Genomic DNA, 576,716 nt, shown 5'->3' with positions numbered 1-576,716 from the left:
TAACAAATGTACCTCTCTAGTGGGTGATAGTGATAATAGGGAGGCTATGCAAATGTAGAGGCAGGAGGTATATAGGAAATCTTCCCATCCTCCTTTTAATTTTGCTGTGAACCTAAATATGCTCTAAAATTGTCTTTGAAGAAATACAAATATAAAAATTAAAAAATTCTTTGGTAAAAACGCAACCTCTAAATAGCTATTTCCCCCTAGGGGTTAATTATTAGAAGCCTAGAAATTGTCTTTTATGTCCATGGGTGTGAAATAATAAATATTCATTGAGCAATTGTGTTTTCCATTTGATTAACCCCCAAAACTGTAAACTTGAAATATTTTTATTTCATTATCCAAAGCAAGATATAATGGGGATGATCCTGATCTCTGGGAAAGGCCCCCCAACCCATTTTTCTCTATTGTCACTGGCTACACTCTACAGAATTTGCCATATGTGAATAGGGTGGCATGCTGTATAGACTCCATAAGAATGGAACAGATTTCTTAACCAGGTTACTCTTCATAAATTGCTGGGAATTCAGAGGTCCTTTTAAATCTTAACAATCACAGTGGCATGCTTTAATTAGCCAATAACTCTCTCAAAAACTTAATAGGCTTCTTATCTATTATAGTCAGTTTCACGTGCCAAAAACCTTAACAGTTTCGTTCAAGACATATTTTCTAGAAATATTTTATTTATTGGATTAAATGCTTCCATTTTTAATTTTTAAATTTAAATTCAAGTTGATTAACATATAACATATTATTAGTTTCAGAAGTAGAATTCGGTGATTCATCAGTTGCTTCTAACACCAAGTGTTCATGTCTTCAAGTGCCCTCCTTAATGTTCATCACCCAGATACCCCATCTCCCCACCCACCTCCCTTCTAGCAGCCCTCAGTTTATTTTCTAGAGCTAAGAGTCTCTTATGGTTTGTCTCTTTCTCTGTTTTCAACTTCTTTTATTTTTCCTTCCCTTAACCTATGTTCATCTGTTTTGCTTCTTAAATTCCACATATGAGTACAATCATATGATATTTATGTTCCTCTAACTTATTTTGCTTAGCATGTCAATACCCAAAAAACAACTACAAAAATCCAGTAAAGAAATATTTCCATTTCTATATCTCAAATTAATGGCCAGTTACTTAAGCCAAGGAGTTTCAGAATGAGAGCTACTCTCAGACGTTTTCCCCTGAGTCATTACTCCTAATGTAAAAGATTTATTGAACATAACAGTCTTAATTTGACCTTTGCTTTGAACTACCTTATCTATTTTTAAAGTTTAACAATAGGTGTGGAGACTTATTCTTAATTGGCTCTCTGCTTCAAGGATTAGTTTCACTTGAACTTGAGTCTTTCAAAGTCTCTCTTAATTTTATCCCTGTTGTTTATCTTCCAAGCAGTCACTTCTTCCAACATTGTAATGTCCCTGATCTCTCTCTTCTTTTTTCCTGAACTCATTTTCTTCTTGTCAAATGTTGCCCAAAGCAACTAACTCCAGCTAATAACATTCTTTCCAGTCTCTTCTAAAGCTGTAACTTCATTAGGTATATGAGTTGCATTCCAATATATAACAGAAGACCTATTTGGCAAATGTTTTGTCAATATATCCTCATCTTCCCAGCCTCAAATAGTAGTTTTATCTTCCAAACATTATTGAACTTCAAAACCAATGTTATTTACCATAGGGGATTTGTTGTTGTTGTTGTTGTTATGGTGCTCTACTCCTGGTACCAACATTTGTATCTTTTTATAAACAGCAAACAACCCCCAATTGTCAGTGGCTTAAATAGAACGAGGTGCATTTCTTTTCTCACTACTTACCTATTTTGTGTTCACAGGGTTCTCTGCTTCATGTCATTTCCACACAAGGATGCAGGGTAATGGAGATTCCACCATCATAAATGTTACTGGTAGCTGCAGCAGGAAAAAGCAAAACAGAGAACTGATCACAAACTCTTAAAGGCTTCCACACAGAAGTGACACATATCAATATCTTCATTTCATTGGTCAAAGCAAATGACTACCTTTAAGCAAATGACTAACTTTAAGGGCAAAAATAGACATAGAGTGAGCATCAATAGTATCTGCCAGAGAGGAAAGGTCTAGAGATCATCCGGTTGAATTTCATCACTTGAAACACCTGAGACCCATAAAAGAGGAATTACTTTTTCACATAGACAATATTGGCTTAAATCCTGGACTAGAAACAGTTCCTTGAATACTATTCCCATCTTTCTACTATGTGGTTTTACTTCAGCTGATTCTTACCAGTCTCCCATATGATACTATAACTTTTAGGCGCTTGATACCTCACTTTTCATGTGCAACTAACATATGGAAATGAGTTCAAACTAAGGTATGGCACACATAATTTATAAGTTTATACATCACTAACAAAAGTGAATTATGTGACTCTATATCAATAGCATTAAGTTAGAACCATGTAACATAATAGTGGTTGAAAGTTTACTTTTTATTCAATAGCTAATGATAAACCCCAAATAAAAAGTCTTTATAAGCAGAGGAACTACCTGGGTGGCTCAGTCAGTTAAGGGTCTGCCCTTTGCTCATGTCATAAACTGAGGGTCCTGGGATCAAGTCCCACATAGGGCTCTCTGCTTTGCATTTCCCTAATGATTAACGATGTTGACCAACTTTTATATTACTCTGTATATATAGGCTCTGGATAGCTTTAGAGAAAATTGTGCTCAGATTCCTTCCCATTTTTAAATTGGGCTAATTTTCTTTTAATTACTGAGTCCTGAGAGTTCTTTATATATTCTAGATGCAAGTCCTTATGAGATCTGTGATTTGCAAATATTCTTTCCCATTCTGGGGGTTGTCTTTTCACTTGTTTGATAGTATCCATTGAAGTACAAAAGATTTTAATTTTGATGAATACATTGCAAAATTTATTTCTTCTCTGGTTGCTATTTCTGCTTTTATTTTTATTTTTCATCCCAGTAAATTTAATATACATGGTTATATTAATTTCAGGTGTACAATATAGCAATTCAACAGTTCTATACATTACTCAGGGCTTCATCATGGTAAGTGTACTCTTAATCTCCTTACCTATTTAACCCATCTCCCCAACCACCTCACCTCTGGTAACCATCAGTTTGTTCTCTATATTTGAGTCTGGGTTTTTTGTTTGCTTCTCTGTCCCTTTGCATCTTTGTTCATTTGTTTTATTTCTTAAGTTATATTTATGAGTGTGGGGCTTTGGGTGGCTCAGTCAGTTAAGCATACAATTCTTGATTTTGGCTCAGGTTGTGATCTAGGTGTCATGTGATCAAGCCCCACATCAGGCTCTTTGCTCAGTTGGGAGTCTGCTTGAGAGTCGCTCGCTCCCTCTCCCTCTGCCGTCCCTGCCCCCTTAAGTAAATAAATCTTTTTTAAAAATTTCGCATATGACTGAAATCATAGAGAACTTGACTTCTCTGACTGACTTATTTCACTTTGTATTATACCCTCTAGAGCCATCCATGTTGTTGCAATGGCAAGATTTCATGACTGAGGAATACTTTCTCTTTCTCTCTCTTTCTCTCTCTCTCTCTATATATATTTATTTATATACACACACACACACACATATACACACACACACACATATACATACACATGCATACCATATCTTCTTTATGAATGTTTGGGGTCTTTCCATATTTTGGCTATTGTTGATAATGCTGCTATAAACATTGGGGTGCAGGTGCCACTATGAATCAGCATTTTTGTATCCTCTGGGTAAATACCTAGTAGTGCAATTGCTGGGTTGTAAGGTAGTTCAATTTTTAACTTTTTGAGGAACCTCCATACCATTTTCCACAGTGTCTGCACCAGTTTGCATTCCCATCAATAGTGCATGAGGGTTCCTTTTATTTTTTTCCACATCCTCTCCAATACTTGTTGTTTCTTGCATTGATTTTAGCCATTCTCACAGGTATGAGGTAGTATCTCATTGTAGTTTTGGTTTGCATTTCCCTGATGATGAGTGATGTTGAGCATCTTTTCATGTGTTTGTTGGCCTTCTGAATGTCTTCTTGGGAGAAATGTCTATTCATGTCCTCTGCCCATTTTAAATTGGATTATTTCTTTTTAGGATGCTGAGTTGTATAGATTCTTTATATGTTTTAGATACTAACCCTTTATTGCATATGCAATTTGCAAATATTTTCTCCCATTCTTTAGGGTGTCTTTTAGTTTTTTGTTTCCTTGGCTGTGAAGAAGACTTTTATTCTGATAGAATCCCCAGAGTTTATTATTGCTTTTGCTTCCTTTGCAAATATTTAGAAAAATATCACTGTGTCTGATGTCAGAGAAATTACTGCCTGTGCTCTCTTCTAGGATTTTTATTTCAAGTCTCACATTTAGGTCCTTAATCCATTTTGAGTTTATTTTTGGGTATGGTGTTAAGAAAGTGGTCTAGGGGTGCCTGTGTGACTCAGTGGCTTAAACCTCTGCCTTCTGCTCAGGTCATGATCTCAGGGTCCTGGGATGAGCCCTGCATGGGCTCTCTGCTCAGCAGGGAACCTGCTTTCCTCCCCCCATCTCTGCCTGCCTCTCTGCCTACTTGTGATCTCTGTCTGTCAAATAAATAAATAAAATCTTAAAAAAAAAAGAAAGAAAGTAGCCTAGTTTCATCCTTTTGCATGTTGCTGTACAGTTTCCCCAATGCCATTTGTAGAAAAGACTGTCTTCCCATTGCAAAGACTTTCTTTCTATTGCAAATTCTTTCCTCCTTTATTGAAGTTTGACCACGTAATTATGGGTTTATTTCTGGGTGTTCTATATTGTTCTCTTGTATCTCTGCTAGTATGGTATTGTTTTGATTACTACAACTTTGTAGTATATCTTGAAATCTGGGATTTTGATACTTCCAGTTTCATTCTTCTTTTTCAAGATTGCTTTGGTTATTAGGGTGTGGTTTCACACAAATTTTAGGACTATTTGTTCTAGTTCAGTGAAAAATGCTGTTGATATTTCTGCTGTCTTTTAGGAAAATGTCTGGTTAGTCTATACAGTGAAACCATTTTTCCACATAGCTATAGACACAACTTTAATATTTGTTTCTCTAATCCCTAAATAATGGAATCTATTCATTTATAGTTTCTCTCTTTTTGAAAACCAATTTTTTTAAACCTTAGAATAAAATTTCAAGTCACTGGTAAGTTTATTTTCTTATAGGGGTGAAAGGTTTAAGTGACATTCTTTTACTATATTGAAGTTTGCTTTATAATTATGTAAACCCAATATATATTTTAATTATCACAGCATTTAATAATTTAGGTCATTTTTGCAATCTATCGTTGTTGTTGTATTTGTCTATCTTTAATCTGTTTAATAAATCCTAATGCTAGGGGCGCCTGGGTGGCTCAGTGGGTTAAGCCTCTGCCTTCGGTCCAGGTCATGATCTCAAGGTCCTGGGATCGAGCCCCACATCGGGCTCTCTGCTCAGCAGGGAGCCTGCTTCCCCCTCTCTCTCTGCCTGCCTCTCTGCTTACTTGTGATCTCTTTCTCTGTGTCAAATAAATAAAATCTTAAAAAAAAAAATCCTAATGCTTTTTAGAAACAAATGACCATGTGAGATATAAATCTAAGTGTGCAAGATTGTGACAACCATGAATACACACCAGATAGATATTCTACTGTGGAGTAGAATAGCCCCAGCTGCTGTTTGTCTGTATTTAGCACCACCTTAGTGCCAAGATCACAGTTGCCCTGGACTGTTCATGGCCACTAACTGAACATGAAAATGATTCTATTTCAGGCTCATTCCTGTTGGTCATGGAATTCCACTAATGGACAGTTTGGTTTGCAGACTCCTCATAAACCTGGCTAAAACTATGTTATAACTCCACTGCTCTCTGACACTTTATCTACCAAACCCTACTTCATTCTACTCTTCTTCAATAAGTGTCATAGTCTGAAGCTTCTCTATGCATACCTGTTTCACAGTCTGTAATCTTGGTCTGCCTACTCCTGCTTCCTCCCTATTTATCCTTCATAGAATCTACTAATTTTATTTTACACTTAATTTCATCTGGGAGTGCTCCTCAGAGGATTTAAACTAACACAATAATGTTACATAGCTTCCTCCAAATCACAAAAATGAATATGAATCTTGACCATGACATAGATATCCTTTATGGAATGGAGGGTCAGAGTCATTGTTTGAACCACCAGTCAAGATTTACATAAAATTAGTCTCCAGCAGAGAGATCCTACGGAATGTTTTCACACATATCTACGGGGTCAAGGCCCTTAAGAGAAAGAGAATACACGAGGACAAAAATCAGTGAGTTTACAGGAAATAAAAATATGCTCCAAGATATAATAATGGAAAGTTGAAGCTATAACCATTAAGGAGAGGGCAGTTATGACTAGACACTTTGAATATAGGAAAGTGTAAGGGGCCTAATACTATGGCACTTGAGGGAAATTGAATGTCTTATTACTTTACAAAAATAATTTCCTACCCCTCAGGGATCCATACAAACAGTATTTAGATGGGAGGATTCTCACTGTGAGAAGGAGATTAAAATACTTCACCTGATCTCAAATGAAAGAAGGATTCTAATAGTTGATTTTCTATTTCAGAAAACATTAACACAGGATTCTGGTTAAGGGGACAAACTCTGAAGTCATATGTGAATTCAAGACATGGATCAGCCACTTGAAAGATGTAGCTGAGACCTAGCTTTATCATTATACACTGAGGGTAATACTGTCTACTTTATAAAGATATTGGAAGAATATAAGATCATACATGCAATGTGAAGGGTGCATGCCAAATCCTCAAACAATAATACATTTAAAAGAATGGAAAAAGCAACACCATTGACAAGTGGCTGTACAAAAGCAAGTAGTAAAGGATAAAGTAAACTAGTAAGATTATTAGCTTAGTTTCCAAGGCATGCCCCAACATGTACACAGAGCCCCTTAGAAAGGACTGAGAGGATTATTTGTTCCAGGCATGTAAGGAAATTTCTGCTGATCATTAGCTATTAAACTACCTGGAAAGGGATTTCAGAGTCCACACTTGAAAAAGATTCAGAATTTATAGACAGTGTAGAAAAGTCATCAGACAAATAGTAGCAACAATAAACCCTGGGAAGGAGGGATAATCTGATTTTCAGGGTTGTCACAGTATATAAAATATGTACTGTGTGTTTTATAAATGCATACACACAGTACATATACTATAAACACACAGTATACATAAAATTATAATTACATATACAATTATGTATAAAAGAATCACATAAGAAAATAGAAAACAAATAGCAAAACAGCAGACGTGAATATAACGTTATCAGTAAACATTAAATTTAAATGGAATAAGCTCCAATTAGAAGGAAGAGATGTTCAGATTGGATAAAAATAAACAATCTAACTATATGTGGTCTACAAATGACTCACTTTAGATTCAAACACATAAATAGGTTGAAAGTAAAGAAATGGCAACCGCTATGCCATGAAGCCATTAACCAATAGACTTTAAGACAATTGTTATTAGAGGGGGAAAAAAGCATATTTTGTAATGACAAAAAATGTCAAGTTTTTTTTTAGGCCATAAAACAAGTCTCAATATAATTAAGAGGACTAAAATCATGCAAAACTTGTTGCTTGACCAGTGGAATAAAGGTAGAAATTATTTCCAGAAGTAAATTTGAGAAATTCACAAATATGTGAAAATTAAAGCATAGTTAAATAAGCAATGAGTCAAAGAAGAAATAAAAAGGGAAATCAAAAACGTAACATGCTACAATTTATATGCAATTCAGTTAAAGTTATACTTGGAAATTTATATCTGTAAGTGCCTATATTAAATAAAATGGATCTCAAATCAATAACCTAAGCTCACATCTTACAAAACTAGAAAAAGAAATCAATATAAAGCAAGCAAAAAGTAGTAAAGAAGTTATTTTTGCATAAATAAATGAAATAGAGTATATTAAACAATGGAGGAAAATTAATAAAACTAAAGTTTGGCTTTTTGCAAAATAAACAAAGTAGACAACCCTCAGCTAGACCCACCAAGAAAAAATAAAGAAGACTCAAATTATTAAAATTGGGAATGAAGATGGCACAATATTATCAACCTTAAAAAACATAAATAGTATTATTAGAATAGTATGAATGCCTACATGTCAAAAAATTAGATAACCTAGATGAAATGGATATAGTCATAGAAGGATACAAACTTTTGAAGCTAACTTGGGAAGAAATAGAAAATCTGAATATACTTATAACAAGTAAAATGATTTAATTAGTAATTAAAAAAATTCTTACACAGAAAAGTTCAGGTATCTTCACTGGAGAATTTTACCCAAAGTCTAAAAAAGGGGGTGCTTGGGTTGCTCAGTTGTTAAACGTCTACCTTTGGCTCGGGTCTTGATCCCAGTGTCCCAGGATTGAGCCCAGGAAGGGGCTCTCTGCTCAGCAGGAAACTTGCTTCTCCCACTCACTATGCTTGTGTTTTCTCTCTCTCTGTCTCTCTCTCTATGTCAAATAAATAAGTAAAATCTTTTAAAAAGATAAAGTTTAAAAAAGAATTAGCATCAATCCATCTCAAACTCTTCCAAAGTATACAAGAAAAGAGAACACTTCCTATTTCATTCTGAGGTCAGTGTTACCTGATAACAAGACCCCAAAATACATCACATGAAAATAAAAGTATAGACCATTATAAATTTTGAATATAGGCAAAAAAACTCATAAAAATTCAACAAAACCCAACATTATATAAAAAAGCATTATACAAAATGATCAATAGGGAATTATCCTAGGAGTGCAAGATGATATCAATATGCAAAATTTAATCACTATATCACAATACATATGATATTTCAATAGACTCAGAAAAAAGCATTTGACAAAATCCATTTCTATGAAACAACAACAACACAAAGTAATAACCTTTACCTGCTAAAGGGCATCTATGAATAACACACATCATGCTTAATGGTGAAAGATAAAATACTTTCTCCCTAAGGTTTAGGAAGAAGATGAGGATGTTCATTCTCACATTCGCTATACATTGTTGAACTTGATGTTCAGGAAAAAGCAATTAGGCAAGAAAATGAAATAATAACATCTAGATTGGAAAGAAATAAATTTATGTTTGCAGATGACAATATCTAATGTGTAGAAAATTTCAAGAATCCACAAGAAAACAACTAGACCTAATAAAGAAGTTCACCAAGGTTGGACAATATATGATCAATATTCAAAATTTAATTGTATTTCCATATACCAGTAATGTACAATGCAAGAATAGAATTTAGAAAAATTACATTTACAATGGCATCAAAATAATAAAATCTAGTTGGAAATAAATTTAACAAAAAAAATGTAAGACTTGGGGCGCTTGGGTGGCTCAGTGGGTTAAAGCCTCTGCCTTCAGCTCAGGTCATGATCCCAGGCTCCTGGGATCAAGCCCCACAATCTAGCCCCGCATCAGGCTTTCTGCTCAGCAGCGAGCCTGCTTCCCTTCTTCTCTCTTTTCCTGCCTGTCAGCCTAGTTGTGATCTCTGTCTGTCAAATAAATAATAAATAAAATCTTTAAAAAAGAAAAAAGAGGGGCGCCTGGGTGGCTCAGGGGGTTAAGGCCTCTGCCTTCCGCCCGGGTCATGATCCCAGGACCCTGGGATCGAGCCCCGCATCGGGCTCTCTGCTCAGTGCAGAGCCTGCTTCTCTCTCTCTCTCTGCCTGCCTCTCTGCCTACTTGTGTTCTCTGTCAAATAAATAAATAAAATCTTTAAAAAAGAATAAAAGAAATGTAAGACTTAAATGCTGAAATTCATAATACATCCTTGAAAGAAATTTTTTTTAAGATTATATTTATTTATTTGACAGACAGAGATCACAAGGACGTAGAGAGAGAGAGAGGAAAGGAAGCAGGCTCCCTGCCAAGCAGAGAGCCTGATGTGGGGCTCGATCCCAGGACACTGGGATCAGGACCTGAGCCGACGGCAGAGGCTTTAACCCACTGAGCCACCCAGGCGCCCAGAAAGAAATTTTTAAAAACCTAAATAAATGGAAGGACATTTCACGTTCATGGGTTGGAAGACTTAATATTGTTAAGAACAAATTCCCTGCCCTGACCCAACACTGTCAAAGTGATTTACAGAATCAATGCAATCATCAAAATCCCAATAGCCTTTTAGGAGAAATTGATGAGATTCTTCTAAAATCTATGTGAAAATGTAAGAGGCTCCATACAGTCAAAACTATCTTAAACAAAAAATAACAAGGGGAGGACTCACAGTACTCAATGTTAAAACTTACCACAAAACTACACTAATTAAGACTATCTTGTGCTGGCATGAGAACAGACTCATTCAGTAGAATAGAATAAGAGTCCAGAAATAAACCCATGCATTTATGGCAATTGATTTTGACAAGGGTGCTAAGGCAACTCCATGGGAAAAATAATAGTTTTTTTCAACAAATATTGTTGAAAAAACAGGATATCCTCATGCAATCAAATAAAAGTGGACCTCTACCTCACGTGATATATAAAAATTAAATCAAAGACCTATGTGTAGGGAATCTAGGTGGCTCAGTCAGTTATGTATCTGCCTTTAGATCAGGTCATGGTCCCAGGGTCCTAAGATCAAGCCCCACATTGGGCTCCCAGCTCAGCAGGGAGCCTGGTTCTCTTTCTCCTTCTCCACCCTGCTTGTGCTCGTTCTCTCTCTCTCAAATAAATAAATAAAATCTTTTTTTAAAAAGACCTATGTATAAGAGCTAAAACTATAAAACTATTAGAAGGAATCATAGGGGTAAACCTTCATGGCTTGAATTTAGCTATGGTTTCCTAGGTAAGACACCAAAAGCACAAGTAACAAAACAGTTAAGCAAGACTTCATCAAAATAAGAAACCTATGCTTCAGAAGACACTATCAAGACAGCAAAAACAGAACACGCAGAAGGGGAGAAAATAGTTGCAAATCATGTACCAGATGAGGATTTAGTATCCAGAATACATAAAGAACTCTCACAGCTCAACAACAAAAAGTCAAAAACCCAATTTAAAAATAGGCAAATTGGGTTGCCTGGGTGGCTCAGTCAACTGAGTGGCTGCCTTCAGCTCAGGCCATGATCCTGGAACCCTGGGATCAGGCCCCGCAGTAGGGAGTCTGCTTCTCCCTCTCCTCCTCATTCTGCTTTCATCCTCTTTCTCTCACTCTTTCTCTTTCAGATAAAAAAAAAAAATCTTCTCAAAGAATTAAAAAATAAAAATAGACAAATAGCATGAATAGTTATTTCTCCAAAGAATATATATAAATAACTATCAAATAATATGAAAAGATGCTCAGTATTATGAGTCATGAACGAAATATAAAGCAAACCCACCTGAGACAACACTCCACATCCACCAGAATGGCTATAATGAAAAAATTGGATGATAACAACTGCTTTCAAGGATGTGGAAAAATTGGAGTCCTCATACATTGCTGGTAGGAATGTAAAATGTTGCACTTTGGAAAACAGTTTGCAGTTCTTCAGAAAGTTAGAGTTATCATATGACCTAGTAAGTTCAGTTTTTTATATATACCCATAAAATATGAAACATACACCCATGGAGCCCTTATATATGAATGGTTCATAGCACCATTATCTACAATATTCAAAAGATGGAAATAGCCCTCATGTCAATCAAATAATGAATGGATATACAGAATGTTGTATATCCACAAATGGATATTCAGCCACAAGAAGAAATGAAAGAATGATCCATCCTATGACATGGATGAGCCTTTAAAGTGTTATGCTAGGGGTGTCTGGGTGGTTCAGTCGGTTAAGCCTTAGGCTCAGGTCATGATCCCAGACATCGAGCCCCACAAAATTATATCCTATAGCAGTGGTTGGTAAACTGCTGTCCTCAGGTCAAATCTGTCCTAAGAGATAGGAAGAGCGTTTACATTTTAAATGCTTGTGAAAACAAATCAATGACAAAAAGAAGAATTACGTGACAGAGATCATATGTGGCCAGCAAAGCCTAAAATATTTATTACCTAGCCTTCACAGAAAATGTTTGCTGAGTCCTGCCCTAGTGTGATCTGTACACATGTATCCCAAGAGGTATGTATAAGAATATTCACAGTTGTATTGTTTATAAAAGCTTTGTCTGGGGCACCTGGGTGGCTCAATCAGTTAAGCATCTGACTTTGGCTCCAGTCATAATCCCTGGGTCCTGGGATGAGCCCTATATCAGACTCCTGGCTCTCTACCCCTCCCCCTGTTTGTGCACATTCTCTTTCTTGCTCTCTCTTTCTCCCTCAAATAAATAGATAAAATCTTTAAAAAAAAATACTTTGTTTTTTTTTTTTTAGTTGCCCTTAAAGCAGATTGTAAGAAAAGATTTGAATTCAGGTTGTTTATTTTGTAGGTGATCACCATAAATACAAATTGAAGAAGCAAGAAGGAGACACGGAAAAAGGGAAAACTAATAGTTTGCTTTACTAAACTGAGTAGTAGTCTTGGTGACAGAGCTCACTTGTATTATAAGGAAGTACATTCACTTCAAAGTTTTCCCTCCAAAAGACTGTGGTCCCTCATTGGTTGAACTGACCATGGGAAAATTAGCTCAAATGTTCTTGTGAGCTGTCCTGCTAGTAAGTAAAGCAGTCGACTGAGGCTTTGGGAAAAGACCCGGAGCAAAAGGAAAAAAAAAATGCCAAAATGGCTCTAGGCACTGATTCAGTAGGGTTGCTTCGGGTTCATCATGGAGTGGTACTGCTGACACAACTGCAACTGAAATCTGATGTTGGTGCAGGGCATAAACTAGAGAAGCCCAAATATCAATAGAGAATCAATATATAAATTATAGCATATCCATACAGCAGTAAAAATAAAGCAAGTACAACTAAAAACTGCAATATGAATTATCCAAAAACGGTGAAAAAAAGCAAGACACAAATATATACAGTGTGATTACAGTTATGTAAATGTCAAAATATGGCAAAACTAAACAGTTATTATTGTTTAAGGGTACATACTCATGTGACTTCTATGATGTAAAGATTACCTAGGAAGCAATTGAGAATGTCAAGATGGTGGTTGGCTCTAAGGGACAGGGAAAGGTTTTTGATTAGCGAGGTCTACATGGTATTTTCAGGGTGCTGTTTTGTTCTTTCTTGATTTACGTGGGTTACACAGCTGTTCCTGCTGTATTAATTATTAAACTACACATTTTCATACTTACCATTGACCTGAATGTACTGTTTTCTACATTCCCAGTATCTCTACATTGCTGAATCCAATTATCCCTGGATAACTATTAACTTATCTATACTCAACTACTGATACAATTGATCATTCCTTTCTTTTTTTGTAAAGATTTTATTTATTTATTTGAGAGAGAGAATGAGAGAGAGAGCGTGAGAGAGAGAGGTTGGTGGGAGAAGCAGACTCCCTGCTGAGCAGGGAGCCTGATGTGGGACTCGATCCCGGGATTCCAGGATCATGACCTGAGCCAAAGGCAGTTGCTTAACCAACTGAGCCACCCAGGCACCCCTGATCATTCCTTTCTTAAAACCATTACTTAACTTGACCTCCATAACTTCACACTTTCCTATGGTCTTGTCTCTCCTTCTGTTTCCTTGCTGTTCACATAGCAGTGTCCCAGGACTCAGTCCTTGCTTGAATTTTTTTTTATCTCCAGTTGCTCCCTTGGTGATCAGATTAGCCTAATGATTTTCATTGTTATTTATTTTCTGATGATTCTTAAGTTTTTATATTTATTCTTTTATTTTTAGTTTCATTCCAGTTAGTTAACATACAGTGTTATATTAGTTGCCAGTGTACAATAGAATGCGTCAACACTTCCATACAACATCGAGTGTTCATCATGATAAGTGCCCTTCTGAATCCCTATAACCTATTTCACTTATCCCCCAACCCACCTCCTGATGATTCTTAAATTGTTTCTCTAGTTCACTCATATGTCTCTCTTGAAATACAGACTTATGTGTCAAATTACCAACTTGACATCTTCACCGAGATGTCCAATAGGCATCTTGAGCCTAACATGTCCAAATTGAATCCTTGATCTCCCCATTGAGATGCCTTCTTCTCCTCCCATTGCCTTCCCAAAATCAGTAAATGACAGTACATACTTTTAGCTATCAGATCTGAAACCCTAAAGTCATCAATCCATTCTTCCTCTTCAGTTACATCCAAACCATAAGCAAATCTTGTGGTCATACTTCCAAATATACAGAAAATTTGATCACTCTGTTACTGTCTACTACTACTGCTCTGATCCAGTTACCACCAGTCTCTCATCTCAATCATAGCAATAGTTTTGTAACTGAAATTTGTACTTAAATCCTTTCCCTTTCAATCCATTCACAGCACAGCATCTATTGTAATCTTTTCAAAAATGTAATTGTAATCATATCACTCAACTGTTCAAAGTCCTCTGGTAGTTTCCATTCTCACTCAGAATAAAATCCAAAGCCCTTGTGGTGATTCACAAGGTCCCACAGAGCAGTCCTCTGTCTTAACTCTCTGGCATTTGTTACTTTTCCAACTAGTCACTCAGCTCCAGCCACACTGATTTCCTTGCTGTTACTAGAACATGTCAGCCATGCTTCTGGCTCAAGTCCGTTGTGTTAGATTGCCCTTCTCAGATAACCACATGATTCACTCCTTCATATTTTGGCTCAAATGTCACCTTTGCAGTGAGGCATTTCCAGGTCACTCTATTTAAAACTACAACTTCTTCTACACATGCACACACACACCCTATTCCCATTTCCTGCTTCACTTTTCTCTATAATACAACTATTTGATATATCTCAGACATTATTTTAATATTCACACTATATATCAGATATTTTCTACATATGAGATAATATATCAAATATTATATATCAGGTAATATATAATAGATAATACATATGTGTATCAGATATTATATGTGTATTATATATATTGTTTGATTCTACCGAAAAGAATGTAAACTCCATAATAGCGATGATTTTTGTCTAATTTTTCCCTGCCATCATTCCAGAGCTTAGAGATGTCTGCCATCTTGTAGTCTCTCAATAAGTATTTATCAAAATGAAGGAGGAAAGCAAGCCAGATAAAGCTTCTTGAATTTTCCAAGTCTCAACTGTCATTTTCTGAGATTTCCAGTTTTTTTAATCTTCCTAGTATTTGTTATTTTTAATCAACTTACACCCATTTCCATGTAGTGAAAACCAGTAAGGAGTTGATTTTTTTTAAGATTATTTATTTATTTATTTGACAGATAGAGACACAAGTAGACAGAGAGGCAGGCAGAGAGAAGGGGGGGGAAGCAGGCTCCCTGCTGAGCAGAGAGCCTGATGTGGGGCTCGATCCCAGGACCCTGGGATCATGACCTGAGCCGAAGGCAGAGGCTTTAACCCACTGAGCCACCCAGGCGCCCCAGGAGTTGATTTTTAAAAAGAGAAAAAAATGAGCAGCCTTTTTTCCTAAGATAAATCAGAAAGGGAAATTACCAGACAGCAACTGATTTTATTATAGAGGGGGTTAGAAGAGCCCAAGCAAGGAAAAGGAATGTTATTTTTTTTTTAAGATTTTATTTTTTTATTTGACAGAGATCACAAGTAGGCAGAGAGGCAGGCAGAGAGAGAGGAAGAGAAGCAGGCCTCCTGCTGAGCAGAGAGCCTGATGAGGGGCTTGATCCCAGGACCCTGGGATCATGACCTGAGCAGAAAGCAGAGGCTTTAAGCCACTGAGCCACCCAGGCGACCCAAAAGGAATGTTATTAAAATGTGGAGCAAGCCACTCTTCCTCTTTCTTTGAAGATAAATACATATGCACATGTATGTGAATAGATGGAGTTGTACAGGCACAGAAAATAAGTCCTGAGGAATTCATGTAGGTACATGAGAATATTGACATTGATAGGTTATAGAATTCACCCACAGTCACATAGTTGAATGTTAGAGCTGGGTAGGAGAAAATTCAAATCTCCCAATTATTATCCCAGTGTTCCTTCATCTTTACCCCACTACCAGTGTGAGGCAGACTTTCCATTTCCTTGGGTCAGTGATGGTAATTATCAGCAGTATTTGTGTGTGGGGAAGGGATACTTGCATAGGTGCCTAATATCATGAAGAGGAAGAAGAACCTTACTTTTATTCCTACCACAGTAGGTGGAAACACTTTGAATGTCAGCTCTCCAAGTCTACAAATGCATGGTTTAATCATTTCTCTCTCTCTTTCTCTTACACACACACACATACACATGCACACACACAAGTGAACATAGGTATGAACATATATTTTCACATAGGTACTGCTAGCCTATATGGGTTTCTGTGAACATTAGAAAAAACTACCCTCTATTAACGGTTAAATCAGAAAAGAGGTGGCCCCTTGGGCACATGGTTTGGTGATCAGATGTAACCTTTGGGCAAGAAAAAAGGCAACTTTTGCTCCTGGCATACCCATCACTGCACCAAGTCTATGTGGAACACAGGGTGGATTCCCTGCACATGCACAGGCACACACACAAGTACAATGAATGTACACGCATATATAAGCACATGTACATACAAACATACAAGCAGATGCTTTGGTTTAGCTAATTCAAATTCATATCATGTCAATGACTTGTCAAATATTAAAGTAAATGTTGGGTTATTCTTGTTTTCCTATTGGCAGAATTGCTGTTTCCATCAGTGAGTTTTCGCAATACACAGAGAGTGGGAAGCAGTTAAGTGATTTCATAGACGTTGACATTATTTTTCAAGGGAGCAAGGGGCAATAAGGCCTTAACAGACAGACAGGCAGACAAGAATAATGGGACCATTTGGTGTGAGTTAGGAACATTGGCATTCTTCTAGACTGAAGAGAGAGAAAGTAGTAGCTGGCTCTATATCTCTCATTTTGAATCTAAGATGGAATTGGGAATGTGGAGAAATAAAGGACTTTTTGAAACAGCAAAGACTCCGTATTTTAAACCTCAGAACTGTAATCATTAATGTGAAATGATGGAGGAGGTGACTGGATTATGATTTTTGCTCTGCCTTAGGGGTTGTTATTCTGGGCATGACGGATATTTCTGCCTTCTACCTCTCCACTCTACTGTGACCATTCTCTGAAGTTCAATGACTAAGTAAAACCTGAATGTCACCTTGATATTTCATTTTTCAGGCAGCAATACATTTGATGGGGAAGAAAGAAGAAGTAGCAGAGTAAGCAAAGGACATGAACAAATATCACTTCCCACAACACCTTGATGGCTACTTAGCTTAGTGGACTAGAACACTGAGACAGCAAGGTCAATTTATAAACGTACTTGATGCTCTGTGCAAAGCATTTACTAAAAGCTTTGGAAATTATAAAGATGATTCAAATATAGACCTATCAGAAGAAAAGGCTGGAAATGCCAGAACAGAGCAATGTGAAAGAAAGTTTTGAATGCAAAGCTGAAAAGACTGCCCTTGATTCTAATAGGCCAGTGCTTTTCAGCTTTGAATGAGCATCAAAATTCTTTAGGGAGCCTGGTAAATATACAATTATCTGTGGCCTTGGAAATTACATTTTTTTTCAAGTTTTCCAGGTTATTTTGATTTAAGCCAGATTTGAAAAACACTGTCACAGGCAGAGGGGAGCCATTGAATGTTTGAAACCAGGAGAATGGAATCATATTTGCTTAAGAGATTCCCCTCTGTCAAGTATGTGTATGTAAATGGAATAACATGTATGTGTAACATGAGAGGGACTAGAAGTAGGCCTAACCTCTTCTGTGTAACCTCTTTTTTGTTTTCTTCTAATCTCTGGTTGCAGAATGTCACCTTCCCCTCTGGAACTAACTTGAGAACTAGTGTTTTGATGGCCAGGGATATTGGATAAAAAGGTTATGACTTCTCGGCTCAAAGCCATTCTCATTCGTAGAAAACAATTTCAACATCAGTTTGGAAAAGTAAATTTAATACATAAGAAAAATCTCATGATACTTTTTCAAACTAATGTCCAATATTTCCTGCCATGAGGGGTTCAAAGAAGAAGAGAAAGGAAAGGGAGCTTAGTCAGACCTTTGATCTTGAAAAGCTTGCTAAATTGTAGTCTCCATGCATAAGGAGCTACCATTCTCTTAAAATTTATTTGCTAAACTCCCTCCATTTGTAGAATGCCATAATGAACCTTACTTATATAGAAGTACGGAAAGACTTGAGTTGCAGCCTGCTTATTAAGATTGAGACATGAAAAAAAGATTGACTAAAACATCAAACAATGTCTAATAGAAAGCAAAGTAAAATAATTCACAGGATGACTACAGGAACTGTAGTCACAGGGAGTGAGCTGTGAACTGGGTAGGAATAAAGATCCTCTGGAGCCAGATTGTCCACATTGATAATCTAGCTTTTCTATCTACTATTTCTTGACGACTGGACAATTAAGGTAAATTCTCTGTGCCTCAGTGTCCTCATCTATGAAATGGGAACTGCAATGGAATCTACCTCAAGAGGTTTCCATGAGCTCTCAGAGAATCAGTGCATGCATAGTGCTGAAAACATCACCCCTCACATAGTAGGTACTTTTAACAATCCTCAATAAATATAGTAATTTGTAATTATTTCTCTTCAATTATAGTTCATATATACCTCATTATCTGGTGTAAGGCAGACCTCTGTGAGTCTTGGCCCTACTTCTTACTATTGTGTGGCTTTGTTTTCATATTTGTAAAGTGGGGATAATAATACTACCTAGTTGATAGATTATAATAAAATAAAATAAGACCATCTGCTACATAATGGCTTGATAATATAAGCCTTCAAAAGTAGCATTTATTAAAATTTGATCATTATTAGTAATAACTAATGGTATAGAGACCTGAGATTTCTAATCAAAGTAGTCAGGAAATTATTATGATATAGGGCCATTTTCTCTTCTGTAATAATCCATAAGAAGTGAAAACTGTAAGTAATTGGATGCTTTCAGAAAAGTTTTCAACAAAAAAAAAAAAAGGAAGGTTTTCAAAATATTCATGGAGCACAGTAATTCTGTAGAGCAGTGATTCTCAAAGTGTGGCCCCTGGAACAACCATATCAACATCAACTGAGAACTTGATCAAAATGTAAATTTTAGGGCCTCATCCCAGACCTATTAAATCAGAAATTCCTAGGGTGGAACCCACCCATCTGTGTTGTAAGAAGGTCTTTAGGTATTCAATGTCTTCTTTATTTTCTTTTTTAGTTGAGAAATAATTGACATATAATATTATATTAATTTCAGATGTCTGACATAATATGTTATTTGTATATACGGCAAAATGATCACCACAATAAGTCTAGTTCATATGGATTACTACACATAAAGAAATTTTTTCTTATGATGAGGACTTTTAGGTTTTACTTTCTTAACAATTTTCAAATATACAAGTGTATTATTAACTGTAGTCACCATGCTATACATTACATCCTTGGGACTTATTTATTTTATATTTGTAAGTTTGTACCTTTTTTTTTAAAGATTTTATTTATTTATTGGACAGAGAGAAAGAGATTACAAGTAGGCAGAGAGGCAGGCAGAGGGAGAGGGGGAAGCAGGTTCCCCGCTGAGCAGGGAGCCCCAATGTGGGGCTCGATCCCAGGACCCTGGGATCATGACCTGGGCCGAAGGCAGCCGCTTAACCGACAGAGCCACCCAGGTGCCCTGTTTTGTTTTGTTTTTAGATTCCACCTATAAGTGAGATCTTATCTTATTTTTCTTTTTTATTTCTTTTTTTATTTCACTTGGCATAATGCCCATAACACCCATAACGCCTTTTATTTCACTTGGCATAATGCCATGTTGTCACAAATGGCAGAATTTCCTCATTTTTTATGACTGAATAACAAACATCCCATTGTATATGTATACACCACATTTTCTTTATCCATTCATCCACTGATGGCCACTTAGGTTACTTTTTGTCTTTGCTATTATAAATAATGCTGCAGTGAACATAGGGGTGCGGCTATCCTTTCAAGTTAGCATTTTGTTTCCTTCAGATATATACCCAGAAGTGGAAGTGCCAGATCATATGGTAGTTAGTAGCCTCTTAATAAATACCAGCTATTGTTACTGCATGCAACACAGAAGTACAGAAAATACAGGGAGAATACTCATGATTTGAGGTCAAGCTATATTACCAGGAAACTTTCTAGAAGAGTTAAGTTTTAAAATGGAACTTGAGGGAGGCTGTGGAAGAAAGAGCATCTTCCAAGGCCCACTGAAACATTGTAGTATATTGAAATTAGCATACTATATTGTGGTATTTTGAATGCACTGGAAGATATGAGTTCCAATGTCAGTATTGGCACTTATTAGTTGTATTAATTACATCATTTAAGTTTTATAAATTTCAGTTTCTTAACCTGTAAAATAGTGCAAAGAGGGTATTTCCTGCCTATACTGAATATAAATTAAAAAAAACAATATTTCTATGCCAATGGAGGTGATATATATGATAGTTTGAAAACTGTTAAGTGCTATACGAATTAAGTTTTCACCAAAAATGTTAAAAATATGATGTTCTAACACTCTGTAGTAGAATACAGTCCAATAAGGAGAGACAGTGTTATAGTAGAAAAATTGTGGGCTTTGAAGCAAAATACCTGGTCTTTTTTTTTTTTTTAAAGATTTTATTTATTTGACAGAGAGAGACAGCGAGAGAGGAAATACAAGCAGGGGGAGTGGGAGAGGGAGAAATGGGCTTCCTGCTGAGCAGGGAGCCCCGATGAGGGGCTGGATCCTAGGACCCAGGGATCATGACCTGAGCTGAAGGTAGACGCTTAAGGAATGAGCCACCCAGCTGCCCCAATACTTGGCTTTCAAATTCCAGCACTGCTAACTGGGTAAAACATGTCATCTACATCTATGGAATGGGACAATAAAATACACTTCCTAGTGCTACTATAAAGATTAAATGAGATAGTATATGCAAATGTAAGACAGACTTTAGCATTATTTGGCACATAGTTAGCACTTAAAATGCAAATATATTAAAATTAATAAGATAGTTAAATAAGCTATATACAACTGAAGAGTCTGAGACAGTAAGGGAAACGCAAATTATCAGAACTGGAAATGAATTTAGAGGTCATCTAGTTTATCCTCACGTATTGGTTCATTATAACATATATTGAACTCTCTTACTTTGTGTCAAACACTGTGGTCAGTACAACTTGCAGTCCCAGTGCTAGCAGCATTGACTGATAGTGGACTCAGTTTATAGTCTCTCTCTTTTTTTTAAGATTTTTATTTATTTAACTGACAGAGAGAGATCACAAGTAGGCAGAGAAGGGGGAGGAGGAAGCAGGCTCCCTGCCAAGCAGAGAGCCTGATGTGGGACTTGATCCCAGGACCCTGAGATCATAACCTGGGCGGAAGGCAGAGACTCCAACCCACTGAGCCACCCAGGCGCCCATATAGTCTCTCTCTTTATCTGTCCTGTTCACTGATACATCTCCAACACTAGAATAGTTTCTGGAACATAGTCCATATTCAATAAATATCTGTTCATTGAATGGAGAAGGAACTTGAAATGTAAATGAGCAGAATGGAATTTTTGTAAAGGTTAGCAATTCTTTTCAATATAACTGAAAACATATCACGTAAGTAGAGTTTTTCTGCTCATTCTCTATATCTAAAGACTACCCTTAGGGAAAGGCAGCCAGATTTCACTATAGTCCCTCTATCAGGCCGCAACTCCTTGTCTCAATTGGACTTTCAATTGCTTTGCCCCAGGAGTCACCAGGATCACCTCTAATTGCTTGCTTTCATGAGGAATCATGAGAACCACTGAGATCTTTACTTCCATGGTTCTAAAAGTGAAGGCAAACTGGAATGGAGATTCTTACTTACTATATTTTTCTGCTCCAGCTCATTACATTATGGTTGCCTCACACCCTGCTGGCGTGAGCTATTTTAGCAAGGTCCTTGTCTTAAGAAATCTCTAGATCAGAAATGGACACCATTTCTGTCTTCCTGTGGGCTTCCAAACTTCAAGAGCAATTTCAAGAAATCTGTCTCCTTGCATGTTTCTAATGAGAACAGCAGGCCCACCTGCTGTTCTCATCTCATCAGGCATCTAAGCCAAGGAACATGATGCTAGTGTTTCCTTTTTGAAAGGCATTTCCAGTCTTCAAATGTTCTCTTGGAATTTCCCCTTTACCTGGAATAGAAAGAGAAGACCAAGGAAGAGAAAAGAGTATTCTTTCTTTCATTTAATAAACACCCTACACAAGCTCTCACAAAAAAATTTTCCATATCCAATCCTCTCCTGTAGATTGAGAAAGAATAGAAATGGTTTCACAGCCTGTTCCCAAATTAGTGGCCAAAGATGGCATTTTCTTTAAACTATGAGGGTAGTTTGTAACTTTTGTTTTGGCTCAGTGATTTTTTAAAAAAGATTTTATTTATTCATTTGAGAGAGAGAGAAAGAGACAGCATGTATGTTCGCGCGCGCGCACACGAGTGGGGGGACGGGAGGGGCAAAGGGAGCTGCAGACTCCACACTGAGCATAGAGCCTGAGGCAGGACCCTATCATAAGACCCTGAGACCAAAGCCAGATGCTACAGGTAGATGCTTAACCCACTGAACCACCCAGATGCTCCAGCTCAGTGATTTTTATTACCAATTCTGTGGATACAGGAAAGATCAGACAATGGAACAAATACCAATCAACACCTTTGTGCAGGTTTACGTGTATCAAACTATCTATAGCTATATCTACATCTATATTTATCTACCTATCCATCTATGTATCTATGAATTGATTTATCTATCTGTGGTTCTGTGGGATTTAAAAAATCCGTAAATGTCATGAGGGGAAAAAATTGTGCTTGCTTTGTTTACTATTCTAACCCCAATATCTGGAATAATCCCTGGTACAAGACACTCAATAAATACTATTCAATATATCAAGAGATCAAAAAGGTAAAGGAATTATACAGATTCTTTGAACCTTTGAGTTTGCTGAATCATCAGACCTGTCAAAATATAGAGACATTGAAACTGTTGATGTCAGTATTGCAGTGGTGTTATCTAAGGCATCAGGGAAATATACCAAAAAGTGATGTGCTTGGGTCTGTGTGTGTGCACCCTGTTTTATTTTAATCTGTGTCCATGTATGTCTGCATTGGTATCTTAAATATTTCAAATCTATGGCAATTTTTAAATGCATTCTTGTTCAACTGGGACTTTAAAATACTGATTGAGAGAAAAAATGGTAAGAAGGGGTTTGGAATCAATCAGAATATAATTGCTAGCCTTTCCTTTGTATGCATTTGCTGATTTCAATATTGTTTGCTAAGATCTTTAAAGGTCAAATGAATCAGTGTATGAAAGGCATTTTAGTAATTAAAGGCTATAAGAAAAACATGAATGTAACATCTTTTATTCAGAATTGCATTATTCATTTATTCACCATCTTATGAAAAAGTAAAATGGCTAGACATCATCTAATAACTTTCTTTTCATTAGTAAACTCTATGTTGTTTATACTGTATTTCAAGGACTAAAGACAAAAATATTCAAATGATATACATTTAATAGAGTATACTATATGCATTCTATAAAGGTGCATATAAAATTTAATAGAGTTCTGGGGTGCCTGGGTGGTTCATTTGGTTAAGTATCTGCCTTTAGTGCAGGTCATGATCCCAGGATCCTGAAGTCAAGTCCCAGGTGGGGCTCCCAGCTCAGTGGGGAGCCTGCTTCTCCCTCTGCCTGCCATTCGCCATTCCCTCTGTTCTCTCTCTCTCTCTCTCTCTCTCTCTCTGTCTCTTTGGCAAGTAAATAAATAAAATCTTTTTAAAAATTAACAGAGTTCTAAGACTGCAGTGAAAATCTTCACCCTTATAATACTAAGTGATACAAAAAGGAAATTCAAGTCAGTTATTAAAAAATTAGATGAGTAAATCAATCAGTTCTCAGCATGATCAGAATTCACCCCACACAACCAGAAATTGCCTTTCAGATTATTTCCCAGTTGAAGTCTACTGATGTTTTCTACTGAAATGTACAAAACACTACAGTGAAAAAAAAATCATAAGAAATTAATTAAAAGCCTTAAACTCCATCCCCTGTGTTGTTGTTTTCCTCAGTGGCCATAGAAAAATGTTAGTGTGTCTTGAGTTGTCCATGGAGCAAGTTGATTTCCTCAAGGGAACGGAAGTAATGTATTGAGTTATTGACTCAGTGGAAGTGTCTTTAATTCCTGTGACATTTGATTTTTAACCTGCTTTATAGTTTCAGTCAGCCAAGCCATCCAATAGAACATAAAATTATTTTCCTTGTTATAAGCATTTCTGCTCTTTATCTTCATATTTAAAGTAAAAACATTAGAAGCAAAAGAAATTAACTGTGATGACTCAGTATCTGCAATTCTAATTCATAAGATAAATTATTTCTATTTCTTTCCATTAGCTTTTTCTAAATAATGTCGTTCTTTCTCCAGCTCCGTTAGGTGTAAATTTAGCTTATGCATTTAGGATGATATTTTAAAGGATCTCATAGCATTTTCTTTTATTTTTTATAGCAAATATCACACCATAGTTTCAGTGTTTCTTTGTTCAACACCTGCTTCCTTATTAGACTGTAAGAACTTAAATTATGCTTTGTTTTTATCACCCCAGGACCTAGCATTCATTTGAGTATATAGTTAAGTACTCAAAAAATGTTTAATAAAATGAATGATGTTACTGCCTTAAAATGTCTTAAGTATTATTTTTCTCCAGTTTTTTAAAAATATTTTATTTATATCTTTGACAGAAAGAATACAAGCAGGGGGAGCAGCAGAGGGAGAGGGAGAAGGACAAGCAGGCTTCCCACTGAGCAGGGAGCCCGATGGGTTGCGGGACTCTGTCCCAGGACCCTAGAATCATGACCTGTGCTGAAGGCAAATGCTTAACTACTGAGCCACCCAGCTTCCTCCTTTTTTCTCCCGTTTTATTGAGAAATAACTGACCTACAGCACTGTGTAAGCTTAACGTGTATAGCATAACAGTTCAATTTGCACATATTATAAAATGATTTCCATAGTAAGTTTATTTAATATCTTTCATGTCAAACAGATATTAAGTATTATTTTAAAGTACTTAAAAAAAAAGAAAAACATATATGAGAACCTGATAATAGTACTTGGACGGGAATGTGGTCTTATTATCTAGCGATAAAATGACACTCATCTTCTAGTTAGCGTTTTGGATTTTATATTACATACATTATGGCATGTAATATACAATTGTGCAAAACCTCTATTCTACATCTTAGGGGTATCCTAATTAGAGGTCCATATTTGAGACTTGATCACTTGATACTTAAAATATCATAAGTGAAATCTATAGGAAAGGATTTAATAATTAAGTGTAAAAGGGGCGCCTGGGTGGCTCAGTGGGTTAAGGCCTCCACCTTTGTCTCAGGTCATGATCCCAGGGTCCTGGGTTCGATCCCCACACCGGGCTCTCTGCTCAGTGGGGAGTCTGCTTCCTCCTCTCTCTGCGCCTCTGGGCTTACTTGTGACCTCTGTCTGTCAAATAAATAAAATCTTAAAAAAAATAATTAAGCGTAAAGATATAAATGCTCTTCAACTGGCGAAATACACAGTGTTCCAAATCAGTAGTTGATGTGGAGACCTCTACAAGTCCCATTGCCCTTGCAAGAACGACACACATGAATCTAACAAACAAGGCAGCATAAGGACATTTGTGTACCGCTTGAGGTCTGGAGTCCCATTATTCTTGCATCCTGTAGTCAGAAAATCATTGTGTCTGTCTGCAGGTGAATCTTTCACATACAGTAGCAGTTGGAAAGCCTAGAGCAGTGGTACATCCAGTAAATTTGCAGGGGAGGAGACACAAAGACCCAACCTATCTTTAAGTATAGGAAACTACCAATAGTTACAAAAAGAACTTGTCATATGCTGAATGCCAAAGTTGGCTTAGGTCAATATGCATCAACTCTTAAATCCCTGCTTATAAAAATTTTTCCATAGGAACCCACTTACAGTATTGGACACATGCCAACCCTATAATCTTTTAAAAAAGAGTAATAATGGCATGGTTTGAAATGATAATATAAATAATAGAAGTAATATTTCATAAACTATTTTTCACTATTTTTATACATCTGTCCTCTCACTTGAGAGTGCAATCCTGCAAGAAGAGTAAAAGCTTTTGTTATCCCCATTTTGTGGTGAAATTAAGTGACGTGACATTAATTTGGCAGGTGAAACTCAGACCTGCCTCCCAGCTCAGTGCAGTGATTTTTTGTTTTTATCTGCTAAAAAGTTTTGCATAGCTACTTTCAAGAGCAGCTTGGAATCCTAAGATAGTCTCAATAGTTCTTCAACTTTTCATTCTCCTAGAAGTCAGGAGAGTTGAGAAAGTTCAGAAACAGTATGCTCCTGAAAAAGCTTAAATGAGAACCATTAGCAACACTCAAAACTGCCGGGGTTTTGCTCTGAAACAAAACAATAGTTCTTCTCATTTTGTTAGTTTAAGTGCTTTATCAGATCTTCCAGGCGTCTCATCAAATAATCTTTTATAGTAAATGGAAATAATAAAATAAGTAAGTACTGAAGTAGAAAGTAAAAAAGCAAGAGTAATGTGCTAGATTTGGAGTTTGTGTATGATGTAGTTTAAAATGTTGCTGGGCTTCAACCTCTGCCGCAGCAACATCTTCCTAGGAACAACGCCAAAGGCAAGGGAAGCAAGGGCAAAAATGAACTATTGGGATTTCATCAAGATCAAAAGCTTTTGCACAGCAAAGGAAACAGTCAACAAAATCAAAAGACAACTGACAGAATGGGAGAAGATATTTGCAAATGACATATCAGATAAAGGACTAGTGTCCAGAATCTATGAAGAACTTAGCAAACTCAACACCCAAAGAACAAATAATCCAATCAAGAAATGGGCAGAGGACATGAACAGACATTTCTGCAAAGAAGACATCCAGATGGCCAACAGACACATGAAAAAGTGCTCCATATCACTCGGCATCAGGGAAATACAAATCAAAACCACAGTTGGATATCACCTCACACCAGTCAGAATGGCTAAAATAAACAAGTCAGGAAATGACAGATGCTGGCAAGGATGCGGAGAAAGGGCAACCCTCCTACACTGTTGGTGGGAATGCAAGCTGGTGCAGCCACTCTGGAAAACAGCATGGAGGTTCCTCAAAATGTTGAAAATAGAACTGCCCTATGACCCAGCAATTGCACTATTGGGTATTTACCCTAAAGATACAAACGTAGTGATCCAATGGGGCACGTGCACCCGAATGTTTATAGCAGCAATGTCCACAATAGCCAAACTATGGAAAGAACCTAGATGTCCATCAACAGATGAATGGATCAAGAAGATGTGGTATATATACACAATGGAATACTATGCAGCCATCAAAAGAAATGAAATCTTGCCATTTGCGACAACATGGATGGAACTAGAGCGTATCATGCTTAGCGAAATAAGTCAGGCGGAGAAAGACAACTATCATATGATCTCCCTGATATGAGGAAGTGGCGATGCAACATGGGGGCTTAAGTGGGTACGAGAAGAATAAATGAAACAAGATGGGATTGGGAGGGAGACAAACCATAAATGACTCTTAATCTCACAAAACAAACTGAAAGTTGCTGGGGGGAGGGGGTTTGGGAGAAGGGGGTGGGATTATGGACATTGGGGAGGGTATGTGCTTTGGTGAGTGCTGTGAAGTGTGTAAACCTGGTGATTCACAGACCTGTACCCCTGGGGATAAAAATATATGTTTATAAAAATTAAAAAATTAAAAAAATAAAATAAAATAAATAAAATGTTGCTGGGATCTTTTAATAAAGTGAACTCTTTGAATTACTGACCATTATAAAAGAAGATTCATTCTAAAGCATTCCCACAAGCTAAGCTAGTTTTATAACATTATAGTAACACACATTTCATTAAGTATTGACCAGGTCCATTCTCTGAATATTCCCCATGAATATTCCAGACATTCCCAGAAGAATTTTCCAGTGGCTTCACCCAAAGCTAGAATAATGTGTTCATTTTTCTAATGAATCAAGTAGTAATGTAGGTTATGAATCTATTTGTTTATATCACTTTAAAATAGCATTTAATTCAATACATCTTTTTATCTTAATTGTATTCTTGATACGTTTTTACTTTTTTTAAAAAAAATTCCTAGAGAACAGAATTTACTCAGCTGAAATGCACCAATAAGAGAATTTTTTAAAATGTCATTCCCTTGGGTTAAAAGCTACACAGCTTGATTCAAGTTAACTGAGGGGAAATCCAACAGAAAAGCTGTTTTGTTTGATCCAATTGTTTTCAAAATTGTAGCGAGGGAAAGAAAGAATGAAAGCATAGACCTTTAATCTTGGATCAATCGGGGCCAGAAGTCTGAAGCACTCTGTCAAAATTGCTTAGAAGACTGCTTCTCTAAGAACTCCTCCTATGCTAAAAAGTGATCAATAAGTTGGAATTGTAGGGAATGAGAAAATGAGACAACACAAGGACTGAAGAGAAGTAGGGAGCCAAAGAAACCTCCTTCTGAGCTATGTTGTGGACTGGAGATCATTCGCTGCATCTCGAGAGTAGAAAAGACAAAGCCTCTCTTTTTAGTTAGCCTCAAGGAAAAGAGAAAGCAAGAGAGCCTGGAGGCTGAGAGCTAGAATAAAGAGCCCCCTGAAAGCATGCTGTTTTATAGCCTAGATTGAAGATTTCTGTTAGTAAGGAACTTGCTGCCATCCCGTGCATTCTTCTTTATGGAGTACCCGCTAAATGGCAGGCATCATGCTTAGTACATAGGCTTTGGAGTTTAGGGTAGGGGCAGAATGAAATGGGAGTAAAGCGAAGTGAACAATAACATGACTGAAAGCCCCTGAGGATTAGAGAAGGTAGGCAGACTGGAAAAAGTTATAATAAAATGTGGAAAGCGTTTTAATTAAGGATGGTACAATATTAATCATAACTAACATTTATCAAGTACTAATGATCTTCGCATGCATTCGTAACTCATTTAATCCTACTAACAGCATTATGAAGCATTATGAAAGTGTTAATATTACACTCATTTTACAACTGAGGGACTTAGTCTGAGGTCTCATACAACTTGTAAGAGACAAAACCCAGAGTCATACCCACAAAATCTAGCTCCAAATCTCACTGGATTAATTTCTCCAAGGTCTTAATGTATAAAAACCATTTGCAGACACAGGAAAGACATCAAAAGTGAGGTGACATTTGATCACAGCAAGTAAAGAAAAAGTAGAGTACACTAGACAGAGAAAAGGAGGAAGGCAAGGACAAACTCAAAGAGTATACGGACAGGGTCCCCTGAGTGGAGCAATTGGATAAATATGGGACTCTTGGTTTCACTTCTGGTGATCTCAGGATTGTGGGAGGGATTGTGAGATCGAGCCCTGCACAGAGCTCAGGGTTCAGTGCTCAACAGTGCGGATGGGAGGGAAGTTCTCCTTAAGAATTCTTTTTCCCTCTCCCTCTGTCACTACACCCCATGCTCTCTCTTGCTCTCTCTCTCTCAAAAAAAAAAAAAATAAGTAAATCTTAAAAAAAAAAAAAAGGGGAAAGAATAGTACAGGCTGGTGTGAGGAGCCTGTTCTACACAGATTGCTCAAGGCAGATTGCAGGGGGAGGAAACTGGATTATCAAGAGACAGTGGGGACTGGCTGGAAGGAACCTTCCCCCAGAGCAGGCAGGATAAGCATCGGAGAGCTAGTAATCATAGTGTAAGTGGTAGAAAGTGGTTATTACCACAGCAGAAACAAAATTCAAGTGGTGGTCAAAAAGTAAAGACTTTAGTTTTACCTATGATTTCAGACTCTTTACAGTCAAACGTACTTTAAGTAGTATATATGTATTTAAGAATAAATTAAAATGTTAAGAAAAGGAAAGCCAGAATTTGGGGAAGCGGTGATGATAAATTGGCCTCACTGAAACTTATTTTACAATGAATATCACCTTTATGTAACGAGTTGCTAAATGATCTATACTGATTTTTTAAAAAATGAATATTTTAAAAGAAAAGTAAATCAAAGGTGACAAAATATGAACTACATTTCTAACTATTTTTTGGAATACATTTGAGCATAAGCAATCAAACACACAACCCCACCTTTTGCTGGAAAGTAGATATCCAACCTGGAGCAAAGTGCCTGAATGGAAGTAATAAGACACTAAAGCCTAACTGAAATGACATGGCATCAGAACCTTAGTTGTTTAAACCATTTAGCTAAAGATGGTTTCTGAAAAGCCGCACACCTTTTTTTTTTTTTAATTAACATATAATATATTATTTGCTTCAGGGTTACAGGTCTGTAATTCATCAGATTTACACAATTCACAGTGATCGCCATAGCACATTCCCTCCCCAATGCCCATTCCCCCACCACCTCATCCCTCCTACCACTCCACTCCAGCAACCCTCAGTTTGTTTCCTGAGACCGAGAGTCTCATGGTTTGTCTCCCACTCTGGTTTCATCTTGTTTCGCACCTTTTCAAACCACTTCTCTTCGTCTTACTCCCGAGATCAACCTTTGGCCAAATAATAAATAACCAAAATTGGTGTTTTCCCATCACTTCAAACCTCCCCCACCACTATCCTTCTTTTACTGGTTTCTTTCCCACCTTTTCACTGCATCCTCAGATCGCCTTCCAAGCTAATCAGGCTTTCAATTATTCATCCATTCAGCAAATGATTGCTATGATCCAGACAGTTAGATGCTGGCAAGAGACAAGTACATAACTTACGTTCTCTTCTGTCCTATAGTTGTAGACTGTTGGTGTTTATAGATGCAAAGGCAGATTATCTCATAAGAGAATTTTGTTAGAAATATAGATTTAGAAGCCACAGATACAGTAATGATGTGAAAGTATAAGAGTAGGTAAAATCAGAACCCATCTTAACCAAAACCATTCTTGATAACAGTATATAATTTAGATATTTGCTTGTCCCTTGTTTCCTATCCAAATTTTCTGGAGCTACGTTTTATTCTTAAGAGAACGCATTCTCCTGAAAGGCTATTTTGATAAGCAAATCAAATTCAGGATGATTTTATGTGGTGTGATCCTTCTTTAGTAGGCTATTCTAATAAGTGCAGATTCCCATTTTTCTCACCAGCTTCATTTGCTTTGCAAAAAGAAGCTGTTCTGACAACTGACACAGCTACAACAATTCAGTTTGTCTTTTGGTAACTCTTCCTCACCCGCAAGGGGTGGCCCCAGCAGGGAAAGATGTTTGGACAAGACCTGACATCTCAGCCAGGAGGAGTTATCCCAAGTCTTGCCTGGCCCAATTACATTCTCTGTTTTGGAATTTGCAGTGTGTAACTAAAGAGAATAGATCAGTAAGCATCAGGCATTGAGTTTGTAATGCTTGTAAACTGGGGACTAAAATGACAATGACAGTGTTTAACTAGAGCGGAGAAAGTGTAACTAGACCTAAGAGAGAGAGAGAAAGAGGCCAAGGGATCCTGTGATTTTAGCAAGTGAGGGAGTGAAAAAGAAACTGCCTTGTTTCTTGACTGTTTTGAAATTCCTAATGCTATTTCCCCATTAAGTGTAGTTGTTCTTGGTAGAGGAAGGTAGACTTGAATCTGCTTTCTGAGAAGCACTTCTTCTGTCTTTGGGTGGTAAAGCGGGAGAACTGGAGCACCAGAGAAAATAAATGATTTAAGTAAGCTGCAGTATTTTTAAGCATGAGCGCACATGCTTTTCCAAGCATCCACTTGCTGTCAGTATTCTATGACAGTGTCAAGACAAGAGAATGGGCTATGGGGAAAAGGATCAAGGAGTTGTTTTAGACCGCCTCTCATCTATGTCCTCAGCTAGAGGGCAAAAGGAACCTTTGAGCTTGCGTGCAGTCCAAGGCAGTTGATCAGGATTATACCAGATAGAACTCTGAAGACAAAGCCGTGGGTAGAGGTAAAGTATATTTGCCTGAATTATCCACACTGTGCTGCAGATGCTCCCAGAAAGATGTGGCGTGATGCTCTAGGAGCTACGAGATTTGAGATCCTAGCCCAATACCTTTCTCTGTAGACAGTCCTGTTTCATAACACCTTAATTAGATTACACATAGAGTATTGCACACTTAAACATAAACAATCTTGATTGTCCCAGAAAGAAGTAATGGGATTTTAAAGAAGATCGTCATCTTAACTGAGAGAAGAAGTAGGAAGGATGCAAAACCTACTATCTTCAAATGCATGGAATCACATGAAAACTACCAGTAGCAAATTGGACTATATATTTTTTTGTACTTATGTTTAGGGCAGAAAGAGCTTTCTTTCCAAAACATATGTAACAGAAGTTTTAAATTCATTACAACTGGACCGCCTTTGACAAGAGAAGTGGAGTTACCCCATGGGGTTAGGCCAGTCTCAGAAACTACATGTGTGTTAAACCATTAGGTATAGAAAATGAAAGCTACGAAGGCAACCACGTTATCCACTAAGAACTGTCTTCTTGTCTATCCAACATGAATACCTACACCCTTTTTATAAACTTAGCTTAAAATGTGCAGTAAGCGCACTCACAACCCCCATCCAAAGAAAATTGTGCAATATTTCATCCAGTTGTTAAAGCTAGACCCAGTCCAGTACCTCAGGGTTATATACTGTCCTTGCCATCAAGTCCAGAGAGAGCTACCTCATAGTGTGGTGACATATCCTAAAAATGATAATTTATCCATTCCCAATTCATGCAATATACAATGGTGGAAAAGATGGGGATAACTAATAAATATTCCCATTCAGAGAAAAGAATAAATAGTGTATATCATAGTGTATGTCTCAAGCCATTGGATAGAAATACTAAGAGCTCACTATCTTCACAAATTGAATTCATCAGACAATGTTACACTTGTAATTCAGAGGGACATTGTTCCTCATGCCCTCTTTCAAGTCTATAGGAGAATCTCCTTTGTCCATTGCCCTCCATAGGAACATCTACAATGGTCATTGAGAAGAATCCACATTTTGTGGGGACATGGGGGGTGGTCGTACAGTCTGTTGTTGCTTTATAGCCTGTGTTTGAGGAATGGGGGGCAATAGATTTCCCCAGGGGTTGATAGGTTTGCAATCAGAGTCTAAGATTATCTAGGGTTTCAAACGTGGGATTTATTTCTCTTACTTGGAAACAGAGCTTTGTGCTCTACTCACCACTTCCCACCTCTAGTCAACCTATAATTTTAGATTTAATAGACTTTGTTTCCATCTTAGCTTCTAACTTTCAAACATATTGGGATTCTTTGTTAGGAAAGCTCCTCTTAGACTGTTATGGAGTTTATATTATTATTTTTAAATTAGTATTAAGAAGTTATTATTTATTAATGATTTTATAGAATAGACAACTTAAGGGAAAAAACAGGAATTGAACATAAGGCACATAAAGGCATAAGTGTACATAGTGTGCTTGAGGGAACATGAGAAGACTAGTCTAACTGGATCTAAGGATGTATATTAGGGATATATAAAAGAGGAACTGATAAGAGCTCTTGAGTGCCTATTACATACCAGACAGGAACTCTGCACTTTTCAGGTAGAATCTCCAGAGCATATATAATCCATATGTAAGAATTATCAATTTTACCACAAAAATATAGAGAGAATCTGATTCCTTTCTCCAATTCCACCTAATTTTAGCCACTTTCAACAATCACCTAGATTTCTGCAATAACTACCTGATTGGTCTACTTGCTAACAATTTAACACAAAAGACAGAAAAGAAAAACAAAGGAAATGCAGAGATTGTCAGTAGGATTAAAGAATCCCAAGGTAATATTCTGTTCACAAGAGATGTACTTTCAGTACAATGTTACAGGTAGTTGAAAGTAAATAGATGGAAAAGCATATACCAAAACACATTAGTGTTGATGGAGGGTGAATTACCAAGGAAGTCTGATAGAATTATTCAGACTTTTTGGTTAATAGAATTATACAGACTTTTTCCCAGGCAACCTGCTTTGCTGAGTTTCCCGCCCAGTGCAGGACTGGCACTTACAGATTCAGTCTGCTTTTTCTCTTCCCTCTGTCCCACTCCTTCTTTCTCTCTCCCTTTCTTCCCTTCTCTTGTTTTCTGATTCTTCCTCTCCTTAATTAACCACAGAGTAGAATTGCTCACAGGGCTGAAAACTCAGCTGGGTAACAACCTATAGGCTATTAAGCAAACGCTTTCCAAAAAAACCCTAGTACCTCCTCAGGATATAGGCAACACCACTGAATCACTGACTTTTTGGCTCTCTTAATCTGCCAGAAGGGACCGTCATTTTATTTTGTAAAAACTTTATTGCATGGAAATTTTAAAACATATTCAATATAAACAGTAAGCATATGAAATCAGAAGAGACTACATTAAAATCAGATATAACAGATTTCAAGAAAAAAAGAGTATTGATAGGGGTAAAGGACAACTTTGGTCTTGATTTTACAAGCCCTGAAATCACGACCTGAGCGGAAACCAAGAGTCAGACTCTTAGCCAACTGAGCTACCCAGGCACTGCCATAAAGGACATTTTATAATCATAAAAAATCAATTCATTGAAAAGATCAATCATAAATATGTATATGCTAATAAAAAAATAAAATTATATTAAGCTACATTTGACAAAGTGATAAATAAGTATTATGAAATCATAGTTGGAGATGTTAGCATTCTTTCACAGCAATAGGTATAACAATCCGACAAAAACTCAGAAACAAGTAGATGATATGAATTATATCATAACCACCTTGACAAAATTGATATTTATAGATAACTGTGCCCAACAATTGCAGAATATACATTATTTTCAAGGGCAAGGGCTTATGTTACATTAAACAAAATAGAACGTATTCTGGGTCATAAAACAAGTTTTCAGAAGTTTAAAACGTTTGAAAGCACTTGCATTTGTTCTATGACCACAAAAGAATTATCTTAGACATCAATAACAATAGAATATCTGAGAAAACCTTGCACATTAGAAAATTAAATGATATACTTCTAAGTTATCTACAAATCAAAGAAGAAATCATAGGAGAAAATAGAACTAAAATAGTTTGTACTGAATAATTGTTGAAACATTAAATACTGAAGTTTGTGGGATATAACTAAAGAAGTGTTTATAAAGGAATATGTAGGTTTCAATACTTAACACTAGAAAAAAAAGAATGATTCTCAAAGCCATGACCTAAAGCAGGGGTCAGCAAATTATAACCTTCACGCCTTATCTGATTACCACCTATTTTTGTAAATAAACTTTTATTGGGACATAGTCATGTCCATACGCTGTCTATGGCTACTTTTGTGCTACAATGGCAGAGTTGAGTAGTTGTGATAGAGATCCCACTGCCTGAAAAGCCTAAAGTATTTTCTGTATCTCTTTACAAACAAGTTTGCTGATCCCTGATCTAACGTTCTACTTTAATTAACTAGATTTTTAAAAAGACCAAAATGAACCCAAAGTAAGTAGAAGGAAGCCAATAAAAACAAGAGTATATTACAACAAAAAAGAAATCAGAGAAACAAAAGAGAAAAATACCTAAGCAAGAGGGTAGTTTAATATCTGAGTAACCAAAACTGGAAGATTAATCTTGAGAAGGTACAGAGGACTGCCACCCAAGCAAAATTTCTGGGAAAAAGTTTTCAGCAAATTACCCTCATTTTGATAAAGAATATCTACAGAAAAACAAGTATCATACTCAATGGGATAATTGTGAGCATTTTCCTCTGAAGATTAGGAACAAGGCATTATCCTGGAGGTCCAGGCCATTATACTAAAGCAAAGCAAAACAAAACACACACACACACACACACACACACACAGAGAGAGAGAGAGAGAGAAGAAAGAAATTAAAAATCTCTAAAAAGGAAGAAACAAAATTGTCTCTATTGTCCTATAGATCATCTGTATCTACAGCCACAGTAAAAATTAACAGGTGAATTTAGCAAGGAAAAAGGATGCAGGTCAGTAAACAAATGTCAAATTAAGGGGCACCTGGGTGGTTTAAGTCGGTTAAGCATCTGCCTTCTGTTCTGGTCATGATCCCAGGGTTCTGGGATCGAGCCCCGAGCCCCGCATCACATCGGGCTCCCTGCTCAGCAGAAAACCTGCTTCTCCCTCTCCTACTCCCCCTGCTTGTGTTCTGTCTCTCACTGTGTGTCTCTCTCTCAAATAAAAAATAAAATCTAAAAAAAAAAAAAACCAAACAAACAACTCACAAATGTCAAATTAAGTGTGAAAGGTTAATGTTATTTAAAGTCACAAAAAAACAAAGTAATTAGGGATCAACTGAAACAATTATATATAAGCCCTCTATGCTGAAAATGACAAATTAATAACAACAGAAATTAGAGGAGTTGAATTAAATGCCTTGCTTATGAATCAAAAAGTCTCAATATTGGTAAGACAAAATATTTCCCATATTATCTATACATTCTGCACAATCCTAAATCCTAATTCTGGGAGAAATTTTTATAGAAATTGATAAACTAAATTCTGTACAGAAATTCAAAGAGCCAAGAACACCAAAATAAATTTGAAAAATAAAACACCAATTAAATTTGTAATAACCTAAGGTCCTAATTTATGCATAAGGGCATTTAATTATTTCTCTCCTTGATTTAGAGAGCACAAAAAACACTCCACCCACAGTATATGAAATTATCCCTTCAGTAATTATAACTTCTGAGTTATACTTACCCTTCTCCTCTGTACCCCTCTTTTATCCTAGAAAGCAAACTATACCAAATGCTCTGGCTATTTTCTTTTTTAAGATTTTATTTATTTATCTGAAAGTTCACCAAGTAGGCAGAGAGGCAGGCAGAGAGTGAGAGAGGAGGAAGCAGGCTCCCCGCTGAGCAGAGAGCCCGATGTAGGGTTCGATCCCAGGACCCTGGGATCATGACCTGAGCCGAAGGCAGAGGCTTTAACCCACTGAGCCACCCAGGTGCCCAGCTATTTTCTTTTTTTTTTTAAGAAAAATATTTCTTCTCTATGCAAAAGCTAGGAAAGAATGACAAGGCTGGACATTACAGCAGAGGAGGCAAGGCACTGAATGTGGGATGGGGATGGACAGAAATAGCAAAACACAACTGAGAACATAAAAGATAAATATCGTCTCTTCCAAAACTTTATTAGAATCGAATCCCTTGTATTGGGAAAGAGAAGAGGTTTTGACCCAAATGGTGAATCTTCTCAAAAAATCCTTTTTAGAGATCTCTCTCCCTAAAATCCCAGTCTTTAAGCAACTACTTAAAACGGAAGCACAGTTGGGCTAAAAGCTAGACTTAAAGTTTATTTTCCTCCATATCACCCAAAACGAAGTGAACTGGGAAAATATTAATGGGAAACCACATTGAAAGTTATCCTAGAATTCTTTTCTATTTAGAACTGTGGCCTTGAGAAACAATTAATTTTGTATGATCATATTTTTAGTTTTTGACATTTCCATAATGAATTGTAGGTCATTTTTTCAAGATCAGTATTGTGTTTCAGAAGACAAAACTAACCCTGTTACTCTACTACCCATATATGACAAAGATGAGCACATACTGTGAAGTAAAACACAAGGAACTAAATATTTAATTGTATTTCATTTGTGTTAACCTTTCCAGCTGTTTGATAAAGGATGAACTGAAATTCCAGTGTTCTAATGTGCCTAATGTAATCTTATTTCATTTAAATTTTGGCGATGATACCACTTGGTTTTAAATAAACAAAGCAGATTATAAAAGTAGAGCTGACCCATGAACAACACAAAGGTTAGTGGCATCAAGCCCCCACGCAGACAAAAACCCATATAACTTTGGACTCTCCCAGAACTTAACTACTAATAGCCTACTGTTGCCTGAAAGAATTAGTGATAACAGAAACAGCTCTTTAACACATATTTTGTATATTATATGTATCTTGTGTTACACTTTTGTAATAAAGTAAGCTACAGAAAAGAATATGTTATTTAGAAAATCTACAAGGAAAATACATTCACAACATTGTACTGTAAAAAATCCACATATAAGTGGACCCACACAGTTTAAACCCATGTTGTTCAAAGGTCAACTATATAAGCATTTTGCTGAATACGCCTCTAAATTTCAAAACTAGAGATGGTAATCTGATGGAATTACTTGATGCTTTTCTTCTAAGAGTACCAAAATAATGTTAACTAGCTTATCAGACTTTTTGAAATGCACTTTTTTTTTAAGATTTTATTTATTTATTTGACAGAGATCACAAATAGGCAGAGAGGCAGGCAGAGAGAGAGGAGGAAGCAGGCTCCCTGCTGAGCAGAAAGCCTGATGCGGGGCTCAGTCCCAGGACCCTGGGATCATGACCTGAGCCAAAGGCAGAGGCTTTAACCCACTGAGCCACCCAGGCGCCCCTGAAATGTACTTTAAAAAAAAAAAAGGCATTGGGGGGTGCCTGGGTGGCTCAGTGGGTTAAAGCCTCTGTCTTCAGCTCAGGTCATGATCCCAATGTCCTGGGATGGAGCCCCATATCAGCAGGGAGCCTGCTTTCCTCTCTCTCTGCCTGCCTCTCTGCCTGCTTGTGATCTCTGTCTGTCAAATAAATAAAATCTTTAAAAAAAAAAAAATTTTTTTTAAATAAAAAAGGCATTGGGTGCTACATTCTTTTACCATGTTAGAGGAAAATTAGAATATTAAGATCATATCAGAGTACTTTTTCACTAAATATAATGATTTTACTCACTATAAAAATATTTTCTTATGACTAATTCTAATTTCTTTATATTTTAATATCTTTGATATTTCTATAATAAATTATAGAAATATTTATATAATATAGAATCATTTCAGATTATACCTCTTAGAAGGCCAAAATGTATACTCCCAAAAGATAAGTTTAATATTTTTTAAATTAATAGAATAAATTAATGGAATATGATTTACCATATTCTTATTTTAATAGAATATGATTTATCATATTAATAGAATATGATAATAAATTAATAGAATATGATTTGGATTTATCCCTAGCTTTTATGTACCTTTTAAATTTATTTAACTAATCTTCTATTGCTAGATGTGTAGTTACTTTTAATGTTTGTTCTTGCAAACAGTTCTGCAGGAATACTCTTGCATAGATGTATGTCTGTGTATTACAAGTGTTTCTATAGAATGCATGTCTAAAAATGAATTTTCTGAGTCAAAGAGTGCAGGTATTTTACAATATGATGTGGCCAAAATGCCCTCCAAAGAAACTGGACCCATTTACATGTCTTCCAAAATAGATAGGTTGTATTTTTTCCTAGCATCTTTACCAACAATGAGTTTTATCCAACTTTGCCTATGCTATAGGCAAAGATGTAACTCTATAATATCTCATTGTTACTATAATTTATCTTTAATTTTTGGTTAGGTTGAGCAGTTTTTATATGATTTTTATCCCTAAATGGTTTTTCTTCTTTGAATTACTCATTCATTTCTATTTTTTCCTTGTGTGTTGTTTTCTTCTCATTGAATTTTAAGAGTTTATATATTTTAGTAAAGAAATTATTCTTCTTTGCCCTTTTTGATATGGACCATAATAACACTTACTTATATAAAATTTAAACAATAAAATAAAATAAAATTACTAGTAAATAGATAATACTGTTAACTTTTTTAAAACTTCGTTAAACAATTTACCAAGATGGTTGAATAAAATTTGTCTAGCCTAAAATTGTGGATAATTTTGTAAGAGAAAAGTAAACTTGACATTCATTGAATGTCTGCTTAGTGTTAGAAGGTCTGCTATGCATGGGCACATCCATTTTCTGTCTAAATCCTTTCAGAAACCTAGTGATGTGGTTATTTTTAATCTCTAGTTCTACGGATGAGGAAACAGAGTCAAATAATTTAAGCAAATTAGTCAAGGACTAGCAGCAAGTAAATAGGAGTAAGAATTTAACCTGGCTTTTTCTGATTATTACAATCTAGATGTGTAAAAATTTGGGCATGATTTAAACATCAAATACATCTTGCTCAGAGAAAGCAATCAATAACATTGTTTAAAAAGCTGAACGAATATTAGGAATATTGTCAAGTAGATCAGCTTGACTGAAAAGTTTCCAAATACTTGGCAATGAGTCTAGTGTCTGTTATATATATCTCTGAGAGAATATGGGCCCAGCCACTGCCAAGCATTACCTTTCATTCCAGTAAATACTATGAGAAGGGAGTCAAGAGAATTAACATATACAAGGGAAAATGTGTATCCCTGAAATTGTCATTTTAGAAGAACTATATCAAAATTTATGTGCAATACATCTGGGAACATCTAGCTATATTCCAATCCTAAAAAAAATGTTTATTTAGGTGTCTCACTACCCTCACCTCTGAGTAGTTAGTTAAGTGATAACATAGGTTATGTTGCATCATGCTGCTGACAACTCTTTTTATTTTGCCATATAGAAGCAGTCATGCTGTTTACACGGAAAAAGAGACTGTTTTTGTTCCAAATAATTTCCAGGACACAATTTCCCCCCTAGGGGGGAAAAAATCTTATGGAAAATGATAAATTTTTTTATTTTTTTTTATTTTTTTTTAAAGATTTTATTTATTCACCTGACAGAGAGAGATCACAAGCAGGCAGAGAGGCAGGCAGAGAGAGAGAGAAGGAAGCAGGCTCCCCGCTGAGCAGAGAGACCAATTCGGGGCTCAATCCCAGGACCCTGGGATCATCACCTGAGCCGAAGGCAGAGGCTTAACACACTGAGCCATCCAGGTGCCCCGAAAATGATAATTTTTTTAAAAGATTGTATTTAAACAAACTGAGGGTTGCTGGGGGGAGGGGGTTTGGGAGAAGGGGGTGGGATTATGGACATTGGGGAGGGTATGTGCTTTGGTGAGTGCTGTGAAGTGTGTAAACCTGGTGATTCACAGACCTGTACCCCTGGGGATAAAAATATATGTTTATAAAAAATAAAAATTAAAAAAAAAAAAGATTGTATTTATTTATCTGAGAGAGAAGGAGTGGTAGAGACAGCAGTGGAGGTCGAGGAGGTTGGGGGAGAGAAGAGGGAGAGGGAGAAGCAGGCTCCCTGCTGAGCTGGAAGCCCAGCACAGGGCTGGATCCCAGGACCCAAGGATGATGAGCTGAGCCAAAAGCAGAAACTTCACTGACTGAGCCACCCAGGCTTCCCCCAAATTATAAACTTTTGGATGCTATCAATGAGCTGAACAACATACACTAACACACAAGAGAAAACTTAAATTGCCTACTCAATTTCTACTTTTGTCTCTGAATATATAATTGAATTTTACTTTCATACAAATATAGGTCCGAAGCAGCTGTTATATTATATTATATTATATTATATTATATTATATTATATTATATAATTTATTTTAAATTAGAAAAATAAGAAACTGAAAATGATACCATTCTAAGAACACTACCAATTACTACCTTTGTCAGTTCAGCTAAGTGAATGATTTGGTCATATCTGAAGAACCTATTCTAATAAAAAAATCTATTCAATAAACAGCTTTTACTAATATTTAAAAAATTAATTTGACATAGCACAGAGTACTAGACCATTGAAAATAGAAGCACTCTAGGATCATCTAGACCAGCGTTTCTCAACTTGACTATGTGTTAGAATTTATTTGTTGATGTGGCCTCAGTACCTTAATTTTTGAAAAGCCCACCAGATTACTATTTTTTTAATGTGCAGCCATAGCTGAGAGTCACTAATCTTATGGGTTTTTTTTTTTTTTAAGATTTTATTTATTTGTCAGAGAGAGAGAGAGAGAGAGAGAGAGAGAGAATACATCAGCAGGGGGAGCAGCAGGCAGAGGGAGAAGCAGGCTCCCTACTGAGCAAGGAGCCTAATGCAGGACTCAATTCCAGAACCCTGGGATCATGACTTGAGCCGAAGGCAGATGTTTAACCGACTGAACCACCCAGGCATCCCTCTTTTTATGTTTGATTAGTTTGCAAACATTTTTGCCCTAGACACAATTTTACAGCAAAATTAAAAGGTTCAGAGATACTTGGCTATGACTCGGTTTTTTATCTTGTAGCAGCAATTAAGTTGTAGTCTTTTAAGTCACTGATTTTTTCTTTCTTTATTAATAGAAATTGTTTGACCATGTGTATTTTTTTTAAGATTTTATTTATTTATTTGACAGACAGAGACCACAAGTAGACAGAGAGAGAGAGAGAGAGAGAGGGAAGGAGACTCCCTGCTGAGCAGAGAGCCCGATGGGGGGGCTCGAGCCCAGGACCCTGAGATCATGACCTGAGCTGAAGGCAGAGACTTAACCCCCTGAGCCACCCAGGCACCCCTGATTTTTTTTCTTTTAAGTGACTTTTATGTAACTGACTTTTCTGGAATGCATGGGTGTTATACGCAATGAATCATGGAACACTACATCAAAAACTAATGATGGGGCATCTGGGTGGCTCAGTGGGTTATGCCTCTTCCTTTGGCTCAGGTCATGATCTCAGGGTCCTGGGATCGAGCCCCACATCAGGGTCTCTGCACAGCAGGGAGTCAGTTTCTCCCTCTCTCTCTGCCTGCCTCTCTGCCTACTTGTGATCTCTCTCTGTTACATGAAGAAAAAAAAAAAATCCATCAGAAAGGACAAATACCCAACTTCTGTAGCAACATGGATGGGACTGGAAGAGATTATGCTGAGTGAAATAAGTCAAGCAGAGAGAGTCCATTATCGTATGGTTTCACTTATTTGTGGAGAAAATAAATAGCATGGAGGACATGGGGAGATAGAGAGGAGAAGGGAGTTGGGGGAAATTGGAAGGAAAGGTGAACCATGAGACACTATGGACTCTGAAAAACAATCTGAGGGTTTTGAAGGGGCGGGGGGTGGGAGGTCGGGGTACCAGGTGGTAGGTATTATAGAGGGCACAGATTGCATTGGAGCACTGGGTGTGGTGCAAAAGTAATGAATACTGTTATGCTGAAAATAAAAAATAAATTTAAAAAAAAACTAATGATGTACTGTATGGTGACTAACATAACATAATATAAAAATTTTTTAAAAAATCATCATTTCAAGCAGTTTTATAATTTTTTAAAGGTTTTATTTATTTATTTGACACAGAGAGAGAGATCACAGGTAGGCAGAGAGGCAGGCAGAGAGAGAGGGGGAAGCAGGCTCCCCACTAAGCAGAGAGCCTGATGCGGGGCTCGATTTCAGGACCCTGAGATCATGACCTGAGCTGAAGGCAGAGGCTTAACCCACTGAGCCACGCAGGCGCCCCCAGTTTTATCATTTTAACTTTATTGTTCTCCCAGTTATTATCTGACGAACCAGTTCATGAAATGTATGTAATAAGTACACATATCAATTTAAAATAAACATCTTTTATAGTCAAGCCTCAAATTTAACCATTTTGTAGTTTCTTAAGACAAATATTTTGAGTAATCAAAATGACATTCTCTTTTTATACTTCATAAATCTCTACTTATTCTTTAAATTTCACTTTATGAAACCTTCCTCTACACTTCCACAGCAATTTTTTTTCTTGACTGTGTCAAATAAGTTATTAGCATAAATAATAATGTGAATATAAAATATTTAATACATATTATTTCATAATCACTGTATCATTAACTTGTTTCTTTGTCATAATAGTCCTTGGCACAGGAGAGTAAACATATAAATTATCTCATAAAAATTTTATTATAAGTGACAGCATACACACCATTATATCACTATATTTATATATTATATTATTCAATGAGGTAACAGTTTTTCTTTAGCATGGAGATGAGGAACCTCTTGAAGGTTTTTCAAAGAAACGAAAGGAACAGATTTCAAATTGGCTAAAATGGAGAATAGTGTTCAGATGTGAAAACTCTAAGATTTCTTTTTTTTTAATATTTTTTATTTTTTTAAATATACATATTTTTAAGATTTTATTTTTAGGTGATCTCTACACCTAATGTGGAACTTGAACTCAGAACCTCAAGGTCAAGAGTCACATGTTCTACTGACTGAGCCAGTCAGGCACCCCTAAGATTTTTCAATAAAGATTTTACAGTTATTGAGAAGTCATAGTGATTAAAAATATAAGCAGCTTATTTAATTCATACAAATATGTACACCGACATTTTGCTTCAAGAAGATAATCTTAGAAGGTATTAGACATGTAAGGGCTAATTTCATCATCTGCATTAAAAAGTTCATTTAGGATGGGTGTAGAAAGATCAAATAAGTCAATAAGCCAGTGTAAGACCAGTTACTAACCATTTGTTCTTCAGTAATGAGTAGCTTGACGAAAGTCTATTTTTATATTCAGCTTTAGGACTGATTTGGATATGCATAGTATTTGATGTGAAAAGCTCAAAACAATTTGATATATTTATTTACCAAAGTAGAGACTAACCAAACTAACTCCTTAGAAGATAAGAAATAAAGGCATTGGGGCCCCTGGGTGGCTCAGACACTGAGCCTGCCTTCACCTCAGGTCATGATCCCAGGGTCCTGGGATTGAGCCCCACACTGAGCTGCCTAGGGCTCCCTGATGAGCAGAAGGCCTGCTTCTCCCTCTTCCACTGCCCGTACTTGTGTTCCCTTTCACCCTGTCTCTCTCTCTCTCTGTCAAATAAATAAATACATTCATACATGCATACATATGTACATAAAATCTTTTTTAAAAAAAGAAAGAAAGGCATTTCTCTTTCCACATAATCACGAACTGCCATTCAATTTAGGAGAGATTGGAAAGCAAACCACCCAATACTTTTCAATGATTCGATACAGGGCCTGTGAGGAAGACATGGGATTCAATAGTAGTATTGCTTGCAAGTCAGTGGTGCCACTGTATTCCAGCTTCATAATGAAACAGAATTAACCTCACTTTCTGCTTCTGCTAATCTTTCAGACTCATATAAATTGTATAAACATAAAGTCCATCTGTAGTCATTCCTGTCTTGTTCCTCATCCAAATGAAAAGCCACTTAAGGATGCAATATCACTATGGTCACCGTGTGCTGCTATTGCTAGCATTCTACTTTTATTGTCTGATTTGTTGAAAATACGGTTTAAGCTTTCCCTCAAAGTCATAATGTTTTCTTACTATAAATTATTATGGCACAGTTTTGCCACACACTTTTTAGTATTCCAGGAAAAGGACTGTTGAAGATCTCATGAAGTGTGTTTCCCCCACCAGATTAAAAAAAGGTTATATATGTGATCATTGACACACCACAGCTCTAATTACAAAAACATTGGCTACCAATGTGAGTCTATCACAGAGAGGTGGCATTTTCCAAGGTGATAATACTCATGCCATTATCCAGGTAATCCATCTGGATCCATATTTTCTGAACAGTTAGTATTTCTGTAAACCTGGCATATTATAGGAGATAGCACAATGCCATACAAACATATGAACAAAAGTATACAGAAGTCAAAGATGCCTAAGAAGATTTTTAAAAGTCAGAATTTCCAGCCAGAATTTCCAGTGCAATTGCCTTCTACTAGTTTATGCTTTCAAATCAGGGGAATTAGTGCTGTATATCCTCAGAACTAAAATTTAAATTCAGAGGACACTAAAGTTAATGGAAGGGGTGTGGTGTGTGGGGGTGTGTGTGTGCGTACACGCTCATGCATGCATAGGAATATATAAAGCAATCAGATATATTTCTATGTAGGTAACAGTTTAAATCAGAGAAGCAAATGCTCTGGGGTCATAGAGAGGGAAGAAAGGTGTTTGCCATATATGGTGAACAATTATTTTTCTATTTTAGTCAATGACTTCTTTACTCCTATGCTTCTGTGAAACCCCAATTTAAGAAAACTGTTCAGCTTCAGAAATTATGAACAATAAAAATTTCATGGAAAGTCATACAGGTAAGCAACTGCAAAAATTAAAAACTTGTGATTATAGTTTTCTGTTTTCTCATCTTTTTTAAGCTTATACTCACAAACACATGCACAAATCAGTGAACAGTGTATACGAAACTCACCTTCTGAAGTTGTTAACTGATTATTTCCAACCCCTACTCAACCAAATATTTTGATTCATTTGGTACAGATGAGGATAATTATTATTTCAGAAAATTTTATTGTTCACACACTCAATTTATTCTAACACGTGCTGAAGAATATTGTCAAATAGGATTGAGGTCAAATACTTTATGAGAACAGTTTACTTAGGGTTTCTTGCTGACCCTTCACTAGAAAATCCACTGATAATATTTCACCTTCTAAAAGAGAGCATCTGATGGGTTTTTTTTTTTTTCATGGAATTGTCATAAGTGAGAGAGACTTAGAGTGGGAAAATAAATTTTATCTTTGTCTACACACAAACATACACACGGTTAATTAATTTCTTTTTTTAGAGAAGTTTCAATTTGTCTTTCTGGGTCTCTGTGACTTCAGATAAATGATTTATGCCAAACTATTAACTGTTAATTATTATTTTGTTAGGCTACAAATTAGGATTAATAGGGAAAAAGATCTGCAGATATAATTTGTATGGTTTAGGTAAAGAAACGAGGGCCAGAATCTAATCTTAGGCTTTCCAAAACAGTGAACGTAAAGGAATAGACTGTGAAATCCCAGCTGGATAGTCTATTTGCATACAACAGAAATACGGAGGAAATAAAATCTCCAAATGATTTAGGCACAGATTCAAAACATTTTAGACTATAAATTAAAAAAAATAATATGTTAAATTATATATGTGCGAGATCTATTATAGCTCTTTCCCATCATACTGAGAATCTGAATTCTGAAAATAAATTAACTCATCAATCACAATACAGCAAGAATACAATTGCCCTCAGTTTGGCTGAAAATTATGATTTAATCATAAATTTTGATTAATAGCTTTATATTTGTCTTCCTGACAAATCAACTCAGATATTTTGTTTTATTTATTTATTTCTATTAAGTTCAACATTTACCTTTTGGACTTCAAATTTTATCTGGGAGTTATGTTTGAAAAATCAAGCATTTGCCAAATTATTGTACTTCTGAAACAATAGGAATTACACATTTGGAAATAAGAGAACAAAAGAACAAATAGAGCACATACTCTATTCCAAAACTATGAGGGTAAGAAGCATTTTAAGGTCATTTGTTTACTTATTGCCCCTCTTCAGAGGCCTCACTTAACGTCATTCCCATCGGGTGCTGCAAGCTTACTTGGTGTCCAGCAAATTTCTTATTTGAGAACTCAACTGCGTTAATGATGCTGGGTCATACATTCCATCCAGTGGTTCTAGAAAATGATTAAGATCCAGAGATGGTGTTAGGGCCTTTAGGGGAATATCAGAATTGCCCTCTTTGGAGGTGTAAGACCTACCATAGTTATATTCATTACCCCATTCTTAGGTTTACAGGGTTAATTTAATTTAAATACTCAGTAATTTTAGCCCTTTACTTTCTCCTTCTTGCCGTTAATTCCTTCACTCCAGCTTAGTTTCCATGGTCTATCATTCTACATCTTTACAATATTATCAGCCCCCTTTCTTCGTTATCCTTTCACTGCATCCACCAAGCAAGAAGCCAGTCTTGCCAGGGCTACCATACTCACAGTTTGCTCACAGGCTGTGTGGTTTGGATTACAATGTGAATGTTTGTTTCTTTCTAGGGTAGTTCAATGCAACTCCTTCCTAATCATTTGCTGTCTCCAGACCTGGGTCTAACTTAAGATTCTCTGTACTATCTTTTGACTGCTGAACATGAGATAAAAATCACACTACCATACCAGCTGCTTCCCATGCAGATGTACAGTCTTCAACTTAACTGAGCCATCAATCTGACCAAACTCCCTCTTTCCTTTATCTGTTCCCTCTCCCATTCTCCACAGCAGTTACTCTTCATTCTCATAGAAATTCTGAGTTACCACCAATCGCCCTCCCTTTGATCAGATGAATACGAATTCTTCCTCACTGAGAAAATGTAAGAAAGATATTCCATCACCACATGTGCCCTCCTTAATACCCATCACCCTGGCACATTCGGTGATGGGCACGGGGAGTTACATTGTTGAACACTACATCAAAAACTAACAATGCTAATTGAACATAATTTTAAAAAGATTTTAAATTTAAAAATTTAAAAAATACTCCATTGAGGTATTACCATAAATTCTAGATTATTATTGAAAGGTCTCCCAATAATGGGTCCGTGATTAAAGGAGTGAGACTGATACAAAGTGAAGGTCAAGCAAAGCTTTATTTCGTGCCAAGCATTGAGAATCAAACCGACCATTCGGGGCCACCTCTTCCAGAGAGGGCGACCCCTCCCTGTCTTACAAACTAACTTTTATAGAGCAAAGGCCATGTGGTTGGGCCTGACCACACACAGGTGGCCAATGAGATTGTAACACACACAGAAAGCTGCACAGTCATGCTAGATCACACATGGGTGGCCAATTGAATTACAATTCACCCCATAGTAGCTATTTGAACTAGCCTATCACCTTGGTCAGAACTGGCACCCAAAAGGCGGCACCCACACTCCTTGGTAGCTAGGGAGACAGTATGTGTGCTTTACTGAGTGGATGTCTCCACCAGGCCGGACTCATCCCTGCATTCGGGCTCCATTACCTCCACCTGACCTGACCCGCCCTTGTATTTGGGCTCTGTTATCTGAGACTGGTTTCCCGGACTTGCTGTTAAGTAAGTTCCTCCGGGGCGGGGAGGTGGGGGGGCAAGGTCAGTTTAAGTTTTATTGCATAAACAACAAAATGGCTGTTCACCCGAGGTGGGGTCGCTCTGGCTAAATAGGCCCTTACATTATCAGTGTATTTTTCTACTCCCCACATTTCAGCATCAAAGTAGTAACCGCATCCTTGGCAATAATAATCTTTTCAACTATACTCCGCCACCTACTTACTACCTCATTCTTAGCAGCTTATCTTTATTTTTTATCCTCTCTCCTTGCTCTTTTACCTTGTCTATACTGGCTCCTTCCCACCATTTATATATTCTAAAGCCTCTTCGAGCAAGCAAGCAAGAGTGCAGGTACTGCACTCACTACATATGTCTCTAATTTTTACGATCAAACTTTATGAATGAGTTATCTATTCTTACTGTTTTAACCTCCACTAGCCCCTGTGGACTACTTCTGTGAAATTTCTTATGCAAATGATGTAGGTTTTTTTTTTATTATTATTATTGTTTTGGTGAGGTTGGTGGGGTCCAGAGTCCACCGCCAAGAAAAAATAGTGGAGACATCTTTGGTGCAAAATGGTGGTTTTATTAAAACATGGGGACAGGACCTGTGAACACAAAGAGCTGCTGCTGCCAGCTGTTTCCTGCTTCTGGGGGATTATGAGGAGCAACTGACTAAATGCATTGGGGTTGGGGAAGTAGCAAACAGGGAAGTTACAAAAGGATTTTCATATGCTAAAGAAGATGCACTGGATCCTGGAGGCCTTACCTATTGTTAAACTAAAGTTGTTTTTCCCTCTAGCAAGGTATTAACATTAAGACAGTTGGGAGCTTGCTGGAGGAACATTATACTCTGCCTGCCTCAGGACTTCGTCAATGAACTGCAGGTTATAGGGACATATAATTTTATCTACATTTTCTTCTGCCTTTGTTTCCCACATCACAAAGATCACTTAGAAATTCTTTGTTGTATACCTAATGGATATTTCTCTGTATTTACCTTATTAGACTGCTTTTGCATTTGTCAATGTTGATCATTCCCTCCTTACAATGTCTTCTTTAAACTCTATGGCATCACAGTTTTCAAGTTTTTTTCTCCTCTTACTTCTTAATCACTTGTCTTCAGGGGCTCCTTATTTCCTCCCCACACTTTAAATGTTATTGTTTTTAAAGTTTTATTCTAAGTCCTTTTTTATACTGTATACTCTCATTTCTGTACCTTCAATATGCTAATAATGCTCTAATCTTTCACTTTGGCCTGCATATCTCTCCTGTTATAGAGGCAAATACACGTCTCACAACTGGACATGTTCCCAAGAGTGCTCCAAAGATTTGTTAACACTTACAATGCCCCAAATTAAATTCCTTCCACTCTTACTTCCTATCTTGTTCCTCCTTCATTATAACACTCTGAATGGTGTTTTATTTGTTTATTTTAAAATGCTTTTTATTTAAATTCAATTCATTAACATATAATGTATTATTGGTTTCAGAGGTAGAGGTCAGTGATTCATCAGTCTGATATCATACCAAGTGTTCATTACATCACATGCCCTCCTGAATAACATTTTAATGCACCTGGTAACTGAAAGGTCCCCCAATAATGTGTCCATGATTAAAGGAGTGAGACTGATACAAAGCGAAGGTTAAACAAAGTTTTATTTCACACCAACCATCAAGAATCAAACCAACAGTCCGGGGCTGCACTTCCTACAGAGAGGGCAACCCCGCCCCCACCTAACTTTAAAGGGCAAGGGCCATGTGGTTGGGCCTGGCCACACACAGGTGGCCAATGAGATTGTAACACACAGAGAAAGCTGCACAGTCATGCTAGGTCACACATGGGTGGCCAATTGAATTACAATTTACCCTAGTAGATATTTGAACTAGCCTATCACCTTGGTCAGAATTGGTGCCCAAAAGACGGGGCCCATACTCCTTGGTAGCTAGGGAGACAGTATGTGCCCCCACTGATTTGATGTCTCCACCTGGCCTGACCCACCCTTGTATTTGGGCTTTGTTACCTGGGACGGGTTTCCCAGACTTGCTTTTAAGTAAGTCCCCTGGGCAGGGGTGGGGGGGTGGGGGGGTGGCAGGGCAGGGTCAGTTTAAGTTTGACTGCATAAACAACAAAATGACTGTTTAATCCAAGATGGAATCGCTCTGGCTAAATAGGCCCTTACAGTAACCCCAGTTAGAAACCTGGTTTCTTTGTCTTCTTCACCTTTCTCTACAATAATCCACCATGCAGTCACTCCTCCTGCTTAATATTTACATCATCAGTCCCTTTTTTTCTTACCCAACTGCTACTTCCTTTGTTCATCTCCTTTCAGCCATTATGACTCCAATAGTCTTTTCCCTGCATCCACAGTTATCCCAGGGATCCTCCCCCACTGCCAGCCAGAATCAGCATTCTAAATCTGCATTTAATAAGGCCACCCTCAGTTCCTTAGATGTACCTTAATATCTCTTATCTCCACACCTTTGTTGTTCCTCCTGCCCTGAACACTATTAACTACCCCCTCTACTTCCTAGTATTCTAGCTAATGTCTAGTCCTCCTTCATAGCTCGCATTTCTGGAAAGTCTTTCCTGAATCTCAAAACATGTTTTAGAGGTTTCCCTTGCATACTTCCATAACAGGCATATTTTCATAAATGTTGTTTATTTCTCCCAAGTTGTGTATGACTTTTGGTCTCTGTCTACCTGTAGTTAAAAAAATAATTCAATCAAGTAAATTTGAAGATCAAGTTGGCTTTATTAAATGATTCATGAATGGAGTAGCATCCCTTCTAGTAAGTAGAGGAGAGCTCCAAGAAGCTGGGCAAAAAAGTTTCTAATAGATGGTGGGCCTGGTTGGCTCAGTCGGTTAAGCAGCTGCCTTTGGCTCAGGTCATGATCCCAGGATCCTGGGATTGAGCCCCATGTCGAGTCCCATGTCCGGCTCCCTGCACAGTAGAGAGCCTGCTTCTTCCTTTCCCTCTGCCTGCCTTTCTGCCTACTTGTGCTATCTCTCTGTCAAATAAATAAATAAGATCTTAAAAAAAAAAAAAAGTTTTAATAGAAAGGAATGGAGGTGTGGGTGGAGCAGTTGAGTTTGTCTTCTTCTCAAGTCCTGGGATCCAACCCTGAGTCAGATTTCCTGCTCAGCTGTGAGTGGACTTTTCTCTCTCTCTCTCCCTCTGCTTGTTCTCTCTCTTAAATAAATAAACAAAATCTTTATAAAATAAAAAAAAAAGAAAGGTGAGTGGGACAATAAGTTATTAACAAAAGAAAAAGATGATTTCAGGTAAGGTCACTTTCCATTAAAAGGAAGGGGGAGCGAGGGGGGGTTTATTTTTTAGATGACTTCAACTTCCTTTGGGGCAAGGAGACAGATAGCCCATGTGACAGATATCCTCCTTGGTGCTAATCAGAAAATTCCTACTGCCCAGGTTAAGACTTGAGTTCTGGGAGAGGTTGAAACTGCAATTAGATTAAGTATTAAACCATGGTTTGGTGACTTGGCCTAAGTGACACCATTTTAAGTGTATGGTTTTCTTTTTGACACTCTCCAGTCTCTTCACTCACTGTTGGCAGTGTAATACAGTAATTCTAGCCACTCAGGCTTTCTTTCTTGGATCCCCAGGCTCCCAACCACACCTGAGCCTTTGCCCTAGCTGTTCTTGGGTAAGGGACAGGTGGGGCTAGACAGGGGGAGATAAGTTGGGCGCAGTGGGATGAGGCTCACAAAATTCAAAATGTGGGAGATGAAAGGATAGAGATATCCTCTATCCTCAGAGATATAGGAACAAACCAGAATATCCTGTCCTGGGTGTCAGAAGTGGTGTCTTGTTATAACAGCTACTTGTGACCAACCAATAATTACCAACCCTAAAAAGGAAGTAAGCCATTAAAGATGTTATCACTAGTCCTTACTCAATGGTGCTATCAATAGGGATGTTAAATAGTTTTAAGTTCCCTCCTTAGCTTTCTATAAAAGACCATTGCTAAAAGCCCTCAGTGGCAACTCCATTGGGACCCCTCTCACTCCTGAGAGCTTTATCTCTATCCTTGCTTAATAAACTTCTATGACTTTACTCACTCTCCTTTGTTCGTGAGATTCATTCTTTGACTCCATGAGACTAGAACCTCGCTCTCCTGCATCATTCTGATGAGCGGAATGTCCCCACCCTCAGTTTGCTTAATTAACTCCTATGTATCTTTCATACATTGAACTAAACCTTACTTCCTCAGGAAAGCTCTATCTAATCCACAAGATGGGCACTAATCACGTTGCTTTATTTTCATAACATTTATCATGGTTAAAGTTATATGCTTCTATGAATTATTTGATTAATATCCATATGGTCCACAAATCTGTAGGTCCAAGAGAACAGAGATCTCTAGTATCTGTAGTGTAAATTGGTCAAGTAATGAATAATTGAATATATGTTGTGTCTGCAAACCCTTCTGTTAAATAAGTAAATATTCTCAAAGAAGGGTGACATGTTAATCTCCAATCAAGCATAAAAACCTGATATAGGTTAATTCATCACCTTTGAAAAATGTACATGCTCCTGAAGGAATAATGCAGAGGACAGAAACATTTTAAAGGAAGGAAGAGACAAGTGAGTTCAGGTCATAGATGTGCTACTCAGAGAGGTCACCACTAGGTAGGGCATCAAGATGTGTTTTCTCATTTGTAAAGTGAGAAACCTACTAGTACTTATCTCATAGCAGAGCTGCAAAGACTGATGAGGACTTAGCATATTGTATGTAACTAAGTAAGCAATCAGTAAATGTTATGTACTCAATTTCCTTCAATGACTATTAATTGTACCCAGTATAAGCAACATAATGGAATCAGGTATTCAAGTGAGGAAGTTCAAAAATATGTAAAGGATTTTTGGCTACAAACTCGAGCCCCCGAATTAGGTTCTTATTTTAAGTGCTAAAAACAGATCTTGGAGTCCTAGGTCGTCTACCCAAAATGTTAGCATACTTCCAGACATCAATAACTTAAAATATGGTTCATTCTGAAAAAGTAAGGATAAATCTTGGTAGTTCTCTTCATTGCTCCATTTTCAGAAGTGTACAGATTGAGTAAACGCACACTATAGATCAGGCTTTGATAAACTGGGCTTGGATGGCCTTGAAGAATTTCATCATCTTAATAAAGCTCTGTTTTAGTTGTAATTGTACTTTTCACTAACATCCAACAGTGGAAAATTAGCACAGTGAAATGTCTGGTGTCATACGGTTATATATGTAGGGTTGTGTGTATGTGTATACCTATATATATTATACAATATATATTAATGTATATTATAATTTTTATATATACACAATATATATTATTATATTAATTGCCTTGCTTACACTTATTACAACTTGCAGAGTTTCATGTACTAACATATACAACTCTGCTTCATTCTTTTTATCAGATATATACTATTCCATTGTAGCGATTACATTTAGTTTGATTTATGTTTAATTAGTTTAACCTCACTACCACCAATGGATCATTTATAGTTCTTTGCTATTTCTAACAATGCTACAGTAAATAAACGGACAACCATATTTTGTCATACGTTTGTGAGTATAATCAAAGAGTAAATTTTAAATGATGAACTTGTTGACTCAAAGGTATATATTTTGTTTTTATTTTGAAGTGCACTTAGTAGTTGTTTGTCAAATGAATAGATGAGTGAAGGAATAATTCTGGAATACATAAAAGATTTTCAAGTGTGGATGTGAGGACTTCTGTATTTGCCACACTTCATGGTATGTGTGCGTGTGCTTTGTAAGTTTGTAAATTTGTGTAAATGGCATGTGTAACTGATTACCTAGAAATGATTCAAACTCAATATTGTTTGTTAAATCTGCTGTTATTGAAATATTTCACTACCTCTAACTCACCCACCTTTTAAAATTTTCTTTATCTTTCCTGTGTCCTCTATGTCTGAAGGCAAAGAAAATTCCTGAAAAATCTGAATATCAGCTCAGCTCTTAGGCTTTTTTGGAACTTATTTTTAAAAAATACGTCTCCATTCCATCCCTTTATTTACTTTATTTACCCCCTTACTTTTATTTACTGTATGTACTCCCTCCCCAAATCTGAGCATCTTCATTGTATATCTTAAGAAGAGCCTCTCATATAATTTGTGTGGCCCATGTTCTCAGAATTATATATCATTTGATCAGGTTGGGATAATTTGAAAAACTTAAAGAGTAGAAAGTTACCTGATACATCTAATTCTAAGGTACAGTAAATCTGGGAAAATTTGCTTTTTTAGCCACACATTCTATTTAATTAGAGATTGCCTCAGACTATAAAGAAGAGAAAGAACCACATTTTACAAGTTTGTAAGTAAATGATCTGGGCTCATCTTCAAACAATCATATAATAAACACTCAATATCCAAACCTAAGCAATGGAGGTACCTACCTTTCTTTCATATGTAGGATCATGGGGCCCTTAATGATTCATTTTACACTTGAAAGTTGCCTTTAATATCCCTTTGATTTCACTGAGAAGAGTGTGTGCTTGGGTATAAGGATAATGAGATAGCATTTGCTGGGGAATATCCATGTATGATTTCCTTTGAGGTTTACCTCCTTTAAAGGTAGGCTCTTCTAACTGAACATGTGTACACATTACTTCTATATAAAGCAATCCAATCCATCCCTAATGAATATCACCAACAGTCTGTGCTTTCCACCACTATAAATTCATTTTGAAAAAGAAGCTCTAAGTGTCTTATTCCCCCAACTAGAGAGGGTGTAAATCTGCCATTTCTCACTTAAACCACTAGATGGCAAATGTGCAACAATAAGTCAAATTGCGGCTGTGTTTTCAGAACCCCCAGGGGCAGTTCAAGTAGTTAGGGCACTAAGTCCATAAAACGTGAAATATAGTGTCTAAAAACATAATGCAATGACTGTATCCATGAAATAAGGAGTCAGTCAAATGCTACTAAATACAAACGTGATGGAGACCTCTTTGGCAATTTGTTAATACATTCTTAAAAACAAGCATTCTGAATGAACTCCTTCATTCCTTGACAAAAACTACCTTAATTTCAAAGTCAAAAAACATAATTAGCAGTTCAGGACAAAAGCCATATATTGCAGGTGGGTAACAGTTTTTGGATTTGTTTCCAGGTTCATGTTACCAGGTACTTGGGATTTAAAATGATTTCATAGGTCTAGGTAGCTATCAGGATTCCATAGTTTTATGGAAAGATTTTGTAAGAGTGTCTAACTGGCCTGTATATCTTCATTCCATGTGACCTAGTAACTTCACACCTGAAGATTATCTAAGCAAACAACACCAAATACAGGAAAAAAAATACTTACAATCTGTTCTCCAAAGCATAATATCTGAACATCAGAAACAACTGAAATATCTGATAATAGGGCAAAATTAAGAAATCGTTGGTGTTTCCATGTCATGGAATCTTATGTCTTTGTTTAAAATTATGTTCATTAAAATTTTGTAATGACCTAGAACCTATTTAAAGTGTAAAGGGTTAGAAAACAAGATTTTAAATCTCTATATGGTATATTTAAAAATATTGTGCTTAGATGAATGACTACAGGAAAATATACAAAATATTATGAGTTGTCCTTTTTTCATTGTCTTTGAGGAATGAACGCGTGGATTATTTTTCCTTCTTCCTATTTTTTGCCTATTTTCCAATGGTGTATAATTTTTCTGGATGGTCTGACATAAACATATGTTTATGCTTTATAATGTGAAAAATAAAGCAAATATTTAAAAAGAGAAAAAGTATTATTATACAAAGGCAGTTCAACAAATTGAGTAGAGAATGAAAATAGAGACAGGATTTGCATATTTTAATTTTTCTCTAATCTACTTTTGGGGTGATAATTGGGGGGAAGAAAGAGGACATAAGGTAATGACATCTGGAGATAACTAACTTCCACCTGTTCAAACAAAGCTAACTTTTTCCTCTTTGCAAAAGCAGTATTTTTTCTCTCTAGATATACATGGGTTTATTCTAGGAATTTGGATAGAATAAGAGGTAAATAGTATTATCCTTTGGATTATTGTTTGCAACTTGTATTTTTATTGCAGATGCGTAAAAAATTAAATTTGTTTCCTTTTTTATTTCTCCCTCCTAGTGACCTTCTTTCATTCAAGAATTTATTACAAAGTAATTATCAAGCACTTACAACCTGTCAGACATTGTGCTAGGTACTGGGGATATAGTAGTGAATAAAACAGACTTTAAGAAACAACAATAACACAAAAATAACCAAATAAATATATAATTTGGGAGAAAAGTTGTTTATGTATCTTTTCAAAAAACACACTAAATGTCTTCAAAATAAGATAAAAAATATTATGCAGAGTCCCATGCAACCCTTGAACCTAATTCCATATTCATATTGATTAGGTAGGGTTTATGAAGTATAAGGAAATTATTTGATATTTTCAGCTGAGTATAAACAATTGTCCTTTTTTTTAAAAAAACACATTTTTAAAGTTTTTATTTAAATTTCAGTTAGTTAACTTACAGTATTACATTAGTTTCGAGTGAACAATATAGTGATTCAATACTTCCATACAACACCCAGTGCTCATCACAACAAATGCACTCCTTAATCCCCTTCACATATTGAGTTTTTAATGATTTTCTTCAAGTTTTATTCAAGAAACAATAAACAAACAATACACAGTACACAAAAAATAATAAACAATTTTCTAACAAAGAATACACAAAAATGACTGGCTTAATGAGTCACTGGTCTAAAGTCTATTATCCACTATTCCAAAACCCAAAAATCTCTAGAAACTGAAAGTTTCATTTATAAAGCATTTTGTGGCTAAACCCGATATTGCTTAAACTAGTACTTGAGCTGATGTGAATCTATTTATGGTTTTATCACATCTAGTGTAAATATTTGTAAATTTTGTTTCAGAAATATTTTTGTATTTAATTACATGGTGTTGACCCTTATCCAATGGGTGATAAAAGATATTTAATATGTATTTCACAGTATATGCACTCATTGCTTTTCTCAAGTTCAAAAAATTCCAAGCTCTGAGAAATACCTGTCCCCAAGAGTTTCAGATAAGCAATTGAGGATAAATTCAGGTTATCATAATAAAACCACATGAACTATCCACCTCTTACTTGAGTAAGAATACTCAAATCACAGTGCACTAGAAGCACTAAATTAACTTACTGTATATCAGCCTAAGTAAATTAGGGAATTCATAATACTACTGGTATTTTATTGCATTAGAAAATAAAGAGAAAGTGCTATATCAGATAAAGGGCCAGTCTCACACCAAAAAATTGAGAATACCACCAGAAACTCAGGAGAAAAGAAGGATGGACAAAAGGCATGAACAAACAGTTGGTTAAAAAGATGTAGCAATTAACCCTAAACATACAAAAATTTGGTAAACTCCACTCATAATAAGAGAAATGTAAATCAAAGCTTTACTGAATACTCTTTCTCACTTACTAGTTTGGCAAAAATACAAAAGCTCAAGGGTAAGCTTGTTTACAAGGTTGTAGGAAATGTTCATTCTATTATATTGCCAATGGGAATGCAAATGGTACTAATCTTATAGTGGAGAATTCAACAATATCTAATAAAAGTAAATATGTATCTAGCTTTTGAATCAACAATCCCACTTCTTGACATTTCTCAACTTAATTTTGGGGAAAAGACATATGCAAAAATTTATTCATGGTGGCCTTATTTATAATCACATTTTGGAAGCAACTGAAAAGCCCACACTTGGGAAAGTACTTGAGTAAAATCTGGCACATCTAAGGTTGAAAAATAAAGGAAATTTCAATGAACTAATATTAAATAATTTCCAGAATATGTCATTAAGTGAAACAAAAACAATTTGCAAAGGACTATATTCTGAATATTTTGTCCTAAGAAAGAGGGGTGAGGGTGTGTGTGTGTGTGTGTGTGTGTGTTTATTTTTACAAAAAGAGACACAAGAAAAAGAAATCAGAAACTAAATTGGCATCTACAGAATGTGGGTGGCAATGGAGTAAAAGCAATAAAGAAGAGAATGAGACTTCTCCAAGTACTCTGTTGATTTTCAAACCATGTTAATATTTTACATGTAGAAAAATGGAAATTTAGGGGCGCCTGGGTGGCTCAGTGAGTTAAGCCGCTGCCTTCAGCTCAGGTCATGATCTCAGGGTCCTGGGATCGAGTCCCGCATCGGACTCTCTGCTCAGCAGGGAGCCTGCTTCCTCCTCTCTCTCTCTCTCTGCCTGCCTCTCTGCCTGCTTGTGGTCTCTCTCTGTCAAATAAATAAATAAAATCTTTAAAAAAAAAAGAAAAATGGTAATTTAATTAACAAGAGTATAGATGGATGTACTTATTAATCAGATTAACAAAACTACACATATAATTAAACCAAGTAACATTTGAATGTAGTACTCTAACTGTATATCCTCACTGGGATATATTCTATAGACATAAAAAAATGCAAAAAAATCAAGAAACTTTACTCATGTTTTTTATTAGTAGTGTTATATAGTAGTAATTATAAAAAATTATTTGTGCATACTATAAAATTGAGCAAATGAGTAAATATATTGATATTTAGGTTGGAAATGATTCTACAAGTAAGAAAAGGAAAATATAAATATGGACTAAGTAACAAAGAAAAAAATTCTATATATGGGACTGGAATTAGAGTTAATGAGTATGAGCTCATGAATCAAAAGCCTTGTTCAGTGAAAGGTCCTAAAAGCAATGATATTCCAGGAGCAATAAGAAAACCTACTGCCCATATCTTGGTTTTAAACATTATTATCCTCAAGAATCCAAAGAATCATGACTCCTTGCAGAAACAGCTGATTGCAAATATAAGAAGGAAACTATAAGATAAACCAGGAGTATCTTGTTGAGGTACAAAAGGAAAAATATCAAAAGGATATGAGGGAAAAAAAAAGATTAGCTTGAAGAGAAATCTACTAGATCAGTTTGGAAATAATCTGACCATTAAAAAAATAATAACAATTGATTGAAGCACACAGAATAAAAAATAATTCATTATTGCACAATGACATTAAAAAGGTAAAGTGGGGGGAACGTTCTTTTTGTAGTAAAGTCTATCTAATAAAAATTTTAAAAAGAATAATAGAGGGTGCCTGGGTGACTCAGTTGGTTAAGCGTCTGCCTTCAGCTCAGGTCATGATCCCAGGGTCCTGGGATCGAGCCCTGCATCAGGCTACTTGTTCAGCAAGGAGCCTGCTTCTCCCTCTCTCTCTCCCCTTATCCCCTGCTTATGCTCTCTCTCTCTCACTGTCAAATAAATAAAATCTTTGAAAAAAATAGAATTGGAAGACCAACATTGAATTGAATAATGGAATTGGAAGACCACTATAGTATTGCTTCAGTTAGGAGTATCAGGAGTTATTAAAGAGCAAAATCTTGAGGAATAAGACATTCATATCATCTAAATGAATTACCTGACAGATAACTTATTAATTACAAAGAAGAAAGTTACCTCTGTAAGAGAAAACTGTTAGATACCATGTTAACCAAGTGATCAGACTTGAAATTACCAATAATGAGACAAAATTACTTCCCCATGTGATGAAGTAAGGAGAATAGAAGAGCATCTATGTGGTCTTTTTCTGTCAAAAATTTTACACCTAAATCCAATCATGCAGAAATAATCAGACTAGTCCAAATTGATAGACATTGTGCAAAACAACTGTCCTGGGCCCCTCAAAAGTATCAGTTTTATTAAAAACAAAAAGAGAAAATGGCTAGGGAACAGTTCTAAATTAAAGAAACTAAAGAAGTATGACAAACACTTGCAATTCATTATCTTCAGATTCTGAATCAGAAAATAAAGATCTATAAAAGACAACTGAGGAAGCATAGATATGGATTGTATATTAGATAACAACATTATATAAATGTTGACTATCTTGAATGTAATCATTGCATTGTGGTTATGTATGCACTTTTTCTTAGAAGATACATGGTGAAGTATATAGGAGTGAATTGTCATGAAATATGAAACTCACTTTCAAAGTTAAGTACTGAATACCTATGGCAGGTGGAGAGACAAAACTCACTCTTGGTTAAGTAGTCACTACATATGAGGATGGGGAGACACACACACATAAAGACAGAGCATGCACAAATGTAAAATCACTTTATGTTAATAACTGGTAAATCTAAGTGAAGAGCATGTTCTCGCTCATTATATTATTCTTGCAACTTTTGTGCAGGTTCAAATTTTTTCAAAATAAAAAGTTATGGAGAAAATATAGGTAGGGGTTATAGATGTATTTTCTGATAGCCCCATCATTAATATAGGTGATATATTACAATAAAACAAGTCTCAGGCTGAATTTTGCCACACCTAAAAACATTAACAGGCAAAAAGAAAAAAAGACATGTAATCTATTTTCTATATTCCTTGAAGACCTCATCATGTCTTCTTGGAAACTTAGACAATACTTTGCATCAAAGTTTCACTTAGAAATGGGTGCACCAATGTTCTGATGGCAAGAGCAGCAAGGTTTTTAATTGCATCAGACAACAGATTCCTATATTAAGTATTGAGGCTAGAGGTAGAAAATTGGCATCAATCCAGCATCTTGAATCTAGAGAGTTTCTTTGAAGTTGTTAGTTGGATGAGACTGCAAGATCCTTGTACACAGAGTGGAAATTTCTTTTTTTAATTTAATTTTATTTATTTATTTGACAGAAATCACAAGTAGGCAGAGAGGCAGAGAGAGAGAGTGGGGGAAGCAGGCTCCCTGCTGAACTGAGAGCCCGATGTGGGGCTCTATCCCAGGACCCTGAGATCATGACCTGAGCCGAAGGCAGAGGCTCAACACTTTGAGCCACCCAGGCGCCCCAGGGTGGAAATTTCTGCACATCCTTCTAGACAACTATAAACTTGAAGTATTCTAATATTATGAAAACTCATGTCCTATGCTAATTTTAAAATCTAATGCTGTGCATTTAGATATAAATACTTGAAAAACTTTGAACATATCCTTTTGTAACTCTCTACCACAGAAATGTGAATCCCTGTGTGAGAATACTTCAGAGGTTAAATAACTGCATCTGGATTATACACTAATGTTGACCCACACCCACGTCTGCATCACATTATTTATATCATTTTGTAGTAAATTACTATCAAAATAATGTTATCCCAATGACTTCCTTTCAGTAAATAATTATATTCTTTTTAAAAAAATATATTTTCAAACCTTGGTTGTTCATTTATCCATGAATTTATTCATTAACTTATTAATGAATTCATGAATTAATCATTCAATATTTAACACATATTTATTGAGTGGTTACTATGTGCTGGATATTGTGTTATGGAAGACACAAGTAGAGATCAGATATAATACAAGCCATCAAGCTGATGATAGAAAGCTGAGATATATTGTATAATGTGCTCTGTTCTATAAAGAATAAGGGAATGTTCCACAGAAAAATTGACCTTTGCTCTGGTTCTTCAAAGATAGGTAGAAAAGCAACAGGTGGAAAAAGTTAAGAAAGGCATTCCAGGAAAAGAAGATTGGATGTGCAAAGGTATATTGACCAAAAACAGTGAGGCAAATTAAAAGAACAGGGAATAGTTTGATGTGCTTGAAACATATGCTGCGTGAAAGGAAGTAGGTCAGAAAAATAAACTGGGATCAAAGTGTGATGTCTTTTTTGTGTGTCATTTTAAAGCATTTATATTTGATGACTAAATCAACCAGTGTTTGTAGACTTGCCTGTTTATAAAAATCACCTGATACCTGTAAACAATACAGATTCTAATGCTCTGCCCATGGAGATTACGCCTGAATAAGTCTGGGGTTTTTGATAAGTGCTACTTGTTTTTGTTTTGTTTTGTTTTGTTTTGTTTTTTAAGATTTTACTCATTCATTTGAAAGAGAGACAGCAAGAGAGAGTGGGGTAAAGGTCAAAGGGAGAAGCAGACTCCCTACTGAGCAGGGAACTTGATGCAGGACTCAATCCCAGGACTCCAGGATCATGAGCTGAGCCTAAGGCAGACACCCAACTAACTGAGCCACCCAGTGCTCGACAAGTGCTACTTTAAACAAGCTCCCAACACATGCGGAGCTTCATAATATGGCAAGTTTGGGAAATAATATTTTGTACCAATTTTTTTTTGTTTGATATGTTAAGCTTCTATGAGATATTTTGCTTGAGAAACAAACAGGAGTCTTCTTTTTTTTAATTTTTAAATTTCTTTTTATAAACATATAATGTATTTTTATCCCCAGGGGTACAGGTCTGTGAATCACCAGGTTTACACACTTCACAGCACTCACCATAGTACATACCCTCCCCAATGTCCATAAAACAGGAGTCTTCTGATTTACATTTTATTTTATTTTATTTTTTGCAAATCACTACTTTAGACAGCAGAGAAGAAAGTGATATTCGAATTCATGTTTTAGAAATACAATTAGCAATGATATGAAGAATATAATAGATCAGGTGGAATGTAATGTGGGCTTCAGTTCAGGTTTTGGCATTGGGGATAAAGATGAGGAAATAGATTTAAGCTATATTCAGAAGGCAGAACACACAGGGCTAGTTTTGATTTTAAGTGAGTTGTGAGAGAGAAGGACATTCTGAGATGACTCCTGGGTTTTTAGTTTTGGTGACTACATAGATGGTGAATTCATTAACTGAGAAAAGAAAAACAAGATGAAGTGTCAAATTTGGTATGATAGTTTAATTTGAGGGGACTCCAGTACATATAGGTAGAGTTTTCCCATAGATAATTGAAAAAGAAAGTTTGGGATTCAAGAGAGAAGATTTGGAAAGTACAAATTTATTCATCATTCATATCTAGTCAAGGGTTCTTAATCCAGGCTTCAAGAGTATATGAAACCTCTTAATATTTATGCAAAAAATAGTGTGTGTGTGTGTGTGTGTGTGTGTGTGTGTGTATTTCCCTGGGGGTGGTGGTAGATGGACCTAGCTCTCATCTAGTTTTTAAAAAGGTCACTGACTTCCAAACAGATAAGAACTTTTCTAGGTAGTTGTTCAAGGTAAACTTGCATAAAGTCAGTGTCTTTGAGCATTGCTTGCATTTGGGTTATTTTGTCTTTAGGGGTATAAAAGCTCACTTAAATTTTCCTCAAAAATATAATGCCTATTTATAATATACAAATAAGAAATTTAGGTTTGGAATAATGATCTATTGTATAAAACTCAAATTATTAGTATTAGAGCTACCAGTAGAATTATACTGGGAATTTCTTCCTATGTGCCTTGAATGTCTGAGACTAATAGGGAGAATATTTAAGGATAAGCTTTATTTGACTGGTTCTTCAAATAATTGTTCTAACTTAATAATTACTCACTTCCCTAACTTAGCAATTACTCTGAATTTCAAAGAAGAGGTGTATTGTGGGTGGGCTTACTCATAACTTAGAAGATAGAGAACTTATTTTATTCCATGTTTTAACCTATGAATTAAAATATGTCTGACAATAAGTGTTTTCAATCCTCCTTTATTAAAGAGATTTTCTTTTTTGGAGTTTTTTGTTTTTTAATCTGGTCATTAGCAGAGAGCTGTTTGTACCTTCATTGTAAGTTCATTGCAAGTAATTTTTTTTCTCTAATGAGTCTGAATGAATTTAAAGCTATATGAATATATATGTATATTTAATAATAGAAAAAGGAATAAAATATGATTTCTAGTGTTTCAAAAACCAAAGGGAGTTCTAGTTCCTGTTAAGATGGAGTAAACGTACCAGCTTTCCCAGGAACTTGAATGTACTCAGGTTCCTGAACAGACTGAATGGAACAGCTAACTGAGGCATCTGAAAAGTAAATTGTAGCAAGAAGATTGGGGAAAGAAATGACAACTGGGCAAATGAACAATCTGGCACTGAGCTATCAATCCCCCCCTCACCCCACCCACACACACTTTTGTAGGTCGTCACTTGGACTCAAACATAGCCTGTTCCTCGAACTGCACCATGCATGGATAGAAGTTCAAGGGAAGTCCTCTTTTTTCTATTCTGAGTTAGGGGAAGTAGGATGCATAAGGGACATAACGAGTGGTAGATATCCCCTGTGTTTTCTACCTCTTGGCCTGGCCTGAAACACAAGCTCCAATCCTAGTGGTTAAATTTGTGATAGTGATGCAAGAGTACAAGCAGATATCTAAAGCTCTGAGGAAGGAAAATCTTTCTCTATTATTAGTAAAACTGTGGCCCAAAAACTGTGATGAGACAAACTGGTGCTTGCTCTCTCTCTCTCTCTCCCTCTCTCCTCCTGCCTCTTGGCCCCAAAGACAGACAGATATGGGAAGTTTGTGACCAAGCAGAAAGAAAAAACCCTATGGATTTCTTGTGAGATAACTGAAAAACAGGACTTATGAGATAGGAGGAGATCAGGGAGAAGAATGAACTTGAAAATGGGATTGCCATAAAGTTGCCAGTGAATTCTGGACTCATTTCCAAGGTGTGCATGCATCAAATATGATTCTATACAGCATGCCATATGTCTCAAACTGGCCCCTGGGAGGTGCACACAGTAGACAAATCCAAATAACTGCTAAAGCTTTGGAAACTGCTAAAGCTTTAAGAACTGTAGCCAAAGAAGGCAAGTTGAAACATGTGGCCTAAACCTACTTGGAACAACTGACAGTTTTAAAAATCTCAATAGGATTTTTTTTAAAGACCCAGAACTGTTTAATATTAAAAATGTTTAAGTGACAATTCAAAATTGTTTGGTGTACAAAGAACAGGATATTCTGGCAAATTCTCAAGAGAAAAAAAAACCAACAGACATTAACCCTGAGATGACCCAAATGTTGTAATTATCCCAAAAAAATACATTGCAGTAACTGTCATAACCATGTCTCGTGAAGTAAGTTGAATAGTCTTGAAAGAGATAGAGAGAAAAAATCTCAGATTATATTACAAAGCTGTAGTGATCAAAACAGTTTGTTACCGGCATAAAAAGAGATGCATAGATCAATGGAACAGAATAGAAATCCCAGAAATGAGCACACAAGTATATGGACAACTTATCTTCAACAGAGTAATAAAGAATATCCAAAGGGGGAAAAAAAAAACAGTTTCTTCAACAAACGGTGTTAGGAAAAGGGACAGCAACATGCAAAAGAATGAAACTAGAACACTTTCTTATACTGTACACAAAAATAAATTCAAATTAGATGAAAGACCTAAATGGGAGATGGGAAATCATCAAAATCTTAGAGAAGAACACAGGCGGTAATCTCTTTGACATTGGCCATAGCAAATTCTTACTAGATATGTTTTCTGAGGCAAGGGAAAGAAAAGCAAAAATAAACTACTGGGAGCTCAACAAAATGAAAAGCTTTTGCACAGTGAAGGAAACAATCAACAAAACTAAAAGGCGACCTTCAGAATGGGAGAAGACATTTGCAAATGACATACCCAATAAAGGGTTAGTATCCAAAATCTATAAAGAACTTATCAAACTCCATTCCCAAATAATCCAGTTAAAAAATGGACAGAAGACATGATAGACACTTTTCCAAGAGGACATACATATGGCCAGCAAACACATGAAAAGATGCTCAACATCACTCATCATCAGGGAAATACAAATCAAAACCCTGAAGAGATATGACCTCACACCCATCAAAATGGCTAAAATTAACAACACAGGAAGCAACTGATGTTGGTGAGGATGCAGAGAAAGGGGAACCCTCGTACACTGTTGGTGGAAATGCAAACTGGTACATCCACTCTGGAAAATAGCATGGAGGTTCCTCAAAAAGTTAAAAATACAACTACCCCACAACCCAGCAATTGCAGTACCGGTTATTTACCCAAATGACACAAAAATACTGATTCAAAGGGATACAGTCACCCTGATATTTATAACACCATTATCTACCATAGCCAAACTATGGAAAGAGCTCAAATACCCATTGACTGATGAATGGATAAAGACAGGGTGGTATATACATATAATGGAATAATGCTCAGCCATAAAAAGAATAAAATCTTGCCAATTGCAATGACGTGGATAGAGCTAGAGTATACCACATTAAGTGAAATACGTCAGAGAAAGACAGATCCCTTATGATTTCTCACATATGTGGAATTTAAGAAATGAAACAGATGAATGTAGGGGGAAAAAAGAGAGGCAAACCAGAAAACAGACTCTTCACAATAGAGAATGAACTGAGGGCTCCTAGAGGGAAGGTGGATGGAGGGATGGACTAAATGGGTGATGAGGATTAAGGAGCACACTTGTGATGACCACTGGGTGTTGTTTATAAGTGATGAGTCACTATATTGTACACCAGAAACTAATATTACACTGTATGCTAACTAACTGGAACTTAAACAGAAACTTGAAAAAAAAGATATAACATCTCAGAAGATAAATATAAGACAAATATTTTAAAAAATATGACTTTCAGAACCAAAAGTCCGAGAGAAATAAAAATTTCACCAAACAACACTCACCAAAAATCACCACCCATTGCTCCCCTGGAATGGGCAAATAAGGATTTCTCCTCCATTAAAAACAGTGTGGACACAGGCACATGCTCTGGTGTCAAGCTCACTGAACATGATCCTGGCTCCAACCCAGAAACAGCCTTAAGTCCTTGTGGAATCAGCTGAAGCCCTACTTAGCCATGGTCTTGCCATCAGCCCCATTTACCAAGGAACCTGGGAAGATACATGCTTTTCTCTTCCATCAGTAAAGGATCCCATGAAATTGGACCTGATCACGAACCCTAAAGTGAGTTTGTGACCCAGCTCCAGTACTGCTTAGCTATGGTACAGGGCAGTACTGCCTACCCATGGAGACACACCCATCCATGCCCATGTCCATGCACTTCCCCCGCTCCCCCGGGGCCATGCAAGGCTTCAACTTTGCTTCCAGCTGTGGACACTACCTGGCGCCATTGCTCAGCTACACCACGTTTGGTCATGGTCTAGGGCCCTTCCCACCTATCCAAAGACCTGCCCAGAGATCTGGAAAGAGGCCTTCCAGGAACACAGAGGAGCCACACCTCTTTGCACACCTGGTAGCCGGCCCCCTGTTTGTGAACCTAAATCAGACCTTTGTCCCAGTGCCAACCCTACTGACCAAGGTCCTGGACCAAACAGGATCCATGTCTGCCCAAGCCCCTAATCATAGACCTTTGACCTAAAATCTGACTTCAGACACTGAAATAGTAGCCCTGTGACCCAGCTCCAGCCTTGCTCAGTTGTGGTATCCTGTCTGCCAAGGGCCACAGAGAGAGGTATGCCCATTGGCACCTCTGGTTACATATACAGAATTGTCACTTTACTCAGCATTCCAGTTCTGGGTACATTCACAAGGTAAATGAAAATATGTCAATACAAAAACTTGTACATGAATGTTCATAACATCCCTATACATAATCAAAAAACTGGAATTCAGTTTAACAAGTAAATGGAATGGTGAAATAAATAATGATATGGCCATTGAAAGATTTTAAATATTGATCCATGAAATACATAGATGAATCTCAAAAACATTATGCTGAGTGAGAGACACCAGTTTTAAAGGGTTATATATTTTGTAAGAATCTATATGACATTTTGGAAAAGACAAATAATAGGGACAAAGAAGAGAACTGTGGTTTTCAGGAGTTAGGGGTGGGGGAAAGCTTTAATTGCAAATGGACAATGAAGTGAAATTTTGGGGGGTAAAGGAACTGTCTTGACGCTAAATATTGTGGTTGCAACAATATATTCAGGTTCATTTTGAAAACAAAGCAAATTTTAAATTATCTTTTTTAAGTTTAAATTTGAAATTTTCTAAAAAGAACAAGTAGGGAATTTTCTTGGATTCTAATTATGCCCTTAATAAACAGACTCAGCTCCATATCTCTCATTCTAAACAGTAAGAAAATAACAAAGGTTAGTCTGTAAAATCAAGAGTCCCATGAGCAATAATAAAGATGTAGTCTGCATTCCATTTTATAAGGTAGTGAAGAGTTTCTGAAAAATTTATTCACAAGGAACATGGAAAAAACAAGAATTTTCACTGATACATATTACACTAAACATTCAGTTAAATAGAAGTTAGCTCCTTCAACATTCTTAATGAAACCTTGCTCCATTTAAAAAAATTGAAATGTAATAGATGTAGAACATTATTTAATTTAAAAGTGTATAAGGTGTCGATTTGGTATTTGTATATTGCAAAATTACCACTGTAATATATGTTAAGACTATCATATCGCAATTATTTCTTTTCCATGGTGGAAACAATTAAGATCTAGTTTCCTAACAACCTTGAAGGTTATAATAGAATATATATGATTTTAATGATTCTATTTATTTATTTATTTGAGAGGGAGGGAGAGAGGGAGCATGAGCAGGGGGAGGGGCAGAGGGACAAGCACACTCCCTGCTGAGACTCAATTCCAGCACCCTGAGATCATGATCTGAGCAGAAGTCAAACACACACACACACACACACACACACACACACACAGGAATATTACTCAACCATCAGAAAGGATAAAAACTTACCATTTACATTAAGATAGATGAAACTGATGAAATTAGAGGGTATTATGTTGAGCCAAATAAGTCCATCAGAGAAAGCCAATTATCATATGGTTTCACTCATATGTGGAATATAAGAAACAGCACAGAGGATCATAGGGGAAGGGAGGAAAACTGAATTGGAAGTAATCAGAGAGGGAGAAGACAAACCATGAGAGACTCTTAACTCTAGGAAACAAAACTGAGGGTCGCTGGAGGGGAGGTTGGTGGGGGATGGGGTAACTGGGTGATGGGCATTAGGGACGGCATGTGATGTGATGAGCACTGGGTGTTATATGCAACTGATGAATTATTGAACTCTATATCTGAAACTAAAGATGTACTATATGTTGGCTAATTGAATTTAAATTAAAAAAAATGAAGTCGGGCCCTTAACCAACTGAGCCACCCAGGTGCCCTTATAATACATCATTGTTGTATAATACAACATTGTATAATACAACATTGTTGACTATAAGCACCATGCTGTCTGTGCATTAGCTCTCCAGGACTTATCTACTAGTTCCAAGTTTGTTCCTTTGAACAAAAATATTCCCAATTCCTTCACCCCACCCCATCCCACCCCAGCCCACTCCTACCCTCTGCTCACCAGCGTTGTACTGTTTTTATGACTTTGGCTTATTTAGATTCCACATACAAGTGAGATCATGCAGAATTAGACTTTCTTGGTCCGACTTGTATCTAACTTAGCACAATGCCCTCAAGATCTGTACATGTTGAAACAAATGGCAGGATTTCCTTTTCTCTTGTGGCTAATATTCCATTGTACAAGCATGTATCACTTCTCTATCCACTCATCCACTGGCAGACAGTTAGGCTATTTCCATATCTTGGCTATTGTGAATAATGCTACAATAAATGTGGTGATATATATATATATATATATATATATATATCTCGATAGATATAGATATCTATCTATATAGATATAGATAGATAGATACATATATATCGATATCTATGTCTATTGATAGATATATATCAATATATAGATATCAATATCTATATCAATATATAGGTATCTATCTATCTATATATATATATATATATATTTATTATTCTGTTTTCATTTCCTTTGGATATATACCAGAATGGAATTTCTTGATCATATGGTAGATCTGTTTTATTTTTTTTTAGAAACCTCCATACTGTTTTTCATAGCAGCTGAAACAATTTACATTCCCACCATCAGTGTACAGGGGTTCCCTTTTTCTGTGTCTTCCCCAGCACTTGCTACCTCTTGTCTTTTTCATAATTGCCATTCTAACAGGTGTGAGATGATATCACATTGAAGTTTGGGTTTGCATTTCTTGATAAGTAATGTTAAACACCCTTTGTGTATGAGTTGACCATTTTATTTATTTGTTTTCAAGTTGGCCATTGTAAGATCTTCTTTGGAAAAGTATCTATTCAGTACACTTAACCCATTTTTTTTTTAAGATTTTATTTATTTATTTGACAGACAGAGATTACAAGTAGACAGAGAAGCAGGCAGAAAGAGAGGAAGGGAAGCAGGCCCCCTGCTGAGCAGAGAGCCTGATGCGGGACTCGATCCCAGGACCCTGAGATCATGACCTGAGCTGAAGGCAGCGGCTAAACCCACTGAGCCACCCAGGCGCCCCACTTAACCCATTTTTTAATCAGATTGTTTTCTTTTTGTTATTGAAATATATGAGTTATTTATACATTGTGGATATTAACCCCTTATCTGACATACGTTTTGCAAATATTTTCTCATTCTGTAGGTTGCCTTTACATTTTATTGATTGTTCTTTTGCTGTGGATAAACATTTTATTAATTTTTGTATTAAGTTTTTAATCTAATTCCAGTGTAGTTACCATATAGTGTTATATTATTTTCAGGTGTAGAATATAGTTATTTAACAATTCTATATATTACTCTTTGCTCATAATGAATATGTGTACTTTTAATCCCCTTTACCTATTTCACCCATCCCCCTACTCACCTTCCCTCTGGTAACCATCAGTTCCTACACTATAGTTAAGAGTCTGTGTCTTTGTTTGCCTCTCTCTCTCTCTCTCTCTCTCGTTTCCCCTTTTTTCATTTTTTTTTCCTTAAATTCCATATATGAGTGAAATCATATGGTATTTGTTTTTCTTTTATTTTGCTTAGCACAATACTCTCTAGCTCCATCCATATTGTTGCAAATGGCAAGACTTCATTTTTATGGCTGAATAATATTCCAATTTATATATACCGTTATATTTATTCACACACACACACACACAATACCTCTTCATTCATTCATCTATTTATGGATATTTGGACTGCTTTAATAATTTGGTCATTGTAGATAACACTGCAAAAAGCATAAGGGTTATGTATCCCTTTGAATTAGTGTTTCTGCATTTTTTTAGTTAAATACCCAGTAGTACAATTACTAGATTATTAGATGGTTCTATATTTAACTTTTTGAGGAACCTCTATACAGTTTTCCAGAGTGACTACACCAGTTTGCACTCCTACTAACAGTGGACAGAAGTTCCATTTTCTCCACATCCTCTCCAACAGTGGTTGTTTCTTGCATTGTTGGTTTTAGCTATTCTGACAGGTGTGAGGTTATATTTTGTTGTAGTGTTGATTTGCATTTCCTTGTTGATGAGCGATGTTCAGCATCTTTTCACGTGTCTGGTGATCTGTATGTCTTCTTTGGAAAAATATTTTTTCATTCTTTCTACCCATTTTTAAATTGGATTATTTGTTTTTTGGGTGTTCAGTTATTTCACTTCTTTATATATTTTGGATACCAACTCTTTATCAGATATGTCATTTGAAAATATCTTTTCTCATTGAGTACATTGTCTATTCGTTTTGTTGATTGCTTCTTTCACTATGCAGAGGCTTTTTATTTTGATGCAGTCCCAATAGCTTACTTTTGCTTTTGTTTCCCTTGCCTTAGGAGACATAGCTAGAGAGATGTTGCTATTATCAATGTCAGAGAAATTACTGCCTGTGCTCTCCTCTAAGATTTTTATGGTTTCTGATCTCACATTTAGGTCCTTAATCCATATTGAGTTTATTTTTGTGTATGGTGTTAGGATGTGGTCCAGTTGTATTCTTTTGCATGATGCTGTCCAGTTTTCCCAACACCATTTGTTGAAGATACTTTGTTTCCCCATTGGATATTATTTCCTCCTTTAATTAATTGACCACGTAATTGTGGGTTTATTTCTGGGTTTTCTTTTCTTTATTTCCTTCCTTTCTTTCTTTCTTTCTTTCTTTCTTTCTTTCTTTCTTTCCTTTCTTTCTTTCTTTCTTTCTTTTTCCCCTGCTGATTCATGTGTCTCTTTTCGTGCCAGGACTATTTTGTACTATTTTGGCTACATGTGCATAAGCTTTTTAGTTTGATGTCCTGCTTGTTGATTTTTACTTTTGTGGCTTGTGCTTTTGGCTTCATATACAAAAAGACATTTTCCAGTCCTATGTTAAAGAGTTTATTCACTATATTTAGTTCTAGGAGTTTTATGGCATCAGATGCCATACATTTAAGTCTTTAATCCAGTTCAAGTTAATTTTGGGGAGTGTTGTAATTGAGGGTCTAATTTCGTTTTTCTGCATGTAGTTATCCAATTTTCCCAGCACCATTTGTCACAGAGACTACCTTTACCCCACTGACTGTTTTTGACTCCCTTGTCAAACACTAGTTGGTTAATATCTAGTCTGTACTCCATTCCATTGGTCTGAGTGTCTCTTTTTATGTTGGTATCACATAACTTTAATTACTGTAGTTTTGTAGTATAGTTTCAAATCAGGAAGTGTGATGACTCTGGCTTTGTTCTCTCTCATGATTCTTTCGCTATTTGAGGCCATATGTGGACATAAAAGTTTTAGAATTGTATTTTCTATTTCTCTGAAAAATGCCATTGGAATTTTGATGGGGATTATATCAAATTTATGATGACTTTGGGTAGTATGATCATTTTAACAATATTAACACTTTAAATTTGTGAACGTGGGATATCTTTCCATTTGTTTGTGTCTTCAGTTTATTTCAGTAAAGACTTGTACATTTTATTGTAGAGATCTTTCATTTCCTTGGTTAGATTTATTCCTCAATATTTTATTATTTCTGATGCTATTACTTATGGCATAGTTTTCTTTTTTTTTCAGATGTTTTGGCATTAGTGTATAGAAAAGCAACTGATTTCTGTATGTTGGTTTTATATCCTGCAACTTTACTGAATTTATTGATTAGTTCCAACTTTACTGCTTTATTGATTTATTGATTGAATTTATTGATAGTTTCCTGGTTAAGTCTTGAGGATTTTTCTATATAGAGAGGATCATGTCATCTGCACATGAAAATAATTTTACATCTTCCTTTCTGATTTGAATACTTTCAATTTCTTTGTCTTGCCTAATTGCTCTAGCTAGGATTTACAGTATGATGTTGAAGAGGAATGATGAGAATGGGTACCCTTGTCTTGTGCCTGATCTTAGAGGAAAAGTGTTCAAGTTTTCACCAGTGAGTATGATATTAGCCGTGGGCTTGTCATACATGACCTTTTTTATGTTGAGTTTTGCCCCTTCTATACCTAATTTGTTGATGATTTAAATCATAAAAAGATGTATTAAAAGATTTGTCTGCATCTATTGAGATAATCTTAGTGATTATTTCACATTTATTGATTTATGTATGTTGACCCATCCTAACGTCCCAGAGATACATCCCACCTGGGCATCCTTTCAAAGTATTATTGAATTTGGCTTGCTAGTATTTTTTTGAGAATTTTTTATGTCTATATTCATCAGGGATATTTGCCTGTAGTTTTCTGTTTTTGTGGTGCTTTTATCTGGCTTTGGTATCAGGGTAATGGGAACCTCATGAGTTTGGAAGTGCTCCCTCCTCTTCAATTTCTTAGAAGGATTTGAGAAGAATTGACATTAATTGTTGAAATATTTTGTAGAATTCACCTGTGAAACCATCTGGTGCTGGGCTTTTCTATATTGGTGAGTTTTTGATTGCTGGTTCCATTTTCTTATTCATTTTTGGTCTATTCAGATTTTCCATTTCTTCATGATTCAGTCTTGGTAGGTTATTATATGTTTCTAGAATTTATACATTTTTACTGGATTATCCAATTTTTGGCATATAATGTTTCAAGTAGTCTCTTATGATTCTATGCATTTCTGTAATATCAGGTTTTTAAAAAAATATTTTATTTATTTATTTGACAGAGAGATAGAGAACACAAGTAACCAGAGCAGCAGGCAGAGGAAGAGAGAGAAGCAGGCTCTCTGCTGAGCAGGGTGCCCAATGCAGGGCTCGATCCCAGGACCCTGGAATCATGACCTGAGCTGAAGGCAGCTGCTTAACCAACTGGGCCACCCACGTGCCCAATTTCAGTTTTAATGTCTCCTTTTTCATTTCTGATTTCTATTTGAGTCTTCCCTTTTTCTTAGTTTAGCTTAAGTTTTTCAATTCTGTTCATCTTTTCCAAAATTAGCTCTTAATTTTGCTGATTTGTTCTATTGTTTTTCTGGTCTCTGTTTTATTAATTTTCACTCTGAGCTGTGTAATTGCCTTCCTTTTTCTAAGCCTGGGCTTGAATTGCTCTGTTTTTCTCGGTCCTTGAGGTATAAAGTTTGGTTGTTTGAGATCTTTTTACTTTTATTTTCACTAAATATGTATTTATTTCTATAAACTTTCCTCTCAGAACTGCTTTTGCAGCATCCCATAGATTTTGGTACATCATGTCTTATTTCATTTGTTTTTAGCTATCTTTTGATTTTACTTTTGATTTCTTCTTTGCCCCATTGGTTGTTCAAGATTGTGTTCCTTAATTGCCACATATATGTAGATTTTCCGGCTTTTCTCTTGTGGATTTCTAGTTTCTTTCTGTTGTGGTCGAAAAAGGTACTTGGCATTATTTTAACCTTTTATATTTGCTAAGACTTGTTTTTTAACCTATCATATAGTCAATCTTAGAGAATGTTTGTGTGCACTGGGGAAGGACATGTTATCTGCTTCTGTTGGATGGATATTTGTAAATATCTGTTAGGTTCCTTTGGTATAACATATGATTCAAGTCCATTGGTTCCTTGTTGATTTTTGTCTGAGTTATCTATCCATTGCTGAAAGTAAGTTATTGAAGTCCTCTACTATTATTATATTGCAGTCTATTTCTCTCTTCAGATTTGTTACATTTTGCTTAACACATTTAAGTACTCCAATCTTGAGTCCCTATAGATTTATTATTATTGTATCTTCTTAATAAATCAACCACTTTATCATTACATGATGACCTTGTGTGTCTTTTGTTACCATTTTTGGCTTAAAATCTATTTTGTCTGATATAAGCATAGCTTTTTCCAATTTCTTTTGTCTTATACTTTCAATGAATATCTTTCCATCCCTTTATTTTTTGCCTGTGTGTGTCCTTAAAACTGATGTGACTCATTTAGTTAAGTCTTTTTTTTCCTTAGTTCATTCCGCCATTTTGTGCCTTTTGATTGGTGAATTCAATCTATTAACATTTAGAATTATTGTTGATTATTGAGGATTTACTAATATCATCTGATTGTTTTCTAGTAGTTTTGTGCATTCATTATTTCTCTTTTACACTCTGTTTCTGCCTCTCTTTGTAAATTGGTGATTTTCCATAGTGGTATGCTCTATTCTCTCTCCCTCTTTTTTCTTTTATTAATCTTCTGTGAATCTGCTCTTAATTTTTTACTTGTGGTTACCATGAGGTTTACATAAGACAGCTCATAGAACTATCCATCTTAAGCTGACAGTAATTAATCTTCAACCATCTACAAAACATCTTTTTATTCCCTCTTTTATAATTTTGATGTTATTTCCTTCTTTTTATGTTGTGTATTTGATAACACATTGTAATAACTATACTTATTTGCAAGACTCTTTTCTTTTGACCTTCATACTATAGTAAATGGTTAACACAACATCCTACTACAGATTTTAAGTTTTCGAAGTCTCACTGTATATTTACCTTAACCAGTGTGTTGTATATTTTTTGTATATTTCCATGTCACTGATTACCATTTTTTCTTTTTACCTTGAAGAACGTTGTTCAACATTTTTTTTACAAAGCATGTCTAGTGGTCATGAACTCCCTCAGCTTTTGTTGTCTAGGGAAGTCTTTATTGCTCCTCCATGAATAAAGGATAAGTTTGCTTGACAGAGTATACTTGGTTGACTTTTTTTTCTTTCAACACTTTTTCTTTCAACACATTCATTCCACTTTCTCCTAGCCTGCATGGTTTCTACTGAGAAAACCATAGCTTATTGGAGGTTTCTTTGCAGGTTTCAATCTTTTTTCCCATGGCTGCTTTCAGAATTATTTCTTTATCCCTGATTTCTGACAGTTTTATTATATTGTGTTTTGGAGAAGATATTTTTGCATATAGATCGTAGGATGATCTATTAACTTTATGAACTTGGCTATCCAATTCTCTCTCCAGATTTGAAAAATTGTCAGCTATTATTTATTTAAATTTTCTGCTCCATTCTTCATCTCTTCTTCAGGAATCCTGATTATTCTAATATTTGTTCTTTTGGTATATTCTCATAGATCATGTAGGCATTCTTTGCTCTTTTTCATTCATTTTTTTTCTCCTCTAACTGGTAGTTTTCAAAATTCTTATCCTCTAACTTACCTATCCTATCTTCCATTTGTTCTATTCTACTTCAGATATTCTCTGTTTAATTTTTATTTTATTTATTGAGTTCCTTACCTCCAAAATTTGTTTGGTTCTTTTTCATGATTTCTATCTCTTTGTCAAAATCTCATTTTGATCATTGTAATTTTTTTGAGATTTTATTGAATTGTCTTTTTAACTTTTCTCATACCTCAATGAACTTCTTCAAAACAGCTATTTTTAATTCTTTATCAAATAGATCACAAAGTTCCACACTTTTGAACTCGATTTTTGAAGAATAATTATTTCTTCTTGTGATGGTAGGTTTCCTTTATTTTTTTCATGCTCTTTGTAGATTTGTGTTGGTACTTTCACATCTGAAGTAGCAGACACCTCCTCAAATCTTTGCTAGCTGCCTTCATATGAAATATTCTCTTTGATGGTTTTTATTTTCTGGGGTTTTGTCCACCTTTGTATGGATGCACCTGCTCCACTTTTCTTGCTCCCTCTTGTGGCAGAATTATTAAGCTTTTCTGTCTTTTCTCCTTAATGTTACTAACCAGTTTGTCTACTGGAAACGCCTCTTTTGTTTTCCAGAAGGTGGCGCTACAAGTCAAGTTTGTGGTTTCCCCCTTTCTGGGCCTTTTTCTGGGCACGTTTCTTGTCTACTACAACTCTCTCATCATCACACACAGAAGCATGCACAAAGAGCCAGCCACAGAGTTGGAAGAGGTATGGGTTCAGCATTCATACTGTTGGGGTGCCCATGTAACCAGTAGGGAGATCACTGTTTGTGGTACTTCTAAAATCTCCTGCATAGACTTCATGCTGAATTCAATTCCTTTATTCCCTTTAAAATTCTTACCTATCTCTTATTCTCTTTAAAATTCTTACCTACCTGCCCAGTTTGGGGTCTCACCTCCGTGCTTTGGGTGCTATTGAAGAAAAATAGGTTTCTTCAGCTGACCTGCACAGCTGGTGTGGCCAGGCACTCATTGACTGCTGTCCTTTCCACCATGGTAGAGGACACCATCATTGGATAGATCAGCCTCATGAAGAATTTCCTTGGGAAAGGAGGCGCTGAGAAATTTTCTCTTATTGCTGTCTCCACTCCCACCAAACTCAATTTTTTTTCTCTATTCACATACTGGAATCTCTCCTCAAGAAGGTTAGACTTCTGCAAATTCTATCTCTTGCATGGGTATCTGCTCGATCAATACTCTGTAGACTTTTCCCCAGCCACAACATGAGGGGAGTGGGTAAGTTTGCTGGGGCTGCTGGTTCTGAAGATATACTGAGGTCTGTTTCCCTATTACCAGATGCACAGGTGGATAAGACTCCTTCAGAATTCCTTGGCCTGTGGTGCTAGATCCCATAATACCTGCAAAGGTGTTTTTGTTTGTAGATATTATCTTTTTTATTGTTAAAACAGAGAAATAAAAAGAGAAATGTCTTATGTCACCATAATGCTCACATCACCTCACTCTATTTTTAAAATATGAATGTTTGTAAATGTTTCTTAAACTAACTCATGACTTAAAATATTATACCATTAGAGAATCAAGGTGGTGGTGGTGGTTTTGTGTGTGAGGTGTGCATGTGGTGACCACAAAATGTAGTTCCAGGCTCTGTTCCTGTAAATTCAGATTGTGCAGTTCTGAGAGGGATCCAGAATGGGAATCTAGGAAACTGTTTAAAAAGAATCCTCTCTGATTCTAATACAGATGGTCAGCAAACCACACTTTGATAAATACACATTTGGGCTCTGGTTGCTCATTTTATAGGACAATTGTCACTATGGCATTTTAAATAAGATTTCTTTAAAGAACAAACCTACTTCTAAAGTTTCAAAATTAATTTTACTTATTGTCCCTACATATACGTGGTTGTCTTCTTCAATAAAAGATCTTTTTCAGTACAACTTTCAAGGTATACGAATATCGCTTTGTGTTCAACTACATTGCCTGTGACTTTGAAGCCCTTAACAAGGTATAAACCTCTCTACCTCATTATAACCCATTGATATAATTATCCACCTCTGCCATTTTAACTTGTGTTGTAGAATTCTTTCCTCCATTTCAATTCTGTCATTGTTTTCTCATTATATTTCCCCATTCTAATAAACTAATTTGATTATTATTTTTTAGTAAAAACAATAAATTGAGTCAGCACATATACATTCTATCTTGATATCTTGACACTTGTCCAGTTGTGTGACATCATCTTCGTTACATATATTTTCTGGTCCCCATTTTCCATTTATTTGTGAATTAGTATATATAACTTTTGTCATGTTTTTCATGTCTAAACTGCTGATTCTTTGATTTGAAAATATTAAACTGTTCCTAACAACTTTATTTGTAGTATTGCTGCAAAAGTTTTTAAAAAGTATAACATTTATTTAAGAAACTATTCTTTTGGAACTCTCCAAAATTATAATTTTCAGTCAAAAACAGCAAAAGAAAGATAAGAACTCAAATCTTATAAAATCTTATGAAATTTTATATATAAATTTATGTAAAATTTCCATTTCCCTCATCTTGTAAAACTTATTTCTTGGCCTTAACAAACCTTGTTAAAACCTGACCAAATTAAAAATAGTATATTGGTATAAGTCTGCCCCAAGGATGAATCATTTATTATTTTTCTTTAAAATGAATAACAAAAAAATCTTTCTGTTGCCAACAAAAATTTTGTTCAAGCACAAGGTTTTGAGATGTGGGTTTAGAGATATCAACTATGCCTCAAGGAAATTATTATGTTTGTGATATTCTCATATATTCATCCTAAAGATATTGTCTCAAAGTGTTAATGGGGTACTGAGGCAAAAAAAAAAAAATATTCCATGTTGTCAGGAAATTCTATAGAAACTAAAAATATTTTTCTTTTGAGTATGTTATCTTGTCATGAATAATGTTTAATATTTTGGTCATCACACCTAACAGTGTCAGAGCTAGGGAAGATCCAGAGAAAAGCCTCTAAAATGAAAGAGGGTGTGGAGAGGCATCCATTACATTTAGACCAAAAAATATGCGACTTTTCCAAGATGATTGCTGAGAGCAGACAAGAAAATTAAAATGAATAAAATGGTGAGATGTGTTAAAGGTGGGGAATAATTCTTGAATCATAAAAGAAATAAAAGTAGTAGCTAATGTTTCTTTCTTTTTTTTTAAGATTTTATTTATTTATTTGACAGAGAGAGAGATCACAAGTAGACAGAGAGGCAGGCAGAGAGAGAGAGAGGAGGAAGCAGGCTCTCTGCCTAGCAGAGAGCTGGGTGTGGGACTCAATCCCAGGACCCTGAGATCATGACCTGAGCCGAAGGCAGAAGCTTAACCCACTGAACCACCCAGGTGCCCCATTAGTAGCTAATGTTTCTTGAGTACCTGCTTTGTGCCTAACATTTTAACAACTGTATATGTATTTTCTCATTTAATCTTTCTGACAATCTTAAGGGAGAGATGTTATTATAAACATTTTAAAGATCAATGACCTAAAACATAGGGATATTTAAGTAAATCATTTGAGATCCCATAAGTAGCATAGCCAGAGTTTAACCCAGAGATTCCATTTCCAGAGCCTGTGTGTTTAAATGTTATTGTATATCACATACTATTAATAGATATAAATAAATGCTAGGTTACCCATTATTTATCTGTTCAATCCAGAAGAATTTTTGATCTTATACTAGGTACTAGAAATTGTGCTTTGACACTGGGGAGGTGAGAGGTGAGCAAACTAAGTATAGAGGAAGAGACACATTAATAAATTGAAATTTTAAAATAATGACTTGATACAAGCTGTGGAGGAAAGAGACTGTAACTTATTCCTAAAACTGTAGATTTTTAGTTCTATAAAATGGCAACAAAACGTGTCAGTGGGGAGAAGAAGGAGTTTATGGTAAGATAATTAGATACAGACTAATTATATCATGAAGAATATGATAAGTAGTTATGTGAATTCAATAAATGTAGACTTATCTTGACTCTGATGGAAACCAGTGAGGGGGGTTTTAAGGAGGCAAGCTACATAATCATATTTGTGTTTTAGAAAGATTACTATTGCTGTTGCTTAGAGAAAGTGTTGGTGAGGGACCAAGAAGTAGGGAAATGAATAAAGAAGATTTTGATGTTATCTACCAAGAGAGAAGTGGATGGATTGAAAATATATAAGAAGAATTGACAGGACTTGGTGATTAAGTGGTTGTGGTTGACATAATGCTGTGGTGATTGGTTGGCATTAGACTCCAAAAGTACAGGTCAAGGTGGAAGGAGAGCAAGTGAGTGTGTGTGTGTGTGTGTGTGTGTGTGTGTTGTGAAACAGGCAGAGTGATACAGAGATCACTTCATGACATGTCTCAGTTATAAGGGATAAGTAGTGATTTATGTATATATAGGTCTAGCTCTCAAGAGAGTTTTGCTGTAGATACAGCTTTGAAGCTATTAGCATATTAATGGCTGTGGTTGAGCTTCCTCAAAAAGAATGCATAGAAGATTTTTTCAAAACCTTACTCTTAAGGCGGTAGTTCACAAACTCCACTGAGTTTTAGAATCAACTTCAGAAATGGAAAATTCATATTCCCAGGACCACACTTAGAGATTCTAATTTGGTCCATCTGAGATAGAACCCAGGAGGCTTTATTTTCACTTAAATCTTAAAAGATTCTAATGCAAATGAATTACCGAGCACAGTTTGAGAAACACTATGTAAAAGGTTAAACATGTAAAAGAAATACAATGAATGAGAAGTATTTTGCTTTTTCATATTGCTCTATGTCCATTCCTTGGAAAAACAATGGTAATGCTATAATAAATGACTTACATTTAATACTCTAGCTAACCTTTAAAAAGAAAAAGTAATTGATATTGATGTTGCAGAATTAATTTCTATGGTCATTCTTTGATAGGAAGTAATTAAATTCAGAAGTAATCTCTATCAAGACCAATAAGCTGTAGAAGAGTCTGTTTGAATTTAAATGACTTTTCTTACATTGAAAATGTTAACAATAACAACAATCCTACTTTATTAACAAAGTGAACTGTGCTATAAGACGGTATCAAAAAATTAATAATGATTCAGTTTAGTCTAGTACCACTTGATAGTCTTGGAAAGCATAGGAAACAAGGAACACTAATTTCTGTCTACACAGTGACTTATTATTTCTGTTATCCTTGCAGTTCTAAATGCATAACATAGAAAAGTAACAAGAAGAAAAAAATCGGCCCAAAATGTATTTTCAGTATTGTATTACAGGTAGACTTAAAAACTCATGAATGGTATCTATGTACTACATTATTTTTTCTCTTTTTTTGACCTTCAGAAATAGTTTTCCTCTTCTGCTTTATGAACATGAAAATGATGTATATTAACATCTGTGTTTACCTCTAAAATATTTCATGACTAATAATTTGTAATTGAAGCTCTTAAAAAGAACTTAACAAAGAGCATTATTTGAATTAAGAAAGTACATAGATGATTACAGGTAACCACATTGAAACTTCCTCCTTTTTGGTTGATTTGCCACAGTAATAATACAACCATTTACTGTGTTAAGTAAAGCTCACATAGTATTATTAAAGTGGACATTTAGAAAAGAATCTAGGAAGAGAAAAAGCAACAAGGGTGTATTGCAGTACTATGCGACATGGCACAATGTTTACTTGTTTTCCTTATAAAATTAAACAATTTTTAAGCAAACTTTCTTAAAAGCACTTAAAAAATTTACCATTTAAACAAACTAAAAATGTGGATAGTCATGGTGCTTGAATAAGGTTTAGAAAGCTAACTGAATCATTTAATTATTTTATCTCAGTTAACTTATTACAAAAGAATAAATGAGCTAAGGGCTGAGTATCTGATTGACAGATCAGATTAGGACAGAGTTGAAAAGGAACTGTGTCAATGGTAAGGGACAGAGTCCTATGTTCCCACAGAAACCCTCATTGTATTTAATACAGTAGCTTCTACTGGTTTTTGGGTTCTCTTATTTTCCAAGACTAAGAAAAAGAAGTACAAACAGCCATTCAACAAGATAAATGGGACATGTAACCTAGGAAACCCTAAAATGATCCAGTAGGGCCTGGAATCAGTTGGACAGCAGCACTGATAGGCTGGAGGAAGAAAGAAAATTTATGTTTTAAGGGACAAAAACATTATATATAGTATGCACATAGATGGAAATAGATGTAAAAATATGCATACAAATCCCTAAGAACTTACAAAGAAGCATCTAAATGAGTGAAAATACTTAAACAAGTATTTCTTTAGAGATTAAAAAAAAATGAAGACTAGGAGTAAGAAGCGACAATATATTCCAGGTATTCTCTTGATTTTACAAATCAACCTCACTTAGCAAATATTCCAATTATGCATTTTGGTAAAATATAGTAGCAATTATATTAACATTTCTGCTGTTTCACAGTATGTTTTTAAGTTAAACCTTTCCATTTGGAGACCTTAAAATTTATAATTAATTTAAAAAAACTAGGAAAACTTCTTCAAGACTCCATAGGAAAAAATAGCGTAAAAGTAAAATATTGGGGAGACTGATTTAATATGATTAATTACATTAGCATATCACAGAAGAAAAAACACATGATCATATTGAAAGATACTAAAGACCTAGTTGATAAATTGTAAATCCATTCTTATTTTTTAAAAAATTCTCGACATGATAATATCTATTTGAAACATAAACAATAATTGTTTAAAAAGTACTGTGGTCAACATACAGTGTAATATTAGTTTCAGGTGTACAATATAGCGATTCAACACTTCCATACAACATCCTGTGTTCACCACAAGTGCCCTCTTTATTCCCCATCACCTATTTAACCCATCTCCCTACCCACCTCCCCTCTGGTAACCATCAGGTTGTTCTCTACAGTTAACTAACTGGAATTTAAATAAAAACTTAAAAAAAGAAAGATATAAGAGCTTTCCCACGGGTAGAAGCATATGGAACAATAAAGAGTATTTAGAGCCCCATTACAAAAAAGTACTGTGGTCACTCTCATTAAATCATGGCAAAAAAGGGGCGCCTGGGTGGCTCAGTGGGTTAAGCTGCTGCCTTCGGCTCAGGTCATGATCTCAGGGTCCTGGGATCAAGTCCCACATCGGACTCTCTGCTCAGAAGGGAGCCTGCTTCCCTTCCTCTCTCTCTGCCTGCCTCTCTGCCTACTTGTGATCTCTCTTGGTCAAATAAATAAAAACCTTTAAAATTAAAATCATGGCAAAAAAGATACTGGGATATAGTAGCACTTTGTTATTATATGAAAGTATATGCTTGAGATTCTTATCAAAGCAATAAGGTCAAGTAAACAAATAAACAAGAGGTATAATTATTAATCACCATTAGTTGCAGATACATGATATATATTATAATTATTAATTATTAATTATATACATGGTATATATATTATAATTATTAATCACCATTAGTTGCAGATACATACATGTATGAGAACCTTATACAAGGAAAACAAGAAAAAACAAAAGAGCTTTTAAATTAATATATTTAAGTAGTTTATGTAAATTATATACGAAAAATGCACTATCCTGTACATCTGGAAAAAACATTTATGAAAGAAAACAAAAGAAATCTTCATATTAAACATACATGCACAAAGGAAAGTACCTAGATATAAACCTAAATAGGTGATGTTGGAGGCTCATAATGAAGACCTAACAATTTTATTGAAAGACATTAAATATTTAAAATAATTAAGCATTTGAAATAAAAAATGACAAGAGTCAGGAAATACTTTTAAGAATGATAAAAATTAGTGACCAACTTTAAAAATATACTATAAAGTGGAGGGGAGGACTTAAAACAAAATCTTGTTGCAAGAACAAAATTTTGGTCAAGTAGGAATATAGCCAAGTACATGCAAAATTTTAGTATATGTTAAAGGTAGATTGAAATCAGTGGGGAAAGGATTGATTTTTTAGTAGATGATGCTGTTAGTTAATAATTTGACAAAAACGTAAATTCCTTCCTAATATAACATAGCCAAATAAATTTCAGATAGCATAAAGAGACAAAGATCTATGATTAAAAAATATAAAGAACCAGAAAATACTGATGACTATATATAAAGAGGAGGGCAATGGTCTTTCTAAGTATGGCATTAAAGGCAGAGACCATTAAGAAAAAGACTGATAGAGTACATTATATGAACATGTTAAGCAGCTATATGTTGTATGCCTCAAAATGAAAATAGGCAAGATTTAAATGCAAATGACTGAGATGTATTTGCATATGACAAACCTATTACATATTCTACATGGAAAAATTTACTATATTATTATAAATCCAAGATAGAAAAATACTCAACAGGAAAGTGTACAAATAGCATATACAGATAATTATAAAAATATAAGAAAAAGTGCAATTGACATAAAAGGTATAGCCTTGTTTGATTTCAGAATTAAATAAATATTAATTAAACCAGGTGAGTTATTATTGTTCACCCATATTAGTGAATATAAAAATTATATGAACTCATTGACTGGACAATTCTAGTTCTAGAAATTTACCATAAATTGGTAATTTCAATAAAAGAATAATTTTAAAACTGTGCAAAGATGCACATTTAAGAATATTCAAAAATACTGTTGTTTATAATAAAAATATGTAATCAATCTAAACATTCATCAATATAGTCCAGTTAAGCAAACATAACAATGAAGTCATGTCTCTAGTAGTATTATTTACACACACACACACACATACACACACACACACAAAATGTGTTTTTTAAACCTACTTTTTGGAAAAATAAATTAGGTAAAATAGAATTGACCCATCTTAAGTGAATGTTTAAATAATTTTTTTTTGTTTGGGTTTATTGATATATAATTGACACATAACAGGGTGTAAGTTTATTTGTATAGACTACAAAATGATTACCACAATAGGGTTAGTTAGCACCTTCATCACCTCACAAAGTTAAATTTTTTTTTTTAATATGTGCAGTGAGGACTTTTAAAATTTACTCTATAAATAATGCTTTAGTAGACATGGGGGGCAAATATCATTTTGATTGTTATTTTATTTCCTTTAGATGTCTACTTAGAATTAAAATTGCTGTATTTGGGCACCTGGGTGGCTCAGTGGGTTAGGCCTCTGCCTTTCGCTCAGGTCATGATCTCAGGGTCCTGGGATCAAGCCCCCATTGGGCTCTCTGCCTACTTGTGATCTCTGTCTGTCAAATAAATAAATAAAATCTTTTAAACATTAAAAAAAAAATAAAATTGGTGTATCATGTGATAGTGTTATTTTTAAGGAACATTCATACTGTTTTCCATGGTGGCTGTTTCAATTTACAGTCCCACCAAGAGTGCGCAAGTGTTCCCTTTTCTCCACATTTTCACCAACATTTATCATTTATATATATATAAATATAAATATAAATATATATATAAATATAAATAAATATATAAAAATTTATATAAATATAAATATATATAATATATAAATATATGATATTTATATAAATATATATTTATATATATAAATATATATATATTCATTCTAACAGGTGTGAGGTGATATTCCATAGTGACTTTGCAATTCCTTTATGATTTATGGTTAGTAATGTTGAACACCTTTTCATGCACCTGTTGGACTTTTGAATATCTTCTTTGTATTAATATCTACTCAGATCCTTTGTCCACCTTTTAGTTGGATTATTTATTTGTTGTTGTTGTTGTTGTCACTGTGTTATATTAGTTCCTTATATATTTTGGATATTAAGCCTTTAACAAATATGTGGTTTGTAAATATTGTATCTCATGCTGCAGACTGACTTTTCATTTTGTTGATCATTTCTTTCACTATGTGCATACTTGTTAGTTTAATGTAGCTCTAGTTGTTTAATTCTGTTTGTTGTTTGTGTTTTGGGTGCCATATCCATAAAATCGTTGCCAAGACCAATGTCAAAGAGGTTTTTCTCTGTTTTCTTTTAGGAGTTATATAGGTTCTGATCATAAATTAATTTCCTTGAGTGCTAAAAGCTAAGGGTTTAGTTTCATTCTTTTGCATATGAATATCTAGTCTTCTCAGCAGGATTTTTTTTTAATTTTGTTTATTCATTTTTTAAATTAATTTATTTTTTTCAGCATAACAGTATTCATTGTTTTTGCACCACACCCAGTGCTCCATGCAATACATGCCCTCTCTAATACCCACCACCTGGTTCCCCCAACCTCCCACCCCCCGCCCCTTCAAATCCCTCAGATTGTTTTTCAGAGTCCATAGTCTCTCATGGTTCACCTCCCCTTCCAATTTCCCTCAACTCCCTTCTCCTCTCCATCTCCCCTTGTCCTCCATGCTATTTGTTATGCTCCACAAATAAATGAAACCATATGATAATTGGCTCTCTCTCTGCTTGACTTATTTCATTCAGCATAATCTCTTCCAGTCCTGTCCATGTTGCTACAAAAGTTGGGTATTCATCCTTTCTGATGGTAATAAATCTCAGCCGGATTTATTAAAGATACTATCTTTTCTCCATCGAGTATGCTTGACTCCCCTGGCAAATATTAGTTGACCATATATGCATGGGTTTATTTCTAGGCTATCTATTTTGTCTTATTGCTCTATGTGTCTGTTCTTATGCCAGTACCATACTGGTTTGATTACTATAGCTTTGCAATATAGTTTGAAATCAGAAAGTTTGATGCCTCCAGCTTTGTTCCTTCCCAGTGTTGCTTTGGCTCTTTGGGGTCATTTGTCACTCCATATGGATCTTAGAGCCATTTTTTTCTATTACTGATAAAAATGTCATTGGAATCTTGATAGGAATAGCACTGAATCTATAGATACCTTTCAGTAATTTGGATATTTTGGCAATATTAATTCTTTTAATTCCATGAAATTCCATTAACATGGGACATTGTTCTATTTATTTGTGTTTTCTTCAATTTCTTCATCAATGTCTTATAGATTTAAGTGTACATATATTCACTTACTTGGTCAAATTTATCTCTAAAAGTATTTTATTCTTTTGATGTTTTTGTAAATGGAACTTTTAAAATTTTTCATATTATTCATTATTAACATATAGATATGTTGCTGCATTCTATATGTTGATTTTATAGTCTGCAACTTTACTGAATGCATTCATTAGTTTTAATAGGTTCTTAGTGGAGTTTTTAGGGTGTATATATATATATATATATATATATATATATATTCATGTGATCTGCAAACAAACACAATTTTACTCTTCCTATATGATTCAGGTGTCTTTTGTTTCCTGATTGTGTTAGCTAGGATTTCCAGTACTATTTTGAATAGGAGTGGTAAGAATGAGCACCATTGTCTTCTTCCTAATCTTAAAGGAAAGCTTTCAACCTTTCACGACTGAGTATGTTGTTAGATGTGCATTTATTTTATATAACCTTTATTATATTCAGGTATGTCCCTTCTATACCCAATACGTTGAGCTTTCCATCATGAAAGATGTCTTGTGAGATACCTTTCTGCATCTTTTGAGAAGATCATGGGATTTATATCTTTCATTCTTTTTTTTTTTAGGTTCTATTTATTTATTTGACAGAAAGAGATCACAAGTAGGCAGAGAGACAGGCAGAGAGAGAAAGAGGAGGAAGCAGGCTCCCTGCTGAGCAAAGAGCCCGATGCGGGACTTGATCCCGGGACCCCGAGATCATGACCTGAGCCGAAGGCAGCAGCTTAACCCACTGAGCCACCCAGGTGCCCCATATCTTTCATTCTATTAATATGTTGTATTCACATTTATTGGTTGGTGCATGTTGGATCATCCTTGCATCCCAGAGATGAATCTCACTTGATCATTGAGTATGATCCTTTTAGTGTGCTGTTGAATTTGTTTTGTACATATTTTGTTGAGAATTTTCGCATATATATTCATTAGGGATATGCTGGTTGGTAGTTTTCTTTTCTTATAGGCATAGTCGGTAGCCTTCTTTTCTTTTCTTTCTTTCCTTATTTATTTATTTATTTATTTATTTATTTTCAGCGTGACAGAATTCATTGTTTATGCACCCTACCCCCAGTGCTCCATGCAATACGTGCCCTCTATAATACCCACCACCTGGCTCCCCCAACTTCCCACTCCCCACCCCTTCAAAACCCTCAGGTTGTTTTTCAGAGTCCATAGTTTCTTATGGTTCACCTCCCTTCCAATTTCCCTCAACTCCCTTCTCCTCTCCATCTCCCCATGTCCTCCATGTTATTTGTTATGCTCCACAAATAAGTGAAATCATATGATAATTGACTCTCTGTGCTTGACTTATTTCACTCAGCATAATCTCTTCCAGTCCCATCCATGTTGTTACAAAAGTTGGGTATTCATCCTTTCTGATGGAGGCATAATACTCCATAGTGTATATGGACCACATCTTCCTTATCCATTCGTCCGTTGAAGGGCATCTTGGTTCTTTCCACAGTTTGGCGACTGTGGCTATTGCTGCTATAAACATTGGGGTACAGATGGCCCTTCTTTTCACAACATCTGTATCTTTGGGGTAAATGCCCAGTAGTGCAATTGCAGGGTCATAGGGAAGCTCTATTTTTAATTTATTGAGGAATCCCTACACTGTTCTCCGAGGTGGCTGCACCAACTTGCATTCTCACCAACAGTGGGTTCCCCTTTCTCCACATTTTCCCCAACACATGTTGTTTCCTGTCTTGCTAATTTTGGCCATTCTAACTGGTGTAAGATGGTATCTCAATGTGGTTTTAATTTAAATCTCCCTGATGGGTAGCCTTCTTTTCTTATAGAGTCCGTATCTGGCTTTGGTATCAAGATAATGCTGGCCTCTTAAAATGTGTTTGAGAGTGTTCTTTGTTCTTCAGTTTGTTGGAAGAGTTTGAGAAGGATTGACATTCATTTTTTTTTTCCTTTGGTAGAACCCACTAGTGAAAGTATTTGGTCCTGAAGTTTTATGCTTTGTGATTGGGAGGTTTTTATCACTGATTCAATATCCTTTCTCATTATTGATCTTCCAGATTTTTCTATATTTTTGTGTCTCAATCTTGGTAGGTTGCATGTTTCTAGGAATTTATCCATTTCTTCTAGGTTGTCCCAATTTGGTGTCATGTAGATCTCATGTAGAGATCACAGAGTAGGCAGAGAGGCAGGCAGAGAGAGAGGAAAGGAAGCAGGCTCCCTGCTGAGCAGAGAGCCCGATGTGGGGCTCAATCCCAGGACCTTGGGATTACGACCTGAGTGGAAGGCAGACACTTAACCGACTGAGCCACTCAGGCACCCCCTTGTCATGTAGTTTTTTTACAGTAGTATCATGATTCTTTGAATTTCCATGGTATCAGTTTTAATGTTTCTTCTTTCATAATTTTATTTTATTTATAATTTTATATATTTGTAGCTTATAATTTTATTTATTTGGATCTTCTCTCTTTTTTTCTTAGTCTAGATAAAGGTTTGTCAGTTTTATCTTTTCAAAGAACTAACTCTTGGTGTTGTTAATCTGCTCTATTATTTTCTTATTCTTTATTTCATTTATTTCTCCTCTAGTCTTAATTTCCTTTTTCTGATAACTTTGGGTTACTTTGTTCTTTTTCCTAGTTTTGTGAGGTATAAAATTATGTTGCTCATTTGATGTATTCATTTTTTTGTTCTGTTTATTGTTATTAATTCTTCCCTAAGAGAAGCTCTTGCTGCATCCCATAAGTTTTGGTTAATTTTCACTTGTGTCAAAGTTTTTAAAATTCTTTAAGAAATCTTTTGATTTCTTCTTTGATCCATTGGTTGTCCTGAAGTGTTTCATTTCCATGTATTTGTGAATATACCACCTAGCCTCCTTTTATTGATTTCTAGTTTTATTCCATTGTGATCAGAAAAGATACTTGATGTAATTTCTTTCCTCTTGAATTTGTTCAGACTTATTTTGCAGCCTAACATATATCTATCCTAGGAAGTGCTTGAGAAGAACATGTATTCTGCTGTCAGGTGGAATGTTCTTATATGTCTGTTAGGATCTTTTGGTCTATAATGTTGTTCAAATCTGCTGTTTCCTCACTGACTCTCTCTGGATGACCTATCTATTGTTGGTCAATATAATATATATATTATTATATATATATGGGATAAATTAATATATATTATATATATGTATATATGTATATATATGTATATATGTATATATATATATATATATATATGGGATATATTATAGTCCCCAACTATATTGCATAGCTGTTTATTACTCTTTTTAGTATTTGTTTTATATATTTAGGCCCTCCAATATTGGGTGCATAAATATTTAAAATTGTGATATCTTCTTGATTGATTGTCCATTTTGTCATTATCATGTCTAAGAATTATGCCCTAGCTATAGATCCTGAAGATTCTTAAAATAATTTTTTAAATTTTATTTATTTGACAGACAGAGATCACAAGTAGGCAGAGAAGCAGGCAGAGAGAGAGGGGGAAGCAGGCTCCCTGCTGAGCAGAGAGCCCGATGTGGGGCTGGTTCCCAGGACCCTGAGATCATGACCTGAGCTGAAGGTAGAGGCTTTAACCCACTGAGCCACCCAGGCACCCCTAAATGTTTTTTAAATAAATGTTTAATATATTTTTGTTGATTTTATATGTACAGTATGAGGTTTATGCTGAAGCTCTTTTTTTTTCTATAGATGTTCAATTGCTTCCACAACATTTATTGAAAAGGCTATTTGAACATCTTTGCCCATCTTTCATATTATCTTCATAGTGGTGGTTGTGAAATAGTATCTCATTATGATTTTGATTTATATTCCCATAATGTATACTAACATATAGCATCTTTTCAAATGTTTAATGGCCATTTATCTATTAACTAAATGTTCATTCAAATACTTTCCAAAAGTTTATTATTGATAAGACATTTTTATGTATTGTGTATATGAGACCTTTATCACATGTATGGTTAAAATTATTTTAAAAATAGATGTTCTATTTTTAAAACTTTTTTAAAAATTTGAGTTTAATTGACACACAATTTAGCACTTTCAGTACATTAAGTAAAATAAAATAATTTACTTGAGGGACTCAACTTCAGATTTGAGCTGGCAGAATAAATAAGCTATGAACTAGAAGATAAGTCCATAAACATTATCTAGCCCGAGGAACAGAAAGAAAAAATAATGTAGAAAATAAACAGAGTCCCCAAAATCTGTGGCAAACCAACAAGCATATAAACATACACATAATTAGATTCTCAGGAAAAATAAGAAAGAGGCAGAAAGACCACTTGAAGAATTAATGATTAAAAATATCCCAATTATAATTAATAATATTTATCTGTACATCCAGGAAGCTCAACAAACTCCAAGTAAGATAAACTCAAAGTGGCCCCCAAATAGAAACATTATAATTAAATTGTTGAAAGACAAAGAGAAAATCTTGAAAGCAGCAGGAACAAGGTGACTGTTCTCGTACAAGTCATCTTCAATAAAATTAACAACTAATTATTTATCTGAAATTTAAAACCCTTTCATGATTAAAAAACTATTCAGAAACTATGAATAGAACCTGATAAAGTATATCTACAGAAAATCTACAACTAGCATCATACTTAATTACAAAAGGCTGAAAACTTAACCACTAAAATCAGAAGCAAAACAGGGGTGCCTGTTCCCCAAAAAGTTGAAAATGGAGCTACCCTATGACCCAGCAATTGCACTACTGGGTATTTACCCTAAAGATACAAACATAGTGATCTGAAGGGACACGTGCACCCGAATGTTTATAGTAGCGATGTCTACAATAGCCAAACTATGGAAAGAACCTAGATGTCCATCAACAGAAGAGTGGATAAAGAAGATGTGGTATATATATACAATAGAATACTATGCAGCCATCAAAAGAAATGAAATCTTGCCATTTGCAACGATGTGGATGGAACTAGAGGGTATTATGCTTAGCGAAATAAGTCAATCGAAGAAAGACAACTATCATATGATCTGATATGAGGAAGTGGAGACACAACATGGGGGGTTTGGGGGGTAGGATAAGAATAAATGAAACGATGGGATCGGGAGGGAGACAAGCCATAAGTGACTCTTAATCTCACAAAACAGAGGATTGCTGGGGGAAGGGGGGTCAGGAGAGGGGGTGGGGTTATGGACATGGGGGAGGGTATGTGCTATGGTGAGTGCTGTGAAGTGCGTAAACCTGGCGATTCACAGACCTGTACCCCTGGGGATAAAAATACATTATATGTTTATTAAAAAAAAAAAAAGCAGTGGCGTCTGTTCTTGCTGCTTTTATTCAACATTGGATTGAAGTTTTAGCTAAAAACAATTTCAGTGAAGTTGAAGGAGGCATGACCAATGTACAAAAATTAATTGTATTTTCATACACTAAGCATGAAATAAATTTTAAAAAATAATTAAAATAGCATCAAAAAATAAAAATACATAGGAAGAAGTTTAACAAAAGAAGTAGACCACTTGTACACTGAAAACTATGAAACATTGTTGTAAGCAATTAAGGAAAATCTAAATAAGTGGGAAAGCATCCTGTATTTATGGATTATAAGATTTAATTTTGTTAAGATGGCAGAGTTCACTGGGTGTTATACACAACTGATATATCATTGAACACTACATCTGAAATTAATGATGTACTATATGTGGCTAATTGAAATTAAATTTAAGAAAAGATGGCAGTGCTCACTAAATTGATCTACAGATTCCATGAAGTGCCTATTAGTGAACCCACTGGCTACTTTGTAGAAATTGACAAGATGATTCTAAAATTGATATGAAAACTCAAAGGATACAGAACAGCTAAAACATTCTTCGAAAAGAGTATGGTTGGAATATTTACAATTTCTGATTTTAAAACTTCCTACAAAGCTACAGTAATCAAGACAGAGTAGCAGTGCCATAGAAACGAATGTATAGATGAAAGGAACATAACTGAGAGCCCAGAAGCAAACCCTTAAATTATGGTCAATGAATTTTTAACAAAAGTGCCAAAAAATTTAAAGATGACAGAATATATTTTAAAAAATGGTGCTGGGACAATGGGATATCCACATGCAAATGGATGAATTTGGATACCTACTTTATATCATATATAAATATTAACTCAGAATAAACCTAAATGTAAGAGATAAAAGTATACAACTCTTATGGAAAAAAAAAGCACAGGAAAACATCTTCATGACCTTGAATTAGAAAAAATTTCTCAGATCTTAGACATAAATTTTTATGTTCACACAAAGATCTGTGCATAAATGTTCATTGCAGCTTTATCTATAATAGCCAAAGACTGTAAACAGCCTGGATGTCTTTCAGTGGGAGAATGGATAAACTGAAGTTCATTTTGACTATGGAATACTACTCATAAATCAAAAGAATGAACTATTGATTTACACAATGACTGGAATTAACTTCACAGATATTGTCCTAGGTAAAAAAAAAAAAAGCCAATCTCAAAGGACTATATTCTATATGATTCTCCTTATATACTATTCTTGAAATATCAAAACTATAAAGATGGAGAACAGATTAGTGGTTGTCAGGGATTGGGGATGGGAGTCTCTAGGGAGGTGGTCATCATTATACAAGGGCAACACAAGGGGTCTTTGTGATGATAGCACTCTTCTGTACCCTGACTGTGGTGGTAGATACACAAACCTACACATGTGATAAGATTGTATAGAGCTAAATGCATATGTGCCTACGCACAGATGAGTACAAGTAAGGCAGAAGTCATCTGGATTAAAAAGTAACATCTATTTAACAGTTTTCACCATAGGAAAGGAAATGTTCTAGGGCTTCATTCTATTTATCTGAATGGAGAATTGAGCCTTTGACTTAAATAAATGCTTGTATATAGATGTATGACTTTTGACATCTAAAGGAAATCAAACATTACTATTGATTGATGTAAAAAGGGATGAGTTACCTAAAATAATATGTAATTGGATGATTCTAAACTTTGAGATTTTTATAACTTAATGTTATATACACTGCCATGTTGTGAAATTGATAAATCAGTTCAGTTAAATAAATTATCATAAGTTTTTAGTGAACAGAATATAAATCAGTAGGGTTTCAATATAATAGGAAATTTTACTTGTTATTACGTTTTTCAGAAGATTTTGAAAAATGATGCCCAGGTGACAGTTACATGCATAAGACCAGACATTTTGTATTTTAAAGTTTGTTTTATACCAATGTTCATTTTAGAAGTAATTGGATAAATTATGTTTGCTTTCATATTTTGAAAATTTGTGTACTAATAGTAATTAAAAGTCAAATTTTAAGGAGAAGAAAAAATGCAAGATGGATCATAGTTTCTCAAAACAGAATACAGAAAGATTTAAAATATTCCATAAGATCATGTCTAGGAAGCATAAAGAATTTCTACTAATCAGTAAGAAAAGGACAGACAATACTTATCAAAAAGAATATTCAGGGGCACCTGGGTAGCTCAGTCAGTTAAGTGTGCAACTCTTGATTTCAGCTAGGGTCACAGTGTCAGGTTTGTGAGATCAAGCCCCATGTGCAGCTCCCTGCTGGATGTGGGGGCCACTTGGTATCCTCTCTCTCCCTCTCCCTTTGCTTAACCCTCCCCCTGCACTCTCTCTCTAAAAAAGAGAGAGACAGAGAGAGAGTACTCAAATATCCAACAAATGTCTGTAAATATGCTTAATTTAATTAATTCTTAGGCAAATATAAACTAAAATCACAGTGAAGTAATAGTACACAGCACCCAGAATGACTGTAATTTTCAATACTGACATTATCAAGTGTTATAATATATGGACTGGTAAGAATCCTCTACATTGCTGGTGAGTGAGGAAATTGGTACTACTTTTAGCAATAAAGCTAAGTAAAGCTGAATACATACCTATGACTAGAAGTTTACTCTTAGGTACCTGCCCAACAGAAATACTTACATATGTCTACCAAAAGCAATAAATACTGATAGCCATATTCTTGGTAATAGAGTAAAACTTGAAATGAGTGTATCTCATCAATAGTAAAATACATAAGTCATAGATATTTACATAAGTGAATAATATATAGCAATGAAAAATAATAAGCAAGATGGATAAATCTCATAATCACTGTATGAATTAAGGAAGTAATACATGTGATAAATTTGTATGGAACTAAGCACACAAATATACACATAAATGTGTATAAGTAAAACTGGGAATGCTGAATAAGATAGGTGGATTATATCAATGTCAGTATCTTGGTTGTGGTATACTATAATTTTGCAAGATATTATGATCAGAGAAACTGAATAAATGTACATGGGATAACTCTTTTTTTTTTTTACAAATTCATATGACTCTTCAATAAACTCAAAATCAAAGGATTATTTTTTAAAACAGGCCATACTATACAAAGCTAATGCCTTTAAAGGTAGTTATAAGCCTGGAGAAAAATATTTTTAGTGAGATAAGTATTTTTAGCACATTTGGCTTCTTGTCCACAGTCAGTAGTGTCACTGATATAGCCCATATCTTTGCTAAGCACTACTCAGATACTTTAGAAATGAACAGGGTCTCTGAGAATTTCTATTCTAGACATAACTTGCAATCATTCTTTTGGATTGCATGAGAGTCTCAAAATGAATATCAGCTTGTGGTCATTTAAGTGGTTCCTAGTTTAGTCACTTCCTGATACATACTATCTACAATTTTGCCTCCCAAACAATTGCTATGCAAGCAAGTGCTCATATTGAGAGACCATATATTTTCAAAACTTTGTAAAATGTGTAATCATCAATAGTAAAAAAGATTAGGAAGGAGATATACAAGCTTAAAAATAGTAAAGATTTACCTTGCCCTGAAATATGTGCATTTCTTACTAAAAGACATAGTTTGAAATCATCTTAGCAAAAAAAAGAAAAAATAAACATGGTATTGAGTTGGGGTCCTTGAATCCTGTTTCAATGTCAGAAAGAAATAAACAGAATTATATTTTTAAAATATCTTAGGACTTATCTGGATATCTCATTCATAATCACATTCATAAGAGGTGGTTTTCAGTTATTGAATGAATTGGCTATATAAGACCATCCAGTATTATGAGCAAAAGGAAAATATTCTAGGCCTACAGTAAATGCTTCATATAGATACACATTTGGTTTCACGAATCAACAGAAGCCTGGTTTAATTGAAGAAAAGGTTCATGTACAAGGAAACAGAAGGTAAGGCTAGAGAAATAGTGGTCCTAGGTTGTGTACAGGCATTGAAAGTCATGTTATAAAGATTGGATATTATCTGATAGGTACTGGAGAGACCTAGTTAAGAAATAATTTCCTATTAGGTAAAATAAGTGATATATAGCATCAGATGTGAATGTAATAGGCAGATGGATGAACCAGTTAATTTTCACACATACTGCTTCTCCATTTGTACCATTAACTTTCAAAAACATTATACAAATATGGGACATATTCAGGGGGAATTTTGTTCCTGAAAATAGTGACAGTTTGGTAGAGAGGCTTCCATCTGTCTTATACTGTATATAGCTCAACCCCACCGAAAGCTAATTTATTGTAGTCATCATGGATCCTGATCTTTAGAAAAAGTTATACTCAAGTTCTAAAGCAATAGTGATTTTTCAAATGAACTAAGGCATTTGTCAGCATTCATACCCATTTATGCCCATAATACATATGTGTATATATGCTTTGCAAAATCAGGGAGCATAAAATGCCACATATTATAGGAACACATAATATTGAGAGCCAGATTTTTAATATGTAGAGGATCAAAGGAGAAACTAAAACAATCTCTGGTGCCGTAAGCAATACAAAAAATGCAGTTCTAGTATTGTTGCACATGATAACGTGTGATATCCTTTTATAAAAAGATGCTAAGAAACCAAGAGCTCTTATATATTAAGTAGTAATCACTGATACTATGTGATTTTATAAAGAGAAACCCAGGAGTGTAGAAAAAAAGTGACTTCTTCGCATACATACAGTAACTTTTTTTTTTTTTTTTAATTTTTTATTTTTTATAAACATATATTTTTATCCCCAGGGGTACAGGTCTGTGAATCACCAGAATCAAGTTGGAAATAATCATGTCTTAACTTATCCTACCCACTGATCACTGGTAACTTGGATCTGAAAATTACATGGTAAATGTGGTGACATTTTGTCACAAAATATAAAATCCTGTTTGACACTGGTAGTATCCGAAAGGACAGTTGATAGATAAACTCAAGATGTCTCATAATTACCAAAGATTCAATGTAAAACTCTTAAAGGTCTGGATGAGGCAATTGATGTTCTTCAACTGATGTCAGGCCTTATTATTTAAGATTATTGATAATATCGGGGCTAAGGAATTATACTTATTTTTTATATTTGATTTTCTTGATGAATTCCAATGAATTCATCAAAATTTGGAATTCATCAAAAATTCCAATGAATTAAATTAACTACATTTGGTTTTACACAGAAATTGGGGAAAACAAATTAGCAAAAGAGCCATTGTCAAAAACAGACACATACAAAGAACCAACTTCACAGTTACCACAGAAAGAATAGTTAGCTGAGTTCAATTATAACTTCAAGCAAACCAAGGATATTGTGATGATCTATCTGCAAAAGGAGCACCTACTAGATATGTCACTTTGGGCTCTTTCCTCCTTCCCCACATCCAATATATTAAGTCCCATCCATTTTATTTATATATTGAAAAAAAATTTTAAAAGATATATATTTTAAATATATAAATATATATATATCTTTAAGATTTTATTTATTTGACAGAGAGTGAGAGACAGAGGAAGCACAAGCAGGCAAAGCAGGAGGCAGAAGGAGAGGGAGAAACAGACTCCCCACTGAGTAGGGACCTGACCTGGGGCTCAGTCCCAGGATCCTGGGATCATGATCTGAGTCAAAGGCAGATGCCTAACTGACTGAGCCACCCAGGTGCCCCTAAAAGATATATTTTTAATCCATCCCCTTTTCTTATTTCACCAGGAACCAAGCCATTGTCTTTTATTCCTTGGACTACTGTAAAAACCTCCTAATATTTTCCCCATTTCTCAACTTTTGCTCACTTTGAAGCAGTCCTCCCAACCCCCACCCAATTCAATCAGAATTATTTTTAGAATTTGTAAATCTCAAGAGATATGCTTCCTGTTTAAAACCCGTCTAGTGCTTCCCTCCATGCTTACTGGGGGATCAAATTCTGGTTCTAGGACCAGAACACTTGAGTTTGAATCCCGTCTGTACTACATACTAATGACTATGGGCAAGTGTCTCAACCTCTGTGTTGCTCATTTATCTTTTTTTAAACATTTATTATTTTTATTAACCTACAATGTATCATTTGCCCCAGAGGTACAGGTCTGTGAATCATCAGTCTTACACATTTCACAGCACTCACCACAGCACATACCCTCCCCAGTGTCCATCACCCAACCACCTTGTCCCTACCCTCCCACCCCCAGCTACCCTCAGCTCATTTATCTTTGAAATGAGGATACTGGTAAGTACCTACCTCACAAGGTCTTCACGAGGATTCAATGTGATGATACAAGTTGAGCAGTTACAACAATTTCTGATATTTATGATCTTATTGCTCTAAATACTAAACACTTAGATAAGATCTTTTTTGACTTGACAGTTGTCTGTCTCTCAAACCTCATCTTGTGCCACTTTCCCCTTCAGTGTATTCCAGTCACACTGACCTTTTTGTTGTTTTCATCCAAATTCATGTAACACATTACCACTTCAGGAAGTCTGTACACACTCCTCCATCTGCTGATTCTTCTTTATATTCTCCTATTTCACTTGGTTGGTGCCTATTCATTTTTCTGGTTTCAACTTAAAACTTCCTTCTCACAAAGGAGCTTTTCTTAGCTATTTAACCTAAATTATCTCACACTATTGTTCTCTCCGATTGCACCTAATTTTATTTTCCTTCCTAGAACCTATTTACATTTTTATTCGCATGTTTGTTTCTGCTCACTGTCTGTCTCCCTCAGTAGACTGCAATCTTATTATGGTAGAAAACAGATGCTATCTTTTTTTTTTATGGTCTCTTAAAAATTACCTGATACAAAGTAGGTTCCCAATAAATGTTTGCTGATAAAGAGGGGCAAACCGGAAAACAGACTCTTAACTATGGAGAACAAACTGGGGGTTACTGGAGGAGAGGTGAGTGGGGGGATGGGTTAAATGGGTGATGGGGATTAAGAAGGGCACTTGTGATGAGCACTCGGTGTTGTGTATGAGTGATAAATCACTAAATTCTACACCTAAAACTAATATTACACTGTATGTTACCTAACTGGAATTTAAATAAAAACTAGAAAAAGAAAAAAAATATTTGTTGAAATGGAAAGAAATTCTTAAAATAAATGAATATCGCATCATTTATATGAACCAGCAGGAAATGAAACAGATTAAAATGGAAAGAGAAAACCTTAAAAGCAAAACATTTAATATTGAGAACAAAATGTGAACAAAAGCATACCTAGGAAGATAAGACATATTCTGAAATATATAGTAGCTCACCACTTTGGCTGTAACAGGACAAATAGTAAAAATAGGTATAATAATGTACAAGATTAGAGTCAACTTGAGGCCAGATCAAAGTTTTGTTCCTATAGTTCATATATATTTATATCATATGAAATAGATATAATCTCACATACACAATACTACATATTATACCACAACAGAATGTCTATTCTCCTTAAACAACAAATGTTGTCACAAATTTTTATGATCATTTTATCCAATGTTTATTCCACTTGCCCATTTATCTATTTAATTAAGCTTTTATTTATTTAAAATATCTATAATGAGTTACCCACTTTTGAAAATTTCACAGTATAATGTTTTTATTATCAAATTTATGTAAGAGAAAAAACATGACAATTTAGTGCTTTGCAAGTTCCTTGGCTATAAATGGACAATGAGTTTTCATAGCAGATTTTTTATGAAATGATTTTCTGGCTTCTGTTGATTTTCAGGGTTGGCTCTTGGAAGAACAGTGGGAATCTGAGTAACAATACTATAGGGATTTCTATTTTGGAGGCAAGCATGGGCAGTCTTAGCAGTTTTATAAGAAAGAATGCTATCTTTCAATTAAAATAATATAGAAAAGTATTCTAAGTGTTTTACCTTGATGTTTCCAGATGTATAATATTTATTTTTGTCTCCCAGGAGCAAAACATATTTGAGGGCTGCTGGAAGTGAATTGGAGAGTTCAAATAGTCCAGCCCCCTCCTCCCAGGTAAGACAGCACCAAACTAGAGTTATCTATTCTATTATAAAATACACGAGAATGAGATACTTGTAATATGCTTTATTTTGGGGTTCAAGAAATAATGATGCAGATTATTCTTAATGTTTCTGAGAAAGCAAAATATGGTTCTCTTTTTTGGTATTTGTTTTAAATTCTACTCAGCAATTTGGAAATCACATCTCTTTTCAGGATATTTCTTTATACCCTACTTAATTTTTCCTCTCTATATAACCAAGCCATTATGACAGTAAATTTTTTGCTCAATTTGATGTCTTATGCTCCCGAACTCTTTCTTTTTTAGTATTTTCCCGTCCAGCATGCCTTTCTTCTACAGATCTGTTGTCCAACAACATTTAGATGATAATGAGGTGACCAGAAAAATGAATCCTGGCTCATGTGATGGTTAGCTAACATATTGCCTTTAATGTTTCCATCCTTTTTTTTTTTTTTTTAAGATTTTGTTTATTTAATTGACAGAGAGAGAGAGAGAGACAACTAGAGAGGGAACACAAGCACAGGGAGTGGGAGAGGGAGAAGGAGAAGCAGGTTTTCTGCTGAGCAGGGAGCCCAAGGCAGGGGCTTGATCCCAGAATCCTGGGATCATGACCTGAGCTGAAGGCAAACGTCCAACGACTGAGCTACCCAGGTGCCCCTAATGTTTTCATCCTCTTATTGCACAATTGAAGTCCTTAGAGAGGGATGAATCCTGACAGTAATATAAAGAACTATGGTGTAAAACTTTGTATAATAAGACCTCAGGTTGTTTTTCAAATCATCACACTTTAAGTTGAAAAACTTCGAGATGATTCCATAAAGGGCATATTTTCATACTGAAGTGTATAATAGACATAAGACAGCACTGTTATGAGAGAAACTGCCCTTTTGAATATATTATGGAGGGCTTCTCTACAAATACCCAGTCAGTTGCATTGATTTAAAGAATGTTAAATTTTCCTTGGTTTGAAAGAATATAAAATCCATCCTTTCTAAAAAATTTATACTATCAAGATTTTAAAAAACTAATTATTGCCATGTCCCCATAATTTTGTTGGAATGATGGTACGAATTGTTATTCAATAATAATAGTACAGTATTATCTATGTTTCAGGTTTTATTGATTTTTTGGTAATTTTGTAATCATATTATTAAGTATGATTTTAAACAATTTTTTAAATGATGAAATATTTGGAAATACTTCTCTCTGCTGGTACCATCAGTACAATTTACCTGGGAAATATTTTATTATACCAAATATATGTTTGAAATACAACCTTAAATAATAATAGCTGAGGTATTATATATATCATGTATGTATGTGTGTGTGTATATATCATGTATAGACGTCTATACATGTATAGATATACATATATATCATGATATAGATATATACATGTATAGACACATATGTATATATGCATGTACACATACATAAATATGTATCTATACATGTATATATGTATATATCTATATCATGATACATAAATGTATATGTATACATGTATAGACATCTATACATGATATATATATACACACACATATATACATGATATATATAATACATCAGCTATTATTATTTAAGCTTGTATTTCAAACATATATTTGGTATAATAAAATATTTCCCGGGTAAATTGCACTGATGGTGCAATGTATACGTATGTATACGCATACAAACACTGATGTATACGTATACAAACATATACATATATATATCACGATATATATATGATATATATACATGTATACATATACACATATATCATGATATATATGATATATATACATATATATCATGTATATACCTATACATGATATATACATGATGTATATGTAGGTGATGTATATAGATATATACATGATATATATATATAATACATCACCTATATATATCTATCTATATGTATAGATATATACATGATATATATATATAATACATATATATATAATACATCACCTATTATTATTTAAGGTTGTATTTTAAACATATATATATATATACACATATCACATATATATGATGTATATAAGTAATAATAGCTGATGTACTGATTTAAAAAAAAATCCTGATACCATTGTTACCACTGGAAGACACTTCAAGTGTCATCTAGTTCAGATATGTTTACCTAAATTCATGATGAGTCCCAGTCATCACCCTTATTTATGGGCTCCAGGACAACCACCCCCAAAATTGCATTTTGTGTATGCATTTTTTCAAAGAAAGGAGCCATAGTTCTTCAAATGTCTAAATCTACAGATGTTAAAATTATTCTCTAATATTTTTTTTCCCAAGATCAGAGAGTTGCTGAAAGAGCCTCTACTAGAACCCAAGAAACCAGTCACTACAGTATTCTTTCATTAATACCCACTACATCTAATTCACAGTTTGTATTTTGTTGCTCGATTTATTTATTTATTTAAAGATTTTATTCATTTATCTGACAGAGTGCATGAGCACAAGCAGGAAGAAGTCAGAGGGAGAGGGAACACTGAACAAGGATCCCAATGAAGGACTCGATCCCAGGACCCTGGGATCATGACCTGAGCCGAAGGCCTCCACTTAACTGACTGAGTCACCCAGACACCCCTGTTACTCTTGTTTTACATCCATGGCTATAATTTAAACATTTTGGAAAGTATTAGAACTCTCATGTACTGCTGGTAGGAGTGCAAGTTGTTACAAACATTGGAAAGCTATCTGCTATTTACTAAAATTAAACATATACATTTCCTATGACCCAGAAATTCCATCTTAAGCATAATCCAATAGAAATACATATATATGTTCACCACAGGACATGTGCATTACTGTTCATTGCAGAACTCCTCATTATGCCTCCATACTGGAAGCTATCCACATGCCCATCAATAGTAGAGTAGACAAATAAACCATAGTATACTCATGTAACGTAATACTGTATAGCAATGACAAAGAATGCTCTCCACCTACAGACAAAAACATGATGTATCTCACATAGTGTTGAGGCAAAAAAAAAGTCAGATACACAAGGATTATGTACTGCATGATTTTATTTATATAAAATACCCCTTAAGGACTAGTGAATGGGAGGAGGCGTAGGGATGTCTTCTGTGATTCTGTTTATTAACCTAGGTAATTACTATCCAGGTTTGTTCAGCTTATTAAAACTCAGTAATCAGGAGGTGCCTGTGGTTTAGTTGGTTAAGTGTCTGACTCTTGATTTTGGCTCAGGTAATGATCTCAGTGTTGTGAGATCAAGCCCATGTGTGGCTCCATGCTAATCGTGGAGCCTACCTGATATTCTCTTTCTCCCTCTGTCCCTCCACCCTCAAAAAAACCTCAGGATTCTGTGTACTTATGATTTATGTTTCTTATGCTACTGTATAATTATAAAAATACAAAAAATATATTTAGTGCATAGGGTGATACTATCACGAACACAATCATTTTCATAAATACTACTATAAGGGAAATGAAGATAAAGTAACATTTACTGAATACTTAATGTGCAGTGTGTAGTAAGCATTTTGTCATGTGTGACATCTCAATTAATACTGATAAATAACCTTGTAAGAAAACTGTTTCCTGATTCTCAAAGAAAATACATGCCCAGGGCTATATAACTAATAACTCCCTTTATAAGAGACCCTATTGAGCTGATTACATCGTCCATAAGAGAAAATAAGGTAAGTCCTTCAAAAAGTTCAATGGATTAAGCCATATGAGCCTTGAGTTCTAACCCTAGCCTTATTGTTCATCTATGAATTTATTTAAATGACAATATATAAGTAGTCACTATGTGTCTATGTGCTGGGAAGATAAAAATTATCTCTCATGGGACTCAGTAAAATCCATGTGCTGGTCTAACTGATCTCAGAGATCTCTTTCAACTTCAACATCAAGTCTATTTCCTTCACTGCAGCATTTCCCAAACTGGCTTATGTAGGACTCTAGTTTATTGGCTGCCATTAGGACTTATAGAAAAATGTTATCATGATCAAATGAGCTTCGGAAACCTTTCTTTAATCAAGGTGGACCAGATGTCTTAACTGAGATACTTATAGATAGAAGCCTGTACCATGCTAATGTGCACTGAGTTACCAAGAGGGAGAATAGAGTATGCAACATCTCTCAAATTTATTTGATTACAAACCCTTGGCATTTCATGGAATACACTTCCCAAGGAAAAGTTCTTAGCAAAAAATAACTAAATACAAATTTGTGTCGGAGGAAACTTACCTGAAGTTGAGCTATTTCACATTAATTCTTTTTTTGTGAGGCAACCACAAATAAATAAGTTATTCTCTTTTATAGATCAGTTTAATTATAGCTTTCTACATATTCATAGCACTGAGATACAGATAGATATAGATGGCTATAGATCTGGATATATAAAATGTCACTACACTCTGTTCTTCTGACCACCCATGAAGTACTTTGAATTTTCCGTCTTCACTATTTCAAAAATTATAATTAGGACTATCACTCTATATAACCAATATAATATACCAATATAATATAAAAATACCAAAGTGAGGCAATTCCCTTAGTGTGTTTATCTAGAAGATATTTTTTTTAAGAGATGAAGGGGGAGGGCCAGAGAAGGATGGAGGGACAGAGGGAGAAGGAGAGAGAATTTTAAGCAGGCTCCACACCCACCATGGATCCTGATGTGGGGCTCAATCTCACAACACTGAGATCATGACCCAAGTCAAAATCAAGAGACAGACATTTAACTAATTGAGCCACCCAGGAACCCGTATCCAGAAGATATTATTAATAATTCTAATATATAACTTAATAATTTTACATTTTATGTCTTAGACAATTCATAATAATTTAAAATAAGTAAATTTTTTGGCTAATAGTTGAATGCATGAGGTGATATGTCAAGAAATTATGAGTAATAGGAAAAGTGTGATTTCAATTAATATATCATACATGTATGGCATATTTTAATTTTTGAATAAAATATTAAAATATACATTGAAGCTTGAAGTTTTTCATACTAAAAATAAGAATAATTGAATTACCCTTCATTTTTCTTTAAATAGTTCATATTCAGATAGATTATTAATAAAAATGAATTTCATATCAAGTAGTAGAAGAAAAAGTGGATACTGTTATAAACATAAAGCCAAATAAGAACTGCTTTCTGCTCTGGATCATCATGCAAATTCCCACGGTCAAGTTGGTCAGAAATAATTACAATGGACTTTGTGATTATAAAATTAAAGCCTAAAATGTGGATTTCAAGGGACTGAATATTTTGTTTCCCTCAAAATTCATACGTTGAAACCCTAATCTCAAAGTGATGGTATTTGGAGTTTAGGGGAGATAATTAACTCACGAAAGTAGAGACCTCATGAATAAAATACCAAAGAGCTATCCGCTCTCTTTCTCCAAAGTGAAGATACAAGTGAGCAGTCTACAACCTAGAAAAAGGTTCTCACCAGAACCCAACAATATTGGCACACTAATCTCAAATTTCCAGCCTCCAGAACTATAAGAAATAAAATTTTGTTGTGCGTAAGCCACCCAGTCTATGGTATTATATTATAGCAGCCTGAACTAAGACATATAGCGTGACTCACTATATTAGAAAGCCAAGGTGCACCGTCTTCAAATTGCTAAGTCACTTCTTCCTTTTCATTGGCTACTCCAAGGAAGAGTTTGCTCAGTTTGTCAACCTGATTTCGCACAGAGCTTTCCTTTACAATTATCTACCAATTCAGTGGTTCAGAGGTCAATATATTATAACAGAATTTTTTGTTGATTGTGAACTTTTCCTGACTTAATTTGGTATGACATCTTTTACAGAAATTTTATCATGTCATGATTACTATGTGAAGATTTAATTCAAATATTTCTGACTGGTAGAAGTTTTTATGAATCTTTAGGCAGATTTTTTCCCCTTTAACTTATCTTTTTATCTTTAAGGCTTTTGCACAGTTAGAAAAAAAAGCGTTCATAATCCTGCAGAATTATGTCCTAGGTTATGGTGTGGTACTTCCTAAATCTTGCTAGAAATTCTTTAAACTCATTTTATTCCTTAATGTCAATTTCATCACTAAGTTTACATTTAATTATCTCATCCAAATATTCCCTGGTTGAAACTACAGTTAAAATTTTCTTTTTGGTGAGGATAATAAGTGTTGCTTAGAAGCCTTGAAACTTCATCACCTATCTGATTAAAACATGGATAATGCTTTTATTTTTTATATGATCATAATGAAAACATTATGAAAATTGGAAAAGATATAATTAAAATTGATCACTTAAGATATAATTAGATTCAAGTAACACTAGGCAAGCCCAACTACTGTTAATATAATATGGTGAAATTCCCCTAACTGCTAAGGATACATTTTGTATCCTTGGAGCTAAAGTGATTTGCTGCAAAGTTGGAAAGCAGTATTTGGTTTTGCTTTTGCTTTGACCAAAGTTCTCTTATCCCAATCTGCATTCATACCATTAGATGAGTCATATAACAGTTTATTTATGTCAACCAGAAGAAGGGAGACAGAATTTACAACTATCTGAAGGCCACAAACTTAAAAGAATATACATTCTTTGTTTTTTGGGATCTGGAGTGATAATTTGAAAATTATTTGAAAATTTGATAACTTTATAAGAATGAAGAATTTTTAAAAGTCAAGAAAATGAGGAAATCTGCAATTACAATGAGTGTTTAAAAAATAAATTTTGATCAATTGCTTAGAAATGCTTTCAGGTTTATTCATTTTTTATCCTATGTCTAAGGTAGTTATGAGAAACTGCATTGTGACAAAATAAGTTGGGGATGGAAATAGTTGGAAATAACTTGAAAACTCTGGATGGCATTTAAATCAGGAGGTCCTAATGATCAGCGACTAAGGATTCTAAAAGCAATGGTGCATGTTATTGCAAAGTTCTTTGCTGCTATTTTGAGGAAGTTGTTCAGAGCAAAAGTGCCAGAAGTCTGAAATAGAGTTCAACGCCTAATTTTACTAAAAGGATGATCCTGGAAATTGTAGACCTGTTATCTTAACTTCAGTACCTGGGATGATAGTGGAAAAAGTCATTACACTATCAATTTGAAAATGCCTACAGGAGCACAAAATGCTGAATAATGAGCAACATGGCTTCACAAAGAACAAATAACATCAAACACATTTTGTTTCCCTCTCTACCAAATTGCTATCATTCGTAGAAAGGGAGGAAAGGATCATTATATGGCTGCAAACACTATTTTAATGTTTCCATATTACAGAATCAGTCTTTTCTATATTTTTTTCTAAGGCTGATCTTTGGGGTAGATAGTTAGTGGTGTTATTTCAGAGACTCTGGGAAGATTTTGTTGCCCTCCAAAGCAGGATATTAATACTGACTACTTTATTTCTTTTGGCTTAAGCCTCTGTGACACTACTAATAAGCTGTGTTACTTTGAGAAGATGAAGAAACTTCTCTGACTTTATTTCCATCAGTGAAAATTGAAGATCTCTCACAGCTCTCTTGATCTGCTATTGAAAATGAGTTACAAATTCAAGATAACACTTCAGACTGACTCATTAAATACAAGAAGCTTATCAAAAGGAAAGTATAAAGTTGTGCAAATATTGTGACATAAATAAATAAATAGAAGTAGAAATTACATTGGACAATGGCTTAAGAGGAAGACGATGATGAGATAAATAATGGGTAACATGATACAGTGTGCATCTCGAAATTTATCAGAATTTTTACAGATTAGCATTTAAAGAGTCAAAATTAAACAGAAAACTTAAGATTCTGGAAGGTACAACTTACAGAATTTAAGAATATGGTAATAGAACGTGATAAGAAACGTAATCAATGTGTAAAAACCAGCAAGTAATTGTCTGTACTTAGCATTGACTAAAACCTTACTATGGCACAGGGATCCATGTTTAGTTTAGGATTCTGTATTTAGAAAAGAATGTAGTTGTTTATAGTTGTTTTAAAAAGTGCAAATAAAAAAAGATAAAAGAAACCTGAGAGACTGGGAAGTTGTTTTTTTTTTTAATTTTTTATTAACATATAATGTATTATTAGCCCCAGAGGTACAGGTCTATGAATCACCAGGTTTACACACTTCACAGCACTCACCATAGCACATATCCTTCCCAATGTCCATAACCCCACCACCCCTCCCCCCAGCAACCCTCAGTTTGTTTTGTGAGATGAAGAGTCTCTTATGGTTTGTCTCTCTCCGATCCCATCTTGTTTCATTTATTCTTTTCCTGCCCCCCAAACCCCCCATGTTGTATCTCAACTTCCTCATATCAGGGAGATCATATGATACGTGAGACTGGGAAGCTTGAAGCACCTTTTTCTTTGGGCAGTGTGTATGCATGTGCACGTGTCCATGCACACACACACACACAACAGAGGGAGCAAGAGCGAGAGAGAGAGAAGTGTGTGCTTGCTTTAGAAAATAACCTAGGGGTGACTCAATAAGAGGGAGAATGTTGAGCAAATAATGCAGTAAATTAATGCAGTAAATATTTATTTCCTATCCAATGCTGCTTACTATTGCGTTAGAGGAAACCATGTGACATCATGTCTCATTACATTTTCACTAGGAAGACAAAATTAATGTAGTCATTCTAAACAAAATAAAGCTATAAAAGATGCATTATAATCTGACCCCAAATGAACAGCTCAGACAATAAATAACATCAATGTCTAGAAAAAAAGAGAGATAAAGATGGGCCATGCAACACATATTTTTCTTAGATCTTGGATTTCCCTTACTCTCCCTGTTCCTTGTACCTGGCTAATATCAGGTCTCTGCATTGTTAGAACCCTTAGAAGGCTGTTTCTGAACTATGATCTCTCTCATCTCTACAACAATGCACTTGTATGACTGGGTTACATATCCATTCTGGGTTCCTTAGCATAATGTGATTGCCTGTGGCTCAGTTCCTGCTCTGTTATAACTGCCTGTTTACTAGTCTGTGTGCCCCAATAAAATGTGAGATCCTTGAAAGCAAAGACCAAGGATTATTTATTACTCTATCTAGTATCTACTACATGGTTTAACATATACTAGGAAGTTAATAATATTTAAGGACAATGGGGAAGAGATGAATGCTGTTTATCAGTGCCAAGTGCATTTCTTCCATCATAACATTTTGATGACAGTAAATTGCCAACAGATTTCTTTCAAAATGCTCCAACTGAAAAGTAGGACTAATGGGTCAAACACACTGTCATGACAAGTTTATGAAATCATTCATGATCATTTATGTACATTCTCTTCAAGTTTACCTCTTATTTCTCTTCTCTTTCCACTATATTGCACAGTCATAAGGAACTACAGCTGACCCTTGAACAATGCAGGCTTGAACTGCACAGATCCACTTATACACAGATTTTTTTCAATAAATACAGTATAGTACTGTAAATATACTTTCTCTTCCTTATGATTTTCTTTTTTTTAAGATTTTATTTATTTATTTGACAGAGAGAAATCACAAGTAGATGGAGAGGCAGGCAGAGAGGAGGGGAAGCAGGCTCCCTGCTGAGCAGAGAGCCCGATGCGGGACTCGATCCCAGGACCCTGAGATCATGACCTGAGCCGAAGGCAGCGGCTTAACCCACTGAGCCACCCAGGCGCCCTCTTCCTTATCATTTTCTTAATAACATTTTCTTTTCTCTAGCTTTCTTTAAGAATATAGTATATAATACATATAACATACAAAATATGTGTTAATCAGCTGTTTCTGTTATTGGTAAGGTTTCCACTCAACAGTAGGCTATTAGTAGTTGAGTTTTTGGAGAGACAAAAGTTATATGTGGACTGCATGGAGGGCCAGTGTTCCTAACCCCCAACACTGTTCAAGCGTCAATTGTACTTCTAGTTATTTTCTTTTAACAATTCTTTAAAACAAGTCTTTTTTTTTTTTTTTTTTTTAACAATTCACTCTCCAACTCTTCTTCTAACTTGACTTTGGCACCCTTACTCTGTGTCCCAGAATATCCTGTACTGATCTTTTAAAGAATTCTTTTAGGAGTTCCTTGACATAAGAGACAATGTCTAAATTATTACTTTATAAACAGTTCTTAGTGAAGGGTTTGACACAAAAAGTTCACCACAAATATGGGGATAGTAAATAAATGAATGGATTTGTAAGATCTTATGGAATAGTTAAATATACTTAAAGAAAACTGATGCCTTACTACACACTAGGCCCCATTCTATGTACTTATATAGTAATTCATGAAGTCATCTCAATGACATAAGTTACAATTTTCCTCATTTTACAAATAAAGAAATTGAGGCACAGAAATCTAAGCAATTTTTTCAAGGTTATACACATCTGGTAAGTGTCAGAGAAAATATTATTAAGCATTATATCATATTGTCTCTGTACCTGGGATCTATGCTGTCCATGAAAGATACATAGGATTGAGAATGAAAGAAGGCAGAAAAACATCCTTACAGAATCTTTATCATGAGGCATGGTATGAGCTGAAGAATAGAACATGACATAGAAAAATTATTTTTGAAAAGACAATTAAGAGAATAATATAACTGATGTTGTTTTGAATGTTTATACTGAGAAGTAGTGGAAGGTGGGCTTGCATAGGTAAAGAGGAAGATTGTAGATGGTACTGAATACCAAAATGTGGAGTTTAGACTAAACAAGGAAGGGTAGGAATGCAGTAGGTTCTTGAGTAAGTGAGTGACATGATAACTTGGGAATCTTAAAATAAGGGGATCTGCAGTCAAGAATGAGGAGAACTGCCAGCCAGCTGGGATTTTTAGGCCAATATTATTGTGGTAATTTTACCAATGTCCAAGGTCCAGCTCTTATACCAAAAGGTTTAGAGAATCTTTGTGCCTCAAAGGTCATGATCTCAGGGTCCTGAGATCCAACCCTTCATTGGGCTCCACACTCAGTGGGGAGTCTGCTTGAGATTCTCTCTCTCCATCTGCCCTTCCCCCCACTTGCACACATGCACACACACACACACACACACACACACGCCCACACACTCTCTCTCTTTCTAAAATGAATAAAATATTAAAAAAAGAAAATATTTGTGTCCCAAAGTTTAAGATTCTTGTGTGACTTACTCAAACAAAATTATCAATTAGCAAATATTTTTAAGCACTTACTCGACATTAGGTATCGTATTGATTGAAGACATTGAAGAATGATGATAGAAGATGGATGAGATTCTTATTCTTATCTCCAAGGAGTACATTAAATATAATCTGAGAAAGATGATGGATATGTCTTTCAAAAGTGGAAGAAGTATTAGAAAAAAAAAGTGATGTTCCCTTACTAGTCTAAAAGGTCAAGAAAAAGTCTTGAAAGATATTACAAATAGGCAAAGAATTGAAGAATGATTAGAATGAAGGGTAGAAGAGAGAAGGACTCGAAGCAGAAAAAAATAACATGTAAAAAGGAGTTGAGGTGGGGGAGATCATTTCATGTTCAAAGAACTGAAAGATGTTCTCTATGACTGGATCAGAGAGGGAAATTTATTCAAGATGATAACAGGAAGACTAAAGCTAAATCAGACAAGATCTTCTAAAACATTAAAAATTATTTTTATCTGTAATTTTATCAGAAATTATAGGAGGGTTTTTTAGAATTCAGTGATCAGCTGATATGATTTGGCTTATTATTTAAAAAAAAAAAAACCCACTCAGGGACACCTGGGTGCTCATTCAGTTAAGCATCTGACTCTTGATTACAGCTCAGGTAATGAGATTGAGCCCTGCATGGAGCTCCACACTCAGCAGGGAGGCTACTTAAGATTCTTTCTCTTTCCCTCTCCTTCTCCCCCTTCCCCACTAAAATCAATCAATCAATCAATCAATCAGTCTTTAAAAATACCTACTCAGAATTCTTCCAATAGACTGGTTGACCAGATAAGCTGACTGGCTCTTATAATCATGCTAATTAAAAGTGCTGAATTTCTTTTTTTCTACATGCATTGGTGAAGAAGTAAGAAATACACAGTAAAGAAAATAAGTAAAAAAAATAAGGAAAGGAAGAAGTAAGAAATACACAGTAAAGAAAATAAGTAAAAAAAATAAGGAAAGGACATTGGGAAGGGTATGTGTTTTGGTGAGTGCTGTGAAGTGTGTAAACCTGGTGATTCACAGACCTGTACCCCTGGGGATAAAAATATATGTTTATAAAAAATAAAAAATAAATAATAAAAAAAAATAAGGAAAGGAAGAACCTGAAAAAGATGATCAAAATATACTGAAATAAACTTACACATAAAGGGGAATCCTCCAAATATGATGAACTTTAACTTTAGTTCTCATGGCCTCATGGAGTTTAAGAGACAAGTCATCAATCTTATGCTCCATTCAGGTTAGAGACTAATAGAAGAACCCCACATAAATCTTGAAACCCAAAGGAATAAAAAGTCATTTTATATGTTTATAAATAAACTGGCATATTAAAATGTAAGCTCTGGGTTTACCTCTGGGAATGGCTGATTTGAAGACATTAGACTAATCATCCTGAAAATAAAAATCTATAAACTCTGGAATATATACATTTTGGAAAACCAACTACTTGATGATATTGGCAAATGAACAAAGAATGAAGATAATAGAAGGAGTTGATAGCTGGGTGGAGGAGATAATAATGAGCGAGTTTCCCATTTTGTATGGCTCTTAGCCTGAAGATAAGTCCCAACTGTAGGACTGGGAGATGAAAATGCAGATGGAAACCTGACACTTTTACTGGTTTGTACAACCAGAAAACATAGTCTTGGTCGGTCACAGGAGCTGGAAAGTGGAGGAAGGATCATAAAGAATGAAGTCATAGATAGGGAGTTCCAATTATATACACAGGGCCACCCTAAATCTCTGGCTGACTTTTTTTTAAATAGCAATGGTTGCATAACTTGGCAAAATTATTAAAAGTTATTGAATTTTGAACATAAAACAATTAAATTTTATGGTAGGTATGCTTTACCACAATAAGGTTTTTGTTTTGTTTTTTTAAAGCCCTTCCAGAAACTTGTATTCTGGTCATGACAAGTTTTTTTTTGGAGGGGGGTGCTTTTTGTTTTTCAGTTTTCTCTGTTTTAATTATATTATATCAGTTATGGCAAAAGTTAATAGGAATACTCTGACTGACTTTGAATCATGCTTGCATAAGACTGAGTTCAAACAGCCAGGCTAAAGCTAGAAAAACTAAACTAGTATTTCTAAGTTTGGGGTTTGAATTTAGACAAATCAGCTATTTGCCTAAAACAATTTAATAAAGATATTTTCAAAAAATCAAGACTGAAAATACTTGCTACTGACTAAACTTAACTAAAAGGAATTCTGCAAAATATACTTAGGTATAAGGCAAAAGGATGACAGGTGAGAGAAGTAAAATTTTAGACTAACAGAGAAGTTATTAACTGAATAAATCTAAAAAGATGTTATGGTTTTCATTTATGCATAAAAATCCCCCCCAAGAACGGTGACAGAATGTGGTGACATTTGTCATGCTCGTGGATTCAGCAGGACAAGAATTTAAACAAGGTACTTTAGGGATAGCTTGTCTCTCTTCTAAGATAACTGGAGCTTCAACTTAAAAGACTTAATGGCTAGGGTAACATGAGTAATCGGGGACTGAAATCATCTGTAGTTACCTTCACTCACATGTCTGTTGCCAGAACTGTATGACTCAAAGGCCAGGCTCATCTGGAACTACCTTTCAAAGACAATGCCTGTAGCTTCTTCATGTGTCATAGACTTTTCACAGCATGACAGCTGGATTCTGAGAAGTGTCCCAAAAGGGAACAGCAGGAGAATGAATATGCCAAGAGGCCAAGGGAAATGCTAAAGACATTTAAAAGCTAAGTTGATGTCACAGAATGTTACTTTTACCACATATTGGTCAAGCAAGTTAGTAATGCTAGCCCATAATCAAAGGTCTGGTAAATAAAAACCACCTCTTGATGGGACAGCAGCAAAATTACAATATGCAGTGAACAATAAAAATGTGTTGAGAGGTTAAAGAACACGATAGAACTATAGTATAATATAACAAAAGCACATATGTTGGGTGAAACGTTGATTGGCAGCAAAATAGAAAATCCTTGTCAATTTAGAATAAGATAAAAATATCCTTAAACTTAGGGCACCTGGGTGGCTCAGTGGGTTAAGCCTCTGCCTTCAGCTCAGGTCATGATCTTAGGTCTGGGATCAATCCCCGCATGGTGGGGCGGGGCGGGGGCGGGGGTGGGGTGGGGAGCCCTCTCTGCTCAGCAGGGAGCCTGCTTCCCTCTCTCTCTCTCTTTCTCTCTGCCTGCCTCTCCGCCTACTGGTGATCTCTCTGTCAAATAAATAAATAAAATCTTAAAAAAATCCTTAAACTTAGAAAACGTAGAACCTGGTAAGTTATATATATTCATGTTAAAATTTGTAGTGTGACCACTAAAGGAAAGAAACAGAATGAATGTATCCCAAAGTATGACAGGAGAAATTTAAAAAATTGATAGAAAATAAGGCCACATAAGGAGAAAAGATACAGAAAGAGGATATAAATGGAAGCACAAATAAAGTGATAGGAACATTATATTAGTTAATAAGTTTTTTTTAAAAAGGACAAGATTTGAAAAGAGTATAATAAAAAAACCATTATGTTTTATCTACAAGATATGTATCAAAAACGTAAGGATACAAAAAATTTGAAAATAAAAGAATGAAAAGCCCAACCAAGCAAATAAAGAAGACTTGGGATGGCTATATCAACACCAGACAAAATAAATTTAAGTTTTAAGGGTTTTATTAGAATTAAAAAGATCATCACATAATGATAAAATATTCACTTAGAGACAAAATTATAATAATTCTAAACTTTTAAATTTTGTTCTTTGTAAAAAGGTGAATAAAATTGATAAATGTTTGATAAGACTGATACAGGAAAAAAGATACTAAGAAGTAATATTACAAAGAGGAGGATATAAGATGAGATATTGCCAGTATTGTAAGGATAACATAGAGCTATTTTAAACTTCATCCAAAGAAGTAAAAGCCTAGAGGAAATACAAACATTCCTGGAATATATAACTTACCAATGCTGACGGAAGAAGAAATAAAGAACTGAGTCTTATAAAACTTGAAAATACTGAACCAGTAGTTAAAAATATTCCTATAACATGTTTCCAATCCTAAAACTTTTGACTGCTAAGTTCTAATAAACATTTACAGAACATTTAATTGCAGTCTTATACCAAACTTTCCTAAATAACAGCCCACTTACTCACCAAAATCATTTTCTTTTCCTGAGCAGTCAGGAACTACATTTTCCCACCAGTTTGAGTCTGAGAGCCATGTCACGGAAGAAGGCTTAGTTTTAGAAGGGAGATTGTGTTAGACCCAAACAAAATGTTACCTGAAGAAGTCATAAACTTTTACTGTGGTAGTTCAATGAGTTTGACAAGCTAATTCTAAATATAAGTGGTTGAGCAAAGGGCCATAGAAATTATTGAACAATAGAATTTAGTGCTAAAAAATAAAATACTTAAAAAATCGGCAAATCTAGGTATCTATGAAAAAAAAAAGTTAATACACGAACACCAAGTTGGGTTTAACCTAGATATCTTTCAGTTACCTATTGCTGTGCGAAAAAATCTACTCCAAAACTTCGTGGCTTAACACAACAACATTTATTATTTTTGCATATGAGTACACAGGTCCACTAGATGGTTTTTCTGCTCTGAACCAAGTTTAGCTGATCTCACCTGAACTCCTTCACATATCTGTTTCTGGCACATCTATTGGAAGTTAGATGGCATAGGATGGTCTCAGCTGAAATTATTTGCCTCTGCTCCAGGAGTAATCTTTTTCTTCAGCAAACTGGCTTGGGCTTGCTTTCATGGTGGAGGCTGAGGTCCAAGAGTAAGAAAGTCCAGTAATGAAAAAGAGTGAGTGGAAACACACAAAACCTGTTGACTCTTGGGCTGAGAATTGATATACTCTAGATTCTGCTACATTTATTGAACAAAGTAAGAAACAAGGCCAGTTCAGAATCAGACTGGTTAGGGACAAGAAAAACAGAAGGCAAAGTATAGGGATACAGGGAAAGAATTAATTGGGGATATCAGTGCTACCAATCATTTAGTATGACTTTCTACCTTAACAGGTCAAATGAGAAAAATCATATGATCAGCTCAATAATGGGGAGAGGAAAATTTCATTAAAGTAAGTATCTATTTGTAAAAACAACAACTCTTTGGAAACTTATAATACATAGGAAATGTTTGTTTGATAAAGGATAGCTACAAAAACCTACAGCAAATATTGTATCTCATGGTTTGATACTAGAAAATTTCCCTCTGAGATCAGGAGATAGGAGTCTTCAATATTAGCACTTATTTAACATTGTGCAGGAGATCATAGTTAGTATAGAATAGAACCTCTTCCCAATAGAAGATGCAAGAATTTGAAAGGAAAAAATTAAATTGTCATTTTTCTCAGATGATATGATTATCCACTTTAAAAGCCAAAAAAATTCACTATAAGTTATTAAACAAAAGTTGAGCAAGTCTGCTAGATTTAAAATTTCAATATATAAAAAGTTGAATTTCTATACATTAGCAACAAACAGCATATATATGTTTAAATATTGTAAATAGCATAGAAATATAAATTTTCAAGGTATAAGTCATACGAAAGATGTGCAAAGTCTTATGGAGAAAATTATAAAGCTTTATTTAAAAATATTAATAAGGGACCAAAAAAGGGGGAGAAATCCTTTGTTCTTAGACTAGAAGACTTCATATATTAAAGGTGTCCATCATTTCTCCACAAATTGATTTATGGACTTAATATAATGACAGTATATGTCCCCAAAATGTTGTAGTTGTTATTGTTTGGGTGCTAAAACTGACAAGCTAATTCTAAATGTATGTGGAGAAGCAAAGGGCTAAGAATACTCAAGATATTGCTAAAGAGGAACAATATATCTATTATTGTCATAAAAAGCCATTAAGGATTTTTGGTCTTAATGCAGGAATGGGTAAGTTAACCAAAAGAGTAGTACTGAGATCCTTTCCAAAGAAGACACACAGATGACCAGCAGACATGAAAAGATGCTCAACATCACTAATCACCAGAGAAATGCAAATCAAGACCTTAATGAGATATCACCTTATAATTGTCAGAATGGCTAAAATAAAAAATACAAGAAACAACATGTGTTGGTGAGGATATGGAGAAAAAGGAAACCTTTTGCACTGTTGGGAAAGTAAACTAGTGAGCCACTGTGGTAAACAGTTTGGAAATTACTCAAAAAATTAAAAATAGAATTATCATGTGATCCAGTAATTCCACTAGTGATTATTTACCCGAAGAATATGAAAGCACTGGGGCGCCTGGGTAGCTCAGTGGGTTAAACCATCTGCCTTCAGCTCAGGTCATGATCCCAGAGTCCTGGGATCAAGCCCCGCATCCGGCTCTCTGCTCAGCAGGGAGCCTGCATCCCCCCTCTCTCTCTGTCTACTTGTGATCTCTGTCTGTCAAATAAATAAATAAAATCTTTTTAAAAATCTTTTTTAAAAAAGCACTAATTTGAAAAGATGTAGGCTCTCCTATGTTTATTGCAGCATTATTTACAATAGTCAAAATATGGAATATATTTATATATTCATATATATCATAATGTATGTATTCATATATATCTATATGAAATGGAATATTCCTCACCATGAAGAAGAATGAAGTCTTGCCATTTACAACTACATGGATGGAGCTAGAGGGTATAATGTTAAGTGAAATAATTCAATCAATGAAAGACAAATACCATATGATTTCACTCATATGTGGAATTTAAGAAAAAAAAGAGACAAAAAAAAACCAGACTCTTAAATATAGAGAACAATTTATTGGCTATCAGAGGGGAGGTGGGTGCAGGAATGGATGAAATAGGTAAAGACAATTAAAAAAAAAAAAGAACTGAGATCCTAGAAACAGACACACCCATTAATGGAATTTTTTAAAATCACAATCCAGTGAAAAAGAAAGTTAGATTTCACCAAAAGTAGTGGAACTACTGATTAAGTATTTAGAAAACATGAATTAGACCTCTACTTAGCATGATAGACCCAAATTAGTTCTGAAGTATAAAATATTCCTAATTCTAAACTACAAAACAGTTTAAAACAATACAGAAGATATCTTCATGACCATGTGGGAAATAAGTGCTTTTTGAACATGACACAAAGTTCGCAAATCAAGTTAAAAATTGATCAATTCAGCCACATTAAAATTACAGACATCTATACATTATAAAACAAAAAACAAAAAAACAAAACAAAACAAAAACCTGTACCCCTGGGGCTAATAATACATTATAAAAAAATTACAGAATCTGTTCACAATATAAAAAGAAAAAAGATAAGCCAGAGAATGGAGCAAGATATTTGCAACAATATAACTGACAACGGATTAATGTCCCATATTTGTATATAATACACATATAGTATATATGCTATATATATATAATGAAGAAATATATTTATATATTATATATAAAGATATGCTTTTAGACAAGAAAAAGAAAAAATATATAATATATAAATATATATTATATATAATATATGTAAATAAATGCTTTTAGTCAAGAAAAAAACAAATATTAATTTCCACAGTTTCTAAAGATTGCCAAATATAAGTATAATGAAGTAATATTTCATACTATCCATATTGGTGAAATTAAGAAACCTATTAATACCAAGGGCTGACAAAAAAAGTATGGATCAATGGGAACTAAAACACTGCTGGTAGGTGTATAAACTGGTACAACAACATGGGAAATCTATTTAAGATCCCCATACCCTGCAATAAAACAATTCCTGTTTTAAGAATATACCCTAGAATAGAGCTTTTCTTTGCTGAGATTCATGAATAGAATTTAAAGGTCATTTGAGTGTTACATCTGAGACTAATGATATACTGTATGTTGGCTAATTGAACTTAAATTAACAAAATAAAGGTCATGTGACTTTGAATGGAAAAAAATTATTATTTTTTTAAATTTTCAGCAGTGTCTAAATGAAATTTAACATGTCTTTTGTGGATGAATATTGACAACAGACCACAATATTATGAGCAGCAGCCGTGACTTTGTCACCAATGAAACAAAGGTATGCTCATATCACATTACAGTTATGGCAGATAACTGGGTATAAATATTCTTTACACTCATTGTTACTTCAAAATCAGACAGGCAATTAGACCTAGCCCTAGATCTTGTTATCTAATGCATTAGTAAATGTATTTAATACTATATAACAAATTCATTAACATTTTTATATCAATATCATATCAACATCATTGGTTTCTTTTGTAATTCTATATCATTGGTTTCAATATCATTGGTTTCAATATCATTGAATGACATTGAATCATTGGTTTCTTTTGTAATTCTATATCGTTCAATATCATTGGTTTCTTTTGTAATTCTATGATTTTACCTTGTACATTTAAAAACTTATTCTGAGAATTCCTGTAGGACTCACCAGACTTCAAAAAAGTTCCATGGTCCAGTTAAAAACTCTGCTCTATTTTCTATGACCCTGCAATTGCACTACTAAGTATTTGCCCCAAAGGTACAGATGTAGTGAAAAGAAGTGCCATCTGTACCCCAATGTTCATAGTAGCAATGACCACAATCGCCAAACTGTGGACAGAGCCAAGATGCCCTTCAACAGACGAATGGATAAAGAAGATGTGGTGCATATATACTATGGAGTATTATGCCTCCATCAGAAAGGATGAATACCCTAATTTTGTATCAACATGAAAGGGACTGGAGGAGTGAAATATGCGGAGTGAAGTAAGTCAAGCAGAGAGTGTCAATTATCATATGGTTTCACGTACTTGTGGAGCAAAAGGGATAACATGGAGGACATTAGGAGAAGGAAAGGAAAAGTGAATTGGGAGAAACTGGAGGGGGAGATGAACCATGAGAGACTGTGGACTCTGAGACACAAACTGACGGTTTTGGAAGGCAGGGGGGTAGGGGTATGGGAGAGCCTGCTGGTGAGTATTAAGAAGGGCACGTATTACATGGAGCACTGGGTGTGGTGCATAAACAATGAATCTTGGAACACTAAAAAAATTAAATTAAATTAAAACAAAAAAAACTGTTCTAAAAAACATTACACATACATGGAAGAGTGCATAAAGCAGGACTATTAAAAGAGAAAAAATGTATTGATAAACCATATATCTATCAACAGTAGAATGAATAAATGTATTGTGGTATGTGGTATGTCATATGTGGTATATGAACATATACCACCATATACATATATCCATATACATATATGGATATTTTGCTACAGGGAAAATGAATGATTTATGCATAAAAACAGGGATAAATCTCAGGTGAGTGAAAAATGAAAGTTGTAGAAGAATGCATACTGTGTGGTTCTATATATAGAAAGTAGAAAAACATGTAAAATATTGGTTAGAAATGCAAACATGTAATGAAGTTATAGATAAATGAGAGTAAAAGGTAAATACAAAACACAAGGTCATGAATTAACATCAGAGTTAGGAGGAAAAGGTATGGGATCAGGGAAGGAAATGCAGACACTATGTTTTTTCTTAACCTGGGTAGTAGGTATGTAAGTGATAATCATAGCATAATTCTTTGTAATTTACATATAGCTCTTATTCTTCTATCTGCTCAATATTTACTGCTGCATGTTTACTGAAAACAATTTTAAAATGTGTATTATGTAGCTTGAAGACTTGAAGTGAATTTTCTGGGTGTCTTATAAGCTATCTGTATGAGTACTAATGAATAGTGAATTCACACTGGAGAAATAAAGATGAAGAGTTTTGTTTCCGACCTTAAATTTTGAGCAGTCTATGAGACAATCCAGTAGAAATGTCACCGGGCAATTGTTATTTTCGTATCTGCTATAGAAACAGAAACAGGAACCATAACATCATCGAGCTGGTAAAGAATCATGGATCCATTTTCCACTTTATTTTTCTAAAAGATTGTATTTATTTGAGAGAGAGAGAGATCACGCACAAGCAGGGGGAGGGGCAGACAGAGTGGGGGAAGTGGACTCCCTACTGAGCAGGGAGCTCAATGCAGGATTGGATTCAGGAACCCAGGATCACGACCTGAGTCAAAGGCAGACTTAGCCACCCAGGTGTCTCATAAGATTTAGACATTTTGCGGGGCACCTGGGTGGCTCAGTGGGTTAAGCCTCTGCCTTCGGCTCAGGTCATGATCCCAGGGTCCTGGGATCGAGCCCCGCATCGGGCTTTCTGCTCAGCGGGAAGCCTGCTTCCTCCTCTCTCTCTCTGCCTGCCTCTCTGCCCACTGCCTACTTGTGATCTCTCTCTGTCAAATAAATAAATAAAATCTTTAAAAAAAAAAAAGATTTAGACATTTTGCTAAATTCTACTGTCATATATAGTTGAAATTTCTCTTAGCAAATCCACTATATTATCTTAAAACTTACAATACAACAAAAGTATATTTCAGGTGTTATATTATGCCCAATTTTAATGCTTAAAGAGAATGCTACAGTAAATAATTTCTAGCTGTTGATACATTTAGAACACAAGGAACATTGTCAAAGGCAGAAATTCCTCAAATAAGAAGATATATTTTAATGTACTAACTAAATAACAAATTTTGATTTTGATTTGCTCAAGAAACTTTTGTTTCCCCATGCTATCATTTAGTCTCACCAAGAAGGTTTTTTTTTTAATTTTCTTAAAGATTTCATTTATTTATTTGACACAGAGAGAGATCACAAGTAGGCAGAGAGGAAGGCAGAGAGAGAGGGGGAAGCAGGCTCCCTGCCAAGCAGAGAACCTGATACGGGGCTTAATCCCAGGACCCTGGGATCATGACCTGAGCGGAAGGCAGAGGCTTTAACCCACTGAGCCACCCAGGTGCCCCAAAAATGTTTTAATTTAAAAAAATTCCCTAAACTCTCTAATTATTTCTGTTGGTCAGAGTTTGAAATACTATCTTAAGTGGTTATTTGGGGTGGAAAATACAGATTATTTTCATTTTTTGTTTTGTATATTACTTTATTGTGTCAAGTTAAATTTTCATAGTCAATGTGTATCACTTTTTTTAAAGATTTTATTTTATTGTTTATTTGACAGAGAGAAATCACAAGTAGATGGAGAGGCAGGCAGAGAGAGAGAGGGAAGCAGGCTTCCTGCTGAGCAGAGAGCCCAATGCAGGCCTCGATCCCAGGACCCTGAGATCATGACCTGAGCTGAAGGCAGCGGCTTAACCCACTGAGCCACCCAGGCACCCTGTATCACTTTTGTAATCAGAAATAAGTAGACAAAAAAGATCATTTAAAATGTTTTAAACTGTGATGTCTTCTCTAGAATTGTTCAGAAAAGGTCATTTTATTTTGTCATAATAGCCAATGTAAGATAATGCACTAGAATTTACTAGATTTGAAGTAGCATAATTTCTACAACTATATGTGGATATTATGATTTATTGAATATGTGCTGTCTTTTTATGCTAATCTAACCAGATCACTTTAGAAAAAGTCAGGACCAGGAATCTTTAATGATGCACTTGAAACAAATATAGTCTTTGAAATATGCAAAAATAGATGTCATAAAGATTTTATGGGAAATATTTCTGCCAGCATTACCCTTAAATTTAATAATCATAAGGAGGATGCCCATGCTTAAAATATACCTGGACACATATATGCTAGAAAATGCAATTACACACATTCTTAGTTCTGCAGTGTTGAATCTGGACTTCAGCTCTAGAGCTCTGTTTTAACATCTTTACATTAAGCCCCTTGAATTTTTTTGATTCAGGTTATTTCAAATCCTATGGAAATGTGTAGTCTAAGGGCTAGTCTCCAAGGCCATTAGAGTGAAAAGTGATAGGAATCACTTCAGTGTGTGTAGAAAAGTCTGGAATAGAAAATGAACATTATTATAGAAGCAAAAAGCCTTAGAGAAGTAGTATTTTCTTTATTTGAAAAAAATGTTTTTAGATCCCTTGTTATATATGTGTTCTTTTATTTCTTCCTAACACTCACAAAATCTCATTGGTCTTCTGTTGTCCTTGGGTTAGACAAAATTATTTATGACACTTGTCAAAGACAGTTAAAGACTTTGTTCAAAGGAGGACTATCATGCAGGGTCCCTTGCAATGGGATCTTACAGTTGGGGAGAGAGTTGAGGCTCAGCTCCAAGTACAAAGAAAAGTGGGAATTTAATAGCCAAGGAGCAGTGTGTGGTCAGTGGGTGGATAAATTCTGAGAGGGAACATCATGGACAAGGGAAGGATTCTAACTAAACTGACCTAGCAGGATTCTTACTGAAGGCAGGCCTTCAGTAAGGATAAGGAACCCAATTAGATATCAAGAGTGATCAAATATAAAGAATGGAGAACTCCTGTTAAACTGATATAGCAAGATTCTTGCTAAATGGAACAATGCACAAACACAGAAGCCCAAAAGTTTGAAGTCTAATTGAAAAAGAGCTCAGGAGAGCCCGAGGATAGTTTGGTGGAGGAGAAAATCTTTGTCACTGAGCTCACTTTTAAATTTGTTTGGGAGCTATAGTACTGCTTTGGGGGAGGTAGGAAGGGAATTTTACATTTTATGGTTGATTAAAAAAAAATTGTGGCCGCTCTGTCTTAGATACTATTGGTAAGCAATTATGAAGCAAATAAAACCTTATAAGTTTTCCAAGCCCTAGGATATCTAAGTTTTCCAATCATACAATTGTTTGTAGCTCCTATCTTTTCACCACTGATAGTATTTGCTTCCCTTTTCCTAGAAAATTATGCCCCCATTGACCCTACCTATTGAGTAGTCAATCCCAAAGTTAAAAGGTAATTTTTGTACAGAGTGAAGTGCCATGGTTTGATATGTGGTAACAAATGTATAAATTGAACAGCAACACATAAGTAAAGCCTACACATGGGGTATTATTCTAGTTACCATCCATTGGTATGAAAAATGTAAGACGGAGATGAGCAGAAGAACACAAACAAGAAACTGTTATCAGACAAGTCTTCCATCCAACAAAGGAAGTCCAAATTTAGAGCAGTGGTCTATAAGAGATATATCATTGTCAAAAAAAAGTTAACTTTATCTCCATTTCCCCCACACTGCTCTTGGCAACCGTGATTTTATTCTCTGTTTCTATGAGTTTGCCCAGTTTTCCTGGATGATATGACACTGACATCAGCCAGAATTTCAATAGTAATAATGACACGAGGTGCCAGCAGAAGGTTCTCATAGGTTCTTTTCAGATTTAGGATGTAGATGCTATCAGTTTTCCTTCTGTGGATGTACTGTTCCATTTGAAGTCAAGGTTGATGCCACCCAAGTGGGTTCCTGCTGTTATAAGATGAATAAATTCTGAAGATGTAATGTATAATGTGGTGACTACGATTAATAATATTTTATTATATAATTGAAATTTGCGAAGAGTTTATATATTAAGTGTTCTCACACACAAAATTGTTAACTATGTGAGGTGATGGGTGTATTAATTAATTTGATTGGGGAAATCCTTTTACAGTGTATGCATATGTGAAACCATCACATTCTACACTTTAAATATATTATCATTTTATTTGTCAATTTTACCTCTATAAAACTGGAAAAAATGTTAAAAAAGTTAACTTAGAATCAAGAGAAGGCATTGACAACTCTTAGTTTTAAAAATCAAAGTTAGTAAATGAAAGCATCTAAAAGATGATAACTTAACCGTAATTGTTTAAGATCATTGTTAATTTGAATTTCTACCTGATAGAGGAAATTCATATATCAGGACCAACAAAATAGAGGCTGCTCCAGTGGCATGGCCCACATCACACACCTAAACCTAAATCAGACCAAATTTGTAGGAAAACCCATGTCAAGGAAACATAACATACACCAATCACAATCCTCCAACTCAGCTTTAGCTAATTCACCTGACCCTAGAAAACAGAACCTGCTAGCCTTACCAGGAAACCCCTGACCTCCTAGCCGATCACACCCTGTTTCCACCTTGCTGCTTTTAACACTCTATAAAATTCTCTCCTGCACAAAATTCTAGGAAGGGTGCTCCCTCACTGCTTGGGTGCTCCCTCACTGCATCCCCCTTCATCCATGGATTGTTTTCCCTAAACAAAGAATATCAAACTAATTACTAAATTGTTTTATTTTTGTCATTTCACATATTTTTTACACTTTCCCTCCTACTGGAATGGGTCCAGGTGGATCCAGTTAGGGAGAGGTAACACGTAAAGTGACACATTTAGTTCAATTTTAGCAGATTATGTTTGTGTGTTTGCCAATCATTCTGGTAAATGGTTAAATCATTGCTAGCTGCCTCAGTCTAGGAAGGCTTCCATGAATTCTCCTGTTCATCCTGCTATCTATCATGACATGAATGAAGGTGAGAAAAAGAGATTATTTCTCCCAACCAGAAATATACAGATAGTGGAGACACAACAGAAGATAGCATGCAGAAAATTCTTCCTTATAACTCATACAGGAAAGAAATTATATAGGCTTTCCAAATGTGGCAAGAGTAAAAATTTAATGTGAACTATTAAATAAAAACTTTTTTAAAAAGATTTTTTTTTATTTATTTGACAGAGATCACAAGTAGGCAGGGAGGCAGGCAGAGCAAGAGATGGAAACAGGTTCCCCGCTGAGCAGAGAGCCCAATGTGGGGTTCCATCCTAGGACCCTGAGATCATGACCTGAGCTGAAGGCAGAGGCTTAACTCACTGAGCCACCCAGGCACTCCTAAATAAAAACTTTGAAGCTTAAAATAAAGTTCTATCAGTAACAAAAGTAAATTTTGTACTACTCTAAGGGAAAGAAAAACCAGAAGGATAGAAGAGTAAACATATATAAATATATTAGACAATATTACAATAAATTTTTTCTTTATTTTATTTCTCAAATCATGTAAGACCATGAAAAGTGACACTTGTGATTATAGTATCTACAAAAAAATACATATTGTCTTAAATAATTCCCTTAGGGAGTTGAAATAGACACAAAATATTAACCATGAGTTTTTAAACACCTACCCACCCCAGTCAAAGCAAAAGCTAGTTCTTTAAAGTCTACAGTCACAGGTATCAGATTCTGCTGCATCCTAAAAATACTCTAACAAAAAAATTATCACTAAAGATAATTATCATTGTATCTTTTTTTACATCTAATGTGGGTTGTTTTTTGTTTTGTTTTGCTTTGTTTTGTTTTGTTTTAGTCAGGGGAAACAAAGAGCTGCAGATAGATTATTTGATATAAGGCTCTTGAATTCCAAGTAGAAGAAGCTATGTTGAGATTCAATGCATTTATGTATGGAGAAACATCAGCTGTACTCTGATGCTTTAAGATTACGTTAGAACAAATTTATTCTGAGTGGAAGATTCAAGAAAAAGGAATTCACTATGTATGTCTTGGAAATCTTTTAAAGTTTACTTTTAGAGAGTTAAAGTTTTATCATGAATGATATTTTTTTCCTAGGCCAGACCAGTTGTCTTTTCTTGTCATTTGTGACACTTGTATACCTTAGAACTAACTGGTATTTTTAATAATGGAACAGAAAATGATTTTTCTCAATGTAGTACTTTTTGTCGCTCTGCTTTTTTGATGGGATGTAAACTGCAAGCTATTTAACATACTCAAAGTGCTGCTAGAAAAAGCTGTCATTAGCATTTTGAATGTCTTTAAAAATCCTATCCAGTCTGACGGCATATGTACGGAATGATAATGAATAAAAGAAATGGTTTAAGGAATGAATAATGTTTTTCTATTCATAGGTATCATATCTACAGTGACAAATACAGCTGGGTAGATGGTCATGGAGTAGTATTATTCGGGCAGGCAGAAAATCTTGGTGTGGGGTTTGAGGAACAAATTATAACTTGAATTCCTCTGATGTTCTGCCAGTTATGAAAAGTGACACTTACAGGATAAGACAGCCTTGCTGGAAACTACAGTTTTTACTGGTGTGTGCAAAATGAATTTTTCCGTACTGTTTATAAAAAGAAATTTGAGACATCACACTGTTTAAAAATACAGAGGTGGGAAAGAGTGAAAAACCTCAACTTTAAAGGTAAATTCAAAGTGTCATACTCAAAATGTATAAATCTCAGTAGGAGGGTACAGAGTTCAATATTATCTTGCTACTGAATTCATGTGGGTTTCTCACCAGGTTAAAAAGCAAGTCAAAATTAAGTGGTAGAATTTAATCAATCAGGAATTACAGGACAATTCCCTTACTATGAGCATGGAGTATATGGCTACAAATGTACACTGTTGGCAAACTCTTAATGTTATGAATCAAGGAAATATTATCTAGGGGTACTTACATTCAGGAATAATTCAGTGCTGTCAATTTTTTTTTTTTTTTTTTTGCCAAGGCGTTATATACTAGGCAGTTTGAATTATTTATTTATTTTTATTTTTTAAAGATTTATTTATTTATTTGAGAGAGAAAACAGAGAGTGTGACCAAGAGGAAGGGCAGAGGGGGAGGGAGAGAGAATCCTAAGCAGACTGAACTGAGCATGGTGCTCTATTCCACAACTCTGTTAACATGACCCAAGCCGAAACCAGGAGTAGACACTCAACCGACTGAGCCACCCGGGCACCCCTGCATTGTTTTTAAATGAGAAAATGGAACAAAACAAATGATTTTAATCATTTCAGTTATATGAGGAATGCTGCTCTTTTCCTGTCTCCTGTCATTCTACTAGTTTCAGTTAAATGCTCCAATCTTAAAAAGCATATGATCAACAAATTCATTCTAATGACAGATGCTAAAGGCTGTGTAAGTGGATATCATGATCAGTTAGTCATAAGACTTCTTGTTTTAATGACATGCTTACTTCTGATTAAACAAATCGAAATGGCTATACTTTCACTTAATATAGTTGGAAAAGACAGGATGTTATATTTATTTATTGTGATACAATAGTTTTCCCTCAACTTCACAAATACTGAGTAAATGTCAGTGATTGTCCTCTTCAGTTTGGATTTCTTTCGTGTTTTATAAGTATAAATGTCTACCTTTCTTGCCAAATATGTAAAAATTTAGCAGTAAGAAGTTATTTGTATTAATGTCAGGCTTTTATCCCTCAGTCAGGCAGCTGACTTGTTTAAATTAGAGAAGTGGTTTTTAAGTTTTTTAAGTGGTTTATCTCAAAAAATAGAATAGCTCAAGGTAAATATTAAGAACCAACCTGCTAGCTTCTGGCATAACAGAGTTGAGAACAAAAATATAGCATTTATAACATTAGCTAGATAACTAGTGTTTTCCAAGACAAACTTATTGTATATATTTTTGGGGAATAGCATTTTCCTTTTCTTTCTTTCTTTCTTTCTTTCTTTCTTTCTTTTCTTTCTTTCTTTCTTTTTCTTCTTCTTCTTCTTCTTCTCCTTCTTCTTCTTCTTCTTCTTCTTCTTCTTCTTCTTCTTCTTCTTCTTCTTCTTCTTCTTCTTCTTCTTCTTCTCCTCCTCCTCCTCCTCCTCCTCCTCCTCCTTCTTCTTCTTCTTCTGTTTTGCTTTGCTTTTTCTATAATAGAAACAAAGTTGGTGCCCCACCTTGTTGCCATGAAGAAATTGAAGTTCATAAGGTATCAACATTCTAAAACATTTATGTTTTTCTTATCATTGTGAGTTTCATTTTCATCTTATGATAATGTAGAGCGTTTAACTTTGCATTTGATTGTTTGTGTTTTCATTAAAATTGAAGCACTCAATTCCTTTAAAGCTTTTTCATAATATTACTGGTTAGAACTTAGATTTGATTATGCCAGTGTCTCTAAGTATAACACCTATAAAATAGAGAAGTTTAGTATAATATTATTTACCTCTGAGAGAAATGTAATTCACTTTTTTTGACATCAGCATGGCAAGGAGGAATCATCTTCTTCTTCTTCTTTTTTTTTCTGTTGTGTTTCTGCATAGTACATCTGTTTACTTACAGCTCATCATGCAGGCCAGGAGACAAATTGTATTTCATTTTTTCTGTAGACATGAATATGCAGATATGACAGTGGCCACATTCTAGAACAAGTAAAGCTCTTTAACAAAATAATTTTACAGGACAGTTCTTTGTAACAATGTGGTTTTTTTTCTCCCTTCTTCCTCTGACAAAATAAAACTTCCAAAAAGTTAAAAACATAATTCATACCAATATAATTTCAATACATGTCAAATTATTTACTGTTGTGGGAACCGGTAAGATGGTGAACTAGTTCTAAGAAAATCTGGAGAGCTATTTATAAGCAAGTTGATAAAGTTCAGAACACACAACTCCCAAAATATGACAATTTGGTATATTGAATATTTTAATGGAGGAGTTGGAAAAAAACAGAAGCAGGAAGGTCATTCTGACCTCCCCACTTCCCAATCCCCCCACATCTGGCCTATCTCTGCAGAAACAGGTCCTAATATTATCACATGAGAGGTCTCTTCCTTCTACCTGGAGGAAAGGAACATCCTGGTCTTCAAAGACAAGAAGAATCTTAACAAGCAAGTCTTGCTCAATTTCCTCCAATTTAGTACACTTGCTTCATACTTCTTAACCTATCATATTCCTCCACAACTCCCTATTATCTATCAAGCTTAGAATTAAAATACTCAGGTCTGTTTTTTGGGGACATCAATCTCCCCAAGCCACATAAAACTTAAATTTTTTTTTTCTTGTTAATCTGTCTTTGTTAGCCAGAGACCCTAAGAGTGTTGAGGAAAAATTTTTCCTCCCCTGTAAAGTTAATAAAAGAAGGCTAGGATACAATTATTGGGTTAAAAACAAAATCAGTTTTTTAAAGTAGTTAATAAAAATAAGCTTTGGGTGTTTATTTTCTATTGAAGAGGAATTATATCTATCAGAAAAAATTTGCTTGTTATCATGTAACTTCACTAACTCCGGGAACTTGAACCAATAGTAAGTATTGAGTCAAAGTACATAACCTTAACTAATCCTTGGGTGAATCTGAAAAACATTGCTTCTATGTAGTTATTGAAAAGACAGTATGGAGCTTTCTCAAAAATTAAAGATAGAACTATATTATGATCTAGGAATCAAAGCACTGGGTATTTACCCCCAAAATACAAGAACACTAATTTGAAGGGATGTATGCACCCCTATGTTTATTGCAACATCGCTTACAATAGCCAAATTAGAGAAACAACCTAAATGTCCATCAATAGATAAATGGATAAGGAAGATGTGGCTTATCTCATGGAATATTATTCAGCCATAAAAAAGAATGAAATCTTATAATTTGCAGCAGTATGAAGGGATCTTGAGAGTATAATGCTGAAAAAATAAGCCAATGAAAGACAAATATGGTATGACTTCACCCATATGTGTAATTTAAGAAACAAAACAGATGAAAAAAGGAAAAAAGAAAGAAAATGAAACCAAAAAGGACTCTGAATTATAGAGAACAAACAGTGGTTACCAGAGGTGAAGCAGATGGCAGGAAATGGGTGATACAAGTGAAGGGGATTAAGGGTGCACTTATTTGGGGGCACCTGGGTGGCCCCATAGTTTAAGGGCCTGCCTTTAGCTCAGTTTATGTTCTCAGGGCCCTGGGATCAAGCCCCACATTGGGCTCCTTGCTCTGCTGGGAGTCTGTTTCTCTCTCCTTCAGCCCCTCCCCTTGCTCATGCTCTCTCTCTCTCTCTCAAATAAATAAATAAAACTGTTAAAAATACATTTAATTTTCTAAATGTTTCAAAGTCTGTCATTCTAACTATGGCATTTAAAAAACCCATTTCATTCAGTAAGTGAAATGGATACAGCCATTTTATTTTTTTTAAGATTTTATTTTTATTTTTTAATGAGCAATCTAAAACTCAGGGAGAGGAAGCATTCCTCTAGTTTTGCAGAGGACTGAACAGAAAATGCTGTTGGGGAGCTTTGATAATAAGCCACTTGTCCACAATTTGCCAAAGGTTGACTTTGTCTATATCAAGCTGATTTTACAAGGAAAACCATTTCAAGGTGTTATGGCTTGTGCATGGAATCCAGAATATTCCAGAATATGTAGCCACCAGTTTATTTGAGATACTTCAAGTTCACTGACTTTTTAATTCCTTCTTAATTATCTTAACATTTGGGACTGCAGATACAGAAAATAAAAGAACTAAAGAAAAAGGTTATTTTTAAAGTTTTTTATTTAAATTAACCTACAGTGTAATTAATATTAGTTTCAGGCACATAATACAGTGATTCAACACTTCATGCAACACCCTGTGGTCATCACAAGTACACTCCTTAATCCCCATAACTATTCCACCACCTCCCCAACCTCTGCTCTGGTAACCATCATTTTGTTCTCTATAGTATAGTTTCTTGGTTTGCCTCTCTCTTTTTTTCTCTTTGCTCATTTGTTTTGTTTCTTAAATTCCAATATGGGAGAAATCATATTGTATTTGTCTTTCTCTGACTTACTTATTTCACCTAGCATTATACTCTCCAGCTCCATCCATGTTGTTGCAAATGGTACGATTTCAGTCTTTTTATGACTGAGTAATATTCCATTTTATATATATATATATATATATATATAGAGAGAGAGAGAGAGAGAGCACGCATATTTTTATGCATTCATCAGGCAATGGACCTTTGGGTTTTTTCCATAATTTGGCTATTGCTGATAATGCTGCAATAAATATCAAGGTGCATGTATCCCTTTGAATTCGTATTTTTGTATTTGTTGGGTAAATACTTAATAGTGCAATTCCTGGATCATAAGGAAGTTCTATTTTTAACTTTTTGAGGAACCTCCCTACTGTTTTCCAGAGTGACTGCACTAGTTTGGAACCTACCAACAGTACAGAAGTGTTCCCCTTTCACATCTTCGCCAAAACCTGTTGTTAAAGAAAAAGATTCTTACCAGGTTTAGGCTTTCTGCTTGTTTTGGCTTTCATTTAGTTGCTATAGCACTATGACTGATTAGCAGAACTACTATAAAGTTAATTTAGTCAGTTTCTGATTATTTAGTGTTTTTGTGCTGAAGCAAGAGCCTAAAGCTTGCTGGTTTGCTATTCTATATCTTTGGGGTAAATACCCAGTAGTGCAATTGCTGGGTCACAGGGTAGCTCTATTTTTAATTTTTTGAGGAATCTCCACACTGTTTTCCAAAGTGGCTGTACCAGCTTGCGTTCCCACCAACAGTATAAGACGGTCCCCCTTTCTCCACATCTTCTCCAACATTTGTTGTTTTTTGCCTTGTCAATTTTTGTCATTCTAACTGGTGTAAGGCGGCATCTGAATGTAGTTTTGATTTGAATTTCCCTGATGGCTAATGATGTTGAACATTTTTTCATGTGTCTGTTCGCCATTCATATGTCTTCTTTGGAGAAGTGTCTCTTCATGTCTTCTGCCCATCTTTTGACTTGATTTTTTTTTTTTTTTTGATTATTTGCTTTTTGGCTGGTGAGTTTGAGAAATTCTTTATAGATCTTGGATATCAGCCCTTTATCTGTACTGTCAGTTGCAAGTATCTTCTCCCATTCTGTGGGTTGCCACTTTGTTTTGTTGACCGTTTCCTTTGTTATGCAGAAGCTTTTTGTCTTGAAAGAAGTTCTTGTGGCCAGTGTTGAAGAGGTTACTGCCTATGTTCTCCTCTAGGATTTTGATGGATTCCTGTCTCACACTGAGGTCTTTCATCCATTTAGAATTCATCTCTGTGTATGGTGTAAGAGAATGGTTGAGTTTATTTTCTTCTGTATATAGCTGTCCAATTTTCCCAGCACCATTGAAGAGACTGTCTTTTTTCCATTGGATATTTTTTCCTGCTTTGTTGAAGATCAGTTGACCACATTGTTGAGGGTCCATATCTGGCTTCTCTATTCTATTCCGTTGGCCTATGTGTCTGTTTTTGTACCGTACCATGCTGTCTTAGTGATCACAACTTTGTAGTATAACTTGAAGTCAGGCAACATGATGCCCCAGCTTTGTTTTTCTTTTTCAACATTTGCTTGGTGATTTAGGGTCTTTTCTGGTTCCATACAAATGTTAAGATTGTTTTTTTCCAGCTCCTTGAAAAATGCTGTTGGTATTTTGATCGGGATGGCATTGAAAGTATAGATTGCTCTGGACAGCATAGGTATTTTAACCAATGTTTATTCTTCCAATCCATGAGCATGGAATGTTTTTCCATCTTTTTGTGTCTTCTTCGATTTCTTTCATGAGTGTTCTGTAGTTCCTAGAGTGTAGATTTTATCTTTTTGGTTAGGTTTATTCCAAGGTATCTTATGGTTTTTGGTGCTATTATAAATAGAATCGATTCTCTAATTTCTCTTTCTTTAGTTACATTGCTAATGTATAAGAAAGCATCTGATTTCTGAGTACCTGGGTGGCTCAGATGGTTATGACTCTGCCTTTGACTCGGGTCATGATCTCAGGGTCCTGGGATCGAGTCCTGCATTACGCTCCCTGCTTGGCAGAGAGCCTGCTTCTCCCTCTGCCTCTGCTGCTCTCCTGACTTGTGCTCTCTCTCTCTCTCTGTCAAATAAATAAATGAAATCTTAAAAAAAAAAAAAAGAAAGAAAGAAAGCAATCGATTTCTGTGCATTGATTTTGTATCCTATCATATTACTGAATTGCTGTGTGAGTTCTAGTCATTTGGGGGTGGAATCTTTTGGGTTTTCTACATAAAGTATCATGTATCTGCGAAGAGAGAGTGTTTGACTTCTTCTTTGCCAATTTGAATACATTTTATTGCTTTTTTTTTTGTCTGATTGCTTTTGCTAGGACTTCTAGTACTATGTTGAACAATAGTGGCGAGAATGGGCATCCTTGTCCTGTTCCTGATCTTAAGGGAAAGACTCTCAGCTTTTCCCCATTGAGAATGATACTCACTGTGGGTTTTTCACAGATGGATTTTATGAAATTGAGGAATACTTCTATCCTTAAACTCGAACTTATACTCTGAAGAGTTTTAATCAGGAAAGGAGGCAGTATTTTGTCAAATGCTTTTTCTGCATCAATTGAGAGGACTGTGTGTTTCTTCTCTCTCCTCTTATTAACCTGTTTTATCACAGTGATTGATTTGTGAATGTTGAACCACCCTTGAATCTGAGGGATAAATCCCACCTGGTGGTGGTGGATAATCCTTTTAATGTACTGTTGGATCCTATTAACTAGGATCTTGTTGAGAATCTTGGCATATTCATCAGAGATATTGATCTGAAATTATCCTTTTTAATGGGATCTTTGTCTGCTTTTGGGGTCAAGGTAATGCTGACCTTAATAGAAAGAGTCTGGAAGTTTTCCTTCTGTTTTTTTTTTTTTTTTTTTTTTAAACAGCTTCAGGAGAATAGGTATTATTTCTTCTTTGAATGTTCAGTTGAATTCTCCAGGGAATCTGTCAGATCCTGGACTCTTTTTTTTGTGGGGGAGGGGGGGAGGTTTATGATCACTGCTTCAGTCTTCTTACTGGTTATTGGTCTATTCAGGTTGTCAATTTCTTCCTGTTTCACTCTTGTAAATTTATATGTTTCCAGGAATTCATCCATTTCTGCTAAGTTGCTTAGCTTATTGGCAGATAGCTGTTGATAATAATTTTTGATGATTGTTTCTATTTCCTTGGTGTTGGTCATGATCTCTCCCCTTTCATTAATAATTTTATTAATTTAGGTCCTTTCTCTTTTCTTTTGGGAAAGTCTGGCCAGGGGCTTATAAATCTTATTAATTCTTTCAAAGAACCAGCTTCTAGTTTCGTTGATGTGTTCTAATGGTTTTCTGGTTTCTAATTCATTGATCTCTGCTCTAATCTTAATTATTTCCTTCCTCATGGGTGGAGTAGGCTTAATTTGTTGTTGATTCTCCAGATTTTTAAGGTGTAGAGATAGTTTGTGTATTCAGGATTTTGCCATTTTTTTGAGAAAGGCTCAGATGGCTGGCTATGTATTTCCCCCATAGGACCACCTTTGGCGTATCCCAAAGATTTTTGACCTACATGTTTTCATTTTCATTTGTTTCAATGAATTTTTTAAAAATATTTCTTTAATTTCCTGGTTGACCCATTCATTCTTCAGTAGGATGCTCTTTAGTTTCCATGTAATTTGGGTTCTTTCTAACTTCTTCTTGTGGTTGAGTTCTAGTTTCAGAGCACTGTGGCCTGAGAATATGCAGGTAATAATCTCAGTCTTATGGTATCGGTTGAGCCCTGATTTGTGACCCAGTATGTGGTCTATTCGGGAGAAAGTTCCATGTGCACTTGAGAAGAATGAGTATTCTGCTGTTATAGGGTGGGATGTTCTGTATATATCTATAAAGTTCATCTGGTCCAGTTAATCATTCAAAGGTCTTGTTTCTTTTTTTTTAAGATTTTTTTTTATTTATTTATTTGATAGAGGGTGAGAGATCACAAGTAGGCAGAGAGGCAGGCAGAGAGGAGGGGAAGCAGGCTCCCTGCTGAGCAGAGAGCCCAATGTGGGGCTTGATCCCAGGACCCTGGGATCATGACCTGAGCCGAAGGCAGAGGCTTAACCTGCTGAGCCACCCAGGCACCCCAACAAAGCTCTTGTTTCTTTTTTGATTTTCTACTTAGATGATCTGTCTGTTGCTAAGAGTGGAGTGTTGAGGTCTCATACAACTAATTTATTATTTTGGTTAACAATTGGTTTATGTAGTTGGCTGCTTCCATGTTGGAGGCATAGATGTTTACAATTGTTAGATCTTCTTGGTGGATAGACTCTTTAAGAATGATGTAGTGTCCTTCAGCATCTCTAACTACAGTCTTTAGCTTAAAATCTAAGTTGTCTGATATAAGATTTTTACCCTAACTTTCCTTTGAGGTTTGTGGGCAGGAAAGATGGTTTTTCATCCCTTCACTTTCAGTCTGGATGTATCTTTAGGTTCAAAACAAGTTTCTTGTAGACATTATATGGATATCTTTTTATCTGATTTGCAACCCTGTGCCATTTTATGGGAGCATTTGGCCATTCATGTTGAGAGTGATTATTCAAAGATAGGATTTTATTGTCATCATGTTGCCTGTGAAGTCCTTGTTTCTGTAGATTGCCTCTGTAAATTTCTGTTCTGTATCACTCTTGGGTTTTTTTTTTTCTCCTTTTATAGAACCCCCCCACCACCACCACCTTAATATTTCTTCCCGGGCTGGCTAAGTGGTCACATATTCTTTCATTTTTTGCCAGTCTTGGAAAGGATCTCTCCATCTATTCTGAATGACATTCTTGCCCAATAAAGTATTCTTGGCTGCATGTTCTTCTCATTTAGTACCCTGAATATGTTTTGCCAGCCCTTTTTGGCATGCCAGGTCCCTGTGGACAATTCTGACATTATTCTGATGTTCTTTGCTCTGTACATAAGAAATCTCTTCCCCTTAACTGCCCTTAAGATGGTTTCCTTGGTTTTAAGATTTGCAAATTTCACTATTACATGCCTGGGTCTCGGACTGTTCTCCTTGATTTTGGGAGGGGTCCTCTCTGCATCTAGAACATGATTGCTTGTTACATTACCCAGATTAGGGAAATTATCAACTCTGGTTTGCTCAAATGTATCTTCTAGTCCTCTCTCGCTCTCCACCCTTTCAGGGATCCCAATAATTCTGACACTGGAACATTTCATGGCATCATTTATTTCTCTAATTCTGTTTTCATGGAGTCTAAGCTGTTTGTTCCAGGCTTCCTTCTATTCCTTCTTTTCTATCAGTTTGTCTTCTACATCACTAATTTGTTCTTCTGCCCTATTTACCCTAGCTGTTAGAGTATCTAGATTAGATTATATCTCATCGATAGCATTTTTAAGTTCTGCCAGATCAGCTCACTTCTGCCCTTAGAAATTCTATGTAGCCACTAATGGTTTTCTCCATCCTAGCTACTGCCTGCATAACTGTTACTGTGAAGTCTATTTCTGACATCTTGTTTATATCTGTATCCAATAGTTCTGTGGCAGATGTCATAGTCTCTGAATTTTTCCTGTGTTGGAGGTTCCTCCTTTTAGTCATTCTATTGAGGGGTGGTTGAGAGAATATTGTACAGAGTCCAGATTACCACTGAGTCAGACCACTACTGAAGCAAGATGCACTGGTCTTACAGACACCTTAGGATGGTCAGCCTCTTGTTCTTCCAGCCTTTGTTCTGGGGGCAGGGCTTGCCACACTGTTACTCAGGCAACCCTGTTTGGGCACAGTTGTCCTGTTCCTGGAGGAGGAGGAGTGGGCTCAGTGAAAACTGGTTTTGGGGGCTTTTGTTCTCTGGGGGCTTTCCCTGGTGACTTTCCATGTCTCTTCCAAGAGTCAAAGCAAAAGGGTTATCCAAACTTCTGTTTCAGAACAGATTGCTCACAGTTTGTTCTTCAGAGAGCCCTCAAGGCGACACGGACTCTGTTTTTGTCTGTGTTGTTAAAAGCCACAACGTCCTGGGTTGTGCATAGCAGCACTCCCAGCCCTTGTTTCCAGGTCCAGGCAAGTCTCTGCCTTTTGTGTTTCTAAAACCACCAGCTGCCCCCAGTTCACATGCACTCCCCTGCAACTCCAGGTGCAATCTGGGGGTCTGTCCTAAAGTCCATTCCCCACTGCTACTGGTCTTTGAGTCTGTGCCCAGTCCCCAGCGCTGGAGGCTTTTGTGCTCTGCCATGCAGGATCCTGGAGGTTCCCTCCCCCTTCCATTTATCTTCTGATATCTTCCTTCAGAATCACTGCTCCCTGCTTCAGACCTTGAAACCAACTTCTGGAGATATTCTGTTTGTAGAGATCCAGATATATCTTTTTACATCTCAGGCTGATTTCATGGGTGTTCAGGGTGTTCTGGTAAATATCCAGCTCAATTCAGGGAACCAGTTGAAATAGGGTCCCCTACTCCTCTGCCATCTCTGCCCCCTGTGTGAGTTATCTATCTTTGAATTTCTTTGCATTTATTCCACATGGAGCTCACTGAGCTCTTTGAATGTGTAAAGTTTTACTTTAAATTTGAAGAATTTTTATTTTTACTTTTAAAAATATTTCATTTATTTGACACAGAGAAAGAGTTCACAAGCAGGGAGAGCAACAGACAGAGGGAAATGGAGAAGCAGGCTCCTCAACAAGCAGGAAACCCAATGTGTGGCTCAATCCCAGGATCCTAGGATCATGATCAGAGTTGAAGGCAGCTGCTTGACCAACTGTGCCACCCAGATGTCCTAAATTTGGAAAATTTTTAGCCATTAATTTGTCAAACATTTTTCTTCTCTTTCTCCTATTCTTCTTTTCTTCCCCCTTAAAAAAAACAGATTGATTGGGGCACCTGGGTGGTTCAGTGGGTTAAAGCCTCTGCCTTCAGCTCAGGTCATGATCCCAGGGTCCGGGGATCAATGCTCTCTGCTCAGCAGCTCTCTCTCTGCCTGCCTCTCTGCCTACTTGTGATCTTTGTCTGTCAAATAAATAAATAAATAAATCTTAAAAAAAAAAAAAGATTGATTGATTTGAGAGGGAGAGAACATGTGCATGAGTGAGACAGGGGCAGAGGGATAGGGAGAGGGAATTCCTAGCAGACACCCCACTGAGTGTGGAGCCTGATGGGGGCCAGTCTCATGACCCCAAGATTATGACCTGAGCCAAAACCAATAGTCCAATGCCAAACAATTGAGCCACCCAGGTGCCCTTCCTCTTCTTCTGACATACCCATTACACAGATGTTGCTATACTTAATGGTACTCCACATTTCTCTAAACTTGGTGCATTTTCCTTTACTCTTTTTTCTGTTTCTCAGACTGATCATGAGTTAATCTATTCTCAAATTTCCTTTATTCAGATCCAATTCAAATCTACTGTTGAGCCCCTGAATGAATTTTTATTTCAGTTATTGTACTTTTGAGCTCCAGGATTTCCATTTGGTTCTTTTTCATAATTTCTATGTTATTATTGCTATTCTCTATTTGCTGAGAGTTTATCATAATGCATTTTTTAACTTTTAAGCATACTTCCATTTCATTCTTTGAATATTATTATACTGGCTAATTTAAGGTCTCTTTGTTGTTGTTGTTGTTATTAAATCTAAATCTGTTCAGTTTCACAGGCAGTTTCTCTTTTCTACTCCCCTGCCCCAGGTATAAGTCTAACTCTCCTGGGTTTTGTTGTTGCTATTGTTTCCATGTCTTGTGGTTTTTGTTGTTGTTGTTGGAAATTAGACACGTTAGAGAATAATATCATAGCAACTCTGAGTTCTGGTCTCCCCACTTCTGGGGCTTCTTGTTGTCATTTAATTATTTGTGTATTGACTGGCCAGATTATTTTAGTGAAGCCTATCTGCACCCTCTGCCCCCAGCATGGAGCCTTTGATTTTTGCTCATTGGAGGTGCAGTCTTGGGCATGGGTGCAGTCATTATGGAATAACAGAGTTTTCACTAGGCCTTTATTTACTATATTTTTCCCTTCCCACACTCAGTTATTAAGTTCCAATAATTAGTGGTTAATTGTTTTATTGTTTTTAACAATATTTAGGATGTAAATTGCCCCACGGAGTGACCCAGATAAATTCACCCCCTTTACAAGTGTAGTTTTTGAATTCAGTGTTCGTAATTTGTTCTGAACCTAGGAAGGCTCTTACCTCTGCCCTTCCTGGTTCTCTCTAGTAGACTTGCTGGCTTATGGTTGAGCCACCCAGGCACCCCAACTTCCATTGTTTTTGAGAGAACCCTTAGGCTAGACACCTTTGCTATGTGACAAATAAAATAAGTTTCTTTTGGGAAAGCTTCAGTCTGCCTAAATCCATAGGCAAAATCTTAGACACTTGGTCCTTGGAACAAAGGGTGCCAGCAGTGACAGACTCCTTTCTGAGTGTAACTTCTGCTTTAGTTGATGTGCACTCAGTTAGGGATGTAGGACAGCTGTGGTCTCTAGCATTTTGAGTTGGCCTCTCTCAGTGGGGAACTTTGCTTTATGAAGGAACTATGATGAGGGTGATCAATCAGGGCCCCAGTACTTGCATTGCACTGTACCTAAGGAGAGCCTATGCCTTCTGATTGGAGGTTAATAAAAAAAAAAAAAAAAAAAAAAAAAGGAACTCCTATCTCTTTCCAATAGTTAGACTCTGAAAATTGCAGCATGGGCAGGATGAAAAAGTCTGAAATCCTGTCACTCCTGGGAGATTTTATAGCTCTCAAACTTTAAGCTGTGGGAGTAAGAGTACCCTGTGTTTGGGGCTACAACCATTTGCCTGGCTACTATTTATCATTCTGAAGCCAGGTCTTATCCATCATGCTGAGCTGGGAGGGGAGAGAAAAGGAAGTAGATTTTCATTCATTTACCACACATTCTCACTATTCTTACTGAGTCTTAGCTCATTTCCTTCTTTAAAACAATTTGTTTTTATTGAGACTATAGTTGGCATAGAATAATGTGTAAGTTTAAGGTAAACAACATGTTAGCTTGATAAGTTATTATATTGCAATATGATTCCCAGCATAGCATTAGGCATCACCTTTATCATGTCCCATAATTACCATTTCTTCTTTGCGGTGAGAATTCTTAAGATCTAATCTACTGTCCTAGCAACTTTGAGGTTTTATTTAATACAGTATTGTTGACTATAATCACTCTGCTGTATCTTAGGTTTCCAGAAAGTTTATTTATTTATCTACTAGTTGTAAGCTTGTACCCTTAACAACACCACTTCAATTCCCCCTTCCCCTAGTCCCTGGTAGCCACCATCCCAATTTCTGTTTTCATAAGTTTGGTTCTTTTAGGGTACCTGGGTGGCTCAGTTGGTTAAGCAACTGCCTTTGGTTCAGGTCATGATCCTGGAGTCCTGGGATCTCAAGGAGTCTGATTCTCCCACTAACCCACTAACACTCCCTTTCATGCTCGCTCGCTCTCTCTCGCTCTCTCTCATTCTCTCTTTCTCAAGTGAATAAATAAAATAAAATAAATAAGTTTCATTCTTTTAGATTGTACATATAAGTGATATACAGTACCTGTATTTCTCTGTCTGACTTATCTCGGCATCATACCCTCAATGTCCATCATGTCACAAATGACAGAATTTCCTTCTTTCTCATGAGTGAATATCTCATGTGTGTTTGTGTGTGTGTGTGTGTGTGAGAGAGAGAGAGAGAGAGAAAGAGAGAGAGAGAGGTATCTTCTTTATCCATTCATCCATTGAGGGACACTTAACTTATTTTTATGTCTTGGCTATTGTTAATAATGCTGCAGTGATCAGCTATCTGTGGATAGTTCTTTGATATCCTGTTTTCACTTTCTTTAACTATATATAACCAGGAGTGAGATTGCTGGATCATATGATGGTCAAATTTTTCATTTTTGAGAATCTCCCACACTACTTTCTATACTGGCTGTACCCAAGTTTATTTTCCTGATAAATGTTTCTTCATTTGCTCTGTAACCCTAGTTCAGACCATTTCCGGAGACTTTAAGTTGCTATTTATAATTTTCACCAGTTTACCTGGGAAACAGGTTTGAGAAATTTCTCATGTTATAATGTCAAAAAAGTTTTTCCCATTGTTATATTGGATTAATTTGATTTTTATCAATGAGTTTTAAGGATATTTGAAAAATACATATATATTTATAAACACATATATCTATACGTGTCTATAAAATATATGTAACATTTATAAAATACTGCTCCATTGTCCAGTAATTGTTTTGCAAATATTTTTCTCCAACTTTGTGGCTCATTTTACTTTCTTTCTTTGATAGGGACTTTTGAAGAGCAAGAGATTTCAATTTTGTTGAAGTCCGATTTATCATTTCTTCTTAGTTTCTTGTTTGTTTCCTGTCAAGGGAAACTTAAATAACCAAACATCACAAAGATTTTATCGTCTGCTCCTCTAGGAATTTTTTATTTTTACTTTTTAGCTTTACATTAGGTTTATGACTCATTTAAGTAAAATTTTTTTTTTTAAGTGAAGGTTGTTTTTGATGCTGTTGTAAATGGTATGTTTTTTGTTTTCTAATTACCTATTGTTTATTTCTAACATATGGAAATAAAAGTATATTTTTGCTTATTTACCTTATATCCTACCACCTTGTTAAACATACTTATTAGTCCTAGTTATTGCGGCAGATTTTTTAGGGAATTTTCTACAAAGACAGTTGTTATCTGCAAATAAATATTTTTATTTCTTCCTTTATAATCTTTATGAATTTATTTTTACTGTGTCTTTGAACTGGCAAGGACCTCCGTTATGATGTTGAATAGGAATTGTGAAAGCAGATGTCCTTTTTATTATTTCTGACCTTAGGAAAAGACCCTCAGTCTTTTACTGCTAAGTATGATATCGACTGTAATAGATATCCTATGTCCAGATGAGGAAACTATCTTTTATTCTTTTTTTTAATATTTTATTTATTCATTTGACAAACAGAGATCACAAGTAGTCAGAGAGGCAGGCAGAGAGAGAGGAGGAAGCAGGCTCCCGGCTGAGCAGAGAGCCCGATGCAGGGCTCGATCCCAGGACCCTGAGATCATGACCCCAGCCAAAAGCAGAGGCTTTAACCCACCGAGCCACCCAGGTGTCCCTCTTTTCTTCTTTTTATCAGAGTTTTTATCATGAATGGATATTTAATTTTGTCAAGTACCTTTTGTTTTTTTTTAGATTTTTATTTATTATTTATTTGACAGGCAAAGATCACAAGTAGGCAGAGAGAGAGAGAGGTGGAAGCAGGTTCCCTGCTGAGCAGAGAGCCCGATGTGGGGCTCGATCCCAGGACGCTGGGATCATGACCTGAGCCGAAGGCAGAGACTTTAACCCACTGAGCACCCAGGAACCCCTGTCAAGTAGCTTTCTACCTCTGTTAAGATAATAATTGCATTTCATTTCTTTTTTTTTTTAAGATTTTATTTATTTATCCATCCAACAGACAGAGATCACGAGTAGGTGGAGCAGTCAGACAGAGGAGAGATCAGGCTCCCTGCTGAGCAGAAAGCCTAATGCCTGGCTTGATCCTAGAACCCTGGGATCATGACCTTGGCCAAAGGCAGAGGCTTTAATAGTGAACAGTGTATATACAATTTATTTTTTCATATTAAAACAATGTTTTGTTTCTGAGAAAAGCTATACTTGGTCATAATATAATATGTATTGTATAATGTATATAATATATAATGACCAAGTATAATATATATATTTCCTGAATCCAATCAGCTACTATTCTGTGAAGGAATTTTGAGTCTATGTTCCAGAGGAATATTTTTCCCCCAATGGTTTTGTCTGATTTTTGTTTCATTTTGGCTTCAATGGCCTTAAATAATGAGATTAAAAGTATTTGATGTTCTCATATTTTCTAGAAAGCTTTATATATACCTGACATTATTTACTTCATAAATATCAATATATTACCTGGAGTACCATTTTTGCTTGGAGTTTTTATTCTTGGAAAGTTTAAGATTAAAATTTCAATTTATTTAATATATTAGAATCTTATATATAGTTGCATTTTTTAGCAAGTTCTGGCAATTGGTATCTTCTAAGGAACTGATCCCTTTAAGTTGCCAAATTGTGCCAAATTTACTGACACAAAGTTTTTCATAATATCCCTGCATGATCCTTTAAACAACCAAGGGATCGACAGAGATATGCCTTTTTTCATTCCTGATATCTGTAATTTATATCTTTGTTGTTGTTGTTGTTGTGTTTTTGTTAGTCTACATCAAGATATATTGGATTTATTGACCTTTTCAAAGATTCAGACTTTAATTGATTTTATCTCTTGTTTCTGGTCTCAGTATAATTGATATCTGCTGCCATCCACATTATTCTTTTCTTTCTGCTTTATTTAGTTTATTTTTCTCTTTTCCTTTCTTAAGTTGCAATGTCAGAATGTTGATTTGAGGTACTTTTTCTTTTCCAATGTAAGTATTTAATGCTCTGAATTTCCCTTTAAGTGTTACTTTAGCTGCCTCCCATAAATTTTGATATGTTGCATTTTTATTTTTATTCAATTCAAAATATTTATCTAATTATTCTTGGGATACTCTATTTGATTCATAGGTTACTTAAAAGTGTATTGTTTACTTTGCAAATATTTCAGGATTTCTAAATAACTTTCTATTATTACTTTCTAGTTTATTTCTGTTTCAGTTTAGGAAAGCATTTTCATGGATGCTTAACTAACTGAGCCACCCAGGTGTCCCCATACATATTTTCTGACAAGATGTCTCCTATAATCTTTATTTTTTTTTAATTTATTTTTTCTTCTAACTGCTTTCAAGATTTTTCTTTTTATCTTCACTTTTTAATATTTGACCTAGAATTTGTTTAAATATGAGATTTTGTTTTTGTTGCTTATCTCACATGGGGTTTCCTGAGCTTTTAGGATCTGTGGTTTAATGTCATTTATTATTGGGGGCAGTTATTAATTACTGTGTCTTTACATATTTTTCTGCAATGTTCCTTCTCTCTTTTTTTTATGCTAAAACATTTGCTATTGTCCCATGGCTTGAATGTTTTTGTCTGTCATTAGTAGTAGTAGTAGTATTCCTTTTCTTCTTTGTGTTTTAGTTTGGATAATTTCCATTGAACTATCTTCAAGTACAAAAATTCTTTCCTTGGCTATGGTCAGCCCCGTGATGAGCCCATTGAAGACATCCTTTTATTCTGATATTGTCTTCTTTATGTCTAATATTTCCATTTGACATTTTTCTTAAAGTTTTGTCTCTCTGCTAAGATTTTGCATCTGTTGTTGAAATTGTTCACCTTTTCCACTAGATCCTTTAATATGTTATTTACAGATATTTTAATGTTCCAGCCTCCAAGCTTTGATATTTTTGTGTTCTGATTCTGTTGATTGATTTCTCTTATTAATATGATTTTTTCTTGTCTTTTTGCATGTTTTAATTTTCTTAAAATTTAATACCTGACATCGTGTACAGAACATTAGGGACTGAGATAAATGTTATTTTTGCCTGAAAATGGGCTTTTTTTTCTTTTTTCAGTCTGTTAAGTGTACAAGGTTGAAAGTATTCTAGGGTTGCCTGGGTTGCTCCATTGTTTAAGTGTCTGCCTTCAGCTTGAATCATGATCCTGGGATCCTGGGATCAAGCCCCACATGGGGTTCCCTGCTCAGTGGGGAGCCTACTTCTCCCTTTACTGCTCCTTCTGCTTGTGCCCATTCTCTCTCTCTCTCTTTCTCTATCTCTCTCTCTCTGTGCCAAGTGAATAAATAAAATCTTTTTTAAAAAAAGTATCCAATCAGGAATTTGTTTGTGTTTGCACAGTTATTGTTTTCTGCAATGTACACCGGCTACTATTAATTTATACTTAGGCTAGAGGGAGATTCAACAGTTCACATTTTTCTCTATTAGTTCTCAACCTATTTCAACTTTGTCTGCACACCCGGTGGAGAGTGGTCCACTCTTCTGATCTTTCCACTTCCTACCAACAGCCCACTGTATCTCATTATTAGGTGCTAGAGTCATGGTAGAAGCTAAGGGAAGAATGTCTGTTGTCCTGATCTAGCTTCATTTTTCACTAGATGTTGTATGCCTGGCCTCAAAGGTGGAGATTTCTGAGAACTCTTGCCTCTAGACTCAATGGCAAGAAGCCAATCTCTGCCTTTTATCTGAAGTGCGTTCTATGCAGGGGATAATCTCCTGCCCCTCACCCAGTTGTAGCTGGGACTTCATGGTACTGATACAGGATCCTGGGCCAAGAATCGCTTTATGCTCTAGGAAATGAGTTTTTCTTCTACACTTTTCCTAGCCACAGCAGAGAAGGTGTTCTGTCCCTAGCTTAAAGCTCTGTAATTTAAAAATATGTTAGGAGTAAGGTCAGTTAAAATGGCAGCATAAGGACCTCTGAAAATTCTTTTCTTCACAATCAAACAACGGTAAAAAAAAAATTTTAAGATTTTATTTATTTATTTGACAGAGAGAGATCACAAGTAGGCAGAGAGGCAGGCAGACAGAGAGGAGGAAGCAGGCTCCCTGCTGAGCAGAGAGCCCGATGCAGGGCTCGATCCCAGGACCCTGGGATCATGACCTGAGCTGAAGGCAGAGCTTTAACCCACAGAGCCACCCAGGCGCCCCAAACAATGGTAAAATTTAACTTTTTCAGAACTCCGGCAGTGAACCAAAGCCTTGTAGCAATCTAGGGAGCATTTACTTAAGAAAAATAGCCTGATCTCAGTAAGAGTGAAGTAAGCAATAAATATAATTTAAAAATTTTATTGAGGATACAAAATTCTCAATGCAAGTCCCCATTTTCCAACTCTAAAAAATATAGTGTTTGCACTAGACTGTAACACAAACATTTGGTAAGCAGTGATCCTAGTTTTAATAGGAGGAATTAGAGTCTTAATGGTCTTTCAGAAAGATAATTGGTATCTATATAGATACCAATTGTCACGATATATTGTCACGACAATTATCACTGTCATGATATAGGCAGTCACCTTGTCTATCAATTTTAAGCTAGTTGTCTAATTCACTAGCAAAAATATTCAAAGTTAAAATTATTGAATTCTTAAAATAGTTCCCATAAATTAAAATTTTAATTACTTAGTTGAATTTTCTATATACAATTTTATCTCAAGAGGAAGGAATTCAATCAAAACTTTGTAACATAGACTTATAGATATTTAATACTTATAGATATTTAATACTTTCTTCCTAAAACAATATTGAGACTTTTAGAAAAGCAGTATAGACAAAAATTTACAAATATACTAAAGTTCTGTGGTATAATATGTATACTTTTATTGTAGGAATAGGAAATCATTTAGACTATTTTGCCATTGCAAAACATAAGTACCACCAAACTGATCTTTCCTTACTGTTACCTCCACCCTTCCTCTCCTATCCTTCACTATTTCAATAAAGAATCCATGTCACAACTGAGAAGTCAAATGGAAAGTCAGAGGCTACTATTTATTCCTAAATATTTTAGCTGATTCATACTCATTTAAGAATCCACGTACAGGGGCCCCTGGGTGGCTCAGTGCGTTAAGCCTCTGCCTTCAGCTCAGGTCATGATCTCAGGGTCCTGGGATCGAGCCCCGCATTGGGCTCTCCGCTCAGCGGGGACCCTGCTTCCCTGTCTCTCTCTGTCTGCCTCTCTGCCTACTTGTGATCTCTGTCTGTCAAATAAATAAATAAAATCTTAAAAGAAAAAGAAGAATCCATGTACAAACTTACTTGGCATTTAAAACTATTTTAGCAGGTCATGTGGGTTGCTCAGTCAGTTGAGTGTCTGACTCATGGTTTTGGCTCAAGTCATGATCTCATGGATCATGGGATCAAGCTCCACATCAGGCTCCCTGCTCAGCACTCAGTCGGCTTGAAGTTTCTCTTCTGCTACCCCTCCCCCTATTCTCTCTAGCTCTCAAATAAATGAATATTTAAAAAATAATAATTTGAAATCTATTTAGCATGCCCTGTAAAATCAATATGAAAATTCAAAAGTTCACTGGACAATAATCACAAAGAAAAATAATCACAGAGGGGAAAAAAAGGATTATATTATATATATATTATATATATATATATATTATAAAGCCTATATATATAGGCTATATAATAAGTTGCGCGCACACACACACATACATATATAGAAAGTTGAATAGTTTGGGTCCAACTAAAAGTCATAAATATTTTAATTCTCTCCTGAATTACTAGATGCTTTTAAATCTACATATAGGAAAGGTAACCTCAAACCACGAATATTCTAGTAAGTCCCAATTTCTACCACTGGGCCCAGAGAACTCTTACTTCAGGAAAAGAAATTCAGAAAGAAGGGAATCACATGCTGAAGAATAAAAAGCAAAGAAACTCATAAATAAATCACCCAGGTTTATTTGAAAGAATGTACATGTAGGTAACAAATAATATTTTAGCCTTTGGAAGGACTTATGTAGGGTTCCAGACAAAATTTGGGCTCCCAGTATTTTGAATTTCAGATAAAAAAAGAATTTAATAAGTATAAGTGTATCCTATGCAATGTTTGGGATATAGACTGAAAATTTATTTGTTTATTCTGAAATTGAAATTTAACTAGTCCTCCTGTGTTTCTACTTGACAAATCCAACAAGCCTAAGCTACCCCGAATGTATAAATAGTTGAATCACTGTACTCTCATTTGTACTTACTAAAATACTTGCTTATAATAAAAAGTAGTACGGGGCACCTGGGTGTCTTAGTCAATTGAACATCTAACTCTTGGTTTCAGCTCAGGTCATGATCTCAGGGTTGTGAGATGGAGCTCCACAGCTCTGGGCTCAGTAAAGAGTCTGCTTGAGATTCTCTCCCCCTCTTTCTCCCTCCCACTCTGCTCCTCACCCTACTTCTGCATGTGCATGCATACTGGCTCTTGATCTAAAAAAATAAATAAGTAAAATCTTTTTAAAAAGTAGTGCATATCTTCCCAATTACAACACATTCTATCAATGAGACCATATTTATAAGAGAAGTATGGGTGAGCTTCAGCACCAGATTTTCCTAAAGCTTGCCATTCCTTACTTTTTTTTTTTTTCCATAAAATGGATCATCTATAGAGGAAAAAATTGGCCATATTGCCTTGTGGAAATCACGGTAAATTTAGTGGAAATATTCTAGTTTCTTAGAGAGCAGAGTAATTACACAAATGGTGTCCTTAGTTGACCACATGAATTAAATACTTTGATATACAAGTTATGTTTTTTTCTTACTTCTTTCCTATGGCAATTAAGCTGATTTGCAAAACAAAAAAAATCCTACTTAAAGAGTTTAATACAAGAATATTAGTCCCTACTAAGCTGTTTCAAATCCTGTCACATATTTCTATAGATCTACACTGTAGGAGACTTTTCTTAATAGTTGTTTAATAGTTGCTTTAAATAATGCCAAACTTTCTCAGTTTTAATTTTAAGATATTTGTTATTTCATTCTCTTTCAACATTAGCTCAGAAGCAGATCTTCTTTCATTTCTAAACACCTTCACATTAGTTTTATTTTTATTTCTCTGAAAATGTTGAAAGATTGGTGAAAGCATAAATAATGACCACCGAGATTTGAATTTGTATGTTGATCACCCTAAAAGGTGGTGAGCTCTTGTCAACTTTTTAAAGATCTCTGCTTCTTGGAAAACTAGAATGCTCATTTTTTCAAATAAAATACTAGGAATTTCAAAGTGGCAGGAATAGAGGAACTTATGGGTCCTGAAGGGCAGGTGCAAGGCTATGCATTCAGGTTACCATAACATAAGCATGGGAATTGGGACTAGCAGATATCTAGGAAGGTAAGCTTCAGGAAAATATCTAGAGGTGAAGAAGCTGTTTGGTCCATTAAGAGAAAGGCAGAGTCCCCCAGCATATTGAAGTCCTGGGAGATCTGCTTCAAGAAGACAGGGAATATCCTTTTTTTTTTTCTTTTTTTTCCTGTCTTTCCCTCTCATATTTTCATTCCACTCCTCTTTTTTTTTTTTTTTTTCTTGCTACCCTCATCTTGCTTTCTCTTTGATGCTCTCACTTACCTTTTCTACTACTTGGCCATAGCTTTAGGTTAAAATAACACCAGCAGCTCCCTGCAACAATTTTGTTTCATTCACCAAGGAACCTTTTGTTTCTATCAGCCCTTTTGGAGAAACAGAAGAGACAGAGCTAGATCACATTTGACATACATGCCTCACTGCATTTTGAAAAGAATCTTGTAAAAATGTACTTTCTTATTTCAGTCTTGATGTGTGTACAATGAAAGTTTGCTCAGTTATCCTGAAGTTCATTACCTGTTCACTAAAAATTTTTTTTTAAATGTAATATTGCACTCTTAATTTGATACTTAATTTGGGGGAAGAGTTACAAACAGGAATCCTTGAATGAATTCTTTTTACTCATTATCATATATTTTACCTAATATAACTTTTGAGTATAAAATACTAAGTCAAACTTTCAGACCATACTTCGAGAGCATTTTGATCTACCTTTTATTCAATTTTCTAGAGCTTTAGTACATTCACCAGATAGAATGAAATTAAAATCTGCATGAACTGTGTACACTTTAATTTTTAATTTTAATGTAAATATTAGGAAGATTGATGAAAATTGAAACATACACAGGAAAATTATTAATGTGGGGACTGAAAGAAATGATGATTAGCAGTTCACCAAAAAGAACTGATGATTTTTCACTGTAAACTTTAATGTTTTTTCTCTTGACCAAACACTAGAAAATAACTATGGCTATTTGCCTATGTCCTTGGTTACTAGCTACTCTTTTTTACTTCTTACCTATTCTGAAAACTTTTTTTTTTGCCTTAAAAATGATTTTTATCTTCACCATCTTGACTTATGTGACTTTTCCTTTTTTCCTATGAACAGAGTGCATACTTTCCAATCTTCTACTTGTGCATGCCACAACACATGCTAGAAACTGCAAGGCAACCGAAAGCCTGTTTTGACGCTAAAGGCGACTTCTCTACCTTTGTCACTAAGCCTAAATTTTCCCCCTAAGTTAATGCATTGAAGCAATTGCTTGAATTAGACATATTACCAGAGACAAAAAGAAACAGTTACACATCATCAGGCAGTACTACCTGCGTTCCAAAAGCATTTCAGCTCAGTAACCCAGTAAATATTTAAGAAGATAAGATAAAGGGAAGGAGAGGGAGTCTCACTGAGGGGAAATGTCCCAGAGGGTTATTCGAAAAAAAGGGATTTATGAAAATTCCTGATGCCATCAATCCCACCCTATTACTCCAGGATTGAGGTGGGTACTCTTTCTGCCATTACAACCATTAAAACATTGAATATGTTTGTGTCAATGGCAATCTCCTTCCCCTTGTGCATGAATTGATACCATCCTCTTCACTGTTTTTATCCCTCATCCTTCATTTACTCTAAGTTGACAAAACTATATAAAATAAACAAAATAATACCAAATTGAATTTGTACAAGTCTAAGGCATTTAAAGAAATGATCTTAAAAATGAAGACACCACTGATAAGAAAATCTTCTTAGGTAGAAAATATAGTAAGTGTCATACATTTATCTAGTCTCCCACTGACTCATCTTGAAGTTTCAGATGAAAATCTTTACCCTCAGCAAAGAACGAATAGAGATATTTGTGAGTTGATTTCTGCCATTGGTAGGGCTGAGGAGATGACTTTAGAGTGGTACGGAGGAAGAATGGAGCTTCATCAACATAGAGAGACTCGTGGGAAGCCAATGGTCACTGGGTCATCGACAAGAGCATGTGATCTTGTTTCAAGAGTATGTATGTATGCTCACTGTGTCAAGAAAGAACAAAAACTGAAAGAGAAAGATAAAGATAGTAATTACAGAAATCATAAAATTGTTGTTGTTATAGAGAATTACATAAAATAGCCACTGCAGTTTAAAAACCAGTAGATGAAAAGGAACTTGGCATCATTAAATTGTATAGGAAAATGTTCATTTCTTAATTCTCATGTAATTCTGCATGAGTGTGCTTTTCTTAAGCCTTTTGTACCTTGGATACATCCCTTAATGCCCTGGTACATGGTGTGAAAGGAATAAAAAGTTCAATCTATGTTTATAGCTAGGAAAAACAGTGTTTATCAGTAGCCATAGGATTTAATAATTACTGATGTTTATCAGAAGTAATTTATGTCTGGTAGGTTTCAGAACCAAGTGTACAGGGGAACACTAGAAGACAAAGGAGAAAAGGTCCATTTCGTGGTTGACAGTGAAACTGATAACAGCGAAAAAAATGGTTCAGCAAAAAAGGCTTAACACATTTAAAAGGAAAACTGTGTAGATAAGAAAAGATAGGACAGGACAGTTACATCATGTCATGCTTCTCCTAAAACTCTTCAGTGGCTCCCCACACAGGGCTATGCATGATTTGGCCTTAGCCTACCTCTCTAAATCTTCCTCCTCCACTCACCCTAGCCATGGTGAGCATCAATAGCTTTGCACATTTTGCTGTCTCTCTTTGTCTCTCCCTCCTCCAACTCAAAGATGATTTACATTTACCCTTCAGATCTCAATTAACCATAGGCTAAATTTTAGTTGCATTTTATTATATCCTCAGGATATACATAGATAGGTAGATGACAGATAGATAATAGATCAGGTAGATATAAATTATGTAGAATATGTATAGATATATTGATCAGATATAAATTGAATATATGCTATATATGCAGATATAAATTAAGTAAATATGCTATTTTATCAAATAGAGAACTTATTTTTGAAGAAAAACCTCTTTAATCTTACTATCTGATAGGGTGATGGAAGAAGATATACTTAAAAAAAAGTATCAGTCCATTCTTTTTTTTTTTTTTAAGATTTTGTTTATTTGACACAGAGAAAGAGAGATCACAAGTAGGCAGAGAGGCAGGCAGAGAGAGAGGCAGAAACAGGCTCCCCACTGAGCAGAGAGCTGGATGCAGCCTGATCCCAGGACCCTGAAATCAAGACCTGAGCCGAAGACAGAGTCTTAACCCACTGAGCCACCCAGGTGCCCCAGTATCAGTCCATTCTTATTGGAACTTGTCATCAGGTGTTCTTACTGTTCCATAAAAACAAATACTGCAGCAATTGAAAGGTTGTTGGTGGGGGGCAAGTATGGCCCCATATTGAAGCTCCCCTACAAAGTACATGGTAATGATGTGGCTGATTCAAATGCTTTGGGGGTTGTCATCTTTGAATAAGCAGCAAAAGAATATATGCAATACAATTTCTTTCTTGGGTGGACACTTTAAAAAAAAAGATTTTTTAAATGTATTTATTTTAAGGGGGGGAGGAACAGAGGGAGAGGGAGAAAGAAACTGAGCAACTCTGCACTGAGCATGGAACCTGACACGGAGCTCAATCTCACAACCCTGGGATCATCATTTGAGTCAAAATCAAGAGTCGTAAACTTAGCCAACTGAGCCACCCAGGTGCCCCGTGGATGAACACTTTTTTTTTTTTTAATTTTTTTATTTTTTATAAACATATATTTTTATCCCCAGGGGTACAGGTCTGTGAATCACCAGGTTTACACACTTCACAGCACTCACCAAATCACATACCCTCCCCAATGTCCACAATCCCACCCCCTTCTCCCAAACCCCCTCCCCCCCGGCAACCCTCAGTTTGTTTTGTGAGATTAAGAGTCACTTATGGTTTGTCTCCCTCCCAATCCCATCTTGTTTCATTTATTCTTCTTCTACCCACTTAAGCCTCCATGTTGCATCACCACTTCCTCATATCAGGGAGGTCATATGAACACTTTTATGTGCTTAAAATAAATGATTCAGACATCCCCACCACTAGTCAAGGAATACTTTATTATTACTAGTTAATGACAACAGACAATTTCAATCTCTTCACAAAAAACAAATCCTGAAGGTTTTGACAACTTTTAATAGCAGATAGTTTAACAAGAATAAAATTGTTTCTTGAACAAAATAAGTAGCAGACATAGTGCTAAAAGATTTTTGAGGATGGTATGAGATAGATGGGTAGATAGATATAGATAGATACCTATATATGCCTTGTCAATTTGGTTCACCTTTTCTTTGCAGTCCATATCTTAAAGTGGTGCTCAATTGATATTTGTTAAATAAATCAATAAAGAATGATTGATTGCCATTTTATAGAAGCCAGAAACCTGTGGATTTAAAAACCTGCCCAAGATCCTTTAGCTAGTAAGTGGTGGATTATAGTCACATCTAATGTTCAGAATGTTCCAGATTTCTTCCATAACACTTCACTATACACTGCTTCCTTATTATGTGGTCATTAGGTAACAAATAATAACAAACTGGTCTACTGTCTTAACTTTATAAAATCTCTCTCATTTATTTTGTGTATCTTAAAAGTAAAAGATGTTATGCATATTATTATTACTTTTCTATGATTACTTAGAAATTTTAATCAGCTACCATATACATAATTTACTGTTCAGGAGACAGGTCAAAGGAGTACCATTATAATCTTTCATTTGTCCCCCAAAATATATTTTACTGGCACCAAAATAAATCGATCTGTTTATGATTGGAGCCAATGCCCTCTGTAAATGGAAACATGGCTGCTTGACTTCTCATCTCCTTTCCACAAGGAAATATAGTCAAATGCACAATCAATCTCACATATAATTCATTACATCATATATTTAATTATTGTTTCACTTGAAGTACTTTTTAATAGTATGTAAATAAAGATTAAATAACTACCCTGACTACCATTGTTTTCAGCAATAGAATCAGATTCTATAAAGAATGAGCAATTTTTGTGTATGTGCCAGGCACTGACTCTAGTTAGCACTTTGCATCCCTCAGCATTTTAATTTTCATAACAATTCTACAGAAGTGGGTACTATTATTCTCTCTATTTTACAGAGTACGATGACTCCAGCTTGGAGAGGTCAAGTGATTTGTATGAGGTCAAACAACCCAATTGTAGAATCAAATTAGAATTTAGTGAAGTCCTTTGGACATGTGAAAACACGTATATATATATATATATTTTTTTTTTTAGAAATAGTCACCACTTGGGTGCTTAGGTTGCATGGCAGGTTGAGCGACAGACTCTTGGTTTCAGCTTGGGTCATGATCTCGGGGTCCTGGGATCAAGTACTGCATCTGGGTTCTGCACTCTACTTGTCCCTTTCCTTCCCACACCCCTCTGAACAGCACAGGAGCACTCTTTAAATAAAATAAAATAAATAAATAAATAAATAAATAAATAAATACTTTAAAAAAATAACCACTACTTACATCAAAACTGAGTTCAAGTTCAGAGACCAAATGAAGTAAAAAGTTATAAAACTGGCTTTGATACCTTAATACTATTGGCTGAATTTTTATACTCAGTTACTTTAATTAATTAAATTTTGCTCTCATCAAGGACTTAAGAGTTCATTACTCCTTGATTTATTTGTTCTCCTTGATAATTGCAGCAGTGTTTTATTTTGATTTATTTCCTAAGGCCAGGATAATCAGACTAACTGGGAGATAGCTGAAGGGTTTTTTACACTTAGCTGAAAGATAAAATATAAGTATACAGGAGTACCTGGGTGGTTCACTGGGTTAAAGCCTCTGCCTTCGGCTCAGGTCATGATCTCAGGGTCCTGGAATCAAGCCGTGCATCATCTCAAGGTCCTAGGATCAAATCCCGCATCGGGGCTCTCTGCTCAGCAGGGAGCCTGCTTCCTCCTCTCTCTGCCTGCCTCTCTGCCTACTTGTGATCTCTGTCAAGTAAATAAATAAAATCTTAAATATAAATCTATCTATCTATATATATATATAAGCATACAAATTCTACATATGCAAACAAAATCATTACCATACATTTAAAAAATAGAGAAAATGTACTGAACTACCACATACAAATTGAAGTTGACCTATCATTTTACAGTAGAAGACAAGATCAGATTTGGGCACAGATTGATCAGGTTTTTCTATAAATGACAGAATTCTGGACTCCTGGTGAAAATCTAGTCAGTTTTTACTTATGCCCAGGATTCATCCTGCAAAGTAGGAAATGTTTGAATTGGTGTGTTTTAATAGTATTTTTTCCATCAAGGTGTTTGAAAACACTTTGTTTACTTAAAATATACTTTAAAAAATTATACTGGAGGGGCACCTGGGTGGCTCAGTGGGTTAAAGTCTCTGCCTTCAGCTCAGGTCATCATCTCAGGGTCCTGGGATCAAGCCCCGCATTGGGCTCTCTGCTCCACAGGGAGCCTGCTTCCTCCTCTCTCTCTCTCTCTCTGCCTGCCTCTCTGTCTACTGGTGATCTCTGTCTGTCAAATAAATAAATAAAATCTTTAAAAAAAATTATACTGGAAAAAAATCGTGATTACATTGAATTGGGAAATGTTATTTGTATTTTCAGATATTGATAGTATGTCCAAATATTTGGATGTTAAGAAATCTGGAGATAGATTTTGTTCTGACACTTCATATAACTATAACCTTGGCCAAGTTCTACATAATAAGCTTATTTCCTCATCTAAAAAAATTATATAATTTTTAAAATCTATATTGCAGGGAAGTATCAAGGATTAGTGATTATGTATGGATTTTATCACATTCCTTCCCCCATAGCAGTAGGCAATCTGGAAATTGCTGCTACTCTTATTAAGGTAGACACAAGATATCTATAAATACTGTTTAGTTCGTGTGTGTGTGTATGTGTGTATGTGTGTGTGTCTGAGTTTTGTCAAACTTCTTACACAGGAATTTTAGAAGACTAATTACTCAATCAGTTAGTTTTTGCTGCGTAACAAGCAACCTCAAGATCCCAGTGGCAAATGACAATAAGGACTTAACTGTTTATGCACCTGAGATTGAACCAGGCAGTTCTGCCTGTGTTGTCTGGATTTGTTCAGATGTTTGTGGGTTAGCTGGCTGGTGAACTGTCTCAGCTGGGATGGATAGGGTGACTTAGTTCTGTTCCATGTGTCTCTTGTCCTCCAATAGAAGAATTAGTAGGCCAAATTCAGCCCACCACCATATTTGTAAGTGAAGTTTTATTGGAGCACAGAACTGCCCTTTGGTTCATATGCTATATATAGCTGCTTTTTTACTACAACAGCCATGTGATATAGTTGTAGCAGAACTATATGTCTTGCAAAATCTAAAATATTTATTTTCTGTACTTTTATAGAAAAAGTTTGCCTATCTCTGCTCTAAAATCCTAGTACCAGCATGCTCTCCTGGGGATGATAATGATAGGGAAAAGTAGGCATCAAGTCATGTGCCAATTTTGAGGCTTTGTGTCACATATGGTAATATCCAATAGGTCAAAGTAAGTCACATGCCTGGCCCAGAGTCATTACATTGTGAAAGGTGTGGACACAGGAAGGGTGAACTGACTGGGACCAGTAATGTAATCTACTACAATTATTTTCTTAATCTTTCTTTTTGAAAAGTGGTCACATGTGTGCACTTTTGGGGAACATAATACTTTCCCTCACTTTCAGCAACACTTTTAACACATAAAGAATGAAACATCTACCCATTGGTGTCAGTAAACATTTTCCATAAAAAGCTAGGTATCAAATATTTTAGACTTTGCCATATGATGTCCATCAAAACTACTCAAATCTGTTGCAGCATGGAAGAAGCATAGCTACAAATAAGCATAGCTACGTTCCAATAAAAATTTATTTACACAACAGGCAATTGTTTGTATGTCCCTAATATCCTATATATGTAAAATAAGAAAACTGGGACACAAAAAGTTGAGATGTCTTTCCAGGATCACAAAACTGATTGATGCTTAACAGGGATCAAGAGCTGTAGTGATATTGTGGCCAACCTAGAAGATGTGTTTTGTTTGGTTCCACGTGAAGTTATAAGATTTGAATTGGTTTTGATATATAAAAAATTCATCGACGTATCTGGATGTCCAGGTTTTCTTCAATATTGGAACAAAATGAAATTCTAGACTGAAATCACACGTTGCAACAATTCGTTGGAGCCAAGTAACTGCCATCCCATGAAATATACCGTCAGTTCCACCATTTATTGTGACCATGCATTTGGCTCAGCTCACTCATTTCACTGGCCTCTGTGGGCATATGAGTATACTACCATGGACTTAGAACCCAGTCGGCTTCTGATCTTTCAGTCTTGGGTCTTTTCAACTTGAGTACTTTATCTGGTCAAGTCACTCAGATATGGCAAGTTTGGTTTTAAACTTTAAGAACTGCCTTGTCTTTGAAGAAGTATTTCCCTCCTCTTTGGATCTGTGGAGATGATGAGACTTTCTGACTTAATTAGTTTAGAATCCATAAAAATGTGTTTCAGAGAAGTGATTTGTGACCAAATCTCTCCTTTATTACGGTTGAAAGTATAATTTGCAATATCTACTGAGGTGATTTTAAACTGTGGACTGTCTTTAATAAATATTTCTTAGCACCTGAGCTAGAAATATTGGAAAAGAAAGTGAACAAAAAAGAAAGTGATTTAAAGGAAACTGTTCCCTGCACACACTTCTGCACCTACCTTATTAAAAATTTATGGTCATTAAATGAATTTTAGGATTGAGAATTATTTGGCACCACAACAGTTGATAGATTCACATTCACAGACATTCTTTGTCTTCATGTGAAAATTGGTGAAAATAATGACATTCCTAGAAAATCCCACCTCATGCACTGAGGTTTGTATATGCCACATATCTTTCTGATGATTAGCTTCCTTTGCTCAAGGCTCCAAATCAACTACCTGATTATGATTAAAGATACTTCATCATACAAATTTGCATCATACAATAAATATCTCTAGCTAACTTCCCCCCTCCACAAAGACATTTAGCAAATCACAGACTGAAGGTGATGCCTGTGGAAAGAGAAAAAGAAAATGAGAGGAAAATCACATTAATTAGCTTCTGCTACAATACCAGTTAATGTGCAAGAGGCTTTATAGACAATTGTCCTCATTTAAGCCACAAAACAACCCAGTGGACTGTTTTTATTATTCTCTGAAGCTCAGAGTGCATAAGTAACCTACCCAAAGTCATCCAGCTAAGTGGCAAAAGCTGGATTTTTTATGCAGGTTTTCAGATTCCTGTGTAGTTAGCTTTTCTTTTGGCTAGCTAGCTCGACTAGCTTAGAGCAAGACCCAATCAAGGGCTAAACACAAGGATCAAAGATAAAATAAACAAAGCTACTATAAGGCTTCCAGATTATCAAAAGGCATCTCTTTGTGAGTCTAATGCTGTTGTGCTTACTCTGGCAATCAAATGAAAAATTCCTTCTTTGGAAGGTTTGCTCACAGAAGTGTTCCCCATTTGCAGAATTCTAATAAAAGGCTTTCAAACATTTCATCAATCCATTCTGAGCTATTGTGGCATTCTTGTTGTCAAGGATTTTGAGTGAGTTTATTTGCCTGTGATTATTAAGGCTCTTGTAGAGACATAAAAAGTAAGCTCTCTCAAAAAAGAATTTAACTCATTAAGTTCTGTTCTGCCTAGCCTGCACATTTGCATTGTTTGTTTCTCCTCTCAGAGAAAATTGATGCAGATTCCCCCTGTCCTGTAAAGCTGCTGCCAATTTTGCTGAGAGAAAATTTCTAAGAATGTATCTTGGCATGGGATAAGGTGAAATCTTACATGGAAATAAATTGAAATAGTTTTCGAAAGAGCTATTTAAGCAGTTGAGTGCAATTTGCAACAGAATTTTGTACACACTGTTGCATGCTTAATTGAGCATGAAGCTGCATGTGCAAAACATCAGATGTTCAAAAAAAGATTTTGTTCACAGACAGACATTCTGATTACTGTCCATTTCATCATTGACATAAATGACCCAAACAGTAGGCAAATAGCTTATATATGCCTCCTGTTGCAGAAAAGGTTTTTTGACACTTAAAAAGATTGATTTGTGAAAAAAGTGGAAGGCCACTTGACAGGCTAGCTATACTGAAATGATGATAATAATCAAATTCTTTCCTTTTGTCTTCCTATCTCCATCTCCATTGTTCACTGGTTGTATTTTTTTAGTACTTTTGTAGTGACTTACAATATTTTTCTGGTCCTCCCCAAGATGCTTTTATTTATTAACAGCGTTAAAGTAGTTAGGATTAAGCAAGGCAACAAAGCTTAAGTAAAATAGAGATTTACGTGTATAAATTCTCACACTACAGAGCTGAGGCGAACCTAGCTAAACAATACAATTGTTGTTGGAAAACTGGTCCATGGAACTTGAAATAGGAGGAAAACACAATTCTTAAGAATATACCAAAATTAGGATGCTTGGATTTTTTTTTACATATGTGAGATAATTAATTAGGTCGAACCTCAGAAATGGTTATGGGAAGGGACACCTGGGTGGCACCAGTGGTTAAGCATCCAACTCTTGGTTTCAGCTTAGGTCATGATCTCAGGGTCCTGAGGTTAAGCCCCACATCAGGCTCCACGCTGACCATGGAGTCTGTTTGAGCTTCTCTCTCTCTCTCTTCCTCTGCATTTATTGCTTGTGTTCTCTCTCTCTCTTAAACAAATAAATAAAATCTTAAGAAAAGAAATGGTTATGGGGAGTATCCATCTATAAGACAAATCACTCTGGTTATTTTGAACAGAAAGAGATTTTTAATACAGGAAATTTTGTGCTTACAAAATTGTTAGAGGGGCTGAGTGAACAAGATTTAGAATGGGGAAGAATAGCTCCCAGAACCATGCAGAATTGTCCCTCCATAGGAGCTATCCTCTATACCACAATCAGCAATTAAGAAATTAAGAAGCCATTATAAAAAGTGCTGCACAGAAGTGTCTATCACTGAGCTATGATTTGGAGATCAGAAAGCCACTGACAGAACTGGTAAATGCAGACCACATCATGCTTTCCAGATCCATACCATCAAAATAGATGTTTCTTCTCCCAGTGTCTGTCTTGACATTTAATGCAGTTATGAGTGTAAGTGTTGGGTAAATAATTCTGATTGGTGGAAACCTGAAAACTTAGCTATGAGGGGTTTTGGAAATGTAACTTTTAGGCTTCCAGTATCTGTGGTTCAAAGGATACAGTTGAAACAGATATTGAAAAAATTAGTGCACTGTATCTACCAAAGGACCTGAAGAAAACCTTATCACAAATACTAGTTTTTAAAAAGTAGAAAAATTGAGGGACGCCTGGGTGGCTCAGTTGGTTAAGCAGCTGCCTTCGGCTCAGGTCATGATCCCAGCGTCCTGGGATCGAGTCCCACATCGGGCTCCTTGCTCAGCAGGGAGCCTGCTTCTCCCTCTGCCTCTGCCTACCATTCTGTGTGCCTGTGCTCACTCTCTCCCCCTCTCTCTCTCTGATAAATAAATAAAATCTTAAAAAAAAAAACTAAAAAAAAAAGTAGAAAAATTGAGATTATTTTTTAACAAAGGAGTCAATATTTATAAATAATTTTAGTATAAAAATGACTTAATAAAAGTTCATTGTCAGCACATTTTATAACTACCCAAATTTGCTGTATTTAAGAACTCAATATTTCAAATAATATTGAGCACCTACAGTATTCGAGGAATTGTATGAGGAGAGTCAGACATGGTCCCTATCCTTCAAAAATCCACATTCTAACTGGGAATGTAAAAGCTGAAAACAATTAATGATACAAATTAATATGTGGTATTAGGGGCACCTGGGCAATACAGTTGGTTAAACATCTGACTTTCACTCAAGTCAGGATCTCAGGGTCCTGGGATCAAGCCCTGCCTTGGCCTCTCTGCTCAGCCGGAGGTCTGCTTCTCCCTCTGCCCCACTCTGCCCCCTCACCCACTCGCGAGCGCGCACATGCACACTCCCTTTCTCTTTCTCTCTCAAGTGAATAGATAAAATCTTAAAAAAAAAAAAAAGTAACACGTGGTAAGTACAGATAAAGTTCTGGCGGGACTAGAGAGGACTCCGAAGGTTTAAGGAAGGATGTAGCCTTTGAACTTAACCTCGAAGAATGAATAAAGGCAAGCAAAAACAAACTAATCCTTGTAATTCTACAGCAATTTTAAGTTTACAGACACACTTATTTGTTACCTCATTTCACTTTCCCAGCAATTCTTTCATAGAACTAGAGAAATATTTTCCTTATTCCACAAATAAGAAAATGATGGTTGAGACCACACACCTAGGAAGCTGCAGAGATGGAAAAATGAAATCCTGTATGTTTCACTCCAATCATACTGATCGACCACATCACACTGAAACTTCCAAAGGGATTTAGAAACACAGGAATTTCTATAGGAATATAGGAATGGGCATTTCAGGCAGAGAAAGCAGTATGCACACAATCACACTGGAATAAATGTTGTATACCTTAGAGAGTGCAAGCAATTTAGTCTGACTGGATTGCAAAGAATACAAAGGAAATAGAGAGACTGTGGACAAAGAGCAAAGGTGGGTTAGGACAAGATAGTAGATAATTTTGAATATCAGATTAAAGCATCTGTAAGCAATAGGCATCTAATTAAATTTTTAGAAAGATATGATTGCTGCAGTAGTGGGGTTTTTTTAAGATTTTATTTATTTATTTGACAAACAGAGATCACAAGTAGGCAGAGAGGCAGGCAGAGAGAGAGGGGGAAGCAGGCTCTCTGTTGAGCAGGACACTGAGATCATGACCTGAGCCGAAGGCAGAGCTTTAACCCACTGAGCCACCCAGGTGCCCCGCTGTAGTGGTTTTAATAAAGGATTTATTATAATCATGCATTGATTTGTAGGATTGAAATGTAATTTGAAAAGGACTGGGAACTGAAATAAGGAAAACAAGGGTCTCATAATTGTCTAGGTGAGAACAATGAGGGTATAAATTGGTGGAGTAGAAGTGTAAATTGTAAAGTGTAAATTGGTGAATTAGTAAATTTGTGTAAATTGGTGAAGTCTCAAGATTTCTCTCTCTAGCTATACAATTAACTAGATATTTTGACACAAAGTCCCAACGATCTAAAAAATGCAGGAGTGATGGATAAAATCTAATAAATATCCTTTCAAATCAATACATGACTGAGCTCATAAGAAAGGAAGGAAAATTCCCAGGGCTTAAAACTGAAGAGAGAGCTGGAAAAGCAAATGATACCCTGAAGATAAACCTACCAGAGCTCTGGAAGTGGTGGCTGGTCTCCTTAACTAAGAGGCTTCTATTGTAATAATCTATCACCTGGGCAGAGATGACATAACCTTGGGCGAATACAAGGTAGAGAATCACATTAGAACTTCCTCAGCCCAAAAGAACCTGAAACAGGTAAATACTCAGTGAATGGGTAGATTGAAGAAAAAAAAAAATCTACCCAAAAGTAAAGGAAAATAACAAGAAAAGCAGGCATGGATCTGAATAGATAAAAGCTTCCTAAGAGTAGTGTCTTATCGGCAGGCCTGACTATATATATCTCATCTTCTCATTTTAATTTATAATAGCTACATGACCCAAGTAAACATGAACTGAGAAATTAATTTAACCTAATCCTTGACTGTTAGTAAACTAAGGTGTGTTTCAGAATCTAGCACACATTTCTGAAGCTATAGACCCTAAAACCAGGCTTCCCAAGATTCACACAAAGTTACACTGATCATGAATTCACAATCCAAAATTATCATAATTTATATGACCAGGAAGGACATCTCAAAGGTAGTGGCAGTGGCGGAGGCAGTGGTGGTAGTATGACTTTTGCCCTGCCTAAATTTCCACAAACAGGTGTACACACACATGCATATATGCAGGTACACACACACATAGCTCAAATAAAAAACAAGAACCCATAGAGAACAAATCCAGGTTGTAAAGCTTTATATCAAACCCCAGAATATGATTGAGTGGGACCAAGTAAGTTAGCACAGAAAAAAACCCACAAAATAGCAGTTCTAAGGGAGCAAGAAATTGTGTGGGAAACAATACAGGGGATCTATGGCAATCGCCCCAAACTAGGAAACACATCAATCACCAAAACGCTCACTCTCAAAGGGAGCCTTTCCCATTCAGGGTGTAGCACTCTGAAAGTAGCGTTGAGAACAGTGGAAACTGGGAAGGGCACTTTAGGTTTCATCTTGCCAATGAATATAAGGAAACTGTGAAAGGTGCTAGGGTGTCCTGAATCCTCAGGGCTTGGAAATGCCGGAGAGAATAACATTTCCAGAAGATTATAACCCTGGACTGAAAAAGAAACTGCTGGAAGTAGAACACAAAAGTATTAGAGTCAGAACACTGGGAGTAAAGAAAAAGAAAATTCAAATAATAATGAGGGAAAGGATAAGAGATACAGACAGACAATATATAGTATTGGATGTGCATGCAGTGAGAGGGCATATTTTTATTACTTTACAATAAAATAGAAAGGAAGTCCCAGGGCAGTGAAGCTAGGAAAGCTATCGTGGCCCACCCCCAGCCTCCAAAGCTTAAAAGCACAGAAAACTCTATCTTGCTTCAGCATGACAAGAAAAAAGAGAAAAGGAGGATGGTTGAAAACTCATACAGAAAGTAAGAAAAAAAAGAAGATAATGATCCAAATCCAACTTCAGAAAATGACAGCACACCAGAAAAATATATATATACCCACAAAGCCAATGAAAATTCCAAGCTATTATTTCAAAGCAAGTTAAATACCATTATGGAATAATATTAATTATAGCAGAACTACCCAAATTAGAATGAGAAAATTTAGTAAATGGGAAAACTTAGCAACTGGTCTTAACAGCTCAGGTCTGAGTTGTGAGCAGGAAAAAGTTGTAAATTAAGAAAAGCCACAGGGAACACAAAGTGAATGGATGCATTTAAAATACAGTAAGGGTGAGGTGTGTAAACCTAACGATTCACAGACCTGTACCTCTGGGGATAAAAATATATTATGTTTATAAAAAAATATAAAATAAAATGCAGTAAGGAACTAGAGAATAGAAAGAAAAGCAAAGACAATTGAAAATATATTAAGATATTTTTTAAAAATTTGAATGGGAAGTGACAAATACTGAAAACAAAAAAAGAAAATACAATGTATACACAAGAAAGAGTGCTGGAAGAATAAAACGACAAAAGAACTCTTCAAATAATAAAAACCAAAATCAAGAATACTTTCCTAGAATTAAAGAGTATTTGAAGGTTCAAGGAATCTGAGAAAATCAACCCTGAATGATCAAATAAAGATATATTCAAGAAAAAATGTCATATACTAAAAAAATAAAACAACTCTTGGGAATACAGGTAAAAATACCAAGCAAAAGAGTTTTACAAATCAGATTAGCCTCAGGCTTGTTAACTGCAATGTCTTAAACCAGAAGTTCCTAAAATAATATAAGAAACTCAAAGAATACACGAAATGGAAAGACCACAAATAAATTGTTGTGAACATGCAAGAATTCGGGGTAATACTGTACATATATGCTCTTCCCAGATAATCTACTATAGGAATGATCTTCAGATTACCAAGAAAATATTCAATTGGTTGTAAGCATTAAATATATACATATATATGCATATATTTGTGTTTTTAAAATTTTATTTATTTGTTTGAGAGAAAGAAAGAGAGCAGGGAGGAGAGGAAAAGAGGGAGAGAAGCAGATTCCCTGCTCAGCGAGGAGCCCTATATAGGGATTGTTCTTGTGACCGAGATCATGAACTGAGCTGAAATCAAGTCGGCTGCTAATCTGACTGAGCCACCCGGCGCCCGGAATATTAAATATATTTAACTGTATCACTAAGTGTAAGTGATGGGAATAAGGATGAACGAAGAGGTGTATTCATATATATTGTGACTATCAAAAATGATAGGGAGAAGGAGAATCAGTGGTAAGTAAAATAAGCTGGCTGATTGCCTTATAGATATTTTATTGGGAACATAGGGATATAGTTTTAACTTACATGATTGTACTAAGGAAAGAAAAAAGAAGATGAGGTTTGTAGCTATTTAATAATGTTTATAGTAAGAAAGTATCTTAAAATAGAGATGAAGGCTATTAAAAGGATTAATACAATGGCAATTTTCAGAACAAAAAAAAAATAAAATCTTCCTAAATACCCACATTAATAAGAAAGAGAGAGAAGAAATCTCATAGGAAAAAACTTTGGATATGGATTTTGATAGAAAGGAGAACTAAGACTAAATATATCACACATATTAATATAGTCTTGACTCACAGATTAAAAGAAAAAATGTTTAGACTGAGAAAGCAGAATCCAAACTTTATGCAAATTTTATACTTGATACAAAGTCATATCTAACATAAAAACTTCAAAAGGTTAACAATAAAAGACAGCTAATTTTCATACCAAATCAGCAAATAAAAAGAGAGGATGAGTCAAAATCTTGATTTCTAACAAGGTAGAACTCAGACTAGCAGGCGTGAAAAGAAACACTTTATAATGCTTCATCTACAATTCACAATGATATGATCAATGTCGCATAGCTAAATATTTTTCCTGGTACCTTGGGTTATAAAGGAATATATTTTTTTTCCCCAAGTGCTTATCAAACATTTGTGAAAACTGACTGCATATTTGGTTGTGCAAAATCTCAATTCCAAAAAATGGAAATGTTAGAGACAGAATTTTCTGACTACAGTGTGATAAAACTAGAAATGAATAAAAAAATTTATAGATATCTTTCTACCTGGAAAATTGTTTAAAACCATGCTAGTGAACAACTTCTAGGCCAAAGTAGAAAGATAAAACAAAAATTGGAGAATTTCTTATAAGTAACAATAATGGAATAAGAATAATGGAAATGCAAAAACAGCAGTGGAAAATTTATGGAAGTAAATATCTACATCAACAAAAGTGAAAAATCAAAATAGATTAATTACTCAACTAAAGAAAAGCCCAAAAAAGAATTTAAAACACAAAGCAAAAGAAAAAATTAAAGTAATGATAAAATCAGATATTAATGAGTTAGAAAATAGAAAACTGTAGAAATCATACATAAACAAAAAAGCTGGTTCATTGTAAAATGTGTTTTTAAAATGATACATCATTAATTTAATGAAAAGGGGAAAGAGACTACAAATTCATATAATCAGAAATGACAAGTGGAAAGAAGCCATCAATTACACTATTCTAAATTAGACTATTTTGCACAAGTATACGCAATTCAATTTTCAAATCTAGAAAAATAATTTTTTAGGAAATATGGTTTACAAAATTCAATGGTGGTCAAAATAAAAACACTAAACAAAGTATTTCTCATAGAAAAAATAGAAACAATTATAAAGAATTCACGTGCAAGAAAGCACTAGATCTATGGAAACTACAAAACTTTTAAAGATGTATTAACCTCAGTGCTTCTAAAACAATTACAGAGCATATATAAAGGAAGAAAATTTCCAAATTATTTTTATATGGCAATTATAACATTGATAATCAAATGAAAACTACAGTCTAGTATGAGTTATAAATATTTAATGCAAAAACCTTACATAAAACATTAGCAAACAGAATCCAGCAGCATAATAAAAAATAACATATGATTTGGGATTACATAACTAATTGGGATTTATTTGAGAATGCAGTAGTGGCTCAACATAAAGAGCAAATGAACACAATTACCATATTAATAGAACTAAGAGGGGAAAAACACATTATCATCTTTATAAGATGCCTAAAAGGCATTCTGCTAAATTCAGCCACCATTCATTTTTTTCAAAAACATTAAATTAAATAGGAATCTATATATTTCCATACATAAAACCATCAGTGTCCAAACCAGCATATTTCTCAACTGGTGTCACAGACTTCCCCCACAACACTATGCTCACACTCTCCACTATTACTTATACTTTGTTAGATGTATTAGCCAGCTTAATTGGATAAGAGAAAGCAATTGAAAATATAAATCTAGAAGAGGTAAGACTATCTATTTGCAGATGATATGATTATGTAACTGAAAACCCAAAAGAATCAATGGAAAATATTATAAATATTTTAAAAATTAAGTAAAGTAAGAATCTATAAAATTAAGATACAGAACACAATAGGTCTTATATATAAAACCAAGTATGGGCAGGGGCGCCTGGGTGGCTCAGTGGGTTAAAGCCTCTGCCTTTGGCTCAGGTCATGATCCCAGGGTCCTGGGATCTAGCCCCACATGGGGTTCTCTGCTCAGCAGAGAACCTGCTTCCTCCTCTCTCTGCCTGCCTCTCTGCCTACTTGTGATCTCTGTTTGTCAAATAAATAAAATAAAATCTTAAAAAAAAAAAACCCAACAACAAGTATGGGAAAACAAAGTCTAAGACACTGATGAGAGAAAATAATGCAGATACAAATAAATGGAAAAATATTTTGTGTTCATGGATCAGAAGAGTTCATAGATAAAATGTCCATACTACCAAAGTCATCTATACAATCAATGCAATCCCTGGCAAAATTCCAACAACATTTTTCAGAGACAGAAAAAACTATCCTAATATTTGTATGGATGTACAGAAGACCGTGGATAACCAAAGCAATCTTGATAAAGATTAAAGCTGTAGGCATCATACTTCTTAATTTCAAACTATGTTACAAACTATAGTAATTAAACTAGTATGGTACTCACACAAAAATAGACACATGGGCTAATGGAACAGAATTCAGGACTGGGAAATAAACCCTCACATATATGGTCAACTAATATATGACAAGGGATCCATGATTATTCAGTGAGGAAAAGGTAGTCTCTTCAATAAATGGTGTTGAAAAAACTGGATATTTACATACAAAGGAATGAAATTGGATCCCTATCTTATACTCATCACAAAAATTAACTCAAAATGGATTAAGGATTTAAATGTAAGACTGGAAGAAAATAAGGGCAAGGCTCCTCGATTTCAGTCTTGGTAATAATTTTTTGGGGTGATATAACACAAAAAGCACAAGCAACAAAAGCAAAAATGAATGAAGGACTACATCAAACTAAAAAGCTAAGCTTCTGCACAGCAAATGATACAATCAACAAAATGAAAAGGCAATCTGTGTAATGGGGAAAATATCTGCAAACCATATATCTGATAAAGGACTAATATCCAAAATTTAGAAAGAACTCCTGTAACTCAATGCCAAAAAACAAAAGAATCCAATTTAAAAAATGGTCAGAGAATTTGAATAGAAATTTTTCCAAAGAAGACATACAGATGACCAACTAGTACACGAAAAGATGTTCATTATTAATCATCAGGGAAATGCAGATCAAAACCACAATGAGATATCACCTCATGCCTGTTAGAATGGCTATTATCAAAAACAAGAAATAAAAAAATGCTGGAGAGTATCTGGAGTAAAGAGAACCCTGGTGCACTGTTGGTGGGAATGTAAATTGGTATAGCCGCTATGGAAAACGGTATGGAGGCTCTTTAAAAAATTAAAAGGAGAACTACCATATGATTCAGCAATCCCACTTCTGGGTATATATCCAATGGAAAAGAAATCACTATGTCAAAGAGATACCAGCACCCCAGGTTCATAGTAGTATTATTTACAATAGCCAAGACATGAAAATAACCTAAGTGTCCATCAACAAACTAATGGATATAGAAATTGTGGGATTATATATACATCCATCCATCCATAATGTAATATAGTTATTATGTGGCATATATATATGAATATTATCCAGCCATAAAAAGAAGAAAATCCTGCAATTTGCAACAACATGGCTGGCCTTTGAAGGCATTATGCTAACTGGAGTAAGTCAAAGACAAATACTATATGATTTCACTTACATGTGGAATCTAAGAAACAAAATCTAAACTTGATTTTTAAAGAGATTTTTAAACTTGATTTTAAAAGAGATCACATTTGTGGTTACCAGAGGTGGGGGCTGGGAGGGAATTGAATGAAGGTCATCAAAAGGTACAACCTTTTAGTTACAAAAAAAAACAAGTACTGGGGATGTAATATACAACATGATGAATATAGTTAACACCACTGTATGATGTATTTGAAAGTTGCTAAAAGAGTGAAAATCCTAAAAGCCCTCATCACCTCTATGAGGTGATGTATGTTAACTAAATTTACCATGACAATAATTTTGCAACATATGTATGTTAAGTCATTATGCCATATACCTTAAACTTATATAGTGTTGTATGTCAATTATATCTCAATAAATAGGGGGAAAAAAACCTAAATAATCCTAAATGTCCTTCAAGAGCAGAAGAGATAAATTGTGGTTGCATTCATGCGATGGAATATTATGCACAGTATAAATGGATATTATACATCTATAGCCATCAATAAGATGAATATTAAAAATATAAAAAATTTTTAAAAATATAAAAAATATAATATATAAAAATATAAAAACTGCATAAAAATGTAAGCGTTATAATTCCATTTAAATAAAATTTTAAAACATTTGGGTCGGGATGCCTAGGTGGCTCAGTTGGTTAAGCAGCTGCCTTCGGCTCAGGTCATGATCCCAGGGTCCTGGGATCGAGTCCCACATCGGGCTCCTTGCTCGGCAGGGAGCCTGCTTCTCCCTCTGCCTGCCTCTTTGTCTGCCTGTGCTCGCTCTCTCTCCCTCTGTCTCTGGCAAATAAATAAATAAAGTCTTTTTAAAAAAATAAATAAAATTAAAAAAATAAAACATTTGGGTCGATATTATACTACTATTTGGGGATACATATATATGTGGTAAAAGTATAAAAATGAATATTGAACATAAATACAAAATTCAGGATAGTGGTTTCCTGGAAGAGGGAGGAACGATAAGGGAGAAAAGGGGAACGTGACCAGAAAAGAGACACGTACACCAGAGTTTGGTAATGTATTATGTATTGAACTACATTTACTTGAAACTCAGATGCTCATTACATTACTTTTTATATCTTTGTGTCTGTCTAAAATATTATATAATATACTGGCTTAATGAAGTATAAATTGTGAGATTCTGTTATAAAGCATAGGATTAAGGGTAGACTTGAATTTAGCCAGGTCATTGGTGATCTTTCAAAGAGACACTGGCACAGCTAGGGCCAGATGTTATATTGAGATGAGTGAAGGAAAGACTTCAAGGTAAGGAAGTACAGGTATTGAGTACATTTTAGTTTTCTAAAAGTGTGGTCTAAAAGAGTCTATATAGTTGAAGGGTAGCAAAGGCAAGGCAGCAATTTTTTAAAACAAGATCATAGGTCTAGGCTAAGGAAAAAAATGGTTTTGAAACCTATGCATACAAAAACATTCAAATCTTAACAGTGATATTTGGTGGGCCCAGATGGTGCATTAGTTCCATATGGAAACGGATTTGCCTTGGAAAGGAGTAGAGATTCTTCTCTGAAACTCTCCTAATAATAAATAAGAGAGGAAGGCAAGGATCCAGAGATTGTGCTTATCAAGAATTGTGTATAAAAAAATCCCTGGGGAACGAAGGGATCAATCTTTTGAGTAGTAAGTTAATAACATTGATCATACCATTGGAAATATGACTTGTAAAAATGCAAATATATACAAACATGCTATATCATGGGTCTACTTGTTTCTCCAAATGATAAGAACATTCATTTAACACAAACAACCTATAATGATGGTATAATATTTTTCCTCTAACACAGCATAAATATATTTTCTGTCAGATAATTAAATTGAAAAAGATATGTTAGTATTTAAGTAAATTGTGGTATTTGTATCACCATGGAACATGGTTGAATTAGCTGCCCACATTGTATAGGTCTAGAACCTCCAGAAGCCTCCATAGTCTTTTTGAGATTCTCACCCCTAGATGGTGATGCTGAGGAGCAAGGACTTCAGTAAGGTCTCTAACAGCAACCACTTGTCATCAATAGATTTTTTTCATTGTCGCGGCCTGTGCAACAAATCACCAGGAAACGTGAGGGTAAGAGGATGGTGAAAAGAAATTAGGAGACAAAGGGGGCAGGAGGGACACTGAGGATGATGTCCAACAGTGCCGATTTTATTCCACATTTTACAAGCATTTATAAGGCAGATCACAATAGGAGGAGTAATACATCAGTATCTAGTCAGATGACTGCAGGTTTCTATAACAAGTTTACATTAACTACAAGCAAATCTCGTGATGCCAGGTAGTCTCGGCTAATGCCATTAGCAAGACAATCAACCAGGGAGTGGGTTATGGGAAGTACAGAAACGACAAGAACCAACCAACTCATGATCCTGACCACATTGTTCCCTTCTGTAGGGAGAGGGTGTGGGAAGTCACGTAGGCAAGCGCACAAGACACATAGCACAGACCCTTTCTCAGTGTTACTCAACTTTCCTGTCCTTAACCTTGTCAAGGTGTCCAGACTTTGAAGGAGACACAAGACAGGGCCTGGTTTGATCCTCAACTCCAACCACGCCATAGCCTCCAACATTTCATCAGACCATAAATTGTTTATCTGTACTATAATAAATATCATTGTAACTTAAGCAACCAATTAGTAAGTACACAAGTCTAGGATAAGATTAAACATAAAAATAACAAAAGAAGCAAAGACTTAAAAACAAAAATGTGTTTAGTATCGATGAACTTTCTAACTCATGAAACATGCTTTCAGAATTACTGTTTCAGGGCGCCTGGGTGGCTCAGTTGGTTGAACGACTGCCTTCAGCTCAGGTCATGATCCTGGACTTCCAGGATGGAGTCCCACATCGGACTCCCAGCTCCCTGGGGAGTCAGCTTCTCCCTCTGACCTTCTTCTCTCTCATGCTCTCACTCACTCATTCTCTCTCATGCTCTCACTCACTCATTCTCTCTCATGCTCTCACTCACTCATTCTCTCTCAAATAAAGAAATAAAATCTTTTTTTAAAAAAAGAATTATTGTTTCAGAAAAAGCTAAATGTGTCTACTCAACATGATGACTCATTATGAAGTCACCTTGAAATTTTAATGGCTCCCAATTTGACCAAGTTCCTAACTAATGTAGACTGTACCTACTGGCTCCCATCCAATGATAAGCCATGCTAGATGGGTAGAAATACGAACCATATAAGCATGGATCTAAACATTCCTTTTCTGAAGTTGGCTTCCTTTTTGAAATGTTTGGTCTCATTTGGTAAATAGTTGAAACTCCACTTCTAAAATTAGCCTTACATTAACTGTTAGGAAAACATGGTTATATTCTGATTTTCTGCTTTCTGAGAAAAACTTAACTATGTTTATTTGGCTGCTAATGAATTGTTTTGACTTTTCTGGGTCTAGAGCAAGATTCTTTTGCCTTTTCTAGTTGCTTCCCTTCCTTACCAGAAAGGGCATCTCCAGACAATATTTGACTGAGGACACTATTCCCTCCTCTAATAAGTCACTGGTTGATGTGTACTCCTATGTGTCACTCACCTGCGGAATAATAGTCAACATGTTTTAAACAAATAGATACTAACAACCTTCCCTTCATCATGAAGGTGTTTCTCTCTTCCAAAAAGTAGAAAGTAGGAAATAATAACTGATTATGCAAATTTCCCCAAGCATAAGAGAAAATAGTTCTTTTGGCTTTCCCATTACCCCTTTATGATATGTTCTTTCTCTCTCAGATAAGGTTGGCAGCTAACAAGAGGGTGAAAAATAACTCAAATACCAAGCCTGGGTGACTGAAAAGATGGGACCAATTATCTAAAATAGTGAATCAGGGGCACCTGGGTGGCTCAGTGAGTTAAAGCCTCTGCCTTCGGCTCAGGTCATGATCCCAGTGTCCTGGGATCGAGCCCCGCATCGGGCTCTCTGCTCAGCGGGGAGCCTGCTTCCTCCTGTCTCTCTGCCTGCTTCTCTGCCTACTTGTGATCTCTGTCCGTCAAATAAATAAATAAAATCTTTTAAAAAGTAAATAAAATAAAATAGTGAATCAGGTTAAGGAGAGAATTTAACGTGAAATAGTGGCAGGTAGATCCTGGAAAAGACTGCTAAAGGAGAGCGTAAAGTTCTTCATATGAAAATATTATCTCATAGAACTAAATCTCGGATAAGATATTCAATGTTGACAGAATATTTAGACTATCCAATACTCATATGAATATTAAATATTGACAGAGAGAAGGTAAAAGTTAAATGACCTTTTGGTTATTTTTTCAGTACTACAAGTAATGCTTTTTATGGAGCTTTCCTCTCACAAAAGCCCCAATATAAAAGCACCACTTGAATGCTTTCAAAATTCCATAAGTTGTGGGGGGGCAGGGGTGGAAATGTTAAGATTTTGAAATATATCAAACTATAACTGCACATAGTTATTTTACTTTTTTTTAACTTGCCATTTACTTTCATCCTCCACAATAGCATAGTCCATAAGTTTCTATTTCTTAAGATAACTAGGAATGGCATTATCTTTTTTATAATTTCCATATACACTCAATGAGTGTTTTCCACCTAGTAAATGCAATGCATAGAATTTGGAATATTTATTAAAATAATGTCACAAAGTTCCAGACCACAGTTCCCCCAAAATAAAAGGCTTACCTCTATGAATTAAAATTTCTTTCTGTGTCATATTATTTCTCTTGAAGCTTTATCGGCAAACTGGCTTTCAGAAAGAAAGCTGCATTGATGTTGATTTCCATAATGAAGAATATAATTTGTCTTTTAAAAAGAATGTAAATTTTCTCAACCATGAGCAAGTAGAGTGAGATTTGCCCCAACTTAATTGGATTGAATTTTAAAGATAAGCCCAATAGTAATTACTAATTTTCCCAGAGTCACACTATCTGTAATTGTGGTAGCTGACAGCAGGTGATAAATGACACCCATGTTACGTTCACACTCAACTGAGCAGAATTTCCAGAAAAGAGAAAAGTTCTGTGTGTCCATATGGTTTCCAAAAGTTATAATAATGATGGCAGCAATGATAAGTATAATGACAATGATAAAAATAACTCATTCATTATGCACACTGTTAATGGACAGGCACTGTGCAAGGCACTTTACCTCTGCTATCTCATGCATTTGGGTGCTCTGTTCGACATCACAACAGAGCACCAGAATTCTGTCTGAATGTGTCAGAATTTTTGGTAAGAAACCCATAATGAATTTTAAATGTCCACATTATTGACTTCAGCTCTGTTGACATTAGGTGGGTCTCATATTCTATGTGAGTAGGTTATTTCATAAGAAGAATTAACCCCAAACTAGCCTTTTATCATAATACAGAATTTATCCCTTAAATTTTTTTCAACTTACACACTTTAAAATGTATCTATTTAAAGTATACAATTCTATGTATTTTAGTGTATTTGTTGAGCTGGACAACTATTACCACAATCTAATTTTAGAACATTTTCAACACCCCAAAATGAAACTCCATCTACACCAATTAACAATCAGTCCCATTCTCCCACAGGTGCTCAGGCCTAGGCAACCACCAATCTGTTTTCTCTGTATATGGATTTGCTTCTTATGGACAGTTAGATAAACTGAATCATATAGCATGGTGTCCTTGCAATTGACTTATCTCACTTTAACATGATGTTTTCAAGGTTCATCCAAGTTGGACCATGTATCAGTACTTCACTCTTTTTCATTGTCAAATAATATTCCATTGTATAGCTATATTGCATTTTTGTTTTATTTACGCCAATATTGGGGAAAGGGGTTTTGTGTGAGTTTGTTTTTCCAAATCAGTCAGTGTGACTTTCTGAACTTCAATTATGTGGGACTAAAAAATTAAAACTTTTGGGGCGCCTGGGTGGCTCAGTGGGTTAAAGCCTCTGCCTTCAGCTCAGGTCATGATCCCAGGGTCCTGGGATCGAGCCCCACATCGGGCTCTCTGCTCTGCAGGGAGCCTGCTTCCTCCTCTCTCTCTCTCTCTGCCTGCCTCTCTGCCTACTTGTGATCTCTGTCAAATAAATAAATAAAATCTTTTAAAAAAATTAAAACTTATAATTAACTTTTCTAATTTCTTTTTCTTTCTAGATGGCATATGATGTATATATATTTTATATATAAATTCTATAATATATACATAAGATATTTTATAATTTTATCTCTAATATGTGTATATATTGTACATATATTCATATATTACATATTTTATGTATTATATATTTCATACATAATATAAATATACATTTATATAAATACATTAAAGTGCAAATACATGAATCCATCAGAATACTTCACATGGACATGACTCTTATTTTGGTAATTGGAAATTAGGTTTTGATTTTCTAACTGCTATTAAACTTGGTCTTAAGGAAAGGTTTTCCTAGGTGATGATATCATATGAGACATCTTCTAATCTTTATTGAGTGAATAACATTTTAATTTCAAATGAAATTATATATAAATGATATAAATATATAACAGGTGCAAAACTTGAAGCATAAATTGAAACATAAGTGCTGTTATTTTCTGCTTAGACTGTAAGGTCCTAAAAAGAGATAATGAGAACATGCAGAGGTAAGTTAAAAAGAAAATAAATCTTATGGCTTTTTTTTAGTTGTTGTTGTCATCAACAGCCATGTTCTTTTTATACCAAACTCTAGGTCAGATTAGAAAATGACATAAAATAAACAAGAATTTTAAATAATAATGAGAAATGTCAAATAAAACTATTTGAGATTATGTAAATTCTAAACCAAGGGTTACACACAAAGAGATATATGGACAAGGTATTATCAAAAAATAAATGAATAAATTAAAACTAGTAAGTGCCTGGGGAAACATAACATATGAATAATCTGGTTTTATTATGTTTACTTTCTTTTTTTTGTGTGTTAAAAAAAGGCTTCTTACACTCAATTTAAGAACTTTTATTAGGTCTTTGGAAAACTTAGTCATCTTATGAAAGAGATTTATTTTCCTCATTTGTATTAAATGGCTTTTATCATTCATATCCTTTTTGGATACATTTTGTTATGATTAACAGTACTTAGAAAATAACATCGGATCTAAACCACATAAAAGGTTTGGTTTTTACCTTAACATTCCAATGTACCAACAAAGTATATGTCTCATACTTTTTGTTATTGTTCCAATCCCCCAAATTATGACCTATTTAATTCCAATATACTTTTTATATTTTTAAAACTCTTTGAAGTCCTTTATTTATGCAAGAATATAGTTTTAAGGTAAAGAGACAATGATCTAGGACAGTGTTTTGCCAACTTGGCTGCATGTTGTCAACATCTGGAAAGCTTTAAAAATTTAGAACTTCATTTACAGTCTCACAGAGTCTTATCACACTCTCAGAGAATTTTATATAATCCATGTGATGCATGGTTTTTGGCATCTGGATTTTTCATAGCACCCCAGGTGATTTTAACATACAACCAATGCTCAGAACCACTGTTCTAGGAGTTTACATTAAAAAGACAATTTACTGTAGCAACTTTCATGACTAACAAGATATGATATAACAATATTGTCCTACTAGCTCTTATATTCTGGGGACCCACCAGAACCAGGAATTGAATTTGAGAGGGTGAATTCTGCCTACATGGAAACTCATCGTTTTTCTAGAAGACCTAGAATTTCAATCAAATAACACTGAAGAGAAGCCTGGGCCTCTGTTGTTGTCACTGGTGCTGTTTAATTCACTAAAATTAAAATACTTCCTAAAAGACAAAATTCTACATAATCGTTCAGCAATGTGAAACTGTTTATAAGCACTTTCTTGGTTTGGATTTATAGGGCAAAATTCTAGAGGCTTATGACTTCCTATGTGCCATCTGGAGATGTGCCACCAGATGGCATGTGGGTGGCAATGATCATATGGCTGAAATAGAAAATTTCGAATAAATTTTAGGTAACTAAATCAAAGAGATTATATCATATTTCTTCAAAGACTCATGATTTTTCTATTGAACTAGAGCTACATCAAGACAAGTCTAAAAATAAATTCAACCCTGATGATTATACATTAGAGAGTAACACCTAGTTTTGATTAAGATTTAAGTTAGTTTGCTTATTTTTAAAATGTTTTCTCAAATATTTAATATATTAGCTCACATATAAAGGGCCAATAATAAGAAGCAATAGTTCCATACTCCCCAGAAGGAACCACTTTTTTTTTCTGTTGGTTACTTACATGTTTCTTAATTTGTCTACATGATAGATGAGGATGTACTGTTTTAAAAGAAAAACAAACATATATGTAGAAGTTAGTAATGTTAAGTAAAATTTTTAAAATTGGGGAAAAAATATCCAAGAAAAATCATCAAGTCAAATCAAGTTATCATCAGCCATTTCAACAACAGTACTAAATATCAAAAGAAAGAAAGGAGTAACATAGTTAAGATAATCAGGGGAAAAGGTAAAGTTAGGATTTTATATTTAATCAAACTGGTTTTTCAATTTATAAAACTACAAACTTATGCAAAGTATGTATGTAACTGTATGACTGGAAAGACATTCATATAAAGACTGTGGGTGAACTTTAAACTTACTTTGACCATTGAGCTAAGACTGAATAATATTGTACAAGAATAGGATATAGTATACAATGGCTATATGCTCAAACAACTTAGATATTATAAAACTATAAAAAAAGAGGAAGACAATAGATAGAGCCTATGAAAAAGAAATATAACCAACATCTTGATTCCCATAGAGTTGTGACCATGAATAAAATGATATAACTCTAAATTAAAATCTTGGGGCACCTGAGTGACTCAGTTGTTAAGCATCTCCCCATGGCTCAGGTCATGATCCCGGGTCCTGGGATCTAGTCCTGCATCAGTCTGCTTCTTCCTCTCCCACTCCCTGTGCTTGTGCTCCCTCTCTCACTGTCTCTCCCTCTGCCAATTAAATAAATAAATAAAACCTTTAAAAATAATCAATCAATTAATTAGTTAATTAGGGAACCAATATTCTATGAACCAAAATAATCAATTAATTAATTAGGGAAGCAATATTCTATGACCAAAAATAAGAGCAACCTAATAGTATTCTATAAAGACACTGATAAAAGATATTTATTAAAATCAAACATTCCTAAATACTCAAAATATAGCCTATTCTTATTAAAATAAACAAATAATGGGGTGCCTGCATGGCTCAGTCGGTTAGGTGTCCAAATCTTGATATCAGCTCAGGTCTTGATTTCAGGGTCATGAGCTCAAGCCCCATGTTGGGGTCCATGCTAGATGTGGAACCTACTTATAAATAAATAAATAAAAATAAACAAACAATGGAAGAATAAAACATAATCTATTAAATGGTTACACACAGTAAGTGGTAGAAAATAAGATAAAGGGAAAGAAAAAAAAGGGAAAGAAAACATCTCGTTTTCTGTATTTGATTTTAGAATCATGACTATTTCATATAGCTATAAACAAAAAATAATTTTTAAAACCCTAGAAATAATCTCCCTGATATGAGGAAGTGATGATGCAACATGGGGGCTTAAGTGGGTAGGAGAAGAATCAATGAAACAAGATGGGATTGGGAGGGAGACAAACCATAAGTGACTCTTAATCTCACAAAACAAACTGAGGGTTGCTGGGGGGAGGGGGTTTGGGAGAAGGGGGTGGGATTATGGACATTGGCGAGGGTATGTGCTTTGGTGAGTGCTGTGAAGTGTGTAAACCTGGCGATTCACAGACCTGTACCCCTGAGGATAAAAATATATGTTTATAAAAAATAAAAAATTATAAATGCAAAAAAAAAAAGAAACTATTTTTACTAAATTGGTGCCCTCACCACACAGTAATGCTCATTAAAAGATCAAACAAAGTGAGATTAAAACACAGTAATATGACTGACCATCCCTAGTGAGATATAACCTAAGTAAAAATATAACTGCAAGACAAATCTTAAATTCTATTCAGCAATCATACTGTGAGCAATAATGTTAGTATTGTTATTCTGAAACTGGTGTATGGATACTGTGGTAAAAACAAATGAGAGATAGGGGCGCCTGGGTGGCTCAGTGGGTTAAGGCCTCTGCCTTCAGCTCAGGTCATGATTCCAGGGTCCTGGGATTAAGCCCCACATCAGGCCCTCTAATCAGCAGGAGCCTGCTTCCACCTCTCTCTCTCTGCCTGCCTCTCTGTCTCCTTGTGATCTCTGTCTGGCAAATAAATAAATAAAATCTTTAAAAGAAAAAAAAGAGAGATATTTAATTCTGTCATCCTCTGTGTCTTTGAGAACTGAGATCACTGACATTGGAGAAATAAAGATATAAGATAACAAGATTAGATAAAAATTTTGTAGACCAGTTTGTCAATGGTAAAGGCCAAGAAACAGTGGGAAATGCAATAGCAGTGAACACCTTAAGTGGCCCAAACTTTGGTTTTGAAATACCTTTTCCCATTCAAAGGAACAAGGACCACGTGAAGAATATGTAATTCCGTATCAGAGACAAGAAGTGTACAAGATGACCCTGAAAAAACTTGTCCTGACAAATAGAACAAAAACAATCAGAGACAACTAGTGGTGTGGCAAAAAGAAAACAAAGACACCTATTGGTGTGTTAAAAAGTAGCATCACAATTCAAGAGTCAATTTAAAGAGTGTTCTACTGGCCAAAGATAGACAAAAAGAAATTGAACATCAATATGGATGGTAATTTCGATGGATTGAAACCTGAAATATTTTCAAACTCATCAGTTGATAATACAGGCATACCTCACTTTATTGTGCCTTGCTTTATTGCCCTCTACACATACTGCGTTTTGTTTTGTTTTTCACAAATTTAAGGTTTGTGACAATCCCGTTGAGCAAATTTATGGGTGCTATTTTTCCAAGAGCATTTGCTCACTTTATGTCTCTCTGTCACATTTCACTAATTCTCACAATATTTCAGACTTTTCCATTAGTGTTGTATTTGCTATGGTGATCTGTGATAAGTAATCTTTAATGTTACTATTGTAATTGTTTTGGGCACACCATGAACTACACTCATACAATGGTGAACTTAATTGGTTAATATGTGTATTCCAACTGTTCCACCAACCAGCCATCCTCCCCTCTCTCTTCCTGTACTTGGGCTTTCCTGTTCCCTGAGACACAACAATATCAAATTAAGCCAATTAATAACCCTACCGTGGCATCTAAGTATTCAAGTAAAAGGAAGAGTCACTTGTCTGTCATTTTAAATCAAAAGCTAGAAATCATTAAACTTAGCGAGAAAAGCATTTTTGAAATCTGAGATAAGCAAAAGCTAGGCCTCTTGCACCAGTTGGCCAAGTAGTGAATGCAAAGGAAATGTTCTTGAAAGAAATTAGAAGTACTACAGTGAACACACAAATGATAAGAAAGTGAAATAGCCTTTTCTTTTTTTTTTTGGAATAGCCTTATTGTTGACATGGAGAAAGATTTAGTAGTCTGGATAGAAGATCAAATGAGTGTCAGCATTCCCTTAAGCTAAAGCCTATTTCAGAGCAAGGCCTTACCTCTCTTTAATTCCATGAAGGCTGAGTGACATCAGGAAGCTGCAGAAGAAAAGTTTGAAACTAGCAGTGGTTGGCTCATGAGGTTTACAGGAAGAAGCCATCTCCATAATATAAAAGTGCAAGGGGAAGCAGCAAGTGCTGATGTAGAAACTACAGCAGGTTCTCCAGAAGATCTAGCTAATATCATTAATGAACATTGCTACACTAAACAACAGATTTTTAATCCAAGTGAAACAGCTTTATATTGGAAGAAGATGCCACCTAGGAATTTCATAGCTAAAGAGGAGTAATTAGTGCCTGAATCCAAAGCTTCAAAGGACAGGCTGACTCTCCTGTAGGGGCTAATGCAACCAGTGACTTTAAATTGAATCCAGTGCTCATTTCCATTTAAAAAAAAAAAAATTCTAGGCCCCTTAAGAATGATGCTAAATCTACTCTGCCTATATTCTATGAATGGAACAACAAAACTGAGATGACAGCACATCTGTTTATAACATGATTACAGAATATTTTAAGTCCACTATTGAGACCTACTGCTCAAAAAAATATTTCTTTTAAAATATTACTAAATTTTTTTTAGCAATAAACATTTTTTTAGACATGATGCTGTTGAACACTTACTTAATAGACTACAGTATAGTATAAATATAACTTTTATACATACTGGGAAATATTTTAAAAATCATTTGACTCACTTCCTTGTGATATTTGATTATTGCAGTAGTTGGAACCAACCTGCAATGTCTTTGAGGTATGCCTGTAGTAATAAAATACATCACCATCAGAGAAACAAATTATTTTGGAAATTAATGGGCAGATGGAAAAAAAGCAACAAATATATGTCCTATTTTTCTTGTATGAAATGAACTATTCAATAATAACCAGGTAGTAGATGAGGGGGAATTTCTGTTTATAAAAATTTGCCTGTTAATAATTGAATAAAGGATAGGATATAGCCAATTAAAACCACTTATGAATTGTTGGATCCAGACATTGGACATCAATGGAACCTGACATCACAAATCATAATAACAATAACAGCAACCTAAAATCCATTATGTGTTCCTTGGTGGAAGAATACACCATCATCTTTGAAGTGTTTGTGAAAAAAATGGAAACTTGATTAAGTTTTAAGCTTTCACCGCTAATTTATAGAAGGTAGAGAAAACAGAGGGACAAAGTAGCTAAAATTACAGAGAAGTAATCCAAAAATTGAAGACAAAAGAGAATCTTCAAAGTAACCATAGAAAAACAATACTTTAGTGAGAAAACATTAAAATATATTGACCTTTTCATTAAAAACCCATGGAGGCTACAAGAAAATGGTACCGCATTTTTCAAATGGTGGATGAAAACTATTAATCCAGAAGGCTATATCCGCAAAAATATCCTTCAGAAATGAATAGGAAATCAAGATAATCTCAAGTGGAAAAAAAAAAAGGAGAGAGAGAATTTGTCACCAGTAGATTTACTTTAAAAGAATAACTCTAAGGATGTCCTATTTGCAGAAAAGAAATGATAAAATAAGGAATTTTGAAATATCAGAAAAGAAGAAAGAATATGGTAAACAAAAATATCAGTAAATACATTTTCTTTCTTCTCTTATATGTTATATATTGTATTTCATGGATAGAAGAAAATATTGTAACACAATCTGATTGGCTCTAAATATACATAGAGGAAATATTGAAGACTATTTATTATGAACTAGAGAGAATAACAGGGTTTAAAAGGAGAAAAGATTTCTATACATCACTTGAACTGGTAGAATTATGACACTGTTACTCAGTGGTAAATTATGTTTGTGTAATGTGATTCTGAAAACAATAAATTAAAAAAATCTACACAAAGTGAAACACTCAAAAATATAAAAGGTAACCAAGAACAACACAGGAATGAGAAAACAGAAATGAAAACCTGAGAAAACAAACACAAAACAACAATAAAATTTAAATTCTAACACAACAGTAATTAAACTAAATGCAAATGGTCTAAATACACCAATTAAAAGACAAGGGTTGGCTCCCAACATTTCTCACTATTGTAATCTTACTTTTTTAAATTAACATAAAATTTATTTTCTATAAAGTTGAAAAAGATCTTCAACACTTATAGCAATATTGAAGTTCAGAAGTGGAAAAATGAAAGCTCTGTTCATGCATCCCATGGAACTATAATACATATTAATAGAACTCATGTTGATATGAATATTTAAGTTTACATTACATTTATTGACTAGCCTTTATGCTAATGTCATAGTGTTATCATTTTGAGTTGTAAATGTTTCAGAATTGGTTCAGGTCTGGAAATGATTGGAAGAAGATAATACTGAATGAAGGTAAAATTTATATTGCATTGTGAAATCTCAGCTATAATAAAACATTTGATCCATTCTTTAAGATAACTATATGAAAGAATGTGAAAAAGAACAACAACTTAATACATTTTTCATACATAGGGGATGTATAAATTAGAAAATACGTTATGAGGTTTAAAAAAAAGGTGATGAAAAAACAAAAATTTGTTCATGTGTAGACTTTGATATGCAGAGGTGTGTGTATGTGTGTGCATACATGTATGCACAAATGGGATCCTAATGTATACATGATCAGAACATATTTTATAACATCTTTCCTTTAATACATATTAGGACTCTTCTTTCAATAAAAATACTTTAACAAAATCATTTTAATGGTCAAATATCCTTCATTGTGTAATATACCCATCTTTCGGTAACCAGCCCCCTAATGTTGGTCATCTGGTTTATTTCCAGTCCTTTGCCACTACTAAAAACAAATAAAAAGTTTAAAAAAAATAAACAGGGGTTAGAAGAAGATATTTTTAAAATAACCTAACTATATACTGTCTCTAAGAAATAAACACCAATGTAATGATATAGGCAAGTTGAAAGTAAAGTGATGTAAAAATAGATATAAAGCAAACATTGATAAATATAGAGCAGGCATAGCTATATTAATATTGGATAAAGACTCCAGAATTACCAGAGACATAAAGAAACATTGTATAATGGCAAAAAGATCAATCTACTAAGAAGGTATAGCAAGACATCGTTTGTGTAAGCACAAGTGACAGCTACAAATATGTGAGACAAAATATGATGTAACTGAAAGGAGAAAAAAAGAAAACCCACAATTATAATTGGATTTCAACACCCCTCTCTTAACAATTAATAAAACGGCCCAAAAATATCAGTAAGGATATAAAAAAAAACAACTACACCAATAATCAACAATATGTAGTAGACAGTTATAAAACAATGGACCAAAGAATGTAGAACACATATTATTTTCAAGTCCCCAGAAAGCACATGCCAAGATAGAGTACATACTGGGCCATAAGACAAACTTCAACATATTTAAAAGAATTGAAATCATACAGAATATATACTCTAACCACAACGAAACCAAAGTAGATATTTAAAAAATACGAAGAAAATCCCCACACATTAGGAAACTAAACAACACACATATAAATAACATATGAATCAAAAAGAAAGTCTCAGGGAAATCAAACATATGATGGACTAAGTGAAAATGAAAAGAGAACATATCAATTCTATATCCATAGCCAAAACTATGAAGCTTTGAATGATATCAGCAAGAATGGCAGAGGATGAACCTCCAAAACTTGTCTCCTCATTGAAAGAAATGTAGACATTAGCAAAAGTTGTCAAAATCAACTTTTTCCAGAACTCTGAATATTAACCAAAGGCTTGCAATAATTAAGGGAGTGTTTATTAAAGAACAGAAAACTTTGTGGAACTTAATTTGTCCTAGTTTCATCCTCCTCTTCCAGGACCCTGGTAACCTTGAAAACAATCCCACCATCAGAGTAAAAAAATGGCAGCCTAATGGCTAGGTGTGTGGGAAATGGGAAGATACTGGTCAAAGGGAGCAAACTTCCTGTTTTAAAATGAATAAGTTCTAGAATCTAATGTATATCATAGAGATTATTGTTAACAATACTGTATTATATACTTAAAGTTGCTAAGAGACTAGCTTTTAAATCACATGCACAAAAAAAGAAATGGTAAGTATGTGGGGTGTTGAGGGTGTTAACTAACAATACTGTGGAAATCATCTCAAAATATTTGACTGCATCAAATCCACATGTTGTGCATCTTAAACTCACATGATATTGTATGTCAATTATATCTCAATGAAGTTGGAAAAAATAATTGTATATCTATACATTAGTAATGAACAATCTTAAAATGAAATTCAAAAAAAAATTATGAGAGCACTGAAAACAGTAAGTAGGAATAATTTTAGTGAGCTTGTACACTAAAAATTACAAAACATTATTGAAAGAAACTACAGATGTTATGAATAATTGGAAAGATATCCCATGTCTATGGCTTAGAAGATTTAATATTGATAGATAGCAAAACTATCCAAATTAAACTACAGATTCAATACAATCCTTATCAAAATTCTGGCTGCCCTATTTTCAGAAATTGATAAACTGATTATAAAAATTCATATGGAAATGCAAGTGACCCAAAATACCCAAAACAATATTGAAAGACAAGAACAATGTCAGAGGACTTACATATCCAGACTTCAGAACTTACTACAAACTTGTAGCAATCAAGACTCTATTGTACTGACATAAAGATAGGCATATATATAGGCATACACACACACACACACACATAAATGGAGTAGACTCAATATTCCAGCAGTAAAATATGACATTTACAGTCAATGGACTCTAGACCAGGGTGTCAAGGCTATTCAGTAGGAGGGAAAATGGTTCTTTCAACAAATGGTCCTGGAACAACTGCATATCAATATATAAATGAATTGGGTTTGTCCCCAACTTCACACCATGTACAAAAATTAATACAAAATTTTGACAGAAATGGAAAATATAACATCAAAGTCCTTAATGTAAGAAGTAAAAGTATATAACACTATTAAGAATATAGTCATAAATTTTGTAATCTCGAATTAGGTAAATATTTCTTAGAAATGACACAAAAATCATAAGCAGCAAAAGAAAAAACAGATGAATCAAATTTGATAAAATTAAAAGCTTCTGTGCTTCAAAGGACATTGTCAATAAGTGGAAAAGACAGACAACAAAATGGGAGAAAATACTGTCATATGATATATCTGATAAAAGATTTGTATCCAAAATACATAAATAGCTCTTACAATTCAAAAATAAAAACGAAATGATTTCAGTTTTAAAATGGACTAAGGATTTTAAAAGACAATTCTTCAAAGAAGATATACAAGTTGTTAGTAAGCATATGGAAAGATATACATTATTATTTATTAGGAAAATACAAATTAAAACCATAATGAGGTATCACTTCATGCACACTAGGATGACTAGAATAAAAAATAATGAAACAAGTGTTGCAGGAAGAAAATGAAATCATCTTACATTGGAAGTGAGAAGGCAGAATAGTATAGCTAATGTGGAAAACAGTTTGGCAGATTCGTAATAAGTTAAATATTGAGCTATCACTCCTTGACATATATACAAGAGAATTAAAAATATGTGTCTACACAAAAACTTGTACATAAGTGTTCATAGCAGCATTATTCATCATAGCCAAAAAATTAAAACCTAAATATCCATCAATGAATGAATGGATATACACATTTCACACAATGGAATATTATTCAGTCATAAAAAGGAATAGAATATACTTCTAATTTCTACAATATGGATGAATCTTGAAAACATGCTAAATTAAAGAAGCCAGACCCAAAAGGTCAAATTTGTATGAATCCTTAGGTAGGAAATTTCTAAAATAGGCAAATAAATGGAGATTTAAAGTAAATTAGTGTTTTCCAGAGGCTGGAAAGATGAGTAGGAAAGACCACTAGTAGAATACTAAAAATTTCTTAGAATTAAACATTGGTGATAGGTTGAGCAACTTTTTTTTTCAATATACTAAAAGGCACTATATTGTACATTTTGAACTTCATAATGTAATTTTTATTGTGTGATTTTTATAGGGTGAATTTTATAATGTGTGAATTATACCTCAATAAAAATGCTATGAAAGATTTTTTAACAAGGTGATCTTAGAAAATTAAAAGCTTAACAAAAATAAATAAATTGCTTTGGAATAAAATGATAAAGTCATAATAAATAAAACAAATAATATTAACAAGACCTACCACTCAAAGGCTATTAAAAAAATTAACTGAAAGTTAATCATGCACTTAAATGTAAAACAGAACTTATAAACATTTTAGGAAAAAAATGAAAGAAAATCTTTGAGATTGAGAACTGTGTATAAAGTTCTTAGACTTAATACCAAAATGTATGAAAAAAGGAAAATTTGACTAATTGTACCTCATAAAAATCTAGAACATTTTCCGTCAAAAAATGTGAAGAATAAAAAAGAAAAAAACACTACAGCTTGGAAGGAAATATTTACAATCCACATATTTAAAAAAAAAGAGTAGTACTTAGAATGTATGAAAATTCTAAAAAGTAATGTTTTTTAAAAAATCTAATCAAGAGATGCCTGCATTCCACTCCTCCAGTGGTGATTCCAGGATCCTGGGATAGAGCCCTGCCTGGGGCTGGCTCCCTGCTCAGCATGGAGTCTGAATCTTCCTCTCCCTTGGCCCTTCATCACTGCCGCTGGGCTCTCTCACTCTGCTCTCTTTTTCTTTCAAATAAATAAATTTTTTAAAAAAATCCAATCAGGTAAAGGAAAAAAAACAAAGAGACATTTAGCCAAATAATGATATACCAGTAGTATATAGACATATGAACATCACTAACCATTAGGAAAATGCACATCGAGACCATGTGAGATATCACTATACACCTGTAGCTAAATAAAAAATAAATGGCTAAAATAAAAATAGTGATAACACCAATGTTGCTGAGGATGTGAAGAAACTGGATTACTCTGAAGGTGGGACTGTAATATAATACAGCTTCTCTGGAAAATAGTTTGGTAGTTTCCTAAAAAACAAAACATGCAACTACCATATGACTCAGCAAATGCACTCCTGGGCATTTTTCCCAGAAAAAAATGAAAACTAATGTTCACACAAAAATCTGTACATGAATGTTAATAGTAGCTTTATTCACAATAGCCAAAATCTGGAAGTAACCCAGATGTCTTTCAATGGATAAATGAATAAACGACCCTTTTACATACAGTCCATTGAGTTCTACTCAGCAATAGAAAACAAATGAGCAAAGTATGGATATAATCAACATCTTGGATGAATATCCAATGAATTATATAGTGTGGACAAAAGCCAATCCTAAAAGCTTACTTCTTGTATGATTCCATTTTTATAACAGTGTTGAGATGACAAAAATATAGCTCCAGAACTTTTTAGTAGCTCCTGGTATTATTTTTCTACTCTCTTCATGAAAAAAAGTTATTTTATATTTTTTAAATTTTATTTATTTTTTAATTTTAATTCTTTTTATTAACATACAATTATTATTTGCTCCAGGGGTGTGAATCGCCAGGTTTACACACTTCACAGCACTCACCATAGCACATACCCTCCCCAATGTCCACAACATAACCACCCTCTCCATACCCCCCCTCAAATGTGTATTTTCTGTCAAAAAAAAAAAACAAAAACTATAGAAATGTAGAACAGATTAGTGGTTGTCAGAGTTAAGGGGGTGCTGGGGCAGGAAGGAAGTATGTGTAACTGTAAACATGCAAGAGGAGAGACTCCTATTGCAATGGAAACTTTCTGTATCTCAATTGTATTAAAGTCATTATTGTGGTTGTGAAATTGTCCTATAGCTTTGTAGGAGATTACTAATGAACCAAACAGGATCTCTCTGTATTATATCTTAAAACTGCATGTGAACCTACTATTAATTGAAAATAAAATACATAATTTTTAAAAAGGAGTCTAAAGATGTATTTTTCATTTGCATTATATGAGCCTAATTTAAATGTGTATTCAAACAAATACAAATTTATGTCATTAGTGACAATTTGGAAATTTGAACACTGACTGGGCATTTGATTATATTAAGGGATTATTGTTAAAAATGTTTAGCTGTGACAGTGTTCTTTTTATGTTTAGAAAGTGTTTTTCTTTTTTTCTTTAGAGATACATACTGAAATACTTATGGAAGTAAAGATAGAATGTCTGGATTTTGCTTCAAAATAATGTGATGGGAGGTAATGGATGGAACAAAATGCAAGGTTTACCTTGGGTTGATGATTGCTGAAGCAGTATGATGGGTATGTGGGGGTTAATATATTTTCTCTTAAAATATACCTTTGTAAAAAATATATATACTTTTGTGTGTGCTTAAATATGTCCATAATAAAGACATAAAATTTTAAAGAACCACAAGCAAAATCCCTATTGCTAAAATCAAGAGAGATTTTGAAAGTAATCTGTGATCAGGCTTTGCTTTACCTCCAATGAATCCTGTATTATGCAAAAGTAAGCAGTACTGGACAAAAAAATTAGAAGAATGTTGCTGATAAAGGATAGTCTCTTCCCTTTTTCTTATACATCTTGTAAATCTTGTATATATTCTTGTACCTCCTCCCTTTCTGTATGTATCGGTTTCAATGTTACATAACTTATTTTCCCCTTCTCTCATATCATCACACTTACCAAGTTTCCAGTTACCAAATTCTAGCCATATTTCTTCATTCATCATAATAATGGGTAAATGATAGGTCTATTGATAGTATTCATAAGCAGCTTAATATTAAATTAATAATAACAAAAATCCATATTGGAACTTTTTTACTACAGAACACTGCCACTTGAAAGCATGGGATCCATGTTGTTAGGGTTATGGAAAGGTCCTAGACCCAAGCCATTCTTAATCACCCAGATCGTTATTCTTTTCAGAGACTCGGGAAAACTATGCCAGTCTATCACACTGGGAGAGTTAACTAAGTTAACAGTTCTAAGGAGATAAATGTACTAACAATACAGGAGAAATAGGCAAGAAAATTTACTTGTGGTGGCATTTTCATTATAGAGCCAAATTCAACTGAATCATATTTCAAATCCTATGGTAGAGAAACACATAATTTTCTCATAATGAAGTTTACATATTTAGCTAAGAACGTTTATCAAGATGTGAAGCCTTTTTTATTGTTTTGCTTGAGACAGCAAGAATTCTAGTATGTATATTAAAGAATAAGACAATGTGATCTGTGCATGGGGTGAGTGATTCCTCCAGAATCGTTAAAGCTTTTGAAGATGTTTAGTCACTCTAGTCATATTTCCATAGAGAATTTAATTTCTAGCAATTCTCTGCATCATGCTACAGTGATGAATGAAATTTTCCAAAATTTTATGTTCTGAAGAACACCACTGTAGCCAGATTTAGGAATGGGATGCCAAGGGAAGTCACAATCTTGGAAACAGATTCTATGAAGTAAGAAAAGCCCAAAAAGGGTAAACAAAGAATATAAGGGGTAAAAGGACTCACTGTTTTCCCAAGTAAAGATGGACATAGCAATAGGTCATGTTAGTGACCTCTACTATGGTAAAGAAATCCATATTATTGATGAAACCTGAGAGAACTAGCTAAAGAACTACTGCCAGTTACACAAATGAGCTGATTCCTCATAGAAGAGACAAAAAAGAGGCAATGAATCTACGTAAAGGAATCCCAAAAGATCAGCAGAGGCTCTGAGGAGAAAAGTACACACATCTCTCTCTCCCGAAGGATTCAGGGCTTACACATGGGTTGCACATTGAAGACTCTCAAGAAGTCCATCTTGATAACTCAGTTAATTAACAATATCTCTATTCATATCCTTTCGATATAATTTACCATCTCTGGTTACTGCACTCCTACTATCCCCCAACTCTGTAACGGGGTGTAAAAGATTTATCACATTACAAATATAAAAGTTTGGGAAAAGATATTTAGCAACAATTGATATTGGTTCCAATCTGAATAGATACATATCTATTCTGAGCTGTTCTACAGTGAGTTCAAGTATCTCTGGGCCCTTGAACACCACGCCAATCAACTTCTTATAGGAATATTGCATACTAGGTTAAAATTCTTCCCCTACATAAGGCAACAAATGTGACATTCACTTCATCCCAAGCAACATTTTCAAAGCAGAAGAAAATGTTCCAATCAGTAGATGTTTATTGTACTTCAGATTCTTTGTCAGCCCACTTTGCCTCCAGTGTGAAATAGTTAAAAATAAAATAGATCTTGTAGCTTTTAGATTAGTTTCAAATCACCTACATTAATGTGACAAATGCTAATCCATGGATTAAAGTACAAATCTCTTTTCAGCACATGATTCATTCCCCTCGTTTTTAGTTTTGTGCTTTTTTGTAGTCATTCCCTTTTGATTAATTTCTCTGGTTACAGATATCTCAGTCTGCAGCTTTTAGTAACTGCGAATATCAATACTATAAATTTTCTACAAGGCTTTTTCTTGCATCAACTGTGACTTTGTCAAATAACTGAATACAAAGTAACAATACAAGCAAAACATGAATACCATTGGGCATGGTCCCATCTAGAAGAAAAGGAGGATCAAGTCCTGAAAGAGGAATTGCAGATCTGTGGTAAGAAACCAGTGTGCCGGTCAGCATCTCAGGATTCTATCTCTGGGTCTTTGTCAGCTAACTTTTTGACCCTAACCCAGAGACTTCTTTGAGGACCTGATTCTCTGCATTTGGAAAATAACAGAGCTGGGCCTCCAAAACTTTATAAGTTTGGGAATCTTTATATTTTGATAGTATCTGATCTGGTCATTCTAAGACAGAAAATATGCCATTTTTGTCATGCAGCACTGTCTGTCGTATTATCCATGTGCTTGAGATTTTCACCTGAACACACTAAAAATGAACTAAGGGTGCATGAGTGGCTCAGCTGGTTAAGTGTCTGGCTCTTAGTTTTGGCTCAGGTTATGATCTCAGGATCATGGGATCGAGTCCCCGTTGCGCTCTGTGTTCAGTGTGGAATCTGCTTGAGCTTCTCTCCCTCCATCTCCATCCACCTGCCCCAAATAAATAAATAAAATCTTTTTAAAAATTGACTATATGCTTGGCTATGTGATAGCCATCATAGGGAAAACAAAATATGCACGAGATGGATCCTCCCCTTGAGGAATATGATACATTTTTTAAAAATATATCTCTATTTAATTTTTTTTAAATTTATTTGACAGAGATCACAAGTAGGAAGAGAGGCAGGCGGAGAGAGAGGAAGGGAAGCAGGCTCCCTGATGAGCAGAGAGCCCGATGCGGGGCTCGATCCCAGGACCCTGAGATCATGACCTGAGCCGAAAGCAGAGGCTTTAACCCACTGAGCCACCCAGGTGCCCCTTAAATATATTTCTAATGAAAGACAGAAGAGGATAAGCCTCAGGAGACAAGTAGAAATAAGATGCTATGAAAGTAGATAAAAGGAAGAAGTTCGGTTCAGCTAATATGATGATTAAGAAAGTGATATTTGAGCTGGCTCTTGAAAGGTTTTATATATGGCAAAAATGGAGAAGAAAACAGAGGGAAACTGGTACAGAGGGGCAGGAAGCTGTGAGGACTTCCTGGGATGCCGTGAAGATTTTAGTGTGTTGAAGCTGTCATCAGACTGAGAAATTGAAGGCAGGGAGAGTACTTACGTTTTATTAGAAGCAGAAGTTTTTGCTTTGTGGAGTCTGTACTGGAGATTCCCTAGAAAGCATACTCCGGTTTTCTGGGCACGCCTATGTCAGTCTTTTCTTTATTTGTATATAATTCACTGTATTATTTAAAACCAACTCCACTCGACATTCAGACATTCGTTATTATAAAAATACATGCAAATTTTTGCATAGATAGCCAATTTTTTATTTAGTCCTTCAAAAACAAAGTGTGACGTTGATAAAATGAAATAAGCATGTGGAGGCAATTCAAATTCCAGAAACGTTATGTATAAACAAAGTGTGATATCTATTTTCCATGGCAAAAACTGTCTATGTTAAGTCACGTGAGATGTGTTTTAGTCAAGCGTATGGTTAAGAATATCATTTCCTGTCGTTGCTATTTTAAAATCTGTTAGCCCTCTTAGGTTAATTAATACTTAGTGGCAGATTGGGCGCCTGGGTGGCTCAGTGGGTTAAGCCGCTGCCTTCGGCTCAGGTCATGATCTCAGAGTCCTGGGATCGAGTCCCACATCGGGCTCTCTGCTCAGCAGGGTGCCTGCTTCCTCCTCTCTCTCTGCCTGCCTCTCTGCCTACTTGTGATCTCTCTCTGTCAAATAAATAAATAAAATCTTTAAAAAAAAATAAAAAAAAAAAAAAAAAAAAAAAAAATACTTAGTGGCAGATTTTCTGAAACAATTTGCAACTCGGGAGCCCTAGTCATTCTGTTCCCCCAGCACGCAGTAAAGTTTGCTTCACTGGAGTGAAGCAGGCCGCCCCAAAATTAGAGGAAAGCAATCATCTGACTGAAGTTTAATGATACCCTACACATGATTAATTGTGTTTTGTCTTGCATTCCATTGGGCTTAGAATTCAGGGAGATCTCATTTTCCACGTTCTTATTCTGCATCATCCGTTTGGAAAACTGTCATTCTGCAAATTTATTCAGTAAGCACGAGCCTATTCTAAGGCATATACACTATTGCCCCACTCTCTTTAAAGATGAATTACCATTGCTTCCTTTATTCTGGTCACGCGGTCTAAGAATTTTGTGGGAGAATACCTCAAATGCTACCTGCTTTTGCATGTCCTACAAACCACAGAGATGTGGAAAGCAGAGTCTTCCAGAAGAAGATAGGCCCATGCACATGTGTGTACAAGCATGTATGGAAGTGCGTGGGCCTATTTGATCATGTCCTTTCTTCCATTTAACTCTAGGCCCTTAAGTTAGGTTTTCAAACAGTACAACTCCAAACTTCTGAATAAGTTTATTTGGATAGAAGCGCAATACATTCAGCACAAAAGGGAAGAAAAGGGACCATGGGAGATAAACACAGAATGGATATTAGTCTTGTGGCCTAAACATAACCTCTAAGTCATCTGATGCTACAAACCACAGAGATGTAGAGCACAGAGTCTTCCAGAAGTAGCCACCTTCTAGGTGCTTTCGTTTTCAACTTGTGTGAAAACCCAGGCTTTCAAGAATGAATCTTCTAAACTTTAAATGCCTCCAAGCATCTGAGACCTCACAAGCTATAGCCAGAATTGTCTGAATTTAGGTCAGGGTCTCTCTTTGAGAGAGGATACATTTTTTTTTTTTTTTGGTCTCCTTTGTACTGTTTTGCCAAAACTTGAAACTGTTAAAATGCTTAGAATTTAAAATGACAGATGTTACAAGAAGGAGCTTCTGAGAAGCTCATGTATTGTCTTTAAAATCACTGTCCCTTTTAACTTAGATTGTTTCATTGTTATATTGAGACGAATGTTTACAGTTCTATGGATTTATTGGAAGAGGTCTAGAGTGCCACATCAGTGACAATTTAGGAATTATTGAATTTCAGTGCAGTATACTTCTCAGCCTCTGTGGCAGCTTTAAAAGGCCTTAGGCACAGAAAGGAGTAACTACTGAATGTCTGTTAAGTGGAAAACATTGATCTGAGCACTGAAGTCGAGTGGTACAGAATGAATTTAAGATGCAGTGTTCTCCAGGAACTTACATTCTGAGTGAGATCATGACACAAACATCTTTGAAGGGATATCTATAATTTTGGATAATTTATGTTAAGTACCTAGATGAGTAGTAACCATAAGTTCTATTGGAGATCAAAAGAAGCACAGATGATATTCATAAAGTTAAGAAGGTTAGCAGAGCATAGAGCAGAAATAAATCCCTTTGTCCCAAGGATTGCTGTAAGGAAAAGGATAGGATTTCAACTTCAAAAAGTTGAAATGCTTTATATTTAAAAGAAGTAGATTCTTTTGTGAACACCTAAATAAGTAATGGCATCAAGTTTCCAGACACTGGAGCCCAGAGTAAACAATGATTACAAGGCATAGAAAAGCTTTATTATCTTTAAGCAGCTTAGGTTATTTTTGTGTGTTAAGAAAAAAAAAAAGCAGATTATCTTCCATATCTGAAAAAAATTGGTAAAACACACTTGGTTCATATTGTTAATTATTTTTTGCTAGAACCCACAAATGGACAGGTATATGAAATACTTCACATTTTCTTTGATGCTGTCTCTTAAAAGGCTTAAACAACTAGGCTTAGGGCAAACATAAAATTTAATAGAAGGCTCCTTGTAATTCTAAATACTCTTTCCTTAAGTTTTTATTCCAAATTCTAGTCAGTTAACAAGAGTTTTTGGTGTATAACATAGTGATTCAACACTTCCATAGAGTACACAAGGGCCTTCCTTAATCCCCATCACCTATTTCCCCAACCCCTACCCACCTTCCCTCTGGTAACCATCAGGTTGTTCTCTATAGTTAAGAGTCACTTTCTTAGTTTGCCTCTTAATCTTTCTTTTCTTTCCGTTTGCTCATTTGTTTTGTTTCCTAAATTCCACATATGACTGAAATCATATGGTATTTGTATTTCTCTAACTTATTTCACTTAACCTAATATTCTCTAGCTCCATCCATATCATCAAAAATGGCAAGATTTCTTTCTTTTTTATGGGTGAGTACTATTCCATCGAACCTATATACCACATCTTCCTCATCCATTCATCAGTTGATGGACACTTGGGCTGTTTCCATAATTTGGCTATTGTTGATAATACATCCCTTCAGATCATTATTTTTGTATTCTTTGGGTCAATACCTAGTAGTGCAATTGCTGAATCATAGGATAGTTCCATTTTTATATTTTTGAGGAAACTCCATACTGTTTTCCAGAGTGGCTGCACCAGTTTGCATTCCCACCAACAGTGTAAGAGGTTTCCCCTTTCTCTGCATCCTCGCCAACATCTGTTGCTTCCTGTGTTGTTAATTTTAGCCATTCTTACTGGTGTGGGGTCATATCTCATTGTAATTTTGATTTGTATTTCCCTGATGGTCAGTGATGCTGGGCATCTTTTCATGTGTTTGCTGGCCATCTGGATGTCTTCTTTGGGAAAATGACTATTCATATCTCCTGCCCATTTTTAATTATTCATTTTTGGGGTACAGAGTTTTATAAGTTTAGAGCACCAAATCCCCTACTTTCTTCAGTTTGGTAGATGGCTGCCATGTCGATCCTACCTCAGCAGAGGTCTGGGGATTTATTCTCTGAAGAAGTCTCTGAACTGCTGGATACCAGACACATACCCTAGTACCAACCCTAGTCCTAACCTTAAAAATGAAATAAAATAATATAATAATATAACAAAACAAAATAAAAGCTAAGGTGTGTAAACTTTAAATGAAGTCTCTTAGGCAGTTGAGAATTCAATTCTCTTACCACTTTGAGATAATCCTCTAGTATAGGGTCAGCACCAGAGCCCAAGTACAGATTCTATCTGCTTGGCAAAATGTGGTTTCATCAAAGGTGATCCCACTAAAATTTCTGTTACATTTGGCAAAACTTAGTCCCATTTATTCTTGGGAGAAGTACAGGGGAGGCAGGTACTTAACCAAATATTCTTTTTGTGTGTTACTACCTTCTGATGGTGTCATGTTTTCCCAGCTTAAGTTATAGCATATTGATTTTTGTGTTGAACCATCTAATCTTCACAGACAAAACAGCACAAAAGAAATTAAATCACCTTTTAAAGTGATGATACACTTTTTGAAAAAGCTATGGAGACATACCTTATTTCCTCAGAAGCAGAACATTACTGATCATCTAGAAGTGTTAAGAAAGGGTCCTCTCTGTCAAAAGAATTTGTCTCACTCAGTTTAGAGATACATTGACTTATTTAAATTTCAGTCTTTTTAAAAAAATTTTTAATTTAAATTCAATTAATTAATTAGTTTCAGAGGTAGAGTTCGGTGATTCATCAGTTGTATATAACACCCAGTGCTCATTACATTATGTGCCCTCCTTAATGCCCATCACCCTGTTATCCCATTCCAATTTTCAGTCTTGAACAAAATTTTTTAAGTGCATCCAGTTCTGCAGTTTTAATTCTTAAAAAAAAAAAAAAGAAATGATTTATTATTTTAGAGAGATCCAGAGAGTATGGGGGAGGGATAAAGGGAGAGAGAGACTTAAATAGACTTCGCACTGAGTGTAGAGCCTGACACAGGGTTCAATATCAAGGGCAGCTTGATCTCAAAGCCCTGAGATCCCCACCTGAGCCAAAACCAAGAATTGGTCGCTTAACTGACTGCACCACCCAGACTCTCCATAATCCTTTTTTAAAAAGAAAAAGGTGGGACGCCTGGGTGGCTCAGTTGGTTAAGCAGCTGCCTTCGGCTCAGGTCATGATCCCAGCGTCCTGGGATTGAGTCCCACATCGGGCTCCTTGCTCAGCAGGGAGCCTGCTTCTCCCTCTGCCTCTGCCTGCCATTCTGTCTGCCTGTGCTCGCTCTCTCCCCCTCTCTCTCTCTGATAAATAAATAAAATCTTTAAAAAAATAATAATAATAAATAAAAAATAAATAAAAAGAAAAAGGTTAGCTCAGTTGTCTCCAACTACTGCTTCCCTAAAGGGCCAACTATTGCTAAAACTTAAAAACGAATAAAGCAGAAACATTAGCTCTTTTTAACAATCCCTAGATATAGCAAGAAGCCCAAAGGTAAAGCAAACATTGTTAAAATACAATGTTCCATTTTTGCTTCATTTTTTCCCTTAAAACTAATTTATAAATTCCTAACGGTGGGTACTTTATCTTTTCTGCAAGCTAGAACACACTACGGATATTAACAGTGATTACTGAATTAAAATTGCACATACACAATGTCAGTATCTGTATAAATAGATATGCATTAAATCACTACTCTTCTCATCCCGGAGAATGAGCAAGAAGAGAAATAAAGTCCCCATTGCTGTATTTGTATATCTGTTGTTACCATGGCAACTAAGCCATGGTAATTCTCTTCTTATGAATGTGATGAAACACATAATATCATAGAAAGTTAGGGTTTTGAGATCTTGCTATCCAACAACTTCCTTTAAAACAGGCCAGGTGAGGGTATTAAGGAAGGCACTTGTTATGACAGGCACTGGCTGTTTTATGTATGTGATGAATCACTAAACTCTACTCCTGAAGCTAATATTACACTATATGTTAACTAACAAGAATTTAAATAAAAACTTGAAACTATAAAAATATAAAAGAGAGCAAGTGATCTTCCTAAGGTTACAGAGAGAAAAACCAAGTTTTCTGGCCTCTAGTCTACAACTCATTTAATTACATTATTTTCCATTACAAAACATTTAGCAATTAACTAATTTAGAATTCATGAAATTTTCAGGAAACATATTATTCCATTAATAACTCTCAGTCTGACTCCCCTCAAGCTACCTATTAAATGGAAGCACTTGCCAATTTTCTCATTTATTCATGCATTCATGCCACAAATATTTATTTAACCACTATCTATGAGATAGATAACATTTTTGATACAGGAGTGAGCAAGGCATATTCCCCTGCCCTATGTATCTTTATTAGTAAATGAGATGGTTGCTTCACTCCATTTTTTTCCCACCAGCTTTTTAAGTGCATGGAAAAAAACTAATGTTCTGGGAGCTTCTGAAATTCCTAGTTGAAGTGTTTGACTTTTTCTTATATTAGAGGAACTTGTATCAAACTAACTTTCTTGCCACAAAACATAATGAGGATGGAACAGAAATATAAACAGCTTTTTGAAGGTTTCAGAAAAAGAATAAATAAAACTACTACTTGAGGAGTCACTTTCCAGAGAGCAGAAAAATACATTATGGTGATCCCTGAAATCTCAGTTTATTTTCCCCTTAAATTATTTTCCAATTAAATGTGTGGGATATAGAGGCTAAAGAAAAAACCCTACATTATGTGATATCTGAGATTATGTCATCGGTGTCATATAAGGATAAGGTAAAGGGTAGACTAAAAAAATGCCAGGAAATAATTTCTTAGACCTTCCCAAATTGAACAAAAGATGTAAACCTACATACAGATTCCAACAAGCTGAGTGAATTTCACACAGGAAAAATCCAAAGAAAGAAACATCAAGATACATCACAGTAAATTTAATAAAAACTAAGGACAAATAAAAGCTTTTTAAAAAGTAATGGGGGGGGCGCCTGGGTGGCTCAGTGGGTTAAAGCCTCTGCCTTTGGCTCAGGTCATGATCCCAGGGTCCTGGGATCGAGCCCCACATAGGGCTCTCTGCTCAGCAGGGAACCTGCTTCCTCCTCTCTGTCTGCCTCTCCGCCTACTTGTGATCTCTGTCTGTTAAATAAATAAAATCTTTAAAAAAATAAAAAATGTAATGGGAAAAAAACCCAACAGCTTAGGATGGGGATTGGGGGGAACACTTTGAAAGACAGGGGATTTCTCATTGGCACAACAGTTTTCAAATACTGAAAGAAAACTGTCACTCCAGCCTCCTACAGCAAGTAAAAATATCCTTCATGAATGATTGAAAATGAAGATATTTTCATATAAAGGAAAACTAAGAGAATTTGTTGCCAGTGGATCTATAATAAAGAATGTCTGAAGGAAATGCACTATGAAAAGAAACTACAAAGGAAAAAAACTTGGAATGTACAGGACAAAAAGAATACAGTATGCAAAAACATCGATTAAATACAATAGACTTTCCTTCTCCACTTGAGTTTTCTAAGATATATTTAAGGATCGAAGCAAAAATTGTAACACTATCTCAGTCATTCTAAATGTAAGTAGAGTAAATTTTTAAGACAAACATAAACAAAGAAGGGAAGGCGGATGTAAAGGGAAACCAAGTTTCTGTATTTCATTTGAATTTGTCAATGACACCAGTAGAATATGGTAGGTTATTATATGAAGTAAATACCTACAGCGACTACTAAAAGGTATATAAATATGCAAATTTAAAACAAGACAGATCAATCAAAATAACGTTCTAAAAATGCTTCAAGTACCAAAGGAAACAGGAAACAAGAAAAAGGAAAAAACAAATAATAAAATGGAAGTCTTAATCCTTTACATATCAACAAATGCATTAAAAGAAAATGGTCAAAATACACCAATAAAAAGGAATTAAAACATATGCTGTCTTCGTTACACTTCCTTTAGACCTAACCATAGAAAACAAATGAAAGTAGGTGGATTATAATCCACCATATATATATATATATATATATATATAGAGAGAGAGAGAGAGAGAGAAAGAGAGAGAGGTCTATGAATATATTAATCAAAAGAAAGCCAAAGGAAACGGTTTCCATAGTAGTGTCATAAAGACCATCACAGATATTCTTATCAGTGGAAAAAAACATAATTGATGAAAATTTTTAAGAAGCTCTGTAAATTATATCTCCACAGAAACATTAATTTTAACAGCCATTGTGGACAGGAATACCCCTGTGGGAACCCAAGAGTGCAGTGAGAAGATTCCAGCAGCCTGTTAGCGCAAAAATTCTGAGATTAGATGCAAGACTTCAAGCAACATGAAGAAAAGAACAGATTGACTTAACTAATGTCACCTTGCTCCCAAGGCAGCATAGCTCTGCACTACAGGGCTGCATCAGCCTCAGAACTTTGCCTGCGAAGCCACTTCTGGCTTGCCCATCCAGATCACTGACAGTATAGTGCAAGGCTGAAAATAGCCTGAGGGATTCTAGGAGCAGGGAAAAGGGACAGGGTCTCACAACCACAACATGGATCTGAAAATCCAACCACAACCCTACTAACTGGTTCACAGATTCTTCCAAGAGGCTCTGCCATGAACCCCATGGGACGCCTTATCTGCAGCCCCCCAATAAGGGGCTGACCAGTGCCCCCAGCACTCTGTGAATGCCCCTAAAACAGCCCATGTGAGCCTCCACATTCAGTGTCCACATGCTGCACAGATGGTGAGAGTGAGCTCCGCAGAGGGAGAGCACAAACTCCCAAAGAAAGCACATTGACATCAGCCATCCGTTACACTCTGCAGGATCAGGAGAAGGCACACACCTTAAACACTTCAGGGCACTACCTTGAGGAAAAAAAATAACAGGAAGATTCTTGACACCCAGACTGATTTTGTGGGATTGAGAGAAGGCACAAAATTCCAAGACTTCTCCCTACAAGAGAGAATAAGAACATTGGGACAAGCACATCCATAGAAAATGTGATCAAAAGTAATCACTTTCTTAAGCATAGAACATTTAAAAGTAATTCACCTGAGTCACTCTGAATTTGTGCCTTCAAGATTTTAGCAGATAATCTGCAAAAGCGTCTTATTATTGCAACGTGCAAAAGAGGATTATTATTTCCAAGAGATGCTTAAAATATTTTAGGCTCCACTAAGTGGAGTTTATATCTTGGAATCTCCATTGCTCTTAATTGAAAACTCTAGTTTATTAGAATGGTTTTAGTATGCTAAACCTCAAGCATGGTTAGTTCTGGTGAACTGATTTCCTGAGAATATAAGATGAAAGAATTTTCTCCCTCTTTTCCACTCAAATCTCAACTCATTTGATTTTGGTTGTAATAGTTTGAAATAATAGGTATTTCATTGACCTTATTGTTCATTTACTCCAATTCCTAAGATCCTGAACTCCTGACAATAAATCCCATTGTCCCACCCAGTAGGAAATGATCATTTGGAAAGGCTCTAAACAAGATGGGCCTGTATCAAAGTAGTAGATAAGAAACTGGAGTTGAATCTTGATCAGGTCCATTGGGAATAATTCACATTTGGATGATTCTCAGAGTTTTTGGATTGCATGCCTTATGCAGCTAATGAATTTCCTAGTTGGGAATGAATCATAATAGTAATTCATAGATATCTATTAAAACTTTATGCTCCATCCACTCGAGAATTATTCCGGTCAGGCTCCAATGAAGCAAGTTAAAATACAAGAAGAGATTAAGCCAAAGCAAGAGAGAACAAACCAAATCAGATCACGAGGCAGTTCCACACCCAACTGATGAATATGCTTAGCTTTCTTTATTTATATTTCTCTTTATAATACCATACAATGGTCCCCATACCAAAACCTGAAATCATAGTCTCCCAAATGGTAGTCTACGAAGTATCCTTTTGTCTCTCCATAGTGAAATGTTTAAAAAATTAACATAAAATTTGTCATTGATTACTCTCTAAGTTAGACAGTTGGGGAAACGGGAGCCCACTGACATCAATTAATGTGTCAAAATCATGTGGCTGATGAGTTAGACATTCTGATTCCAATTTCCTACTTTTTCTGTCATTCTATTTGCAAATATTTTATTCTTTTTTTTTTAAGATTTTATTTATTTATTTGACAGAGATCACAAGTAGGCAGAGAGGCAGGTAGAGAGAGAGGAAGGGAAGCAAGCCCCCCACTGAGCAGAGAGCCTGATGCGGGGCTTGATCCCAGGACCGCCATCATGACATGAGCCGAAGGCAGAAGCTTAACCCACTGAGCCACCCAGGCGCCCCTGCAAATATTTTATTCTTGTAATTCTGTAAAAGACTTGAATATAGCTCACTCAGTTGAGCAGATGTCATTAATGATAACTGTATATTGCCTGGCAATGGAAGAATAAAGAAAAACTATTTTCTACAGATATCACTATTTCTTTCAAGAAGTTGTATATATCATTCACTACAAAAATTCAGGGCATATTTATTGATAAGTTTATTGGATAAAGTTGAAATATGATTAATCAGAGAGCATTAAAAAAATCCATAGAAATTAGTGGTGGAGGGTTTGTGCAAATCTGTTGAACTCCATTTTGTCTCTGCTTTGAACATTTTGGGAAATTGAACTGTGAGTTTATGTTGACTCACAGGCAGAGCACAAATGCTTCCCAAGGAAAGCCTGTGTACCAGCCGTGCTGAGTTTTGAAATGTTGACAGGTCTGTCTTTCATTTCAATTTGAGTGCATAGAAAGCTAAGAAAGTCAATTAAAATTACCACTCACAGGAAATGCAAGCAGCAAGGTTGACTAGCTGTGAGAAAGCCAGAATTATTCAAATGGAATGTATTTAATAGGGTTGTTGGCTAAGGAAGAAAAAGGTAATGCCAATTTTAAAAAAATAATAATTATATGAATTGGCAGAGAGCACTACCATGTAGTGTTAAGCAAAAAAAAAAAAAAAAAAAAAAAAAGGCAGAGAGAATTCAACATTTCCATTGTGTTCTCAATTGCAGCCTTTCAAAATTGGGTATTATTTTGCTTGGACAGAATATCGCTGCCTATGACTAGTGGTTAACATTAAAATAGCTTTCTCCTGGACCTGCTTACTGGGGCATATGTCCTGATGATAATCACTAGAGTTGTGCAAGATGCTGATAGCAATCTCTAATAGAACGCTGTAATTGGACAAGGAGGAAAGTCAAACTGATGTGTACATGGAACTGCTATATGGACCAGTGGTTCTCAAAAGACTTGGTTCTCAGAAGACTCTATTCAGTGTCACTGAATAGATGATGCATCCTTACCATTGGGAATACCATTTGGAAAAAGAGGAAATGTTCATTCACTCCAAGTGTAGGGATGGAAGAATTTGTCCTCTAGCCTTCTAGGTTTTTGGTCTGGTCTTTTAATTAAATTGACATAAGACAAGTTAACGGGAGAAAAATAAGTTGAATTACATACACTCAGGACCTTCATAAAAATATGAAATCCAAAGACAGGCAATTGAGGTTTATATGGCATCCCAAGCTAGGGAGAAGATGGTAGGGGTCTGGACTTCAAAGGGAAGGAGGGTAATTCACAGGAGGATAAGAAGAGCAGATGTTTGGTAATTAGATGCTTGTCATGCCATGCAGAGACAATGGGACATAGAGAGGAATGTGAGCAGGTCCTGCTGAGTGTCCCACCAGCTTACCACACTGGCCAGTACACTTTTTAGTTACCTCTGGTGATAGTTTTCCTGGACCAGGCCGTCTCTCTAGATTATTTTAGGCTGTTAAGCAGGAGATAAAACTTCCTGAGTTTTTTGGGCCTTCACTGACTTCAGCTACATTTGAAAATCCTCAAAGTCATCTGTCCACCTGCCAATGTGGCACATTTTAGGGAGACTCATTCCAAACCCCTTTGGAAGCAAACCACAATTTCATATCAAAGAGAGCTATCCTGACTGTAACATTTGTAATTAAGAAAGGAAAATCAGATTCTTGATTTCAGGAACTTACTAGCAAAGCATTTATCTAATTCTTCTACTTAATAAGCTAAATAAAATAGCCATCAACATAGAGTGGGTCACATGCATAAACTGATTTTGACGATTGTGGCCAAGATTGTGTGGTGGAAGAGCAAATTTTGTCTCTTATTTATCCTTAGCCTGGCAAACAAAATGGAAATATATGCTACAAATGAAGTTAATTTGAAAGAGGAATTTTTTTGTGTGTATGCTGTGTGGTCTCAAGTACACTATGTAAAATATGAAATCTGAGTTACCCATTACCTCATTTTGGAACATACAACAGAAAACAGGTGCGGATACTCACCAAATCATCATTTTTTATGTTTAAACTGTTATTTACTTGCATTAATGGTATGCTCCCTTAAGATTTATTTTATTGTTTTATTTTCCTCAAGATTTTATTTATTTGAGAGAGAGACAGAGAGCATACAAGTGGGGGGAGGGGCAGAGGGAGAGGAAGAAGCAGACGCATGGGGCTCCATCCTAGGACCCTGAGATTGTGTCCTGACCTGAGCTGAAGGGAGACACTTAACTGACTAAGCCACCTATGTGTCCCCAGATTTTTTTTAATTGCAAGGCCTTACATCACATTGTTTTTTCCAGCTTATAGATAGTTAGCCACAGAACCAAAAGTCAGAAAGAGAAGTCAAGTCAAGGATCTGGTGAAAATTGGTCTCAAAACCTCAAAAGATTTCCTTTCGTATTTTTTCATATATGTGGAAAAGTTGTTTACATAAAATAGCCCTAGTTCACAAATGCATTGTTAAAGACAAGAAGAGCACCAACTTCCATGGCTCTTTTCTCTCTCTCACATCCTTCTCCCTGCACAAGCACACAAAACACACCCACACTCATCCCCAGGATCACATTGGTGAACCAATAATGTATCATGGATTTTTTAATTCTGATGTTTATGGGAGATTAATATATCCTTGCACTATGTTTTCTGGTCCTGGAAACTAAGCCAAAATTATTGTTTTTATAAAAATCAGTTTAGAAAATTAGATAGTTCTAATCTACATCTGCACATTGCTACAGAACATGTATCAATACACCAAAATAAAAAAATGAATTTTAATTTATTTTGATCATCAAGGTAATCATATTCTTCATTAATATTCCAGATGTAGGTAAATTTGATCCCATAGGACTCTGGCATCCTACATGTCACACTTTCAAAATATATTGTCTAAATATCTTGTGACGTCTATGGAATTGTTTACTAATGGGGGTTCACATGAATGGATGAATGAGTGAATGAATATTGATAGTAGATCAAGTTTCCCCTCTAATGAACAACAATAACCATCTGTTCCTAAATCATATTGCATAATGCCTTACTTTACCTGGGCGTAGTATATAATCTAAATTTACTCCAACTGCAAAGAAAATCTAAATTTTTTAATTTCCAAATTTTTCAGTGTGTCTTGGTTATTTTATAGGTGCCTGTTTATAATTTCAAAATCACTAGGACTATGCAATGGCAAAGAAATATTAGGAGAAGATATTAAAGTTTTTAAACAGATTTTGATCATCAAAATTCAATCTTGGAAATTGTTTCAAGACACTTATGCTACATTATAAAAGAAAAGTCTCAAAAATTCTACCTGGTATGTTTGTTAGTAGGCCAAGTCATGTTCATATTCTGAAGTACTTTCGTTTTGCTCCAGGTGAAGTAACAACAATGAGAGAGAAAACTAGATTAGCCAGATAAAACAATTTTTTCAGAATATGTTGACTTCATGTGGAAAAGCTAAATCATATAAATTCAGATACTGATACTTAATCTATAGATTAACTCTTGTTGCAAGTATTACCAATTGTATTGAGAAGATTTTGATTTTTTAAATCATATTTGGGATTATTACAATAATGGCTAACACAGGTAAATATCAGATATGTCTTGAGAGAAAATCAGCCAGGGTTTTGTCTCAGAACTTGTCATTAAATTTTTTAAACATTCAGCTTGGTTCATCCTTGGTTCCTGGTTATACCAGAAAAGGCCAAATGATCACCCCAAGATGTCACAGGGACTCAAGCCAGAGCTATAGGCAGGAGGGAGGAACGAAAACAGAAATCAACAGCAGGTTTTCCTGCTTATCTCTAGCTATCTTCTGAATAATTAATATAGACTGCCACAAAATCAATATGCACCTAGGAATTCCTGTTGTTCTCTTTAAAAATTAGCTAATGGAAGAACAAAAATTAATACATTAAAAAGAACTCTCTAGTTTTCTAAATAGAGATTCCATTTTCCCCAAGCATTCATTATTTCCATATGTTTAAAACAGCTTCTGGATTAGGATGATTAACATGGTTAATGCTGTTTCTAATGAGGTGTCTATGGTCTGTGTGTGTTTGTGTGGCGGTGGGGGGGTGTTTTGTTTTGCCTCCAGAATCACTCAGTGTGTGTTAACAGCCACAACACCAAATTACCTTTCAGTGAAATGCTGTCAACTAAATTTGTTTCTAGTCAGCCTTAACTTGTGTTCTAGCCTTAATTTATGTTACTAAAACTTTAAAACACTCACATAGTTCAGAATGATTGTTCTGCAATTACTTCATGCTATTCCTGAATATAAATGTTCGAAAGATGTTCAATCTTTTACGAAGTTAAAATTATCAGAATTTTCTTGTATGTGACAGCAATACTGGGTGTAACTCTCATCAGTGTTTCCTAATGTATGTGTAAAAGTTGATAGTGAGTGATGCAACATGGGGGCTTAAGTGGGTAGGAGAAGAATAAATGAAACAAGATGGGATTGGGAGGGAGACAAACCATAAGTGACTCTTAATCTCATAAAACAAACTGAGGGTTGCTGGGGTTGGGAGAAGGGGGGTGGGGTTATGGACATTGGGGAGGGTATGTGCTTTGGTGAGTGCTGTGAAGTGTGTAAACCTGGCGATTCACAGACCTGTACCCCTGGGGATAAAAATATATTATATGTTTATTAAAAATTAAAAATTAAAAATTAAAAATTAAAAAAAAAGTTGATAGTGAGGACATGCGACTCACAACAGAAAAGATGGCAAAAACTGGGCTGGGTGCCAGTTGTGGTATGTGTGTCAGGGGTGAGGTTAACATTTGGAAAGGAGTTTCGTTTGTATTTCTCAACAGTTTGTGAAGGAATAGACCTTAATGAAGTCTTTTAGCAAAACTGTATCTCCTGGTTTTTGAGTGATGGTTTGAACTGTGATGTTAAATAATGCCTTTAGGTCCTTGATCAGAAATCTCCCTCCAAAATTAAGTTGATATGACTGCATCTGTTGCTACAAATAAGAATTTTAATTTACTTTGTTAACATTTTGAATTTAGTAAATGAAGACAGGGAAAAAAAAATCTACGAATAATCAAGATGTATCAGGTGGCAAAGAACAAACTGAGAATTTGCATGTCTAAAATGATTTTTGGAATACTGATAGTGCATAAACTATCTTTTAGATAAAAAGATATTTATGGAAAGAATTTATTTTGCTAGGGAAAAGTGAAAATTGAAAATTTATTAGAAAATAATTTGAATTCTCTTTTCCCTTCAACTGTTAAGAATCAGGAGTTCTTAACTTGACATGACAGATTCCATTTTTCTCTGTATATCCCAAACTACATAAGTGAGTGAATTATGGCTGATTTACATATTTTGATCAAACAGTCACTGTTTGCTTAGAATAGTGCCTAAAATTGTACCATTAGTATCAGTCCTATATTGTGGAAATGTAGCTGGGCTTAAAAAGAATTGAATTTAAGTTCCTATTTACAACTTATGAATTACATGCAAGTTATTTAAGCTCCCTAAAGATGAAATTCCCTTATCTGCTTGAGACTCAAAGGAGGATATTATATGTAATGATTGTTTGCAAGTGTAAAATGTAACAAAAGCACAAGGCTATATTGTCAATTTTCTTCTCTATTAAGACATTTTAACTTCCAGAGTTTCACATCCTGGGAAAAGGGTGACATATTACATGTTATTAATAATTGCTACCATTATTAACTACTCACTTTCATACTAGACCCAAAACATACATGATTATTTTTAATTGACGTAATCCTCACCACAACGGCATGAGATTATACTGTTATTAGTGCCATTTAAACCTAAGGAAATTAAGGCTTTAAAACATCTGGTCAGATAGAGACCTGCATTTGGTGGATTTCAGCTTCATGATAGTTGCCTGATGCTAGCTTTTCTCAACGTTAAGGTAGATTTAGTAAGAGCAGCATCACAGGATTTTGGGAAAATCAGATATAAAGACATCTAGTAGTTTTTAAGAACTGTAGGACAACAATAGGAGTAGTCAATTGCATGAGGGTTAGCCCTACTAGCCCTACTAGTCTCTCCCTTCTTCCCTGAGAAAGGATCTAGAATCAGCTCTGTCCAATAGAATGTACTTTCATGATTAAAATGTCCCATGTCTGTGCAGTCCAATACAGTAACCACTAGACACATGTTGACTATCAAGCTCTTGAAGTGTAGCCAGTGCCACTCAGGAATTTACTAATTTTAGTTCATTTCAAATTTACTTTCAATAGCCACATATATCTAGTGAATACCATACTGGATAACAACAGCTCTGAAATATATGAGATTCATTATTTCAGAAACAAATGGATAAGGTAACTCTTGGTTTTCTAATGAAATATTTGAAAGAGTCTATATATACAGAAGACACAATAACCGATACATTTTTTTTCCTTTTATTTCATCCAGATAAATCAGGTACCATAATGTAATGAAAAGGGAAGTGGCCCAGAAGGAAAATACCTGGGTCCTCCTCCCAGATCTGGCACAAAGTAACTGTGTGACCGAGAGCAAGGGGCTTACTTACATTTCCAGTCTTTAGTTTTCCCTTTCCACTTTTCTAACTAAATGAAGATCCTTCTAAGACAAAATTTATAGGATTTGGGCAAATTACCTATGTATTGGTTTTCTTTTATCAAATACTAATACACATTTTTATCTCTCTTAAACAAGCCCCGCCCCCAAACTACTTAATACTTGAAAAATAAATTCCCAGGGGCGCCTGGGTGGCTTAGTGGTTAAAGCCTCTGCCTTCGGCTCAGGTCATGATCCCAGGGTCCTGGGATCGAGCCCCACGTCAGCTCTCTGCTCGGCAGGAAGCCTGCTTCCTCCTCTCTGTCTGCCTCTCTGCCTACCTGTGATCTTTCTCTCTGTCAAATAAATAAATAAAATCTTAAAAAAGAAAAAAAGAAAAAGAAATTCCCAGTTTTGTTGCTATTAACATCTGAACTACTAAGTTTAATATTCCAAGCTCCTAGTGGGCTTATCAAGCAGAGAGCCTTATCATTTCTACAGATATTAACTCGATTAATACATATATTTCTTAACTGGAGCTTATTCTGTTTTATCTCTACAGTTTCTTTCTAACACTTGTAAAATTGAAAGCAGTAAGTGTCTGTCATAGTCCTCTCTGGACATAACTTACATGATTATTTCAATGATATTAAAAAGTGGCCAAAGAATAAAGGTGAATTTCATATAAAACCCTTCCTGGCACCCACAGCTCAGGTAATAAGTAACTTGTGTCTTGTCAGCACATGACCTCAATTACACTATTTTACTTTATTTTACCTAATACACAATACTCTCTAGTTTTCATTTTCAGTGTGTCCTAGTCTAAATTGCAAACAAAGGACTTCGCCTCAGTATGTATTATCCTAGAATAGTTCACAAAGTGTTGCCTTATCATAATTTACTCATAGCTTTACAATAATTACACAAAATAACATTTTTATTATTAGCTGTAGCAAATCTTTTTTATTTTGTGTGTACATGTGCTACCAGAAATGAGAAATTAGCTCCTGGGAAATTAATATAACCTTTGACTAAATGTAGATTTTAAATATTAGGCCTCATATCCTGTGGCTAATCAGAAAACACAGAATCTCAAAGGAAGAAGTAGAAAATAAGACTGGTAGAAATAACATTTCTCTTTTCTTTAGAATTCATTTTTTAAAAAGAACAAAAGATAAAGAAAAAACTCTACCATGGACCAGACATATTAAATATTTTAATTTGCTTCTTTCTCTTGGGCCACCTGTAACTGGTATCTGCATTAATGAAAGAAACCTGCTCTTTGTTGTACCTTCAGGCTACTGACATTTAAGAAGTTTTTGTACGTTTTAAAAACTTCAAAATTAGAGTTCTGTTATAAGAGTTTATTATTTATTGAAATATAATATAATGTATTTTGTCCCATGTGTGTGTACACAATAAAGTACTTTTAAGTCTACATTCTGAGGCACTGGGATATTCCACACATAAATATCACAATGGTTTCTAACAACTGTCTCATTTTACAAGAGCTTTCATTTGCATTACCTCATCAATCCCTGTGGCAACATTATAAGGAAGGACAATTATTGTTTATTCTCATTAGCAGCTGAGAAAAGCATGGCTCAGAGAGGTTATGAAACTCAAGATTATTTGATAGGTAGAAGAGTTGGAATTTAATGAGCACTCCTTGGAAATGAGCCTGAGCCAGAAAAAGTTGGGATTACAGAAGATGTTTAAAGATAAAAAACAAACAAACATAAAACATTTTGTGGAAATGCCCTTAGCCCCGTTGCTGGATTACTAGTTCTTGCAGAAAAAGTGTAGGAATTTTTTCCCCTAGTTTTACTACCTATATAACGAATTCAACAAATTCAATCATATTAACAATATAAAATATTATATTTGCCTTGCCTTAGAACCATGCATATTATTTTAGCCTCTTCCATTGAGGTTACTGTTAAAATGAACTTTGACATATTATTGACTTCCCATGGTTCTGCATAAATTTCTACCTAGCTGCTTAAAGTGATCAGGAAATCAGAAGAAAGCACAACAGTATTCTTAAAGTTAAAAGACAAAGAATAATGCTAAATAGCATAAGTTCTGTGAAGAAAAAATATGGCCATATTACTAATATCAAATTTCAAAGATAAAATGCTTATTATATGAAATAAAACAGTTAGGGGCACCTGGGTGCCGCAGTTGGTTAGGTACCAGCCTTTGGCTCAGGTCATGATCCTGGCTTCTTGTGATTGAGCCCCATGTTGGGCTCCCTGCTCAACAGGGAGCCTGCCTCTCCCTCTCCCTCTGCCCCTTCTCCCTGCTCATGTTCTCTCTCTCTCTCTCTCAAATAAATAAAGTCTTTAAAAAAGACAGCAGTTATAATTGGCTGACTTTCTATCTCTACCAATCTTTTTCTAGTGATAAATATTAGATATATATGTGTGTTCAGTTTCAGATATTTGGCAACCAGATGATAAGATTCTTTAAGATAAGAGAAAACATAAAGAAGGAATAACGTTTCACTTCTGGAATGGCAGTATGAGAAGTCTACAGATTTGCTACCCAGTAAAAGAAGCATGATTGGTAAAAGCTATTTTTTTTTAAAGTCAGTTCTCTGGAAATTTTCATGAAGACCTACAGAAAATGATGGAACATTTATTCAGGAAAATCTACTAAAATTTAGTAATAATAGATAGCAAGAGTCTGTCACCCTTGAGCCATGATATGCTTCCTCCACCTGCCCCTACCTCAACTTAATAGAAAGTCAAATATGTAATTGTGTGACCAAGGGGATGAGTCTACCTTCTCTCTCAGCTGCCATTTAAGGGACAGGGGACCTCAAGAGGAACTGGATACCAACATTTTTTTATCTTATCCAGATTTAACTTGCAGAGACTAAATTCCTAGAGAGTGAAGCCAGGAGATCAGAGACTCCTTCCCTTCACCCAATCCCCAAGCACAGCAGGCCAAGAAATACTAGGGCATCAATTGTCATCATCACAGCTTGCTAGTAGGACAGAAGTTCCACATAGAATGAAGCAATTCAAGAAGATCAGAGACTATCACTTTTGGACAGGAACTGGATTAGTGGCTCAGAGATTTTGTGCAGGGAAAGAGGCAGTCCATAAGAAAAGAGGACTCCAAATCTCCCCCAAAGGAATTGACTTTATTCTAACAGAGTCTGAGGAAGTTCAGGCCTAAAGGCACTCTGAAAATCAATAGCTCTTCTTAGCTAAGAGCAACAAGCTAAACTACATGTCAGCTAGTTCACAGGAGAGAGCTATGGAAATAAAAATCTAAGAAGTGCCTTTCTTGCATTAGAAAAAAAAAAATTCAAACACTACCCCTGCACAAGTTTAAAAGGATCCAATTATAGAGCAATTTATGCCCCAAGACAATAGAGCAATCAGCTGGGAATTAGTGGAGCCTAACAACTGCATGGGATACTAAATATGACAGACATCTGAAAACACAGATCAGGAAAAGAGGACTAAAACCATTCCCGCATGCATGTTCACGGTTCTGCTCTCTGGGAAGTGACATCAAAGACTTCATAAGCAAAAGAAATAAACTTTGCTCAAATACTCTATCCAAATAAAACAAACAAATAAAACCAAACAACAACAAAAATATTGTGAGATATAACAGACAAATGCTTCAATGCACCCATTTTAAACACATGTTAAAAAGTAAAAACAAAACAAAACAAAAAACACTTCAGGAAGTAAAGGAAGCCAGTATGGCAATGTTTCCCCCGTTAGAGAAAATCAATGAAGAGAAATTATAAAAAGAATTTAAAAGAGTGAAGATAGCTTTAGGAACTTCTGGGACAACATCAAGTTGAATGACATTCACATTTTAGGGGTCCCAGAAGGAGACAAGAGATGGAAAGGGGCAGAAAATGTATTTGAAGAAGCAATGGTTGAAAATTTCCCTAACCTGGGGGAGAAAGAAAATTATATTAAAAAAAAAAAGATAGAAATTTGGGTGATTAACAATTTTGGTGAAATGAAACATTCACTACAAGGGCACAAGAGTGGATTTTTAACTGGCAGAAGAAAGAAGTAGCAAACTCAAAGGTAGATCAATAGAAATAATGCGGGGCACTTGGGTGGCTCAGTGGGTTAAGCCTCTGCCTTTGGCTCAGGTCATGTTCTCAGGGTCCTGGGATGGAGCCCGTGTGGGCTTTCTGTTCAGCAGGGAGTCTGCTTCCCCCCTCCCTTTCTCTGCCTGCCTCTCTACCTACTTGTGATCTCTGTATGTCAAAAAAATAAATAAAATCTTTAAAAAATAGAAATAATACAATTCAAAGAACAGAGGAAACCAGAATGAAAAAAAAAATGCCTACAGCCTCAAAATATGTGAATATCAGAAAGTGAGGAGAGAGTAGAAATATTCAAAGAATTAAAGGCAAAAACCTAAATTTGATATATAAAAAACATTTTTCTATACATTCATAAAACTCAAAAAACTTCAGGAGTGTAAATGAAAAGAGAGCCATACACAAGACACATCATAATGAAAATGCTGAATTCCCAGGCCTCCTGGATGGCTCATTTGGTTAACTGTCTGACTCTTGATTTCAATTCAGGTCATGATGTCGGGGTCATGAGATCGATGCCCATATTGGGCTCTGTGCTGTGTGTAGAGCCTGCTTGATATTCTCTCTCTCGCTCTTTCCTTCACACTCTATCATCTCTCCTTTTCTCTCTTTCTCCCTCTCCCTTTCTAAAATAAAAGATGAAACCCAGAAACAAAGAAAAAAAAACTTGAAATTGTCTCAGGAAAATGGCTTGTCATGTAAAAGAAACCCTAATATGACTAACATTCTGACTTCTCATCAGAATAAACTGAAGCAAGAAAACAGCAGTATAATATATTTAAAGTATTAAAGAAAAAAAACACCTGTCAACCAAATATATTGTATCCAATAAAAACTATTTTTCAAACACAAAGAAAAAATAAGATATCATCAAATAAGGAAAAGTAGAGAGAATTTTCTATCAGACCCATCTTATAAGAAATATTAAAAGAGTTATTTAGGCTGAAATCATGGGACTAGAGAGTAATCCGAATCCATAAAAGAAAGCAAAGAGTACTGGTTAAAGTAATCATGTAGGTAATTATAAAAGACATTTTTTTTTAAGTAGGGTCCATTGTGGGGCTTCAACTCATAACCCTGAGATTAAGACCTGAGCTGAGATCAAGAGTCACACTTGAAGAACTAAGCCACCCAGGTGCCCAGATAAAAGACATTCTAATTGCATATTCCTTGTTCTTTCTTCTCTAAACTGATATAAAAAAACAATTGTATTAAACCATATATATGTGTGTATTTTGGGCTCTAAGGCATCAAAACTAGAATATATTTACAATAAGTTTAATATAACAAACTATAAATATATAGTTTTTCTCCTTTCTTCTCTCAGTTTCTTTAAGAGATGTAAAATTGAATAAAGTAATAAAGAAAACAAGGTAATTGAGTTTGGAACATATGCAGATATATTACATAGAGCAATAATGATACAGAAAAAAGGAAGGAAGCTAGACAATAGTAAAATTTCTATATCTCACTGGAATTTAGTTAGTATAGATCTCAAGTAGACTCTTTTAAGTTAAGATGTATACTATGAGCACTAGATAAACCACTAGGAAATTCATTGAAAAATACAGTGAGACGGTCATTACAGGAATTGTAAATATTAGACTAGATAATATTAATGCAAATAAAGCAATAAAGGAAAAACAGAGAAAAAATGGACACAAAGAAAACAAAAGGTAAAATAGCAGACATAAATCCATCTGTATCATTAATAACAATAAATGTGAATATTTTAAACAATCAATCAAAAGACTAAGGTAGACCGGATTAAAAAGAGATACAACTATATCTTGTCTACAGAAGTTAAAAAGGAACATCTCATAATAATAAAAGCATGAATACAGTCAGAATATATAGCAGTCATAAACGTGTATGCATCTAAAAACAGAGCTTCAAAATAAATGCATGAAGCAAGCATTAACATACAACAAGGGAGAAATAGGAAATTCAGCAGTAACACTGGAGAACTCTTGATACCCCAGTCCCAATAATAGAACAAAGAGATCGACAAGGAAATAGAAGACTTTAAATAATGCTATCCACCAACTAGCTCTAACAGGAATCTATAGAACTCCACCCACCAACAATATAATATATATACTTTTTAAGCTCACATGGAACCTTCTCCAAGACTGACCATATGCCAGGCCAGAAGACAAACCTCAGTAAGTTTAAGAGAATTAAAATAATAAAATATCTCTGAACACGTTGGAATGAAACTAAAAATTAGTAACAGAAGGAGAACTGGAAATTGAGCTGCACACTTAAACATCCAAACTTTTTCTAAACTTTTGTGATAAGTGAAAATTGAAAAAAAACTGTAAGCCAAATGAAAACAAAAAACAAACCCTACCAAAGCATATGGAATCTGCTAAAGCAGCTCTTTAAAGACAGTTTATTGCTGTAGATGCTGACATTATTAAAAAAGAAGAAGAAGGAGGAGGAGTCAAGATGGCGGAGAAGTAGCAGGCTGAGACTACTTCAGCTAGCCGGAGATCAGCTAGATAGCTTATCTAAAGATCACAAACACCTGAAAATCCATCGGCAGATCGAAGAGAAGAAGAACAGCAATTCTGGAAACAGAAAAACAACCACTTTCTGAAAGGTAGGACCGGCGGAGAAGTGAATCCAAAGCGATGGGAAGATAGACCCCGGGGGGAGGGGCCGGCTCCATGCAAGCAGCGGAGCAACGGCGCACAAAATCAGGACTTTTAAAAGTCTGTTCCACTGAGGGACATCGCCCCAGAGGCTAAACCGGGGCGAAGCCCACGCAAGGTCAGCGTGGCCTCAGGTCCCGCAGGGTCACAGAAGGATGGGGCGTGTCTGAGTGTCGCAGAGCTTGTGGGTATTGGAATGGGAAAGCCTGCTACAGAGACAGAGCCAACAGTAAGCTCACAGCTCGGGGTTACCTTGAACCGGTCGCAGGCTCGGTGAGCTCGGATCGCGGCTGGAGGTGAGGCAGACGGGAGTACCTGGGCGCTGTTCTCTGAGGGCGCACTGAGGAGTGGGGCCCTGGGCTCTCGGCTCCTCCGGGCCGGAGACCAGGAGGCCGCCATTATGTATTCCCGTCCTCCGGAACTCTATGGAAAGCACTCAGGGAACAAAAGCTCCTGAAAGCAAACCCGAGCGGATTACTCACCCCGGCCCCTAGAAAGGGCAGTGCAATTCCGCCTGGGGCAAAGACACTTGAGAATCACTACAACAGGCCCCTCCCCCAGAAGATCAACAATAAATCCAGCCAAGACCAAGTTCACCTAAGAAGGAGTGAGGTTTCAATACCAAGGAGAACAGCAGAATTCCAGAGGAGGAGAAAGCAAAGCATGGAACTCATGGCTTTTTCCCTGTGATTTTTTTTAGTCTTGCAGTTAATTTAATTTTTTTCTTTTTCATTTTTTGTTTTTTTTTCTCGCCTTCTGGTAAATTTTTTTTAACTTTTACCTTTTTCTTTTTTAACGTTTTTTAACTAGTTTATCCAATATATATATTTTTTCTTTTTTATATTTTTCTTATTTTTTTCTTTTTTTAATTCTTTTTTTTTCTGTTTTCTTTTTTTTTTTTTTTCTTTCTTCCTTTTTGAACCTCTTTTTATCCCCTTTCTCTCCCCTCACGATTTGGGATCTCTTCTGTTTTGGTTAAAGCATATTTTCCTGGGGTTGTTGCCACCCTTTTAGTATTTTACTTGCTCCTTCATATACTCTTATCTGGACAAAATGACAAGACGGAAAAATTCAACACAAAAAAAAGAACAAGAGGCAGTACCGAAGGCTAGGGACCTAATCAATACAGACATTGGTAATATGTCAGATCTAGAGTTCAGAATGACAACTCTCAAGGTTCTAGCCGGGCTTGAAAAAGGCATGGAAGATATTAGAGAAACCCTCTCAAGAGATATAAAAGCCCTTTCTGGAGAAATAAAAGAACTAAAATCTAACCAAGTTGAAATCAAAAAAGCTATTAATGAGGTGCAATCAAAAATGGAGGCTCTCACTGCTAGGATAAATGAGGCAGAAGAAAGAATTAGTGATATAGAAGGCCAAATGACAGAGAATAAAGAAGCTGAGCAAAAGAGGGACAAACAGCTACTGGACCACGAGGGGAGAATTCAAGAGTTAAGTGACACCATAAGACGAAACAACATTAGAATAATTGGGATTCCAGAAGAAGAAGAAAGAGAGAGGGGAGCAGAAGGTATACTGGAGAGAATTATTGGGGAGAATTTCCCCAATATGGCAAAGGTAACGAGCATCAAAATTCAGGAGGTTCAGAGAACGCCCCTCAAAATCAATAAGAATAGGCCCACACCCCGTCACCTAATAGTAAAATTTACAAGTCTCAGTGACAAAGAGAAAATCCTGAAAGCAGCCCGGGAAAAGAAGTCTGTAACATACAATGGTAAAAATATTAGATTGGTAGCTGACTTATCCACAGAGACCTGGCAGGCCAGAAAGAGCTGGCATATTTTCAGAGCACTAAATGAGAAAAACATGCAGCCAAGAATACTATATCCAGCTAGGCTATCATTGAAAATAGAAGGAGAGATTAAAAGCTTCCAGGACAAACAAAAACTGAAAGAATTTGCAAACACCAAACCAGCTCTACAGGAAATATTGAAAGGGGTCCTCTAAGCAAAGAGAGAGCCTACAAGTGGTAGATCAGAAAGGAACAGAGACCATATACAGTAACAGTCACCTTACAGGCAATACAATGGCACTAAATTCATATCTCTCAATAGTTACCCTGAATGTGAATGGGCTAAATGCCCCTGTCAAAAGACACAGGGTATCAGAATGGATAAAAAAACAAAACCCATCTATATGTTGCCTCCAAGAAACTCATTTTAAGCCCGAAGACACCTCCAGATTTAAAGTGAGGGGGTGGAAAAGAATTGACCATGCTAATGGACATCAGAAGAAAGCAGGAGTGGCAATCCTTATATCAGATCAATTAGATTTTAAGCCAAAGACTATAATAAGAGATGAAGAAGGACACTATATCATACTCAAAGGGTCTGTCCAACAAGAAAATTTAACAATTTTAAATATCTATGCCCCCGACGTGGGAGCAGCCAACTATATAAACCAATTAATAACAAAATCAAAGAAACACATCAACAATAATACAATCATAGTAGGGGACTTTAACACTCCCCTCACTGAAATGGACAGATCATCCAAGCAAAAGATCAGCAAGGAAATAAAGGCCTTAAACGACACACTGGACCAGATGGACATCACAGATATATTCAGAACATTTAATCCCAAAGCAACAGAATACACATTCTTCTCTAGTGCACATGGAACATTCCCCAGAATAGATCACATCCTCGGTCCTAAATCAGGACTCAACCGGTATCAAAAGATTGGGATCATTCCCTGCATATTTTCAGACCACAATGCTCTAAAGCTAGAACTCAACCACAAAAGGAAGTTTGGAAAGAACCCAAACATGGAGACTAAACAGCATCCTTCTAAAGAATGAATGGGTCAACCGGGAAATTAAAGAAGAATTGAAAAAAATCATGGAAACAAATGATAATGAAAATACAACGGTTCAAAATCTGTGGGACACAACAAAGGCAGTCCTGAGAGGAAAATATATAGTGGTACAAGCCTTTCTCAAGAAACAAAAAAGGTCTCAGGTACACAACCTAACCCTACACCTAAAGGAGCTGGAGAAAGAACAAGAAAGAAACCCTAAGCCAAGCAGGAGAAGAGAAATCATAAAGATCAGAGCAGAAATCAATGAAATAGAAACCAAAAAGACAATAGAGCAAATCAACGAAACTAGGAGCTGGTTCTTTGAAAGAATTAATAAAGTTGATAAACCCCTGGCCAGACTTATCAAAAAGAAAAGAGAAAGGACCCAAATAAATAAAATCATGAATGAAAGAGGAGAGAACACAACTAACACCAAAGAAATACAAACTATTATAAGAACATACTATGAGCAACTCTACGCCAATAAATTTGACAATCTGGAAGAAATGGATGCATTCCTAGAAACATATAAACTACCACAACTGAACCAGGAAGAAGTAGAAAGCCTGAACAGACCCATAACCAGTAAGGAGATTGAAACAGTCATTAAAAATCTCCAAACAAACAAAAGCCCAGGGCCAGACGGCTTCCCGGGGGAATTCTACCAAACATTTAAAAAGAACTAATTCCTATTCTCCTGAAACTCTTCCAAAAAATAGAAATGGAAGGAAAACTTCCAAACTCATTTTATGAGGCCAGCATCACCTTGATCCCAAATCCAGACAAGGATCCCATCAAAAAAGAGAACTAAAGACCAATATCCTTGATGAACACAGATGCGAAAATACTCAACAAAATACTAGCCAATAGGATTCAACAGTACATTAAAAGGATTATTCACCACGACCAAGTGGGATTTATTCCAGGGCTGCAAGGTTGGTTCAACATCCGCAAATCAGTCAATGTGATACAACACATCAATAAAAGAAAGAACAAGAACCATATGATACTCTCAATAGATGCTGAAAAAGCATTTGACAAAGTACAGCATCCCTTCCTGATCAAAACTCTTCAAAGTGTAGGGATAGAGGGCACATACCTCAATATCATCAAAGCCATCTATGAAAAACCCACCGCAAATATCATTCTCAATGGAGAAAAACTGAAAACTTTTCCGCTAAGGTCAGGAACACGGCAGGGATGTCCATTATCACCACTGCTATTCAACATAGTACTAGAGGTCCTAGCCTCAGCAATCAGACAACAAAAGGAAATTAAAGGCATCCAAATCGGCAAAGAAGAAGTCAAATTATCACTCTTCGCAGATGATATGATACTATATGTGGAAAACCCAAAAGACTCCACTCCAAAACTGCTAGAACTTATACAGGAATTCAGTAAAGTGTCAGGATATAAAATCAATGCACAGAAATCAGTTGCATTTCTCTACACCAACAGCAAGACAGAAGAAAGAGAAATTAAGGAGTCAATCCCATTTACAATTGCACCCAAAACCATAAGATACCTAGGAATAAACCTAACCAAAGAGGCACAGAATCTATACTCAGAAAACTATAAAGTACTCATGAAATAAATTGAGGAAGACACAAAGAAATGGAAAAATGTTCCATGCTCCTGGATTGGAAGAATAAATCTTGTGAAAATGTCTATGCTACCTAAAGCAATCTACACATTTAATGCAATTCCTATCAAAGTACCATCCATCTTTTTCAAAGAAATGGAACAAATAATTCTAAAATTTATATGGAACCAGAAAAGACCTCGAATAGCCAAAGGGATATTGAAAAAGAAAGCCAACGTTGGGGGCATCACAATCCCGGACTTCAAGCTCTATTACAAAGCTGTCATCATCAAGACAGAATGGTACTGGCACAAAAACAGACACATAGATCAATGGAACAGAATAGAGAGCCCAGAAATAGACCCTCAACTCTACAGTCAACTAATCTTCGACAAAGCAGGAAAGAATGTCCAATGGAAAAAAGACAGCCTCTTCAATAAATGGTGCTGGGAAAATTGGACAGCCACATGCAGAAAAATGAAATTGGACCATTTCCTTACACCACACACAAAAATAGACTCAAAATGGATGAAGGACCTCAATGTGAGAAAGGAATCCATCAAAATCCTTGAGGAGAACACAGGCAGCAACCTCTTCGACCTCAGCCGCAGCAACATCTTCCTAGGAACAATGCCAAAGGCAAGGGAAGCAAGGGCAAAAATGAACTATTGGGATTTCATCAAGATCAAAAGCTTTTGCACAGCAAAGGAAACAGTTAACAAAATCAAAAGACAACTGACAGAATGGGAGAAGATATTTGCAAACAACATATCAGATAAAGGACTAGTGTCCAGAATCTATAAAGATCTTAGCAAACTCAACACCCAAAGAACAAATAATCCAATCAAGAAATGGGCAGAGGACATGAACAGACATTTCTGCAAAGAAGACATCCAGATGGCCAACAGACACATGAAAAAGTGCTCCATATCACTCGGCATCAGGGAAATACAAATCAAAACCACAATGAGATATCACCTCACACCAGTCAGAATGGCTAAAATCAACAAGTCAGGAAATGACAGATGCTGGCGAGGATGTGGAGAAAGGGGAACCCTCCTACACTGTTGGTGGGAATGCAAGCTGGTGCAGCCACTCTGGAAAACAGCATGGAGGTTCCTCAAAATGTTGAAAATAGAACTGCCTTATGACCCAGCAATTGCACTATTGGGTATTTACCCTAAAGATACAAACATAGTGATCCAAAGGGGCACGTGCACCCGAATGTTTATAGCAGCAATGTCCACAATAGCCAAACTATGGAAAGAACCTAGATGTCCATCAACAGATGAATGGATCAAGAAGATGTGGTATATGTTCACAATGGAATACTATGCAGTCATCAAAAGAAATGAAATCTTGCCATTTGTGACAACATGGATGAAACTAGAGCATATCATGCTTAGTGAAATAAGTCAAGCAGAGAAAGACAACTATCATATGATCTCCCTGATATGAGGAAGTGGTGATGCAACATGGGGGCTTAAGTGGGTAGGAGAAGAATAAATGAAACAAGATGGGATTGGGAGGGAGACAAACCATAAGTGACTCTTAATCTCACAAAACAAACTGAGGGTTGCTGGGGGGAGGGGGGTTGGGAGAAGGGGGTGGGATTATGGACATTGGGGAGGGTATGTGCTTTGGTGAGTGCTGTGAAGTGTGTAAACCTGGTGATTCACAGACCTGTAGCCCTGGGGATAAAAATATATGTTTATAAAAAATAAAAAATTTTAAAAAAAAGAAGAAGTTAAAAAATACTTAAAAAAATAGAAATTTAAAAAGAGATCACACACGAACAATGACTTATCAGTAACTGCAGAATTAAAACATTCCACCACTGTACATGGAACATTCTCCAGGAAAGATCATATGTTAGACCATAAAACCAGCCTCATTTAATTTTAAAACATTGAAATAATAAAAAAATATGTATTGCAATCATAATGAGGTGAAATTAGAAATCAATAACAAAGCAATCTGGAAATTAACAAATGTGTGTAAATTAAGGAACCCACTATTCAATAACCAATGCATCTGTGAAAAAAAATTGCAAGAGAAATTTAAAAATTCATTGAAAACGCATTGAAAGAAGAAATGCCAACAACAAGGAAGATGTGGTCCATATACACTATGGAGTATTATGCCTCCATCAGAAAGGATGAATACCCAACTTCTGTAGCAACATGGAGGGGACTGGAAGAGATTATGCTGAGTGAAATAAGTCAAGCAGAGAGAGTCAATTATCCTATGGTTTCACTTATTTGTGGAGCATAACAAATAGCATGGAGGACAAGGGGAGTTAGAGAGGAGAAGGGAGTTGAGGAAAATTGGAAGGGGAGGTGAACCATGAGAGACTATGGACTCTGAAAAACAATCTGAGGGTTTTGAAGGGGCGGGGGGATGGGAGGTTGGAGGAAAAAGGTGGTGGGTATTATGGAGGGCACGTATTGCATGGAGCACTGGGTGTGGTGCTTAAACAATGAATTCTGTTACACTGAAAATAAATTAAATTAAAAAAAAAAAGAAGAGGCCTTAAAATCACTCAGATCTCTATGGCTTACACACCACTGAAGAACTTAAATAGATTTACATGCCCTACAAATGTAGACATCATTTCCAAGGTATATGATCGATTATGCATTTCTTCTCCTATATCTATACAATTTATTGTTTATTTAACCACATTTTTGCTTCAATCTTTTCTTTTCCTCTCATCACTTCACCATGATTGTCTTTATACCATCATAGCTTGCACAGTTGATAAATAAATTATTTATCAACATAATTGATAAAAAAGCAGAGATAGTTAAAAGAATATTTAAGAATATTAAATTTAAGAATTATTTTTCATTTGTAACTTCAGACATGCTGAAGCTGTATTACTTTTTAAATAATCACATTGTCATTAGTGTTATCAAGGGCATTCTATGTCAAAACTGTAGCTACTGTTTTGAACAAGGGTCTCAGGACACAGTGTGTCAGGTCACAAAATATTTGCAGCTGTTTCTACTGCCAGCATTAAATCATTATTCACTAAGTTCTAATAAATTTTTTTATAAGCCACTCAACTCCTCACTCTACCTCAGACAATGATGGACCACTTCAAATATAGGTAAGTAGTTGGTAATTGTAAGTTTTAATTCTGAGTACCCAATAACCATATGCTACTTTTATTCCTTTTTCAACTTATTCCCAGACCAGCCTACTTTTCCATTCATGTATCCTGTTTTAATTTGGCTAAAAATTCATATTCTCATTCTATGCACTTAGGAAAGATAACAGGTGCACATTTTATAGGCACTTGTAAAAGTCATTTTAATTGGCTTTGTTTTTCTAGTGAGCTGACAGTGCATAGTTGGCTATTTTTGACACACACGCAAACATTTGTTGAACTATAACAACCCAAAATGCAAATCCATTCTCTTATTAGGAGTAAATATGCCATGTTTGGTGTCACACTAACAACTAATTTGGGAGGTGAAAAGTCATTTCAGAATCTTAACTTATTTTGATTTTACTACCATAACATTTTGTCTAAATTTGCTGTGTTCCAAAAGCATGTTTCTTTGTCAGAGACATCAAATCCTGAGGGAGAAATAATCTAGCAGTCAGTTAGGGCATGAAAAGTCATTAAATTCTCACAAAAGCAATCACCAAGGTGTCAGCAAAAATCAAGTATGTATCTGAGAATCTTTCATGAAGGAGACTGAAGGCAGTGACTGAGTTAAGTTGGGGATGTAGAAAAGAGAAGCCAATTTAAGTTGGCTTAAACTTAAGTTTTAAGTTTCAAGCTACAAAGTGGAGTACAACAGTTGGGAAGAATTGAATCAGCCTTCAAATAGGTAGTGATCTAGGTCCTATATGGAGGAAACTGTGACAAAGGGACTCCGATTCTGCTTCCCCTGACTGCCCCCAAGATGAGGTGTCTTGTCCTTCCCAGAGAATGTGGATTATAATTCTTAAAAGGTTTAGAAATTTTGAAGCATAAAATGACAACATGCATAATGAAGTAACCCAACAGCATTGTAAGTGTCCAACAATTGCAAGAAAATGAGGAAAATTAGTGAGAGCAAATCATGAAGCTTTGTGTCAAACTTATTAAAAGAAACTATTAAGAGTAGGAAGCATAAAAATTCATAAGGGAGAGAAAAAGATAGAAGGAAGTTAATATACATTGTTAAAGATCAGAATGAAGAAGAAATTGCAAAGTGCAGTTTAAAGTAGGAGAATGTGAGGGGTAACTGGGGGACTCAGTGGGCTAAGCCTCTGCCTTCCGCTCAGATCATGGTCTCAGGGTTCTGGGATTGAGCACCATATTGGGCTCTCTGCTTAGTGGGGAGCCTGCTTCCCTCTCTCTCTCTGCCTGCTGCTCTGCCTACTTGTGATCTCTCCCTCTGTCAAATAAATAAATAAATAAATAAATAAATAAATAATCTTTAAAAAAAAATAAAGTCAGAGAATGTGATAAACAGAAGTCATGCATTCTATGAGGTCACCTAATAAAATTTCTTTCTTCTACTAAGACAAAACACTAGTGACCCGTTTTGTGCGGGCATGCCCTTTAACTTATTTGTGAGGAGCCGTAAATTATTTATAGCTATCTTATTTATTTATTTATTTTTATTTTATTTATTTTTATTTTTTATTTTTTATAAACACATATTTTTATCCCCAGGGGTACAGGTCTGTGAATCGCCAGGTTTACACACTTCACAGCACTCACCAAAGCACATACCCTCCCCAATGTCCATAATCCCACCCCCTTCTCCCAACCCCCCTCCCCCCAGCAACCCTCAGTTTGTTTTGTGAGATTAAGAGTCACTTATGGTTTGTCTCCCTCCCAATTCCATCTTGTTTCATTGATTCTTCTTCTACCCACTTAAGCCCCCAACGTAGTGATCCAAAGAGGCATGTGCACCCGAATGTTTATAGCAGCAATGTCCACAATAGCCAAACTATGGAAAGAACCTAGATGTCCATCAACAGATGAATGGATCAAGAAGATGTGGTATATATACACAATGGAATACTATGCAGCCATCAAAAGAAATAAAATCTTGCCATTTGTGACAACATGGATGAGGAAGTGGTTATTTATAGCTATCTTATGAGAATCTTGTGCTCAGTTGTCCCTGCTATCTCCTTTCAAGGAAGCTGGCCAGAGTTTCAATTCAACCTGAACTCCAGTGCTCCTACAGTTCTTATGTTCACACCACTGGATTGGCAAGTTTTATATGGTCAATGACTGTTACATTTTTACAAGTACATCTTGTCTCCCTAACTATGCTGCTGAAGGACAGAGACCATGTATTTTTCTATTATCTCCAAGATCTGATTGTAAGGCCTTAATCAACACTTGATGATGATGAAGAGGGTTAATGAGAGAAACTGCATAGAGATTAAAACCATGGCGACATTTCATTAGTCTTATGATCTAAATAATGAATTGAACAGCAACAGATAAGATTATGATTGACCATATGAAAATCCAAGCCACCATCTCAGGAAATTTAGGTTGTCCAGACCAGCACTATGGTTAACACATCCTGCTTTTCTTTGAAGCACATTTTATGACACTGAATTATCCAAATAATTGTTTTAAATCTTTATTTCATTTCTTATTACACCATATACATAAGAAAAATCTGTTCTAAATGTGATATGATAGATACGATAACTATGATAAAGATGAAGCATTAGGGCCAAAAAGTAAGCCTCATTTAAAAAAAAAAAAAAACTAAGGGTAAATTCAAGATAAATTTTAGGGCAATAATTCGAACCTCAGCTTGCTCAACAGTATTTTTCAAATGAACATATGATTCAGAGCTACACTTTCTAATTTGATGGCAAATTAAAGAAAAATAAAATAAATAAAACAAAACAAAAGTAAACTGTCCCCAGAACATCTTTAGTTTAACCTATAAACAACAGAAAAAAAATTTTTACCTGCTAATTCAATAGATGTCAATGGGCAATCCCAGCTAATTAAGTGTGCATTTGTGCCACTCAACCTCTGAATAATAACAGGGCAAATCATCCATCAACCAGCCTGACTGAAAGGCCAACTAAATTGAATTCCTGTGTTGAAACTATGCATCTCCTTGTGGCTAAGTAGCAAATTTACATCATGTTATTACTTTTCTGCCCTTCTTCCTAAGTAAAACTCTTCATTTAGGAAAAAAATGCAAACCATAATTACAGTATGATTACCCTTAGGTCATGGTTTTCTCTTGTGTAATTCCCATAGAAAGTGGAGGTGATTTACTTAGTCTAATGCTTCACCAGTACCTTGAACTTCCCAATTTTATGCATATTCCTTCCATAAGCCATTAAGCTGAAATGCATCTATGATGTAGTTGAACACCATTCATCACATAATATCCAATATTCATGCTTATATTTTTATAAGGGATGTACCTTCGAAGCAGAAGCTGTATTACTTGGCCAGAGTTCATGTGACTGAATGCATTTGCTTTCAGATACTCAATAAATCAAAGAAAGTACCAAAAGTAAGTTTTGACATATTTAAAGAAAGCTGTAACAGTAATGTATACTACTTATAAACCTATGGCATATCTTATAGACAGCTTAAGTTGTTTTTATTTTTTATTAAGTTCTGATGATCAAAGCTTTCTTCTGTATACATGCATACAAGAACAAAAACTTTTGAAATTATATATATTCACAGAAACCCTGGTGGTTCACAAAAGTAAAAGTGATTAAGATATAGGAAATCAAGGGGAGCTGGGGGGATGGGCAACTGGGTGATGGGTATTAAGGAAAGCACGTGTTGTGGTAAGCATTGGGTGTTATATGCAGCTAATGAATCACTGAAAACTACATCAAAACCTAATGATGTACTATATGTTGGGTATCTGAACATAATAACAAAAAAGGTATAGGAAATCAAGGCCAAGACAGCAAGAGAGTCCATTTATTCCATATCACATACTCAATTTCCAACCTTAGATAAAAGAAACACAAACAAAAATCCTTTTTGTTCTAATCTTGATGGAATATAGACCCAGTGAGTATATTATCTATTCAACTACAATAACAAACCTTTCATATGACCAGGGGAATAGAAATATTTTTTCTGCATATCAAACATTAGATATTTTAATGCAAATTTTGGAATAAAATGTATCCTTTCAGCTCTACAGCATTTTTTGTAGTTTGGGAAAAAAATTGTTCCCGAGTGCCTTCTGTGCATATTTTCTCTTTCATGTAGAGAATCTTAGCCACTTTAATAAAGAAAGGTTTCTATTACCACATTTTCATGCCTCCCCCATAACTTTTGGTGGATGAAATCAAGAAACGGTGACTCTCTCTTTTCTGGGCTAATTTATATATATAGCCATATAATAAGCACTGGTTAAAACACATATTACACTAAGGTAATACTTGGCTGCCTTGTTTCTCTTCTTGCTCATCTCTGCATTCAATATTACAAAGCTTTTTGTTATTGATACAATTAGATTCGATAAATATTTATTGAGTACCCACTGGGCACAAGGATGTATAGCTGATATAAGGAAGGATAAGATCTAGTTTCTGCCCATGTGATATTTCCAATCCTGTAAAGTAATAAGATAAATATGCAAATGACTACAACACAATATTGATTAAAGTAAGTGTCAGTACAAAAGTATGGGCAAAATTCCAAAGGGAATCTAGGGAACATGTGCAATGCTTGGGGTGGGTCTCAAAAAATACAGAAATTTTGATAAGGAATAAAGACTGTGAAGGCAGATGAACTGCGTGAGCCAAAACATAAAGACAGGAAACTGAAAAGTGGGTGTGAAAAATAGAAGTGAAAACTATAGATAGAAATTTGGGAATAGTATTCTGAGTGATAAGATACAAGGAGGGAATCCTTGGAATGTCAGCCCATTGACACACACTCTCACCATAAATTCTGTATGGCAAATCATGATGGTAACTAGGGTGTGCACTAAGTTCACAGACAGTGATGCTGGCAGAAATATGGAAAACAAACAAACAAACAAACAAACAAAAGAAATATGGAAAACAAGGAAGGAAAATCCATGTCCAAGAAAAGTTTCTATTCCAGTGAAGACAATTCTGTCCACAACTCCTCACAACCATGATGGCAGGTAGCTGACATCTTCAAATAAAGGGGGAGGGGATCAAATTAATTAATTAATTAATAAAAATGGAGGGGATCAGGATTGGTCACTGCTATAGATTGACTGTGGACACAACAGTGATGATAGCCAGGAATGTCTTGGGGAGGGAAACTCTATATAATGGAGCACAGGCATAATTTCCATCCCTGCCACCAAGGCCATTTTTTCCTTCAGGAGTTATTTTAAATAACACAAATATCTACACATTTGAGACCACTCTAAGAGATCCATCCAAATTCCTCTTTCTCAAAATTCTTGTCATCAATCATTTAATCTTGTTCTTGTTAAGTTCCTAACCAGCTATCCATTCTAATAGCTACAGGCCATGAATTGGTGTAGATGCATTCCTTAGGCCATTTTGCCCTGAAGGCAAACTGGGCCTCCAGATAAACACTGGAGTTCAGAGCTCTGCTCACATGGAAGATTGTTCTTTCTTATTACCCATTAGGGAGACTTCCAAGTAAAGCTGTAATGTGACAGTAATCCACCTCTGCCTTGTGATAGCATCCTGTCTGATTGCAGAATCTTCTATAAACCAAACATGAGTGTTCTTCTAAGCCAAATGATCACAATGATCTCCTCATGGGGACATAGGAATAGACTGAGAGAGAAGTGGCAGCCAGGAAGATAAAGTGCTGCTGGAATGTAAGCACCCAGCTTAGACAAATTATTTATTGCTTTAGCACCAATTTGAGAGGGCCCTACAGACTCTTCATGGCTTGGTTGATCAATCATTATATTTTTTAATGATGGGAAGTTCCATATGCAAATAAATAAATAATAACTTAATTATGCTCCATAGCCAGGCATTCCTTCTCCACCAAAGCACGGATGTCATAATGGAAGTTCTGGAATTTCCTTAATAGAAGTTCCTTTTAAGTGATTTTAACAAACCAATAGTATATAATACAGCATTGCTAAAGCCCACCCATTATTTGAATGGCTTTTCCCTTAGAATTTTTATAAATTAAAATTGTGAATAGAACATTCCCTTATGGTGAATGCAAGCTCGTGCAACCACTCTGGAAAACAGCATGGAGGTCCCTCAAAAAGTTGAAAATAGAGCTACCTTACCAGCAATTGCACTACTGGGGATTTACCCTAAAGATACAAATGTAGTGATCCGAAGGGGCACATGCACCCAAATGTTTATAGCAGCAATGTCCACAATAGCCAAACTATGGAAAGAACCTAGATGTCCATCAACAGATGAATGGATAAAGAAGATGTGGTATATATATACAATGGAATACTATGCAGCCATCAAAAGAAATGAAATCTTGCCATTTGTGAAGATGAGGATGGAACTAGAGGGTATTATGCTGAGCAAAATAAGTCAATCAGAGAAAGACAACTATCATATGATCTCCCTGATATGAGGAATTTGAGAGGCAATGTGGGGAGTTTGGGGGGTAGGAAAGGAAAAAATGAAACAAGATGGGATTGGGAGGGATAAAAACCATAGGAGACTCTTAACCTCACAAAACAAACTGAGGGTTGCGGGGGGGGGGGGCGGGTAGGGGGATGGGGGGGTTATGGACATTGGGGAGGGTATGTGCTGTGGTGAGTGCTGTGAAGTGTGTAAACTTGGCCTGTACCTCTGAGGCTAATAATACATTATATGTTAATAAAAATAAAAAAGATTTTTTAAAAAAGAATATTCCCTTATGTTAGCAACAAAGAAATCCAATGTGAAATTCCTATATCGACAAGAACACTGTGGGTTTGACGTAATACACTAGGCTACAAAATTGTTTGCATAGATAAAGCAAAGATGTAGTCTGATGGTAACATCAACATTATCTCAGCGTCTCAGGGATAAGAACCCTATCCTGAGTCACGGTCTCATAGAATAAATTTAAGTCACTACAATGGTTGTCACTAATTAATACTCAAAACTTGATAAGTAGTATATATATGCATTTGGATGGACGTTAGTTTTCAAAGATATTTTAGACTAATATTTATCCATCATGAAATGCTGAGAAAGACTACTGGATGCAATAAGAAAGTAAGATGTATATAAGACAAAACATTACATGAAAACAGCTGGAGTCTTGTGGATTATGTAACTCAGAAAGTACAGTTGGTTTCTCTCATATAAAGTCTTTTTCATATTTTACATTCATATGTAGCTCTGTGGTTTTCTAAATGAAAGATTCAGGTTTTGAAAGCCAATCTCATTCCTAGTGTTTTCCCAGATCTTGCTTTAATGCATGGAAGCATAAGAGGAGTAAGCAAAAATTTAGAGTTGTAACATTTCTGTAAAAAAAAAAAAAAAATGGTCTCAACTCAAGGTTCTCAAAAAGATCTCCTATGAACATCTTGTGTTTATGTGTGAAATGAATTATTGATGTGGAAGGAGAAAAATATTCAGCAGCAGTCATTCTGGTATCCAGACTGGAAAACACGGCTATTTGGGTGGCCCCTAAAGTTTTCTAATTTATTCTGGCTTCCTTGCAAAGCATGCCACGTTGTGAAAACCTAGGGGGTATAAATCTGTTGCGAGAGCAGGAAAGCTCCCACTGATTGGGTGGATGTTTGCTTGCAGATAGAAAATTGATTGAGAAAAAATCTCCTTTACTGAGCGACTTTGCATCAAGGAGACTAGGTGATGCAGAACAACAACAAAAAAAATTTATATTCATTGGCTGTGTCAGTACAAATGAAAGTGTCAAACTTATCTTTTGGCAATGTAAATTGACTCTACAGGCAAATAAACTGCACTAATATCAACAGGCCTCACATAAAATGAGGAAAATTGCCTTCCCAGAGTCACATAAGCCAAGTCTGATTCAGAACATGGCATACTGCCTTGGGACTGTTTATGCCCAGGTGTCCTTCACTCATAAAGGTTAGCTACAGGTACACTTACAACTACTCATCAGTATGGTACAGAGAAATACAATGACGTAACAGGAAGCACGATTTATGAAGCAATTCAAATAACTTAATTTTAGTGGGAAGCTAAGAGAATAGGGTGCTCTGAATTAATTTCTGATTAAGAAACAATAGAAGAAAAGATGTTTTATGGAGGCCTTGTAGTTATAAAGCTTTCTGAGATATGTTAGTTCACATTCACACAGTGAAGGGTCTTGTAGAACTTTCTGATTTCTGTCAGCAAGTTAATAATTTTGCCAATCACCCTCTCTTCTGGGAACATAATACATATTGATTCATTTCAGACTTTATATAAGGTAGGCCTTCCAATAAACCACCTTTTACAGTTGAGGACATTCTTAGAACTAGGGTACTTTAAACATAGAGCCCACATTCTTAGCCACTTTGCCATGCTGCCCCAAAAGCACAGCATACAATCACTTAGATGCTGAATATTGCATGTCTTTGGTTATTTCTTCCTTGGTTTTCAGAACCAGTTCTCAAGTCATAATCAATCCCATACCATCCTTTAAATTGCCATTGCTTCTTAACAGCCAGTTCTTGGATATTTTCATATTTCCAGAAGAAATACAGAGTATTCTAATTGGCTGATCCATTTGTCTTCACTCTTCACCTGTGGTTCATTGTATACAATGTTACAACATTAATCTTTTGGAAGCACAACCTGATTGATGGCTGTATGCATCTGTACCTTGCTCTAATATAAGATTCCTTTGGTCTAGCATAGATCAATGGAACAGAATAGAGAGCCCAGATATGGACCCTCAACTCTATGATCAACTAATCTTCAACAAAGCAGGAAAAAATATCCAGTGGAAAAAAGATAGTCTCAGGCTCCTCGGTGGCTCATTCGTTAAGTGTCTGCCTTTGCCTCAGGTCATGATCCCAGGGTCCTGGGATCAAACCCCACATCAAGGTCCCTGCTCAGCAGGGAGCCTGCTTCTCCCTCTCCCACTCCCCCTGCTTGTGTTCCCTCTGTCATTGTTTCTTTCTCTATCAAATGAATATATGAAATCTTTAAAAGAAAAAAAGAAGAAAGAAGACAGTCTCTTCAATAAATGGTGCTGGGAAAATTGGACAGCCACATGCAGAAAAATGAAACTAGACCATTCTCTTACACCATACACAAAGATGAACTCTAAATGGATGAAAGACCTCAGTGTGAGACAGGAATCTACCAAAATCCTGAAGGATAACATAGATAGTAACCTCTTCGACATTGGCCACAGCAACTTCTTTCAAGACACATCTCCAAAGGCAAGGGAAACAAAAGCTAAAATGAACTTTTGGGACTTCATCAAGATAAAAAGCTTCTGCACAGCAAAAGAAAGAGTCAACAAAACAAAGAGGCAACCCACAGAATGGAAGGAGATATTTGCAAATGACTCTACAGTTAAAGGGCTAGTATCCAAGATGTATAAAGAATTTCTCAAACTTAACAACCAAAAAACAAATACTCAAGTCAAAAAATGGGCAGAAGACATGAATAGACACGTCTCCAAAGAAGACATACAAAAGGCTAACAGATACATGAAAAAATGTTCAACATCATTAACTATCAGGGAAATTCAAATCAAAACCACATTGAAATACCACCTTACACCAGTTAGAATGGCAAAAATTGACAAGGCAAGAAACAACGAATGTTGGAGAGGTTGTGGAGAAAGGGGAACCCTCTTACACTGTTGGTAGAAATGCAAATTGGTACAGTCACTTTGGAAAACAGTGTGAAGTTTCCTCAAAATTTAAAAATAGAGCTACCCTATGACCCTGCAATTGCACTACTGGGTATTTACCCCAAAGATACAGACATAGTGAAAAGAAGGGCCACATGCACCTCAGTGTTCATAGCAGCAACGTCCATGATAGCCAAACTGTGGAAGGAGCAAAAATGCCCTTCAGTAGATGAATGGATAAAGATGTAGTCCATATATACAATGGAATATCACTCAGCCATCAGAGAGGATGAATATCCAATATTTGCATCAATGTGGTGGAACTGGAGGAGATTATGCTAAGTGATATAAGTCAGAGAAAGACAATTATCATATGGTTTCACTTATATGTGGAACATAAGGAATAGCATGGAGGACATTAGGAGAAGGAAGGGAAAAATGAAGGGTTTGGGGGAATCAAAGGGGGAGATGAATCATGAGAGACTATGGACTCTGGAAAGCAAACTGAGGATTTTAGAGAGGAGGAGGGTTGGGGGGATGCGTATTAAGGAGGGCACAGATTGCATGGAGCATTGGGTGTTATATGCAAATGATGAATCTTGGAATACTACATCAAAAACTAATGATGTACTGTATGGTGACTAATACAACCTAATTTTTAAAAAATCCCTTGATCTTGCCAAACCTGTATCCTAATTCTATCCTTGCGTCTTGACCAGTCAGCCCATTTGTACCATTATACTCCATTGGAATACCTTCTTTTTCCCTACCTTCTAGAAACCAATACCCATATTTCAGGTCATATTTTCAAGTTTCCTCAATCTCCATAAATAATATCAGTCTGTAGTAACTATCACATTACCTACACCAACATTTGACAACCGTTCAACTTAAGATCTAGCTCTCTACTTTCACTTTATAGGTAAAAGCTCAATTTAGAATTGTTGGCAGAGTTCTATGCTTGTAGAAAGTTTAGATAATATTTAATTGAATATTAATTGACCCCAAAATATTCAGCAAAAATTTTCCTTTTACTTAAGTTCACTTTTCTGGAAGAGAACAGAAAATTCAGGCTACTCGATAATTAAGTTACTTTGAGTCTTGTTAAAAGAAGGATTACTGTTTTGTCAATCCAGAGCCCAATTCTCTACTGCATAAAAATTATTGAGTACTAGGAATTTGTTTTGTGTTTCACAGTATCCTGTGAAATTTAAAAATTTTAAATTACTAGCAGTAAATTCTTTATGTGCTATGAAAAATACCCATTACCTAAGAAGAGTAGAATCTGGAAGTCTGAACACTTTCAGATTTGAGAACAACCATAATCATGGATATTTCAAAGTGTGTGTTTTGGAGAAGGATGGGGAACTGAAAGATGAAAACTGGAGTCATTTAAAAAACGAAATATAATCAACATTTGTTTCCAACCTGTGCACACAAAAGGACTGTTTATGTGGCTTGCATATGTAGTCATAATTAATCAATCTTCATTTAATCATAAGCAAAGTATCCACAAATTTATAAGACTAGCTTGTAATCAACAATATAGAAATCAGGGTAGTATTTATGATCTTAAAAGAATTTACCAGAAAATGTTTTGATCCCGGGAATAAGTGAAGTAACCCTTACAAACATATGGGAGAAATATCAGTACAATGAAACCCCATTTCAATGAAAAGTTGGAATATAATTACAAAAGCTTTCTTTTAGGAGAAACATTAACTTACAGTAAACATATGCAGTTAATAAACTTGAATTTTATTATGTAAGAGGTTATCATGGAAACACTGACAGAATGAAATATCACAAAAAGAACTTCCATTATCTAATGGAGTCTTCATACTTGGTGACAAAAGAAATAATGATTAAAGTTATATTCTCAGAATCATCTGTCACTCCCACAGGTTAACAATTTTCCCATGTAGTAGAAAATGCTTGCAATAAACAGATTTGTCACATGTCAATTAGAGAAAAATAAAGATTAAAGTCCTCCAATTGTATGCTGGAGAAAAATTACATGTTTTGATATTTTAACATTACCAAAGTTCACATTTCATTTTAGAACTGCCAGGAAAATAATAAAAAGTGCTTTGTGAAAAATGGTCTTTAAATTCAATTTCCCACTGATGTGTTAATGAACTTGAAAAAATCAAATATGAAAAGTACAAGGCAAGTTACAAACAGAGCAAGACATTTTTAATAGCATACTTCAATAAAAGTAGACATTACTCTTAATATTTTCATTACTGAAGTTTTTACAAAGACATTTTCAATTAACAGAAAATCTGGTTTTTCTGTCCACTATATTCTTAGAACTTAGAAAAATTTACTCAGAGTTTAAATAGAGCTAACAGTAATTGGTAAGAACAGGCTTTTCCTTGATGAATACAAATCTCATGCAGGTATTCCTTCGTTTGTGCAGTAAATGTGCAACTAAAAGCAGAGAAATTTTTATTTTTATTATTTCTCACTTTAAAAAATCAAGGTGGGGGGAGCGCCTGGGTGGCTCAGTGGGTTAAGCCTCTGCCTTCGGCTCAGGTCATGATCTCAGGGTCCTGGGATCGAGCCCCACATCGGGCTCTCTGCTCAGCGGGGAGCCTGCTTAACTCCCCCCCCTCTCTGTCTGCCTCTACCTACTTGTGATCTGTGTGTGTGTGTGTGTGTGTGTGTGTGTATGAAATAAATAAATTAAATCTTTTTAAAAAATCAAGAGAGGGCTCCTGGCTGACTAGGTCAATAGAGCATGTGACTCCTGATCACAGAGTTGTGAGTTAAAGCCTCATGCTGGGTGGAGATATTACTTAAAAATCTTGAAAGAAGGAAAGAAGAAAGAAAAGAGAGAGAGAGAGAAAGGAAGGGGGGTGGGAGGGAAATGGAATTTAAATAAGAACTTGGAAGAACAAATAAATAAAATTTTAAAAACAACAGGAAGTATGTAAATTGTGAATTGTCTGAAAAGGCAAATAATCACATTGATATACTTTTTTACTTAGTCGTTCAGATTTTCATATAAAACCATATCTCTTAACAAATAAGAGGTGTTTTGGGAGGCTGGGTGGCTGAGTCAGCTAATTCGCTACCTTTGGCTCAGGGCATGATCCCAAAATCCTGGGATGGAGCCCTGTGTTGTGGGGCTCAATGCTCAGTGAGGAGTCTGCTTCTCCCTGACCCTATACCTCTGCCCCTCACCCTGCTCATGCTTTCTTCTCTGTCGAGTAAATAAATATTCAAAAAATAATAATAATAAGTGTCTCGTGGATATAAATTTGCCAGAAACTTTATCATCAAAATTGAAATAATATGGGAAGTACAGAGAGTCATAGAATATTTTCTGTGAAGGATACAAACACAGGCATTATACTTTTAAAATTAATTATTAAATCAGCAACACGTTTCTACTTAAAACTTCCTCAGCTGGTAGTTGCCAGAGGGAAGGAGGATGGAGGTTATGGGTGAGACAGGTGTGGGGAATCAAGAGGTACCAACTTGCAGTTATAAAATAAATAAGCCATGGGGATAAAAAGTATAACATAAAAGCTCTGCCACCACCATCTGCACAGTAACCACGCTGCCCTACTCCATCACCTGCTTCCCTGTTCTCAGCTATGTGTATGCTGCTGACTCACCAGAGCCAGAGCCTGAAGAAGGAGGTGGTGACCGTGGAGACAGGGCTGAAGGGCTCACTCAAGGCCCCTTGTCTCTATGGGCAACTTCCCAAGCTCCAGGATGGAGACCTTGTACCAGTCCAATGCCATCTTGTGATATCCAGGCTACTCCCTTAGGCTTTCTGGGAAGGACCAGTGGGAGGGGGTTCTGGTGCACATGGTGAAGGATGGCATGGAGAATATCCCCTGCAAATACCTCATCCTCATCTATACAAACTAGGAGTCAGACAAATAGGAGTAAGTGAAGGCACTACTGGGTACCTGAAGACCTTTGAGACCATACGGTCCCAGAACGAAGGGGATGAGGACTTCATCATGGGCAAAAGATTTCCTTTCCAGACTTCAACCTGCTGGACTCATTGCTGACTCACCAGGTCCTGACCGTCAGTTGCCTGGACTCATGCCCCGGATCTCAGCCTACCTGGGCGCCACAGCACCCAGCCCAAGCTCAAGGCCTTCCTGGCCTCCTCTAATCATGAGAACCTCCCTGTTAATGGCAACTGGAAATAGTGAGGGTTTGTGGCACCCTCAGCAGAAAGCAGGAGCTGCCTGCCTTCTTTTCCCCAGGACCAATCAAATTTCCAAGAGAGAATTAAATATATATATATATATATATATATATATATATATATATAGCACAGGAAATAGAGTCAATGATATTGTAATAATGTATTATTACAGATGGTAACTATACTTACGGTATTTTATAATGTATGTAATTCTCTAATCACTATGACTGTATACCTAAAACTACTATAATAGTGTATGTCAACTACATTTCAATTAAAAATGCATCTCCAAAACAAGAATTAAATGGCCTTATGACACTTTTTTTAAACCTAAGAAGCTACCTTCACTCTATTTTTAATTAGAAAGCAAAATTCTCTTCTCCTCATAATACTTCTTTATATGGCAGCTATTTGCTTACTGTTATTGGACATTTAAATTCCTTTTTGCTTAAGCTTCTTATTTACTCCTTTAGAGGTTGTTGATACCATAATGGGAAAGTTTTTACTAAGTGCTAACTCAGCAGGAATACTTCAGACTGTTCTAAAATGTCTTGAACACTGGTAAAGTGGGGAGAGAAGGTTTATCAAAAAAGGGTATGGGGGTGCCTGGTGGCTCAGTGGGTTAAGCCTCTGCCTTCTGCTCGGGTCATGATCTCAGGGTCCTGGGATCAAGTCCCGCATGGGGCTCTCTGCTCAGCAGGGAGCCTGCTTCCCCCTCTCTCTCTGCTTGCCTCTCTGCCTACTTGTGATCTCTGTCTGTCAAATAAATAAATAAAATCTTTTTTTAAAAAAGGGTATGGAGTTTTAAAGAGAGCTTATGAAGCAGATTAAAACAGTCAGAACTTGGAACAGTGGAAATTAATTAGTTTCAGATTTAAGGAAAAAAACTGTAAGAAAGTGTGAAAGTGCTTCAAATAACTGAGTAACAGTGACCTACATATCCATACATAAATCAAGTTGCATTCAGATATTTATTTTTAAATTCTCACGTTATCACCAACTATTAATCCAAAAGTATGCTCCAATTACATATATAGTGTATCCATATCATGAGTTGCAAAGTCCTACCATAAGATAGTCCAATCACATCTGCATTATCATATGCAACTCTTTGTGCCACATTTTAAAAACTATTTCCAGAAGCAGGCAACCAAGATTGTGAGTAAGCCTAAAATTCCACAATGTTTAGTGTGAGGAAAAGAAACTTAGGGGACACTTGATCCCTACCATATTAGAGAAGGAATATGTTTACTCTGTGGAGCTCCAGAGGGTAAATTTGAGCGAAATGATAACTCAGCGTGAGCAAACATCTTATGAAACTCAAAAGAAACGGACTCCTCCTGAGGTAGCCAGCAACTCAGCACTGACCATGATCTAGCAGAGACTAACACAATTCATCAGAGATGCTACACCACAGTGAGATTAATTACTTGGTTGTTGTTTTAAATAAGGAAAATTCATTAGACTATCTAGAGGATTGCTACAAAAAGGTGCAAATGACCTTTTGGGGTTTATTAACCTACCAAAATTTCAAAATCCCTTCCTATTATTAGAGGAACAAATGCATTTAATGAAAATAAGCATAAGTAGTTTGCAAAATAACTCCATGAATCGCTTTTTCCCCAATTTTATTATAATTTTTACTTTGGTAAAATCTGACTTTTTATAGATTAATTTTTTTTAGGCCATGGGCCACTGGTTCATAAATTAACTATATAGTTTAGTTATATCAGCTTCATGTTAAAAACTTATTTTTAAAAAGAAAGTTATAATGATTTAGATTATACAATGAGGAAAAGGACTGTGTCTTCAATAGTGTTGGGAAAACTGGACAGCCACAAGCAAAAGAATGAAACTGGACCCCTCTCTCATACCACTCACAAAAATCAAGTCAAAATGTATTAAAGATAAGCATGTAAGACCTAGAACCATGAAACTCCTAGACGAAAATATAGGGGTAAGCTCCTTCACACCAGTCTTGACAATGAGCTTTTGGATTTGAAACCAAAAGCGAAAGCCAACAAGTAGGAGTACAACATAAGCTTCCACATAGCAAAAGATACCATCAACAAAATGAAAAGATGACCTATGAAATGGGAGAAAATATTTGAAAACCACATATCCAATAAGGAGTTAATATTCAAAATATACAAGGAACTCACATAACTCAATGGCAAAAATAAAAATTAAAAAAATTAAGAAATGAACAAAGGACCTGAATCAACATTTTACCCAAGAAGATATACAAATAACCAACAGGTACATGAAAAGGTGTACAAAATCACTCATCAACAGGGAAATGCAGACCAAAACCACAATGGTATACCACCTTACACCTACTAGGGTGGCTAGTATCATCAAAAAAACAAAAGATACCAATTGCTGCCAAGGATGTGAAGAAAAGAGAATTTTTGTATACTATTGATGGAAATGTAAACTGGTACCACTATTATGGAAAACAGTATGAAGCTTCCTCAAACAGTTAAAAATAGAACCACCATGTGATACAGCAATCCCACTTTTGAGTATACACCCAAAGGAAACAAAACCACAATCTCAAAGAGGTATCTATATTCCATGTTTATTGCATCATTATTCACATTAGCCAAGGTATGGAAACAATCTAAGTGTGTCTGTCAGCACATGAATGGATCAAGAAAATGTGGGGTGTGTGTGTTTGTGTGTGTGTGTGTGTGTGTGCATGTATGTGTGTGTGTATGTGTGTGTGTGTGAGGGGGAGAGAGAGAGAGAGAGATGGAATATTATTTGACCTTAAAAAGGAGAAAATCCTTTCACTTGCAGCAACATGGATTAACCTCAAAAGTGTTACGCTAAATGAAATGTCAGACAGAGAAAAAAAATAACTTCATGGTATCACTTATACATGGGATCTTAGGGGGAGAAAAGGAAGGAGGGGAGGGAGGAAGGAAGGAAGAAAGGAAGGAAGATGGAAAGAATGAAGAGCGAGAAAGTCAAACTCATAGAAATAGATGCAGGGGTGGGTAAGGGAATAGGATAGGCCAGAAAAAGGCTACAAGCTTTCAGTTTTAAGATGAACAAGTCTGAGAATATAATGTATAAAATGGTTACTATAGTTGATAATATTGCATAATCAAAATTTGCTAAGAGAATAGAAATTAAATTTTTTCACCACACACACACACAAAAGGTCAATATGTGAGGTTATGGATGTGTTAAGTAACTCAATGGTGGGAAACTTTTTGCAAAGTAGGCATATCAAATCATCATGTTATGCCCTTTAAATGTATTATAATTTTATTTGTCAATCATATCTCAATAAAGCTGAAAAATACAATATAATTCAAAATTGAGATGTGTAGAGTAGTAAGAAACTTTAATTCTCTATTTGTCTTCATACATTCTAAAATGTTTTCTGTTAGAATTTTTGACAAGTTACTCCAGAAAAGTTCATTGCTTAGCTTGCTAGAGATAGACTAGTCTTTAGTGAGTCATGTCTAAAACCAGAGCCAAGCACTACCTGGAAGAAACTAGCTCAATTCATAGCTTTACCTGGAAAAGTTTTGCTACAATGGGGCCAATTTTTTCTTCAAGCTGACCATTTGCACAAGGGTAAATATTAACATACAACTTAGAGCTGTGCAACTAAATGAAACCAGAGTAAGTGTAATTTAGCTCCTTCCAACATCTGGACAAATTCTACTTGATGGATAACAATATTAATAAGCATTTTAAACTTCAGCTCTGTGCTAGATCTATCAAGGTGCTGGAGAAACAAATATGATGTATATATTAACTGTCTCTATGCCCCATGAAGTTCAGTCTAGTGAGAGGGACAGACAAGTGGTAATGGCAATATGATGTAGTATCACAGAGGCAGTTACCATGTAAGCATAAAACAGGAGCAAGGCAAGTGGGTTACCCTAGAGATTATATTTGAAAATGGTTAGTTGGGTAGGCAAATAAAAAGATCCAGACAGAAAGCATTGGCTAAAAAAAGCAGACCCCTTGAAAGAAAATTAGGTGTTCTTACTGGGTGAGTGAATTTTATATAGAGAAGAGTGGGAGATGGCACCAGATATTGTCAAGGACTAGACCAAGAAAGGAATTTTTGTAACTCATAATTGGGATTTTTAACTTTATCTTATACATCCATGTGGGAGCCACTACTACCAGGATTTAAGCAGCAAAGAGAAAAAGAAATTCATACATTGGAAAGGTCACTTTAGAAGAAATGTAGAGAACTACCTTGAAGAGGTAAGTGTGGAAGAGGGAAAATTCTCAGAAACTCGTGCAGTAATATTCTAGGTGAAATACACCATGCTAGAGGTGCCTGGGTGGCTCAGTCTGTTGAGTGTCTGCCTTTGGCTCAGGTCATGATCTCAGGGTCCTGGGATCAAGCCCCATGTCAGGGGGTCCCTGCTCAGCAGAGAGTCTACTACTCTCTCTCCTTCTCCCCCTCCCTCCCACTCATGAGTGCTAGTGCTCTCTCTCTCTAATAAATAAATGAAATCTAAAAAAAAAAAAAAAGAAAGAAAGAAAGAAACATACCATGTTACTAAAGGGAAGCAGTGGCACTGGGTATGAAAAGGAAGGGACTGACTTGATATATTTCTGGAAGTATATCAGAGTTAATGAAACGGGTGAAAATTTCGGATGAGGGAAATAATGATGGGACAACATCATGTATGGCTCACCTTTCTCTCTGAGGCTGTTGGTGGATAAAAAAACATCAACACAAGATGAACAATAGATTTAAGAATACTATAAATAATTTTAGTTTTGAAAAACCCTTTTGGGTTTTGAGGTGCCTATAAGACATGCATGTGTTTTGGTGAAAGTATCTAGTAAGCAATTGGGGTTAAGATCTGGAGTTGGACATTTCCTTCCTCAAAACGGCTTCTTAGTTACCCAGTGTTGGTGTATTCAAATAGCTGCATAGGTTAATGCATTTGCTGTCCTGAAATAGGTTTCCCACTTCTGATGATGACATGCTGCAGATAAGCAAGATATTTATTATAATAAAATGTACATAGAATTATAAGGCCAAAAAAAATTTAGAAATTATTACACTCTTCTTTTTGTTTTGGATTGAAAACCACACCAAATGCATTCCCATAAATACCATTGACTTCTTTAAAATCTCTGGCATGGATGACTAACAACTCCCTTGATAACATTGTCTAGCATCTCACCAAGCTGATAGGAGGATTTTGCTAATGCTCGTCTATATCCTTCATGCTGCAAGTGTTGTTCTTTCTGGTCTTATCCTTAGTGGAAATGGAGAACAGCTGTTTAATGCTAATGGAAAAATCAGCAAATTCAAAATTGTTGAATACACACTTTAGATTTTAACTGAATTATGAACTTGGCAATATTTATGAATTTAAAGCATGAAAATATAAACTAGATTCATCACGATATTTTTCCAACTGCATGGAAGTGTGATAAAACAGTGTTCAGAATTCTCAACATTCAAAACTCAAAGCACTGCCCTTGAAATGTTGTTCTGTGAATCTTAAAGTGATTAAATTTTTTTGGATATAGTATCTGGAAGTATTTTTAAGCCATACAGATTTCAAATGAAATGGGCAGTACTAAAAAATGAAATAAGTCACTATTTGTATTCCTCATTGAAATATCAGGCACCTGCAATCTTTAGAACCTTCAATATTGTACCCAACTGTAAAATTTATCAGTGGAGGTTTACCTGTGTTTTAAATGAAATATTAATAAACTCTAATCACGTTTATGTCATTCCAAAGGGTGAACATAATCATTTTTTGCAGTCCTAAAAGCCGGATTTATTTGCACTTGCTCATTCTCACATCCACTGATTTCAGGGATGGGTAATAAAAGGAAACTGAAATACAAGAGAAAAATGATTTTCTTGAATTAAATATAATTCATTCCCCATTTCTACCCCTGACTAACTGAGTCTCAGTAAAAATATTCCCCATCTCTTGAACCTATTTAGCCATGTTTATCCTATGAAAAAACAGCTGTTTGGTCATTGGAAGCTAAAATTGGACATTCCCAACTTCTTAACCTATTTAAACTCCAAAGGGGGAAATATACAGGGGAACATAAATCTTATGGGTGATCTATTGAAAAATGTAGTTTTGTTTACTCTTCAAATTTAAGTGACTACAGTGTTGTAAATAGGCTGAACTATAATGCAGATGGTGAATAAAGGAAAAATGTTTTTCTTGAAAATGCTCCATGAACCAAAAGGCCACATGGAAGTTAAACACATAACTCAACGAATATAAAAAACAAAATGTGTGGGATGGACTTATTTGATATATAAAATCATTTCCTAAATTTGTGGAGACAAGAGAGGAGTCATTAACAAAACCAGAAAAATTTATCAAAGAAACACATGACCATGGCATGAATACCTAAACCCTTACATGACTCCACGTTTCCAGGACTCACCAAATGACCTCTACCAAGTCCATTGCTTTAAAGGTGTCTTAAGAACCCCAATCCTGGAATAAAATAGACCTGAATTTATAATCCTGATTCTACAATCACTTCCTGGGTGACCTTAGTCAAGTCACAGGCTTTATTTTTTTTTTAAGATTTTTAAAATTTATTTTAGCAAGAAAGAGACAGAGATAGTAAGAAAGAGCACAGGCAGGGAGGAGAGGGGGAAAAAGGTTCCCCACTGAACAGGGAGCCTGACATAGGTCTCAATCCCAGGACCCTAGTAGATGCTTAACTGGCTGAGCCATGATGGAGCCCAAGTCACAAACTTTAATCTTTGGTTTTCTCATCACTAAAAGGAGAATACTAATGTTTACCTTGCAGGGCCATGTGCTGTCTAAATGTTACAATCATGCAAAAATGCCTAACGTGCAATGCTGAATTACTATAGTTATTGTTATGACTTCACTTATTTTATCAGTCACACCGATTAGTGTAGTATTGTTGCTTATTTAGTACATTTTCCACTGTTTCATTATGACTGCATTTTTCTTGACCACACTGGTCCCACATGTGAAATACTCTCACATTAAGCCATATATAAAAACCCATCTATTAATATGATGTCTTAGTAACACATCCATATGTATCTGCCAATATTCTTCTCTTTAGAGAATGTTTCTCAGTGTGAACTAAGAAAAAGACTTCTGAACTCTGTATTACATTTAGTAGTGACCGAACTACTACAGCTCACAGTGCCTACTATTATGAAAAGAATAATGGTTAACTGCATCTTTGAACCATTTTATCAACCACCCTACAAATCTGTGATACTTGTTAAAGATTGACAGCCTATGTCTACTGCTTCTATTCAGTCTATCAAGTTGTTATTGATGAAATTAGTTCAGTGTCATTCCAGAGGAAACAGAGATGACAAATCACAAGTGGGACTAGATGCAAATTATTAAACATGCTATATTTGATAAAGCATTAGGGCTATCAAGGGCTCCAAATTCGTATTCATCACCTGATATGCACTATATTCCTATGCACTAAAGGACAAGTCTTGCATGTATACATCTCTATGTGCATGTATGCATGGTTTATGAAATGGAATACTACTAAGCCATAAAAAAGAATGAAATCATGCCATTTGCAATAACATGAATGGAGCTAGAGAGTAGTATGCTAAGCAAAATAAATTAGTCAAAGAAAAATAGTATATGATTCCCCTCACATGTGGAATTTAAGAAACAAAACAAGCGAACATGAAGGGAAAAAAAGAAAGGCAAGCCAAGAAACAGACTTTTAACTATAGAAAACAAAATTATGGTTACTAGAGAGGAGGATGGATTAAATTGGTGGTGGGGATTAAGGAGTGCCCTTGTTGTGTTGAGCACTGATTAGGTGATGAATCACTGAATTCTATACATGAAACTAATATTGTGATGTACAGTAACTCAGAGGAATTTAAGTAAAAACTTAATCAGATATCTTAAAAAAAGACAACTCCTGCAATACCGAATATTCTTAAAAATTGTACTATCCTAGAAGTCTAACAGTATCTCTCCAGATTTAATAGACTATTCTATAATTTAGGCAATATAATGTTGCCAATTATAGCTCAATGTTCTAAGGTGTTATTCTATTTTCTGTATAACAAAGAAGAAATGATTACTAAAATAAAATACTATCTTTATGAAAGCTTCTAAAATTCATGTCACTTGTAAATAACATTTTGAAATTCAAAAACAAAAATTAGATAGTGGTGATGGTTTCAAAAGTGAATATGTTTTTTAAAAACCACTGGATCATATACTTTAAAGGGAGTGAATTTTATTATTTGTGAATTGTATCTCAATAAAGCTGTAAATAAAAATTTTAGAAACCATATTTGTAATAGAAAAAAAATCCCATTTGAATATTCCCCAAGGGAAAAATAATGGAGCACTGGTTTCAAAGGAAATTAAAATTGTCAGCTATGTTGTATGAATTCAAGATAAGGATGATTTCAACAAACTTTTCAAGCCCATTAAAGACATTTTACATGTAGGCATTATTCCTAAGTAAAATCTTGATTAATTACAAATGAGTTAGGCCTAATTGTTAGTACCTTCAAAATTACATAAAATAGAAAGGCCAGCTTCTTCAGTTTCCTTCCCTGTCATCGTTTGGAGGGCAAGAAGAGTGCAAAGGAGAGGAGAAATAGGAGAAAAGAATGAGTCAAACTTTTATTAACTAAGAACAAATTAACATTGCCCCAGGTAGTCTCCAGAGTTCTTATTACTTACCTTCTTCTTACTAAGTTTAAATCTGGAGCTAGGGGATAAAAAGACAGAAAATGCATAAATCATCCTCAAAGGACAATATAGAAAAAAAGAGGCCATGAAGTTTAAGAAAGGGAGCAGTGAATGGAATGATAAGTGGAAGACCACATCAATAAATTTCAAACTTCAAATTCAAACTGGAATTTCCACTTCTTGAAATCAATCTCAAATTAAGACTATGTGAATAGTCACCCATTTTCAAACTTGAAAATATAGCAAAGATATTTGAGTTTTGCCACCCTTCTTTAGAGGTGTTTAAATGTGATTGGAACAACCTATATGGTCATACAAATGTACCCTTACATTCCCTTAGATTACCAGACTGATACCTTGGAAGTATCTTATGTTTAACATCCAACTGATTCCCCATCAAATGTGGTCAGCTTTGACTTCTGCCCTGGTTATTGGATGGAAAGTTTATCTTGGGTTATCAGCATTATCAAGTTTTTAGAGCTCTTAGTTGGGAAAACTGCCAAATGTTTTTTTGTTTGTTTGCTTGTTTTCTGTAATTATTTTCTGGTGAATAGTGTATAGCTGAGAATTTTTAATAAATCTTACAGGTCTTGTTTATGTTAAAGCTAAAAACTCCCCCACAAACCTTAACAAATGTCTGATTTTTCTGAGGAAGGCCTTGCAGAAGCACAAAATTTTCACTGTACCAGACTTTATTAGCCTCTTTGGATGGAAATATAATGTTAATGTAGGGTTAGGTTTTCATCTGGGTTGATTGCAATGTCCTAAAAATACTTTTTTTTTCAATGATTTCCAATGTTAAATTTGCAAAATTAATTGTACTTTTCATGCATTAATGAATAGAGCACAAATGAAACATCACTGCTGTTTTTTGTGAAGTGTTGACTTAAAGAGACAAAGGGACATGTAACTGTATAATTAGCTATAAATGAGGAGCAAACAAATCACTTATATCAGTTAATAGATTTTGTTCCGAGGGATGCTGTCAAGTCTAACAGCCTGCTTTGAAGATTATCTTCAAAAACAAACAAAAAAAATCACAAAACTTTCAAATGATAAGACTCCAACAAGGTCTTCTATTACTAAGAATTATTGCATTCATGAAATATTTCACAACCCAATTCCCAATGTAGTAGGAAACATTATGAAGCCAGTAAAGCCAAGGTCTACACGAACAGTCATTAATACAACTGTCAGGAAAAAAGGGGAAGTTTTTCAATAATTTAGAATTTTTCACTCTAACAACTTCTGAAGTTCATGAGTCTTTAAAAAAAAAAGTAAGAGATTGCATTTCATCTATAATAAGGCTAGGTCTACTTTGATTTGCATTTTAATCTGGTAACTGATCAAACTGTCTCTGTGTAATAGTGTTTTGTACCACATGGTATATAGTTTAGCTTCCTTAGATAAGCAGTCAGAACTCACACTTTGCAACAAAGTAAGAAGTCAAGCTCTTAAAATTTAAGAGCAGAGAAGATTGAATTGTGGCACACTATCTGCAATAACACAGAGGTGGCTTTCTCAGAGAAAATGCCTCTTTAATAAATCCAATATTGTACTTTAAACCTCTTTACCATTCTAAACACAACCAGTAGACAACCAGAATCGTGAAGATTAAAATTGTAGGTCAGTTTGTGTATTAATTTTGGATTTGTTCATTAAGTCACCTTGTGCTCATTTTTTCCTGAATTAAAGCTTTCTTAATTAACTTTATAAATTAGCTTTGTGAGAGATTATATACATATTACTGGTTCTTCCACACATTTGCAAACCATATGCAACAACATAATTTTTTAAACCCTCAAATTTAAAGGATTTCTAGCCATGGTTACACTGTGAAGTTATAAATATTTCAGATTACACAGCATGTGAGTGAATGCTGAGTAGAGCTCAGCAGTTCTAATTTATATTATTAATCCATCTATTCATCCATCTGGAAGGGGGGGGGGAGGAGATATACTTGTCCCAGTTTTATTATACTAATACCATTAATAGCCAGATTAGTGATATGTGTTTCTGTGAGAATATTATCTTCAATTTTTGAAATATTGCCCTAAATGTCCTCTTTGTTGACTGACTGTAAGCTTCCAGGAAAACTTACATCTTTCAGTTTCTACTGGAGCAGACATATGGAAGGTAGAACAAATAGAAAAAACTTTTGCCTACTCTGAGATAAACAGTCACTCAATAAATTACATAAATAAGGCACTTTTTAAAAAATTCTACCAGTGTGTTTGTGCTTTCCCTTGATTTGACAAAATATAGGATGATAAAACATTAATCACCAGATATAGCTGTGAAGGACTTTGTGATATTTCCCTAAATTAAAAAAAATTGCATAGATTCTTAAGACAATATCAAAAGAGGTGTTAATAACTATTTTGATGAATTATAATATCATTGAAATAGCCGTCTAGTGTTTGAAATCACCTTTTTAGTTGTATATGTTCTATTGAGATTGCTTTTCTTCTCTGAAGGATGGAATTGCAAATGACTCTGTTGGGATTTTTTAAATGCCATATTACTTGATCACAAACTTTTAAAAAAAGCAACTCTTAACAAGCCGGAACTACTGATAGAATCTAGCTAGAATACCTTGCAATCAAACCAGACAATAGAGATGCTCCTTCCCACTGTGTCACTTGACTTGAAATAATATGATGATCAGTTCTTCTCTATATCTTTAACTTTTTTTCCTTGTATCTTTTAAACTCAGCCAAGTTAAAAAAAGAAGTCATCGTGAAGTCAGTAATGCACAGACAAATTTAACAATGATAGATTAAACCATCTAGTTCTTAATTTAGCAGCTATTCTTGGTTATTGTGTATACTGCTTTAAAAGATAAAGGTTTATTTTTGTATCATAACTTAATAGATGAAAATTACTGGCCAAACGGAAAGCTAACAAAGTTGAATTCTCTAGCCAATCCTGCCCGTCGCTTTCTATTAGCAGTGTAAGCATTCATTACTCCCCAATGAAAGATCACCTAGGAAAGAATTTTTACTATCAGTGTTCTACTAATGACCAGAAGGCACACAAAGAGTACAATGATAGCACTTCAAAAATCAAAAGGCCAGAAAATAAATTTTGACTTCGGCAGTTCTACTCTAAGATTCTCATTACATGACAACAAGCATCAATTCATTGCTGTCTAGGCTTTTGCTTCAAGGTAAACTCCACTTGGAGAGAATAGAGGATTTCCATAGTTGTCCATAAATAAAAAAGTATATAAAATTTTTTGGTGATAAGAAAATATTTAGGGTTTTTTCTTTAGTCTTGAAAGACAACATTTGTTGTTACTTGCTTTCAATGTGTCATCTTGAGTGAAATTGTGTGGTTCTAGACTTTGAAATGGTGGAGACTTACTCTTTCAAGCTTGTTGTTAAGAAGTAAGGAAAATCTTCATTTATTTGGCATAATGTTACAATCTGTGGCAGAGAGTTCTTTATATTTACCAACGCAGCCTGGTTGAGATATTTTATTAAATGAGCATGGTTAACCAGTTAGTCATAGTAGAATAGGTAGGGAAATATCCTTCAGTCTGTTCTATTTCACAAAGCTACCAGAAGTTGATACACTGACAGAAGATATTGTGAAAGAAGGAGATGTCACTTGGATAAGGGAATGTTGCAGGTCTTAATCCTATGTAAATGTGTCATGATGAGAAGAGAGAGAAGCAAAGTCTGATAAAGAGAAGAAAGTAACCATTAACAAAGCAAATGATTGGTGCTTATTAATCAATTAAGTAGTGCTGTTGGCCAGCTTGCCAATGATGTTGATAGAGAAGATGGTGAGATTGGTAGTGGTGGCAGTACTGGTGGCAGAGATAGTGTGGTTTTGATATCTGGTTTGGTTCTGCTACACTAAATCTTGTGGCTTCCAATATCCATTATTTTTAGGAGATGGCAGGTGTTAAGGGTTTGCAAAAACCTCTATGACATATTTAATACCACAGATGAATTAGAACAGGGCTATGGAGCTTAAAAGCCATGTTATCCAAGTGAATTAATTAAACTTAGTTGATTTTGTTGTTCACTGGGGAGGGTATGGATATCAAGCTAAGAAAATAATATAGCTGTATGAGTTCTGTAGTGAAACTGATTATTGTTTAAAATTTCATGTACAAGATTTTTTCTCTTAGGTAGGTAGCATCCTACAGTGAAGTATAGACCATCATTCATATTCTTGTTTAATGAGTATACCCAGGAGAAGTTTATGTTTTTCAAAAATACTGAACATTTTCAATAGATCTTTGGGGAAGAAAAAGTGCCATATTTTGAACATTACTGATAAACGAATTCCTTTTTATCTTTGTTATCCCTTCTGTAAAACAAATAGCTGATAACATTCAAAGGGGATTATAAACTCAAGCAATTTTTCCCCTTTTGAATTACAAATTCTAGTTTAAAGAGCTCTTTCTCACCTGTTAGACTGTGTGTTTGGCTCATACGTATATTGGAGTTATGGTATAGGTTTATTTAGTGTGCTGTGTGTTGCGTTCATTGCAACCTTAGAGAAACCAAGAAACAACAGCTCTCTGAACTAAGCTTAATTTTACATCGTACTGAACAAATAGTCTCACTTGTAACACAGCTTGATGTAATGATATTATTTATTGAGGTCCAGAAAATATTTTTGAATGTTAATTTAAATTCAAACTTTAAAATATTTGGCAGCTCTTAGCTAATAATGCATAATAACTCTTGGGACAAAAATGAAGGAATAGAATCAAATAAACAAAAACAGGTCACAGTTAGACAAAGACTGCGTGGGAAAGTACGTATTTTTTAAATTCCTTAACTCTAGAGTCTAAGCTTGATCTGTGCATGTTCTAAAACTTATCCTTCACTCCAATTTATCATATCTTGATGAAATATATCACTTCTGACATAAACTGTATAATCACGATTTACCTCAAAGTCTTCTTTGGTATACTTGTTAGCTCCAAATTCTTGTACTGTCACATGAAATGGTTAGTAGGGAAACAAATCAACAAAAAAAGCAGCTCAAAACATTATTTCTAGTTGTGCTTCAATTTGTTCTCTATGCCAGTTCTTAGTAAAAATTTTCTTTCTGCAAATCTCAAGAGTCTCAGGCAAAGATGTTACTGAAGAATATTGAAGTCCGTGCACACATATTATGCTGGTTAATAAAAAACAAATTCTCCTCTTGTTAAAGCTAACATTCAATTTGTGTTTGCAAAATTCTCATAGTAACCTTCAATTTAATCTACATCCTTTCATCATATCCTGATATTTTTAATTTGATCATTTCCACAGTCTTCTAAAATTATAAAGTATGCTGGTATCTCCAACATAATACTGCTGTTTTCATGAAAATAAGATTCCTGATGCTTATTTTCCACGGTAGTCGGTAGCTAGCAAGTGCACCAGGATCAACAAAACTGTCTTCTGGTCTGGGAGAGAAGCTGCTTCTTTCTTGCAGTAAAGCTCAGTCTATGGCAAGTCTGCAGTAACCTCCTCCGTCTATTTTTCAAAAACTTCAATATCCTTTGTATCCTCTAAAACTAGATTGAGACCACATTTATGGACTCTGCAGGATTTAGAATTGGAAAGAGCCTGAAATATCATTCATTAGCTGCCTGTTTCCCCCACCCTTTTCTCACACAGGACTCTCCTTTGTAAGATCCTCACTAAGTGATTTACCTCTACAGATAGAGTTGAACATCCCAATGTTAAGGAGCTCACTACCTTCAAAAACAGTTCCTTCCACCCTTGGCCAGTTCTGAATGTTGTAAAGTTCTGCTTTAGAGCCAGAATCGTTAGGGTCTTCCACTAATTCTCAGGTGTATTCTCTTGTGTCATAGTTCCCTTGTTTGCAAATATCCATAGAATGCCCAGTTTGTGTCAGACATTGTGCCAGGCACCAAAAGAACAAGCACAAAGAAGATATGAATGCTAACCTTGGGAAACAAAGGAAATCCCCTTTCCATAAGAAAATCGCTCAAATATTTGAAGTCAGCTAGCAAGTATCCCGAGTCTTGTCTTCCGAAGGATACAAACCCAAAATTTGTCACATAACATGATTCAAGCCCCCTCCTAACACAAGCATTCTTGTGGAGGAACTCCAATCTACTGATTTCATTCTTTAAATACTGTGCCTGGAAGTACCAAATAGGTCCTGTTCTTGTCCTCTTTCAATGAAAGTTGCAAAAGCCCGAGATAAAATTAGGTTTTTCTGGCAATCATATCACAGTGAGAACTTGTTGAGCCAGATGCCAACTAAAATCCACCATGACCAAAATTTGTGCACAGAAATTTGGTATCCCCAATTCAGCATCTTACATTTTTTTCTTATTAAGTTGTATCCTGGTCCATTCAAATTGTCATGATCTCTTTGCATGAAGGGCCAATTTAGTAAACACTTCTATATTTATATTCAGGTCCTTGAAAAATTCAGGATTTACCAGCCCTGTGCTTCTTGACTTTTCATCCTAACCCTTTTTGTGTCAACGGTTAATAGTTATTATTATTTATATTATTTTTGCCCAGTAGTAGGATAAACAGGAACAAAGTAGAGGATGAAAAGAATATGAGTAAACCCTTTCCCCTGAGATACTTCTAATTTGGTTGAGGAGATGGTTCTTACAAAAAGAAAAGAAGAAATCAGCTAGCAAAGCACAATGGCATACTTCATTTGAAATAGCACAATAATATTGATTTACAGACCAGGAAAGCCACACGCATGAACTTCGGAGACAAATCTCAAACAAGCAAATATTGTCATGCATAACAGAAGTCCTAATTACTGTAGGAATGCACAGTAGAGATCAGAGTGGTCTGAAAGAATCCGAATAAGATGTAGAGGCAGCAAACTGATGATAGTTCAGGGCTAGGAATGAAAGAAAAACCACAGTTGCCTTTCAATCTCTGTTTAATTTAAACAAAAGGCCCTAATTGCCATCCTTCTCATTCTGTGTTGGAAGAATGAAATGCATGTCCATAATATAAAATGCGTCCATCATAGCATAAATGTGCTACATGAAAACCCATGTTTCTCTGAAGAACTGACATCTAAGTAGCTTGTTGCTCTTCCTCTTCCTTGGTGAGGCTACTAGAAGCCATACCTCTCCCTATTCAAACTGACATGTGTATATTGTAGGTTTTTAAAAAATATATACTTGAACGCTAGAAGTCACAACTACAAAGATGTCAGATACAATTACGTTAATTCAGTAACATCTGTTTAAAAATAATAATAAGCACATATTCTCATTCTTGATCTACCTTTTAATTCTGAGAAGTGACAAAAATATGTAGACGGGAACTTCCAAATCTTCCCGAGATTTTCAGTTTTTTCTCCAACCAGGGATGAGAGTATCACAGAACCAGAGTTGCTTGTTGTTTTTCGCTAAAACAGGGATCTTTCCAAAAACAAGCTGCACTCAGAGAAAGACTGGCGTGATCAGAGACTGCCCCCTGCCTTCCTACACAGCACATAGAGTTCAACTGCATTGGTTTTCATTAAAAATAATCCTAAAAACTTTGAAAAGATTTCCTGTATAATGAGCCATCTGTATCTAAGATTTTTTTTCATATTCAATGACCCCACTTAAGTAACTGTAAAGGAGAAATTTACTATGTAAAATAATATGAAAGTTTATCTCTTTGTTTATCATGCCTCAATGATGGACATTATGGATATGATCCTGGTTTTTTCCAGTTAAGCAAAAATATGAAATGCTGAAAATATTACCTGATACAATTGTAAAATCACCAAAAAGAACCCTCTATCAGAATTTCCTTTAGACCTACATATATGGAAGGAATATCAAAATGTCTTGCACTTACGTCCTGTAGTAAAAATCTCCAGGTAGAATTTTTTGTGTAGTTTCTTTTGCTCTGCAAAAATATCTGCCTTGGAATATTTTTCAAGAACCAGGACGCTTATCAATAAATCAAGGATAGTCTAGAAACCTATAATCCTTTACGTTTGTTATAATAAGGTTCTCTGGTCAAGAGGAGGAATAGTAATAAATAAAGAAGTAGGTTTTTCCAGTGGGCTACCATTATTCATAAGAACGTTCCCAAAGTCTTAAAAACACGGGGAACTTTTATCTACTTGGTAACAATCTTCTTTAAATCCTTCCTGAATTTTAAACCTGGAGTTTTGGAAAGGTACATATTTGAGAAGAGGGGAATCCCCCTGGTGTGAGTTGCAAAAGCGTGTCTATATCCTTAGAAAACTGGCACGTTTTGGAGAACTATTCCTGAGACCGCTGGGGATTTGCGTCAAAGCCGAGGATTTCACAATAAATGGCTCCTCTTTCCAGGGAAAACTTCCATACACCTAAGGAAGAGAAGGGAAAGCCGGGAAAACCCTCAGCTGATTCCCCGGGACAGTTCAGGCAGGAGTTCGAGAAAACCTCTCTGGCGACCGCAGAGCGCGCCGGCATGTGCTTGTTTTGAGTTTGCTTTCCCGATCTTAAAGTGCGCCCTAAATTACTCCTTGCACTATACTCTCCCGGTTAGTGTTGCCAAAACCACCAAACCCCATCGAATCCGCTAGCGCTGGGCCAGGCCGCCACCTACAGAACCCAAAGTGTGGTATGCACCGCCTGTGCCCTGAAAGTGGAGCTGGCGCTCCTGGCTGAACCCCGCGCCCAGAGCCGGACTGCGTCCCCGGCTCTGGCTCAGGATTACCGGCTCCTGACCACTTGGCGAGCGCCGCTCAAAGGCAAATTTGCTTGCCCGTGTGTACTCGCATTCGGAAGCCCAGGCGCGCTTCAGCCCGCCGCCGGGTTAGCTAACTCCGTGATGCACCGGGAACCTTACCCATCCCGGAGTGGGCTTCACCCCGGGTCCTTCTCAGTACTTTTGCCTTTCTCGAGGAGCAAGAGATAACAGCCTAAACAGCGAGATACGTAGTAGTAATAATAATAGTATTAGTAGTAGCAGTAGTAGTAGTAATCGTAATAATTATTATGATTATGATTATCACACTCATCCTCATCATTGTTATTGCGATCAGCGGCTCTAAGCCAGCTCTCTAGGGAGCCGGTGAGGTCCCGGGCTTCGGTAGATGCTATCTCAGGCTCTGGGCTCAGCAGAGTCCATATTGCCTGGAGAATGTATCAGAGAGATTGATATTTACATACTTAAAAGTAAAACTAATGTCTCAGCTTCCAACAAAATAAATAAGTCCCTCCGCAAAAGCCAGAACGAAGCAACGTGTGCTCACGGGGATAGAGAAAAAGGATTCTTGGGGAATTTTAAAAGATGAGTGCTTAATTATTTAAAAAGGAGACATACATTTTTCTCTTCAATATTTATAAATTACTGTTCGCTAACATAGCATTTCTAAAGATGTGAACGTTGTGCAGTCCGTGGACTTGGCAGCGCTGTCGCCGCCACCGGTGCGGCATCATACAGTAGCATTCAACAGATGCTACTGTTTAATGAAGAAAACTGCGATGGGTTTTTCCTTTGCGAAACAGAACTTGGGTGCGGACAGTATGTTCACTGCCAAATTAAAATCAGAACGCTGCAAAAGTGTCTGAATTCAGTGGGGATGGAGGGAATCCTAGGATTCCCAAAAGCCCTATTGAAATAAACCAATACGTTCCTTTTCCAAATTGGGAAACCAAGGCACAGAAAGAAGTGACTGGGAATAAGGATAGGACCCAACTCCTAGCATTGCTCCCACCTCCTTCCCCAACCCTAACTTTTGGGGCTAATGAGGTGAAAGGTCCCCAGAGCAGCCAGATGCTTCCTTCCCTCTGCACTCCCTGGAGTTCGATCCTCTTAGCTGCTGTAAGGCTTCCCCTGTCGCCTGTTCCACATAATCGGCGCTCTGCGATCTGGTCTTAAGTAGCCAAACCGGGGTCTCGATCTCTTTCTTAGGTGCAGCTACCAGGGACCGGCAGGGATCCAGTCCCCACTTCTCCCGCGGCCCTCGGTATATCGCCACGGAGCCTCAGCCAAGACCGGAGACAACCCCCCTTTCCCATTTCTTCTTAGAAGGAATCTCCTTTGCCCCCCTCTCAGTGGGATCTTCTCCATCTCTAAGTTTGGTCTTGGTACCTCCTAGGTGTCGTGGTCAAGGTGGCTCCGACCACCCCCCTTCTCCCGGGGCAGCCCGGACACCGCAGGCACCTGCCAGGTGGCTCCTGGGAGCCAGTAGAGAAGAGCTCTGCTTGCGGGACTGCAGCTAGGCATCCCGTTAGGTGCCAAAACGGAGCTTTTGCTGTTCCCTCCTTACCCTGCTGTCTTGACCATGCCAAGGCAGCCCTCCCAGCGGCTGGACAACCAACTGGCTGTGGGCCTCAGGCTCTGGACCGGAGAAATAGGTGCAGCCCCACTTCAGAAACCCAAAGGAGCTGCCCTCCTTTAGGCAATGTCTTTCTAAGTGTGTTTCTTGGGGGTGTCTTTCTAAGCACCTAGCGAGGGCTGTGGGGTCAAGAAGGAGACTAAGCTGTGCCCTCTTGGGGCATGAGGCCAAGCGTCTTCCTTTCTCCCTTCACTGCATTTGAGGTTAGGGACAAAGGGGAAAGAGGGACCGAGAACCTCGGCCTTTGCTCACTAAATGTGCTTGACCTTGTGAATGCCTCAGTTGTTCCAGTTGGGGAAAGGGGTTAGGAGTTGGAGCCCGGAACCTCCCAAGGAGTTTCAAAGCTTGGTAGAACTTCTGAGACTTAGAAAATGTTAAGGGTGTGTGTGTGTGTGTGTGTGTGTAGAGTGTTTTTTTCAATTTTTAAGGGTGCATTCTTGAGAAAGACGCCCCCATGACCCCGGTACCCCCACCAGTCTCCAGGTCTCATAAATCAAGTTAATCACCACCGCCACCACCACCACCATGGGGTCTCGCGCCCCCTGCCAGCAGGTTCCAGATGCACTAAGAGACGGCCCAAACAGGCCGGGGGCAGTGTAACGTTGAGCGCTGATTGGTCGCTCTTGGCTCCACCCCTCCTCCAGTTTTGGCCCAAGAGAGCGGTGCAGCATCGCCAGCGCGGGGTAGGCGCTCTGGTGCTCGCCGAGGAAGCTCACAGCCTACGGCGCACCGATCATTCTGATCCTGCCTTTGGAGCAGCTAGATTGCCAACCTTGGCTGCTCCATCGGCCTGCCGCCCCTTACCTGCGATTGCATATGAACTTTTCTTCCTTCTTGCACACCGTTGTCGTCGGAGTCGTCGAGATCGTCGTGGCGCTCGCGTGATGGCCTTCGTCCGTTTAGAGTAGTGTAGTTAGTTAGGGGCCATCGAAGAAGAAAGAAGACGCGAATAGTGCAGAGATGCTGGAGGTGGTCAGTTACTAAGCTAGAGTAAGATAGTGGAGCAAAACCAGCCAAACCTGTCCGGGGGTGCACGGTCGCCCAGGAGGTCGACTCGCCGGTGCTCACTATCGCGCCGAGCTCCCTCCGTTCCTCCCTCCGCCGAGGCGCGAGATTGCGGCGCGCAGCGCAGCGCAGCGCAGCGCAGCGCAGCGCACTGACTGCCGAGGGCTCCGCTGGGCGATTGCAGCCGGGTCCGTTTGTCGTCTAGCTGCCGCCGCGGCGACCGTTGCCTTGTCTTCCTCCCGGACGCTTGTGGTAAGTTGGAGCCCCGGGCGGCATCGATAGCCGAGACCCTAACGGTTTAGGCGGGGGATGGGGTGGGGAGCGGGGACAGGTCCCGGATGGTTGCAGCTTGCAGAACTGCGCTGGTCCGAGCGGGAGGTGGGGAGCGGGGGGTAGGGAAAGACTCTGAACGCGCAGCTCATGGACAGACTGGGGTCTCTGGGAGGAGAGAGGTTATTAGTTCCACGGGAGGGGCACTGAAACCTCAAAGGAGGTTGGGAAGCGGGGACTGGAGATGAAGGTGCTGGGCGGATGGCGAGGGGCGGGGGTGGTGGTCTCGAGAATTCAGCGCCGGGATTGCTGAGAGAGAAACAGGAGGCGGGCATGGGGTCTCAAGAAATGAAGGGCGGGGGGGGGGAGAGTGAACGCGGGTGTCTCTGGGCAGAGGTTCTGGCTGCGGAAGGTGCAACTGAATTGGGGATACGGGCTACGTTTTTAAGAAATCCAATTTCAGGAAGGTGGGAGGGGGGCACAAGGCTTGGGATCGTGGGAGCAAAATGGGGCGAGGGATCTTCTATGATGTTCTCATTAAAAACCGACCCCAGTTTTCGGAGGGTCTGAGTGAACACGGGTAACTCTGGGGAGATGAACACTGCGGATCTGTGTCTGGGTCTAACAGCTGTGGGCTGAATTTGAACAGCGCTGCTGATGGTCACGTAAGTTTAAGAGGAGAGTATAAGGGCATTCAGCGAGCCTTTTATGAATTAGTTTACCTAAGTCACTATATTTTGAAAAGGATTGCGGAAGTCTCCAGTGCTGCCTCTTATTCCGGTTCATTAACTCAGTTTAACCTGACCGGCAGTCTTACAGTGTACCTCGGAATTGCTAAGTGTGAGAACAGGTTGCTGTTCCTGAAGCCACATAAAGTTCGTCATTGCAAAACGTGTCCCTGTGTCTGTTTCTTTCTTTCTTTCTTTCTTTTTTTTTTTTTTTTTTTTGCGCCGTGCCCTTTGCCTTTTGCTTCCGGTTGGGTAGTATGCGACCTGAGGTGATCAAGTATTGTGTTCAAGACCCCTTTATTTTAAGCAACAGCATTCCTCCACTCAGATTCAGCGGGCAACATTGGCACTTAGAGAATATCTAATTTGGTCGAGAATCATTGCCAGTACCGCTCAGCTTCTTCATTAATATTTACCATCACAAGTCCCAACCAAGGAAACCTCTGGTTGCTGAGCCACTAAGTGCATATGCCCCTCACCACATACCTTTTAGGCAGGCTAGCGGAGGGAACCTTGCTCTAGGGGGAATAGCACTTAGCTAAAATGATTGGGGTTGGGGAAGACGCTGCGCAGTGAGTAACCACTGAGCTCCCCAGTTTGCAGACATTCGTGACCTCACACGCAGTGGTGCAAAAGGACATCTGGGTTCTAGAGTTTAAATGTTAAGGAAGTTTATCCACAGATCAGCCATTCTGACAGTCAAAACATGAACACGGTAGAAACAAGGTGTTACTGTAGTTGACCACGGATGTGTAGACACAATGAAAAGGACCAACTGACATGCCCCACAGGGAGGAAAAAGAAGATATCTACCATAATCATTGTGGGTTGGTGCTTTGTTTTTTTTTTTTTTTTTTTTTTGGCAGTATTTAAGTCACCTTGAACATCATCCTTTAGGAAGAGTATAATTTTTTTGCACCCTGATACCTTGATCTTTGAGAGGTATTTCCACCCTTCCCCCACACACCTCACCCCTGCCACGGGTGGGGGTAATTAAATAATTTTTTCTGTATTTTGGGAAAATATATAATTAATTTTTTTATTCCTTAAATATGTTCTAATCCTCTGGGGGAGGAAGTAAAATATTTATTTATTTCATCCATGCAATTTCTTTCCTAATAGCTATTATCATCTACAGCAACAAGCCCAAGGTAAGTCCTGAAATTCCCGAAGTTGGATAAGGCTTGTGATTGCAATTTAAAGGTAGGATCTGGGGTGCTTAAGTCAACAATGGCAGTGTTTTTCTATCTGCATAATCTATAGAAGGTTATTAACCCTTCCTATGCTTTCCTGAGGGATCTATATCTAGAGCTGTCATGGATGAGGATGATGATATTTTCAGATAATAACATGACAGGCTTTGGTGCAGTATGAATTCATGGGAAGAGGTGAGAGCTGACATTTTTGTTAACCTGCTGGACGCCAGGCATGGAGCCAGAAGCATTACATATATTACATTTCACATGGTTTTCATAACAAGACCTATGATGAGTTAGATATTCTCCTTTTATTGGTAACATTGGATTTTTTTCCTTCCATCTCTCAAGGTATTCTTATAGATTAACTTACGGCAATGGAATAAAAAAATATTTTCTTTGTGCTATCAAGGCTACCTGGGGAAAAGATGTTTATTTCTTTAACAATACAGGTAAAATCTTAAAAACCTAGCATCTCTGATACAGTGTTGGACTGATCCACCAAAGGTTTAAGCAAACATGGGCATCTCACCCCCCAGCAATTTACAGGCCGTGGATTTTTCGTCTGAAAAATAAATTCTAAAATCCTGAGAGATGTGCAGGATTACCACTACCATTTGTAATTTAATTATTTAGGAACATTTCTGCATTTAGCTGGTGAATACCTACATCTGAATAACAATCTGAAGCCAGCAAGAATTCTATTATTTTACTATCCCAATTATTTCCTTCAAGTCAAAGTTATTTCTCTCTACTCAAGGGAAACACAAAAATTAAAACAAAATTTGAGAGAGAGATTGTCCAAAACCAACATCAAGTATCTTCAGCTACTCTTAATCAATTGCTTAAGTTCTGAGATGGAAGAAGGTGGTCGCTTTCTGAGCCTCCAGGCAGATAAGTCCCAGGTTAACGCGTCTCCAGAAGCTTCCGGCTATTCGGCATTATCATCAAAGAACCTGTTACCACCCAATTCTTATAGCAATGAAATATCTCACAAAATAAGAATCTATAGTGCTTGTATTGAGATTATTTTAGTAGCGCATCTGGTAAAGATTAGCATTGTCTAGTGGAAGAAATAGTAAATTAGTATCACTAACAGCCTGGATAGCCATGAGCAAACCAGGAAAGCCTGACCGTAAGTTGGAGTTAATAACATATATTATTGTAATATAAAAACATATGATAGTATGTTATACATTAATGTAATAATATATTAATCCTATATGCTTATTGTGAAGAACACAGATATTAAGCATTTAAAATTTTTAAGTTATTACACAAAGCTGTATTTGTTTATTATTATCATTTATTTGTCACTGCTCCAGTGTATCTATATTATTTTATCTACAACTTGTGTACTCTCGAGTCTCAGAAACCTCCAATCACCAGCTCAATGAGTGTTCCATCAATTGAGCCATCCATCAGGGACTTTCTTCAAAACATACTGACAACGTGGCAGCAAGACAGCCTCGTGATCTCCATTTTATTTTTTTTATTATTTTTAAAGATTTTATTTATTTATTTGACAGAGAGAGATCACAAGTAGACAGAGAGGCAGGCGGGGGGGGGGGGGGAAGCAGGCTCCCTGCGGAGCAGAGAGCCCAATGTGGCACTCCATCCCAGGACCCTGAGATCATGACCCTAGCGGAAGGCAGCGGCTTAACCCACTGAGCCACCCATATGCTCGTGATCTCCATTTTAAATGAGGAACATTGAAACCCACCAAGAGGTTAAGCTGCACTATTATTTAGCCAGTCACTAGCAGATTGAATCTAATAGTCACACACAACAACTCTTTGGCAGTCATTTCTGACATTTTATACACAAATGATGTAGTAAAAGCAGGAGCTCAAATAAGATGCACACGAGCAGGAATCTTAATTATGTTTTTTTTTTCCCTCCCTGTACCCAGCATCTCAACTTCATCCCGTCTAATCCTTCCTCGTTTCAGCTGTGTTTAAGACTGTGCCATCTGCAGTTTACTAAGATACTTGTTTATTACAATGTTGTATATATAGTTGGCATTTGGTAAAGTCAATTTTCTTCATTAGCGTTAACTTTGTTCACAGAGGAACTGTTACCTGATTGAATTTGAGAAGCACTACAAAGGGCTTCTGGCCCCCAAATTAGTAGCCTTCATGGTTTGCAGCAGCACTTGAAACTCTATGCTGAGTAGTTTCCAGTTTCAGTCACTGTCTCCTTTAAATACAAACATTCACTTAGAGGGGTAACTTACTTTTGTCATTACCTATTAATAACTAAGCATAAATCAACTGACAGCTGTCGAACAGTCTTTAGAACCACATACTACATACTTACATACACATAATGGCTATTGAAATTTAAAATTAATTGAAATGAAGTAAAATTATAAATTCAATCCCTCAGTCTCACAGACCACATTTTAGCTACTCAGCAACCACAAGTGGCTAGTGACTACCTATTGGACGGTGCAGATACAGACTATCTCCATCATTGCAGAAAGTTCTTTTGGACAGCAATGTACCGGAAAGGAAGGATCCTAGGCTTTTTCACTGAACACTTCCTCCACCTCCTTGCTATAACCAAAATCTGGAATTATCCTGCTTGGATTACTCCTATAGAAGCTTGCCTGCTTCCTAACAGATCCCTCAAGTGGAGATGCATTAATTCTTTTTTTTTTTAAATTTATTTTTTATTTATTTTCGGCATAACAGTATTCATTATTTTTGCACCACACCCAGTGCTCCATGCAATCCGTACCCTCTATAATACCCACCACCTGGTACCCCGACCTCCCACCCCCCGCCCCTTCAAACCCCTCAGATTGTTTTTCAGAGTCCATAGTCTCTCATGGTTCACCTTTCCTTCCAATTTCCCCCAACTCCCTTCTCCTCTTTAACACCCCTTGTCCTCCATGCTATTTGTTATGCTCCACAAATAAGTGAAACCATATGATAATTGACTCTCTCTGCTTGACTTATTTCACTCAGTATAATCTCTTCCAGTCCCGTCCATGTTGCTACAAAAGTTGGGTATTCATCCTTTCTGATGGAGACATAATACTCCATAGTGTATATGGACCACATCTTCCTTATCCATTCGTCCGTTGAAGGGCATCTTGGTTCTTTCAACAGTTTGGCGACCGTGGCCATTGCTGCTATAAACATTGGGGTACAGATGGCCTTTCTTTTCACTACATCTGTGAGATGGATTAATTCTTATCCTCTGCTTCTCCCTACTTCATGAGTCTTATTACTCTTCCAAATGGAAGGACTTAACTCTATGGGTGAATCTCTCCCAGTTCTTTTTTTTAACTTCCAGCATACTAGAACCAGTCTCTTCTACTTTTATTTAAGTGATGTTTTATTGATGCTTACAGCATTTCAGCATTTCTTTCTAGTCTTTGCTGTCTACAGCCTCACTGAAATTTTTGGCACCTGGTTCTTCTTATTGTCCATTTTTAATCTTGCCATTTTCTAGAGACTTCACTATTTATGATGATTGCCAAATAATAGTCAAGCATCATAATTCCTTGACCTCTTTTTTCCCATGTCCTCAGCCCCGTGGACACCCCTGAAATACATCACTTTCTAAACTTTTAAGTTCAGAAATACTACGCTCAGATTATGACTTTCAGTATCCACTCACGCCACACCAAGCTTTTTTTGTATCTGCTTTTCAACCTCATAAGATGTCCCAGGCACCCTCTTGGTTTCACTTCATTTCCTTCCTAGTCTGACCCTTAGGCCAATCACGATGTTTCTCCACACTCCACTCCTCGTTGCCCTTTCCCGGGCCCCACCTTTTACCTCCACTCTTTTGGGCTAATCTGCCCTATTTTCAACTCTGATCTCTGAGCATTACTGGAGAAAGCTAACAAAACTACACATTTATAGTCTCCAACCCCAGCTGGGCCCTCAAAACCACTCAGCAATCCTTTTATATGCCCAGTCTACGTGTTGACTCCCTTTCCTATACTCCTAGACAGGCTCCACGCTTCTGTAACTCTTGCCAACTTTGGTATTTCCTCCCATATCCCCTAATTTCAGCAATTTTACTTTTCATGCTGCACAGAGAAAACAGAAGCAAAGGAGATGGATAAGGAAGATGTCATCTTTAGTAGCTTCTCTCTCCTCTGCCTCTAGACATTTATCACTTCTGTGCTTACTTCTCTTGCTTTACCTTCGAAAAATAAGAACCCCTGTTCTCCAAAGTTAACTTCTCCCTCTATATACTGGATCCTGTTTTCTTCTATATCCTAAAGATTTCATCCATGATATCGTCTTCCCAATCTTTTTAAAGATTTTATTTATTTATTTATTTATTTATTTATTTATTTATTTGAGTTAGAGAGAGAGAGAGAGAGAGAGAGCACAAGCAGGGGGAGCAGCAGAGGGAGAGGGAGAAGCAGGCTCTCTACTGAGCAGGGAGCCCAACTCAGGACTCCATCCCAGGAACCAGAGGATCCTGACCTGAGCTGAAGGCAGATGCTTAACTGACTGAGTCGCCCAGGCGCCCGATATGGTCTTCTCTTTTTTGCATTATCTTACATAGTTCTTTTTGTCTCCTTGCCTTCCACATACCAGCTTCTTTAACCTTCTTTATATAAAAATGGATCCTTTGTAACAGGCTACTATTATTAATACATTTCAAGTTAGTTATTAAAATAACCACACTTGCCTTCTGTCCCATTTTCCATTAAGTAGTCTCATGAGCCTATTACTCCCCATTCCATCCCGAATGATACTCCTCTATCAGAGTTTCTTTTGGCACATGGACCAATGTTGAGAGTATATAGGTGGTCAGCAAAGACCACTTCACCTGCCCCACATTCTTAAACATGTTTTCTCATTTTTCAGTGCAGGACTTTAAAAACAAAGTATCCTCTGGTGGACACTAAAGGGAGTAGATTTCCGATAAAAAGGAGTGAGCTATAGAGGAATCAGGGAATGGAGAGTTAGTTCAAGACACCTTGGTGCAGCATGAACTACTGTACAAAGCGGCTAGCTGAGCCTGGAAAGAATAAAAGTGAGTAGTGAATGTAGCCTTCCAAAGAAAATGAAGCAGTTTGATTGGGAGTAAGGATGGGAGGGTGAGCATTCAGAGTTGAATCAACTTTATAATGCAGGATGTGGGAGAGTAGGTTCAATATAAAAGTTTTTAAAATAAAAATTAAACACTACCCAAACCAAAGGTGACGTCAACTAATATCTAGAGAAGAATAGGAATGGCCACTCTGACTAGGGTTCTCTTTATCTTTCCAGTTTTCTAAAAAATGACTGTTAAAGTCTTTAAAGTCATTAGTGAATGCCTATGAATAAATGTCACAGTGTTCAAAATTTTTATAAGTGTATTTTAAACTCAAGTATCTCTCATTTTATCTAACTAATCAAAGTCGTAATACTTTCAGGTACAGCTTTCTATAATCGAGGTAGGAAGACTTGCCCAAGTTAGCATGTAATTATTCTTCACAAAAGAGTTATAAAAGATGACAGGAATAGCGGTTGTTTATTGCAAATTACTATGTACTACAGATTTATAAGAGATTTTCATGTTTTCACATGTATAAGCATCACAGTTACCCTAGGAGAAAGTACAACTAATATCCTCAATTTGCAGATGGGGAAACTAACGCACCACAAAGAGGTTAAATAGTCCACTTTAACCAACTAGCCAAAACAGAGCTTGAGATGTGGCAGTTTTAATTCTAGAGATGATGCTGTTAAGCAGTAAATCTACTGTCTCTGCTTAGGAATTGGCTAATGTATCTTTCATACTGTAGCCACTAGTCTTTGGATAGAACAGATTTGCCTGTTAAAATGAGGATATTATTACTGACAGTGTCCATTAATCATTAATATGCTGTTTGGCAAAGTAATAAGATAGGCATGTGACATTTCAGCTGTAGATTCAGTTATCAAGAAAAAAGTAAAGCAAATGAGTAACTCCATTTAATGCTGAGGGACTGAGGGACAGGGGACTTACAGAAACCATTTAAAGATTGAAATAAAATCAGGGAAATAATGCTGGTATGTACAGAGAGTGACTGGAAAAAGGTGTCATGACATTAAGTTGGACACAAAAGTGTGTGTGGTTTGTCCTATGTGACACCACAACAAAGGCCACTCAAATTTAGTCCTTTATATACAGTTGCCTACATAGAAATTGACCAGAAAAATTGAAATCCTAGAGTTCTGAGACTGGAAGGAGCAGAAGGGTCATTAAGAATTATTTCTCGGGGCACCTGGGTGCCTCAGTGGGTTAAGCCTCTGTCTTCAGCTCAGGTCATGATCCCAGGGTCCTGGGCTCTCTGCTCAGCGGGGAACCTGCCTCCCCCTCTCTCTCTGCCTACCTCTCTGACTACTTGTGATCTCTGTCAAATAAATAAATAAAATCTTTTAAAAAATTATTTCTCATGTATCAGAGAGGATTGAAGTATTGTCTGATCCCATTTGCGCTGTAGTACCTTTACACACTGGCATCAGAAGAAAGAATTTGATAATCATGGCTTGGAAAATAGGTTCTGCAGCAAGTAATTGTCAATTTTTAGTTTACTGGTCTGAACTCGGGTAGGAAGACTGTATCCGAGTACAGTACTTAAAGTTAGTGAAGAGTTTAGAAAAACATACTGACAAAAAAGTCTGTATGCGTAAAGGCTTTGGGTTTTTTTTTTTTTTAATTGGTTGAAAAAAAAAACTATTTCCATTTACTACTTCCATTTTAATGACACAAAAACTATGACTTGCAATTCAACAATAATTTATTGCTAGAAAACCTGGAGTGAAATGGGGAAGTTCAGTTCTGTGGTTGGTGCTCCCCCTCCCAAACCTATCTAAATTCTGCCTGGTCTTCAAGGTCTGGTTTAAGGCCTACCTCTTGCATAAAGCTTTTGCTGAGCAGCCCACATATACAGCAAACTCCTTGCCCAATTAACATATCTTGATTAATTGTATTGCCATATATATATATATATATGATCAATCTAAATCTATATTTATATCTATATCTATATATCCATCCATCCATCCTCCTAGGAATGTATGTTCCAGTAGTTAAAGGTGAAAGAAGATGAAGGAAGTAATAGAGAAGAATTTCTAGCACATCTGGCCAATAAAACTTAAGAACTCAAAGCATCTAACAGAATAACGGATTTCTCTAAAATGATGTCATGTCATCTCTCTCAACACATTTTAGAACAATTAAGAAATTATAAATATTCTTAACCTAGTTTACAACTAAAGCTTAGCCCTATCTTATGCAGTTTTAATTTTTCAGTTCATTTACAGTGAAATACATAACTATAAATATATAGAAATATTTTATAAAATAGATGATAGATAGATATAAAGGAGAGAAAGAGAGACCTTATTCTTTTGGCCACATACATATCTGGTAAAGGTAATGATCAATGATTAGGATCAATTCCATATTCTGGCTGTAACATTCCCTTATTTTTTAGTTTTTAATTAGTAACCTCAAAGGTCTACACTCATTTTGTGGTATGAGTTGACGGTTCAGAGTGGAGCAGAACTTTTTTTCTTTTTAAAATAACAATTCCCAGGGCACCTGGGTGGCTCAGTGGGTTAAGCTTCTGCCTTCAGCTCAGGCCATGGTCTCAGGGTCCTGGGATGGAGCCCCACATTGGGCTTTCTGCTCAGCAGGTAGCCTGCTTCCCCCTCTCCCTCAGCCTGCTTCTCTGCGTACTTGTGATCTCTTTCTCTGTCAAATAAATAAGTAAAATCTTTAAAAACAATAACAATTCCCAAATGCCTTTGCAACAAATAAATTTGTAAATAAGAGCTTTATTACCTCGTTTTTATAATAGGAAATCAGAGGTTACTATTAATGAATTGCTATGAGTGGTAAAATCAGGACTCTGTTAGGTTTTTTAAAATCTTAGATTAGAAAAACATTAAAAAATATTTTAATGTTTAGTGGCTTGTGGTTAGATTGTTCTCGATTCTTTTTTTTTGTTTCGTTAGTCACTGATTCCCAAGAGGCTAATATTCCCATATCTCACATTATTAAATGTAATGTCAGTCGAAAATAGATACAGAGAGAATTTGGTGATTTTATTCTTGGTGGAAGTAAAACAAGAAGGATCTGGTATCTCTCCAACAAAATTTTTTTAAACCAAGTTTTAAGAAAGCATAAATGAGCTGGTTTCTCCATAGACTTATTTCTCTTGTCTTCTCTTCGTGTTTCTATTCCTACTTAGAAAATCAGTATAAACAAATGAATAGAATTGATGAAGATGGTAGAACTGTAAGCCCAAAAACTTCTTGTAGATATAATGACTCTTTTTTCCCTTTGTAAGATATCTTCTATTGGGATGGTTACTTCTTTTTTCTTTACATGATTTTTATTGTCATAAAATGCACATAAAAGTCAACTTCTTTTATTTTGTTTTGTTTTTAAGATTTTATTTATTTGACAGAGATCACAAATAGGCAGAGAGAGAGGAGGAAGCAGGCTCCCCAGACGTGGGGGACCATCCCAGGACCCAAGATCATGATCTGAGCCAAAGGCAGAGGTTTAACCCCCTGAGCTACCCAGGCACCCCAAAAGTCAACTTCTTTTAACCATTCTGCTGCTGTGCAACCATCACCTCCAACCATTTTTGTTATTCTTTGCATCTTATAAAACTGAAGCTTCTATACCCTCCAAACAATTTCCCCTCCAGCCCAAACCCCAGGCAACCACTGTTATACTTTCTGTCTGATACAATGATTCTTCCTTTCCAAAATCTTAAGTTAACACGTGCTGATTCTTTAGTTTGACTGTTCATTATCTTCCTCTCATTGGATAATGGTCTACCTCAACCTTTGCTGCTTCTACTACCAAACTTCAGCCCATTATCTAAATGTTTTGTAAGTCAATTGACAAAACTCATGATCGGCGTTTATCTGTCAAATTAGCCAACTACATAATGAAGGTGAATAAAAAGCTTGTAACAATTACGGAATTTCAGCAAGTATCTATTGAGGGTCTACTGTATACTTCACGTTTCATTGGACATTAGAGATTCTCTCTCTCCCTCTCCCTCTTCCCCTTCCTACCTGCTCGTGTTCTTTCTCTCTCTCTCAAAAAAAAAAAAAAAATAATAATAATAATAATAATACAGTTCTGTAATTTATGGTATAGACAACATCAAATGTGTTCATATCTATAATTGATATTCTGAGTCTATTGATTTAGATGAAGCAACAAGATCAAATAAAAGTACATTTCTTTCTTTTTTAAAAGTATTTTTATTCATTTATTTTTGTGAGAGAGAAAGAGAGAGAGCACAGGCAAGGGGAGGGACAGAAAGAGAAGCAGGGTCTCGCTGAGGAGGGAGCCCAATGCAGGAGTCTATCCCAGGACCCTGGGATCATGACCTAAATGGCAGGCAGATGCTTAACCTACTGAGCCACCCAGTACATTTATTTCTGTAGCACAACACACTTACATTGTTAGAAGTTTAAAAAGTACTCTATCCCTCCACCCACATTACTTTTTCATGAAATTTGAAATAATGCTTGTTCTTTCTGTCTTGGAGTCATTGTTGGATCACCTTTCTCCATGTATTCTCAGTGAAATCCATCAATATAGCTTCTAAATTATTTTTACCAAATACTACTCAAAAATTTCACCCTTTTCATTCCCATGATGATTATAGAATCTCTGGGTTAGTGCCTTGCACATGTTTGAACCTTGCACATCGCCCATGCACAGCACAGTGCCACAAAATCATGCTGCCCAACTTCTGGGCGAAGCATATATATGGTTAATAGCAACCAGATGCCAAATGTCAAGGTGAAATAAAAAGACCGCATGGTGGGTCATGAGGTAATGAACTCCAGGTAATGGGCCACATTAGGAAATAATTGTAAACAGTCACATTCTTAATTCAGAGAAAGATGTACTATTTAATTAAGGTGGGGTTATGGAAGGAACTAAGGTCATTATGCAGATTATAAAGCCAAGATGGAATATGTAAAACTAAATGTGTTATGATTTTGTATAAAGGGACTACTGGTCATAAAACAACTTTTCTCTAGGCACCCAAGTGCCTCAGTCAGGTAAGTGAATGACATGATTGTGGCTCAGGTCATGATCTCAGGGTCATGGGATGGAGCCCTATGTCAGGCCCTGCACTCAGGAGGGAGTCTGCTTGAGATTCTCTCCCTCTGCCCCTCTCCCCACTCGTGCATGCTCTCTATCTCTCTAAATAAATAAAATCTTTAAAAAATTATCCAGGCTGACACCTACATACATAAGAATAGTAAAATTTGAATTTCTAATCTGAACAAAAATGGACATCATTAATTGTGCTACTTACATGGCACACTATTGTATCTGGTTTTGTTTGTCTGTTTTCTGTTTTTTAGGTTTAAGTTCTGTCACCCAGGTGCCAGGCTTAGTGTTCAAGGTTTTAAACACATCATCTTGCTTTTTAATTTGAGCCTTATCTTTCCTATTGGATTATGAAATCACAGAGGACAAAATTATTTATTATTCATGTTTATACCTCTACCCCAACTACCCTCTGCATACATCATTAGACCATTACACATTGTGGGTTCTTTCAATATATATATGCTGAATAATTAATATGTAAGAGCACATGAGCACTGTGGGGAAAGGTTTTTAGAGTACAAATTTAGAGTTAAATGACTTGCATTCTAGTCTTTTATCAGCCTCTATGTTCTTACCTGTTAAAAAAGTAAATCAGACTGAATGGATTATTAAGGTTATTTCCAATGCTACAATCTATGAAAATACCAGCACTTTTGTGTTCCGAAAATCCACTCCAAATAATAATGCTCATGTAGTTTATTTTTGTAGCCTAGAAGGTAATTGTCATAACTCTTCTTCAACTACTTAAGAATTCCTTAGACAGGGGCACCTGGGTGGCTCAGTGGGTTAAAGCCTCTGCCTTTGGCTCAGGTCATGATCCCAGGGTCCTGGGATCAAGCCCCACATCAGGCTCTCTGCTCAGCAGGGAGCCTGCTTCCTCCTCTCTCTCTGCCTGCCTCTCTGCCTACTTGTGATCTCTGTCAAATAAATAAATAAATAAATCTTTAAAAAAAAAAAAAAAAGAGTTCCTTAGACAATCTAAAGTCAAGTCTCACTTAGGATCTTGATTTTGCCCTTTTCCTTTCACTCCAAAACCTAAATTTGAAATGATTCTGTAAAGGCCACTAAATGAGTGAAAATGTCCCTTCCTTTTGCCATTTGTTGATTAAAGCAAATTTAAGACATCACTGCTCTCAATCACAAATTAAACATAACCATTTTTAGGTAGTTTAAATTAAACTGTCTATAGCTACAGATTTCATTAGTATCTTGCAGAAAATCAGTGTTGTCAATGCTTAGTTTATAATTGAGCCTTATGACTACAAATTGTCTTTTCCTTTAATATATTCCTAGATTTAATTGCATATGTAAGCTATTACTTTATAAAGGGTCTCAAAAGAAAAGGACATTTGTGGGCATATAGTCATCTTGAGTCCTTTAATTACATTTCATATTATCTTTTTTCCCCTGTATCAGAACCTTTCTTTTATGGGGAGTATTCAATTTGCTGTATTTGTATTCAGAACTCTTGAGTCTTTGAGGGTGACCGCAGATGGTTTGACAGAGAATAGGAAAGGTCATTTATACCTTGTTCATGACTCCTTTCTGTGTTCTTTTCGATTTCTAATTACTTTCTCCTGAAAATGATATCTAGCTCCTTTATTACTATCTTTAATGAATCTAAAGTTATACCATTTATGTTGACATAAAGTACTATTAAAGGGACTATTCAAACTTTGGTCCTCAGCCAGATTTTAACCTGTGCCACTCAAGCCTACTCCAGATCTAGCTGAATACTCATTTAGATTTCTATCATCATCACTTTAAAAATATTTTTTTGAAGCTGAATTACACCAACATTGTAAAAACATGACAGAGAATATAGCATTTCTTCTTAGAGTTGCAGAACTGTCAAGCTAGTATTTAAAGAACTTTTTTTGTGAGATGTGCTTCCTACCATGGAGGAACTTACATTTTATTTGGCAAGATGAAATATATACATGCACCATCACATGTTCTTTGAATAGCTGAAAATATGATATTGGGTCTCTGGAGACAGGTCAAGCCTGGGGATAAAGGAGTTTGGTCCAATCCATACTATTCTGGCTTACCTAAATTCAGAACTTTCCAAGGGAGAGAAGGTTGTAGAGAGAAAAGAACAGAGGTTCAAACAGTGATCGTTGACTGTGAAAAGCTTCAGGAAATATTTTTCTCAGATTCTTCAAAATGAAACGGTTTTTCTCCCCCAACTTTATATATTATTACATTTAATTATTCCTAGGGTTCTGTTTAACAGTACATTTTACTGCATACTCCAAGGCCTCCCAGGAGAGGTAACAACACTTAAGTTGTGATCTCCAGTAATTTGGAGTCCAGATGGAGATCCAATATATGAGCCCTACCTAAAGGATTTGGGAATCCAAAGCCACTGTTAAGTGAAACTTAGAGAAATTTCAGTGAATGGAGTAGACAAAAAAAAATTGTATGGAATTAAAATACTGTTATAAAAAACTTTTTGCCCCAAAAGCCGAAGAAGGAATATGAATGCGGATAAACTCTCTCAGGTGCCTTGTTCACTATCATCTAAACATATCGTGACCAAATCTCTTTTTTACTGACTCACAGAACTTCTCAGATGCATAATACTTTTGTAAAAAACAGAAACAAAAACACCTCCGTGAGTCTGGAGTCATTCATGCTCCACTTTGTTGCTCTTAACTTATTTAAAAAATAAATTAGCAAGCATGAGTTCAGCACCTTCTGTTTGTATAGTAATGGATTAAGTTAGTTGAATAATGCAAGTGGAAATAGTAAGCTTCTTACAAGTAGGAGTCATATGAATTGCTTGCTTTTTTCATATGAGTTATTTCTGATTAGCAAGCCCTTAGATATCTGAATTATACCTTGGCTTATATTAAGTAAGTAAATGATGAGCTGTAGATTAAACTCTCAGATAAAACCAATTGTCTGAATATCAAGTGACTATTAATTCTCAATACCAAAAGAGCCATTCATAATTATTAGATAATTTATAGAGCTTGCTATTTTTAGGAATATTAACAAAGTATTTCACAATTCCAAAATACATGGATGACATTATGAAAACATTAATACATTAACACAAGCTCTTTAACAAATCAATACAACTAAAGTATACTGATAACATTCGTAACGCACTTACTATTGCTTGTGTTCCAGTGATAAATAAGTTAAGGCTTAGAGAGGGTCCCTGATTTTTCCAGGTCCCACAGCTAATTATTGGCAAAAGCTTACAAAGAGAACCCAAATCTCTTAAATTTGAAATCAGGTTCTTCTCCACCATGGGCTACTGCCTCTTAAAGGCTATATGGCATAGTAAATGAAAGCCCTCAAAATTTTGACTACATCATACTGTCCTTGAGAATCATGTCATGATTCATAAATCCAGAGTAAATAGAAACTGAACTTACATTATTGGCTTCAATAATCAGAAAATTAGTACATGTGAATACTTTCAAGATTATGTCTTTCATTCTTATCTTACTGACACAGGTAAGAGACCCTGTGTCTATACGATATGATATACATTATATATGCATATATATGTATGTATATATATTTTTTCACAAGTGTGAAGGAATCGTGTAAAAGCCAAGAGTATTTTTTGTGGTTCAAATTAGATGACTGACCCGTTGACAGGTTGTGTGCATTTATTTATGTTAGTCTTTATGTTTTTAATTTGCTAGAGCAACTGAAGTCTGAAACAGCTCAAGGCTGGATGATTCCTTTCTATAAATTACATCTCTTGAAATGTACAAATGCAGGCATGAGTCATCAGCTACAGAATTCCAGCTTTAATCCATTATGTCATTTTTATAAGGAAACAAACCAGTGACCTTCATGTGGTTTAAGGACAACAATGAATCTGTGAATTACAGAATATGGAAAGATGTGATCATAACACAAACAAATGAGTTAAATGGTATGATCTAAAAGGTAAAAAAAAAAAAGTAAAGCATTTTATAGAATGAAGTCTGTTTACTTTTGTGATCCTTCTTCTATTATTCACTTGCATGTGTGCCTTGAGTATACTGGATTACTTTGAAACCAAGCTGAAACATTCACATATCTCATAAGCAAATTTTAAACCATTAACTTTCATGTGGATTGTGCCCTGGCAGAAACAGTAACCAGAAGGAAAATGCATAGCCCAGGAAAATCTGCAATGTAGGTTTTGTTGAGTGATTTCAATTTTCTATTGATTCAACTTCTTGTAAGAACTTTTAAACTACAGAGTTACTGAAATTGTTACTTATATTTACCATTTCATCTAGGAAATACAGAGCAGACTCTCTGAGGCAGGATGTGGTTCAGTAAAGAAGTCATGTGTACACCTTGTAAAAAGGGGAGGCGAAGGGAAAGAAATTAACAAATACTGAGACCCCACCCCCTGATCCTAGTCAGCACTTTTGACAAAGTATATATATTCCCTCATGTAATTTTCACAACAGCCATAATAAATAGGAAAAGGAGACACAGGGAATTTAAGCCATGTGCCCAGACACATAACTAATGCAAGGAGGAGCCAGGAATCAAGCCCAAGTCTGTCTCACTCAAGAGGTTGTGTATACTTTTTCCATGGCACCTTGATTAACATCCTTAAGTCTAAAAAATATGCCAAGTGCACATGTCCAAAATATACTCTCTGTGTAACATTTACTTAGTCACTGGCAATATTTGCAAAGAATGAAATAAAGGGAAAACAAGGAGGTACCAGTCACATATCAACTTCTGCAAATCAAGTGTGTGTGTATCTTCAAAGATTTCAGTCTATTTTTAAAGGTGAGGGAATCATTATTTACTAATAAAACAGTGTTCATAGCAGCAAAGTCCACAATCACCAAACTGTGGAAAGAGCCAAGATCCCCTTCAACAGATGAATGGATAAAGAAGATGTAGTCCATAAACACAATGGAATATTATTCAGCCATCAGAAAGGCTGAATACCTAACTTTTGTATCAGCATGGACGGGACTGGAGGAGATTGTGCTGAGTGAAATAAGTTGAACAAAGAAAGTCAATTATCATATGGTTTCACTTATTTGTGGAACACAAGGAATAGCATGGAGAATATTAGGAGAAGGAAGGGGAAAATGAAGGGGGGGAATCAGATGGGGGGAAAGAACCATGAAAGACTATGGACTCTGGGAAACAAACTGAAGGTTTTAAAGGGAAGGGAGGTGGAGGGATGGGTGAGCCTGGTGATGGGTATTAAGGAGGGTATGTATTGCATGGAGCACTAGGTGTTACATGCAAACAATGAATTATGGAATACTACATCAAAAACTAATGATGTACTGTATGGTGACTAACATAACATAATAAAAAATTATTTAAAAAAGAAAAGAATGAAAGACAATTTTGCTTCATAAAAATCATCTGAATAGATGTAATTTTAAGGAAGTGTGTTTCATGTTAGATATTTAGGGGGGAAAAAAACAAAAACAGATGGCAAGCTTGAATCAACCGCTTCTTAATGGCATTCAACTGCACATAACACACACCTAAAAGTTTTCTGATGTAAATGCTTCCTTTCTGGAAAGAATCATCAATTTTTGCAAGTGTTGATTGGATAGAATGGGAAAAATGAAAGAAATGGACTGGCAATGGAACTTTCCAGAGTTTGAAACTGAAGTTTTCTGAAATCAATTGTTTTTGAACAGGAGTACTTTGAGGATGCTTTCCTTTTGATTGATTTTGTGGTACTAAAATAAAAATTGAGTAACAAAAATAGGGATGATAGAAACTCAGTTACAAAATTTTATTACATTCAGAAGTGTAAAAAAAATTAAGGATTTATCCAAATTAATCAAGACTGTATTACCTGAGTCTAACCACAAAGTTTCTTTTATTTGCTGACTCTTCTTAGTATGAAACAACTTCTTTGATATTCCCAGCAAGTGTATCTGTCAAAGGTGTGCAGGTTCCAGAATAAGCAAATCTATATATAGAGACAGAAAAGATTTCTTGTTGGCTGGAGTTGGGGTGGATCTGGGTGGGGGTAGAAGGTAAGGTAGTCAGGAGTGACATGTAGACAGGGTTTCTTTTGAGGATGATGAAAACATTCTAAATTGTCGCAGTGGTTACACGGCTCTGTGAGTATAACTAGAAACCATTGAATTGTATGCTTTAAAATGGGTGACTTGTATAGCATGTGAATTCTATCTCAATAAAAATGATAAAAAAGATTTGGGGTTGTATCCATGACCTCAAATGAAAAATCAGATCTTAAAATAATTTTAAGAGGTTGATTGTACTCTTAAAAATATATTGGAAAATCCATTAATTTCACATAATAATCATCAAGAAAGAATTTTAAGTACATGAAACCTGAAAATAAAAACTGGGGCTTTCTACCCAAAGTATGATTTTTAAAATATGCTTCCCATTTAAAGCAATCGATCTCATAATATCTAATAACATACATCATTAGGTCCTAGTACATCCCCTGAAACATGTTTTAGTCTTCTCCTTCTGAAACATATATACTTTATACACAGTTGAAAATAATTGTTTTCGTTATTTGCACTGTACTAGATATGAGGATGTAATAGTCAATGCACTATTTTGTGTTTGAAAGCTTTTCCAGTGATTTTGTCTTTTGCAATTGCTTCTTTGGTTTGCCATGTTCTTGGACTTGTAACTCACTGTTGCAAGTGTCACAAATAGCTCACTCCATTGCTTTCTTTAACACAACACAGTAAGTTTAAAAGGCAGTATCACATTAGACAAATATTGTAGTATTAGAGAATTCAATGAACTTGAAGAGAAAGTTAAGAAAATTTAAGTGAATAAATCAACAGGATAAGGCAAGGGGATATGTTCGTTTTAAATACTCTGTTAAGACTCAGTGAAAGAGAAAAAAATTTTTTGAACATAGAGTAGAAGAAATAAAAAAAGAATAGCATGCCTTATGGTTTCATTTATATGAACTTCTAGAGCTGGCAAAAATAATCTAAAATGATAGATGTAAGAAAATTGTTGCTTTGAGTTGGTGAGGGGTGACTACAAAGGAACAGTAGGACAGAAACGTCCTATATCTTCATTGGTATGGGACTGCACAGGTGTGTATTATCTTCATTAAAACTGGTCAAACTCCTATGGTGAGTGCTGTGAAGTGTGTAAGCCTGACGATTCACAGAACAGCATCCCTGGGACAAATAATACACTACATGTTAATTTTAAAAATTTAATTTAAAAATTTTTAAAAACTGGTCAAACTCTATATTTAAACATGTACATTTTATTATATGTAAGTCATACTTCATTACAGTAGATTTTTTAAAAGTCAAAGTAGTCAGCAAAGGGTGACCATTGTGTTTGAATGTGATCATCTTGTAATCCTGAATGAAAGATGACCTTCTTCCTTTTAAATATGAAATATCCATGCCATTCCAAAGAAGTACATTAAGCTCTCTTGTAATGTATTCCTTCTGCTCAAGATTAAGTACTGGCATGTTAATGATGACTCTTGGCCACAGTAAGATAGGCATTTCTTTGATAGACATTCTACTTTACACGCCTGCTTTTCCCCTGTAATTTCAGCTGGGGAGAAATAAAGCAGCAAACTTATCCATTACATCTTTACAGGATTCTTATGACTTTTAAAGCACAATTTGGAACTGAAGCTACTGTTTTATAATATTCTTTCTCAGGGTAGGCTGAAAGCAAAGTAACAATAATTTTTGTAGGAAAAGTAAGATAAAATCTGTCTTGAACAACCACAAAATCACCCTTAATGTCACTTTATAAATCAGTTATAGATATCACCAGAAGTAATAGGACTGCACATGTGAAATTGAAAGACAGTGTACGCACTATTTTTGTAGGAGGGTATTACATAGTGTTTGCATTAGCACTTAAAGCTGTGGCCATCATTCTTTTCTATCTAGAGTCACTAGCCTCCAAAGCAGAAAAGTCTACGAAAGTCATGTGGAAATTTTAAAGATAACAGTTCAGTAAGATGGATATAAATGGGAAATGACACAACGTTGATAAAATATATCTCAGATTTATGTACAGATAACTAAAAGAAAAAGACTGAGCATGTATGGTAGATGCAAAAAAATTATTATAAAGAATGTCGTGGCTGTGAGGCAGAGGCAAAGCAAGTGAGGCTAAAGAGAGAGAAATTGAGAAAAGCTTTAATTTTGCCTAGGGAGTTCCAGACTTCTTCAAAATTAACTAAAATTTTAGAAATGTATATGAAAATGTTGGGAACACCAGAGAATATATTTTCAGTTGATAGGTCTAGAAGTAATTTTCTAAACTATAAGATTGATTTTTTTTTTTTTATGAAGGAGCAGAAGTGCTTCATTATCTCTTAATCCTCCCCATAAGGGGTTGCGGAAATCTGCAGTAAATCCTTCATGAATAAATGGCAAAATGACAATTGGAGCTGTTTTGACTGCAATCGTCATAGTTAACCACTAGGGGGCCGTAATTCCATTGACAGCAGTTCTGTGACCACAAATGTTTTATTCCCTGCAAGGGTACTTCTACAATTAAGTGGGAGCTACAATATTAAGTATCAAGCAGGTAGAACAGCTCATTACTATGTACTGAAATGATTTCATGCTTTCCTGCATTTCTATGTTTAATTTTTATTGTTCAGACTAATAACTTGGCCACCAGCTTCTTCAGCAAACATGGAATCTCATCATTGCTCAAAGATTGTTACTAATTTTGTACCTCTGCTTCTTGAAATATTGAAGATAGAACCACTTTTATATATTTTTTCATGAAGAAATTATTTTGTTTACTACAGATCCCCTAACATTTGATGAAAATAGAAATTTAATGTGATCATGTGTTCTCACATAATTATTTTATAAATCTTTGTATTATTTAGAGTTGTAAGAGAGACAAGAAAATACCAGTACAAATTTATAATATTAAATGTATTTTCTGACATTTAGATGAATATAACAGCTTTTACCCATGCTGTTTTTTTTACTAATTTGAAGACAGAACTTTCTTTACATTTATTTAATTACTTTTTATTTGCTCTTTCATTAAGGAATGAAAAATACAAAAATTTGCTACTATAATCTGTTGTCTTTTGAATGATTAAAAGGATAGTGACATTAAATTATTTAACTTGTGACTTTAATATTTATTGCATAAGTATTTTATACTATGCTTTAGATATGTTTTATATTTATATAAATTTAAAATTATAAAATAAATAAATAAATAAATTTAATAAATAAATTAAGAGGTTGATTGTACTCTTAAAAATATATTTGAAAATACATTAATTTCACATAATAATCATCAAGAAAGAATTTTAAGTACATGAAACCTGAAGATAAAAACTGGAGCTTTCTACCCAAAGTATGATTTTTAAAATATGCTTCTCATTTAAAGCAATCGATTTCATAATATCTAATGACATACATCATTAGGTCCTAGTGCATCCCCCAAAGCGTGTTTTAATCTTCTTCTTCTGAAACATATATACTTTATACATATAACTATAAATATATTTATTATATAAAATATATTAATAAAATAAAATATATTTAATATAAATACATAGGTATATTATAAATATATTATTATATTTATAATAATATAAATAAATTTAATTTATATTGATAAATTTATGAGCTAAATATTTTAATGTCTTCAAATAATATAATTAATATTTCTTATTTATTTCTTATAACTCTAATGGTCTTTACATTATTTGATTTTATTTACTTGAACCAATGGAAGAATTAGTTTTGCAGGGGAGGCAAAATTTTTCCTCTACCCTGTTGGATTCTGTTACTGAGAACTGCAAATTAAACTGACAAGCAAGAGATTAACAGGAGAAAAAGTTTTATTTCATATACATAGGAGGCCAACAAAAAAGCAGCTGGCTTGTTTAATGGTAAAGTTAAAGACTTATATACCTAACTTAGTAGAGATAAGTGAGGAGTGAGGAACAAATTCTCTGGGAAAAACAAATAGGTTTGTTTAAGAGAACAGACAGATAAATTCGTGATAGTGTTTGTCTATACAGGTACAGGTACAAGTGGTCTTTCCATCTTATACAGAGCCATACAGTTCCATGGAGAGGGCATTTCTGATAGCCTCACTCCCGAGAAATTGTAGCTTTTAGACAAATAAGGCTAGCTCAGAGGAGGATTTTTTCTGCACCTGTTGCATCTCAAAATGTCTTCAACTTAAAATAAGCTTTATACCAACTCTGGGGTTCTAAGTTGATTCCCACAGATTCATATTTTAAGAAAATCTGTGTATTTAAAACCTTTAGGTCAGGTTTTATGTGTTTTAGGGAACTTCTTACGTTGGAAAAACATGTTAAGTATTAACATTGTTACAGCAAATTTCTTTGTCTTACAAAAATGTAGCTGGCTAATATTTGTATGAATCTTGTTTTCAAATCTCAAAATAAATACTGCCTATCGATACTTTTTATTTTTTATTTTTTTTTTTTAAAGATTTTATTTATTTATTTGACAGAGAGAAATCACAAGTAGATGGAGAGGCAGGCAGAGAGAGAGAGGGAAGCAGGCTCTCTGCTAAGCAGAGAGCCCGATGCGGGACTCGATCCCAGGACTCTGAGATCATGACCTGAGCCGAAGGCAGCGGCTTAACCCACTGAGCCACCCAGGCGCCCCCTATCGATACTTTTTAAATCATTGATACTGAAATGGTGATTTTTCAAACTTGCCCTTCCAGCTTCTAGTATCATTTTCATACCTATGGGTAAAATACCATTTCACTAATTCTGTTCTGTAATGATTTTATGTGAAATAATGTTTTAACTTAATATTTAAATTATGATTTTGCTGGTTCATTTATAATACTTAACTGATGTTTAATATTCTCTTTAAGTTGTACTAATGTTCTGGGTTTTTTACAATAATTTTATATAAATGAAATTGTCTTCTGGTGCTTATAGGTATCAGCCTCATTATTTTTCAGTTATGCTTTATACATGAATAATGTAGTTATTCTAATTAGTACTTTATTTAGAGTTCTCATTGCATTTTTCTAAATGTTTGTTTTCAGAGATATCATCCAATATCCATGAGCATCTATAGGCCAACCGTCACCATCCTTCAAAAATAATTGTAAGTATACCCATAAACATGCTACGTGAGTCTCGTTTTGCAGCAATAGTCAACCACTATAGTTAGGGGAGTCTAATTATTTTGGTAATGTAGACCTATTTCTGAACTAGTAAAAAATTTCCATTAACAACTTATGATGTCTGAAAAAGAAAATTACTTAATTGGTACACAAAATGGGTTGGCCCAGTGATGGGTATTAAGGAGGGCACATATTGCATGGAGCCCTGGGTGTTATACACAATGAATCATGAAACACTAAATTGAAAACTAATGATATACTGTATGCTGACTAACATAACATAATAAAAAAAAATGTTAATGCAACCTAAAAAAAACTCGGCCTATTTATTACCAAATAATGTGTTAAGCAGACACATTTGCCGAAGTGTTTAATCACCACCCTGACTTTATACTAAATAAATATCAGATAAGATGGCATAAATAAGAACAGTTAGACTAATGAAGATAAAATATGAATGAATTTGAAATTTTCTCTTTCAGAAACAAACTCACATCTTAGATTAAGCTATAGAAAATCCAGCTAGTATTTTCTTATCACAAATTTTTGAAAGTGAAGTCCATAAAAATATTCTTGATGGATGGACCAGGAGTAGGAGGGGAGACTGAGATCTTTGTTTCAAAAGGGGGTATCAAGTTGTAAATGTCAAAAACCACTGGCCTACAGAATGGACCACTCTGCATACTATAGGTTTCCGAAGCACATTATTACAAGTTAAGCATAGTAGGTCAAAATTAGATCCCTTATTTGAAGCTCCAGACTGCACAGGGAATTCTCAAATAAATTTCTGATTGTTCCTGAAGTCATAAACATGCATTCAACTTCACAAACTGTTTTCAGAATGAGGTGTTGGAGGAAGAATTGATAATGATCATAGAAGTTAACTTACTTATACAATCATATTTTAACAGACTTTTTTAGAATAAAATTAATATATACTCATTCCATAAAAATTAAATAATACAAAATAAAGTCGAAGTCTATCCAAATTGGAGACAGGTTAAGGATGGAATAGGGTTGGGAACGTCTGCTGAACATATTATTACTGATCAAAAAATAAAAGAAGAAAACAGGGATTGTATGCCAAGACAGTGGCATCAAAATGACTGAATTAAAATGTACCATAGTCAGAATGGTCAACATCAAAGTGTCCTGTTTTGTCATTTGATGATTCACCATTTAAGATGGTGACAAAGGTTATGCTTCCTTTGTTTAATATATATTTAAAAAATTATTGATGCTATAGGCAGATTTCCATAAAGAAAATATGAAATTCAAAAAGTGTAAAATGTAAAATCTTCAAGAGCCCCAGCAGCTGTTCTAAGAGTGCACAGGAAGTCACTCATTATACTTTTGTGAAGATCCAAGTTTTCCCACAGGTGTTTTCACTGCATTGGTGAAATAGGTTAACGTGGACATGCAGGTAAGTTTACATTCTCAAGCTTCAAATGGCGCTCACTCACACAAAGGCCACAAGGTAGTAATGGCCCTACAAGGTAGTAAAGACCAAGGTCAGCCTTAGAAGAATGTGATGTAAGCCAATTACATCTTTAGTATCTCCCTTTCAGCGTTGTTCTATCCTTCCCGTATTGTCTCCATAATGAGTGCTCCCTTTTCTTCCCCAAGGCCCCTACACCCTTGGTACAAAGGCCTGTTGACATCTTATTCTTATCCATCTGTTAATTGGAAAAGATTTAATACAAAAATTCATCCAAGGGTAGCAATATCTAATAAGTCCTACCCTGTCCAGAGAGAGGGCCATTTTGACATTGAAAATGTGACTCCAACAATTGAATTCCTTGATTGGTCGAAAGGGAAAACATGCCCCACATCTCATCACGCAGGTCTGTATGCTTGTTGCCTACTTCACTTCTCCAAAAGGCTGACCTCATCAGGGCACGTTGGTGACATAAAAATGGTTGTGCAACATACTTAATTATACTTAATATAAAGTTAGAATCTGGTTATCATAAATAGTTTTGATTATGTTACTAAATATGTTTATTCTCATTGTACATAAAAGAGTACTAAGAGTTTTAATGTATATACAACCACAACCTCATATTCTTTGAGTTTTTGAAATGTGGGTCCCCGGTGATTTCTGTGACTATTTTAAGCTAAATGAGATTCAACTAATGTTTAAAAATAAAAGTCAGTTGACTTGATTTACCTCTAGCTATCATTCAAACTTAGTAACACCTTCCTAAAGCCCTACTTAATGCTACCTATGCTACTGTGATATGTAATATATATCACCATTAAGGTAATAATTCACATAATGTATTCAATGTCTCCTGTGAAAAATGATCAGTTGGACAACTGTGCTCCTCCTGAGCTGGATAAGGTTAGTAATATTAGTAAGTATTAAAGGTAAATATTATCTTTTTTTTCTGTAAAACTATATCAGCATTTAAAGTTTCTTTACAGAAAGGGCTCATGTAAATGAAAAAATAATGTATGTATGTTGGTGCTACAACGTCATGACAGGATTATACTGGTCACTTTTTTGACACTTTTATTTACAATTTGAGGACTTTATCTTTTAAACTTTTAATTATGTGAATTTGTGTTGCTATAGATAAATGCAAGTTTGCTTAACAGAATTTTTTTAATGTGAGTTCTCTGATATATAACTATTACTATAAAGTTCTTTAGGTTACCAAATTACTTTAATGAAAACAGACTATAACAAAAATCAAATATTACCTACATTGATAAGCAATGCCATTATTTCACTTTGCAGTAGGTTTTGTTTTATTCACAGATATTTTATTTCTTGGATTTGATAAAATAATTAAATACATTCTATTGCTCTTCAACTCTTCATCTGCTTAAAGTATATAATACATAATCAAAACTCATGAAAGGGGTACAGAATTGAGTATTAAAATGTTCTGTTCCCTGCCTTTTATATCACCTATAGGAACCAACATGGTGTTTTGCATATAATATGTATTTAATGATGTATTCAATAATTAGCTCAATAATAACTATTGAGCTAGTAATGATAAAATTATAGTGCCTTGGGAAAATAGGCATATTTCAGTAAATGGATATGTGTGTGTGTATACATATTTAAAGCATAGGAAAACCAAAGCCTTTATAAGATAATTCCACATTCTTCACAATTTTCACTTGTATTACTATTCTAAAAATTAAGATGTGGGGTGTGTGTGTGTGTGTGTGTGTGTGTAAGAATATTACTCAACCATCAAAAAAAAAAACCTCTTGCCATTTGCAATGAAAGGGATGGAACTGGAGAGTATTATGCTAAGCAAAATAAATTAGTTAGAGAAAGACAAATACCATATGATTTCATTCAAATGTGGAATTTAAGAAACAAAATAGATGAACCTAGGGGAAGTGAAGAAAAAATAAAATAACATGAAAACAGAGAGGGAGGCAAACCATGAGACTCTTTCTTTTAATTATTTACTTATTTGAAAGAGAGAGCCAGTGAGCACAAGTTGGGGAAGGGGCAGAAGGAGAGGGAGAAGCAGACTCCCTGATGAGTGGGGAGCCTGATGTGGGGCTGGATCCCAGGACCCTGGAATCATGACCTGAACTGAAGGCAAATGCTTGATGGACTGAGCCACCCAGGGACCCCACCCCCACCCCATAGGAGCCTCTTAACTCTAGGAAACAAACTGTGGGTTGCTGGAGGGGAAGTGGGGGGGAGGAGTAACTGGCTCATGGACATTAAGGAGGGCACTTGGTGTAATGAGCATATGGGTGTTATATGCAACAGTTATGTGCAACTGATATTATGTGCAACAGTCTACCCCTGAAATTAATTATACACTATATGTTAACTAAATGGAATTTAAATAACAAATGTTTAAAAATGTATTCCAAAAATTTAAGTAGTCCTTTGTAATAATCCATTAAACTTAAAAATATGACATTAACAAAATACTTAAAGAAATAATTATTGATTTTAATAATTCAATTGAGTCAATTAATAATTTGAAAACTATATACCATACATATTTTCCACTCTGACTAACCTATGTGAAAATCCAGCAAGGCTGACAACACAGGTTAGAATATCCACATTCTAAAATATTTCAACTTTTCAAAATAAGTGAAATTCCTTTTATTTTGGAAAGTTAACTAGCCAAGCAGTTTCAATGTAGAGTTACATGTCCATTCATACTATATCATAGTAGTAAAATAACTTTTTCTTTGGGTGTTTTCTGTTTTTGAACATATGCCTTTCAAAAACATGCTTGCACTTTTAAATTAATACATTGAGAAAACACTCAGATCTCCTGAAATATAAAATATGGGAGTAACTTTAGTAACCACAACAAGTAAATTAATACATATTGTATTAGAGGCTATCATTATCAAGGAGTTTATGACATAAACAGTGTTGATTTTTTATATCACACTTCTAAAATATTTATTAGTCTTACCTTTAGTGCATATGGCCATTGTTTTAGAAATGGCACATATCTTTCCAATAAAATGCAGATATTTTAATGATGCAAAATTTTTACATGTTTTGTGAAATGAATATTTGCGCATTTGCATTATGTTTCTATCACGTTTTACTCTTATTTGAAAATTCTTTTTCCCTCCACCAAAATTAAACATATGACCGAGACAAGTAATACATGGTATATGTGAGCTCGCTAACAATTGCTTTCTGAAATATTCTCTCTTTGTACACCTAGCTACTGTCGTTCATTTAACTTTATCAAAACTAAGTATCTTTACTTGTATCTTTGGAGATACTAGTAAAGCTAATACTAAACTAAGAAAAAGATAACAAAATATGAAAATCAGAACATGTATTTATGGTATGTTTTCTAAAAATACATATCAGTTGAAATCTTTATATAAGTAATTGCCATGCCATGGAGTATTCTCATTGAGTTCATAGGGTTTTGATTATATGAGAATATGCTCTCAGTGTGTGGCAAGCTTCTTAGCATCACTGGCAATGACTCTGTCATTTAGATGGTTGGATTAGGCAAGAAACTGTCAGTCATTCTTGAACATCTTCCTATCCGTTATGTCCCATAAGTATTTTCATCACTAACTCCTGTGTACTTTATCTGAATATCTTCACTCCATAGCATCCTTAAACCAGTTTAGCTTTCTATCACCTCTTTTCTGAGTACTGGAACACCCTTCTAAATAATTGTCCCAATTACCCATTTGCACTCCCAAATCCCATTGTCCCAATTCTTACTGCTCTTAGAATAAATACCAAAATCTTTTTTATAGTTTATATGAGAACCTAATCTGGCCCCTGTCTACCTCTTCTGTACCATATTTTGCCATGTCGCCTCACCTCCCTCATGAATGCTTCAGCTACAACTGTCTAGTTTCAGTTCCTTGAACACATCATGTTCTCATTTCTGTTGTGAATACTTCCTTGCATTTCCCACCTTTCCTAACACTCACATCACCAGTTAATTCCTATTAAGCCTTTAAAGCACATCCTAAAAGATATTTCTTCTGTTTCACTGGTGAAAAAAATTAGGGGCCTCAGTTACTTAGACCTTAACATTGGGCTGCCAATGTGAGCTATCGGTTAACTGTGATGGCAGTACCAGTATCACCGTGACTTTAAAAGTGACATTGCCTACATAAGAAATTGACATATAAATGCCTAATACCCCTTTTGAATTGCTGAGCAGTCCAACAGTGGTTTTGAATAGGTGCCTCTTGCCCTGTATCATTCACCAAATGTTTCATAGTCACATCTTAAGACATCAGATAACCAAATCATATCACTGCTATGCATTATTAAATAAGCAAATTCAAATTTGTGACAAATGAATTTTGCATAACCTATAAAGAATTAAGAATTATTGTGGGCACCTGGGTGGTGCCCAGGTGGGCACAGTTGGTTGAACAACTGTCTTTTGCTCAGGTCATGATCCTGAAGTCCCAGGATCGAGTCCTGCATCGGGCTCCCTGATCAGCGGGGAGTCTACTTTTCCCTCTGACCCTCTCCCCTCTCATGCGCTCTCTCTCACTCTCTCTCTCAAGTCAATAAATAAAATCTTTAAAAAATTTTTTTAAAAGAATTATTGCTAATGGGACTCATATTTCACAATAAAAATGGAATATATATTGAATATATCATAAATATATCACTGAATATATGAATATAATTGAAATGTGATATTACTAAATGAACACATTTATAAGTGGTATGATCCTAAGTTTGTATTTTCTCCTGGCTATCTAAGTTTTCTTATTTCTGCTTTAATTTCATATTGATTTTATTTTTATTCCTCTAAATTGAACTTTGCTTTTTTGCAGTGACCCAAATTTGTCTTAAATTATAGATATCTGCCATAACTTGTATATTTTAATATCCTAGTCATGTTTCCATTTTTCATCTGTCAAAATATTCACAAACAATTTTAAGACAGCACAAGGAGTCCTAGAGGAATGATTCTCAAACCTAATTGTGAATGGAATCATCTGGGGATCCTATTAAGCTGCAGATTCTAATTCAGTAGGTCTGGAAAGGAGCCAGACAGTATATGTTTCTTTTTTTTTTTTAATGAAAGATTTTATTTATTTGTTTGACACAGAGAGAGAGAGATCACAGACAGAGAGGCAGGCAGAGAGAGGGGGAAGCAGGCTCCCCACTGGGCAGAAAGCCCAATGCGGAGCTTGATCCCAGGACCCTGAGATCATGACCTGAGCTGAAGGCAGAGGCTTAACCCACTGAACCACCCAGGTGCCCCTAGACAGTGTGTGTTTCTAACAAACTCCCAGATGACAATGTTGTTGGTTCGTGAATTATACTTGAGATTGCAAGGATTGTAATAGAGCAACAAATTTTTCCATAAAGGGCCAAATAGCAAATATTTTTGTTACTATGTTCCATATAGTCTCTTACAACTGCTCAACTTTGTCGTACCATGTAGTTGGCCATAGGCAACCTATAAATGAATGGATGTGGCTAGGTTCTAATAAAATTTTATGAACACTGAAATTCAAATTTCATAGATTTCACATAGTATGATATATTATTCATCTTTTAATTTTTTTATAACCATATAAAACATAAATGCCATTCTTAGCTCATGGACCATACAAAAACAGTTTATAGTTTGCCAACCACCCCACCAAAGTATGAAGTGCCAGTAGATGAATTTGCCAGAGGCTGGAAGTGTGTGGTGGGATAGGTTCTATCGGGAAGATCTCAGTTGAGCTACGACTTGAATGCACAAGGCTTTTCTGAAGAGAGAGTGGGAAGTAGTGAAAGAGAAATAGGCAAGCAATAGCATTATTGTTCTCTAAACCGAGAACATAAGAGTGTGGCAGGAGAACAATAAGTCCTTCTGGACTGAGAAGGCTCAAGGGAAATGGGAATTCCTTATATGCATATTTAAATGGTTTCAGATTTTGTGGTGCCTGGGTGGCACAATCAGTTAAGCATCCAGCTCTTGATTTCAGCTCAGTTCATCATCCCAGGGTCCTGGGATCAAGTCCTGTGTAGGGCTCCACGTTCAGTTCAGAGTCTGCTCAAGACTCTCTCTCTCTTCCTCTCTGTCTGCCCCTCACCACCTCCAAAATAAATAAACAAATCTTAAAAACAAAATAAATGCTTTCAGATTTTTTTTTAAGATTATTTATTTATTTATTTATTTGACAGAGAGAGATCACAGGTAGGTAGAGAAGCAGGCAGGGGGGGTGGGGAAGCAGGCTCCCTGCTGAGCAGAGAGTCCAATGTGGAACTCGATCCCAGGACCCTGAGATCATGACCTGAGCCGAAGGCAGCGGCTTAACCCACTGAGCACCCAGGCACCCCATGCTTTCAGATTTTAATGAGTTGTGCTGTCAAGTGAGCATGCAGAATGAGAAGTGGATGATGCTATTAAGTTCCACATTTGGAATTCTAAGAGAGGACTGGTCTGCTGAGAGGGAGAAAGAGAATAGAAATGATTGAGGAAAGCCAGAAAAAGTACATTTGAAAGGTCAGGACTCTCTGCAAGTGACAGCAAATTGTTCTCATATGAAAGTTTTATGGAATCATTTATATAAATAATCAAGGTTTGCAAATTCATTGAGGAAAGGGGAAATGAATATCACAAAGCCAGGCAGGGCAGGGCAGTCTAACCATTTGTCCATTATTACAAAACATACCACAGACTAAAAAGGGAAGCTAAGAACTGAGGATTAAAGACTAAAAAGATGGTCCCTATAAATGCCACATCATCTGACTGACACTGGTGATGAGCCAGAGAGTAGGCATACATGCTGAGAGGTGAAATGAGCATGTGTCTGCTATTTCTCTGGAAGTGACAGTGGAGTGAGATGATGGGATATTACAAAGCATCAGAGTTGAGAATTATGAAAGATGGAATATTAAATACACAATTAAATCAGTCCCAATACTTTCTAGAAAACTCTTCCTCTAATTATCTTTCTATTTCTCATCTTATCCCTCCAAAAGGACTTTGTCCAGTTGTTTTGGAGTCGTGTTTCACTGGAATGCTGGAAGTCAGTTAAGATTTGCTGGGAACTTACAAGGGACTTGAGGAATTTTCTCATAGCAATCTAATAAATTTTACCACCATCTATTTACTTAGATTTTCTCTAAAATAAGGAATACATCTATCAGTAGTTGTGACTCGGTCATGACCTGGGGGTAAAAAACAAAATGGAAGACAGAGCAGAGGGAGACATTTTACTTTTCCACACTAGAGGGAAAGCTAAAATTTTGGTCAGAAAATTTCAGGTGACTTTTAAATAGTGACTAACCATGACAGGAAAGGCAATTTATTAATGGAAGTTAGGAAGAATAGCAAATGTACACACAGGAAATTTTAAGTTTTTTTAGAGAGGGAGGGAGAAGATGGAGAAAGAGAGAATCTTAAGCAGGCTCCATGCCCGGTATAGAGCCTAACCTGGGGCTCAATCTCACAACCCCGAGACCATGACCTGAGCAGAAATCAATAGTCAGATGCTTAACCAACTGAGACACCCTGGCACCTCAAAATTTTATTTTTTTCCTAATATTCAAAGGACCTGTGATCAGGTTTCCCATCAAATAAGGAGAGGTGTTGTATTTATTTATATTATAAATTATCATTTATTGAACATCTACTCAATGTCAGACAATGTGCTGAAAATTATACACATTATTCCATTTAATTTTCACATTTGAATAAAAGTGGTTATTATTACACATACATCACATATGAGTCCTAGAGGGCTTAAGTGAGTTATCCAAGGTTCCCTGAATCCCTTGGACTTGCTTAAGAAAAACTGCTCTTGTGTAAATATGGTGATATGAAGTATAAAGCGCGTTCCAAATGTTAAGCAGAAATTACCTGCTGTTTTCTTGCTATTATTGTCAGTAGTATTATTGCTACTTACTTAATGTCTCTAAGCCTTTTGCACCTCAGCCAAAACATGAGTCAGTATAATACAAGTATGTCAAAGGAATTACATGAAAAAAACTCACTTAAAGTTTCTAGCATATAAAAGCCACTTAATAAATGTCAAAACCCCATACATTTTCTCTTGAAGGATGCTTTTTATTTTTAAATAAGGCCAAATAAGAAGGTAGATACTCATTCTTCTAATTATTTAGCAGCATTCCCCTGGGTAATGAAGTTGACAGTTTCTCTTCAGAAAACAATGTTGGACAAATCTATGATTTTAGTTTAAGTGCCCAGAATCAGGAGGTTGGGTTTAGGGCTGAAATACTCAGCACATACTACCAAGTTTCTGAGGGTTTTTTCTGCCCCATCTTCTATTTCCTACAGTTTAAATCACTAAGGACTTAAACAGATATTTCTTAGGTATTTGCGTATGTCCCAAAAGAGTATTAGTTATAGTCCTATTAAAATAGTATAATTCATTCATTTTTGCCCCAATTCAAAGTTTGTCTTTTCATAGTTGAAGACATGTTTTTTGATGACATGAAAGTGCTTGATATTTGTGTTCAATAATTGTTGGATGTGAGAGTGAATGACTTATTTCCACTATTATTTATCATTTTTCTATCTTTAGATTTTTGCAGAGGAAGCCTCCTTTAAATAGTCTATATACTGATCTCTACAAATTCATTTTAACAAAACACATAATGTTCTCATGAATATAAAAATGCAAATGAATTAGTCTTTATTCCACTTTATTTGTTTAAGTTTTATTTACAATTGATTTTGGTGCTTGATGTGCTAACATCTAAATGTAGCACACCTTCCTTACATTCTTTGCTCCTTGGCACTTTCCTTCTTTTGATATGCATTGTGATGAGTTTTGGCCCTCCTCCTGCCTTTAAAGCATAAACCAGTTTTTCAGTTTACAAACAGATCTTGATGTTATTGGCTGACAGTAACCTCTGATTCTGAAAGGGAGAAAAGATAACCAAATAACTCTAGTATCCTACAGAAAACTGCTATTTCAGTGTCTTCTCTAAATTGCTAAAGGAAAACCAAGCTAGAAAGTTCATTTCTAGAAAGTGATTCTATGGGGGGGAAAAATGTTTACTTGAGAACTTATCATGGAACAGATATCTCAGGGAAAGAAAGAGATAAGGCCAAGGAGGACAAGCAAATGAAGGGTAAAGATTCTGAATAGTTAGTGTCGTGATGGAGTATAAGAAGTGGCCTGTGAGGTCAACACTGAAGACAGTTGAATTCAGAATGTAGGGAGGTCACGAAGAAAGGCACTTCGAGAATGTGTATTGAGGGGAAGGGGCTTCGCAAAAAGCCTGGAAAGCAATGAGCATTGAATGAGGCGGAGGCATGGGGCCTGTGACCTCATTGGGTTATACTCAGTAAAGGGCTAAGGTGAGAGCAACATGGAGAAGACGGTAAGAGGAAAATGCTGATTAAGGGGTTTTGATAATATTTATAGCTGTTCTTCCAAAGAGAAATACGTGTTAATACTCAAATACATGGGCTGGATCTCTCATCTTTGTCTCAGTTGAGATGCTTTGGTATCATGCTTCCCAGTTATTACACCTGTAACAAGCATCCCCTACCACCAGGTGGCTACAGAGGCATGTCATGCTTAGGTAGTTTTCCAGTGCTTGGGACTCTGATATGATAAAAGTTTGTCTAAGTCACAATTTTAAAAATCTGACCATCTATTTAATGTCCCATCTTCTATCAAGACAACCTTTTAGAAAAAGTTGAATTAAACTCATCACTTCTTAATATTCATAAGCTTAGGGAATTGATTTCTATGTTAGATTCCCAAGGGAGGCACCAAAGCAAATGAAATAGAAGGAATAAATATGATTTGTTTCAAGTTTCTATGTACCCTACATTATAATTCATGACTTGTTCCCAGATAACTTTCTTTAGTGTTATCGCTATCCAACATTGACTTCTGTCATTTAAAAATATTTGTTTATTTCCCCCAATTGACTGATTAAGCTTCCCTATGGCAGAGTTATAGCTGTGAGATATAACAGATAGTCACTGAATTAGAGGAAGACTAAAGGATGGTGAGGCTGTCTAAAGCCTTCAGGGGAAGGTCAGTGGCAATTTGGATAGTAGAAGTTGGCAGAACACAGCTCCAGCAGCTCTGCCTTCATTACACTTTATGATATCATGCCCTAGAGAACATAAAGTTCTCAGTTTATTTTTTAGGAAAATTACATAAATCCAAGATCATTATGTTTGACTCTTCATATTAATAGGTAGTGCATTAAGTTTGCATTAGAATGAAAAATAATGTAACCCAGTTTTTAAAAAGCAAAACACTACAATTAACATACCAAAATACCCCTGTCACAGAAAAAGGATGTTGTTTATTACTCTAAATTATTCGGAAGTCTTCACACAATTTATTGTAAACATTTGATTAATAGAACAGTCTAGAACCTGTAGCTGATGGTGATACAGTGAGCTGCATCTTTTCTCCCTCTCTTTGTGTCTTTGGGGATTATAATAAAGAGTGAGTGGACTAAGGTATCTGGATAATTTCACTTTGAATATTACATTAATTCACCAAAATAATTATGGAGAACTAATATGGGATCAGTACTATGCCAGGAATTTGGGGAGTTGCAGATAACTATTGGCCAAGATCTCTGACCTCTCAACTTGCTCATCATCTGCTTGGTGAGATGAGATTAATTACCATAAAACCAAAAAAAAAAAAAAAAAGAGCGTTACAAAGATCAACAAGGATTATACAGGTACAAAGAGGGGAGAAATAAATGAACCCTGCATTTCAGAGGGAAAGCCTTCAGGAGGTGCTCTTACAAATTGGGCTGAACTGTATACAGAGCTGTCATCATTATGTCTTCCATCTCATTATTTGTCTTTTCGGACCCTATCTAGGCATCCACAGAAGTCCCTTTGACAGTCTAGGCACTCCACAAAGACTTGATGGCTGATGAACTAATTTTTTTCTTACTTCACTTTCTGTTACTTTTTTAAAAAATTGAAGTATAATTAACATATAGCATTACACTAGTTTTAGGTGTATAACATAATGATTCAGCAATTCTGTATGTTACTCAGTGCTCACCGCAAGTGTAGTCACCATTAATTTTTTGAGAAGGATATAGTAAAAGCAAGCAAAAGAGAGACATTTTGGTTTTCTGTCAAATATATAGTTATCTTGAGAAAAGTCTATAATGACCATGGATTAAATATTTTATCATTAGATCATAGTGTCAATCTGAAAGTAAAACTTACAGATCTGCTTCTTCAGGAGTGCTTACCCTCAGCACTGAAAAATGAAGATAAATATTTGAACTCCTGTTGGATTCTGAAAACAATTTCAGTCCACTGGCCTGCATCAATTCATCATGACTTAATCCATCAAGATTTTATAAGGCCAGTAGTTAACTTTTCAGCAGAAATGGTTCCCTAATGCTTGGTATATCTAAAAATTGATAACATATTTAATTAGTGTGAGTTAGCCCTCTCTTTAGTAGCAGTATTTAAATGGTATCTATCTTGTGCCTAAGAAGGTCTTCTGGTGTTTATGTCTTTATATTAAAGAACTTTTGTTAGACACGCTCCTCTCAAATTTCAGTCATCCACGAAACCAAAAGGCATTGAATGATATGGTTGCAGTGCATGTTAGGCAAGTACATAATCTTAATGGGACGTGGTTAAGCGTAATTAGAAAAGTGGCACATCACCACTATGGGATAGAATGACAATCATTAATAAAGTAAAAATCTTGACTAAATTTCTTGTAGGTGACTTGATTCTACTGCCAGATTACATTTTGATGAGTATGCAAATTGAAAGTGATATTATAATTTAGGATTAAGGCTGTTGCAATCATGATTACACATAAAACAATCATTCTGAGAAACAATTGCTTTTCAAAACTGGAATACTGAACATGTGTTTTTCTGAATGATGAATTAAATGGACCACAACTTCATAAATGGATGGTCTCCCACAGGCAATATAAACTATTAAAACCCATAATTAATAACCAGTTTGTCACATGGTATTTTTCCTTTTTGTGTATTCATGTCTACCAAGTAGTCTGTCTGCACATTCAAGAGAGTGTCTATATTTTAACTGATTAACCAACACTTTAGAAATAGGTTTCCTTCACTGGAAAAGCAGAAACAAAGGTTAACTCGTGTTTTCCCCTCAATTTGCCATTATTCTAGAATTTTAAGCAAGAAAATATGTTCTTTTATACATCACAGATAAGCCTATATATGCACTTTAAATTTTGGAGTGCACTTTTCTCCTACTCTTAGAGTACTATTCTTTTGAATTGTCCTTTTCCTCCTCATTTTTTAACACCTTTAGCCAAGAAGGGTCTAAAATATCACCTGTAGTTTTCATTACGCTGAGAAAGTTCTAGTATTTGATTTCATTCTGTTTCAAGTATCTAGGAAAAGAGTTAAACCCCAACTTTAGTATGGAACCTCCTCATCTAGGGAGGTCAGGCAAGAAAGAAATGGAATATTTTATTCATTGTGTCAGTAAAAATTTAAAAAGTTTCAAAGAGCCAAGCATTCTAAAGAATGTGAATCACTTAGATCTTTTATGCAATGCGGGTGGAAGTATACATTTGTACAACTACTTGGGAAAGGAAGCTGGCATTGTCTTCTAAAGCTGAATATTCACAGTGCATGTAAGATGTGGGTTTTTTTTTTTTTCATTTTAATTGATTATTAATTAGTTATATCAATGTAGCCATGTCTGGTGAGATGATAGCGGTGATTCACATACCAAGGGTTATAATTAATTCCATTCTATGCACTTGAAGTCAGACTATTCTTAGAATTCTGGGGTAATTGAGCACCTAAGTGGGCATCCTTTGGTAAGACAGCATACCAGGCTGGGACAAAACTAAAAGAGCTTATAGAGAAAGACTTGTTTTGATAAGAACACTATACATTTAGAAAAGTCCATGGTTCATAGTCTTTTATCAATGACTTTATGAAGCCAAACAAAAAGTAAGAAGTAATGATTATTTGAAGGTGGCTGTTCAATGTACAGATTTTTAGTCATAACCAAGAAAAAATGGGAGACATATCAAATGAATAGTTTTCTGCTTTGTACATTTGGGGAAATGTGAGTTTCTTCTAGACACACAAGAAAGATCTGTCTTCATCACATAATTCAAGGATAATGATCTACAAATTCTTGTCAAGAAAGTTTAAGCAATTTTATTTCTTTTTTTTTTTTTAAGATTTATTTATTTATATATTTATTTGACAGAGAGAGAGAGAGACAGCCAAAGAGGGAAAACATGTAAGGGGAGTGGAGGAGGGAGAAGAAACAAGGGCTAACTCCCCACCAAGGGTTCATTCCCAAGACCCTGGGATCAAGACCTGAGCCGAAGGGGCAGACGTTTAACAACTGAGCCACCCAGGCGCCCAAGTTTAAGCTATTTTAAATAGTCATATTCAACATGTAAGCCAATATAAATAGTTAGGTACAAAGAAAGTTGGCTTTTGTAAAGGGAAATTACAAGACAAGTAGAAAAAAACTGTAGAATTATTAACTTAAAAAATTCCACAAATGTGTAACCAAGTTCCTCACAAATAGTAATTTGAAAGAGAAAGAGAATTGTCACTGGAGAAGTGGGAGATGTTTGTTTTTAACAATAGCTGTTACTTACTGAACATCTACTAATGTCAGGGACTAGACTGAACTCTGCAAGTTATTCCTTCTAATTCTCACAACAGGCAGCTGTCAATAAACAAGTTATTATTGATACCGTTTAACAAAGAAGGAAACACAGGCCAAGAGGGCTTAAGTGAGGTTCTAAGGTTTCACAGCTTGTGAGTGACAGAGCTGGGATTCTGAACCCAGATCTGCCTGATTCTAAACTCACATTTTCTTCCCTTAAAGCTAACCCATGTATGTAGTGGCCATACTGAGGGAATGAAGAATGGATTCTGAGATGACTTAGGTCTCATATCCACCCCCTCTTCTAAGCCGATTCCTCTGAACAGAGCACAGGCTTCCAACCCTGGCTCTACTGTCTACAGCACTGGCAAGTGACCCATTGGGCTTCTCCTTGACCAATTGGGCATCGAGCAGTGCAAAAGCAAATCCCTCCACAAAGCTGGGAGAGTCATGCTGTGGGCTACTCCTGCATGCTGGGGGGTACATATTTACTGGGTCCTGCGACCCTGCCAAGAAACGTGAGGGGGTGGAGAGACAAATCTAGCAGCTTAGTACTTGCTACTACTAAACAAAGCTATGTCCATATTAAGTTAATAGTAGGAAGTAAAAAATGTTATTGTTATTACATTATCATCACCATTATTATTAGCTGGGTAACTCTTAGCAATTTACATTAACCCCTCTTGGACTCAGTTTCCTAGTCCTTAAAATAAGGTTGAAACTACTGGAATGATCTAAGATTGCCATGGTGATTATATTACAAGATAAATTCATTTTAATACCCTGGCAAATTGCTCTTTAAGTATTTAGTAGGACAGGAGAGATAAGTTATTTTTTCCCTTTGATGTGATTAAAATGAGATTATAATTATCTCGTAGATATTGGCTCCAGTGTATTTTAGTTCTCCTCATTTCTACTAGCTTCCTGACAAACTAGCCTTCCCAGCCTCTTCATTCCCTGTATATAACAGTCTGTTTAAATTCGTGTGGATAGAATTCCTTTTCCATTATTTCTTGTAATTAGGTCTATATTCAAGATCCGTTCCTGGTCCCTTCTTTCCTTCATTAATACCTTTAAATACTCAAGTTCTCACAAATTCTCCCTCTACCACAGTGTGGTAATGACGCATTTCCCTTTTTTTTTTTATTCCTTAATGTTATCTTATTAGCTAAGTTGTAAATTCTTTAAAAGCAAAGACTCTCTTCTCATATGTCTTAGTACTTACAGAAGCACCTAGCCCAGTGCCCTACAAAAAGTAGTTCAATAATTACTGATGGATGAACTCATGTAAGTTACCTGTGAAATCAGTCATTAATTCTTATTACCAGAACTCAAAGAAAGTTCTAGAAAATTGAATACCATAGCTTTAGAACCATATAAAATTTGGCACTGTTTTATGTGGTAAAAAAAAAATAATATATATATATATATAGACTGAAAACTCATTTAAAATCCAGAAAAGAAGGGCTCCTCAGCTGGCTTAGGCAGTAGAACATGCAACTCTTGATCTCAGAGTTGTGGGTTCAAGCCCCATATTGAACATGGAGCCTATTTAAAAAAATAACACAAAAATAAAATAAAATCCAGAAAAGATTAGTTTGTAAGAAATAAATTCATGATAAATTATTTAAGTGATAATAATTATTTTGGAGGAAGACCTCACATTTTTTTTTTTTATGTTGACTTTATAGAGGGTAAACTTGCCTTCCTAGGAAATGTCTTTAGGGCTCTCTACCAGAAAGGACACTGGGCTTATAGCTATGTTCTAATAATTAGGCCCAACACTGTAAAAAAAAATGTACATACCTTGCAGCTCATTATATTACTATTTTCATACAATTGGGATGAAATATATCAGTGAAAAATACACATTAGGGGCGCCTGGGTGGCTCAGTGGGTTAAGCCGCTGCCTTCGGCTCAGGTCATGATCTCAGGGTCCTGGGATCGAGTCCCGCATCGGGCTCTCTGCTCAGCGGAGAGCCTGCTTCCCTCTCTCTCTCTCTGCCTGCCTCTCCATCTACATGTGATTTCTCTCTGTCAAATAAATAAATAAAATCTTTAAAAAAAAAAATAAAAAATAAAAAATAAAAAATAAAAAAAAGAAAAAAAAAGAAAAATACACATTAAACTAAATAAATAAAGTCTTGTTGACCGGCATTTGCATCCAAGTTTTCAAAAAAATGATACATTTTTTCCTGATGATTGGCAAGGATACATTAGAAAGACTTTTTATGCAGTATATATTTTTTATTTATTACTGCTTCAACTATCCTCTTTATTGACACTATTGAACCAGGGATAAAAGAAAAGCGAACATCAAGTATGTGGGTGATTGGAAATGAAAGTAGAAGATGGACCATGTACCTTAGGTAAACTTTCTTGTCTTGAAGTTCCAGACATTGGTCTCTTTTTTAAATGAAAATAAATACTTTCTTCCTTAGAAATAAGGCAAAAGAGTGTTCAGAAGACCTACTACCCTCATGAACAAATGCATTATAATAATACAGAGTTTTATTATTTTTCCCTTATTATTTTAATGCAGAGTAAGTGCCAGTTAAACATTCCCCTACCCCTCTCCAAACATAAACACACATATCATACTGATAACAAGATGTGGGAAGACAGCCTTTTAAATAGATTTTTAAAACTTAATTTCTTAAAATAATATAGTCTAGGGGCTTGTCTTAGAGGCCCATGTGGGTAGATGAGAATCTGTCAACACAATGTCTGTTCTCAGCATTTTTCCTAAGGGCAACATTGCTATTTTGTTTTCCCATGTAATTATTTTTGCTTGTCTTTTTTCTGTGTGTGTGCTTTAATTTCATTTAGAACTTTGAAGATGGAAAAGTATGACTGTTTAGATTCTCTTATAAATATAAAACAGTCTTAGTGATAAAGACTATGAATTCTCTTTGATAAACATCTGCTTATAGCTGAATGAAGGGTTGTTTAGCACAGAATGTAGTATTCAGCGAAAAAAGCAATTTATCTAAGAAATACTTCTTCCCTTATTGCATTTAGCCTCTTGCCAGCTTGGTGTATCTCTGTTGCCTATTTGTCCTTTGTTACTGTCAAGACAGCAGATTTCTGTCTGGAGCAGATGGTGTAACTGCCATTGTTCTAGTGCTTAAAATTCATTCTGCCGCAGGAAATTCTTATCATTAAACCTCTAATTTAGCAATATTAACAAATTGAAACTATGGGCTGTTTTGTCCAGGATGTTTGGCCTTTGTTAGATATCTGAGCAAAATGTATGTACGTGTGTGTGTGTGTGCGTGTGTGTGTGTATGGTGAAAATCGTATCAAAAACTTGTTTGATTATTTCTTGACAAATCAGTGTGAAGCTTTATTTCAATAAGTTAATATAGAATATGATGGTGTGTAAATGCTAGAAGATGTTAGTCATTAGTTGTTTAGGAGTTTATCATGGATTTTCCTTGTTTTCTTTACTAATGGCTCCATAATCTATATGAAAGGAAATTAAAAATTATATGTCTTGCTGCTTTCTGAATGGGGTATTTAAATTTAAACCTAATTTTAAACTTCCAATTTGGGTCTTTTTGTCCATAGCTCCTTATAACACTCCATCTATCTTACCCCACCTAGAAAGTCATTGGATTTCATATTTTACCTCCAGGAAAGAATCAGAAACAATGCCATTTTATTTTCACTCTTAGTCACATTTTCAATATTGGAATGATTAAAGCGAGACCCGCCCCCAGAAAAGTTTTGCATTCAACTTTAGCCTTACAACTTAAAAATGAAGGCAACAAATATTTTATGGAAATATTCTTAATAACTTTTAAATAAATGACACATACATACATGTATTCAGTAAATAGAATTCTACAACATGTCATATGTTTTCCATGATTACTATTTTGGAAATAATTTCAGTCCATGCTATTGGGTAAATTGTAGGCAGTATCCCGTGGTTGGACATCTGTGCAATCACCAATGCGATGACTAATTAATTGAACACACGTTGATCCAGTCAACTTTTGTTAGGGTGACCATACATTCCCGTCTGCTCAGGGGAGTCACAGTTTACACTTACTGAATAAATGTCAATAATACTTTCTTTGAGTCTCAGAAGTGTCCTAGTTGGGATATTAAGTTGGATACTTATTCTTACTGTCATGCACCCATATAAACCGAAGAAGTTACATGCTAACACATAAAAGAGCTATAAGTAAACGTCCCTTATTCAGAGGAGCATGCAAGCTTATTAATAACCCAAGAGATACATATGAAACCATTGTAAAATAACCCATACATCTTTGAACTTAAATTCTAAATCTGTGATATAAGCAGGATGCACCATGGGAATTCAGAGAAGCGATACATGGATGTGGACTAGAGTAGTTAAGTCTGATTTAAGGAGTTGTTCTACTCTAGGTCCTTGCAGACTTGAGGTCACGTGGACAAAGGTCTAGGGATCGTGAAAATAAAAGCTCAGTCAACAGTGGAAATGACTGAATGAATACAAAGGGTATAATAGAAAAAATAATCAGTAAGGATTTAGAAATTCTGGTTTCTCACACTGGGTCTGCCACTGACCAACTTTATGTTGTTGAGGAAATTATTTCCTCCCTTTGGCTTTAGTTCCTTCATCTGTTAAAAGAGGGAGTAAACTGGATTCATTTAGCAGTTTTATTTACTGTGAGACTGCTCTGGGCAAGGCACTCCACTAAGGACTATGCAAATGATCTCTAAAATTCCCTCCCTGCTTTAAATTCTGTGGCAAGCACTTCCATCACCCATTTTCCCAGCGACTTAGTTCTAATTGGTTATGGATCTTTCACTTCTTTGTCAAAAAACCACATTGCTGGGCACCTGGGTGGCTCAGTGAGTTAAAGCCTCAGCCTTCGGCTTGGGTCATGGTCCCGGGGTCCTGGAATGGAGCCCCACATGGGCTCTCTGCTCAGCAGATAACCTGCTTCTCTTCCTCCTCCTTCTCTGCCTGCCTCTCTGCTCGTTGTGATCTCTGTCTGTCAAATAAATAAATAAAATCTTAAATAAAAAAAACAAACACATTGCCTGCAGGTTAAGTCAACCCCACCCAGCAAATATTTGTTATGTTAAATTGCCTGGAAATTTTTCCTAGCAAGTGTCCTTTATTTCCTCATTGGCTTAGAACCATGTTTGCATTCTGTGATAATGACATAACCCCAGAATGTAAGAGGAGGCCCACCTGGGAGAAGAAGCTGCCAGGGCATATTTTCTGAGCATGAAAAACACCATTTATGCTTCAGGTAAGGGAGGCTACACCCCATTCAGCTGGGAAACAGGGCTACTGAGCCTTGGTCTCCCTCACTTTCCACAACTGAGGTCTGTTTTCCTATCTCTCTATCATTCTGATCTCAGGAAGCTTGCTCTTGTTCCCCCATGTGAATCAACTAACAGGAGAGATCATGCTTTTTCTGGACTGAAGTTGTAGTAACTGAACAAAGAACTCTACCAACTCAAAGAAACTGAGTTATCTTGTGAATCCAGCTGGTTCAAGGCTGCAGGCCCACATCTCTTGGCCCGTTTTCCTATTGCGGGGAGTGGGGAAAGTAGCCCTAAACCATCAGAATGGATTATACATCACATTTGATAATGCACACAGACACTACACTCCATTAACTGGAGAAGTTGGAGATATATTGAATCTGAAAGGAATCTGAGGGGCAAAAGAAAACTGATTTTGCTGGTCTAATATTTATATTGTACTTTAGAATTATAGTATGCTTAAAAGTAATTATGTTTATCAATAAAGAAGTCTGGGCCTTCTTAATACAGTAGATACAAAACACAAGATCAAATTTAAGTCATGTTTAAATGAACACCTAGTTGTTTTTTTTTGTTTGTTTGTTTGTTTTTTGGTAGAAGTGCCAAGATTTATTTAAATCCAACTGCAAGTCCACCTGACTGATGTTTGCTTTCAGTATTAACAGTGGTGGTCATGGTCATAGCGGTTGACCGCTATGGAGAAAAGGCAGAATTTTGTAAAGAAGTGTTGAATGAAAAGTAGGAGTGATGGAAAAAATTGAGCTACAGTAGATTTTCTTGAAAGTGAATGATGCAAGGAAACCAAATTGTTGAAATTTAGAACAAAGGGTACTTATCGTCCCCATATTACACTTTTACAATCAAAGTGATTGTCAATGTTGCCACAAGGGGGTTGCCCTTACTTTTCCTGTGATTAGGCATGAGAAGGCAAACAGAGGTCCTTTCCAGAAAAGCATTCTTAGTACCTTTCACTAATAAGGAAAAAAGTGAATTCCATGTGCTAAGATAATTCTACTAACTTTCCACATAGTCCCATTAAAATTTTTAAACTTATAGAGTATATTTTTTTCAGAATTACATACTGCTGTACATTTAAATCTGTAAATGTATTGAGGCAACTGTATAAAAGCATTAAATTGGAGATATGAACAGCTGAGTACTAACTGAAAAGAGCTGAAAATAGAGTTGCAAGTAAATCATTGAGAATCTATCTTTTCAAATATACTGCATGTGAATTTCAAATCAATCTGTTTTATTCTGTCAGCCATATTAGACTCTTCTACCCCCTCAATTGATAAAGCACTTAAACCATCAAAGCTTCTGACTAAAAGGGGGGATAGGACAAGGTAACATGAAAATCATATGAAATGATATGAAATCAATCAATAATGTGCTGAAATATTAACTTGCAGGTATCCCTAAGTGTATGTTTAAAATAAGGCTAAATTTGAAAGTAGATTATTTCTTTGGAAAATGGGTTAAATTATCTCAGGATTTAGAAGCAAACACAATTCAAACTGCTACCTCATTTTTTTGTGGTGTGTGTGTATGTGTGTGTGTGTGTGTGTGTGTGTGTGTGTGTGTGTTTAATCATTGTTCTGGCAAAATAAGAGCATGATCCAAATTCTAGGCCTTATCCCAAAACTTCTAGAGATTGACAACACCTTACAAGATGTCTTACAAGCATAAGACAGGAGAAGGAAAATGAAAATGCTAGCTCACATTGATATCCGGGGTTGGGGGGTAACCAGCCCTAGGAAACACAAAAAGCCAGACTTAGAGCAAAGCAAACTTGTTTTTAAAAAGGCAGAGGAGAGACTTGATTTTTCACAATTGAATGAAGCCAGGACTGGCTAAGGGATAGTGTATGTAAGAACAAAAAGGAGGCTGAACTAAAGCCAGTGGTATGGTGGGTATTCCCTTTCTTCCTGATGAGATATGGGAATTTTCCAGCACAGAAAAAATAGTAAGATCCTATGATCCTATGGTGTTTCAGAACAACTTATTGGGCTCTGTAACAAAGTTATAGATTACCTTGTCTTTTAATGTAGAAAGAAATGAGTGATTAAATGGACTGTTTCACTGATTTTCCTAAACAAACCTATTCATAGGATTTCAGAAACAAGGAATGCTTTCTCAGGTGAGCTAATGTGAACCCACTCATTCCCTGAATCATTTATTGAAAACAAGTTGACAGGGGGCAACAGAGCAGCCTGAGAGTTCAGCACAGTATAGAAATTCATAATATAGGTCAAAGTCTGTCACTTTTAATACTTTAAAATATTAATACTTTAAAATAGGGATTTAGCAGCATGTGTTGCTGTCTGTTTTTGCAATGTGGAAGCATGAGATGTTATATTCTCAGGGCCTTTAGGTTAGTAAACATACATATCAAATATGTTGTAAATGAAATCCTCCTACTTTAAAAGTGGTCATTTTATAATATGTTTGTGACCATTATGTAATACTATCTTATTACATTATGTAATATGTCAGGTGTTTTAGTAATATTCTAAGGGATGGTAAGTGAATACCTTTACCAGTCTTTAATATTTCTGGTTTTTCTTTTACTTGAGGAGCTTCAAAAGTGGATATTTATTTGGTGTATTACTTTTATTATGAAAAGAACCATAAATGACTTCTCTTGTTACAAAAGTAGTTCTATAAATATTTTGATCACATTTTTGATGAATTCTGTTAATGTGATAAAACAATGTGAAATAAACGTCTTAAATGCCATTTACTGATGATTAGATTATAAATGGTAAAGTCCATTTACAAATTCTTTGAGGGATTTGATTTTTAAAGGAAAACCACGATCAGAATATGGACATGTTCATTAGGGGGCTCCCAGCCTTTTTCAGAAGGTTATATTCTGTTACAGGGTAAAGAATCTTGGTTTGTTCTAGTGATATTTTCAATCTAAAATCTAGGAGGCAGGTGCTCACTTGTCCTCCTCCATGCTTGGAAAATACAGGGAGGAGGCCATAGTGGCAACTGTCACCATGATTAATTTCGCTGGGATAGAAGATTGACAAGCTGGTTGTAATCAATGCATTGAGGACTTCCTCAGGACAGTGAACCTGTTACACTGAAACTCTGCAAGGGAGAACAAAGCATCAATGTTTACAAATTTAAAGATTTTGAAATGCAAGAGACTTTTCTCATGTAATCTCTTCTTCTACATAACACGTTTAAGCCACTTGTTCACAGAGTATAATATTGCAATGATAAATGTACATGCAACACATGAAAATAGTGATAATGACTGAGAGTATTTTAATTTTGTATTGAACCTTGTATAGCACTACTTCTACAGTTATAAGTAGATGTAAAAAGATTCATATGTGATCAGCATATTTTATGATCTTCCTGTCCTTGAATTTGAAGGGTATTATAGGTTAAGCTCAAGCCAGGGGAAAGATTGTCTTATAGAACTCTATGACTCTCGAAACTGATGTGAAGTGATGGTGGCAAACCATAAGAGTAAAATAATAGTAATTATAAAGTAAATATAATTATAATTAAAATATAAATTTATCATTCATTTCTTTAGTCAATAATTATTTATGTAATACCTAATATGTGTAAGGCATTTTCCACATATAATCTATTCTTAATGAAAATCATCTCAGCAAGCTAGTAAGGGAACTGGTATTATCTTCAATAGACTGTTGGCCTTGCATCCCTGAACCATGGAAAGTAGGATTGGATGTCTTTGCTCTCTACATTTCTGCTTATCTATAGTTTACACCTGCTTTGATTAAAAAGGTGCAACGCATTCCTATTATTAGGAATGATTATTGAGTAGGAATAATCAAGGGAACTCTCCTACATGACATGGACCTCTAGCTAGAGTGAAGTACCCAGATAGGCCATTAGAAAGAGGAACATTAGAAACTTTGTTAAGCACATCCAATGATTTGCAAGACCACAGGTTGAATTTCATCCCCATTTTGATTTTAGGATAGTCCATATGCTCTATTCTCATTCTGCACAGGAGGTGAGCATTGTAGTGTTTCCATGTTGTGCCAGGTCACAACAAAACTTGAGAGCAAATGCATAACTGCTACAGTTTTGATAACAAATTTCACACATTTTAAAAATTATTGAAACTCATTTTGAATTTGATATTCAATGCCATTTTGAATTTGATATTCAATGCTATCACACAAACAACCATTGGAGACTTAATGAATACCAGTCTTCATGCTAAATACATTAAAGACAGATGAATATTTTGTGCATTCAAGGGCTTTACAGTCCAGGGATTGTGATCTCCTCACTCCTTTGCAAAAGCAGGATTCTTCAACCTTACCCCTTTGAGTTATATCATCTTTTGTTTTGTTTTTGCTTTTCGTTTCTTCTTGATCCTTAAACTCAAAAGATTAAGTGTTCATTGGTAGTAGATTTTCCACTTAAGCAGATGCTACCTGACTACATTGACATATAAAATTTACAAATGGACTCAGTTATTTTCTCTTAACATAAAAACTATTTTCTGCTTTTGCTGAGTCCTTGTATTTAAGAACTCTGTTGGAGTCCCCTCTAATGCAGAGACCTTGACGATTATATTCTCATTTAAAGGTGAAGGACTAATTCTGTGAAATGCTGGAAGTGGTTTCCTGACTAGCTCTTATAGTAAAGGATATTTTTCCTGATTGATTATCTTTTGAAATAAAAAAAGAATCCTTTTCATTCCAGACTAGGCTAGATGCAAGTGGTCATCTATGTAAGATCAACAAGGGAAAAGTTAATTTTCCTTCCATAATTACTTTCAACATTTTACTTTTTTTTTTTCCTCAATAAAGTTCAAATTGCTCTTGAGAGCAGGGAAGTATGACTATATTTCCCAGCAGATGATAATCAGAAAAGATCACTGCTATATTTCCCAGCAGATGATAATGAGAAAAGATCACTGAGAAAGGATATTATGCCATTCCATCAGGATGTGGTCCTCATTCAAGCGGTGATAAAATAAACTGTGTTAATTTCTATACATCCTTGCAAACATCAAGTCTGCATTTTCATAGTTTAGTTCTCATTACTGTACCTTACATGAAAAAAGATGCAATTAAAGCAGTGAAGAGGGACTTGCTATGTTATGGCTGAGTTTTTTTTTTTTTATTAATACTATGTGATATCTATATCAAAACTTTTTAAAAATCTGAACAAATGTCTTATTTTGAAACTCTTGTGGGAATATACAAGTTAGTATTTTATGCATAACATGGGTAGATGCCATTTAGAATAATAAATGGGACATATCTTTTATGTATACTTTTGTTTATGTTCTATGGATTTACTTATGTTTTTAATTGGTTTTTGTGTTGTGTGTAGGATTACTGTATCAAAAGGATAACATTTTTTGGGTTCCAACTTTCTCTAGAAAAGTGTATGGTATTGTAGGGTATTGGGCCATATTGGTTTTATGAAATTTTTAAAAATTGCAACCATTAAAAAATATGGCAAATATGTCAATCTTAAAAATAAAATAGCCAGTTATTTAACCAGCAAAATAAGTTTATTTGGGAATAGCAGAGGAACTGCAATTCAGGACAGGCAAACAATAGCAACCCATAAGCAAGTGCAGAGACAAAAGGAAGGTCAGCTTTTTTGAGGTTTTTGGAGGAAGTTGGGGAGGACTCTTTTATTTTTATTTTTTAATTATTATTTAAATTCAGTTTAGTTAACATATAGTGTATCATTAGTTTTAGGATAGAATTTAGTGATTCATCAGTTGCGATATAACACCCAGTGCCCTTTTTGTCAAGTGCCCTCCTTACTGCCCATCACCTAATCACCCCCTCCCTCCACACATACCCCCTCCAGCTGCCCTCAGTTTGTTCTCTATAGTTAAGAGTCCCCTATGGTTTGCCTTCTTCTCTGTTTTCATCTTATTTTATTTTTCTTTCCCTTCCTCTATGTGTATGTATACATCTATCTATCTATCTATCTATCTATCTATCACTTCTTTATCCATTCATCTGCCTACGGGCATCTGGGATCTTTCCATAGTTTGGCTATTGTGGACATTCCTGCTATAAACATTGGGGTGCACGTGCCCCTTTGAATCACTGTTTTTGTATCCTATGGGTAGATACCTAGTAGTACAATTGCTGGGTCAGACGGTAGTTCTATTTTTAACTTCTTGAGGAACCTCTCTACTGTTTTCCAGAGTGGCTACACCAGTTTGCATTCCCACCAACACGGGAAGAGGGTTCCCGTTTCTGGGGAGGGCTGTTTTAAACAAAAGTGAATTGGAGAAGAATCAGAGTTTGAGGTTGTATCAGTTTCTCATTCGGAGCAAGCAGTGGATAGTGCATTGTTGCTGGGGCAGGGAGGGATCTTCCTTCTTTTTCTTAAAGCAGGAGATGAAATTCCTATGTGAAAATATCTTCCCTCGTGAAGATAATTCTCTTTCCTTCCTTTTGCTGGTTAGGCAGGCTTCAACAAGTGGCACATGCCTAAAAGTTCCCCTTTAGGGCCTTCTGACTCCATTTTAAATGAGATTTCCTTTATTTCCTTTATTTATTTTCGTAGCAGGGTTTTGTACAGGCCTTGGGCGTTGTGGGCATCCTGGGATTTAAGTGTCAGAAACAGTCCTTTCCCCGTTTCTACATTTCTTATTTCAGCTTTTGTTCCTGTGCTATCTTCATTCTCTTAGGCTGCCCCACTTGTCAAGGTATGTGGCTATTATCTCTAGAGAGCCTTCCTTACAGATGGTCATCCAGAGGAATTGTGAATGTTTTCCCTTAATTTCCACCTTAGAAAAATTGTGAAGGATTATAATTGCCTAATAGGATTATTAGTGTGACCAAGAGGTTAAGGTACCAAGAGAGGACACCCCCTCTGGTTGGAAGGGAGCTACAGTAGAACCATAGAGGGTGAGGAAAGATTTCCCCAGGGGGGTTCCTGGCTGGCTTAATAGGTAGAGCATGAGACTCTTGATCTTGGGCTTTTGAGTCTGAGCCCCACATTGGGCATACAGCTTACTTAAAAAAATGAAAATAAAAATAAAAAAGAAGAGTTCCCCAAAAGAAAAAAGACACTGGTAACAAAAAGGTAGGAGAAAATACTGGAAAGGCATAAACAACCGATGTCTGCTATATTATCTAATAACAAAATTTTATTTATATATACACACCCACACAGATATATATAAATATATAATAATAACATATATGTGTGTGTACACACATATGTACATACACATTTGTATCTCCCTTTAGATTATCAATAGATTTTTATAGTGGTGTTCATACTTAAGTGCTTTCTGTTAATATTATTTCCACTTTTTTAGTTGAGGTATAATTGCAAATTCATTTTCTTAGACTGCTCATGAATTTTCAGTTTACTACTGACACACACATTTGTTTTTTTTTGTTAACAATTTTAGCCCACAATGATTTGATCATTGACTCCCAACTTTTGCATTTTACTCAATAGATGAATAAATCAGAAAAAAAAAATTCAACAATGAATTTTGCAAAACAACCTATTTTCTAAGAAAATAGAAACTAGAAGACATGATTTTTTTTAAAGGAGAAACAATGTTATGATTAATGAGGTGGATGTGAAGTTTGTGATAACATTACTTTTGCTTACTTTCTGGTTCAGAATTTTCTGTAAGTGAGGTTTCTGGATAAGTGAAACTTTGCAGTTTACAGAGCATCTAAAAAATGTTTCGGTGTTCACAAGAGTCCTAGAAGCTAGGTTACTGATCTATGTCTTGGAAATAGATGGAGCAATATTGATTATTTTGTAGTGTCTGTTTTGTCTTTAATGTACAAGCTGGTGTTTTTATGCACACTTCACACTGCCGAAATGCTTTGTTAGCCTTCATATACGGTTTTTTTAAATGAAAATGTGAACCACAGAAAAGTTGGATGATTTAACCCAGATAGTACAAGGTAAATACAAGATGGGAGAGAGCCTTTGAGCTTTGAGTTTCTGTCCTCTCTGCAAAACCAAAATTAATCAGGTTTAACAGCATAATGTTCTCAGTGTGAAATAACTTTGCTAAGAAATTATGAAAGTACAAGTTAATTAGAATACAGAGCTACTTACTTCGGCTGATAGTTATTAATTATATGTTCCCGGGCTGGCTTAATTTCAGGCAATTTGCTCTGAAATAAAACCAAAAAAGTTCCTGTTAGTTTTTAGTCTTGCAGAAAAAACAATTCCTCAAAGCACAAACAGAGAAGTAATTGCTCTATAAGGTATAAAGAAAACAGACTTTAGATTTAAGCTTCTGGGCCAGTGGTTTTGGAGGTTTATTCCCTTTGCTATATATTTCAAACTCCAATTGGAGTTGGTAGACCAGTGTGGGAGCTTGTGTGCCTGCCTAAGTGAATGGAGGATTATTCAAATCTCAGTGTAACTAGTGAAGATGAGTCTGAGTGTCCTTATTATCCACAATAGATACATTTCTAAGAAGTTGTGTTTAACAAACTTTTCCCAAGTAAGTCATATTTTAAGTGCATGGTAAAGAGCCTCATTAGCCTCCTAGATTCAGGTTAGGAGGATTACTAGAACTATGGCATAGTTCCCCTCACATTTATTCAGATTAGCATTTTATTCTTGCAGATTAGATATGTCACTCCTATTTAATGGTATTAACTTGGCATAATGCCTTTTTATGGGATCTGAAGGTTTTGGTACTTGAGCCTCTGTTAATAAGAGTTATATGCTTCTGGTAATAAAATAAATACTGCTAGAAGCTTTGAGGTAATTATTTTCTCAGAATTGAAAAGATTAAAAATTGGTGGCAACCTACTGTGGAAATAAATGAGAAATGAGAACATGCTAAACAAGGTCTTAGTTCTCAATGCTGAGTTTCTTAACTGCACTTAGTCCAAAGTGATGTAAGTGGCTGAGAGCCTCAGCATATGGGCTAGACATACAATACGGAGATAGATCAGCAGAAAATGGTGGCACAGAGAATCCCCAAAGTGGATTCTCTGTGGAAAACATTTCCGGAGGAGAAAACCAGAATATAGCAACTTTCAGGAAGGGACTATGGGTAACTGGAAAGGAAAGGCACATGAAAATAGCCCACAAAGAAAGTGTGAAAAAAAAAAAAAGGAGTGCTTCCTCTGTTGTTTTGTTGACAATAGTGCCTGTTCTACTGAATACTGCAAAGCCACTTAAAAGTTACAAAAGAGAAGGAAGGAAATATGAGGAAGCTTAGGAAATAATGAAGGAAAAGAAGCATAAGTATCTGGTAGTGAGAGGAATGGAAAATGCGAAAGAAAAAAAGATACATTAATGCTCAGGTAGGGAAACAAGTTGCCTCAACAGGAAACTGAGCATAAAGGGCAGAGTCGAAGGGAGAACTAAAGAGAGAGTTCTAGGGGAATTTAAAGAACTAAATAAAATCAGACAACCAAGAGCAACACAGTTGAAAGCATGTGCATACACTAGGTGTAGTATAAGAATAGAAAAGACAGGATTATAAAAATGGAAAAGGTTATGGTGATTTATGCAGTTCAGGGCAATAAATAAAATTTAACGGCAAAGAAAACATTTTCATGAAGAGGATCAGAATATGAACCATTTCTCAAGGACCTATAATCAGGTCACTAGATAGAGTTACCAAAACAAACATAGAGGAGTTATTAAAAATATAGCAACTCTAGAAGGGATGATGAGTTATTGTGGGTGAGGTAGAAAACAGAAAAAGAGAAAGTCAGGTTTGGGAATATTATGCATCTCATAAAGTGAGAGATTGCCTCTTTTCTACAATCTAAAGTTCTAAGGAGTTTTACACTTGTTAAAAAATAATTAAGAAAATTTAATTATTCATGTTTTGTTATTCATGTTTTCAGAGTAACTGCAGTTCATCTTCAAATCATTAAGGAAGTGTTAAAAACAAAACTGAGTAAATTTGAAGATCTAATTGCTTTTATTCAACAATTCAACAATCAGACAGCATCGTGTCTAGCAAATAGAAAGGAACTCAGAGGAGCTGTACAAAATGAACGTCTTTTATAGGCAGAGATGAGCAGGAAAGGAAGTTTCTAACAAAGTGGATTGTTTTAGGCGGGGTCACCTTCCTTTGGGGATGGAAGGGGTCTATGGGAAATTAACTAACTAGTGTTCCCCAATTCTAGATTGACTGGTTAAAGGTTACATTCCTGAGAGAAGCTTGAAACTGCAATGGGGTTAGGTATTATGTCTCAGTTTGGTGACATGGGCTTAGCTCAAGTGACTCCATTTAGATCTTGTTGTCTGTTCTCTAACCATCCATAGGGCCTAATACACTTTTAAACAACTAGGAGATTTTATCAAATTTAGGTTTTTTCAATACCGTTTAAATGCCGTTCAAAAAAATATTAACAACTGGGAGCACTTTTTGTCATCTTTGTCTACTGGCCAACAATTTAAACAGTAGTTTTTATTCTTGTGGGTTTTTCCTTAAAGATTAATTTATATTGGGGTGCCTGGGTGGCTCAGTAGGTTAAAGCCACTGCTTTCGGCTCAGGTCATGATCTCCGGGACCTGGGATTGAGGCCCACATTGGGCCGCATGCATCGGGCTCGCTGCTCAACAGGGAGCCTGCTTCCTCCACTCTCTCTGCCTGCCTCTCTGCCTACTTGTGATCTCTCTCTGTCAAATAAATAAATAAAATATTTTTTTAAAAAAGATTAATTTATATTGATAATTCCTAACACCATAAGATACAGCAGTATTTCCTCTAGTACTGAGAAACATATTCAGTATTTATCCTACTGTTAATTACATTGTTCTCTGAAAGAATGCTTTGTTTTGTTTTTTGTAGTTGGGAGAGGGAGCTAAGTGGGGGGAGGGGAGGAGAGAGCGCATCAGCAAAGCTTTTCACCATTGCTGTAGGGACCCAAGAAAAGTAAAAGTCGTCCTTAGTCCTTGCTTTCTTGTGTTTTAAAGAATATCCATGCAATAACACCATTCATTTATTTCCTCATTGAAAGGTGAGAAGTAGGAAATTCGGTTTTATCCACATACAGAGTGGCTCTGTAATTTTGCATGACTTCCTATGAAATGGAAGTAGCACAGGCCTGACATGTCATTCTATTTTGGCAGATCTGGAAACTGAGGGCAAAATGGATCTCTATGTTCACTAAATTTAATGTCAGTCATTAATCTATTGCAAGGTGCCAGATAAACAACTAAAGAATATTTACTAAACAGGGATGAAAAGGAAAATCCTAAAGTCCAATTTGCAGATCCTTTACAAGGTGGAAGAGACCCCAGGTGGTACTAATTTAAATGTATTGAAAGGATTGAGAAATCATTGGGTGCACCATGAAGGTTGGTTTTTTAGTTCATTGTGACACATCATTCCATGCTTAAAACTGTCCAAGAAGTCCTTATCTCAACTCCTTCCCATGACCTACAACACTTTAATGATTGCGTTGCAGGGTTTTCTCTCTAGTCTGCTGTTATACCAATCATTCCCTATTTCCCAGCCACAGTGAATCACACCCACCTTAAGCCATTTGCACTTGACATTCTCTCGGGATACCCTTCTCCCAGAGCTCAAATGTTTAATCCTCCTCTTTCAAGTCTGAGGTTATATGTCACTGCCTTAAACAGTTCAACCCCAATCACCTGATCTAAGCTACTCACCCCAATCTCTCATGCTGGTCCGTTTTATTTTTTACAGAATTACTACTACAATTATCTTACTCACTTCCCTACTATCTTTGCCCTGCCCCTATATTCTAAACTCCATGGTAGCCAGGGCCTTGTCTGTCTTGTTCACAGCTCTATCCCAAGCAACCAGTTTGCATAATTATTTTTGAAATATGAATAATAAGTAATAACAGACCTCAGCCAGTTAACCAGTTAAGTCTTAGGTCTAGTTCAGGGTGGTGGAATTGAATAATGATGTAGGAACTCTTGGAAAGATTTCAAAGAACAGATACAAAGATGATCAAAGGCTTAGAAAACAAGACCTATGAGGAAGATATAATGGTGATACATTTAACATTTTGCTAATAAATATGCAAATTTGTTATTATTATCCCTATATTATAGGCATTGAAACTTCAATACAGAGAATTTAACTGACTTTTCCAAAGTCACATAATTATAAGTCACAATTCACATTTGTCCAAAGTCACATAATTATAAATCACAATTCACATTTTCTTAATCTTGTTTCCAATATCTTTTTTCCATGGCACGACCTCTGGTTTAGTCTCCAGAGAGAAGAATTTAATTTGGATATAATAAACAAAGACATTTCTTATTAGCGTTTATAGGTTCTGATAAGGGTTCTCCCAAGTTATTCCCAAATACCTTTGGAATTCATTCGGGATCAATATTCATCTGTCTGATATGGTTTGGAAGTGGGGAGAAAGTCTGGCTACAGATTAGAGATGACTTAGGCAGGGTCTCTAAGATCCTGTAGTCTTTTGACCAACTTTCAACTTTCAAAATGAATCATTTCAGATTTATTTCACATTTAAAATTTGACCAAATGCTACTGTGTTTTGGGTTTTATATCACAAGTGGATTTGGCTCTAGGATGTGCTCATTGCATGGGCTGTGTATATTTTTATTCAATACCCAGAGCGTGCAGTGTGAACATAATAGAGATTGAAAGACAGCCAGGAGGGTAAAATACAAATTGTGCTTCATATAGATTTGTTAAACTCTCTATTTTAAATTTGTTGTTTGTTTTGTTTTAAGGTTTGTTTGATTGGTTGGGGTTTTTTTGTTTGGTTTGTTTTGTTTTTAACCAAACCTCCTTCTAAACTGTCAGTACTACAACCTAGATTCCAAACATAACTGGAATCTGCACATACTTTTATAGTAGATTTGTTATTCCTCTTTTATTTAGATTCAGAGTTTCCTAAAATTTCATATGGATAGTCCGAGTTAGCTTTCAGTAACAGAATTCTTTTAATAGAATAATAAAAACACATTTGGAAGAACATAATTATTATGATTTTTCATCATTTTATTAAAATCTCTTTTGCCAACACATTATATGCTCTCTATTTACAGTTGTTAATTGAAATTTCTATAGTATCATTTTACTCCATGATAATATTGGTCAATATATCATCTTGTCAGCTAATATTACCATCAGCTAATTGGATGGTTCTTTAACCTATTTGTTTAGCATTTTCTATAATTCTCAATATTTTTACAGTGCGAATCTATCAGTTCAATAATTATAAATTGATCATGTCCTTCAGTTAAAATAAGCAAACAAAATTTTAGGGTATTAGAATAAATTAGTTTGACTGGAAGCTGTGTGATCTTTGCATAAAATTCCATATGTAAATCATACTTGCTCCAGTCCTGACTATATTCCTTATAATTAGAAAATTGTTTCGTTATTTCTTATTTTGGCCCCTCCTTGCTTATATTAAAAAGCAAAGCTGAATTTAGACATCAAACAACAAAATGAATAGTTAGAATTACTTATTGAGAAACCTAGTTCAAAAACAATTTTTAAAAATGTTATAGGCCAAAGAAACATAACTGAAGTACATTTGAGTGAACTTATAAATAGAATAGAGATGAAAAAAATTTTTTAGGGAAAGAGGAATTTAATAAGTGCTGACTAGAAATATTGGGACATTTTCTGTAATATTAAACTGTAAATTAGGCTTTAATAGTTTTTTTAGAATGTCAGAATATATTCAACACATTGTGTTTCTTCATGCCTGGCATATAGCAGGTCCTCAATAAGTATTTGTTGAAAGAATAAATGAACCAACAAGTCTTATTTGAGCACCTGTTATGTGGAGGAGAAAAAACTACGACCCAGACAGAGTTTATGATCTAATATGGAAGAGAAGAAATATGAGGCGGATGACAAATGACCAAATGTGTGATAAGAATAAGTGTGTCCTAAAAGGTCAGAGGAAGGCCGGATCATTTCCCATCTGGGAAAGTTTTAGGGAGAAAAAGGCACTTGAGAGGCAGAGTTGGTAAAAATTAAGAGACCAAACTTATCTGTTCTAGGAATTTAAGCAAATACATAAACATTACTAAATCAATGTTATTATAAGACATTTAATAAATTAAAATCATCAAATGTTGGATCATCAAGAAATCTTTTTATGATCATCCATTGTTAAAACTTCTGTTTGTCTTTTATAATAATACAATACAACATAGTCTAGGTTCCTGCAAAATTTTGTCTCTTGGCTTTTTTTTTTCCACCCTTAATACATTACATACATCAATTCTAGTGTAGCATATCCAAAATATTTTTAGCAATTACTCTGTCAGTTATTTTCTTCTTCAGGTTAAACTTCAAGCCTAAGTCGTTAGAAATTAATTTTAATCATGAAAACAGCAGTAGTTGTTTCTAGTATAAAAGCTTTTGGTTTTCTTCTTGAGAAGATTAAAGACTTTATTATTTTTTTTTTCTATTTCCTCTTAGGTCATATCTGTGAGAGGTAGTGGGTAATAGGAAAAGTTGACTTCATCAGGGTAGGGAGAGATGTCAGAAGTAAAACAAGCTGATTGTCCCACCCAAGAGATGTATGCTTATCAAATGAACATAATGAAGATCACTCTGATTCTAAATTGGTTTTCGGGCCCCTTTCACACATGTTCCTCCTAACTCACTTTCCCATATATCAGATAGAATCTAGCTATGGACATTTTTCCCCTTCTTTTTTCTTTTCCTGTGTCTTCTTCTTGTTCTTTCTTCTTTCTTAACTGTATAAGGATCATGCAGATATTGTTCATCATTCTATATTCAAATACAAACACATGGACTTAAATGGCATCATATAAATGCTTGTTGAATGAATTAATAACCATCTGCTCTGGAAAAGTAAACTCAAATATAGCAATCTAAGAAACACAGAATAAGAAGATCAGTGTGATTCTTGAATGCTCACAGTGCATACTATGATAAAATGCAAATGACTTTTTATTTTTTTAACACTTGAAATATTTCTACTACAATTATTGTCCCCTTTCTCCCTAAGGGGATGGAAGACTTAGGGCCTACCTGCCCCACACCCTTTCAACACTTATTAGCTGTGTAATCCTGAGTCAGTGAATTAATACTCCTTACCCAGGTTTTCTCATTATAAAAATTTCACATTATAAAATGTGACTTAGAATATTTAATCTATGTAAAGACAGTGCATTGAAAGAGAATCTATTGATCCAACTCATAATAGATGAGAAGGTAGATATAATTTCAAAAAATTTATGTGGAAAAACACATTTGGAGGTTTTTACTCTTTATCAATTAAAACAAATATGTTACTGTAGCTAATTGCACATGAGATTCCAAAACTCCCTAAATTAAAAATAATAGATATATAAATAAATATATAACTACATACATATATATGTATATGATACTTATTTAGTAATGCCGATTAATACTAACATTTAGAGGTATATAATTCATGAGATTTCTAAATACAAATTAAGATAAAAAGCTTTGTTATACATGATAGTATCCCTAAATGTTGAATGACAGTTTGAAGGATTAAAAGTTAGAGAATCATCACTAATAGTCACTTACTTGCAGTAATTGTAGAATACTTTTTATTGGTTAGCTCTTCTTTTTTTCTTGAACTGAATAGTACCCCATATTCTTTTATTCAATCAATGAAGTCATACCATGTTTGGTACTGTGTTAGGAGCTACAGATGTAAGAATCAGTAAGACACAATCCTTCTCCTCAAAGAGATCAAATTATATTGGGAGAAACAGACAAAGAAGCAGACAGTTACAACATTATATTGCAAGTGCTGCAGCAAGAGTGAGCTCAGACTCTCCCTATCCAGCCCCTAGTAAGGAGTCAATCAGGGAAGCCTTCCTAGAGGAGGTTTGCACCTCTGCTGACTTTCTAAGGGAGATTGAAATGCAAATTATTTAAATATGTAATGCCTAAGTGAGAGATGCAGTAGAATTTATTGTTTGATTAATTTGAGTTTTGTACAATATGGAACTAAAAAGCACATTTCTGGGACTGGAGGTAGAAATGAAAAGAAAAAGACTAAATAAGAGACAAGGATGCAATTTTCACAAACCTGTAAGTAAGGAATAAGATATGATTAGAAATTAGATGTTCACTAGAACTCCCTGACATTAAGAATTAGGAGGTGGAATGCGGTCTAATAAGTGGCAATGCTTAGGATTTTTCTTAGAGCATGATATGTGCGTGTGTGTGTGTTTAAGTAACAACCAGAACACACATTTTGATTTGTGTGCATTAGTTTGTTTATGGAACTAAACATTGCTCTCAGGGAAAGTTGCCATTGCCACTTATTTATTTTTTAAAGATTATTTATTTATTTATTTGACAGAGAGAGAGATCATAAGTACGCAGAGAGGCATGCGGGTGCAGGGTTGGGGGGAGCAGGCTCCCTGCTGAGCAGAGAGCCCAATGTGAGGGTTAATCCCGAGCTGAAGGCAGAGGCTTTAACCCACTGAGCCACCCAGGTGCCCCTATTTTTTAAAAAATTTTTTTAAAGATTTATTTATTTGAGAGAGAGAGAGCAAGCATGAGTATGAGTGGGGAGAGGCACAGAGGGAGAGAGAGAATCTAAAGCAGGCTCCACACCCAGGGCAGAACCCAATCCAGGGCTCCATCTCACAACCCTGAGATCACTACCTGAACAGAAACCAAGAGCGGAAGGCTCAACTGCCTGCACCACCCAGGCACCCCTGCACTACTTCTTCAGGTGTGTTGAATAGTCTGGCAAACCAACTAACCCTGATGTTAGCCAAAATGTGTTGATATGTTGTAACGGTTACTTTAATATCTTTTCTTAAATACACTCCTTTGATGTGTTCTTAACCCATACTAGAGTATTGCTAAGGAATTACATTAATATTCTTTTGCTATACATTCTCATTTCATAGTTATCAGTTACATTTTTCATTGTTCCTCAAGTTCTTATGTACTTATGGCACTATCAAATGCATATTCCTTCGCTAAATTTTTATAAATAATTTTAAAACTACCTCATGAACCAACCCAAAAGATGTTAGTAAATGACTTGGCTTACTACAAATCCTGGAGGAAATACATCTCTAGCTGCCATTTTAGGGGCCTAATGAGGATACACATTGTAGAATTCTACCTCTCAAATTCTTTTGACTCATTTGACTGGATTCTTTTGGAAGATTCTGTACCTTCTCAAGTTTTAATTGTGCTAAAACTCTACCCATTTGAATTGACCTGTTAATTAAAGCTGCATAAATAACTTGCTGAATCATGGCACATTTATTTTGATTATTCTGATTCTGGCTTTCTTCCTATTTTCATTATCATTTCAAATATGGATTTAATTTTTGTTTGCATGGTAATTTCAGCCAACTTACCTTCATTTAGGTCACTTTGTGCAAGAAAATGAATTATCTCATTGTTTCATCCATTCAATTGACTTCTGCTACTGCATATATACTTTTGAGTTGTCTCCGATCTCTTCTGAGATTATCAGCTTTTCTGAACTTCTTTTATCACAGAATCACCTAACATCTTTTTATATGCTCATTTTGCTACTCTTAGATAGTTTATTGTCTCACTCATTGTTTAACTAGGGAAATTAAAAATGGGAATCGAGATGAAAAGATCAGTTTAATTTCATCTCCCAACTTCTTCCTGTCCTTTCTGCCTTTACACAGTGTAGATATACTTCCTAGAGTATCATTTCAATGTGGAATAAAAAGAATGCTCATTTGATCACCCATCTGTATATGTGTTCATTTATCTTGTAACTATCATTAGCATATTACTTCACACACAGTTGGTTACAAATGAATAGATATATCCATTAGTTTCTTAATGCTATATAAATTCCCATTTCCACCAAGTCAATTCTCTTTTGCTTTAACTCCCTATCGTCTAAAAAAGGAGAGAGAGGAAATACATATCCAATATTATGCTTAAGAAGGGTTTTTTTGCTAAGGTAGACTGAAATGTCAGGTAATTTTCTTCCCGGAATAGGTTTTGTTTTGAACAAAAGTTACATAAAAATATTCTACTTTTAGAGATTTGGAGAGAGTGGTATATTCTGAGAAAGCATGGAAGCTCTGTGCCCTTTCCACATACCTTGCCCTATGCACCTCTTCCATCTAGCTGTCCCTGAGTTACACCCATTTATAATAATAAATCTAGTTTAAAAAAATCTATGTTTTAAATCACCATCCATTTTCATAGACCTTACACAGACACCTTCTCATGGAAGATGAATAAATGTTTCTAAAGACATTTTTAAATGTAGCCAAATTGTATCAGCACATATTGCTTGAAAGTCATCATGCTGATAATTTCCTTTAACTTCAATTTTGGTCAAAAGACATCTTGATCTAGAAGAAGGCATTTGGAAAAAACAAACAAAAAATTAAGTAAGTTGTATCCTGTTTGAACTGGTTGGGAAAAGGTCTAACTTACTTCAAGAAATAAATATTATACAATAATAAAATAATAATGTTTACAGTGAGAGTAGGCAGTCTTATCTCCAAAAGTTAATTTTCAGGTTGTGATTATGAAATAATCTTTCAAACAAATAGCTGCAGCTCAATGAAATTTAGAGGCATATATCGTCAGTATAATTCAATTAGTTCCTATGTCTTTTATCACACTTCTTGGTTTTTGAGTTGTTAATTGAAAATAAAAATATTTTCATACATTTCCCATAACCTGATTATTCTTTCATTCTAAAATAATGATAGAATGGAACCAGAAAAAAATCATCTCCCCCAAAATATCCACTAGCCACTGGTATTTTATGTTTCTAAAGATAGTTGATGTTTTCGTGTTTACCTAAATTTCCTTTCATTTTTAATTGTTTGAATCTTATCTGGAGATGGTGGTAATTTTTCTATTTGTTGGTATTCAATAGAAGGTTACGTGCATAAAACCCATAAAAATTAGAATATGAGCAAAACTTTTTCATTTTATAAACAATTCATGCAAATTCAACAGTGCAACCCCAAAATACATTTTTATAACCTACGTATATGTGGAAAGCATTTAATAATAATAAGTAACCAATTTTAATGAACAGAAGAAATCTGTTTTAATATTATAAGTCAACTTTGCTTAGAATATAGTTTGTTTAGAGTAGGCACAATTATGTTTCTATATGCCATGACCCATTTAATGAAATTCTTCAGAGAAATTATTTTATTTCATTTTCATATTTTTTAAGTTCATAATTTCCATGATAGAAAAGATTATTGGTAACTATAGTTTAAGAACTCTCAAAGAACAATCCAATTTTTCTGTAGGTGCCTTCTGTAAAACTATTGACCCTTGCCAATTGATTGATGGTTTGGGAGACAGTCAATCATGCCATGAGGATCTAATCCATCTAGAGTAAATATTAAGGTTCACTGGCTTAAAACCTCTTGGTTACTGACAAGGCCCTTGATTTATTTATTTTTGAATTCCCAATTTGTCGATTAGTATATAATAGTTTCTCATTAAATATTTATTGAATGAATTAAATTAATTAGATCCTTTCAGTAGGCGTTTATAAGTGCATCTGTTACTGTCGTCTGACTCTGAACAGCTACTACACTTCTTGTTTATGCTATTTGATTACAATTTTAGTACACACCTAATTTTCTTATTATTTCACAAAATCACTTAAAACTTTGTTTTATTCATATCTAGCTTATCAACAGAATTAAATTACATGTTCCTTCTAGGTAGGAATCAGATCACTTATTTTATCTGTACCCTTCATAAAGCCAGCATATAAATACAATAGATATTTTGTTGGTTAATTGGAACAGTGTGATGGAACATGAAGAAAAGTTCTACTGGGGTGCCTGGGTGGCTCAGTCAGTTAAGCCTTGGACTCTTGATTTCTGCTCAGGTCATGATCTCAGGGTTGTGAGGTTGAGCCCTGTGTCAGGCTTTGTGCTGAGCATGGAGTCTGCTTAAGATTCTCCTTCTTGGCCCCTCCCCCTCATGCTTGCTCACACACCTTTGCACAGGCTCTCTCTTACTTCCTCTCTTTCTTCCACATTGTCTTATAACATTCAACAAACCACTCCAAAAGGGAATGTATGTTTCAAGAGAAATGATCATTTATATGTATTATGAAGTAAAATTTATTTTTACTCTAGAAGTCAGGTAGTGATGATGAAAACAAAGTTTGCATGAAAAAAAAAAACTTGCATGAAGTAATTTAACAGAACAAATTAATACTGAGGGAAGTCTTCCATTCTTCAGTTTGCAGAATATACTTGCTTCTTGAGTTTTTGGTTAGGTTTTCATGTGAAATTAACTTGTGAATATCTATTGTCAAACTTCTTAATTTGTGGATAATATCTTGCTCTTCTGCATCTGTTTCCTTTCTGACTAATATTAAGACTAGAAGGCATAATGTGTGCTCTTCATCATATTATTCTTATGGTCTAATGTTTAGTTTATTTGGTTATCAAAGAGGTTTCAATAATGTGAAAATAATACATTCATTGTAAGTTTTTCTATGTATATTTCAACTACCCAATGCCAAGATGAGAGATTCAAAAAAATAGGTTTTATATGTTTAAACCCAGTTGGTTTAGAAAGTATGACTTCATGGCACTTAAAATCTCCTAGGATACCCAGCATGAGACTCAGAAACAACAATAGAAAACTTTTACTTAATCTTTTCATTCTTCTGAAAGCAGTAATTGACACTTTTCAGGATAACTAATTACAAATAACTATTTCTCACACTTCTGTCCACATTATGCCATCCTTGTGCATCTAGTACTCTTAGATTTCTAAGCTGTTCAGGCACCACTACTGTAATGTCCAACTGTGGTTTTGTTCTTGACTTTTACTTAACTCCCCCCCCCCCCCGCCATGCAAACACACACATCAATCCAGTCTTACATTTCGTAGGTCCCATTCTTCTAAAGTTTAATTTGCAAATTAACCTATGATGCTTTATTAGTCAGTTCATTAGCCCTTTTAGCCTTTCAGATGGAATCTTGCTGCAAACTAGTTAACCACTTGAAAATGTTTAAACATGTGCAATGAATTTGTATGCATTGCCCAGTCAATATGTGGTTTCATTCTATATTGATTTCCCTTTATTGGTAATTGTCTTCCTCTTTGGAACTAAAACAAACACAGAAGCACAATAGTGGCAGAGTTTTTCAATATTCTCTGGTAATCCAAGATGAAGAGACTGCCTTTTTGAAATAATGAGGCATCTAATACCTGGCTTACTACTTCTTAACATCGTATTTATGACACTTGTGATGGAGAATGTTGATGAGGGCACAGTTATTGAATATTTTGCTTTTTTGTTTACATGGGCATCATTATTATAAAATTACATGTTTTTTTTCACTAGAATAAACAGTAAAATTCAGCAAACCCTAAACTCCACTCAATGTGCTTTCATATGCAAATACTTTTACAACCTAGAATCATCAATCTATCTACCCATTTATCTACCTATTAGCACACACACACCAAGATGTAGATCATATATACAAAAAAGGAAATTGTTCTGTGAATGTAGGACTGGAAATAAAATCAGGACCTAAGATGAATAAATTATTTAAAAATAACTTCATAGATCTTTGCACATACAATATATCCCAGGGATTTTATAATACAATGAAACATACCTTTTCCCCCTAAATGACTATACAGATATATGCAGAAACCATTATGCATTAAAAGGACCAATAATTTGAACTTACGATGATAATAACCCACATAGTCTAAAAAATAATGCTAACCTTGCAGAAGGAGATCACACATTATTATTATTATTATTATTATTATTTTCTTACAAATTGTCAGTGAAACAGACTATCTGTTCTGTATTGGGAATAAGTGAGGAAACACAGAAAGTAAGAGAGAAAATCATCCCAAAATAAAATGTATATAATAGTATTGCTTTTGAATAAAATATTTACATAAGTAATAAGTGAATCATGATGCCTAATGTAAAAGTCTTGAGTTTAGTAAGAGTGGCCAATCACATGAATGAGTAGTCAGTTCTCTGTAACAAAGAAGTAGGTGTATGACTTAATTCTTGCAATATGTGCTAATCGTGGATTTGCTCCATCGGGTCTATTCCACAGACCTCACTTTAGTTCTGTAAATGCTAATTTAGGTCCTGCCTTCCCAATTAGACCATAAGCTCTTCTATATGACTAACGGTTCCTTCTTATTCTTTTTGGTTTGTATTGCCTCTAGGACCTAGGACTGCACTGGATTCTTTTTTTTTTTTTTAAGATTGTATTGATTTATTTGACAGAGACAGACACAGCAAGAGAGGGAACACAAGCAGAGAGAGCAGGAGAGGGAGAAACAGGCTTCCTGCTGAGCGGGGAGCCCGATGTGGGGCTCGATCCCAGGATCCTGGGATCATGACCTGAGCCGAAGGCAGATGCCTAACGACTGAGCCTCCCAGGTGCCCCTGCCCTGGATTCTTAACAGTAGTCAATAATTGCCCGTAGAACCTAATGAAGTACTTAGCGTATTTGTTCCAATAATATGGACAGTACTCTTTCCCTGAGGAGAGGAGATAATAAACTGGATGTTGTGATAGTAAATATGCATTGACCTGATTTAAATGCAATGAAAGAAAATAAAATCTTAAAACTTAAATGTTAAAATAGGTACAGAGGATATTGTCTTAGTCTGTTTGGGCTGCTATTACAAAATACCATAGACTGTGTGGCTTATAAATAATAGAAATTTATTTTTATTAAGGTTTTTAAATTAAGGTTTTTTATTTTAATTCCAATATATTTAACATACAGTGTCATATTAGTTTCACATGTACAATATGCTAATTCAACAGTTGTACACATTACTCAGTGCTGGTCATGATTAGCATACTCTTTAATCCCCATCACCTATTTCCCCCATCTCCCCATGCCCCTTTCCTCTGATAACCATCAGTTTGTTCTCTATAGTTAAAAGTCTGTTTTTACCTTACCTCTTTTTTCCCTTTGTTTTGTTTATTAAATTCCACATATGAGTAAAATTGTATAGTATTTGCCCCTCCCTGACTAACTTATTTTGCTTAACGTTGTACTCTCTAGCTCCATCCATATTGTTGCATGGCAAGATTTCATTTTTTGTGGCTGAATAATATTCCATTGTAGATACATCATGTACACACACACACCACCTACTCTTTATCCAGTCATCTATCAATAAACACTTGGGTTGCTTCCATAATTTGGCTATTATAAATAATGCTGCAATAAATATAGGGGTACATATATCCCTTTGAATTAGTGTTTTTGTATTCTTTGAGTAAATACCTAGTAGTGGGATTACTAGATCATAGAGAAGTTCTATTTTTATTTTTTCAAGGAACATCAGTGTTTTCCACAATGGCTGCCACCAGTTTGCATTCCCACCAACAGTGCACAAAAATTCCTTTTTCTCACATATTTACCAACACTTCTTATTTCTAACAGAGATTTATTTTTCATTTCTGAACGCTGGAAATCTGAGATCATGGTGCTAGCCTGGTCAGGTGAGGGCCATCTTCTGGGTTGCAGACTGTTCATTGTATTCTCACTTGGAGAAAGGGACTAGGAAGATCTCTGGGGCTTCTTTTACAAAAGAAGTAATTCCATTCATGAGGGCTCCAACCTCATGACCCAATTTCTTCATAAAGGCCCTACCTACTAATACCATTACAATGGGGCTTTGGAGTCAAGATATGAATTGGGGGTGGGGGACACATTCAAGCCATAGCAGATATGTAGTCACATTCTTCATGAAGCTTTGAGACCAAATATGTCAAGAAGAAAATCATAAACAACTGACAATTATGCTTACAGTTTTCACCCAAAACTCCCAGACAATTCAACAAAACAGAATACATATTTTAAAAATCATTTCCATCTTCCTATAAAGTGTTTGTTTGTTTAGTTTGGTTTGGTTTGGTTTGGTTTGGTTTTAGTTGACTGATTTTAAATAACGCTAAGATCTCTGAAACAGCAGGGTTACCTTCCAAATTTAACCACCACTGAGTGAGGGAAAAGTGTTTCTAAAAACCCTGTGTTTGTTCTTAATTATTTGTTTACTAAGTTGGCCTTTCTCCAGAAGAGGAAGAACAACAAATCAACTTCAGATGTCTTCTTATCAACTGAACTAGAAAAATAGGTTGGATTTTTGTCTCAGCAGGTAGGATTCTCTAGAAAGAGGTATCAGATAAGGTCAGGAGGGGGCAAGGCAGGCAATCTATGAAGGTTTTAATACAAACCAGTAGAAAAATCTCTGAGTAAGCATATCCTGAAGATTGACAGAAGTGAAGTTTCAGGTGCATAGGAAGTTTATTTGAAAAGACCAGTCTTTTTGCAGCAGGTTGAAATCACAATTAGGCAAGACATCATATCAGCGAAGATTAGCGATCTCTATTCCCATCTGACATACACCTATATGAGTTTTGAAAGTTTCACAATAAGGTTTTTTTTCTCCACCACAATCACTGTGGCTACCACTGGCTGTGAAAATTGCCTCACTTTACCCAAGTGCTTCAAGCTATTTTGTAGTTTAAGTTGGAGTTTTCCACAATGCCGAAAAGTGTTCAGTTTTCTACTGGTGATTTTTCTGTAGTTTTGGTTAGTTTTAAAAAGCAGTTTTATTAATTTAAATTTAAGTACAATTTAAATATTTGTAACAATTTAACAATTTAATAAAACAACTTAAATATTTGTAAAATATTTAAATAGTAATAAAAATTTAAGCATGACTTAAAGGTTTGTTTTTGATATGCCTTTCTTCTTGAAACATATACCTTGTAGGAAACTAACCCCTCCTTTCTTTTATCAGTATCCATGACACATTATTTTCTCCTTTCCTTAAGATAGACTTTTCTTCCTGAAATGAATTCTTTATCTCTCAGATATAGCACTTGCTTCTCTTCCATTCCTATCATTGACTATCTGATGTAACATTTGACTCTCTTCCATTCCTATCATTGATTATCTAATTATTTCTTGGACTAAAAGCCGTTCATAAAGAGATGTGTTCACTTGCTGTTGATGCATCAAGTGTCACATAGTAGAAAAAGCAACATGTTCAATTAGCAATAAAATACAGAAAGGCAGCAGAAACATTAGAAACCAGAAGATACAATGACCTAGTGGTTAAGCAGCAGATTGAAAATATAAATTACAATTGTGATTTTTGAGCTTAATTCTGCTCTGAGTTTGGTCTCTTTGTTCAACTTTCTCTGCATAAAATAGAATGAGTAATGCTAACCAAGCTTCAGAGGTACTTTTGAGGAATGTTGCAAAAAATAATAAAATGTAATAGTCAAAAGAAAATTTCCTAGAGAAATTGAAATGAAAGTCAACCTGAGTAAGACATAGTTTTTTTTTTAAGTTCATTCAGAGAGCAACCTTTCTATCAATTAGAAAGACTATCTTATTTTTCCCTACAATTATTTAATTTTATTGTATTATTGTTGCCAAGGTGCCATATCAGATATGATGAGTAGAGAACTTCAGTTTTAAGCAAAAAGTACATTTTAGGATTGTAATAACATTGAGAAGATTCAAGACATGAGCTTTATGGGATGCCTGGCTGGCTCAGTCAGCAGACCATGTGACTCTTGACCTCAGGGTTGTGAGGTCAAGCCCCATGTTGGACATAGAGCTTACTTAAACAAACAAAACACAATGGACTTGATTTTTAAGGTCATTTACATTAGAGTTTCTTTGTATCTCATACAAATAACTATTATTTTCTCTTAAGTGTAATCCATTATACAGTTAAATTAAAAGATGTTTTGAGAAGACTTTGAAAATATCTTAAATTTAATAAATAGCAATACTGGATACTAACATGCAATGAGGAAGTTATTTATGATAGAGCTTTATTTTAAAAGCATATCTTATATTTCAGAAAATGTACTATAACTAACTTAACTTCCCCATACTTTTCCTGAATAACATTTTACTTTTTTTTTTCAAACTTAAAATGTTCCTTTAAAAAAATGTTCCTTAGTAATTATAGTGGTGGTATAGATAATTAAGCTACCTCACAATAGCTTTGCATTGTATTCATTTTCTGCTAGGCTATAGAGCATTTTATGGTCTATGGATTATCAGAATCACTTAACTTTTTTTTTTAGACAAACTTTAGTAATTTAGAGTTGATATACATTGAGGACAATTAACTAAAAAGTAAAAGAAAAATATGGAGCTTGGGAAATAACCCAAATTTGTTCAGAAACAATAATATTGTGAACTTGAAACTCCTGCTTTTTTTCTTGAAAATACATATATATATTTCTTTTCATCATGCAAGACTTCTTAGGAATCACACAGACAAGTGAGATGGAGGAGGCTACTAATTTCATCTTGAACAATGACTTCAAGCATTCTATAGTAGACAATGATATTTATTACTAAAATAAGTTATAGCAAGCTCTTTGCTAGGTACTTCAACCATTATTTGCTATCACTATATAATTATGAAAAGAATTTAATAGTCTTAAAATTTTATAATTCATGAAATCATTGAACTCTTCATCATTTGTTTGTTTCTTGAATTGTAAGTGAACTCTGGGCTCTACCAAATAAAGGAAAACATAATATTACATTCAAGGCACTTGATATATTCAAATCTATAAGCAATCACTCTGAATACTAGATTATGGGTTAATCTGAAAATAAAACGATCATTTATCCAATACGTTGTGTTTTAACCAAAGGAGCCCTGGCGGAAACAATAAAATTTAATTATTTACACACAATTCTAATTCTGCTCTCTCTGAGGGGACACTTAGCTTCTGTTTTTGTCTTCCTGTGATACTTAAAATAAGATTTAAGTATATTTTGAAGAAGTGGATTTCTTTAGTTGCATCTCAAATTTTTTTTGTAGCAGTGGTTACCAAACTTACTTGTAATCTGACATAAACAGTTAAATTATTAAATTGATCTAAAAGCAGTATTTATAGCAGAAGGATAAGAATTTATTTTGACTATTGCTTAATCTAACACTTCAAGCTTAATCTTTCCTTCCAGGATCATATAAAATATATACTAGAAAATTTATATTAACTTGTATTTTGAGGGGTCTAGACTAAAAGAACAAGGACAAGGACTAATTTGTTAAACTTTGGAAAGCTTATGAGAATGTTATTTATTATATGTTGAGTCTCTTTTGGGGGGAACTGGAGCTGGGGAAGTAGGTGATATTGAAATCACGTGCAGCATTAATCTCTAGGAAGCCAAGGAACTAAACTGGACCCAATTAGTTTTTCTCAGTGTTGTGACCACAGATTGCACTGCGTGCAATCTGCCAAATGTGTATTGCAAACCCAAGGAAGCTATAGAAGGAAAAGTCAGTGTGTGTCCTGATTGTGAGCCAGACACATGACCTTTGCTAACAGACAATGACATAGCTCTTGGCTATTTAAACATTTCAAAACTCTACAGATTCTTTTTGATGTTTGCTTTAAAATAATTTTAGAAAAATTTTATTTACTTATTGTCTTACATTATGAATGGCAAAAATTACTTTCCTTTAAGCATGGTAAAAATTATCCCCTGTATCTGCCCATGACTTGGAAGATAGAGGACATACTAAAACTTCTATTTCATTGATACCAAAGAGCAATGTACACATATATCCAGAATATGAACATACCTTAGATTCACTAGCACAGTAAATAATGGTTGATATAATAGATTCTCAAGGACAAGCCCTATGATTTTTCTTTCACAACAATTCTTCCTTTGTAGAAGATACTGCCTTATGTTTCTAAGGTGAAACTGTTAATGGATTTATACTCCTAGTGTAGATGCCTGATCTGTGCTCAAGATTAAAACAAATTCCTTCAACAAGAGCTTTACACAGTAGATTTGAAGGTACTTTGAGAACATGAAATTAATGACCAACACAAAATGACATGTACTCCAATCTACTTTCAAACTTCATCCACACAGTTTGGCTTTAAAATTTTTATTTAGCTCTCAGAGATGCTGTGAGGAAAACCATCCTGTAAAGGAACAAAATTTTACAATTATTTAAAGAATATATATTTATGGATAGATTTTAATTTAAGACAGGTGGGTGCAAAATCTGAAAAGGCATAGGTAGGAGTAAAAGTAAGTTTTTCAGTATGTACCCAATAAGTAAATTCTGTGCCATATATTTCCTTCTTGCAAATACTCTAAAACTGGTATCATTCTACCATGCCATTGCATTTTACATATCTTAAAACCATCAAAACAGTAATATAATCATAACATGGATATCAAGAATGATTTTCTTTGCCTATCATATTTCATAAAAATGGTCTTACATACCCCTTCTACATGGAGGATCTAAAACACAAAATGGAGGAGAGATTATATAGCCTCATTATCTCTTTGAAATCATTCAGCTACTTCAAGTAACATATTTTGGACCACAAATTAGCTTCTACTTCAATGAAAACATAATATACGTATATATATGATATAGTGCAGGCTATTTTTAAAACAAGTTATTTTTGAAGGGTAGTGGTATTGCTGATGTACCCTGAACAGATTTTTTTTTCAAATGATTTACAGATGTCAAAACTAAAGATACATGTGTTATACAATACTATCTATATTTTCTCTGCTTGTGTCAATTTTTGATATTCAGAGGATAATAGGACTAATTTGCCTTTTTCACTCCATTTCCCATCAACAGGTTCTTTTATAAAGTACATTACATACATTTTAATTGGTAAGATGTCATTGTAAAAACTGATAAAAATGATAGCAATTATAGGACAGTTATTAATCTTAAAAATTAAGCCAAGAAATATAATCACACATAAATAATTTGCTGATAATAAATTAGAGTTTTCTCAGCATGTGAAATATTACTGTAATTTGATGAACAGCTTGGTAGATTAGAGCTCTTTTATTGGAATAGAAAAGCTGCATAAAGCCTAATTCTTTGGTAATTCATGTAATAGTACCCAAACTATTACTTAGCCCGCTTCTCTATTAATTAGAATTTTGACCATCATATGAATTGTGAATCATTTAATTGAGCATAATAATCATCACAGTAAGCAAGGATGAATCAGGCTATTGAATGAATTAAGACTGTTACCATCAAGAACACCAATTTCAACTCTTCCCATTCAATACTTGCCAAACAAAATTGGGTTTTTCCTCTCTAAAGTTTTCTTTGAAGAGAAAAAAATAAATGGTGACTTTGTCATAATAATAGTGGTATTTCTAGACCATTCTACCCTAAATACTATAAATCAGTTGCACCTCTGAGCTACAAAATTTTTCCATGTGGCTTTCATTACTTTCCTAGGTACTGGGAACCCCATCCAACAGTGCTTCAGAGAGTCAGAATTTACTTTTGAATAGTACCAAAAGAGATGTAGTAACGACTTTTTGATTCATACATGCATTCCTATCTTTAAATCCTAAGTCGAAAGAATACTGTTGTGTAATAAAGTAGGTGTGTTTTGCACTGATAATAGCTCACATTCGTTAAACAATTCCTTTGTGTTCAACATTATTCCAAGAGTATTACATTTATTTTTCACTGTCTCTTATGATAAGTTTTGTTAATAACCCCATTGAAAATGTGAGGAAAGAATCAGGTTAAATAACTAGCCCAATATCGCACAACATGTACAAGCAGTTTACTCCATCAGATTTTCTATTTTTATCCTCAGAAAATCATTCTTTTTGTGTTTGGTCTTTATTAACTATGTAAACATCATGTTGAACTTTGTCCCAAAAGCACACATATTTACCCTAAAATAAGCAGATAGGCAGGTGTACAATTTTTTAAAAATTGATTTTTTCTTCTGTTCAGGCTGGCATGCAGTAACATCTTGTGCTGTTTACTAATCTAATAACATGCGGTCACTGTGCATAACAACTATACTTTGACCCAAACTGAAATTTATGCAATATATTAAATTTCTCATTAAATATATTCATTTGTGGCAGAGAGATGATTAACTATCTCCTGCAAGCAAACCAACAGACTGGGATTATGAATAGGCCATGTGTTTGCTTCTAGGCAATTTGCCCAAATAAAATGTATTTGAGAGCAAAATACTCTTGTCTTTCATAAGAGTAGTCTGTTTTTATCATTGATGCATGAATTTAATGAAGGAACAGGCCTGAATTAACAAAAGACTTAAAATTCATTCCTATTTAAAGTTACGGGATGTATTCAGCGGATCATCTACTCTTGATTTTATAAATTCGCATGGTGGCATGCCATGTTAACCAGGACTGGGCCTCATCTTCAGACGTATGTCATTTCCCTGATCTTGTCAAAACAACATTTTTGGTTAATGATTTTAATTAAGATGTACCTAATACCTTTTCACTTTGCAAAACTGTTTTTGTAGAGCTCTTAACATACTGTGGGGGAAATCAAACTGAGATTAACGTTTAAATTTTCATGTATGCCCTTTGATATACACAGAAGGAACGTATGCTAGAATGCTTACTTTACTAAGACCCATGGATGACTTTTGACAAATGAATTTTAACAATCTCAAGAAAATTTAAATGTAAATCTAAAATTTAACTAAAATGACTAAAGCAGTTACATGTAAGTATAGCCATGCACTTTCTTTTCAGATCCCAGGTGCCTGATCTCCAAAATACATAAAGTCATTATTAACCTCAATAAGAAATAACTAAAAAGAGCATTTTGCTAGCTACTTGAGGCTTGCCATTTTTAATCAATAGACTCAAAATTCAGAAGACCTGGGTTTGCAGCATTTAAACTGCTTTGGTTTTGACATTTGCTTTAACTTTTAATTCATTTGTTTTCACATTTCTATCATGATTTATATCGCACAAAAATATGGGTTTATTTTTTTGGTTGTTAATTTGATCTATGATGACTTATAACATATGTAATATCCCTTAACGTGTAAATCTTTTAAAATATCATAAAGCTTTCAAAATATTTCTTTGATGATTAGAATTATTATACTGTAGTCTTTGGCATAATTGATGTGGACCATATTTTTAAGAAGTTGGCATACCCAGTAATGGGCTCAGTCATTACCATTATTCACAGTTGGCAGCTCACTGGAAAGTAAAAATGAAATATTCATATACAATTACAATGTCTTCTTTAAAAATATAGATAGTGGTATTCAATTGCAACATACTTGAGAATGAGCTTAGTATGTACTTGTCATAGAAAATGAACAATGACATTACCCAAACATTTATCTTCTCCTTTGTGAATTACAGAAATGAAAAAATCCACTAATGAATTAGATAAATATGTATCAAAATTGTCAGGATTCTGTTAGATATAAACAAACAAGAAAAAATAAAAAAATAAAACCATCAGGAACATTCACCTTTATGAGAGAGAAGTGTTACATCAGAAGAGTAGAAAAACTTGAACTATGAAATTCAAGTTTTTCTGAAAAGTGGTTTAAAATAGTATTTCACGGGGTGCCTGGGTAGCTCATTCAGTTGAGCACCTGACTCTTGATTTCGGCTCAGGTCATGATCTCAGGGTCATAAGATCAAGCCCCAAGTCCAGGGTGGGGGGTAATGGGGGGGTGGAGATCCATGTTCAGTGGGGAGTCTTCTTAAGATTCTCCCTCTCCTTCTGCCCCTCTCCCCACTTGCACACACATTCTTTCACTCTTTCTCTAAAATTAATAGATAAACCTTTAAATAAGTAAAATAAAATAGTAGTTCACGTCACTTGAATAAAATCACATAAAAATTTTAATTCCATTTTATATCCTGGATTAAATAAATTCATATGTAAGCATTCACCTATGCAAAATAATTTTTTAAGAGGAATATGCTAGCTATATGATTTTGGGCAATTTCCTTATCTTTCCTGTAAAATGGAATATTCTTCACCTATAAAATGGGGATACCAGCTTTGATATAACAATTTTTACATACATAGTTTAAAATAGCTACAGCTTACATCCACCTTAAGAATATTCACAATATGTATAAATGCATACAGACAACCAAGACTTCAAATTAAGGCATGTATGCTTATTTTGTGGATTTTTTAAAATAAGCTTGGAAAATATAACATCCACATATATATATATATATATATAGTTAATATGCAGAAATTGCGATTATTGTGCTATGTCACAATTTTGCTTTTCTTAACTAGATTATTTGGTTAATGTTTCCTGCTTTAAATTTTCACTATTAAATAAGACATGAACAGCACAGCTATGAAAGAAGGTTATCTTAATTTAACTATAACAAGACTAATATGGATCAGGAGGCTTACCTGATTACATCCTTAAAATCAGCAGGATTAAGTTAAAATGTTGCTTCCCATGTATAACTAGACTTAAAAATTCTGTGCTTCTCCATCAGTGAGCCAGGTTTTCTCAGGGCAGAAGCTGTTCCCAGTTGTCAGGTCAACAAACTTGAAAACTACATTAACTCTCAAGGTCGCCAAAGAACTATGGTTGGCTTAAAGTAATAACTCACTGAATCTCACTTCAGTGACCTGACTTAATTAGAAATTAACATCAGTTCGGGGTGAAACTTATATTGGATAATAAATTCCAAGAAAACAAAAACACTAAGAAGTTAACTATTTCACCAAATTATTGAAATTTTTTATTTTAATTTTTTATTTTAAACATCATTTGTATCTGCTTTTTATGTTCCTATTATTGTTTTCAATGGATTTTATAGAAAAGATGTGAATTGAGAAATTTCACATATATGATATAAGCTAAACAAACCAAGATTTTGCAATAAGATTAAGAAATGGAAGTTTGTTATGATTCAACTTTTCCTTCTAGTACACTCAAAAACCTCTTGGTCACTGGCCCTTCTTAGAATTTCTACTCTCAATGGAGGTAAAGCAAATAAATTCAGAAACGAAGAAAGACATTCATCATTTGGCATTTGATATGAAAGCACATTTGCCATTGGTCACTTCAAGGCTGTTTGGTGCATCTTTGGTCCCCCAGCTTGAATGGACAGTAGAGGAAACAGCTCTGTTCTCAACAATTGCATTTTTTCCAGAGACAGTGCCTCAGGGCAGTGCAGGGGCACCTTTGAACATATGAACAAGTGTGCAGGCTCTGCAATCACAGCCTGGCAAAGAGCTGTATAACGTATCATGCCATCTATTTTATAGTCTACTTTTCCAGTACTTTGTACTAAGAAAATCATCATCAGGGGGAAAAAAAAAAAGAGTGACAGATGGTTCATTCTATCCAGTGTCTGAAGCTGTGTTTCTATAGCAACATTTAGAATTTGAAACACTTCAAGGGCTACTACCATTTCTCATATTAAACAACAAACTTCTTCAGGGAAACTGCTGAACTCATAGTAATGGCTTTAGAAGAGTGAGACATTAAAAAAATAATAATAAAATGAAAGAGTGACATATTTTCAAGAATTTATCTTTTTCTAAATCTGCATTAAGCCAGAAGGAAGAAAAGGGACAAATATCTTCTGACACCTCTTTTCCTTATCCGCTTCCCCACCTCAGAGAGTTTTCTCATTGCGTCGCAGACCATATTTTCCCAAGTCATAAATCTAAAAATTTGAAATAATGTATTTGTGATACATAATAAGAGCTGATCGATGCCCTTAAGTCAGAATGCTTTATATTGCATAGTGTCTTAACCTTAAAAAAGTGACATCCATTATTTCATTTAAGCGTCTCAATAGTTATTCCAAATATATAGGACCATTATTATACCCACTCAACAGATGGGGACTTAAGCTATGAGGGAGTATCTTGCCTAAAGTCAAATGTGTATGATAAACAATGGGGAGAGGGGCACCTGGGTGGCTCAGTTGGTTAAGGGTTTGACTCTTGATCTCAGTTCAGGTCTTGATCTCAAGGTCATGAGATCAAGCCCCACACTGGGCTCCATGCTGGGTGTGGAGCTTACATCACAATAAAAAAAGAGAGAGAGAGAGAGAGAGAGAGAAAAGAAAAGAAAAAAAAAAGCAATGGTGGTTTTAGAAACCATGTTTCCTGACTTTAAACTGTGCTGTCTACCAGACAGTTTTCTTGATACTGTATTTATTACTATTGTCTAAGAAGGTGATGGATCTTAGGTCCTATTTCACAGTTTCGTATTCTGTTCATAATAGACCCTGAATGCAAAATCACATTTATCTAAACTCGTAGTTAGTTTGATTACAGCTAAATATAGGAGGCACTGTGCCCGTTGCTGCCTTTTGATTCTACTCTGTGTCTATAAAACAAGCAAACAAGAGGCTCTGTAAATATTACATTAACATTTTCCTCAACATAGATGTATTCTAATCTAATGACAATTATGAGAGAAGCTTACATATTCAGCAGCAAATGTTCTGCATTATTTAATATATCTGTGGATACCCAGGTGAAAAGGTTGTATGCATATGCTCTAGGTACAAACATATTCCTTGTTATAAATACTAGACAAAATAACCCCAACACATTTTGACTTGGTTCATTGGAACAGTGTGGGAAGAGGAGCTCTGGTTAAATTTTTTTTTTTATTTCAACACAATTGTACATCCTTTTCAAATGCATAAATCTCCTGTTCTGCTTTTATTCAAAGATCTAATCTGTCATTCACATCAGTGGAAGAATCTCAAAGGACACCCAAGAAGTAACAAACCTATATGCAGAGGCTCAAGAGTTGAAAGGGACCCATGGGATGACAGTCTAATTTTTTTCTTAATGTGTTGTACTTAGTCTAACACATGCTTGTTCAAAGGTTATTTTACACTCTTTCCTTGACAGTTCCAAATGAGGGACCTCTGGCATTTACATTATTTCTTTTATTTCCCTGGGGCTTGCTGTGGTACTGTGAAATAATGACTCAGTGCATAAAATGTGATGGCCTCAAATAGTTGTTGTGGCTTCCTGAGGTGCCAGACATAGAAATAGTTTAAGGCCGACATCTTCATCATTTCACTGAAGAAAGATTCAAGCAGCAGTTGCCAAAAAACATGTGGAGTTATTGCATTGTTGATAGATTATTTTAAAGTTTTTAAAGGGTACTTGATAACCGTGTCTAATATTGAGTAGGTAAATATCAACCCTGAGAATCACTTGCCTGGAATCGTAAGTTTTGTCTACAGGTGCCTAACACATAGAGGGAGAAAGTACAGAAATGAAATCGGCTAACATAGCCAAATGACTAAGCAAAACGATTCCCTCTCCAACATTCAGAATTCTCCTTAATCTTCTCAGACAATCACCTTTGATTGTCCATAGCCATTATTCCATGCTGAAAATAGAAACATGTTCTGCTTCAGCTTCCTGAGGTAAGAAAAGGCCCACTTTTGAATAGGAAAATGAAAAAATCATTTAGGCAGCAGAATGTTTCTACTTTTATGCATATTGGAAAACTCATTGCTAAGAAATCATTCGGAGAGAAAGAGGTCATTGTAATCTGCAGGAATTACAACTTTCGAATTGCAATCTGTATTGCAATTCAGATTTTTTTCTTTCATGACTATTTACTAACTCTTGAAAGAATTACTCATGAAAGTTTTAAAATTAGAATATGGAAAATCACTTCTCCAAAAAAAGGGCTTAATAATTTATTACTGCCCTATAGTACTGTTTTTTTTTGTCTGTTTGCTTGCTTTTTTTACTTTAAGATCAGAATGAATATGCTTCACACGAAGTATTTTTTTAATCCTTAGAAAACATCAGGAGACTGCTCTGAAATTTTCTGCTTTTGAGCTACAAACTTGTCAGATAACAGGTGGCCCAAGTGGGTGAGTGTGAAATTTAAGGGATAGAAGAAGAGGGAAATTTGCTTACTTGAAATCCTCCTCCAGTTGAGTGTGTGAACTCCTTAATCTAATTCAAATCCTGAGCAATTTGTATTTGCTTTCCTCTCAGTGTTAATAAAGGTGTAGAGTCATAAAAGTGCCTGACATATTCAAGAAATATATCATGATTTGTGTTGGATGTGTGTGTGTTTGTTGTTTGTTTGCAGGGCTGCTGTTGAAGGGGGAAATGAGAAGGATGCTGTGGGAACTGTGTGAAGGACTAAAAAGTTTGGACTTTATTCTGTGGTCAGTACAGATTTCTTGAGCTGATGGGTAACATGATCATGTCTCATATAGGAAGTAAGCTATGGTGACAATGTTGAGAAGAATTAGAGCAAGGAAGAGTCTAGATACAAGGAGAGACTGTTGGAATGCTCTAGACAAGTTGATGAGGGCCTAGGTGGAAAGGAGCAGAAATATTTTGATGAGCAGGTGTGTAAGCTTAAATTTTCTGGGAAAACTACCAGTGTATAACATCTCAATGAAGGACTGATTGTTTTTGTCTTCTCCTCGGAGGGTAAACCTCACTTAACTAAAAGAAAATGTTCAGCTCTAGAGAATAATGAAATACAGTTGATCCTTGAGCAACATGGGCTTGAACTGCTGACTCCTCTTTTTTGTTTGTTTGAGATTTTATTTATTCATTTAACAGAGAGACAGGGAGAGAGGGAACACAAGCACATGGAGTGGGAGAGAGAGTTGCAGGCTTCCCGCTGACCAGGGAGCTCAATGCGGGGGCTCAACCCCAGGACCCTGGGATCATGACCTGAGCAGACGCCCAATGACTGAGCCACCCAGGTGCTCTTGCTGACTCCTCTTATATGTAGATATTTTTCGATAAAAACAATACAGTACTATAAATGTATTTTCTCTTCGTTATGATTTTCTTAATAACATTTTCTTTTCTCTAGTTTACTTTATTGTAAGAAGACAGTATACAATACATGTAACATACAAAGTATGTGTTAACTGACTATGTTCTCAGTAAGGCATCCAGTCAACAGTAGGACATTAGTAGTTAAGTTTTCAGGGATTCAAAAGTTAACTGTGGATTTTCAACTGTGTTGGAAGAGAGAGGTTGGCTTCTCTGATCCCCACATTGTTAAAGGGTCGACTGTAGTTACTGGCATTTTAACCATGGCACAATGAAACCATATACTAGACAGAATTTAGAATGGTATTTTTCTGTCACTAGCTTCGTAATGATAAAAATAAGACCTTATATATATTTTTAAAGATTTTATTTATTTATTTGACAGAGAGAGAGATCACAAGTAGGCAGAGATAGATGAAGAAGCAGGCTCCCTGCTGAGCAGAGAGCCCGATGTGGGGCTTGATTCCAGGACCCTGAGATCCTGACCTGAGTCAAAGGCAGAGGCTTAACCCACTGAGCCACCCAGGTGCCCCAAGGCCTTATATTTTAAAACACTGTAAGACTTAGAGATTTTCAAAATTGAAGAGCTCAGAAGGTCATCCCTCATTAATAATAAGTCACAATGGCTTTTATGGTGATTAGACCATCTTGAGTACCTGGCAATAAAGAAGAAAAAATAATAGTTATAAGCAAGCTAAACTTTTTGTATTATCTGTCTTCTTTTTATTTTTAAGTGAGGTAGGAAGAGACAAAGAGAGAGAGAGGGAAGGGAAGAGAAGGGGTAAAAGGAGAAGGAGAGAGAATCCTAAGCAGGCTGCATGCCCAGTGGAACCCCTTGTGGGGCTCGATCTCAGGACCCTGAGATCATGACCTGAACTGAAATCAAGAGTCTGATGCTTAACCAACTGAGCCACCCAGGCACCCCTATTATCTACCTTCTAAAACATAAGTGAGCTCAATCCCATGTACCTGAGATTAGGAAAAAATGAGAATACTACTATGTCGATTTCTGATATTACAACTTTTCCTTTTTATGGTTTGCTGAATTATTGAAATAATCCTCTATGCTATAACTAAAAGAAAAAGTGACCTAAAGCACTCTTATTTGTTTCTGTTTTCTGGAGTTCCTACTACACAGAAAGACATTCAGTACTACTTTGAAGTAATGCTATTTTGAAACATAAAATTACTTTTGAATTAGAAACTCTGGCCACTGTCCTCTCCTTTCTTACGTGCTTTGAATTATCTTTGGACCCTAGCAGAAATTGAGATAAATAGGCCCTAAGAATAGATTATGAGCAGAATGATTCTTCTTTTGAACCTGTAAGAAATATTACAGGTTAATCAGACAGGATGAGCTTGAGAAGATATTTGAGGCCTGCATATTTGGCTGCACACACATGCACACACATGCACACACACACACACACACACACACACAAGACTAATGCAAAACAGACTTAAATTTAAAGGATCAAACTAACCCCCTCACATCCTGTCTACACTGCCACCTGTATTCTTACTTCTATGTTTTTAACTCAAACTGGAAGAAAAGTCATAGACAAAAGCACAAAATGTGGGTGCTGCAGTGGTATTGAAGATTCCCCACCAGACCATTCTGGGGAATGAAGAGAGTCTCGATGTGAATTACCGAATAGAAAGATGGCATTGAGTGTTATATGTAACTAATGAATCATTGAACCCTACTTCAAATACTAATGATGACTAACTGAACAGAATAAAAAAATTATTAAAAAAAAAAAAGAAAGATGGCATTGACTTTGCTCTGTTCCATCCTGTATCAAATTCTAGTTATCTCATTTCCCAAGGTTCACATGAGATGATGATGCATGTGAACCTGCTTTACAAACTGTAAAGCACCATAGATTTGGGGAGCATTGTACCTTTGAGTCTCGGTAACAACATTTCAAAAGATAAGGGAATTTTGATGTATCTTACCCAGATTTAGTTTCTCAGCTACCCACATATCACTTTGAAAATGTTAGCCTTAAGACATTTCATTTTTAGTATGTAACTACTTAGAAGAGCTATGAGCGTAGCTAATAAAATGTTCTTGCTGCCTAAGTAATCTGACAATCAGAAGGGCTAATTTTACCCAAAAAAAAGATGTCTCTTTAGACTTCCACAAGAGCTGTCTAAAGAAAAAATAAATATATTTATATTTTGAAATATAAATTTAAAAAGGCAGAAATATAAAATGTTTGGTAAATGACTCTGCTAAACCACAAACTGGGAAAACATATTTAGACTTTTAGTAAAATGATGGTGTGAACAAGTACACATAGAGCCCCTTCTGTGGGGATGGCCTTGATGATTTCCCTCTTTTTCCCATTCCATACTTAATGTGCACTTGTTACATTTCCCATCCTTTCCTACATGTAATGCTGGCCAATCCTTGGCAATCTGAAAGAACATTAGCATTATAGAGTTTTTAAAATGAATGTGAATTTAGACATTATCCAGTGAGAAAATCACACCCATCTATAATGTAAGCTGCATGAAATTGAGGCCATTTTATACTTACAGCTGTATCCTAAACCTAAGAGCTTACATAATGCATAATTGATGTTTATAGAAGAAGAAATTGAGCTCTCAAAAGATTGAATCTTGTCTAAGTTCACAAAACATCTGCCCAAATGCTAGATCTTCACTCCTAGCCTAGTGCTTTGTCCACCATGCCTCATTAAGCTTCTTTAAGGATCTGATATCATCTCCAAATGAGATAAATTTAAGTTGTAGAGTAATATTTTATTGGTTAATAATGTATAAGTCACATTAAATTCACAAATCTTGAACCTGATTGTACTACTTGTAAATTACAATTTGGCAAATTACAAATTCTTTTTTCACTTGGTTTTACAGTTGGACAATATTTGATTATTATAATTTCTCTACTTAAATTTGGAATCAAGGGAAAGATAAATAGAAGTAAGTGACCAAAATAACAAAAAAGATCTTGTCATCCTCTGTGAAGAGGTAGTTATTAATTACCAGATAAAACCACTTCTAATATGAAGTTTTTTAATTATCTTGCAAAGAATGAAAGCTAAAGAAAAAAATCTCTAGAAGAAAATTATGCAGAAGATTGGCTGATGAATTGTATTCTGTGAAGATTAAGAGCATTTAATTAAGGGAGTTTCCCTGTACAAAAATAAAGTACAGATACTCTTTGTTTAAGGAACCTTTGGTGGGACAACTGGGTGGCTCACTTGATTAAGTGTCTGCCTTCAGCTCAGATCATGATCCCAGTCTTGGGATCAAGCCCTGCACTTTGTTCCCCCTGCATGTGTGCACTCTTTCTCTGTCAAATAAATAAATTAATTAATTAATTAAATCTTCTGAAAAATACAATAAAGGAATCTTTGGTGGTTACGAAAGTATTATATCTCCCTGTATCCTCTTGTGCCATAGTTTTGCAATTTCACACTCAACACTGTCACAATAAAAGGCTACCGTTGCCTCTACTGATAAAAAATATTGCAATGTGGCTCATGGTGCCCTTATTTGACAGTTAATTTAGATGTTGGAAGGGAAAGTAACACAGTAGACTGGTTAAGATTGGTGACAGCCACATACAAACCTCATTTCTTCTGGTTATCAGCTTTGTGATCCATCCAAGAAAACTATTTCAGTGTTGAATGACTTTCAGTGTCTTTCTTTCTTATATTAAATACATTGTGCCAAAAAGTTATCCTCTTCTATCTCCCCTGAGCAAATTGAGGACAGTCATTTTATTCTAAGTGAGATTACTGTTTTTATTTAGATAGCATTATTAAATCATCCCCTTGGTCACTGCCAACCTTAGTAATAATTATTATAATGAACATCATTTTTTTGTGGTAAATATTTTTTTATATAATTTTTTATTTTTTATAAACATATATTTTTATCCCCAGGGGTACAGGTCTGTGAATCACCAGGTTTACACACTTCACAGCACTCACCAAAGCACATACCCTCCCCAATGTCCATAATCCCACCCCCTTCTCCCAAACCCCCTCCCCCCAGCAACCCTCAGTTTGTTTTGTGAGATTAAGAGTCACTTATGGTTTGTCTCCCTCCCAATCCCATCTTGTTTCATTTATTCTTCTCCTACCCACTTAAGCCCCCACCACTTCCTCATATCAGGGAGATCATATGATAGTTGTCTTTCTCCGCTTGACTTATTTCGCTAAGCATGGATCAAGAAGATGTGGTATATATACACAATGGAATACTATGCAACCATCAAAAGAAATGAAATCTTGCCATTTGCGACAACATGGATGGAACTAGAGCGTATAATGAACATCTTTTGAACGCTTACTAGGTGCTAAGTACTTATAGGATTTCACCTTTCCCACCACAACTCTTGAAAGCAGATACTATCTCCCTTTTAAAGAGGAGGAAACTCCTCTCAAACTTTTGAATGAAGTGATCACATTTGATCATGTTTTCACTGCTTTGTCTTTTACTTCTCAGATTAATGTGAAAAGCAGTCTTCTGCAAAATCTCAGTATTTTAGTAATCTATTCCCAAGATGTAATCATGAGAGCTCTCTTCCTTCTGTAGGGTAAACCTATGCTGAAGGGACTCCCCTTAAGATTTCTGTAACCTGTTAGAATATACTAGAGCTATCTACTGTCAGAACATGTTCCTTTCTGCATGTGTGCTTTTTTTTCCTGCACATGTGCTTTCTATTAGCCATATTCCCCTTTCCATAATCAGAAGGCTTCAAACACACAATTGTATGGTTAGCGATGGTTAGCTTCAAGAGAAGCTAAGAAAATGCATTCAGTAAAAATGGGATATGGGACACATGGATTCCTTATTTTAATTTTTAGGAGGAGTTTCTCCATTTTTAGTATCTGAAGACTTTAAATGAAGATTTCCTTTTAGTTAAGTTTTGCCACCCATAGAAATTCAATTGTTTTGGAAGCATACATTCCATTAATATATAATTACATTCAGAGAAAGAATTTAAAGATTAGGAAATTCATTTCACAAGCTAACACTTATTTTTTCAATAGAACAATAAATGAATAAATAGAACCATGAAGAAGTGTATGTTCAAAGCATTAATGAAAGAAAGATAAATGAATACCTTTAAAATGCTATGATTGAGGTTGAACTACTGTAGATTCAAATTTGCCATGTTTCTCTCAATGATAACTTTTGAGATGCATTTTTAAAGTTAGTAGTACTATTTTAAGTAGAAACTGAGTCTTTTATAAAACTGGACTACTTAGTATCTATAATTAGGGGGTAACACATTTATATTGAAATTTCTAGATGACATTTCCATATGTAAATGTGCTTTTTATGTTGCTTAATATGCTGCTCTTTTTAGAATTTCAAAGTTCAAAGAAATGAGGGTGCCTTCGAAATAAGATTTATTTTTCATTCTCTTAAAAGAATATTTCATTAGCTTTCTGCAGCTTATTAAGTTTTATAGTAAGGGCTGCTAACATCTTCATTGACATAAACCTTTTCTTTTTTTTTTTTTTTTTTTTGCTTACCCAGAAAAAAAAAAAAATAGAAACCCAAATCAGCAATTCAGTTAGATATAAGGTCTATCTGCCTCTCCCTCTCTCTTCCTCCCCCCCTCCCAGGTCCTTCACACCCTCCCACTACATTTTCCTCATGGTTCTGAAACCCTATAAAATACTTCATCCTATTTATATACCTAGTTATAATAGATTTCTCTTCAAGCTTTTTTTTTTTTCAAAGAAGTGAAACAGTCTATTGCATATAACTATTTGAAAAGGAACAATATGCCCTTACTTCATTCAAAGGTTTCCATTAATTTAACACTATTTAAATATAAATAGAAGCTCCTGTCTGCCAAATCGGACAACATGCAACCAGCAAGCAGAACTGGCTCTTTATCTTGCTCCTGTAAATGGTAGTCTAAGGTTGTGATTATTATAGCCATAAGATAAACAGATGAAACATGACACAGATGTCACAACTTCACGTCACTCTTTGGAAATGTGATGAAACACTTCAGTGTTTGAAAGAGAGGTTGAGGTTTAACCATCTGCAATCCATCAGTACATACACAAAAGGCAAATGTTCTCTCTGTGATTTTCTTTATAACACATGCTGAAATACAAATGATGACTCTAGTAGATTGAGAATAAAGCAAGATAACTTTATGCTGCTGGTCATCTGTGCTAGTATATCATTTAGCCACACAAAACAAATACTTCCATACTCAAAATGTCCCTGAATGTCATATTTGCACTTTTAAATCTTTTTTTCTAAGTAAGTACAACCCAGAGTTTCATTGAAATATTGGTTGGATGGGTGCGTGGGGCAGAAGGCACTCATGATCCGTCAAACTCATACACTGGCAAAGAAAATAAGCCTCAAGAATCTGAGACAAGGGGGCCTGGGAGGCTCAGTCAGTTAAGCGTCTGCCTTTGGCTCGGTCATGATCCCAGGGTCTTGAGATGGAGCGCCACATGGGGCTCCCCACTTAGTGGGGAACCTGCTTCTCCTTCTCCCCCTACCCCTCCCTCCTTTTGTACTCTCTCTCTCTTTCTCACTCTCTTTCTCTCAAATAAATAAATAAAATCTTTTAAAGAAAAGAATCTGAGACAATGGTGACCTAGTAAAAGAATCACTATATTCAGAATGCTTGACTTCTGAGAATTATCTATTTTTTACACTAAAAAAATTGTTAGGAGTGTTATCTTTTGAGATAACAATATTCTCTTTACAAATTGATCCAATAGCTAAGGTACATTCTGAAAAAAATGATCCTTGGCTGCAGTGAATATGTTTAATTAATGTAAATTGTATTTTTATGACATAAACAAGCAGCTTTCTATGAGAACCCTTTAAGATAGTCTATATCAGGGTGTCTGGATGGCTCAGCAGGTTAGCAGCTGCCTTCAGCTCAGGTCATGATCTCAGGGTATTGGGATTGAGCCCCATGTCAGTCTCCCTGTTCAGCAGGGAGCCTACTTCTCCCTCTCCCTCTCCCCCTCCCCCTGCTTGTTCTCTCTGTCTCTCAAAATCTTAAAAAAAAAAAAAAGTCTCTATCAGCAGACTAAATAAGCTACTTGGCTATTATTAACTAGTCACCAACTTAGTATTTTTGCATTTTTGTATAGTTTTATCCTAGAATGTCACCAAAGTATTCTAAGATACTTTGTATCATGAGCAATTCTCACTTTTTGTAAAATGGTATGCTTACCAAGACTGCAGAATGAAATAAGATGACATTATTCACTGGTCTTAAGTAAAGATATTGCTCTAAGAACTTTTGGCCACGTGTTAAATGTAGTTGAACAAGAAACAGTCCGAAGATTATGCTTATTTACAAAGAAGCATTTAGAACAAAACAGAGGATCACAGGGGAAGGGAAGAAAAAATAAGACAAAATCAGTGAGGGAGACAAACCATAAGAGACTCTTAACTCTAGGAAACAAACTGAGGGCTGCTGGAGGGGAAGTGGGGGTATGGGGTAACTGGGTGATGGGCATTAATGAAAGCAGTTGATGGAATGAGCACTGGGCATTGTATGCAACTGATGAATCACTAAACTCTACCTCTGAAACTAACAATATACTATATGTTAATTAATTAAATTTAAATTTTTAAAAGAGGCATTTAGTATACTAAATTTAAATATGCTTCATAAAGAAAAAGTATACTTTGGAATGTGCTCTCATTTTCCTTCTCCAAAGCCAGGTGTGTAATATGAGGTCTGTAAAAACATCTCCTATTTCAGTCTTGAAATTTGTAAAAATTTACTTGTATTATTTAAAACTATTATTTTTATTTAATAGTAACTTTGGTTCTCCTGGTGATTTATTCGAAGGGAGAGATATGCTTCCAGAGAACAACAGATAATTTTTACTTTAATGAGACTATGTTTTAAGTGCTAATGTACACTAAGTACAGAAGCATTTTGGCATATAAAGTATTGGAGAATCATCACAAAATATCAAATTTATAAAAAGGGGAATGGTAGTGGGAGGATTGTATTTTTCTTCCCTAGGGTACTTTAAAAATATATCATCATAGGAAAAGGACTAAAACAAGATACTTCTTAAAAATAATTGTGATATAGGTGTGCCTGGGTGGCTCAGTTGGTTAGGTGACTGACTCTTAATTTTGGCTTAGGCCATGATCTCAGGGTTCTGAGATCGAGGTTTGAGGTACATCAGGTTGGGTATGGAGCCTGCTTAAGATTCTCTTAACCTTTCCCTCTCCACCAGCCTCTCCCTCCCCTGCTCTCTCCCTCTCTTTATCTCCCCTCTCTAAAATAAATAAATACATAAAATCATGATATAAATTTGCTGTTAACAAAGTTTAATTTAAAAGAGCTCTTTTGGGGGGTGCCTGGATGGCTCAGTTGGTTAAGTGGCTGCCTTCAGCCTCCGATCAGTGAGGATCGAGCCTCCCCAGCTGGCTCCCTGCTCAGTGGGGAGTCTGATTCTCCTTCTCCCTCTGCCTGCTGCTCTGCCTGCTCATGCTTTCTCTCTCTGTTAAATAAATAAATAATGGTGGGGGGACAAGTGAACCTGGTGGTGGCTATTAACGAGAGCACATATTGCATGAAGCACTGGGTGTTGTGTATAAATAATGAATCTTGGAACACTAAAAAAATAAAATAAAATTTTAAAAAATCTTAGAAAAAAAGAATAACATATTGTTTAAAAAAATAAAAAATAAAATAGCACTTTTTAAGTCAAAAACCTTCACTATAAAATTTCTTTTTTAAAAAAATTGATATGCTATTTTGAATTTAATGGAATCAGACCTTTTATTTTTTTTAAACTCTATGCCCAACATGAGGATTGAACTCGTGACCCCGAGATCCAGAGTTACATGCTCCACGAACTGAGCCAGCCATGTGTCCCACTACTGTAAAACTTATATCTTTAAGTCTAGACAGGTAAAAAGTTCATGTAAATATATATTTTTTAAGATTTTATGTATTTATTTGACGCACAAAGAGATAAATCAGGAGTTGGCAGAGAGAGAGGGGGAAGTGGACTCCCTGCTGAGCAGAGAGCCTGATGCGGACCGGATCCCAGGACCCTGAGATCATGACCTGAGCAGAAGGCAGAGGCTTAACCCACTGAGCCACCCAGGCGTCCTCATGTAAATATTTTAATAGATGAAATAGATTGAAAGACTAAAATCTTTCAACTAATAATGAGATGTAGATTGAGGCATTGGAAAGAAAACCAGAAGAATAGAATTTGTGTATTGCAATCAACACATTTTAGTAACCTAAAATATGATGGGTATTTTTTTTCTAAAGGTGATATTCATGTTTTTTAAATTATTGTCTTATTAATTTATATCATTTATACTGTAAAGACCATTAATTTATATAATTAATAATGTATTAGTGAACCAGTCAACAACAGCTATAAGATTGATTAATATTTAAACTTTTATTAATAGTTTCTAAATGCCAGGGACAAATTGGATCTTTTTGTCCCACAAAGACAATGTTTAATTATTTTGACTGTACAGCTTATAAGCAAGAGGTTACTAGAGCGTTCTTGTTTCACATCTTGAGTAGTATTTTGGTGGTTTACTTTAAAAAACCATGAGACGAATTCAACATAGTTTCTTTATCTGTTAATCATGAATGACATGGAGATTTTTTAAATGAAACCATGCCTTTGTATTGGTGACATTTCATTAGACAGATCATATGAATTCTGAATTCATCAGTGAAGTATTAACCTACTACTGAAACTTACATAATTTTCATTACTACTGTGTGTGTTTACATGTGCTGATACAGTTTTCTGGAGTTGAATTCTTTGCCTAAAACAAATAAAACTGAAATCACAAGAATCCCCTTACCAGGGGTATTGTCAATTTCTGGATTGTCTGTCAGATGCCTTCTGAGTGCCGCGCATTTATTTAAGACAGGTTATGACAGTAGATTATCTTAGATTCTTAAGATTTTAGAAAGGGAAGGAATCTAGTCTAATTGTTTTATTTTACAGAAGCAAAAAAACAGGATCCGATTAACTGTCTCTACCTAGCCCATACTTTATTCCAATTAAGTGTATTACTCTTGAAATCAATGAAGTTTAACAATATCAAGCCTTCAATAAGAGGCAGTTGATATGGAGCAAATCCTTTCAAAATCAATAATATAAATTAAGGTCATTTTGGTAATTCTCATGACAGCCTTTCCCTGTTAGTACTCACCACTTAATCAAAATATTTTACTATTCTCAGACATGATTAAAACACATCTTTCATAAAAATAGTTTTGTTATCTAAAACTTTTGGCCAAATTAGGGTATGAGAACCCTGCAGCAGAAGGAAGAATTTTTAGCTACTGTACTTCACAACATGTTCCAGAAATAATTCTCCACGCGTTCCACATTCCACAGAACTCTTCTTCCATGGGCAAATAGAATGAGAAATAAAAATGTAGGCACTTTGATGCTACTGAATGCAAACAGATTTTAGAACTAATTTTCCTCCAATCAGAAAGTATTAACTTTGTACTCTTCCTTGGAAAGATATTTTCAGTGGTAACTCTTGCTGATTTATTGCTAGAATTTCCATCTAACATTGAGGCTGAAGTTCCAATGAGAATGTTTTAGAGACTTATTTCTGAGAGGGCCATAGGTCTACAGGGGGAGGGGGAAAGGTTGTTATTCCTAATTAACATCTTGTGACTTATCTTAAAATATAATTTTTTAAAACTGTCCACATTTTAAAATATTTCCTTTGATTTGGAAAGTAAAGTAGGCAAAGGTAGAAAGGAAGGAAAAATTAACTTATGTCACTTCCATCTAATATGTTTATATTTTTGATTAAAATAAATTTTGAAAATAATGATCATAGAAAACAGAATGTGATACATATCAAGGGACATAACTAAAATAAATCAAATACACACTGTGTAATTTTATTACATATATCTTTAACTTAAATAAAAATAACAATACTTTTATAATATAATGTTTCAGATCAGAACAAAATGCATTAAACTGAAAACTTCCTGAATTTCATTTTGTTCTCTTGTTGAAAGAAGAGTGAGAAAAATTTTTGATTACTTTAAAATTTGATTACTCTTATATAGCTGAAGCTTTTCTCTTTTTTTAAAGATTATATTTATTTATTTATATGATAGAGAGACAGAGTGCACAAACAGGCAGAGCAGCAGGCAGCATGAGAGGGAGAAGCAGGCTCCCCGCTGAACAGGGACCCTGATGATGGACTGGATTCCAGGACCCTGGGGTCATGACCTGAGCTGAAGGCAGATTTGAAGCTTTTCTTTTTCTTTTCTTTTCTTCTTTTTTTTTTTTTTAAAGATTTTATTTATTTATTTGACAGAGAGAGACACAGCAAGACAGAGAGCACAAACAAGAAAAGTGGGAAAGGAAGAAGCAGGCTTCCCACTGAGCAGGGAACCTGATGCAGGACTCAGTCCCATGACCCTGGGATCATGACCTGAGCTGAAGGCAGACATTTAACTGACTGAGCCACCCACCCAGGCACCCCCAAGCTTTTCTTAGTATAAATCAAATTTCTATGTAAAGTCAATGATTGAAACATCATTTTGAAAATTGCAGCCATAGTGGAATTCATAGCATTGCCTTTATTATGCTGAGATTTAGAAGAGATTTGGTGAATTAAAAAGATTATTCCTCAGGGCACCTTTGTGGCTCAGTTGGTAGAACAGCCAGCTCTTGATTTCTGCTCAGGTCTGGATCTCAAGTTTTAAAAGAACAAGATTTTTCCATTGCAAATGTTTTACATTACTCAATGGTACCTTGCCATGCAGACTTACCCTCTAGGGTGTGACTGTGATCCAAGAAGGATCTATGTAACCTGGAGAGAAAGTTCACTTTGAGAATAATACAGTGTCATTCTTCTGGTTATACTTTATTTAATGTTACATCAGTTTGGTTCCCAGAATGACAAGAACTCAGGTCCTTGAAATAAAGACATAGGAATACATTTTCATACTTACTCGCTCACTCACTCACTCACTTTATTTATTTATTTATTAAGATTTTAAGTAATCTCTATATTCACCATGCCACTTGAACTCACAACCCTGAGATCAAGAGTCTACGCTCTACCTACTGAGCTAGGCAGGGGTCCCCGTTTTCTCACTTTAAATTAGTAAATAAATAACCTTTTTGTTTCACAAATCAGACTCAATGGAATTTGTTAATACAATTTGGCCAGGGCCTTATGGCTGCAGGGTTCCCCACTACCATTTCTGTGTGACTGCAAAGACAGCATCGGTTCCCTCAAATGGATGTGTAATACATCATTTGTAATCCATCAATACCTTAGATATATTATAAGTATAAGGCATTAGACCATAAACTCTTATTTATTATAATTTTACTTCAACACTAGTTTTGATATTAGTAACTTCATAATTTGAGTAGAACCACAAAATGGTAGATTAAGTTTGGTTTGTAATACAGTAAATTTTTTTCTGAGTAAAACTAAGTTTGCAGTTATTGCCAGGAACATGTCCTGTCATTTGTAAGAGAACTCTTTTCATTTTTAAAAAAGTTCAGTATTTATAAAAGGTATCAATTTGACAGCTCTGGAGACACATTTCATTTTTTTTTTTTTATTCAAATAATAGGAACAGCGACACTGCAACTTTCTGTGTAATTTTCAACTAGAGCATCTGTGGTGTCTATCACTGTTTTGAAAAGTCTGTTTCCTGGGTGAGGAATTATTTTGGTCAACACATCTTAGCATGTGTTGCCCCAGAAAGCCAGCTTCCTTTTCCTCAGAGCACTAAATACGACCATGATACTTCTTGACTTGTGTGAGAGGCAGATGAATACCTGCTTTCCAATTTGTACCCCAGCCATTTCCTCCTCTACAAACTGAGGGCAAAAATTATATATCTGAACATGTGGATGTTCCTAGCAGAGTGCCTGATATTCAATACATGATAGCTTTCTTTTCCTTGTTTTCTTTTCCCCTCCTGAATATACTGAAAAAAAAAACACTAAAATTAGCATTACAGAGATTTTGATTGCCTGTTTTCCATCTGCTTCAATACCTTCAAGATGTTTTTCTTTTTTCTGTATTATTTTCTTCTGATGTAACACAAAGAAATTCTATAAAAAATAGAATACAATGGAAGACCTTTCACTAAAAGACTACGTTATAGGAAGTAACTCACAAATAACAATAGATGAACCAAAAAGGAGTCCTTTACTCCATACTGAGTAAATTAGCCACTAAACAGTCAATCATTGATTCTGGGATAATAGAGCAAGCACCCCCTTGTAAATTATTTGATGTTTAGCTCAAGATGAACATGATAAAAATAGAACTCAGTTAATACAGATTAAAAATAAGCCTGCAATGTTCTACTTATTCATTCTCTGTAATGAAACATTAATGCTTTAGCACAGTAGCAGAAAAAATGTTGCAAATGATTTAATAAGTGTATTGTGTCATGAAAAACATATGGCTCACACCCTAGACCAAGACCCTTATTGAGACTACACTGCATCTTATTAACAGACAGGGGTTGGCTAATTAAACAAGTATCCCTTCAATGGGTATCACTATGTTTATTTTATCCTCACAGTCATATTAAAAACAATAATAACCTTAATATATCTCATTCTCATTTCTCAGAACAACCCTATGAGATTGACACTACTACTAAGTCCACATTATAGAAGAGGAAATAGAGGCTAAAAGTTCTACTTCGTAGATCAAGGTCACACAGTGAGAAGGAAAGGAATGTTCTTTAAAAGAAATACTAGAATGCTTCTCTCTTTGGTTCCCTTGGAAATTTTTTACTTAGTGGTGAAATACTAATTTGCGGAAATCAATGGCAAGTCAAGGGTGTGTGAGCTAGAAATGAACATCTGCTCTTCAGTCTTATATATAGGACGGTGGTAACATAGAAATCACACTAGCTGATGCCTGATGCTAAACTTCAGGAATGGCAAAGTAATAATGGTGATTTAGCCTACTCAACACTGAAATTAAGCTGACTTTGCTTCGTCACATACTATTGAGAAATGCAATTTAGAAAGGATTTCTGTGTAAAGTCAGAGCTTACTGTTGGTCATATAACCTTTTCCTTTTTTGTCAGCTATCTTTGGAAAGGCAGGTTTTTAAACAATTATTTGAAATTTCTTTATTTTTTGTTGTTTTCTCTATCTTACCTGTCTCCTTAATTCTGTATAAATTCTTGACAAAATCTCAACTATTCGACAGTTTACTCACTAAACGATATTTACTGAATTCCTACTATATGCCAGGTTCTGTCCTCAGGAATTTAATATAAAATACCTACACTGATCGTCAGAGGTGTGGTTTGGATTCACTTGACCAATTAGATTTGGCATTTTGGCATGTTCAAAACAAATTACTTCCAAATATATTGATGCAAATAAATAGGCTGTTTCATAAAATATGAAACAGTAGGCTACTGTTTGTGAAAAAATAACATCTGTATATCTTGTTGACATAATCACTGCTAGCTTAGAATTCTTGAAACCTTACAAGAGAAAATGTATCAACAGAACAATGTTGAGGTTTTATTTTCCTGTTAAGGGAACAATCTGAATCTTCCCTAAAAGAAATGTATTGTGTTTCCTAAATTATTATCTTTATTTTCACACAAAAAAGAAATCTTTCAAGAGAAGTAACTACCAATTTTTCAGTATTTGTTCCTTTGATGTAAGAAGAAATGAACCAGAAATCAAGCAATTTGGCATTCCATTGCTGGTTCTACAGGCAGTGATAGGGTATAGGTAGACAAGTAGGAAGCTGGGAGAGAAAGCCTTGGACAGAAATGGCAAATCAGAACTTTATTTCTCATATGGCGCCAGAGGTCAAGAGCTTATTAAGTGTTTGAGAACCAAGAAATCAAAGTTGTCCTTAGAGACCAAAGGTATATCTGTAGTCCCAATCTACACAAATTTCTTCAAACCGGAAAAAGCAGGTGAAGTTAAAGGATCTAAGGCATTGGTGGTTAGAGCAAATCAGATTTGGGGCCACTCAATAATAATAGAATTGGATGGGAGCAAACTGCCTCCAGTATTCAGCAGAAGAGTCCAGGATTCCCAAATGTTAGCTTGGGAAAGAAAACAGAACTCTGAGCCTGATGGTTTGCTTTCTGATTCCTAGGCGGTGGGGAGCCTAAAAGCATTTTTTTCCAGATCAAATAGAACAAAGGAAAAGTGATAGAAATTTGATCAGAAATGTAAAGACCCATAGGATGGAATTAAAGATTTTAAGCAGTCATACTTGGAGTTATAGTTTAAAATCCCCAACAGATTTTACAAATGTAATCCTGATGAGTGCTTTCGTAGACTAACAAGATCTTTTCTGCTGTAATTTATTGCATTTCATTTACTGTATGTTCACACTTTACTCTTTGACTATTATACCAGCTACTTTCAAGTTGATTTAAATGGGTCGCCCTATGGAATTGGGGGATGGGATGGGTCTGTATTTTAAGCAAATACCCATTGAAGATTTAGATTGTGGTATCCATCATATGTGATTTCACTTATATATAAACCTTCATCTCTTGAGATGGAATAATGTGAGTCTATTAATGCATAACAGGAGATAGATTTTTTTAAAAAATCATAAATGATGTTTTTATTTACTTACAGTATTACATAATTCTAGAAAAAAAATTCACTCCTCTCTAAAATTTTGATGTCATATATTTTATTTCAAGATTATAATTTTAATATTCATCAGATGCCATTACTGAACACTATTATTTTTTAGCCCAGAAAAAAAGAGAGCATTTTAGAAATACTTATGTCTACCTACTCATTTCATTAAAGGACTTCAAGTAATTCCTGTCTGTTATAAAACACTTAGCAAATTCCATAGTCAGCTAGATCGAAAATGCCAGTTCTTATAAGCATTTCCAGAGGGGTTAAATATGCTTAGATTTTCTTCTCAAAAATTAAGTAGCTTTAACTTATCGCATATAGTTAAAAGATTTAAGTTTAATGTAAGGTCTTTTCTATGTATATACAGTTATTTACTACAGGTGTGTGGTTTGGTCATCATTACAGTCGTTAAACTGCTTACCTCTGCTTTTTCCACCTGTTACTATATGGGATGTGTTCATATGTTTCATATGCTATACACATTCAGTGAAACTTTTCTCTCAATGCTAAGATAACTTTCTAAGTATGAAATAATATCGATATTATAAAAATAAAGGTTAAGGGGGCCTAGTGGCTCAGTTAGTTAAGATCTCTCTTCTGCTTGGGTCTTGATCCTGGGGTCTTGAGACTGAGCCCCGTGTCAGACTCCCTGCTCAATGGGGATTCTGCTTCTCCCTCTCCTTATGTTCCTCTCCCGAGGAGAAGCAGACTCCCCACCAGGACCCAGGACCCCAGGACCATGACTTGAGCTGAAGGCAGATGCCTAACTGATTGAACCTCCCCAGGCACCCCAAATAAATAAAATCTTTTTAAAAATTAAAAAATAAGAATAAGTGTTATGACAAAAGATCATCAGCAGAAATGCTGTATAGAAGATCAATGTGAAAACTGAATTAGCAAACCAAACATTATTAGCCCATTCCCACTGCAAAATACAAAAGTTGCTTTTTTTGTTGATTTTTTTTTTTTTTTTTTTTGGAAAGCCAAAGGCTTACAGAAAACTTTTTTGACAAATATCTCTTGAGGGCCTAAACCACGGAAAACACTGCACTGAAACTTTGGAGCATAAACATAATACAAGGGAAAATATGTAAAGAATCACGTGAATGGAGCCACATAAAAGGGCTAGAAAATGTTCAGAGGTAGGAGAGATGGTTTCTTGTTGTCAAGGATTATGGAAGTAGAAAGCACTCCATTTTTATGTTTTTTTCAGATAAATAATATGACATTCCCTCAACTTTGTAATTAAAAGCAAGAATTAAATTCTTCCACATACATGCCAAACAGAGAAAAAAAAAAAAAGGATGCTTCAGTATTTTATTTTTGTCAGGTTAGGTGAAGGAATAGAAAAAGATAGGTGAAAAAAGAATCTGATAGAGGCAAAGAGATACACAAGAGGAGTAAAGGAAGTATACAGAGACAGTGAGAAGCTGACACAAATTGTGACCCAAATCTGATTCCTTTTCTCTGTCAATTATTGGCTGTGTGGCCTTGGGTAAGACTTGTAACCTCTCTGAGCCTCAATTTCTTCATCCTAAATATAATACTAATCTTGAAGAGTTCTTTGTGAGGGTCAAATGTAAAGCATATCACACAAAGCAGAATACAAATAAAGTTATTATTAAAACAGTAGACTTCTGTGGAGAAATATCATTTGCATGATCATTTAAATTATTACTGCTAAAAATATTTTATACATTTAGTTAAAATGGGACTATCATAGGTACCAACACTCTGAATGGGGCGGGGGGTTAACATGTTGCTCCTGGGCTACTGCACCTGTCCCAACTCCAGTTTGCCCAGAGTTCTCTTATAGCATTTGCTCCCCTGTATTGTACTTTATCTAATTATATATCCCTCTCAGCCAACTGTGAGTTCTTCAAAGAATAAGGATGCTGTCTTAATCATTTTTATGTCTCTTAGCATCTGTCAGATATGGTAGGTATTTAACTAAGTTTTGGGGAAATTAAGAAAATCCACATTTGTTAGAGAACCCACTTATAAGCTGGCATTATTACAGCTACATTTAGTTTAGTTTACATTTAGATTAGTTTACTCTGCATGTTCAGTTGTACATCAAAACACCATTTTTCTGCTTTGAACTCAAACAAACCTAAATTAGAATCCTGGTCACTTACTTAATCCTTCTAGGTCCCGTTTTTTTGTTTATAAATTGGTGTAATGGCATTTTTACTCAAAATATTGTGAGAGACGTTTTCATGGGATAATAAATATAAAGCACTTGGCACATAAAATGAATTTTCTAATTTGCTTTCCTTTCATTTTTAATCCCTCTACTATGAAGTACTCTTTTCAACTTCAAGATTCTCAATTTCTGCAATTCTTTTTTTAAAGATTTTATTTATTTATTTGAGACAGAGAGAGAGAGAAAGAGAGAACAAGCAGGGGGAGGGGCAGAGGGAGAGGGAGAAGCAGACTCCCTGCTCAGCGGGGAGCCCGATGCGGGGCTCAATCCCAGATCATGACCTGAGCTGAAGGCAGATGTTTAACTAACTGATCCACCCAGGCACCCTCAATTTCTGTAATTCTCTGCAGAATATTAAAATTGAAGATTTCCAATGCTAATGGTTGTAAAAAATCTATTTTAATTTAACCCACTTAATATTCATTTAAGAACAGTGAAATAACCTACAAAAAAAAAAAAAAGAAAGAAAACAACACATGAAGGAAATAAAGTAGTTTCCAAAATAAGGTGGAATCATGAATCATAACAACTTCCAAAGATAAACTGTGGTTTAAGATCCCTGGAGACCATGACAGCTAAGGGGACTTTGTTGTCTCCACTTAAAATTAACTGATAAAGTGAACTTTATTGAAGGTACTAACAATAGCAAGATATCAAACCCTTTCAGTTTTTGTATCTGAAATCAAGATGGAGTTTGTTCTTATAGCAGCTAAGTCACTGTTATCCAAAAGAAGGAGATGAGGTCCTACCTCAGTCACAGCACTGTCATATCTGATCAACTTAACATACTAAAATTCAGTTGAGGAGCACCTTGCCAGCTTGGCCTACAGAGCATGGGATTCTAGATCTTGGGATGGTGAGTTCAAGCCCCATGTTAGGCATAGAACTTACTTAAAATAAAATAGAATTCAAATGAAAATATACCTAATGGAGTTTAATTTGGAGATTAGTAACCTAATTGAAACTTCAGTTACTATCCATTGCAAATGGTCTTTGGATTGTTGTCTGCAGCACTGACATTCTAAGTAGAAACATAGATTTGAAGAAACAAAGTGCTCTAAAGGCTAAACTTTTGTTCTGTGTTCTAAAATAAATGACTTTGTATGGGTGAGAAAGCTTCAGTGATACGATTGTCTACTAGATCTCTCTGCATTGTTGAAGATAATCAAGAGTTCAGTGTATTGGCCACTGTGTCTTGAAATACTAAGAGGCTAACAGAGTGTTGCATTTAATCTGGTGTTCATAAAGAATGTTGAAAATAAAATGGCAGCATTTGAAAAAGAATTTGAGGCTTATGTAATAGGAGTCATGAAAAAGAGACATCCACATTGAGAACTATAAAACAGCTTTGAATGACTAGTATAAGACCTCTATGTACAATGTTCCAGCACGTTCTGCCTCTTAAAAGACAATTACAGAAAAAAGATTACAAAGAAATGATATGTGTGAAATACAAATCAACAAATACGGAAACCTAAAATCTCTTGGTAAAGAATTACTATTTAAAAAAGGGAAGATTAAGTCATTGGCCAGGTATAGCTAGACCAGAGTTTCACAACCTTGCCAATATTGACATTTTTAGGCCAAATACTTCTTTGCATTTGTGCCCTATGCATCGCAGGTTGTTTTGCAGTATTCTTAGCCTTTCTCCACTAGAGGCCGGTAGGGACAGTCTACCAATTGTGAGAATTGAAAATGACTCTAGACATTAACAAATGTCTCCTGACTGGCAGAATAACTCCCATTATTATATAAGAACAATCACTAGGGGCACATGGGTGGCCCAGGGTTCTGGGATCAAGCCCCGCATCCGGGCTCTCTGCTCGGCGGGGAGCCTGCTTCCCTTCCTTTCTCTCTCTGCGTGCCTCTCTGACTACTTGTGATCTCTGTCTACCAAATAATTTTTTAAAAGTCTTTAAAAAAATTAAAAAATTCACTAGACCCAAAGGATATTTGCAAAATAAATGCTATATAAGAAGAACAGAAATTATTACCTAATCTAGAGATATTAAAGACAACTTCCATGAGATTATATAAAACATCTCTTTTGGACTGGCTTGATCCTCCTTTTGAGGAAAAACAACTGCTTTTGGTGTCTGTGAGTAATAGAAACAAGCCAGCAAGGCGGGCAAAATTCCATTCATTCTAGCCCCAGGTTAAGTCTCTTGTTAGTGCCAACCTAACTCTAATCAGGGTGGAAATGCCAGAAGAAATTGGAATAAATTCATTAAAATATTCAGTTATAATTTAACAAACTAAAATTTTTAAGTGCTTTGACTTATTCACTGCTACAATTAGCCATTTTCCCCCACTGTGAGATATTAAGATGAATTTTTGAGGTTGGCAGTAAGGGTAGAAGGTCTTACCATTAAAAATAAAATCAAGGAGAAAAAGAACCATAGTGAGAACACATTATTCTTTTGTACAGTTTCCAATGCCTTATTTCTGAAGCTTAGTCATTTTTTTCTACTATAAAAAAAATAGGCAAATATTAGTATGAACAAGCAAAATTCTAGAAAAGAAGAAAATTGTTATTTTGTGTCAAAACACAATTATAATTAGCAATCAAGTTTTGTCACTTTTTTTTCTGAAAGTTGAAATAAGAAGTATCTTTGGCTCTTTCTGTCTCAGATTTTGAAATTACTCCACCCACCTTTTCCTTGGCAGACTCAGGTGGCTCACCTAAAGAAAAAAAGTAATTGATGAAATTGCTTATTTTTCTTCACTCCTGAAAACTTGAAGAATTCATTTTATTCTATAATTTCTTTCTTGGCTTCCATTTATTAGCAATTGTCACGTGGTAAAATATAGGTATTTTACATAGAATTTTTTTATTATTGTGAACACCCAAAATAAATTCCATCTGCTTGACCTTTATCAAACCATGGATTGTATATGTTCTGAGCCCTGTTCATTTTACTGCACAACTAAATACTCATTGCACTGTCTTAGAGTAGAAATGTCTAACAAAAAAACATACAGACAAGTCAGAAGGACATATTACACAATTTTGCATGCTTAACTACCTCATCTATTCTGCTTTTCATAAACCTTGTCTAGCCCAGTCATTTTGAATTTGTTTTTATCCCATTTTCATTCCTCTTAGGCTATCTCTCAAATTAGTCACTTTAGAAATCATAGCCAACACAAGATGACTTATAAGAAATACACAGATTGAAAACAATGTAGTCAGCAAGGTGATTAATTTGTAGATGCAATAATTTGCTACTTCTTGAAAGAAGTCATTTCCTCAACAAATGTAGTGTTCTTTCTCAGTCACTTTTGATACAACTCAACATATCTCTCTTGCAATGTTTACCAACTGTCTAAATTTTTCCATCCTAAAATAAAATCACAGTTTTGGGGATTGTACATTCTACTTTGGTAAATTTTTCTTTTTATAATAAATTGTCTTCTGTATAGCTGGAGTATTTATTTTGGATACTGAATAGACAGTTATCCAACTGTCAGTTGTTCTCTCAGTTATCCAACTATCTCTTTAGATATATGTGTGTAAGGTATATTTTCATATTTTTGCATATCCCAATATTTATGAAATTCTAAACATTCCCCAAATGTCTCACATATAAGTGATAGTGTCTTTCCAGTGGACTTCTGGGTGAGCCTGGATAGATTGTTGTAATGTTCTTATGATGAAATCAGGAGCATATTTGATGTTAATAAAGTGGTCAAGATTTCAACTCAGGATCTAGATTGAACGTATAATTTAGATTTTCTTCCAAGGTATAATTAAAGAGCTCTCTTCTTAATAAAATAGTGGTTGACCCCTAACACTTTTCCTAAACAAGGTTACTAGAATCTCACTTGGGCTGCAAAAAAATGTGTCTCCTGTGCAGAAAAATTCAAACATGTATATCATATTAGCTCTGTTATCAGCACTAACTAATAGGAGACTTTTTTGTAAGCATACAAATAAACATCAGAGCAAACATTTCTGACTTCATGCAAAAGTTATTTTAAAAAGTTTTATGTGCTTTATATGGAATTACTATCCAGTAGTAATCACATTTAATACTTTTTTTTCTCCTTGAGCAGCTTCCTTGGGAAGTAATGCATTCAAAAAACATCTGTGATGCTAAGCGAAATAAGTCAATCAGAGAAAAGCAATTATCATGTGATCTCTCTGATATGAGGAATTTGAGAGGCAGGGCAGGAAGTTGTGGGGGGCAGGGAGGGAAAAAAGAGAACAAGATGGGACAGGGGAGGGAGGCAAACCGTAAGAGACTCAATCTTGGAAACAAACTGAAGGATGCTGGGGCCAAGGGGTAGAGCGAGGGACAGGGTGGCTGGGTGATGGACATTGGGGAGGGTATGTGCTATGGTGAGTGCTGTGAAATGTGTAAGACTGATGATTCACAGACCTGTATCCCTGGGGCAAATAATGCATTGTATGTTAATTTAAAAGTCTGTTTTGTATGTTCATTATTACATGGTTCTGACAAATTCGTGTATTCAAATGGCTGCAGGTTTAATTTTAAGCCATTAAGAGAATTTTCTTTATGTAGGACTAGCCTTTTGTAGGAACAAACTAAAAAAAAAAAAAAATACAAGCATTTTAACTGCATGGCTTCTAAGAAATAATTTTATATCTCTGAATATCGAGTCCTTAGATTATTTGACAAGTCTTACCAGGTGGCAAATTTGGAGTTGAGGAACAATCTTAGGTTGTTCTTGACCCTCTGTTTTGTTTCAAAACAGTGTAGTCTTCTACAAATTGTCCCCTTACACTGGATATTTTGAGAAGCAGGTGCTTTGTCTATTTTTCATTTCTTTACTTTCCCAGCCCTGTTCTAATTCGCTTAGCTATGATAAATAACATCTTTTGAACTCAGCACATCTTTTTGGCAGCTATCCAGTGATTTACTGCCCTCGGGTTATTTGCCCTGTATAGTTAACATCCACCCTTCTGATCTGTGTTTTTGGAAGGCATTCAAAAAGCTCTTAATTCATGGAGAAACTAATTCAGCAAGTGAATTGTGATCTTCGCTATGAATTTTTCCTACAAGACTGTGAACCCTTTCTTGATAAGGACCGTGCTTTACATGTTGGTTCCCAGCAGTCTGCCATCATGTACCTGGCACATAGTGAATAACTTGTTGGCATGGACATTTTTGTGAATAATTTGTCTCCTGTACAAAATCATGTTAATTCTTCCCTGCAATATTAAGAATTCGTATTTGAGTTTTTTAAAGATTTTATTTAATTGAGAGAAAGTGAGAGTGAGTATGGGTAAGAGAAGGGGCAGAGGAAGAATCAGACTCTCTGCTGAGCAAAGAGCCCGATCCAGGGCTCAATCCCAGGACCCTGGGATCATGAGATCACTTTAATTCAGTCAGTGCTTCATTGTGTTGAATGCTAATGCAGTATTCTTCTCTAAGTATGCTTTTAAATTGCCTCTAGTAACATGATCTTTGGGAAAATTAGCCTTTGAGAAATACTGGAAAACATGAGCAGAAAATATTAGACATTCCTATCTGTTTGCTTTTGAGAGTGCTGTTTTATTTATATGAGTAATATTGAAACTAACTTAGTTTCTTAAGCCTATCTAAAGTAGATATTCTAATACAATGTCAGTATTCTTTACCAAACATGTGTCTGTTAAATCATGTATTTGAATAAGAATGTAGTTCAAATACTTGCACTTGAGCTTCACATTACTTAATATGTCCCCAGGTAATTTAATCTTATTAAGGTGATTTGTATTAATACAATCATCAGTAATTCTGAATAAGAACAATGAAGCTTCCAAAACTCATTTGCTATTAATATTTGGACTACACATTCTTAAGTCAATATGATAGAATAAAAATACGTAGTCAACACAATATCTTCCTAAAAGATTGCCCATAACTTTGGTGAGAGTTCAGGAGTTCAGACAGACTCTCTTTCCCAAGTTATAATCATGATTTTTTAATAAAGAATTCCCGTGTAATATGGGGGAAAAGAGATGGAATGGTTATAAATTAGTGTGATAACATATTGTCTTCCTGCTATCCAAGAACATTTTAGTAGTACTATTACTACAGTCAGTTTATTCTGTATTCATTCCTATGGTGTGTTTAAAACCAACGTTGTCTATCTTATTTTGATTATGCTATCCGATCTTTGTAAGAAAAGTTGACAAAATAGAAGATTAAATAGCAAAGCAAAACAGAAAATTCATAAAAAATGCAGAGAGAATGTCCCCAAATCTAAGTAAATTAGATGAGTTGATTTTTGAAATATTATCCCATGTCATCAGCAAATTTCGTACCATGACCTACTTCTTTGGACTCTCCTTGTAGTTTCTAATGTGATAACCATAAAACTCAATCTGGAGGGGCAACTATGTGGCTCAGTTGGTTAAGCAGCTGACTCTTGATCTCAACTCAGTTGGTTAAGCATCCAACCCTTGATCTCAGGGTCATGAGTTCAAGCCCCATGTTGGGCTCCACACTGGGCGTGGAGCCTAGTTAAAAACAAAATAAAATAAAACAAAACTTACCTTGAATGTGCAACCACAAAGGTTCAATGAGAAAATCACTGTTAAATAACTTGCAGGAATCTTCAAATTCCTAGTATCGGCAGTAGATCTCACTATCCTCCACAACTGTAGCTCCATTCAGGAAGAATCAGAGTGAGATTTTTTTTTTTTTGAGTAAGATTTTAAAGACTCTAAGCACTGAAAAGATTACCCTTCCCATAATACAGAGCACCAACAAGCACAAATAAACATTTTAAATAAGGCAACATAACTTAAGAATATTTTAATAAATCTATTAAGTGATGCATAAACTCAGTACAGAGACAAAATGTTCCTTTACCTAAGACCTTAAGGCCTCTGGCTGAGGTTTTTGATACTACAGATTCAGACTCCTTAGGTGAGATTAGGATTGGGAGTTTTAAAATATGTTTGTTTGTGTGTGATTAGGAATAAGAGGCAACAGAAAGAATGCTCCCTAAATTTCCTAATGCTGAATATCTGCTTTTCCTTAAAAATCACCTGCAATCTCACGTTTGTTTCCCTTTACCTTTCCAAATTCATGGTAATGAACACAGAGAAGTCATTTTAAAATATTATATTACTATAATCCCTAGCCCCATGATCTTTATTCACTGAAATATTTTGAAGAGCTATGAAGTTTTTAACAGCAGAATTATAAACATTAGTTTAAATCTTTGCCCATTCAGCAATAAACACTAGCTGTGAACCACCAATGCTATGCAAATAGTAGCTACAGTGAACAAATAATTCCTGTGAGGTTTTGTAAGCTTTTCACTCGGTTAATTGAACAACAGAGTTATGTGCTCACTTTGACTCCCCAGACTCAATAGGAGAGTTAAATAGAGGTCATTTATCTTGTACATTACAAATATGAAGTGCCATATAAATGCACCGTGATAATATAAACGATTGAGTTGCGTTGAAGCTTAATGTCATACTTCCCACTTAATTATATCTTAAGACTTGATTTAGCAAAATTTCCTATTTTCATTAACAGCAGGAATCACATATTCACACTAGGAAACAAATGAGTGTCACTAATGAAACAGTTTTGTGCAAGTAGCATGATTTGCAGATCCGAGTCAGTTCTTCAAAGTCATGTAAATGAACATGCTTTATACAGTAATAGGATTATATAGACGTTAGTCCCTTCCCCAACTCTAAGTAAGACTACACCCTAAGAACACTAGAAAAAATGAAAATGCACCCATTCTCAAAAGTCTGAGATAAAATTTGATTTTACTGGTGCCTCTGCTAATTACAAGTCAAATCACCCATCATCCCTTGTATTTTAGTGACTTTTAGGTTCTACTGGTATCTGCTTCACCTGTTTTGTTTTCCCCTCCCCTGAGAAAGAAAATCTGTATGTAATCAATTACCTACAAAGACTATGTTTCAGATTTACTGAGAAACCAATAAGTATTTGCAGAATGAAAGAGAAGTTTTTTTTTTTTTTTAAGGGGGCTAGTCTTAGAAGTCTTGGGTATGCTACTGAAAGTCATGAAATTAAGTGTAGAATTTATTATTACTGCTTGGATATGGAAAATAATATTAGGAACTCTGGAAACAATGTTCTTCCACCAAGCAAGTCCACAAAGATGAATAGTAATGTAAGTTACAGGAGCCAACTAACTGAAAGTACATGACTACTTTTCATTTATCTTCAGCCCCAGTTGAAATGGTTTTATGTTCATTCATTTGGACTCTGTTAAGAATTTACAACACATGAGGAAAGAGCTTTGATGATTATTGACACACTATATAATATTGATGATACTTCACCTTTTTCCTATATCCTTTGAGTATTAACTCTCTGTGGGCCTACATTTGCCCTCTTATTATATAAACCCCCAAAACCCCAAAAAGAAGAAAATAATGTCTTGCTCATAGTAGTTGCTTATTAATGGCTTTCTATGAGGTTTCACCGCAGGGAAAGGATTTAAAAACTTAATAATCCTGCTAGTTCTTTGAGCAGTTTAGAGCTTAGGCAATATTTAAAGTTTGATGGCATTCTCCTGGGAAGCCATCATCTCTTTGCTTTTCCTCACATTTAAGATTTTAATTGCCTCAGTGTTTCAATAACAATTACAGCCTATTCAAAAATTTTCTTTCTGTGATCTGACAGCTCTGAGTTTTAATTTCTGAAAACCTTTTCTTAAGTAAGTTATATTTGTTACCCCAAATCTCAGAGGAATTTCAATCTGTGCCATACGGAATCAAGTTCGCATTTACCTACTACGGATCCATCAGTGTTTTACCCTCTCTATATATTGGGCAAGCAGAACTTTTCAGTGTTTCCATTTCCTTTTGTGCCACAAATCTAGCAGCGTACTGACTCAGTCACTTGATTTATTATTCTGCATCGATCCAAATAAAGTATCTTCTGCTTTTTTGGTATAAATTTAATTCAATTCCTATTTATGCTTGTTCTAATCCAGTAAAGCTTTTCTATGAAGATGGATGTGTCAATGGGCAACTTCTAAATTCTTCCCAAATTTCTTTATCATCATAGCATATCTTTATCATCATAGCATATCTTTAAGAAATGTTTGGCTTGATTCTCTCATTTCTTTTTAGGAGAATACTAGAAAAAGTAAATTCAATAAATTGAGATACAAACATTTAAATGGGTATGAACCTGTTTTCTCTGCTGGGGAAGAAATAATTTTATGCCACAGAGAGAACAAGCCTTCACCTGCTATGTCCTGCAGGTAGATTCCTCACTTTTCTCATCTGGCCATTTTTCTGAGATGTTCGTGCCATCATCCTCACTTTTTAATTTTCCTGACATTTCACAATCATTCCTACTCCTCACACTGTGATCCTTACTTGCTTCCACCTCTGCCATTATGATAACTCAAGATTCTTAATATACCTCATATTAACTGTATTAGCTTCTTTAAAAAAAAAAAAAAGACTTTATTTATTTTAGAGAGGGGAGGGGAAGAGGGAGAAAAAGAGAGAGAATCTCAAGCAGACTGCTGAGCACAGAGCCCAGTGCTTGGCTCAATCTCACAAACCCGAGGTCATGACCTGAGCTGAAATCAAGAATTGGAGATTTAACCAACCAACTGAGTCACCCAGGCGCCCCAGCTGTATTAGTTTCTATTGTTCTGTAACAAATTACCAAGAACCATGTCTTAAAACAATACCCATTTATCAGCTCACAGTTCTGTAGGTCAGAAGTCCAGGATTCTCTGGTTAAGTCTCAGAGGGCTGATGTCAGTGTGTTCTCTGGGCCAAGCTCTTATCTGTAGTCTCTGGAGAAGAATCTACTTCCACAGTCTTTCAGGTTGTTGGTGGAATCTAGTTTCTTGTGGTTGAAGGACTGATGTACCTATTTTCCTCCTGGCTGTCAGCTGGGGGCTGCTTTCTGCTCCTAGGGGCAGCCCATGTCTCCCCCCCACCCCACCATGGCTCCATCTTCAAGGTCAGAAGTTGCATTTAGAAGCCTTCTTAATGCTTCAGTTCCCTTTGACACACCCTTCACTTATGAGCCAGAGGAAGTTTTTTGCTTTTAAACCGCTAATGGGATGAGATTAGGTCTGCCTGGATAATCTCTTTTGCCATATAAAGCAACAAACTCCTGGGAGTAATATTTCATTTTACATGCCCTGGTCACCCTTATAGGAAAGGGGATTACTCAAGGTCATTGGACCCATATGAGGGTCATTAGGATCATTCTTAGAATTTGAAGTACCTTTCATAAAATTTTGACCAATATTGGCAGCATTGAAATACACTTTAGTGTGACGTTCAGAACATACACACACACAACGTTTCACACACAAAAAAGGATTTATTCTTACTGTGTACAAATAAATGATGTTATTTTCTATTCTCTTCTACATCATAAAAACGAAAAATTACTTTAACGTACTACATTGAGAACAACCTCCCCCCTTTTTAAACCACATTGGAGAAGAGAACCACTTTTGTTTCCTTTCTTAGAAACTCATTTGTAATGTTGGCAGTTTGCAAAATTACTCTATCCAAATTGGCATGAGATACATTTGAAGTGAATTATCTGTTATTTTTAAAGCTAACTTATCCTGTTCTTCATTTTACATTAATGTTCTTGCCATTAATCTTCTTCATTTACATTAATGTTGTGCACATAGATGTACTCTGCATATAAAGAAAGAGTCTCCAGAACTCAATGTGTACTCACATAGACTGTTGCATCTAGGTAAGAGCATTTTATTCTGTGTAAAAACTACCACAATGTCCACAAATAAAAATGACCTTTTTTTTTTTCTTAGTAGTTATTGTGGTAGTCACTAGATGGCAGCTCTAAAATGCATGTTGCCCAAAATGAAAGACCCCCACAGGAGGAAGTCTCATTTATTAAATATCAGAATTCTACCTCAGACATTCTATGGCAACTTGGGATTGCCCAACAATAAAACAAGCATTAATGTGTCATGGTTTAATGTCCTCAAGTTTTCTTTTTGAAACATTTATAGTAGGTATTTTTTGCTTTAAGCTACAACTTTTAATACATTCATCATACAACTCTGGCCCCGTAAGTACCTTTGGATCTTATAGACTTGAGACCAAAATACAGTTTGATTCCAATAACCTTATAGCCTGATGAAAAATTGGAATAGCATGCATCTTTCAGATCCAAGTTAATTGTTACTTCTTTTTTTTTTTTATTTGACAGACGGAAATCACAAGTAGGCAGAGAGGCAGGCAGAGAGAGAGGGGGAGGCAGGCTCCCTGCTGAGCAGAGAGACCGATGCGGGGCTCGATCCCAGGACCCTGAGATCATGACCTGAGCTGAAGGCAGAGGCTTTAACCCACTGAGCCACCCAGGCGCCCCTAATTGTTACTTCTTAAAGAAGCCCTATTTGATCAACCAATCTAAATTAAAGTCTCTCATAGTACCCTATCCTTTCTCTTAGCACCAGTTACAATTTCCAGCAATATGGAATTGGTGTGATTATTCATAAAAGGTCTGTGACCTGCCATAGCTTTCTTTTCCCTACAAAAACAAGGATCATGTCTGTTTTGCCTGTCACCATGTCACCAGCACCTAGCACAGATCCTGACCTATAAAAGGCCTTCAATTGAGGCTTATTCAATAAATTAATGATAAATAGGAGTGTGGAGCCTTTCCTCTTTTCCTCATCAAATGTTTTTTGTTAGAGACCTAACACTTAAGTACAGTGAACTTTTTTATTTTCTTCAGGGACTACAAGGCTAAAGTGAATCAGGTTTACTGTCATTGCAAAAAAAAAAAAAAAAGGCTACCACTTACAGGTATAGTTTCAAGTCCACCTCTAGATAACTTTAATGAAAAGGATGATTTGGAAAACCTTCCCATATCTATGATTTTCATGGAGGATAGAAGAAATACCAAGCTGCTAGCCTATGTTTCCTTTCTCGCAAATACACTTCTGTGACCCGTCTGATTTCATGTGACTGCCAGTTCCCTCATTAACATCAAAGGTTGCTGCAACATATATTGCTCTATTACATTTCTTATGATTCAATTATGAATTTCTTGGCAAAGAAAGCATGAGTCTTCAGATTTGAAAGAATATAAAATATAAGAACAATAAACGTATGTCTTCATTTCACTCTAGCAGTTTATACTGGCAGGTGGTTTTGTACCCATTATATTATTTTTTCTTTTATAATAGCATAACTAATATAATGACACATTGAATTATTCCTTGAAATGGAGTATGAGTTATGCTTTCCTGTAAATAGAACTGACTTGCTACTCTAAATCATTATGAATAGATGTGAAGGTCTGTGATTCTACCTGCCCTTGTCAATTGAAAAAGCATTCTATCATGTTTTCAAGGTTGACAGACATAATACAACTTCCCTAGTTCAATGGCTCTTTGTTTTACCATTGTTGTATTATTTGGATAACAAATGTCCTACTGAAATGGAAACTTGGAGAACATTTTGCTGATGGAGTTTGAATCAATATAAAGATTTGAAATGGATTGGACATGCACTTATTTTTTCCTCACCTGCTTGTCCTGATAGTTCTGACCTTAAAAGTGAAAATAAGCCACACAGTTGACTCTTTTACAGTCATTTCAAAATTTAAGAACCAAAAAAAAATTATGATCTATAGAATTTGGTTTGCATAAATATACCCTCTAGTTGGCTTCATCCTCTCTATATAGGCTGGATTAGAGTACAATCTTAAACTGAAATCTATAGCTTTTGGCAATCCAGTCCAGAAAAAGGTAGTAACCAAGCAATCACATATAATTGACACATAATTTTATGGAATTAAAATATTAGATGGTAATAAACTGGATGTAATCAATCAGCCTTATAAAGTTATTATTTTAAGATTTGGTCAGCTGTCTTCTCTAGAGTTCACTAAAAACAATTAAACAAAATAAAAAATATTTTAATTACCATTGTCTACAGAGAGCAAATACAAACTATCAATGACTACCAACCAACTACCCCAATTTAACTCAGAAAAAAATCTCTAAGAACTCTTTATCCTCAACATTGCAACTCCAAAAGCTCAAGAGCTATTTTTGTGTGCCTACTGTATATGTGTCTGCTTAAAAATGATGAAGTGATAGGGGCTTCTTAATGGACTTCTTACTTACATCATTATGGACGATAAGATGTAATTCTTACATCATTATGGACACTAAGATTAAAAACATGTATCATATTTATAAATATGTATTAATAGTGCATTATTTCCATGGGACTGTAAAACCTAAAGATGTAATTATGTTAAAAACCTACAGAAAGGGAGCCCTGGATGGCTCACCATTTTTTGGGCACGACTTGATTTTCATTGGGGTCATAATCTCAGGGTTGTGGGATTGAGCCTCCTGTGGGGTCATACTGGGCATGGAGTCTGCTTGGGATTCTCTCTCTCCCTGTCCCTCTATCTCACTCTCTAAAAGGTAAAAAAACAAACAAACAAACAAAAACCAAAAAAACAAAAACAAAAACCCATGGGAAAAAAACACCTACAGAAAAAGCCCATCATTTTATAAAACATGTGCTTCTATAATACATCATCATGATTGTTTGGATACCACTTTTCTCTCTCTCTCTTTTAAAAGATTTTATTTATTTATTTGAAAATGAGGGGAGGCGCTGCAGGGGAGCTACAGAGGGAGAGGGAGAAGCAGACACCCCGCTGAGCAGGTAGCCCTATTTGGGTTTCCATCTCAGGATCCTGAGATCAGGACCTGAGCTGAGGGCAGACGCTTAACTGACTGAGCCACCCAGGTGCCCCTGGATACCATTTTTCTCTTGACTAGATTGCCAAACGCTATTGATGTTACTATCCTGAGATGGTACTATAATCCAGCCTGTTATAAGAAGACTAAAGCTGACAGGAAAATGTATTTATGCTGAACCTGCTGCTAAAGAGCTATTTATAAGAAAAAACTTCGCCTTTTGACAAACCATTTATTTCTGCTCTGCAGTTCATGGCTTAAGTGAGTGACTTGGTTTCTTTCCCTACACGTGTAAATTCTCAGAATGTTTAGGTATCCTCCTCATTTGAATATCATGGGAACCCTACAAATTTCAATTCTAGTCTGATGCAAAACATTCTTTCTGATGTCACCTTTGCCGCTTTTTTCAAGGTAAGACGATTTAGATACATGTATTATAATCTTTTCTGACTGACTTGCCTCAATCTTTGAAGACAAACTTAAAAAATCTAGAGAAAATAAATTTTTATTGTGAGCTTTTTCATTAAGAATATATTTTATGGGGTGCCTGGGTGGCTCAGTGGGTTAAAACCTCTGTCTTCGGCTCAGGTCATGATCCCAGGCTCCTGGGATCGAGCCCCACATCGAGCTCTCTGCTCAGCAGGGAGCCTGCCCCCCCCCCCCGCCAGCCTGCCTCTCTGCCTACTTGTGATCTCTGTCTGTCAAATAAATAAATAAAATCTTTTTTAAAAAAAGAACATATTTTATTAGAATTTCATATTAGGAAAGTAATCAATGTGAACTAAAATAGCTTGGTAACTAATCATGTTACTCTGAACATAATTTTAAAATAATCAGATAATTCCATAGACTAATTTGAGAAAATGCACTTACTCATTACATAAACATACCTCTTCACTTTAATATCTGCCAGTCATTTAGCTCTTCACGGAGCAATTTCATATTTACCAGCTTTTTGGCCTCACACTAGATTACACAGTACAAAGGCACAGATGGATTAAGTTGCCCAAAGTTAGGAATTCAAGAAGTAAAAGTTGGGCTCATCTTTCCATCTTTGGCTCCCAAAAACCTGTGCTCATTCAAATGCAACATATTTACGTGTTCCTCTAATAACAATTAAAGTCAGCTTCTCCCTCTACTGTATGCATTTACTCCTAAAGCTTTAGAGACATAATGTTCTCAAAAAGTGAGTTGCCTGACTCAAAAATATATATAATGGACCAAAGACTGTGTATGGGTACTTAACTATGTGATCTAGACAGAAAAGGCATTATTTGGCAGACTCAACTATAACTGAATACTTCATTGCTTCAAAGGAGTGTCTGCTTTCAAAGCAACTGGCACAGTGAAACAGTTTTAGCAAGATCAAAGGCAGCGTCCTCTTGTGAATCCCTTGGGTTAATTCTGGTGAGCCAAAGCTAAAAGCTATGTTCTCTCGCTATTTAAACCCCCCAGTGGAGTTTTGCTTTGCCTACAATTGGGTCAGTTAACGCCAAATTGCCAAACTGTATTAAAATAATAATCTAAGACTATTCATTGGTGGGATTATTTCCATACTACTTGTCTGAATATGTTTTCCAACAGGGAAAAAAAAAACTGTCTTCATTACATTTTCGCTCTAGTCAGGGAAGTGTTAATTGTATCTAAAAATCACTTTGTTCCCCTGCTATTGTTTTGGGTAAATTACATGATCAAGAAAGCAACTGTGAGATTTAACAAAGTTTTGCATAAACAACTTATGTTTGAGGATAGTCCTGCCAGCATATCCCTGCCAGAGTTAGTCCCTGGAACAGTAGGCATAGCACAACCATGTGGGACTTCCAGACTAGGAATTAATACAGATTTGAGAACAACAGTTTTCTTTCCCTTTCTTCCTTCTGTTTCCTTCCCCTCTCTCTCCCTCACTACCCGCCTTCTTTCTTCCCTTCTCTTCCCCCCCCCCCTTCCTCCCTTCCTTTTTTCCCTTGCCTTTAGCCTGACATCCTTTTTGGAATATTTGAAGAGCCAGGTGTTAAGGAATGCATTCCAAAGGAGCATTCTACTGCATTTCATTTTGTAGTCTATGACATTTCTTTCATCTCTTTCATTTAAAGGGAGGGCACGAGACATCAGTACAAAAGTCTTGCATAATCTAGTGAGATTTCCATCATCTGTGACTCTTAGAGGCCCTTTTCTCCCCATAAGGCTCAGCATCAAAGGACTGGAAAGAGAATAGGAGATTTGCTTCTAATCTTGGCACTGACAACAATTAACATAAGGATACTGGACAGATCATTTATCTCTTCTGGATCAGCTTCCTCACCTATCAAAACAGGAAGCTGGGTGGTCTTCGGGTGGCCTCTTTCAACACCTTCCCTGAAAGTATACTTATTAGGCACAGAGACTGGCAATTTAGAGAACTGTATTTGGTATTTTGTTAACATGTCAATTTATTTTTTAATCAGCTATTGTACTGTTGCCATGGTAACAATTAAAGGAGACAAAGTATATAAAGTATTTCCTACAGTGTTTGACATATAGTAATAAATTAATACACGGAGGGGTACCTGGGTGGCTCAGTGGGTTAAACCTCTGCCTTCAGCTCAGGTCATGATCTCAGGGTCCTGGGATCAAGCCTCGCATGGGGCTCTCTGCTCAGCAGGGAGCCTGCTTCCCCCTCTCTCTCTCCCTGCTTGTGATCTCTCTCTCTCTCTCTGTCAAATAAATAAATAAAATCTTTTAAAAATTAATACATGGAAACAATCATTATGCATCCCCTTCTTACATTCTTTTCATACTGAGAAATTTCTACAGGGATTACTCAATCGAGAAGATTCTTTATTCTTCTCTCTACTTATTTTAGGGTGACGGATGGTGACTTAGAGAGTAACACCTCCCAGGGCATACCATAATAACACATTCAGTGACCATGAACTTTATAGAGTCTTATATTGACAGCTTCTCTGCTGCCAGATGCAAAGTATCTTGCCAAAAGGTATGTGGGAAGCTGATGAATAAGTTTCCACAAATATTGGCATGAGTTGGGTGCTTGTTTCATGAATGTAACTTCTCAGTTTTTGGTAAGGCAACTGCAATGACCAATTAGAATAATTTCTGGCTTTCTTTGAGTAGCAGGTGTTTTGTGGTCTGTAGAATTTTTCAAACTTACGTGTGTGTGTGTGTGTGTGTGTGATAATAAATTCAGCTGTGGAGACACTATATTGCCAACACTTCTATCTTTGGCTTGCATTGTTTTTAGCTGCTTCTCTCTACAGATGGTTTTAATCTGGACCAAAATATTTTAGTAAGTTAAAATTAGATTTTAAAATTCAAGGAATCCTTCTTACAATACAAGCAACACAGTAACAACAGATTTTATTTCAGATCCCTGATACTAGCAGATGGTGGGAAGACATTAAGTTTGAGTAGAGAATAGTAGTGAATATATAATCACAAATATCTTAGTAACCTTAAGGATCAAGGTAATTTGCCAAAAGTAGCTTGCATAACCTCTATTCCTTTACCAATGGAAGAGATGAATAAAAACTTGAAAACAGTTAAAAATTATAAATTTTACCACAAATTCTCAATTAACAAATAATTAGTAATCAGTAGAAAGAACAAGAATGTAACCTCTATATGGGCATGGGGCTTTGCTTCATTTACTGGTGTCTCCTGTCTGGGAGGGGAAATTTTTTCCCTACCCGTCTCAGTTCTTCGGCTCTTCTAATAACCAAAATAACATAAGACAGATGAGCGGGGAGGGGGGGACAAATATAGTTTGATATGTATGGGTTCCCCAAAGATATGAGACCCACTGACAGGCAGTTGAGGTTTATGTTCAGTCTTGAGCTAAGGAGAAGGGAGTTGGGGTTTAGGACTTCAAAGCGCGGGAAGACAATTCATAAGGAGATAGGAGGAACAAATGTTTGGTAAACATATGTTTGCCTTCCAGGTGGAAAAGTCTTCCTGATGTGCACAAAAAACGTTAGTGATAGCTGTCTTCCTGGTACAGATTCCCTATCTAAATTTTTTAGATAGTTCAGTGGAAGATAAAAGCTCATTTTGAGTCTGTTGAGCCTTGATTGCCTCTAGCTCAAATAATCCACATGCCAAAATGGCGTATTCTGAGGTGTCCTGCCCTGAACCCCATCAATCCCAAGTGGCTAGAATCCCAAGCACATAGTAGGTATTAGATAAATCCCAAGCACATAGTAGGCATTAGATAAATAAGTTGAATAAATGAACAATGTCTTTTTTTTTTACAGAGAGATCACAAATAGGCAGAGAGGCAGGCAGAGAGAGAGAGGGAAGCAGGCTCCCTGCTGAGCAGAGAGCCCAATCAATGCAGGGCTCCATCCCAGGACCCTGAGATCATGACCTGAGCCGAAAGCAGAGGCTTAACCCACTGAGCCACCCAGGAGCCCGGAACAATGTCTAGATGAACACATAAACTCTTTGCTTATATTGTCTTCCTAAATGTGCTTTGTAAAAAAAATTGCCCAAATTTTAGAATCTCAAACTTGCAATTTTCTAGGAAAAACTGCTTTAACCTCTTTCAACCTATCAGTTTCTTTTTCCTTTAAAGTGAGTTTTGGAACTTAAATTAGGTGAAACTAATTATCACAGTGCCTGACACATAGTAGCACAACACCTGCATTTAAAAAAAAAAAATAATAAGGCCCTGTAATTCAACCTAGAAATTGTCGTTTATAAAATAAGAAAATAGGACTTCTTAGGATAGTTTATTTATTTATTTATTCTTGTTTTTTTAAGGATTTTTAAAAAATTTATTTATTTGAGAGACAGCGAGAAAGAGAGCACTGAGAGAGAGGGAAAGGGAGAAGCAGACTTCCAGCTGAACGGAGAACCCGATGAGGGCCTTGATCCTGGGAACCTGAGGTCATGACCTGAGCTGAAGGCAGATGCTTCACTGACTGAGCCACCCAGGTGCCCTTGGGAACAGCCCTTTAAATGTAACAATAGAAGGCACCCCTGTTGGTTTTCTTCTCAAATTTAGCTTAACTGTGGGTAAAACTGTAGAATAACATGTTGATATTTTAGCAAAATTGCTTACTGCTGGTCTATATTATGTATGAATCTATGTGATAGAAAATTACGTCTCTACTGCCCACAAGTGGGTGGAACAATCGTGACAGTATATATATTATCTTTCGGTGAAATGTCAAAAACAGTTTTTGCTGTTACAAAGCATCTGCTATTTCACCAATGGCATTTTTCCCAATTTGCGGTGTTCAGTATTTTGTAGATTTTTAGTATTAGGGAAGTTAATTCTCCTGCTTGGAAAATATGAATGAAAATATTCATCTTCTCAAAAGGGCTTTGCCTCATCATGAGATGATTTGACTTTATGAAGTGATGGTGTTTTGGAGGATGATAATAATAAGATGTGTATACCCATAGCAGCTTTCTTTTCATTCCCCACCCCCCATACACACACATACACACACACTTTGAAGTCACGAACCAAAGGATTTGAAGATTTAGGTTGGTTTGAATTTCCTGACAGATTTTATTTTGTAAGTTGAGTGGCACAGGAGGCATTCTGGGAGAGTAATTAGCAGAATTCTTCTCGCATCTAGTTGGGAAAAAAAAAGTGAAAACATTACATGTCATTTGTGGTCTGATATTCTAGCTTAATATCACTGAGAAGAGTTATAAAATAGGCAGATCTGTTTTTCTAAATATTGACACCATCTGGTATAAAGTTCACAGAACTGGTGCAAGAAACAGTTATTTTCAAAGTTGTCCAACTGAAGTACTATTTTTCTCCATAAATAAATAAAAAGGAAGAAGAGTACACATAACGGTAAATAGGTATTAGTTGAACATTAAACCTCTAAAGCAGAAGTCAAGCTTTCGATAGCCACGAATCTGATGATTGCTTCTTAAACCTCACTCTTCTATCTTCTAGGCATCAGATTTTTTTAAAATCAGAAAATTGCAATTAAAAAGTTTTCTGCTAAATTTATTGTGAGTCTGTGTAGTCTCCTAACTCTTGAAGATGAGACACGCATTTCAGATTCATTTAAGGAAGTAGGAAGAAGAAATAGGACAGAATGCATGCACATAAATTTGTAGGACACGTCGGCTGCATTAGGAACATACTGAAGTTAAAAATCGCTTTCACACTCCGTTCAAATCAAGACGTTGTGGGTGAATGTCATGTCTTACATTTAATTGGCAGTAACAAGAAGTAGAATTTAATTGCAATGAAGCTCAGCTCTTTAGAAGTATCTTGTTTAAAAAAAAAAAGATTTTATATATTTATTTGAGAGAGAGAGCGAGAGCGAGCATAATAAGCAGGAAGAGGGGCGAAGGGGGAGGGGGTTGAAGCATCTTGTTGGTAAAATAGCATAAAATAATATCAAGCTTTTAGGAAAAACAACTTGAATCTCAGCATTTCAGAGCCAGAACAGATAAAGATTGTCTATTACAACAATTTCATGCTATGGATGAAAAAAACTCAGGCCCGAATTGGTCCAGTGACTTATCCTAAGCCATACATCAAACAAGTCAGGGCTAGAACCTGTCTCCAACCTCCTAGCCTACTCTTCGATGCTGTGTTATATATATATTTAACATTTAAGGTACTAAATGATACTAGAATGAATTCTATATTATATAAATTGCTAATACAATTAATTTTGATTTTGACTCAATTTTATGTATTTGATAGAGTTTGATGCCATGCCATTAACCTGTGATTTTTAAGTCTTGCTGTATTTTGGTGATTTATATGCATTGTGTAATAAGTTATAAAGCACAAGTAGGACTCACGCGTTTTTTGTGTGTGTTTTTTTTTTTTATGGGACAGCAGAACCATGAATAGACTGATCCTTCCACTGCCAAGTGGACTTTTGTTTGTTTTTCTCCCTTTATCTAGGTGATTCTGGAGCTGTGAGATGAAGAGCTTTTGGAAAGATGAGGAGTTAAGAGTTCATTCGGCTGTCCAGATGTATCCAAGTACCCCGTTATTTGGCAATAAATACATCTGGGCAACTGATTGAACTTTTCGCTTTTCACAACTCTACTGGAACCTCTACAGCCAGAAGGAAGGCCTGCTATATAGCCAAAAGCCTGTGACCTCTTAAACTAATGAAATAGAAAGTGGGAGTTGCTTATGGGGGAGGAGACACCAATGTAAGTGGGAACACACTTTAGTTTGCAGCTGAATTGAGTTTTAAGTATCTCAGCAAAAGATGAAGAGGTGTCCCCTGTGTCCCTCCACCCTGGTTTGCAAAATAAAAATCAAACCAACAGAAAATTTTGAACTGTCCCCATCAGAGACGCTGATTATGTGCTTAAACTTACCATTATGAAAGAACTGTATTTTTTATTGTGGTTGAGAAGAACCAACAAATGCTGGCTACTATTATTACCACGGCATATATATATTTAAATATCTAACCCCAAGTTATGGCTGCGTACATAGGTCCATCTCAAGTATTGCCCCCAGTCTCTGTTTATCCCATTGTGCTCTTTCATTCTATCCATAGCAACCCTTACAATCCAGAATTATTCTACTTGTGTGTTTAAATGCTTATTGTCTGTATCTCCTGCTAGAATGTGAGCTCTGTGAGAGCAGAGACCTTGTCTGGCTTGTCTGCTACCCCATGAAGATGCTGTGATAAGATGCTGTTATACAGTTTTTCAGCCCTGTAAATCGGGTCTCCAAAACAGAGATTTAGCGTATGGTTTGCTCTGTGAGCTCTGCTGTTCAAAAGCTTTCAGTTTACTCTGTTACGTGGATACTTATGCTGACAATATTCAGGGATACTTCTGCTGCCCACCAAAACAGACTCTCTCAATGCCTGTTACTATTATCACAGAATAATTTGGGTAGCTATTTTAACTCTTTAAACTTAGAAGGGGTTCTGTTGTTAAAGTATTATTTCGATAAATGGAATAGGTCTAGCTAGGGAAAAACTTAGGGCCTTATAAACTGCAGATCTTTGGAGTTAACCGTCTTGTGAAGTCTCACTAAATTTAACAGTAGTCACTCTTATAAAATATGTAAAACACAAGGAAGCATTGAGTAAATTCAAATAACGAGAAAATGTTTCATGTTTCATTTTAATTCCATGTACAAGAAGAACAGTTAAATTTCTTTGAACAACCACTGACATTAACTTAAGGCGGTGAGGGAAGGAAATCACACTACACCTGCGTTAGATAAAATAATCACCTTATTACCAGTTCTAATGACATGTCCAGGAGAAGCCCAGAGTCCTGTCCAGTGAATACCCCCTCGCCCTTTACTTTCGAAAGTGTCTCGGTTTGGAGAGGAAATTTTAAATTCACCCAACATATCAAATTGCATCTTCAGAACCGTTAGACTTCCCTATGGCTCATCATGAGGAGGTCTCCAGTTTTGGGTCCGAATCACTGCGTTCTCGGGCAAGTCAAAGAAAAGACGCAAGGAGCAAGTTGATAGAGATTTGTATTCAACTTAGTAAGAAATGAATCATTTCTATTGAAGTCTCTTAGCTTGAGGCTTTTTGCCTAATTCATGACTTTCTGGGAAGCAGATTGCTAAACACTGGAAGGTTATGAAATTGCCTCTTCTGGAGGTTGCTCTGAAGAACATCAATTATCGCATTTCTTGAAGTGGCTTAAGTATAGACCTGTTTGCGGGCCAAGGACTGGATTATTTGATCACTCATAATTTTTCAGCCCTAGAAGTTTTATAATCAAGACCTTACACTTGAAGGTAGAAGATTTGGATTCATTAAAATGGAGATAAATAAATTTCTAACTGCACTTAATATGCTTGAATGTCCTGTGTTGACATGAAAGAACAGACTTTAATTGCATGGATTACAATAGCTGCATAACATAGTACCTTTTTTATTAAAATCATAAATAGCTATTGTTTGATTTAACTAGAGTTGGCAAAGGGAAATTTTTTAGTATGACAATTTTACGTTTTATTTGAAAATCCCTACAGTGCTTCTGATGTTGAAAGGAAAATTCCTATAATATTATAATATAATAATAACATAATATATTATAATAGTTTTTGACTATTATAATATAATATACTATATGTATTATAATATAATATAATAGTTTTTGAATTGAAAGATTTCCCCCCAAAATGTAAATCTGTGCCACATTAACATGGTCTTCTGAGGAGATATCTGAACATCTCTAACTAATCCACTTTTTACCTAGTAAAAACTAGATATCAGTTTATCTAGTTTAGAATCCTTAGTCCATAATTTCTGAACAATGGAAACTGCCAAAAATTAAACCTCTACATTTATTATTAATTATAAAATTCTTAAATGCTTTATTATAAAAAGCCAGACAAGAATGATCTCAGTTGACTGCCTCTTCTATAGTTTTTTAAAACATTTGGTGTCAGACTTCATCTCTTCATTATAAGAGAAAATACGCTGCTTCATCATTATAATCAGCTCATGGGATTTGAAGAAATCTCACGTAAATTATGTTTTTTAATGGGATAACCGATTACTTCCAAATTTTGTTAAAGCATCAGGTAGAAACACTGGCACTTTCTTACTATTTTTATCAGTATTATGTTTAACCAGGTCTGGAAAAGAATGGCTAGGAAACAGTTTGAGGACAGGAAATGTGATTGAAACACGACCAATCTTTCTTCCGTGTCAAAGGGTAGGAAAGATAATAGTAAAAACAAATCATAAATGGCTAGCTTTTTGAGATGCAAGGAAATGTCTGGGATTTTTTTTTGGGGGGGGGGATTTTTGATAAAGTCATAGAGTTGTCTTTCTCCAAACACAATTTAGATAAAACCACAGTTCAATCTCATTCTTTAGGATCTTTTCACTTCACACCTTAAACCTCAAGCCTCTCCCTGCCCTTCCATCAGTCAAGGACCCCAGAACTTGGCTAAGGAATGTGGGAGTTACATGGAAAGTACATCTTCATGGCTCCTTCTCTCAAAAATTTGTCTTTAGCACATATTTAGCACACATCTGCCTCTGCTGCTTTGGACATACCCTTTGAACATATTCCTTTTCCTCACCCATGACCTCCTCTTGTCTGGATGGTCCTCTTCTCTCCCCTTCATCCAATTTCATCCTAGACCCTTTGTACACGACTTTTTTGAAATGGTGCTAAGGTCACTGGCAATCTTCTTTTGGACAAGTCGCACAGTATGACTCTGCTCCTTCTCAGAACAGTCTCCCTTGTCATTTTCCTTTTTGCCTATTCTTTCCATTTCTTCATTTTTCCTGTTCTCCAACTTAATGTCTACTTGCTACTGGTGTAACACTTGACTCTTAAACCTAATCCCCAATGATGACTTTACTAGAGTCCAAATCTTGGGGTTTTCTTTGTTGTTTGCATCTCCCAATATGGAGCCACGAGAAAGTTCTTTCATAAGCTAAATTTAAAATGTGTAAGACTGAGATAACATGCAAAAGTGATTTCCCTTTCTCATCTTGGTAGTCTTTCACAAATGAGCATAAAGTATTCTATAGACCACAAGGATGGCCATAGATCCCTCACTACTTGAAGGGCAAATGGGCATGGAAAACTAGGTATCCCTTAAAGAAAATATAGCACTGGTTTCCAAGCAAACCATCAAATTATTGTCCAATGAATGAAGGAAGTGTATATGTACATATGTATATGTATGATTTAACCTGTGATTTACTTTATATGTATAATACTTCGACATTGTTACATGACCAAACATAGTTTCTAGGAGAACCATGTAAATTCTCATTTAAAATGAATCACTCTACCAGTGATTTTTTTTCTTAATTCTTTAAAATACAAGTCTTCTCAAATTTGAGCACTTAAATTCCCAGGTATTGTTTTTCTGTTCAACAATGATGAGGATTCCATTATGAAAGGTTAACAGAGTCTGAGAGGTTTGCAGATCAGAGTGTTTAATTAGTGTTGCTTTGTATGGGTTTTTTGTTGTTGTTGTTTCTCTTATTTTTGTTTGTTTGTGTCTTTTAACTTATCTTATCCAAGACTTTAGGAGGTTTTGTAGAAGTACCCACAGAACATTTCTCATTGCAAAATATCACCACAGTGTCTTAGCCCTTTGGGGAAACATGTAATGTAACATTACTTACTTTACATAATTTATATATAATTTATTCCTGTCTATCAAATCATAGTTCTAAGCTTTTACCGCCAATCAAGGGGCATTTTCTAACCAGTTTAATCATGTTTCAAAAAAATACAAATTTTAATAGTACAGAAAGATATTATTTTGCCCCCAAGGTACTTTTGTTAATAAATTGAAGATCTGTTTACACAATATACTTTTGTGATTATTACTTAGTCTCCTCAATTAACAAAATCAGAAGTTAGGATATTTGTTGTTTTCTTGTTTATATTTCACAGGAAAATGTACATATAAAAAAGATGACAACACTGATTAAATTTTAAAGAAACACGGTGTTTTGAGTAACAATAATGCGATTCTACTATGGCTGAGAATATGGAAGATACAATGTTTAATAAGATGATTATCATATCAAGCTATAGCAAATGCAATTTCAAATGATTTGTTATAATCTACTCAAATGAAATATATTTTACTTTGAAACTTTTAAATTATATTAATTTTTAAACACTTGAAAAGTAAAAATTAAAAACAATTTTTGTATTTTAATACTGGGAAAAGAAGAATTTTAGTATTTGTAGAAGCAAAATAAGACCTTCTTGTCTCTCTGTACCATTTTTTTTTTCTGTCACTTATTTCCAGACCTCCCAAGAAAAGGGATTTATGCATTGTCTGGCAGCATTTTATGGGATAAAAACGGTATAACTAATGATCTAGAGAATGTCACTTTATCTCTTCCATGGAATATTTTCTTTCTGGACACTGGAGGCCATACTTTATGCATTATTCTAGTGAAAAAGAAAGTATATTTCTGCGTAGGTAACACTGATAGAACTCACAAGTGAGATGTGGGGGACAAGAAGAGAGAATAAATTAAATTCATAGAGCTTGATGACTAGAATAATAGTACTATTAATGAGATGGGAAACATAGGGAGGTACAATTTGTTCCAGTAAAATTTTATTTCCAAATTTCTAACAGGAACTAGAAAACACTAGAAGAGATTATCAACACATTTTTTTTTTTACATTCCTTGAAAATATCTTCAAATTAGACAGAACAGATGATTTTTCAATGTTATTCCACATTCTCAAGCTATTGAAGTCTCTCTCCCCCTCCCCCAGAGCATCTACATTTTTCTCATTGACAGCCCACTGCATACAAACCTAACATCACAATCCTGACTCTTGTAAAAGCCTATGATCCCAGAAATTCAGAATTTCAGTTAGATGTTTGGTGCAGGAAGATAGTATAATCAAAATCCTAAAATTGAAGATCTAGAAAACCAAGAATAGAGGACAGGGAGATTTACCCACTTTGTTTCTAGTTAGGAATCTCCTGGCAGTAAAAAAAACAAAAAAACAAAAAACAAACAAACAAACAAAAAAAGGGTTTCTATGTTAATCACTAGAATTTACACTAAGTATTCATTCAATATCAATGTAAAGATTGATAGTGACATGTGCCACTCTGATGCACTCCTTTGTGGCAATAACATCTTTAGAGAGTGGCACATGTCACTATCAATCTTTACATTGACATTGGCGAACATTCTAGCATACTGAATATAGTGAGTGCTAATTGCTAAATAATTGGCTACAGAAATAGTTGGTGGGGTTTTGCAAATGATTCCTTGAAAAGTAGCCTATAGAAATTAAAAGCATTCTCTCTGAAATTCTTTGATAAGTTGTTTGGAGAGTTTTCATGCTTCCTTCCTAATACCTTTAGGATGTATTGTCACCTCTTAATCAATAAAAGAAATTAAGGTTTTTGTTTGCATCATCTTGTGCAACTGACCTTTTGTTTGCATTTTTAGCATTCTTCCATGTGCCCTGAACTATAATTACCTGTAGGATACTAACAAGCTGGTACATAGGGTGTTTGCTATATTTAATATAGTAAACCTCATCAACTCATTTATTTTGATATAAACATGGTGCTGCCCTCTAGAGAATATTTTTGGTTAATGCAAAAGTATAAATAAAACTATGTAAATGCAAATTGCTTCACTTTGAAGAAAATAAATAAGAAATGTACAGAATGTGTTCACTTAATAGAAATACTTACAACTTATTTTAGTTTCCCGTGTTCTTATAAGATGAAACCTTTGTATTTTATACATGTTGCTTAATTATTACATCACAAACTTTCTCCAAATGGTTTGTCGATTAAGCATATATTCTTAATTTTTTCTAAAAGCACTTTTTTGAAGCTTTGTATACTCTAAGAAGTTTCAGTAGAAGCCCCATATGAGTAAAGTGTGTACAAGAAATTTTAGAAAAACTTTAAAAAAAAGGAAAGAAAAAGAACTATGATGGTTGTATATTGGTAAATAAATGAAAAATAGTTCTCTGCCATTTTTTATCACTTAAATTATATAACATGCTTACCTGTTTGCTAAATTTTGTACTATTGTTTCTTAACACTTAATATATTTAAGCTTATTTAATTGGCTGTTATGAAGTTATTTGGACTTTTAACTAATTTTCTTTTTCTTTTTTTTTCTCTCTCCCCAGAAAGGATGGAATTATGAATCCAATCTGTTACAATTCCTCTTCAAAATTTTAAACTTTGGTTGCTTAACACCGAAGCAATCATGGTGAACCTGAGGAAAGCGGTGCATTCGTTCCTGTAAGGATGTTATTTTTTTTAAAAGTTAACTTTTTTATGATAGCTTGAACAAAAATGTTAAAGAGGTTTTTCTATGATCACTCAGCTATGTTTGCCTCAATTTGCAGCCCATAGACTAACATAATGCATGTTCCCTGTTCAAAAATAACTGGAAAAAAACCCCAATAACTTAGACTTCAGTTAAACAGAACTGCTCATGTATTCAAATAAATATATGGCAATTATATCTTAAATTCAAAAATAATTCCAATGTTCTTGGCTCCTTTCTCCATGGTTAAAATGTAGAAATGAGAAAGGTTCTTTTCTTGTTTTGCCTTTTTCTTCCTGCATGAACTAAACAGCCAAAAGGACAAGATGTTTCTGGTTTTATAAAGAATGGTTGAATAAGAAGTCAGAGAGTAGAGGTTGGGTGATGTCGCTAGGCAGAGGAAAACAATGGCATCTTCCAAAGTCTTGATACAATGATCCAGTAGTTCAGGTCAATAGAATATCACATAAAGGAGAAAAGAATTGGATTCAAGTACTGAGCAATTCTAAATGTAATTGAATCCAGGTATATCTTCTTTTTAACTTAATAAATGTTGGGTTGGTCTCCTCCAAACCCACTCTTTGAGGAATGGGACATGGAAAAAAGATCCAGCGCTCTGTAAATTCTAATCAGTTCCAGTTGAGAAACCTTGAATCCCCTTGCTCCTATAGTCTCCTCCATCAGTCCTGTAAAAGAGCTCACCCAAGAAAAAGTTTGTGGAGTAGTAGAGATATAAAATACACCAACACTGGATCCTCCACAATATGCAATATACTCCACCACAGCCCATCTTGGATGTCCTGGTACATTGTGCTGATGGTAGTCTCAGTGATGTGTGATTCCAAGAGAACAACACCAGACAGGAAAAGGAAAGGATGAAGGATAGTGATAAAGAAGGGAAGGGGTTCCTGGATGGTGCAGTCAGTTAAGTGACCAACTCTTGATTTGGGCTCTGGTCATGATCTCAGAGTTGTGAGACCCAGCCCTGCATTGGATGGATGGTAATTCACCTCTTCTAAAAGCACCCGTTGTCATATGCCATGCAAGAATGCAGTCCCAAGATTGAGTCCTGCATCGGGCTCCCTGTTCAGCAGGGAGTCTGCTTCTCCCTATGACCCTCGCCCCCTCTCATCCTCTCTCTCTCTCTCATTCTCTCTCTCAAATAAAAAAAAAAAAAAATTAAAAAACTAAATGAAAAAATAAAACATACACTCTTTCAAATCAAAGTATCATTTTGGTTACTAGGAACATTACATTATATGTTTGTTAAACCTTTAGTACCAATGAATAAATTGGTTGTATTGTTCAGGGAGAAACTGTAGTTTTTGTGTACATATTTTATGAGACTTCGGTGGGCTTAATAACAATTAACTTAAGGTTAAGACCTATATTATTCTTCTTTTATAAAAAGGACTGTATATATTTCATGAAGCATGTAAATATCAGAAGTTAGGTTTAATTATAATATAGCCAATTTCTGATTACAAAACTATAGAAAATAAGATTGACCTTTAATAAAAAAATTATAATACTTTGCCCATAGTAACACCCAGTAAGAATGTATTAAATTTAATTGAGTTGAAACCAGGAAACTGAAGTAAATACTCTTTTAGGATCTTTCCAGTAACATTATTTTATAATTCACAATAGGTATATTTAGATTCTGTAAGCTTCCTCAGTAATTAAGTATTTGTCTCATGGACTCTTTCATGAAAATTAAAAATAATATCTGGCCAGCAGATAACCAATCCCAAATAAAACACTCAAATTTTAAAATTGATAATTATCCAAAAGTATTTCATGTATTTTTTACATGCAATTTTATCCTGCATTCCTCTAACACTTTTAAAGATTTTTTAAAATTAATTTATTAGAGAGAGAGAGAGCACAATTGGCGGGAAAGGGCAGAGGGAGAGGGAGCCCAACACAGGGCCTGATCCCAGCATCCTGAGATCATGACGCAAGCCAAAGGCATACACTTGACCAACTAAACCACCCAGGTGTCCCTCTGTCATTTTTAGAGAAATATACAAAAGGACTTTGATGTTTTTATAACTTGCTTAGAAAATTCAAGTTGGATGCATATTCTATTAGGACCTTATTCTCTGAAGGATAAATATATTTATTTTCTATACTTGACAATTGAAGATGAAACATTTTACTATGAGCATAAACTTTTACAGGACTAGCTGAGATAATCAGCAGCTAATTTAAACTAGATTTTTTTTTTAAATGCTAGAAGGACACGTTCTTCATCAGATAAGCCAGAAAAGACCCAGATTTAAAATTATTGTCTGAGACACTTTTTGCATAAATTAGTATCTTATTACAATAAAATCAGGATTTAAATTATCACCAATTGTGAAATACATGAGTCATGGTATAGTTAACATAAACTATTTTTGTTTAACTTTTAAGGCAAAAGGAAAGTAAGCCCCAATATTTACTGAGGGCCTCTTATGACATAGGTATAATTTTCAGGACTTTATATCTATCATTTAATCTTCCCAACAATCACATGATAGTTATTACAGATGAAGAAACTGATGCTCTGAGAGGTTAAGTGACTGATCAAAAAATCATTGAGGTCATGAAGTTAGGAAATTGATCACATGCCCAATGCAGCAAATATAGTGACAGAATAATCAAAGCCGAGAGCAAATAACTTGCTTCTATTTATTTGGTCCTTTATTTTAATAATTTCTACTTGCATTCATCACAGATTACTTATGATACAGATTTTTTGAAGCATATATAACCTTAACTTATTTTTATGTTCCAGGAAATAGAATTTGCTGATTATTTGATACAATAATTTACTGATTATTTGATAAAAATTACTATGTATATCACCACCTGCGTGTTGCTTAGAATGTCAGGTAACTTCGACTAATATGGAAGTTATTTTAAGCAAGATGATTAAAATATTAGTTTTCTACCCTCTGTAGAATGAGAAAGTCAAAATATTTTCATAATTTCTTCATTATCTTAAAAGACATAAAAGTATATTACCAAGATATTAAGAGAAATAATTTTTAAATAATCCAAAAAATTATTACAGTATTTTACTTGAATTTTGAAACATGAATAGTTTTTCAGGCCAAGCATTCCAGTGTAAGTTAGAAAGTGTGGTGTATGTGCATGTATGTGTGTATAATGTTGTAGTTATGATATCATTATGCTATCATAATCATCCAGTTTTACTACAGTAAATTTCTCTGATAATTGATAATAAATGATAAGCTAATCAAATCACACATGTATTTTCTCTGTATAGAGGGAACATTTTTAGTTCAAAGAAAAAGTGAATAAGATAATGAAATAAAATCATGTATGTGAAGAACTCAGACTATAGATGTTTTAATGTCATGTGTTCGATCTCCCCAATTCCAGAAAGACCCTTACTTCAACAGTCTTGCAAAAAAAAAAAAAAATTATTCAGCATATAATTGTATGAGTAGAGAAAATGTCCTCCTCTACAAATAATAACAAGGTTTAACAACCACTACCTGTAGTGTAGTTGCTGCTTAATATTTATAAAATAACTACTACTGAATATACAATACACAAAAACATTTTCAATAATAATTTTGTTTTTATGCAGGAAATAATAAATATGCCTATCTTTCTTATCTATTTCATTAATAAAAATAAATATTAGTTTTATTAAATCCTTTAGGAACACACACTTTGAGAGGACACTTAATATATGTAACCTGAATAAATCCCACACCACTATGGGGGAAGTTGATTTGGGATGCACAAAACATAGCCATGTCCGCTTCTCCTACATTGTTTGCCACCTGTCCTGATATTCTTACTAGTAGAGTCTATGAAAGTACCTTCCTGAGAGAGGCACAGTTTAAATGACTTAAGAGACTTTGCATCCAACACAGGAAAAGCAGCAAACCCATAGGAATTCATCAGCACCACAAATCAATCATTTTCTGGCCTAGAACAGGGCCCAGAAAACATAGGACTGAAATGAGAAGAGTGTCAGATAGAAGGAAGATTTACAGCACAGATATTAATATGTATGGGCCAGCCTAGACTCTGTAGCTGTGAGAAGGTAAAAAGAGTGTTAGAAAGAAATGAATATGCGCTATGGCCCAAACCCACGGTGCCTCTTCTAACCTCTTCCCTGAAGTTTGTCTGATGACAACTTATTCCTTCTTAGCTTTAGATTAAAAAAGGCAATGGTGCAATTTTCTTGTCAGAGCACTGGGTGCTTAAAGGAAAATCTCTCTTCATTCTGTTGTCAGTTGTCTCAGAAGGGATCAAGAAGAAATTAATATTGAAAAAATATAAAAATAGACCCTTAGAGCAAATCAAACAACACTGTGGCTTCATGTTGCTTGTATAGAGTAACAGTTTAAAATACAGGCTTTGAAATCACTAGGACGTGGTTATGGACCTTGTCCCTGCCACTTACTGGCTGTTCTTCCTTGAGAAAGTTACTTAACCTCTCTGAACCTCAGACTCATCATTTGCATAATGAATATAAACCAATACTGACCTCATGAGGTTGTTGTGTGTGATCAAATGATAATACATATATGCAATTTTATAATACAGATAATTTTTAGTTATGTATATCTAGATCTATATATAGATATAGATATCTCCATAAACTAAGTGTCTGACTCATAATATTCCTTGGATAGAAAAAATAGTGAGATTTAATTAAGGCAGTAGAAATGATGACAGTGATGTGATAAGAGCTGCTAAAGGAAAAGCAATTATTTTGTATAAGTAGTTTATTGATATAAACAACGTAATATGTATCTGATTTTTTTTTTCTTCATTTTTCAGTGTGCACCTAATTGGCCTACTGGTTTGGCAATGCGATATTTCTGTGAGCCCTGTTGCAGCTCTAGTAACTGACATTTTCAATACCTCCGATGGTGGACGCTTCAAATTCCCAGACGGGGTACAAAACTGGCCAGCACTTTCAATCGTCATCATAATAATCTTGACAATAGGTGGCAACATTCTCGTTATCATGGCAGTAAGCTTGGAAAAGAAACTGCACAATGCCACCAACTATTTCTTAATGTCCCTAGCCATTGCTGATATGCTAGTGGGACTACTTGTCATGCCACTGTCTCTGCTTGCAATCCTTTATGGTAAGTACAATTTTATTAGTTTTTTTTTTAATCCCAGATTATATCCTAATTTATGTCAAGTATCATAGTAAACATTCATAGAGTTAATCATTTTACTTATATCATTTGGAAAATGATGAAAAAAGTAAATTGTGTGACAGAAGAATTTGATGTGTTTATCATATTATTAAATAAATCAGTAGCAGAGTCTTCAAAAAGCAAAACAGACATTTTACAATATATTAAAATCATGCACAAACACTCTATTGCTCAGTCTCACTTATAAACAATGATAGTTGCCTTAATGTATACAATGGGACAGTGAGACATGTTCTCATGTGACAGTGACAGTGAGAAACATGTTCTCACCTCTGTGTTCTGGGGGAGGGGAGTACACATACTTAGTATCATCTCTTACACAAAGAAAGAAAAAGAGACTCCTCATCCTTAATAAATGTATTTTAAGTAATCGCTTTAAATGTTGGCAAACTAAGTGCTTGGCATATAATATGCACTCAATAATAGCTATTCTTTATGGGGTCTACAATTTATGTTTTCACAAGGTGATGGGAATAACTAATTAATTAATAATTATATAAGTGCAAGGTCACATTATCACAATAAAACTCAGGCATTCAGAATTTTTATAATATTGATTTTAGAGAGGTTTTTTATTTTCCTTTTCATACTCTGCTATCCCTTTGCCTTATTTATGTCACATTTTATTTTTTTTACTCAAGTGTAATTAACATACAGTGTTATATTAGTTTCAGATGTACAATACAATGATTCAGCAATTCTATAAATGTCTCAGGGCTCATCAAGATAATGGGAGGGAGACAAACCATAAGTGACTCTTAATCTCACAAAACAAACTGAGGGTTGCTGGGGGGAAGGGGGTGGGGTTATGGACATTGGGGCGGGTATGTGCTATGGTGAGTGCTGTGAAGTGTGTAAACCTGGCGATTCACAGACCTGTACCCCTGGGGATAAAAATATATGTTCATAAAAAATAAATTTAAAAAGAAAAAAAAAGATAATGGTACTCTTACTCCCCTTCATCTATTTTACCCATCCCACCACTCACCTCTCCTCTGGCAAATACCAGCTTATTCTCTGTATTTGAGTCTTTTTTTTTTTTTTAATGTGTCTTTTTTTCTCCTTTGTTTTGTTTCTTACATTCCACATATGAGTGAAATCATATGGCATCTGACTTTCTCTGACTTCAACTAGCATTATATCTTCTAGGTCCATGGTATGGTTGCAGATTTCAAGACTTCATTCTTTTTTTATAGCTGAGTAATTTTCCATTATATATATGCCATATTTTCTCTTTTCATTCAACTCTCTATGGTCACTTGGGTTGCTTCTGTATTTGGGCTAGTGTAAACAATGCTGCAATACACATTGGGATGTATGTATATATTTGAATTAGTGTTTTCATTTTCTCGGGGTAAATATCCAGTAGTGGAATTACTGGATCATATGATAATTCCATTTTTAATTTTAAACATAAAGAAAAAATCTTCAGGAATTTCAGGTAAAAATAAGAAAAAGTACACAAGAGTAAGAGAATTAGAATGACTTCACAATTAACAAAAATAAACCATAGTAATAGAAGCAATATTATTCAAAAAGTTAACCAATTCTAAGGAACTCTTTCAAAGGCAACTCTATAAAGAAAGAAAACAGATCACTAGTTTCAAGTGGTTTAAGGTGGAAGGATGACTGAAAAGGGGTATTTATTTTGGTATATGTTGATGTGGTGGTTTTATATATATATATATGTATGTATATACACATATATGTAAATTATACATATATGTAAATTATACATATATAATGTAAATATATATAAAAATTCTTAAAATTTGAAAAGCTATAAATTCTAGTGTGCAGTTTTAAAAAGGTAAATTTTACTGTATGTAAAGTATACCTTAAATTAAAAAGTGGAAAAACATACTCAGAGTTTGAAATGAAGATTTCTACATCCAGACATGCTAGCCATGCAGGCTATAAAAAGTTGAGATTTTGAACTCAGAGAATTCTGAACCCATTAAGCCCTTCTTAAGAAATCAAATAGTAGATGAGATTCAACTAACAAAGGAATGACTGGGAAAATTTCATCCAAAAGACTAATGATGAGCATTTAATATGGGTAATTTTAGAGCTAAGACAAAAATAGAAGTGCTATAAGAGTAGAATACTGTTATATGTTATAAAAACATCTATTATGTAATATAAACTCTAAAAAATTAACAAAAATGCAACTAAAATTAGGAGGAGAATAGAAAGGAAAAGAGGAAGAGGAAAGTAAAATAATTTTATTGATTTTTCTATAAACAAAAGGTGGGAGTTAAATGATACCGTAAAAAATTGGCAAACCAGAAAGTAATAGCTTTAATAAGAAAACAGTGGTTTAAGGGCATTAAACATGATATAAATAAAACATGATATAAATGTGATATTCAAGTTGACTACTAAAATAAAAAACAAATCTTCCAAAACCCCAAAAGAAATATAATTAATAAAAGAGCAAAAAAAATCAATTAGAAGAACAAACACAAGAAAATATAACATTATGCCCTCAACATTACACCATGATGTAACATGACAGAGGAAAACAAATATACTGGTAGCAGCAGTAAACGTGAATGAACCTAAAACATGACTACAAATAAAAGATCTTTAATATGCCTTAAAAAGAAAGGCCCAACTATATTCTCTATTCAAGAGAAGACCTTAAAACCCAGTGATTCATAATTGTTAAAAATAAAGGGATGAGCAAAAGTGCACTGAGTAAATGGAAATGAGAAAACAAATTGTGATTTAATACCTAACAAAGTAAATTTCGAGTGAAAACAGCAACAAGAGTAAAAAAGAAGGATGCTTATTTATGATAAAAGCCCCAATTAACAACAAAGATATAGAAGTTAAGAATACCTATGTCACCAATAACACAGCAACGGTCTGTATAAAGCAAAAACCAAAGAACATGGAAGGACACATTTATTTATTTATTTTTAATTACATTTATTTATTTTCAGCATAACAGTATTCATTATTTTTGCACCACACCCAGTGCTCCATGCAATCTGTGCCCTCTATAATACCCACCACCTGGTACCCCAACCTCCCACCCCCCCACCACTTCATTCCCCTCAGATTGTTTTTCAGAGTCCATAGTCTCTCATGGTTCACCTCCCCTTCCAATTTCCCCCCACTCCCTTCTACTCTCCAACTCCCCATGTCCTCCATGATATTTGTTATGCTCCACAAGGGAAGGACACATTTATAAATACATTCTACTAATGGGAGATTTTAACACATCATACTCAGTATAAGAAAGATTGGGCAAAAAAATAAAAAGGATATAGATCTTATGAAGGTGTGCTGAACTTTATACTCTTATCAAAGAGAGTATACCTTCTTTGTAGGTGCACATGGTACATGCACAAAAATTAATAAAAATACTCGACCACAAAGAAAATATTAGAAAAGTAAAAATATTACCCAAAGTGCTTTCTGATTAAGAAGGCAATAATATTAGAAAAATTAACAAAAGTTTAAAGACCATCTCAGGCTGAAATTATGACAAATGTTTAAACAACTCTTGAGGGGCACCTGGGTAGCTCAGTTAAGGGTCTGCCTTCAGCTCAAGTCATGATCACAGGGTCCTGGGATGGAGCCCCACATTGGGCTCTCTGCTCAATGGGGAGTCTGCTTCTCCCTCTCTCACTCTCCCTGTGCTCTCCCTTCCTCTCTCCCTCTATCTCTCTCATTCATTCTCTCTCTCAAATAAATTCATAAAATCTTTGAAAAATAAGCTCTTGATCAAAAGGAGAAATGTAGACTGAAATTACAGATTTCTTTAGAAATATGACAGCATAAACACTACATATCAAAGTCTAAATAATAATACTTAAAGCAGTGATCAGTGGAAAATTCATATCCCTAATCACATTTATCAGTAAAAATTAAAGCATATAAATGAATTAAATTCCCAGAAAAACAACCTTGGAAAAAAACATAAACTATAAAGTAAACCAAAAGAAAGCACGAAGAAAAAAAAAAAGGAAGAGAAAAGTAGAAATTGACTACAGAATAAAAAACAATAGATCTAATGAATAAATCAATCTTGGTTTTTAAAAAAAAATTTTGTTAAACAAAATAAAAACTCATCAGCTAACTTTAAAAAAAGGAAAAAAGCATGTATAAAATGAGATACCACAAGGAGAATAACTGAAGAAAATACATTTTTTAAATCATGAGATTACTTTGTAGATTTATATGCAAATTAATTCAGAGCATTAAAAATAGGTAATTTCCCAAGTTGAATAATCTAATTATAATGAGCAGATGACCTAAATAGATATTTCTTCAAACAAGACAAACAGATGTTCAGCAGCTACATAAAAATATGCTCAATATCACTAATCATCAGAAAAATGCAAATCAAAACCATGATGAGATATTACCTTATACCTGTCAGAATGGCCAGAATCAAAAAAGACAAGAAATAACAAGTGTTGGTGAGGATGTAGAAAAAAAGGAAACTGTATGCACTGTTGGTGGGAATATAAATGGTATAACCACTTGTAAACCAGTACAGAGGTTCCTAAAACAATTAAAAATAGAAATATCATATGAGCCAATAATTCCACTACTGGGCATTTATTGAAAAAAATAAAAAACACTAATTCAAAAAGAGACACATACTCATGGGCTTCCTGCACCATTATTTACAATAGCCAAGATAAGGAAGCATATCTCTATGTTCTTCCAAAATTAATGTAACAATTAGTTCAATTCCAATAAAAATGACAAGATTTATTTTTTTAAAAGCATATTGTCTCAAAAACACTTAACATAAGAGCTACCCTCTTAAAAAATTTTTAAGTGTATAATACATTATTATTGACTAAAGTTACAATGATGTATAGCAGGTATCTACAGCTTACTCATTTTAACTGAAACTTTATATATTTTGGTAAGTGCCCATTTTCCCTTCCCGCAGTCTCCTGGCAACCACCGTTGTACTCTTTGATTCTATGAATTTGACTACTTTAGATACCTCATATATAAGTGAAATCATGCGGTATTTGTTTTTTTGTGACTGTTTTATTTTTCACTTAGCATAATGTCCTCCATGTTTATCCATGTGGTCACATATTGCAGATTTTTCTTCTTTTTTAAAGCTAAATAGTATTTTGTTGAATGTAGTATATATTATATATCTATAAATTACATATATATTTATATTACATTTTTTTCATTCATCTGTTGATGGACATTCAGGTTGCATCCACATCTTGGCTACTGTAAACAGTTGCAATGAACATAGGAGTGCTAATATCTCTTCAAGATCCTGATTTCAATTCTTTTGGATAATATCCAAAAGTGGGATTGTTGTATTATATAACAGCTCTATTTTTAATTTTTGAGGATCCTTCATAGTGTTTTCCATAGCAGCTGCACCATCTTGTATTCCCACCAACAGTGTGCAGGAGTTCCCTTTTCTCCACATCATACCAATACCTGCTATTTCTTGTCTTAATTAACCATTCTGATAGGGTGAGGTGATAATCTCATTTTGGTTTTGATCTGCATTTATCTGATGATGAGTGATGTTAAGTATATTTTCACATGGATATTATCCATTTGTAAGTCATGTTTGGTCAAATGTCTACGCAAGTGCTTTGCCCATTTTCTAGATTATTACAGTTTGTTTGTTTGTTTTTTACTTGAGTTGTATGACTTCTGTATATATTTTGGAGATTAACCCTTTATCAGATATATGACTTGCACACTTTTGTTCCTTCCCCTTTCATAGGTTGTCTTTTCACCCTGTGATGGTTTCTTTTGCTCTGTAGAAGCTTTATTTATTTTTTTTGTTGTTGCCTATGCTTTTGATGTCATATTCATAAAATCGTTGCCAAGACCAACATCATGAAGATTTTCCCCTACGCTTTCTTCGGAGAGTTTTATAGTTTCAGGTCTTATGTTTGTGTCTTTCCAAAGCTTTTTTTTTTATGATGTTAGATGAGTCGATATTAAAGTTCATTTACAAAAATTAAACATGCAAGAATAGCTTGAAAAAACTGAAAGAGAAGAGCTATGCAAGAGGACTAGCACTAGGAGATATTTAAACATATTATAAAGCCTTTACCATTTAAAGTGTATCATTGGACCTTACATAGACAAACAAGGGGAATATAGTAGAAAATCTAAAATAGACCCTAGTACAAATGGATATGTACTATATGATAAAATTATCATTCAAAATCACTGGGAAATGTTTTAGGCTAACAATATAGCCATTTGGAAAAAGATAAAATTTGATTTTGCCACATGCCAAATATATAAACAAACTCTAAATGGATCAGAAATCTAATTTTAAAAACGAAACCATACAAGTACTGGAAGAAAAGAAAAGTGAATTCATCTATAACTGAGGTATTTGGAAAGGATTTTTAACTATGACTCAAGATTCAGATGTGGTAAAGCAAAAGATAGTTATCTTAGTATAATTACAATAATACATGGCAAAAGCATTAGTAGCAATGTTCCAAAACAAACAGCAAACTCAGAGAAAATATTTGCAATGCTTATCACAGATAAAGGGCTAATATCCCTAATATATAAAGAATTTTTAAAAACTGAGGTAAATGGGGCATTTGTGTGGCTCAGCTGTTGAGTGTCTGTCTTTGGCTCAGGTCATGATCCCAGGGTCCTGGGATCAAGCCTCACGTCAGGATCCTTCTCCCTCTCCCATTCCTCCCGCTTCTGTTCCTTCTCTTGCTCTCTCTCTCTCTCTCTGTCAAATAAATAAATAAATAAATAATCTTTTAAAAAATTAAAAAAAATGAAAACTGAGGTAAAAAGATCCAGCACTCCATAGGAAAAAAGGAGCTGAAGATATGAGTAGGTTGTTGTGATTTTTTTAAATATATTTTAAAACATCATGAATGTTTGAATTATATATACACAGTGATATATACAGTCCTTAAATATGTGACAGTGCTTAGCTTCAATCATTGTAAGAGAAATGCAAAATAAATGACACTGTGATACCATTTTTTACTTATCAGATTGGCAAAATTTATTTTATTCATTATTTTTAAATTTATTTTTAAATTCACATATACCTAACATATAGTGTTATGTTAATTTCAGATAGACAATGTAATGATTCAACAATTCTATACATTACTCGGTGCTCATCATGATGTATACTCTTAATCTTTATCTATTTCAACCATCCCCTCTCCCCTATCCCCCTGGTAAATATCTGACCTTTTTATTTGTCTCTTCCTTTCTTTCCTAGTTTTCTGTTTCTTCATTTCCACATTTGAGTGAAATCATATGACATTCCTCTTTTTCTGACTGACTTATTTCACTTAGTATTACACCATCTAGATGCATCCATGTTGTTGCAAATACAAATTGGCAAAATTTTAAAAGCTTGACATGGCACTGCAGCAAGACTGTGGGACACAGGCATTCTCATATATTAGCGGTGGGAATGCCAGTTGGTACAGTAATTATAGAGAGGAATTTGGCAATACTGAACAAAATTACATATTTTACATTTTAGCTCAGCAAATCACCCTCTAAAAATTTCCCTGGATAATAAACCTCTGATAAAACAAAAATATACATGTATAATGTCATTCATATGAGGATTGCTTGTCATTGCAACATGTTTGAAACAACCTATGTACCCATACAAAAGAGGTTAATTAAATGTACTATAGAATGTACCTAATGGAGTACCATGAAACTATTAACAGGAATAAGAAAGTTTTCTATTAACTAATATGGAGCAATTTCCAACATATATTATCATGTGAAAAAAGCAAAATGCAAAAGAGAAGATAGGGCATACTATCTATGTAAGAAAACATACAAATACAAAAATATACACATATCTTATTTTTGTAAAAAATAAACACAGAATAGTTAAATGAGAAGCTAATAATGAGATTTATTACCTTCAGGGGGAAGGTAGAAACTGGAAACAGAGGTTCGGGTTGGAGAATTATACTTCTCTGAATACACATCTTAGATAATTTTGACTTCAGAAACTGTGCTTATGTTTTAGATTTATATTTTTATTTATAAAAAATAAAGACTGAGAGAAAACTCTAAAATAGATTATGAACAGAGTCAAATGAACTTAACTCTATTTGAAATCAATAATAACTACATTGAGTAGAGAGTACAAAAATAACCCTAACCGTTTTAACTTTAAAGTACAATTTTTGTCTTATAAACACAATGGAAAACTAAAGAAAATGTAAACGAATGAATTGTAGTATTAGGTTTTATCTTACCAGAGGTACACAATGCCAATTCTGAAACTACTTCCTTTGTATTCTGGGATAGGATAAGTGTACAAGTATCCTGAGGATAATAGAAACCAAATTTCTCACTGTTGCATCAGGAAACTGAAAACTTGGAAGGGGGAAGCAAGTAATGAATCCTGTGGTGTCAGATTAATTTTCATGATATTGGTATGAATTCATGGAGAAAATGAATATTAAAAATAGTATTAGTAATTAAATATATGTAATATATGTATAATTTTGTGAATATGTGTGTACTTTGATTTATTTTCTATCTCTGTCCATTAAGAGGACCTAAAAGCAACAACACATGAGTAGCAGCAAGCACAAATGGGAATAGACATTCCTTGGAGAAATGAGGCCCAGGGCAAGAATACTATAACAAGACTGGAACATTTTTTGAGCTAGAAAATAAGGAAGTGCTCAAAGAATGATGAGACTGTATCTTTTTAAAAGCACAGAAGCTAGCTTAATGGGGCCCCTTCATCAAATCTTGGAACATTTGAACATTAAAATGGATAATGAGGGGCGCCTGGGTGACTCAGTGGGTTAAAGCCTCTGCCTTCAGCTCAGGTCATGATCTCAGGGTCCTGAGATTGAGCCCCACATAGGGCTCTCTGCTCAGCAGGGAGCCTGCTTCCCCCTCTCTCTCTGCCTGCCTCTCTGCCTCCTTGTGATCTCTGTCAAATAAATAAATAAATAAATCTTTAAAATAAAATAAAATAAAATGGATAATAAGAGTTCTGATGCCAACAAAAATAAAGTAAGCCCACTAAGGACTCCATCTTTTGCTATATTCCTTTTAATAATTCTGAAAAAATTTCAAAAGCAACTGCATAAGGACTCAGAAAAATAAACAGAAGCAGCCAGATTGGGAGGGAAATCAAAACTTAGAAATATAACCTGTGGGGGGGTGAGATTTTCATTTTTCCCCCTCTTTTTTTTTTTTTTAAAGATTCTATTTATTTATTTGACAGAGAGAGAGAACACAAGCCGAGGGAGTAGGAGTCAGAGAAGCAAGCTCCCCCATGTGGGACTCGATCCTAGGACCCCTAGAACCCCTAGGATTCTGGGATCATGACCTGAGCCAAAGGCAGATGCTGAACATCTGAGCCACCCAGGCTCCCTTATCCCTCTTTTCTCTAGCAGCTTTACCCCAAGATCAGTACCCAGTCACATAGCTACACGGTGGTAGTACAGGAGTGGCTGAAACTCTTATGGATACCCAATCTCTCTGGCCAGGATAACAGGCAACAGAAGCCCCAGAAGCCAAATATCATTGAAATATTTTTTCCCCTCCTTTTTTCATGTCCTGGCTTTGCCAGAGGGTCTAGGACCATGCTCTGAGTAACATGTGTGTGGGACAGACTCAAAGCAGCATAGGCAAAGGTTCTGTAAACAAAAGATACTGAATCCTTGACCCACAGACATGAACACTAAGTCTGAACCTAATTAGTTTGATTGCCTAGTAAACCAAACAAGTAAACAGAATCAGCATTCTTGAGAGGATTTTAACAGGACCCAGAGTCTACAAAATATAATATTCAACATGTCCATGATGCAATACAAAATTACTTGACATGAAAAAATCCAGGAAATATTAAAAATTTTTAAAGGAAATGACCATCAACACATGCAAAACCTCAAATTACCTAGGTGTTGGAAATATCAGACAAAGTTTTTTTGCTCTGTGTAGTATATTTAATACATATATATATATATATATAATGGATAGAAATGAAGTATGGAAGTTCTTAATAAAGAAAGAGGAGCTATGGAAAAGAAGAAACTAAAAAATTGAATATTTTACAGGAAAATCCAGTACCTGGATTTCTTTTTAAAGGATAGGTTCAATAACAGAACAGAGATAACAAAGAGTCAGGGAACTTGAAGATGAATTAATACAAATCATCCAAATTAAAGTATAGAGAGAAAAACTGAAGAAAAATGAACAAGACCTGAAGAACCTATGAGACTCTAAGAAACTGTAGAGTATTTGTGTCACTAAAGTCTTCAAAGGAGAGGAGAAAAAGATTGGTACAGGGAAATAATTAAACAAAAAATAACCAATTATTTTCTAAATTTTATGAAAGACACAAATTTAGAGATTCGAGACATTCATCAAACCTCAAAGAAAAACTACACCAACACATCATAATCAATATTGCTATATACCAGCAATAAAAAAGAATGAACTATTGATAAATAACACACAAAATATGAATGAACCCTAAGTAATTCAACTGAGTAAAAAGAGTCACACAAAAAAAGAGTACATGCTCCTTAAGCCCATTTATATAAAATTCTGGAAAATGCAAACCAATCTTGAGTGTCAGGAAAAAAAGACCAGTGGTTGCTAGGGACCAATGAGAACGGAGTGTACAGATGAAAATGATTATTAAATGGCATGAAGAAAATTGGAGGCATAATGAATAGGTCTATTATCTTGATAGTAGTGATTATTGCACAAGTGTGTGTGCCCGTGTGTGTGTGTGAAAGCATATCAAATTGTGTATTTAAATATATACAGTTTTTCATTTGTCAATTATGCCTCAAAGCTGTTAAAAACTATAAGATGCAACTAATGTAGTGCTTAGGGGAAGATTTATGGCATTAAATACTTATCTTAAACAAATGAGAACGGTCTCAAAGTAATCAACTAACCTTCCATTTTAAGAAACTAAGAAATGAAGAGCAAATTAAATTCAAAGCAAGCAGAAGGAAGGAATTAACAAAGTTCAGAGCTGAAATCAGGAAGATTAAAAATTGGAAAGTAACAGAGAAAAACCAGTGAAACCCAAAGCTGGTTCTTTTATAAGATTCATGAAAATGATAAATCCTTAGCCAGACTGATCAAGGAAAAAAAGACAACTCAAATTACTACTATCACTTATGAGAGAGGAGCATCACTATAAAACTTATAGACATTAAAATATGGTAACAGAATATTATGAAAAACTTTATGCCTATCAGTACAACAACTTACATGAAATACTCATTCTCTTAAAGACAAATTGCCAAAATCACTGAAGAAAAAAATGGTTAACCTGCATAGTCCTATTAAAAAAGCAGAATCTATAACATTTACTCTGGTATTTTCCAAATAATTTCTTCTTTTCTGACTCTTTTTCCATCCTGTATTCCTGTCATTGCATGTGCATTAAAATATATATATATATATTTGCTTGAGAGAGAGAATGAGAGAGAGAAAGAGGGAGAGAGGGAGAAGCAGCTTACTCCCACTCTGCCCCAAGCAGGGAGCCCGATGCCGGGTTCGATTCCAGGATCCTGGGATCATGACCTGAGCTGAAGGCAGACATCTAACCAACTGAGCCACCCAGGCGCCCCTGCATGTGCATTTGAGGTGTCTTCTTTAGCTAGTTCTATATTCCATTATTTTGAAGAAATTAGAATATGTATCTAAGATCTGTGTAGACAAATCAATTATATAAAGCTATGTTGTTTGGCTTGTCAATACTGTCTAGAGCTGAGTCTTTATGGAAGTTGCAGAACATATAATTAATTGTTTGTAGCTTTGTAGGAAGTACAGTAACACAGCTAACACTTGTTGAATATTTTCTATGTGCCAGGCACTGTTTTAAGCACTTTACATGTATTAAATCATTTAATTTTCAGAAACCATATGACTGAGATACAGTTAACACCTAAATTTACATATGATGGAACAGAGGGACAGGATTATTATGTAACTCACAAAATGTTACATAGTTAGGCTATTATAGAGTAGAGATTTAAACTGAGACTTTCCAGAAGTGCCTGGGTGGCTCAATGGGTGAAACGTCTGCCTTCAGCTCAGGTCATGATCCCAGGGGGACTGAAGCCAACATTGGGCTCCCTGCTTAGCAGAGAGCCTGCTGCTCCTTCTCCCTCTGCCTGTGGTTCTGCCTACCTGTGCTCTCTATCTCTCTGTCAAATAAAGAAAATCTTAAAAAGCAAACAAACAAACAAACAAAAAAAAAAACTGAGACTGTCTGGCTTTAGAGTCTATGTTCTTATACACTACAATAGATAACAGAGAAGATATAGCCCCCTTGGTCAAAGAGGCAAGAGTAAAAGCAAAAAATCCAAGTAATACCTTCAAAGGAAAGTGGCAGACATGATATAAAAACACCAACATGTCCAGTTGTAGTTATGCAGCAAAATATATACACATCAGATCAGCAGGTAATAAGACTAGGGATGTGTGATATGATTGGACTAACTAGAGCTGAGGAAGGATAGTTCAGGAAGACTTCACAGAAATAATGACACTGGCCAAATTTTGAGTATAGAGGTGAGTATATTATGTCACGACCTTAACAGTTGTGGCAATTTTTAATTCTCACAAAAATCTGATTTTATAGATACAGAAATGGAAGATCATTCAACAGCCATTTTTTGAACACCTACTACGTGCCAAGCACTAATCTCAATCTGTCGCCAGTGCACAAAACAGTAACAAAAACTTTCCATCTCGAAGGCTCAGGTGCCTAACTAAAGTTTAGTCAAGAAAAGAATCTTTGTCACCTCATGCCATTTACCTACCCTTTGCTTAGGCTTTGACTTCCCCAAGGTCACATGGCTGGACTAGTAGATTCTGATATCCATTTCATTTTTCATTATATCGTTTTGACACTCACAAATTACTTTAAAACACCAGGACAGTTTTGCTTTATTTTGTTTGGGGGGTGCATATAAATTGAATTAGAGGAAAATTCGAAATCAAGTTGTTTCCAAGAACATCAAGATAGTCAGCCTGCTGGTTTTTAAAAGTGCATCAAGGTATTGGCAGTAACTAAGGCAGTTCTGTGAATAGATTCAGTGCCTCAAATGTTCATTTGATGTCCAAGACCTCTGTTTATCAATGAGGTATTTAGTTCACAATATGCTTCAAAATATTCTTAAGATTTATTTATTTGAAAGAGAAAGAAAAAGAGAGAGAGCACGTCATAGGGAGAGAGAGAGAGAGAGAGAATCTCAAGCAGATGCCCCGCTGAACTTGGGGTTGGGGGGGTGCCTCGCTCTCATGACCCCAAGATCACAATCCAAGCCAAAATTAAGAGGCCAAGACTGAGCCACCCAGATACCCCCAAAGTTATTATTCTCCCATAAATATGTAAAGTGTTTTTTTTTTTTTTTTTGCATTGGTGAACTTCTATAGTGACCTCATGTCTCAAGTTAAAAAGTATTGTTATTGCTATAAATTTCTTCCTCCCTTGAAACCATTGCTGACTCCAAATGTCTGGGAAGATCTGCTGTGGTAATAGGTAGGATTTGGCCCTTCATGTCTGGATATAAAAGAGACGTTATTCATAGGGCGTAATTAATTAATGCACGTGAAAACTCTCAAGTTCAGGCATGCATGTTCCCAGCTTCCCAATTCTTTCCAAATAGTTTTTCATCCCGTACTCACTTGGACTCAACTTTTATTTTTAAAATGGAACTACTTGCAAAGGGATTAAGTACACAAAACTTAAGAGATGTTAAATGGAGACCTGGGAACAGGCATCAGAATTTTCAAATTGCTAATGCAAGTGAGCACACACTATTAAATTTGATAAAGTTCAGTCAGGTTTCAGGGTAATGATACAGAAACTCATGGGCTTTAGATGTTTCAGCCAGGAATCATTCAGAATGAAATGCAGCAATTAAATCGGAAGTTTTCAGATTGAGTATCTTAGACACCACGTATTTATTTTAGCACAGCAGAGCAGTGCATAATTGAGAAAAAAATTCAAATGTATCTGAAAGTTCATTATGTAATTTATGAAAATCTCAATATCTCTTATGCTATAACCTTCAGTTCTACTTAGAGGATGATTATTTTCATCTGTCCATTATTAGGTTACCCTCAGATCCACCCCCAAGCCAGAGAGCAGTGTTCTCTAGGTACCTTTTATTTCCCCCAAAAGAATGCAATGTGCCCTCTGGGCGACTACTCTCGAATTTTAAGGCTCATGATACAGAACTGATTGACTAATGCAATATGCCTAGGAGCACCATAAACACACATCAGTTGACAATTATGAGTTGAGTACTATTTCTGCATGTAGATTGGCAAAATGCTTGAGGGCCATAGAGTTTAAATATGTAGCACTAAAGTCACAAGTACTCATATCCTAGTCCTCACAATCAACTCTCTTAACCCAAGTCTTCATTCCAAATTATCTCTAAGTTCCATCAGAGCAATAACATATTCCAGATTCCTCTTTAAAAAAGTACTTGCAGTATCATGTCATATTTAATGACACAAAAATTTTAAAAATACATGGTTCAGGGATAAGATGTAGTAGACTCATTTTCCTGGTTACTTTCTTCTAAATACAACTAAATACCCTGGAAAGGATTTGACAATTATAAAAGGATTCTAAAAGCACAAAGAAGACTAGGGAACTCAGTACTTGAAGAATGACATGGCAGTGACTTTCCTGGGGTTTCTTTTTATCTCCTATATATTGTACTCTTGGATACTGGAGAGGACTATAACTCAGGATCTTCAACAGGCAGGGACAAATGAACAAAGCAAAACAGGGACTTAGCAAGTAATCCCATACCCAGTGACAGGGCAGGTTCATCTGCCCACAGCAGTGGAAGCAGTGGAACCTGGGTGCAAGACTAAAGCTGTTCCCCCACGATTAGGAACAAGGAAAGGATATCTGCTCTTAGGACAGTTACAAAACACAGTACTGTAACTTTTGCCCACTATGGTAAGACAGTAAAAGAAAGGCATATACATTAGAAAGAGAGCAGTAAAACTGTTCTCATTTGCAGATGTCATGGTTGTCTGTGTAGAAAATCCCAAAGACTCTGCAAATAAAACTCCTAGAATGAATAAAGAAGCTGAGCCAGGCTGCAGAATACAAGATTGACGCACAAAAGTCAACCACATTTTCAGACAAACAATAAACATGTGGAACCTGAAATTAAAATTCAGTATCATTTACAATTGCTCAATAGAAAATAAAATGCTCAGGTCCAAATGTAATAAAAACATGTATTTGTACACCTAATGTTACAAAATGTTGATGAAAGAAATCAAAGACCTAAGTAAGTCAGGAGACATATCCTGTTCAGAGATTGGAAGATGCAACATAGTAGAGATGCCAAGTTTGTCAGGGCTGCCATAACAAAGCACCACAGACCTGGCGGCTAGCACAACAGAAATGTATTTCCTCATGTCAAGGCTGAAAGTCAGAGGTCAGGAGGTCAGCAGGGTTGGTTTCCTCCTAGGCCTCTTCCCTTGGCTTGCAGATGGCTGCTTTGTAGCTGTGTCCTCACCCAGCTGTGCCTTGCACTGGGTTGAAATTCCCTCTCCTTAGGGACACCAGTCATATTGGATGAAGGCCCATTCTAACCTAAAGACCTCATTTCAACTTCATTATCATCTTAAAGGCCATCTCTCCAAACACAGTCACCTTCTGAGGTACTGGAGACGTCAACATATAAATGGGGGGGATTTAACCTATAATACTTCTCAAATTGATCTATTGTATAGATTTAAGGCAATTCCTAGCAAAATCCCAGCAAGAGTTTTTACATTCTCCCCTCAAAATTTATATGAAAAGGTACAAGCAGGTCCCCAAATAGTGAAAACTGTCTTTAAAAAGAAGGATAAAATGGAAGGAATCACTCTACTTCATATCAAGTTTTTAAAAAAATAGCAGTAGTAATCAGGACAATGTTGTATGCACAGAGGAACAGATACACAGACCAATGGAATAGAACAGAGAATCCAGAAATAGACCCACATAAATGTGTCTGGTTAATTTTGGCAAAGGTGCAAGAGAAATTCAGTGGAAGAACAAGTGGTGCCAAAGAAACCGGTCATTCACAGGTTAAAAAAAAAAAAAAATGAACCTCAATCTAAATTTTACATCTTATAGAAAAACTAGCTCAAAACAGACCACACACTTAAATGTAAAATGTAAAACTATAAAACTTGTAGAAAGTAAAAGTATAGATAATCTGCTGGATCTAAGGGATAGACAAAGTTCTACAACTGATAGCAAAAGCATGGCCCATAAAGAAAAATGTATAACTTGGACTTCAGAATTAAAGACTTTTGTCCTGCCAAATATGCCTTTAAGAGAATGAAAAAACAAACCACAGAATAGGAAAAATATTCGTAAACTATACACCCAACAAAGGAATAATAATATAATCATTTCCCATGGCTGCTATAAGAAATCATCACAACTGGTAACTTAAAATGACAGAAATTTATTTTCAGAGTTCTGGAGGCCAGAAGTCTAAAATCAGTATTGCTAGGCTGGAATCTGGGTGTCTTCAGGGTTATGATACCCCTGGAGGCTATAGAGAAATATCCATCCATTCTTTGCCTTTGTCAACTTCTAGCTGATGGCATTCATTGGCTCGTGGGTACATCAGTCCAATCTCTGATTCCTTCATCACATCACCTTCTTCTCTTTATGAAATCTCCTCCTGCTTCCCTTTTATAAGGATACATGTGATCGCCTTTAGGGCTTACCCAGATAATTCAGGATAATCTCTCCATCTCAAGATCCTTAATTTAATTACATCTGCAAAGACCCCTTTTTACTGCCATAGGAAATAGCATTCACAGGTTCCAGGGATTAAGATGTGGATATCTTTTAGAAGGTCATTTTCAGCAAAGTACAACAAGCATCTAGAACATACAAAGATTTCTCAAATTTCAGAAGAAAAGAAAAAATCACAACCCATTTACAAAATGGGCAAAAGACATGAAGAGACATTTTTCTTTTTTTTTTCTTTTTTTTTTTAAAGATTTTATTTATTTATTTGACAGAAAGAGATTACAAGTAGGCAGAGAGGCAGGCAGAGAGAGAGAGAGGAGGAAGCAGGCTCCCTGCTGAGCAGAGAGCCCGATGCGGGACTCGATCCCAGGACCCTGAGATCATGACCTGAGCCGAAGGCAGCGGCTTAACCCACTGAGCCACCCAGGTGCCCTGAAGAGACATTTTTCTATGAAGAATATATGAATAGAAAACAAGCACCTGAAAAGATGTTCAACATTATCAGCCAATAGGGAAATGCAAATTAAAACCACAACGAGATACTGCTACCCACCTAACAGAACAGCAAAAATAAAAAAATAATGATGAAAGTAAATGTTACCAAGGATTCAGAGAAATTGGATTGCTCATACATTGTTGGTGACACTTTGGCAATTTCTTGAAATCCTCAACAGGCAACTAACTATACAACAGGCAACTACTCTACTATCCAGCAGTTGCTCTCCTGGACATTTATCTCAGAGAAATGAATACATACGTGCATTAAAACAAACAAACAAACAAACAAAAAACCATACACTGGTGTTTATAGCAGCTTTATTCACAACAGCCACAAACTGGAAACAACATTCAGTGGGTGAATGGTTAAACAGTGTTATATCCCTACCATGAAATACTATTCAGCAATAAAAACGAATGACACAACCTAGATGACTCTCCAGAGAATTATTCTGAGGGACAAATACCAATCCCAAAAGATCACATGCCGTATGCTTCTATTTATATAGCACTCTTTACATGACAAAATTACAAAAAGAGAGAACAGATTAATGGATTCCAGGGCTAAAAGGAGAAAGGGGGAAAACGGAGAGGAATGAGGCTGTAGTTATTTTAAAAGGGGAAACAGGTGGAATCCATGTAGTAGTGAAAATGTCCCATATCCTAACTATGTCAACACCAACATCCTGGTTGTGATATTTTCCTATTGTTTTGCAAGATATTATCATTATAGGAAACTGGGTAAAGGACACTAGCAATCTCTCTGCCTTATTTCTCACAAGTAACTGCACGTGAATTTACAATTATCTCCAAATAAAAAGTTCAAATCAAAAATGTATGTGTAAGGCATAAATAAGTTTTGAAGCATTCTAGCCTCACTCTATACTAAGACATGGAACTACCTCTCAAGAGACCTTGATCCCAGGGCGCCTGGGTGGCTCAGTGTGTTAAGCCTCTGTCTTCAGCTCAGGTCATGTTCTCAGCGTCCTGGGATTGAGTGCTGAATGGGACTCTCTGCTCAGCAGGGAGCCTGCTCCCCCCTACCACCCCCCCTGCCCCTCTGCCGACTTGTGATATCTGTCAAGTAAATAAATAAAATCTTTAAAAAAAAGACCTTGATCCCTCTACTAAGGGATAAGATAGATAAAATGTAAAAATATATAATAATATATGCATCATATTTAAAATATAAAATATAGGCTTTAGAAAGTGGATAGCTGTGTTCCAAACTGCTGTTATTTTAGATATTACATACTTCCCTAAGGACAATGTTTACCACTAAAGTCATAAAAAATTTAAAAATCAATTGGAATAAGTTGTCATTGGCATCCTTCCATTGTAGATTAACATAGGTAACAATTAAACTCCAAACTGAAAACTCTATATACTCTAACTAATATTAATATTGTATAAGTCATTAGAGTCCTACAGCACCATTTAGCCCCAAATGTATACTCCAATTACCTTGCAGATATTGTCAGTACAATTTTAATTTTTAGCTACCATTTTAGCCATATTTTCATAATCTTCAAAACCATGACAAAAGAAAACAAACAAACAAACAAACAAACAAAAAACCTGTGAAAGCCATAAAGTGAATAAGGTCAAGTCATTACCTTTCCTTTGTTAATTCTCCTGTTGCTGCCCAAGTACCCAAGTTGTTCAGGTGGATAAGACACAGTTGCGTGCAAACTCAACTTGACATTCCATGGTGATAACACTCAAAAAAGCTACCTAATGAAGGGTAAAATCTCTCAGTACTTATATTCACCAGCAGAAATTTCTTTTTCTTCACCTGTTTAAAATCACCAATATTTTGGTATCAAATTGTTGAGATGTGTCTAATTAGTATTTTGCTAGTAGAATTACATTATATTCTTCAATTTCAATTTACATTCATGATTTTGTTAGCTCTTAGAAAACAATATCCAGCCTAAACATTCCTCTTAACATGAATTAGAAACCAATTGCCCTTGTCCTCCCTATTTCCTGACAGCCTGTCAAGAGTCCTGCAAATAAGCAGATGAGTATTCCCAACATTTTAAGTTTAGGAGGAAGAAGCACTTAGAAAACATGCATGCGTGCACACGCACACACACGCACGCGCGCGTGCACAGACACACACTAAACATTTGTCTAGCTAAGTATTATGTGATCTTATGCCTCCTGCAAAGAGATTTGCTGTACAGTTTTAAAAATACTGATTATTGGGGCACCTGGGTGGCTCAGTGGGTTAAAGCCTCTGCCTTCGGCTTGGGTCATGATCTCAGGGAACTGGGATCGAGCCCCACATCGGGCTCTCTACTTGGCAGGGAGCCTGCTTCCTCCTCTTTGCCTGCTTGTCTGCCTACTTGTGATCTCTGTCTGTCAAATAAATAAATAAATAAAATCTTTTTTAAAAAAATAAAAATACTGATTATCTATTTAAATAAAGATACTAATTATTTATTTATATAAATGTATTATTTACTTAGATACTAATTATTTATTTATATAAATGTATTATTTACTTATATGAATTACAAAAAATTATTCAAATCAATATATTAAATTGAATATCATCACATTTATTCTGTTCTGGTAAAGATATTATGAAATCCCAGTTTACTTCAGTTATTAAAAATCAGTATTCAATAAACTCAGAAGAAAATAAAAGTTAATAATGATAATGATTGTGAAACTTATAGGTGTTTTATTTTCAAAGTGCCTTTAAGTTCCTATTAGGTCTTTCCAAAATAGATGTTTTTTGTGAGATTTTCAAGTACATAGAGCTTTCTCCATCACATACAGCCACCCTCAAACAAACAGAAGAAACTGAATTTTTACCAGAACAGTAATAAGTAAATAAACAATGGAGAAAAAAGAACACATTCAATCAAAACCAATACTGACATATAGGTAAATATTATATTTAGACACAAATATATGGACTTATTCAGCCATATTAAAAATTTCACGGAAGTGTGCAAAATATTTATCGAATCCTATTGGATCTATCTTCCCTCTTTTTTTCTGACAAGGACACTTTGACCTTAGATGTATAGAACCAAAATGAATAGTTTTTAACATTCACATAATAGTGGCAATTTCCTCCCATGCTCTTGCACAAACAAAAAGAATTTTTTTTCTCAAAATTTTAGTCTCCAGTTTTGCAGGAATTAAAAATACTCATGGTCAGGCTTACAGATATTTACCATTTCTGAATTTGAAGAAATCAGTTCCCAACTTCCTAATGACACTAGCTCAAATTAATTCCCTCCTGTTCTGGATTTCTAGGGCTTAACTTGTATGCCAAGGCTTTCAGTTGAGCTGTCTTGAGCCTTATCCCTTTTTCTCCTTCAAAAATAAATATATATTTTTTTATTTCAGCCATCCCTCTTTCAGCAACTTCCATTTGATAGTGGTAAGCTACTATTGTCCATCTGTTTGCCAGTGTAGAAGTGTGTCCAGTATAGAAGTTAGTAGTACATCTTAATGTTTGGACTCAATATACTCCATATTTATTTAAAATGAACACACACACATATATATATATATATACATTAAGATTTTATTTTTAAAATTTAATAGTTTTGGTAGGTGAAGTATATTCTTTAAAATATTAAATGGATAAAATTTTATTTCAGAACTCAATCTAAATATAGACCTTGCAAGTTTAAAGGTTTTTATTCGTTTATTTGAGAAGGAGCACAAGCAGGGGGAGTGGCACAAGGAGAGGGAGAAGCAGGCTCCCTGAAGAGCAGGGAGCCCAATCCCAGGAGCCTGAGAACATGACCTGAGCTGAAGGCAGATGCTTAACCAACTGAGCCACCCAGGTACCCCAAGACCTTTCAAGTTTAAACTGACCTTTTCCCTTGGTTTTCTTTACTACGTTTCCAAATATCTAAGTCATATTTACGCTTACACATGGCTCCTCAGACTAATGGTCCCCAATTTATCAACTGCAACTCCTTGGATTGTTTTTGGACTTCTTGTGCTTTGTACAGACTCATTGCTAAGTGAAACAAAGTCATTGCTGTCTGACACCTTGCCTGCTCTTGGGTCTGATCCATCCTTCTCACACTTCATGGAGTAACAACTTCTCAGCACACATTACTGCAACTTGGAAATCGCCACCTTATCTCCACCACCACCACCACCACCACCATGGTTTTCCTCATTGGGGTTCTCCCACATTACTATTTATTCAGATTCAGTGGGCAACAATTTGATATCATTCATTCATTAGTTCTGAATGCTCACTATGCATTAGGCACCATGCTAAATACTGGGTATACAACAGGAAAAGAGACATAAGTTTATGGAAATTACAGTCTAGTTGGTGAGGTAGAGGCAGGAGAGTAGAAAAGAGCATCTTCATTTCAGAAACTGAGTCATTCAGAAGGCACAGATAGTTTTGGAATAAGGATAAGGTAATGATTGGGGAAAACAGCCTTCCCAGGAGTAAGCAAAAAGCAGTAGGCAAAAAGAAAATTTTAGCTGTTGAAACCACACACTTGCCAATCTACAGAACTTTGCAGAATTAAACTGCAGGTTATTATTATTATTAATTATTATCAATTTCTACATAGTTTTGTAGCGGATGTCCTCCCAAAAAAAAGAGTCTTCCTGCCAAATTTTTTTAGCTTTTCTCTTGGGTCATTTTCTCCTACCAATATATGGGGATACCAGGTGACAGTGATTTCTCTTTCAAAGCCATTGGATTACTTTATGCAAGTATGAGTAATCCATTCTTGGATTTCCGATTCTCTATCTAGACATTATCATATAATATCTGACCCTGAGCACTCATGTTGCTTTCACATACATTATTTAGTTTACCACAATGGAACTATACCAACTGAAGGCCTCTTTCTGATAGCCGTGATTTCTTTTCAGACAACACATTTATCATTCATTTTCAAGTCCTCAACCAATCTAGTCTTTCAGGGGATTTGGAGAACAGAGGTATCCCCTTCACCACTGGCATGTATGTCATGCAAACCTCTTTATACAAAAGTAGCTTCTAAGCCATTTGTTAAGAAAATGTGTAATTTATTTTAGTAGCTTTTCTTTTTATTTAGAGAAAGTACTTTTAGAAATTGAAAACACAATATATACACAACCATTTTAATGGACGAAAGCAAGTAAACATTGGTATAATTTTTTAAAGATTTTAAAAATTCCTTGTAGTAGCTTTCTAAAGCTGGTCTAGTTGTAATAATCACCTAAATCCTTTTGCATCCTTTGAGAAGATTAAGTGTATTGAGTTTGGTCCTCTGTTTGCTTGAGTCAAGAAATCTATTGATCAGAAATAAGTTTTCTGTGGAAGTTCTAAAAGGTCTTCTTATCAAAATATACCATAGGATTGTCTCTATACAAAAGAAATTAAGGAGCTGTTTAAGTATGTTACTGGTAATTTGAAAGGATTTGAAGACTAGAAGTAGAGAGAACAAAAGCTGTTAACTAGTAACTCCAGAAAGCATAAGACTACTACCACCACATTTCATCTTCACATTTTATAATAAATATCATTGAAAACATACTATTTCCTAGGCATTCTACAAGAATTTTATATATATTAACTAATGTAATCCTCACAAAATCCATGATTTGTTTTTTTCATGGGTTAACATGATGAAACTAATGTTCGGCCAAACTAATCTTTAGCTACTTTCCTACAAGATTTCTATATATACATATTTATATATATATACATTTAATATAATTTTTATATATCTATATATATAGGTATCTATATTTATGAAGATGGTAAATATTCTTTGGAATTTATTCCATTAAAATGGAACATATGCTTATAAGCTGTCTTCCTTTTTTTTGTAATTTTATCTTCATTTCTTTTGAAGAATTCCTTAAATTTTCACTCCCTTTTGCTGGAGACTTACACCTTCTAGTAAAGGATAGATTTTGTCCAACCCAGACTCTAGAAGTTCATTTGGAAAAGAAGAGTTGGGAGTGTATCTAGGAATTATATAGATCCACCCTCATATTTTCCATTATCATCCTGGGGATTTTCAGGGATTCCATCAGAACTCCTTCAGTGGATCCCAAGTTGTCCTAAATATTTTGGAAAAGCTATAGTTTTAGAAATAAACATGAGATAAGTAGAATCTCTCTGATTTCTTTGAATGGGTTAACAAATAATAAAACAATCTTCTGAAGTATATAAAAGAGCTCCAAAATTTGTATACCCAGAGATCATTTTCAAAATGAAACAATTTTCTTATTTGCATAAAGGTGATACACATTCCTAGATAAATGATGTATTAAGTTCTATGAATACCGATACTCAGTATTCACTTACAGAGATGATGAACTGGCAACCCATTATCTGACATCTGTCTGAATGTGAATTTTGTTTTGTCCTAGCCCATGATTTTAAAACTTTGTAAATGAATGCCTTTCGGTGGTATGTAGGTTTCCTCTTCACTGTGTTTTCCATTGCTCCCCATTTTCTTTCCACCTAGCTGTCTTATTCATACTGCCTACCTGTCCCTAAAAGCACTGAAGTTTGAGATAGGCCTCCCAGTTTATGAGCACAAGAAATACAATCTTGATATCAATGCCCTAAAGTCACTGGCTTGTTATCCCCATGAGCTTACGAAGTTCCTCCAGTCCCCTAGAAAAATACACACCTTCGCTCCAAGTATTTTTAGAAGTCCCTAGGAATTACTCACATGTAATCAGGACTAAATCAATCTGCATCATGCGCTGCTGCAGCTGTTCTGGCCTTTCATCAAGCACGTATGTATCCTCCATCACCTGCCACCATTCAGTGTATCTGCTGGTCATCCATCACCTCCCACTGAGCATTCTTCATCTTCCATTGGGCATCCATCACCATGTGCTGGGCAGCTGCTGAGTACCGCCATGTCTGTTGGGCATCCACAATCTCCCACCAGGCATTGTGGTCTCTGCTGATGCTCTGCCATTTCACCATCATGAGAATGCCGCTTACCTGTCTTGGGTGCTGTTACCTGGTGCTGCCAAACCTACAAACCCTCAAGATATCACATGGTACTGCATTTGCTCCTGTCTATATTATACTCAGTGTTCCTTGGGAAAACTGGGAATATTTCCCTCCATAATTTGTAGATGGCTTTGTTATCCAAACATTAAAAAAGGCATGCTTGTCCCTGCCCCCTTCACAAAATCTCTCTGTAAAACTGTTTTCTGTGGTTTTTTGTTTGTTTTTGGTTTTTGCTTTTTGGGGTTTTGTTTCGTTTTGTTTTTTGTTGTTTTCTAGGGTTAACACACTCTATAGAGCTGATTTAGAATTTATTTACTGATGCCTTAAATCCTGTTCTCAGTCACCCATCCATACAAAAACTTCCCTTGGAAAGGCTAAGCAGTGACCTTGCCAGTCTTGTGAACTTACATATACCTAGAATTTACCCTTGTATCTGGCATTTTTTAATGAATAAATGAATAACTCATGACTTTATATACTGAGGATTTCCTGCTCCCCCATCTAGACCTATGAATCTTTACTTTTTCATTCAAATGTCTTCTAATATCTCCTTTCCCTCTTCAGATACACATAATCCTCTCATTGTAGGCTCTTTACCCTTCAGTAAAAAAGTCTTTGTCAGGTAAGTTTCAATTCTGAGTGTAAAAAGGAACATTAGCACTCAGTATATTTACAGAAAATTACAGTGGCATATATTAAAGAATACAATCCAGAAATTCTGGTTCTTGTTCATATCTCTAGAGTCTGCTATCTCTAGTTATTCTTTGTACTTTTTCTTCTTTCTTCCTTAGAGATATACAACTTTTGCAGATTGTTGCTTTAATTCTCTAATAAATTCACAAAATAATTTCAAAATACAATTTTAGTTAACATTCCAATGCTACTATAAAAGAGTCATTTGACTATAGACATATATCCAGCACTTATAAATAATAGCAGCTAACACCTAACTGAATGCTTGCTTGTTGCCAGGTCCTGATGGTAAGGAAGATGATGTTCTAATAATTATAATAGCTAGCTTATTTGAGCACTATCTGGGAAGATAAATGTTCCTCTGCCCTCTTAGTTCAGTACTGGGATCCTGCACGTTAATTTGGCAAAAGGCAGCTTAACAAGAAAGTTTATTACTAATGCATTTGAAGACCTTCGTAGGAAAGAAGATTCGAAGAAATGGTTAGAACTGGGCCTTATGGATCATCTTAACAAAGAGCAATAAATTACTGAGAAGTGGCAAGTCAAAAAAAAGAGGCTTTGAATTTCTTGGGGTAGTAAATTGTGGGAAGGTAAATATATGGGGAAAACTAATGGACAATAAAGGTTATTTTTAATAAGTCTTGTTATGCAGATTTAATTTTGTGCAATCCTGGGGATAAGTATGTTTCCAGTGATTAAGAATAATTCTCTTCTTGGTATTGGGGGACCTTAAAAAAGGGAAATTTATACTCTACCTTTAGACAGTAAAGGGGAAGGTAGAGAGATTTTTCTGACTCTACTGTTTCTCAGTTGTTTTCAGGTCAAAATAATTCTTATGCCAAAGTGGCCCATTTTGGGGTGACATACTCTGATCTTTCAGCTCTTACTCTATGTCTATTACCTCATCTACTACTCACAACCAATATGTTGGCAGAATTTTACTTTTTCCCCACTTTAAAGATGAGGAAAACTGAGATATACAGTTTTACCTGATTTTAAGTCCATAAAAGGCTAATAACCATTTTCATTTAGATTGCTAGTATTAAGGGCCCCACTTCCCCAGCTACTCTGACTAGTATTTCTGCTACTGATCCCTAGAAATGCGGAACATGCATGTTCCCGAAGACTTCAACCAAACCTTGGTTCATGCTTCCTGTCTTGATATGGCTCTAAAGATATAAGTAGCATACGTAAAAAAAAAGAAAAAAAAGAAAACTCAGCTCTTGTAGACCCAGGAGTACTTTCTCCAAGCTCTACAAGTGATAATTATTGTTAATAGTTACTGTACATTCACTAGTGCTATACATGGTCCCAGCTAATAGACACTCTTTTTAGAACCATAGCTTTGCTCAAAGTCATTTCAGTTCAGCACATTTCAGATTCTAAACACCCTCTTAGACACATAGTTCAAAAGCCCATGTTTCAAAGCCTTCATTGCCGTGTGATTAAAAAATAGAATTAAGGAAAAGTGAAGGGGGGAAGAATATATCTTCAAATAGTAGAAGCATTTTCATGCTTATATAGCTTCAAAAGGTGAGAGCCAGATAAATGGTAAAAGATAAAAGAAGTAGGTTAGGGTTCTATAAAATGGTCTTAATTGTTGAGAAGCTCTATCTTTCAAGGAGAGGCACCACTCCATTACTGAAGTTTATACAAGGAATTTCTGTTTTGAGTAGGAGGTTGAACTAGATATTTTCTAGGTTTTCTTCTATGTTTTAAGATTCTATAATTAGGTTTCCTACTGATGTTACTGAACAAGTTACTTACTCAGAGTCTGAAATTATCATTATGGAGGTAGAAGTACAGTGCTTCTATGAATGATAGGGAGACGAAAAGAAGAAATACTATTCCATAAACAGGGTTACATCTCACACACACTTTTATGTGCCAATGATTGTGATAATCAATATGACTAGTCCCAGTAAGAGACCCTAGATGAAAAACCTACTCATTAATTAGATATTATTTTAATAACTCAGAACACATGTTATCTCTTGTTGCCATCTAATTTGCTTTAGAATGTATGGACTATGTATCCATAAACTTCACTTTTAAACATTATGAGATGATTAAGAATAGCCTACTTAGTCTTTATCTCAAAGGGCAGTAATTCAATCTTGAAAGCTACCTTCCATATGCTAAACAGAATCTCTTACAACTATGAATCTTAATTGTTCTCATTTAGCTCTATATACTTCCAATACAATGTTTGAAATGTGTAGTATCTCGGTTTTTGGAATAATCCTTAAAAGTTAATTTTTTTTTCTTTTTCTCCTTAGCCGAATTTCCATATTCAGTGAGTGTTGAAATTTGTTTTGTGTTCCAAATAAAAGATCTAAAATCTTTGCACTCTAATTGTTCTGCATTCAAAATATAGCACAGGCAAGGTGTTTGCACATTGTTCACATAATACTAAGTCCCCAAAAACCCACTTTATGGATTTTTTCTATGATTTAATGGCATCGTTTCTTTTTAAAAGAAGACAATCAAGGTTGAATGAGTTTTTTTTACACTGTAGATTTCTTTCACTGAGAAATAGTTAATAAAGTAAGTCCTGGAGATAGAGTTTTAATTACCTATATATTTCTCTTTTTATTATTGAATTACATGTTAAGAGATAGTTGAAGGTCTTTATGTAAGTCTGTACAAATACAAAGTAGCCCGAGCTGTTGTAGATTCTTTATTTCTACTTCCTGTGTAGTTGTGGGATCACAGCATTTGGGGAATTTAATCTATTTCAGAATGAAGCAGAAAAGAAAGTATTCTGAATTAGTATTTAGAGTGAACATAAGATAACGGGGTCAGACCATCTTCTGTAGAGCAAAACTTTCCTTATTCTAGATCAAGATCATTTTTAGAACCTGAAAGAATTACACTAGCTAATAAAAAACATACAGCATTTTCTCCTCAAAATTATATTGAAAAAAACCTTGAAGGGGAGCTAAAAGAAAAGCATTTAATGTTTACTAGGCACTTACTTATTTTTCTATTTTACTCTAACTCCATCTCATACATTCTCAGTTTAATATCTCCTTCATATTTATAGAGAGAAAGAACTTTCCTGGGTTTTCTATTTTAGGAACGAGTACAGAGGAGGAAGCTAAGTATGTGTTATTAAACTAATAGCTAAATCTAACTTTCGATTTATTTAGTTTCACATGGAAAACGTTCAAAATAAAGTGTAGATAAATAATGAAAAGTACATTCCTTATGTTCTTTGAAGTATTTTTCATAATGGGTGAGATTTAAGTCTAATTTTCATTTCCTCAAAAACCTGATTACCATCTCTGTATATACATGAGTTTCAACAGTGGGTGGGATATATAAACCCTTGTAATCAATCATTGTGTTCTCTAAAATGGCAACTGGAGTGAGAAATAAAGACAGCAAACTATTTCCATTAAGCATGATATTTTGCTTAGTTACCAAAAAAAAAAAAAAAAGAAAATTGTTTCATAGAAAAATTATACTAAAGCTAAATATTAATTTTAATCATATACATATTTGAATTTTGTATTTTCATGTCCTTAGCTCCACTTCTGACTAAAAAATACTGTGTTTTAGCTAGATTTTTTTAATCAAATGACTCTTAAATAACGCCATACTAATATTGTGATTTTGGGAAAATCAATGGATATCCCTCAGAATTAGTCTCCTTTGTGAATGACTAGCTTTTACTGTGTACCTATTATGATAAGTATTTTGACCTGCATTATCTCACTTAGAATCAACTTTATAGGTATTTGTAAATACTCAAGACTGAAATGGAAAATATTTAGTATACTTTAAGTCTCAATACAATTTTAAGATATATTTAGTATTGCATTGAACCAAACCTCTGGCTACAATTAAATAGATATGCATATGAAAATTTAAACCATCTGCTTCCACCTCTACTAAAGCAAACATTCTGGAAGTATTTTCTTGGTTTTAATATTATAATATAATATTTTTTTTATTTAATTATAATGAGGTAAGGTAAAAGTCTTGTAGTTTAAGTAGAGTAGGAAAGTTAAATGACTACTTCCCCAAAATTTATTTTATTTAAAAATATAAAAACAATTTTTGAGGACCACCATTTCATAAGTAATTTTTTTAGCATGCAGGACTATGACAAATTACTGAATTAACTATTACTTGGCTGATTTACCTAAAAGTTTCATTTTTAAGAAACTCTAATTAAATTAGTTACATAAATAACCAAAGGAAAGAGGGAACATGTGGTGAGGAAATCTGAGAGTGTATTTAATTCTGATGTAAAATATTGTGACAATGTGATTAATATCTGTCTAGTGTTTATTGTGAAATAAAGAAACTCAAAAGGTATGACATTCGTAGCCCAACTTTATGTTCTCCTGCAATTTTTTTCAGACATGTGTTAAGATTACTTGGGAAAAAAAGAGAATTAAACAGTACACCAAGGTTACAGTTAATAGGAAAAATAAAAGTACAGAAAGGAAAAATAGTTTGACAACAAAAGCAAACTTCAACTGACCTTACTTCTTAACTATTGATTTTTTTAAATTCATGCCTAGTAGGTCAGTATCATGGGTTTATGGAAATTACCAAATGCTATAAAGCAATAACAGTAACAGAAATAAGATAATTATAGTGAGAGCTTTGATATATATTTGGGCCCAGTTATACGCCAAACACATTACTCAAATCTTATGACTTAATCTAATAAAATTACTTAGGATGGGTGCTATTAATTACCTATACAGATAAGGAAACTTAAATTCAGGTTGTACAGGGAGGAAAGATGGATCTAACCTCAAATCCTATGTACTCTTTTCTGTCTGCTTTGCTGTGTCACACAAACAATAGCAGTTTCTCTAATGTAATATTTTTACTTATACCATTCATCAAAACCTTAGAGCAGTCCTTCATTACAGGTGTTATAAAGCACACTAAACAAATCTGGCAAGAAAAAATAAGGCATATGTGTTGACTTGAAATCAATATACTAATAAGTAAAAAGTATACAAGAGATGTTGACTTGAAAACAATATACTAATAGTTAAAAAATTATACAAGAGTCATAATCATTTTTTCCTTAAAGAAGGACCCACCCCCTTCACATACACCTCATAAAGAATGACATATTTGGAAACAAATTCAAAGTCACTGTTTTTCCACACAATTTCCTACCACCATGACAATATTTTTCTGAATTTTGAAAGACCAACTACTGCTACTCACAGAAAACTTTTAATAATTTTTTTACTTTTGTCAACTAGAGATGATAGAGATATTTTCTACTGTACCATTTAAATTCCTTTGTTTACTTTTTTACTGTTTTTTTGGAATATTTTTAGTGGTGATTCTGGGGCTTACAATATGCATCTTTTTTATTTTCATTCTTTTTTAAAAATTAAGATACATTTTATAGACCATAAAATTCACCCCTTCTAAGTATAAAATGTGATGGCTTTTAGTATATTCAGGAAGTCAAGCAATCATCATGATCTAATTCCAGAATATTTTCATCACCCCAAAAAGAAATCCCATGCAAATTAGCAGTCACTCCCTATAATGTGTACCTTAACTTAAAATAATCAAGATTTATGGGGTGCCTGGATTCAAGACCCTCATCCAGCCCCATGCTTGGTGGGAAACTTGCTTCTCCTTCTCCCCCACTTGTGCTCTGTCTCTAGCTGTCTCTCAAATAAAATCTTTAAAAAAATTATCAAGATTTATATTAAATTTCAATTAGCAATAATCGCGCCTCGGATAAACCTCATTGGCTACGATACTGCCACTGCGCAAAACTAAGATTTATATTAAATTTCAAATGTGTAAAGATTTTCCTCCAGTGTACTTTCCTTCCTTCCCCATCCTTTGTGCTATCATTGTCATGCAAATTACACCTTTCTACATTATACCCCATCAAAATAGTTTTGTATTATTATTTATGTACTTGTCTTTTAAATCATTTAGGGGAAGTGTTTTAATACGGATAGATTCGAGTTACCATCTAGCCTTTCATTTTAGCTGAAGGATTCCCTTTAGTAGTTGTTGTAGGTCAAGTATGCTGATGACAAGTTCTGTTTTTGTTTATCTAAAAACCTTTTTACTTCTTTTTCATATTTGAGGGACAGTTTTACTGAATATAGAATTCTCAGTTGACCGTCTTTGAATTACATGCCTTTTGGGCTTTGTGGTTTCTGACAAGAAGTCAGCCATTAAACTTTTATGAGTCATCCTGTATGTGTCAAATTATCTCATGCTACATTCATAATTTGCTTCTTATCTTTCCATCGTTTGACTATGAAGTGTCTTATAATCCTTCCCAAAATGTATCCTAATTGGTGTTCCTTGAGCTTTTTAGGTCAAAGTTAATGTTTCTCATCAAATTTGAGAATCAAATTTGGGAAAATTTTAGCCATTGTTATGTCAAATTTTTTCTGCCTCTTTCTCTCTCTCCTCTCTTTTAAGGACTCAAATTATGCATACATTTGATGGTGTCCCACAGACTCTGTTCATTCTTCTTTATTTTTTTTTTTCTTTCTGTTCTTCAGACTGGATAGTCTCTTTTGACCTATCATCAAGTTCATGGACTCTTATTCTGCCTGCTGAATTCCTCTGTTAACCCCATCTAATGAATTTATAACTTTAGTCATTGTATTTTTCAACTCCGGAATTTCTATTTGTGTTTACTTTTTAATTTTAGATGAATTTTTATCTCTTAATTGATTTTACCTATTCAATGAAACACTATCATAGTTTCCTCTAGTTCTTGAAATATACTCTCCTTTACTTCTTTAAACATATTTTCATAGCTGATTTAAACTTTTTGTCTAATCAACTGAACATCTGATCTCCTCCAAGACACTAGAAAGTGACTGCTTTTTTTTTTTTTTTAAGATTTTATTTATTTGACAAAGAGAGAGAGATCACAAGCAGGCAGAGAAGCAGGCAGAGAGAGAAGGGGAAGCAGGCTCCCTGCTGAGCAGAAAGCCTGATGCGGGGCTCGATCCCAGGACCCTGAGATCATGACCTGAGCCAAAGGCAGAGACTTAACCCACTGAGCCACTCAGGCACCCCAAAGTGACTGCTTTTATTCCTGTATATGGGCCCTACTTTCCTGTTCCTTTGTATTTTGTATTTTCTTGTTGAAAACTGGATATTTTAAATAATATACTGTAACACCTTCAGAGTCAGATCCCTCCACTCTCAGTGTTTGTTTGCTGTTGATATTATTCTTTTTTCCTTATTCTTGATTGCTTTATGACTTTCCTAAGTTAATTTTGTAGATTCTATATTTCTTGCTATGTGTAGCTGCTATTTTCTCTGGTAGATTTTTCCTTTAATTCTTGTTTTTATTTAAAGCCTGGCTCCTTAGACATTACCCCTGGATCAGCATTATTTGTGACTAGCCAGTTGTTGGTTAAAATATTTCATTAAATGCTTTAAGCCAGTTATTGTTCTGCTCTTTGATTGTTGTGTGAAGTTGCATCTTCAAATTTCAAGAGTTTACATGTTAGTCTTGTTTTTACTTCTTATTTGAGCAGGGCACCAAGGAGAGCGGGAGTTGAATTATTGGGGTCCTCTCTGGGCTTTTTTAAGTGTGTGCAGGGCCATGCATGTGTGCTGTTTTTAGATCTCCTGGAATATGATGGAGCTTTTTAAAATCCCCTATATTGGACTTATTCTTATTACTGAGACATTCCTTCTAACTTTTTAGCCAGGCTTTTGTTTGTTCCAATGAACTCACAGCCTTGGGAAATTATAGTATTACTGAGTCCAACTTATTGCTATTGTTTCAATAATACCCTATGAATAGGACTTCTTCTGAGTACCTGAACTCAAAGTCATGTCAAATAGCCACAATGCTCTGGGAAAAAGGTATTTCAAGAAAACTACTCCAAATACAGTGCTGTGGGGATGGAGCTTCATATGGAGCTCCAAAAACAGTCAGGCCCCACTTAATTTCAAAAATTCTGAAATGGTCAATTTTCACCATTTTGCAAATATTTTTACTGGTTTTGTGAGAAAGGATTCCTCCGAAGTCCTCATTTTACCATTATGGAAGGCCTGCCCTTGTAAATACTTCTTTATACATCTTTAATTACAGTGACATTTTAAACTTAGCACCATAATATTATGCTACCTAATAAATTTAAAATGGTTATTGAATATCATCTACTACTCAATCTATACTCACTTTTTCACAGTTAACTCAAATTAGGATCTAAACAAGTTTATTCACTTAAATCAAGACCCAAATAAGTTCCATACATTATATTTGGTTTTTATGAAAAAAATTTTTAGAGAGTCTTGGTTCTGACTCTCAAAAGAGATCATATTTATTAGAGGGAAAAGAAGGTCAAGGAAGTACTTTAACTGCAGATGAGAGACTTACACTTGTTTATAGGCTAAAAGGAAATCACTTTAGTTTTTGGCCTATAAAACAACCGCCTCATGTTCAAAGACCTTGTTCACTATAGTTTTGGGCCAACAAAACAACTCTTCCTGTGTTCAGAGACCTTGTCCAACAACAGCTATTAATTCCAGTTTAGCCTAGGTTCAAGGAGAAGAAGCAAAAGCTGAGGCAGGAAAGAATTAATTTAGAAAGGTACCAGGTCAGAGAGGAAAGCTGGAAGAGGGGCGTATCAAAGTTCTTAGAAAAACCATCAATAATGTAACTTGAGTTTACCTTGTGATGCCAGACTTTAGATGAATTACTCTTATTTGTGAGCTATTTCTGTATTCTGCACTTTTACATTCTCTTTTTTATTGGTTAATTCTAAGGGATAATAGGGCATTGAAGGCCTAGTTTCTATTTTTTTTTTATTTTTTTAAGATTTTATTTATTTACTAGAGAGAGAGAGAGCACAGAGGGAGAAAGAGAAGCAGACCCCTGCTGAGAAGGCACCCCCCCCATTGTGGGGTTCCATCCCAGGACCCTGGGATTATGACCAAAGCCAAACACAGAGCTTGACCAACTAACCCCCCCGGCACCCATTTCTAGTTTCAATTTTGCCACTAACTTTGTAATCTAGATGAAGTCACTTAGCTTTGAGCCTCCTTTCCTTGATTTGTAGAATTAGATTGTTTTAGATTCTCTAAAATTGCTTTTATCTCAAACCTGGATTATTTTAAGGCCTTTCTTAGGCAGATATGTGCAATAAACAGAGATTGTCTTCAATGACTGAGCTTACCCTTTTTGTTTCCCTTACTGTTAAAATCAGTTACCCAAGAACTTCCTTTTTCCCTCTCCCATTATACCTTGTTTTATGGAAAGACTCTGAATCAAAATTTAAGACAGATACATACTATATTAACAAGAAATAAATATTACCCTTTCCTCTCACTCAAACTTCAAAATAAAGCAATATTACTGTAACAGGTTTTACTTTTTTTTTGTAATATGAGCCAGTATCAGAAGTGAAACTATCAAAAAAAAAAAAATCTCTGAGGGAGTTGAAGCAAAATTGTGTAGTGTGATTGAAAATAGCCATATATAATTTCTAAAAGTTAAATCCTGGAATAGTCTTTGTCAAATTGGAGCACATGTTCTTAAATCATCTCAAAATGGAGACAATTTTGTAGATATCATAGAATTGTAACCTTTTTCAACAATAAAATTTGTTTGTCAGTGTACTCTTGGGATACTAATCTGATCTTTCAGAGATCACTTTTGCTGAACAGTATTATAAGTGCATTCCAAAAATTGCAATGACATATTCACTAACATTTTTTAGTCAGCCAGATCAGATAACTGAAACCACAGAATTCATCCAGGGACTGGAATTAAACATTTTCCTTTATTAACTGACTAAATAAATCAAATAATTGCCCAAATGTCTTTTACTTTGTACATCTAATTTTATAGCTATCAGATTTGGTTTCTGTATCCCTTCTAAAATATGTATCTAAATGAAATTAAAGCCTTATTTTACCCAGAAGCTACTGCATCCCACTCAACCCTGCACTCTAATTCCACTCTCTCTAACACTTTAAGAAGCTCTTATGGGCCCAGCAATGACCAATTAGCCACCAGGATGGAGATGTTCTAACAATGATCAAAGAAAACAAAGGTCATAATTAAACTATTATAACTCATGTGCCAAACCACAATGAATATAAAACGCATTGAATATCTGCTCTTTTTCAGTGCTGAACAAACAAAACACAGTGGGATATACAAATGTGTTAATCTTAATCTCTGCCTACGAGAGTTTATAATATAATTATATGTACACACATGTGTGTTTCTATGTGTTGGTGGGAAGCAGAAACTTGTATAGAGAGGTAATATGCAATGTGAAGATCTGTGCTAATGATGCAATCATGTATTGAACACACAGTACATAGTTCAAGAAGTTCAGTAGAGGGACATGTCTCTATGATCAGCTGATGAGAAAAAGGCTCACAATGGCAGCATTTAAATGACTGTCACAAAGCAGATAGCATTTTCCCAGCTACCAAATTGCTTCATAAACAGTTCTTTTCATACTTTTTAAATATACTCAAAGCCAATTCAACTTTGAGGAAAAATAGAGAAACCCAGTTTAATTATACATATACTTTCAGGATTGTAACCTTCTACTCATAGTTTAATAAAAATACAACAGCTTCTATCTCTGGAACTTTTAGAGATATATTTTTATCATTCTGCTATCTAACACTTGTGAAGGAAAAACAGATATAGTTTAAAATGTCATGACAAATACTATGAAACAGAAACATGATGGCATAAAACATTATGATAAAAATTTACTAATATATTCATAAAAATTGTACCTCAAATACTATCTGCCATGCTAAAAAAAAAAAAGGCATTAAAACATAAATAAAGGGGCACCTGGATGGCTCAGTGGGTTAAAGCCTCTGCCTTCGGCTCAGGTCATGATCCCAGGGTCCTGGGATCGAGCCCCGCATTGGGGCTCTCTCCTCAGCGGGGAACCTGCTTCCCTTCCTTTCTCTCTGCCTGCCTCTCTGCCTATTTGTGCTCTCTGTCTGTCAAATGAATAAATTTTAAAAATCTTTATAAAACATAAATAAAATGACCATGAATAAAATGAGCAAACATGTACAACTGCCCTTACAAGGGCTTCTGCTTGTCCCTATAACTAAAAAGTGTTAAGGTTAGGTACTGTAAAGTTAAATTATCTCCATACTTTTTCTGAACATTTTCTTGTTTGCCCCTCTTGGCATTCATACTTCATCTACTTCTAGTCTAGTTAATTTTATGTTCATGTCTTAAAACATGCCTCATTCTGAATAGTTCATAAGGTCTATAGGGAAATGGTCTTGGAAGACACCTTCTGCGATCATGTATCAAAATTTCAAGTTACCAAATAAATATTTATTGAAAGTTCACTCTGTATCAGTCTTCATACTTGGCATTAGGAAATAGAGGTGAATAAATAGGGCCCTGGCCCCCAAGGAACTTACTCACTTTTTAAAAAATACTTGAATAATTTAAATGTTACTTGTCTGGAATTTTCTGATTTCTCATCACTAGGTAAAATTACTAATTTTCGGCATCAGTCCTGAATAATTTCTGGAGACATTTCAAAATCAGCAATGACTAAATTCAGTGATTCTGACTAAGGGTAACTAATGGAGAGGTGAGATATTCATTTCTAATTAAAATCCTTGGGGCAAACAATGGTTTTGTAATATCCCTTAGGAAATAAGATAGAAATGTAGAAATGGATCATGCCTATGTCTACGTGACAACAAATGTTTGGCAGCAAATAAAGTACTGCATCATTTCTGGGTAATACTGTCAATGTAAGAATGAGTATCATTCCTTTTCCAAAGAGGTTTTTTAATAATGCAAGTGGAATGTATTGGAAGGACCATGTCAGTCCATCTGTCAATGCATATGTCAATAAGCATGAAATACCACTGAACCTCAGCAGTATTTCTTGAGGTGCTATAGTGCTGTAGAATGTGGACTTTGGTATCAGCTGAACATGGGTGTAAATCCTTACATTATCTTCTCACCTTGGACAGATCACTTTTTTTTTTCCTAAATAACACTTTATTCATCTATAAAACAGAAAAATTATCTGAGATGGCATTGAGGGTTTGAGGTCATGTGTGAAGAATATCTGGCACTTAGTATGTGTGGATATCTTAATATTATTAATAAAATTAATCTTAGGAATTTATTTCAGTAGAATGTTATTTTGGAAGCCCTAAATAAACGTGATCAGGAAAATTTTATTTAAGTTCACATGCCAGAAACTTCTGACAATATGTCCCAAATGAAGGATAGTTTAGTAAAATGAGATCAAAGAACAGGAAAAAAAAAAGAATACAATTATTGTAAGTCAGCTTAAAAATAGTCAGCTTCTAGCCTTGTGAATAATATTCGATTAGTATATACTAATCACATAATATATATATTTATATAACCTTTTATATACACACACACATATACTATATATATACATACATATATTCATATAATGAATATATATAAATTTATATATAGTATATATAAATATATATATAGTATATATATATTAGTATATACTAATCAAAAGTAATAAATATTCGCTTAGTATATATACTAATCACACACATATATCTATTCATATGAACTTTTATATACACACACAAATATATATTATATATACACACATATATATTCATATAATGAATATATATAAATTTATATATTATATATTAAAAAAATTTTGTGTCTGTCATTATGAAAACAGAGCTACCTAGATGGAGTGCCCTATCTAAGAGGCAGTGCCTGGCCCTCTGGGACCTAAATGGTGAGGTGTGCTGTGTAGTAAGGAATCTTTGCTATCCCAGATCAGAGACAGAAAACTTTAAGCTCCTGGCAAATATTCCAGTTCCCTTCCTGATTCTCTTTCTTTACTATTTTTTGGACTTTGCATAAACAAAAGAAATAGAGAATAAAATATATATAGGGCCAAATGAGGAAAGATTAGTAAGAGTTTTGTGTATAAATCTTACAACCTCAATGATGGACTGACCAAGCTCCTCGGGATTCCATTTCAGAAGACATTTGGCAAAAGTTCAAACTGCCTTTTGTTGCAGCCTTGTTTTTCAGTTGTCTGCATAGGTCTTTAAGGTAATAAATGGTGCCTAGACCTCAATCTGGTTCAGTTCAGTGAATAACTCATAAGGACAAAGGAAACACAGATAGTAAAGGTGTGTTATTTCGGGTCAAAGACTACAGTTGATATCTTAAATATTTAACTCAATCATACATAATGTTTCAATTTATCCTTGAAGAACCTTGTAAAGTAGAGAAAACAGGTGATTTTTTTGGGTTTTCAGAAGGAAACTAAATCCCAAAGTGGATATACACACACATAGCATGTGGCAGAGCAGAGAGCTGATACTAAAACAAGTCTTTTTCCTCCCCTCCCTACACTCATTAGAACCATAGAATATGTTTTCTTCTGTGCCCTGCAGACTGGAAGCAGGTTAAGCACCTGTTAACAAGATTGATAAAATCCCTAATACAGGTTTTATGCTAAGTAAGAATCCTTTTAACTCAAGCAGGATAACTGCTGTTCACAGTGGGGCCCTGAGCTCATTCAGATTCACATTAGGACTACTCTTGAAGGCCAGTGAGGGGAATGGTTACAGCCAAAGCCTAGCAGATATTTCAAATAACTCTACACTTTAAACTCTTTCCAAGCCTGGTTTTTCTTTATTAGATGCCAACTTATTTTTAAGAGAATGGGAGGCATGAGGTACACAACAGGATTTTATAGGTTTACTCAGCAATGAGTTCTGTTTTCTGAAACATGGCAGATAAAGATTTTTGGACAACACTACCAAACAAGCATATTAGATGTGTGTGTGTGTGTGTGTGTGTGTGTGTGTGCGCGCGTGTGTGTGCACACGTGCGCACATATCAAAGAACTGACAAGATAGTAAGGAATAATGAAGACAAAATTTTAGTCAAGGTTGGAACATATAGGGTCAGGATTGAAGCACCTTTTGCCCTACAGATGTTGGCTAAACAAGGGAGTTTGAAAGTATACAGACAGGAAACCAACCGATCATCCTCATTTTAAGTCTGCACCCTACAGAGGTAAACCTGAACCACACTCTCACCTCTATGATTTGTAAGGAAAAGTGTCTTGGAGTTGCCTTGGAGAAGGAAACTGTTTTTGATCATTTTTTTTTAAGATTTTATTTATTTATTTGCCTGACAGAGATGACAAGTAGGCAGAGAGGCAGGCAGAGAGAGAGGAGGAAGCAGGCTCCCCGCTGAGCAGAGAGCCCAGGACCCTGAGATCATGACCCGAGCCGAAGGCAGAGGCTTTAACCCACTGAGCCACCGAGGCGCCCCTGTTTTTGATCATTTTTAACCACAAACCAGAACACACAGGGATTTGCAGTGGTCAAAAAAGTTCAAACTATAAAGTTAGTTGAGAATAGTCTTGGAAAATAGTGCCCAATGCATCAATTAAAAAAAAAAAAAAGCAAACAATGCAATTGACAAAAAGATAAAACTGAAGAGGTACTTCACAAATGAAATCCAGATGAATTTGAGTACCTTTACATATGCAGTGCTCAAACTTATTGGTAATCAGAGAAATGAAGAACCACAATTAAATACCAATAGTCACTAGATCAGGAGAAATTAAAGGGTGCTGGCACTTTAATTTGTGTTGGCAAACATGTGGAAGAGCAGGAACTCATACACTGTGGTGAGAATGAATGCAAATTGATACAACCATTGAAAAATAATATGGCATTATATAGCAATATTAGCAAAGTTCATGCCTTATAATCCATGACTTCCAAGGTTGAGTATACATCCTAAAGAATGGCTTACAATTAAGCACTAACATATGTGTAAAGAATTATTTGTAACAGTATTGCTTGTAATTACCCCAAACTGGGAGCAATTAAATTATACAAGAAACAGTAAAATGGATACTGACATTGCTGCCTTTAGTAATACAATCTAATATCATACAGATAAGAAAGCTGAGGCACAGAAAGATACTATTGTTTACCCAAAATCACACATATTTTAAGTGACAGGGGTGAGATTTGCCTCCAAGCCATTAAACCCTAAACTCTTTTGGTATTCTATGACACTGGTTCTCATAAATTTGTTCTGTAGAAAATGGATGACACAAGGTTAAACTACATGAAATTGACCTTTTTATAAGGCAAAAAGAGTTGAATACTAGAAAAGTCACACAGGTCAACCTCACAGTTCTCTTTAGTCCTGAACCTAGTTGGTCTGAAATCAACTTGTACAGTGTAGCATCCTATTTCTCCCTAGCTTTCTCACTCAAAATGACTTTCTATACTGCGTTGGTGAAAAAAAGGTTCCTCTGCTCTTTTCTTCTAAAAACTATCATTGCTAAAAAGCCTTGATTGCTTTTTTATTCCAGCTTTCATTTTATTAAGTGACTGTGGCAAAACAAAACAAAACAAAAACAACAACAAAAACAAAACACAATCCGATTAGCCATAGGAGATGGAAATGATGAAAGCAATTACAACTGTCGACATCAATCAAGAAATACAGTCTTTGGGAAGCATTTGTACTAGTCACCCACTTAGTGGCAACAGAGTCTTCCCAAAGTAAAAAACCCGTAAGAATCTTTTTCCGTAAGAGTGAACCAGAGAGGGAGGGAGAGAGTGAAAGCAAGTGAGACCTTTGGAGATTTTTTTTCTTCTTCTTCCTATTTCTGTCTTGAAGCTAGACAATCCACTTGCAATTCTCCCTACCCTCCCTCTCTCTCCATATTCTGGTCCCACTCCCTCACAACCGGCACTTACCCTGCCGTTCCTGGTGGGAAGCCCCCCGAAACCAACAATGCCCAGCAGAGGGAAACAAAACAGATATACCAGTCCAGACAAGAAATTGATAAAACTTTGCAAAAAAGAAACAAAAAAGGAAAAACTAACTAACCTCAACCAACTAGCCCCTGAGCCACCCAGGGGCGCCTTCCTACTTCCTGTCGCACAGTCGCACACACAAAAGGCAGTGCGCCGGAGCCAGAGATCAGAAGCCGCCATCATCCACAGCCAGAGGAGCAGGAAATACCAACGCGGCCACCACAGAAATGGAAACGGCGGTCAACACTCAGAGCGACCCCCAGGATGAGATCCCCAGCTTGGAGGGTAGCCCGGTCTTGCAGGTGATTCCGGAGCCAGGGCCGCCACCCAGTGCCCCATACCTGCCACAGACACCCAGCCAAGGTGGCCCAGTCATCAGGCCGGCGGAAACGGTGGCTGTGGAACGGAACAGCCTTGGTGGCTTGAATGGTGACAACCGGCAGCAGCAGCAACAGCGTATCGATTGCGTGGTATGTGGGGCCAAGTCAAGTGGCAAACACTACGGCCAGTTCACATGCGAGGGCTGCAAGAGCTTCTTCAAGCGCAGTGTGGGGAAGAGTCAAAACTTCACATGTCAAGCCAACAAAGACTGTCGCATTGACCAGCACCAGCGCAACCGGTGCCAGTACTGCCGCTTCAAAAAGTGCGTCGACATGGGTATGAAAAGAGATGCAGTGCACAAGAACAGGATACCACTCGTCCAGCCAACCCGTGGGCAAGTAGTGCCGACCAATAGGGAATCCCTCGGCTTCCACACTAACCTGTCTGATTATATTTCTCTGCTGATCCACGCCGAGCCCTATACCCTGTTCGGGTCAGGCAGCCAGTGCGTGCAGCCCAACGATGTCTTGACCCTTGAGAACATTTGTGAGCAGGCTGCCCGGGTGCTCTTCGGTGCCATTGAATGGGCCCAGAAAATACCCTTCTTCCCTGACCTGCCCATCGACGACCAAGTGGCCCTGCTTCGCCTCACCTGGTGTGACCTGTTCATGGTGAACTGGGCACAGTGCTCCATGCCACTCCATGTCCTCCCATTCCTGGCTGCCACCAGCTTACAGGGCTCGCAGGCGTCCTCCAGCCAGGTGGCCATCTTTATGGACCAGGTACAGATTTTTCAAGAGCAAATGGAGAAGTTCAAAACTCTGCGCGTCGACCCCGTTGAGTACAGCTGCATCAAAGCCATAATCCTGTTCACTTCAGATGCCATTGGTCTCTCTGATGTAGCCAGTGTGGAAAGCTGGCAGGAAAAGTCCCAGTCAGCTTTGGAGAAATACGTTAGAATCCAGTACTCCAACCAACCAATGAGATTTGGAAAGCTTTTGCTTCGCCTTCCTTCCCTCCGCACAGTCTCCTCCTCCGTGATAGAGCAATTATTTTTCGTTCATTTGGTAGGTAAAATCTCCATCAAAAGCCTCATCCGGGATATATTATTGTCGGGTAACAGTCCTAACTAGCTGTATACGGCATCCAAAAAATAAATCAGAATAAGAAGGGGAACTGAAACAGAAAGAAATGAAAAGACTGGTTTGTTTGCTTAAATTCCTTCTGTTAAAGGATATATGTTACAAGTTTGCTAAAAGAAGAGAGGAAAACAATTTAATGGACTATGAGTTAAAAAAAAAAAAAAGACTGTTTACAGAATACAAAAAAAACACAAAAACAAAAAAACAGAAACAAAAAAAAAACAAAAACAAAACAAAACAAAAAAACCTGAAAAAACAAAAACCTAAAAAAACTCCTGTGTGGGTGAGAACAGCCTGCTACTTATTTTTGTATAAAAAGGAAATTAGCTTTCTCTCTCTCTCTTTTTCGGTAAATTTTTCAAAAATATTGCTTAAAGTGCATTTAAGGAGAAGGGAAGAAAACTAGCAAAATGCAGAAAGTAAGTCTTTTTTGTTTTTTTTTCCAAATTATTAATTGTCTTTTGTCTATGTACCTCTAGCTGTTCTTTTCTATACTGTTCTAGTTCCAAACCAGTTTATTCTGGGATTTTATAATAAGTTTTGATACAATCCTGGCTTCTTAAATGCTATGTATCCTTAAAATATATGTTCTGCAAGAATTAAAACTGAGTCCATGACAATATCCTAGGAATACATAAAGCCTTAAAAGGCAGCTCAAAGAAGATGAAAACACACTTATGAGGGGTATCCAAAAAATTTACCTGAAATTGAGCACTTTAATTTGAAAACTGCAGGAATTATACGTAACACTTAGCTTCCCCTACCCTGCCTCTCCCCTCAAAAGACACCATGACTAACCTAGATTTTTAAAAATAATTTAGAGAATGAACTGTGGGATTTATTGGCAGCAAGGAATGTGTCCAAGGCACTTGCTGTAGTTTTGAATAAAAAGTGAACTTTTGTCATTTGAATTGAGTCCCACTCAGCTCTTGAATTGTTACTGTATTTGTATATTTAGAAATCCTTTCAATTATAAGTATTGGCATTATCTCCTTTTTTAAAAATGTGGTTGAAATCGGCATGATGAAATAACAGTGTTGGCACTTATAGGTAACATGATTGATTTAGTATCTCAGAGTTTACAATTTGTTGTTAAATGAAGGGTTTTTTCCTTAAGTACCATATTTCAGTATACTGTAAAAGTTATAATAACTGAACTATTTGGTCAAGTGTTATATTCCAAGAAAAACTGAAAGTACTCAGAAATTAAAGTATTGTTTATTTAAAGTCTTAAAAATAGTCTTTTTCTGAGCCACCCTATACCCCAAATGAAAGTAAACCATCTACCCTTGACCTGGTCCTCCAGAGGACTCCATACCACACAAATCCACCAATTTTGGAAGAGCTTTCCAAAATAAGTAAGACACAATGCATCAATTTATATATGCAGATAAATTTTTCTCAGGATTGTATTTTAGGATTTTAATAAAGTAGATGATAGGGGAGGGTGACAAGCAAGTCATGAACAATTTGGTCACAAAAATCTCTTTATGATTTCACAGGTCAGAAATATCTACCTGTTGGTATAGAAAAAAAAGAATCAAAAGTTTATAGATGCTTTAGAGAAATCGTCTTAAGTATAAGAAATTGAATTAGGTCAAATAATCTGGAAAAAAAAGTTATAAAACGGTCACATAATTTGATCTAAAATGTGTACCTTTTTCTAATTTCTCAAAGCTAGAGTTTTCTTTCCATGCAGAAACAAATATATCAAAGTTAAATTTTTTAAATTGAAGTATAATTGAGATATAACATAATGTTAGGTTTGTGTGTACAACATAACCATCCCACATCCTCACCAACACTTATTTTTTTTATAATAGCTATTTTGACAACTAATGAGATGATATCTCACTGTAGTCTTGAAGCATATTCATATTTCCCTGATGATGGGTGATGTTGAACATCCTTTCATGCACCTGTTGGCCATCTGGATGTTCCTGTGGGAAAATGCCTATTCCGATCCTCTGCTTATTTTTAAATCAGATTTCTTGGGGTTTTGTTGGTGGTGTTGGGTAATAGGAGTTCTTTAAGTATTTTGGAAATTAGGCCCTTAATGGATATATGATTTGGAAATATCTTTTCCCATTCAGTAGGTTGCTTTTTTATTTTGTTGATGGTTTCTTTTCCTGTGCAGAAGCTTTTTATTTTAAGGTAGTCTCATGTGTTTATTTTTGCTTTTGTAGTTCAGATCCAAAATGATATCCCTTAGACCAATGTCCAGGAACTTACCACTTATGTTTTATTCTAGAAGTTTTATGGTTTCTGGTCTTACATTCAAGTTTTTTATTTATTTTTTGACCTCATTTTTTTCTCCATTTGTTTGTTTCAGTATGCAAATATTTGTTTATTGGTTTTTACAAATGTATTACGGTAATATAAGATACGAACAATGTGAAAAACTGGATGGGAAGATATGCTAACTCTATTATTTTAGGAACTTTTCTGTATATCTGCAATTATTCCAAAAATAAAGTTCTTTAAAATCTGTAAATAAGTGTATATTCTTTCTTTCTATATCTTCTTATTATATTCCACTAGGGGTGCCTGGTTAAGCATCCAACTCTTGATTTCATCTAGGGTCATGATCTCAGGGTCATGAGATTGAGCCCCATATCAGCTCCAGGCTCAGGGCAGAGTCTGCTTGAGATTCCCTCCTCTCTCTCCGTCTGCCCTCACCCTTCTCATGTGCTCACTCTCTATATCTCAAATACATACATAAATAAATAAAATCAATATTCTACTAGATTATTTGTATTTCTAGGTGAGCACTATTTTATTTTGAGGTATAATATTCATACAGTTTAAGTGCAAAAAATCTTAATTGCACAGGTCATTAACGTATTTTTTGGTAAGTAATTTTTTTATTTATGTATTTGACAGACAGAGATCACAAGTAGGCAGAGAGGCAGGCAGAGAGAGAAGTGGAAGCAGGCTCCCTGCTGAGCAGAGAGCCTAATGCGGTGCTCCATCCCAGGACCCTGGGATCATGACCTGAGCCGAAGGCAGAGGCTTTAACCCACTGAGCCACCCAGGTGCCCCTAGATAAGTAATTTTTAAACACACATATATACACACCCAGGTGAAACCACCATCCAGATTGAAATATACAGTTACTAGCAACCTAAGTGTCTCATACCACAGCCTAATCAATAAGCAGTATCATGCCCCAAGAGATAATCGCTATATTGACTTCTTTCATAATAGTTAAATACCTGTTCCTAAACTTCATATAAATAGAATCACAAAGTATTTTGTTTTCTTTGTTCATTTGTTTCGTTTTTTAGATTCCACATATAAGTGGAAATCATATGGCATTTGTCTTTTTCTGTCTGATGTATTTCCCTTAGATTTATCTAGGCTCATCCATGTTGTGGCAAATGGAACTTTTTAATTCTTTTTTGGGGGCTGAGTAATATTCCTCTGTGTGTGTGTGTGTGTGTGTCTGTGTGTGTGTGTGAGAGAGAGAGAGAGAGTGACATCATCTTTATCCATGATACTATAGGGTACTTGCCTTTCTAAGTTTGGCTTACTTCAGTTATAATGCCCTCTAGAGTCATCCATGTTGTATTTGTGATTTTTCTGGTTTTCTTCTTGTAGTTGATTTCTAGTTTTATACCTTGTGGTTGAAAAGACGCTTGATATTTTAGTCTTCTTAAATGTATTGAGACTTGTTTTGTGGTCTAATGTGTGATCTATCTTGAAGAATGCTCCATGCACCCTTGAGAAGTATGTGTATTCTGCTGCTATTCAGTGGAATATTAAATATATATACACAAATAGGTATATACATTTATTTATCTGGTCTAACATGTAATTCAAGGTTTATGTTTCCATATTAATTTTCTGTCTGGATGATCTATCCATTGATGCAATTGGAGTACTGAAGTTCCCCACTATTATTGTATTACTGTCAATATCTCTTCTTTTATGTATATTAGTATTTGCTCTATGTATTTAGGTCCTTCTATGTCAGGTGCATAAATATTTTAAAATATTATAACTTCTATAATAGCCTGAAATTAGGTGCTAATTGAGACCGCTCCCTCATATACTAGATTAGTATATGAACTCCTTTCTGAGAGGTATCAAGGAGCTGTAATGAGGCCAAGTGAGAACTCAAAGATGGTATCCCCCAGCCTACATTCCCTAAGAGCACTTCTGTAGCCTTTAGATGTGTGGTAAGCCTAGAGCCCACCCTCAGACTGGAGCTCCAGATCAAGTAGATATGCCTTTTCCATGGGAAGACTGGGGGTAAGTTTCAGTCTGCTGTCTGTGCAATACCTTTGGGGTGGTAGCTTGCAAAGAACTGCCTTTCCAATTTTTCCAGAACTATAAGGCCCCAAAATGTAACTCTCCTTAGCTACTAGAGTCAGGCACTCAAGGGGCATTCCCCTTGGAAAGGCTGTGGCGGAGTAGTGCTTAGGGGTAGGGCCCTCTCCCTGGCCAGTTGTTTTGAGGGGAGGCTGTGGAGTGCTGCTTGAGGGTGGTGCTCTGGCTGGCTGGCTTAGGCAGGAGCATAGCGAGTACCGAGTACCACCGGGGCTAGCAAGTTAGAGGGAGAGTGAAAAAATGGCTTCTGCTAACATTTCTGTTCCCTGGAGAGAGTTCCATTGGCTCCTGCCCTTCCTGTAGGCACAACAAGACTAACAAGTGAATCTTTTTACCATATGGTCTAATGGCTTTTCAGACTGTTGCTTTTGCTCTGGGTCCTAGGTTAATGAGTCTATATACAAGTCCTCTAAGAGTGGAGTCTCTCTGTTTCCTACAGCCTCATGGCTTAAAAAAATATTTATTTATTTATTTATTTATTTATTTGAGAGAAAGCAGAAGTGAGGGGACGAGTAGAGGGATACATAGGCTCCCTGCTCACCACCGTAGGGCTTGATCCATGAGCTGAAGGCAGACACTTAACTGACTAAGCCACCCAGGTGCCCCAGCCCCTGGCTTTTAAAACCAGACATTTTTGGAGCTCATCTCTCTGGCATTGGTCTCAGGGTCAGGATGGCTGATGTGGGGCACAGATCCCTAAGTCCTCAAGGAGAATCTCCATATTTGTGAGATCCCTCCCAACTACGGTGGCAGCACCGCAGGTAGGGCCTTTGCTGAGACTGCATCTCTGTCTCTCTTACCCATCTTAATGTGGCCTTTTTATCCTCTGTTATGGAGCAGCTTGTTCAGGTAGTTCTCAGGTCTTTTTCAGAGGAAATTTTTCCATATGGAGCTGTAGATCTGTTGTATCTGTGGGAGGAGGTGGATTCGGGATCTTCCTACGGTACCCTCTTAAACTGCCTCTCAAATCTAAATTTTAAATACCCAAAATATCCCCCAGAATATGAAGGAAATTGATTTTTCTATATATTTTGTTTTTAGATAACAGTTCCGAGGATGAGAATATTTATAAAACTAGGACAAAACTAAGTATTTCCCTGTCCCTGCCCCTCCATTCCCTTGCCCCCACCTTCAGACTAATCGTAAATCGTTATTAATCATATACTTTTCAGATTCTAATGACATCTTATGCCCTGTCAATATAAATACTTCCTAATTCCGATGAAATGAGGTACAGATAGGACAAAGTCACAGATATTTGGGGGGAAGTTGCTATTATATCTCAAATTCAAGTTTTCATTTTGCCACTTTAATCTCTGGGGAGGAAATTACTTTATTAATGTCAGTCTTCTCAAAGTACACTTGCCATGGTCTATTCTTAGAAGAACCATTAGAAAAATTACAGTTCTTAAGAAAACTGAGACCTCCCCCTTAGTGACATGTTCTCAAGAAGAAAATTATTTCCTTCAGACTTCTGGCCCAGGGAAAGTTTTGTGGAAAAGATTTTGAAACAGCTTATTACCCTTTTGTGGTAATTAAAATGGAAAACTACTTAAGATTCTAAGTGTGCCACAGAATTCCAAATGTTTTAGTGCCGTTGTTATTTTGTTACTGTACTAGAGAATTACGATTCATGCTTCATTATATTTTACACTTATGAGAACCATGTATCCCACTGTTTCTCATTAACTGAAGGTACACACACTACACAATGTTGACTCAGATCCTCCTAGCAATACAGCTTCTCACTGGAAATTGAAGCTTTTACAAATATTAATTCTTTTTTAGTTGATTCTGAAAAGGACACTAACCTGTTACAGTCCTCTCTCAGCAAGAAAATAATTATTGGTAATTATAATTTGCCAGTGATCTTAATTAGAAGTTATCTTAAGTGATAAGATAAAAAAGGCCAAGGAACTTCTCAAAATTTAAAAAGTGAGCTTTGAGCTGAGAAATTACAGAGCACGGAGGCCACAGAAGTAGAAAATACTAACACAACACCAGCCAAGGACAATATTGATAAGAAAGAAAGAACCTCTTTTCTTGTGTTTAGGTATGAGTTTAGAGGCTGAGGAAGTAGCTCAGATATACTCCAGATTCCTCACCTTTATTTGGTTGATAATAGTATATCCCTCACATAATTTAAAGACTAACCAATATAATAAAACACCCAGAATAGTGCCTGGCACATATAATCACATTTATGTGCTTCTAACCAGCATATAAGTATTGCCTACTACTATTACAAAATAGTATTTTTAGTATTCTAAGGATTGTATTTTCTATCAAGTTTTTACATTTATCTACAAGCCCTTAAAGTGTCTTTTGAACAATGCTGAGTTATGTCTGGGCCTCCAAGTACTTATATTTTGACTAAAATATTTTGTATAAGATAAATCGCTGTTTATTCTTAATAGACAGTAAGTGATTGAGTGGTCTGCATTTTTTTTGTTGTTGTTTTTTAGTTATGTTAGAACTTTAAAAGTATCCATATAATCTATAAGTACCTGTAGTTAGTGTGTCCCATTCTTCAAGATATCTAGGAACAAAGATCCCACTGTCCTTTTTCAGGATAATCAAAGATCCTGGGGTATTCAAGAAATTTCTGAATAATTCTAAATGTGAATATTTAGTTTTATGTCCTTCTAAAGCCTTATTCTACTTACCTGTTCTATTGTCTTTGTAACGAGTTTGAAATGCAATTGCTTTCCTACCATATGGATATGTTTAGTGGTATGGCTCCCCATAAACATCAAATCAAATGTGTGAAGGAATAAAGCCCAAAATACCATTACACTGAAATGTTTTACAAAAAGAAAAATTTTCCAAATCCCAGCCAATGAAACACTTAGGTTTGGAAACATTTGAGTTGATCCAGTTCATTATAGAAAAAGTAATTTTCTATTTCATGAGAACTTCCTGTAATAGGATATAAGATAGGTGGGTGGATGATTGGATAGATAACAGATATTTCACTTATAAAAGTTCCTTTTATAAGTGAAATTGAAAAATAAGCACTCAAAAAATATACAAGTATATTAGAGATACAGAGTAGAAAGTGATTAGCCCCTTTTCTTTCTCCCATTTAAAATATAGCACTCCTTGCCTTCCCACCAATATAATAGACTCTTCTCCTTATTTTGCGTGCATTTAAATGAACTGCATGAAGCTTTAATCACAAAAAAGAGTATTTTGTGCATTTCTTCTCAATCACCAGTTTTACCATGGAAAAAGCTACAGAGTCTGTCATGTGTTAGTTTTATGATTAATGGTTTATTCAAGGGACAAAAAGAAATATACAAAAATTTTCATTTCTATACTGATGTACTTATTTATTTAAATGACTGTGCTTTTTATAAATTATTTTTAGTATCATCTTTGTATTATGAGATCTCCTGATTTCTTTCCCCTACAGACTCTCCTTTAGAGATGGAAGGGGTTCTGGAAATCAGGGAAGATTCTCTTCAGCTCTCAGTTGCTTCCCTGATCATTCATTAGGATTTATCCTATTGTGGCTCCATTTTTCAAGATTCTGAGTGCCTAGGGGCAGGGGTTGGCCCACGCTGCATGAGCTGGGTGGTAAAAAGGGCAAGTGACCCCAGTGTGAAGTAGTGACCCTAGACCATCCTCCTTTCCTCTCCTCTTGTCAGGCCCCTTCTCACAATTTGTCAATAATTGAGACTTGGGGCTCCTTCCGTCTGCCATCAAAGACGATCAGACCGGGCGCCTGGGTGGCTCAGTGGGTTAAGCCGCTGCCTTCAGCTCAGGTCATAGTCCCAGGGTCCTGGGATCGGGTCCCATATCTGGCTCTCTGCTCAGCAGGGAGCCTGCTTCCCTCTCTCTCTCTCTCTGCCTGCCTCTCTGTCTACTTGTGATCTCTCTCTGTCAAATAAATAAAATCTTTAAAAAAAAAAAAAAAAAAAAGACGATCAGACCTATGCAGATCAAATGCTCTGTATTTTCGGGGACAGGTCTGATTACATCAAATTTTGTCATTTTTGAAAAGGACAATTAACATTTTTTCAAAGATTTTATTTATTTATTTGACAGACAGAGATCACAAGTAGGCAGAGAGGCAGGCAGTGGGGTGGGGAGAAGCAGGCTCCGTGCTGAGCAGAGAGCCCGATGCGGCTCAGATACCAGAATCCTGGGATCATGATCTGAGCCAAAGGCAGAGGCTTTAAACCACTGAGCCACCCAGGCGCCCCGACAATTAACTTTTGATGCAAAAAAAATGCTGTATAAGTCTTTAGTCTTCAAATAATCTTCAAAAGAAGGATCTTTTTCATTCATCAACCTGCATTTCCACATTCTCACCTTCCTGTAGGAGGAAATTATTATGGATTTTCATACTTACCTTTCTCTTCTAGTGATCAGCTACAAAGTATGGCATAAGAGAGTACAGGATTAAAAGCCAGGAGATCGGGGTTCTGGGTCTGACTGTACTACTGAGCGGCGCATGAACACAGACAAATCAGTAAACAACCCTCTAGACTTTTTAAAAAATTTTTGACTTAAATTCCATTTAGTTAACATATAGTGTAATACTGGTTTCAGGTGTAGAATTGAGTGATTCATCACTTACTTATAAAACCTGGCGCTCGTCACAACAGGTGCCCTCCTTAATACCCATCACCCATTAGAATTTTTTTTCATCTTCTTATTTATCTATCCATCCATTCACTCATTCAAACAACCCATAATTAAGTACCTACTTTGCATCAGGCACTCTTCTCATTGCTGTGGCTGGAACAGTGACAGGAGGGCACGTATTGCAGGGAGCCCTGGGTATTGCAGGCAAGCTATGAATCTTGGAACACTACATCAAAAACACCGTACAGTACAGATGTACTGTATGGTGACTAACCTAACATAATAAAATTTAAAAAAATGAAACATATATTCCTGGAAGGAGATGGACAATACATAAATGATTAAAATGTAAAGTTGGATCATAGTAAGTGCTGTAAAATGAAGTAAAATGGTGAGAGGGGATAGGGAGTGTGCGTGTGTGTGTGTGTGTGTGTGTACACATGCACAGTGCTTTGCTAATGATGCCTGTACAAGAGTACTTGATGGTGTTAGATTTTAGTATTTGGTTTCGGATTTAGAGGTGGAAGGGGTTCTGGACAATTGTTTGTGACAATTTCCATCTATGCTTTACTTCTTTCTCCTTAAATGAGAAAACAATGTGAAATAAGCAAAACCTTAAGGCAGACACACTAACGTATCAAACCTCAAAATTACATAACCCAAATGCCTAACCCTTATTCCTAGTGGTGTACTTTGTTGCTTATATATGAGGCAAATGATAATAAAGGCAAAAAATAATAAACACCTGCCATGTTTGTACTAATTTGTGGCTTTTTCTTATTTTTTAAAGATTTTATTTATTTGACAGAGAAAGAGACAGCCAGAAAGGGAACACAAGCAGGGGAAATGGGAGGGAGAAGTAAGTTTCCTGCTGAGCAGAAAGCCTGATGCAGGGCTCAATCCCGGGACCCTGGGATCATGACCTGTGTGACTGTCTCTTTTAAGAAGCAGAACCTAATCAGGTTATATTCTAAAGATGTGCCCTTCTTAACTTATTGTCTAGTTTAGCCACACCACTTTGAAATTTAAGAGGCTATTCCCACTCCATATCAAACAGACCAACTCACCAGGAACCAACAATCCATGCTCCAGACTGGAGAGATCTTTGTTCTTGTTTGTTGTGCTGACAGAGAGCTCTCATTTCTCAGTTGAGAACACTGGGGGGGTCAGGATTGTAGGATTTCAATGCCTCAGAGATCATGCTGTTGTTGTTTCTTTCTCTCCAGTTTTCCTCTTATGATGAGATATACTTTCGGGGTGCCTGGGTGGCTCAGTAGGTTAAAGCCTCTGCCTTCAGCTCAGGTCATGATCCCAGGGTCCTGGGATGGAGCCCCATATTACATGACTAAATTACTCTCTGCTCAGTGTGGAGCCTGCTTCCTCTTCTCTCTCTGTCTGCCTCTGTGCCTGCTTGTGATCTCTGTCTGTCAAATAAATAAATAAAATCTTTTTTAAAAATGATGAAATATACTTTCTAGCTTATAGAGATCAATTTGGATACATCCACAGGAAGATATCCTAATACCTTCATTTACAATAAGGGAGTTTTTGTTAATATTAAGTAGCTATAAACACCTGGGAGACACAATAAATGCTAGAGGTCTGATCTGCTCATTTTTGCCACAATAAAAATTCCAATTTGTCCAAAGCTTAAGTGTTAGTTATTAAAAAAGCCACAGGAAACTTCTTGGATTTGCAGAAGAAATATATGTTCTTCAAACAACTTGGAACCAATGAAACAACTTCGGCCAAATAACTTTGAACAAATAAACAACTTAAAACAAATAAATAACTTAGAACAAACAGCTTAGGACCCCTATCCAGACAAGTAATCTTTTACTCTCCTCTGTACCTTCCTAAGACTAAATATTCTTGACTTCTTCCCTTCCGTGCCCACTTTTCACCACCCCATGTTTGTATACAAGAATGGAAAGTACTGTGACCTGAGGATGTAAAGCTCCCCTTGTCTCACTTAGGATTTTGTCTTTAGTTAATTGTACCTGCTCACTAGATGAGTGTTCCAACAAAATGTGTCTTTCATCTGGTAACAGTCCACATTAAATTGTTTGGGAGAATGTCCATTGTACTTGGAAACACCACTAAGAAAAATGTGAGTTGTCTCTAAAACAATCCATACTAATAAGATAAGGGTCACTGAATCTGGCTCTAATATCTATCTTCTTTTTCCAGAGACGAAGTAAATGCTTTCTATGTCTTTGCAAATCTGCAGGCAGAGATATGTTGTGTTGAAATAGCCTATCTGAAAGGAAGACTCTTTCATTATTATCTTATTCCTGAGTATGACTTGTTGCTATTTATAAGAATTCAGTTAGGCAAGTTATTTTAAAAATTATGCTGTTTTGGTAAGACCAATAGGTCAACACTTTAAATCCAGCTGGTAATTTTTTGGTGCCCCACTAGCTTAAATTTTTTATCCCTTTAAGGACTACTCGCAGATATATCAAAAACAGAATAGTATTATTTCACCACTGGTCAAGAATTCTGAAGGCCTTTGGTGTTCATCTCTTCTCCAAATCCAAATACACATACTCTTCCCTTACCTCTATAGGTCTCTTCATTCCTTGTTAAATGTTTCAGAAGATAAGGGTATGAATTAAACATCAAAAAAGAATAATAAAAATAGAAAAGTGAGAAATCAAGGGTTGGCAATTCTAAAGACAGTGACAATATCATAGATTAAAAAATTGGAAATTCTGCAACATAAGTGTACTACTTAATGCTCTTATATATTAAAAAACCTTTAAATTTGAAAAGCGCTTTCACATGTAGCCTCTTGTTTAATTCTTATTATTTGTACCGATAACTAAATGCTGTGACCCTGCGAGTTGGATATAATTAGCTTCCCTTTATTTTTAGAGAGAGCTAGAGGGTGGGGGAGCGTGAGAGGGAGAGGGAGAGAGAAAATCTTAAGCAGGCTCCATGCCCAGCACGCAGCCCAACATGGGGCTCTATCTCAAGACCCTGAGGATCGTGACTTGAGCCTAAATCAAGGATCCATCGCTTAACTGACCAAGACACCTAGGTGCCCCTAATTGACTTCATTTTTAAAGTGAAGAAAATGAGAATCAGAGAGATTAAAAATCTATCCTAGCTCAGGAGTGGTAGAGCTTAAATTAGAGCCCAGCTCGGTCAGACTCCAGAGCTTCAGTCTTTTATACCAGGAGCACAAAAATGTAGATAGTGACACAGTGACACAGTGAAACCGAGGTAGGTAATGGAAACAGTATCACTCTTCTTGGGTATCAAGTACGGTGATGAATTGGGTACAACACCTGCCCAAGTATTCCTTTTTTTCTTTCCATTACATTGAAAACAAGAGAGGATGACATGCTTACGATAGTAAAATGAGTCATTGTTAACACAGGAACCAGAAATCCTGTGTCACCCTGACCCTGTTCTCTTTCCACTATACCATTCTTTCTTGCCACATTGTGGCCCTCTTAGCTCCAGTTCACCTGTAGTTGGCCTAGGGTAAATTTTGGTGAAGACTGTCTAATGTAATTTTCTTATAATTTTTAATAGAGTTCCCTAATTATTTTATTTTTTTTGCATTTCTAAATATTTAAACTCTATCCCTGAAACTAATAATATAGTATATGTTAATTAATTCATTTCCTAATTATTAAGATTTCAGTTTCCCAGATTGGGCAATGCTGCACTTTGAGTTTTTTGTTTTTTTTTTTTTTTTAAAGATTTTATTTGTTTATTTGACAGACAGAGATCGCAGAGAGGCAGAGAGGCAGGCAGAGAGAGAGGAGGAAGCAGGCTCCTTGCGGAGCAGAGAGCCCGATGCGGGGCTCGATCCCAGGACCTGGGATCATGACCCGAGCCGAAGGCAGAGGCCCCAACCCACTGAGCCACTCAGGCGCCCCTCACTTTGAGTTTCTAATCTAAGCTACTATGCATATAAACTAAATATCCATGGGCACAAAAGTACCCCTAGATTATTACTTCCAGTCCTTAAGTGAATTAAAGAATAAATTAATTGTTGTGCTATTAGGATTAAATAGGGTTAGTGGCTTTAAAAGAACACATTGTTCCTTACATATTCCCATTTGAGAAGCTGGCAATATCTATTTCTTTTTCTTTTTAATTTATTTGACAGATCACAAGTAGGCAGAGAGGAAGGCAGAGAGAGAGGAAGGGAAGCAGGCTCCCTGCTGAGCAGAGAACCCGATGTGATGCGGGGCTTGATCCCAGGATTTGGGATCATGACCCGAGGAGAAGGCAGAGGCTTTAACCCACTGAGCCACCCAGGCGCCCTAGCAATATCTATTCATCAAGCTAAATACTCGTAGTAAGACTGGAATGAGGTTGTTTTCATGACTAGAGCACCTGGCTGCAGGCAAAGAAGAGTATCTATGAAAAAGGATCATTCCCGGGATATGGGGACAGAGCCATCATCAGTTAGGGAAAGGGGGCAAGCAATGTCCCATTGGGACACAATAGTAAAATTAACTTTGCTTAAGTGTCATGGCATGCATGTGCTACAACAGTGGTCTTAGAAAAGCATCTACTGGAAATGGTTATCCAAATTTTTGTAAGATTATTTGCTTCCTTCATATGATTTTGAACAGGACTGAGAGCTATTGTTGCTGTGGATGAACAATATTCATGTTAGCATTGCCCTGCTAATAAAATTTCAATGAGAGTGAAAGAATGATCTGGACATATCTGTATTCCACAGATAATTAGGAAGACAATGACTAGTTTACACCCAGGGTCTGAGAGCCAGAAAAGACATTAAAATTCAAATACCACAGCTTCCTCATTTTACAGACTTGGAAACTAAGGTTTGGTGAGCTTAGCTGATGTTTTTTTAACTGATTATTTTAATAACACAAAGGTAAGTAGTATGAGAGCCATAAGTGGAGTCTATATCTGGGTCTGACCATCGACCCAGACTGCATTGCTTTAAAACCAAAGCCCCTGATTCTGCCAGGAACTAATTAATCTTACCACTTCACAGTGCTTGGGGTTTTAATGTCAGGAAATGACCTAACTCTTTACTTTTCCCAGCATGTGTGAATTTCAACATAGACTGTTGATGACTAAAGTCTTCAGTTCCATTTAATAATTTTTAAATGGGAATGTGAGCAGAAAGATACATAACTTAATGGTCTTGACTGATGTGTCAGGCCTGGAGTATGTTGTCTACATAAAAAGAAATTTCAAATGGTGCTTATATTCTTCAGATTACAATTAAGTAAAAAGCCATCATATTTTCCACAAAAAGATAAATATGCGATGGTGTTAGCATGTAAAAACACTACTTAACTATAATATGCTGTTGTTGGTCATAATTAAGACAATGTATTATCTTAGCACTGAAAAAAAGAAAACCTGTTTTATGCTGTACAAATCTACCTTACACTTCTAAACTCCTAAAATGTTTAGAAATAACTGCTGTCAGTTAAGCAGTTAATGAATGAATAAAGTATTTTGATAGTTATTTCCAAATACATCCACAGCATGTAGTGATACGATTAATATAATATAATATAATATAATATAATATAATAATATCCCCCACAAAAGGAGAGCATTGCTCAAATCCTCAGTACTGTGTAACACTGAATTAATTATACTTAAAATTATCTCTCCATTCTAAATTACAGTGTTATCTATACAACTTTAATTTTTTTAATTTTATTTATTTATTTGACAGAGAGAGAGATCACAAGTAGGCAGAGAGGCAGTCAGAGAGAGTGGGGGAAGCAGGCTCCACTCAGTCCCAGGACCCTGAAATCATGACCTAAGCCAAAGGCAAAGGCTTAACCCACTGAGTCACCCACGCGCCCCTATACAACTTAAATTTTACTTAAACTTTGACCATACCAGTTTCTTACTATGCCCTTCCTATTAAAAACACCACAGAGTGAGGAGCAAGAACATTCTATTGTCCTCATTCTTCTCTCCTTCAAATGTTCAGGCACAGAGATATAAGACATAATCCCTACTCTTGATATTTATAGAAAGAGATTTTTTAAAAAAACAATGCAGAGCAGTTTAGACTAAGTGACAAATATACAATAAGTGTCATGTGAGGTGAGAGGGCGACTAACGATTAATGGTCAGGGAGGAAGTCATTGAGACAGTATCAAGCTCAAATGGCATTTTCTCGAAACTCAAAGCTACTGTTAATGAATGTTAAGGATACAAAACTTTGGTTTTAGTGTGCTAATTTCTCCATCAATACAGTATTCTTTAAATAAGCAGTCACTGCCTCAGATTGCTAATAATGAATGTCACTCAGAATGATAAAATAACAATGATGTCAGGTGGTGGGCATTAAGGAGGGCACGTGATGGAATGAGGAACTGATGAATCACTGAACTCTACCTCTGAAACTAGTAACACACTATCTGTTAATTAACTGAACCTAAATAAAATAAAATTTAAACAAATAACAATGAGATAAAGCAAATATGAATTCTTAGGCATTTGTTAGCATGGTTTATGTCACCACTTGTGAGTTAAAAATGGTTGTCATGAACCGTAAGTTCAGTAGTCACTCAAAGTTCCTCCCCTTTGAAAAATAAAAATAATGAATTAGAAGATTCCTTCTTCTTTTTTCAAAGGATATTTGAAGTTTTTAGCACATATTCTTTCCTACCATAATGGACAGAAAAATAAACTCTTTTCAATATCTAAAACACTTATAAATAACTCAAATGAAAAGTAATAAGTATTATAGACTTGACTTTAGCAGTAGATACATTCACTCATTTAACAACAAGTTAATATTAGGCGGGACACTTTGTATTACAGAACACTTACATTAACGTATATAACTGCATATAACTATATGTAAAAATATATGCTTTATTTATATAGAAATACTTATATTTATAAATGTATTTATACATTATATACATTCCACTATGATAATATTTGATATATGCTGAATTAGAAGTATACACAAAATTCTGAAAGTAATATATCAACTCAAAAGCCTTATTTGCCAGTTTATTTATGTATCCATTTGAATAATATTCACGTAAGGTCTACTGTGAGTGAGGCACTATTCTAGATGTTTGCCGAGAGAGAGTTGACATTAGAGAACCTTTTTAAAGTATGACTCGGATTTTGACAGTCAGAGAAGCAGTAGGATTTGACATTCCAAGCAGTGGGAATGACACAAAAATGAATGAAAATGTGAGAATACATGATATGACCAGGAACATTAGTGCTGAGTACTAAGAATACTGGGTATGTCCTTGTTAGGGGAAGTTAGAAACGGTAGGCAGATGTCAAACTATAATGCGCCTTGAATTTAAAAATTCAAGAGAATGTGGAGTTTATTGTTTGGACAATAGGATGCTGTGTTTTTCCCATTAAAAATCTTGAAGTGAAAGATTTTGATCTTAGAAAAAATGAGTTTTGTAGGATCATCGGATTCAAGTAGAGTAAGGTTGGTGGCAGCCATCTTTTATACATAGCCATTCTTTTTCTAAAAATTTTTTGAGTACAGCTGACACACCATGTTACATGAATTTCAGGTGTACAACATAGTGATTCAACATCTCTGTACCTTATACTGTGCCCATACAACACTATTACAATATCATTGACTGTATTCCCTATGCTGTGCCCTTTATTCTCCTGACCATATGCATACTCATTCTTTATGCATTTTCTCCAGACTTCTCAAGTCATCATAACTGGAGGACTTTCTATGCCCCAGAAGTAATTCGTGACATTGGATTGACCCTGAGCACTGAGCACACTCCAGACTGATGGAAAATATAAGAATTAGCACTTATTTCTTTGGTATTTTCTAGCTACACACACACACACACACACACATACGTATTTAGTGTCTTTATTTTACTAACATATGATGCCAAACGGCAAATATGCAACCCAGACATCAGTATCCAGTAAGAAGCTGAAAATGGTCTACATGTTACTGCAACACTTATATAAATATAGATGTTACTAGCAGAACTTTACAGCATAGTTGTAGCCTTTGTGACTGACAGAGACCAATCTGGCAAGAAATTAATCCAGAATATTATCAATTATGTATTACATTCTGGCCTATTCCATAAGAGAAAGTTTTTAAAAAATATTTATTTATTTATTTGAAAGAAAGGGAGGGAGAGGGACAAAGAGAAAGGGAGAGAGAGAGAATCCCAAGCAGACTCCCCGCTCACCGGGGAGCCTGATATGGGGTTCCATCTCACAACTCCCCAAGATCTCGACCTGAGTTAAAATGAAGAGACTGACATTTAACCAAATGAGCCACACAGGCTCCCCAGGAGCAAGCTTATATAGTGGTTTATTTAACCCTCATCACTGAAGTAACTCACATCTTGTGAGATGTATTCTGTGTGCGCAAGTTGCATCTTGTTGGCTAGGACTCCATAGACCTTTCAGTGTGGGTGTGTCCACTCGTATTAGTCACAGAGGGACTCAAGGCAGCCTGGCAAGCAGTAGGGAAGGTAAGGCAGCAGTGAGAGAACTTAGAGAGACCATATTAGGTAATAGAGAGTATTCTGCAGTCTTTATTAGGCAATGGGGAAGAGCAGACCTACACATTAACACAACTACCAAAGCCTCATTTACAATTTTTTTCCTCAAGTTTTATTTTTGGTGGATTTTTTATCTCTGACTTTTCTATGTTGCCTACGCATACAGCCTTAACCAATAAGCATTTGAAGATACCTGTCTAGAGGAGATTATACTGAGTGAAATAATTCAAGCAGAGAAAGTCAATTATCATATGGTTTCACTTACTTGTGGAGCATAAGGAATAATATGGAGGACATTATGAGAAGGAAAGGAAAAGTGAATTGGGAGAAATTGGAGGGAGAGACAAACCATGAGAGACGTGGACTCTAAGAAACAAACTGAGGGTTTTGGAGGGGAGAAGGTAAGGTGATGTGTGAGCCTGGTGGTGGGTATTAAGGAGGGGATGGATTGCACGGAGCACTGGGTGTTACACGCAAAAAGTGAATCTTGGAACACTACATCAAAAACTAATGATGTACTGTATGATAACTAACATAACAAAATAACAAATAATTAATAAAAATATAAAAAGGTTTAAAAAGAAGAAGATACCTGTCTAGATCATAGTGGAGATTTCACTCAGAATCATACATATTTTCCCCAATTTTCATCAACAATACATCCAAGAAATAAAAAGCATTAATGTACATGGAATCAAAGGATAGAAAGGAATGCAAGGTCATTTCTTACTGTAGATAGATGTCGTAAATTGAGTTCCAAACATGAGTAGGATTTCTGCACTGTTTTTGACGATTGAGGTGACATATTTGCCCCCCTCCCCCCCACTATCAATCATACTTTATTTAGGTTTCTCTAATTTTATGAGTCAGTTCCTACCAAGTTGAACATCGACTCCCTGATGGAATTCGAGCATTTTTTAAGATTTTTTTAATTTATTTGACACAGAGAGAGAAATCACAAGTAGGCAGAGAGGCAAGCAGAGAGAGAGAGAGGGAAACAGGATCCCCACTGAGCAGAGAGCCCAATGCGGGGCTTGATCCCAGGACCCTGAGATCATGACCTGAACTGAAGGCAGAGGCTTAACCCACTGAGCCACCCAGGCACGCCGGAATTTGAGCATTTAAGCACAGTTATTACCACTTCGACAAAATCTAACTATAGGAAGAACTTTGTCAAGAGACCAGATTGAATATGTGTGTGTAAGTAATATATATTTATTCAAATGAATTATCATAATTTTTAAAAAACTATTGCAGTTCTCTTCAATTTCGACACATTTCCAAGCCACAGTCTTTCAGTGAAAGTAGTAGTACGATGAGGTAAAAGATTAACAAAGAATTCCCCTTATCTCAAAAGAGGACCATTTATGAGATTTCTTTTTTTTTTTTTAGGATTTTTTTTTTTATTTATTCATTTGATAGACAGAGATCACAATCAGGCAGAGAGAGAGGAAGGGAAGCAGGCTCCCCGCTGAGCAGAGAGCCTGATACGGTGCGGAGCTCGATCCCAGGACTCTGGATCATGACCTGAGCTGAAAGCAGAGGCTTTAACCCACTGAGCCACCCAGGCAGCCCCCATTTATGAGACTTCTTGCACCATGTTCCTGAGAGAGCTACCTTATAAATTATTTTAAGTTGAGGAATTGAAATTTTGGAATCAATCACAGGGACTTTGCAATAGAATAGTGGGGGCTATCTGTTGAATACTTAACACTGGCTAGGATGGATTCACACTTGATTTTAGCTTCATAGAGTACCAAATACAATATAATGAGCTTTTTTATCCACTTCATTTATTTGAGCAAATAGGAGTCTACAGAAGCTAACTTTAGAGTCCAACTTAATGATACTATTAGACACAGTGATGGGAAATCAAAAGCTTTTACACAGAGTTTCTGTGTTATTTCCTGACACTCCCATTGGGAATATGAGAAAATTACATTTTTTTTTTAAAGGCAGTCACCTTAGAATGTGCCATAAAGTGTCACAAATTCAACTTTTTCTCAGGAATATGCATCAGCATTTCCAAAGAGCCAAACTAATGCCAGAAACTCCTTCATCTACCTAACCAAATCCAATAATCATGTCGCCCTTGATGAAAAATCAGAGCATTTCAGCATGAGGTTGCCTTCTTGCTTCAAGTTTTGCTCAAAATGATGCCTTTAGCTTTACATTTAAATGATGCCATTTAGCTTATTTTACTGACACATTATGCTTAGGTCCTTTTTATACAAGAGTCTGAATTATTGTTATCATCCCCCTCTTATCATTCCTTAAGAAAAAGATAAATGGAGCCACTGATATATTGTCTATTAATTTGTCTTTCCAAACACTTAATGGAGGACCTAAAGTGTGTGGGCTCTGTGTCGAGTAAAATACTTCTGTACCTATAGGAAATGGACGCAGTAGCTGATCATTTTAATCCCATGTGGCCTAAGTGCAGTGCAAAGTTAGATCTAGGCTAGAGTTTCTTATGAACACAAAGGGAAAGTAGTTAATGAGGGAGGAGGAAGAGTTCCAAGAATGGCTCCACGAAGGAGGTGAACCTAAGCTAGTGATGTTGTGCCTGAAACTCAGGTTTGTCTAGTTTCAGGGTCCACGCTCCTTCCCCTGTAGTATAATAGAGTAAAGGTTGTGCAATGCTGGACTAACAAACGTTGCTGTACAATAAGGTTCTCAATCTAAAATTTCATATCAGGTTGAGATGAAAAGTATTAAGAAGTAGTTCCTTCTAGGGGTGCCTGGGTGGCTCAGTTGTTTAAGCATCTGTCTTCGGCTCAGGTCATGACCCCAGGATGCTGGGATGGAGCTCCACACTGGGAGGGCCCTGTTCAGCGGGAAGTCGGCTTCTCCCTCTCCCTCTGCTTCTCCCCCACTGGCGCTCTCTCTCTCTTTGCATGCTCTTTCTTGCTATATCAAACAAATGAATAAATAACATCTTCAAAAAGAGAAAGAGGGGATGCCTGGGTAGCTCAGTTGGTTAAGCAGCTGCCTTCGGCTCAGGTCATGATCCCAGCATCCTGGGATCGAGTCCCACATCAGGCTCCTTGCTCAGCAGGGAGCCTGCTTCTCCCTCTGCCTCTGCCTGCCACTCTGCCTGCCTGTGCTCGCTCACTCTCTCTCTCTCTCTCTGATAAATAAATAAAAAACCTTTAAAAAAAGAGAGAGAGAGAGAATGAGTGAAACAGTTCCTTCTAAAATGACATAATGTTAAAATTTTATATAATTTTTTTTTTTAGATTTCATTTATTTATTTGACAGAGAGAGAGATCACAAGTAGGTAGAGAGGCAGGCAGAGAGAGAGGAAGGGAAGCAGGCTCCCCACCAAGCAGGGAGCCCGATGCGGGGCTCGATCCCAGGACCCTGGGATCATGACCCGAGCCAAAGGCAGAGGCTCAACCCACTGAGCCACCCAGGAGCCCCATATAAATTTTTTTACAAACTTTTGCAGTAGCCAAGAGACATTAAAGTGATCAAAAAAGAATAAAATAAAAACTTAGAACACTTTGGCTTTAGTATATGACTTCTGGAAGTAAGGTTTTGTAATCTCTTTACAAGTAAAAAAGTTTTAAACTTTTTTTTAAAAAAAGTAAAAAAGTTTTAAACTTTTTAAATGACTGCTTGCTTGCACCAGAAGCCTGTAGAATGCTGATCAATTTTAAATGGTCTCAAATGACAAGGAGTCTGGGCTTTTGTCCAACAACATTCTATGCTAGTGGTCCTTTGAGAACCTTCCACTGACATTTCCAGGGACTTGTTGCAGTAACATAAATTTGAGGCAGAAAGTAATTCAAAAAGCTATCAAAGTTCTTGGTCTGGTGTCTGCTTCCCCTACATTTTTCCCCCTGGCAATACATTCCACTTTCATACTTTCGACTACCATCTACTAAAGACATCCAAATCTAAAATCCAGACTATAAGCTTTTCCTATGCTTTAAGCCCTTTACCTTTAGATTTTATAAATGTTTTTATCCCAAGAGGAAGGTTTATCTGTTTGTTAGCCAAAGAAAAAAAGAAGTTGATGACCGTCCAGGGAACAAATGATAAAAAAGGTCGAAAGTTAGGAATGTGGCCAAATAGTTTATTTCATCTAAAAGAAAGAGGACAGCAACCGGGATTCAGTAGAGCTACCAATGAGTTAAATGAGGCTTTTTATCCTGTTGTGCTTATCCTGCTGCGTCCCAAGGGATATCACAATTGCTCCATTTTACTTCCTAGTCATTTCTTCTTGCCTTTGATTCTTTTGTTCCCTGCCTACCTGTTTCTCAAACTTCGGCCTATGATGCATATTTTCCTCAAGCTGTAGACACACAGCTTCATTCCCGGGTCAGCCTTTGTTGCCTCCTGGCCCTGTCTCAGGCCCTTCTGTTGTGATACAGTTCCACAGTCTGTCCATTAATACAACCCTGTACCTGTCTGAACACCTTTTCTTTTGCTACTTCGTGTCTTCAATTTCAATTTTGAAGCAAGATTTTCATCACATTAAAAAATATCTAGAAAAATGTCCACACCTCACCCCAAAATGAATATGGGATGGTTGTCCAGCTAAAATGTACCATTTCTGATTTTAAAGCCAATTTATAGAAATATTTTAGAGTTAATTATATAGACCATTGATTAATAAAATTGACAAAATGTGGCATAGTAAGATGAATAAACTGCTTACATAGAGAGAATGGCTAAGTGTGCTCCTGGAAGCCTTGGAACACTTGAGAGTCAGAGTAAGTCTCTGAGTGTGAATTGAGGGACGCCACTCGGGTTGTTTAGCCCTCCCACACCAGCCAAAATATTTTTCCCTCACTTGCCACTCCCTACAATGCCAACAATAGGAGTTTAATCTTAATTCAAAATGCATGATTGAAATATAGATGCCATTAATGAAAGAGGTTTAAAAGTAAAGAAAGTGTCCAAAGATCAATTTTGTCTTTTCATAATTTCCCCCAGACCCCACTCTATATGGTTTTTATTTTTTTATTTTGCTATTTTTTTCATGTTTTTTAGAAGTTTAGCATGCTAATGTCTATAGAATGCTTTAAAGTGTTTGGGTAACAAAAAAGATTTAAGTAGTATGGTGACAATGGTAATCTAGTAAGTTTTCAAAGAACATACAGATGTCACAAAATATCTGGAACACTCATATCTGGGAAACTCTTACATACTTCTTCACCTTTGCATGGCATTTCTCTTCCCTTTAATCATGGCAATATCTGCCTTATGGAAAAGACAAGGGTCATGGCAATATGTTGTCATTCAGGCACTCATTATAGACATTTAATTCACTGAGAAATATATTAGCGTATTGAATCAGCAGTTTGGCTATCAAGGCTAAATGCTTTGTGTCAGTATGTTTCTAAACGCATGGTCTGAGTAGAAGATAAGAGAGCAATTATTATAGGAAGCTTCTTCATGGAAAAGTTTTTGCTTCCTGGCAAACTACTACCTGTTTCTAGCATGTGCCTTCATTAGTCATCCAGGAACAACCACCAGTTCATGCTTCAAACATTCAGAGTTCCACATGGTAAAACAACCATTTCTTCCTACCGTCACTCTTTTCGAACTGCTCTGTGAAGCCACGATTTTTGAGATATTTTTAGTCCTACTACTTTCTCTCTCTTACTATTTTGTGAATGGTTATTTAATCACCCAAATCAATTTCTGTGGAAAGGAAGCATTATTTACAGTGGTAGCCACCCCAAAACTCTGTGGCTTCTTCCTTGGTTACCCCAATTCCCCCCCCGCAATCCCTTACATGGTTTATACATTTAACAAAACTACATTAGGAAAACGAGTTCATGTTCTATGAAGACATTCTCTGGTAGCATGGACAAATCCAGAATGTGTATAAAGAGAGTGAAGAAAATACCATCTTGCTAAGCCCAAAAATACCTGTTAGTGAATTGAAGTAGCTGATACTAACTTCCAATCTTCCCAAGTAATACCAGTTTATAAATTGAATTACTACAGTAAATAGCAGATATTTTGTTAAATAAAAGTAAAAATATTAAATAGTATAACAAATATTTGAATTTTTATCAGGCAAAAGTTCCTTTAATATTTGAGTTTATGATTCATTGTTTAAAAAATGCTATAAATTTATGAAGTAGAAAAGTCTTTAAAGCTTTATTTATTTTAGTTATTTGCATTCATAAAAGGTCATACCACCTCACAGATGGAAATCACCCCAACAAACTATCATAAATATAGAAAATATAGTTCATGCTCTCCTTTATTAATGCATGCAAACGTTTAAAACTACACTCTCAAAGATTAAATCATGTCAGAAACAGTCTCAAGAAATAAGGATTTGGAAACTCTTGATGACAGTTTGATGGAGGAGGCCCATTAACACCTTCATAACTTTTTTTTCCAGTGCATGATAAAATACTACAGCAAAAATGCTATCCCCATCTTAAAGACTGGCTCAGCAGATTGAATCAAAATTCCAAGTCTAAGTCACCAAATAACAGTTCAAACAGAGTATCTGGACAATTCGAGGCAGTTGTTTGTGATGTCCCATCAGGGGCTTTCAATATTCTTGAGATTCAGTCTTGATAGAAAATACAACACAAGGGGCGCCTGGGTGGCTCAGTGGGTTGAAGCCTCTGCCTCTGGCTCAGGTAATGATCCCAGGGTCCTAGGATCAAGCCCCGCATCAGGCTCTCTGCTCAGTGGGGAGCCTGCTCCTCTCTCTCTCTCTCTCTCTGCCTACTTGTATTCTGTCTGTCAGATGAATGGATAAAATCTTTAAAAAAAAAAGAAAAAGCAAAAAGAAAAAATACAACACAGGAGAAGATTTTAATGCAGAGGAGTCTAGAACTGGGATGAGATATGGAAGACCAAAAGTAGATATTCTGCTTCCAGACAGAATGACAAATTATGTTTCCAGTTGATCAAAGATCTCTTTCTGTAGCAAGAATGCTGGAAAATCTAGGTACCAGGAACCTAGGCAGTGAGAATAGCTTGCCCTCACAGGGAGAAGGGTTTGGTTGTGAGGTGCTCCTAATACACTAATAGGTCTATTTCTCGTTGTTCCGAGGCTGAGTAAGGCTGTTTATGTCAATAATCAGGGACTTATAACACCATACATGTGCAGACTGACATCTATGTGATTAACTGAGCTGTGTGAAACATTACAGAGTACTAACACAGGCTGTAATGTCAAGAAATCTACAATGTACCAGGACAAATAAACAGAAAATTACAGTAAAATATATACGCTAACCTAGAGATATACTCAGGGTACTATGGGAAGATATATGGAGTAATGAATTCCATTTGTGTAACTTTAGTAAGGACTTCCTAGATGAAGTACTGCCTCAGCCAGGTTTTTAATTATGGAACTTGTCTAGCGGAACAGGAAAGGGGCCTAAATATGGGATATTTTTACAGATGTCATTCTAGGCAAAAAAAGTCAAAATGGGGGCTCCTAGGTGGCTAAGTCAGTTAAGCATCTGACTCTTGATTTCTGCTGAGGTCATGATCGCAGAGTTGTGAGATCAGTCCTTGGTCGGGCTCCGTGCTGGGTGTGGAGTATGCTTAAGATTCTTTCTCTCCCTTTCCCTTTGCCCCTCCCCACTCTAAAAAAAGAGTCAAATGTACAAAGACTGGGGGAAACAAAAAGGGACAATAGCTAGAGATGAGACTAGAGTAAAAAGCAGATATCTGATCTCAGAGTAAATTAATCCTTCCTTTTTCACCCCAATTTCATAGTTATTATCTCTTTACTCAAGTTTTATACTTGATGACATGAGGAAATATCTGTACAAGATTATTTATAAGCCATAATTAATGTTGTGTGTCCCTGACAGCTAAGCAACGTTAACAGTTTAGTGAAATCCTATAGACTTACTTTGATAATGTTTGTAATCATCTTCAGGATTTTCCAGTAAAGTTGTATAACCCAAAACTATACCCAGTATGCACCTAACCAGTGTTAAGAATTTGTAGGCTGGGGCGCCTGGGTGGCTCAGTGGGTTAAAGCCTCTGCCTTCAGCTCAGGTCACAATCCCAGGGTCCTGGGATTGAGCCCCACATTGGGCTCTCTGCTCGGCAGGGAGCCTGCTTCCCCCTCTCTCTCTGCCTGCTTCTCTGCCTTCTTGTGATCTCTGTATGTCAAATAAATAAATAAAATCTTAAAAAAAAAAAAGAATTTGTAGGCCAACAGACACTCTATGCAATTCATTAGTAGGAAGTTAAAATGTGACTTGAGTGCTACTAAGAATATATTAGGTAATATTACTAGTAATATTAGGTAATTGACACCAGTAATGTTATACAGGTATTAACAGAATGACAAAACCATGACAAAACATAAATCTTCCCGGTCCAAAATAGAGCCATGCGTTGTTCACATTGGCTGAAAGAAAATCTGTGTTCATCTACCGAGTTCCACAGAGCAAATTATGTAATAAATAGTGTTCTGTGTTGTAAGCATTTCTGTCCTTCACTAAAATAAAGCTTTACTCATCCTTGGCAGGTTTTCCAGAGAATATTAACTAGAAGAGTGCCTTTTCTGGGAGACTTTCATTTCTTGCTGCTTCTACTTGACACTGTTTTATTTTGATCTACTTGACCATAAATTCGCTCTACATCCTTTCAAAATCAATGCATTATATTTAGAAGGGCTAGAGGGATATTTGGAATGATGACTTGAAAGATATATAGCTACTTCAGGCAATTAGGCACAGCTTTCTCCCTAATAGATTTCCTTCAATCCCATGTGAAAGCTAAAAGATCTCCTTTTGGTTTACCTTAAGTAACAATTTGTAAAAGTGCTGGAGACTGCTTTTCAAATTTCGTACACATCCTGTAAAATCAAACAAAAAGAAATATAAAACCCTACTCGAAATTAATAAGTAGTGCTGCCTCTGTGGTAGAATTTTTAAATGTTTATAAAAACTACAATGATGGGACTAGAATTCAAAATGATACTAAAATTCAGCCAAGGTTTCATGTCCTCAGTTAGAAGGGGAAACTGTTAAAAGGAAATCCTGACTCATTCCCAGCCTTGGTTTCTAACTTATTAGGAGGGGAAAAGAAGTTGGAGAACGAGAAAAACTGCATTAACTGAAAAAATTTGGCAGCACAGAAAGTGTAGGGAACTGGATAGTTGGAATTATTGCCAAATAATCTAGCACTAAACCTTTTTTTTTTTAAGATTTTATTTATTTATTTGACAGAGAAAGAGAGATCAAAAGTAGGCGGAGAGAGAAGAAGCAGGCTCCCTGCTGAGCAGAGAGCCTGATGCAGGGATCCATCTCAGGACTCTGAGATCATGACCTAAGATGAAGGCCGCAGCTTAATCCACCGAGCCACCCAGGTGCCCCACACTAAACCTTTTTTAAAGCACAACCTTTCTGGCAATTCAAACAACCCATGATTTTTATGGCTATTCTTTTAATTTGCCAAAACTCGAGAACTGCTCTACCTCAATCATCAACTTCCTACTTCTCAATTCAGTAGTCCCCCTCACCTGTGGTTTTGGCTTTCAGCAGTTTCAGTGATGCGGGCCCAAAGCCCAGGCTCCTTCTTCTGACACAGAGTCAGAAGGTCACTCGTAGTCACCATGTCTGCGTCATTCCCTCACATCATCTCATCACCCCGGCATTTTCTCATCTCACGTCATCGCAAGAAGGGTGAGTGCAATACAGTAAGATATCTTGAGAGAGAGAAAGAGAGAGAAACCACATTCACAAAGCTTGTATTATGGTATATTGTTACATTGTCCTATTTTGTTATTAGTTATGGTTGTTAATCTCTTATAATGCCTAATTTATAAATTAAACTTTATGACAAGTATGTAGGTACAGGAAAAAGAATAGTGTACACAGGGTTCAGTACCATCCACAGTTTCCGGCGTCCCCTGATGGTCTTGGAATGTATCCCCTGTGGATAAGTGGGGGCCGCTGTATGAAATTCTTCCTTCCAGCTCTCTAACTCCCTTATTCACAAATAGCCTGTTCTGGAACATCACTCCGATCTCCTTGATGTGTTCCCCAAATCACTGGCTTCTTCCAGACTTTCATTTCTTCCCTCTCCAGCCTTCTCTGAGAAGCCTTATCTCATAAACCTGGGGGGGAGTTAAGTTTATCATTCTCTGTATTTCCAGAACATCATGTGTGCTACCTGTCATAGCACTTATCTCTTTGTACCAAAATTTTTGTTTACATGTTAGCCTCTTCATTATACAGTGAACACCCAGTTACTAACACTGGAAAATTTTTAATGAAATATAGTGCATATTGAATAAGCAGCATGGCTTTTCATCTCTATACTTTTCTTTTTCTTTTTTTTTTTCTTATGTATACTAATGCCAAATTACAACTGCATAACTTGGAGCATGAACATCACCAAACCTCAGGGTTTTTAATTTTAATCTCTAACTGCATTATACTGTTATTTTGAGGCATCAAAGACATCATCCATGTAAGGTTTCTTAGAAAAGAAATATACTAACTAATGCTAGTTTCTTTTTATCTAATGAATATAAGGATTTTCGCTATATTATAAAATATATCAATATGGTATTACAGTAGGTTTAACACAATACACTATGGTTCATCCTGGGAGAGGCCGAAAGTCATTTAATAAACTTCAGTGCATACTCCTAATAAACACTTTCCAAAGATAATAACAGAAAAACCATTTTTACTATATTCTAAGCCAACAGCCAGTATAATAATAATGCATGTTTGTAGGAGTAAGCAGAAACAAAAGGGGGGAAAAAGTAGAACATGAGTCATACTATTTACAATAAATGAGGCATCAAAGTCAATGCTTAAAGAAAACATGTTAAATTTGAGATACTCAAGTCTCTTCACACTCAAAAATTGATTCTGGGAAGACTTTTAAAAAAGGACTCTTTAAAACTTATCCAGAGAAGGGCGCCTGGGTGGCTCAGTGGGTTGGAGCTTCTGCCTTTGGGTTGGGTCATGATCCCAGAGTCCTGGGATCAAGCCCCGAATCGGGCTCTCTGCTCAGTGGGGAGCCTGCTTCCCTTCCTCTCCCTCTGCCTACTTGTGATCTCTCTCTGTCAAATAAATAAATAAAATCTTAAAAAAAAAAAAAGTATCCAGAGAAAAATAAGAAGAAAGTGAATAGGATGTTTACTCATCTATTGGCTATTTACCTAACATCTGAGATGAGCAAGTCATAGGAGATGACACAAATGAGAAGAATGACCAATTTGGCTACATATACAATACAACACTTTATTGCGGCAATACTTTTAAATAATGTAAAATAAACTGGAATAAAATAATTGAAGCAAGATCTAGACATAAATTTTAAAAGATAAATGAGTGGCATAAAATATTTGAGACAATTATTAATGTTAAAATACTGCATCAAAAAACAGTGTAAAATACACCTACAGGTTTATTTAGGAAAGCGTATATAATGCAGCCCTTGATATTGGGAACTAGATATGAACATGACATGAACATTTCCATGTCCTCATTCATACTACTATTCAAAATCCCCATTCCATTCTTTATACTAATAATATGGTCTCAGCATGAAAGATTTCCTACAATTTCTAAACTTTCCGATGTTATAAAATTTGAAGATATATTTCTTTACATAAAAATCGCATTGTGAACATCAGCCAAAATGGTGGACTAGGGACTTCCAAAATCCTCTCTTGGTTAAAAGCAACAGGAAAAATTACAAAAATTATCAGAATCAACTAATTCAGGCCTCTGGAAGTTAACTGAAAGCTTACGGCAATTGGGGAATATTTATTCAAGAAAAATGACCGAATCTCAGTAAGAACAGCAGTCTCTGTGGCATTTTTAACTTGCCACAGTCTCGTGTCCTCTCTCAGGCTTCAGGGTAAACTTAAAAACCAACAGCCTACAATCAGGATGCAAACCAGCTGCCTAACAGCTGCCAGAGGGGAACAGAACAGGGTTAGAGCTCCTTCAGACCCTCATTTCCAGAGAATCGTCATCAAAACATCTTGCACAAATAAAAGAGAGGGGAATTCCTATATTATCTTGATGCCAAAACCAGACAAAGACAAGACAAGAAAAATAAAAATCTATAGATCAGTATCTCTTATGAATATAGATGCAAGTATCCTTAACGAAATGCTAGATAAATTGAACCTAGCAGTCTATAAAAAGGGCTGAACGCCAAGAAAATGGATATTATCCCAGAAAAGCAAAGTTGTTTCAACATGTGCAACTCAATCAATACAATACCCCTTACCAACAGAATAAAGGACAAAAACTACCTGATGACCTCAATAGACACAAATAAGCATTTGACAAAATCCAACCCCCTTTCGTGATTTTAAAAAACAAAAAAGAAAAGAAAAGAAAACCCAAATTAAAATAGAAAGTAACTTCCTCAACCTAATCAAGAACTTTGTGTAAAGAGAAGCTTCATGTGAAAAAAAAGGACACACATGTATATGAGTCTGTTGCGTTTATTTGATTCCTGTTGAAATTTAACTTCGGGGTACCTGGGTGGCTCAGCTCGTTAAGCGTCTGCCTCCAGTTCAGGTCATGATCCCAGAGTCCAAGGATCAAGTCCTACATTAGTCTCCCAGCTCAGCGGGAAGTCTGCTTCTCCCTCTACCCCTACCCTCTGCGTGTGCTATCTCTCACCCTCTCTCTCAAATAAATAAATAAATAAATCTTAAAAAAAAAAAAAAGAAATTAAACTTCTAATGTTCAAATTAAGCATGAAACTTTCTTAGTGGCATGGATAAAACACTGTTTAAATTCCTTTCTCTTTTGAATAATAATGTTCAAAAAATCTAGTTCAAGAAATCTAGTGACTAGAAGGTAGAGCCATGTAGCGCAAATCCTCATTAAGTTGAACTTGGTTAAGCTAAGACCACCAGGAAAATAAAATATTCATGATTTCTTCTACGTCCTTCTCTCTTTCCCACCACCCAAGATCCATAAAACTGGTGAGACTTCCACAGAAGAAAATATCATCAGATTGTTTTTTGTTGTTGTTTTTGGTTTGTTTGTTTGTTTAACCATATGCCCATAACAGAAGACTTAAAGTCATCTTGAAAGGAATGTAATTGTAAATTACGTGGAAAACTCCAGGGTATGTGGACTGTGGGACTATCTCAGGGGAGCAAATCCAGGGTGTTTTTCAAAAGATTTTCTACATCATATCAAACCCTTCAGGTGTTAAAAGAATTTTCTCTCTTTAAGTCAATGGAAAATTATATTGTCAGAATATGGAGCTTAATTCTGAATAAGAGGTGGGTTATTAGTTACCAGGCTTCTAGATTATTTAGGCTATTAATAACCATAACCAGTTCTTCAGGAGGAGAAGATCAGGTTGAAGGAAGCCTTCATGTTCACACAGAGAAGCATCAATCAACAACGAGCCCCTCGCAGAAACCGGAACTTCGCAGTGCAGCAGTTCACGTTCACATGGGCCGGGAGGTTGAACATCCTGCATAGTGCTGCCAGGATATCCCTATTCCATAGTAAGGGGGCCAGCTGGTTGCATATGTAGGATGTCCCATCTCCCTGCCCACTTCATCGAGACACATCACGGCTTCACTGAAGAACCATAAAATCTGCGTGTCAAGGAAATACAGATGCTGCACTGTTTGACTAAAAAGGTACTCTGACATATGTATTTAGTAGAGGATAGGGCACTGGGGGTCATCACCTTGGCTTGGAAAAGGCAGTAGCTCTGGGAGTGGCTCTATAAGTTCAGGGTCAAGATCAAATCGATCTGTAAGCTCAAGGTCAAGTTAACAGTAAATTTTTAAAATGCCTCAATGTCAGAAGCAAAGGATTTTTGAGTAGGACAGAGAAGATCCAATAATTCTAAATCAAGTTCAAGTGGGTGGAAAGTGAGTCTAATTATCAGAGAAAAATCAAGTTACAAGGAGGTGGGTGTGATTCCAAAAGAGAAAGTTAGTGGCATGTTCCCAAAAGCATTTATAAGATATAATTGATGTGAGATGCAGTATCCAATCATATCCAGGGAACTCTATCAAAGGCAAAGTGATAGAAAATATCAAGAACAGAGCTAAGTTTTCAAAAATACAGGGGCAGGAATAAAATGATAAGGCAAATTCAGCCAATCTATGGGCTGGACCCTAATGCTTCTGAATTCTAGAAGGAGGATATAATCTCAGAATAAAAATAAGTCATTTAAATGGAATTAATACAACTTTATTTTTTAAAGGTATTGTTATACTTAATTTCCCAATTTTCATTGTAGATTGTTGAAAATTTCACTATGGACCTATATATGACGAGTACCTATAGGAAACTTTGCTTGGAGACAATTAGCTCTGTCAATAGTACCAACTTGAGTGATAGCCTGGGATGCCATCTCGAAAGACCCTGGAGTCCTTAAAAGGGTTTATTTCTATGCAGTCAAATCTAAGTTAAGTTTCCAGTCAACCATCCCTGGCTTTGGCACTCTTTAGTCCGTGGCAAGGAAAAGGCTAACTCTGAGTAGAAATTCAAAACATTTGTATCCTTTTCTTGACTCAGCAGCACATACTCTCCACGGGAATCCTGAATTCAGTGCATGGCTCAGAAATTTGTAGTTTTATGTCTAAGGAAACAAATGTCTATACAAATTTTTTTTAATTTATTTTTTATTTATTTTCAGCATAACAGTATTCATTATTTTTTCACCACACCCAGTGCTCCATGCAATCTGTGCCCTCTCTAATACCCACCACCTGGTTCCCCCAACCTCCCCCCCGCCCCCCCCCACCACTTCACACCCCTCAGACTGTTTTTCAGAGTCCATAGTCTCTCATGGTTCACCTCCCCTTCCAATTTCCCCCAACTCCCTTCTCCTCTCTAACACCCCATGTCCTCCATGCTATTTGTTATGCTCCACAAATAAGTGAAACCATATGTCTATACAAATTTATGACAAACTATTGCTTATAAAATTCCCTTATAATTGTCTGTGAGGTCTGTAGAGATACTCCCTCTTTCATCACTAATATCGGTAACTTGTGTCTTCTACTCTTATTTTTTCTCCCTTAATCTGCCTAGGAGTTTATCAATATTACTGATCTTTTCAAAAAACTGTTTCATTTCATTGAATTTTTTTTCTATTATTGTCCTTCCTCGGTTTCAATGATTTCTGCTTTTTATATTTATGATTTCCTTTCTTCTGATACTTTCATTTTAATTCGCTTTTCTTTGTCTAGGACTTTAATCTGGAAATTTAGATCATGGTTTTGAGATTTTCTTCTTTTATTAAAAAAAACATTAATTAGAAATTTCCCTCTGAGTACTGCTTTGCACCATCACACAAATTTTGAATGTCTTAATTTTTATTTAGTTCAAATTGCTTAATTAAATTTGAGCCTTCTTTGAAACATAAACTGTGTAGAACTGTGCTGTTTAATTTCCAAATAGTTGTACTTTTTTAAGATATCTTTTCATTACTAGTTTTTAAGTTAATTCTGTTAAGGTCAGAGACTAGACATTGCACTATGTCAATCATTTTAATTTCTTAAGAATTATTTTATGGTCTTTTCTGATCAATTTTTATGGGTTCTTGAAAAGCATGTGTATTCTTCTATTGTTGAATATAGTGTTTTATAAATGTCAATTTAGTCAAGTTCATTGTTAGTGCTATGCAGTTTTTTTATATCACTGACAATTTTCTGCCTACTTTTGTCAATTATTGAGGAAAGGGTGTGGAAATCTCAAAGTATAATTGTGATTCAACTTTTGATGTCTTCTTTTCTATCATTTTCTTGCTTCATGAAATTTGAAGTTCTGTTATTGGGTTATGTAGATGTTTAAGATTGTTATACATTCTTGATAAGTTGAAAACTTTATCATTGTAACACAGTCTCTATCATTCCTAGTAATATTATTTGATCTGAAATTTACTTTGATATTCATATAACAACTCCAGTAAGTCCTTTGATTAGTGTTTGCATTGTGTATCCTTTTCTGTCCTTTTACTTTATATTTATCTATATCATCATATCCAAACTTACAGAGTTCCTTATAAATAGCATATGATTGGGTAATATTTATTTTTGTTCTTTTTAATCCAGCATGGCTGTCTCTTTAAATTGATATAATTTATACTTAATACCATTTCCATTTAGTGCAAGTATTGTTTAGTTTGGAACTATGTTATCTTTTTATAATTTTCTATTTATCTCTTTTTATGCCTTTTTTCTTATTTCTGAATTTCTTTGTGTCTTATTCATTTTATTTTAGTATTTCATTTTTATTGATCTATTGGGTTTTTTGCTATATTTCTTTGTACAGTGTTTTTTAGCAATTGCTCTCTAGATTAAAATATACACATCTAAAATTTCACAATTTCCCTACAGTTACTATCTTATCACTTCAAGTGACTATAAAAACCTTATAGTCATATAGATTCCTTTCCTCCTTTTGCTTTAATTGTAATATGGGATACATCTATATACATGGAGAAACTTCTCAGACAGGATTATAATTTTTAATAGTCATAAGTATTTTAAAGACCTAGAATAAGAAAAATAATCTATTACATTTCCCAAATTATTTATCAATTCTGTTCTTCTTCACTCATTCATTCTTGAGTTTACAAGTTTTCTTTTAGTATAATTTCCTTTCTTTTTTCTGAAGAACATCATTCAGCATTTTTTAGAGCAAGTTTCCTATCAATCGGTTCATTGTTTCCCCTCACATGAAAATTCCTTTATTTCAGTCTTTTTTTTTTTTTAAGATATTTTCACTGGATGTAGAATTCTGGATTATGATTATACTGCCTTCTGGTCTCCATGATTTCTTTTTTTTTTTTTTAAAGATTTTATTTATTTATTTGACAGAGAGAAATCACAAGTAGATGGAGAGGCAGGCAGAGAGAGAGAGAGGGAAGCAGGCTCTCTGCTGAGCAGAGAGCCCGATGCGGGACTCGATCCCAGGACTCTGAGATCATGACCTGAGCTGAAGGCAGCGGCTTAACCCACTGAGCCACCCAGGCGCCCCTGGTCTCCATGATTCTGATGAAAAATCTGAAGTTGTAAAAGCCATTGCTCCCTATACTTGGTCATTTTTCTCAGCTGCTTCAAGATGTTTTCCTTTAATCTTTTGCTTTTACCAGATTATGATGTATCTAGGCATGATTATCTTTGAGTTTAACCATAATGGGTTTTGCAGAACTTCTTGTTTTTCATAAATTATGGGATGTTATAGACCATTATTTCTTCAAAACCTTTTTCTGTATCAGTTTTTTCCCCTTCTCAGATTCCAATGGCACAAATGTTACACATCTACATATTATTCTGTAGGTCCCTATTATAACCATTTATTTTGAATCTTCCTCATGCTTCTTCAGTTTGGATAATTTTTACTAATCTATATTCAGTTTTAATGGCTCTTCATCTATCATCTCCATTCTTTTATTAAGTCTATACAGTGATTCTCTTCTTTCAGATATTACATATTTTCTCAACTCTAAATTCTCCATTTTGTTCTTTTTATAAGTTCTACTTCTTATTTAAGATGTCTTCTAACTATTTGTTTCAAGAGCTTCCACCCTTCCTTCATTGAACATGGTCATGGTAGCTGCTTTGAAGACTGTCTATAAATTCTTGCCCTGTCCAATTTCTGAATTTAATGTAATTGAAATGTATTTATTGCACTAGGGTTTATAATATTTGTTATTGGTTTTTGGTAAATTATAAAATTTGGGGATTCCTTTCATCACTATATAATTAAAATTTTAATTAGAAATAACTTCTGTATTTTATCAAACTATTCTTCAATATCTATTAAAAGATCATAAAATGCCTTTGAAAATATTAATATAAGGTATTATATTGGGGGGGTTTTATGATATTGAAGTACACTTGCATTCCTGAAATAGTTTTGTTTTTACATGGTATATTACTCTTTTGACACTTTGTTGAATTCTATTTGTTAATATTTTGTTTGTAACTTTGTATCTATATCAATAAATGTTATTTCTTGCTAGTTACATTTTTTTCAATGTTTTATAGGTTTTGATATTGACACTATATTGTTTTATGAAATGAGTTATGAGAATTTTTTAAATTACTATGGTCCTTCATATTTTCATACATGTTAATTTAATGAGATTACTTACTTTCTTATTTCTTTTCTAGCTTTGGGATTATTCCCCTTTTTGTTTAATATCTTACATAAAACAATACTTATAAATCTATGTTAATGGACACACAATGTGTAAAGATGTCATTTGTAACAGAACAAAAATCTGTATACTACTGAAACAAAAGTAGTATTAATTAAAACTTTGTTACCATTTTAATTCTAAAGTAATATAAAGAAAAAGAAACAAGAAAAAATCAAAAGTTGCCCAGTGGAAATCAATTAATCACAATTAAAGTGAATAACAGAAATATTTATGAGGAACTGATATGTATCATATAAAAACAATTAGATATAGAAATAAATCCCTCTGTAACTGTAATTATTTTAAAAGCACATGGACTGAACTGCCCAGTTATAGGGCAAAGATTAGCAGAATTATTAAAAATACATGATGCCAGGGGTACCTGGGTAGCTCAGTGGGTTAAAGCCTCTGCTTTTGGCTCAGGTCATCATCCCAGGGTCCTGGAATTAAGCCCCTCATCAGGCTCTCCACTCGGCAGGGAGCCTGCTTCCCTCTCTCTCTGCCTGCCTCTCTGCCTACTTGTGATCTCTGTCTGTCAAATAAATAAACAAAATCTTAAAAAAAAAAAATACATGATGCCAGGATGGATTTAAAAAGAACCTTCCTGTATAACCTTTTTCTTCTCAGTAAGAGACTCATTTTAGATTCAAAGTCACAAATAGGTTAAAGTAAAAGGATGGAAAACATATTCCATGCAAATAGTAACCAATAAAAGCTGAGGTGGCTATATTAGTATCAAAGTAGAACTGAAGGCAAAAATTGTTATGAAGGACATAGAAAGACATTATATATTGATAAAAGTGTCAAAGCATCAAAAAGATGTAATAATTTCAAATATAAATGCATCCAACAACAGAGACCAAAAAATATAAGAAGTGAAACTGACAAAATGAAGGGAGGAAAAGATCTAAAATAATACTTGGATACATGAATACACCATTTTCAGTAATGAATAGAACAAGTAAACAGAAGATAAATGAAAAATAGAGGACTTGAACAATACTATGAATCAACTAATCCCATCAAACATATATAAAACACCCCATCCAACAACAGCAGAAAAAGCCTTTTTCTCAAGTGTACGTGATCATTTTCAAAATAAGCACTAAAATTTTTAAATATCAATATTCAAAAACTCTTCTCCAAAATGAAATGAAACTAGGAATCAATGACAAAAGAATACTGTAAATTCATAAATATGTGGAAATTAACCACCACAGTCACTATTAATCATCCAATAGATCAAAGAAGAAATTAGAAAATACTTTGAGGAGAGTGAAATGAAAATTTACCAAAATTTATGGGTACAGCAAATGTAGTGCTCTGACAGAAGTTTATAACTGCAATTGCCTGCATTTAAAAGGAAGAAAGATCCCAAATCAATAACCTAACTCCAGATCTTAAGGAACTAGAAAGGAAGAACAAACAACCTAAACTATCAAAAGAAAGAAAATAGTAGGGGTGCCTGGGTGGCCCACTCATTAAGCATCTGCCTTCAGCTCAGGTCTTGATCCCAAGGTCCTGGGATTGAGCTCTGCATCCGCTCCCTGCTCAGCGGGGAAACTGCTTCTGCCTCTCCCTCACCCTGCTATTCTGCCTGTTTGTGTGCTCTCTCTCTCTCTCTCTCTCTCTCTCTCTCTGTTAAATAAATAAATAAATCTTTTTTAAAAAGAAAGAAAGAAAGAAAATGGTAAAGATTAAAATGGACATAAACAAAATAGAGAATAGAAGAAAACAAAAACAAGAAAATCCAGACCGCATGGCTTCACTGACAAATTTTACCAAATATTTGAAGAATGAACACGGATTCTAATCAAACTCCTACAAAATAGAAGACGTGGGAACACTCTTTAACTCACTCTATGAGACCAACATCATCCAGATATCAATACCAGATGATGACATTACAAGAAAAGACAAGTATAAAGCAATATTACTTACAAATATAGATGCAGAAATCCTCAGTAAAATACTAGAAAACTAAATATAATATTACAGTATACACCATGCCCAAGTGAGATTTATCATAGGAATGCAAAGATGGTTCAATATGTAAAAATCAACCATGTATTGGATTTCGTTAATAGAATTAAGGTAAGAAAACCCCAAGATCATCTCAAATGAAGCAAAAAAAAAAAAAAAAGCATTTGGTGAAATCTCTCACCCTTTTATGATAAAAACACTCAACAAACTAGAAATAGAAGGAAACTTCTTCAATGTGATAGAAAACATTTATGAAAAACCCACAACTAACATCCTACTTAATTGTGAAAGAATGTAAGATTTTCTTTTCAGATCAGGAAAAAGGTAAGATGGCTGTGTTTACTACTTCCATTCAACACTGTACTAGAAATTGTATATAGACACTTAAGCAAGAAAAGAAATAAAAGGCGAAAGGAGACTGGAAAAGAAAAAGTAAAATTATCTTTATTCAATGACATGACGTCGTAAACAGAAAATCCTAAGGAACCCTACACACAAAACTAGATCTAATAAATGAATTCAGCAAAGCTGTAGGATACAAGATTAACACATGAAAAGCAGTTATAGTTCTACATACTAGCAATGAACTGTCCATAAAGGAAATTAAAAAAAAAAAAGATTTTGTTTACAACAGTATCAAAAAAACTCAACAAATAAAAGCACTAGCCATAAAAAATAATAAAGTACATGCTACAAAATGGATGAACATCAAAACCAGAGTTAATGAAAGAAGCCAGGAACCTATTGTGTGATTCCATTTATATGAAATATTCTGATTAGTTAAATTCACAGAGACAAAAAACAGATTAGAGAGTTTCAGGGGCTGGGGGAGGGGACAACGGGGAATAACTGCCTAATGAGTAGTAGTTACCTTTTGGAGTGATGAAATGTTTTAAAACTACAAAAAAGTAATGGTTGCATAATATTGTGAATGTACTAAATACCACAGGACTGTAAAATTTACAATGACTAATTTCATGTTGTATAAGTTTTATCTCAATAAGAAATAATGTATGAAACGCTAAAGGCATTATCATCCTCATTGTTGTTACTATGGAATATGATTCCCAAATTTCACTTTAAAAAAAAAAATACTTATGAGAGGAAGAAAATAAGTAGACTAATATGTAAAACTAGATGGTTTAACTTGGATAATATGTTCTTGTCTTCTCTGTTTTCTCTTTCAGATTATGTCTGGCCACTACCTAGATATTTGTGCCCCGTCTGGATTTCTTTGGATGTTTTATTTTCTACAGCGTCCATCATGCACCTCTGCGCTATCTCGCTGGATCGGTATGTAGCAATACGTAATCCTATTGAGCATAGCCGTTTCAATTCGCGGACTAAGGCCATCATGAAGATTGCTATTGTTTGGGCAATTTCGATAGGTAAATAACTTTCTTGGCCATTAGAATTGCAGCGGCTATGCTCAATACTTTCGGATTATGTACTGTGAACAACGTACAGACGTCGACTGGTAACATTTGCGTTTAATCGGGATTCTATTTAAGAATTATTCTTAACCTATATATCTGATATTTAGGTTAACAATAATGAAAGAAATGTAATGTATATTAATATATAAATGTAAAGTTTCTAGTTATGCTGTTAAATTATTTTATACATTAGTATGCCAATGAATTCTGCAACACAGATACATAATCTTTGAGTTATTTAAAACTATTTGAAGACAAAGATATATGGTCTAAATTTTTTGAATATAGCATTAAAATCTTCCAAAAGATAAATCTATCACAAAATATTAATTTTAATATTTTTATTCTAATTTCACATTTTCTTGAGTGGAAAAATCAAGTTTCACATGAATCCTCATGAAGTAAACATGTCGAAATTTATACTGTTAATTGACTTAGAATATATTACTTTTCCTCTGTTTTTAAATATCTTCTTAGATTCTGCTTATACAAAATGAGAAAGAAATCCATTTTTTAAAGATCTGGGGGAAGTTGAAGGGAGAGAAATGATCATCTTATTGCTTATGATTGAGATATTGCTTATGATTGAGATATGCCTTAATAATGCTAATATTCAAGTCACAAAATTTAACCAATTGGACTGTAAGGGCTTTTACAATTCTTTTTTTTTTTTTTTCCCTTTTGTTTCCTCCTCTTCCAGTTGGAACTTACATTTAGTGTCTCATTAAATGATCCTTCCTCAGAGTTATGTTTCTATAAAAGATTCTGGTACAGTTTAGAACAAGATCAAGATAATCTATACAGTCTTCATTGAAATTATCTAAAGATTTCAACTCTGGGATTATTGATAAAATAAATTTAAGTTTTAAGATTGTTCTGTCACACACACACAAATAACATACACCTTTGGATAAAAAGCAATAAAACTTCTCCCAGAAAAAAACTGAATCTATTTACACAATTTGACCTACATATTTAAGGGTTCACAGAGTTTACTTCCTCCACTCCAAAGAGCTCATTTAAAAGATGCCAGTTCTTACGGTGCTTACAAAGAAAATATACAGCCAAATTAAATTAGAGTATTAGGGGCATCAGCTTCTAATAATGACAGATGGGCAATCTGCAATGATGTTTGTGTTAAACACAACAAAAAAGTATGGAAAAATACTATTAACATTTAGAAACTAATAAGATAGTGGAGGGTCCAGAAAAAGACAGAAATCTAGAAAGAATGACTATGAATTTTGGGTCACTTTTGACAAGGATGCATTTCCTAACCTGAAGATGTGACTGATTGTTGATAAGTTCATTTCATATTCTCACAAGCAAAGAAGGTCTAAAGCAGGAATACAGAGTATGGCAAAGGATTGACCAACTTGAGCTTATTTTTTGGATGCCAAAGACCTGTACACTAGAAATAAAGATGGACTAGGCTTAAACCACTCTTGACATGGAAGTCAGGCCAGGATTAAGTTATGTGTGTAACCAATAAATATCTGAAGCCTGAAAATTGGCTTAAGGTGATTTCATATTTTTCAAGTTTTTGATTTCTCTTATGTAAACAAAAAAAATCACTGTACACTTCAAATTATTTCTTGTAGTAATTTTCAATTCCAGTATCTAGAGTACAGTGATGAACAGATATATGAAAAGACAAAACAGCATGAATCAGATATAGTAAAAGATAACACAAACTCACTGACACTCAAGGTAGTAGACATAGACTTTAAAGAAGTATTTGTATTCTGCATATGAAAATTATGAGCTGAATTTAAATATTTCAGCAAGAAAATACAAACTACAAACAGGGACGTGTAAGATATGAGAAGAACCTGGAAAATCTGGAGCTAGGCATAACACAAATCTCCAAGAACTCAGAGGCAGTTTAGACATAACTAAAAAGAGCATTACTGGAGGTCGATGATGAACAAAGCAAGGAGAATTGGAAGGATACAAAAGAGAGAAAAGAGTAAGAATAAACATACAACGTGGGTGGTGCAGTAGATTAAGTCTCCAACTCTTGGTTTCAGCTCAAATCGTGATTTCGGTCATGAGATCAAGCCCTGCATCAGGCTCCACGCTCAGCATGGAGTCTGCTTGATTTTCTCTCTCCCTCCCCTCCATGCCTGTGCTCTCAATCTCTCTAAAATAAATAAATAAATTTTAAAAACAAAATAAAGAGAGAAGACTTTTACAAGGTGAGAAAAGAATGGCAGAAAGGCAATATTTGAAGAAATAATGGCTTTTGGAATTAAGAAAGATGCTGATTCTCACATTGAAAGAGCTCAACCTCAAGCAGAATGAATAAGAAAAAATCAACATTGAACCCCTCATAACAACATTACAGAAAAAAAATCAATTTTAAAGAGGAAAAATAAAGAGATAATCTTCAATAGAATTATGATAAAGTGAATGAATATTTTCTCAACAGCAATGAAAACCTGATGTTGAAATGACAGTGTCGATGTGCTGATAAAAAGTGCATGCTAAATTAAAACCATATACTCAGCAAAAATATACGTTAGGAATTGAAATGAAATGAAGACTATCTGGCCAACAAAAGTCAGGAGAACAAGACAAAATCAGACTCCTACTTAAGGAAATCCTAAAGGATGTTCTTAAAACAAAGGAAAATGGCCACAGATGGAAGATAGAAGGTACAAGAAACAAAACAATGAAAATGATACGTGTTGAATTATTGTATTGTAATAATGAAACAAATGAATAATGAAACAAATGTAACATTGTGTGTCAACTATACTCATTTTAAAAAAAATCACTGAAAAAATGAATAACTGAAAAAAATGGTAAACATATGGTTAAAGAAAAGCATTGGCTGTATAAAACAAATGTAATTATGTCTTCTGAGGCTCAGAGTATTTATGGAACTAAAATTCGCAAAACAATAGCGTATAAGCAGGTTGAAAGTAAGCTTTTTTCATTGTCCAGGAAAATGATAAAAATGATATTTAATATTGAGCTTTGATGAATAAGGTATAACTTGTATATTCAAAGGCAGTCACTAATAGAAAAGGAATGTTTAACTTCCAAATTTAGAGGAATATTATAGAATAACAAAGCAAATCCATTAGGGGGCAGTAAAGGGTAGCAAATGTTACACAGGTCAGGTGGGAAAACATAAAAACAATACTAAGATGGTGGAATTGAAACCAAATCAGTATCAGTAATTATGTATCAGTAATTGTAAATGGAACTCAATATTCTAAGATTGTCAGACAGGGTTTGAAAAAATAATCTAACTATGTGTTTATAAGAGGCATATCTAAAGCATAAGAAAGGTGAGAATTAAAAATAGGTACTCCACATGAACAGTAACAGACAGAAAAATTGTGTAGCTATACTAATAATCTGACAGAAAACACTTCAGCAAAAAAAATTTTAAAGAAAGTTTAATTCATAATGAGAAAAGATTTAATTCATCTGAAAGACATTGTGTAACGAACTTATATGTGTATAATAATATGGGTTCAACATTACTAAATCAAAAATGGACAGAGCAATAAAAACAGACAAATCCATAATTATGGCGTGAAATTTTAACAAACCTTTTTCAATAATTGTATTAGAACAATGAAAAAGGCAGAACTCATTAGCAAGTGAAAAATGTATATTCCCATCATTTGAACAAGAAATATTTATCAAAATTGACCATGTATTTGGCTATAAATCAATTCTCAATAGATTTCAAAGTGCTTGAATCATAAAGTACATATTCTTTGGCTGAAATTTGAATGAGATATAAAATGTTTATCAAAAGATAACTAGAAAATCTCCATTTATTTGGAAATTAAGAAATTACTTTCCAACAAACTTGACTCAGTAGATTTAAAAATCCATTGATAATTCTTCCTAAATCATTTATTGTTATGTGATTATAGAAAGATAATTTTTCTTATTTTATCATTCTTTCTTCCTTTCTAGTTAGCCTTACACTATAAGGAAAAGTTTTCCTTCCCATTCTTTGTCATTTATTTATTCATATTGGTAAAAACTTTTTAATTCTTTTGAAATCAATATAACTTGTTATTGGTATACTTAATTATTTTGATGCTCAAAACTGTCCTAGATTATTTTATGAGAAGTCCTTTTAATATGTACGATCAGTTTTTGAGCATTTACTTTCTGGCATGAATTATGCCAGATTCACCTTTTACTTTCCATGCTCCAGTTCTGAAATCAGTCCTCTCCTATAAGGAATCTCTGTTCTTTTTAGTGGTTAGTTGTCAATTTTGGCCATTCTAAATGGTGTAAGGTGTTATCTCAATGTGGTTTTGATTTGAATTTCCCTGATGGGTAATGATGATGAACACTTTTTCATGTGTCTGTCAGCCATTTGTATGTCTTCCTTGGAGAAGTGTCTGCTTATATCTTCTGCCCATTTTTTTACTCAATTATCTGTTTTTTGGGAAAACACTGCATTTAAAAGCCAATTTTCTTCTACTTTTTACACCCACTAGTACTACACTGGTTAGATACATCATAATTTATTTAACCAATCTCATGCGTAGTATGAGCCTTTGAAGTTGTTTCTAATATTTTGCAAAAATAATCATTTGCATACCACTCTGCATACCCCTCACTCTGTATATGTTTCATACTTTTGGAAATTTAATTTCAACAAAAATTCCTAACAGAAATTTCTAATTTATCAAGAGGTTAATGTATAGATACTGATTAGTAAAGGGTTGAACATTTCTTCATTCCTACTAGCAATGTAAGAGAGCCTGTTTTCCTGAAGCCTTGCTAAAAGGTACATCTTCAAACTTCAATTTGCATACTTTGTCATAAAAGAAGTTGAGCTTGTTTTCATACATTTAAGTGCCATTGCTAAATTAGTTTTTTGCAAAATGTACCTTTTGATCATTTTTTCTGTTTTTTTTAACCTATTTCTTTCTTAATTTCAATAGCTCTTGATACATCACAGAAAAAAAAAACATTTTATATGTTATAAATGAAAATATTTTTTCTTTGTTTGCTATTTACTATTGCATATGGTGCTTCTGCCATGCAGAATTGTTCTTTTTTTTTGCAGCTCATTTTGTCAGTCAGGTTCCATTTCTATATTGAATGATTATTATAAATTCTTGCCCCACACTCAGGTAAGACAGTAAATCACACATATTTACGTCATTTTTCACATTCAGATCTGTTCCTTTTGGAGTTCACTTTTGTATGCGGTGAGATATGCATTCAATTTTATCTTCTTCCAAATAATCACTCAATTGCCTCATGCTGTTTATTTAAAAACTTTATGTAGTCTGAAACTTGCAATGCCACCTTTATAATATATTAAATGTTCTTCCATATCTGAGCCTATTTCTGAAGTTTACATTGTATTCCAATAGTGTGTCTATTCCTGTACCAATTCCCCACCGTATTAATTATGAAAATTTCATAACAAATTTTCTCATCTGATATGGTTCATTCTCACTCATAACTCTTATCTTTTAGAGCTGGGAATGTTTCGTTTTCCATATGAGCTTTAACATTAACTTTCTTAGTCCCACTTTAAAATCCTGTCTGTATTTTGATTGGGCTCTCTTTAAATTTATAAAATAATCTAGGAAGAGGGTAACTGAATTCTAAAAAGATACTTTCTCTAATCTATATACTAATTTCAATAATGTCCAGTCTCTCTCCTAGGCTTTACAGCCAAGCTTACATTTGGTCACACTCATGTCTTCCTTGGCGCCATTTATAAGTCATCTCTTAAGAATTTTGTAGCTCTGTCACTCTACTGAAGCCATTCTTTATAAGTTCATTAGTGACTCTATCAATATTTATTGTCCTGGAAATTAAAATTGAGAACAGTTTATTTATGTGTGGATTTATTTAAAAAGACAAGAAACCTATTATATGCTTACATAAATAATATAGCTCTATGAAAAATCACTGCATTTTCCCCCCAAAAAATGAAGTTAGTGAAGAGTGATTTTTTTTTTTAGACTTTTAAAAATCTGTTTCTCATCTCTGCTTCTGCAATCTAATCTGTCTCAATGAGTTGCTTTGGTTGAATTCTGTGAAAAAAATATATATCTTCAGATAGGTAGCCTCAATATAGAAAGTATTTTAATAATGTTTTCGGGTAATAGTGGACATTTTCTTTGAGACTCACTAAAATCCAGCAAGTTTTTTTTTCTTAAATTCAGTTGCAATATGTAATTGGAAACCACATCACTGATTTTTTTCATATGCCGTTACATTAAAATCCACTAATCTGTCTTTTGCTTTGACATTTTAACCATGCATTATCTTGTAACATCAAGCATGGGTCATTCAGAAAATATTGGTTCCCTGAGTTATGCAGATTTCCCAAATGTTAATACAGTATCAAAAAAAAAATCACACGCATTAATAATCCCTACCAATCTTGTCAGAAATGTCTCTAAATATTAGAGAAGTGTCAAACTCCCAGGGCTGTGTACAAGTTTTCCAAAGTTCCAATATTCACTGGCAAGCTCAAATTTTATCATTAACAATAAATATCATCTGTCTTTATCCTTGACCTGTCAGGTTCAACACATCCATTTTTAAGAACAAGTCTGCCAGATAACTCACGTATGAATAATGCCCATGTGTCTGGCAGTCATTCTTTCAAGGAAAAATGTTGTTCCATGGGAAAAGCGTCTAGTGCCTCCTTCAGCTCTAACAACTGCAAAAGTGCTTTTCCTCAAAGTAACAACCTTGTATCAGTATGCTGCAGAAGTGCTCTATGTGTACTTCCATTTCATTACATGGATTATTAAGAGTCAAGTTTAGTAAAATTAATATTTGTTACTACTTCACTAAGGACTTTCTTGGGTAAAACTGGCCTTTTTGCCTTGAATGTGTGTGGTAGTGAATAAAACAATGATTACTTGTACAATTTGGTGTCACTAGCCTGATTCATGCTAAGACACCAGCAATTTCACCCACTAGTATTTTGCACCATCGCTAAAAATGTAAACATGGGGAAAACAGCAAGTAACACAGTAAGATTATTACAGAAGTAGTTTTGATTTCACAGTACCATTCAGAGGGTCTTAGAGATGCCCAGATATCCATAGGGCACACTTTTTTTGTTACCATATAAGGTATTATTTGTTTCAGGGATACATGTCTGTGATTCTTCAGTCTTCCACAATTCACAACACTCACCATACCACATACCCATACCCTCCCCAATGTCCATCAGCCCACCACCCCATCCCTTCTACTCCCTTCTCTCCAGCAGCCCTCAGTTTGCTTCCTGAGATTAAGATTCTCTTATGGTTGTCTCCCTCTCTGGTTTCATCTTGTTTCATTTTTCCCTCCCTTCCTCTATGATCCTCTGTCTTGTTTCTCAAATTCCTCAAATCTGTGAGATATGATAATTGTCCCCCTCTGATTGACTTATTTCACTTCGCATAATAGCATCTAGTTCCATCCACATCGTTGCAAATGGCAAGATTTCATTTTTTGATGGCTGCATAGTATTCCATTGTATATATACACCACATCTTCTTTATCCATTCATCTGCTGATGGACATCTAGGCTGTTTCCATAGTCTGGCCATTGTGGACATTGCTGCTATAAACATTGGGGTGAACCTGTCCATCTGGATCACTGCATTTGTATCTTTGGGATAAATACCCAGTAGTGCAATTGCTGGGTTGTAGGGTAGTTCTATTGTCCACTTTTTGAGGAATCTTCCATACTGTTTTCTGGACTGGCTTCACCAGCTTGCATTGATGGGACACACTTTTTAAGAGCTGTGTTTCCAACTTTAGCTTCCTCTCTGGCATCTGAAACTGTTGACAATGCTTTCCTCATAATTCTCTCTTCCTCTGCAAGTTATGACATCATTTTTCTCGGGTTTTCTTCACTCTTATCTTTCTGTCTGCTCTTATTTCTTGTCTTCATTTTCTGCTTTACTCTCACTCTTCTCCAAGAGTCTATTCTTTCCAGTTGCTTATACAGTTTTCCTGGTTTAATCATCCAAAGAAAGAAACTAAAATCTATCTACTGATGACTCTCAAGTAAACATTTCTATCCAGATTATATCCAGATCTCTAGTTTTGGATATATAGGGATATAGAGATGAATGTCGGAGACGTATCTCAAATGCCATCTTATCAAGTTGCACTGAAAACCTTCCCCTACCTCCAATTTTTCTTCCTCCCACATATTTGTTTCTCAGGTGAACAGCAACAGGATCTCCCATTTACCCAAAAAGGAACCTGACAATCATTTAGAATTCTCTTTCTCCCCATGGCAAATCAACACAACCTCTCCTCAATATTCGTTAATATTTCTCCTTAATATTTTTCACATTCCAGTCCCTCCATTTCCTCATTTGTTTTGCTAATATAAGACTTTATTTTTTTTATTTAAATTCAATTTAGTTAACATATAGTATATTATTACTTAGTAGAACTTAGTGAATTATTACTTGCATATAATACCCAGTGCTCATTCCATCAAGTGCCCTCCTTAATACCCACCACCTAGTTACCCCATCCCCCCATCCATTGAATCTTTTTGTTTATCATTTGTGCATCCACACCTCCACTCCTACCTCTGTAAAAGGAATCGTATTCACCATATCCAAGACACATCTTCATGTCCTTAAGTGAGCCAGGTACACCCATGACAACAAGAACAATAGTTCTTCTCCAAATCTCCATGTTCAAATATTCAGAGTTCCTTCAAACATTTTTTTAACTTTTTTTTTTTTTCAATTCATTTTCTCTTGCTTTCTTTATTTTCTGCCTTGATTTTTTTTTAACCATCATGGTTTCACATGTTGGCTCACCCTTCTCCTTTGGCCAGGGCCATTTTCCATTGCCACATGAAATTCTCTACCATATTAGTGATTTAGTTATTTCAATAGCCCGTAAGGTACTGCCTTAAGGAATTTTATCCACCTTCATAACTCACTAGTAGCCATGCTTCACAAATTCAACCCATGCCCTCAGAATATCTCCTCTATCTCATCCTGCAACATCTTAAATATAATTTTCATCTCAGGTCAGTGGTTCTGACCTATGCCTATGAATAAAATTCATATTATCTATAAACTTTAAAACTATTTAAAATTTTAAGTGTAACATGTACAGTAATATACACAAATCTTTAGTGCATAGCTTGTTGAATTTTTACAGATGTATATGCCACTTTAATGAACACCAGGAAAAGTTATAGAACATTCGAAATATCCAGAGGATTATCTATTGCCCCCTTTCTGTAATCTCCTATGGGTAACCAATATTCTGACTTTTATAACCACAGATTAGTTTTGCCTGTTTGGAGCATCATATAAGTGAAAGCACATAATATGTACTCTTTCAGTCTGATTTCTTTCAGTCAATATTATATCTATATGATCCCTCCATGTCATTGCATTTATCAGTAGTTAGTTATTCTCCATTGTCACATAGTGTTCCATTATATAAACATTTAAAAAATGAATTTACCTTGTTAATGTTGCTTAGCATTTGGTTTGTTTCCAGTGTTAGGCTATTATAAAGTTGCAAAAAACCTGAGTGTCCATGGTTGTTTGGGATTTCTTTTTTAAAGATTTTATTTATTTATTTGACGCAGAGAGAGAGAGAGATCACAAGTACGCAGAGCAGCAGGCAGAGAGAGAGGGGGAAGCAGGCTCCCTGCTGAGCAGAGAGCCTCATGCGGGGCTCGATCCCAGGACTCTGGGATCATGACCTGAGCTGAAGGCAGAGGCTCAACCCACTGAACCACCCAGATGCCCCGTGTCCATGGTTTTTGATGGATAAAAACATTCATTTCTGCTGTTCTTTTACCCAAAAGAAAAATCTGAGGATCACTTTAGACTTGCTCAGTACACACTGTCAAATATGTTTCCAAATTGGCTGTGTCCATTCATGAACCATCCACAATATGAGAGATGAAAGAAATGTAATGTGAGAAATGTAAGGAAAAAAGTGAAGTTTTTGCCAAAAATTAATATTGTCAGTCTTAATTGTGGGCACATCATTTCTATCAGAGTCAGGAAGTAAATATTTTAGGATTTGTGGACCACATGTGATCTCTGTTACATATGTTTTTAACAACCTTTTAAAATGTAAAATAAGGGGTGCCTGGGTGGCTCAGATGGTTAAGCATCTGTCTTTGGCTCAGGTCGTGATCTCCAGATCCTGGGACTGAGCCCCAGTTTGGGCTCCCAGTTTTGCAGGGAGCCTTCTTCTCCCTCTCCCCCTGCTTGTGCTCTCTCTGTCTCTCTTTTAAATGAATAATTAATTAATTAATTAATTAAAATAAATAAACTGTAAAATAATTCTAAGTAGACATAAATACAGGCTGTAGGCCAGATTGGACCTATGAGTCACAGTTTGCCAAACTCTCATCCTAATAATTAAATTGTGTTCTGGTGAGTATGTAGTGATGATCTCATTTTAGTATTTATTTATTTACTCATGTATTTATTTATTTATTTATTTAATAGCACTAATCAATGTTGAACAATTTTCCTTATGTTTTTGATGTATTTGGATGGCTTCTTTTATATCCTTTGTGATGTATCATTTCCACCCATTTGCCTATTTCAACTTATCTTTTAAAAATTAATTTCCAGATGTCTATTTTACATTCTAAATGAATCCTTTGCTGAATATATATATTCAGAATATTTTCTCCCAGCCTGTGCCTAGCTCTTTACTCTTTTAATGAAGTTCACTTTGTAAGTGTTTACTTTAGTAGCCAGAGATTTTTATATTCAGTTTAAGAAAAAATTTTTTATCCGAAGCTCTAGAGGATAAACCCTTCTGGTTTTGGTTTTGCTTTGTTTTTTCATAATAGCTTGATGATCTCAGCTTTCACGTTTAGGTCTAATAGCCATCTCACCTTAATTCTTGTAGGGGTTGAATTTTTTCCCCATGTAAATATCTAATAGATTCAACACCACTTATTTATTTTTTTTTTAAGATTTAATTTATTTATTTGACAGAGAAGAGAGACGGGGGGGAGGGGGACACAAGCAGGGCGAGTGGAACGGGGAGAAGCAGGCTTTCCGCTGAGCAGGGAGCCTGATGTGGGACTCAATTCCAGGACCCTGAGATCATGACCTGAGCTGAAGGCAGACGCTCAGCAACTGAGCCACCCAGGCGCCTCCAACACCACTTATTAAAAAGATTGTTCTCGGGGTGACTGGGTAGCTCAGTTGGTTAAGCATCTGCCTTTAGCTGAGGTCATAATCTCTGGGTCCTAGGATTAAGCACCACATCAAGCTCCCTGCTCAGCAGGGAGTCTGCTTGTCCCTCTCCCTGTGCCCCTTACCCTACTTGTGCTTTCTCTCTCTCTCAAATAAAATCTTTTTAAAAAGTAAAAAATAAAGATTATTCTCATCCACTGAATTAGAATGGAATCGTTCTCATAAGCGAGATGAACTTATGTACATTCTTTCTACTGGCCTATCTGTTCTGTTCTATTGGTCCAGTATTCTTTCCTTGTACCAACACTAGAATGTCCTAATTACTGTGGCTTCATACTGAGTCTTGATATCTAGTGGAGCAAGTCTTTCAGCTGTGCTCTTTGTCAAAACTATCCAGGCTATTTTAAGGCTTTTTCATTTTCATATGAGATTTAAATTACCTTGTCAATATTCCAAATAAGACATACTGTTCTTTAAATCAAGATTACATTGAATCTATAAACCAGTTAGGTGAGAATTGAAGTTTTAACAATATTCTGACTTCTAGAATATTCCTCCATTTACTTAGGCTATCTTTAATTGCTTTGTTATGTTTTGTAGCTTTTGTTTAGAAGTTTTTCATAGCTTTGTTAGATTCATCCCTATGTGTTTAATTTCCTACAATGCTATTATAAATAGTATTGGTATTTTAAAACTTTATTTCTACATGTTTGTTGCTAGTATATAGAAATATATTTGCTTTTTTCTGAATTTACTCTGTACCAGGACAGCTGTTTAAATTATTTAGCATTTTTAAGAGTTTAACAGTTTCATTAGAATTTTTTTTACATATCCAGTAATTTTATGGTGACAAATTTATTTTGTCTTCTCTTAATCATTCTTTAATTTCTTGTTCTTGCTTAATTGAACTGATAAAGCTTGGAAAATAATGTTTTCTAACAGAAATGGAGGTAATGGACATTTTTTTCTTTTTACAGAGTGAAATAGTGGAAAAGTGTTCAGTATTTCAACATTAAGAATGATGTTTGTTAGTTGTAGATTTTGTGAAACACCTCTCATCAGATTTTTTAAAAAGATTTTATTTATTTATTTATTTATTTGACAGAGGGGGAGAGAGAGAGAGAGAGAAAGAGAACACAAGCAAGGGGAGTGACAGGCAGAGGTAGAAGCAGACTCCCCGTGGAGCAAGGAGCCTGATGTGGGGCTTGACCACTGAGTACATTAGCTGTGGGCTTGTTACCTACAGTCTTTATTATATTGAGATACATTCCTTCTATACACAATTTATTGAGAGTTTTTATCATGAAAGAACATCAAATTCTGTAAAATGCTTTTTCTGCATTTGTTCTTTTATCTCTATTGGGATGATCATACGATTTTTACCTTTCATTCTATTAATGTGTTAATACACTAATTAATTTGCGTATGTTAAAGTGTTTTTGCATACCAAGGCTAAACCCTATATGATCATGGTGTGTGGTCCTTTTATTGTGCTGTTGAATTTAGTTTGCTAGTATATTGTTGAGGATTTTTGCACATATATTCATCAAGGCTATTGATCTGTAGTTTTCTTTTCCTGTAATGTCCTTATATGGCTTTGGTATCAGGGTAATGCTAGCCTCATAACATAAGTTTGGAAGTCGTCCTTCTTTCAAGTTTTTGGAAGCAATTGAGAAAGGTTGGGAGGATAAAAACAATACAAGAACAAAAAGTCTAGCTTGTCTGATATAAATACTGCTATTTGATTTTTTTTTGACACTCATTTTTGTGAATAATGTTTCTCCACCCCCTCACTTTCAATCTGCTGGTGTCTTTATGTCTAAAATGAATCCCTTATAGGCAGCACATAGTTGGGCCTTGATTTTTAATCCATTCTGACACCCTATGCCTTTTGAGTGTTTAGTCCATTTACATTGAGAGTAATTATCTATAGGTATTTATTGCCATTTTATTACTTGTCTTGTCATTGTTTCTGGAGATTTTTCCTGATCCTTTCTTGTCTTTGTCACTTCAGGTCTCTCCTTTCCACTCAAAGAGACCCCTTTAATATTTTTTGCAGGGCTAGTTTAGTAGTCACAAACTCCTTTAGTTCCTGTTTTTCTGGGAAACTCTTATCTTTCCTTCTATTCTGAATGATAGCCTTGCTGGATAAAGGATTCTTGGCTGCAAATTTTTCCCATTCAGCATTTTGAATAACATATCACGCCACTGCCTTCTGGCTTGTCGAGTTTCTGTTGGGAAATCTCCAGCTAGCTTTATGAGTTTCCCCTTGTAAGTAAAGTACTTCTTTCGTTTTGCTGCTTTCAAGAGTTTTCGGTATCATTTAGTTTTGTAAATGTAATTACAGTATGTCTTGGTGTGGAACTGCTTCCATTGATTTTGATTGATTGGAGTTCTCTGTGCCTCCTGGATCTGGATGTCTGTTTTATTCTTCTTTTTCTCTTGTTTTGAGTCCCTCTGTGTCCCTTGCAACTTCATATAATTTTATAAGCAGTTTGTCAATTTCTGAAAAATAAGGCATCTAGCGTTTTTATAAGAATTGCATTAAATCTGTAAAAAATTTGTAATTTTCATCTTAACAATATTAAGTCTTCCAATCCATAAACACCAGATATCTTTTCTTGTATTTAGAATTCCTTATATTATTTAATTTCTTGAATTAAATTTTTTGCAGTTTTCAATGTACCAGTCTTCTACTTCTTTCATTAAATTTATTCCTAAATATTATATTATTTTAAAATTTTAATGAAATTGGGATTGTTTTATTTTATTTACAAAGTGTCCATTGCTATTACATACCACTTCAAATGATTAGTTTATATAGATCATGTCCTGAAGTTTCGCCAAAATCTCATTTTCTAGTACAAGATCATATAATGGTCAAATAAAGATGGTCTTCTCTTAAAATCTGAATGCCTTGCATTTCTTTTTCTTACCTAAATGCTTTACTTAAAACCTCTTATATAATATTAATAGAAGTAGTAAAAAGCATACTTGTTTTGTTCTGATCTTATGAGAAAAGTTTTCAGTTTTTCAGAATGAGTTATGATGTAAACTATAGATGGTTTGTAAGTATTCTAAGGTTAAGGCGTTTCTCTTTTATATCTTATATGTTGACTGTTTTATATGAAAATGTATTGAATTTCTGTCTTTTAATTTATTAATATGGCATGTTGTATTAATTGATTTTCATATGCTGACACAACCTTGCATTCCTTGGGTAAACCCCACTTGGTCATGTTATATAATAATTTCTATATATTATTGGACTTTGTTGACTAATATGTTGTTAAGAAGTTTTGTACCTATATTAGAAAAAGTATGTATTTGTGGGTTTCTTCTTGTATGAGCTCTTTGTCTGTTTTTAGTATCAGGGTAATCCTGACCTCATAAAATTAGGTGGGAAATTATCTTTCCTTTTCTATTTTTTTTGGAAGAATGTTTGAATGATTGGTGTTAATTCTTCTCTAGACATTTGACCAAATTAACCAATGAAGCCATCTGAGCCTAGGTGTACTTAGAAGGGTTTTTTTTTCTTTTTTTTTTATGTTTTTATTTAAAGTTAGTTAACATACAGTGTTATATTACTTAGAGGTGTACAATCTAGTGACTCAACACCAGTGCTCATCACAATAAGTGCCCTCCTTAATCCCCACTATCTCTTTCACCCCTTACCCCACTCACCTCCCTTCTGATAACCATCAATTTGTTCTCTCTACTTAAGAGTCTGTTTCTTGGTTTTTCTCTCTTTTACCCCCCATGTTTGTTTATTTTGTTTCTTATATTCCACATATAAGTAAAATCATACTGTATTTGTCTTTCTCTAACTTATTTTGCTTAACATAATATTCTCTAGTGAGAAGGTTTTTTTTTTTTAATGACAGATTGAACCTCTTTACCTATTATAGGTTTATTCAGATTTCCTTCTTTCCATCCTTCCTTCTTTCTTTCCTTCCTCCCTTCTTCTTTCCTTTCTTCCTTCCTTTCTTTCATGAGTTAGTTGTTTTTTAAAATAAATTTATTTATCTATTTATTTATTTAAATAAACATATAATGTATTTTTATTCCCAAGGGTACAGGTCTGTGAATCGCCAGGTTTACACACTTCACAGCATGTGAGTTAGTTTTGATAGTTTGTGTGTTTCTAGGGATTTGCACATTCCTGTAGATTTTCTAATTGGTTGGCATAGAATTAATTCTAGTATTTCCTTATAATCCATTTTATTTCTATCATGTCCTTCTTTTATTCATGTTTTCTGATAATTTTTATCTTTTCTTTTTATTCTGGTAAGTCTAATTAAAGTTTATCAGTGTTGGAGATCTTTCCAAAGAACCAATTTTTGTCGTTTTCCATTTCATCCTGAAGGTATTTGGCATTTCCCATAGGGCATGTTTGCTAGCAACAAATCCTCCCAGCTTTTATGTAGCTGGAAACATCTAATTTCTCCGTCATTTTTAAGGAATAGCTTTTCTGGATATAGTAGTATTGGTTGGCAATATTTTTATTTCATGATTTTTGAATATGTCATCCAAACATCTGGACTCCATGGTTTTTGTTGAGCAATGAGACTTATTGAAGATTCCCCATATTTGATGAGTTCCTTCTTTTTTGCTGCTATCAAGATTCTCTCATTGTCTTTGGATTTTGACAATTTGATTATAATATTTTTTTGGTATAGCTCTCTTTAAGTTTAGTATACCGGAAATTCATGGAACTTCTTCGATGTGTAGGTGAATGTTTTTCTTCAAATTTGAGGATTATTTTGCCATCATTTCTTCAAATATTCTTTCTGTATCACTTGTTTGGGGGACACTCATTTTTCATATGTTGGTACACTTGGTGGTGTTTCACGGGTTTATGAAGCTCTCCTCCTTTCCTTCATTCTTCATTCTTTCAGTTCTTCGGAATGTATTATCTCACTTGACCTAGCTTCATGTTTACTGATTCTTTCTTCTGCCAGTTCAAATTTGTTTTTGAGCTTCTCTAGTTAATGTTTCTTTTAGTTATTGTAATTTGAAGTCCAGAATTTCTACTAATACTACTTTATAATGTCTAGGTCTTTATTGATAATGTCTATTTGATGAGAAATTATACTCATGTTTTCTTTCAGTTCTTTTCACAAAGCATCCTTTATTTCTTTGAACATAGTTAAAATATCTTAAGGTCTTTATCTAATAAGTTTACTGTCTGTGGTTTCCTAAGAAATAGCTTCTTTTGATTGTTTTTTCTTTCCTTGTATGGGCCATTGTGTTTTTGTGCATACATCACAATTTTTTGTTGCAATCTATACATTTTAAATAATATAACAACTTCAGCAATCTGTTTCTTCCCACTCCCAGGAGTTTGATGTTCTTGCTGTTTGTAACTGCTGCTGATTTTTCCACTTGTCATTTTCCTAAAATAATTCTGTAAGTTTGTATTCTTTGTTGGGTGTGATCATTGAAATTTCTACTAAATTAGCTGAGTGATCAACTAATAATTTGAGAGGGATTTCTCTGAATACCTGGACCACTGTCTCTAGGTCTTTATCAGCAGTACTGTGTGCATGTTGGAATGTGTCTTCAATGTTCAGTCTGGCAGTTTGCAACTCTCCCTTAGCCTTCATTTGCTGCTTGCATAGAGCTTCAAAGTGATCCTTAGATGAGCAATTAAGTTCTCCCTAGATTTTCTCTGAACTACACACACATCCACAAACATATCCATGCACATGGTCTTCTAGATTCCCAGGACTATTTTGTAGCTTTTTAAAATACCCCTGTGAACATGGCTTTTCCTTGTAAATATTTTTTGCTCAGCATGCTTTTTTACCCCCACCTGTTACCACCACCTCAAGAAACTACAGTGCTTTACAATTGTCACTGATTTGTTTTTATAGATGACCCCAGAGAAAGGCTGTTTGCAATGGATGAGTGCTAAGTCAGGTCAAATATAACAAACCCTAGATGTGGGATTTTCTAGGGAATGGCCAAAGAGGTTAAAAAATAATTACCTGGGATAGGGTTTTGGAAGATTTCCAACCCTGCTCTAGCCTCTAAAGTGTTGGCTAGGCTGCTAGTCTTCAGTATGATTGCAGGACTATTGTTTCCCAAGACTACAACAGAATTTGGGAGAAGGCAATGAGAATAAAGCAAATTTAAATGCAACAAAACCCTGTTTTTATGGAATTAGAGGTTTTTTCTTGAATAAATGCTCCCCAAATTATTTCAAGATTTTGGTTGATTTCTGGAGTACTGAAAATTTGATTTGACAATATTTCCAGCTTTCTTGTTGTTTTCACAGAGAAGACCATTTTCTGATGTCCTTATTCCACCATTTCCACTGATGTCACCTTCAGTTATACAATCATCCTTTATTTTAATCTCTGTCTTTATAATTAAGCTGTATTTCTTGTAGTTAAAATATAGATAAATCTTATCTATTTAACCAATCTTATAATCTCTTATTTATATCTTTTTAAATGTGATTACTGATATGGTTGTGTTTAAATCTAACCTTTTGTTATTCAGTATTTATTTTGTTTTTCATATTCTACCTTTTTTCAATATACCATGATTTCTGAGCCCCCTATTAATTCTTTCATCTTCTGATCATCAGATACTGCTTCAATATTTACTTTTTATTGTGTGCCCACTACTGTGGATACTACATTATATAGACCCTTACTTGTGTAACTTTTTCTCATAACTGTTAAATTTTGTTCTAACTGAAAATCAAATTATCAGCACATCACCTGGATACTGTATCAGACTTTGGGGAAAATGCTGTTTTACTTTATTCTTACCCCTAGAGGTTATTCCTTACTCCTAGGGTATAGCTTTACTGCAGTCTCAACTAAAGGCCTTAAATATTTATCACAAGCAGTCCACTGTTCTTGTGCAATCTCTAAAATCTCAGCTGAGACTTCCAGACTTCCAATGTCTGTTCTATGTCAGTCAACCAAAAGGTTCACCCAGGTCATTTGCATCTCAGGGCAAAGATATAAGAAATTTTATTTAAATTTTAATGAAACATCTGTGTGCCCTTCCTCTGTGTCATGAACACCCAAGTTTAAGTCATCTTTCAGTGCTGAAATATGATTTCTGTCTCAAATTCCCAGCATAAGTGCCACTCTTTGACTGGGCTCTATTTTCTTAAAACGGTGTCAAAATTGCTCATCAAGAGAAAGCTCATTTGAATGTGGGCTCAAATATGTGCTTCCCTTTTCCTACAGATTATAGATTTGCTGTTTATCCAACAAATGGAAATAATTATGTATTTGGTGCAGATTAATTTTCTCCTTTTTGTTGTTAAAACATAATGTCCATACAATAAAATCTATAGATTTTTATGTATAGAGGTTGATGAGTCGGGAAAAGTGATAATTTCCATGGAACCACCAGAAAAAAATTAGGATTTAAAATAATTCTACACTCAGTAGTTGCCCTTCATTCACTTTCCAGGCAACACACCTGCAATGAAGTAACCATTGTTCTGATCTTTGTTGTTAACATTTAGTTTTACATATTCCAGTTATTCAAATAAAAGGAAATATACATTGCATTCTCTTATGTCTTTCATCTTTTCTTCAATATGATTTTGAGATATATCCATTTTGTTACATTTACTTTTTATTTCTAAGTAACTATCATTGCATGAATATACTAGCCTTTGTTTATTGAATTACCTCTGGATGGATGTTTGCATTCTTTTCAGTTTGGGACTATCGGAAATAAAATTGGTATAACTAGTCTTGTGCAAAGTGTATTTTAGATTATATGTTTTTTATTTCTCTTGGATAAATACTAAAAAGTGGGATAGCTGGGTCAAAACAAAGATGTAGGTTTATCTTTATAAAAAACTACCAAACCATTTTTCAAAGTGGCAGTAGTATTCTCTATTCCCACGAACAAATTTTGTTGAGTTTTACTTAATCCTCAACCTCAATACCACTTGATACTGTCAGTCTTGAATTTTTTGAGCTAATTTTAGACTCCCTTTACATCACTCATCTTACTTTACTGAATGTAAACATTTGTATGCCCATAGTACAATTATCAAAACAGGAAATTAACATATGGTACGGTATTATCAGCTAAAGTACATATTTTATTCAAATTTTACAAAATTATCACCTAATGTCCATTATTTGCTTCTATAACTTATCCAGGATTCCATATTGTATTTAAGTGGATTGAGTAACTGTAACTGCATCCAATTAATTCTGATAATTCTTTTTTCTCATATTTATCCAATTCCAAATATTTTCTGCTTTTCTTTGTTATAGCTTCTTTGATCTATAGGTTATTTAAAGATGTAACATTTAATTTACAAATACATGGAAATTTTCCACCTATCTTTTTTTTTTTAAGATTTTTATTTATTTATTTGACAGAGATCACAAGTAGGCAGAGAGGCAGGCAGAGAGTGAGAAAGAGGAGGAAGCAGGCTCCCCACTGAGCAGAGAGCCCGATTCAGGGTTCGATCCCAGGACCTGGGATCATGACCTGAGCCAAAGGCAGAGGCTTTAACCCACTGAGCCAAAGGCGCCCCTCCACTATCTTTTTCCCCCACTTATCTTTAAGATAAATAGATTTAAGAGAAATATTTATTTCTCTTTAAAAACTTTCATCTCTGCAATTACACGCTATTTTCTCAATCTTTTATCTTTATTAAAAATTTTAAATGTAAGTCAAAGATCTTGATTGGATAATAATTACAATGCACTTATTTTAAAAATGGGGGCACCTGGCGGGCTCAGTCATTAAGCTCAAGTAAGGATCCTAGGGTCAGCCTCCCTGCTCAGCGGGAAGCCTACTTCTCTCTCTCCCACTCCCACTCCCTGCTTTTGTTCCTCTCACTGTGTCTCTCTGTCAAATAAATAAATAAATAAAATCTTTAAGAAAAAAAAATATATGGGTTAATTTTAGGTATTTTTTAGTTCATTAACAACATAATTCCAGTGATAGGAAAACAGTCTGTATGATTTCAACTTCTTTGGATCATGAAACTTTTTGAGTCTTATTTTATGTGCCTGGGTATGTTCCAGTGCCCCTTGCTAATAGTCTGTGGTATCTTGGATAGAATTTGAATCCTGCTGTCGTGTAAAACATTGCATAAATCTTAATTATGCTTAATTGGTTCATGGTTCTATTTAGGTCTACTCTATCCTTGCTATTCTGTGTACTCATTCTATTAATTTCTAAGTTTGATATTAAAATTTCAACTATACATCTTAATTTAACTATTTCTCCTTTAAATTCTGTTGGATTTCACTCAACGTATTTTGGACCTGTGTTAATACATGCATATTTTTAAATTATATTCTCAATTATTATATCATCCTGGAATATTTTTAATTATATTTTTAATTATTATATCATCTATAGTTATGTTATCCCTTTTTCTCTAATAATCATATTAAGTATATATTACCTGAAATATGCATCCACTATAATGTTTTATGCATATCTTTTCTTGTAATATATCTTTCAATTCTTATCTTTCAACCTGTGTTTTTGTAATTAAAATATCTTGTGTAAGCAGCAACAAATTTATCTCTCTTTTTTAAACCTTTTACCCAATTTGATGATCTCTGTCTTTTGATTAGTGTCTAGTTGATTAGCATTTAATGTGACTATTAAGATTGTTAAATTCATTTTTGTATTTATTTTCAATTTATCTCATTTATCTTCTATTTTATTGTTCCTTTGTTCTTTCTTTTCTGCTTTTTTCTTTATCGTGATATAATTAATATGCCATAAAAAACATACAATTTAAAAATTTACAAGTTAGTAGTTTTTAGTGTGTTCTCAAGATTATACACCATCACCACTATTTAATTACAAAATATTTTATGACATCAAAAAAAGTATCTAAGTCATTCCCCATTCCTTTTCTCCAGACCCTAGAAATCACTAATCTAATTTTTGTTTCTATAGATTTGCCTAATCAGGATATTTCTTATAAATGAAGTCATATAATATGGGACCTTTTCTATCTGCTTTCCTTCAAATACTGTATTTTCACTTCTTACATGTTGTAGCATATATCAGCACAGCTGAACCTTGACCAACACCAAGAGTTGAGGGTGCCAAACCTCTGTGCACTTGAAAATCCACATATAATTTTGTCACCACCAAAACTGAACTGCTAGTAGCTTACTGTTGACCAGAGGACTTTCTAATTACATTAAATAGTCAATAAACATATACTTTGTGTGGTGTGCATATTATATACCATATTCTTATAATAAGAAAAGAAAAAAAGAAAATGTTATTAAGGAGACCACGAAGAAGAGAAAATGTTATTAAGGAGACCATGAAGAAGAGAAAATACATTTATAGTACTGTAGTGTATTTATTGGGAAAAAAACCCATGCAGTTCAAACAGTATCGTTCAAAGGTCAACTGTACATCATTTACTTTTTTCTGTTCGTTTTTAGCAGTTTATTAAGATATAATTCAGCCATAATACAATTCACCAATCTACAATTCAATGCTTTTTAGTATCTCTGAAAAATTCAATGTTTTCTCATGTCCTTGAAAAACAGATAGGTGCAACTGGCTCCACCTTTAGTTCTCAAACATTTTCATCACCACAAGGAGAAACCCTATAGCTATCAGCACCCCTAGCTACCCAACCTCACCATGCCTAGACAAGACCTAATCTATTGTCTATCTCTATGGTTTTGCCTATTCTGGCAATAGCTGGGATCTCATACAGTTGTGATCATATATTATGTGGTCTTATGTAATTGGCTTTTTCACTTGGTAATGACTTTAAGTTTCATCCATATTGTAGCATGTATCTATAATTCCCTTTTTATGCCTGAATAAGATCTCATTGTATGGATATACCACTATTTATTCTGTCATTCTTCTGTTGTTGTGCATTTGGATTGTTTCCAGTTTTTTCTTATCATGAATAATGCTACTATGAACAATTATGGAACTTTTTTTAATAACTGTTTTTAACTCTCTTGGGTACATTAACTATAGAATTCCTGAGTCATATTTTAACTGCCAAATTGTTGTTCAAAGGTGATATGTCATTTTAAATTCCCCTCAATCATATAGGAGATTTCCAACATCTTCATATCATTACCAACATTTTTGTTGTCTAGATTTATGATTATACCCATCCTAGTGTGTGTAAAGTGGTATTTTCATTGTGGTTTTGATTTGCATCTCCCTAGTAGGAAATGAAGTTGAACATAGTTACATGTATATACATAGGCCACTTGTATATATTTTTCTAAGAAATATATGTTCATGTTCTTTGCCTAACTTTAGACTCATAATTACATTCCACTCATCTATATGTCTATTCTTCTGTCAGACCACATGGTCTTGATTACCATCTTTGTAGAAAGTTTCAAAATCAAGAAGTGTGAGTTCTTCTTTTTTGATCTATCTCAAGATTGTTTTGACTATTCTGAATGCTTTGTAATTTCACATGAATTTTAGAATTGGCTTGTCAATTTCTAAAAAAGTCAGCTGGGATGATGACAAGAATTGTGTTAATCTTTTAGGTCACTTTGGGGAGTATTGCCATGTTAACAATTTTAAATCTTCTCATCCATGGACATGAGCTTATTTTCCCCATTCCTTAAAAAAATTCTTCATTTCTCTTTCAACAATGTTTTGTAGTTTTCAATTTTAAAGTTTTTTTTATTTCTTTTGTTAAATTTCTCTCTAAGTATTTTATTCTTTTCAATGCTGTTGTAAGTTGAACTGCTTTCTTAATTTCATGTATTGGATTGTTCCTTGCTAGTGTATAGAAATATAATTAGATTTTGTGTATTGATCTTGTATCATGCACTCTTATTAAGTCATTTATACAGTTGTACCAATTTATTACTGGAAGAGGGCATGTATTGCATGGAGCACTAGGTGAGGTTCATAAACAGTGAATCTTGGAACACTGAAAAAATTAAAAAAAATAATTTTCTATATACAAGATCATGTCATCTGCAAAGATAGTTTTAACTCCTTGATTTCCAATCTGGATGCTTTTAACTACATTTTCTTGTCCAATTTCCCTCTCTAGAAACTATACTACAACATTAAATAGAAGTGATGAGAGTAGACAGCCTTCTTTTGTTTCTGATCTTAAGGTGAAAGAAATAGGTCTTACACCTTTAGGACCATGATATCTGTGGGTTTTTCATAGCATACCTCAGAGATATTGCAGGTTTGGCTCCAGACCACCAACATAAAGCAAGTCAAATTATTTTTTTAGTTTCACAGTGCATGTAAAAGTTATATTTACATTATATTGTAGTCTATTAAGTGTGCAATAGTACTATGTTTAAAGAATAATGTGCAAAACTTAATTAAAAATAAGTTATTGCCAGAAATGTTAATCATCATCTAAGCTCTTAGTGAGTTATAATATTTTTGCTGCTAGAGGATCTCACCTTGGTGTTGATGACTGCTTACTAATCAGGGTGGTGACTGTTGAAGTTAAAGTGGTTGTGGAAGCTTCTTAAAATAAGATGATGAATTTTACTGCATTAATTGATGTTCATGAATGATTTTTTCTGTAGCATGTGGTGCTATTTGATAGCATTTTACACACAGTAGGACTTCTCAAAATTACAGTCAATCTTCTCAAACCCTGGCTGCTGCTTTATCAAAGAAGCTGATACAACGTTCTAAAATCCTGCTGTCATTTCAACAATCTTCCCAGAGTTTTCACCAAAAGTAGATTCCATCCCAAGAAACCACTTTCCTTGCTCATCCATATGATGCAACTTTTCATTCACTGAGTTTTATCATACGATCGCAGCAATTTAGTCACATACCCAGGCTCCACTTCTAATTCTAGTTCTTTTGCTGTTTCCACTACATCTGCAATTACTTCCTCTACTGAAGTCTTGAACCCTCAGAAGCATCCATAAGGGTTAGAATCAACTTCTTCCAAGTTCCTATTAATGTTGATATTTGTACTTATTCCCATGAATCAGAAATTTTCTTAATGACATCCAGAAGAGTGAATCCTTTTCTGAATGTTTTTTCTTAAGTTTTTATTTTAATTGTAGTTAGTTAACATATAGTGTAATATTAATTTCAGGAGCAGAATTTAGCAATTCATCACTTACATATAACACCCAGTGCTCATCACAAGTGCCCTCCTTAATTTCCATCACGCATTTAGCCCATCCCTGGCCCACCTCTCCTCCAGGAACCTTCAGTTTGTTCTCTAATGTTAAGAGTCTCTTATGGTTGGCCTCCTTCTCTTTGTTTTCCTTTCCCTTATGTTTATCTGTTTTGTTTCTTAAATTCCACAAATGATTGAAATCATACGGTATTTGTCCTTCTCTGACTTATTTTGCTCAACATAGTACACTCTAGATCCATTCACATCATTGAAATGACAGGATTTTATATTTTTAAACATTTTTTAAAGATTTTATTTACTAATTTGGAGAGAGATAAATCATGTGCGTGAGTAGGGGGAGAGGCAAAGGGGGAGGAAGAGGGACAAGGAGACTCTGCAGAGCCCAACACAGTGCTCAACCCCATGACCCTGAGATCATGACCAAAAACCAATAGTTGGATGCTTAACCAACCAAGCCACCCAGTGGCAGAGCCCCAAGATTTCATTCTTCTTGATGGTTGAGTAATATTCCATCATATATATACACTACATCTTCTTTATCCATTCATCGGCTGGTGGACACTTGGGCTCTTTCCATAATTTGGCTATTATTGATAATGTTACTATAAACATCAGGGTGCATGTACTCCTTCAAATCAGTATTTTTGTATCATTTGGGTAAATATGTAATAATGTAATTGCTGGGTCATAAAGTAATTCTGTTCTTAACTGTTTGAGGAGCCTCCATACTGTTTTCCAGAATGGCTGCACCAGTTTCTGTAGAAATGGCTGACTCTGATCTCTTCTGGAATTTGTATGGTTTCAGGTCTCACATTTAAGTCTTTCATCCACTTGGAGTTTACTTTTGTGTATGGCATAAGAAAGTAGTCTAGTTTCATTCTTTTGCATATAAATGTCTGGTCTGCCTAACACCATTTGTTGAAGAGGCTGTCTTTTGCCCATTGCATATTCTTGCCTTTTTTGTCATTGATTAATTGACCATAAAATCGTGGTTTTATTTTGAGGTTCTCTATTCTGGTCCATTGTCTATTTTTGTGCCAGTGCCATACTGTTTTGATGACTATAGCTTGGTTGTATATCATGAAATCTGGAATTTTGATACCTTTAGTTTTGCTATTGCTCTGGCTATTTGGAATCTTTTGGTTCCATACAAATTTTAAGATTATTTTTATCTTAAGTGGTGGCTCAGTGGGTTAAAGCCTCTACCTTCAGCTCAGGTCATGATCCCAGGGTACTGGGATCAAGCCCTGCATCGGGGGTCTCTGCTCAGCGGGGAGCCTGCTTCCTCCTCTCTCTCTGCCTGCCTAGAGTTCTGCCCACTTGTGGTCTCTGTCTATCAAAAAAGTAAATAAATAAAAATCTTAAAAAAAAAGATTATTTTTTCTAGTTCTGAGAAAAATACGGTTGGAATTTTGATGAGGGTTACATCAAATCTGTAGATTGCTTTGGGTAGTATGGATATTTTAACAATACTGTTTTTTCCAATCTATGAGCATGCAATATCTTTTTGTTTGTGTCATCTTTAATGTCTTTCATCAGTGCTTTGTATTTTTTAGAATATGAATCTTTCACCTCCATGATTAAGTTTATTCCTTTATATTTTATTCCTTTTGGTACAATTGTAAATGGTTATTGTTTTCTTAATTTCTCTTCCTGCTACTTCATTCTTAATGTATAGAAATGCAATGGATTTCTATATATTGGTTTTGTATCCTGCAATCTTACTGAACTCATTTATCAGTTCTAGTGGGGTTTTTTTGGTTTTGGTTTTGTTTTTTGGTGGAATCTTTAGGGTTTTCTCTATATAGTATCATGTTACCTCCAAACAGTGGGAGTTTTACATCTTATAAATTCAAGTGACTTTTATCTCTTTTTCTTATGTGATTATTGTGGCTAGGATTTCCAGTACTATGTTGAATGAAAATGGTGAGAGCAGACATCCTTCTCTTGTTCCTGGTCTTAGAAGAATTCTTTCCCATTGAATATGATGTTCACTGTGGGGTTTTCATATATGGCTTTTATTATGTTGATGTATGTTCCCTCCAAACCTACTTTGTTGAGGGTTTCTTATTATAACTCAATGTTGTACTTTGTCAGATGTTTTTCCAGATCTATTGAAATGATCATGTGGTTTTTATCCTTTCTTGTATTAATGTGATATATCATATTGATTGACTTGCAAATATTAAATCATCTTGCATCCCAGGAATAAACCCCATCTGGTTGTGGTGAATGATTTTTTTAATGTATTGTTGGATTTGGTTTCCTAGTATTTTTTGAGGATTTTTGCATCTTTGTTCATCAGTGATATTGGCCTGTAGTTTTCTTGTTTCTTTTCTTTTCTTTCTTTTTTTTTTTTCTGTAGTCTTTATCTGTTCTGTTATCAGGGTAATGCTGGCCTCATATGATGGATTTGGATATTTTCCTCCTATTTCTTTGAATAGTTTGAGAAAAATAGATATTAATTCTTGTTTAAATGTTTGGTAGAATTTACCTGTGAAGCCTGTTTCTTGAGAGTTTCTCAATTACTGATTCAATTTCCTTCCTAGTAACAGGCTGTTCAAATTTTCTATTTTTCCTAATTCATTTTTGAGAGGTTATATGTTTCTAGGAATTTATCCATTTCTTCTAGATTGTCCAATTTTTTGGCATATCATTTATAATATTCTTGTGTGATCCTGTGTATTTCTGTGGTGTTGGTTGGTTATTTTCCTCCTTCATTTCTGATTTTGGTTTTGTTTTTGTTTTTTGTTTTTTTTTTGATGAGTCTGACTAAAGGCTTATCAATTTTGTTGATCTTTTAAAAGAACCTGCTCCCGGTTTTGTTGATCTGTTCTATTGTTTTTTAGTCTCTATTTTGTTTACTTCTGCCCTTATCTTTTTTTATTTCTTTCCTTCTACTGGTTTGGGGTTTTATTTGGTCTTTTTCTAGCTTCTATAAGGTTAGGTTATTTGAGATTTTTCATGCTTCTTGAGGTACACTTGTACTGCCGTAAACTTCCCTCTTAGAACTGCTTTTGTTGCATCTCAAAGACTTTAGAACTTTGTATTTTCATTTGCCTTCATATATTTTTTATTTCTTTCTTGATTTTTTAAATGACCCATTAATTGCTTAGTAGCATGTTACTTAACCTACATATATTTCTGTGCTTTCCCAATTTTTTTCTTGCGATTTCTAGTTTCATAGCCTTGTGGTCAGAAAGATGCAGAATATGACTTAAATCTTTTTGAGTTTATTGAGACTCGTTTCATGGCCTAACATGTGGTCTGTTCTGGATAATGTTCCATGTGCCCTTGAAAAGAATGTGTATTTTGCTGTTGTAGGATGGAATGTTCCGAAAATATCTTTTGGATTAATCTCATCCAATATGTTATTCAAATCCTGTTTACTTGTTGATTTTCTATTTGGATTGTCTAACCATTCATGTAAGTGCCGTGATAAAGTCCCCTAATGTTATTGTATTACTATCAATTATTTCCTTTTCCTACTACTACTGTATTACAATTGATTACTTCCCTTATGCTTATTATTAGGTATTTTATGTATTTGCATGTTCCCATATTGCATGTGTGAATATTTACAATTGTTATAGCTTCTTTTTTAAAATTTTTTTTTCGTGTTCCAAGATTCATTCTTTATGCACCACACCCAGTGCTCCATGTAATACATGCCCTCCTTAATACCCACCACCAGGCTCACCCAATAGCCTCTTGATGGATTGTCCCTTTTTGATTATGTACTATCCTTCTTTGTCTCTTGTTATGGTCCTTGTTTTAAAGTCTATATAAATCTTGCTACCTCAGATTTCTTTTCACTTCCATTTGCATGATAAATGCTTTCCCAACCCTTCATTTTCAATCCACATGTGACTTTAGGTCTGAAATATGTCTCTTGTAAGCAGCACATAGATGGGTTTTGCTTTTTCATTCATTTCATTACCCTAAGTTTTTCATTGGAGCACTTGGTCCATTAATATTTAAAGTGATTATTGATAGGTATTTACATATTGCCATTTTGGTAATTTTTTTAATGGTTGCTTTGTTTTTCCTTCTCTGCTCTCTTTTCTTAGTTTGTTATTTTCTGTATTGGTATACTTTCTCATTATTTTTTGAGTATCTATTACTGGTTTTTTATTTCTGGTTGTCATTAGGTTTATATATAATATCTTATGTACTTAGAAATCTATATTAAGTTGATGGTCACTTAAGTTTGAACCCATTCTAAAAGCAATAAATTTGGGGCACCTGGGTGTCTCAGTCAGTTAAGCATTTACCTTCTTCTGCTTAGGTCATGATCCCACCATCTTGGGATCAAGCCCCACATCAGGCTCTCTGCTCAGTAGGGAGTCTCTTTGTCCCTCTCCCTCTGCCTCCTGCTCTACCTGCTTGTGCTCTCTCTCTCTGTTAAATTAATTAATTAATTTAAAAATAAATAAATACAATCTTTATTTTAAAAAGCAATAAATTTTTAGTCCTCTTCCAGCAACGTTTTAGGTATATGGAACCATAATTTACATCCTTTTATTCTGTGGATCCCTTGACTGATTTTTATAGATACACTCAATTTTACTGCTTTTGTGCTTTCTACTTTTCTTACTCCTGCTTATGGACCTTCCTTTCCATTCAAATGCCCCCTTTAAAATTGCTTGAAAGGTTGTGGTGATGAATTCTTTTAACTTTTGTATTTCTGGGAAACTATCTCTCCTTCTGTTCTGAATGATAGTCTTGCTAGATAGAGTATGCTTGGCTGCAAGTATTTTTTTCTCTTAGCACTTTGAATATATCATACCATTCTCTTCTGGCATGCAAAGTTTCTCCTGAAAAAAAACAGCTAATAGCCTTATAGTTTCTCCCTTGTATATAGCTATTTTCCCTTGTATATAGTATTTATAGCTATACAAAATTTGTTGAGGATTTGAATTATGAAAGAGGTTTTATTTTGTCAAATACTTTTTCTGCATCTATTTAGATGATTATATGATTTTCATCTTTCATTTTATTAATATAATGTATCACATTTATTGACTCACATGTGTTGAACGATCTTTACATCCCAGGAATATTTCCCACTTGATCATGGTATATGATCTTATTGATGTATTGTTGAATTCATCTTGCTAATGTTTTCTTGAGAATTTTCACATCTACATTCATCAAAGATATTGATCTATAATTTTCTTTTCTTGTCTCATTATCTGGCTTTGGTAATCAGGGTAATGCTCTCCTCATGACATGCATTTGGAAATATTTCCTCCTCTGCAATTTTTTTTTTTTTTTGAGAAATGTGAAAATGACTGGCATTATTTTTTCTTTAAATGTTTGGTAGAATTCACTGTGATTCCATCTGGTTCTGTAATTTCTGTGTTGGCAGGTTTTCTTGATTACTGATTCAATCTCTTATTTGATCTGTTCAGATTTTCTATATCCCACTGATTTCATCCTGGCAGGTTGTATGTGTCTAAGAATTTATCCATTTCTTCTAGGTCATCAAATTTGTTGGCATATCATTGTCATAATGGTCTCATGATCCTGTGTTTTTCTGTGGTATTAATTGTAATGTTTCCTCTTCCATTTCTGATTTTATTTATTTGAGCCATCTCTCTTTTTTCTTAGTTTGTCTAGGTAGCAGTTGTCAATTATGTTTATCTTTCAGGAAAAAAAAATGCTCTTAATTTGGTTGATCTTTTCTGTTGCTTTTCTGGTCTCTATTTTATTTACTTGCAGTGTGATCTTTGTTATTTTCTTCCCTCTACTGACTTTGGTCTTAATTTATTCTTTTTCTTGTTTCTTGAGGTTTGATTTAGGTTGTTTATTTGAGATCTCTCCATTTTCTTAATATATGCATTTTTCACTATAAACCTTCCTCTCAACTCCTTTTGCAGTATCTCAAGGGTTTTTGGTTTATTGTTTCCATTTTCAATTTTTTTTTAATTTTTTTCATTTCCCTTTTGATTTCTCCTTCGGCCTATTAGTTGTTCTGGAGGATGTTGTTCAATTTCCACATTTTGCAGATTTTCCAACCTTTATTTTGTTGATTTCTCATTTCATATTATTGTGGTCTGATTTCAGTCTTCTTAAATTTGCTAAGACTTGTTTTGTGACCTATTGTATATCCTGGAGAATGTTTCATGTGTGATTGAAAAGAATGTGTTCTCTGCTGCTGTTGGATGGAAAGTTCTGTAAATATCTGTTAGGTTCATTTGGCCTAATGTTCAAGTCCATCATTTCATAGTTGATTTTTCTCTCTGGACGATCTATCCATTGTAGAGTATCAAAGTCCCTTACTATTATTGTTGTGTTATCTATTTTTCCCATCACTTCTGTTAGTAATTGCTTAATATATTTAGGTGATCTGATGTTGGGTGCATATACATTTATAGTTTTTATATCTTTATGATGAATTAAATGTTTTATCATTAAAAATGGCCTTCTTTGTCTCTTGTTACCATCTTTGACTTAAAATCTGTTTTGTTTTGTTTTGTTTTTCCTGATAAAGTATACCTATTCCTCCTTTCTTTTGGTTTCCACTTGCATGGAATATCTTTTTTCCATCCCTCAACTTTGAGCCTTTGAGTGTTCCTAAAGCTGAAGTGAGACACTTGTAGACAACATATAGTTGAGGCTTTTTTCCCAATCCAACCACTCTGTGCCTTTTGATTAGTAATTTCAATCCATTTATATTTAGAGTAATTATTAATGTATGAGGACTTACTAATGTCATCTTATTGTTTTCTGGTTATTTTGCATTTTCATTGTTTCTTTTTCTCTTTCTATTTTTCCTTGTAAGTTGGTGATTTCCCATGGTGGTATGCTCTATTTCCTCTTTTCTTACATTTTATCGATTATCTCTAGATTTTTGCTTTTTGCTTTGTGGTTACAATAAAGCTTACATAAGACATCTCACAGATAAAAACAGTCTATTTTAAGCTGAGAACATCTTAATTTTGATAATCCATAAAAACTTCAGCCTTTTAGTCTCCCCTTTTTATATCTTGATGACATTATTTACATCTTTTCATATTGTGTATTTGTTAACACATTATAGTGTGTATGTCTATAATCAATTTTTTATTTTATTTTTTAATTTTTAATTATTTTAAATTAAGTTTTTAATTTTAACTCTAGTATGGCTAACATACAGTGTTACATTAGTTTCAGGTGTACAATATAGTGATTCAACAACTCTATACATTACTTAGTGTTTATCATGATAAGTACTCCTTAATTCCCATCATCTATTTCACCCATACCCCATCTATTTCTCCTCTGGATCTTAACACTATAGCTAAGTAGTTAACCCACCATCTTATAGATTTAGAGTTTTCTGCATCTGTCTATGGATTTACCTTTACCAGTGTGTTGTATACATTTATATGTTTTCATTTCTGCTTGAAGATCTCCTCTCAGCATTTCTTGCAGGGCATGTATAGTGGTGATAAACTACCTCAGTTTTTGTTTGTCTAGAAAAGTATTTCTCCTTCATATCTTAAGGACAACTTTTCCATATAGAGTATGTTTGGCTGGCAATTTTTTTTCTTTCAACACTTTACTATGTCTTTCCATTCTCCCCCGGAATGTAGGGTTTCTGCTGAGAAATCTGCTGATAACTTAAGAAGAGGTCCTTTGTAGGTTACAATCTTTTCTTCCCTGCTTTTAGAATTATTTCTGCTGCTTTCAGAATTATTTCTTTATTCTTTTTTTTTATAATCTTATTATGATATCATTTGGAGAATGTCTTTTTGCACTGAGATAAAAAGGTGATCTATTAGCTTCACAAACTGAGTAGTCCAATTCTCTCCCCAGGATAGGTTAGGTCTCAGCTATTATTTCTTTAAATAAATTTTCTGCATCCTTCTCTCTCTCTCTTTCTGAAACTCAGATTATTCTAATATTTGTATCTTTGATGTAATCCCCTCTGTCATATAGACTTTATTTACTCTTTTTCTTTCTCTTTGTTGTTGTTGTTCTCCAATGAAAGTATTTCAAAATTTCGATCCTCTAAGTCACTTATTATATCTTCTGTTTGTTCTGCTCTACTGCAGATGTTCTCTATCACATTTTTCATCTTACATATTGCACTCCTCATCTCTAGAATTCTTGTTTTTTAATGCTTTCTATCTCTTTCTTTTTTTTTAATATTTTATTTATTTATTTGACAGAGAGATTACAAGTAGGCAGAGAGGCAGGCAGAGAGAGAGAGGAGGAAGCAGGCTCCCTGCTGAGCAGAGAGCCTGATGCGGGACTCGATCCCAGGACCCTGAGATCATGACCTGAGCCGAAGGCAGCGGCTTAACCCACTGAGCCACCCAGGCGCCCCTTTCTATCTCTTTCTTAAAATCTCATTTTAATCATGTATTTCTTTCAAGATCTCATTGAATTGTCTTTCCAAGTTTTCTTTTAACTCATTGAATTTTTTCAAAACAGCTATTTTGAATTCTTTATATACTAGCTCACAAAATTTATTGCCTTTTAACTTGGTAACTGAACAGTTATTTTCTTTTTGTGATGCCATATTTCTTTGGTTTTTCATGTTTCTTATAGGTTTGCATTGCTGTTTTTGCATTTGAAGTAGCAGACACTCTGTTTTAAAATTTATTTAAATTCAATTAATTAACATATAGTGTATTATTAGTTTCAGACGTAGAGTTCAGTGATTCATCAGTCTTATATAAGACCCAATAGTCATTACATCATGTGCCATCCTCCATGTTCATCACCCAGTTACCCCATTCCCTACTCTTCTCCCCTCCAGCAACCCTCAGTTTATTTCCTATGATTAAGAGTCTCTTGTGGTTTTTCTCCCTCTCTGATTTCATGTTGTTTAATTTTTCCCTCCCTGCCCTTATACTCTTCTGTTTTGTTTCTTAAATTCCCCATATGAGTAAAATCATATGATAATTGCCTTTCTCTGATTGGCTCATTTTACTTAGCGTAATATCTTCTAGGTCCATCCACATCGTTGCAAATGGCAAGATTTTGGTTTTTTGATGGCTGAGTAATATTCTATTGTCGATATATACACAACCACATCTTTATCCATTCACCTGTTGATGGTTATCTGGGTTCTTTCCATAGTTTGGCTATTGTGAACATTGTTGCTATAAACCTTGGGGTACAAGTGTCCCTTCAGAACACTACATTTTTATCTTTGGGGTAAATACTAGTAATGCAATTGCTAGGTCATAGGGTAGCTCTATTTGTAACATTTCAAGGAACCTCCACACAGTTTTCCATACTGTTTTCCACAGTGGTTTTACCAGTTTGCATTCCCACCAACTGTGTAAAAGGGTTCCCCTTTCTTTTCATTTATGCCAACATCTGTCCTTTCCCAACTTATTAATTTTAGCCATTCTGACTGGTGTGAGGTGGTATCTTATCACATTTTTTTAAAAGATTTTATTTATTTGACAGAAAGATCACAAGTAGACACAGAGGCAGTCAGAGAGAGAGGGGGAAGCAGGCTCCCTGCTGAACAGAGATCCCCCAGTGCAGGGCTCAATCCCAGGACCCTGGGATCATGACCTGAGCAAAAGGCAGAGGCTTCACCCACTGAGCCACCCAGCTGCTGCCTCATCATGATTTTGATTTGTATTTACCTGATACTAAGTAATGTTGAGCATTTTTTAATGTGTCTGTTGGCCTGAGTCTAGTTTTGTGTGTGGTATAAGGAAATGTTCCAGTTTCATGTGGCTGTCCAATTTTCCCCACACCATTGGTTGAAAGACTGCCTTTTTTTCCATTAGACATTCTTTCTTGCTTTGTTGAAAATTAGTTAACCATAGAGTTGAGGGTCCATTTCTGGGCTCTCTATTCTGTACCATTTGATCTGTTTTTGTGCCAGTACCATACCATCCTGATAAACACAGCTTTGTAATAGAACGTGAAGTCCAGACTTGTGATGCCACCAGCTTTTTCAACATTCTTCTGGCTATTCAGGGTCTTTTCAGGTTCCATACAAATTTTAGGATTACTTGTTCCAGCTCTGTGCAAGAAGCTGATCTTATTTTGATAGGGTTGCATTGAGTGTGTAGATTGTCCTAGGTATCATAGACATTTTCACAATATTTGTTCTTCCAGCCCATGAGCAAGGAATGTTTTTCCATTTCTTTGTGTCTTCCTCAATTCCTTTCATCAGTGTTCTATAGTTACAGAAAACAAATCCTTTGCTTCTTTGATTAGGTTTATTTCTAGGTATCTTATGGGTTTTGGTACAATTGTAAATGGGATTGATTCCTTAATTTCTCTTTCTTCTGTCTCATTGTTAATGTATGGAAATGCAACTGATTTTTCTGCATTGATTTTATATCCTGAAGTAGCAAACACTTCTTTAAATCTTTACTAGGTGCCTTCAGATAGGGTATTCTGTTTGATAGTGCTATTACCTTGGCTTTTCTCTGCCTTTGTGTGGGTACATCTGCTCCAATATTCTTGCTCCCTCTTGTTTCAGAATCTTGGTTCTTACAACTCTACATACTAGAAACATTTTTGGTTTGTTTTTTTCCAGAAAGTGGCACTGTAGCTCAAGTTTATGGTTTCTACCTTGCCCAAAGACCCTGACCTCTTCCCTGAACATGTTCTTTATCTACCAGAGTTCTCTTGTCAATATACATGGAAGTATGTACAAGGAGCCAACTTGAGTACATAGTTTTATTCCTTTTGCCTTTGTGATATTATTGTTATACATATTATACCAACAAAACTTTAGAAATACAATATATCACTGTAATTATTACTTTATATAATTTCATGTCTGTTAAAGGAGAGAGAGGAGAGGTTTTGTCAAATTTACCTTCTAATTTTAGGTTCTTTAAGTTACATCTAGATCATTTCTTTGCCTATTACTTATGTTTCCACATACCTTCTTTATGTTTTCATTAACAAATATGTTGCATTTCTGTATGGTATGTGGCCAACAATATTTTTTGCATAATCGTTCTTTAAATCAGTTAAGCAAAGAGAAATATATGCATTCATATTTTTATAATTTAAAAAGAACCTTTACATATGTTTCCTTGTATTTTGTGCATATTTGCATTACTGTCTGGGGTCACTTGCATTCAGTCTGAAGAGCTTTTATAAATATTTCTTATAAGGTGGGTTTTCTGGCAAAAATTCTTTCAGAAATTGTCTTTATTTTGTTTTCATTTCTGAAATATAGACTTACTGTTCATAGGCTGCTTCAATGACATTTGTTTTCTTTAACCATTTTGAGTGTTATCTCATTGACTTCCATTCTCCACTTTTTTTTTTTTTATTACAAGTCAACTATTTATTTTACAGTGGTTCCATTGTAAGTGACAAATCACTTTTCTCTTGCTGCTTTCAAAATTATCTTCTTGTCTTTGGCTTTCAGCATTTTGACTATGATGTGTCTGTTTGTGGATTTCTTTGCATTCATTTAACATGGAGTTTACAGAATTTCCTAAATGTATAGATTATTCATTTTCAATACATTTGGGATATATTTAGCCACTACTTTAAATATTTATTCTGCTTTTTCCCCTCCACACACTCAGTATTTCCATTACATTTATTTTAGGGTACTTAATAGAGTCCCACAATTCTCTGAGATTCAGTTCATTTTTCTTCATTTTTTCTGTTAGTTCTTTGTTTTGCATACTCCTTATCAATATATCTTGAAGTTCATAAATTTTTTCTTCTGCCAGTTCAAATACACTTTTGAGACCCTCAAGTGATTTTTTTCACTTGAGGTTTTATACTTTTCAACTCCAGAATTTCCATTTGCTTCTTTTTTATAATTTCTACCTCCATTGATATTCTCTACTTAATGCTACATTGTCAGCATGTCTTCTTTTTCTTTCTTAATCATGATTTTTTTGTTCCTTAACTATATTTATAATAGTTATTTTGAAATCTTTGTTAAATGTGACTTTTTTTTTTGTTCTCACAAGCACTTTATTTAGTCTGCTTATGTGTCAGTTTATGGGTCATGGCTTCCTGTTTGTTTGATATTTTTTTTTCAGGTCTGTAATTTTTGATGGAAAGTAAACATTTTATGTAATATATTGTAGCAACTCTGGGCACCTGCCTCTCTTCCAGGGCTTATTATTGTTATTTGCATTTTAGTTTATTTAGTAATTGGTTGTATTATTTTATTGATATCTATTATCTTAAAGTGTTAGCCTTTTTTGTTGCTTCTCAGAGAAGCACAGCCTTTACTATGCCCAAAGTTGCCCTGGATGATAATTATTTTGACTGTTTCTTTCCATTAAGCACACCAAGGTATTAATTTCCACCAATTCCTGACTGATTGTTAATTTGTTTTTAATGGGGCCCTGTGACCCAAATTGCTGTATGGGCTGGCCCAATCAAATTTGGGCTCTTCGTTCTGAGGTCAATATTTGAAATTTTCTGAGTCTAAGCAGGATCCTCCCAATTGTCTCTTTCCCAGTTCCTCTGCTCTCTTCCTAGGAAAATCTCTGGGCCATTAGCTGTGTAACTGGAAGCAGAGACAACAGCATGCTTCTCTCTGAGCAACACTTCTAATTTAGAAGCTGCACACTCTTTGGGGTAGAGGTGGGTGATAGCCTTTAGTCTTCTTGGCTTGCCTCTCCCGGTGTGGAACTACCACTTTATGGATCAAGGTTAGGGCAATCACTGCCTATTCTCTCACCAGTAATATGCCCATAGTAGTGTCTCTCTTCTATAAGTGGACACTGGGTGGAAAAAGTGAGCCCCCAACTCTTAGCCACACCCATCAGAAACAGCTTCAGTAACAGATAGTTGGGAACAGGATGAAAATGCTGGTGTCTTGCCCTTTCCAAAAAGATAGCCCTCCAAACTGAGAGCAGAAAGGGAAAGGAGCCCTGTGCCTTTGCTATACTAGTCAAGAGCAGATTTCTCACGGGTGTTTGGTTGGCTCAGTTGGTAGAGCACGTGACTCTTGATCTTGGGGGTTTGAACCCCACACTGGGGATAGGGTTTACTTAATAAAAACAAACGAGAAAGGAGTGTATTTCTCATCTCACTGGTTGAGAATCTCCACTATTTTTTAGAGTGCCCTTAAGCTCTGCAGCAAATAAAATCAATTTCTCTGGGAGGAGATTAGGAGCTTTGTGCCTTATGTCTTTCTTCTTTCCCAAGGCAAATCTCTAAGCCACAGCTCTGGATCTGGACTTGAAGACAATAGCTCTCTTCTCTCTGAGTGATAGCCCCACTCTAGGAACCGAGTGTCTACTGAAGGGGATGAGCAATTGCCTCAGGTCTCTCAACTCTACTCTTTCTTGCATGGAACCACTGCTTTATAAGCTGGGAAAACGATGATAAGGGGCTGAGTATCCTCAGCAGCATTGTGCCCAAGGTAGAAACTCCATGCCTGAACCATAACCTCCCCCTTTCAGCTGCAATCACTCAGATAATAGCTCTAGCAACAAGTAGCTAGCAGCAGGGTGAAAAAGGTTGATATCCTGCTTTTTCTTCAAGATAGACATTTGACTAAGAACCGTGGGAGAGAAGGGACCTGTGTTTTTGTCTGCACTAGTCTGAATAGAGTTGAGAGGAAAAGGAACAGAAGGGTTCCTGGTTCAAACACCACAAACTCTTAACCATTCTTACTGAGTTCTAGTAGGTTTCTTGGAACAAATGTTTCTCCTGTGATCATTTCCAGAAATTTTAAATTGCTATTATTTTCTAATTTTCACCAGCTTTTGGGGAGTCAGTCTGTGAAGTTCCTTATGCTGTCAGGCCAGAAATGGAATTCATTTCATTCTTTTTTATGTCTGAATAATATTCCATTCATGGATATACTACATAATTTCCTTTAGTTCATTGAATATATTTTAAATAGCTTTTTAAAGTCTTTGTCTAGTAAGTGCAATATCTAGGCAGTTTCTATTGATTTCTTTTCAAAGTATTTGCCAGTAAGGATTTTCCAGAAATGTACCACAAAGAGAGATTTTTAGCACTTGTTGAATTCTGGGTCAGATCAAATAATGATGGCTTTTTGAGTTGCATCTTTCAAGAAACCATCAGACAGGGCAAAGAATGACAGTTTGGGAGTTTGTGGCTTTGAAAGAGTTCCTACTTCATTTGCTACATCCAATACCAGCAGTGTCAGTTTTTATTTTTATATTATTTTTTTAAGTTTAGGTATAATTAACAGTGTTATATTAGTTATAGGTATACAATATAATGACAATCCTGTGCATTTCTCGGTGCTCAGCAAGATAAGTGTACTCTTAATCCCCTATATCTATATCACCGACTCCTCCCCCCACTTCACCTCTTGCAACCACCAGCTTGTTCTGTACATTTAAGAGTCTATTTTCTTGTCTTTTTAAAAAATTTGTTTTGTTTCTTAAGTTCTATGTATAAGTGAAGTCATATGATATTTGCCTTTATCTGCCTGACATATTTCAGCTAGTATTATACCTTCAGATCCAATCATGTTATTGCAAATGGCAAGATTTCATTCTTTTTTATAGCTAATATTTCATTTTTTATATACACGCATATATGAGATCGCCTTTATCCATTCATCTGTTAAAAGACACGGGTTGCTTCCATATCTTGCCTATTATAAATAATGTTGCAATAAATATAAGGGTGCACATATCTTTTCAAATTAGTGTTTTCATTTTCTTTGGGTAAATACCCAGTAGTGGAATTACTAGATCATATGGTAATTCTATTTTCAATTGTTTAAGGAAACTCCATAATGTTTTCTAGACTGGCTGCACCAGCTTGCATTCCCACCAAAAGCATATGAGGGTTTCTTTTTCTCCACATCCTCACCAACACTGGTCTCTTGTGTTTTTTATTTTAGTCATTCTGAATAATATCTCATTGTGGTCTTGATTTGCATTTCCTTGATGATTAGTGATATTAGGCATCTTTTCATGTATATGCTAGCCATCTCTATCTTCTTTAGAAAAATGTCTATTCAGATCCTCTGCTCATTTTTAATTAGATTATTTGGATTTTGCTGTTGAGTTGTGTAAGTTCTTCATGTATTCTGGATATTAACCTCTTATTGGATATATCATATGCAAATATCTTTTATTCAATACATTGTATTTTTGTTTTGTTTATGTTTTCTTTCACTGTACAGAAGCTTTTTATTTTAATGTAGCTCTAATAGTTTAATTTTGCCTTTCTTTCCCTTGTGAGAGGAGACATATCTACAAAAATGTTTCTATGGCCAATATCAAAGAAATTACTGCTTATGTTGTCTTCCAAGAATTTTATGGTTTCAGGTCTCACATTTAGGACTTTAACCCATTTTTAGTTTACTTTTGTCTATGGTATAAGGAAGCGATCCAATTTCACTTTTTGTATGTAGTTGTCCAGTTTTTCCAACATCATTTGTTGAAAAGATTGTCTCTTTTCTGTTGTATATTCTTGCCTATTTTGTCATAGGTTAATTGACTATAAAAGTGTAGGCTTATTTCTAGACTTTATTCTATTTCATTGATCTGTGTCTATTTTTGTGCCAGGACCATAGTGTTTTGATGACTATAGCTTGCTAGTATATCTCGAAATCTGGGATTGTGATACCTCCAGTTTTGTTCTTCTTTTCAGGATTGCTTTGGCCCTGTGGGGTTATACAAATTTTAGGATTATTTGTTCTAGTTCTGTAAAAAATATTTTTGGTATTTTGATAAGAATTGCATTCAATCTGTAGATTGCTTAGGATAATATGGACATTTTAACAATTTTGGTTCTCCCAATCCATGAGCATGGTGTATCTTTCCATTTGTTTGTGTCATCTTCAATTTCTTTCATCAGTGTTTTATTGTTTCTGGGGTACGGGTCTTTCACCTTGTTGGTTAAGTTTACCCATAAGTATTTTATTCTTTTTGGTATAATTGTAAATGGCATTGCTTTCTTGATTTCTTTTTTATTTCATTATTGGCATATAGTAATGCAATGAATTTCTATATATTAATTTTGTATCCCGTGACCTTACTGAATTCATTTACCAGTTGTAGTAGCTTTTGATGGAGACTTCAGGGTTTTCTCTATATAGTGTCATGTCACCTGCAAACAGTGAAAGTTTTACTTTTTCCTTACCAATTTGGATGCCTTTTATTTCTTTCTGTTGTCTGATTGCTGTTTACTAGGACTTAGTGTACTATCTTGAATAAAAGTGAGAAGGACCATCTTTCTCTTCTTCCTGATCTTAGAGGAAAAGCTGTCAATTTCTTACCATTAAATGTGATGATATCTGTGGGTTTTTTCATATGTAGCCTTCATTGTGTTGAAGTATGTTCTCTGTAAACCTACTTTATAAAGAGTTTTTATCATGAATGAATGTTGTACTTTGTCAAATGCTTTTCCTGCATCTACTGAAATGATCGTATGGTATTTATCCTTTCCCTTGTTAACATGATGTTAACATGGTGATAATGATTTGCAAATATTGAACAACCTTGTATTCCTGGAATAAATCCCACTTGATCATGGTGGGTGACTTTCATAAGGTATTGTTGAGTTTGACTTGCTAATATTTTGTTGAGGATTTCTGTATCTATGTTCATCAGAGATATTGGCCAGTAGTTTTCTTTTTTGGCAGTGTCCTTATCTGATTTTGGTATCAGGGTAATGCTAGCCACATAAAATAAATTTGGAAGTCTTCCTTCCTCTTCTAAGTTTTGGAATAGTTTGAGAAGAATAAATACTTACTCTTCTTTAAATGTTTGGTAGAATTTACCTAGGAAGCCATCTGTTCCTGGTCCTTTGTTGGGAGTTTTTTAATTACTGATTCGATTTCATTGCTAGTAATCAGTCTGCTCAAATTTTCCATTTCTTTCTGATTAAGTTTTGGTAGTTTATATGTTTCTAGGAATTTATTCATTTCTTCTAATTTATTCATTTCTTCTAATTTATTCATTTCTTCTTATATTGTTATAATATTCTCTTATAATGCTCTTTATTTCTGTAATGTTGGCTATTTCTCCTTTCATTTCTCTATTTATTCAGTTCTCTCTCTCGTGTTGTTTTTGACAAGTTTGGCTAAAGGTTTATCAATTTTGATTATCAATTTTGTTGATATTTCCAAATAACTAGCTCCTGGTTTCTTGATCTAATCTATTGGTTTTTGTTTTTTTTTTAAAGTCTCTATGTCATTCATTACTGCTGTAATCTTTATTATTTCTTTCCTTCTACTAGCTTTGAGTTTTGTTTTTTCTTCTTTTTCTAGCTCTTTTAGGTGTAAGGTTAGGTTGCTTATCTGGGATCTTTCTTGCCTAGGCCTGTATTGCTCTAATCTTTCTTCTTAGAATCAGCTATTATTTTTCAAGTTTACCACTGACCTGGAGATCAAGCAATGAAAATAATATAGATTCTTACTGATACTGTGATGCACGTGTTGAATTAGTGTTTCCTGTGTTGCTGCAAGCCTTCGATTAATTTATATAGTTACAGTTTTTCTGTTGATTTTATGAATATACAATTATTGGAAGTTCCTACTCTATTATTTGTTTGCACATGTCACTTCCTTACCTTCTTTTGTTTTAAGTAATTAGTTAGTGTGCCAAAAAAGAAAACTACTTAGATTAGAGCCAATATTGTATTTTCAATCCAACATCTGTGTCCAATATAGTCTATTTATATTTACTTCACTTTTTTCTGTTTGTGGATTCTACTTTTCTATTTCTCTGAATAACCAATTGTCCAATTAAAACTGGACATTGTTATACATTGTGATACTCTAGAGTTTGTTTTCACTTTTGAAGATTATTGTTTTTGTCTTTTAGTAAACAGTTAGCTTTCGGGACTCCAGAGGTAAAACCTGTGTCTCCCACACCCTGAGGCATCCCCTGTCTCTGCTATTTTCTTGACTTCCAGATGCCTCTTTTTAATCAGTCAAGAACTAGGGCAGAGGTGTTTTGTTTTTTGGGTTTTTTTTTAGATTATTCATGTATTTATTTGAGAGAGAGTGAGAGCAAGAGCGAGCACAAAGGGAGAGGGAAAAACAGACTCCCCACTGAGTGCAGAGCCCACCATGGGGCTTGATCTCAGGACCTGAGTCCAAGGCAGATGCTTAACCGACTTAGCCACCCAGGTGCCCCAAGAAAGAGTTTATTTATAGATTGATATGTTATTGAGATACCCTGCATCTATGTATACAATTGATATCGCTCTACATATATCCCATCTGGTAAAGTCTTTATCAGGTTTTCCTATCAGGGTTATGCTGGCCCCATAAAGTCAGTTGGGCATATTCCTTCCTTTTCCATTTTCTGAAAACATTCATGTAAATTTAATGTTTCCCTCCAAAATATTTTGACAGAATTCACCAATTAAAAATTTGGATGTCAATTTAGCTGTGGAAAAGATTTTAAATATTAATTTAATTACTTTGGTAGATGAAGAGCAATTTCAGTTTTCTATTTCTTTCCATTTTGATCCACTTTAGTTCATGGCCAACTAAATAAGGTGAATTTAAATAAATAAAAATTAAGGTAATGAAGAATGGAAAAAGTTAAAACTTTTACTTGAAGATAACAATTTATGTGGAAATGCTTAAGAAACCTATAAAAAGAAAACTTTACTAATATCAATAAGTAAATTTATCAAGGTAGCAAGATATCAAGTCAATATAACATACAAAAATAAATTTTATTTCCACATACTAGCAACAAATAATGAAAACATTTAGTAAACTATATCTATAATATCATAAAAATATGGTACCCTTAGAAAGATGTGAAAACCCTCTATACTACAATCTTCAAAATATTGCATAGAGAAATTAAGATTGACTAATTAAATGGAGAGATTGTACAAGTTCTTAAATTAGAAGACTAAAACTTAAAATGTCAACCGAATTAATCTATGGACTCATAGTGACTCCAAAATAACCACATCCATTATTTGGACAAACTGCAAGCAGATTACAAAATTTAAATAGAAATGCAAAGCACTTAGGACAATCAAAATAATTTCATAAAGGAAAAATAAAGTAGGAGCATTTATACTATCTGATTCAAAGACTTACTTTAAAGTTTAAGTAATCATGAGAATGGATACTGGGGAAAAAATAGAAATGAATCAATGCAATTAAAAGAAAATTTATAAATATACTCACACATATACTATCAATTGAATTGCAAAAAATGCACCAAGATAATTAAATAGGGAAAATAGTTTTTTCAACAAATGTTCTGAGATTTGTGTACGTATTGATATGAAAAGATATTAACTTTGATATCTACCTCACATTTTACACAAAATTAGTTTAAAATAGATTATAGACCTAAATATAAGATCTAAGGATAAATTATAGGAGGATGTCTTTAACCTTGGCATAAACCAATATTTTAAATATAGAAAAAATACTTTAACAAGGAAATTTAAAAACTGATAAGTTGAATTTCACCATAATTAAAAACTGCTCTTTAAATGACACTGCTAAGGAAATCAAAGAAACAAGCCACAGTCTCAGAGCAAATATTAACAAGATATTTCTCACAAAAAAAACTTGTTTCAAAATATATAAAGAACTCTTACCATTAAGTAGTAAGACAAACAACTCAATTAAAAATGGGCAGAGTCATGGACAAGTTATATAAAAGAATGTATCCAAATGGCATTAAATACATGAAATAATACTCAGTACCATGAAGTCATACCACTTTAAAACTACAATGAGAAACAGATTATCACCCACTAGAATTACTAAAATTGAAAAGACTAACACTACCAAAGGGTAGCAAGAATTAGTAGCAACTGAGACTTTCATAATTTGCTGATGGGAATGCAAAATGGTACTTGAGCAATGTCTTTTAAAATATATATATGCCTGTTTGCATTTCTTCAGTGTTGGCTGTGATATCTCCTCTTCCATTTATGAGTGTATTAGTTTGGGTCCTTTCTCTTTTCTTTTTGATAAGACAGGCCAGGGGCTTATCAATCTTATTAGTTCTTTCAAAGAGCCAGCTCCTAGTTTCGTTAATCTGTTCTAATGTTCTTTTGGATCCTATTTCATTGATTTCTGCTCTGGTCTTTATTAGTTCTCTTCTTCTGCTGGGTCTAGGCTTTATTTGCTGTTCTCTCTCTAGCTCCTTTAGGTGTAGGGTAAGTTTGTGTATTTCAGACCTTCCTTGTTTCTTGAGAAAGGCTTGTATTACTACGTAATTCCCCCTTAGGACTGCCTTTGCTGCATCCCAACCATTTTGAACAGTGTTTTCATTTTCACTTGTTTCCATGAATTTTTTTAAATTCTTATTTAATTTCCTGGTTGACCCATTCATTGTACAGTAAGATGCTCTTTAACCTTCATGTATTTGAGTTCTTTCCAACCTTATTCTTGTGATTGAGTTCCAGTTTCAAAGCACTGTGGTTCAAAATATGCAGAGAATGATCCCAATCTTTTGGTACTGGTTGAAACCTCATTTGTGACCCAGGATGTGATCTATTCTGGAGAATGTTCCATGTGCACTAGAGAAAAGTGTGTATTCTGTAGCTTTGAAATAGATTGTTCTGAATATATCTGTGAAGTCCATCTGGTCCAGTGTGTCATTTAAAGCCCTTTTTTCCATGGTGATATTTTACTTAGAACAACTATGAGCAACTATATGCCAACAAATTAGACAATCTAGAAGAAATAGATGAATTCCTAGATATGTGTAAACTACAAAAACTGAACCAGGAAGAAATAGAAAACCTAAACATACCCATAGCTAGTAATGAAATTGAAGCAGTGATCAAAAGTCTCCCAACAATAAGAACCCAGAGCCAGATATCTTCCCAGGGGAATTCTACCAAACATTTAAAAAGAATTAATACCTTTTCTTCTGAAACTGTTCCAAAAAATAGAAATGGAAGGAAAACTTTCAAACGTATTTTATAAAGCCAGCATTACTTTGATCCTAAAACCTGACAAAGACCCCACCAAAAAGGAGAATTAAAAACCAATATCCCTGATGAACATGGGTGCAAAAATTCTCACCAAAATACTAGCCAATAGGACCCAACAGTACATTAAAAGGATTATTCACCACAACCAAGTGAGATTTATTCCTGGGCTGCAAGGGTGGTTCAACATCTGCAAATCAATGTGATACACTATATTAGTAAAAGAAAGGTCAAGAATCATGATACTCTCAATAGATTTCAGGAAAAGCATTTGACAAAGTACAGCATCCTTTCTTGATTAAAACTTCACAGCATAGGGATAGAGGGTACATATCTCAGTGTCATAAAAAGCCATCTATGAAAAATCCACAGCAAATATCATTCTCAATGGGGAAAAACTGAAAGCTTTTCCCCTAAGGTCAGGAACACGGCAGGGATGTCCACTATCACCACTGCTGTTCAACAAAGTGCTAAATGTCCTAGCCTCAGCAATCAGACAACAAAAAGAAATAAAGTGCATCTGAATCAGCAAAGAAGTCAAACTCTCACTCTACAGATAATATGATACATTATGTGGAAAACCCAAAAGACTCTACCCCAAAACTGCTAGAACTCAAACAGGAATTCAGTAAAGTGTCAGGATATAAAATCAATGAATAGAAATCAGTTGCATTTCTATACACCAACAAGACAGAATAAAAAGAAATTAAGGAGTCGATCCCATTTACAACTGCACCAAAAATCATAAGATACCTAGAAATAAATCTAGCCAAAGAGGCAAAGGATCTGTACTCAGAACACTATAGAATACTCATGAAAGAAATTCAGGAAGATACAAAGAAATGGAAAAATGTTCCATGCTTGTGGATTGGAAGAACAAATATTGTGAAAATGTCTATGATACCTAGGACAATCTACACACTCAATGCAACCCTATCAAAATACGATCAGCTTCTTGCACAGAGCTGGAACAAGTAATCCTAAAATTTGTCTAGAACCTTAAAAGACCCTGAATAGCCAAGGGAATATTGAAAAAGAAAACCAGGGGCTCCTGGGTGGCTCAGTGTGTTAAAGCCTCTGCCTTCAGCTCAGGTCATGATCCCAGGGTCCTGGGATCGAGCCCCTCATCGGGCTCTCTGCTCCGCACGGAGCCTGCTTCCTCCTCTCTCTGCCTGCGTCTCTGCCTACTTGTCATCTCTGTCTGTCAACTAAATAAATGAAATCTTTAAAAAAAAAAAAAAAAGAAGAAGAAGAAGAAGGAAAAGAAAAGAAAAAGAAAACCAAAGCTGGTGGAATCACAATTCCAGACTTCAAGCTCTATTAAAAAGCTGTGATCAGGGTGCCTGGGTGGCTCAGTGGGTTAATCCTCTGCCTTCGGCTCAGGTCATGATCTCAGGGTCCTGGGATTGAGCCCCGCATCATCGGGCTCTCTGCTCAGCAGGTAGCCTGCTTCCCCCCCGCCCTCTCTGTCTGCCTCTCTGGCTACTTGTGATCTCTCTCTCTGTGTCAAATGAATAAATAAAATGTTAAAAAAAAAAAAAAAAAGCTGTGATCATCAAGACAGTATGGTACTGGAACAAAAATAGATACATAGATCAATGGAACAGAATAGAGAGCCCAGAAATGGACCCTCAACTCTATGGTCAACTAATCTTTGATAAAGCAGAAAAGAATGTCTAATGGAAAAAAGTTTCTTCAACAAATGGTGTTGGGAAAATTGGACAGCTACATGCAGAAGAATGAAACTGGACCATTTCCTTACACCACACACAAAACTAGACTCAAAATGCATGAAAGACATAAATGTGAGACAGAAGTCTATCAAAATCCTTGAGAACACAGGCTGCAACCTCTTCTTCCTAGAAACATTGCAACAACTGCAGCAACTTCTTCCTAGAAACATTGCAAAGACAAGGGAAGCAAGGGTAAGAATGAACTATTAGGACTTCATCAAGATAAAAAGATTTTGCACAACAAAGGAAACAGTTAACAAAACCAAAAGACAACTGACAGAATGGGAATTTTTAGAAACAAGACAGAGGATCATAGGGAAAAAAGAAACAAGACAAAACCAGAGTGGGTATTGTGGAGGGCATGTATTGCATGGAGCACTGGGTATGGTGCATAAACAATGAATTTTGGAACACTGAAAAATAATTAAATTAAAAAAAAATTTTTTTAAGGGACTCTTAATCTCAGGAAACAAGCAGAGTTGCTGAAATGGAGAGGGATGGGACAGATGGGGTGGCTGGGTAATGGACTGGGGAGGGTATGTGCTATATGGTGAGTGCTGTGAATTGGGTGAGACTGAAGAATTACAGACCTGTACCCTTGAAACAAATAATATGTTATATCTTAATAATAATAGCAATAATAATAATAGTAAAGGTATATATGCATCTACCCTATCATTCCACTGTTTACATTTACCCACATAATATGTATGTCCATGCACACACAAAAAATTATGCACAAATACTCAAAGCTACTTTATACATAATAATCCAATAGTAGAAATAACCCAAATGTCCATTCAACATGTGAAAATATTAGCAAAAGTTCTCACAAAAGTGTTATATTTACAATAAAAACTAGGAATACAACCAAAAATAAGGGTGATTTGGCAGCCATTTTAATGAATAAAAGCAGCCAAATACATAAACCTAGATCCTATACAATTCCATCTATGTGAAGTTTGGAACAGCAAAGCTATTTTATATTGATAGATATCCAAATAGTCATTTTCTGAGCTCAAAGACACTGACTAGAAAGGGACATGAGAAAATGATCTGCAGTGTTGAAAATGTTCTATTATTTTTAAAAAATATTTTATTTGTTTATTTGACACAGAGAGAGAGATCACAAGTAGGCAGAGACTCAGACAGAGAAAGGGAGAAGCAGGCTCCCCGCTGAGCAGAGAGCCCAATGCAAGGCTCCATCCCAGGACCCTGAGATCATGACCCAAGCCGAAGGCAGAGGCTTAACCCACTGAGCCATCCAGGCACCCCAATGTTCTATTATTTTGATTGGGTGGTAATTACACAGGTATATACATTTGTAAAACCTCATACAAATATATAATTGGAACCTATTTTTATAGGCCAGTAAACTATGCTCAATAGGTAAATTTCTTTTAAAAACCAACAGAGCATCAACAGCTTATGAGGCTCTGCAAAGTCATCAAATATGCATGGATCTCAGGAAGGAGAGAGATTGGGAAAATGAAACATTTGAAATTATAAAACGCATACATTCTCTCATTGCATTTTTAAAAAGTTAAGTAATAACTCAAAGAAAACTTATAACAATATGTTGTGGGGTTATACCATATTTAGAAGTAAACTATATGGAAACAATTGCACATATGTCAGTGGGTATAAACAGACTTGTACTATTGTATGATTCTTAACATTATACATGAAGCAGATCATAAACCTGATCATAACTAATCATAGTAGCTCCTGATTTTTTAATGTTTGTAGGTTATGTAGTGATACCTTCTCTTTCATTCTTGATATTGGTAATTTGTGTTTTCTTCTTTCTGCCTGCTTTGTCTTGGTGTGTCTTGTTAGAGATTCATCAACTTTATTAAACTTTGCAAAGAATTAGCTTTTACTTTGCCAGTTTTCTCTTATTTTTGTTTTCTCTTTCATTGATTTTTGTTTTTTGTCTTTATTATTTCATTCCTTCTACATAGGATGTAATTTCTTCTTTGTAAAAAATTCTTATTGTGGAAACTGATTTTAGCCCTTTCCTTTTTTTTTCTAATATAGACACCTATGGCTAAAATAGCCTCGGAACACTGCTTTTGCAATGTCCACAGATTTTATATGCTGTGTTTTCAACATATTTATCCAACTGCTTTACCACATTTCCTTATGATTTTTTGGGGGGGGCCTGTAAACAACTGAGATATTTAATTCTGACATTGTAAAAAAGGTATTATAGAACATTTCAGTCTTTGGAAATTAATAGGATGTAGCTTATACTCGAATAGATCTGAATTTTCATCTGTTGTTTCAATCAATTCAAAACATTTCTTCAGCATTTCTTTTAGTGAAGATCTCCTGTCAATAAATTCTCCTAGATTTATTTTGTCTGAAAATGTCTTAATTTTACCTTCATAAAATTCTGGCTTGACAGGTTTGTTTTGTTTTTACTTTGTTCTATTTAAAGGCAGTTTTATTATCGTTTGCCTTCTATAGTATCTGATGTGAAGTCTTTGGACATTTCTATATTAATCCTCTCTGTGAAAAGTGTTATTTTTCTCTTGCCTTTAGATTTATTATATATATATTGTTTAGAAGTAGTTAGTTTATAATATGCTTAGGATTTGTTTTCTTCAAATTTATTACACTCAAGTCTTGTTGAGTTGCATATATCTATACATTGCATATATCTATATATATCTATAGATTGATACTTTTTGCCAAATTTAGGGAATTTTTACCATTATCTCCTCAAATATCTTCCTGCCCCATTATTTCTCCTCTTCTTCTGAGATTCTTATTACATGTGTGTTAGAGTGCTTTATATTGCTCCATAAGTCAATGAAAGTCTAAAGTTTATAAAATACTTTGTTTTTCCACTTATTTTTTTTCAAGTTTTTATTTAGATTCCAGTTAGTTAACATACTGTAATACCAATTTCAGGAATAGAATTTAGTGATTCCTCATTTAGATACAACATTCAGTGCTCATCTTAGTGCCTTTCTTTTTTTTTTTTTAAATTTTTATTTATTTATTTGACAGAGAGAGATCACAAGTAGGCAGAGAGGCAGGCAGAGAAAGAGGAGGAAGCAGGCTCTGCACTGAGCAGAGAGCCCGACATGGGGCTCGGTCCCAGGACCCTGGGATCATGACCTGAGCAGAAGACAGAGGCTTTAACCCACTGAGCCACCCAGGCCCCATCTTAGTGCCTTTCTTAATCCCCATCACCTATTTAACCCTTCCCACTGCCTGTCTCTCTCAGTTTGTTCTCTGTAAGTAGTTAAGTGTCTATTTCTTGGTTTGTATCTCTTTTTTCCCCCCATGTCTGTTTCTTAAATTTCACATATGAATGAAATTATATGGTATTTGTCTTCCTCTGACTGACTTAGTTCACTAACCATAATACTCATTGGCTCTGTACATATCCTTGCAAATAGCAAGATTCCATTCTTTTGGGGGACTGAATAATATTCCATTGTGTATATATACCACTTCTTTATCCAGTTATCAGTTGATGGACATTTGGGCTCTTTCCATAATTTGGCTATTGTTGATAATGCTGCTATCAACATCAGGGAGAATGTATCCCTTCAAATCAGTGTTTGTATATCCTTTGGGCAATTTCTGGATCATAGGGTAGTTCTACTTTTAACTTTTTGAGAAAACTCCATACTGGTTTTCAGAGTGACTGCACCAGTTTGCATTCCCACCAATAGTGCAAGAGGGTTCCACTTTCTCCACATCCCCTCCAACACCTGTTGTTTTCTGTTTTGTTAATTTTAGCCATTCTGACTGGTGTGAGGTCATATCTCATAGTTTTGATTTGTATTTCCCTGATGGTCAATAATACTGAGCATCTTTTCATATGTAGGCTGGCCATCTGGATGTCTTCTTTGGAAAAATGTCTATTCAAGTCTTCTGCCCATTTGTTAACTGGGTTTTTTTTGGGGGGGGATGTTCAGTTGTATTAGTTCTTTATAGATTTTGGATACTAACCTTTTATCAGATATGTTTTGAGCAATCATCATCTCTCATTCTGTAGGTTGCCTTTTATTTTTGTTCACTGTTTTCTTCACCATACAGAGCTTTTTATTTTGGTGAAATCCCAATAGTTTATTTTTGCTTTTACTTCCCTTGCCTTGGGAGACATATCTAGTAAGAAGTTGCTATGGCCAATGTTAAAGAGATTCCTGCTTCTGTTCTCCTCTGGGATTTTGATGGATTCCTGTGTCACATTGAGGTCTTTCATCCATTTTGAATGTATTTTTGTGTATGGTGTAAGAAAGTGGTCCAGTTTCATTCTTTTGCATGTTGCTGTCCAATTTTCCCAGCACCTTTTGTTGAAAAGACTGTCTTTTTTCCTATTGTGTATTCTTTCCTTCTTTGCCAAAGATTAGTTGACCATAGAGTTGTGGGTCCATTTTCTGGACTTTCTATTCTGTTCCATTGATCTGTGTGTCTGTTCTTGTTCCAGTACCATACTGTCTTGATGATCACAGCTAGCTTTGTAATAGAGCTTGAAGTCTGGAATTGTGATGCTACCAGCTTTGGTTTTCTTTTTCAACATTCCTTTTGGCTTTTCAGAGTCTTTAGTGGTTCCATACAAATTTTAGGATTTTTCTATCTCTGTGAAAAATGTAGGAGCTATTTTGATAGGGGTTGAATTAAATGTGTAGGTTGCTTTGGGTAGTATAGACATGTTAACAATCTTCATTCTTCCAATCCATGAGCATGGAATGTCTTTGATTTCTTTGGATCATCTTCAATTTATTTCATCAATTTTTAATAGTTTTCATAGTACAGATCTTTTACCTCTTTGGTTAGGTTCATCCCTAGGTATCTTGTGGTTTTTGGTGAAATTATAAAGGGGATTGATTCCTTGATTTCTCTTTCTGCTACTTCATTATTTGTGTATACAAATGCAACAAATTTCTGTACATTGATTTTGTATCTTGCAAGTCCCCTGAAGTTGTGTATCAGTTCTAGCAATTTTTTGGTGGAGTATTTCATGTTTTCTACATAGAATATTGTGTCACCTGCAAATCATGAAAGTTTGACTTCTTCCTTGCTGATTTGGATGACTTTTATTTTTGTTGTTGTTGTTGTCTGATTATTATGGCAAAACTTCCAGTACTATGTTAAATAACAGTGGTGAGAGTGGACATCCTTGTCTTGTTCCTGACTGTAGAATAAAAGCTTTCAGTTTTTCCCTGTTGAGGATGATTTTAGCTATGGGTATTTCATATATGGCTTTTATTATGTTAAGGGATGTTCCCTCTATACTCAGTTTGTTGAGGGTTTTTATCATGAACGAATGTTGCACATTGTCAGATGTTTTTCTGCACTTATTGAGAGGATCACATGGCTCTTACCCTTTCTTTTATTAATGTGGTGTATGACATTGATTAATTTGTGAATATTGAATCACCTTAGCAGCCCAGGAATAAATCCCACTTGATCGTGGTGAATGATTCTTTTAATGTACTATTGGATTCAATTTGCTAATATTTTGTTGAGAATCTTTGCATCCATGTTCATTACGGATATTGGCCTGAGTTTCTCTTTTTTAGTGGGGTTTTTGTCTGGTTTTGGAATCAGGGTAATACTGTCTTCATAGAATACATATAGAAGTTGTCCTTCCATTTTTTTTTTAAGATTTTATTTATTTATTTTACAGAGATCACAAGTAGTCAGAGAGGCAGGCGGTGGGGGGGGCGGGGGAAGCAGGCTCCCTGCCAAGCAGAGAGCCCCATGCGGGGCTCAATCCCAGGACCCTGAGATCACGACCTGAGCCAAAGGCAGAGACTTAACCACTGAGCCACCCAGGTGCCCCCCATTTCTATTTTTTAGAATAGTTTGAGGGCACCTGGGTGGCTCAGTCATTAAGCGGCTGTTTTCGGCTCAGGTCATGATCCCAGGGTCCTGGGATCAAGGCCCACATCGGGCTCCCTGCTCGGTGGGAAGCCCGCTTCTCCCTCTCCTGCTCCCCACTGCTGTATTCCCTCTGTGTGTCCTTCTCTGTCAAATAAATAAATAAAATAGTTTTTTTAAAAAAAGAATAGTTTGAGAAGAATAAGTATTAACTTTTCTTAAATGTTTGGTAGAATTCCTTTGGGAAGCTGTCTGGCCTTGGATTTCTGTTTGTTGGGGGATTTTTTTTTTTTTTAGATTTTGTTTATTTATTTATTTGACAGACATTGATCACAAGTAGGCAGAGAGGCAGGCAGAGAGAGAGAGGAAGGGAAGCAGGCTCCCTGCTGAGCAGAGAGCCTCATGCGGGGCTCGATCCCAGGACCCTGGGATCATGACCTGAGCTGAAGGCAGAGGCTTTAACCCACTGAGCCACCCAGGTGCCCTGTTGGGAGATATTTTTATTACTGAAATAATTTTGCTGGTTATCAGTATGTTCAGTTCTTTTATTTCTTCTTTTTCAATTTTGGTAGTTTATGTGTTTCTAAGAATTCATGCATTTCTTCTAGATTGTCTAATTTGTTGGCATATAGTTCTTCATAATATTGTCTTATAATTGTATTTCCATGGTGTTGATTGTAATCTCTTCTCTCTTATTTGTGATTTTATTTATTTGGATCCTTTCTCTTTCATTTTGATAAACCTGGCTAGGGGCTTATCAATTTTATTAATATTCTCAAAGAACTAGCTCCTGGTTTCCTTGATCTGTTCTACTGTTTTTATTTTCTATATCATTTATTTTTGTTCTAATCTCTATTATGTCCCCTCTTCTGCTAGGTTAGGCTTCATTTGTTGTTCTTTTAGTAGCTCCTTTAGGTGTAAAGTTAGGTTGTTTATTTGGTTTTTCTTACTTCTAGAGGTAGGTCTGTACTGTTATATACTTCCCTCTTTTTTTTTTTTTTTTTACAGATTTTATTTATTTATTTGACACAGAGAGAGAGAACACAAGTAGGCAGAGAGGCAGGCAGACAGAGAGGTGGAAGCAGGCTCTCTGCTGAGCAGAGTCTGATATGGGGCTTGATCCCAGGACCCTGGGAACATGACCTGAGCTGAAGGCAGAGGCTTAACCCATTGAGCCACCCAGGCACCCCTATATACTTCCCTCATATGACAGCTTTTGCTGCATCCCAAAGGTTTTGGACTGTCATGTTTTCATTTTCATTTGTTTCCATGTACATTTTTATTATTATTATTTCTTTGATTTCCTAGTTGAGCCATTCATTCTTTAGTAGCATATTGCTTAACCTCCATGTATTTGTGGTCTTTCCAATTTTTTTTTCTTGTGATTGACTTCAAGTTTCATAGCGTTCAGAAAAGATGCATGCTGTGATATGAATCTATTTGTATTTGTTGAGGGCTGATTTGTGACCCAGTGTGGGATCTGTTCTGGAGAATGTTCCATGTGCACTTGAGAAGAATGTATACTCTAGGGCTTTAGGATGAAATGTTCTGGATATATCTGTTAAGTCTATCTGGTCTGGGGTGCCTGGGTGGCTCAGTGGGTTAAGTCTCTGCCTTCAGCTCAGGGTCCTGGGATCGAGCCCCACATCAGACTTTCTGACTCTCGGACCCTCGGCTCAGCAGGGAGTCTGCTTTTCCCTCTCTGCCTGCCTCTCTGCCTAGTTGTGACCTCTCTCTTTACCAAATAAATAAATAAAATCTTTTTATTTTTTAAAGTTTATCTGGTCTAGTGTGTCACTCAAAGCCATTTTTCCTTGTTAATTTTCTGTTTGGATGATGTGTCCACTTTTGTAAATGGGGTGTTAAAGTCCCCTACTTTTATTGTATTATTATCAATGAGTTTCTTTATGTTGAACTGATTTATATATTTGGGTGTTCCCAAGTTGGGGGCATAAATATTTAAAATTGTTAGATCTTCTTGTGGGATAGACCCCTTAATTATGATATAATGTCCTTCTTCACCTCTTGTTACAGTCTTTGTTTTAAACATCTATTTTGTCTGATGTAAGTATTGCTACTCTTTCTTTTGACTTCCATTGGCATGATTAATGTTTCTCCAGACCCTCACTTTCGATCTGTAGATGTCCTTAGGTCTAAAATGAGTCTTTTGGAAGCAGTATATCAATGGTTCTTTCTTTAAATTTAATCCATTCTGACCCTGCATGTCTTTTGATTGGAGCACTTAGTGCATTTACATTCAGAGTGATTATTGATAGATGTGTATTTAGTGCCATTTTATTGTTTATTTTGTGGTTGTTTCTGGAGATTTTCTCTGTTCTTTTCTAGTATTTGTCACTTTTGTTCCTTCTTTCCTTCTCAAAGAGTCCTCTTTAATATTTTTTGCAGGGGTGCCTGGGTGGCTCAGTCAGTTGAGCATCCAACTCTTGGTTTCAGCTTAGGTCATGATCTCAGGGTCATGAGATCTTGGGATCAAGCCCTGTGTCAGGCTTTGTGCTTAACAGGGTATCTGCTGGAGATTTTCTCTATCTATCTATCTATCTCTCTCTCTGCTTTTCCCTTCCCCCTGCTCTCTTGTGCTCTCTCTCAAATAAATAAATAAATCTTTTTAAAAAATCTTTCTTGCAGGCCTGGTTTAGTGATCACAAACTCCTTTAGTTTTTGTCTGGGAAACTCTTTAGCTCACTTATTCTGAATTATAGCTTTGCTGGATAGAGTATTCTTGGCTATAGATTTTTCCCATTCAGCACATTGAATATATCATGCCACTCCCTTCAGGCTTGTCAAGATTTATGGAGCTTCTTTCAAAAACTTCTTACAAATTTTTGTGGAGATCTGCAGCTAGCCTTATGGGTCTTCTCTTGTAAGTTAAGGACTTCCTTTGTCTTGCTGCTTTTAAGTTTTTTCTCTATCACTATGTCTTGCAAATTCAACTGCAATATGTCTTGGTGTTGGCTTGCTTTTGTTGATTTTGCTAGGAGTTCAACATGCCTCCTGGACTTGGATGTCTATTTCCTTCTCCAGATTAGGAAAGTTTTCAGCTATTATTTCCTCAAATAAACCTTATACTCCCTTTCCTCTCTCTTCCTGTTGGACTTCTATGATACAAATGTTACATTTGATGGAGTCACTGAGTTCCCTAAGTCTATTCTCATGATCCATAATTCTTCTTTCTCTCTTTTGTTCAGCTTAATTATTTTCCATTATTCTATTTCTATACCACTTATTCATTCCTCTGATTCTTCCACCTTGTGGTCATTACATTCTGGCAGTTTCAAATCTCGGTTATTTTTAATTCTGTATTTTTAATTCTTACTCTTTTTTAACTCCTTGTCTCTGTGTTAAGAGTCTCCCTGATGTCTTACATGTTTCTCTTAAGCCCACCCAGTATCCTTATGATTGTTGCTGTAAATTCTCAAGCAAGCATATTACTTATATCTGTTTCAATTAGCTCTCTGGCAGTGAACTTTTCTTGTTCTTTCTTTTGGGATGAATTCTTCTCTTGGTATTTTGGCTAAGTCTCTATCTTCTTTTGTGTGTTAGAAAAGCCTGATTTGTTTCCTGCTCCTGAAAGTAACGGATTTGTGAAGAAAAGGTCATATGGTGTCCAGGTACTGGGGCTTCAGAGAGTGTCTCTGGTATGTGCTTCATGTACTCTGCTGCCATGTTTGGGAAGCTCTTTCCCTCAGGTCAGTTGTCTTCAGAGTCTGTCCTTGCTTACAGTGGTCAGTACTGGACCTAGGCCAGAGCGTGGCAGGTTTCAAGTAGGCATGCTCTGGTCTGCTTGTTACATGAGACCTGATGCTACTTCCTGTAGAAATAAAGCCTTGCATTACTGTATGATCAGAAAACAAGGTGGGCATGGGAGTTTATGCTGGTCTTCTGGGAAAGAGGCCTGCTGTGCTGGTCTGTAGGCATTCTTGTCTGAGAGAAACAGTACCAACAGAACACAGCGGGGGACAGACCTTGGTGTAAGCAGATTAAGCATCCAGTGTTGGCACTGTGCTGTTTACTGAAGCTGGTTTATACTAAGGGGCAAAGAAGGAAAATGGCACCAGGCTGCTCCTTTGTCTCTAGAGAGGGCTGTCATGCTTGCTGTTCTCAGGAAAGTGCTCCCAGAAAAGCAAGCAATATCCCGTCATGCCTCCTAAGCATTTTAAGATGGTGGTTTTCAAGCAGTCTGTCTCCAAGTTCCTTGCCTGCCTGGAGCAGTGCAGTGCCCCTTGGGCTCTATCCCAGCCAAGTCTGCTGACTTTTAAAACTCCAAAGTTTAGGGATATGCTGTGGTGGGGACCTGCACTGGTTGCCTGGGGGAGGGTCCTGTTGCGCTGAGATAAATGCAGGTTTGACCAAGAAGGGTGGTCATGCCAGGGTGCGTGGGCATGGGAATTGGAGCAAGCTAGCTAAACAGCCAGTGTCTGGGTTAGCTCCCCTTAGCAGGTGTCTCTGCACCTATGCTGGGAAGCAGGTGAGGGAAACAGTGCCCACTGACTCCTTTATTCCCAGAGAGGCAGCTCTGTGAATGCCAGCTCTCACAGATAAGCTCCAAAAAGAGCCAACGGTCTCTCTCCATGTTCCACTGGTGATCCTCAGATCGTGCCATCTGCCCCAGTGTTGCTCACCTACCTTCTTTCCAGAAGTAGGGCAGCACCCACCAGGCTCTATCTTGGCAAAGCGTGCTGACCTCTAAAATTCCACTCCTTGAGCCCTGCTGGTTGCAAAAACTCTGGAAAATTAGCCCATCTCTTTTTCCCAGCCAGTGGCTTTGGAGAATTGTTCTCCTTATGGCGATCCCTGTTTGTTCCCTCTCTCCTCCTCCTCTCTCACCTTTCTCCATGACCACCACTCCCTCCCTTCCACAGCACGTGTGATCTGTATCTCCTCCAAACCATGTCTCTGCACTTCTTACGTTCCTCCATGTGGCCTCTTCTCTCCCTCTAGTTGTGCAGTTTGTTCTGTCAGTCCTCACATCAACTTCTTGAGTATTCGGAATGATCTGATAGTCATCTAGCTGTGTCCGAGGGATGAGGCAAGCCTAGGGTCCTCCGACTATGCCCCCATCTTCCTTCACTCCCTCAGCCTCTTCCAATTAATTTTTACGAGTGTCTTTAGGTTTGTAATTCCCTTCTTCTGTCATCGCCAATCATCTGTAAAACTTGTCCAGTTTAGTTTTCATTCATATATTTTACCTCATAGTTCCAAAGCTTCCATTCCATTCTTTCTTATAATTTACATTTCTCTGTCAAGAGCCAGTATCTTTTCATTCATTGGGACCATATTTGGCTTTAAGTCCTTCAACATCTTTATTTTGTAATAGTTGCTGCAAATTCTTTTCTGATAATTCCAATGGTAGGTGGTACAGGAAGTCTGTTTTCATTGATTGCTTTTTTATGATTATTATCATAATTTCCTATTTCTTCATATCCAACTTTTATTTTATAATGGGCACTGTAGATATTACAAAAAGTTCAGGAGGTGTTGTTTTCTTTTAAAGAGTATTAAATTTCAGGCTGGCATGCTATGAATTTCCTTCTGTTTTTCTTGACTCTATTCAGGTTTGGTTTTAAGTTTTACTAAGGTGCATCTTTTAGGGACATGATCCTTACCACTAAGTATATACTTTCTTTTGTTTCAGCTGAATCCTCAAGATGTTAATGGTGGAAAATGTGGTCTCTTCATTCTGGTAGGGCCAGATTCTAACTTTTAGAACTGTTTAACCTCTAGTATATTTGTCCTATTCTTGTCCTCATCACTGCCACTCACTTCTAGGCTTTATGGAATCTCACTACATAACCAGCTCTCAACCATGTACCTGGAGTTTCTGCTCACAAATACTTCTTGGTCTCTCCTTCTGCAGAGTTCTCTCTTCTCTTACACCTTGCTCAGGAAATTCCAGGTGTTTGGGGAGTCCTGAATGCTGACCTCTTTTTCCTTAGTTCAGCAGGACAGACAATCCCTGCTTGGGCTTTCTTCCCTGTGCCACAGTCAAGAAATTGTCTCCAGACAGAGAGGGAAAGGGTGAATATAGCACTATCTCATTTGTTTCCCTTATCTTAAAAAGCATAGTCCTACACAAATCATTTCCAAATGCTTGAAATATATATATACTTTATATATATATATTTTTTATCATAGATATATTTGTGTGTGTGTGTGTGTGTGTGTTTCTGTTTAGTTTTATAGCTGTCTTTGGCAGGATGGCAACTCTGGTACCAAGAACTCTATCATGGCTGGAAACATGAGTCCAATTTTTTAAAATCTTTTGTTTAAATTGTGCTTCAGTTTAAATGATATGCATTGACCTACTTGAAGTTCATTGATCATTGTTTCTACTATTAATCCCATCCAATGTGTTTTCTTAATTTTAAATAATGAATTCTTTTAGTTGCAGGATTTCCTCTTTTCTTTAGTTTCCACATCTATCCTGAAATTTTCACGTCTACCAATACATTTCTATATTTTCTGGTAAATTATTAAGACATGTATCCCAGTTAAAACCTTTGTTAATTTCAATATCTGGATCATGTGTGGGTCTGTTTCTATGTACTTATTTTCCTCTTTATTATGGGTCACTTTTTTTGTTTCTTTGTATATCTAGTAATTTTATAAATATACTCTTATAGAAGCATTGTTTTTTTGTTTCTTATGGTGGGTTCTGGGATTTAAAAGCTCTTGTTTCCAGTTCTTATGACTCCCTTAGTCCTAAGAAACTGGTTGGTTTGTTTGTTTCCCAAGGTATGCTCCGAGTATAAATGAATGGCCAAGGTATTTACTAAGCTTTTCTAATGGTGTGATGCAAACTCCCAATTTTGTTTACTCTGCCATAGACAACTGTTGAAATCTCTATTAAATACTTTCATCCTTTCAAATATTGCTTGTTCCATGAGTTCCTTACAAATCTCACACATAAAGAATTCAGGTGTAAAGAAAGAAGTGGAGGGAACTTTCTACAGATATTTTAAAACCTCTCCTCCCGGTGATTTGTCCTGTCACTGACTGCCCTCTTCAAATCCTAGCTGTTCTCTCAGATCTTAATGCTATTCTCTTACTCTGCAACTCAGTTACACATGTAACTTCTCTTTTTATATATTGAAAAAAGACTTATTTATTTATTAGAGAGAGAGAGAGAGAGCACATGAGTGGGAGGGGCAAAGGGAGAGAGAATGTTAAGCAGACTCTGTGCCCAGCACGGAGCCCAACACAGGGCCCAATTTCATGACCCCCCCCAGATCACGACCCTGAGATCACAACCACTTCAGCCAAAACCAAGAGTCAGGTACTAAACTGACTGTTGAGCAGCCCCTCAATGAACAGCCCGTAGATAGCAACTTTCTCCTCTGAAGTGTAACCTGAAGTGTAACCTCCTTGCTGGAGAAGCCCTCAGGGGAGGAGACATATAAATTTGGAATTCAAGCAACATGATTCTCTCATTCAATGGCTGAGTCTTCTATATTTTCTACATGTTTTTTTGCTCACCCCTATGTACCTTCAAATGTTGAGTTTTTAAAATTTTGTTCACAATTTATGGTTGTTATTAGCAAGAGTATAGGCCTTCTATAAGCTACTCCACCATTATTAGAAAATGATAGTCTTTTTTTTTTTTAACAGTTTTAATAGTTGTTAATAGCAAGGGGCGCCTGGGTGGCTCAGTGGGTTAAAGCCTCTGCCTTTGGCTCAGGTCATGATCCCAGGGTCCTGGGATTGAGCATCAGGCTCTCTGCTCCATGGGGAGCCTGCTTCCTCCTCTCTCTCTGCCTGCCTCTCTGCCTACTTGTGATCTGTCAAATAAATAAATAAAATCTTTAAAAAAAATAGTTGTTAATAGCAAGATGTTAAGTCTAATTTTATACCAGCTACTGCATCATGACTGTAGCTGGAAATTTCTAAAGTCTGATGTTGAAAAAAATTAACATCTTTATTTTAACTAACCCATAACTGAAATTTGGGATTAACTCCAATTACAAATGTAGGCAATGAACCATAATAGTAATTTGCAGTGTCTGTATTATTATCACCAAGAAGAATCAAAGACAATTAAAAATCACATTCAGTTCTGGCATATATCTTGACCTATGATAAGGTCTGACTATTTTGGTGACTATTTCAAAATTTGAGTAGCTATTAGATCCACCGCTAGAACTTGATATTTGATGTGTTAATTTAAAAACACATATATTACTGTTCTTAAAGTTTGTCTTTAATGTTTGATAGAAAAATATCAGAATAATTTTGGGTGGGGGGATTTTTTCCTTTTTTTTTTTTTTTTGGCAATTCTCTGTGCTTTTTGCTTTTTTCTTTCTTTTTTTTTTTTTTTTTGCAATTCCCTGTGTTGTTTAATCCATTCAAAAACATTATACTGACAGGAGGTCTATACTTACAAAAAGGTTTAGAAGCCTTGCCCTACATTCTTTTCTGATCCTTCTTCTTTCCACAAAAGTTCTCCTCAAAAGATCATGACCTTGTAATTTCTCCTTATAAGAAAGATCCTTTCCCCAGCTCACACCTAGCTCCTGAGTTCCAAACACCTATATTCACGCAGAATTTCATATTGGTCCTCAACAAGCACTTCTAACATAACACAATCCAGAGTCCATTACCTTTCCTGCCACAATCTTGCTCCTTCTTCTATGTTCCTATGCTTCACAGCAACCCCATCCACCCAAGGACACAAATAAGAAACCTGTGATTACTTATTGACTCTTCCTTCTCTCTCACATGCCATATCCAATCACTCACTATGTCTTATAAATGAAACTTCCTAAATATCTCAAAAGTTGGTTTATTTCCCTTAATCCTTTCTACTTTTCACTTTATTTAGACTCTTCTTTCCCTTGCATAATAATATCTTTCTTATCTGTTACAAAAGAACTGAGGCCACCTTCTACCAAGTCTTGACTTTCTGCCTGGGGACCCAGATGTCCATTTATTCTCAGGTTCTCAGAGCCTGTTTCATTGCCCATTCATTCTCTCTCTCTCTCTCTCTCTCTCTCTCTTTCTCTCTTTTTCCTGAACCTCCAAACTCTCTTCTGAATATTTTCCCAGTAGTATATAAGAGTGTTCAACTGTCTGATTTTATTTTTAAGAAAAGCTTACTATCTACATTCACCTATCTGCATTCACTCTCTTTTCTCATTGCTTCACAGAATTAACAAATACCCACTTCAATCATTTTGTGCAGTTCTGCTCTTTTGCCATCTACCAGTTAGTTCTCATTTCTATTTATCCCTCTTTTACCTTTTCATGGAGGCCTTGATAATTTCTACCACCCATTCATACTACCATCTCTTCTAATAGAAAATAACAGCCATTCTTAATTCCTAGTGTAATTCTTTCAATTGTTTCTGACTTTGCCTCCTCAGGGACCTTATTCCATCATCCGTTACCTTTCTTTTTTGCATTTTTAAGTTCTCCCATTCTACTAGCTTTCAGCCATAACGTGGAAGCACATTATTGATCTTCATTAATGTTGAATATAATCTTAAATATAATCTTAGTTTTCTCAAACATTATTAGTTTGTGAATAATGCAGGAAGGAGAAATGATTTTCCATCTACTTTCTGAGGTCTTAACTTAGACCTCCAATAATAGAAGACAGATTAACAAGTGAAAAACAGACATTTAATAATATGTAAATACTTCCTGTACACAGGGATATACCCCCCCCCAAAAAAAAAAAAAGCTGAGTAACTTCTTCAGGTCGTGCAAGCCACCACCTTAAATATCATCTTCAGCTAACAACAAACAAAGATGTTGGTTGGGAGGAGACCAGTTAAAGGAGATTACTAGGAAAAGCACAATAAACAAGGGTAAGATTTGTTATGCAGATTTAACTGGGTGTCTTCTCCATTAATAAACTTGTCTCCTCTCTTGAGTTAGTCATTCTCTTCCTTGTACAGATAGGAAAATGCTGTCTGTACTGGGAAATAGATTTCCTTTATGAATGCAAATTTCCTTTACAAAAGGGTAACTCCTACATTGTTTTCAGAGCTTTCCCTGTGTTTGCAATTTCTCAACAAAACCAACTCAAAATAATCTTTATGCCAAAGAGGCATATTTTGGGGTGGCCTATTCTACTACTTCTCAGTAGTAATGTGGTCATATTTCAGCACTACCTCCAATTTCACTTTTTCATGCCCTCAGCTGTACTGTCGTTAAATACTAAGACCTTCTCCACTCACCTCTTCACAGATTCTCTTCCAAGTGTATCTTACAAATCCTGAACATTCATCTTGTTAGCTCATGGACTGTCTTCCCTTGCTCTCCTTGCTTATAGTCTTCCTCTTTTAGTTCAACTTTCTTCAGTTATTTAAGTTCTTCCTCTTACCCCTACTATCCCTTCTTCACACATGCCTATGTCACTACTCTTCTTAAACCTACAAACTCTTTGAAGTTCAAAGTTGACTCTGAACCTGACTCTGAATTTCTTAACATTCTCACTGCCCAAACATCATACTGATATATTTGCCAAAGAATGCGCAGTGCTTCTCTCCACAACTCTGCCACAGTTTATCACCTGAGAAGGAAGGCAACACAGTTCGCATTGTTTCATGTTCTACGTTCTTCTCTGAACATAGTTCCTTCATCCTCTGCTATCGACACCCATATGCAAGAGATTCACTTACTGCTCCATGAGGCTAGGAACCATGTATGTGTTTGACACTGTGTGGTCCTCCTAGGTGTCTTCGAAAAAAATTTTTCCATGAAAACTTCCATACCATAAAAATACCTTAAAAGTTACCCTTTTGTAAAGGAAATTTGCATTCATAAAGGAAATCCATTTCCCAGTACAGAAAGCATAAACTACCATAAAAATAGGTACCTTTGAGATTGCCCTTCAGTTTTAGTAAGGTGTTGTATTACTCAAGATAGCCCGGCAGTTTAGAAGAACGCTTGCATTTTTATGTTGGCCAATTTGTTCCAGGAAATTTATTCTATAATCTCTCCCTCCCCTTTGTATCACCATTTATTATTCATTTCCTGGCAATCTGTTTCCTGTCTTCACTACTCCACTCTAATTGTTCTCTCTATAATCACCAGTGAACTTCTCATTTTCAAAGACAGAGGAAATTTTTTTTAATCTAGGGATTTTTTTTAATCTAGAAATTTAATCTAGGAAATTTTTTAATCTAGACCTCTCTGTGGCATTTGACACTATTGAGGATGCCTTCAGAATGTTCCATCCTGTTAACTGTTTTGACATAATTCTTCATTCACACTGAATTACTACCATGCCACTGATATCCATTTCGCAAATTTTGATGCAAAAAAAAAAAATTGCTGCTCATAATTTTTTTACTGGAAGAGATCAAAAGAAGTTTTCCAGAACAGGTTCTCACATGTACTGGCAATAACAACTATGTAGGGACTGGGGGCTGGCCAACAGTGATTGTAAGAGACTTCCATTCATAAGACACACCATGTTTTCAAAGATGTTGAAATCTGAAAGAAATGCGCATCTAAGGATTCTTGGCATATGACATTATCATCAGAGAGTTTGAAGAGAATTGATCTGTGTTGCCTGAATTCGAGGCTTTAAGAAACAATGTGAACATCTTTATATATTTTCTGGATTTAATTGCCTGACCTGAAGTAAATAACCTTACCAGGCTATTTCATGGCTTTTATAAGGCTGGAATGAGATAATGCATGTAAAGTATGTGATGCAGATAAAGTAGCAGAGTCAGGGAGTACTCAACGAACAATAGGAAGAGGAGTAGCAGCAGTAGCAGTACTGGTCATAGTCATAATAGTAGTCGTAGTCATAGTAGTCGTAGTTGTAGTAGTACTACTAGTAACTCATGATATTTTCAATAAAGACTTAAACGATAACTGTTCATGATTATTTCTAAAGTGCTAAGACATAAGTTTATTGAACGTATTTTTATTTCTGAGTTTAAGTAATCTTAATAAATAATAATCACTTTTCGGGGTTATTTGAGAACTAAATGAGATAATGCATGCAAAATGACTGCTTATTGGTTGAAGTGGTACTTGATATTTTCAGCAGAACATGAATTATAATTTATTTTTGTTGCTTCTAAAATTCTAAGAAAGACTGATAAAGATTCAATGAAGTTAATTTCAGAAACTTTAAGTGATTCTAGTTAATAATTCCTTCTTTCAATATTTTGTCTGGATTGAGTAAGATAATTTATGAAACTACATAATAATCATAAAATACTTGACTCAGTGCATGACAAATTAAGAAGCACCCAGTAAAATGTAGTTATCATTACTTCAATTATGATGTATACCTGGTATTTTCTATGGTAGTTCATTTTTGCACTTTCTCCTCGGGCAACTCAAAGGTTTTAAAAATATCAAAGAATGTTCCAAATATACCTATCAAAATTACTTAATTTTTCTGAAGTTTACTTCACCAAATATCATGTGAATTTCAGAATTTTTATAAGAATGAATAAGGTAGTGCATGTAGTATGCTGCTATTATTGATGTTGCTTTATATTTACCTGACATTATAATATTACCGGAATTTCTTCTACTGGTTGACAAATTTAAAATATTGGTAAAGACTTTACTCATTTGCTGAACTTAATGCTCTAATGTTGAAATAACTTCGTCTATTAATGTAGAAGAGCAGTTCTCAAATGCAATGGTATCAGGACTCCTTCATAATTTTCAAAATGACTGAAGACCCCAAAAAGCTTCTGTGTACGTGGATTATACCTATCGATATTTGCTGTATTTGAAATTAAAACTGAGAAATGTTTTAACTATTTATGAATCATTTCATTTTAAATAAAATGAACCCACTTAATGTTAAGAGAACATTTTTATGAAAACAATATTTTACAATTTTGAAAATCTCTTTAATGTTTAGTTTTATGGAAACGCAGTTGAATTCTCAAATCTGTATCTGCATTCAACTTGTGATTTGTTGTTTCAGTTAAAGTTTATGAGGAAAATGCAGTTTTAAAGACAAATAGTTGGAAAAAGGAAATCTAGCAAACCCTCTAAAAGAGCCTCAGCAGCCCCCCAGGGTCCTTGAACTACACTTTGAGAACCGCTGACATATACCTTTAATTTTCTAAAGTACTAAATAAGATAATCCATGCAATATATATCGTTATTAATGCTGCTTCATTTGTTGCTATTATTTATAATTTCCAGATAGTGTCAAAAAATCTTGAGTTTCTTCTTGTTTTGTTGACTGCATTCATGGTTTCTTTAAAAAAAAAAAAAAAAAAAGAAAGAAAGAAGGAAAAGAAAAAGAAAATTAATAATGGCATAAATTTGGTAAAGGGGTTAAGCTACTAGACTAAAATCTGTATTACATAGTCTTTAACCAAATTGAGATAGTACAGTTTACATCTATAATGTCGGTGATACACATGGCTCAGTGCCTGGAACATAAGACAGACTCAGCAAAAGGCAACTTTGGAATCATTCTTTACTCAATGTACATAAAACTATACAAATAGGTGCCATGGATAAAATTGAACTCACATATCTAATAACACCTTCAGCTCATCCAGAGTCAGTCTTCTGTGTTATCCTTTGACACAGGCCTACTTTCAGGCCCCAGAGTCCCTTAGGAAAATGGGTAAAGATTTTAACAGCAACAAGCCAATCCCACTGCAGAGCTGGGCTCTTCTCTTCTGGTCGGTGTGTAAGGCCTTCAGAAACTTCAGGTCGCTCTAGAACATTGTGCAGTATTTCCTGTAGGGAACGGAATCTCCACTCTAGCACTTGTTTCCTGAGTGTAGGCTTGCCTGTACTTATCAGGACTCCTCCAAAAAAGAATGCAATATCCCCAGACCAAGTCTTTAGTTCCCACATGGCTAGGGGTTAGGAGAAGGGGAGAGTTTGGAAGGGAATGTTCCTATACCCAAATGTTCCCACACCCCTCTCTGGTCTTGCCATAGGATCCTGAGGAAAGTATGAGTTTTTCTACCAGCTCTTTGGCAAAAAATGGCCTTCTTTCCTCCAATTGTATCGAAGTGGTGAGTGTTTCTATACAGAACTCCAAGTCCCTTGCTCTAAAAGTAATCACTTCCAAGGTCAGCAGTGGAGAGTAAGTCCTGGAGAACTTTATGATCTGAGATCTAGCAGTGATTTCATTGCCTGCTTCAGAAAGGACCTCTAGGTCTTCTTTTTCTCTTTTAAAATATTTTCCTTTTTCTCTTTTCTTCTTCTTTTTCTCTTTTAAAATATTATTAAACTTTTGTTAGGGAGGCTTTCAAAGATGACAAATGTAGGTACAATTACATAATAAAAACCCATTATGTATCATCCAACTCTAAGCTTTACCAATTTATGTACTGCCTTGTTTCATTCCTACTTCTATTTCTCCTTCCCATATTATTTTGAAATAAACTCCAGACACCATAATACTTCATAAATATTTCATCATGTATATATAAAATATGTATCACGTATACATATATATCATGTATATATAAAATATAACATATATTTTTCTACATAACCATAAAATCAACAGCTTTCTTAAAAATTAATTAATGGTAATTATTTAATATCAGCAAAAAGCCAGTCATTATTCAGAATTTCCAGCTGTGTCATGAAAATTGTTCAAAGTTGGTTGGCATCGAGATTATAAGAGCCACATATTGTAATTGCTTAATAGGTATTTTAAGTCTCTCTTAACTTGGAGGTACTCATTCTAATTTTTTTTTCTCTTGTAAATTATGTTTTGAAGAAGCCCTTCCCTCCTTTCTTAATTCCCTACTCGCTTCCTTAATTCTGGAAAACTTCCTGCAGCCTAACCCTTCACTAAAACATTTCATTGAAGATAAGTCAATACTGACTTCCTTCAGGCAAGCCTGATACACACTCTTTCTAAAGACTCCCTTATATTTATGACTTTTGGGATGAAGGTTCTAATGTTAGAACAAGCTGGCAGCCTTCTTAACTGACTTTTTAAAACTTAAGAAATGTAGGGACAGCTGGGTGGCTCAGTCGGTTAAATGTCTGCCTTTGGCTCAGGTCATGATCCCAGGGTCCTGGATTTGAGCCCTGCTTAGTGGGGAGCCTGCTTCTCCCTCTCTTTCGGTTGCTCGCCCGGCTTGTTCTCACTCTCGCTCTCGCTCTCTGTCAAATCAAATCTTCAAATTAAAAAAAAAAGGATTTTCACTTTCAGATTTGTCACAGTTCTCCATGGTGTTCCCTAAAGCCAGCAGCAATCTCTGAGCTCTGAGTGTGCACTTCTGTCTCTGCTCACAGCTCACAGTGAATACCCACCAACCCAGGATTCCTAATAACAATCTCTGATAGATTCCTAAAAGTACAATCAGACTTTGTCCAGGCTCCACCTTCCTGGGGACACAAGGGAGAATAAATTAACTTTACATTTGAATTTTACTTGCAAGTTATCCTATGGATGTGGGATCTCTTCAAGATCTACCAGGCGATTTCTGAAAATTTCCACGTTTCTCCCTTAGAGTGAGGCACCAGACCCCCTTCTGCTCCCACCTCCTCATTGCTATTTTCCGCCAGTGAGCTTATTTATTAATGGAGGTGCATGCCTCCAAGAACGACCTCTTGGTATTCTTAAAAATCAAAACAAAGCAAGACAGAAATGCTTGAAATTCCACACACAAATGGGGATACTGCATCTCTCCCAGCTCTTTATTTTGCTCTGTCTCCTGCCCTTAAAATGGGTTGCTTATGCCCAGTGACTCAGGAAGGACTCTTGCTAAAAAGAGAGTTCTGTCAGTTTCTGCCTAGAAATTATTATTTCTGGACAGTGCTCAGATCTAGTCCCTGCAGCAGGGCTGAGGGCCCCGCTGTCCTCTCCATCTCTAGTAACCAGAACTCTGGCTCCGAAGGACTCACACATAAAATTTCCTCCTCTTAAACTCTTTCCTCAAAAAAGGAAGGCGTCGAAAGGGACTCTGTCGGCTAAAAACTCATCTCAAACTCAGCCCAGCCGACCCTTATAAGGCATGGTTCCTCATCTAGGTGGTGCACACATCATTTTTACTGCATGTAGAAGACGATAGGCAAAAAAAAAAAACAAAACAAAACAAAAAAAAAAACAGTGAATTTATTAATGCCGTTGAGTCTCGCTGTAATGTATTCATTCATTCAACAATTATTTATTGAGCGCCTCGTGTGAGCCAGGACAGTTCTAGGAACGGGAAATGAAACAAAGCACACACAATCCACTCTTACACACGAGCAATGATGGGAATCCCTCACCTTCTACAGAACTTGGGGGAGAAGGCATTCCTAGCCTAAAAGAAATGGTCATCCTCTGAGGTCACACCTCAACTCTTTCCTGTGACTATCAGCTTATGCCATGAATAGCTTTCAACAAATGCCAGTTCTGAATTTTCTTCGGTACAATACAGGTGAATGTATGCCACTGCACAAACCTGTTCAGTCCTTCAGCTGTGCTGTAACTGTATCCTACCTTCTGTTGTCCTTGTCGTCCCTTTAGGTGTGTCAGTTCCTATCCCAGTGATCGGACTGAGAGATGAAGAGAAAGTGTTCGTCAACAACACCACCTGCGTGCTGAACGACCCGAATTTCGTTCTCATTGGGTCCTTCGTCGCGTTCTTCATCCCGTTGACGATCATGGTGATTACGTACTGCCTGACGATCTACGTTCTTCGCCGGCAAGCTCTGATGTTACTGCACGGCCACATCGAGGAACCGCCTGGAATAAACTGGAACTTTCTGAAGTGGTGCAAGAGGAACGCTGCGGAGGAAGAGAATCCGGCCAACCCTCATCAGGACGGGAACCCACGCCGAAGGAAGAAGAAAGAGCGACGCCCCAGGGGCACCATGCAAGCCATCAACAATGAACGGAAAGCGTCCAAAGTGCTCGGCATTGTTTTCTTTGTGTTTCTGGTTATGTGGTGCCCGTTTTTCATTACCAATATTCTGTCGGTTCTGTGCGGGAAGGCCTGTAACCAAAAGCTCATGGAAAAGCTTCTGAATGTGTTTGTTTGGATTGGCTACGTCTGTTCAGGAATTAACCCTCTGGTGTACACGCTTTTCAACAAAATTTACCGAAGGGCTTTCTCTAACTATCTGCGCTGCAATTATAAGGCAGAAAAGAAACCTCCGGTGAGACAGATGCCCAGGGTGGCCGCTACTGCTTTGTCAGGGAGAGAGCTTAACGTTAACATTTACCGGCATACCAACGAACCTGTGCTTAAGAAAGCTGATGACAGTGAGCCCGGTATAGAGATGCAAGTGGAGAATTTGGAGCTCCCAGTTAATCCCTCCAGCGTGGTTAGTGAAAGGATCAGCAGTGTATAATGAGCAGGGTACAAGCAGCACAGTCTTTCCCTATGGCAAAGCTACAAATGTAGGGAAAGGTCTTAGAATTCTTCTGTCGGTCATAACTAATGTAAATATCGTCTGATAAAAAGTGTTTTGTATATAGCTTTGCAACCCTGTACTTTACAATCATGCACACGACAGTGAGATTTAGGGGTCTATATTTACTGTTTATAATAGATGGAGAATAACTTATTTTGATTATTTAATGCATAAAATGTTGATGTTTCTATTATCCCTCCCTTCCTATTTCCTTCCCTCCTTCTCCCTCTTTCTTTCGTTCTCTCTCTCTTTCCCTCTCTCTTTTTCTTTTGGGCATAAGAAAATGTTGATGTTGATCTCAGGTGGCATTTGCAGGAGACCAGAATGACGCACGTGACAGTGGTTATTTCAACCACACCAAAATTAACGAACTCAGTGGACTCTTTTTCCGGGTTGACAGTAAATATACACTTTAAATTCTTGCTCTGCTCATCTACACACATAAACACAGTAAGATAGGTTCTGCCTTGTGATACCTTATCACATGCATTGGCGAGTCAAAGGTAGAACTTAGCCTCGTTGTCACATATAGGGGCAAAATTTGACATTGTCCGGATGTCGTGTTGGTATTTTACTGCAATGTCCGTCCCCATAGTGGTATTTTAACATAGCAGCTGGTTAACCAGGACTACAGAAGTGGAAGGATGATACGAAATATATACACCAATAGCTTTTCACTTCTTAAGGACAATGTTCAAATTCTGATTATCACGACAAGCAAACTGGAATTAGTGTTTTCATTCTGGTCCTTAGTAAATATCTAATTCTATGATTAAACTGGGGAACAAGATCCCAGAGTTATTTCCCAATCCAGGATTCAACATCAATTGGGTTTTGATCTCAGGATCCTGGAAATTCGTGTGCTACACACAAAGTGAAATTAGCATTTTGAGCCTTATTAAAATATTTTCATAATTATGGTACCTCTATCTATAGGACCCAATTTCGCAGTCCATTTTTGAGTAAAACTTGTGCTGGAAGCATAGATGATCAAAACCTTGGAAGTTTTACTTGATTAAGGACTACAGAATTAGGCCCTTAGAATGTGAAAAAAAAAAAAAAGTAAAAACAAGCTTGTACTGAACTCTGGGAAAAAAAAAAAAACAGAAATACAGAGTTTCCATTTGGATTTTAAACAAAATTTATCTCATTTTCAGATCCTTCCAAACTCTCTAGTGCAGGAAAAGGCTGCAGCTAATTTGTGAAAGTGGCAAGCTCTTCATTGTACTGCAATTATGTACCAGAAGTTTAAAATCTTTGTTAAAATAATAGTGTTGTGTCACAATAAGTGTTGGCCATTGTTTCATTCGTGGGCCTGCTGCTCTAAGAATTCAGTACCATTTAACTAGTTTGTTAACCACGAAAGGTTTTCAAGCATTGCTAAAGTCAGACCATGAAGTCTATGCTGTGTGCCGAGTATCCAAGTGTTGCCACTATTTCCATGTGTGTCCATTTCACACAACTGTGGATCAATTTCTGAAGAATTCATGATGCTATCTCTTATGCCTGACAGTTACTTACACACCTTAGTGTGTGCTTCTCAAGATCTCGAAATCCGTGAAGGCAGAATCTGAATTTCAGAGAACCCCTGGTCTATGTTCTCAACACACAGCATAGATAAATCCAACAGTCTGCCACAGGGGCAGTGGGAGAGCTGCTGTATTTGAGGAAACTCATACAGTCTGTTTGATTAGCAACACTGCCAAATGTCAGTCAATTGCTTGAGCATGCCCCAATACACCATGAAAGTCAAGTCTACCTGCCTGTTAGCTCTGTTGAATTGCATGTTAAAACAATTATAGGAAATTGAATGAGATGATCTAATTCTTACTGAAATGAAGACGTCTGAAGACACACAGCATGCATTGAGCATGAGTTCTGCACATACGGATGGAGTCCTGCATGTATGCCATGTATGTTGCATGAATCCATCGATTTGTATTAACGTAAGGCAGAGTAGATGATACAAAAAGGACTGGAGGAAATCCTTCAGCAGTCCTTGAGATGACACACATTCAGATCTGAAGTATTGTGAGTATTAGAGAAAATTGGAAACATCTGATTTCTTTTCTTAACTATCAGGGCAAGCTCATAGCACATGTTTTACAAAGAAATAAAATATAAACCACAGATTTTGAAAAGCACTAGCAATAAGTTGAATGATAATAGCTTATAGCACATTTGTTAATAATTCTTATGTCATCAAGTAGTAGTACTTAATAGTACCCAACACAGTAATTATTCTCAAATCGTGTGCTATTCGTAAGTTCTGTGCAGTTTGGTATGAAACAAATATACTCATTTGGATATAAATCTTACAGTTCAATGTTAAATCTACAAACTTTTGTAAATGTTTTAAAAAGAAAAAGTCCATGTGATAAACGTAAACGTGGTGAATTTACTGTCGAACAAATCATTTTGATGTACTATTATATATGTATATCTGTTTAAGACACGTGCAACAGACTGCCTTATATTATTTCCTGTAAATTTTCTCCTTGGTCAAATGGTACTTTTTGTGAGTGGTTGCAAAGTGTTGTCTTATTTGTGGTTCCTGTATGTTATCCATTCCAAGTTTTTGTGATACTTCCTATTAATTTATTAAATTTATTAAATGTTGGCTAGTAGGTCATGTGTCTTTTTTGCCCCTCTGTCATTCGAAGGGAAAATATACCACTTCACCATTTTCTTTGAAAATTAAATCATATCCTGTAAAATAAGATCAAAAAGACAAAAGCAGCCAGAAAATATCACTCTTCTGATTAATCCTGCATGTACTCAAAGACAACAAAGCCAGAGGAAAGACGATTAAGAAGTATAAACAACAAAATAATATTAACATCACTGATTCTTTATGAGCAGAATAACTGCACTCCCAAATTATCCTACCTTCCTTAACCCAAGGAGGGGCTTTGGATGGTTCATGTTCCCTCTTTGCAAATAGGTACCATTACCATCTTATTTCCACCAGACTCCTAGTTCCCCAAAAACAGAAAGGACCATGTCTATCTTGTTGATGGTTTTATTCCCAATACCTGACACCTACACTACATTCAGCAGGTACATATTGAGCTTACTCAATATTTGTGGGCATTGTATTATCTGCTCCTGATGTCAGAATGGGCCTTACAACTCCCTGCTCTTCAATCATGGAGCACCTAAACTTACCTCTATTCCAAATGGCTTTGGATACCTCTGTAATCAGGGTCACTATACTAAGTCACTCTGTTCCTCCACATCTGGAACAATTACCAAAATACACTGGCCTTTTCTTTCAACATGTATACCTTCCTGATGGTGAGTGAGCCTAGATGATATCGGCATGACTTCAGTTCCCTGAGAAAAAGGCAGGAATATCTCATTCTATTGCAACTATGACTAGGTTGATTCCTAGGCGTGCCTCAAGAGATAAAAGTTGAACTGTCACTTGAGACAACAGGTCACTGCTGTGCATGACCAGAAATACCTTTTAACACTGAAGCTAGGGGGTGACTCTTCCCCAAAAGCAAGGCAATGGGGAGAGATTGGAATTTCTGACATCTCAGAACAGGAGGTGGAAGGAAAGGTGGACAGGGGAAAATGAAAGAGCTTCATTCCAGAGCACTGGAAGGTTTCGTGGTCTAAGAAGAGAAAGATGCTTCTTGTCATCAAGTAGCAGTATGTTTCTACTTACTGCAGAAATATATGGTTTCTACACGGTCTCTTGGCTCTCAGTTAGGCCAACAAACTTTCCAAGGTTGCAGCCCATTTCTCCTAGGACATTCTCAGTAGTCACATGTTACCATATCATCTAGAGAACTGAATACATTCGAAAGAGGTATTTTTATAGGCAGTGCCAACAGAAGCGGGTGGCATCATGGAGGTTCTCAAATATTATGTGACCCATAGCACACTTATATATAGCTCTAAGAGGTAGGTTGGGCTCCCCTAGGATGTAAATCCTGAAATGATGAGTGTGCAGGATGCTTCCTGGGAAGTGTTCTTGGGATCCATTTGCACAGGGCAAGGGGAGAAAACAGGAGGAAGAAGATGGACTGTGGTGTACTTACAATAAGGACTTCCACCCCCTGCACCTTTAGACAGGAAAATAAACCACTTCACCTTATTTTCTTTGCAAGTTAAATTGAATCTTGTAAAATAAGTCCACAAACACAGGGATGCCTGGGTGACCCAGTCAGTTAAGTGTCTGCCTTCAGGTCAGGTCATGATCCCAGGGTCCTGAGATGGAGTCCTGCGTCACTCCTTGCTCAGCAGGGATCCTGCTTCTCCTTCTGCCTGCCACTCCCCCTTCTTGCGCTCGCTCTCTCTCTCTTTCTCTGACAGATAAATAAAATCCTGTAAATAAATGAATACACAAGGATGAACACAACCAGAATGTATCACGCTTCTTGACTAATTCTGCATGTGCTCAAGGACTACAACACCATGGGGAAGACAAGTAAGAGGTCCAAACAACAAAAAATATGATCACACTTAGTTGACTCGAATGGTGAGCTCTGAATCTAAGGTATCCCTTCAGAGTTGTCCCAAGTGAAAGCGAGGGGGCCAGATCTCTATACCTCCACTGCCCCCAAGAGAGATGTCTTATGCCAGGCCACTCTATTCAACAGAGACAGCTCTTAGGGAAGGCTTATAGCTAAAAGCTATCAGTCCACAATCATCCCAACCCTTGGGGAATAAACCCTTCAGCCCTGAAGGTGAACTCATGGCAGGGTAGCATAGCATCCATAATAAATAGTATATTTTTTGGATAGAAAAGATTCACCACCCAGTTCAGTACCTATATAATAACATGAAAGAACCTGACTGTCACTTCAGCCAACATCAAAGCAAATGGAAGAGAAAGGACATACAGGCATACCTTGGGGACGTTGCAGGAGCATTTCCAGAACACCACAATAGCATGAGTCAAATGACTTTTTTTAGTGTCCCAGTGCATGTAAGTTACGTTTATACTATAATGTAGTCTGTTAAAGATGCAATAGCATTATGTCTAAAAAAAATTTTTAAACAACGTGCATACCTTAATTTTAAAAAATATTTTATCACTAAAAATGCTAACTATTGTTTGAGCTTTCAGTGAGTCATAAGCACTGAACAAAGATTACCATAACAAATAAAATAATAACAAAACATTTGAAATATTGCAAGAATTACCAAAATTTGACCCAGAGATATAAAGTGAACAAAATGCTGTTAGAAAAATTATGCTAATTAAAAATGGCTCTGATAGACTTGCTTGACATAGAGTTGCCACAAAATCTTCAATTTGGAAAAATGCAGCATCTGCAAAATTCAGTAAGGTAAAGTGCAATAAAACAAGGTATGCTGGTTTTTCAATTTTTTAAAAGATGTTATTTATTTCTGTGAGAAAGAAGGAGAGTGCAAACAGGGGGTGAAGCAGAGGGAAAGGAAGAAACCCAACACAGCCAATTCCAGAACCCAGGGATTATGACCTGAGCCAAAGGCAGACACTTACACTGCAGAGCAGGGAACCCCATGTGGAGCTCCAGCTCAGGATCCTGGGATCATGACCCGAGCAGAAGGCAGATGCCTAATGACTGAGCCCCCCAGGCGCCCCTGTGATCTCTCTTCGGATTGAAGGTATTCTCAATCAACAGCTTACTAGGATTTTTCATCTGGAGAGCTTCAGATAAACTGCAGTAAAGAACAATCCCAAAGTCTCCGGGGCTTAACAGTGCAAACGACCCTTTTGTGCCCACACTCCATGTTCAAGATGGGTTGCCAAGAAACCTTTTTTCAATATAGTTACTCCCGAAAAAAAGTGGTAATAAAGGCTACATCTTTACATGCTACATCCATGAAGCAGAGGCAAGGGAAATCAGTGGATCTCTTTGTTCTATTAAAGCTAACCCTCCTTTTTCTTTTCAATTGAAGCTAACGTTACTTTTTTTTTTCCGTTTAATCCTGAGTCTACCTTTATTCTCACACCTTATCTATAACATTATTTCTATCCTTAATTTTATTTTATTTTATTTTATTTTATTTTTTAAAGATTTTATTTATTTATTTGACAGAGAGAAATCACAAGTAGATGGAGAGGCAGGCAGAGAGAGAGAGAGAGAGAGGGAAGCAGGCTCCCTGCTGAGCAGAGAACCCGATGCGGGACTCGATCCCAGGACCCTGAGATCATGACCTGAGCCGAAGGCAGTGGCCCAACCCACTGAGCCACCCAGGCGCCCATCTATCCTTAATTTTAAATATCTTTATATTTCATTGCACACCTGCTCTCAATGTTATAATTAATTCTAACCCTAACTCCTACCTCTAAATCCTGACATCACCTTTAATTATGATCCTGTTTTTCTGGAAACTCTAACATTACTCAAATCTCTAGCCCTGACCCTAAGTGTTAACTCCAGTGCTTCTCCTGCCTTTAACGCTCCTTTGAGGTTAAGCTCTAACTTCTAAGCTTCTAACCTTACACCTAATCTTAAGCTTTAGCTCTGATTTCTATTTTATTCTAAAAAATTATCTTTTTGTTAACATCCCGAGAAGCAATACTGAAAGCCACAGAAAGAAAGTTTATGATCAACCTTTGTTTACCTGTCTTAAAACCTCACACACAGGGACGCCTGGGTGGCTCAGTTGGTTAAGCAGCTGCCTTTGGCTCAGGTCATGATCCCAGCATCCTGGGATCGGGCTCCTTGCTCCGCAGGGAGCCTGCTTCTCCCTCTGACTCTGCCTTCCACTCGATCTCGCTCGCTCTCTCTCTGACAAATAAATAAATAAAATCTTTAAAAAAAAAAAAAAAAACCTCACACACAAACTAGCTTCAGTTCATCCACTCCCTACACACTATCATGATATTATTGTGAAAATTAATAAAAGGAAACCTCATTTAAAGCGGAGTTGGGTGGCCAGAAGGGGGAGGTCTCATACAGTACCCACCCTTTTCATCTCTTTGCAGACCCAGTAGGAAGAGACTATCTCGAATTCTCAACAGAAGTTAAAGTGGCTGCAGCTTTAGGAATGTGACCAGGTTGTATATGCCATACATGTTGGCTGGGAGAGGCACTGCTGTCACCCATGAGTTGATGGACTGGGGGTGGGATACACCAGACTAAGACCACTATCTTCTCCCCTTTGTGTATGTTCCATTCCAACTACAGAACATTTCAATGGGTGTGGCTTACACCATGATAACAAGATTCCATTGCAGATTGAGTAGTTTCCCCTCACCCAGAGGCGTGAACTAACTCACCCATCCCAGCAAGACATCCCATTGCGGAGATACCGCCTCCCACCGGCCAGAACGGCTAAAATGAACAAGTCAAGAAATGACAGATGCTGGCGAGGATGCAGAGAAAGGGGAACCCTCCTACGCTGTTGGTGGGAATGCAAGCTGGTGCAACCACTCTGGAAAACAGCATGGAGATTGCTCAAAAAGTTGAAAATAGAGCTACCCTATGATCTAGGAATCGCACTACTGGGTATTTACCCTAAAGATAAAAGCGTAATAATCCGAAGGGGCACATGCACCCAAATGTTTATAGCAGCAATGTCCACAATAGCCAAACTGTGGAAAGAACCTAGATGTCCATCAACAGATGAATGGATAAAGAAGATGTGGTATATATATACAATGGAATACTATGTAGCCATGAAAAGAAATGAAATCTTGCCATTTGCAATGACATGGATGGAACTAAAGGTTATTATGCTTAGTGAAATAAGTCAATCAGAGAAAGACAATTATCATATGATCTCCCTGATATGAGGAAGTTGAGAGGCAACGTGTGGTGTTTGGGGGGTAGGAAAGGAATAAATGAAACAAGATGGGATCAGGAGGGAGACAACCATAAGGGACTCTTAATGTCACAAAACAAACCGGGGGGGGGGGTTTAGGGAGAGGGTGGTGGGATAATGGACATTAGGGAGGGTGTGTGATATGGTGAGTGCTGTGAAGTGTGTAAACTTGGCCATTCACAGACCTGTACCCCTGGGGCTAATAATACATTATATGTTTATTTAAAATTTTTTTTAATTAAAAAAAAAAAGACATCCCATTGCAAATGCCAGTAGAAAATACCTCTCCCAGGCTTGATGGGGCTTATTCTCAGCAGCATAGCTTATTAATGTATGGTAAGTCGGGGCAATGGCTCTCTCCTGCAATTCCATGTCTTTACAGTACTGGGTACCTTGGTCTCCAGTCTGGCATAGGGGATCTACTGGTTGGCCATTCAAATGTATTAAAGCTGGGACAGTACTTCAGCCCACCTGGCCAAGGTGGGTTTAGGTGCTAGAATTTAGTCTGCTGCTTTAATATTCCATTTTCCCTTTCTAGCATGGCTGCTGATTGCACATTATAGGGGAGATGAGGCTTCCCTTTAATGTCACATTTTTTCACCCAGTCTTATACATCATGACCTTTGAAGTGTAGCCTCTGTTCACTGTCATTCAACGAAGGTTTCTGTACATGGTATTCAGCTCCTCTAATCCCCTAATGGTGGCAGCCTAGTTTACACAGTGACAGGGGAAAGCTTGGATTAGGCCAGAAGCTGTGTCCACACAAACCAAGGCACATTTAGAACCCTTGCTTAGAAGGAAGGGACCAATACAGTCAATTTGCCAATGCCTCACTGGCTGGGAACTCTGGTGGCTGGCGTCAGACTCCTTGGCATTGTTTTGAATACATAGGGCATGTTCTGATTGTATTAACAGTCAGTGTACTTTTAGAGCAATCTGGCATCCTTGGCAATATGCCATCCCATCCGGATACCACTGTGGCCACTCTCCGTATACCAGATCTGTTGTATCTACAGAAGGGTCTGCTGTTAGGACTTGTACTTGAGTGAGGACAACAGAATACTGATTGCCAGAGGGCATAGGTACCTTATGAACTGGGACATGAAAAACAGTGAGGACTGCCTTAGGACCCAAACATCTTTTCATATATTCTGACCCCGCAAAGGCTTAGTCATAACCATCCACCTTCTCCCTTTCCTGTTATCTGAGCCATAGGGTTAATTTCTTTCCTTTTTTTTTTTAAAGATTTTTTTTATTTATTTGACAGACAACACAAGCAGGGGGACTTAGAGAGGGAGAGGGAAAAGCAGGTTTCCCGCTGAGCAGGGAGCCTAATGCAGAGCTCCATCCCAGAACCCCTGGATCATGACCCAAGTGGAAAACAGATGCCTAATGACTGAGCCATCCAGGTGCCCTGGGTTAATTTCTTTTTCTTTTCTTTTCTTTTTTTTTTTTTTAAGATTTTATTTATGTATTTGACAGAGAGAGAGATCACAAGTAGGCAGAGAGGCAGGCAGAGAGAGAGAGAGAGAGGAGGAAAGCTTATGAACTGCTCAGCAGGGAGCCTGATGCGGGACTCGATCCCAGGACCCTGAGATCATAACCTGAGCCAAAGGCAGCGGCCTAACCCACTGAGCCACCCAGGCGCCCCCCTGGGTTAATTTCTTTAGAACAGTCCAACCTTCAGTACAAAGGGTTAATGGCCAGGGCTCATGAGTGATCACCAGAGAGAAAACTCTTTTGAATTCAGCCCACTGGTTTCTGTGGTTTCTTCTGATTTCCTTCCAGATGGTGTCAGTGTTGGGCTGAATAGCGACCAGAGCCCTTGTGGAAGGATTGTTTTGAATAAACTCATCTGTACCCCAAGGGCATCAGTGGGAATTTCCCTTTTCCCCTCTTTACACGCCACAGGGCCCTCTACAGTAAAAGAGGCAGGGGTATCTGGAGATTCTACATAGTCCACAGGACCGAGTAGTGCCTACTTTTCTGGAGACAATAGGCCGGTTGACAAGTGCTCCTCTAGCAAATAGGCACACCACTTAGAATATGGGCTTGAGCCACTATAGAAGTGGGTTGCTGGAGAATATTTTCAATCCACCCCTTGACAGGTAGGGAAATTCTTACCACAATGTCCTGTTCACTACTGAGAGGACCTATCTGGAGGACTGCTGTATACACTGCTAGGAACTGTTGCTCTGTGGCAGATAATGGATTCCTTCCCCCTTCCAGAGCTGGGAAATCAAAATCCTACGGGTGCTATCTTTTTCTGTTGTTTCTGCCCCAGTGCCCAACTTAGACCTTCTAGAGTCCCAGACTCATCTAACTCAAATGGTAGCCTTTCTTGAGAGATGCCAAAATGTTAACCTGACTTATGAGTATTTTTGGCTTCCCAAAGGTGGCTTGCTACTCTGATCCACAGTCCCATACGTGCCCTTTCTTTACCAAGTGGTATAATGGACAGAGGCACTGTGCCAGATGGGAAATAAAAGTCCTCCAAAACCCCCAAATCTCTATAAAACCTTGTCCCTCTTTCACATCCTCAGGATTTGGATGGGCTTACACCTTATAAATCATGGCTTCTTACCCAATCAGATGATTCCCAAAAGCTTGATAACGGTGGCTGGGCCTTGGGCTTTCTGGGTTCATAGCCCATCCTTCCCCTCACAGGTGCTGCAGCAAAGCCAAGTCCTTACACGTTAACATTATATCAACAAGGTAATGGGCCCATTTTACTGATGTTAGTAGAAAGGAGAACAGGCACAGGTCTTGGGCTCCCATCTTATGACATATGGTGGAGTGATGCAGATGACCCTGGGGAAGCACTTGAAAGATACATTACTATCCCTCCCATGTGAAGACTAGTTGATCTTTTGTCTCATTGTCCAGGTGATGAAGTTCTAGAACCTAGGTGAGGTTCGGTGGGCTGAGGTCCGGAGCCGATGACCAAGAAAGAATTCTTGAGACACCTTTGGTGCAAAATGGTGGTTTATTAAAGCACAGAGACAGGACCCGTGGGCAGGAAGAGTAGCTGCCCCGGTTGTGAGAGATGGCAGGTTCTGTACCTTGTGGTTGGGGGATGGTGAGGGGAAGGGGAGGTTTCAACGGAGCTTTCATATGCTAAAGAGTGCCTACAAGGTGCCGGGATACCGGGATACCAGAGGCCTGGCGGCTTGATCAGTGTTGTCTTTTTGCAAGCCATTCACATTTCTGCTATCAAGCGTCTTTGTTAGTGAGATTTGGGTTTAGAAGAAATTTAACTTAAAAAAAAAAAAAAGAAATTTAACTTTTTTTAGGGCTGAGGAACTGAGTTATTTGCCTCTGGAAATTTGTGCTATTGATAAGGTAACTTCTTTGTTTGTAGATCTCTAGGACTTTTGTAAACCAAGGGAGACTCCTATCTTGCAGGATTGTGATCTCTGCAAGTTAACTATTTGTTTATCGTTTATGGCAGTCAGGGATGCCTGAGGAATGTCACACACATTACCAAGGGGAGAAGCACGGGTGGAGAGGGGGTGCAAGGTGCCAGCTTTTGCTTTGTCCTCAGCCAGCTTCCTGCTCTCTCATCACAGGGGTACACTGAAAAAAACATTTGCTAAACCCAACACAGCCTGGGACACTCCGAGGACCATGGCCAAGGTATCTAAGATGGAGACAACGTTGGAAACAGCCACGTGGAGCCGGGGTTGGTGGAAGGAGAATGCCTTGTTCAATTCTTGGTAGCCTATCGTCATCTGCCATGAGCCATCTGGCTTTTTTATTGGCTATACCAGACTGCTGAAAGCACTGTGGACAGGATGTTCAATACTTACTCAATGCAGTTCTTGGAAAGTTTCTCTTTTCTCCTTATGCCTCTCAAGCAGTTTATGTTGTTTGGAAGTTACTACTTTTCATGGGGGTGGCAGGCTTACCAGCTCCCAGTTGTGGTTTCCCCTCTGCACTGGTCTGATTACTCTAACCTGGAGGTGGAATTAAGCAACAAAAGTTTGCAGAGTTTGGCCTTGTGGGATAATAATACCCAATATGTTCTCTGGGATCGGAGATAAAAACCTCATATTCTTGGGGGAGGGCAGGAGAATGCCTAATCTGCAGTGTCAAATAGACCTCCTGACCTTAACTATCTGCCCTCCATAACCATCATGGCACTAAGGGGGTCAGCAAATTTCTGAGGGTTACTGTGCGTTAGAGTACATTCAACTCTGTTATCCACCAGAGTCATCACCTTTGGTTTAGTTCTGGAGGACCAGTGAACAGTGAGCTTAAAATGAGGCCTCTGATCACCTCCAAAGATGGTCACCTAAAGACAGTCTTGGCCTGCATCCTTTATCTGGGGTGTGGAAGGCAACTGCCCCAGATAAGACTGCATCCCTGAGGGCTCTCCTGGAGCAGACTGGGGATCAAGGATTGTAGGGACAGATGGGGCAGGTTGAAACTGCTGTTCAGATTTTAAGGCTTTCTACAGACCAACCAACATAGTGTCCGGTTGTTGGTCAGTCTGTTGAGGTGGGGTACCAGTAGTGATAAGATCACGACCCACTTGCTTCCAGGTTACACTTACTAGACTTTTACTGCCAACTGCAGTAGCCTCTTCACTTTCCGAACATCCCCTCTATTTGGGGCCTTTCCCACAGCCCATGCCTGTTCCTGGGATCTGTCAGTTTCCCCCAGATCAACAATGGATTTCCCAACACCATAAATGCCCTATTTCACAAGTGAGCTCAGCATGGATATCAGCATCCAGTATCAAGTGCTGGGGGTAAACTGGAGAATCTTGGCTTCCAACCCAGCAGTGAATATGGCCCCATCAGCATCTTGAAAGAAAGAGGCGTAGATTGCCTGCCTCATTCTCACCTCCCTACGAATTTGCTATACCTTCAGTACAGATTTTCAGGGTCCCATGTTCTCAGGGAAATCCCCCTCATTGGGCCAAGCCTCTCTGCAAGATAGAATGATCCAATCTGTAAGACAGTGAGTACCTGGAAACCCGGAACACCAGACAGGCATTGCTAGAGGGCAGGGTGTGTGGTTATGTTCTTCATCTTCTCTGCCTCCTGCCTGGTCAGAGAAATGTCATCGCCTCCATATCCCGTAGTTGCACTAACCATACCTGGATACTTTCCCTGGCCTTTAACTGGAACTTGGCAGCTATATCAATAAGTTCAGCTGAAGTATATTCTCTCATCATGAACATTTCCTAAAGTGGAGGCTGCCCCACTGGCTGGGGTTGTTGTTGTTCATATTAGCGGTTGGATGGCTCCAGGCATTTTGTCTGTTTCACTGTTGATCACAACATCTTCTCTTTACTCTCATCATTTTCCCAGAGATTCCACCTCTTAGCAACCCAATCAGGTTTAACCACAAGCACTCAGATCTTAATCGGAGGCATCTTGTGCCCTCCTCGTTTTGCAAAATGGCACATCAAGATCTCTGCTTGTCCTATTTTCCCGCCTTGTCTGTCAGTCCTGAAGCTACAGACTAGTGGACACTCACAACCTTCCCAAACTTCAGCTCTAATAACTTTCTAACTCTATCTATTTGGGCCTTGATGACCAGGTCAACTGCCCACAGTGGAGGCCAGCCCATTATAACTGCCATGTGCTTCCCTTCTCTGTGCAGTGTCTCCAAAAAGCACATTAGACTAATGGGCATTTGGGAGCATCTCCATACTCACGTGTTAGTCCACAAACATTTGATATAGGGGTCACATTTTCCCACCGACAAGTCAATGGCCAACTCAAGATATCCCCCACAGATACTTCTTTCTCGAGGCCCAATTCTTTGATATCCTGGCTGGCTCCCCAACTGTTGGTTCACAGACTCTCTGGGAGCTCCTGAGGTATAATATGAAATCAGTCCTTACACTCGGAGAGTAGGGAGAGGCAGAAGAAAGAGAGGCTACTCCAAGTTGGTAGGTGGTAGTTTTAATAAACAAAGGGAACTTACACATGAAGCTTGTCCTGCATGGAAACAAGATGAATAGATTTCCACACCCTCCTGCCACATCTTAAAAGTTTAGACAAAGGCCTTGACTAGGTTAGGTCATGTATAACATCTAGATGTTTTCAACACCACATCACTTGCTAAAGGCTATGTCTTTGGAGAAGCCTCTGGGAACAGGGAAGGAGAGTGGAAGCCATACTCCAAGGACACAGGATGGGGTGAGGAGTCCCTAGGTCCAGCCCATGGGTCAACCACTGATCACATCTTCTTGATGACTGCTCCCAAAATACAGGCAAAAATGGCTTTCCCAGAGCAGAAAGCATAACCCATCTCAAAGTACATCTTTCTAAGCATTACCACTTCAAAACGGTGTAATGAAGTAGATGAATAAGCCTTTTAAAATTCATTCAGTCCTGCCACTACAATGGATAAGAATGGCCATGTATAGTCCACTGTGAATTTCTATCATGATAAAATCCTCCCCTAAAGAGGCTGGAAAGACAGACAAGGATTAAACAAATAACAGCTAACACGATATTCATAAAAAACACATTTTTCAGAAGTTTATGCTTAAGATGAAAAGTGTGCTTAAAACAAAATAATCATGATGATGAAGACCATGTTGCCAGTGATGGTGTAACATCAAAGAAGATACAATTACCATTTCAACAGGGGATTTATTTTAAGATTAGTGTTTTAGTACAATCAGGTGTCTATGAGAAAATACCACACACTGAGTGGTTTATAAGTAACAGAAATTTATTTCTCATTGTTCTGGAGACTAGAAAGCCCAAAATGATGGTGTCAGCATGGTTGCATTCTGGTGAAAACCCTCGTTTAGGTTGTAGACTGCCAACTTCTCTCCATGACCTCACATGGTACAAGGGGCAAGTGAGGTCTCCGAGGCCTCTTTTACAAGGGCATTAATTCCATTCGTGAGAGCTCTGCCCTCCTGACCTAAGCACATTGCAAAGGCCCACTTCTCAACATAACAAGCATTAGGATTTCAATTTACGAATTTTGGGGGGAACACAAACATTCAGATTATAGGGGAGGAAAGATAAATTTTCTTCTACCTTCTTAAATTCTTGCCTGAGACTCCCTCCTTGTAATAAAAAACAGATTAATAGGAGAAAAACAAACAGAAGGTTAATAACATGTGTACCCCTGTAGAGGAACACTCGGCAAATGGCCCAGTCCATCACCTTAAAAGATCATCTTCAGCTAAAGACAAGAGAAGATATTGGCGTAGGGAGTCCAGTTATGGGAGGTTACCAAGAAAAGTACAGCATGCAAGTTTAAGGCTGTTATGCAGATTTAAGTAGGCACTTTCCTCATTGATAAAAGTTTCTAGAGATTTGGTCATCCTCCTCTTCCTGGTACAGAGACAGAGATGCCCTTAATAATGGATATTTCTCTTATACATATGTCTTCTTAAAAAGGGTTAACTTCTACTCGGTTTTCAGAGAGTCTGCTTTGTCTGCTGTTTCTTAAAAATAACCAGCCCCAGGGCTTTGCTTGCAGAGTCCTTCTGGCAGCTGTGGAACTGCTAAGGTCCCGGGCTGGATGTGACATTCTCCTGCCAGGAATATCTCAAGTTCTTAGAAGTTTGAGTCCATACTCAAGGGATCATATGAATCCTGCTGCTGTCAGAGTGAACAATTCAGTAATGGAATCCTACCAGGACCCCCAGTCAACTGAGAACTACGTGACTAAGCAATGAAGTCAATGGGAACAGAGTGGCCAAAGATGCTGTTTGTACTATGAGTGCACCAGGAAAGGCTTAATATCCTGGAAACTAAAAACCCAAGAGAGAACAAGAAAACAGGTCTGTTGAAGATCTGAAAACAGAAGTCAATCCTTGAGCCATGTGACAGGGTGTGAGTGAGTCTGGCAGATTCTCCTATGGCTGCAGAGAAGAAGGGTGGATGAGTCACCACAGGCTGGGAGATGGAACCTACAAACTCAGATACACACAGATGGTGTAGTTGGCTGGACACTCAAACTGCTAGACACAGTTCACCTTGTACGCTACAGCTGAGGTCCTGGGACATCTGACAGCCAATAGAAGAGCACAAACATTGGTTATATTACCAAGGCTTCGTCCAGAATGTCACATTTGAGAGAGACATACATAGGCTTGGATATGACCAGACAGCTTTAAGAAACTAAGGTTGACTTTGAGGAGCCAGTGAAGCCCTTGGAAATATCAGACTTGTACCTTCTCACAGGATTCACAGCAGCATCATGAGCCCTGCAAAATGAATAGAAATGACTTGATGTAAACTTCAGAGAAATCCCCACAAAAACTCATGTATAGACACCTTCCTGCTTATTGCTCTGTGGGTCCCTCAAAAAGATCACTGGAGACATCCAAAGCAAAACTAGAGAATTCCATCACATTGCCACTGCCTGAGCTGTGCCATGTGAACATCCTTCCAGCCCAACATCAAGAAATCTCACTGGCAGTACTCAGGACTCAGACGCTGGGTTTATAATTTGTTCCAAACATTAACCTACATTTTTCCTTTGTTTCCATAAAAATGCTGTTTTTCAATTACCTGATTGTTTGCCCAATAAGGCTCTAACTTTGAGAGCCCACCTACTTCACCACCTCTTGAAATGGGTTTCATTGAACTGACTTATTGTCAGATTAAGAGGCTAGTTCCAGGGGCACCTGGGTGGCTCAGTGGGTTAAGCCTCTGCTTTCAGCTCGGGTCCGGGTCCCAGGGTCCTGGGATCAAGCCCTGCCTGGGGCTCTCTGCTCAGCAGGGAGTCTACCTCCCCACCCCACCCAACTCTGCCTGCCTTTCTGCCTACTTGTGATCTCTGTCTGTCAAATAAACAAATAAAATCTTTGGGGGAAAAAAAAAAAGAGAGACTAGTTTTAGGGGCACCTAGGTGACTCAAAAAGTTAAGCTTCTGCCTTCCACTTAGGTCATAAGTCCAGGGTCCTGGGATCAAGCTCAACATCGAGCCCCACATTGGGCTCCCTGCTCAGTGGGAAGTCTGCTTCTCCCTCTCCCTCTGCTCCTCCCCCCTGCTCATATGCACTCTGTCTTTCTCAAATAAATAAATAAAATCTTGAAAAATAGAGAGAGAGACTAGTTCCACAAAAGGAAGAATCTACCTGCTCAACTTTTGATGTATGAGACTTCAAGGATGCTCCAGAGGAAGGAACTATAGGGACTGAGGGTGGGCTGCCCCAAGATGGGCTATTTTGTCATGAAGATTGTCTTGAGCTGAAGCCAATCTGAGACCCTTTGGGCTCAAGAGAAAATTTGGTCCTTCCTTTACCTACATTGAAGAATCTAAATTGGGTGGCCTTTCCAGAATTAGGGTTGTTACCAGAAATAAATACATTTGAGTAACCCTTTATGGCAGGACAAACATTAGTTTACCAAGCATTTATGTTTTTTTATCTTCCTGTGAATTGAATTTCTTCCCTTTGGAGCCCAGACCTCAGCCCCCTTCTGCTCCATTCAGAATGGCATATATGCTTCATTTTGCCTGACAGTATTTGGAATTTCTATGTATGAGTAGATCCCTTTTATGTATACTAATAAGTTTTACTTCCTCCTCCAAAAAAAAGTAATAATAATAATCAGCCCCAAATAATCCTTAAGGCAAAGAGGAATATTTCCAGGTGGCAATTTTGCTCCCCTTCAAGACCATAGCAATTAGTTTAATTTTATTAGCTAAAGAAGCTAAAACCTTATTTAAATATTTAATTCATAACTTAACTATATGCTTTTTTTTTTTTTTTAAGATTTTATTTATCTATTTAAAGTGAAAGCCTGCAAGAAGGGGGAGGAGCAGAGGAAGAAGGAGAGAGAGAATCTCAAGCAGACTGTGCTTAGTGCAGGGCCTGATGCAGGGCTTGATCTCATGATCCTGAGATCATGACTTGAGCCAAAACCAAGAGTCAGATGTTTAACCAACTGAGACATCCAGGTCCCCCCAACTATATGCTTTTTTATGCAAAAACAAGTTAACTCTTTCAAGTTGGAGTATTCTCTCTCTGGAGGAGAATCTGACCAAGATTGTCAACACAAAGTCTCAAAGGGTAAAAAAAAAAAAAAAAAAAAAAAAGCAGAGGAGACATGAAATCTGCTATAATTTTTTTTTTTTAGCTTTACAAATATTTTTTAACAATAAATACTGAAGGGGAGCAGAATAGGTTGAGCTGAAGGCAACCAAGACCCAGCAGACACAAGAAAAACTTTATCTGTCTCTTCATTGCCTGAAGGGATTTAGATAGGAGCCTATACCAGGAAGAGCTAGTCTCAGAGATAATTTTTGTTAATCTTTCTGATTACCCATAGCAGGGCAAATATCTAATTACAAAACATCTGCTCTTCTCATCTTCCTATGAATTTCCCCCCTCCCCTTTGAAACCCCAGACCCTTATCCCATTCCTTAGCTTAAAATGGCATATAAGCCATAACTGCCCAATTTGTCCTTGGGTCTCAAATTTTTATGGAGACATTTGGTTTTGTCTTATTAATCTGTCTTATGTCAATTTGACAGGTAGACTAGCCAAAGAACCTAGAAGGGAAGAAGGAAAATTTTTCCACCCCTGCAATGCAATCAATAGTGCAGAAAGCAATACATGATAATATTTTGATTGGATAATTTTTTAATCGTTTTGTAGAAGTACAGTCTGCATGCCTGGGGCTGGTGATAGGAGTGGGGATTTACTACAGACATGAGGGAAGTTTGGGGAGTGATGGAAATATTCTAAAACTGAATTGTGGTGATGACAGCACAACTCTATCAATCTACTAAAAATTATTGAATTATACCCTTATAATAAGTACCTGTGGAGGCTCTTTGAACAATGCATTTAAGTAGGTAATGAAAACAAAGACATCACAGTGAGTTTGGCAACCTCTGGGCAAACTAACCCACATTGACACTGAAGATTCACAATAGATTGGATCTCTCATCTAGGTGGAAACTAAGGATTCTATGGGTTTTTCCAGTTCCAAAACACTTTGAGTTCTTCATGCTACCATTGCTAGGTTATAGCCAATAAGGGTTTTGGAATTAACTAAATCACCCATCTCCTGGTCCTGATCTCCCAATTCAGAAATGACAGTTCCACTTATGACCTCTTTAACAATTGGAGTAGGAACCAAGTGCCTTGAAAGTGTCTCCATTAAAAGCAGCTGAGAAGGGGCGCCTGGATGGCTCGATGGCTTGAAGCCTCTGCCTTCCACTCAGGTCGTGGTCTCGGGCTCCTGGGATCGAGTCCCATGTTGGGCTTTCTGCTCAGCGGGGAGCCTGCTTCCCCTTCTCTTTCTCTCTCTGCCTGCTTGTGATCTCTATCTGTCAAATGAATAAATAAAATCTTAAAAAAAAAAAACAAGAAGAAGAAGAAAAAGCAGCTAAGAAGCACACACTCATTTAGCTATGCAACTTCTCAGGCCCTCTTCCTAGTTTTCCAAATTGATACCACAAGCTAGAAGGTGTTTCAAAGAGATATTGCCTCCACAGAAAGATACTGGGTCCTTATTTTGGTGTAGAAAACATTCTTTGGTTCAATTTGGGAAAATTCTAGCTCATTACTCTACCACAAGATAGTCAATGGTTCTTCTTCCTCCAAATGTATACAGTTTTCCCCTAAGCAATTACAGAAAGCTACAAAACAACATATTATTTACATATTGCTTACCAGTTCAAGTGACTGGGTTTATACATAAGTCTTGCCTCTGTTAATGGCCAGCAGTTAAGAGAAGGTTGACAGCTCAGTGAAGCTAGTAGCAACAAAAGAATTGGTAGACCAGAAAGAAGTTAAGCAAAGAGAACCAGGAACAGACAATCAAATAGGGCCTTGGTAAGATGGAAGTCTATGTGTTTGCAGTAGGCTGACCCACTCAGGATCTGCTAGTGTATGGCTTCATGGGGCAGAACTGAAACCTTTCCCCAAGCCACACACAGATCTATCTGCACAAGGTATAAGCTTTACTGTCTCAAGGAACTTAAGAAACAGTTATAAGAAAACACTGGCAGAACACTAAGAGAGACTAAGCCATGGATATCTTCTAGGAAACCAGACTTAAGGGGCACCTGTGTGGCTCAGTCAGTTAAGCATCTGCCTTTGGCTCAGCTCATGATCCCAGGGTCCTGGAATCAAACCCCACATCGGGCTCTCTGCTCAGAGGGAAACCTGCTTCTCCCTCTCCCACTCCCCTGCTTGTGTTCCCTATCTCTCTGTCTTCTCTGTCAAATAGATGAATAAAATCTTTAGAAAACAAACACACAAAACTTCTAGGAAGCCAGACTTAAAAATAAAAACAAGGGGAAAAAATAAATTTGTGTTCATAGTTCAGAGCCTCAGAGTTCAGAGGCTGCCCACTGTTGGGGAAATAGATTTCTCAGAATTCATCTAGCAAGCCATTAAGAAACAAGCAAAAAAACAAGCCCTGATGGGTAGTTGGAATCCTGAGTTGCTAATATATTATCATATATTATCTAAAATATCCAGTTATCCATAGAAAAATATAAGACATGCAAAGAGACAAGACAGTGTGACCCATGTTCATGGAAAAAAGCAGGCAATAGAATCTGATTCTGCTGGGGCCCGGGTATTAAATTCAGCAGAAAAAGACTTCAGAGCTGTTGTTCTTAAACTGCCTAAAAGTTCAAGTATGAGAATAAGGTGAGAATATCAATAGATAGAAATTATAAATAATAACCAAATAGAAATTCTATACTTGTGAAAAGTACAACCACTGAAATGAATATTTGCTAAGGGTAGTTTGGCAGGCTCTTAAAAGATTAAATGGGAGCCCCTGGGTGGCTCAGTCGGTTAAGCATCGGACTTGATTTTGGCTCAGGTCATGATCTCAGGGTTGTGGGATCGAGCCCAGTGTTGGGCTCTGCACTCAGTGTGCAGTCTGCTTGGGATTCTCTCTCTCCCTCTCTCTCTGCCCCTTCCCTGCTTGCTTACTCATTCTCATTCTAAAACAAATAAATCTTTTTTTAAAAGGATTAAACAGAGTGTTACCAAGTGACCCAGCAATTCCATCAACAGATATATACTCAAGAGAATTGAAAACATATATCTACACAAAAACTTATATATAACAACATTATTCATAATAGCCAAAAAGTGGATACAACCCAGATATCCATCAATTGATAAATGGGCAAATTGTGTTAGATCCATAAAGTGCAATACTACATGGCAATTAAAAGAAATGAAGTACCAGTAGATGCTACCACATAAACAAATCTTGAAAACATTACGCAGAGTGAAAGAAGCCAGATGCTTTCACTTGACATATTTCATAAATATGATTATTTTTATATGAACTTTCCAGAATTGGCAAATTCACTGACTGAAAGTGGATTAATGGTTGCCTAGGGATGAAGGTGGCAAAATGAATTAAATATAGAGGGGCAGGAGAGCTCTTACTGGGGCAAATAAAATATTCTAAAATTAAACTGTACACCTGAAATGGATGAGTGGTGAATTTTATGGCATGTAATGAAAATCCAAGAATGCTGTTAAAATATGTATTTATTTACATAACATATATATACACATAAATATATACATAAACATGTCTGTGTGTTTATGTGTATGTGTATATGACATGTGTTATGAGACTATAAGAATGGGTGTTTCAGTCATGTCGGAGAAGTCAGACATAAAGAAATGATATAATTATCTTTTGATATTATCAAATTTGATGCAATTTCTCAATTTTTGATTGTTTCATAAAAAGAGTTTAGAAGTCTTCGTCCCGAACCATTTCTCTGGAACAGTTTGAATAACAAAGATAAGTCTTTCCTTGCAGATTAGAAAGTCTGCACTTGCAAAACCAGGTCCAAGGGCTATAAAATCTTGCCCTGAGAATTTTCTCTGAGTTTAGAGGGAAATCTCATTGCCAATTTTCTTAATTTTTTCCACAGTAATTTACTTCTTATTTTCTATCCCTTCTAAAAGCAATTTTGATTTCAAATTGCTAATTTCATTTTACTTTTAAATATATTTGCATAAGTAGTATTTTCTATTTTTTTAATTTTTACCTATGATTATTCCCCATCTTAGTCCTACTTAAGTGTATTAATGCTTTATAAATAAATTTATTGACTATTTCAGACAGCTTACAACTCTCATATTTAACAAATTATATTTCTTTGATATATTTACTACATTTCACCTGCAATTTTTCAGTATTTACATGAATTGGTTTAATCTCTTAGTAATGATTTTAACTTTACAAAAAAAATTTGAGTCTATATTTCCTCACAAACACAAATGTAAGACGATTTATTCCTTTCCTACATATAACATGAGATGGATCATACTTTTTTTTCTTAAGGATTTATTTATTTGACAGACATAGATTACAAGCAGGGGGAGAGGCAAGCAGAGAGAGAGGAGGAAGCAGGCTTCCCGCTGAACAGAGAGCCAGATGTGGGACTTGATCCCAGGGCCCTGAGATCGTGACCTGAGCCGAAGGCAGAGGCTTTAACCCACTGAGCCACGCAGGCACCCTGTGAGATGGATTATACTTTTGGGCCCTTGTTTATATTGTCCCCCTAACTGTTTTCATTAATAATTGCAGGAACTTTCTTACCCCTATTATTTATTTATTTTGTACATTATTTAAATTGTATGTTGAGGAGTTTTTGACATTTATATTTCGTACACTGACAAACATTAATTTTAAAGCCTACCGGTTTTGGTGATCAGTGCCATGGCTCTAACAATTTATCTTTATTTCTTAAACTATTGACTTAGTTCCATTTTCAGTTTCTTTATTTTTCTAGAAAGAGTATACTTTCCGTGTTTTTGCAAATCTGAGAACATCATTTTGTTACAGTTGCACTAAATGATAGCCTAGTTGGACATAGAACTCTTTTTTTAATGATTTATGACAGAGAGAGCATGACCTGGAGGGGCAGAGAGGGGGAGAGAGAGAACCCCAAGTGGACTCCCTGCTGAGCCCTGAGTCTGCCACAGAGCTCAATCTCATGAACCCAATATCATGACCAGAGCCAAACGAAGAGCGCCAAGAAGGTGCCCCAGACCTAGAATTCTTGAGTCAAAATATTTTCCCCTCAAATCTGTGTTCTGCTACCCAAATTTCCTCAGGCTTTCCACTATTGTGATATTATTTTGATATTTTCTTTTATTAGCAATGTCATTTCTGACATGTTATTTTATGAATGCTTATAGAATTTTACTTCATTTTTAAAATTCCTTATTGTTACATACAGATCTACTTTCATTAACTTTATCTACTACTTGGTAGACTGAAAACCCTTTGTATAGATAAGGGAATTTTTTTTCTATTATTTTTTATTGTTTCTTTTGAGCCACGTACACTGTTTTATGCTTTTAGGGAGCCTATGATATACATGTTAGATGGCCCATATCATTTTTTATGTCTCATCCTTCTATTCACCATGTTCATTGGCATGTCCTTTTTTTTCCTAAGTGCTGGCACAATTTCTTAAACTGGACTCTGATTTACTGATCGCATGTTCTGAAATACCCATTACACTAATAACTTAGTAACAGCTGTCAGGGACTGCCTCCGGCTGGGAAAGTCCCCGCCATTACAAGAAGGCGCTTGGCTCACTGCTAGCAAAATACGCTGCAAGTATACAATGAACTTTCTGGGGAAGCCCGCCTAAAGGAGGACATAGTTATTGGCTGTATCAAATTTAATCAGCATAGTAACAGGACTCTCATTGGCTCTCCCCATTGCTTGGCCTCTTATTGGTCACCCTGCTGTATATAAGCTAAGGAAGTTGATTAAATAAACGGAAATGAAGCATTAACACCATACCAGGCTCATGGTCGTCCTTGCGGGCCGAGGGCGACAACAGCCCTTCCCAATGTCCTCCTTTCCTTTATAAAAGAGCATTCCCCTTCCTTGTTCTCCAGAATTGCCTATGGGTGTGCACTAGTTTGCTTGTCCCAGATCACAATTCTTTGCTATTCTCAAATAAACCTGTCTTTTGCTGGTAAAATAGCTGACAGCTTTATTTTTAAGGTTAACATCACTCGGTGATTAGAAGTAGGATCCAGAGAAGACCCCTAACAGCTCTGAGGCTGGTGGGCAAGCAGACAACAGTACTCCCAGAGCCAATTAGGCTCACTGGTTTCTTGCGGACCCTACGGTCTGAGAATAGGTTTTCTCCTAGATTTCGAGCTGCATACTTTGTTTTGGAGTTTCCCAGGCTATACTTGGGACCTGTTCTAGAACCTTGTTTTTATTTTTGTTTTATCTCAGAGAGTACTCTTTGGCCTTCAATCGGACTCCTTTTTGGAATCAGACTCTTTCTGGTGGAACTGTGCTGGCCTTCAGTCTGACTCCTTTTCAGAACCAAACTGCCTGTTGGACATGTGCCAGCTGGAAGTATGTAGGCCTTTGGTCTGACTTCCTTTTGTGATAAGACTGCTCCAGCTGGAACTGTGCCTGCTGGAACTGGGCTAGACTTTAGTTAGACTCTTGTTTGAGATCAGTTTCTTCCTACTGGAATTGCGCTAGCCTTAGGTCCGAGTCCTTTTCGAACTGGACTGTTCTATTGGAACTGCGCTGGCTTTGGCCTGATTACTTTGGAACAAGATTATTTTCATAATGCCTGAACTGTTCTGCTTAGGAATCTTCTAGTTATTCTAGAGAAAAACTTCTAAGAAATAGGATCTCAGTCATCAGAATGCTTTGAGGGTGCCCCTCCCTACTAGGACTTTGGCAGGTTCTATGTTTAAAACTGTGGTCCCTTGGGACACCTGAGTGGCTCAGTCAGTTAAGCATCTGACTCTTGATTTCAGCTCAGGTCATGATCTCTAGGATATGGGATCGAGCCCTGCAACAGGCTCCAAGCTAGGCATGGAACCTGCATAGGATTCTCTCCCTCTTCCTCTGTCCCCATCCCTCCTATCAAACCAAACCAAACCAAACCAAATAAACAAACAAAACAAAAACAAAAACAAAAAAACTATGGTCCCTCCATATGTACAGACTGCCTTAACCAGAAGTAATTTAGAACTTCAAATGGTCATTATGGAGAGCTTTTGATCTCTCCAAAATTATTTTACTCAAAACTAATTTTGAAAGCCATGGCTCCTTAAAAAAGGGGGGGAAGGGACTGAATGAGATGCTTATATTAGAAGGTACTTTGAGGCTTCCAGATGTTCTCAGGAATCTAAGTTTGCTTCTTTGCAAAATACTACTTCTAAATTAACTGAAGCAAGCAAACAATTGAAAAAATTCAAAATGGTTTCAGAGGCCTCTTTGTCCTCTTTCCTGTCTTCTTGATCTGCTGATACATGGCAGCCACCTTGTACTCAGGTCCCACACCCAGCACCATTTTCCTCTATTACTTCTGCTGAAGCTACAATTTTTTCCAAATCTCTTCTCAACCCTCCTCCCCTGAACCTATTAAAAATTGCCTCTTAAAGTTAAGCCTTCCGAGGATCTAAATAAACCTCAAGTTGCTTAGCTTCCCTGAACTGAGACCAAAGTTAGAAGGTTTTGGTTAGAAGCTTAGAAGGTTTTCTTCTTTTCTTCTTTTTTTTTTTTTGCAGATTCTTTTTTTTTTTTTTTAAGAGTTATTTATTTATTTGACAGACAGATCACAAGTAGGCAGAGAGGCAGGCAGAGAGAGAGAGGAGGAAGCAGGCTCTCCGCAGAGCAGAGAGCCCGATGCAGGGCTCGATCCCAGGACCCTAAGATCATGACCCGATCCAAAGGCAGAGACTTTCACCCACTGAGCCACCCAGGCATCCCATTCTTTTTTGTTTTTTTAATTGTTTTTTTTTTTTTAAGATTTTATTTATTTATTTGACAGACAGAGATCACAAGTAGGTGGCGAGGCAGGCAGAGAGAGAGGAGGAAGCAGGCTCCCCGCTGAGCAGAGAGCCCGATGTGGGGCTCGATCCCAGGACCCTGAAATCATGACCTGAGCCGAAGGCAGAGGCTTTAACCCACTAAGCTACCCAGCTGCCCCTAGAAAGTTTTCTAAAGTGACTGAGCACCCTCATAGATTTGCCAAAGGATGGAGGTTTGTCCAGAACCTCCAAGCAATAAGTAACATCATTATCCCTCAGCACCCTCTTGTTCCCAGTCCCCATCCACTACTCATACCCATTTGCACCGAAAACAAACTTTTCACTGTAATTGATCTATGCAGTGCATTTAGTGATATATCTTAGAAATATTTAATATTTCTAAATATATAGAAATATTATTTATATTATAATATAATATAATATATTAAATGTTTAATATTTAATATTTCTAAGATTGAGTGGGATAGCCGATATCTTTTTGCTTTCACTTGGGAAGAACAGAATTACACCTGGACAGTAATCCCCAGGGTTTCACAGTCTCTCCTACTTTTCACAAACCTTAGAAGTTGATTTGGATGCTATAAAGATTTCTGCAGTCTCTACTTTGTTACAATACATGGATGATTTGCTTCTCTGCTCCCCTTCTCAAACCTCTTCACAGGAAGGCAGCATCCACCTCTTAAAACATTTGGCCTTAAAGATACATAAAGTCTCCAAAAGAAAAGGACAGTTGCCTTAGCCTCAGATTAGATACTTAGGGCACTGGATCTCAAAACAAGGACTGCATTTGGATCCAGACAAAACTCCTCACAACTGCTTAATACCAACAGGTTACCTTTAGAATCCGCATGACAGTTTACAGGAAACTCCTCTAACCAATGCAGAGTTTTCATGGTTTACTACTGATGGGTTCTTATTTAAAGAATAAAAATGATAAATATTGTGCTGGGCATGGCATTGCAATTCCTTTGGAAATCACTGAGGCAGCACTTTCACCGTTGGCTACTTCAGGCCCTAAGTTTCTATTACATGTCCTTACTTGAACTTGTACTTTAGCCAAGGGTAGAATCTCGCATTTATAGTGATAGTGGGAAGGCCTCTGGGATAACTCATGACTTTGGAATATTATGAAAACAATGAGATGTCCTTACCTCCAATAGGAATAAAATTAAAAATGGCTCTTATGTCCAAAACTTATTAGATACCATACTCCCTTGTCTGCTGTTCTGGCTGTTAAGGTTAGTGGGCATGCCAGAGTCAACTCCCTGGAGGCCAAAGTAGTCCACTTGTCTACTTCCACCAAAAATGTTGCTGTCAGGGCACCTGGGTGGCTCAGACAGTTAAGCATCTGCCTTTGGCTCAGGTCATGATCCTAGGGTCCTGGGATCGAGCCCTGCATCGGGCTTCCAGCTCAGCAGGAAGACTTCTCCTCCCTCTCCCAGTCCCCCTGCTGTGTTCCCTCTCTTCTGTGTCTGTCTCTATAATATAAACAAGTAAAATCTTTAGAAAAAAAAAAAACTGCTGTCAAAGAAACTGATAGGTAAACCTTTGTCATGGTCTAAAGGGGTGTTCTCCCAAAAGATAAATTTTGGAAAAATTAAGAAAAACCACCCGACAAGTGGTCCCAGAAAAAGAGAAACAATACTGGAAATCTAATCATCATTGGCTCAATAAAAAGCCAAATCTGGTTTGGACCAATTAACAATCTGTCCTTCCAGAAATTCTAAAATTTCTAGTACTAACACTGTACATGCATTAAACCATTGGTCTACTTACAAAATATCGTTCACGAATCAATATTGGTGGGAAAAGATTAATGGGACTGCAAAAGGTGCCTACCTGGCTTGTCCCACCTGACCAAAGTGTAATCCAGGGAAATCTGTTCATACAAATGGATTTCATACAATTTCCCCCTCTCATGGATAAATATGTTTTCATCATGTTCTGTATGCTTTCTCCCTAGACCAAAGCTTTCTCTTCTATGAGAGACTTTTCTATAGGCCAGTGCTTCTTCTGTTAGAAATGATTATCCTTACCTAGGGAACTCCTCTCAAACGTCACAGTGATCAGGGAACCCATTTTACTAACCCATTTTACTCAGGGACTTCAACAAGTCTGCTGTTTGGCAGGTTTTTACAACACTTTCATTGTTCATACCATCCTCAATCCTCAGAGTTAGTTGCACTCCCTACTGGCACTATTAAGACTCAGCTGGCAGGGGCGCCTGGGTGGTTCAGTGGGTTAAAGCCTCTGCCTTCGGCTCAGGTCATGATCCCAGGGTCCTGGGTTCGAGCTCTGCATCGGGTTCTCTGCTTGATGGGGAGCCTGCTTCCCCCTGTCTCTCTGCCTACCTCTCTGCTTACTTGTGATCTCTGTCTGTCAAATAAATCTTTTTTTTTTTTTTTTTTTTTTTTTTTTTTTTTCAAAAAGACTCAGCTGGCATGATTTGTAGAGACCCTCCAAACATTCTGGCTGAAAGCAAAGTTAGTCCTTCTAAATCTCAGATCTATTCCCTTGGGAACTCACAGACTCTCACCATTTGAGATAGTCACCAGGACGTCCAATGCATTTGGCCCCTGCCTTCTTTGACCCATACTTGATAAAAGGAGATACAATTCAAAAGCTTAAAGGCCTAATTGCTTCTATTAAAAATAACCATCCTTTGGTAGAGCAATATTTTCACAGTGCGCTCCCAGGAGACAATAAGCCGGCAACCTAAAGATTTCGTCAGTTGGGAAAGACACCTCCAGAAAGACTCTTGGACCTCATCAGGAACCAACCCTTGTGCTGCCAAGCTCCAGAGGAGAAACTCTTGGGTCCACATGACACACCTAGAGAAAGCACCAAACCCCGATTGAAGCTGTACACCATCTGGCGACCTTAAAGTAAAAATTTCCTGGAATTGAAGCAGATAACATCTGATGAGACAGCCTTCCCAACGTGTCCAGTCCAGGCCTGTACGCCTGTTGCTCACTGCTGCTCCTTCTCTCTCTTTTGTAGAAAGACAAAGACCTCACCTCTATTTCCCAAATCCTTGTGAAAGGGGGAAAATTTTGGAAAAAGCCTCATCATGATCTCATGACAAATTAATTTTTCACTTGCTTTTCCTGAAAGGTTAAGAGGTTCAGAATTCACAAAAGTTTTCTTTCAGTTGAATGATGAAGTGACTTTGGATTTATATCCAAATATATGGTCTCTGAATGTGCGACCTTGCAGGCTGGTATTATCAATAGCGTATGTGGTCCCAAACGGTTCTTTTGAGATAACAATAATGTTTTGAAACATCTTTGAAGTTTTGCTCTTTTGCAAAAAATTGATCCGTTATTGCTTCGTATTTATACCTGCACTGTAGCTTCTTCCCAAATCCACTCAGTTCCTTCTTTTGGTGTGCTCTTGCTGTAGCCACTGTTGTGCCTTCTTGGTTGCTTCAAGTGGAGCCTTCCAGGAGGCAGACATGACTCTGGATTTGCCTTCATAAGGAGACATTTCTCCCCTAAGTCAGAATAAGGGCCAATAAAGTTTTCAGTTGGCTACTTTCAGACCCAAAGTGCTGGTTTAGAATCCTCGTACACCTTGGAATGGTTATGTTACTTCTTCTGTTTTGTATAATTAAGTTTTGTGTTTTATTGACTGTCAAACCTAAAAAACCAATAGCAATATACCCAGTGAAGGGACTCTGGCTCGCTACTTTGATATGATCAACTCTTATGACCTTGAGAAGATGTAGACTTTAGATGCACAGTACCTGAGAATTTCTTCCTCCTCACCTTCTTTATTAATCAAATGTGGCTCTAAGTGGTTTCCATCTACTATGCACTTTCCTCTGACATAGGACATGACAGCAAGCAAAAGTCCTTCCTGGCACTGAGGGATAAAACCACTAAAAATAAAAACCTAACTATGGATCAGTGATGCTTTTAAAGAAAGATCTTGATCAAAAAGGGGAATGTCAACAGTCATGAAGGGAAACATCATTGAAATGGACTAGGAGGTTTGACAGGTGGAGCTCTCAAGCCTGAGCATTAGTTGTCAACTGCAAAGCCGATAGAAAGAGATGGAATTTTGCCTGCAGATACTACTTTATTATGCTAGCAGGAGGAAGAAAGGCTTTTCCTCCTCTCCTGGCTTTGCAGCCAGTGAAAGGCTCAGCCAATGAAAAGCCACTGTACTTTGAACTCCCTGTTTACTCTAATGGACTTTTTGTTTATAAAAGCATCCCCCCCACCAAGTCCCCCTTTCCTCTCTAAAAAAATGTTCCTCTCCTTTGTTCTCTGGACTTGCTTATGGTTTTGCCATGGCTTGCTGGCCCCATGTTGTAGTTCTTGGCTCTTCCTGAATAAATCCATCTTCCACTGGTAAAATACTTGGCAGTTTTATTTTTAAAGTTAACTTTATAAACAAATAACAATTCAAATTAATGACATAAACTTTTTTTTTTTTTTTAATATAATCAGATCCACCATGTAACAAGCCTGGAGAGATCCTATGTGTGGGATTTGCATGATAACAGTCAAGTTCTCCCCAAACATTGCAGTCCCCCATTTTATGAAGTAACACGGTTTCATACTTGACAGAGTTTACATAATTTACTTAACTTTATATACAACAGTGAGACTGCATTAAACAGTGTTTTTGGCACAGCTTGCCTGATTTCCCTTGGTTCCGCTAAGATGGGCATGCCTCCTGCTGAGGAAATACGTAGTCTGAGAGGTCTGCAGGGATGGCAGGAAGTCTTCAGGCAGGAGCTGCCTTAGAACCACTCTATCTCTCTACCAATTCCCTCTTATGAACTACTCCCTGATATCTGAAACCAATTAGTTATTTTTTTACTCATCAGTATTCTTCTAATGCAGTTAACTTTTCAAAAAGTCTATATTTGGCTTGAACTCAATACTTGGTCATTTCTTATTTTATTCAGCTTGTGTTTGTTGAACAACTACATGCCAGGCACGAAGTTTAGTATTAGGGATATAGTGCAAGTAAAACAGCCAAAGAAATATCATACCCAGACAGCTTATATTCTATTGGCAGAAGACATATTTTTAGCAAAGTATGTTATATGATATGAAGTATGAGTACTGTGAAAAAATAAGGAGGCATATAGAGCATTGGGACAAAGGGGTGCAAGTCTTCACGGCATTTCATTTCACTTCGCTTTAATTCCAGTGCAGTTAACATACAGCATTTATATTCATTTCAGGGGTACAATATAGTGATTCCACAAGTTCACACATCACTCAGTGCTCATTATGACAAGTGCACTCCAAAGGGGTGTAATTTTAAACAGGATGAAACTATAGAGTCAGTGAAGGCCTGATGACCAATGACCTGAGAGATGGGAAGGGGGTCATCCATGAGGATCTTCTGGGGAAGAACATTATAAGCAGAAAAAAGAACAAAAGCAAGGGTCCTAAAATAGGATGCTATCTGATGTAGTTTTGGCGCAGCAAGAAAAGACAATGTGACAGGTGCACAGTGGACCATGGGGAAGCTCATAGGAGATGAAGTCAAAGAACCAGATGATCCAACTATGTAAGACTTGAAAGGACTTTGGGTTTTAGTGTGATTGAAATGGGGAGCCTTTGAAGAGCTATAATATAAATTTACACACCTGCCTTGTGGGGTACTCCTCCACATAAATCTTCATTAAACAACGAGCGTTCATCTATTAGATAAATGAGTTCTTATATACCTGTAATTAATATAGATGGTCATGATACTTTCTTATAGTACAAAAATGGTTATGGGAAATAAGTCTTTGAAAAGTCATAATTTCATAGGGGAAAAATGAAGTAAGAAAGGGACATCTGAATTTCAGGAAGGAAGAGAGAAGCAGAAGTTGAAGATAGGCATGCCACCTGTAGATTAAGATGAAATGTAGGTCTTGGAAATTGGAGGCGTAATCCTTATTTGAGGAAATAATTACCAATCACCAAGTAAAGCTAGAACTTGGATCTCCATGTGTTGCTAAGTCAAAGGCTGCAGTTGTTAATATCTCCACTTATTGCCTAGCGTCATTCATGGCCAAAACTGAGTTGGTCACTTCAACCCATAAATAACTAAAAAGAGTCTTCCTCAAGAGACTGAAATGCCAATTATTAAGAGTGCCACTTCCAAATGTTTTATGATATGAGGAAAATAGAAACTATGAGATGACAAACTAATATACAAACTATTGAATACTATCAGATCCAGACAAGAATAACCAAAGAACTATTTTAAGAGTACCCATAAAAGAAAAAAACCTTTGGTAATAGATTCTAAGGTAAAAATTATAGAACATATATACCATGAATAACCAAGAGAAAAACACAGAAATAATGGAGAAAATTCACACAAAGATCTAGAAATAATAGAACATTTAGAAGGCAACTACAGAATGAATGTGTTTATTTTTTTACAAATTTAAGAATAGATTTATAAAATAAGAATAGGGGAATATGAAATGGAAATAGACATATTAAATAAACAAGTAGAATCTTAGGAATAAAAAATATAGTCACTGGGGCATCTGGGTGGCTCAGTCAGTTAAGCGTCTGTCTTTGGCTTAACACATGATCCCAGGGTCCTGGGATTGAGTCCACACATGGCTCCCTGCTCGACAGAGAGCCTGCTTCTCCCTCTCCTCCTCTCCATGCTTATGCTATCTCTCTCTGTCAAATAAATAAAAATAAATTAAAATAATATATAGTCGCTGAAAAAAAAATAGATCAGGTAAAGCAATAGGCTAGACACAATTCAAGGGAAAATCCATGTTGACTAATAAATTTCCCTAAGCATAGTGTTGAGGGATAAACAAACGGGAAATACATTTTTAAAGACAACAAATAGGGAGTATAGATAGAGTAGCTCCAAGATATACCTAAAATTTTTCAGAAGGAACAAATGAATAGAATGAGGTAGAAGCAATTTTTTGAAGCACAATGGAGTATTACTCAGCCTTAAAAAGGAAGAACATTCTGATTTATGCTACTGCATGGATGAACATTGAGGATAGTATGCTAAGTGAATAAGCCAGTCTCAAAAAGACAAATACTCTATGAATGCATTTACATGAAGTATTTACAGTAGTAAAAACTATAGAGATAGAAAATAAAATGGTGTTTGCCAGGGACTGAAGGGAAATGAGAAATGGGGAGTTACTGTTTCATGGATATAGGATTTTGGTTTAACAAGATGAAGAGTTCTGGAGATGGGTGATGGTTACGGTAGCACAACATTATGAGGTGTATCTAATACCACTGACTATATACTTTAAGAATGGTTAAAATGGTAAATTTCATGTTATGTTAATTGCACCACAATAAAGAATGGGGAGGGGTGGATCATAGATCCGAATGTGAAACACAAGACTATAAAATCCATGATACTAACCATAATGAGTCATGTGGCTGGGAGAATCTTTTCTAAACTTTGAGCAATAGAACTATTTTTATCATTTCATGATAAAGACTAAATCATTATTTGATAGATTCTATAGCAAAATATACTACAAAATTATTGATATATGAAGAGTTTATCAATTATATGAAGCCAAAACAAACACAGTAAAAAAAAAAAAAGTTGATGGGGATCAGGATTTGCTATCCCAAAATAAGTCACCTTGGCAAATTACATCTGTACTAAGGAAATACTTTAGTATCTCTGGAAAGCAGTTCCTCCGTAAAAGAAATCCTATTATGATTTCTAAGAATTTGAAACTCTTAAAGAACAGTTTATCTTAAAACTGTTTTCTCAGAAGAGATAAATATTTTAAAATAATTTTAAGAATTCATTAGGAAAGGTCATTTTCCGGGGAAGAACACTCATGACCTGTGTCCTTTAATTGACCCCACTGTTTTTCTGAATATATCTACTTACTTACAAGGGCCTCTGGCTGGCTTGGTGGGTAGAGCAGGCAACTCTTGATCTCAGGGTTGTGAGTTCAAGCCCCATGTGGGTGTGAAGATTACTTAAAAATAAGGTCATTTTTTTAAAACAGTACTTACGGGGCACCTGGGTGGCTCAGTGGGTTAAAGCCTCTGCCTTCAGCTCAGGTCATGATTCCAGGGTCCTGGGATCGAGCCCTGCATTGGGGTCTCTGCTCAACAGGCAGCCTGCTTCCCCCTCTCTCTCTGCCTCCTTCTCTGCCTACTTGTGATCTCTGTCTGTCAAATAAATAAATAAAATCTTAAAAAAAAACCAAAACAGTACTTGTTCATAAAATTAGCAAGGAATTCCTAAAACCTTTATGAAGAAAACTAAAAAATAAAATAAAATAAAAAACCAAAACTGTGAAAGATATAAGAATTAATTAAGTGGAGTCACAAACCCTGGTTTTTTTCATTTTAAGTTTTTTAAAAAATGTACATGAGAAAGAGACAGAGTGACAGAGGAGCACAAGTGGGGTTGGAGGAGAGGCAGAGGGAAATGGAGAAGCAGGCTTTCCACTGAGCTGGGAGCCCTGATATGGGGCTCAATTCCAGGATCTGGAGATCGTGACCTAAGTCGAAGACAGAGGCTTAATCATCTGAGTCACCCAGGTGCCCCCTCATAAACCCTGTTCTTGCATAATAGTACATGCCATTATAAAATGTCGTCTTTCTAATTTAATCTGTAAATTTAATGTAATCCCAACAAAAAAAATGCAGTCTTTTTTTTTTTGGTAGTGTTAGGTCCATGATCAAAGGAGCAAGACTGATACAAAGCGAAGGTCAAGCAAACTTTATTTCACGCCAAGCATCGAGAATCAAACCGACCGTTCGGGGCCACCTCTTACAGAGAGAGCGAGCGACTCCCAGCCTCAAAGACTAACTTTTATAGAACAAAGGCCATGTGGTTGAGCCTGGCCACACACAGGTGGCCAATGAGATTGCAACACACAGAGAAAGCTGCACAGTCATGCTAGGTCACACACGGGTGGCCAATTGAATTACAATTCACCCCATAGTAGCTATTTAAACTAACCTATCTCCTTGGTCAGAATTGGTGCCCAAAAGGCGGGGCCCACATTTTTTTAGGGAGATAGTAATTGGATGTCTCCACCTGGCCTGACCCATCCTTGCATTCAGGCTTGTTATCTCCACCTGAACTGACCCGCCCTTGTATTTGGGCTTTGTTATCAGGGACTGGTCGACCATATTTTACTGGTTTCCGGGACTTGCTTTTAAGTAAGTTCCCCTGGGGGAAGAGGGGGCAGGGTCAGTTTAAGTTTTACTGCATGAACAACAAAATCACTGTTTAACCGAGATAAAATCACTCTGGCTAAATAGGCCTTTACACTAGGTAAGGTGATTATAAATTATATTTGGAGGAATAAATGAAGAAAATCATTCGGGAATACAATGAGGAAAAATAGAACAATATAAGAGTATAGACTTGCCAAATAGTAAAACTTACTCTATAATTAAAAGCATGTCAAATTGGCATAGAAAAAAATGGAATTTCAAAAATTCAGATATAAATCCGACATATCAGTATATGATAAAGACGGCATTCAAATCACAGGAGAAAAATGGATTTCTTCATAAGTGTTCCTGGCAGGAAAATCAACAGATAGATAAACAAAATTACAAGTACAAAAGTACACACACATACATATGGACAACTGATTTGTGGCACAGACTCAAACACAATTTAGTGAAGAAATAACAATCTTTCCAACAAATTGTGTTGGAACAATTGCATATTCATATGAAAAAATTAACCTTAATTCATAATACACACCACACAAATGTTAAACCATTAACCAAAATGTAAAACCTAAACATATAAAGTTCAAAAAGAAAGCATCAGAGAAACCCTCACAACTTTGGCTTAGAAAAAGATTTCTTAGATATAATACCAAAAACATGACCCATAAGAAACAAATTAATAAATTTGACTTGATCAAAATTCAAAGTTCACTTTGAAAGATACTCTTAAAAGGAGGAAAAGATCAGCTACAGATTGGGGAAAATATATTTGCAAATCACATATCTGATAAAGGAGTTGCTTTCAGAATATATAAAGAAATTTCAAACCTCAATAATACAAAAACAACCAAATTTTTCAAAAGACAAAGATATGAACAGACCCTTAACCAAAAGAAGATACATATTGTTTACAGATGACACGATTGTCTACATAGAAAATTTCAAAAGAGTTTAAAAAAAAACAAAACAAAACTCCTGGAACTAATAAAACTATTGGAAAGGTACAGGATACAAGGTTAATATACAGATATCAATTGTTTTTCTATATATTCACTCCGAACAAGTGGAATTTGAAATTTAAAAAGCAATACCATTTACATTAGCATCCCCCAAAATGAAATACTTAGGTATAAACCTAAGAAAATATGCACAAGACCTATATGAGGAAATCTATAAAACTCTGATGAAAGAATTCCAAAAAAAAAAACTAAGTAAATGGAGAGATAATCCATGTTTACAGATAGGAAGACACGGTACTGTCAAGATGTCAGTTCCTTCTAATTAGGTCTATATATTTAGTGCAATTAATCAGAATTCCAGCAAGCTATTTTTGTGGTATTGACACACTATTTCTAATGTTTATATCCAGAGGCCAAAGGCTGAGAATTGCCAACACAATATTGAAGAAAAAGTACTAAATTGGAGGTCTTGTGCTACCTGACTTTCAGACTTATTATGAATCTACTGTAACAAGATAACGTGGTATTGGCAAAAGATCAGACAAATAGATCAATGGAACAGAATAGAGAGCCCCGAAATAGGCCCACATGAATAAAGTCAACTGGTATTTGACAAAGGAACAAAGGCAATACAAGGGAACAAAGGTAGTCTTTTCAGCCAGTTGTGCTGGAACAACTGGACATCCACATGCAAAGAAATTAATCTAGACACGGATCTTCCATCGTTTGCCAAAATTAATTCAAAATGGATCACAGACATAAAGGTAGAATGCAAAACTTTAAAATTTCTAAAAGACAACCAAAGAGAAAAGCTAAGTGACCTTTGGTATGGCAATCACTTTTTAAACTATAGTTGACACATAATGTTATATTGCTTTCAGGTGTAGAACTAGTGACTTAACAAGTCTGTATGTTATGCTATGCTCACCATAAGTATAGCTACCATCTATGATGATATATAATGCTATTACAATGCCATTGACTGTATTCTTTATGCTGTACTTTTTATCACCATGACTTATTAATTAGATATAAAAGCAAGGCATGATCCATGAAAAAAGTAATTGGTCAGCTGGACATCATTCATTTTTTTTTAAAGATTTTATTTATTTGTTTGACAGAGAGAGAGATCACAAGTAGGCAGAGAGGCAGGCAGAGAGAGAGGGGAAGGGAAGCAGGCTCCCTGCTGAGCAGAGAGCCCGATGCGGCGGGGCTCCATCCCAGGACCCTGAGATCATGACCTGAGCCGAAGGCAGAGGCTTAACCCACTGAGCCACCCAGGCGCCCCTGGACATCATTTAAATAAAAAACTTCTACTCTGTGAAAGACAATGTCAAGAAAATAAGGAGACAAGCCATAGACTGGGAGAAAATATTTGCAAAAGACACATCTAATAATAAATGGTTAATCCAATATGTACAAAGACTTAGAACTCAACACTAAGAAAACTAACAAACTGATTTAAAAATGGACCCAAGATTTTAAGACATGCCTTCCCAAAAAGATATACAGAAGACAAATAAACAAATGAAAAGATTCTCCATATCACATGCTATCAGGTAAATGTAAATTAAGACAACAATGAGATTTCACTACACACCTAGTAGTATGGCCAAAATC

The 576,716-nt window shown here is 35.7% G+C and overlaps 2 protein-coding genes, 1 non-coding gene and 2 pseudogenes across 3 annotated transcripts; 4 read left to right on the top strand and 1 right to left on the bottom strand.

The window, feature by feature from the left end:
• The first annotated feature begins 236,788 nt into the window (after positions 1–236,788).
• Positions 236,789–237,524, top strand: LOC101674513 (annotated as a pseudogene).
• Positions 237,525–257,213: 19,689 nt separating this feature from the next.
• Positions 257,214–539,592, top strand: HTR2C (5-hydroxytryptamine receptor 2C). Its single transcript, XM_013048464.2, has 6 exons — positions 257,214–257,778; positions 280,826–280,887; positions 382,928–383,042; positions 387,883–388,196; positions 469,190–469,390; positions 538,547–539,592. The coding sequence occupies exons 3-6, from the start codon at positions 383,008–383,010 to the stop codon at positions 539,371–539,373; spliced, it is 1,377 nt and encodes a 458-aa protein (XP_012903918.1). The 5' UTR covers positions 257,214–257,778; positions 280,826–280,887; positions 382,928–383,007; the 3' UTR covers positions 539,374–539,592.
• LOC123388580 lies at positions 296,325–296,453 on the top strand. Its single transcript, XR_006603055.1, has one exon. It is a non-coding gene; the product is annotated as a small nucleolar RNA SNORA35 (small nucleolar RNA).
• Positions 418,867–418,973, bottom strand: LOC123388561 (annotated as a pseudogene).
• LOC106004196 (COUP transcription factor 2-like) lies at positions 429,241–430,467 on the top strand. Its single transcript, XM_045068346.1, has one exon. It carries the CDS (start codon positions 429,241–429,243, stop codon positions 430,465–430,467), a length of 1,227 nt encoding a protein of 408 aa, XP_044924281.1.
• Positions 539,593–576,716: the final 37,124 nt, after the last annotated feature.

This window comes from Mustela putorius, unplaced genomic scaffold (genome assembly GCF_011764305.1).
Source record: "Mustela putorius furo isolate JIRA1106 unplaced genomic scaffold, ASM1176430v1.1 tig00003901_pilon_pilon_pilon, whole genome shotgun sequence".
Lineage (NCBI taxonomy): Eukaryota > Metazoa > Chordata > Mammalia > Carnivora > Mustelidae > Mustela > Mustela putorius.
The sequence above is the reverse complement of the archived record's forward strand: the minus strand, read 5'-3'. Positions and strand labels throughout refer to the sequence as shown.

Excerpts from the sequence above, each read along its gene's own strand:
- LOC106004196 (XM_045068346.1), top strand. The coding sequence starts at position 429,241 with ATGGAAACGGCGGTCAACACTCAGAGCGACCCCCAGGATGAGATCCCC.
- HTR2C (XM_013048464.2), top strand. The coding sequence starts at position 383,008 with ATGGTGAACCTGAGGAAAGCGGTGCATTCGTTCCT. Across the intron at positions 388,197-469,189 it reads TCTGCTTGCAATCCTTTATG|ATTATGTCTGGCCACTACCT; the intron begins GTAAGTACAATT and ends TTTCTCTTTCAG. Across the intron at positions 469,391-538,546 it reads TGTTTGGGCAATTTCGATAG|GTGTGTCAGTTCCTATCCCA; the intron begins GTAAATAACTTT and ends TCGTCCCTTTAG.